This window comes from Lagenorhynchus albirostris, chromosome 15 (genome assembly GCF_949774975.1).
Source record: "Lagenorhynchus albirostris chromosome 15, mLagAlb1.1, whole genome shotgun sequence".
Lineage (NCBI taxonomy): Eukaryota > Metazoa > Chordata > Mammalia > Artiodactyla > Delphinidae > Lagenorhynchus > Lagenorhynchus albirostris.
The window spans coordinates 67,710,543-68,287,258 of NC_083109.1; the positions used below are offsets into that span (position 1 = coordinate 67,710,543).

At 44.6% G+C, this 576,716-nt stretch overlaps 3 protein-coding genes across 4 annotated transcripts; all 3 read left to right on the forward strand.

The window, feature by feature from the left end:
* Positions 1 to 12,812: 12,812 nt before the first annotated feature.
* On the forward strand, positions 12,813 to 16,288 carry CHP2 (calcineurin like EF-hand protein 2). The gene is made up of 7 exons (XM_060122946.1): positions 12,813 to 13,096; positions 13,494 to 13,566; positions 13,675 to 13,755; positions 13,882 to 14,012; positions 14,202 to 14,263; positions 15,045 to 15,167; positions 15,366 to 16,288. Exons 1-7 carry the CDS (start codon positions 13,030 to 13,032, stop codon positions 15,417 to 15,419), a joined length of 591 nt encoding a protein of 196 aa, XP_059978929.1. The 5' UTR covers positions 12,813 to 13,029; the 3' UTR covers positions 15,420 to 16,288.
* Positions 16,289 to 77,005: 60,717 nt separating this feature from the next.
* On the forward strand, positions 77,006 to 388,187 carry PRKCB (protein kinase C beta). 2 transcript variants are annotated; one of them, XM_060122196.1, is made up of 17 exons: positions 77,006 to 77,178; positions 78,224 to 78,255; positions 207,889 to 207,971; positions 242,060 to 242,171; positions 244,907 to 245,035; positions 292,255 to 292,411; positions 293,597 to 293,731; positions 299,708 to 299,804; positions 306,757 to 306,903; positions 331,399 to 331,572; positions 344,523 to 344,614; positions 346,358 to 346,420; positions 351,558 to 351,696; positions 355,765 to 355,845; positions 356,127 to 356,234; positions 361,421 to 361,561; positions 387,597 to 388,187. In XM_060122196.1, the coding sequence occupies exons 1-17, from the start codon at positions 77,006 to 77,008 to the stop codon at positions 387,747 to 387,749; spliced, it is 2,016 nt and encodes a 671-aa protein (XP_059978179.1). In that variant the 3' UTR covers positions 387,750 to 388,187. The 2 variants fall into 2 exon arrangements, with proteins under 2 accessions (XP_059978179.1, XP_059978178.1); XM_060122195.1 differs by lacking the exon at positions 387,597 to 388,187 and adding an exon at positions 381,524 to 381,683.
* Positions 388,188 to 420,284: 32,097 nt separating this feature from the next.
* Positions 420,285 to 502,750, forward strand: CACNG3 (calcium voltage-gated channel auxiliary subunit gamma 3). Its single transcript, XM_060123796.1, has 4 exons — positions 420,285 to 420,495; positions 491,761 to 491,844; positions 497,673 to 497,813; positions 502,239 to 502,750. Exons 1-4 carry the CDS (start codon positions 420,285 to 420,287, stop codon positions 502,748 to 502,750), a joined length of 948 nt encoding a protein of 315 aa, XP_059979779.1.
* The last annotated feature ends 73,966 nt before the right edge of the window (positions 502,751 to 576,716 follow it).

Consider the following 576,716-nt stretch of genomic DNA (forward strand, 5'->3'; position numbering starts at 1 on the left):
ACACACTGTTCTGCAGCTCGCTTTTTTAACTTGATCTATCTTGGCAATCTCTCTCTATCTGCTTGTTGGAAGTTGTTTTTTTTTTTTTTTTTCCACAGTTTCATTGTGTTTCATGGTTCTGTGATTTATTACCTGATGGATACTTGGGTGGTTTACAGGTTTGTTTGTTTGTTTGTTTTTGCTGGGAAAAACAATGCTACATCAAATAACCTTGTGTACACCCCATTTTACAAGTGTGCAAATGTATTTGTAGGGTGAATTTTTAGATGTTGGATTGCTGGGCCAGGAGCGTACAATTTATAACTTTGATAGATAGCGCCTGCATGACCTTCACAGAGGTTATGCCAATCAACACACCCACCTGCGGTGGAGGACTGTGCCTATTTCCCTATAGTTTCACCAACAGTGTTTATCCAACTTTTGGATTTTTTTCCAATCTCAAAAATGAAAAATGGTATCTCAGGTTAGTTTTAATTTGCATGTATCTTCATGAGACTCTAGTTGAATTGGATGCTTAGTTTTTAATTGTCTTGCTGATTGTGATGGTTTCATAACATTATTACCTAACATCGCAAGGCATGAGACATGCCAAGTGCCTAGATTTGTGGTTTTCCTGAGCTTTCCATGAGAATGGAGACGCTTGTAAGTGTTGAGATTCTGATTCACTGGAGTTGCATCAAATGTGTGTTTACTTAACTTATTTGAATCCAATTATATACCCAGAGAAGAGGGAAAAGAATAATTTAAGTGGTGTTGTCATGAGATGAGGAAGATTATCCGTCAGAGGGTATATAGCACTCTTTATTCCTTACCCCATCATACGACATATAGCATTCAACTAGTTGTATCATACAAGGTCATAGACAAAAAACCCATGTATACTAAGGTTCATGGTAATAGGTAATTTTGCCTGTTCTTGCTTTTTGAATTATGTGTTGACCTAGGAACTGAATTTGCTGCCTAAGCGTGGTCTATTGTCCTGGTTAAGAGAGTCTGTTTCCCTTAATTCTCAGCATGTAAATATTACATGGTCTGATGAGACAGTATGCTAAATTCTTTGTCTCATGGCTTCTGCTGCTGAGAGAGGAATTACTAGTGTATTTGTGTGAGACTAACTGGCAATGTGTATTTGGCGTCACACCTTGTGGTTCAGGGAGAGCAAAGGTAAATGTGGAAAATGCTTTTGGGGCACACGTCTCATGTGTCATTCTTTCCTTGGAATTGCCTCACAGTATGTGCAAAAGGAGTGGACCTAGAGAGTCATGTTTGCCTCGACGTGACCAAGACTCTTAGGCCACAGCTGAGTGGACCAGGTATGGATACCTGACCCCAGTTAAGGCTTAAAATCTGAATTAATGACGGGAATGTTTGGGAGCATTGGAACTGTGACCTACTGTAGGATTTGGGCCAGAGCTGATGCCATGGAACCCAAAGTCAAGGACAGGTCTAAATTATGAAGGAGACAGACACTAGGAGCCTTTCAGAGGATGCTGACCTGCAGAGGGAAGTGAGGATACACAGTAGGAGAAAAGCAGAGATGGGAGGTGATTTGCCCCAGAGAGAAAAAAAACAGGTTGTTGGGGAGCTGAACTTCCCACTCTAGGTTCCCATGAGATTCCTCGAATCCTGACACTAAAACTCCTTTTCTTTAAGCATTTAATTTCCTTTCAACAAGTCCTGAGCATTTGAATTATAAATGTCTAGGATGCTTAGACAATGCTGGCGGAAGTGTAAAATCGTATCCAACACTTTGGAAAAGAGTTTGATTTTATCTCCTCAAGTTGGATATTCACATATTCTGTGACCCAGCAATTTCACCAAGAAAAACTTCTTCACCAAGAAAAACTCCTGCATGTATAAACTGGAAACAGGTACAAGGATGTTTGCACCAGCATTGTTTATAAGAACTGAAATCTGGAGGCCCGTCAATGGGAGAGCGGATAGACAAACTTTGGCAAAGTCAGGCTATGAATGTTAGCAGTCAAAACAATAACTTACAGGGACTAAACAATGTGGCTGAACATAAGCCGTATAATATTAAGTGAAAAAAGCGCACGGCCGGGACTGTGTCTATTTTGTTCCCAGCTCTAACCCCCTCATCCAGCACACGCCTGCTCAGTAGATATTTCTCAAATGCATAAATTGGTGGAGCAGTTTCCTGGGGAGAACTGTCATTTAAGTCCACCAGACCATGGGGACACATTTACTGCTACTTCTCTCCCAGCCTCTCATTCCTCACTTTTCTCACCCATTTTGTCCCTTTCTTCTGCTCTGTCTCTTTCCCTCACCTTTTCTTCTTTTTGGGCAGGAGATGACCCAGTCCCAGTTTTTAGTTTTGTTGACATTTGTCACTGGCTGTGGGTCCTGTGACTCAGCTTCTGATTTAATGGCCTGAGGTTGGGTCCCCAGCATCTGGCATTTAAAAAAATACCACGTGGTTCTAATGTGCAGCCAGACTTGCCCATTTGCTTTGCTGGTGTTTTTATTTTTTGTTGTTGTTTTGTAGGCGCATGTGATGAAACCTTGGCCAATGAGATGTATGGTGAAGTCTGTTGAGGGAGGCTTCTGGAACAGAGCCCTTTCTGTTAGGAGGAACCCCTGTTTTCCATGCATCTTTCCCTGTGTGTGCATAAACATCTCAGGAAGAGTCACATGAAAGAGGGGCCACAGTAGTTACCTCTAGGGTTGAGGAATGGGAGATGGGAGCTTTCAGAAGAAGCCTCACTGTCATGCAGGAATACCAGCGACCAAGCCTTGGGCATTGTCCCAAGATACCTCCAGCTCTAGGGGTGCCCGAAGAGTGTGGGGTTCAGTGGAGAGATGGGGCGAATGGCCTCAGCCTGGACTCTGGGCCACACTTCACTGCTGGGCCTGAGCTCAGAGGTGCACAAAACTCCCCACTCACTGGGGACACTGCTTCCTGAGTCTGCCTACAACCACGGGATCCAGTGAGGACAAGACATCACCCACCCTCTCCTTCGTCTTCCATTCCCTCCTGGTCCCCCCTCCCTGCTCAATCTCACTTCTCTGTTCTGTAAGGCTCTGCGTTAGGCCAGGTTCCTAGAAGCAGAACAAGAGACGGGGACTCTTGTTCAACTGATTTATTGAGCGTGAGGGAAGTGGGGTAGGGCAGAGAATACACGTGGAGGCAAGAATGTGATCTCAGCTGAAGGCCAGCTTCTTTCTGATCCCACAGAGAAGCTCTGGAGCACAAATTCACCACAGAGCAAATCCCACCTGGGGGCAAAGGGGCTACTCTGTGTGCCACTGGCTGAGCTCGGTCCTGGAGTGTGTGTGTGTATGTGTGTGTAACCTCTCATCAAGGGCGGCTCATTTTTGACCGAGGGCAGTTTCCAGAAAGGGGGCGCTTCATGATGAGTTACCAGCCAATACTCCTGGCAGCTGGGGGTTGGGTACACTGGCAGGGGAAGGGGACCTGCACAGGGGACCCAGAGGAGACACTGTGGTTCTCCCTTCGTGGATACAGAAAGACAGACAGGAAGATAGGCGGTGTGTGTGTGAGAGAGGGAGACAGAGAGAGAGAGATACACTGTCACACGCTAGACAAAGATTCTTTTATATTATCACTTGCAAAGGACTTAGCCAGCCCCTTGAGTCCTTTCTCAGCCTAAGAGGCAGAGGGAAAGGACATTCTCATAAAAAGACAGCTTTGTTGAGGTGTAATTCACATATCGTTTAATTCATCCATGTGGAGCGTACCATTCAATGGTTTCTAGCGTATCCACAGAGTGGTGCAACCATCACCACAATCAGTTTTAGAACTTTTCGCCATCCCAACAAGAAGCCCTGTGCCCTTTATCAGTCACTCTCCACCTCCCCTGGACACCCACGCCCCATCCCCAGACCCCATCCCCAGACAGCAACAAATCTACTTCTGTCTCTATGGATTTGCCTGTTTTGAACATTTCATACAAATGGAATCATATAACACGTGGTCTTTTGTGTCTGGCGTCTTTCACTTAGCATAATGTTTGCAAGGTTCATCCGTGCTGTAGCATGTATTGGGTACTTCATTTCTTTTTATTGTTGAATAATACTCCATTGTGTGGATATACCATATTTTATTTATTCATCAGTTGTTTCCACCTTTAGGTGTGGGGTGAACATATATTTTCATTTCTCTTCTATGTACCTAGGAGAGGGATTCCTGGGTCAACCAGTCATTTTTGCACTGTTCTTGTGACGGTTCCTGCTGTTAAGTTCTGGACAGCTGTCCAGAACTGTCCTACTTCATGACTTTTTGCAAACCTGATTCCTTTTTTTTTTTTAATTTCATTAATTATTTTTGGCTGCGTTGGGTCTTTGTTGCTGCGTGCGGGCTTTCTCTACTTGTGGTGAGCAGGGGCTGCTATTTGTTGCAGTGCACATGCTTCTCATTGCCGTGGCTTCTCTTGTTGCGGAGCACGGGCTCTAGGCACGCAGGCTTCAGTAGCTGTGGCACGCAGGGTCAGTAGTTGTGGTGCATGGGCTTAGTTGCTCCGCAGCATGTGGGATCTTCCCGGACCAGGGCTCGAACCCATGTCCCCTGCATTGGCAGGTGGATTCTCAACCACTGCACCACCAGGGAAGTGTCCCAAACCTGATTCTTCAGTCTTCTTCCCCGCAAATGAGTTTGGCTTTCATTCTGAGAGTTCCTCCCCAAATGAACAAAATTGTCCTGAAGGTCTCTGAGAACAGTGGCTTGGTACTCTTGGGTTGAAGCCAATGTTTCCATTAGCATCCATTAGGTTTTGAGGCACTCCAGACAGTATGCCCCCACTCAGTTCTGGTTTGTTTCAGTCTTCATGCAAAATTCTAGTTTTCCTGGAGAACTCTGAAGAGAGAGCATATCAGTCTTTTACTGAGCACAGTCTGTAAAGAACGCAGAAGTTAAAATCTAGAGCAGATTAGCAAACAATGGCCTGTGGGCTAAACCCAGCCTGTTGCCTCTTTTGGTATGATCCACAGCTAAGAGTAGATTATACATTTTGAGATCATTGAAAAGAAAGGAATAATATTTTTTGATGCAAGGAAATGAAATGAATTTCAAATTTTAGTGTCCATAGGTAGTTTTATTGGAACACAAACATGTCCATTTGTTTAAGCATTGTCTACGGCTGCTTTTGCACTACACCAGCAGAATTGTGTAGTTGTGACAGAGACTGAAGGATACACAAAGCCTAAAATATTTACTATCAAGCCCTTTACAGAAGAAGTGTGCCAACCCTTGATGCAGCCAAGACCCTGCACTGCCCTGTAGCACCCAGCCTGGCATTAGTAAGCAAAAGGGGAGATGGGTGTTTTCAGTCCTCATTTTGAAAAGCACTCCATACACGCAATCCCCAAATTTACCTATGACTATCCACATTTGAACCAGGAACTCCAGTTTATGCATATTATACTGACCCTTATTACCAGACTCATGCTCTTCACTTAGCTGGAAAACCACACTCCTGATTTTCCTTCTACTTCACTCGCCACTCCTTCTCAATCTCCTTTACCAATTCTTTTTCTCTTCCCAAGTTCTAAATGTTGGAGGATCCCCAGTGATTAGCCCTCGGCCTTCTTCTCTCCTTCCTTCATTCACATCACAGATGATCTTATCCAGTTTCATAGTTTTAATACCATCTAGACACTGATAATTCCCACATGTATAGTCCTGTCAATTCCTCAAGGAAATATAAGAATGATAAATGCATATGCACCAAACAACAGAGTTCCCAAATATATGAAGCAAACGTTGACAGACTTGAAGGAAGAAATAGACAGTTCTATAATAATTTGAGACGTCAATATCTCACTTTCAATATTGGATAGAACATCTAGACAGAAGATGAATAAGGAAATAGACGACTTGAAAGACACTATAAACCAACTAGATCAAACAGGCACATATAGGATGCTCTACCCAACAACAGCAGAATACACCTTCTCAAATGCACATGGAACCTTAGTCCACAAAAGAAGTCTCAGTAAATTTAAAAATATTGAGGGCTTCCCTGGTGGCGCAGTGGTTGAGAGTCCGCCTGCTGATGCAGGGGACATGGGTTCGTGCCCCGGTCTGGGAAGATCCCACATGCCGTGGAGTGGCTGGGCCTGTGAGCCATGGCCGCTGAGCCTGCGCGTCCGGAGCCTGTGCTCCGCAATGTGAGAGGCCTGCGTACCGCAAAAAAAAAGAAAAAAAAATTGAAATTGTGCAAAGTATCCTTTCTGACTGCCATGGAATGAAACTAGAAATCAATAGGAGAAGAAAACCGGAAAATTAACAAATATGTGGAAGTTAAACAACACACTCAAAACAATCAATAGGTCAAATAAATCACAGAGGAAATTAGAAAATACTTTGAGATGAATGAAAATAAAAACACAGGATAGCAAGTATCTAACACTTGTCCCAACTTCTATTTTGAAATCCAAACTCCCATACCCAGTTAACTACTTAACATCTTTACTAGGATATATAACCAGCAGCTCAAGGACTTTAAAATTTTCTCCCATTGATCTGGACTCTTTTCCCTCCATTCACCATCTCGGCTAATGGTGGCCTCCAGTTGTTTACTACCAAATCCTTGGAATTATCCTTGACTCCTCTCTTTCTCTCACACTTTACATCCAATACATAAGCAAATATTGTGGACTCTTCTTTCGAAATAGGACCCACATTTGACCCCTTCTCACCACTTCCACCTGTGGCACACTGATTCACCATTGTCTTCTGCCTGAATTATTGCAGTAGTCTCCCAGCTTCCACTTTGCCCTAGTTAAGTCTACTCATAACAGCCAGAGTGATTCTCCATCTTTTTTTTTTTTTTTTGGAGTTGATTTCTTATTTATTTATTTATTTATTTTTGGCTGCATTGGATCTTTGTTGCTGTGAGCGGGCTTTCTCTAGTTGCCACGAGAGGGGGTTACTCTCTGTTGCGGTGCGCGGGCTTCTCATTGTGGTGGCTTCTCTTGTTGCAGAGCATGGGCTGTACGTGCCCAGGCTTCAGTCATTGTTGCATGTGGGCTCAGTAGTTGTGGCTTGCAGGTTCTAGAGTGCAGGCTCAGTAGTTGTGGCGCATGGGCTTAGTTGCCCTGCGGCATGTGGGATCTTCCCGGACCAGGGCTCAAACTCGTGTCCCCTGCATTGGTAGGCGGATTCTTAACCACTGCACCACCAGGGAAGCCCCCCTCATTCTCCATCTTAAACCCTACCATGATGTCCCCTCACACTTAAAATAAAACTTGTGACCTAAAAGACTCTGCAAGACCCTGTAAGACATGACTCTTGCCTACTTGAGGTTCCTGACCTGTATCCTTGCCATCTTGACCACATCAAAGGTACAAATAGTCTCTTGTTTTAATGCATACTCTTCTTTTTTTCTTTTTTTTTTTTCTAGAGACAATATGTACTTTTAAACTTTGTGAGGTTGGTCATCTTCTTATTTCACATCTTATCCCATTTTTTCTAATGAGAGGTGTGGGGATTTTTGGTTTGTCCTTTTTGTTGTCTTATCATTTTCCTTTTGATTTTTAAGATATCTTTGTATCCTAAGGAAATTATCTTTAGTCTTTTATATAGACTGAATATTTCCCCAGCTAGTCTTTTTTTTTTTTTTTTTTTTTTTTTTGCGGTACGCGGGCCTCTCACTGTTGTGGCCTCTCCCGCTGCGGAGCACAGGCTCCGGACGCGCAGGCTCAGCGGCCATGGCTCATGGGCCCAGCCGCTCCGCGGCATGTGTGATCTTCCCAGACCGGGGCACGAACCCGTGTCCCCTGCATAGGCAGGCGGACTCTCAACCACTGCGCCACCAGGGAAGCGCCCCCGCTAGTCTTTTTGACTTTGAGATCTCTATCTATGTATCGCCATACAGAGATTCTAATTTTCACATAGTCAAATTAGCCAATCTTTTCTCTATGCTTTCTGTGCTTTGTTTCATGTTTACAAAGGCCTTCAAGTTCAAGACTATAACAACATTTAAAATTTCTTCTAGTATTGTATAGTTTCACTTTGCATTTAAACCTTTAATCTATCTGGTATTAATTTTGGTATGTGAAGGTAGGGATACAGCTTTATTTTTTCCCCCAAAAGACAGATGTCCCTAATGACATTTACTGAGTAATTCACATTTCCCCCATTGATTTGAGATGTCACTTTTATCACATGTCAAATTCCCACATGTATTTGGGTCTGTTTCTGACTTTCTTGTCTGTTTCTTTTCTGTCTATTCCTGCCCTATTACGTCATAGCTCATTGTAACTTTATAATACATTTAAAAATCTGTTAGAATTAGTTTGCCCTCGTTACTTTTTACTTTCCAGAGTTTTTCAGGCTATTCTTGGCTTTTGTCTTTAAACAGCTTTACCGAGATATAATTCACATAGCATATAATTCACTGTTTAAAGTGTACAATTCAAGAGATAGATATATTCACATATATGTGTAACCATCACCACAATTTTAGAATGTTTTCATCACCTCAAAAATAAACTTTGTACCCTTTATCTACAACTCCCTGTCCCACTGGCTCCCCTAGTCTTAAGCAACCACTAATTTACTTTCTGTCTCTACAGATTTCCTATTCTTGACATTTCATGTTATAATGGAATAACATTCTATGTGGTCTTTTGTGGCTGGTTTATTTTACTTTACAGAGTTCATCCGTACTGTGGCATGTATTAGCACTTCATTCTTCCTTATGGCTGAATAGTATTCCATTGTAATGGATATATCACATTTTATTGACTCATTAATCAGTGGACATTTGGATTCTTTCCACATAGTAGCTATTGTGAATAATGCTGCTATCAACATTCATGCACAAGTTTTTGTTTTAACACCTGTCTTCAATTCTTTTGGGTATATACCTAGCAGTGGAATTGCTCATATGGTAATTCTGTTTAACGTGCTGAGAAATCTCCAAACTGTTTTCCATAGCATCTGCACCATTTTACATTTCTACTAGCAATGTATGAGGGTTCCAATTTCTCCACATCATGGCCAAAACTTGTTATTTTCCATTGTTTTGTTTTGTTTTAAATTCTAGCCAGTCTAGTGGGTGTGAAATGAAATCTCATTGTCGTTTTATTTGTATTTCCCTAATGACTAATGATATTGAGCATCTTTTTATGTGCTTCTTGGTCATTTGCATATCTTTGGAGAAATGTCAATGTAAGACTTTTTTGGCTCACTTAAAAATTGGGTTATTTGGAAACCCCAAATTTTAGCTGGGCACATGGCCACCCAGTACTACAGAAGTGCCCATCCTCCTCTGCAGCTAGGCTGGTTATGTGACTAAGCTCTCCCTCCAGAATGGAATGGGAAGCAATTTGCATGACTTCTAGGATACTTCCTAGGAGGGAGAGGCAGGCTCTTTTCTCTGCTTCTCCCTCTGTCCTGCTGGTGGGAACGTGAGCTCTGAGGCTGGAGGTCCATCCTGGCCTGCGTCCATCCTGGATGAGGGCAATGTCCCTGGGATGATAGAGCATCAAGGGAGAGGAGCTTCCTGGAGCAGCCCTGCCAGGCCAGCCCTGGACTGTCTGCCTCCAGACCCAAACATGAGAGAGATGCCAACTTCTACCTGCGACTCTTATGTGGAGGCTCTTTGTTACAACAGCTGAACATTATCCTAACCAGGACAGCTGTCTTGGAGGGGACTTTTCTGTGCGGTTCCTTTGGGTCGGGTTGCTCCAAGGACCACAGCTGTCTGAAATTCTCAGCTCCCTCTTGCACGTGAGCCAAGCTCAGCTCCAGCCCACTCTCCTTTCCAGGCGCATCTTTGGAAATCTAATGTGTGAAGATCATTGCTCCCAACTAAACAAGCCTGGAGCTAATATCTTCCAGGGGCATTGTCTTATTCTTTCCTCCCACACTTGTGCACCCACCCCCACTCTCTCCCAAAGAGGCAGCCTGTTTTGAAATATGCTTTCCCTGTGGATATCTGTAGATTCTAATTAAATAACTCAGGAAACAGGCCACCTTGTGTGTGGTGTAACTTGACTCTTGCTAGAAGGATGTTTGGAACGTGTAAGTTCCCTGTTAAGCTGACAAATTTAAAAGCTTAATTTGAAAAACTAACCAAATTCCCCTTGCAGTATGAGGGCAGAAAGGGGGGCTTGGTCAAGCCTTCTTGTCCTGAGCTCTCAGCATGAGGACACAGATATTTGGACTTCCCAGGTATCTGGCCTTGTTATATAATTTCTTATATGCCCTCCACTCTTATGGAACCTGCAATGTTATGGGGAAAAGGAGCTCTAACATATATTAAAATGTGAAACTCATTGAGAACATTGTAAAAACAACTGAGCTGTCTTTCTGTTGAGTTGTAAGTGTTCTATATTTTCCCAACTATTCTTGCATCTGCATTTTTCCAGTTGAACCTCAGTATTGCTTCATCAAGAATGGCTAGCAACTTTTATGCAGCTTAAAAGCAAATGACAAACGTTTAGCCTGAATCCTATTCAACAGATTCTTCAGATGAAATTCTCCCCAAAACATTTCCCCTTTAAATGCCCTGAAAAGATGTGGCCATGTAAATTGTGAAGTTGATTTAAACACTACTTGTGTGCATGAAGCAGGAATCAATGCTAGCACAGTGTTCTCCTGTAAGCTTGTGATGGCATGTGGATTGGGGTTGTAAATTGCTCTCTGGCCTGATTTACTTTAGTGCAGCACTGACTCAGAGATTAAGGCTGGAGGAGCTCTTTCCAAGATCAGCAGCCCAAGCTGGACTGAGATGATTATTGCAGCCTCCCAGGGGCTCTTACCCCCTCCTGGGTTCAGAACCTAACCCGTCCTACACTCCCAGGGTGGCGCCGGAGTGACTGCTTGGCTTCATTAGGGAGCAGTGTAGTTTCCCGCATGCTTTAGTCCTTGTGGGGCAACTGAAAGGGAATCAAGCATTCTTTATGACAGTTGCCTAACCCTTGGGGTACCTGAAAAGAGAAGCATGCACTTCTTAGATCAATATTTTCAAGGCTTATCCGATGTGAGACTCTGCCTGGGGCTAGAGGCTTGATTGTTTCTCCAGTTTCTCTCTCTCCAAGGCGGGTATGAACTTGAACCCTTGTAATGAACAGCTTGCCTTTTTTTCCCCTTGGGAAATTTGTGTATATATGTGATTATGATGGGGGAAGAGAGGGTAATTATACATGCAAAGCTGGACACCTGTGGTGCTTGTTCCTTTACAACTGAGTTTCTCAACTTTTAAAAAATTATCACCTCCCACTTAAGGAGCATTGTTAGACTTTTTTATTCCTTAACCACCCCTCTCCCATGAAATCTTTTTTTTTTTTTTTTTTTGGCTGCGTTGGGTCTTCGTTGCTGGGCGCGGGCTTTCTCTAGTTGCGGCGAGAGGGGGCTACTCTTTATGGCGGTGCGCGGGCTTCTCATTGCGGTGGCTGCTCTTGTTGGGGAGCAGGGGCTCTAGGCGCACGGGCTTCAGTAGTTGTGGCGCATGGGCTCAGTAGTTGTGGCTCGCGGGCTTTAGATCGCAGGCTCAGTAGTTGTGGCGCACGGGCTTAGTTGCTCCGTGGAATGTGAGATCTTCCCGGACCAGGGCTCGAACCTGTGTCCCCTGCATTGGCAGGCGTATTCTTAACCACTTAACCAGGGAAGTCCCTCCCATGAAATTTTAATACTACAGATATATATCTATTTATGTGTTATATGTGTGTCTGTGTTTCATACATAAAAAGAAGAGATTTTTGCCCCTTGGGGGTCATGTGGCCCCCATGGAGGATACATGCTTTATGACAGTTCACAGCTATTTCAAGCGATGGCAAGCCTCCACCACAGAAAAGTGGGAAGATGGCAGTGTAGCAAGCATGTGAGTTAATGCACTTAAAAGGCATAGCAAAGTGCAGGGCCCATGGTGAGTGCTCAGAAAAATGAGAGCCCTTGCTGTGGTTGTCATTATTATGTAGAGGTTGGTGACAGTGAGGTTTGTAACGCCCCCTCAGGCTGTATGTGGATTCCCCTGGTGCTTGAGGGCTGGTCGCAGGGCTGTAAGGTTGGCGACAGTGAGGTTTGTAACGCCCCCTCAGGCTGTATGTGGATTCCCCTGGTGCTTGAGGGCTGGTCGCAGGGCTGTCAGTCCCTTAGCTGGAGCTTCTACCAGAGCCCAATAGGGCTCATAAGGGAGCAGCCGGGCTGGCTGGGGACTATAGCAAGAGGACCCCTCAGGATGCCCCCTCTACACATGGCAGCTGTTCTCAGCTGCCCCCAAGCGGCGCCAGGCAGGACTGCGGGCCTAGTGGTGTCAGATCTGATTTTTCAGAAGCCAGGAATTTGGGATTTGGGGTTCAACATCCAGATTTTTAAGCACTGACTCAATTAAACAACAAGGCTGTGTGGACCAAACGAAAGAGATGAAACCAAGATACGCTGACTTGTCCAGAGAGAGAAGCATAGCTGGGATTCCAATCCAAGTCTTTCAAACCCGGCGCTCCTTCCACTTAAACCAGCCCTTGCTCTCTGCCTCCCAACCCTCCTCGCTTCAGCCCCGTTTGGGACGCTTTCAAAGCCTCTGCCTCCAGGCCCGAGGGGGCCCCAGGCTGGGGCCATCCCGGATTGGGACGAATGCGTCTAGCTCCCCTGCCCACCCGTCACCCACTTCCCAGAAGGGCTTGGATTCTGTCTCCAGATGAAGAAGGGCGGACCTCGCTCGAGCCTTGCTCGGCGGCACCCGGGAGGCCCAGGGCCGGGAGGGAGGGCTGGGCCGGGCGGGAGGAGGCGGGTCGGTGCCGGGGCGAGAGTGGGAACGGGGACTCGCGGCCGGCGGACCCGGCCCAGCCCAGCCCCTCCCCTCCCCTCCCCGCCCGACCTCAGAGTCTCGGGATGCAACTAAGCGTTCTTCGCTCCCGCCCCGCTGACCCCGCCACACTGGCACGGTTTTCTATTCGCCCGGGTCGCGGGTGGGAGGCGAGGAACGGCGGGGTTCAGGAGCCTGGCTTCCCGCCAGGGCTGTGGCCTTCGGCCCAGGGGCCACCAGGCGGCCGCGCCTGCGAGGCGGGAGGGGAGGACGCCGGCCCCGGCGCAGCTCGGCCATGGGCTCCCGCAGCTCCCGCGCCGCCAGGATCCCCGACGTGGACAGCATCCAGCGGGAGACCGGCTGTGAGTGCGGCGCATAGCGCCCGGGGACCCGGTAGGGTTCCGGGGGGCTCCGGGGGAGGGTCCCGGGGCCGGGCGAACCTAGAAGATCCTAGCGGCCGGGCTCGCGGGCGTGAGGCGCGTTCACTCAGGGGTCCCGGCTCCGGGCTTGCGGGCACCCAGGTAGCCTCCAGCCGGGGTCGAGGCAGACTGCAGGACCGGAGGCGGATGGAGGGGTGGCTTTGGTGTCTTTGGGTCTCCCGGATCTCCCGGGTCGCACCCCGCCCGCTCGGTCCCGGGGCCCAGGTGGAGCCTCCCTCCAGCCAGCCCCCCGCGGCCGCCTTGGGCATGGAGCGCGCCCCGGGGTTCGGCCGCGTCCCCAGAGTCCTCGGGGAGTCACCGTCCGCCTCCGCCCCCGCAGTCTCGCAGGCCAGTCTGCTCCGCCTCTACCACCGGTTCCGAGCGCTTGACAAGAATGAGAAGGGCTACCTCAGGTGAGCCGGAGCTGGCCTTCTGACCTCTCACCTCTGCCTCTCTGACCCCGTCCCCTCCTTGACCATGTTCCGTCTTTGCCCCACTCCCCTTAAACTTTGACTTTCCAGCCGCGTAGATCTGCAGGAGATCGGGGCGCTGGCCGTGAACCCTCTGGGAGACCGCATTATAGACAGCTTCTTCCCTGACGGGTGAGCCTCGCCGCGGGTGGGGAGGTGGGGGTGAGAGCTTGTCGGGGGAGGTTAGCGACTGAGGCAGAGGCAGGGCCACGGCGACCACCGCGCCTGCACCATTGCCTGCCTCCCCCCACCCCCCAGGAGTCTGCAACTGGACTTCCCAGGCTTTGTCAGAGTCCTGGCTCACTTTCGACCTGTGGATGTTGAGGACCTCAGAAACCGGGACCCCCAGGAACCCGAGCCCCTCAACAGCAGAATGAACAAACTTCGCTGTGAGTCTGTGCCCCCTACCCGAGTGAGACCCCAGATTGACCACACCCGTTGAGAGGGCCCAGGCACCTTCCACTCCCTGTGTGGGCCCATTGGTGCCCCCCGCACCTCCCACTCCTCCAAGGTGAACTTTGGAGGGAAGAGAAGCTGGGAAAACCCACCTTCCTTTTCCCCCTCCACTCTCTTCCCAGTTGCATTCCAGCTCTATGACCTGGATCGAGATGGAAAGATCTCCAGGCATGAGATGCTGCAGGTTGGAAGAACCCAAGGGAAGGGGGGTGTGGTAGAACGGAACGGCTGTGGGCGATGGAGGGATGATTGGTGGGTGGGAGATGCAGATGACTGGGGTGTTGGGCGGGGAATAGGAGTGGGTGGGGTTGGAGCGTGGGTTCGTTGGGAGATGGGATGGGGAACAATTGGGTATGAGGTTGGAAATAGATCAGTAACTCTCAACTGGGGGTGATTTTGCCCCCTGAATGACACTGGCAATATGTAGAGACCTTTTTGTTTGACGGGGTGGTGCTCCTGGGACCTAGTGGGTAGAGGTCAGGAACACTGCTAAACATTTTACAATACCCAGGGTGGTACCCTGGATACCAGGGATACAGTACCCCTCCCCCCCCCGAAAGGAGTTATCTGGCCTCAAATGTCAATAGTGCTGACACTGAGAAACTCTGGGATAGATGTGATGAGGTGGGGGATGGATTGGGGACTAGTTGGAGGATGTGATGGGGGATAGGGTGGAGGATAGGCAGAGATTGGGTTCTAAGGTTGGGCTTGAGTAATGAGCTTGGGCACATTACTGAGGTGAGAGTGGGATAGTGAATGACAGATGGGGGGTTGGATGGAGAAGCAATGGGGGAATTATTGGGGGCTGTGGTGGGAAGTGACTGGAATCGGGGGAAAATGAATGAGGGATGGATTACAAAATTGGCAGTAACATTTGGGGTGATGCGGACAAGGTTTGGGGGATGGTGTCATAGTCTCTGCGCCTCCTCCTTATGGCTGTCTCTGTCTCTTCCTCCACCACCCAGGTACTCCGGCTGATGGTTGGGGTACAGGTGACAGAAGAGCAGCTGGAGAGCATTGCCGACCGCACAGTGCAGGAAGCCGACGAAGATGGGGATGGCGCTGTGTCCTTCCTGGAGTTCGCCAAGGTCAGGATGCCCTCAGGCCTGGGAAGTTGAGACCAGGAGTCCCTAGGACAGGTGGACATGGGAAATGAAGTTGGAAGGAGGACGGCAGAAAGAGAGGGGGTCCCCCAGGGAATCATGGGGCCTGGGGGATGGGAGAGGAGGCTGGAAGCATAGAGGTTTGGAATTCAAGCCTCTTGACTACCACCCGTCTCCCCGCAGTCCTTAGAGAAGATGAACATCGAGCAGAAAATGAGCATCCGGATCCTGAAGTGACGCCCTTTGTGCCATGGGTAGCTTACATGGACCAGTTCTGCCTGCGACTCCTCCTCATGGAGGCCCAGCCCCAGTGAACTGTATTCTTACTTGTACACTGAGCTCTAACTAGGACCAAGGAGAAAAGCTTGGAGGGGTGTTTACCAACTCATTTGATCTCAGATCTGTGAATCAGCCAGAAAATTTTTGGTTGCAAGTGACTGAAAACCCAAATCAAAGGGATTTCAGTTAAAAAAGAATTTTATGGGCTCATGTATTGAAAAAGTGTGGAAGTATCCAGAAAACTGGGAAGGTCTGGAAGTGTCTCAGGCACAGCTGAATCCAAGGACCAAAATGATGCTATCAGGACTCAGTTATTCTCTGTCTCTCATCTCAGCTTTCTTTTGTGTTGTATCCGTTCTCAGGTGGGCTCTTTCCTCGTATTGGAGGATGGCCACCAGCAGTTCCAGGCTTCCATCCTACTAGCCTAGTAATGCAGAGGGAAGAGATTTTCTTGTTCAATAATTCCAAGCAAAGAGTCTCATTAGCCCCCCCGGAACCTTGTCCTTTCTCCAGGGGAATGGAACTTTCTGTTTGGCCAGGACTGTGTCATGTGCTAAATGCTAGAGCCAGGAAATAAGGCCTGAGGAGGACTCAAGATGGGGTAAGGGATGGTTGCTTAAAGGAAAATGCAGGGCTATTATCAGAAGGGGAAATGATGCTGGTCAGGCAAAACAAGATATCCATTAGTGTTAGGTTGACCAAATGGAGGGATCCTTGAAGTCTGGCTTCTTAAGTGGGTTTTCACTGATGAAGGTGGGTAGTGGGGGAAGAGGTGATGTAAAAATAATAAGACATACCTTCCTAGAGTATGAAATAATTAAAAGGTTTGGAGAGTACTTCCATTTTGTTTCACGGTAAGATGTTCAAGCATTGGCATATCACAGAAGAGAGTGTAAAAGTCACATAAAATCATGAGATTCTATGTTTGTAGCAAAGCACTCTGGCTATACGTAAAGGAGATGCTGTCGGTACCCTGCTCATATCCCTTCCGAGGCCTGTGCTGGAGTTGTCTTGTATCAACACATTGATACAAGACACATTGGGAGCCAATTGTGCTTCTATCTTCCTAAGTCTGCTTTCAGTGATGTCAGGCTTGGTAGCTTGAAATTGCTGCAGTGGGAATATTTACACCATAGACATTGGCAGGCAATAGTCCAGCACTTTTCTGCTTAGGAGAGCCTGTTTTTAAACATTTATCAGCACATCAGCTGCTCGGCATTCACCATTACTGTATATGTCAATGACTTTTCCCCCAGCTTTATTGAGATATAATTGGTATACAAAAAACTGCACATAATTAATGTATCCAATTTGGTGAGTTCGGACGTGTGTATACACTTGTATTACCATTACCATGATTAAGGTAATAAACATATTCATCATCTCCAAAAATTTCCTGTGTCCCTTTGTTTTCTAGGTTTATTTTAACATGTGTAGTAGGAACATGTAACATGAGACCTAACATGCTTAACGTATGTTTAAGTACACAGTATTACTGTTGACTAGGCACTCTGTCGTATGGCAGATCTCTGGAACTTACTCATCTTGTATAACTGTAACTTTTACCCATTGAACAACAGGTTCTCATATCCCCTTCCCCCATCCCCTGGGAATCACCATTCCATTGACTACTTCTGCACACTTGACTATTTTAGATGCCTCATAGAAGAGGAATCATGCAGCACTTGTCTTTCTGTGACTAATTTCATGCAGCATAATGTCTCCCAGGTCCATCCATGTTGTCACAAAGGGTAGGATTTCCTTCTTTTTAAAGACTGAATAATATTCCATTTATGCGTATACCACACTTTCTTTATCTACTCATCTGTTGATGGGCGTTTGGGTTGATTATTGTGAATAAGGCTGCAAAGAACATGGGAGCACAGATATCTCGTCAAGATAGTGATTTCATTTCCTTTGGACGTGCACCCAGAAGTGGGACTGCTGGATCATACGGTAGTTCTATTTTTAATTTTTTGAGCAACCTCGACGGCTTCTTCCTGCAAGCATGGGTGACACTGCCCAAGGGCTTTGCCTGCCGTAGGCATGTGCTCAGCCTTTGTGAGGGGCAGGTGGAAGTGCCAGGGAGTCAATGTCCGTGGAAGCAGCTCTCAGCCAATGACAGATGGAAACTGGAGGATAAATAGTCGCTTCCTCACCCCTCAGGTGGGACAACAGGGGCAAGTTCTCTTCATTCTCAGAAATCTCCAGCAGGTCTGAGCCCCAGCTGCCTACGGTTTTAACCTGCTTGGTATGGTACCCTGTTTGGCTCCTTCTATCCTGTCTCCCTTTTCCCCTGTCAGTGCTTCCTGCATCACCTCACATGTAAACAGCTAGCTGTCAAAGCGTTGTCTCAGGACACTCTGGAGAAACTCAACCTGAGACGTGCTAGACCTTCCAGAACACAAGCTCACAGTCCTCTGTGCTTGCAGGTCCTCAGTGGGACACTCAGAGGGAGCACCGTGTTAGGTGACTGTGCAGCTTGTGGTGTTTTCCAAGTCCAGGGAGTTTGAGGCCATGTAAAGACTGTGCACCTTTGGGGCTCTAGGAACATGAAATTGTCTGGGGTGGCACATTAGCCCCACTCCGACTTTTGCATTTTGATCATATGACTCTGACAGGTGAGGCTCGCAGTTGAGGGGAGGGGGCAAGGAGGATATTGGATTGCTTATGAAATTTTGAGTTTTTGTCAGGATTTTTACATGAGCAAAGACTTTTTGATTGAGAGATGTTTGTTTAGTTTTTGGCTCCAAGTAAAGGTGGGAGGAAGGTGTAAATCTCACTGAGTAACTATGTTTTCCAGGCACTGTGGAGGAAGATTTGTGTACAGAGAGAAATAGGGGAGAGGGAGAGGGAGAGAGGGAATGAATCTTTATCCGTGGTCTTTTCCCCATTACAGTGTTTCTCAAATTTTCCTGACAGTAAATATCATCTGATTAAAAAGTTCAGACGCTTTGGCCCCATTTGAGAGCTCCTGATTCTCCAGGGAAATCTATATTTTTAATATGTGATTCTGATGTTAGAGGTCCAAAGACTAAACTTTTAGAAACGCTGACCTAAAGCTTCTGGCCAGGACTTCCCTGTTGGCGCAGTGGATAAAACTCCGCGCTCCCATTGCAGGGGGCCTGGGTTCGAGCCCTGGTCAGGGAACTAGATCCCACATGCATGCCGCAACTAAGAGTTCACATGCCACAACTAAGGAGCTGGCGAGCCACAACTAAGACCAGGTGCAACTAACTAACTAAATAAATAAATATAAAAAAAAAAAAAAGCTTCCGGCCAGGCTCCCAGTGACAGCTACCAGTGAGATGTTCTCCCACAACCACAAGGCACCGGCATAACACTGGCCCATAGGCTCTGGGTCCACACCTGCTCTGTGCCAGTGAGTAGCGCTTCTGACCGAATAAGGGTCCCTGGAGGGCCTGGGGGATCCCCCAGCCTCTACTTGCTGTTCTGGTGGGTGAGGGAGCGCGCTGCCCCCACTTTTTCTCAGCATGAAATCCTCAGGATCCTACCGAGCTTAGGAGGTTGGAGACCTTTGTCAGGCAGGAGGGCGAGGCATCCGTCTGGCTGCTGTGGTATAAACTGTCTGAACCTCACCCTCTTGATATCGACCCCGACAGAGTTGCCTATGGATTTGTTCTGGGGGTGGGGGGCTCTGATGACACCGGTGGGGAGCCCTGTGCTGTCGTTAGCAGTTGCCAGATGCAGCGATTTGTCTACCGCCCTCGTCGTTGTTGCCGTACGGTCTCTACGAGCTGTGCCATTATTTACTTATTATTTGTCTGAATCGACTTGTTTAAAAATTTATGTATTTGAGCTCACAAAGGAACTGAATCTCACTCCTGTAAATTAGAAACTGCCGTAAACAAAATACATACAAAGAAACAAACAAACAAACAAATGTCAAGAAGAGAGATTAGCAAGTGTTGTCAAAGACAAACCTGCCTGAAACACAGCTCCTCTGTGGTGATCTGAAGGATAGAGAATCACCTTTTCGTTGTGTGATTTGGGGTTATTTAGAACTGTGGGGTTACCTCTGAAAATCATCTTGGGTACACGAGCGCTGTGTTTCCTACACTTTGGGATCCGCTGGCTGGGGGAACTGGAAGGCAGTAGTCCTGGATCCAGGGACCATCTTGGAGGCGGCCATCGGTGGGCTGGGCATCCCGCTTCTCGGGCCGGCTGCTGGTCGCCTTGGGCTTGGTAAAGGTTGGGCACTGAAATGGAGTCCACTCACCAGGGCAGGTCCAGGGACAAGCAGCAAGGCGTTACAACAGACGATTTATTACAGAGCTGGAAATGTTAAGAGCAACAGCCCTTTGCTGACATTTGTGTCCAGACCTGGTAAGACTGTGAGCTTGGAAACGGGGCCTGTGAACTTGCCTACCTGCTGGGCTCAGATGGCAAGAGTCGTCAAGGGAGGGGCTGAAGGCCTGGTGTTTGGGATCCTCACTTGAGAGGCGATTCCCAGAGAGGTGTGGGGCAGGCACTGGCACTGCCCCCACTTGTTCCACCAGGGCTGCTGCGAAGGTCTTTTGCTGACCTGGGGTTTTCTGGAAGAACCCATCTACATATCCTGAAAATAAGATGGGAATTCCAGAAGCCCCTTTCCTGGCCAAGGTGACTGAACCTGAGAGAGCGTGTGTAGGAGCCCTGGGGAGTAGCACTTAAGTAGTAATGTTGTATAAACGTAATTATGGCTAATCAGGAAAATAATGAAGAATGCTGAACTTGACTCTCAAATACAATAGAAGGAGACTATGAGTTGTCCTCTGCCCCGCCCAGCCAACACCAATAAAACTCTTCTTGATGTTTACGAGGCATTATATAGACTTGATTCTTGGTTATAGAGCTACCCTGAGAATCAGTGTGGTTCAATAAAATTAAGTTGAGTTTTGGAGTTCTATTAAGCCTGAGATTGAACCTGGACCCTTTTAATTACTCACTGAATGCCCTTGGGTAAGGAACTTTACCCTTCAATGCGTCAGCCTCCAACATCCATGAAAGAGACAGATAACAGCAGTACCTCGTAGAGTTATTATGTCTTGTCCTTCCCCTATGTCACCCTGCCCCCCAACCTGCTTTTCTTCAGCTGAGGCCCCTTGGCCCTACCTGTAAACCAGGACTCTGGTCTGTATCAGTCAGGAATCTTTCTGTTGTAACCAGCTTATGAAAGAATAAGAGTTTGTTGGTTCATATAACTGAACGGAAAGTCCAAAGGTAGACCTGGCAAAGGACAGTTCCAAAGGCTCATTGATGTCATCAGAAATCCGTCTTTTCACTCTGCACTCTGCTTTTCTCCATTCCCCAGCAGCAATCCCAATGAAAAGGGAGCCTCTCTTTCCCAATAGCTTTGCCAAAAGACACAGAAGTGAACCTCAGCTTAAAGAAGTAAACCTCGCTATAGCTGGGTGGATGTACCACTCTGATTGGCCAGACTGGTAACATGCTCACCCCAGGAGCTGGAGATTGCAATCTCACTTGTACCAAATGCTGCGTAAAATGTGTGTGTGTGTGTGTGTGTGTGTGTGTGTGTGGTATCGATTCCTTAAAAGAAAATCAGAATGCTGTTGCCAGAAGAAAAAGGCTGCATGCTGGTTCTGGGAAGGCAAAATCAACAGAGAACAGTACACTAGTTAAGTGTTTTGGTTTTGTTTTGGGCTACAAAAAACAGAATTACCAACTAACAGTGGCTTACACGATGGAGACAATTGTCTCACATTATAAGATGTTTACGGTCGTAGGCAGTCCTAGAGATGTTGAGTGGCTCAACAATTTTATTAAAGATCCAAGATCTTGTTAGCCCTCCATTCCTCAGCGTATTGGCTTTTAATTCTCAGGTTTGTTGACTCATGGTTACAAGATGGCTGCTGTGGCTCTAGCCAACACACCCTCACAGGAATAGTGTCTAGAACAGGTGGGTGGCCAGGGCAGCTAAAGATAATGCCTTTTGTGTCTGTCTATCTTGATTGCTGAGGAAAATATTTCCCAAAACTATATCCCACTCATAGATTGCCCTTTACTTGTCATTGGTCAGAACAAGAACACCTCTAGCTGTAAGGGAGGCTGGGAAAATGAATATCTGACATCTTCAGACTTCATCATGGGAAATGGTCTTTCCCAATAATGATGAAAGGGGAGAGAAATAACAGCTGTGTAGTATATTATTCTAAGTGTGACTGTGATAGTGGACAACACCTAAATCTTGATGACTTAAGACAGCAAGAGTTTATTCCTTCCTTACACTGTATGTTGTTAGCTGTGGGTCAGCTGTCCTCTGCTCCACATGCCTTCGTGCTGCAGGACCCAGGCTGAAGGAGCAGCCCCTGTCAGGGACATGCCACATGGCAGAGGGACAGCAAAAGAGCTGCAGGAAACGTGGCTACGTTTCTGTGCAGACCTGACATATGTCTTGTCTACTTGGATATCATTGGCCAAAGCAAGTCACAGTCTAAGTTGAAGTCAACAGAGCAGGAAAGTCTACTCCTCCCATAGGGAGTCATGATGTTCTATCATATGATGTTCTATTGCTGTGTAGCAAATCACCTGAAAACTTAGCTTAAAACAACCACCATTTTATTATACCTGATGATTTTGTGGTTCAGGGATTTAGGCAGGGCTCAGCTGGGCAACGCTTCTGCAGCACGTGGTGTTGACTGGATCCACTCTGGTATTCCTGGCACACGGGCTGGTCTGGAGGGTCCAACTGGCTTTACTCACAGGTGTGGCACCTTGGTAGGGATGCTTTGAAGTCTGGGCTCTCTGGCATGGCAATGTGAAGGTTGTGGACTTCCTCCATGGCAGCTCAGGGCTTGAGAGACCGTGTCCTAAGAGACAGGAAGTAGAAAAGCCCAGGCCGGGGAAACTGGCCCAACATCACTTCTGCCATAATGTGTCAGGACAAACCAGTCACAGAGCCCACAAGAGGAGGGGAGACAGATTCTCTCTCTGGAGGGGAGGAGTATTAAAGAATTTATGGCCGTCTTTTACTTGCCACACGTGGATATAGGAACAGATGCATAACCTTACAGGGAAGAGAAGTAGACATTTAAAAAAAAATAAAATTTAAGATGGGTCTTACCTTACCAGTTAGCATTTATCATGAAATAAAAATTATCAAAACATTGTTATGTTACATAGTTAATATTTATCATGAAACCGAAATAATTAAAACAAAGTTGTTAAATACTTCACACACGTGATGCTTAATATATTTGTGTATGCTTAACTATATGTTAGTTAATATTTATTATGAAACCAAAATAATTCAAACAGTTGGGCTATTGCTACAGAAAGATCAAGGTACAAAAAAAGAAAGGACAGCTATACGCCCACACACACACATACACACACACACACGTAGTTTATACAGTATGATAAAACATTATATATTAGACCCCCCCAAATCAGATCACAAAATAAAATATCATGGTCTAAAAAAGGATATAATTGAATATTAATGTAATCTTGAGTGGCCAAGGCTTTTCTAAGAATAATCACCAAGGAAACTATTAATAGTATTAAATATATAAAAAATTCTGTGTATCCAAAAAAACATGAAAAAAGTTAAAGACAAAGGACAAACAGAAGGATCATTTGCGTTATACATATCAGACAAGGGGTCCGAATCTTTTACATATAAATTGCTGTTTCAAATCCTTTAAAAAGGATGAATATCATATAGGCAAAGATATGAACAAGAAATTTTTTTAAAGAAATACAAATGTCCAGAGTCATATAAAAATGTTCAGCCTCAATGTTGATTAAATTCTAATTAAAACCCTGATTCTTCTGAAGATCACTCTGGTTTTATAAATCAAAAGCCTCAAAACTGGGCCTATGCTTTGCCCCAGAACTCTCATTCCTGGGAATTAATCTTAAGTAAATACGTATGGATGTGCAAAAAGATCGACCTGCTAGATTATTTACCTAAGTATTGTTTATAACAACGTGAAAAACCGGAGTCAATTAACTGTGTGATTGTGGGCGGGGCAGCCTCTGGGGTGTCCCTTCAAGAATGAACTTGTCCTTCCCTGCAAGGAGTGCTGGAGCTGGCAGATTCCACCTTTGACCTGCTCAGGATCCGCTGTACTCTCACGCAGAGGCCACGTTCTTCTGAGACAGCCCTGGCTGAGGACTGAGCAAGGTGCAAGAGCCCGGCGAGTTTTGCTCATCCACGGGACTCCTCTAGCAGGAAACTGTGCTCCAGAGCTCCCTGCTGACCTGGCTGAACCTGTGCCAAGTCTGCATTGCGATCTGAGGCTCTCTCTGGCCAATCCTGCTTCTTCATTGTTTTATCTTCCCAGGTGTTACTCCCAACTGCACTCCTAAGTCCGTATCAGTGTCTGCTTCCCAGAGAACCCGATGAACAGAGACAGGATTCATTTAGAGTTTGGTCAGAGAAGCAGAACCACAAAGGGTGAAAGGGACTAAGGAACTTAGTATAGAGATTAGACCCTGCACATCTGCGGGAACAGGTCATCAGTGGTCCAGTAGTCAGTATGTAAGGGGGTGGCTTTTCTGAATTCTGGTGTTGGGCCTGATGTCAACAGTTGGGAAGGAAAAATATACATGAAGTCGGCGAATGCAAAGATGAACAGGAGCCGGTGAGGACAGCGTGGAACCTGTTACCACCTGCAGCCTTGATGATGTGGGTAATGGGCAGGCACCCATCACATGCATCTCCCAGGATTTAGAGAAGCCAAAGGAGACCCAGAGTTGCTGGAGGAGCCGCAGGCCTGGCTGCTGCCCCACATGGACAAGGTGAAACAGCAGATCAGCCGCAACGTGTGTGAGGGGCAACAGTGCCGTACTCTGACCTTCAGAGCGTAAAGACATCTCCTTCACTTCTGCCCGCCCAGTCCTGCATACATTTTTCTCATGGCCAACTGTAACCCAGACCATAGGGAAGGCAACTCTTGGAAATGTAGTTCCAGCTTAGCTAAACTGAAGAAGAATGAAGCCACTATAATGGGACTGGTTAAAAATAATACATATTCATAAAATGAGGTGGTATTTATCTATTTAAAATGGTGCTATAGGGAATTCCCCGGGGGTCCAGTGGTTAGGACTCCACGCTTGCACTGCAGGGGGCACAGGTTCAATCCCTGGTCAGGGAACTAAGATCTTGCAAGCCGCACAGCACAGCCAATAAATAAATAAATAAATTTAAAAAATGATGCTATAGATGAATATTTACTGTCATTAAAAGACAACAATATATACATTATAACCCCATTTGTAAAAATGTGTATAAACATGTAAAGACAAGTGTTCAAAGGAATTGAATGGTGAGTTCACATATCCTATGGTCATAATATAGAGTTTACAGTTTCTTTTTCAGTGATTACCAAAGGTTTCTAATGGTTACATCACTCTAAACTATGCCATTTGAATTGTTATATTTTTACTAAATTGTAGCTATAAAGGCATAATTATAATAATGGCTACTTAATGAGCTAAACCTTTCACAAGCATTACCTCATTTATTATTTATTTATTTTGGGGGCTTTATTTATTTAGGCTGCGTTGGGTCTTCGTTGCTGCGCGTGGGCTTTCTCTAATTGCAGCGAGCGGGGGCTACTCTTCGTTGCGGTGTCCAGGCTTCTCACTGCAGTGGCTTCTCTTGTGGAGCACGGGCTCTAGGAACGCGGGCTTCAGTAGTTGTGGTACGCAGGCTCAGTAGTGGCTCATGGGCTCTAGAGCGCAGGCTCAGTAGTTGTGGCACTCGGGCTTAGTTGCTCCGTTGCACGTGGGATCTTCCCAGACCAGGGCTCGAACCCGTGTCCCCTCCATTGGCAGGTAGATTTCCAACCACTGCGCCACCAGGGAAGTCCCAAGCATTACCTCATTTAATTCTTCCAATAAACCTGGAGTTAGGTATTTTTTAATTAAGCCCACATTTAATTATGTATGAATGTGAAGTAATATTCTCAAGGTCATGGAGCTACTAAGTGGTGAAGTCCATGGTGCTTACTCTTAATTATTAAGCTATTCTGTCTGTTGGGAAATTGCTGGTTTCCAATCACATAAGTGTTTCTTTTAATTAAACACTCTTCCTGATTTTCCTTCAATTTTATATATGAATTCTCATAATTATACTTCAGTGAATACTAAGTTGATATTCAAGAGGTCTGCTTGTCGCTTCCCAGCACAACTGTAATTCACAAAATTATTTAATTTAATACTCGGATCATCCATTTCTCATTGAAACCCCTACCAATCTCTTTCCTAACTCCGAGCAAAATTTTCAGACTCAGTTTTGAGAGAATGATTCCTTAATTAATTACTAATATTCATTAACATTCTGGCTTGCCAGGCACTGAGCTAAAAGCAGGTGTTATAGGGATTAGCAAAACAAACAGTTCCACTGTCATGGAGCTCATATTCTAGAGAGGGAGGCAGACAATACAACCAAACATATATTAAAGAGTTAAGTTCAGATAGGGGTCAGTGCTGTAAAGAAAGTAAACCGGAGTGATTCTATAGGCAGCAATTGAGGGTGGGGTGCGGCTAGTTCAGATAAGGTGGTAAGTGAAGGCCTCTCTAAGGAGGTGATGCTCGAGGAGGGGCCTCAAGGCTGAGAGCAAGTTTCCCATGGAAAGATTAGGAGGAAGAGCACTCCAGCCAGAGGGTAAAGCAAGTGCAAAGGTCCTGAGGCAGGAACAGAAAGCGTTTAGAAGTGAAAACAGAGAGTTAAGAGATGCATTGGAAAGAGGGGCAGGGACCATAGTATATAGGTCAGTATAACGAGCTTGGATTTTATTCCAAGAGAAATGGGAAGCCATTTGGAGAGTTTTAAGTGGGATTGTAACATGATCTGTTTTAAATTTTAATGAAGTCACTTTGGGTGCTGTGTGGAAAATAAATAAGGGGGCAGAATGGAAGCAGGGTTTGGCAGTTCCTCCATGACTTGAACATGGAATTGCCATATGGCCCTGTAATTCCGCTTCTAGGTGTATACGCAAAAGAACTGAAAACATGTTCAAACAAAAACTTGTACTCAGGGACTTCCCTGGTGGCGCAGTGGTTAAGAATCTGCCTGCCAATGCAGGAGACACCAGTTCGATCCCTGGTCTGGGAAGATCCCACATGCCGCAGAGCACCTAAGCCCGTGTGCCACAACTACTGAGCCTGTGCTCTTGAGCCCATGAGTCACAACTACTGAGCCCGCATGCCACAACTACTGAAGCCCGTGCACCTAGAGCCCGTGCTCCGCAACAAAAGCCACTGCAGTGAGAAGCTCGTGCACTGCAACGAAGAGTAGCCCCCGCTCGTTGCAACTAGAGAAAGTCCGTGTGCATCAATGAAGACCCAATGCAGCCAAAAATAAATAAATTGATTAAAACAAAACAAAACAAAACAACAACTTGTACTCAAATGTTCCTAGCAGCATTATTCACAATAGCCAAAAAGTAGAAGCAACCCAAATGTCTACCAAAAGATGAATATACAACATGTGATATTTCCACATATCAGCCATAAAAGGAAGTGAAATACTGACACATGCTACCACGTGGATGAATCTTGACAACATTATGCTAAGTGAAAGAAGCCATACAGAAAAGGCCACATATTGTATAATTCCATTTGTGTGAAAAGTCCAGAGTAGCTAAATCCATAGAGACAGAAAGCAGATTTGTGTCTGGGGACAGGAAGAAAGGATTCTGACTGCGTGACGGGTATGAGGTTTCCACTGGGGTGATGAAAAAAGTGCTGAAAATAGATGGTGGTGAAGTTTGTACAACATTGTGAAAGCATCGAATGCCACTGAATTGCAAACCGTAAAATGGTACATTTTATGTTATTAGTATTTAATCATCATAATAAAAGAATTACCCAAGGATTTATTTAAAATGCAGCTTCTTGGGGGATTTTCTTTCTTTTTTTAAAAATTAACTTTTATTGGAGTAGACTTGCTGGGGGCTTTTCTTTAGAAATCATGATTCTGCAGGTCTGGGGAATCCTAGGGGCCTGCCACTGAAAAAAAAAAAAAAAAAAGTGGAAGCAGGAAGACCAGACAGGAAGAGGGGGACTTGGACTAGGATGGTGACAGTGGCAGTTAGATTTAGAAAGGTAGGGGACATATCCTGGAGGGGGTGTCCACAAAAAATGATCATGGCTGGAACGTAAGGTAAAAGAAGGATCAAAGATGGCTCGCAGGCTTTTGACGTGAGCATCTGGTTGGAGAATGGTGCCCTTTACGGAGCAGGGAGATTCTACAGGAGCAATACACTTGGGAAGATTAAGGGTTTTGTGCCTGCTTAAGCAAAGTTATACCTTTTCTTGAAGAAGGTGCCAATGCAGAGGTTGCTAGATGCCTATTATAGCCTGTCTATTCCCTCTTTCTTTTTTTTTTTTTTGCGGTACGCAGACCTCTCACTGGCATGTGGGATCCTCCCGGACCGGGGCACGAACCCGTATCCCCTGCCTCGGCAGGTAGACTTGCAACCACTGCGCCACCAGGGAAGCCCAGACTAAATTAACCTTCTGTTGTTACCTCCATCCCGCCTCTGTTCTCTGCTCTGGGTTCTTTCTTGGACGGGTTTGTCTTGCCTTGGGGGTGGGTGTGGGTGGGTGGAGAGCAGTTTCCTCCTCATTTCCAGTTGCCTCTGGGGGAAGGCTGCCCGCAAAGTGAGCTGCCATTAGACATACGTCCCGAGCCCCCAGGGACTAATGAGAACCCAAATATCATCACCCTCTTCCTTTGTCTTCATTTCCTGCCCATCTTTACAAGATCATTGATAGCTGGGGGAGCCTGCTAAGAACACCTAACCAGGAATTGCTCCTGCTGTTGTATTTCCAGCAGGGGGCAGAGCACACAACCTGTACAGTTCCTGGACCGGGTCACCTCACACCACGTGCTCTTTGGCCACCTCTCACCTCAGTCCTGACCTGTCGAATCCCCAATCTGCCATCAACAACCCCCAGTTGGTTTTCTTTCCTCTTCTGTTGCCAGGTGCTACCGGTCCCTTCTTCCAACATCATTAGGCTAGTATTAGTTAACGTGTAGCTATTTTCTTTTCTTCATTTAAAATTTCAAATGCATGAACACTCCTTGTAAAAATTAAAATAATTGAGAAGCATAGAAAGTAAAAAGGTGAGAGTCCTTCCCTCACTGGACTCATCCTGGTCCCCAAAGTTAACCACGGTGAGTAGTTTTGTGTTCCTCCTTCCAGAACTATTTTTCAGAATGTAATTTAGACTCATGGAGTTTTAGGACAGATGTGCACAATTTATAGAAAATAGTGGATGAGGGTGAGGCAGGAGGTAGATGGGCTCCAGGTTAGACATTTACAGGCAGCCTCCTGTTTACACTTCCAGACAGAAATAACAACAGGAAAAGGGTAAATAGCTGGACTTTGCCTCCAGTGGACACTTTAAGATAACAATAATGGCAGGGGCAGAGAGGAGCTGAGCCCTGCCCAGATAAGAGATAAAGAGACCACGTATCCCATTCTTGAGGTCAAGGAGACCTTCCCGACTACACATGCGCAGAAAGGCTCCTTGGGGATCAAAAAGGGAGGGGGTGTCACCCCATAGTAGGTGATGTCAACCTACCCATAGGCCTCTTCCCTAGAATCCATCTTGGCTAAGAGAGGCGAACACACATAGGGGAAGACCCTGAGTTAAACCAGACATGGACTCAGAGCCAGGCAAAGCAAGATGATTGGCCAGAGGAAACCCAGAAGAAATGCCCCATAAAAGTGATTCAAACTACCACGAGGGCACGACTCTCTCCTGAACCCGCCTGTGTGTGTCTATTCACACACATTCTTTTTCCTCAATAATAAATACTTTACTGGTTTCACTACTTTCCATCTCTTTGTGGAAATTCATTTCTACAAAGCCGATGGGGCCAGGGCCTTGTCACTGGCCACTGGCCCTCGTGGTCTAGTGGTTAGGATTCAGGGTTCTCACTGGCGTGGCCTGACTTCAATCTCTGGCCGGGAAACCAAAATCCAGCTTAAAGCCACCGCAGGCCAAGGCCACCGCAGATCAAAGGGAATCGCAGCCCTGGGGTCTGGGCTGACTCCACCTGTCTTCTAGGACTTGCAGCATTTGAACCTGACTCCACGTTTCAATACTTGTCTCCTCCTGGGCTTCCTGGCCACCACACCTTGGCTGTTCTCATTTCCTCTGGGGTCTTCTCTCCTCTGCCCTCCCCTAATGTCTGGCGTCCTTCTGGGCTCTGTTCTCCTCTCTTTAGGTCGATGGGGCACAGAACATATACTCTCTTCTTCAGACCTGCAAACACACACCCGCTGTTGAAGTATGTGCCGAGGGAAAGCTGAGTGGGGACCAACTGTGGCCGGCAGTCCAACTTAGGATGTACAAGCAAGTTCTAGCCTTGTTCCAAGTGGGGTCCATATCCTCACAGAAGATTGCTACTATTATTGCTACCACTGCTGTTACTGAACCAAACTTGGGTCAGCTCGCCCTTCGGCAATAAAGCCAATCTACTGACACCCCGTTGTGTGAAGGAAAATGCAGTGTTTATTGCAGGCTGCCACACAAGGAGTCTGAGACTGCCAGTGCCCAGAAAGCTCAAACTCCCTGATGGGTTTCAGCAAGGCCAGGTGAGGGAGGGGCATCTCAGGGTATGTAACCAGCTCATACACAATTCTCTGATTGGTTGATGGTGAGGGAACAGGGCAGTGTCACAGGGTTCACATTATCAATCCTTAGGAGCCAGTAGGTCTGGGAGCTAGGTGCACGTGGTCATCAAGTAGTTAATTTCTTCCATTTAGCGGGGGTTTTAGCATCTGTAAAACAGCTCAGGAAGTGCGCATCAGGTACTTTTATCTAGGTACTTCAGAGAGGAACTAAAGCAAAGGGTGTGGGGGAGGGGTCTGTCTCGGGAAGACCCTATAGGGTCCTGCTCGATTACCCTGCTGCAACTACTGCTGGCATTTTGGTTGGCTGAAGAGGAGCTCAGACCTTATGGTAGAAATAAACTCCTTCCACTCCCATCACCACCATGACCAATATCCCTTTGCATCCATTGATGGTCATGGGAGCTATTAGTGTATAACCTACTGTATAACTGGCTTAGGAAGGAGGTATTAGGATCCTGGATCTGAGCCCATGAGGCAAGGCAGGAACAGTGGGAGTGAGGAAAGGATGACATGGCATCTGTATCTGCTGGACTCCGTGGAATAAGTTTGAACCTCTGTCATTAGAATTGTAAAGAACGTGTGCTATAGAATTGTTTTTCAAAATCTTTTTTTAGGGGGTGGGTGGGGTATATAACACACATATAGAAAAATTCATAAAATGTAAGTGGACAGCATGAGGAATTGCTACATAACAGACACCCATATAAGTAACCACCACCCAGATCAACAGCTAGAACAACCAGCCCCCAAGAGCCTGCACATACTGCTTTACTTTTGAAACCTTTTCCTTCCCACCCCCAAAAGGAAACAATGCTCCTGGGTTTTTGGTAATCAGCCCCTTGTTTTTTTTTGTTTTTTTGTTTTTTTGTTTTTTTGCGGTATGCGGGCCTCTCACTGTTGTGGCCTCTCCCGTTGCGGAGCACAGGCTCCGGACGCACAGGCCCAGTGGCCATGGCTCACGGGCCCAGTGGCCATGGCTCACGGGCCCAGCTGCTCCTCGGCATGTGGGACCTTTCCGGACCGGGGCACGAACCCGTATCCCCTGCATCGGCAGGCGGACTCTCAACCACTGCGCCACCAGGGAAGCCCCACTTTTTTTTTTTTTTTTAAGCTCATTTTACTGTTGAGGGACAATCGGGTTGTTTCCAATGTTTGGCTTTTACAAAGATGCTGTCTGCAGAACTGTTTTTTCTGAGAGCCTTTGCTACTGTTGGGGAAACAAGCAGTTGCAATGATGCAGCGATGGGAAGGGGCCAGTTCTGTGCAGAATCTACCCTGTGTGGAGTTCCGAGGCCTCTTTGCTTTGTGAGCGTTGGGAGGTGGCACCTCAGTGCCGGCACAGACATTCTCACGAGGGACACTGTCAGCTAGTCGTTCCTTTATGTGGCTTCCTGCATCTCGGTCTGAAACAGAGAGAGGAAGAACTTGGCAACTTTTGTGTTTTCAGACGGGTGTGTGAGTGCAGGTGAGGTTGCTCCTTGGACACAGGAATGGGGTGCAGGCAGGAGGCTCAGAGGTACTGTAGTTTGGGTATAAGTGTAAATGTCCCATATGTGAATCCGCTGTAGCCAAGATTTTCCCCAGACCTGTTGACTAGTGGGGAAGCGGCTATGGTTGACCACCTGGGTGGGTGGGTGTGTTACTCATTGGGTCTGGGATAGGTGATGGCAGGATTTTGTGGGTGGCATTGGAGTAGAAGGGCCTGCCTCCTTCCCTCTGACTGACCCTGCAGCAGATGTAGCTCATCAAGATGGCACTGGAATGAAATACTCATATATGTGCAGATCAGCAATGACTGGTGGTGATCTTGCAGGGTCTAGAAGAGCCGCCCTGTGCCAGAGAACCAGGTCTGGTCCTGGTTCTGGTCCATTGGCTAAATAAAGCAGACTTTCTTTCCTTGCCCCCTCTGTTTCAGTGAAGATCACCTCCAAGAAGCTCTCAGTATCCTGGCTTCAGAGATGATGTGATGAATACTGATTGAATACTTATTATGTGTCAGGCACTGGTTGACACACTTTTTATGTATATGTATTCAAGGTTCAAACATCACTCTGGGTGAGAAAATGTGTATGTCAGCTTCTGCTGTGTAACAAAACTTCCCCAAAGGTAGTGTCTTAAAATAAGAAACACTTATTATTTCTCACAGTTCTACGGGTTTGCTGGGAGTTTATTTTGACTTGGGCTGGCTTGGCTGTAGCTGGATAGTCTAGGATGGCCTCACTCACATATCTGGCAGTTGGCCTGACATTAGCTGGGGTGACAGCCACATGCCTCTCATCAGCCAGCCCACGCTTGTTCACATGGTGGTGAAAATGTTCTCAACGGCAAGAGAGAGTAAGCCCTAGTATGCAAGCACAACTCCAGCTTCTTCTTGCATCACATTTGCTGGTGTCGCATTTGTCAAAGCAAGGCACACGGCTAAAATTAGATCATAGAAGTGACCTACTCAAGGTATGGTAAACAGTCCACTACAGACTCTTATTACCCCCATTTTACTGAGGAAGAAACTGATGCTCAGAGAAGTTAAGTAACTAGCTCCAGGTCACACAGCCGCTATTGGACAGAGCTCAGCCTCAAATCCAGGTCTATCTGGTGGCTAAGTCTGTGCCTTAAGCCCTATTTATATTGCCTCCTTCCTCAGACCTGAGCCCTTGTGTCCCAGTGCACCAGTTCTGGAGAGGAGAGATGAACTCACTTAACCAGCCTCCCCCAAGGGGCCACTCAATTGTAGAGCCTGGCAGTTGCCTATATCGCCAGCCAGGCTTAGCAGCCTCTGCAGCTCTGAAGAAAAAATATCCTCATGAATCTGACCAATAGTTCAGCTATTGCACTGGATTCTGTGCACTTGGATTAGTCTTGGGAGGTCACGTTCCGTAGAATGTAGGAAATGGATGGAAAGAATAAAAGATGGCAGCAGAAATGGGCCATTATGCTGCACATAAACGTATTAAATGCTCAATGGGCAACCATTAAACACCCACTGTGTCTGAGCTAGATCCTGATTGCTCAGGAGAAGTGCAGGCAGGGGAACATTTATTCTCTGAAGCATTGATTTCAATAATGTGTGTTAAGGTAAAGAGTCTCCAAATGAAGTCACTTATGCTAAGCCCCGTATCACCAAACCAAGACTTAATTACAGGTTCAGCTCTCCCAGAAATGGAATCTTAAACCAGTCAATCAGAAATTGCCTGGTCAGAATGTAAAATAGTTGGCTGGTGGGAAGCAGCAGCATGGCACAGGGAGATCAGCTTGGTGCTTTGCCAGGACTTAGAAGGGTGGGATAGGGAGGATGGGAGGGAGGCTCAAGAGGGAGGGGATATGGGGACATGTATATGCATATGACTGATTCGCTTTATTGTGCAACAGAAACTAACACAGTATTGTGAAGCAATTATACTCTGATAAAGATCTACTTAAAAAAAAAAAGAAATTGACTGGTCAGCGTTAGTTAAGTAACATGCCTGATAGATCCCTGCCCTCCCCTGTAAAGAAATGATCTTGCAATAACCAATCCACTTTTTGCCTAGTACAACTTCCTTGTTCCTGCTCCCTTCTGTTCACAAAATTTCATGCCTTGTATAGCTCTTCCGAGCTCCTCTCTGTCTGCTAGATTGGATACTGCTTGATTCATGATTTATTGGGTTGAATTTTGTTTTTTAACAATGGATATCAAGAGTAAGATAAAAGACTCTTAGACTTGGAAACTACAAGATAGTAAGACCTCGAGATTCAAGAGAGGTGGGAAAAGCAGGGCATCTTTTCATAATACTGCTAGTGCAGACAGCCTCTTATTAGGTTGTTAGAACCTGTACCAACTTCTAACGAGATCTGAGACCACCATCTCCTTTTAAATTTAAGGTCTACTCCAAAAAGACATTTTTTGATGACTCTGGGAAAATGGGGTGAGCATGCAAATTTGGGGTAAGGATTGAAGGAATAAAATCTCCAAACCCCAGTTTAGATTTGCAATCAAGCTGAAACTCTTCAGTCCCCCAGGGCTTACCTTTAAAAGAACAAAAAAGCTATTTGTAAGAAACAGCGATCTAGATTTGCATTTGAATGTGGTGCCGATCAATGCTTATTAGCAGGAATACAATGCACACCATTAGCAGGAAGGTAGCTTTGGCAACTGCTCGTTAGTTTCCTAGATTTAAATAAGTAACTAACAGGTGATCCGGATGCTCCCGTGTCTGATGAGATCCAATGGCATCTATGATTTCCCACTTTTCTCCCCAGGGCAAGGCAACGTTCTGCAGGAATAATTGTATTCTCCTTTCCCTCCATTCTCACTCACACATGCCTCCAGGCTCCTCTGTACTCCCAGGGTTATAGGATGTCAAAACTTGGAAGGACTGTAGGCATTTCTTGGTCAGGACATTACTTAGGAGGAAATTGTAGTCCCAAGAGGGTAGTAACAAACTGGTCATCTGAGAAGTCAGGAAAGAATCTGTTTATTACACACACTCCCTTTCTTCATTGAAAGGAAGGACACTCCATGGGTTGAAGGAAGAATGGAAACACACAATGGGGCGACCACTTTGTGGAAGATCCCTGGATGAGACTTGCAAAGGAGAGCAGAGCTCTCTGCCTGAAGGACTGGAGAACTGGGGCCAGGCACAACTTTTTTTTTTTTTTTTTTTTTGGTATGCGGGCCTCTCACTGTTGTGGCGTCTCCCGTTGCGGAGCACAGGCTCCGGACGCGCAGGCTCAGCGGCCATGGTTCACGGGCCCAGCTGCTCCGTGGCATGTGGGATCTTCCCGGACCGGGGCACGAACCCGTGTCCCCTGCATCGGCAGGCGGACTCTCAACCACTGCGCCACCAGGGAAGCCCCAGGCACAACTTTTTTGTTTGTTTGTTTGTTTCTGTGGTACGCGGGCCTCTCACTGTCGTGGCCTCTCCTGTTGCGGAGCACAGGATCCGGACGCTTAGGTTCAGCGGCCATGGCTCACGGGCCCAGCCGCTCCGCGGCATGTGGGATCTTCCCGGACCGGGGTACGAACCTGTGTCCCCTGCATCGGCAGGCGGACTCTCAACCACTGCGCCACCAGGGAAGCCCCAGGCACAACTTTCGGCTGGAAGAAATGTAAGCAGCTTTTGGCAGCAAAGAGTTCTCTGCAGGAGGCCCCCTTATCCTGTCACTAACCTGAAACCAGGCACCCCCATGCTCTACTCATCTCTGGCCCTAGCACACCTTTCACATCTTTTGACCACACACTACCTTGCCCAATCTGTTGGTTCTTTCCATATATTAAAGGAGTAGAAATGAAGAATAAGTAATTAAGTGATGACCAGGTCTCTTCCCTAGCTCCCCCTTCAGTAATCTTGGGAACAAACTGTGTGAACAAGATAGCATCTAAAAAAAAATTGTTGCAGGAAGGGGGACCCCTTCCAGGGCCCAAGAGTGGGCTCTTGTCTAACACTCGGTAATGAACTGTCCAAGGAGACACACTTGCTGAAAAAGCAAGAGACTTGATTGGGAAGGGGCGCCCGGGAGGAGAGCAGCAGGGTAAGGGAACCCAGGAGAACTGCTCTGCCACGTGACTTGCGGTCTCGGGTTTTATGGTGATGGGGTTAATTTCCGGGGTGGTCTCTGGCCAATCATTCTGACTCAGGGTCCTCCCTGGTGCCATGCGCATCGCTCAGCCAAGATGGATTCCAGGGAGAAGGATTCTGGGAGGTTGGCAGGACATAGACTGGCATCTCCTCTCTCCTTTTGACCTTTCCCAAATTCTTACATTTCTGGTAGCTTGTTAGTTCCGCGTTCCTTACCAGGACCTCCTGTTGTAAGGTAACTCATGCAAGTGGTTACTATGGGGCCTCGCCAAGGTAGGCAGTTTCAGTCAGTGGTTCCCCTAACAAAATCACCAGAAGCTGACAAGCCTGCACACAGTGGGGGATGGCGATGACTCTGACCCCCTATCTCCATGATTAACTGACATTACCTCCCTTTTTCCTTTTAAAAGCTTTGAAGGCTGAGCAGAATCCGTGGAGATGGTTTTTGGGGACGCTAAGTCCACCATCTCCCCAGACTACTGGCATTCTGATTAAAAGTAACTTTCCTTTCCACCAACTTTCCTCTCTGTCTCTGACTCTCTGGTTTTCGAGCCGTGAGCACCTGGACCTGATTGGGTAACAGAAACGTGCTGAGAGATTCACCAGGTCACAGGGGCTCACTGTAAAGGGAAACTTCTTAGGCCTAACTCTGCTGTGGGCGTTAAGGGAGCCCCTGGGACAACAGCTGGCCCATAGGAGCTAAACAGCACAGTGGTTGCAAGCCCAAGTGTTAGAATTACATGGACTTACGTTCAAGTTCCAGCCTTTCCACCAGTCTCCTGGGGTGATTCTTGGGCACGTTAATGTTTGAGAACTGCTGATCTGGCCTGTCCTGTTCTGATAATTTATGCTGGACCCTAGGAGATTGTATTTGAGGAGGGAGGAGGATGAATCCCAAGGTGAAGCCCACTCCTGTGAGCGGAGCATAATGAAAATTTAGTTTTTCCTAGAAAACAAGCGTTTCCTCTTCCTTTTTTGTAATAGAACTTCCTTTTTTCTGTTTTCTATTTTTCAGCTACCATCTGTCCTCCATGTGATCTTATTCTTCAGGGGAAGTGGTCTCTGCTCCCAGGAAGTGGCATAATTGGTCTAAACAAACCATATTTTCGTATCCCCTTTGTTTAATGATGGGCTTAGGCATGGGGACATGAGGTGATTCTGGCCAAGGAGACGCGAGTGGAGCCTGTGCTGGGGCTTCTGGCAGAGGTTTTCCTTGTTGATTGAGAGGACACAAAGAGGGAAGAAGCAGTCCCTCTACTGACTCTGGATACTGTTGTGAGAAAGTACCACCTGGAGCTTGGGCAGCCACCTTGTGGTCATGAGGAGGCTGCTAGGTCAAAGGCGGCAGAACAGAACAGCAGAAGGAAGCTGGGATTTACTGATATAACAGAGCTGCTGAATCAACCAACTCTGAAACCATCATTTTATTATGTGAGATAATATTTCCTCAAAGTCTAAAGACAGATGCATTGGTAGGTTCTGTTTCTTGCGGCTGAAAGTTTCTCTAAAAAGAGAGATGGAGATGTACACTCTGGAGCCCTGAGAAAGGAAACACTGATGAAGGGAAGAACCTGAGGCCGGAACAGCAAGTCTAGGAACTAGACTGTATCTCTAAGGAGAGTGGTGAGGAGTGGCCTGACCTTTACCACAGCCTAGTGGCTAAAATCGAGGACTCTGGAATGAGTGCCTGAGTTCAAAGTCCAAGTCCATCACTTAACTGACTATGTCACCTTGGGCAAGTTACTTAACCTCAGTTTTCTCATCTATAAAACAGGATCATAATAGTACTATATAATATGATTTGAGAAGGTTAAATTAGTAACCTGAAGTACCAGGCAGTACCTAGCCCATGGTGAGTACTACATAAATATTAACTATGAGGTGAGTAATATTTAGCAATCAGTTTTCCTTTACATGTTGTAATTCCCCTTTGTAAAAAAAAAATAAACTCTTTATTTTGAAATAATTATAGGTTTATATGCAGTTGTAAGTAAAAATACAGAGAGATCCCATGTACCACGTACCCTATTTCTCCCAATGGTAACATTTTGCAACACTCTTGTCCAAAATCAGAATCAGAATCTTGACATAACTACAGTGAGGATGCAGAATATTCCCATCACAGCAAGGGTTTCTCTTGTGCCATTTTATAGCCACACCCACCTTCTCCTACCTTCACCCCCTCCTTAATCCCTAGCAACCACGAATCTGTTCTCCATTTCTTTGATTTTGTCATTTTAAGAATGTTATATAAATGGAATCATATAGGATGTAGCCTTTGGGGTTTGGCTTTTTTTTGCACTCAGCCTAGTTCTCTGGAGATTTATACGGGTTGTTGTGTGTATCAATAGTTTGTTCCTTTTTAGTGCTGAATGGTATTCCATGGTGTGGATATTCCATGGTTTGTTTAGCCATTTATCCAGTGAAGGACATTTGGGTTGTTTCCAGTTTGCGGCTATCACGAATAAAGCTGCTGTAAACATTCATGGAGCGATGTTTATATGAACATAAATTTTTATTTCTCTGGGATGAATGCCCAAGACCACAATTGCTGGGGCCGTATAGCAGTTGCATTTTTAGTTTTTTAAAGAAACTGACAAATTGTTTTCCAGAATGGCTATAACATTTTACATTCTCACTAGTGACGTAGGTTTCTTTGCATCCTTGCCAACATTTGGTATTGTCATTATTTTTTATTTCCGTTATTTTGATAGGTGTGAGGTGATGTCTTACCATGGTTTTAGTTGGCATTTCTCTCTTTCCATGTGCTTGTTTGCCATCTGTATCTCCTCTTCAGTAAAATGTCTCTTCATATCTTTTGCCCATTTTCTAACTGGATTGTCTGTGGGTTTAGTTGTTGTTGAGTTTTGAGAGTTCTTTATGTATTTTAGATACTAATCTTTTGTTGGATGTGTGTTTGCAAATATTTTCTCTCAGTCTATAGTCTGTCTTTACCTCCTCTTGACAAGGTCTTGAGATCTTACTCAAATATTTCAGAGGAAGATGAGAAGACAGGAGGACGCTGGAGCTCAGGTGTTGGATAATATCATTTAATAAATGATATGTTTTTATAATAATGAATGTGAGCTAGGAATGCAGGGTGGAAAGGGAAAGTGGAGTGAAAGAAGGCATTTGAGTCTCCCCGCCCTAGCCCTCATGACCCAGAATTGGAAATTATCCCTAGTGAAAACTCCCATATGAGAGGGTTAAGGGAAACTACCCCTGGGAGAACCATCTCCTGGCAACAGCCAAGAAGATGGGAAAAGGTGGCAGGGGGCTGAGGCAGGACCTAAACTCTGCAGGATTGGGAAAACCCCCAAGAGAAAAAGAGCTGGCTGCTCCCCTCGCCACTCAACAATAAGGAGATTTACGATCTCAAATAAGAAGAATTATGGAAGTAGACAGCTCTGGGTCTGTTCAGAGAAGACAGACCATCGAGACTATCAAGGTTGCTTGGCCAGTTGCCGAGTGTTAAGGTGGAAGATTGAACATGGGAACATGGACTCTGTTTCTCATATTCGCTCAATACAGGCGTTCCCAGATCAAAGAAAGACAGGAGAGACTGGAACATTTGGAAAGGAAAACTTAAAAGTTTAAAAAGGGCTGGTGGAACTAGAGGGAAGAAGGAAATGTTAGGAAAGATATAGCAACTTGAAAGATCATCATTGCAAATTTGAAAATGTAGGTTTTTTTTTTTTTGCGGTACGCGGGCCTCTCACTGTTGTGGCCTCTCCCGCTGCGGAGCACAGGCTCCGGACGTGCAGGCTCAGTGGCCATGGCTCACAGGCGCAGCCGCTCCGCTGCATGTGGGATCTTCCCGGACAGGGGCACGAACCCGTGTCCCCTGCATCGGCCGGCAGACTCTCAACCACTGCGCCACCAGGGAAGCCCGAAAATGTAGCTTTGAAGCCAAATCCAGCCTCTGTACCCTGACACTGAATTAAATCTTGGAGACAGAGTTTTGGGTGAAGTAGAAAAGAATAGCTTTATTGCTTTGCCAGGTAAAGGGGGCCACAGCGGGCTAGTGCCCTCAAAACTCTGTGTCCTGACCTGGAGGGGTCAGTGAGGAGATTTACAGTAATGGTTCCAAGAGGGTGTGCAGCTTGTGGACGTTCTTCTGATTGGTTGGACAGTTAACTTCTCCCACCTGGTGGTGGTTTCGATGTCTGCAAAACAACTCAAGGATACTGTTGTGTGTATCCCTCCCCCTTTTCTCTTTTTAAAGCTGCACCATGAGCCATGTGGGATCTTAGTTTCCTGACCAGGGATCAGACTTGTGCCCCCTGCATTGGGAGCCCGGAGTCTTAACCACTGGACTGCCAGGGAAGTCCATGTGTATCCCTTGATGGGGAACCAGGACCTTGCCCCAAGGCTGCACTATTGTTTATTTTGACTGTTCCTACCTTGTCTTACATCCCCCCCCTTCCATAATTAACAACTGCTTGAACCTGCCTGCTGGAACTCAAGGAGGCTTGAATGAAGCCTATTTCCTGTAATCAAAGAAATGGGGGACACAGAAAGGCTTTTGTGCCCAGGAGTTCCACAGGGTCCTGCTCGGTATCAGCTTCTCAGTGATGATGTTGGAGCTGGTTCTCTCTCTCTGGAAAATGAGGATTTCTGTAAAGTGGGGAGGGTGATCATTTGCCTGGATATGAAATCCTTCTAAAGGGGAAATAAGATCACTTAAATGTCATTTGATCTCTCAGTCTCTTTTTACTTCCAATGATTTTATTCCTCTGTTGTAAAAATAGGGCATGTTCCTTAAAAAAAAAAAAAAAGGAAACTATTAACAAGATGACAAAAAAAAAAAGAAGGATTAAAAAAATACTCATAATCCTGCTACACTGGCAAAGCTACTCTTGTATATTGGTTACATGATTTTACATTATTTTGTTTAAATGCTACAAAGTTTGAAATTGGTATCCTGCTTTTAATTTTTCCCTTTCCATTATATTGTGAATAGTTTTCCTTGTTATTATGGACTTCTGGTCAATGTAATTTTTAATGCTGCTTAATAATAAATCAAGTAGCTGAACGGTAATTTCCTGAATAAATCTTTCCCATTAGTTGGACAATTTAGCTTGTTTCCAGTTTTTGTCTATTAAATGGATGCTTTGGTGAAAACTGCAGTGAGAATACCCATAGTCAGTCACCGTTCAGCGAGCACTTACCGGGCCAAATGGTTTACAATCCACATTTATTTGATCCTCACAACAACACAACTGGGCAGAAGCCACTGTGGTTTATTCCACTTTTTTATTATTAAATTATAAAAACAAAATAAAGCAAGTCAAGCAGAACTAAAGGGACCTAAATGGGAAGGTTCAACTCCTCCTCCCCTTGCCCTCCAAGCTCACCAATCCCCCTTCCCAGAAATAACACTGGTGTATTTCTTATGCATCCTTCCAGAAATTTTCTGTTCACCTCCAAACACAGAAATCATGGCATATATTTTACTCTGAAACTTCCTATTTGAGCAAACTATCTCAAACGTCTTTTTATGTTTAGATATATTGATCTATGAGACAGCCACAGTTATTTTTACTTTACACTTGGAGAAATTGAGGCCTAGGAGGTGAAGAAACATGTTTTTATGGGTTGAACTGTGTAATCCCTCCAAAAGATATGGTGAAGTCCTACCCCGGGACCTCAGAATGTGACCTCATTTGGAAGTAGGGTCATTGCTAATGTGATTAGTTAAGATGAGGCCATACAGAAGTAGGGAGAGCACTAATCCAACATGACTGGTATCCTTATAAAAAGGGGACATGTGGACACAGGCATTTGCAGAAGGAAAACTAAATGCAGAGACACAGGAAGGCCACCATGTGAAGATGGAGAATTGCGGTGATGCACCTACAAGCCGAGGAACACCGAAGCAACTGGAAAACCATCAGAAAGGAGGAAGAAGCCGGACTGCCCTAACGGTCCAGTGGTTAAGACTCCGCACTTCCACTGCAGGGTGCACAGGTTCAATATTTGGTCTGGGGAACTAAGATCCCACACGCTACGTGGCAAAAAAAAAAAAAAAAAAAAAAAATTAGGAAGAAGCAAATAAGGATTTCTACAGACTTCATGATTTCAAACTTCTAGCCTGGAGAACTGTGAGACAACACATTTATGTATGTACGTATTTTTATAAAGCTATCAGTTTGTTACAGCAGCCCTAGGAAACGAATACACAGCTCAAAGCTTCAAAACTAGCATGTGGCGGGGCTGGAATCTGAACTCAGGGAGGTGTGACCCCAAGGCTAACAGCATGTTTTGTTTTTTTGAGCACACACCTATATGGTACTTAGCCAGTGCCAGGCTCTGTTCTAAGCATTTCACATGGATTTCCCTGCAGTAGGCATCTTCCAACCCCAATGTGGTTCAGTCATTCCTTCCTTGAGGTTATCTGGCAGCTTCCGTCAGGGGACAGGCCAGCACCTTTGTGTTCAGAAAGGAAAAGAACACAGAAGTCAGGTCCCTCTGCCCAGATTGCTTATAAACTCAGTCCACCAAAGCAAGGTTCACATCCAAAGAAGGGGAGTGATTGGCCAAGAAGAGTGGGCACAAAAAAATTTGGGGATTCTCTCGGTGGGGAGAGAACAAGGCCCCTGTGGGCATGGGCAGTCTGGTCTCTAGGTTGTTCTGTCAAGGGATATAGGGGACATATTATCTATTTTTCCTCCAAAAAGATCCTGAGTCCATTCTCACTGAGCAACATTCTGATGCATAGACAGGTTAATGTTTGTGTGATAGGCGCCAGGTCTGGGGATTGTGGTGCAACAGGTCCCCTTTCTCTACAACTGTCTTGGCAGCCATGTCTATACCACACGACCCTAACACCCCTGGACCCATGTGGAGCTGGAGGAATTCGGCACATTCCTGCTGCTCCGGCTCAGAAGCTGTCCTGGCTGTTGACCCTGCTGAGCCCTGGTTGTTCAGCCCTTCCTTGGATTCTGTAGAGCACCCCGGAATCCAGCTAGCACCCTTTTCTTGTTGCAAGTCCCCACTCCTTTTAAAGCTCTAGTCAGAGCTAGTTTCTATATTTGCAAAAGCGCAAAAGCAAAAACCTGAATTCATGTGAATTAGGATGGCTTCTGTGGATCGGAAAAATAAAGGATTAAATGTATTACTTAAAATCATAAAGGCAAGAAAAAGATAAAAATAATAAAGTCACAAGAACAACTAAGCACCTAGAAAAGAACCTACTGTGTTTAGATTCTTAATACATATTTCTTGACTGACTGTAGGAATTCACTAAAAATACTATCATACAAAAACTGGGAAAGCAGGAAAGGAGAATGAAGCTGAGCTAAATTTCACTTCTTTCTTAGCAACGGAGATAGTGTAGCTTCCAGTTGGTAATTTAAGACATACAGGTATAATCATATTATTTAGAATTATAGCGTTAAAACAAGAAAATGTTATTTCAGGAGTGGGAGAGTGTTTGATTTTCAGCATCTTTCTAAACACTGTGTATTCTCAACCTTCTTTCTGTTTTGCTGAGGGATACAAGTCTGTTTGCAAAAGGTCCAGGCTGGGGGCAAGTGGCACTGAAATCCAGGACGCGCCCAGTCCCCCGTCACTAGAAGCATCTTCCCAGAAGGGGGCGCCATTTTCTAACTTGCGCAGAGGCACTTACCGGCTGGCGTCTACCTTGTGTTTGCCAGTTCGACAGAGGAAAATGGTATCTCATTATTGTTTTAATTTGCACTCCCTTAATTGTGTGTGAGATCGAATGTTTTCTCCTATGTTTATACGCCATTTGTATTTCCTTTTCTGTGAATTGCCTTTTCATGTCCTAAACCCTAATGGAAATTCTTTCTCCTCCGTGCAGTACTTTCTTTTTCTTATCTGATCACACTATTACTCAGCTGCTTCCTCTAGTTTATTTTTGGCACACTCGAGCTGCTCTAAGTTCTCCTTTCCTCTTCCTCATGCTCCCCTACTGCCCTCTTCCTCCTGTTTGAATGTGTAGATGCCTCCTAGCACTCATGCTTTGTTTTCTGCCCCTGAGAGGTGAATCAGACACAACTGTGATAGCAACGACCTTCTATCGATGTAAAACATAAAGTCACCATCTTTGTCTCCTCCAGTTCCTTTTATTCCTGAAAACTTTTCTCTCCCTTCTAGATCTTCTGCAAACCCTCTACACTCTCCTATGGGCTTGGATTTTTGGAGCAAAGCCAAGAAATCTTGGCGGTGTTCTGCTTTTTGGACCTGTCATGAACCTCCTCTGGGCCAAGGACTTTCAAAGCTGGCTTTCTGCCTGCTTGGGTGCAGGAAAGACAGTGGGGAGAGGGAAAGTGTAGAAAAATCTGTAAATGAAAGCAAAATATCATTCCACCATGTTTTTATAAACAGAAACAGTTATGCAAGAACCTGAACCCAATACTTGTTAGTGGTTAACTTAGGGGACGGGATCGTCTTTCTTTGTAGAAAAAAAATTTTTTTAACTAGGCTTATGGGAGTTTTTCCTTTTCCTCCTCTCCTGCATTTCCAACCTTAGTAGTTTTCATTGAAATATTTTATAGAAAAAAAATAATAAAATGGTAACATTCAAAGAGTAACAAAGTGTATATAATGAAAATGAAGTTTCTCTTTTATCTGAATCCCGGGGAGCAATTACTATTATCACTTTCTTATGTAAGTTTTCAGACTTGTTCTGTGTATAGTCGGTCTGTCTGTCTGTCTGTAACTCTCTGTCTCTGTCTCTGATCTCTTTCTTTCTCTCCTCATCCTTGACTCTTTTTCCACTAGTGGGTGTATCACATACAGACTTTCATGCCACCACCAGAATATCTTGGAAGTTGTTTAGTATCAGAGCCCATAAAAATCCACCTCATTAAAAAAATGGCTTTGTAGTATTCTTATATGGGAGTTCTGTAATATAACAAACTCTTTTCCCATTAATTGGGAAAGATTATTTCCCATTTTTTGCTACTACAAACAAGGACCGAAAAAATAACCTTGAGCAGACATCTTAGATTTGAGAGTATGTCTAGGATAAATTCCTCAAACTAGAGTTCCTGGGTCAAAGGTTTCCCCCACATTTAAAGTTTTTGATAGTTATCTAATAATTTCCTTTCAAAGAAGTTGTACCAACATGTGCTCACACCAACAATGTGTGAAAGTGTCTGTGTTTATACTTCCTTTTATTTTTTAAAAAATAATTAAATTTTGGCTGCGTTGGGTCTTCGTTGCTGCGCGGGCTTTCTCTAGTTGCAGCGAGCGGGGGCTACTCTTCGTTGCGGTGCGTGGACTTCTCATTGCAGTGGCTTCTCTTGTTGCAAAGCACAGCCTCTAGGCGCACGGGATTCAGTAGTTGTGGCTCGTGGGCTCTAGAGCGCATGCTCAGTAGTTGTGGTGCAGGGCTTAGTTGCTCCGCGGCACGTGGGATCTTCCCGGACCAGGGCTCAAACCCATGTCCCCTGCATTGGCAGGCAGAGTCTTAACCACTACGCCACCAGGGAAGCCCCTCATATTAATTTTTAAAAGATCTTTTTATAATAGAAAATTAGCCCACACTGTTCTATATGTTGTGAATATTTTTCCTAATTTGCAGTTTGTCTTTTGATTTTGTTTAGTATATGTATTTTTTTGCCCCATGGAAATGAAAATTTTTTACCTATTAAAATTCACCAGTCTTTTCTCTTATCACTTCTCAGGTTGTGTCTTTCTTAAAAAGGTCTTCCCTTGTCCAATTTTTAGAAAGGTATAACCATCCAAGACTGTACCAGGAAGAAATGGAAAATATGAACAGACCAATCACAAGTAATGAAATTGAAACTGTGATTAAAAATCTTCCAACAAACAAAAGTTCAGGACCAGATGGCTTCACACGTGAATTCTATCAAACATTTAAAGAAGAGCTAACACCCATCCTTCTCAAACTCTTCCAAAAAATTGCAGAGGAAGGAACACTCCCAAACTCATTCTATGAGGCCACCATCACCCTGATACCGAAACCAGACAAAGATACTACAAAAAAAGAAAATTACAGACCAATATCACTGAAGAATATAGATGCAAAAATCCTCAACAAAATACTAGCAAACAGAATCCAACAACACATTAAAAGAATCATACACCATGATCAAGAGGGATTTATCCCAGGGATGCAAGGATTCTTCAATATACGCAAATCAATCAATGTGCTACACCATATTAACAAATTGAAGAACAAAAACAATATGATCATCTCAATAGATGCAGAAAAAGCTTTTGACAAAATTCAACACCGATTTATGGTAAAAACTCTCCAGAAAGTGGGCATAGAGGGAACCTACCTCAACATAATAAAGGCCATATGTGACAAACCCACAGCAAACATCATTCTCAATGGTGAAAAACTGAAAGCATTTCCTCTAAGATCAGGAACAAGACAAGGATATCCACTCTCACCACTATTATTCAACATAGTTTTGGAAGTTTTATCCATGGCAATCAGAGAAGAAAAAGAAAAAAAGGAATACAAATTGGAAAAGAAGCAGTAAAACTGTCACTGTTCACAGATAACATGATACTATACATAGAGAATCCTAAAGATGCCACCAGAAAACTACTAGAGCTAATCAATGAATTTGGTAAAGTTGCAGGATACAAAATTAATGCACAGAAATCTCTTGCATTCCTATACACTAATGATGAAAAATCTGAAAGAGAAAGAGGCTTGGAGAGGAAGCTAGATCCAGAGAATTGGGAAATGCTCACAATAGTAGATTAGAATAAAGAGGAGGAGAGGGCACCCAGTGAAGGAGTGTGTCTACAAAAGGAGCCCTCCAGTGAGGATAGATTTTAGAGGGCGTGTCTGAAAGATGGAAAGAAGGACATGCTACCAACGATAGGGATGAGGCAGGGCGTGAATTGCTAACAGGAAATTCTAAAGCAGTCTCAGAGCTGAAGCTATGAACAGCCAAGGACCACGAGGAGAACTCCATGGTTATGTCACAGCATGAAGAATGACAAGGGAGGGGAAGGCCCCTGGTGCTGTTGTGCGGATGGAGGAAAGGGAAAGATCCACACTGCTCTGGAGCATCATGGAAGTCTAGCTGAAGATTCATGGTGTTAGGGAGTATTTGTTGAGCAAAGTCCCCCAGGAGCTGGGCATGGGTTCCAGAGCCTGGGGAGGAGCTGGCATGGAACAGAATGGACAGGGAGAGATGCTTCTTTGGAATCTTCTGTGTTGCTATCAGGACTGGATTGAGATATTTAGTCATAAGTCACTAACCCCATATATAATAAAACCCACAGCACTAAACCACAAAAATGCCTAGGACACATTTTTGCTCTCCCTCACATCCTCTTTTATTTATTTATTTATTTATTTATTTATTTTTGCAGTACGTGGGCCTCTCACTGTTCTGGCCTCTCCCGTTGCGGAGCACAGGCTCCGGACGTGCAGGCTCAGCGGCCATGGCTCACGGGCCCAGCCGCTCCGCGGCATGTGGGATCTTCCCGGACAGGGGCACGAACCCGTGTCCCCTGCATCGGCAGGCGGACTCTCAACCACTGCGCCACCAGGGAAGCCCCCCTCACATCCTCTTAGGTTCACTTTTTTACTACAGCCAGCACTGTGGCACCTAGCTGTGCCCAGTTGTAAACAGAGAGCATCTCACTTTAGTGATACTGTACGTGTCACTCTCTGTCCCAGGGCTTTTCTGCCACCTCCAGATGGTGCAAATGTAAGGACCTGCGCAACTATTCTGACTCAGTCACACACCTGGATGTGCCAGGGGCTGACCAGCCACAGAACAACCCTTGACAAACGAAGGATGGGAGCCACGGATGAATCACTCTCCTCTTGAGTCACATATTCTGAAGAGCATCCCCCATGGCTCCTGCAAGGGACCCCCGCAGGACTGAGCCCTAGCTGCCCATAGTGGTAACCAGCTGAATAGCTTATGCCTAGGTGGCTCTCCCTCCTCTGATTCACTTTTCTTCATCCTCCACCTCTTTGGAATCACTTTCCAAGTTAAACCCCTCTTTCAGGCTCTGCTCTTTTGAGGAACGGAGGCTGAAACAATAGTGTTGGAGAAGGTCATGGAGAGGACGCGAGTGGCGGTTGACCCGGGCAGCGGGAGACTCCTCACCCCCACCCCATCCTTGGAATGTGCACATTCGGCCCACTGTTCCCACAGTGAGAGCTGTTCAAAAGACGCAGCCTTGACAGAGCAGTGTGTTGTCAACACTGGGCTAGATATGTGACTGAACCCTGCTAAGGCCGCTACATAAACTTTTCAGATTCTAGCAGGCGGGTGCAGAGATCTACTCATCTTGCTACTGCCTAAGACAAGCCTCGTATGTAAGTTTGTTTGCTTATTACCCTGGCCACCTACCAATCTGGAGTGGCTGCCTCTTTCTTCCGGCTCTCCTTGCCCTCCGTATATGGGCATCAATTTACAAACCAATAAGTAGATGTAAGGAATTCCACCGAAGTTTTCGTTCTTCCATGACTATCTTCATGTCCCGGAGTCACTGATGCTGTTATTCACCAAGGTGCTTCAAGAAGACAGGAAGAAAGATAGGCCCAGGAACCATGATAAACAGGGCAGGGAGAAAGCAGAATGAGGTTGAGGCCTAGTAAGAAATACGCAGACAGGATGGAGGGAAATGAGCAGACAGGCCAACCGTGAGTGTGGCAGAGTTAGGACACGTTACGAGGAGAATAACATTAGAAATAAAGCAGGAAAAATTCCCCATCCTTCGTGGAACAGACCATGTTTGGAGCACTGTGTCTCACTTCCGGGCCCTCCACTTTGATAAAGGCAATGGAACTATGGCATGTTTAGACAAAAGGTCAACTAGATATTCAGGGACTTGTTACTATAATGCAGAAGGAGGTAGGAAGGTTTTACCTGTAGAACTGCTAGGAGAGAGGGGGGGGTATGAGAGCTGTTTTCCAATGTGTGAAGGGTTGTCATATGGCAGAGGCAGTAGATTTATTCTCGGAGTGAAGAATATTATTTGGAAGTTGGAGGGAGCCGGATTTAGCTCAACACAAGGAGAAACTCTTAAATCTGGAGCCTGCCTTCTGTCTTCCAGAGGATCTAGAGGCCTGGGGTTCCCATGCATGGCATGGTTTCCAAACTAAGAAGAAGCAAAGGCAATGACATCAAAAGATCTTAACTTGGACTTCCCTGGTGGTGCAGTGGTTAGGAGTCCGCCTGCTAATGCAGGGGACAGGTTCGATTCCTGGTCCAGGAAGATCCCACATGCCGCGAAGCAACAGAGCCCGTGCACCACGACTACTGAGCCTGCGCTCTAGAGCCCATGAAGCACAACTACTGAGCCCGTGTGCCACAGCTACTTAAGCCCGCATGCCTAGAGCCCGTGCTCCACAACAAGAGAAGCCACCACAATGAGAAGCCTGCACACCGCAACGAAGAGTAGTCCCCGCTCGCCGCAACTAGAGAAAGCCCGCGTGCAGCAACGAAGATCCAACACAGCCAAAAATAAATAAATTAAAAAAAAAATCTTAACTTATCTCATTCCCTCCTTCCTTCCATTCATTCCATCAAATTGCTGAGCACCTCTAATGTACAGGAAGGTCTTCCTTACAGAGAATTGAAAATCTCTTGGTAACTCACATCTTTTGTTCCTAGGCTCTTCTCATGGAAAGAAATAAAAGTCTCCAGTGTTGCTTTCTTCTGTCAGAGACCTTGAAGTGTGGCTCGTGAAACTGAGCATGCCTGTGATAACTATCTCCACATCATGGCAGCAAGAGTCAATTGCATTAGTACATCATTCAGGATACTTCCATTGTAAACAACGTAAACGGACTCTGGCTAACCTTAGAAAAAAATTATTAGATTTTTAAATAGCTGCAGGTAAAACTAAAGGTCAGTCTTTGAGGCCAGGAATCAGGGAGGTTCTAAGTATCTGGGTAGTCAGAAAACATGTACCTATATGTGTACTTATCTGTCTATCATACATCTAGCTATCTGTCTATCTATCTATCTATCTATCTATCTATCTATCTATCTATCTATCTATCTAACATCCATCTCTTGCACTCGTAACCAGCATGTTGTAGAATCTTCCCCACAAGAAGCCAGCTCTACACTTTGCCTTAATTGAAACCTGGCTCTCTAAGGAGGTAATTTCTTCTTCCCCTCTCCATTACCACTGTGAGCAATTTTAGTGTCCTTACAGATCACTTTCCCAACACTTTGGATGACTGTTCTGTGATCTTCTCAACCAACGATCTTCTCCTCTACTCTCTTGTGGCCACACCAGGACTTGGGCATCAGCCAGAACGGCTCTACTTGAAAAGTGTTAAAAGGGACGCTTCCACCTACTGATCACAACTTCCCATCTTCCCACCTCTTCCACACCTTCATTTCCACTTAACCTATTTTTCAATCTCATCAATGCCACTGGTCCCTCAACCTCTTCTGGCTTCACTTTTTTCCCCAGCTGCAAGACTGTGGTCAGTCCAATGAACACCTCTCAGGTCAATAATCCCAATTCTTCCACACCTCTGTCTTTCTGGCCATCCATTTTCTCAGTTCCTATTCTCAGGCTTTTCAGCATGACTGGAGAGGAATCATACTCTCTGGCTTCATGAAAAATTCTTAGTTTCCATCTGTTGTGGTTAATTTTATGTGCCCACTTGGCTGGGCTACAGAGTGCCCAGATATTTGGTCAAACATTATTATGGATGTGTCTGTGAAGATGTGTTTGGATGAGATTCACATTTGAATCAGTAGACTGAGTAAAGCAGATTGCCCTCCCCAATTGTGTGGGTCTTGTCTAATCAGTTGAAGGCCTGAATAGAGCAAAAAGCCTGATTCTCACCTGAGTAAGAGGGAACTCCTCCTGCCTGATGGACTTTGAGCTGGGACATTGGATTTTCCCCACCTTCAGACTTTAACTGAAACATTGGCTCTCTCTGAGTGTAGAGCCTGCCAGCCTTTGGACTGGAACTTACATCACCAGCTCTCCTGGTTCTCAGGCCTTCAGATTCAGAATGGGGCTACACCATCATCTCTACTGGGTGTCTAGCTTGCCTACTCAGCCTGCAAATTTTGGGACTTTCCAGCCTCCATAATCACATGAGCCAATTCCTTACAATAAATCTCTCTCTCTCTCTCTCTCTCTCTCTCTCTCTCTCTATATATATATATATACACACACACACAGACACACACACAGACACACACACACATATATATATATATATATATATATATATATATATATACATATACACCTTATTATTTCTGTTTCTCTAGAGAACCCTAACACACCATCCTTAGCTTGACTTTTATGCTGGTCAAAATCTTTTTATAAATCCTTAGTTGTTCTCTTTTCCACAACACAAGGCTTTACCACTTTCCTCAAGCCCCCACCTGATTGTGTCTCTTTATTCCCAAGTTTTGACTTTACTTCTAGAAAATATATAGGCCAACAAGCTAAAACAACCTCAACTTCTCCCTCCTCCCTTTTGAAACATCTATATTTTCCCAGTCCTTACCACTGTCACTGTGTTCCTCCAGGACAAGGATCCTCTCTAGTTTTCAAGGGTAAGTGTTTCATCTCTTCATCCATTGTATTTCCTCTCTTCTCCCCAGGAGCCTCGCTCCAGCAATTAATTCTCTGTCCTCTGAACTTTCATCCTTTCCCTGCCATTGCCTTCTTTCTCCCCATCTGACGTCTTTATCATCGAAAAATAAAACTCCTTTTCTTAGCACTACCTTTGCTGCAAATCATGATTGTATCACTCTCCATTCAAACGTCTAGAAAAGTACATATGGTATACATTTTAAAGATGTTTTTATTTTGAGGTAATTGTAAATGGACGTGCAGATGTAAGAAATAATACAGAGAGATCCCATATGCCTTTGCCCAGTTTCCTTCAGTGGAAACACCCTGTATAACTGTAGCACAATAGCACGTATAATCAACCGACCTATTCCGATTTCACCAATGTTACATGTACTCGCGTGTGTGTGTGTGTTTAGTGTCATGTGATATATCACATGTTTAGGTTTTGTGACCACCACCATAGTCAAGATAAAGGAGAATCTCATCACTACAAGGATCTCTCATGCTATCTTTTTATGGCCACACCACCTCCCTTCCTCCTTCTCCCTTCCTCTTGGAAACAACTAATATGTTTTCCATTTCTATAATTTTGTCATTTCAAGAATGTTGTATAAATGGGAACATACAGTATGTAATTTTGGGGATTGGATTTTTTTTTCCCTCAGAATAATTTTCTTGAGATCCATCCAAGTTGTGTATATCAATATTTCATTATTAAAATTTTTTTTAGTAGTATTCCTATTCCATATAGATGTACTGTAGTTTTTTTAACCATTTGCCCACATTTGATTGTCTCTATTTTGGGGCTATTATAAAGTTTCTATGAATATTTGTGTACAGGTTTTTGTGTGAACATGAGGTTTTATTTATCTAGGACAAATATCTAAGAGTGCAGTGCAGTTGCTAAGCCCATATGGCAAGCATTTATTTACTTTTATCTACCTATGTATCTATGTATCTATGTATCTATGTATCTATCTACCTATGTAATCTACCTACCTATCTATCTATCTATCTACCTATCTAATCTATCTACCTATCTATCTATCTATCTACCTACCTATCAATCATCTGTCTTATTGTGGTTAAAAAAAACCAGTACATAAAATTTATCATCTTAACTATTTTTACATGTGTAGTTCAGTAGTGCTAAGTATATTCACATTTGTTGTGCAGCATTTGTTCTCCAGAACTTTTTCATCTTGCAAATCTGAAACTATACCCCTTAAACAACAACTCCACTTTCTCCCTCCCTCCAGTTCCTGGTAACTACTATCTACTTTCTATTTCTATGAATTTGACTACTTCTGGGTACCTCATATAAGCGGAATCATACAGTACTTGTCTTTTCCTGACTGGCTCATTTCACTTAGCATAATGTCCTCAAGTTTCATCCTTTTTTGTAGCATGTGTCAGAATTTCCTTCCTTTTTAAGGCTGAATAATACTCCATTGTATGTATCTACCACATTTTATTTATCCACTCATCCACTGATGGACAGTTGTGTTGCTTCCACTTCCTGGCTCTTGTGAATACTGATGTTATTAATGTGAGTGTGCAAATATCTCTTTGAGACCCTGCTTTCACTTCTATTGGGTATATACTTAGAAGTGGGATTGCTGGATCATAAGGTAATTCTATTTTTAATTGTTTTGGGAAACTCCATGCTGTTTTCCACAGCAGCTGCACTATTTTACAATCCGAACAACAATGTACAAGGGTTCCAATTTCTTCACATCACCACCAACACTTGTTATTTTCTCTGTGTGTGTGTGTGTTTTAATAGCAGCCATCCTAATGGGTGTGAGGTAACAACTCATTGTGGTTTTGATTTGCATTTGTCTGTGATGTGAGCATTTTTTCATATGCCTACTGGACATTTGTATATCATCTTTGGAGAAATGTGTATTCAAGTCCTTTGCCCATTTTAAAATAGGGTTCTTTTATTATTTGTTGTAGAGTTGCAGTGTTTTTTTGTTTGTTTTGTTTTCTGTGGTAGAGTTGCAGTGTTTTTAAAAATATTTTCTGGATATTAATCCCTTGTCAAATATATGATTTGCAAATAACTTCTCTAACTCTGTACATTGCCTTTTTATTCTGTTGGTTGTGCCCTTTGATGCACAAAATTTTTCAAATATGATGTAGTCCCAAGCACATTTTGTTTCGTAGGAAACTACCATAGTCTTTTCCAGAGTGACTGCACCATTTTACATTCCCAGCAACAATGTATGAGTGATCTTGTTTCTCTGAATTCTTAACAGCATTTGGTAGTAGCACTATTTTTCAATTTTAGTCATTCTGATGAGTGTGTGGTAATATATTTTTGTGGTTTTAATTTGCATTTTCCTGATGGTTAATGATGTTGAACATATTTTCATGTGCTTATTTGTGATGTGAAATGGCTGTTCATGTCTTCTGCCCACTTTCTAATTTTTTTTTTATTGTTAAGTTTTCAGTTTTTAATATATTCTAGATACTCATCCTTTATGGGTTACAAATATTTTCTCCAGTCTGTAGCTTATCTTTTCCTCCTCTTAACAAGGTCTTTTACAGAGAAAACTTTTTTAATTTTCATGATTTAATCTCCGATTTATCAATTTTTCCTTGCTTTTGGTGTCATGTCTAAAAACTCCGTTATACACTCCCCCATTCTTTCTTCTTTTAGAGAATCATCACTCTCCTTATTCCATAAAAATGTTTAATCTGTGTGGTTTGGTGAAATGGAAGCTAACAAGTGTATGGCCAATGAGAACACTCCATCTCCTTGCCCAGAGATGGTCAGGTCTCTCAAGCTCGACCATTCAAAGTCTCTCTTGAGACTTTCACAAGAGCCATTGGGAAGGATGCCCTCTACTTCTCCAGGTGGAAAAAGATTTTTCTGAGAAGAAGACAAGCAGAACCAAGAAATGGAGAGAAAAGAAGACAGTGTTTCAGTTATGTAGTTTAAACCTCTGAACCCTGGTATGCCTGAAGCTAGCTACCTTTTGATGTTGCTATGATTGAAGAGCCACCAGATCAATTATAAGGGCCACCAAGTCTCCTCTCTCCCACCAAACTGGTTTAAATTGGGTTTATGTGGTACATAATCAAAAGAGTCCTAGGTAATATAGCATTCTATATTTATTATTCCTGTTTTCTCTTCTTTATTTTACACTTTAATTGATAGTCTGTTTTTCACCATATCATGCCCCTGAAACTGCTCTTGCTAAGGTGACCAGTGACAAAAATTTTACAGTCTCTGTTCTTAACCTCTTTGCCATATTTGACATTAAGTTAATGTCTAATTTACTTGCTTCCTAATATTCCTATAATGTCTTTCTCCTTTTTCTTTAGGTCCTACCCATCAGAGACCATGACAGACATCATCACACAAGTTATATCTTTACATGGAGCTTAAACCTCCCCACATCCTTTCACATCCTCTACATTTTTATTTTTTTATTTATTTTATTTTATTTTTTTTCCTCTCTACATTTTATAGCCTCTCCTTAACTAGTTACGTGTGTATTTGGATTTTTGGACCCCAGAACTGGACTTTGCATGTAATTTTCTGGATTCTACATAATATTAAGGATGCTAAGGTTTGATTTTTGGGTAACTACCCATCACAGTTGGCTCGTATTAGGCATGCAATCAGCCAGGATTTCTTCACAGAAATTTTTTTATTTCCAGCCAACCTGGGATGTCTGGCTGTGGGCAAACCATTTTTTGTTGTCTGGGAAATATCACCCCCAACACCTCAACTGATATGCAAAGATAATGTAATACCAACTCAACTATCTTAAACAGAAAGGAAAATTAATTATCTTACATCACCAGAACTTTCAAGGAAGCATCTCTGCAGGTTAACAAAGTCATTGGTTCAACATCGTCATTGAGAATCGTTTTCATCTTCTCATTTGCCATCCTCCGGCTGGTACCTCTCATGGTCCCAAGATGACTAGAGTTCTAGGCATCACTGTGATAGGTTGCAAAAATAGGTACACTATTTTGTAGCTACTCCCATCAAGAGATATAGTCTACTTCTCCATCTCATTAGGGCTTAGTCACGTGACTTGCTTTGGCCAATGGGACAATAGTAAGGAGACACATGAAGACACTTGAAAAGTGCTTTGCACATTGGAGTTGTTGTTTTCTCTTGCTGCACTTTGGAACCTGAGACACTATTTCGTGACCAGCTTGCTGATAGCATAGAAATGAGCCACTTCCCCCACCCCCCAGCTGACTCCCTCTAGACCAACCAGCTTGTCAATTGTCAGACATGTGAGTGAGGCTGTCCTGGACCATCCAGCCCCAGCTGAGGAAGCCCAGGCCACAAGAACCACCTGGCCAACCCACAGAATCATAAGAAATAATGAATGATTCTATATTAAGTCACTAGATTTGGGGGTGGTTTGTTACGTAGCACAAGCTAATCGATACAATCACATACAGACACAACAGCATACATTAACAGGAGAGTGCCCATCTTGACACTGTACCTGTTTTTAGTCAAGAATGTTTCCTTATGTATCATTGGCTAGAGTTGCATCCTTCTATTCCTAAAACCATCCCTTGCAAAGGGAATAGAATTACCATGATTGCCTTGGAAAAACACTGGAGTCATGCAGAGAGGAGTAGACTATCCTCCAAGTGGAGCTCTGCCAAAAAAAAAAAAAAAGCCTTCTGTCTTTTTGGCAGAATGCTCCACGGTGGATGGACAATTAGTGAAGGGGCAGTGGGTTTTCCGTAGGCATGCAATAGGCATCTACTATAGGTGGGCCCCGGAAATTGTGTTTCCTGATTCTCCTCATCATCCCCATCTCCAACTATGGCTCATTGGACTAGGGATGCACTGGGACAGAAACTGTGTATTTGGAATTTAGACTATGTGATAGTGCCTGTGGGGGATGGGAAATGTATCAGGTACTTTAGGGGGCTGTGAGGAGGTTTTATGCCATGAATGGAGAGAGAGAGACAGAGACAGGGAATCTAGTTAATGTTTTTCCATTTTCTAGATCCAGTCTCTCCTGGGGCTTGGCTAGCTTTCTGCTCTTGGCTTCGTGAAACACTTCTGTCATTCTTTAATACTAATTTCCCCTTCATTTGCTTGGGCTAGCCCTAATGAGCTTCTGTCGCTCACAATTAAAGTGTTTATTTTATTTTAATTTGGTTGCATTGGGTCTTTGTTGCTGCACGCAGGCTTTCTCTAGTTGCATGGAGTGGGGGCTACTCTTCATTGCGGTGTGCGGGCTTCTCATTGCAGTGGTGTCTCTTGTTGCAGAGCTCGGGTTTTAGGCGTGCGGGCTTCAGTAGTTGTGGCACGTGGGCTCCGTAGTTGTGACTTGCGGGCTCTAGAGTGCAGGCTCAGTAGTTGTGGCCACGCATGGGCTTAGTTGCTCCGTGGCATGTGGGATCTTCCTGGACCACGGATCGAACCCATGTCCCCTGCATTGGCAGGCGGATTCTTAACCACTGCGCCACCAGGGAAGTCCCCAATAAAAGTGTTTTTAACTCACTGTCCTTATGAAAAGATGCCAAACCTTACTCATGATAAGATAAATGGAAATTACACTCAGATACCATTTAACACTTATCAGATTGGCAAAAAGAGAATGGTCTAAATACTTTATTGGTAAGGATGTGGGGAAATAGGCACTGTTATCATGACCGGTGTGAGTGCAAAAGGTTGTAGCCCCCGTGGAGGGCAAGTTGGCGCCATCCATCAACCTTGAAAATGCTCTTACCCTTTGACCTAGCGATCCTAGCTCTGGGATTTATTCTACAGATGCACTGTGGTGGGGAGAACATGATGATTTGCAATAGTAAAAGTTTGGAAATACCAAAGTATTCACCCACTAGGGACTATTTAAACTATTCAGGTACATCCTTACATGGAATGCAATGCAGCTGTAAAAATTAATGAAATTCTCTATGCTCTAATATGGAAAGGTCTCCAGATAGATTGTTAAGTAAAACAAACAAACAAAGTGCACAATATTGTACATAATATTGATATCTTTTGTGTCAGAAAGAAGGGAAGGAAGAATATATAAGAAAATTTATTCTCATTTTTAAATATTTAGGTGGGTAAATTTGATAAAGAAAGTATGGAAAGATGAACAAGAAACTAAGAAATGAATAAACATGGTTATTTCTAGTGGGTGGAAAGAATGGCTGGGGTGGGAGTTCACTTCCCAATGACAATCATTTGATATCAGTCTGATTTTTGCAAATGGGAACACATTAACTGTTCTAAAACTGAGTATAAGTAAAAAGTCATTTTCCAATTCAAATATTCTATCATTCCATTCTATCCTGTTGTCTGAAGAATTCAGGGTGGTACAAAGAAAACATGCTAGGTTGATACCTTGCCACTTGTTTATAAAAACACCTAAACCTGGAATGTACTGACAAAAATCCAAAAACATACAAGGTGTGCAAGAAATATCCCTCTCACCAGATGGTTTCTCTGCTGCTTTCTACATTTGGCACTGTGACTGCTTGCTAAAGTCTCCCGTCTTCAGGCTGCACTGCATCTAGAAGTGCAGTTTTATGGATGGGTGTCCTTCTGGGCCAGCTGAAGATTAAGCTGACCAGCCAAGCGTATGAAAGAATTGCAGGACAAAGAGACATGTTATATTAAAGATTTCTTTTTAACATGCAGGGATCAGGTGGCCTCTTAGAGAAATGATAAAATCTATTTTCTTTTCCTCGTATGTCCTTGCTATTGAGCACTCTCTTGTTATAAGAGGGACTAAGTAAAGATTGCTTGGGGTGGCAGGTATTAAGCTGGCATCTTCTTACAAATGTGGGTGGCGGGTTCTGTGAACCTGGGGAGCCAGGTCTCATTTAGTGCCTGGTAGCACAGACTCTGGGGTCAGATTGAGGAGTTTGAGCACAGCTCTCCCACTTGGTGACTGAGTGATCCTGGACACACACTCGACTTCTCTGTGCCTGTTTCAGTTAAATGGGGAAAAAAAATTATCTATCTCTGTGATTATCATGAGGATTAAATGAGTTAATCCATGAAAAAAGTTTAGAACAATGCTTAGCACATATATGAAGTTCCCGATAAATGTTAACACTAAAAGAAACAATAGTGATAATTTTATTATTATATAATTTTATATAATATAATTTATAATTTAATAAATATAATTTTAATTATATTTTAAATTTAATTATATTTAAAATTAAATATATTTAAATTTAATTATATTTTAATTAATAAAATAAAATAAAATTTATAATATAATAAAATTATATTATATACTTTTATTATTCTTTGACTTCAGGCTAAACAGGAGAGTTGGCAGGTTCCCATTCCCCCACCCCAGACTCCCGACCAATCTGGTGCAATTTTATTGAAGAAGGATTGAGACGAGGTCTCTGGACACCAATTCTCAGTCATCTAAGACCATAACTATAGTTCCAAGGGCTATTATGTGGCAGGCACTGGGCTCTGCTCTGAGGAGGATAAATTGATAAACAAGATAGGGCTGCCTCTACCCTCCCAGAAGTCCTAGGCTGCCTGGGGAGATGGATGAATAAACAGACGACACAATGCAGGGTAAGTGCAAAGATCAGGTCAATTGAGGATGCCAGAGGGGCACAGGTGAGGGGCAACGAATTTAAATTCAAGGAATTAGGAAGGACTGCTTAGAGGCAGGGATGGGATCAGCCGCTCCCCACTATCCCAAGTGATGAAACAACCCTCTCTCTCCAAGTAATAATAGTGATAATAACTAAATAATAATATTTCTGATAATAGGAAATTATGATTAATATGAAATAATAATAATGATAATGATAATAATTAAAACATTTATAGCTTGTTCCAAGCGTTTTACAAGCTTTAGCTCATATAATCCTAACAATTTCTTTGTAGGTCTACTCTGAACCTACATGACTCAGCCTCACTTACCTCACCTTAATCCTGGCAATGAGATCCTACCTTGGTTTAAAAAGTTGTTGTTTCCTTCATCATGTTTTTTTTTTTTGCATTAGTTTTGCTTTTTAAATACATTACATTGAACTATTATTGATTTTTCTTACTGATTTCTTGGTGCCCCTTAAATTTGGGACTCAAGTCGAGTGCCTCACTCTCCTCACCCTAGTCCTGGCCCTGCAGAGAAATGCTGAGTAAGGAAGCCTTAGGGCAGAGCTATCTATTCCACCCAATTCAAGTTCTCTGTGCAGAAGGCACTCCCAGTTCCTTCTTTCCAGGAGGCAGCATGGGAGGAAAGAGAAAGAGAAAGTACTTCCTATTCAGACTTAAGTCATCCCTTTGCATCTTGATTCCAAATTGGGGACCCTGCCATGACCTTCCGTATTGCTTTCACATGGCACCGGATCTCAAAATGAGAGTCATTCCTGATTTAACTAGGTTTCAGTTGTTCTGGAAACATTGAGGAGAAAATCTCAGATTGGTGCTAGTGGGTTTTCGACACCTCTCCAACATTTGCTAACCCTCTTCTAACGAAGAATGAGCAGGCCTCTGGCTTTCTCCCTGCAGCCCTTGAATGAGGAGGGTAGCAGAGCTGGAACCCTCCAACAGCAAGTCTGCCCTGGGAGCTGAGTTACCATTACTGTGCTATTACTCCTGGGAGGACTGGAGGGCCGTAATGGGAACAATGTTCCAGTCTGGATCTTTGAACTCTTCGTTTGTGCCCTCATGGCTCCTTTTTTTCAGTTTCTTCTTCTAGAATTTAGTAAACCAAACAAGAACTCTCCCTGATCTAATATTGTGTTTAATTGTGCTGCATTCATTATTACTCAGTGTTTATCCACAATTACTTCCTGTTCAAGTTCTTGTTTGCTGCTGTGCTTGGAGAACCCACCTAGGCACTGGAGGCCCTGAAAGGAGTGAAGGGGAAACTGGAGACAGCCTCCTCCCAGGAGGAGTCCTCAGTGAAAGGAGTGGGGTACGTACAGGACCGTATGACATCATAGCTGCAACCAGCCCCAGCCGTTTGGAGTCAGGCCAAAGGATTTAGAATAGCTGGTTGTAGAAATTCCACTTCTGGTTATTTATCCAAGAGAAATGAATACATATTCATTCAAAAAGACACATACAAGAACGTTCTTAGTAGAGTTTTCCAAAGTAGTCCCCAGCTGGAAATAATCCAAATGGCCATTGACATTGACTAGATAAGCACATTGTCTGTATTCATGCAGAGCAAGAAAAAAAAGAAAAAAAAGAATGAAAACTGACATGCACCAAAAAATGGATGAATCTCACAGATATTATGTACAGTGAAAAAAATCCAGAAACAGTATGATTCCCATTTATATGAAATTCAAGAATAGAAAAGACTAATACATGCTACAGCATGGATGAAACTTGAGAACATTATGCTAAGTGAAATTAGCCAGTACAATGAACTGAACATTTGTGTCTCCCTTGTACTAAATTTATCTGTTGAAGCCGTAATTCCCAATGTGGTGGTAGGTGGAGATGAGGCCTTTGGGAGGTAATCGGGTTTAGGTGAGGTCATGAGGGTAGAGGCCCTATGATGAGACAAATGCCCTTATAAAAAGAAAAAGAGACATGAGACTTTCTCTTTTCTTCTTCTTCCCCTTCTCCTTCTTCTTCTTCTCCTCCTCCTCCTCCCCCTCCTCCCCCTCTTTCTTCTCCTCCTCCTCCTCCCCCTCCTCCCCCTCTTTCTTCTCCTCCTCCTCCTCCCCCTCCTTCCCCTCTTTCTTCTCCTTCCTCTTCCTCTTCTCCTCCTTCCTCTCCTTCTTCTCCTTCTTCTTCTTCTTCTTTCTTCTTTCTTCTTCTTCTTCTTCTTCTTCTCCTCCTCCTCCTCCTCCTCTCCCTCCCCCTCCTCCCCTCCCCCTCCCCCCTCCTCCCCCCCTCCCCTCCTCCCCCTCCTCCTCCTCCTCCTCCTCCTCCTTCTTCTTCCCCCCCTCCTTCTCCTTCCTTTTTTCTTCTTCTCTCTCTCTCTCTGTCTCCATGCATGCACCAAGGAAAGGGCACATGGGGACATAACCAAGAAGACAGCTCCCACAACAACCTGATCATGCTGGCATCCTAATCTTAAATTTCTAGCCTCCAGAATCATGAGAAATATATGTTTCTTTAAGCCACCCAGTCTAGGGTAACTTGTCATAGTATCTTGAACTAAGATCGCCAGTCATGAAAAGATAAACATATATGATTCAACTTACCTGAACTACCTTGAATAGTCAAATTCATAGGGACAGAAAGTAAGAAGGTGTTTGCCAGTGGCTGAGGGGAGGGGGATGGGGTGTGGTTTAATGGGAAGAGTTTCAGTTTTGCAAGATGAAAAGGGTTCTGGAGACAGGTTGCACAACAAAGTGAATGAACTTAACACTACTGAACTTTACACTTAGAAATGGTTTATTAAAACCACAATGAGATATCACCTCACACCTGCTAGAATGACTGTCATCAAAAAGACAAGAGATAGCAAGTATTGGTGAGGATGTGGAGAAAAGGGGACACTTGTGCACTGTTGGTGGGAATGTAAATTGGTGCAGCTACTATGGAAAATAGTATGGAGGTTCCTCAAAAAATTAAAAGTAGAACTACTGTATGATCCAACAATTCCACTACTGGGCATATATCTAAAGGAAAAGACATCACTATCTCAAAGAGATATCTGCACTCCCAAGTTCATTGAAGCATCATTTATGATAGACAAGACATGGAAACAACCTAAGTGTCCTTCAATGGATGAATGGGTAAAGAAAATGTGGTGTATATACAGTGGAATATTATTCAGCCACAAAGAGAAGGAAATCCTGCTGTTTGTGACAACATGGATGAATCTCAAAAGCATTAGGGTAAATGAAATGTCAGAGAGAGAAAAACAAATAGTGTATGATCTCACCTTTGTGTAGAATCTAAAAAGAACACAACTAAACTCATAGAAACAGAGAATGGATTGGTGGTTGCCAGAAGTAGGGATGAGGGTGGGCAAAACAGGTGAAGTTGTCAAAAGGCACAAAGTTTCAGTTAAAAGACAAATAAGTTCAGGGGATGTAATGTACACCAAGGTGACTGTAGTTAACAATACAGTACTGTATATTTGAAAGTTGCTAAGAGAGTAGATCTTAAAAGCTCTTATCACAAGGAAAAAAGTTGCAGCTATGTGAGGTGAATGATTTTAACTAAACTTATTGTGAAAATCATTTTATAATATATTTGTATATCAAATAATTATGTTGTACACCTTAAAATAATACAATTTTATGTCAATTGTATCTCAGTAAAACTGGGAAAAAAGAAATGGTTAAGATGGTAAATTTTATGTTACATACTATACCACAATTTTTAAAAATTCTTAAAAGTAAATAAACCTAATCTATGACAATAGAAGTCAGACAGTGGCTCTTTCTGGAGGGGATATTTCCTGGGAAAAGGTGCAGGAAAGTTTTCTGGGGAGCTGGAACTTTTCTGTATTTTGGTGGTGGATTTTACATAAGTGTCGAGGTATATAAAAACATATTCTGCTGTAGGCTTAAAATTAATGTACCTTGGGCTTCCCTGGTGGCACAGTTGTTGCGAGTCTGCCTGCCGATGCAGGGGACATGGGTTCGTGCCCCGGTCCAGGAAGATCCCACATGCCGCGGAGCGGCTGGGCCCATGAGCCATGGCCGCTGAGCCTGTGCATCCAGAGCCTGTGCTCCGCAATGGGAGAGGCCACAACAGTGAGAGACCCGCGTACCACAAAAAAAAAAAAAAAAAAAAGTAACCACAAATAAATAATGAAACAAATAGTTAATATTTAGAGGACCTAGCACACAATTTAGAAACGTTGCTTTAACAGCTTTATGACTTAATTTTCTCATCTGTACACATGTAGGAAGCATAGAGTGGAGACACCAATGCATGTAAAGCATTTAGCACAGGATCTGGTTCAATGTAAGTGTCTAATCAATATTAGGTTTTTTTTCCATTCACTTTTTTATTGTAGTAAAGAATACAAAAGATAAAATTTACAATATTAACCCCCGTTTGAGGTGTACAGTTTAGTGGCATTAAGTACATTCACATTGTTGTACAGCCATCGCCACCATCCAGCTCCAGAACTTTTTCATCTTTTCAAAATGAAATTCTGTATCCACTAATCTATTTACTTTTCTCCCCATTTTCTTTTCTTTTCTTTTCTTTTTATAAGTTTATTTTATTTTTTAAATTTAGTTTTGGCTGCGTTGGGTCTTTGCTGCTGCATGAGGGCTTTCTCTACTTGCGGCAAGTGGGGGCTACTCTTTGTTATAGTGCGAGCCTTCTTATTGCGGTGGCTTCTCTTGTTGCAGAGCACGGGTTCTAGGTGTGTGGGCTTCAGGAGTTGTGGTGCTTGGGCTCAGTAGTTGTGGCTCACGGGCTCTAGAGTGCAGGCTTAGTAGTTGCGGCGCACAGGCTTAGCTGCTCCGCAGCATGTGAGATCTTCCCGGACCAGGGCTTGAACCTGTGTCCCCTGCACTGGCAGGTGGATTCTTAACCACTGCACCACCAGGGAAGCCCTTCTCCCCATTTTCTTTATTGTGGTAAATAACATGTAACATGAATTTTAACATCTTAACCGTTTTAAGTGTATAGTTCAGCGATATAAAGTACATTCATATTATTGTGCAACTATCATCACCGTCCATCTCCAGAATTCTTTTCATCTTGCAAAACTGAAACTCAATATCCCATTAAACTGTAAATCCCCATTCTTCCCAACTTTACTGTTTTACTTGCTGTCTCTATGATTTTGACTGCTCTAGTTACCTCATTTGAATCATTCAGTTGTCTTTTTGTAACTGGCTTATTTCACTCAGCATAATGTTCTCAATGTTTATCCATGTTGTAGCGTATGTTAGAATTTCGTTTCTTTTTAAGGATGAATAATATTCCATTGTATGTATATACCACATTTTCTTAACCATTGATGGGCACTTGGGTTGCTTACACACTTTGGCTACTGTGAATAATGCTGCTATGATATCAGCGTACAAATATCTCTTCAAGATCCTGCTTTCACCATCTTTTCATTTTTAACCTATGTGTGTCTTTGGATCTAAATTGATTCTCTTGTAGACAGCATAGAGTTGGGTCATATAGTTTTTGATCCATTCTGCCAATATCTGACTTTTGATTGGGTATTCTCCAATTAAATTAGTTACTGATAAAGGGGGACTTACTTCTGTCATTTTGCTATTTTTTTCTATATGTCCTATAGTTTTTTTATTCCTCATTTCCTGTATTACTGTCTTTTTTGTGTTTAGCTAACTTTTTGTAGTGAATCATTTTAATTTTATTCTTATTTCCTTTTGTGTATATTCTATAACTATTTTCTTTGTGCTTACTATGGATATTACATTTAACATCCTAAAGTTAAAACACTCTAATTTTAATTTGTACTAGCTTAACTTCAACAATATACAAAACTCTGCTGTTATACATTTGTGGCCCCAGCTCTTTTAGTTGTGCCACAAAATGACATTTGTATACATTGTGTGTTCAAAAACATAAAATCATAAGGTTTTTTTAATGATGCATTAGTCTCTTAAATTATGTAGAAGATAAAATGTGGAGTTACAAACCACTGTTACAATAATACTAGCTTTAGGCTAATATTTTTTCTTTTGTAAAATAGTGTATTAGCCTCTTAAATTGTGTAGAAAACAAAAAGTGAAGTTACAAACCATTTCTACAATAACACTAGCTTTTATAATAGTCATTTATCTATCTTTACTGAGATCTTTATTTCTTCATATGGCTTTTAATTACTGTTTAGTGTCCTTTCATTCCAATCTGTATGACTCCTTTTAGTATTTCTTGCAGGGTACATCTAGTAAAAAAAAGTCCCTAAACTTTTGTTTGTCTAGGAATGTGTTAATTTTTCCCTCAAAATTGAAGGACAATTTTGCCAGTTAGGATTCTTGGTTGACAGTTATTTTTTTTTCCTATTAGCACTTTGAACATAGTCTACTCTCTTCTGGCTTCCAAAGTTTTCTGATGAGAAATCTGATCATAATCTTGTTGAGGATCTCGTGTATGTGATGAGTCGCTTCTCTTTCGCTGCTTTCAAGATTTTCTCTTTGTTTACTGACAATTTGATTATAACCTAAGTCAGTTTGAATCTCTTTGAGTTTATCCTACTTAGTGTTATTTGAACTGCTTGGATGTTTATATTCATGTCTTTCATCAAACTTGGGATGTTTTGTCCATTATTTCTTTAAATATTCTTTCTGCCCTTTCTGTCTCTATTCTCCTTCTGGGCTCCCACAATATATATTTTGATTTCTTGATGGTATCTTTTAGGCTCTGTTCACTTTTCTTTTATCTTTTTTCTTTCTGTTCTTCAATAATTTCTTTAAAAAAATTTTTTTAATTGAAGTATAGCTGATTTACAATGCTGTGTTAGTTTCAGGTGTACAGCAAAGTGAATCAGTTATACATATATATATCCACTCTTTTTAAGATTCTTTTCTCATATAGGCCATTACAGAGTATTGAGTTGAGTTCTCTGTGCTATACAGTAAATCCTTATTAGTTATCTATTTTATATATAGTAGTGTGTATATGTCAACCCCAATCTCCCAATTATCTCTCCTCCCCTTACCCTCTGGTAACCATATGGTGTTTTCTACATCTGTAACTCTATTTCTGTTTTGTAGGTAAGTTTACTTCTACCCTTTTTTTTTTGTATTCCACAAATAAGTGATATTGTATGATATTTGTCTTTCTCTGTCTAATTTATTTCACTCAGTATGACAATCTCTAGGTCCATCCATGTTGTTGTAAATGGTGTTATTTTGTTCTTTTTTATGGCTGACTAACATTCCATTGTATGGGCTTCCCTGATGGCGCAGTGGTTGAGAGTCTGCCTGCTGATGCAGGGGACACGGGTTTGTGCCCCGGTCTGGGAAGATCCCACATGCCGCGGAGGGGCTGGGCCCGTGAACCATGGCCGCTGAGCCTGCGCATCCGGAGCCTGTGTGCCACAACGGGAGAGGCCACAACAGTGAGAGGCCCGCGTACTGAAAAAAAAATTCCATTGTATATACATCCATGCCCTGGCTATTGTAAATAGTGCTGCAATGAACACTGTGGTACACGACTTGTTTTGAATTATGGTTTTTTCAAGGTATATGCCCAGTAGTGGGATTGCTGGGTCATATGGTAGTTCTATTTTTAGCTTTTTAAGGAAACTTACTGTTCTCCATAGTGGCTGTATCAATTTACATTCCCACCAACAGTGCAAGAGGGTTCCCTTTTCTCCACATCCTCTCCAGCATTTATTGTTTGTAGATTTTTTGATGATGGCCATTCTGATTGGTGTGAGGTGTTAACTCATTGTAGTTTTGATTTGCATTTCTCTAATGATTAGTGATGTTGAACATCTTTTCATGTGCCTCATGGTCATCTGTATGTCTTCTTTGGAGAAGTGTCTATTTAGGTCTTCTGCCCATTTTTTGATTGGATTATTATTTTTTAAAATATTGAGCTGCATGAGCTGTTTATATATTTTGGAGATTAATCCTCTGTCAGTTGCTTCGTTTGCAACTATTTTCTCCCATTCTGAGGGTTGTCTTTTCGTGTTGTTTGTAGTTTCCTATGCTTTGCAAAATCTTTTAAGTTTCATTAGATCCCATTTGTTTATTTTTGTTTTTATTTCCATTTCTCTAGGAGGTGGGTCATAAAGTATCTTGCTGTTATTTCTGTCATAGAGTGTTCTGCCTATGTTTTCCTCTAAGAGTTTTATAGTGTCTGGCTTTACATTTAGGTTTTTAATCCATTTGGAGTTTATTTTTGTGTATGGTGTTAGGGAGTGTTCTAATTTCATTCTTTTACATGTAGCTGTCCAGTTTTCCCAGCACCACTTGTTGAAAAGACTGTCTTTTCTCCATTGTATATCCTTGCCTCCTTTGTCATAGGTTAGTTGACCATAGGTGTGTGGGTTTATCTCTGGGCTTTCTATCCTGTTCCATTGATCTATATTTCTGTTTCTGTGCCAGTACCATATTGTCTTGATTACTGTAGCTTTGTAGTATAGTCTGAAGTCATGGAGTCTGATTCCTCCAGCTCCATTTTCTTCCCACAGCACTGCTTTGGCTATTTGGGGTCTTTTGTGTCTCCATACAAATTTTAAGATTTTTTGTTCTAGTTCCGTAAAAAATGCTATTGGTAGTTTGATAGGGATTGCACTAAATCTGTAGATTGCTTTGGGTAGTATAGTCATTTTCACAGTATTGATTCTTCCTATTCAAGAACATGGTATATGTCTCCATCTCTTTGTATCATCTTTAATTTCTTTCATCAGTGTCTTATAGTTTTCTGCATACAGGTCTTTTGTCTCCCTAGGTAGGTTTATTCCTCGGTATTTTATTCTTCTGGTTGCCATGGTAAATGGGAGTGTTTCCTTAATTTCTCTTTCAGATTTTTCACCATTAGTGTATAGAAATGCAAGAGATTTCTGTACATTAATTTTGTATCCTGCAACTTTACCAAATTCATTGATTAGCTCTAGTAGTTTTCTGGTGGCATCTTTAGGTTTCCCTATGTATAGTGTCATGTCATCTGCCAACAGTGACAGTTTTACTTCTTCTTTCCAGTTTGTATTCCTTTTATTGCTTTTTCTTCTCTGATTGCCATGGCTAGGACTTCCAAAACTTTGTTGAATAATAGTGGTGAGAGTGGGCATCCTTGTCTTGTTCCTGATCTTAGAGGAAATGCTTTCAGTTTTTCACCATTGAGAATGATGTTTGTTGTGGGTTTGTCACATATGGCTTTTATTATGTTGAGGTAGGTTCCCTCTATGCCCAATTTCTGGAGAGTTTTTATCATAAATGGGTGTTGAATTTGTCAGAAGCTTTTTCTGCATCTATTGAGATGATCATATGGTTTTTGTTCTTCAATTTGTTAATATGGTGTATCACATTGATTGATTTGCGTATATTGAAGAATCCTTGCATCTCTGGGATAAATCCCACTTGATCGTGGTGTATGATCCTTTTAATGTGTTGTTGGATTCTGTTTGCTAGTATTTTGTTGAGGATTTTTTCATCTATATTCATCAGTGATATTGGTCTGTAATTTTCTTTTTTTGTAGTATCTTTGTCTGGTTTCGGTATCAGGGTGATGGTGGCCTCATAGAATGAGTTTGGGAGTGTTCCTTCCTCTGCAATTTTTTGGAAGAGTTTGAGAAGGATGGGTGTTAGCTCTTCTTTAAATGTTTGATAGAATTCACCTGTGAAGTCATCTGGTCCTGGACTTTTGTTTGTTGGAAGATTTTTAATCACAGTTTCAGTTTCATTACCTGTAATTGGTCTGTTCATATTTTCTATTTCTTCCTGGTTCAGTCTTGGAAGGTTATACCTTTCTAAGAATTTGTCCATTTCTACCAGGTTGTCCATTTCATTGGCATAGAGTTGCTTGTAGTAGTCTGTTAGGATGCTTTGTATTTCTGTGGTGTCTGTTGTAACCTCTTTTTTATTTCTAATTTTATTGATTTGAATCCTCTCCCTCATTTTCTTTTTGAGTCTGGCTAATGGTTTATCAATTTTATTTATCTTCTCAAAGAACCAGCTTTTAGTTTTATTGATCTTTGCTATTGTTTTCTTTGTTTCTATTTCATTTATTTCTGATCTGATCTTTATGATTTCTTTCCTTCTGCTACTTTGGGTTTTGTTTGTTCTTCTTTCTCTAGTTCCTTTAGGTGTAAGGTTAGATTGTTTATTTCAGATTTTTCTTTTTTTTTTTTTAAAAATTTTAATTAATTAATTAATTTATTTTTGGCTGTGTTGGGTCTTCGTTTCTGTGCGAGGGCTTTCTCCAGTTGCAGCGAGTGGGGGCCACTCTTCATCGCGGTGCATGGGCCTCTCACTGTCGCGGCCTCTCCCGTTGCGGGCCACAGGCTCCAGACGCGCAAGCTCAGTAGTTGTGGCCCAAGGGCTTAGTTGCTCCACGGCATGTGGGATTTTCCCAGACCAGGGATGGAACCCTGTGTCCCCTGCATTGGCAGGCGGACTCCCAACCACTGCGCCACCAGGGAAGCCCTTTTCTTGTTTTCTGAGGTAGCCTTGTATTGCTATAAACTTCTCTCTTAGAACTGCTTTTGCTGCATCCCATAGGTTTTGGATCGTCGTGTTTTCTTTGTCATTTGTCTCTAGGTATTTTTTGATTTCCTCTTTGATTTCTTCAGTGGTTAGTTAGTAACATATTGTTTAACCTCCATGTGTTTGTGTTTTTTACATTTTTTTCCCTGTAATTGATTTCTAATCTCATAGTGTTGTGGTCAGAAAAGATGTTTGATATGATTTCAGTTTACTTAAATTTACTGAGGCTTGATTTGTGACCCAAGATGTGATCTATCCTGGAGAATGTTCCGTGCGCACTTGAGAAGAAAGTGTAATCTGCAGTTTTTGGATGGAATGTCCTATAAATATCAATTAAATCTATCTGGTCTATTGTGTCATTTAAAGCTTGTGTTTCCTTATTAATTTTCTGTCTGGATGATCTGTCCATTGGTTTAAGTGAGGGGTTAAAGTCCCCCACTATTATTGTGTTACTGTTGATTTCTTCTTTTATAGCTGTTAGCAGTTGCCTGATGTATTGAGGTGCTCCTATGTTGGGTGCATAAATATTTATAATTGTTATATTCTTCTTTGATTGATCCTTAAATCATTATGTAGGGTTCCTCCTTATCTCTTGTAACAGTCTTTATTTTAAAGTCTATTTTATCTGATATGAGTATTGCTATTCCAGCTTTCTTTTGATTTCCATTTGCATGGAATATCTTTTTCCATCCCCTCACTTTCAGTCTATGTGTGTCCCTAGGTCTGAAGTGGGTCTCTTGTAGCCAGCATATATATAGGTCTTGTTTTTGTATCCATTCAGCGAGCCTGTGTCTTTTGGTTGGAGCATTTAATCCATTCACATTTAAGGTAATTATCAATATGTATGTTCCTATTATCATTTTCTTAATTTTTTTTTTTTTTTGCTGTACACAGGGCTCTCGTTGCTGCGGCCTCTCCTGTTGCGGAGCACAGGCTCCAGACGCACAGGCCCAGAAGCCATGGCTCACGGGCCCAGCCGCACTGCGGCATGTGGGATCTTCCCAGACCGGGGCACGAACCCGTGTCCCCTGCATCAGCAGGCGGACTCTCAACAACTGCACCAGCAGGGAAGCCCTGGGTTTGTTTTTGTAGGTCCTTTTCTTCTCTTGTGTTTCCCACTTAGACAAGTTCCTTTAGCATTTGTTGTAGAGCTGGTTTGGTGGTGCTGAATTCTCTTAGCTTTTGCTTGTCTGTAAAGCTTTTGATTTCTCCGTCGAATCTGAATGAGATCCTTGTTGAGTAGGTTTTTACCTTTCATCACTTTAAATATGTGCTGCCACTCCCTTCTGGCTTGCAGAGCTTCTGCTGAAAGGTCAGCTGTTAACCTTATGGGGATTCCCTTGTATGTTATTTGTTGCTTTTCCTTTGATGCTTTTAATATTTTTTCTTTGTATTTAATTTTTGATAGTTTGATTAATATGTGTCTTGGTGTGTTTCTCCTTGGATTTATCCTGTATGGGACTCTGCACTTCCTGGACTTGATTGACTATTTCCTTTCCCATATTAGGGAAGTTTTCAACTATAATCTCTTGAAATATTTTCTCAGTCCCTTTCTTTTTCTCTTTTTCTTCTGGGACCCCTATAATTCGAATGTTGGTGCACTTAATGTTGTCTCAGAAGTCTCTGAGAGTGTCCTCAATTCTTTTCATTCTTTTTCCCTTATTCTGCTCTGTGGTAGTTATTTCCACTATTTTATCTTCCAGGTCCCTTATCCATTCTTCTGCCTCCGTTATTCTGCTATTGATTCCTTCTAGAGAATTTTTAATTTCATTTATTGTGTTCGTCACTGTTTGTTTGCTCTTTAGTTCTTCTAGGTCCTTGTTAAATGTTTCTTGTATTTTCTCCATTCTATTTCCAAGATTTTGGATCATCTTTACTATTATTCCTCTGAATTCTTTTTCAGGTAGACTGCCTCTTTCTTCTTCATTTGTTTGGTCTGGTGGGTTTTTACCTTGCTCCTTCATCTGCTGCATATTTCTCTGTATTCTCAATTTGCTTAACTTACTGTTTTTGGGGTCTCTTTTTCACAGGCTGCAAGTTCATAGTCCCCATTGTTTTTGGCGTCTGCCCCCAGTGGGTATGGTTGGTTCAGTGGCTTGTGTAGGCTTCCTGGTGGAGGTGACTAGTGCCTGTGTTCTGGTGGGCAGGACTGCGTCCTGTGGTGTGTTTTGGGGTGTCTCTGAACTTATTATGATTTTAGGCAACCTCTCTGATAATGGGGGTTGTGTTCCTGTCTTGCTAGTTGTTTTGCATGGGGTTTCCAGCACTGGAGCTTGCTGGTCACTGAGTGGAGCTGGGTTTAGCATTGAGATGGAGATCTCTTGGAGAGCTCTTGCCGATTGATATTACATTGGGCCAGGAAGTCTCTGGTGGTCCAATGTCCTGAGCTCAGCTTTCCTACCTCAGAGGCTCAGGCCTGACACCCAGCCGAAGCACCAAGACCCTGTCAGCCACATTGCCAGGTATGTGGGTAGTTTCTTACCTTTTGGGAAGTCTGAGGTCTTCTCTGTAGACTTTTTGATGATGGCTATTCTGACTGGTAGGAAGTGATACCTCATTGTAGTTTTGATCTGCATTTCTCTAATAATTAATGATGTTGAGCATTTCTTCATGTGCTTTTTAGCCATCTGTATGGCTTCTTTGGAGAAATGTTCTCCAATAGTTTCAATAGTCCTATCTTCAAGTTCACTGGTTCTTTTGTCTGTCTACTCAAATCTGCCTTTGAGTCCCTTTAGTGAATTTTTCATTTCAGTTTCTATACTTTTCAACTCTAGAATCTCTTTCTGGTTTCTTCTGAGGTTTTCTCTCTCTTTCTTGATATTTACATTTTGTTCATCCACCATTTTCTTGACTTTATGTCTTCCTTTAGTTCTTTGATTATGTTTAAGATGGTTGTTTTAAAGTGTTTGTCTAGTAGGTTCTCTGTGTTGTCTTTCCCTGGGACTGTTTCTGTTGGTTCATTTTTTTCTTTTGATTGGGCCACAGTTTCTTGTTTCTTAATGTTAGCTTTTAATTGTTAATAGTAGCAGTCCTAGAATGACTGTGACTTAATTTTTTCAAATTTCTGTTTCCTTGTATGTCAGATGGGAATTGTTACATTTTATTAATTTGAATAATTTTATTAATGCAATAAATATTTACTGAGCTCTTCCTCCTATTTACTGAGCTCTTCCTAGGAGACCCCCAATTTCTTTGTCAGTCTTTTCGTTGAGGCATGGAGTCTCCCCTTGAATATAGGCTCTGTGGCTATTTGACTAATAGCATATATCAGAAATGACACTGCGTCAGTTTTCAGATCAGGCTTTAAGGAACTATCATCTTCCACTTTCTATCTCTTGGGACACTCACTCTTGGAATTCAACCACCATGTTCTGAGGAAGCTCAAGGTGCCAGTGGAGAGGCTCACCTAAAGAGGAACCAAGGTCCCTGGCTCAAAGCCCTGGGTGAGCTCTCAACTAACAGCATCAACTTATCAGCCATGTGAGTGAGCATCTTGAAAGCAGATGCTTCAGCCTCTAGTCAAGGTACCACTACTGATTCTACATAGAATAGAGATGAATTTTTATTTATATTATCTACTTACAACTTTTAATTTATTTTTAAATCTACTCTTTAGAATAGAGCTGTCCAAAGAAATATAATGTAAGTCACATATGTCATTTTATGTTTTTTAGTAGCCACATTAAAAAAGTAAGAAGAAGCAGGTAAAATTAATTTTAGAGAGAAATTTTATTTAGCCCGATATATCCAAAATATATTTTCAACATGCACTGAAGATAAAAATTATTTATGAGATATTTTACATTCTGTTCACACTAAGTACTTGATGTTTTGGGATATATTTTACACTTACAGTCACATCTCAGTTGAGACTAGCTACATTCCAAATGCTCAGTGGCCACACGTGGCTAGTGACTACTGTATTGGTGAGAAGGTTGCCTTATAATGAAAGAGTTGGAAGGCAAACTACATCTCTGCCCCTATTTTACAATGGAGGAAAGTGAGACCCAGAGGGAAGAAGTGACTTGCCCAAGGTTATGCACTGTAGTGGATTGAATCGTAGCCCCTCCAAAAGACATGTCCATGTCTTAACTCCTGTGGTAAAAAGGTCTTTGCAAATGTAATTAAGTTAATGATCTTGAGATGAAGACATTATTACAGATTATCTGGGCACGGCCTAAATCTGATGATCAGTGTCCTTGTAAGAGATACACCGGGGAGATTAGACAGAAAAGGAGAAGACTGACACACAGAGAGAAGTTGATGTGAAGAGGAAGGCAGAGATGGGAGTGATGCGGCCACAAACCAAGGAAACCAAGGAAAGCTGACAGATGCCAGAACTTGGAAGAGTTAAGGAAGGATTCTTCTCTAAAGCCTCCAGAGGGAGTAGGGTCTGCAGACATCTTCATTTCAGCCTTCTGACTTTGGCATTGTGAGAGAATAAATTTCTGTTATTTTAGCCGTCCAGTTTTCCAATAATTTGTTATGGCAGCCACAGGAAACTAATATATACAGCAAGTTTGAAGCCTAAGCTTAAGAGCCCTTGGACTCCATTCCCAGCCAGAGCAACCTGCCTTCTCATTGCCTCTGAAATCTTTCAAGTGGCCAGCATTCATTCTTTTATAAGCAGAGTGGACCATGTGAGGGCTCTAACGACCTAGAGGGCCCATGCCCATTGTACAGAGAACCACTGCCCTTTCTCTCCAAGGGGCACTATGCCATTGTCATCATCTCTTGTCTCCTCTATTCAAATGACCTCAAATGCTCTCTCTGCTTCTACTCTTTCTATCTTCAGTCTATTTTATGCATAGTATCCAGGGTAATCTTAAAAAAAAAACAACCACAAATTATATCAGGCCACTTCTCTGCTCTCAATCCTCTGGTGGCTTCCCATTCTCTGGAGTGAAGTCCAAACTCCTTACCACATCTACAAGGCCCTGCTCTTTTATGGACCTTGTCTTGTACCTGTTCCCTCCACTCCAACCACAGAGACCTCCTTGCTGCTTCTGCAACACGCTAAGCACACTACTTCTCCAAGTCCTCTGCATTTGCTCCTTTCTCTTTCTGGAACTCTCTCTACCCTGATAGCCCAATGGCTCATCCTCTCACTTCATTCAGGTCTTTGCTTTTCATAAAGGATTTCCCTGGTGGCTGTCACTCTTCATTCCTTTACTATGTTTTGTGTTTCTTTACAGCATGAATCTCCATGCCACCTAGTATAGATTTGTTAGTTTATTAGGTTAGTGTCCATCTTCCCCATTAGTTCTATGAAGGCAGGGACTTTTGTCTATTTTATTTAACAGTGTGTGGAACAGCACGTAACAGGTGCTCAATAAATTCAATCCTGAATGAGTAAACAAATGAATGAGGAAGTAGAGGAATTCAGGCTCCATGTAATCATAACTTTTTTTTTCTAGAGAAGTCAGAATCTGGATATTTAGGTGAAATTCTACCAAGGTGAACCAAAAAATAAATGTTCACTGGGCTGGCTAAAAGAATGTGTCCAAGGGCCACAAGTTTGAGACCCCTGCCCTATAGAATCTGGGTCCAATGGGAACTGTGTTCCTCATATTCAGATGGTGCAGCCCCTCCAGGAATCGAGTGGTTCTTCAGGATCTACCAGCCCTTGCATCTTTAGGCCCAGGCCCCATGAGGTACTGTTTGTTGTTACAGACCAAAGTCATCCAGAGCTCTTGGTTCAAAAGGCAGGATGTGGGCTTCAAGCTTCCAGCTCATCAGTTCAAAGAAAATCTACTTCAGCAGCAATGTCTCCTGGGATGTTTTCACAAGCTTCCCTGGGAGATGATGGGGCCTCTTAAAGGACTAATAATAGACAGGCACGTCCAGTTTCCCAAACAAGTCAACCTTAAAAGTGAATGCTATTTTTTCCTTGTTTCCTTTGAGTTACTACGTAGGAAAAGGACATTCTATTATGACAGCCATTGCTCTCCACATGCCACTTAATAACAACTTAGACTCAGCAGCTTCCAGGTAAAATCATCCTAGTAGGACCTGAGCTTCATTAGGCAGAAGTTCAGTGTAGCTGGTTCAGTTCCATCCTGTCTTCCTTCACCCTTTTGTCACCAGTATGCTTTGTACTTAGGCAGGTTTAACCACCACTCAACAACAATGTGACTTCGGGGGTCTATCTTAAACACTCTGAGCTTCCTTGTCTTTATCCATCATGAGAGTTACTAGACCTACACAGGGTTGTTGGGAGGTCTAAATAAGACACTGCAAGTACCTGTGACACCCACCTAGCACCTGATGTTTATTATTATTGAACACCTACTGGACACGGGTTGGGGGTAGGGGGTAATGTCCTTTAAGTTTTCATTCACTCACTTGTTCACACAATTACTCACTTATTCAACCAATATTTATTGAGTTCTGAGAAGGTGTCAGGCACAGAGCTAGGCGCAAGGTGACACAATGGTGAGCAGAGCCTGCTCTCAGAGCCTAGGTCTAGGGCAGGAGTTCATAGTCTAATGCAGCAATGTGTTCCCAGAGTGTGGGGCATGGTGGGGGGATGTTTAGATGCAGTGTGTGGACGGGACACTAACTCACACAGCATTGTTTACGTAGACAATTATTACTCTTTTGGTTACCTTTCCATCCTTCAGATTCCATCCAGGAGAGAGTCCCAGTTGGATGTTAATGTCTTTAACATCTCTCTAAAATTTGTAAATCTCCCTTAACAAACAAAAGAAGGCCTCAGATGCTAGTGTTTTGGGCAAGTGGCAGCATCTGGAGAGATTTTCACAGTAAGGATACGTCTTGCTATTTGAACTCAGAAACTAGATAGAGATTTTTTTCTAGATGGTGCACAAATATTACCAGCATTTGTGAAGATGGGTCAAGAATGAATGAAAGTTGAGGAAATACTGGCCTCTTAAATTTCTCCCCATGCCCTTTAATGACCCCATATCACAGCTGAGGAAACTGAGTCTCTTTGTGGAGGGGATGGACAGAAGGTAGGGAGTTTTCTTCTAAATGGTCAGGCAAGCAAAGCCAAGAATTGTCTTTGTGGTGGAGTTAGATGTGTATATATAAAGTAAGGATTGCCCCTCCCCTCCCTCTGCAGTAGTGTGTGCGTATGTGTGTGTAAGTGTGTGGAGCCACAGGCCTTTCCGAATGAGTGACAGCGGTAGCCCATCCCTCCAGGAGACGCGTGCAGAATGACAAATGGCACGGATAGGGGGTGGATGGGTACCAGTCTCTGCAGAGGCCTGGGTGGAAACCGTCGCACCCACCCTTTCCACCCTCTACCCCCGCAGGCCTCAGCCCCCGTTATCGTTTCCCCCGGGGCGCACCCAAGGTGCTCATCGCCTTCATGCAACCCAGGCCGAGGACGAGGTAGCGGGCGAGGCTCAGGTCTGGCGGTCCCTGGCTGCGGTCCCCGCGTCGCAGCGCTGCGGCTGAGAACGCTTCTCTGGGAGGCCGGCAGCCTCGGGGTGCCAGTATGTAAAGCAGCTGGCGGCTCTGGGCGGAGCCTGGGGGCGATGCAAATGAGGGAGGCGGGGTCTGCCCGCGGCTCCGCCTCCCTCCCCCGCAGCTGGGGCCAGCGGTGCCAAGCGCAGCTGGTCGAGTGGTTGCAGCTGGGCGAGTGACAGCCCCAGCTCCGCGCGCCGCGGCCGCCAGAGCCGGCGCAGGGGAAGCGTCCGCGGCCCCGGGCGGCAGAGCGGCCGCCTTCTCCCGCGCCTCCCGGGCCCGCAGCCCGCGCTACCGCGGCCCCTGGCCGGCACCTCTCGGGCTCCCGCTACCCGCGCGCAAGATGGCTGACCCGGCTGCGGGGCCGCCGCCGAGCGAGGGCGAGGAGAGCACGGTGCGCTTCGCCCGCAAAGGCGCCCTCCGGCAGAAGAACGTGCACGAGGTGAAGAACCACAAATTCACAGCCCGCTTCTTCAAGCAGCCCACCTTCTGCAGCCACTGCACCGACTTCATCTGGTGAGAACGCGCCGGCTCAGGGCACCTTCCCAGGGCTCCGAGGGTAGCGCCGCGCGCGGGGACCCCCTCTTCGCGTCCTCCGCGCCCCCCGCGCCTCCGAGGGAGGTTAAGCCCCGCCGCGACCCCAGATCCCGGGCTCCCGCTCCGGACCCTTCTGTCCCGGACTCCCCCGTGGGCAGTCCTGCGGCTTCCCGCTCCCCGGGGTCCCAGACAGCCGATCGCGCGGTGCCTCGTGCCCTCTCTTCCTCCCAGCTGCCTCGGAGCGCCTAGGGGTCGCGCTCCGCTTCGGAAGCGGAGAAGGGGTCGCTTCTCCACAGGGCTCAGGGCTCCGCTGTCCCTCCGCGGGAGGGCAGCGCCTCGAGTGCCCTCTCGTGCGGGGTTCCCTATCTCTCTGTCTCCTTCCGGGCTCGAGGCATCCTCACCCCTTCCCTCCTTTCTGGGGGCAGCGCCCTGGGTGTCCTTTCTCTGTCTCCCTGCGGGCATGGGGCATTCTTTCCCTCAACTCAGTGTCTCCGGGGGCAGCGCCCCGTGTTATCTCTTGCTTCTCCCTAAGGGCCTGGGTTCCCCTTTCCACTCTTCAGTTTCCCCCCTTCACATCACTGCGGGGACTCTCCGCTCCCCGGTCCCTCTAGGCATGGGGAGTCCTCGCTCCCTTCCAGTCCCCCAGGGAATGCCATCGCCGCGGGGGCTCTCCCATCCTCCCACTCAATGCGTCTTTTTCTCTTTCCCCGAGGGCACTCGGGCATCTCTGTGGGCAGAACTCCCGTCTGTCCGCCACCTCCCACCAAGACGGAAACGCTCCCCCCACCCCGCCACCTGGTGGTCGCAGCCTCCTCTCTTCTGCCTTTTGAGGGGAGGTGGAGGTTACCGCTGAGCTCCCACCTACCCCCTCCCCCCCAGAGGCGGAAGACTCTTGGGCACCCGCCTGTGGCTGGGAGGTTGCACCTGGGCTAGGGGAGCAGGGGGAAGTGGGGTGATTCTGGGGGGAACTAACTGGTGGCTGGGCCCCTCGGGCTGCCTGACATGTCTCCTTCTGCTTTTGCAGGGGCTTCGGGAAGCAAGGATTCCAGTGCCAAGGTAGGCTGTGGGGTTCTAAGGATGCTGTTTGCCGGAGGAGAAGGTGAAAAAGACTTTCTGGAAGTGACTGAGATAGGCAGAGAGTGAAGGAATTACATTTGTCAGAGTGACCTCCCAAACTAGGAGTTCACCACAGAAAGGTCTTTAAAAGTCGTGTGTGTACATGGGGCAGAGATGCTCCATCCAGGAAGGACCAGTGGAGCTGGGAGGCTCAGCTGGCCAAGGAAGTACATCCATCCTTTCTCCCTAACCGGCACCAGAAGAGTCAAAATAGGTTCTCTTGAACCTATCCTGCCTGGCCACTTCTTCTTGAGATACCCCCCCCCCCAATTCCTGTTCATGTGTCCTTCCACTTCCCCTGCCTCATAGAGGTCTCTACAGGTGGCCCCTGCCTCTGCAGATGGTGTATCCCCTAGGAAGGCGACTGTGGTTGTCCCCTGGGCCTCCTGCCTCTCTGAAAGAAGTGGTTCCAGTTGGGGTGCTTCTCAGATCCTGATTTAAATTGCCCTTTCTTCTGGCTAGATACAGGAAGGACTCCAAGTGACTGGTTACCTGGGTCTTTGCATCGGGTTTGAGATCCTTGACCCTAGCCAGGGATGCCCAACCTAGTGGTGACTCGGCCGTCTCTGGTTGCAGATTTGCTCTCCAGATGCCAAATCATCTGTAGTTTTGTTTAGCCCTTAGGGTGTCAAACATGTTTTGAATTTGATGCCAACATTTTAGAACTGGGAGATTTCACGAAGTATCTGACTTTGCAGCTTCAAGTTTGCTGAGCATTGGTCCCACTTTCTTTTTAGAACCATCATTTGGAGCTGAGAGCAGCAGTTTTTGTGGGCAGGGTGCACATGCTGCACCATTTTGTCTCAGTCGATCCCAACCAGGCCTGCTTCACCCATTTTTGGCCCCTGTAAGGCATTTGAGTTTGCAACCTCTGGTCTGGAAGGTCCCCCCTTTCCCCCATTTTAGACCAGGTCCACGTGGTTGAGTTTGGTGAGAAATATCACATTTCTGGGGAGTGTCTTAGGGGCAAGTTGATTGCCCTGGCGATCTGGGTTTAGATCAGGGGAAGAAAACATTTGAATGTTAAAGAGTCTGAGATGTGACTTAGCACTGACTGACAGTTCTGTTGTAGCACCTCCACCCTCCAGAGAAAAGAAAAGTGATCCCTGATGAGAGTGAGTGGCATTGTCAGTTATGTAGAGTGCTGGCAGTGTGGCACTGTTTCTTCGGAGACTTATATGACCTCTCACCTGAGATCTGGGCAGAGCCCGCTCAGCCAGTGAGCCTCGTAGACCCCCAACCCCTGCCCTCTTTTACCAAGGTTTGGAGCCCCAATTTCACGCACTGCACCAGAGGACTTCCCACGTTCCTTTCAATGGCAATAATTTCAGCCTTGGTGCACATGGTTGGATTGTTTTCTAGAACTTTGACCCCTTAAGCAGAATGCCAGGGGTGCCTTAGTGTGGGGACACGTAGAAGATCTTTGAGGTTACCTCTCACTTCCATGAATCGGTTTCTGTCTTTGTCTCTTGCTGAGGTCAGGGGTGATTTTTGAACATTTTTATTGCTGTTTTCCTGTCCCACCTGCTCTGCAGTTATTAACGGTTGGGAAAGTTAACTTCTCGGTGTGCAGGTAATGACACATCTGAAACAGCAGATCTGTTTTTTCAAAGCCAGGAAAATGGTAGGCATTTTCTGGTGCAGTGAGTAAAGCAGACTTAAAGTTTCTAATGAAATATGGCAGCTTTAGAGGTAGGCATGTTTAAATTTTTTTTTTTTATTGCCTTTCTTTTTCTCCTCTTCCTGAGAGGCAGTGTAGGGTAGTGAACATGTGCACAGGCTATCAGGCTACCACTGTGAGTTTGAATCTTGGCTTGAGGCTTCCCAGCCATTTTACTTAGCCTCTCTGTACCTCAGGCTCCTTGTGTATAAAATGGGTCCATGTAACAATACCTACCTTAAAAAATTGCTGAGCGGCTCCAAGTATATAAGGTGCTTGCACAGAGTTCAGCACAGACTAAGCACTCAGAAAGTATCAGCTCCTATGATTGTCTCCAAAGTAACCCAGTGGTGGGGCAGCTGGTGTGAGAGGAGACTGGCTCTGCAGGGTTGCTTTGCTACGGAACTGGCTGCCAGGTGAGAGTCTAAATCCAGCTGTGAACGTCTGGTCGCCCTGTGTCACTGCTTTGGTAGTAAATTCCATTTGGGCTGGAGTGGGAAGGAGCAAGAGAGGGGAAGGGGCAAATTGACAGCCCTTGAAATTGAGATGCTTAGGATCTCATGCTTAGGGATATCCCGGAAGGTGACAGATTATCCTCAGATGTGCTCAGAGATACCTGGGACTAGTTTTGAAATCAGAGAGGAGTTCCTTATCTGAGCATTTTTGTACCACATTTTTCCTCTTAAAGTGAATCTAATTAAAATGGGATCAGTATGTTATAGAAAATACATACGGTTTTATTCTCTCACCAAAGTCAGAAGTTCAGAGCCCAAGGTGCTATGTTCCTTTCAGTTTTCTGCTCTACTATCCGAGGAGTGAAAATTATTTCAGAGTCCAAGAAGGATGCTGGACTCACCAGTCATCACAGCCTTATTTCAGCCAGCAGGAGGAGGAAAGGTACAGAAAGGTGAAGGACACACGCTCACTGTCCTGGAAGTTGCCTCTGATACTTCTGCCTATATGCTATTAGCTAGAACTTAATCACATACCCACACCTTGTTGCAAAGGAGTATGTGGGAAATGTAAGGTTAATTTCAGGTAGCCATGTTCCCAGATAAAAGCTATGGTGGGGGGTTTTCCATTTCAAAAGTAGAAGTGGAGGGCTTCCCTGGTGGTGCAGTGGTTGAGAGTCCGCTTGCTGACAAAAAAAAAAAAAAAAAAAAAAAGTAGAAGTGGAAAGAGGATCTAGTCCCTGCCTTTCTTGGGTAGGAGTTGTGTAGGATGATCATAAGGCAAAGAAACCACTGAGCCCCGCGCTCCATGGTGCTGCCATGGAAATTGGCGGTGCTGAGATGGCTTGAGAGAGGAAGGATGGGAAGTCCGTAAGCCATGGGAGATTGTGGATTTCTGTGTGCTCAGGGGAGTTTAAGAATAGACTTTCTTGCTTTTGTATAGAACTCTAGATTGACTGCTACATAATTTCTCCGTTTTTGTTTCCACTCTGTATTTTCTATAAAACCATTCTCTGTGAGGTAGTTTAAGAATGTCTCTGGTGACAGGGGACTGGAGCTGAGAATCTCTATTATGAAACCCCCTAAATTCTGGATTAGAAATAGGACTGCTCAGATAAGCAAGGCAGACTTCTCTCTGTGGTATTCTTTTTTTTTTTTTTTTTTTTTTTTTTTTTTTTGCGGTACGCGGGCCTCTCACTGCTGTGGCCTCTCCCGTTGTGGAGCACAGGCTCTGGACGCGCAGGCTCAGCGGCCACGGCTCACGGGCCCAGCCACTCCATGGCATGTGGGATCTTTCCCGGACCGGGGCACGAACCCGTGTCCCCTGCATCGGCAGGCGGACTCTCAAACACTGCGCCACCAGGGAAGCCCTGTGGCATTCTTTAGAGGAGCCACGGACCAACATTTGTGCTGTCATTGTAATTAAGACAAGGCTTTGGGTGGAATTAGGCTCTTGCCCAAAGAAACTTCTACAGTTGGGCAGAGAGAAAAAAAAATTTTTTAAGGAAGTCACTTAATTAAAAATAGGGAGGCAATAAAATATAGGGATTCAGAATTCCTAGCATGGGATTGGAGTCAGAACTGCGTTTGAATCTGTGCTCTGCCACCTACTTACTGTGTGAACTTGGGCAAGTCATCCATTTGTAGTGGCCTCGGTCTTCTCATCTGTGAAATGGGCTAATAGTACCTACCTCATAGGGTTGTGGTGAGGAGTAATGAGGTGGTACAAGAGAAATATCCACTATCGATAACTCTAAGTGAGATGATCATTATTACTTGATTAGCTGTAGGAAACTGTGTCAAAAGAGGAAGAGAGTTAATTTGGGAACTCATTAAATGACTATGTCTCTTTCGTGTATTTAGATGGGTTTCTTCTTTGGTATGTTTCTTCATAGACTTTAGGTGACACCAGTGAGTCTAGCCCCAGATAGCCAGCTTGTTTAGATTGTCTTTTTTCACCCTTCTTGTGAGAAAAATCTAAACTTGCCATGGACCCTCTAGAAGAACCACAGTGCACTAATTTTCTGACTATGTAGACCTAGCATTGATGACTATAATGAGTAAACCAGCTCTTTCCTTTCTTGTATAGATTAGAAAACAAGTTTTTAAGCCTTCTTTTTTTAAATTTTATTTTTTTAATTGAAGTAGAGTTGATTTACAATGCTGTGCCAATCTCTGCTATACAGCAAAGTGACTCAGTTACACACATAGAGACATTCTTGTTTTACACATTCTTTTCCATTATGGTTTATCCCAGGATATTGAATATAGTTCCCTGTGCTTTTTTAAGCCTTCTAATAGACATTATTCTTTTTTTTTTTTTGCGGTACACGGGCCTCTCGCTGTTGTGGCCTCTCCCGTTGCGGAGCACAGGCTCTGGACGCGCAGGCCCAGTGGCCATGGCTCACGGGCCTAGCCGCTCTGCGGCATGTGGGATCTTCCCGGACCGGGGCACGAACCCGTGTCTCCTGCATCGGCAGGCGGACTCTCAACCACTGCGCCACCAGGGAAGCCCAATAGACATTATTCTTAAAAATCCCCAAAGTATTGCATGAATACAACCATTGCTAGTTTCATCAACATGACTTTACAGGATACAAGTTTATTTTAGTCTTTAGTTAACACTTTGAGATTAGAATATGTACTTTTTAAAAACAGTAGTCAAAGATGAATCGAAGGTTCATTTTATTTTTGGCATATTTTTCCCTAGGAACTATGATATCCTGAATTTCAGGTTGAACTTTCTCAGTAGAATCATAAATAGGGCCTTTTTTGTGTGCAGTCAAGCCTCTATTATTCCACTTCCCTCCCTTCTCGGAAGCAGATCCCAGAGGCCTGTGAGTGAGGCTCCACTTATCTTTTGGCTCTTCTTAATGTGTCCTGGGGGTTCCATGTGGATAAAAGGCAGAAGCTTTTTGAATTTGTGTTTGTTGGTTTGACTTTTTAATTTTTTCCACCTGAAGTGGGATTTGGGGCTCAAAGTCCCAAATGAAATAAAAACTTTTAAGGATAGGTTAATGCTGGGTCTTAGCAAGAAGGAGGGTTGATTTGTTGAAGAGGCAGCAGCCAATTCCTTTTGAGCTGTAGAACACTCAGAGAAAGCTTGAAGCTTTGTCACTGGGCAACAGAATGCCTTTCCAAGTAAATATGGAAAATATGACCTTTGAAAATCTAGTTGATATGATATACCAGTTATTAGAAACTCATTAAAAAATATATTATTTCTGAGTACCAGTGATACTTCAGGTACTGCCCAGAACCAGATATAGCATGTTTATAGTGTATCTGGGTCAATAGAAAAAGATATAGAGAAGTTAACTGGTCAAAAGGTAAACCAAAGGTTTGAAAATAAATTGTACACGTTCTTGCTGTTGGGGTCCTCTTTCCTCTGTCTGTCTCTTTCTTTCTCCACACATGCACACACGTACACACACACGTGCACACACACGCAAATAGATCAGTACGTCACCATTTTGAGATTATGCATCTCCTTTTGATGCTTTTCAGCTACAGGTCGTTAAATTATTAAGTACAATTTTTAATCCTCTGGTCTTTTGTCTTTGCAGTCCAATTAATTCTTGGGTGGGGAGGGGGATCAGCTGAACAGTTCATCATCTCTGGCTGATGTGTTCAAAAGCTTGGTCCCTTATTCTTGGCATTTGATCTAATCTCAAGGATTCTTTGACTTCACTCATCCTATCTCTCCATTGAAATTGTGTGATAGCTTTTTTATAGAGTATATAAAAGTCACAATATTTACATATGGTATTTGGAGGTGTGATGGCTGCTTGACAATCTGGCAGGAAATTTGTATATTTACCACATACCTCCATTCGTCCATCCATCCATCCATCCTTCCAAAAAATATTCACTCATTAAGCTCTCTGTGTCAGGAGTGATGTTAGATGGCAGGAATACAAGGGTGAATGAGATTGAGAGGATCCTTATTGTCGCGGAGCTTACAGTGTAATGGGGGAGATGAGACAGTCTACAAAGCATTGCACCAATATTTAATTTCACTCTTGTTAAGTACTTAGAAGGAAATGTACAGGGTGCTATGGGAATGTGTAGGGGATGCTAACCTATGTAAGGGTTGGGGTGGAGTCAGGGAATTCTTTGGCCTGGGAATTAAAAACAAAAACCAGGGACTTCCCTGCCAGTCCAATGGTGAAGACTCTGCGCTTCCAATGCAGGGGGCTTGGGTTCGACCCCTGGTCAGGGAACTAAGATCCCACATGCCGCACAGAAACAAAAACAAAAAACAAAAAACAGACAACTTCTCATTCTTTGAGGTAATTGGAGAAAGTCTGAGTTGTCAAGGAGCCAGAGCTAAAAATCTGTATTGTGAAGCTGCTTATAACCTGGATAAAGATGCGCAGGAGGTCTTATCTCTGTGACATTCTGTGGAGAAGCCCTGAATCTTTATTTGTGCCATGGTTGCAAGTAAGATGAATATTTAGTAGAATTAGACAGTTACGTTAAGATGGCTTCTTTCTCAGTTTGACAGACAGAGAACGTCATCTCCTCTTAGCTAATAACTCATAATGAGCTGACTTCCTTTTTGTTCAGGGGTTGCAGTTCGAGGTGGCTGCTCTACAGGAGAAAAATCAGATCATTTCAGAGGTGGAGGGGCAAGCCTGAGGCAATAGATTGAGAATAAATAAAAAGAGAGAGCAGTTATATATGTGTATACACACACAGATTCTTTTCCATTATAGTTTATTACAAGATATTAAAGTGTATAACTGAGTCACTCTGCTGTACGCCAGAAACCAACACAACATTGTAAATCAACTCTACTTCAATTAAAAAAAAGAGAGAGAGCAAAATCTATCAGGGAAAGGCATTTGTGAGCTGAAAGCCAGTTTACAGGGGCACAGGATTACTTGCATTTTCTCCTGAATACCTTCCTCATCCTGGGTCCATGTCTGATTTTCTACAACCATTCATCCCATTGGTTTAGGCAGAGTGTCTTCTTTTATTTGGAAGATAATTTTTAAGTCGTTTCACAATAAGCAGCATTGACTCACACGTAGAAAAAGATCCTTTGTCAATTCTCTTTCCATTTTTCTGATTCCTTCAAGGAGAAAGTCTCAGTCTCTCTAATGCAAATCTGGGTACTTCGTAAATGTTCTTTATTGTTTTGATTATAAAGGGACTACAGGGAATTATGGGAACATAAAGATGTGTTCGTTTCTACCAGTAACTCACTTTTACCTAACATTGAACCTCATGCTCTTCTACCTCTGGGCCTGGTTTCTTACTGGCGTTTCCTCCTTGTGAGTAGGGAAGGGGAGTTCAGTGTCTTCCCTGGAAATGTTTGGTGTTGGAAGGAAGCTCTGTGTTGCAGAGGGTTGAAAAGCACAGCAACTGCAGGCTCTGGAAGAGACGGTAGCCTTTATTCACGAGTGTCAGTCTTTTAATATTACCGTTGTTATTGTTGCTGTTGTTGTTACCTTTTCATTGTCCTTGGCCTGCTTGTTTGTATCTCTTGGAGGTCTCTTTTTCCCTCAGCCCACATGCAGAAATTTGCCCTACCCAGTCAGAAGGGGAACTCAGACCCAGACTAGGAGGGTTCTGATCCCCCTTATTGAGTCTTGGCATTTGCTAAGTACATGGAAATTAACTTTGCTCAACAATAACCATGTTCCTGGGGTGAATTCTAGACTCTTCCTTTACCTTGCCACTGGCCAGTGACCAGACTTTGGGCTTCTAGATAGGCAGTAAAAATGGGGCTTGAGAATGAAGGTTCAAATATCAAACAGACCTGATGTCCTATCCTGGCTTTGTTTCTCCATGGCTTTGTGACCCTGGGCTGGTGAAACATGATTCTGCCTTTATCTACCCATCCATCTATATCCATCCATCTTCCCACTCACCCACCAATCCGTTCCTCTATCCACCCAGTTGTTTTTCCATCCATCATCCATCTATTCATCCATCCATTTCCACATTCATCTAGCCATCTGTCCATCTGTCCATTCATTCAGTAAATATTTATTGTGTGCCTACCACGTATCAGGTACTGTTCTAAGCACTGGAACTAGAGCGGTGAACAAGACAGAATTCCTGCCCTCAGAGACGTTTGGTAGAAGAATAGCAATTAATACATTTTAGTAGAAGAATAGCAATTAACAGGTAACTTAGAAGAAATATATTGTATAATGTCAGGTTCCAATATGGGCTTTGGAGAGGAATAAGACACCATGCTTGCCCTTGAAAAGCTCCCTCATCTTTTGAGGGGAGAACAGCACATGGCCAATTACTTCTGGTACATAAATGAGAAGTGTTACACCGAGGGTGTGAAAAAGCTTTGAATGACATCCTTACTCCTAGGAGGGGTGGAGAAGATTCCACACAGGAGCTGACATTTGGGAACAATCTTCCAGCAGGAGTAGGAGTTCCCAGATTGACATGGGGGCGGGGGCCGGGGGCCGGGGAGGGTGTTTCAGGCAGAGGACAGCACAAGTGGAGCCCGGGAGGAGAGAAAGGGGCTCATGCGGGGAACAGGAAGGAGGGTGTGTGAGGGATGAGCTGGTGGGAGGGGAACGTCCTGTCGGGGGTCTGGACCTCGTGAAGGCAGCGTAGTGACTAGGAAGTGGCTGTTGTCACTGCTGTCGCGCGGGATGTGTGTGGGTGAGTGAAATGGCCAAATGTTTGAAAAAGAGCATGAGATGCATTCTGAAGCCATAATTGCCGTGACTCAGATCCTGAAATTCCAGGCTGGTAGGGTTGGAAGTCAGGTAAGAGGACCGGAAATGACCACTTAGAAGCAGCGGGGGAGCGTTCCCAGAGCATCTAGGGGCTGCTGCCATTTTTCACATCCTAAAGAGACATTTGGACTTTCGTGTCAGTCATACTGTTGATTGTCCTATTTTGGGAGATGGTTACTGGGTTATTTTTATGGTTCTGACAATAGGGATATTGCTCTTCACTGCATCCTTCATCATAGAGGGCCACAGAAGCGATTTTTTTCTCTAGAAGGAATCCTCCCACTCCTTTTCTCCTTCTCTCCTGCTATCATGCACCCAGCTCGTGTTTATTGAGCACATGCTGTACCGGTGGTGAAGAATTTGTGCTTTGGAGACAGAAAGGCATGGGTATAAGTCTTGGCTTCTTGCTATGGGACCTTGAACATGTTACTTAAACTCTTTGAACTTGTGGTTCTTCCAGAGGAAAAAGGCAGTGACAGAACCTAGTTTACAGGGCACACGGCAGGTGCTTCCTGAGCACCTTGCCTGACATACAGTGAGTACTGGATAAACAGGGCCGTTTCCATGATTTCTAGGGCTGGGCACTGTCTTGTCCTTGCTGAGTTTATAGTCTTGGGAGGCAGGATGAATGCTCCCGAGTCAAGGACATGATGCAAGAATGAATGTGCTTACATGCCGTGGCCAAGAGCCCGCAGGGAAACTGACAATGGATCTGGGGGAGGAGGGCTCAGCTGCCGTCAGAGGTGTGATTTGAACATGGGTGAGCGCAGTGCTTTCTGTGCTTCAATTTCCTGGGTTTCGATGCTTTAATTTTGTGGGAAACCTCAGAAAGCTGAATTGAAATCTGTGATTGCCCCACCTGCTGCCTCATTTTGGAAACGTGTTGATGGCGTTTCAACTTCAAACAGATTTCTGACCAGCTCACCTTTAAAATTTGGGGGTCCCCTCAGCCTCTGTGTGGGATGCTCATGTGCTCTTTTGGGTTGAAGAAGCTAGCTAATAATGTGGGTGAAGGTAGAGGGTGAGCTCTGCAGGACTGTCTCTTGTCGTGATGGAGTTTTATGGAATAGCCCTATTTTGAAGACCTTCCCTCCCTAAAGGCGGGGGGGATCATTCTTTACAGTTTAGGCAAAGCAGCAACTGAGAATTTTGATAGTTATCTGGATTTTTTTGTGTGTGTGGCAAAATGTATGGTTGGGGGCATTAATAAGTCTATCTGGGGCACCAGTACACTTAGGGATGCAGGATTGGCATATAGGGTGGTGAGGGACCGTTTTCTATTTTGGTTAGAGGTCTATGTTTTGGTGGCTGGCTCTCTTTTTCCCAGGGTTAAGTCCAGAATCCTTAACACCAGTTACAAGGTTGCCTGATCTGGGCCCTCACAATCCTCCCCTTGTACCACGCTTCCACTTGCATTTCACTTTCTGGCTGAAGACCCAACTGGTGGTCTTTCTCAGTAGGACACAGCCCTGCCCAGCCTAGGGCTTTTGCACCTGCTCTGTCTTCAGCTTGAATCGCTCTTCCCTTTCCTCTGCCCCCACTCGCCTCCTACTTCTCCTTCAGAAGTTAGCTCAAATGTCACTTTTTCAGAGAAGCCTTCCCTGATCTTCCAAATCACGTTCCCCCTTGTAGTCTCATAACCCCTTGTCACTTTTACATTTCCTAATTGTATATTTATTTGAGTGTTTGGTGTTTGTCTTGCCCACAAGAATGTAAGTTTTGTGAGCGTAGGGACCACATCTGTCTCATTTCCTGTTGTTTCTGGAGTACCTGGCTCCCTACCTGGCACGTGGTATGTGCTCGTAGATACTTTTTAAATGAGTGAATGGTATGGGGGAGGATAACTCCATTGAGGGAGTCATTGGATTTGGCTTTTGGTGCTAGTTTTGGTTTGGCTTGATCTGTGATTTTTATAAAGAGTGTTATCACTTGCTAGTTTACAAGCTCTGGTCATTTTTGTTTGAACCAAAAAAAAAATTGCCCTCATTAAAGCCTGTTGAGAAGTGATTTTCAGAAGTACGCGAATGCTGCAGTCTTAACTTTGGGCACAGCCTCAGGCTTTGGCCATGTTTCACGGTGAAGATAAAGAGTTTCTCCACTGAAGTCCCTTCTTTGGGACCCTGGTGGACTGGAGTGAGGATTACCTTTGACGTAATATAAACTGGAGGCTACTGAAATGGACATCCGAGTAGAATAGTGGGTACATAATGGAATACTATACAGCAACGAAAATGGACAGACTCCAGCTATACACAGCATAGATGACTCTCACAACCTGTGAGCTAAATGCCAGTATGTTCTGTATGATTCCATGCGCTTGAAGTTCAGGGACAGGTGAAAGTAATCATAGGCGATAGCAGTTAGGACGGTGATTACCCACAGGGGGACTGGTGGGGACTGAGAGGGGCTCCTAGGGTGCTGGCGATGTTGTTTCCTGATCTGGGTGCTGGTTACATGGTGGATTCAGATTGTGACCATCCATTGAGCTCTAGACATGTACCCACTTTCTGTTAACGTATATTCCACTTTAACAGAAACAGCTAAAAAGCACAGAGTTTTGGGAATTCCTTAGCGGTCCAGCGGTTAGGACTCTGAGCTTTCACTGCCGAGGCCCCAGGTTCAAGCCACACTTAGTGCTCGCGGAACTAAGATCCCACAAGCCACACGGCGTGGCCGAAAAAAAATAAAAAAGTACATAGTTTTAAGTCACTGGGAATCTGAGAAATGTTAGTGGGGACTTTTTCAGTTTTGCACACAGAAGTGAAATCTGTACAGGAGACAAGCACCTTCTGCAGTCACCCATTGAGGGATGGTGCTGTTTGCCTTTTTGGGGGGACATCTGCTTCGCATTGCAATGTTGCCCGTCGGTTGCAAACTGTAGAACAAAGAAGCCAGGACATTCTGACAGTTTTCCCAGCCAGTAATGTAGCTCTGTTAATACCAGGAAAACTTGAGCTCGTAAACTGCTTTTAGGGCTTGCATTTAAAACATTCTCTATCTGCTAAGGTATTAGTCAGAATCTATGAAAGCTACTATAACAGATAAGCCTTGAAACCTCTGGCTTGAGAGGAAGGGATTTATTTCTCACTCACGGCACAGACCACTGCAGGCGATGCTGGTCAGGCAGCCTCCCGCCCAGTCATCCAGGGCTCCAGGTAACTCTCCACTGGGCAGGTGGGTGGGGAGAAGGAACACAAGAAAGCACATTCATTTCAGAGCCACTTCAGCCAGGAAGGGACACATAACACTTCTACTCACATTCTCGTGGCCGGAGCTTGGGCACAGGGCTGCGTCAACTGCGTGTTGACCAGCTCGGGAGCAAAAGAAAACAGGTAAGTGTTGAGAACAGCAAACCCTACTCTAGTCCGCAAAGCCATGGTTTCCTCTGACTTCCTTGGAGCTGGTGTATCCAATTTTACCTCTAGCTTGACTTCTTTAAACCTGAGAGGTGAAACTCTAGACCTCTTTATCTTATCAAACATAGGAGGGGATGTTAGGGGGAGAACACAGTCTGTTTGTGTTGCTTAGAGTGAAATAAAGAGATACTCTTCTTACTTTTAGCTGGTAGAACAATCTGGTTCTTGTCAGAATTTCCAGTTTTCCAGCCAGTCAGAATTCTTGCTGCTTCTAGTTGTCAGTGGACATCACAAACGCTTTGATTTGAGTCAGGAATAAGCTCACCCGGTTACTTCTTTTGGGAAAGTCTTTTGCTTATTTGTCATCTCTCCTACGGAAGAATCTTTCGGTAGTTCTACTTTTGGATGTTTGACTGAACACCTAATTTGACTGGACACAATTATCTGGTGTTTAACGAACCACCTCAAACCTTTAGTGGCTTCAAATCACCACCATTTTATTTTGCTCTTATTTCTGTGGGTCAGTCATTTGGGCTGGGCTCAGCTGCGTGGTCCTTCTGGTCTAGGCAAGGACTGGCTGTTCGTGGCTGGGCTCACCCGTGTCTGGGGCCTCAGCTAGGACACCTGGGCCACCTGGAGCCTTTCTCCAGGTGGTCTCTCATCTTCAGTGGGCTGGCCCAAGCTTGGTCACGTGGTGGTGGGTGCATTCCCAGTGCACAAGCAGGGGCCCAGCCTCTTGAACTCTAGGCCCAGAACTTGCACAGTGTCATTGCTCCCATATTCTATGAGTGAAAGGGAAACACAAGCCCATCCCAGAAATAAAGGAGGAAAGAGAGGGGGGAAGAGACTCTTCCTCTTGATGGGAGAAGCTGCATATACCATGTGGCACTTTGGGGGACCTAATAGACCAGTTTCAACATGGCCCTCATGACTGCTTAGTTCCAGTACAGTGTGCATCTGCTGGACTGACCTTGAATCTGCGGTAGGTCCCGAGTGAGCGCTCACCGCTTACACCTAATAACAGGACTCAAGTCATAGGGAAGTGAAAGGGCCAAATGCTTTACGTAAAGGGCACAGCCCAGGCTTAGTGCACATGAAACACTGACTACTACCGCCATCACTATCGAATACCACCACCATCACTACCGAATACACCACCATCACTACCGAATACACCACCATCACTACTGAATACACCACCAAGTATTGTCATTACTACCACCCGGGTCCTGCTGTGGACTTGGCACTACACTAAGTGCTTAAGATTCATAACATGAGGCCCCTGCCCTTGAGGAGGGAGAGAGCTGAGAAAGAAACAGATGTGAGTGAATCCGTGTCATCCAGTGTGGCACGTGTGATCACAGAGCTGCAGTGGAGTGGGATGAGGTCGAGGGCATGGGTTCAGACCTCAGCTCCATTGCTGCACATTCGAGGGCTTGGGTGCCTTTTTTAACCTCTTTAATCTCTGGTTTCCTCATCTGTGAAATGCAGGTAACAGCACAGAGCCCACCTCCTAGGATGCCGTGTGGATTGAATGAGACCTGGCATGCAAGGAACATAGGATTGCTTGTTAAATGTTAGTTCTGAAAAACAATTCTCAAAAATACCTTTGAGAAGTGTCCTAAAGGCACCATTTTTCCTTCAGTCTCCTCCTGTGACTCTGGCCAATGTCATTGCTGCTTTGTCTTCAAAGATGAAGCTTTACAAACAGGTGGCTTATGGGAGGAGGAGCTCTTGGGAACACCACCTGTAAGGGATGGAGGGAGGCAGGGAAGAGAGAAGTTAAAGTGCAGTGCAATAGTTGTAATAGAGGCCGAAGCCAATCCCATGGCTGGAGCTGGGATGGCCCTTCAGAACTGGAACAGTGGGGACCCACAGCAAGAGGGCACTGGCTGTGGGCTGCTCTGGGGAGCTGGCATTACCGTGGGCAAGGCAGCTTCTTTAAGGGAAGAGTCCCAGGGAGGATGCATCTGGGGATCATCGGCCTTCAGCACTCCCAGCAGGGGGTGTCCTGGTCCTACAGGTGTGAGTAGGGTCTAGGGGATGCTCTATGGGGTCCACAACATGCTTCCGGTTCTCTCTTAGAGGTTGAACATTCCAAACTGTGTCTTCTTGACTCTTAGTAACCCTGTGGGCCTGCATCCTTAGCCTCTTCCCAGAACTGATTTAGTTGCTATGTAGATTCATAGCCCGTATCTTCCGGCACTGAAATACCATTTACAGAGAGCCTTAATCCAAGTAGGACGCGGGAGTGGCTCGCCCAAGGTCATTTAGCTACCTGGGAGGAGACCTGGATTTACATGCCTCCCCTTACTTTCCCTCTACCATGCTCTCCTGAGTCACGGGAGATTCCCTCTTTATTCTAAGCCTGGACTCCGTGAGGTGCCTTGACCTTCACCTTTACACCTCCTTGGAGCTCCGCTCTGGAGAGGGTTTTCTTGAATTCCTTTAAATGTGTTTTTTAAACTGTGGATCATCGCTCATTTGAGGGTCATGAAATCAGTTTCGTAGGTCATGAACACCATGAAAAAATAAACTTGAAAATAGAATGCATGACACTCATAAGTATTGTTGCATAAAACTTCTATTTCATGTATACATATACAGGCATGTGTGAACTGGGTCAGATGTAAAATGTGTTTCTCACTGTGGGTGATGGTCAACACAGTTTGAAAGTCATTGTGAAAAGTATAGACAAGAGGTGCTGGAGGCTCATGAAGTTGACTTTTGAGGTCCATGGACTGTTGAGGCTTTATTTATTTTTAGAGATGATATAAATGCATTGTTTTGAATTCTTTATAATTAGGTGTTTTATTCTCACCCCATCACACTATCCCAAGATTATTTTGATGATCATCTTTGAGCCTTAAACATTATCACTGATAAGAGTTATTTTTCCAAATAGAATTCTAAGTGTGGGATAAGAGTTTTTTAAAATGGAATTATTGGTTCAAATGGAGCTGCCTGGCCTGGCCTGTCACTTGGGTGCAGTGTTCCAGCGCTGTGTCAAGTGCTGGCAGAGAGCTGTCCCTCTTGTGCAGACAAAGAACTGGTTTTCCTGGGGGATCATGTGGGTTGAGAAAGAAGCGTTTTACGAACAGAATCAGCACAGAGGGAGGGAGGAGGAGGTGTTCAGGTGCAGGCATGGAGGTGGGCCGTGTAGCCTGGGTGGCAGTCTGCTGAGGTCAGCTTCCAGCTGGGCCTTCCAAGGGCTGGGGTTCAGGATGTGTTTCTATTCTCCGGTGTCCTCGATAGGTGGGGGCTGAAATGACAGTTGGCCTCATTGTGTTTCCCTTTTGGCCTTCTCTGATTTGGGGTCTAAGGCCGGGGCACTCCAGATGGGACCAAAAAAAGTCAGGTTCAAGAGAAAAATGAAATCTGGGCTAGACCTGTTCCTGCTTGAGTGTATGTGTCCCCAGCACGGTCTCTTTTAGCTGGGGAGACAGGCCAGGGAAATTTCCATTTCGTGGACGTCTTCAAATAAGGCTTTCAAAGGCCGCTGACTCGAGCTGACGTTTATTTAGTACTTACTATGTGCCTGGCACTGTTCTAAATGTTTTACATGTATTAACTCTTTTAATCCTCGTGACAGCCCCATGAGGTTGCTACTGTTATTATTCCCATTTTATGCTGAGAAAACTGAGGCACAAAGAGTTAAGAAATTTTTCCAAAGTTACATAGAGTTAGGATTCAAACATAGATTTGAGTTTAGGATTGTGTAAAAGGAATGTTGAGATGGTGCTTGTGACAGTGATGACAGTGACAGCTAATATTTGAGGGCTTGCAATGAGCTGGGGATTTCACAAACTTCATCCCTTTGAATCTTCATCCTCCGCTAAGATTTGCTGTTATTATTATCCCCATTCACAGGTGAGGAAACAGGCTTAGTAAGGATAAAGAGTTTTCCTGAGAACTGCAGAGCCCAGATTGAATTCAGGACTGTCTGAGTCAGATTCTGAGTTCCCAGTCACTAAGGTGAAGTGCTCGGGGTGGGAGAGAGCATTGGTGCAGAGTGAGGGGGAACAGCGGTCAGGCAGGTTTGCGGTGCCTGATGGTGGTCTGGCTCATCCCTCAGAGCTGGGAAAGCGTGCTTGCTACAGCAGTGGGTGAAACTGGCAAGACTTGACAGGACGAGGAAATTCCCTAGTGGGAGAAAATATTTTCAATAAATTGTTTTTGTTCAGTGAGGGAGTTAGCACATCTGTAGATTTTTAGCTCTGGCCCTGAATAAGGAATTCAGAAAGTGGCTTCCGCTCTGAGGTCTTTTGGTAGTCATATGACTGCAGTCAGCTGATTTCTTGGTGCGCATGAGTTGCTGGGCTGGGAGGACTGGCTGAAAAGCATGAAGTCCTTGCATCATTTGGAAGGAAGGGTTCACATACAGCAGACATGCCCATGAAATGATAGAACTTCCCCGAAGAGCTGTTCTCATTTTTGAGGCACCGAGCTTAATGCTTCACACATGATCACATTTAAAGTCTGCAGCACCCTAGGAGATAAGTCTCATTCTCCCTCCATGAGGAAACGGAGGCTCAGCGATATTAAGTAACTTGACCCAGGACTTGACGCTAAGAAGTATTTGAAGAGGGCGACAAACCCAGTCCATCTGATTATGAAGCTTGTGGTTCAAGGATTCTGCCAGGACCCTTAATCAGCCTTTGGCCAGGGCATAGTGACATATCAAGGTGTGGTTTGTGTGAGTGAAAAATGTTGCCTGACTTTTCAGCAAACAAAGGATGCTGCAGCCATCCAGCCGTCAGCCACATAACTCAGGATGGAGGAGAATGGGCTGCCCGCTGCCAAGCCCTCAGCCACTGCAGCCGCCCCCAAAGGTGCACCCTGAGGGGACTTGGGATGGGAAAGCACAGGATGATGGCCCTAGACAGCTAAGGTGCATATCAAAGGAATGATTGCAGTGAGCCGAGACTCTTGCATCTTCCCATACATAGAAAAGCACTAAATTCATTAACTCGAGATATCTGGTTTTCTTTAATTAACAGTAATTTTTTTTTTTTTTGCTGTCGCGGGCCTCTCACTGTTGTGGCCTCTCCCGTTGCGGAGCACAGGCTCCAACAGTAATCTTTTGATGTTCCACTACCTGGTCTTTGTTGCAAAGACCCCTATATATCCTGGCTCCTCCCTGACCTCTTTTTTTTTTTTTTTTGCATTTATAAAGAAAAGGTTTTATTTTCATCACAAGAAGCACACAGACCATACACACCAACAGATGTAAAAAAAAAAAAGTGTATTATGCATCTTCTGCAAATTCACAGTTCAAAAGATACTGCCTTTTAAATATGTAATATAAAAAAACACAAGAAGAGGGCTTCCCTTGAGAGTCCGCCTGCCGATGCAGGGGACACGGGTTCGTGACCCGGTCCGGGAGGATCCCACATGCCGCGGAGCGGCTGGGCCTGTGAGCCATGGCCGCTGAGCCTGCGCGTCCGGAGCCTGTGCTCCGCAACGGGAGAGGCCACAACAGTGAGAGGCCCACGTACCGCAAAAAAAAAGACAGAAAAAACCAAGAAGAAAAACAATATAATAAAAAAAATCATTGATATCATAACACAACACACTGGAACCCACTGGCAGCTTCTGAAAACCAAAGGGCAGCCCATCCTGTGGAGCTCCTGATTGGGTGGAGGGCGGCAGTCTGTACCTGCATTTTGTTGCGAAGAGCTCAGGATCCCTTATCTCTTTGGCGCCTTCCCTCAGACCCATCTGAGAGGCTGTCTTCCGGGCTTAAGTACTCAGTTTTGTCTGCCAAATAAAACATAATTCTCAACTTTTAAGTTGTGCATTTTTTTCACTTGACATTTACATTCCTGTGTATTTTCCAAAATCCACATAGAGGAGAGTAATATAAAAGGAATAATAGCACAGTGTGGTCCAGCTGGCATATTCGGCCATCCCCTCATGTGCAGGGGGTAATACAGAGCAATAAGGCATGTCTCTCCCCTCCAGCAGCCCCCAGTCTCATAGGAAAGTCCATAAATCAAACATTTATAACACAGTGTGATATGCACTATAACGGTGATAGAGGCGGGGATTCTGGGATCAGCTCGAGTCCCAGAGTCCTGGGAGGCTGCACAGAGGAGCTCAAGTTCTAAGTTGAGTTTTGAGGCAGCGGAAGTGGTGAGAGAGTGAAGAAGAGTGTCAGCGAGGGTGGAGGAGAAGCGAGAGAAAGAAGGGACACTGGTTAAGAGGCAGTAGTTAAAGGACTCGGAATGTTAAGCTTGGAGAAGAGAAGATTTGGAGAGGCAGAGAGAAGGCAGGAGAACGTTGAAAGTAGAGAGAAAGCTCTCCAGGATTCCTCAGCCCGGTGAGGTTGAAAGCACTAAGTGCTGACGAGAGCGCAGTGAAGTAAGGTGTCTCCAAGGAAGATAGCTTCCCAGGAGATGAGAGCGGAGAGCACAGGTGGAAATGAGAAAAGAACGGAAAATGAGTGGGAAATAAAATAAGTTTAAGGCCAGTCGAGGAATTCTTGCTTGATGGTCTCTGTTTGCTTTGTGAAGTAGGAGAAAAGAGGATTAGATCTGGATTCAGATCCTGTGACCCCAGGCAGATTTCTTATCCTTAGCTTCCTAGTTTTTAAAAAGGGGTACATGATAGGGTAAGTGTACCTTCTACAAAGATTTCTGAGGATCAGATATAATGTCTGTGTGGGGCAGAGCCGCACTTTGCCTAGCACATCGAACAATAAAAGTGTATGGAAAATTGTCAGCTGTTAAGGGAGTTCTCATTTGGGTACTTGATGAATAGGGGTACCATAAAGAGCAGTAGAAAATTCAAGAAGAGGAGAAGGCTTGGGGGTGAAGATAGTGAATTCTGCGTTGGCTATGTTGAGTTTGTGATACCTGTGCTATATCCAGGTGTAGGTGTCCAAAAGGCAATTGGGAATAATGAGAAGTCAGGCATGGTGGTAAATATTTGGGAGTTATTAATACAGGGCTGTATTTTTCAAAATACCTAAATCATATGACTGGTGGTACTCAAAGATTTTAATTGTGTGTGACATTAAACATCATGGAAATATGTCTCTGTGTGTGTATGTATATATTTTTTTTACCTCTTCAATTATCTTTTAATTCTTCTGGTTGTTAAGGAGGATTTCTCAGTGTGGTGCTACCATGTCTCAGACATCTTTCGAATTCATGCTAATTTCTCTTTAAAAAAAAAAAAAAGAATGAGGCAACCTCAGGCTCAGAGCTATGTGGCTGCTGGGATTTAATAATTATAATTTTCGTTGTGTTTTTCATGCTTGTCTTCTATTTAGAGCAAATGTTACTGGCTTTCCAATTCTGGTGGTGGTTTTAGATAGGACACTTTGGTTGTTAATAGTAGAACACTTAAGCTGTCTGGAGGTAGGTGATTCAAGTGTTTGTTTAATCAGAAGCCTAACAGGGTCGTGAAAGACTGGGGATTCTCCCAGTTATTTGCTCTGCCATCCTCCAAGATCAGTATCTCCCCTCTTGGTCCCACGAAGACTGTGGTAAGTACCAAGAGTCATATTCTCACAGGACAGCATACAAATCAGGAAGGAAGGGGACCCAGGATAAAGGATTTTTCTTCAAGTATCTCATGTCATGGCCTGGAACTGTGGCAGCTGTCTTTTGACCATGAGGGACAGGGCTGACATGCTGTGAATGGTAGTGCGGAAAGATGGAGAGGAATGGTGTCCTTCATGATGTCGTTGAGCCACTGAATTAACTAACCTTGATGTAGCCCTATCTCTGGAAATTTGTTCTTGTTAGACAATAAATTCTCTTACTGCTTAAACCATTTCAGATGGGTTTTCTGTTACTTGCAGCTGAAGGCATTGTATCTCATACAATTTCAGATTATTGCCCTAACCTAGTAGGAATTGCTCCTCCCTGTTTTCCTTGGTTGGTTGTATTTTCTCTTGAGATTGGGTCATATTTTCCTGGTTTTTCATATGTCGAGTAATTTCAGATCGTATCCTGGACATTGTATTATGTTGTGGAGATTCTGGATTCAGTTGTATTTCTCTGAGGAATGTTGAAGTTTTCATCTTAGTAAGCTATTGACTTGGTTGGACAGTAAACTGTCTCTTGGACATTAGTTCAGATGTGAGTTCTGTTTTTTATTTTATCTTTGAGGCTGCCCCATGTGTGCATGGTTCAAGAGTCAGCCAGACACTTGGAACGAGTTTATACAGGCATACCTTCCTTTATTGTGCTTCTCAGATACTGTTTTTTCTTTTTCTTTTCTTTTGGCTGCACTGTGTGGCCTGTGGGATCTGAGTTCCCCAACCAGGGATTGAATCCGGGCCCTTGGCAGTGAGAGTGCAGAGTCCTAACCGCTGGAGCGCCAGGGAATTCCCACTGCGTTTTTTTACAAATTGAAGGTTTGCAGCAACCCTGCGCTGAGCAAGTCTGTTGGCACCATTTTTCCAAGAGCATTTGCTCACTTTGTGTCCCTGAGTTACGTTTTGGTAATTCTCATAATATTTCTAATGTTTTCATTTTCATTATATTTGTTATGGTGACCTGTGATCAGTAATCTTTGATGTTCCTACTGTGATTGTGTTGGTATTTTTCAGCAATAAAGTATTTTTCAATTGAGGTATGTCCATTGTTTTTATAGACATAGGGTTATCGCACACTTAATACACTACAGTATAGTGTAAACATAACTTTAATATGCACTGGGAAACCAAAACATTTGTGTGACTCACTTTATTGCATTGTTTACTTTAGTGCGGTGGTCTGGAACCAATCCCGCAGTATCTCCCAGGCTTGCCTGTACTCAGAAGCTGGGGCTCCTCTGTGGGCTCTCTCTATCCTTGGATTCGCTCCTCACTTTCCAGTAGCTGTGGTTGACCTGAAATTGGTCCTCTGGCTCTGCAAGCCAGGAAGACTTAAGGTTTTATATTGGAGTTTTAGCTGCCACTTGATGCAGCCTGTTCTCAGGGTAAAAGCTGCGAAATGGTATTCTCTTCTTTCAGATTTCAGCTCCCTTACTCCAGAATCTGCCTTCTTTTGTTCGCTCTCCAGTGCTTTCAGGTTAAACAGTTTTTTTAAATAAAAGAAAATTTTTTTGTTTTTTGGTCCAGAGTTAAACTTGTTGTCTGCAGGAAGCTTGGGTCCATTTGGAGTTTACTTGACCATATCAGAAACGGAAGCCTTTTTTCTTTCTAACATATGAGAAAACGGTTGCCCAGAGAGGTTAAGCCACTTCCCCAACATCACAGAGCTGGTAGTAAGTGGTAGAGCCAGGGCCCAGACTCAGGCTGCTGCGCCCTACGTCCAAGGCCCCTCCAGGGTATCTGGCTGTGGACGTGTGTCTCGGAGCAGTCTGCCAGTTTGGGCTCAGGTTCGTTCTGGCAGATGTCTGTCCTGTGAGTAGAGCTGCAGCAGCCACAGAGCTGAGCTCAGCAGTTTCTTGGCAGCCTTGGGACAGTTTTGTCCCCTTTCAGTCAGGATCCCTGGGTGGGCTCCTTGAAAAGGTTTGGAATCAGTAGGCCATGTTCCAGGCCGAGTTTCGGATAGAAACGTTGCAGCGCCAATAAGATACCTAATTATTATTTATTTGGCAATTATTTTACCAAAGTAAGCCAGTAGTAAGTTGGGGTGAGAGGAGAGGAAGTTCAGAGTTCAGTAAGTTTTTTTTTCCTCCTCTCTTTCTGTTTAAAACATAAAAGAGGAAGTGACTGCTCTTATTTTTCTACCAGCCTTGTCACTAATGGATATGGAATAAAATCTTAGCTAAGCTGAGGTCAAGCTTTGAAAGTTTGTCAGAAGGATCTCCTTTTCTCCTCCGTGGAACTGCTGGCATGGTGTTTCCAACTTTTAAACAACCTACAGAGTCACAGAGAAGAATCCTCATAAAATCTTGTGATTTTATGCCCTTTACTTTAGGAACAAAAAAGTCCCCTCCAAGGCTTCCCTGGTGGCGCTGTGGTTGAGAGTCCGCCTGCCGATGCAGGGGACACGGGTTCGTGTCCCGGTCCGGGAAGATCCCACATGCCGCGGAGCGGCTGGGCCCGTGAGCCATGGCCGCTGGGCCTGCGCGTCTGGAGCCTGTGCTCCGCAACGGGAGAGGCCACAGCAGTGAGAGGCCCGTGTACCGCAAAAAAAAAAAAAAAAAAAGTCCCCTCCAAAATGGTTATTTCCAGTGCTCTTAGCCATTCTTTCTGCTCAGCAATCTATGTCACCCTCAGGTACTATGTTTCAAGCCTCTTGCTGTATTTCTGGAAGTATCTCCACCTTCAAGATGAAAAGAAAACAAAAAACAACTCACCGAGCACCTACTGTATGCCAGATACTGGGGATACAGTGGTGAACAAGACAGAGAAAGTCCTTGCTGCTCATGTAACTTACATTTCCTTGTTTATAAACAAGTAAACAAGGAAAAAAGATCATTATAGATTGTAGTAAGTGCTGGGAAAGAGAAAAACTTAGAGACGTCTTAAAGCAGACACGTATTTTTGAGGGGTGCTGTGATCAAATGGGAAACATAAGGTAGTGCCTTTCTCTCCATTTGCCCACCCTTTAGTCCCTTTAGTGGAGATAGGATAGTTCTTATCCCATGAGGTCTCTTAATGCAAGGGACTGTGGATGAATGCGCTTTGTTTTTTTGGTTGCGCCATGCAGCATGTGGAATCTTAGTTCCCCCGACCAGGGATCTAACCCCATGGACCCTGCATTGGAAGCGTGGAGTCTTAACCACTGGACCACCAGGGAAGTCCCTGAATGCACTTCTTGGGCTGGTCCCTGTGTCTCAGCTGATGCCTCTGGGCGGGTCGGTTACCCCCTTCCATTGTCAGAGGTCTTACCCTTCACACTTGGCACCTCCTTGGGCTAGATGGAACTGAGTGAAGGTTCTGGAAAGGTAGACTTAAGCCCAGAATATGAAAGGCTGTGGATGTCATGCTAAAGAATCTGTTTTTTCAACTGGGTCTTCACTCTTCACCTACCTCTTCCAGGGTTCAGAACCTCTACCTCGCCAGATTGCCCCCAGGCTCTGTGAATTCCTCTTGAATTCTATCCTTTCTGCTTATCCTCCACCCTTAAAGCATCTCCTCTTCTTTTTCACACCTAAGTAGATAAGAGCAGCAGTTGTTAACTCTATTGATAGTAAAAGTGCCTGCATTAAAAATGTTAATTATCGCCCCTGGGAAGGGATTAAGCCTGTAGGTCTTTAGGCTATTGGAATAGCAAAAAGCTAGGTGTGCCTTTGCTTCCTGTTTCTCAGAGTAGAGAAAGCATCTGGGGAGACAGAAGCCTCAGTCATGTGGTACTAATTATGGCCACATTTATCCCCATAAGCATATCTCTTCTGTTGATTTTGGAGTCAACTAGACCTTGTGACCCACCATGGATGATGCAGTGAGATCCTCCTGCTGTGTTAAAGGAAAACATTAAATTCATAAGAAATGCATAAGTATAATCTCATTAAGATGAATTAAATATCATAGATAAGGTATTAAAGACCTTTTTGGCTTTTTTGACATTCCAATCCAGGTCCTCTCTCCCTTCCCCAGAGGTCACCATTGGTGTCTCTTTTTAGAACCTTTTCTTTGTTCATATTTGTATCCATACAGATTATGTGGTAGCGTTTATGTGTGTGCGTACACGTCTTGCTAAATGGTGTCATACGTCGCTCATCATCCTGCAACTCGATTTTTCACTTCACAGTGTTTTGAAGAGCAATCTCTGTTGTTATGCTTTTAACTACATACTCCCTAGTATTCCACAGTGTGACCTTTCTCCCATTTTTATGGCCACTCCCCGTTGAGGAACATTTAGATTCTATTTTTTTAGGGGTGGTGTCTATTACAAACAGTACTGCAATAAGCATCCTTGTACATGTCTCACACACATGCATGTGTTTCTCTAGTTACCGAGAAGTAGAATGGCATGGTAATGGGATACACGATTTGGATTTTAATAGATACTGCCAAATGTTCTCCAGAGTGACTGGTGTCATTCCCACCAGCAGTGTGTGTTTCTGTTTTACTACATCTTCCTTAAATTATGATATTGCCAAGCTTTAACACTTTTGCCAATCTGAGGGGAGAAAAATGACATTTCATTTTAATAGACATTTTCTTGATTACTAGTGAGGTTTCTTTTTACGTATTTCTTGGACAGTTGCATTTCGTCTTCTATAAATGCCCCCCCCTTTTACATTTTCTTGTTGATTTGTAGGAATTTTTACTTTAATCTACTAAACACCAGTCCTTCACTAGTGTTGATTGAAAGAAAATGCACAACTTAAGAGTTGTGAGTTTAAGTTTTATTCAGGGACCTTACTGGGGACTGCAGCCTGGAAGACAGCCTTTTGGCAGCTCTGAGGACCAGCTCTGCAGAGGTAGGGGGAGAAGCCAGTTGTATATATGATTTTTGGCTAGGGAGTAGTTGCTGTCAAGCACACATCTCAGTAAAAGATTACTGTAGTCACAAGGAACAGGTATCTCAAGTTAATGATTTTAGTGCTTTCCTATGTATGGGCAGATGCAAGATTCTGGGGTCATTAAAATTCTTCCTGAGGTGCACACCTGACTATCTAAGGGGCCGTTTTTTCAAGGCTGAGTGCCTCGTCCTGTCTCTCATCCTGAATTCCTCTCCGGGTGCACTGTTAGGCGACTGCAGTGGCTGATGGCTCCATATTTGTAGAACTGGTTGGTGAGCCACATTCTTTGTTTTACACTAGTTATTTGTGTTTGTGTTTGTTCAGGTCTATTTTCATCAAATCCTGACTCCTGTGTCACTCTAATGTCCAGGTGAGAGACTCCGTTATCTTGATTTGGCTCTAGAAGTCTAACAAAGTGTTTCCAAGCAGTCTATCATTCCCACTTTAAAGGTGAGAAAACTGAGGCTCAAAGAGCTTACGTGATTAACTCAGGGTCATAACTTGTGCAGACAAGGAAGGAAACTTTGAAAGCTTGAGCAAACTGGGAATTACCTGGTGGTCCAGTGGTTAGGACTCAGAGCTTTCACTGCCATGGCCTGGGCTCGATCCCTGGTTGGGGAGCTAAGATCCTGGAGGCCACGGGGTGTGGCCAAAATAAATTAAAAAAAAAAAAAAGAAATAGACCAAACTGCTGTGAGCCACAGGGAGATTATTATCTCTAACCTTTCACTATTACCCAGACACTTCCACTTAGTATCTTTTTTTTTTTTCGAAATTTTCTTTTTTTCTTCTTCTTCTTTTTTTGAAGATGTTAGGGGTAGGAGTTTATTATTAATTAATTAATTTATTTTTGCTGTGTTGGGTCTTCGTTTCTGTGCAAGGGCTTTCTCTAGTTGTGGCAAGCGGGGGCCACTCTTCATCGCGGTGCGCCGGCCTCTCACTATCGCGGCCTCTCTTGTTGCGGAGCACAGGCTCCAGACGCGCAGGCTCAGTAGTTGTGGCTCACAGGCTTAGTTGCTCTGTGGCATGTGGGATCCTCCCAGACCAGGGCTCGAACCCATGTCCCCTGCATTAGCAGGCAGATTCTCAACCACTGCGCCACCAGGGAAGCCCTCCACTTAGTATCTTGAGAGAAAAGTCTGTTTAATTATTCATCTCTTTTCCAAGTAATTAGTGACAAGTCCTCCAGCTGGGAGATGGAATAAGCTTCGTTGCTAAAAATGTCCACCACACATAAGACAGGGAATCCAGCTCCAAAAAAGAGTAAATGGAGATCCTGTCCTTGAGGGTCTTTTTTTTTTTTTTTTTGAGGGTCTTTTTTGTGAGGGTCTCCTTGTATACTGACAGCAGCCTTTTGCTGAAATGCCCTGTGAACAGAAGGCTGGGGAAACCGATGTTGCCATGGTCCACATCCATTTATCACTTTCAGAAATGACTTTTGTACCTTTTGTTTCTTCAGTTTCTTTAAAAAGAATTGAAAATCCTTTATAGATAGAGAGGCAAGGTCAGGGAATTTCTACAGGATTTCCAGGGAGCAGTGCGGTGTCCCATATCAAAGAATGGGAAACAAAAATTGAACTCAGACTTATACAACTGGTATCGGCAAGGGTACTGGATATACTGGATGCCAAACGTTGATTTGAAATGCTTGAATATCTGTACTTTGGGACACGTACCAGCGTTAATAAGGGTTTCTATTTATTGAGCATTTAGTTGGACCTGACACGGTAATGAGCCATACATATGAATTATCTCAATATAGTAATCTATGACTTAAATAGTTTATTGTCCCATTTTATGGAAAATCTGAGGCTCAGTTACTTAACTTTCTCAAGGTCACATACAAATGACAGAACCATGATTCCAATTCCAAAATGTATGCTTTTAATTACTGTACTAATATTATGATGTCAAGTAATATAACCATTTCCTCTCCATTTTCTCTTTAGTTCTGGAACTGGTGTTTTTCCAGTAAGATTTTCATAAGGTGGCGACATGAGTGGCATAGAGGGACAGTCCCCTAAGTCCTTGCTTAGGAGGGGAGTACATTCATCTCACATGAATAATCACTGGGTTTGTTTTTAGCTGTTTACAGGTCTTGGACTAAACATTTGAATACAGCTGGTCTACCAAGGTCTTTCTAAATTTGATTTGAGCTGCTCTGAATGAATCTCAGAAGATGGGAAAGGGGAAGGGAATTCATATTTATTGAGCTTCATTCTGAAGTAGGTATTCTCATTTCAAAAATGGAGAAGTGGGCTTCCCTGGTGGCACAGTGGTTAAGAGTCCGCCTGCTGATGCAGGGGACACGGGGTCGTGACCCGGTCCGGGAAGATCCCACATGCCGCGGAGCGGCTAGGCCTGTGAGCCATGGCCGCTGAGCCTGTGTGTCCGGAGCCTGTGCTCCGCAACAGGAGAGGCCCACGTACCGCAAAAAAAAAAAATTAAAAAAAATGGAGAAGTAAAAATGAGATGACTTGTGCAGGGTCATTATGGTGGATTATATTATTGAGTCAGTTATTTGCTTTCTCCACTTAAGAGGATTATACATCCCCATCCATTGCTATGTGAGGTATAGTATCTACTTACAGGAGGGATGAACTTTCCTGTTCCTGTTGATGTGGAGCTTGACCATGTGACACACATTGGCCAGTGGAATTGAGCAGACTTCACATACTGTACATCTAAGCAGAAGCTTTAAGAGCCATTGCATGGTTTGGCCATTGCTCTTTTCCCCTCTGCCCCAGGACCAAGCAAGGGCTGTTTCTTTGGCTTATATCCTGCCATATGAAAGACACATGGAGCAAAGCCACAGAGCCACAGACAAATGCAGTGACATGTAGCATGAGCAAGAACTAAACTTTGCATGTCGAAAGCCATGGAATTTTGGGGTTGCTTGTTATTGTAGCCTTACCTAGCCGAAGCTGACTAATACAGTTTTATAGCTACTAACTTGGGTAAGCTGGACTTTGAACCAGGTTGAATTCCATATTCTACCCATGTTCTTTTCCTTATTTCAGTCTTCCCTAATATTCTGCTCTTCATAATATTTGCTCTGTGTGCACTCTGTCTTTTAAAAAATATTTTTAATGGTCTGCTTTTTCATTTCAACACATTTATTTTAAAGGAAACTTTATATAAATGGAAAAACAATAACATCATAAAGAACTAGTAACTATAAAATGCATATAATTAAACAATATGAAATTCTAGCAAGGTACTATTGGCTGACAAGGATCTGAATTTGAAACACCCCCCCGCCCCCCGCTTTGTTCCGAAAGGGAATTTAGCAAATATAGAGTGGGGTTCAATACATATAAGCACCAAACTGAGACTTTCTCCTTTGATAGAATCACGAGGATTGAAAAAAAATTGAAAAGGGAACAACCACTACTTGTTATAGTTTGCCATGATTGAATGCCACGTCTGTATTCCACCTAAAATTCTTTCACATACCGCCAGTGAGTGATATGGGCCTCACATGGGGACTTTCCCTCCCTTTTGTTTATATGTGATAATTGTAAACTTACACAACACAAAAGTGCTAAGTCTATGTGACAGGTACTCTCTAATGTGCTTTATATATTTACTCCATTATCAAGTGAGGAAACAGAGGTGGGAGAGGTTAAGCTACTCATCCCAGCTGGGAAGAGGCAGGGTTGGGATTTAAAGCCAGGTGTGTCTGATTCTCACTGCAGAGTTTCAGCGAATGAAGCCACTGGGTGTTGCTGTTTCCTGGTGTCAAGCATCAGCCTGGGGCTGTGGCAGAGCCTCCCTGCAGCAGTGCTATTGTCAGGACCCTGGCAGGGCTGCCAAGCACAGCCACAGAGCAGCCTCTCGTGGGCAGTTTCTGACTGTCCCTACAGTGCTTCTCTCTGTCCGGGCATCACCCTGGGTGTATGAATTAGCTATTTCTTTATTACAGACTACCCCCAAACTGCACAAAAGTGGGCAGTTCTGCTGATGTTGGCTGGGCTTGCTCGTGTGTCTGCGGTCAGCTGGCAGGTTACCTGGGGCCTGGAAGGTCTAGGACGGCTTCACGCATGTGTCCAGCACTAGGATGTGTGTTTCTTGGAGCGGCAGAGAGAGAATGGATCCTGTGTGTCTCCCCATCCAGCGGGCTACTCGGGCTTGTTCCTGGGCAGTTGGGCAAGGTTCCACGGTTCTAAGGACGCAAGCATGCAAGGACTCTTGAGAAATGCTTCAGAGTTGGCACACCGTCACTTCTGCTGCTTCCACTGGCCCCAAACCAGTCACAGGCCATCCCAGATTCGAGAAGTGGGGAGTGGAGGAGAGGAGCTGCAAAGCCACGTTGCGAAGGGCATGGACACGGGCGGGGGGAATAAAGACCCGGCCATCCTGGCAGCCTACCGCACTCGCTCCTTCTCAGGGCTCTGGAGCAGGGTTGCCTCTCTCTCCATATGCCCGGCCCACTGAGGGGTGGAACGGACGTGTGCTCCAGCCACCGTGCCCACTGCTGTTCCTTGAGTTCGCACGCTTCTTCCCACCGCAGTGCCTCTCTGAATCTTCTGCTTCTCATCATCTCCATGTCAGCTCAGTCATTGCCTCTCTGAGAAGCCTTCTCCAACTACCCTACCTAAAAGTATCCCTTTCAATATTCTTATTACATCACCCTCCTATTTTCCTTTCATGGCATCTGTCACCATGTAGAATCATTCGTGTGTCTCCCTCTTCTAGAAGGTAAGCTTTGGGAAAACAGGGCCCTTGCCTGTCTTATTCTCTGCTAATGTTCTGGCTCCTAGAACAAAAGCTGTCACAGAGTGGGCACCCAACACAGATTGGTCCAAGGGATGCTATATCAGTGCCTGAGTGGCTTCCCCACGGCTCTGCTTGTGTCCGAAGGCCCTGGTCCAGCAACCACCTTGATGCAGGAAAGAGTCCTTTGCCGGCCAACTTAGCAAGAAGAACTGGCAGGGTTCCCGTGACAGTGCCTTCCAGGCGGCTGCTTTCCCCCAAGTCCATGTGGCTTCTCTGTGTCTCAGGCGGGGCTTTTTGGGTCACAAGTGATGGAAATTCACTCAAGCAAACTGAGGCCAAGAGGTAGAATAGTTAATGGTTAAATGCAAGGCCTCTGCGGCTGTACTGTTTGGATTCCGGTTCTGGTTCTGCCACTTCCTAGCTGGGTGCTCTTTGGGGAGTTACTTGAACTCTCTGCACCTCAGGTTCCTCACCTATAAAAAATGGGGGGGGGTTAAAAGGAAGGGTACTATTAGCTGTCTCATAGGGTTTTCAGGAAAATTAAATGAGTCCATATATGTAGAGCACTTACTGTTGAGCAGATGGTAAGCATCTTTGAACGTGGGCCGCTGCCTATGTTGTTACTATTAGTATTGGAGGTTCTCTTTTGTGATCGAAGGGCAGGAAGTTCAGCCTAGGCTTCATGAGTGACTGGATAGAAGAATTGGAAAACCAGCCATCAAGAGCATAGGCAGCTGTGCCCTTTCAGCCTCTCTTTGTCTCCGGGCCCTGGGTTCTTCCTACGCGTCTGCCTTGTTCTCCCTTCTCTGGCTTTCTTGGCTTATGTTTACGCTGGATCAACTGTGCTCTTTCTGGCCATATTCACAGTATTTCCCAACTGGGACAGGTAGCATCTCTTAGGTCTAATTCCAAGTTTCTTGGGATAATCTGATGGCCCCCGCTGGGTCGGTTGCCCACACTCAGGCCATTTAGCTGCGTGTGCGTGTGTGTGTGTGTGCGTGTAGGAGGGTTTGGATGTGGAAGACACTATAGCTGGGATCCCCCCTCTATAGGTTTTAGAGAAGTCAGGGATGGGAAGAAACCCAAAAGATGTCAGCTAGAGGCAGCTACCATCAGTACATCTTCTTCAAGGCTGCTTTTCTGCCTACTGTTGAGGCTCTCAAGCATGTATTCCCACTCAATCTCATAAAAATCATTATTTTTAAAGTATTCCCCAGCACTCTTAACCTCTAATTACACTAGACTCTTGCCTTCTGCCTCTGTAAATCACTTGCTCATTTCCTGATCTTATATTTGGCTGTCACGGATACGGAAATGTCACAGAATCTCTGAATTTCAAGGTTGGATGGGAAAACTGCTCTTCTATGCCTATAAGAAAGACATACCTACACCCACATATTCATATACTTAACTAAAATAGTATTAGGCTAAACATTCATTTCCACAAGTTTCTGATTTTACCAAAAATGTCAATCTTTCCATGTCAACATATAGGCATTAAAAGGAATGGGCAAAAAAAAAAAAAAAAAAGGAATGGGCAGCATATGTGTGAATTTCATTGTATGTGTGAGCTAAGAGTTCTTGAACCTGTCCTCAAATTTCCAGCTTGTCCATGTACTTTATCAATAATGGATTCTGAAATCCTGTGTAACACTTCAGCAAGAGTCTGCCTATCCCTGAATAGAGAGGAACCATGACATCTCATGTTCTAATTGGGGTTCACAAATTCAAATTCCTACAGGAGCACAGGCAGATAACTTAATCACATGAAACATCCTAGATTTAAGAAATACCTGTATATTAAACCATAAGAATTTTCTTCACTTCTACAAAGAAGTATGTAATTTTTGGAAACATACCCTTTTTTTTTTTTTTAAAATACAGCCTTTATTATGTGGGTACAGAAGAATATATATTTTTAATTGTACCATAGGGAAAATAACCATCCAAGTGTGATGAGACTTGGCGACTGGCAAGTCTTGGTAATGGGGAGACCACAGGGAGGGGTAGGGACAACGGCAAAATAAAGGGAGTGTGCCCCATCTCAGAGGAGTGGCCACTTAGCTCCAGCCAATTGTTGCCAGTATGGAAGCACAGGCCTAGCATTGCCAGATTCTTTTTTTTTTTTTTTCCGCAGAGACAGGAAATCAGAATATTTACGGAAAGACTTCTAATTTAGGAGTATTGGTAATTTATTTACTTTTTTAAAACTAGAAAACAATTTTTGTAGGCCAAACAATATATGGGCCACCGATTTGCAATCACTGATGTAGATAATATACTTCAATTTGTCTAAAATCGTTAACTGTTTTTTGGCAGCCCTCTCATACTGCTGACTCACTAGCTTTTTGTCTGATGAAATCCTTAAGTGATTCAAAAGTGCTTAATCTAAAACCCTCTTAATCCAACTTGCATTCCTGGACTCGGAAACTGGGTTTCTGGACCTTCTGATTGCTTGTACTAATTCCATTCTGTCACATGTGTTTAAGATGCTACTTCTGTCTTCCGACTCATTTGATCCTTTCTTCAAGTCGTATCACGAAAATAGTGCAAGAGACAGGACCGAGGCCCAGCAGCCGAGGTCCCCCTTTAGCAGAGCTCACCAGTGGCCCTGCATATGTTTTGCTTTGCTGGGGCCCAGGGCAGGCTGCCCTGAAATGTGCCTCAATGGTATACTGATTATTTTGAATTAAAGTTACTTAAGAAATGACCAACACAAGAAGGACACTCTGACCCTTCTCTCTGTCTCCCTGAAAGCAGGAAATAAATCTCTCCTGTGAAAGGTACCCTCCCTGCATCTGGAGGTAGAAGACACTCAGTTATATCACCAGAGATGGGGAATTAGGCTGAGAGCCTGTATAAACAAACCTATGACTTCTTTAATTTGCTGCCCCAAGCCCAAACTCTTCACTAATTTAGAGTCCAAAACCTAAGTTTCTTTGTCCTGTCAATTCCTTACAAATTTATTATTTCTTTGCCTAAAAAGTATAAAAGTTGCCTGCTTTGGCCACTTCTTAGGTCCCATTTCTTTCTTTCTTTCTTTTTTTTTTTTTTTTGCGGTACGCGGGCCTCTCACTGTTGTGGCCTCTCCCGTTGCGGAGCACAGGCTCCGGACGCGCCCGCTCAGCGGCCATGGCTCACGGGCTCAGCCGCTCCGCGGCATGTGGGATCTTCCCGGACCGGGTCACGAACCTGCGTCCCCTGCACCGGCAGGCGGACTCCCAACCACTGCGCCACCAGGGAAGCCCAGGTCCCATTTCTATGAGACCTCTGTGTGCATGAATAGCTGGAATTTCCTTTATTCTGAGGTGTAAGTCTAAGGGAAGGGGGGTGGAAAAAAGGCTATCCCTTGAAATTCCTGTCTTGGTTAGGATCCTTGGTTGTGAGTAACATAAACTGACTCTGATTAATTTAAGCAGAAATGAATTTATTAGCAGGACATGAGAGAAATCGGAGACGTGAAGGAAAAGATGAAGATGTAGGCTTTGGAAAGTCCTGGAACCAGAGAGGTTCTGGGGATCTAGAAAGCAGGACTTAATGGTTCATTCCTTCAAGACACCATAGGCAGGATGAATAACTTTGTTCTAGATGCAAAATCCAGGGAGTGAGCTTCTGATTGGCCTACCTGAAGTCACATGACCATCCCAGAATTGCTGACCCCCACCAAGACCCCAGGTAATACTCCTCAAGGGAAAACAAGGAGGAAAACCAAGGGGAGTGGATCTTAGGTGGGTGAACCCTGTGGATGCTCCCTGGAGTCTTCTTTCCTCAACGTAAAACCACTGTCAGCTCTGAGCTCATCACCAGTGGTGTGCCACATGGTCAAAGCTTCTTAATATTTGGCCCACTCATTCGTCCCATTCAACTCAAGTCAAGAACGCTTGTTCTGGGTGGGGCGCTAGTTCTCTTTTATTTCACCTCAGTCTTCAAGCTAAGAATGTGTATAAGTGATAAAGGAAGATGCCTACCTAGCCCATCGGATGGTCCGAGTGTTATTCTAAGTGCCTTAGTGATATCAGCTCATTTAAGACTGACAGTACTATGAGGTACAGTCAATTCTCGTTACTTGCGGTTGGTATGTCCTATAAAGTTTCAGCAAACGCCGAATTAGTGAATACTGAGCTATTGCTCCTAGGGGAAATATGGGGTCAGGTTCCTGTGAGCCTCTGGCCGTGACATTTTTGTCAACCGATCGATACGTAACATTGTTTTATGTGTGTTTCTGTTTAAAGTCACTTTATTGTTGACTTTTTAACATTGAACTTGTGGCCAACAGGACCACAACTGAATGAAACTTATCTAACACACGTATTTTCTTCGAAAGACACATAACAGCCTTCTTGCCCTTAGGAACACACCCTTTGGGCCATTTTTAACAGCTAAGTTTCCAACGAAAAGCATAAAAATGCGAAACACGCGGTACTGATTTCCCGCAAAAAGAATACTTGTTTATAACGTGAAAACTGAAACAAGGAGGCAGAGCATAGCCTTGTTCAACCTCAGCTGGGAATGTGTGCGTCGGGTGACTCAAATCTTTCATCACTCTGCATGTGTCTGAGAACGATCATGAAAATACTGTGAGTGTTGATTTTGGGGTTATAAATAAATTTTAGCAAGTAGGAAAATTTGCAAATATGGAATCTGTGAGTAATGAGTACAGACTTTAATACTGTTTTTCCTGTTCTAGGAATGGAATGGAGGTGGGGGAGCTAATTAATTAGCTCTCCTCAGGTAATGTAGCCGGGGAGTGTAGAGCAGGGTCTGACTTACTCTGTTTGCAGAGCATGTGTTAAGACAGTGGAGTGTAGTGGTGAGTGCAGCGTGGCCCCTGTGGAGAGCTGGTTTTCATGTTTTGTGGGCACCTAGGAAGCAGAGAATACTGAGGGCCATGGTCTGAAGAAGGAGGGGAGGTGGGAGTGGGAAAGTGGTTTCGTAGCGTAAGCTTGGGCTGTTTTCATAGCCTGTGATGAGGTGCAACGATACTCAACCCTGAGGTTTTCTGTGTAATTTCTCCTTGAGGTGAATTTCCTACGAACAGATGTCAGAGTAGTCTGCGAAAAGCACTTATTGGTGGTCTTTTGGATAGCTAAGAGAGAACAGCCTCTCGTTCACAGCATAGACCCTGGAGCCACAGCTTCCTGGGTTTGAACCCTGGCTCTGCCATTAATTAACTGTATGACCTTGGGCAAGTTACTTGACCTCTCTGTGCCTCAGTTTTCTCATCTGTAAAATGGGGATGAGAGTGATAACTCTCTCATAGAGCCGTTGAGAAGATGAAATGAGGGTACATGTATATATATAAAATTTAGAACAATGCTTGGCCCAGACCACACGCTGTGAAAGTGTTTACTACTATTTTTATTTGTCCCCAGCTCTGAGAGTCACACTATTAAACATTGTTGTGTGTACCCCCACCCAGTTCAGAAATCACCGTGGAAGCTAGGTCAGCTGGCAGGCGCCTGCGGCTCTTCCACTCTGCTAGAGGGGCTGCCTGACTCACCTCCTGTGCTCACGCAGATGACGGCTAAAGAGAAGGGCTCTTTCCTCTTAGCCTTAGCTTAACTATAGGGGCTCCCTGGCCCTGTAGTTGCTTCCCAACCCTCCCATCCCCCCGCAAGCCCCCACGGCCCCCGAAAGAAGCCTGAATGTTGTTTCCTGCCTCCTCTCTCTTACACTCACTTTTGTCCCTGTGATTCTGCGCACCTAATCTTTCATCTCTGGATGGGTCCTGTTACTTTTTTGTGTGTTTTCTCTGCCCTGGTTTGAGTTCCAAAAGGTCTGTTTGGGTCTCTGCGGGTGTCCGGGAGCTTCTGCGGGCCTTCCTGAATTACGTAACTGTAGTTTTGTGTTTTCTGTTCCTTGCTGGGCGTTCTTGCTGTGCTATAATTTGACTCTCAGGGTACTAGAATTTTCTTTGGGATCCGCAGTGTTTTCTTGTAAACATTTTTTTCTGCCGTGTTTTCTTCTTAAAGATAATGCCTTCTCACTGCCGAAGCAATATATCTTCGTTACGGAGCATTACAAAATACACAGAAAGCAAATTATCTCACCCTTCCCCCAAATGTCAATACCTAGGTATATATCCCTCTCTGTCTCTGTCTCTGTCTCTCTCACACAAACGGGGTCATGATGACACTCGAGACTGCTCGTTTGTCAAGTCAGATTTCATCATTGTTTTTTTCATGTGACTCCGTAGTCTCTATTGCATGGCTTGACCATACTTCATTTAAAAGGTGCCCCAAGATGGTCATGGAGGTGTTTCCATTTCTCACTATTATAAGCACATCCCGCGCCTGCATCCCTAATTAGATCCTCAGAGCAGATTTCTAGGAAGTCTTTAGTAGTGATGCCAGTAGGAGTGTTTGCCTCCTCTTGAATTCCCCTGATGCTCATGGGGGCCCAGATCCACGGGTCTCTGTGTCCATCTTCCAAAGGCGAATGTCAAAAAATGGACAGGACAGTTTTTGGGGCTCTGTGTTAACTTTTTTTCTTCTGGCTCTTTCCCCAATTTTTGTTCTTTTTTCCTCTCCTTTTAGCTGACTTAGGTATAGCTTTCTGTTTTGTTCCCTGAGATAGGTGGAAGTTTTATTGTTTTAAAAAAATTTAAACTCATGGTAAAAAACATAAAACTTACCATCTGAACCATGTTTAAATGTACAGTACACTTGTGTTAAGCATATTCATGTTACAGTGCAGCAGAGCTCCAGAGCTTTTTCATCTTGCAAATCTGAAACTCTGTCCCCGTTGTAAACAACTCCCCATGAACCCCTCCCGCCAGTCCCTGGAAACCACCATTCTACTTTCTGTTTCTATGATTTTGACTACGCTAGACGTGGCGTGTGATGGCATCATACGGTAGTTGTCTTTTTGTGGCTGGCTTATTTCACTTAGCATGATGTCCTCAAGGTTCATCCATGTTGTAGCAGGTGTCAATTTCCTTCCTTTTAAAGGCTAAATAATATTCCGTGTTACGTATACACTACATTTTGCTCATCCATTCATCTGTCGATGGACACTCGGGTTGCTTGCACCTTTTGGCTACTGTGAATTATGCTGCTGTGAACGTGGGTGTATGAATATCTCTTTGAGACCCTGCTTTCAGTTCTTTTGGATATTACACCCAGACGTGGCATGGCTGGAGTGGAAGCGTCTCTGGCAGACTGTCCTGGGGACCTGGCCTCTAATTCCTGCACAGCTCCAGCTGGCGCAGCCACTTGCTCACTTGGCATTTATTGGGCACCAGCCATGTTCTAGTCGCCAGTCTAGGCTGTGGAGCTAGAATAGCTAAGACAGGTCCCTGCCCTCACTGAGCTGATATTCCAGCAAGAAGACAGATGATATTCAAGTAAACGAATTGAAAACACAATGAGTTCAGTGTGTGGTGAATGTCATGAAGAGATTGAACCAGGAGAAGGCAACAGAGTGGTGTGGTGAGTGTCTTCTTTAGGTAGGGAAGACCATCCTGACCAAGTGACGTGTGACCTGAGACCCACAAGATAAGAAGGAGACAGCCATGCAGAATGGGGGAAAATATTGTTCTGGGCCCTTGGGATGAGCAGTGTCAAGGCCATGAGGAGGAAACCAGCTCAGCATGATCTTGTATCTGGGTTCTAGTGGGCGTGGATGGAGAAGCAGGTGGGGAGGTGGGCAGCGGCCATATCACATGGGGCTTCTTATGCTGGGATAAGCTTCTGTGCTGAGTGCAGTGGGAGGCCACTGGAGGGTATTACGTAGGGGATGGAAAGGACTGGATTTGTATTTAAAACATCTCCTATTGGCTGTTGAATGGAGAATAGATTCTTGGTGGCTGGGGTGGAAGTAGAAGATGAGTTAGGAGTCCACTGCAGATATCCAGGTGAGAGATGATGAGAGAGACATGATATGTTTGGAGAGACATTGGCAGACTGGGGAGTTGAAAGGACTTTCTGGATCAGATGTAGGTGGGGGAGGGAAATGAACACAATACTGGACGCCTAGAACTCTTAACATATGACATCTTCTTTGAACTTCATATCAACCTCCTAACATTTTGTAGATCACTGCTGTCCAATAGGAATATAACATGAGCCACACAATGTAATGTAAAATTTTCTAAGTAACCACATTAAAAAGAAACAAGTGAAGTTAATTTTGATTAATGTTTTCTTTAACTCATTATATCCCAAATATTCTCATATCAACACGTAATCAATATAAAATGATTAAAGGAATATTTAACTTTTTTTAAAGACTACGTCTTCAGATGGTGGTATGTATTTTACACTTACGCCTCAATTCAAACTAACCACGTTTCAGGTATTCACTAGCCACATGTTGCTCGTGGCTACTGTATTGGCAGCATTTGTACGTGAGGAAACAGAGGCTCAGAGAGTATAGGTTACTTACTCCAAGTTACAGAATTGGCATTTGGACCCTAACTTGACTCTCACACCCATACTGAGCTTGCGGCACCGTGTCCATCACCATTGGCTAAGCCCTTCTCGATGTAAGCAAACCTCATCAGAAGTTCCGTAGACTTCCGCCGTATAGTATACGTGTGGACCCAGGAACTTACCTTTGTCATATGTTTACATTTTCCTTTACAAAGGAGATCAACCCCAAGTTCCTTCCCTCGGCCCAAGCTCCTCTTTGCAAAGATTACCTCATTAGAAAAATGTGAACATTCTCTTTGCCTTTCTGTTGGAGCACTGCATCCTGAGGACCCCATCATTCAAGTACCCTTGAATGATGTTCCAGTTGGGGGTGCCGGCCCCTATGGCTAGCCGTCGTGTGGCTTTAGCTCTTTTCTCCCCAGCTGGGTTCCAGGCATCTTCCCAGGTCTGGTTTTTTCTTGGGCGCTCCTAGCTCCTGCAGCTAACTGCAAGAATCTGACATGCTTTACTCTGCTTTCCCCCTTTTCCTTTAGGGCATCAGGTCCCTGGCCCCCCCCCCCCCCCACTTTCCATTTTCCTAGCCTGGTTATAGCAGGGCCTGACTAGAGAACGTTAGGCAAGTCTCTTCTCCTTGATGGGCTGCCGCGACCTCAGCGGTACATTGATCCCCTGTCTTGACTCAGCTTGCCTGCTAGGGCAGATGCTGAACCTGGGTGGCTTTTGAAGTTGCGGAGCTGGTGAGACGCTTGGGCTGAGCGGTGGAAAGCACAGCTCGGCTCAGCTAGAGGAAGCTCCGTAAAAGCTGTTTGGGTGGGCCTGGTGGCTTCATGAGTTGGCAGGCAAGCCCTCCCCCCCTGGGAGATGATGGGCCCTCATGGGGCCCATGTTTTTGGGGTAGAACATTCAAAGCTATCTTCCCTGCTGCCTTTCTGTATTCTCTTTATCCAGGAAGCTGAATGTTGTTAGCAAGCAAAATGCTGCTCAGTAACTGTTTCCCATTTTAAGTGTGTGCTGGGGCCAGAGCAGGGGAAATCCTCAGAACCCACTGCTTTTGACTCAGGCAACACTGGTTTTGCCATAACGGCCAGTTTGTCCCCCCTCCCTCCACCGCCCTAGTCACGTCTGCTTGTTCTCAACCGCAGCCTGTTTGAGTCGTCCCCGTCTTTGTGAGGAGTTATTGCTTCCCACCTGCCAAGAAGAAGCTTCTGTGTGGGGACTGGGTACCAGGCTTGTGGTTCCAAGACGGCTGGAAGGGTTTCACTGGCAAGCATGCAGTATGTTTACATGGGCCTCTGGCCTTCTGCCTGGAAGACTATGACAGCTGTTTTTTTTTTTTTTTCTGTTGCAGCTGTTGAGAATGTAAGTGGTGACAGAGTTGGATGACCAAGACTGGTGAAATGAATGTGAGACCTGCAGGTGTATGAGTCCTTTTCTACTGGTGGCACGAGTCAAGCTCTTATATTTTCCTAGTTGACGTTGTTATTGCCAGTCAACATGAGTGGTCATCCATCCATCCACCTATCCATCCATCCATCTATCCACCCACCTATCCATCCATCCATCCAATCTCAAAAATGAGATGATGTTGAAAACAATAATAGAGCCTACCTCGTAGTATTGTTATGAGGGTTGTATAAGTCAGTATGTGTAAGGTGCTTTCCATAGTACCTGCCTCACAGCAGTGCTATGTGCTAACGATTACTATTATTACATCTATCCATCCATTTAACTATCATCTTTCATAAGCACTCATGCCCTTCACTAAGTATTTCTGGGTTTTGGCTTTACAGACCAATGGTAGGATTGCGCTTTCTGGCTCCCTTGTGGGTGAGTAGGGCCATATGAGTTGTTCTGGACAATGAGCTGTATTCCAAAGTGATTGTGTGTCACTTTATGCTGAAGCATTTCATTGCTGGTTCTAGACTGTCCAGAGCAATCTTTGATAGGCTTCTCTATCAACCTGATCCTGGAGACATAGAACATGTCCCTTCGCCGATCTAGCATGACCATGTAGTGTGAGAGGAAGAGAAACCTTTGCCTGTTTGGGGGTTGTTTACTACCACAATATAACCCAGCTCTCCTGACTGGCCCTCTCTCACCTCTCATCTGTCTGTGTACAATAACAGCACAGTCTTTTTACTTCCTTTCCCTTTACTTTATAGCACCTGTTACTAGCTGGCATTTTATTATATGTTTATTCATTTGTTGTTAACTATATACAATGTACTCTCGTCTGTTCACTTCTCTTGTTCTAGTATTTAGAATGGAGCTTTGCACATAGTAGATGCTCAATACATATGCTTTAAATAAGGCAATTAATGAATAGATCTGTTTAACTTTTAGGAAGTTCTGCTGAATCCTATATTCTACAGCTCCCTTGAAAATCCTTACTGAGGTAGCTAATATTTGAGAAGGAACACACTGACCTTTCATTCTCCACTTTTATTGCCTAAATTAAGAAAAAAATCCCCAAGATAGATCTCTTTGTCTCTCTGCAAGCCTCCTAATGTCCTTAGTCTATTGCAAGAAGCTACCCGGAACTCTATGAGACTGTCCTTGCCCACATCAAGGCTATGTTGTCTTCCTCTGAACCTTGTAGGGGGCTTTGTCCTCTCTGTGACAGCTGTCACCCAGAGCAGAATGTCTTTTAAGCCTAACATATCTTTGGCCACTTCTCTGAAACTAGGAGAAACACTACCCAGGACCCTTAGCTATTTCTAGAAGCAAAATGACCTGTGCCCCACTGAGGACTTAGGAGGCTGGTCACCTCCAACCATGCTTCCCATCTTTGTAATTCTCATTTATGGGCGGAGAGGCCAGCTCCAGTCCCCGTGTCATCACCTCATTCTTACCTGGTTCCTTGTTCTCTTGACCCCTTTGTTGACTCTTTCCACTTTGCCTTCTGGACTTGACTCTGAAGAATGCTTTCCCTTCCTCCTGCCTGGAGAGGATCCTGACTACCTCCTGGGGATGTCATTCCATTCAGGAACAGCAAGCTTTCTGGAGTCAGAAGTTTGCCTTCCTCTGGTTCTTTGTCGTTGCTTCCTGAAGATCCTACTCTCATTCAGGAGCTCACCTCTAAGCCTGATATTCAGTGACCATGCTACCCTCCTGCTTCTTCCCCGCTTTCATCTATAGACCGCCAGTCTCTCCTCGCATTTATTGAAGACACTGGGACCTGATCCATGATCTTTCTTCCCACAGCAATTCCTACCGTAATCTTAGGATATTTTAATATCCATGAAGGCATATCTAGCTTTATCGTTTTTGTACTTCCTTACTTAAATTATCTTCACTCCCTGAGCGCATTTAGGAAACAGAGATGTATAAAGATGTGTGCTGCTGTTTGTAGCAGAGAATAATTGTAAATATCGAAACTATCCAATAGGTAAATAAAGCTAAAGCCTATGGTAGATTATTAGACTGTTAGAAAAAATACTTGTTGCCTTCCTTGGAAAAATGGTCATGACACGTGGCTAGGTAGGAAAAAATCAGGTTATGAAATAGGATGTTTATTTTTATGTGTATGCTTAGGGAAAAAACAAAGGGTCATAAGATGTTCTTGTATGTTTGTTTGTTTTTTGCGGTACGTGGGCCTCTCCCTGCTGTGGCCTCTCCCGTTGCGGAGCACAGGCTCTGGAGGCGGCGCAGTCTCAGCGGCCATGGCTCACGGGCCCAGCCGCTCCGCGGCATGTGGGATCTTCCCGGACCGGGGCATGAACCCGTGTCCCCTGCATCGGCAGGCGGACTCTGAACCACTGCGCCACCAGGGAAGCCCTGTTCTTGTATGTTTTTATACGTGCTTATTGTTGAGTGGTAAGGTTGTGAGTCCTGTTGTTTGTGTATGTGTGTGTATGTGTATGTATGTGTATATGTGTATGTATGTGTGCATGTGTGTGTGTATATATATATATATGTTTTCAGGTGCATGCATCTATGTTCTCCATAGTTTTCCCTTTGAGCATGTGCTAATAAATATATATATTTTTAAATAATAAAAATCATAACTGAGGGACAGGGGGCTCTCTTGGGTATTTCCTAAGGTACATTGCTCAGTTTCCTGTATTGGGTATGTCTCCAGGAGTTTGTCAGGGTTTATTATTATTATTATTTCTAGAATCTCCAGTTCAACAAAAAAGCAGCATGAATTTTTAATTAGAAGATCTGGTCAGTTGTGGTGATTTTGGCTCTAGATCCAACGCCCGGTTGCAGGGGGCTGTGTAGATGACCTGGGGAGGCTGATGAGCGTCTAAGGGAAGCAATTTGTGAATGAGGATGCCACGTGTCTGCCCATCACATTGACCCAGGAAAGGCGCTTTCACCCAAGACAGCACAGAAATTTTGCAGGCTCTGACCAGAAGGGAATTTGTCAGTGTTTAGCTTGGCTGGCATCCCACAACCTACCTTCTTGTGCAGTTAGAATCCTTTCCAGTGTAATGTGTGAAAAACCATAGGCCCCCTGCCCACGCGCTCCAAGAGCTGTAACACCAACAGCTTTCAAGTGTGTGCAAATTGGGAGATGGCTGGATCCCACATCTCCTTGTGACATTTGCTGAAACAAATGCCTGTTAATAAGTGGCATGGCTCCCTTGGCCTCGATGATAAAGATGTACCTGTTACTGGGAGCCCTTGAGAGGAGGTCGTTGGTGAGGGCCTCAACATTCCACATTTTAATTGGTGGTAGACAGATGTGTTGGGAAAGCTTACTTTTCCCCGCAACTGTTTCAGTAAGAATGTTGTGAAATAGCACCCCCTTTGCCCTTCTGTGCTTTATGCCCTGGGCTTTAAAGGCTGACAACATGGTTGGTTAAAAAAAAAAAAAACCTCCGTTGCTTCAGGATGCAGTGTTGGCTGATTTGGTGGATTAAATCGTTTTAAGGTCATGAGCTCTAATTCTTACTTCAGTGATTCTCAAACCTTGTTTTGCAAAGCCCAAGAGCTTTTACCTCAAGGGATGAGCATGTTATTTCCAAGACAATGTTATTTCTATTTTATATTAGTAAAAAAATATTAAAACATACATTGTCTTTGTAATGTGATTTATACAGCCAAAGCACTCGCATTCCCATTTATCTGTTCTTCATATGAAGCCCTGTGTGAGTGAACAGATCGGTGTTTTATTTCTTTTGTTCAGCATATCTGTATTGAGTACCTGTTGGTATCTAGCACCGAACAAATGAGACAAACATCTGTTCTTATGGGAGCTTAACACAGTCTAAGGGGGTGTATTAGGCCCATTTTGCAGAGGAGGAAAAGATGGCCCAGAGAGGTGAAGTGGATTCTTAGGTTTGATATCAAGTTAGCATCAGAACTAGACTCTTATCCAAGTCTCCTGATCTCAGCCTATCATCTGACCCAGGTCCTATCTCCACAACAGCATGTGAATGGAACCAGTTTATTAGTATGGGGATAAATAAATCATCATCCTTTTAGCAGGATTGGAAATCTACCTCCCTTGGTCACTTAGTCAAGAATTCTAGAGAATTCTTGAATTCTAGGGATGATCTGATGGAGTGTAATGGAAGCCATGCTAAGACCCTGGATGTGCTTCATCTTTGGATACCTCTCCTCCAACCCCCTGCCTGAATCCTTTCTCTTTCTCCCAAAGGGACTCTGAGAAAATCCAAATGAAGAGTAAATAAAGGGAAAAGTAAGAAGGGAACATGACAGGGAGAAGCTGGAAGAGAGAATGAGACTTGAGTAGAAGGAAGAAGCCAGGTAACCTTGCTGGACTTGGACTCAGTAAATTGGCCATGGTGAAGGCCTTTGCCAGCAACATGGTGGCCTGTTCCAGCTCCTTTTCCTTTTGCTTTTCCCAGCTATGCTGACAAGCACCATGCTTAGGGTGCTTGAATAGAGATTATACTAGGAGGATTTTCTAACATCCATGCATGGATTACCCCTTATCTGATTTCTCAGCAGTGGCCTTCGGTGGGCTCAGAGTGTTCCAGGTTCAGCTCCCAGAGCAGCCCAGTGACTGTTTAAAAGCCCTGATTTATGAGCTTCCCTGGTGGCTCAGTGATTAAGAATCTGCCTGCCAGTGCAGGGGACATGGGTTTGAGCCCTGGTCCGGGAAGATCCCGTATGCTGCGGAGCAACTAAGCCTGTGTGCCACAACTACTGAGCCTGTGCTCTAGAGCCCGTGAGCCACAACTACTGAGCCCATGTGCCACAACTACTGAAGCCCACGCGCCTAGAGCGTGTGCTCCGCAACAAGAGAAGCCACCGCAATGAGAAGCCTGTGCACCACAATGAAGAGTAGCCCCCGCTCGCCTCAACTGGAGAAAGCCTGCATGTAGCTACGAAGACCCAATGCAGCCAGAAATAAATGAATAAATGAATTAAAAAAAAAAAAAGCCCTGACTTAGGATCAATGCAGAAAATATGAAGAGTGTAGGAAAAAAAACAAAGGAAAAAAGTCAACATGTTTGAAGACTGGTAGGTAACATTTTTGTCATTCCAGTATTTTTCCATGCATATAAAGACATATACTTATTTTCATTTTTTACAAGAATAGTCTCATACCATAATATTATTTTATAGATTTTATAACCTTCTTTTGCACTAAGAATATTTACTATCTTATAAATATTTTGCCACCTCAAATTTTGCTATAAAAGATTTTTAATAGCTGCACAGATTTTCATTGAATAAATATTCAATTACCTAAGCAGCCTCTATTATTTAACATTATTTAACCAGTTATAAATAACATCTTTGTATATTTATCTTTATGGATGGCTACTTCTGAATATTTCCAAAGGATAAGTTCATGTATTAGTTAGATTTTGCTGTGTAACAAATAATCCCACAATTTAGTGGTGTAAAACAACAACTATTTGTTTAGCTCTGCAGGTCTGCACTTTGGGCCAGGCAGTTCTTTTGGTCTGTGCTGGAATCAGTTAGGCTCGTGCGTGCATTTGTAATCAGCTGATGGATTGCTCTGTATGGTGAGGGTATCATCTTCCAACTGGCCAGCCTTGTTTACATAGCAGTCACAGAGCTGCAAGAGCAGCAGGCAGTCCCCAGTGCACAAACTATTTTCAAGTTTGTGCTTGTGACAAGTTTGCTTCTGTCCTATAGGCCAAAGCACGTGACATGGCCAAACTCAGAGCTAGTTTCAGAGGGCATTGCCAAAGGGCATGGCTACCATAGGCATAAAAAAATGGGACCTTTATTGCAGTCAGCCCATCACAGTTCCCAAAATTGGCATTTCTGAGTCAAAGGGTATGGCCATTTTAAAGGCTATTGTTGCCAGATTGCTCTCCAGAGAGGCTGCAAGTAATTTATACCCTCACCTAGAGTACATGCATTTCCAAATTTTCTTGATCACTGGATATAATCATTGCTTTAATTTTCTCACAGAAAAGCACATTGTTGCTTTTGAAAAGTACATGCTCATTGTAAAACACCAAAATAATGTATGACCTTTATTGTTACTGTCTCCCCAGTACTTGATTCATTCTGGTATTATTCTTCTACTATGGTATTGGGTTAAATTTACTTACATTATATATAGGATCTTTGAGCTTATATTCATCAGTGAAATTGGTCTGTAGTTTACTTTTTTTGGTTCGCTATTACGGTCTATCTTCTCTCTGTCTTTTCTTTCTTTCTACTTAGATAGAGTCTAAATTGCAAAGTGTTTATAATGTTCTTTAATTTTCTATAGTACCTCCAAATAAGACAACTTTTTGGGCCTAGTGCCCTTTCTTGGAATTACTTACTTGACAAATTTTATTCCATGATCATTGTTGATATGCTTTCAAATTTGTTGTGTTCTCCCAGGAATGATTATTTAATTGAAGTGTGGGACTGTATATGTTGTTCTGTAGTGATTTGAAAAATCTCCTTGCTACCTGCAGTTCTGTCTCTTTTCTCATTTTTACTGAGAAGTTCTTATTTTTGATTTTTGAAATTTTTCTTGATGAGCTTTGCCAGAATGTTAGTTTTATTTTCCCTTTCAAATAACCACCCTTTAAATTTATCTTCCAGTTGTTTCCTGATATTTTAATTCCTGTTTTCCTCCTCACTCTTTTCTCAGTTTTATGACTTTTTCCTAGTTTCTTGAGCTAAATGCCCTTATATAATTTTAATAATGTCTACTGATTTGTCAAAGAGTGGATAGTATGCTAGTCTCCCACTATGATAGTGATTTTTAAAAAATATTATTTAATTATTTATTTATGGCTGCGTTGGGTCTTTGCTGCTGTGCACCGGCGTTCTCTAGTTGCGGCGAGTGCGGGCTTCTCATTGCAGTGGCTTCTCTTGTTGCGGAGCACAGGCTTTAGGCGTGCAGGCTTCAGTAGTTGTGGCATGTGGGTTCAGTAGTTGTGGCTCGCGGGCTCCAGAGAGCAGGCTCAGTAGTTGTGGCACACGGGCTTAGTTGCTCCGCGGCATGTGGGATCTTCCTGGACCAGGGCTCAAAACCATGTCCCCTGCATTGGCAGGCAGATTCTTAACCACTGCACCACCAGGGAAGTCCCTGATAGTGATTTTTTAAAACAAATTTTGCTTTATGTATTTTGAATTTATTTCTATGTTGTAGGAGTCAGAGCTTCATGGTTCTCCAGTCTTCACTGTTAAATCCTTCTTGGCTGTTCTTAGCAAATGATGGGCCAGTTTTATATTCTCCTAAAAGCTTGCTGGTAATAATGATGCCAGTGTAACTTTTTTTTTTTGTATATTTAAATGATGTAGTCAATATAATGTGCTTAACATAATGCTGGGCACGTGGAATCCATATCACTATTGGTTTTGTTATTACTGATATACTTTTTATGAATACAAAACACCTAGCTTTGTCCTATGTAGTATTTTCATGCTTCAAATTTTCTTTGTCTGATATTAATATTTCTACTCATGGCAGCTTTCTCATTTTTTCATTTTCATTTTATATCATTTTATCTTCAGCAAGTCTCTCGTGAACCGTATATATTTGAATTTTGATTTTTTTCTCCAAATTATAAATCTTTGTCTTTAAGTGGGATAATTCAACCCATTCACATATTTGCAAGACAAGGGATTTTGCAAGTTTCTACTTCCCTCTCTCAATCTACTCTCCTGCCTTTGAAGATTTAACAGCCAGAATTTTATGAAAAAATTGGAATGTATTTGATTTCACATGAATTGTTATTGATATTTGCATTATTTCATATGATTCAAGAAGACTTTTTGAGATGTGACTCCTAAAATTTACTTGTTTTATTATTCACTCTTTATTTTGGGGGGATCCATTTCCCTCTTAATGAGTTAACTGATTGATTCATTAATGCAATCAACAGATATTGAACACATACTATATGCAGGCACTGTGCTGGGGAAAAAAGTGTGTCATATAGAGCTAGTCTGTGACTTCATCAGACCTCCTTAGAGGATGAGAGAGACAAAAAAGAGTAAACAGTAAACAAACAAACAGTAAACAAAACAACAAACAGTAAACAAACAGTAAACAAACAACAAACAGTAAACAAACAGTAAACAAACAACAAACAGTAAACAAAAAACAGTAAACAGTAAAAAAGAGTAAAAAAAGAGTAAACAGTAAAAAGCCACAACTACTGCTTCCCTGGTGGCGCAGTGGTTGAGAGTCCGCCTGCCGATGCAGGGGACACGGGTTCGTGCCCCGGTCCGGGAAGATCCCACATGCCGCGGAGCGGCTGGGCCCGTGAGCCATGGCCGCTGAGCCTGCGTGTCCGGAGCCTGTGCTCCGCAACGGGAGAGGCCACAACAGTGAGAGGCCTGCGTACCGCAAAAAAAAAAAAAAAAAAGAGTAAACAGAAAAACAGACTGAAAGTTAAAAACAATTATAAAGGAAACAGATAAGGGGCTTGAGGAGAGAATAGTGAGCATGTGTGCGGATACCTGTTTAGCAATGCTGGCACCTTAAGGAAGAGGTGGAATTAGCTGTGTGAATGAAGAGAGGAGGATGGGTGTTCCAGGCATAAGGACCAGCATGTGCAAAGGCCCCGAGAGATTAAATTCTTTTTTTTATATTCAACAATTAGCTTTTGAATTAAAGGAATACACAGAAGCACAGTTAATTTCTTGTAGGTTATCAAATGAAGAGTTGGAGAGGGCATCCGCAAGCCAGATGGAGTGTTCATCCATCCATCCATCCATCCATCCATCCATCCATCCATCCAATAACCATTTATTGAGTGTCTACTATGTGCCAGGCTCTGTGAGAGGTGTTGACCATATAAAATATGCACCCCTTAGAGTGTAGAACCTAGTTGTATAAACAGGCTGCAGGGCCCATGAGGATAAAGCTCGGTGCTTCTGTTGGAGTGGGATGGACCAGGGGGTGGGGAGGCATGTGCGAGCTCTGCAGAGCCCTGAGCAGGAGGGGGGTGGCGGGAAAGAGCTGAGAGCAACTCCTGCCAGATGGCTTCATTCTTCCCCCGAAGGAAGTGGGGACTTCGTGCTGTGATATGATACACAAGAACAGCGTTTCCTGTGGGTTTGCAAGGGCATTTTGAATCTAAAGACTACAGCTTGTTGATGTGTGAAAGAAATTTTTTTTTTCTTTTTTAGACTTTGTGAAGGGATAATCAGACTGATTTTATAAGCCTGGAAGAAGGTACTTGGGGTGAATTTAAATGCACCCATTGTATTGGGTGGAGCCCTAATCGAATGCAGATATTACCTGTTGAGGGTTCTCCTATGCACCTGCTGTTGGTGCATCCATCTGTCACCTGGAAGCTCTTGTTCCTGGAACCGACCAATTTTCCTGCAACTGACCAGATCCTAATACTGGATCCTGTCTGATTTGACCCTAACCTGCATGAACCTTACTGTCTTCACCTGTAAGATGAGGAGGGGATTGGATTACTTGATCTCTTAAGACCCTGCTGATCTTTATTTATTTATTTTTATTTTTATTCTTTTTTGGCCACTCTGCAGCTTATGGGATCTTAGTTCCCCAACCGGGGACCGAACCCAGGCCCTCAGCAGTGAAAGTGCAGAGTCGGCCAGGGAGTTCCCAACTGTGCTTATCTTTAAAGTTTAGTCATTTGTTTATTCACTTACCCTCCCTCCCTCCCTCCCTTCCTCCCTCCTTCCCTCCCTCCCTCCCTTCCTTCTTCTGTCCCTCCCTCTGTCCCTTCCTTCCTTCTATTTTTACGTCCATCCAGTATTTAATTGAGTGCCTGCTCTGTGCCAGGCACTGTGCTAGGTGCTAAGAAGAATAGAGTGGGTGGGAATGTGTCTCAAGGTGATCTGTCTTATTTTGGGGGTCAGAGAATCTTTCTTGACAAAGGGAAGTTTAAACAAAAACCAGATGAAGATTGGCAGAAAAGCATTCCAGGCAGAGGGCATAGCCTGTGCAAAGGCCCTGAGATAGGAAGGAGTGTGGCAACATTAACAAAATAACAATACAACTACTTTATGAGAACCTGCTGTCTGCCAGGCACTATGCAATCCTTAACTGTGTGATCTCGATCAAGCCATTTTACCTCCTTGTGTCTTAACTGTGTATCTGTAAAGTGGGGTGAGGATGATTGTACTTACTTCGTTGGGTTGTTTTGAGGATCCAATGAAGTAATGTCTGTGAAGTTCTCAGCACCACGCCTGGGCCATAGTAAGTGCCCCAAAGACAGTCGTTGTTACTATTATTTTATGGAGAGTGTTGGGTGAGAGGTAGTTCTCACTGGAGCTCAGGACTTGTCCTCTTGATGACCTCTTTGTTGGGGTCACTCTTGGAGTTTCTGCAGAAGAGGAAGTCCGCCACTCAGCGCAGCCAAGCATGTGAAACAACTGCTTCTCCATCTGCTCCCAAGGAAGGAGGGGGTGGAGGTGGTGGCCTTCAGGCACCAGGGACATCAGGGGTTGGCTGTTGGCATTTGTAACATTGGTCGGCATTGCAGAGGGCATGGAAGGTCAGGGATAGTAATTATCAAAGAACAGACAGCTTCGGGCAAACAGCACATTCCATTCCTTATCTGTTGGTGAGACCAATACATTCCCTGTTCTTTCACTGATGGGAAGACATTTCCCCTAAATCTCTCTGCTGAGAACCAGGGCCATTTCCCTGGTTACAAACATCAAATATCAACTTAGTGGTGTAAACAGAATGATGGATGTGCCCTTTTCAGCATTCAGACAGCCCCAGTGCCAAACTCTGTGTGTGTGTGTGTGTGTGCGCGCGTGTGCGCACATGTATGTGTAAGTAAAAATTTGCAAAAAGCCTCGTAAATTATTTTTGTTCATTTGTAATTATCTGTAAGAACTCTTGGTACATCATTAAGTGTGGAGAGAGAAGGAAATAAAGAAGACACAGTTATTGTTCCTTGGGAGCCCATCACCTAACTCAGGTGATTTGTCCCCAGGGGACAGTTGGTTGTGTCTGGTTTGTCACAGCTGGAGGGTTGCTGCTGGAATCTAGTAAGCAGAGGCCAGATTATACCGCTAAACGTGCTACAATGCACAGGACAGCTTCACAACAAAGAATTTAGAGTCCAAAATGTCCATGTGCCAGGGTTGAGAAACCCTGATCTCATCCTATGAAGTACCAATTTTGTAAAACCAACGGAGGGAGGCGGGTATCAATTATCACCGTTTCTAGGGAATCGTGTGTGTGTGTGTGTGTGTGTGTGTGTGTGTGTGTGTGTGTGTGTGTATGCATCTCTTGACCTTAATTATATAACTTCCTTTATCTTCTTTTCCTAGGTATTTTTACTTATCTACTGTCCATTAAAACAGTTTATTTTGAGTATATAATGCAAAGTTTGAAATCCTATAGGTACAACAAAGGTATACAGGAGCAAAAAATCTCCCCTCCACCCCTGTCCCCAAGCCCCCAATTCCTTTCTCTGGAAGGACAGCACTGTTGCTAGTTTTGCATGTATCAGTAAAGCGATATTACGCATATGAATTTTTTTATACCCTTAGCAGCGCCTTATGCACATTGTTTTTTGCTTGTTGCCTTTTTTTACTTGACAGTGTATCTTAGAGATCTCTGGGCACACACAGGGCTGCCTCATTCATTTTTTTTTTTTTTTTTTTTTGTGGTACGCAGGCCTCTCACTGTTGTGGCCTCTCCCTGTTGTGGCCTCTCCCGTTGCGGAGCACACGCTCTGGACGCGCAGGCTCAGCGGCCATGGCTCACGGGCCCAGCCGCTCCACGGCATGTGGGATCTTCCCGGACCGGGGCACGAACCCGTGTCCCCTGCATCGGCAGGCGGACTCTCAACCACTGCGCCACCAGGGAAGCCCCCGCCTCATTCATTTTAATAGCTGCACAGTGTTCCCTTCTACGGATGTTCCATGTCTCCTGGTCTCCTGGTGATGGGCATTGGGCTATTTCCAGTCTTTTGCCTTAACAAACAAGGCTGTAGTGCATATCCTGGTACCCAACTGTGGACACACATGTGTTAGTGCATCTCTAATCCAAAGTCTTGCAAATGGAATTGCTGGCCAAAAAGGCATGTGTGTTTTAAACTTGGCCAGAGAGTTCTGATAACAATGGGATCTGACTCTGTGTGTACTTCTTCATGGGCCCTATTTCTGGTCCTTGACTCTCCCCTTCTCCTGTGGGTTTCTGACATGAAAGTGGAACCTCTACCTCTCCCCGCTTTGGAACTGATTTCTCTAATCTGTAAGATGAACTTTTTTCCCTAATCAAAATGCAATGCCCAGGATGGTTTGGAAATATAAACTGTGTCTGTCATTCTGAGCTTTTGTGATGGTTTGGGATATAATTTTTTCAAATTGAGCACGGTTCATACAGCGCAGCAAGAGCCTCTCTCTGCAGCCAATCCATCCTGACCGATCGCACCCACCCCCTTCCCCAGTGGACTCTCTCCTAAGGGTAAGTAGAAGGCATGGGTTCTGTTGGTTAAAAAAAATATCGTTAACTCCACGGAGGTGCCTGCTGTTTGATTGGGAGCGTCGGCATTTAGAGCCTGCTGGCTGCAATTTCGCTATGCAGACTGGAAGTTGTGGGGCGTTTTTATCTGCAGGAAACAGCTAGCAGCGGAAGGGGAGAGAGAGAAGGATAGATGAGGGAATTAGAAGAGGAGGAAGCCGTGGGAGAAAAGTGTCTTCTTTTAAAGACATCTCTGCCCATCTCTTTGGAATGTGAATTAGGAGTGAAATGAGACGTTGTGTCGCTTCTGCCAGACCTGCCCAGGAGTCAGCCTGGTTGGATTCCCCAGGTTGCGTACTGTTGTCCGAGCTTGCAAGGGTCCCCCTCGACCCTGCCACCCCCGGAGTCTCTCTTGCAGGAATTGGCCGGTAGCAGCACCTGCTCTGAGGTCCCACAGGTTCAAGGGGCCAAAAAGAAACCCTGCAGTGACCGTTTCCCAGCATTGGAGGCCACAGGACGCTGGCCTGCAAATACATTCTCTAAGCCCCTGTCGCTGGTGCAGAAAGATACCTCGGTTGCGTGTATTGTATTTCCCAGCTCCTGGAGGGGTACCCGGTACACAGTAGGCGCTCAATAAATATTCATTGAAAAAGGAGAAAACCTGATGGCGAGTAGAGGTCTGAGCCTGTTGGGATTTTTACCCCTGCGGAGAGACCTGATTTTAACTCACAGCCAGTTGATAAATGGCTTTGCAGAGCAGAGGGCGGGCTGCTGTGGGGTGGGGGTGGGGCGGGGTGTGTGTATGTGTGTGTGTGTGTGTGTGTGTGTGTCTGTGTCTGTGTGTCTGTGTGTATCTGTGTGGATGACGTTCTGTCCTTTCTGAAACTTGGACTTCTCTGCTGATGAGGGAGAAGACCTGAGGAGGCAGTGAGAAAATGTTTGCCTCTGCCTTTTTTTAAAAAAAGAACCTTGTTATTTTGGAATACTTTTAGATTTCAGAAAAGTTGCCGAGTTAATACAGAAGAGTGCCTGTATACACCCCTCACGCAGTTTCCCCTGATGCTAATCTTGCATAACTATGGCATATTTGCCGCTGCTATTTTGTAGTTAATCAGAAATCCTTTGAGAATTCACCAGTGACTTCGATTTGGATTTTAATAATAAGAATGATGAAATGGTAATAATAGTAATGGCAGTAGTGGAAGTTAGCAATTAAGACAGTACTTTTCCAGTGCCAAACACTGCTCTAAGCCTTTTCCCCTGCAGTAACTCATTGTCCTGTGAGGTACAGGCACTACTATAAAGGTACCCATTTTACAGATGGGGAGGCTGAGGCAGAGCAGTTGGACAGACAGCTCACGCAGCTATCTTCTGGCTAGGACTAAAACTGAAGTTGTCTGGCTCTAGACTTCCACTCTCCACCATTATTTTCTCACAATAACAATAATAGCTGTCATCTTTTGATGTGTCTGTGCTCAGGAACTGGACTCGAAGTTTGACAGGTATTATTTCTAAACTCTTCCTCTCACTCAGAGGGCTGTGGTGAAGAGTGCTGATTTTGTTTTCCTGCTTAGGAGAAAGATACAGGGCCCCAAGATTTTGTGAGTAGGGGCAGGAAGAACACCTTAGCTGTGTGTGTGTGTGTGTGTGTGTGTGTGTGTGTGTGTGTGTGTGTGTCTGGGAGGGAGAGAGATCTGGTGGGGAGAGAGAGAGATTGTTGAGTGAGAGAGGTGGAGTGGGAGAGAGATGGAGATTCTGCTGCTTTCAGTCCTGGTTTTTTCCCTGTGTATTTGGACAGGTCTGCTCTGTACATCTGGCCACTGGTATTGCCACTTCCTTCCTCTCTCATCAGCGGCAAAGATTCTCAAAGCTTGGTCAGAACACGAACAGTCAGAGTGCCTTTATTTGGGGAGTTAAAAAACACAACACTTGAATTCATCAGCAAGCACATGCCTTGGGACTGTAAGCGGCTAAGTTGTTTCTGCCTTAGATCTTGCAGATAGCTGGCAGGGGAAATCAGTATGAAAGCAAAGTGCGGCCCATGGGTTTAGGCTTGGGAGGAGGAGAAGGCTGAGGGGCCAAGGAGGCAGTGGAAGCGTTCTTGAGGCTGGGGATGGAGATCAACCTGAACTCATTTTCCACCCAGGGTCTTTGTGGCATGCAGGTCCCTCTGCCTAGAATAGTTTTCAAATGCTGAGCCCTTGCTGTGCAGTCTTAGCTTTCACTGTCCCCCCAGCTCAAACGGCCCCTCCCCAGACAGGCCTTTGCGGACGTGGTGTCTACAATTCCTCCTGCACGTTCACTGAACCATAAGCTTCACGATGTCGAGGATCTGCTTGTCTTGTTTGAGGCTGCGTCTTCTAGTGCCTAGAGCAATGCTAGGTGCATATTAGGCCCTTGTTACATATTTGTTGACTAAATGAATGGTGGTATATTCCCAGTCCTATCTGTCCTAGAACTTGGCACTTCTGCCACTAGCTTGTCTGTTTCCTGTGGAGGATCAGATGCCCTCACAAACCGTAAGCCCCACGAGGGCAGGAGTGTGTCTATCTTGTTCACTACCCAGTGCCTACGACAGGCCTGGCCTGTGGTGAAGGGTGTGGGCTCTGGGGTCAGATTGTCTGGGTTCAAATCTTCTGCTTATCCACTGTGTGATCTTCATTAGTTACTGAGCCCCTCTTTGCCTCAATTTCCACATGTGTACAAAAGGGATAATAATAGCATCTGTCTCATGGGGTTGCTGAGATAATTAAATGAGTTAATATTGGTTAAAATACTTAGAAGAGTGCCTGGCATATAGTGAGTGTTTCATAAACATCAGTTATTGTTGTTAGTGCTCAAAATATGTTTGGGAGGTGAAGGTTGGGAGATCTTTACATAAAATGCACTTTCCCTCTTTGAGTGATAAAATCTGTCCTAAGAAAGAGGTAAGGACAGATGGAGACGATCTGAGAGGGCCAAAAGATCCTTAAAGCCAGGCTGTTTAAGAAAGGTGACATTTTATTTCTCTCTGTTCTCTTGGAAAAAGCTAGTTTCTGGCTTGCCTGGTGTTTCTTTCCCCCACTGTTTTCTACATTTGTTTCTTTGCATTGGGCTTTTTTTTTTTTTTTTTTTTAAATAGCGCAGCTCGGAATCCTGCTTGCTAACTTGCTGCCCGGGTGTGGGACAGAGCAGAGCGCTTCCATTTAGAGAAGCAGCTGGCCCTGGAATGCGGCTGTGGGGCAGCCAGACTGCTCCGAGGGCTGCCCAGGAATGCACTTTGCAACTTACGCAAAGTTGGGCCTCACATCCATGGAACTTCTCCTCTTTTCTTATTCAGTCATGTCAGGTTAAAATAAATAAATAAATAAAAGCAATACATACGCCTGATTACTATTCCAAACAGTGCAATACATTTCCACGTACAGGAGCATGAAGGCAATCTCCTTTCTATCCTGGATGCCTCATTCCCCCTCCCCGCACCTCCAAAGTAGGGTTGCCCAGTTAGCAGGATGCCCAGTGAAATCTAAAGTTTGGATAAACAAAGAATAACTTTGTATAAGTACGTCCCCAATATTGCATAGGACAAACTTTTGATTTGCCCAGTTTGACATCCCAGAGCCTCCCCTGTTATCAGTTTCCTGTGTTTCTTTTTAATAATTTTCCAACCTTGTGCAACCCACACAGACTTTGATGGACTCACTCCTGGGGGAATCCCCAGCATCCAGAACAGTACCTGGCATGTTGTAGGTGCTTAATAAATATTGGTTGAATGAATGACTGAATGCACTCACCCATTTTTCTTTACACAATTGAAAATATAACACCATTTCATATATTGCTTTTCCTCCTGGTATTGCAATCTCATGGGATTGATAGATAGAGCTGCCTCAGTTATTTCTAAGTGTTTCATAGTATTCTCTTTGATGAATACTATGGTCCCTTGACAATGGGCATTGGCATGGTTGACAGTCTACTGCTATTACAAACAATACGGTAACGAACATTCCTCTCTGTATTTACCTGTGTGTGTTGGATACTATGCAAGGATAGATATAGCATTGGGATCACTTGAGCAAAGGGTATGTACTTTATTTATTAATTTTTAAAAAAAAATTATTTATTTCTTTTTGGCTGCGTTGCGTCTCCGTTTCTGCGCACGGGCATTCTCCAGTTGCTGTGAGCGGGGGCAACTCTTCCTTGCTGTGCGTGGGCTTCTCATTGCGGTGGCTTCTCTTGGTGCGGAACACGGGCTCTAGGCACGTGGGCTTCAGTAGTTGTGGCACGTGGGCTCAGTAGTTGTGGCTCACGGGCTCTAGAGCACAGGCTCAGTAGTCGTGGCGCACAGGCTTAGTTGCTCCGCGGCATGTTGGATCTTCCCAGACCAGGGCTCGAACCCGTTTACCTTGCATTGGCAGGCAGATTCTTAACCATTGCGCCACCAGGGAAGCCCAGGGTATGTGCTTTAAAATGTGGATTGATGCTTCTGAATTTCTTTCCATAGCAGATCTGTTTGCACTTGCATCAGACAGCTTCTCCCTACCAGCACAAACTAGTATCAGATTTTTTCATTTTGCCAACCTGATCAATGGAAAATGGGTATCTCACTTTCTCCTTAATTTGCCTTTGTTTGCTTATGAGAACCTTTATATCTTTGAAAACTCTTCGTATTTCTCTTTCTGTGAACTAATTGCCTCTTGTGTTTTGCCTGTTTTTTTCCTACTTTCTTATTGATTTTTAAGAGGTTTTTATTTATGTTGGCTAACATGTTAGCCTTGACATATGTTTCATATATAATGTGATATAATACTATAGTATATAAAATTGTTCTTCTAACTTTGAAAAAATTGGTTTATAATGGAATTTTTTTTACTCTGTAGATATTTAAACATGCTTAATTAGTCAGATTTATGAATCTTTTCTTTCATGTATTCTACATTTTGTGTCTTGCTTACAAAGGCCTCCCCCTCAATGAGATTATGGAGCGGTTCTCCCACATTTTCTTTTACTACTTTAACTGTTTTTTTTTTTGCATTTAAATCTTTAATCCATCTGGCATTTATTTTGGTTTTAGGAGGGAGGTGAGGATCTAGCTTTATTTTCTACCAGATGGCCAGCCAGTTGTCCCAATACCATTTATTGAATAATCCATCGCTTCCCACAGAATTGAAATGCCGCCTTTATCATATATTAAATTAGGGAGGAGGGATTTTGTACTCATTTTCTGAGAGCCTCCGGAGTCAGCTAGACAGCAAGGATTTTAGACAGCAAAGACGTGGAACCAAGCCTCGCCTGTTTCAGGTTCAGCCAGAGATACCGAGAACAGCAGCAGTGGGTTGCCTGGGCCGTGGGAGGGGAAAGTGAGTTCCCAGTGGTAGGAGGGGTTTAGTTAGAGCAAGATTTCTCACTCTCCGCATTACCGACATTTTGGGCTGAATAAGTCTTTATTGGAGGCTGTCCTGTGTATTGTAGGATATTTAGCAGCGTCCTTGACCTCTACCCACTCGATGCCAGTATTAATAACCCTTTCCCTGAGTTATGACAATCGAAAACATCTCCAGGCATACCAAAATGTCTTCAGGGCCCTAGATTGTCTCCAGTTGAGAACCACTGCTTTATCAGACCTGGGTTGAGCAGACTCTTGATTAGATGTACGGCAAGCCCTTTCTTATTCTAAGATTCCGTCATCCACAATCTCAAGGGTGCCAGACATCTAGGAGCCAGGAAGGGAGATACCTTTCTATCTCACAGACCAGAGACCCCCAGTTCCCCCCAGGCCCTGCAGAGAATCTCCCAGAACTCCCTTGGGCCCGGCCTGAGCCTTTCCCCCTGCCAAGTGCACCGCCAAGCAAAGGGCCTCACCTGGCCATGCCTCCCGGAGCAGTGACTCTGAAACCTGAGGTGGCAGAAGTTTTGTGATTTGAGGGTGTGTCAGTTTACTGTTTTAGGAGTAAAAGGGTCATGTGTTTGGGAGATTGGGGGTGGCAGGTGGGGAGAGAAATTCCATATTGAATAGGCAGGTGTGGGAGTGAGAGGGAAGAGGAAAGAGAGGTGGGTGAAGTCCCTGGGGCCTGGGAGAAGGAAGAAACGCAGAGGGGAACAGTGGCTCTGAAGATTAGCCAGTTAGAGGTGGGGTCTGGATTACTGTGGACAACTGCAGAGGAGGGATGATCGTTATCGTGTGCGGTCGAGATGTAAGACTGACCTGAAGAAGGGGGTCCCATTGGAGTTTGATGGGCCAGGCAGTGTGGGGAGGGCAGCTCCGGCAGGTGAACAGCTTTTGCAGAGGCACCTGTGTGGGGCACGTTGAACCAACACACATCCTCCCCAGGTGTGGCTCCAACACGGGATGCAGCTTCTGATGGGAGACAGAGAGCCAGACTCAGGATGCCTTGCTGAGGGGTTTGGGTTTTCTTTTATTTCAAAGCACCCCTCATGTACTCAATATAGAGAAAACATAGGAGGAAGTTGTGTAACTAGAAGATGATGAAGAACAGCCCACTGTCACCCCCCTGCCCCGCCAGGGACCATCCGCATTCCTCCTGCATGTCATTAGGGTGCTGTCACCTCGCACCACTAGAATATATGTCCCCAGAGGACAGGAGTTTGTTTCGTTTTGTACACAGTACCTAGAACAGTGCCTGGCATAGAGCTGACTCTTAATACCTATTTGGGGGATGAACAAATCCAGACTGCAAACCTGATGTCACTTATCCTTTTTACTTCATGGTTCATGATCCACTTTCCGTGTCTGTAGATACCTTTCTGTGACACAAGTCTTTCATGGTGCAGACTCTTTTTTTTTAAAAAAAATTTATTTATTTATTTATGGCTGCATTGGGTCTTTGTTGCTGTGCACGGACTTTCTCTAGTTGTGGTGGGCAGGGGCTACTCTTCGTTGCAGTGTGTGGGCTTCTCATTGCGGTGGCTTCTCTTGTTGCGGATAACAGGCTCCAGACGCGCGGTCTTCAGTAGCTGTGGCACGCAGGCTCAGTAGTTGTGGCGCACGGGCTTAGTTGCTCCATGGCATGTGGGATCTTCCCGGACCAGGGCTCGAACCCGTGTCCCCTGCGTTGGCAGGTGGATTCCACTGTGCCACCAGGGAAGCCCCCATGGTGCAAGACTCTTGTGCTGTGCCGATGGCCCTATTTTGCTTGACCAAGTCCTCCTGCTCTTTGAGTTTTTTTCCACGTTTCTCTATCACAAATGCCTTAGTCCGTTCGGGCTTCTGTATCAGAATACCACAGACTGGGTGGTTAAACGACAACAGTTTGTTTCTCATAGTTCTGGAGGCTGGAAGTCTGATATCAGGGTGCCAGTGTGGTGAGGGCTCTCTTGCTGGGTTGCAGACAGCTGTCTTCCCATCATATTCTCACTTGATGAGAGCAGAGAGAGAGGAGGCAAACTCTCTGGGGTCTCTTCTTATAAGGGTACTAATCCCATTCATGGAATCATGTTAAGGCAGAATGAAACTAACATTGTTTTGTTTTCTTTGTGTTTATGTTTATGGTTGGCTTCTAGTTATGTTAAGAGATGCTGGTTTTTCATTCTGTTTCCTTTAAAAAATTTTTATTAAAATTATTAAATTTTATTAAAATTTATAAATATTCACATAACATAAAATTCCCCATTTTAACCATGTAAAATTCTGTTGTTTTTATATTTACAATGTTGTGCAGTCATCACCACTATCTAAATTCCAGAACATTTTCATCACCCCAGTAGGAAACCCAGACACATTAGCAGTCACTCCCCGTTTCTTCCTCCCTATTTCTCCCTCCCCCAGCTACTGGCAACCACTAATCTACTTTAGTCTCTAGATTTGTCTATTCTGACATTTCATATCAATGGAATCATGCAATATGCGGTCCTTTGTGACTGGTTTCTTTCACTTAGCTTAATGTTTTCAAGGTTCATCCATGCTATAGGTGTATCAGTATTCCTTTTTATGGCTGAAAAAATATTGCATCAGAATATATCACATCTTGTTTATGCCTTCATCAACTGATGACATTTGGGTTATTTCCACCTTTTGGCTATGATAACTGATGCTGCTATGAACATTCACATACAATTTTTGTGTGAACATGTTTTCAACTCTCTTGGGTATTTACCTAGGAGTGGAATTGCTGGGCCATATGAGTTATGTTCTATGTTTAACTTTTCCAGACAATTTCCATTTTAAAAATGCTTTAAAGAGTAAGTCAATTTAAAGAAAAATATGAATCGTATTGCAAACGGTTTGCGGATATGGCAGATATCAGGACAGTGGGGTATAGTGATGGGAGAGTAACCTGGACGTGACCCCCTCCTCACACTGTTTCCCACATGTCTCTCCAGCCTTATGTCCTTCCACTCCCTGGAGCCTCAGTGCTGCCAAAGTAGATTTCTCGTTGTCCCTAAGAAGCGCTCCTTCCTCAAAGATGCTGCCTTTTGCCCTGACCTGGGATGTGATCCATCCCTTTGCATCCTCCAGAGAACTAGACTTCTCAGAACTCACCTTTTGCTTAGAATCTACAGTTTAACCCTTAATTGCATGTTTCCTCTTATTTCTTACTAATGGCTTTGTTGGTGAACCTTTTCCCTCCACTATAAGCTCTTGACGACAGGGCTGTATTTGAGTGGTCCATTGTTCCCCTCACAGTGCAGCCTTACTTGATAGGTGCTTAATAGAGACTTGGTGAGTTGATCTTCCTCAGAGCCTCCCTTCAGGCTGGAACCAGCCCCAGGGTTGGCTTTCGCTCTGTTTGTGTTACTTTTAGCTTGCGGTTTTTCCTTCGGTTAATTTATTTCCAGCTGTTTGGGTGCATCGGCCAGAGGTCCCAGGAGAGAGAGAGGTGTGTGTGTTAACCTTTTTTGGTTGTAAGAAACAGAAACCAACTCGAGTCAGCTACCCCTAGAAGGGAAATCTAGCTTAAGAATGTAGGGACATTGCTTGGGTCCAAGAGAAAGGTCAGCTGGTTGAAGGGAGGGAACAGAATTGGGAACTGGAAGACTGTTGGGGCCTCCATCTCTCATCTCCACTTCTCCTTATCTGTTTTCACCATTCTCGCCTCCTTGCTTTCCTTGTCTTTTACTCTACGTGTTAGATGGAGGATGACGTCCCATAGCTGCCTGGTGTCCTTCCCCTTGAATCTCAGCCTCCATTCTAAAGTCTCCAAAAGAATCTGATTGTCCCAGCTTAGATCTGGTGGCTGGTGAACTGGGGTGACAGGCGGGGTCATATAACAGCAGTTCTGTGGGGCAGAGAGGCAGTCAAGGTGGGGTCCCTGGAGCTGAGCCCTCGGCGATGTTCATTATTGGGCAAGGAGCAGCTCTGGAGCTGTGAGCCTCAGCTTCTCCTTCCCAAGGCTTTAGGGGGAGTCATTTGGGAGTGTGGGAGAAGAGCGGGATGTGACAAAAACAGTTAATGTCAGACTTGCTAACCTCGAAAGCTCTAGATAGAGATGTCTTAGTGGAGGGAGAGGCAAGCATGAGCTGCTGGTTGGCTCCCACTTCTGGGGCACGAAGCTCTTCTCATTTTTCTGGCTCCGTGGGGGAAGGTTTGCAGCATCTCAGAATTCCCGCTCAGGTGATTTTTGGCTTTGTGTACCGGGAATGAGAGGGAATCTTTGTTCCCTGCATCTGGGGGCTACTGCCACTCTTCTGGGTTTCCTTAGCTTAAGTTGTGCCCCTGTTGTGCCACCCTCCTGGGCGCAGAGGTTGGCTCACTCTCCATTCCTGTTGAGGGGCTGAGAGTGCTCCCCAGCACCTGGAAATACACCCAAGCCTTTAAGCTTTAGTTACTTAATCTATACAATGGGGCAAATATAGCTCACCAGTCGCAGTTGTGGATTTGATAACTGTGGTTCCTACTCTCATTAGCTACTCAGAAGATCCTTGGCACAGGGTCGTGGCTCATCATTTTAAAGATTTGCTTTGAATTGGATGCTTGGCGAGATTTGGAAGTAGCAGAATGGTGTTGTGACTAAGGTTATGAGCTCGGGAGTGAGATATGCTTCCAAGTCCAGACACAGCCATGTAACTGGGTATCCTTGGGCAGATTATTTAACTTCTCTGTGCTTCGTTTTTTTAACCTATACATGGGGATGGTACTAGGACCCACCTCACAGAGTGGGCACTTTTGGAGAGGTTTAAATGAGTTAAGACATGTACAGACCTTTGAAGAGTAAGCCTCAACACATGTTGACCACGACTCTTCTGCCTGGCTGGTTTCACGCATTCAGGTGATGCCTGGCCTCTAGGGGAAGGGGAAGTAGCCTGCCTGTGATGCCGTCTTTGTGGTCCGGTCCAGCTGTGCAGTGGACCGTGCTAGGGATGCCCACCAGGCCTACATTTTCCTCAAGAACCATTTAACGGGAAAGGTTCGGGCCAGGCAAGCCAGATGTTTGGGGTCCCGGATGCTTCCTTTTCTCAATCTTTGTTTACCTTTAACAAAACTGAGGCGAGCCAGGAAGCCCCTCTGGGTGGCCCTGCCCTGGCTGTTTTCAGCTTGTTTGCATTGCCTTAGGAAACAGCAGGTGCACTTCGCAGCCTCTTTCGCCACCTCTGGCCTGTTAGCCCCGATCTCTGGGGACTCCTTAGACTAATGCAGTTTTAATGAATACACATTACTGTTTACATGGCTGAAACGAGAGCCTGGCTGCTTATTTGATGCTGAGGTTTATGGCTCTGCCTTGAAAACTCCTGCCTTCCTCCCTCGGCTTCTGGCCAAGGAGCTCTTTCCTGGCGGCCTTCTGTCACCCCTCCAAATAAGGTATTCCCTGCGAGGTCCTGTGGTGTAGGAACCCTTGCCTTGCCTAGGAAGGAGTGGCACGTGTGTGTAGGACAAAAGCTTAAAGGTGGATTCTTCATTTTAAAGAATTTAAAAATATTAAAAAAATTCTCAATTAGAAAATGAAGATGTACCAAGAGGAGAAAGTAAAAACCACCTGTAATTCCACTACTCAGGAAAAAACCGACTATTAACGTTTTGGTTTATATTTTTGCAGATCTTAATCAACATTTATATGCATTTTAAATTAAAGTTACAGGGCTTCCCTGGTGGCGTAGTGGTTGAGAGTCTGCCTGCCGATGCAGGGGACACGGGATCGTGCCCCGGTCCGGGAAGATCCCACATGCCGCGGAGCGGCTGGGCCCGTGAGCCATGGCCGCTGAGCCTGCGCGTCCAGAGCCTGTGCTCCGCAACGGGAGAGGCCACAGCAGTGAGAGGCCCGCGTACCACCAAAAAAAATAAAAATAAAAAAATAAATTAAAGTTAGAAACCAAAATTAAAACACATTATTCTGAAATCTGCTTTTCATCCCCTGCAATTAACGTAATATAACATCTTTCCAAGGCAAGAAATACAGATCAGTGGCATCTTTTATCAGGCATCACTGTCTCCTACTACATGGCTGATCACTTTTTGAGAAAGTTTAAATTAAATTAAATTTCAAATAGTTATATACACTCACAGGTTCAAAATTAAAAATGTGCAATAGGGTTTACCTTGAAAAGTCTCTCCTACACTTCGTCATTGGCCACTCAATTTATCTCCCTATAGCAACCAATATTACCAATCTCTTGTGTATACTTCTGGAAGTATCCCATAATATACATGCAAATCATATATATTTATTTTCTGTCCCCAAAACACACACATTCAAATGTTAGCTTACCTTGCTTTTTAAACTTTATATATCTTAGAGTTTGTTCCATATTGGTACATAAAGAATGTCCTTATTCTATTTTATGACTGCATCATGGTCTGTGGTACGGATATCCCTGGAGTGTTTTTAAAATTGGTGTGTATTGACTCAGAGAAACCTTTCCTGTGGTTTTGGCCAAGTTCATTGTCCATATGGCCTGGCCAGGGGCAGCTAAAGGAAGGATGCCCATTCAGAGATTAGGAGGGACTGCAGGTCCAGATTATGAATGGGATTGGCCTGGACAGATCTGAGTGACAAAGGCAAAGAACAGAGCTGGAGAGCCGCATGCCAGGTGGCGGCCACCGGCAAAAGGCCATTTGTGACCTATCTGCCATTCTCCAGATGGACCACACTTAAAACAGAGGCACTGACCTTCATTTATGCTTGGTTGAGAAAATGTTTCAGCAGAGGCCCAGCGAGAGGATCAGGTGTTTCTTACACTTTCTGGCAAGAGGTTGAGGAGTGTCAGAGGGTAAGTCATCTCATAAAGCTGATTCAAAATGAGAAAGAATTCTGTGTCTGCTTTAGAAACATCCACTTGCCTCCAAACTGAAGGCGTGTGATGGACTTATCAAAGCATTTCACATTTGACATCTTTGACTCTCCTCGTGGTCTTACATTGCTAGCCCAGAATGTTTTGAATAGATCGAGGAAGCACTTGAAGTTAGTATGATCAGAGGAAAATATGGGGGTCTTACTGAATGAGGTTTGTTAGCAAGGACAGTGAAAACCTCCTAGAGATGGTGGGGGCCATTTTGTATAAGTAAATGAACCTCATGACTCTCTAAACAGGAGGGGTGATTTGACTTGGGAATGGGGCATTTCCCACACTTGGAGGGATGGGAGGGAGCCCACAAGGATGTAAAGGAAACTGGGATGGTGGTGATGGAGAAGCTGAGAGGGTTTCTATGGGAAAACCCAGGGAGTAATGATCTGTCATTGATGAATTAAGCTAGGTCCACCAGGAGAGACTTGCTCTATTACTTTCCCCCTGAATTTCAGTCAATTCCACGTGACTAAGTTTTCATTATTGAGTGAAAAAGGAATCAAGTCGAGAATAAAGACTCATTCTTTATTATGGTACCTATTTTGTGAGGGATGGAGTGAAACAAATATCCAACCAAACTTAACCATCAAACAATTAAAATTTACATTCTTAAATAGCATAAATATTTAATATTTGGACTAAATAGGACTCAAAACTATAATTGCAAAGAGGCTATAAATGAAGAAAAATAGAGTGCTATATGAAAAAACTTAGGAGATTAACCAATACTGTGCTTAGGGAGAAGTTTATAGCCTTAACACTTTTATGATTAAAAATCTGCGTGATGCTGTGGTTTGAACATAATTTGGCTACTCACTTATTCTAATGCACCTGTCATGGCTTGAAAATGTTTCTGGTATACCTCTTTAGGAATTTCATGTAGACCCAGTTTTCTTTATTAAACCTTCTAAGGTGAATATTTTGAATGTGAAACATTCATTTTGTTGTTTACATTAACACGTGTTTAGAGAGTCATGTAACTCTATTATCCATCAAATATATTTCTAAGCCTCACTTAGTTTTTCTTATCACACGAAAGCAACATATCACCATTGCAGTAATAAGAATACAGGATTGGGCTTCCCTGGTGGCGCAGTGGTTAAGAATCTGCCTGCCAATGCAGGGGACACGGGTTTGAGCCCTGGGCCGGGAGGATCCCACATGCTGCGGAGCAACTAAGCCTGTGCGCCACAACTGCTGAGCCCGCGAGCCACAACTACTGAAGCCCGCGTGCCTAGAGCCCGTGCTCCATAACGAGAGAAGCCACCGCAATGAGAAGCACGCGCACCGCAACAAAGAGTAGCTCCTGCTCACCACAACTAGAGAAAGCCGGCACGTGGCAACGAAGACCCAATGCAGCCAAAAATAAATAAATAAAATTAAAAAAAAGATAGGATCAAGCAAAAAGAAAAAAAAGGCAGGTAAGAATGTAGATAACCAGAACTTGTGTAGCAGCTGGATGATGTCTTTAAGGACTCAGGTTTCTTTGTTCTTCCTGCTCCACCAGCCTTAGCAGGTAGTTTTCTTTCACATGGTCACAGAATGGCTGCAGAACCTCCCAGCATTCAGTCTACATTCTAGGCATGCAGAATATGGAACGGCCACAAGTCTTCTCCTTGCAAGGCTTTGTCTTTTTCACTTCAGAAGGGATAATGATACTCTTCCCAGGGAATCCATGTATATCTTTATTGGCCAAGACTGAAGGGAAAGCTGTTAAGTTAGAATATCTTTATTTGGGAAGATTGAGCAATACCAGGGTTCTGTTAGTGAGAGGGAAGGGGAGATGGACATGGGGTGTGCACCGAGCAGATCTGCCACAGGAGGAGTCTGCGCCAGCCTGGAGTCTTCGTTAATGTGACAAATTTGTTTCCTTCATAGCATTTTCTGTACATTGTGGTTTTATAATTATTCATTTTTACCAGAAAAAAATGACTGATTTTTGTCTGTTTTCTTCATTGGACCAAGATCATTTCTGATTTGTAATTGGAGATAATACTTTTGAGTGAATGAATGCAACAAGAGGCAAAGGGGCTTTCCTGTTTCCGGTTCTATGCAGAATTGGTCTACATTGGTCCAATATTGACCGTTGAGATGGGTTTTGCAAGAGTTTGGGCATTTCTCTTTTCACCACTTTCAGTCTCTGATTAAAGGAGAAGGGAAAGTTTAGATCTCTAGAAATCTCTTTGTCAGCTTAGATACCTGGAAGTGGCAGGGGATAGAGGGAGCAGAGATGGAGGGGTACAGACTTATCCTCGTGCTTTCCTTCATCAGTCTCCCTTAATCCATCCCTCCTTCTCTGCCTCTGCAGCTCAAAGCCGCTGGAGCATGCAGCCCCTCTCCTGCCGCCATGATGTTTCTTGGCTGTGCCTCTGTTCCACTCAGCATCTCTCCTCCACCACGTGTGCCGTGTGTGGGGAGCTGCAGGGACTCCCGCGAGATTTCTGAGCCTCATAGTCTTTGGGATTTGGGATGGAGGCTCATTGGGAACAGCAATTTGCTCCCAACAACTTGTCTCCAACCCCCCCACCCCCCCACAACATAAACCCAAACCCCTCTACTGCACAGAGCATCGATGCAGCACTCCTGAGGTCCTTTCTGGGCTGTACCATTTTATCATAAAGAGAGAATACTTACTGATTTCCATGATTTTTAAAACTTGTAGTAAAATACCCACAACATAAAATTGACCTTCTTACCCATTTCTAAGTGTAGAGGACTCTTTTCATCCTGCAAAACTGAAACTATATGCATTAAACAACTGTTTATTCCTCTCTCCTCCCAGCCCCTGGTAACCACTGGTCTACTTTCTGTCTCTATGATTTGATTACTCCAGGTTCCTTATTTGTATTCTGTGGCTGACTTATTTTATTTAGCACCATGTCTTCAAGGTTCATCCGTGTTCTTTCTATTGAATATGTATACCACGATTTGTTTAGCTATTCATTCATTGCTGGACACTTGGATTGCTTCTGAAACCTTTTGGCTATTGTGAATAATGTTGTTATGAACATGGATGGACAGATACCTCTTCAAGCTGTGCTTTTATTCTTTTGGCTATATACCCAGAGGTGGAATTGCTGTATCATATGGTAATTTTATTTTCAATTTTTTGAAGGAATCCCCATACGGTTTTCTATAGTGGCTGCACCGTTTTGCATTCCCATCAACAGTCCATAAGAGTTTCAATTTCTCCACATCCTCACCAACACTTGTTATTTTCTGTTTTTTTTCTTGTTTGTTTTTTTAAATAAATTTATTTATTTATGTATTTATTTTTGGCTGCGTTGGGTCTTCGTTGCTGCCCACGGGTTTTCTCTAGTTGCGGTGAGCGAGGGCTACTCTTCGTTGAGGTGCACGGGCTTCTCATTGCAGTGGCTTCTCTTGCTGTGGAGCACAGGCTCTAGGTGCGCAGGCTTCAGTAGTTGTGGCATGTGGGCTCAGTAGTTGTGGCTCGTGGGCTCTAGAGCACAGGCTCAGTCGTTGTGGCGCACGGGTTTAGTTGCTCTGCAGCATGTGGGATCTTCCCGGACCAGGGCTTGAACCCATGTCCCCTGCATTGGCAGGCGGATTCTTAACTACTGCACCACCAGGGAAGTCCCTGTTTGTGTTTTTGGCTGTGCCGTGTGGCATGCGGGACCTTAGTTCCCTGACCAGGGATCAAACCGATGCCCTCTGCAGAGTCTTAACCACTGGACCGCCAGGGAAGTCCCTTTTTTTTTTTTGATAGATTTTAATGGATGTGAGGTGGTATCTCATTGTGGTTTTGATTTGCATTTCCCTACTGATGAGTGATGTTGAACATCTTATCATCTTTGGAGAAATGTCTGTTCAAGTCGATTTCCATGACTTTGCATTATCACATCTGTATTGTTTCAGGCAAGCCAACTAGAGTAAACTCTGGCATTTAGACCGATTTTGTGGTTTTCGGCAAATAAATTCTACCCCCAAATAACCTCCAACTTTCTGGAAGCAGTCAGCACGAGCACAGTTCTGAAGATAACTTTTTTAGAAAAGGAAATTCATAAAAGTATCATGCATCTTCCTTTTTTGACACTAATGGAACAATTTAATATAATTTCAGAGGGAAGCAGAGCTGCTGGAAAGGCTTGTGTGATGAGGGAAGGTTACCCAGCTCCGCTGTCAGGTGACGTGTGGGAGCAGAGAGTAGTGTTCTCTGCAGTCTCTAAGGGAGAGGAGTGGGTGAGAGAGCCCATTGCAGGCCCGCCAGGGCTTGGAGCAGAGTCTGGGGAAGGGGGATGGAAGAGGGGAAAGGCAATCCTTCAAGAGTCCTGCAGAATTTGGTGGACATGTTGTTTCATCCTACAGATTCCACTTCCTTCTAAGCACAGGGTAATGGAAGCAGTGTGCCCTGGTGCTATGGTGGTTAAGAAAACTGCTCTTGGACATTGAGTCTTTCTAGGCCTCAGTTTCCTCATCTTTCAAATGGGGACATTAATACGACCCACCTCATAGGGGTTGTGATACGGTTTAAACAAGAAAAGGTGGGTAAAGTGCTGGCACCTAGTGAGTGATTAAGTAAGTTATTATGAAGGTGCTAGAGACTTAAATCTTTGCCCTTGGAAATCCGCTGGTCTCATGAAGAGACAGCCTCGTTCCTACAAAAGTGTAACGCAGAGTGGGAAGAAATAAGGGCTAAGACTTGATACGCTCTCAGGTTACAAGAATGCTGGGGAATGAACGTTTACTTCTGAATCATACTTCTTGGAGGGCAGTCATTAAGGTGGGCTTCACAAGAAGAAGGCATTTGAGTTGACTCTTGCAGGCTCAGTTGAGTTCTAATCCGCAAAGCTTAGGGAAAGGGCAGTGCAGGCAGGGCAAAGGTTGCGGCCATGATAGTTCATGGTTAATTACCAACTGAGATGTTTAGTGTTAGGGTACATGGAACACTAATGTAAGATCATGAAAACATTGAAATTCAACGTTCAAAAAAGATGTTGGCCGATTAAAATAACATGTTCATATTTACCTGTGGACACATATGTAAATGTAAAAGGATTGAAATCAAATCCTACAGGATCCAGGCCGGAAGCATAAATGAGTGAAGTGGGTTGGGTGTAAAACAATGATGGTGGTCGGGCTTGTGTTGAGCTGGAGAGTGGGCGCCTTATTAAAAGGGGTACCCGTTGCCTATCTTAATTCAGAAGGAAATTCGTTGCTTTATGTAACTGAAAAATCTAAAGGTATCTGCTCAGGTATAGTTTGATCCAGGGGCTTGTTATGTTACCGGGACATGGTTTCTCTCATTTCATCTCTACTTCTTCTTCATTGGCTCCACTCTCAAAGAGAAGAGCCTCCCCTCACTATCGCAGGATGGCAGTGGAAGCTCTCCTCACATTTCCTCTAGGGTCAAGTTCACGTGTGGAAGAGTAGCTTCATCTCTCTTGTATCTCACTGCTTCTGAATTGGCCACCAGGGCCAATGAGAAAGTAATGCTGTGATTGGCCAGGCTTGTGCACGCTTGGAATTCAGAGTAGAATTAACACTATTTGAATTATGTGGGCTTAGAGTGGGGAAGGGACAGTTCTTCAGAAGGATATGTGGTATTGTTTTTAAAAGAAGGTTAAGTAAGTACTCACTGTACCACCTAATGCTTCACAGCATACCGTGGTGACCATCCAGTCTTGAGTTACTAACATACTTCTCTCCAAGTGGTATGTTTGGACAGCTCTAGTCATCATAGAGTCTCTCCTAGTACTGAGCTGATGTTGGCATCACTCTAGTTCCTGGCATTCTTTCTAGTCCCAACCACGATCAACATGGTTTGGCTAGGGTGGGAGGGGAGAGGTTTCTTGTTGTGCTCACAAAAGGGACCTGGCCAACAGACACTCGAACTTGAAGTATGCTTCCATAATCACTGAGGAAGGAAAGGGGACCTTGGCGAGTCTTGTAGTTCTTGAAGCTCTCCCTGGCAGTACCCATCACTGCCAAACACATATCATTGACCAAAGTGAGTCACATGGCCATACCTAACCTCAAAGCAGGTGCGTGGGTTCCATACTGCTCTATGCTTGGAAGGAGGGAGAATCAGAATCTTTGACTTTGTGTCCACTCTCCAGCTGACCTTCTATATTTCTGTGCTCCTTCTGCTAATCCATTTCTGTTTCTTCTAGGGACATGTATAAATAATTTTTCAAGACCCAACACAAGACTCTAATAGTCACCTGTGTTTCATTACTTCCTAATAGACTGTGATATCTCTGGATCCTGATTTTAAAATTCAAAGCCTCCCTAGGCCCACCTAGTTGCACGTCATCTGCTCACTTAGAGAGTAGACCCCATGTAGCTTCATTCCGGATCTGGGTAAAACTATCAATATTTAACAGGCTATTGAGGTTGGCTATTTCCTTGGACCTTTTTGCAGTCTCTTAGACAAAGCCTTCTAGGTCAGCATCTGACTATGAGTATATTTTGGATACAGTTATTTAACCACTTTCTAATTTACCTCAAATCCTAAGCACTCAATGGAGGAAGAAGGGAACACAGCTTCTAGAAGGATGCTGAGAGGAGGGAAAGAGACAGAAAGTGCCCCAAGTAGGAAAACACTGACATTATCCCTTTGGGGGCTATTTCTCCTTATAACATCTCTGCCTGGGGTGCCTTCCATTGGGATCCCTGTCCTTTGCTCTGGGAATATCTCAGTGCATTACTACCCAGGAAGAGGCATCCCTTTCCCTTTTCATTCTGCAGGACATGCCTCTGGGGTACTCTCAGGCCTGGCTGGTCATTGGGTATCTGTGGCCACGGGTGCTCATTCCATCCTAGTCACTCCTTGACTCTCCCCCATTAACCATGACGCGTGTGTTCTTAAGGTTGGAAAGAGAGCTCGTATTCCCACAGTTTCTAGCAGAGTACCAGGGACTCTGTTCTCGACACTGTCCTGTCAGCTCTGCAATGCTGAACCCTAGTAACCCTGCCTGAGATGGTCCTGTCTTTTTCCAAACAAGAAGACATCTTAAAAACTTGAATAAAGCATCTCAGTCTGCCAGGCAGCTCCCAGGCTTCAAAATATTGCCTTGCAAGATTATTTTAGTCAAGAGTTTTCTCAAAAGCGTTGATGTGCACGCTACCTGATTGATTTATCCACTGAGGTATTAATTGAATACCTGCTGTGTCAGGTGGTGGTGGGGGGATGTCCAACAGTGAAACAGTGATCACAGTTGGCAAGTCCCTGCCATGACAGAAGCGTTGTCTAGTAGAGAATACAGACTCATAAACAGGCAGGCGCCCATACAGGGCCTCGGTGCTATGGTTGCTGTAAGTGTGGGATCCTGAGGCGTGCAGAGTTGGGGCACCTAACTGAAGACATCAGGGAGGCTTCCAGGGCCAAATGATCTCGGAGTCTAGCTTTCAGGATGATGGATTTAATCCAGTGATGGAGGGCGTGGAAAGAAGGAGAAGGGGGTTCTAGGCAGAGGGAATAGCGTATGCAAGGGCACAGGAGGATTCAGTTTGGTTTGGCCGGCACAGAGCATCTGTCCTTGTGTATTTATAAGGTGGGGATGTGGTTAGGGAAAAGGAAGGCAGGAGCCTGATTATAAGTGGCTCATATGTCCAACGGAAGAGTGTAGATTTTATTCTGAGGGTACAGATGTCTTTTTTTTTAAATAAAGTATTCCATGTTTAGATTTGCCTTTTAGATACCACTCTGGCTGCAGCTGAAAGGTGAGTTTCCAGGTGGCAAGGCTGGAGGAGGGGACTTGGTGGGAGGAGGCAGGTGCAGTGATCTAGGCCGTGCTTGAGGATACCTGGATTGCAGTGAGGAAGGAGAGCTGGATGGAGGCTTGGAGGGGTATTTAGGGAGTGCTGTTGAGAGACCTTGGTGATCGACTGGGAGTGAGAGGAGTCAGGGGCGGCTCCCAGGCTTCCGGCTTGGGTGCGGGGTGGGTTGGTGGTGCAGTTCACAGAGATGGGGACCACGGGAAGAGGGACATGTTTCGAAGGAGCTTGGAGTTTCCCTTGTAGATGCCTAGTTGGTGTCCAAGTGGCACAGATCAGTTGGCATGTGATCTTCAGACCTGGGGCTTTGGGCCTCGATCTGGGCTCGAGACATAGAGTTGGGACCCAGTTGCCTCCCAATGGTAATTGCAGTCACGGAGTGTGATGAGCTTTCCCCGAGAGCTCACGTCGACTCTGGTGAGAGGAGAAGCGGGCCCCAGGCGGGGTACACTGGCTTTGGAAATACCGTTGAAATGAAAGCACTTACAGAGTTATTTCAGCAGACATTTATTGAGCAAGAGCTTGTGCAAGGCACAGAGGCACGTATGTTTTAGGGGGGCCTCTAATGGATGGAGCTCGGCATCGTGAAAGGAAGTGATCGCTATTAGGGGCAGAGAGCTTTCTATAGATGACCATAGTGTGCAAGAGACGGTGATAAGGACTGGCAGCAAGGTAGAAGAAGAGGGCAGTGGGCAACATAGACTGGAAAACATACTTCTGTAGGGGGACTGGAGGGCTTCCTGGAGAAGGTGACTTTTTTTTTTTTTTTGCGGTACACGGGTCTCTCACTGTTGTGGCCTCCCCTGTTGCAGAGCACAGGCTCCGGATGCGCAGGCTCAGCGGCCATGGCTCACGGGCCCAGCCGCTCCGCAGCATGTGGGATCTTCCCGGACCAGGGCACGAACCCGTGTCTCCTGCATCGGCAGGCGGACTCTCAACCACTACGCCACCAGGGAAGCCTGGTGACTTTCTTTTTAACCTGGGAAAATAACCTCGATACATGATTTTAATTTTGTACTCTGGCCTGGCATTGGATATGAATAATAGAGTAGTTGCTCTTTTCTCATAAGCAAAAAGTAAGAAGTTGCCTTTTGTATTAAACTTTTGTTTAAGGAGATCTTTTGTCAGGTGGAGCTGGAGTTTCAGAATGGAGAACTGGGGAGGACAGGTGAGTGAGCGGGCGCTGCATGAGAGAGAGAAAGCGTGATGGATGTTTTCAGGATATGTGAGTCCCTCCTCATGGCAGGAATCCAAGTGGCTGAAAAGCATTTTGGGAAATCATAATAGAAAATCGTAGGAAGGTTTGCTGCAGAGTTTGGGGTCCATCATGGAGGCAGAGGGGAGCTATTGAGTAATTAGAAACTAGAGGCCGATGTGGCCTCCAGAACACCCTGGCTAAAAGTGTGAACTTTGAATCAGACAGAACTGGGGTTGCATTTAAACTCTTTTGCTTCCTAGCTGTGTGGTCTTGGGCAGTGTATTTACCTCTCTGAGCCTCGGTTTTCTCATCTGTCAAACAGGAATGAAATACCTCAGAGGAGGTTGTGGGGAATGAAGTAAACTAACGTATAGAAAGCAGTCGGCAGTGTCTGGGATACAGCAGTCCCTCAACACGTGTTACCGTAATAACACTTTATACATGATCATACCCACAAAAGCACGGAGGCTGTCCTCTTAACTTATATACTTTGGTAGCCTCAGGGCCTAGGATTGTGTCTGGCATATAATAGATGCTCAACAAATATTCCTTGGATAAAAGATCAATTACGCCAGTTTTGTTTTGGAAGGGATCTTATTTTATGTGGGAAAATACTTTGATAAAGCCTTCGGGAGAAGGTGAAATTCCCTTTCTTCTGGTGCCTGGGTTTCAGAGAGGAGAGGTTGACCTTTCTGCAGAATAGACGGGGAAGGTTTTGGGGGTTCCTGAGCCCATGGGGAGGGAGACAGTGAGCAGGGGGACTGGTGAGGGGGTAGGAGACAGTGTCTTGTGAAATGTGACTCCCCACATGCAACCCCCTAAAAACCTTCTGTAATGTTTTGCATCTGTAATGCTTCTATCTGCCATCTGCCGTGGTTGGTATGGGATTTGTAGAGATTCATGTGACTACCAGACCTCCTAGTAACTCTGCTTCCGTGGAAAGGCAGCTGTCTCCCTGCCAGCTGGTGTCTTCTGGATGTGGGAAGCTTGCATCTGGGGGAGGAGAACAGCTTGAGGAAAGATGGCAGGAAGCGTGTGGGGAGGGATAATGATGGGCCCGCGAGGCAGCCTCACTTGGTGTGGATGGGCAGGTGCTCGAGGTGGATGTTTTTTTTTCCACCTGAGTTTATGGAGTTGCTCTTTTGAAGAACATTTAAATGACTTGTCGGCAGATTCTAGGAAAGAAGTTAAATGTGGTTTTCAGTGTCTGTCTTTCTAGATTTCTTCCTTCTAACTCATAGTGGTTGTTATGTCTCCAGACAAAGAGCATTTGGTACTTATTATGGGCTTCATAGGGTTATGAATTAATACATACAAAGCTCTTAGTGCAGGACCCGAAACATAGATGGCATTTTATATTATTATTGTTATTAATGTTATTATTGTTATTAATTGCAAGCATTAAGCCCTGCGTCCACTTAATGCATGCAACAACATTGTGTGGTCAGTTCTATTACGGGGTCAATGTTAGAGACACACCTTGACAATATTGTGGTCGTACCTTGTGACTGAACAGATGCGTGGTCATGTTTGAAGGAATCTGAAGCTCCCGGAGGTGATGACTCGCTCAGGATCACTCACGAAGCAAGTGGCAGAGCTGATTGCCATGGTAACCATTTCCAAGCATCAGTGCGCCAGGATGGACCTGAGGATTCCCAGTCTGGCATTGGCTGGTCCCCCAGAACACTGGGAGTGTCTGGTCAGAGAAGTAAAGGAAGCCAGTAATCCCTGAACAGTGCCTGCCATGGCTGGGGGTCGGTGAAGACGCCCTCAAAGACCTTTCTGTCCACTCTCACCTCACTGTCCAAGCGTTTTATCTTTCATTCCTCTGATACTCCCCACAACCCCAGGAACTAACCAAGGGAGAGTTTTCTTTATCAGCTATGGGAAGGGGGCCATGATTGTCCCGAGGTCCTGGAGCTAATGGTGGGACCGGAACCAGACTTCAGTTTCCATGTTTCCAAATTCAGTTCTGTTCTTTCAGTAGACCACGAGGCCCCCAGACGAGACAGATGGCAGACAGCTATAGGAGTTTAAAATAGACCGAGCTCACTTCTGAGGTAGACATGTGCGTGGAGAGTGAGCTGGAAGACAGGGACCCCTGTGTGGGAAAGCATTTTGGCAGAAAGGGGCCCAGAGTGGAGCGTTGAACGTGAGGGTGAGTGTAGTTAGGTGGGTGTGAGAGTGTGAGAAGGGCCTTGGGCGGGAGCCAACGAGAGACAGAGCAGGGAGGAGGGAAGGCAGAGGGTGGCTGCCGGGCGAAGTGTGGTGAGCATTTGCATGGCTTCCTCCCTCCTCTCCAGCTGTGTCCACCAGCTGTGCTCCCGAGAGAGGGGAGGGTCAGGTGGTCGTACTGGGATGACTGCTGTTTTTTCCTTCCCATCCTTCTGGCCTGCTGGGTCTTAGAGGCTGATGTCCCAGGAGAAGGGTGAATTTCCTGCAAAGTGAGCTCGTACAGACCCCTTTAGGGTGCCTTTGAGGTCTGTGCATTCCCTACTTTTTGGCAAACAGGCCCCAAGGGGTGGCCCCTGGCATCTGCCTTTGAACCATGTCACTGGGATTCCTGCCCACTGCTGATGGACCAGGTATGGCTTCACCTGATTCTTTCTCTGGGACTTGGACTTTGCATTGAGAGACACCAGCTAGCCTCTGTCAACGCCAGACTGGAAGGCTGTGTGGTGTCAGGGACTGTGCGATGTGTACCGAAAAGCAAAGCCTCACTGCTTCTGGAGCAGGCTCAGAGGTTGTGTGGACAGAGAGGTGGACGTGGCTGCCTTGCTTCTTGACCATCCTGCACTGAAGCCAGACCACCGTCGCTGCCCCTGGTTTCTGTGAGTTACTTTGTCTCCTTACAACAAAACTTCTGTCTTTGCTTGAACTAGTTTTAGTGGGATTCTGACACTTGGAATCCTAAGTGCCCTGAGGAAGAGGCTGACAAGATGAAGGTGGAAAACTTGTCCATAAAGGGAATGGGGTTATTGGAATCTCTCCGGAGGGCACATTATGGGAATTATTAGAGTGCATTTCTGATTGGAGGGGGTCTTGTAGGTATCTGGGGATTGAAAAGTGGGAACAGATGCTATAGCAGATGATGTTGGTCCATTCAACAGCCATTCCCCAATCGTTCCTGGTGTTGTTTAGTGAAAATGTGCCCAAGGGACAAAGTATGAGTGATGCAAGATAGTTCTATTTCCGCTCTCAGTGATTGGTCTAGAGGTGGGCATGGGACCCAGTTCTGGCCAGTGTAAAAGAGAAAAGAACTCTTTTTTTTGTCTCAGCCCTTCTTCCTGCCTTGGAGGTTGTCAAATATGAAAACAATGGTTGGAGCCATGGCGACCACCTTGTGACTATAAATGGATCCCTAGAATTGCAGTGCTGAGAGCCTTGAGCCACTCATAGCCCCAGAAACCTCCTGCTTCAAGTGTTTTCTGTATGTGATATTTTTTTAAAAATTTTATTTATTTATTTATTTTTGGCTGTGTTGGGTCTTCGTTGCTGTGCGTGGGCTTTCTCTAGTTGCAGCGAGCAGGGGGCTACTCTTCATTGCTGCGCGTGGGTTTCTCATTGCAGTGGCTACTCCTGTTGCAGAGCATGGGTTCTAGGTGTGCGGGCTTCAGTATTTGTGGCATGTGGGCTCTGTAGTTGTGGCTCGCGGGCTCTAGAGCGCAGGCTCAGTAGTTGTGGCGCATGGGCTTAGTTGCTCCGCAGCATGTGGGATCTTCCCGGACCAGGGCTTGAACCCGTGTCCCCTGCACTGGCAGGCGGATTCTTAACCACTGTGCCACCAGGGAAGCCCTGTGTGTGATATTTTTTGATAAGCCCCTTTTGTTTAAGCAGCATTCACTTGGCTGTTATGTTAATTGAGGCCCAGAGCATCTTAATTGATACAGTTACACTTCATGATTTGGAGATCTGGGAGGAAAACAAGGTGAAAGAGCATGTACAATAATCTTTTTAAGCAGAAAATTAATGCTTTCACACATGAAGACCTTTAGGTCTGGTATTAAAGGCTGGTTTGTAAAGCCCTGACTTTGAGAGTTGTGTGAACTGATATCTGTCCATCAACCCATCCATACATCATGCATGCATGCACGCAGGCATCCAACATCTGTCCGTCCATTCATCTGTCCGCCTCTCTATCTGACTTTCTTTTTATGAAACTTGCCCTTTGAACAATGGAGGATTTCCTTCCTGACCTTGCTTGATTCTGTCTGTTGTCATTTTGGTATAAATGTTTTTCTTTCTCCAATTAAGTCACATTTAGAGAAATGAGCTTGGGTGGTCCTAGCAGGGTGTGAAGGAGATTCTGCTGCAGCCTCTCTAGGGACACCTTGTCTTGCAGGATGTCTGGAATTTTAAGAGAAATGTTGATTTTTAGATGTTGGGGAAAAAGTGTTTCTTCTGTTTTTAGGACGTTAAAAACTCCCACTTCCCCTTATTTCACTCCCTGTGGCTTCCTCAAAGACATTCAGGCACCGTCAGCTTTAGGTCTGGCTCTGTTGGCCGGAAAGCGCCAGGGTATGTCTGCAGAAAAATGGTGTGGGATTGCCTCAGGAGTGCTTGCTTCAGGGAGTAATTACTATTTTCATAGTAATTTTAAGGGGAAGATATTCTTTAATTTTTTTTTTTTTTTTTTTTTTTTGCGGTACACGGGCCTCTCACTGTTGTGGCCTCTCCCGTTGCGGAGCACAGGCTCCGGACGCACAGGCTCAGCAGCCATGGCTCACGGGCCCAGCCGCTCCGCGGCACGTGGGATCCTCCCGGACCGGGGCACGAACCCGCGCCCCCTGCATCGGCAGGCGGACTCTCAACCACTGCGCCACCAGGGAAGCCCTTAATTTTTGATTCTTAGGAATTGTGCTTGGTCAAGTAGGTGCACTGGCTTTTGTTACAAAAATCAATTCCATAAAATATTTTGTTTATAAAATTTTTACCCATCTTGGACTCTTGTCCACTTCAGGTTAGAATGGAACGTGTTTGTATGTGTGCCTACCCCCTCTCGGCCTGGCTGTTACTGGAGTGGGGGTGATGGGGGTCCTTGAGGCTGGGATGCCAGCACTGCTAGCATGTCCAGTGATTTCTGATTGAGGTCCTTGGGGTTGTAAGTCCTTCGGAAGGAAAGAGAAGGGGGAAGAAACCCAGGGTGATAGGAATGTGAACCACACACTCAGGAATAACTGAATGTGATTTCATTTAGAAAACAGAGTTCTTCTTGAGCAAAGTGGGCTTTTCTTTTCTGAACCTGGCCTTTGCTAATGCTTGAGTCCTGCGTGAGTGCAGTGATGGCTGGGTAAGAGGATGTTGTTTTGGGCAGCAGGAACATCTGGAACCGCTGGTCACAAACCTGACTGAACACCGGTCACCTGGAGGACGTGTTCGTACATACAGATTCGGAACCTCACCTCAGATCTGCCCAGTCAGGAGGCTGTCACTGTGGTTGTGTGTTAGGTTTACCTGGGGAGCTTTTAAAAGTCCCAGTGCCCTGGCCCTCCTCGAACCTATTAAGTCAGAATATCTGGGGGTGGGGTTGGAGCAGTAGCCTTTACTGAAGGTTCCCCAGGTGACTAAAAGGGGCAGCCAGGTTTGAGAGCCACTGGGCAAGATGATCTGTACTTTTTATAAAGCCTGATGCAGTCAATCTTTTAAGCATCACTGATTGGACCATAGCCACTTACCAGTATAGACAAGGCAGGCTCACCCCACCTTCACGACTGTAGCAAACTGCTTACTAATGGGCACAGTGGAGAAATAGCAAACCACAGGAACCCAAAAGGAATATAAAATGAAACTTATATCATATCAGCCTTGGGCACCCATATCCCCTTCTCCACATCAAAAATCTCTTAAGTTAAAAAATAGACTTTTTTAAAATGTAATTTTTGGATAATATATTTACATGGTTCAAAAAATACAAGAGAGTGTACAGTTTTAAAGTCTCTCATTCATGTCTGTCCTTCATCCACCTCCTGCCCACCCCTTCTTTGGGTATCCTTCCAGAAGTGTTTTCTTCTACTCCCTTGTTTTCACAGGAAAAGATGGCATACTACGACCTATATCCTCCACTTTGCTCTTTCTGCTAATATTTGGTTAGTATGCTCCAGTATGCTGGAATGGCTGGTCTTTGTTCTGATTGGTTGGGTATCCTCACTGATTGGCAGGGGCTCATGCCATGCCAGTCTTTACATATTTGAATTAGTCCCGCCTACCTCCCCAACCTTGCATCTTGGAGAACTTTCTATATCAGTACAAAGAGAGGTTCCTTAAACTTAAAAAAATTAGATACCAGGCTTTCCATTGTATGGATGATTCATAATTTATTTAACCAGCCCTGGGGTGGTAGACTTTAGGTTATTTCCAATTTGGGGCTATTACAAACGATGCCATTAAGAATAATGTGGTAAATGTACCATTTCCGATGTGTAGAAATTCATCAGTAGAATTCCTCTATGTATTGGTGAAAGGGCAGTTGCTGGGGTCGAACTAGCAATGAAGAATGTTGAGAAGGTACCACGTTATCCAGTGTTGCTGTGCCAGGCCGCTCTGCTTCAGAACTGTAGTAGGTGAAGAGGTATATTTGCTTCTTTCCATTGTCTCTGAAGAAATATCAGAAGGGGCAGGTGATGCATAGCACAGGGAGATCAGCTTGGTGCTTTGTGACCACCTAGAGGGGTTGGGTAGGGAGGATGAAGGGAGACGCAAGAGGGAGGAGATACGGGGATATATGTATATGTATAGCTGATTCACCTTATTTTAAAGCAGAAACTAACACACCACTGTAAAGCAATTATACTCCAATAAAGATGTTAAAAAAAAAAAGTCCAGCAAGGCAAAAAAACAAAACAAAACAAAACTTTGTTGCTAAAAATGCTAAAAAAAAAAAAAAAAAAAAAAAAAAAAAGAAGGGACAGCTGAAAATTTCCCATCTGGTGGTTTTAGAGGAGATGCTTCTGGTGCTTCAGTTCTCCAAGGCCTGTTCTTGGCCCGTCGGCAGCATCCCCTAGCATTTGTTAAGAATGCAGACCCAAGACTCCACTAGAACTTTTGGGTGGAGCCTGATCGAGTTTTAATAGGCTCCCCGGGTGATGCTTCTGTACACTAGACTTTGAGAACCACTGTTCTAGGGAATTTGTTGTGGAGCAATGCCCTGGGAGGAAACCCTCTCATGTGATTACACAGTCAGGCCACTCTTGTTCATCCTGGACAGGATCTGTAACTGCCATGAACATTGAAAGCTCTATAATTCCAAGTAAAGGCTTGGCCGTGGCATAGGCTGAAAGTAACATTTGACTATCAGTCCCTCTTTGCTCTTGCTTGACTAAGATAACATAGAATAGGGGAAACACTACTGACAGCTTAAAAATAAACAACAAGTTGTTGGAATCTCCGTGAAATCTCCATTAATGGTAAGACACATGGGGCTGAATTAGGTCCACTCATTCCAGGCATCACCTCCAGAAACTAAGACCAACGGGAAGCAGTAGAAAAACCCTTTGTCTCTCTTCCACTGTCCTATTCCTAGACTAAGAGACCCAAGTAAAAAGTCCCTCTTCTGCTCAAGAATCACTTGTTGAAATAACCAGAGGCTCCTTACAACCCCTAATCTTCCTACATTCATTCAGAGAAGTCAAGAAGGTGAAGGAGGCAGTTTACTTGTGCACTGGTGTGTGTAGGGAACTGTTGGTGGCACACTGAACCTTGAGTGGTGAGGCTTGCATTGGTTAAGGTACGTAAGAGAGACCAAAGGAACTATGGTGTGAGTGCATCCTGGGATCAGAGAACCAAGTAGCAGAGGAGGGAAAAGAGTCTGTTTCAGGACAACAGAGCTGCAGTGGATGAGTGCTTGCTAAAAACCTGGTGCTGTGTACATTAGCCCGCCCTCCAGTTTGGCTTGAGAAGGGGATTCAGCCATCACCAAAGTGGGCAGAGAGCAGGACCAAAGATAATCGACACAAACTATTTTTTGGCAAATACAGGGCCTGGATGTATATTTGCAATGAGAAGCACAGAATTTAAGACTATGCAGCTATGTCTACAGAATTTTGAGGGGGAATGTTATCATCTACATATTTGAATCTCAGTCAAGCTGTCATTAATGTGTGACTGCAAGGGAAAGCCAGTTTTCAGATATAAAAAGACTCTGGAGGGACTTCGCTGGTGGTGCAGTGGTTAAGAATCCGCCTGCCAGTGTAAGGTACACGGGTTCGATTCCTGGTGCAGGAAGATCCCATATGCCGTGGAGCAACCAAGCCCGTGAGCCAGAACTACTGAGCCTGTGCTCTAGAGCCCACGAGCCATAACTACTGAGCCCGCAAGCCACAACCACTGAAGCTCTCACTCCTAGAGCCCGTGCTCTGCAATAAGAGAAGCCACCGCAATGAGAAACCCATGCACGGCAACGAAGAGTAGCCCCGGCTCACCACAACTAGAGAAAGCTTGCATGTAGCAACAAGGACCCAAGGAGGGCAAAAATAAAAATAAATAAATAAAGTAATTAAAAAAAAAAAAAGACTGGAAATATACCACCAATGAAAGAGTTATTTGAAGGTGTCCTCTATCTGATTGACAGAAGGTCTAATGCTGAGAACTTAAGGATGGAGTTACAGTATAGAGGAACTGGGATGAATCCTTCAAGTAAGTAAACATAATATTGAGTCCAAATAATCACTTTAAGTCTCACATTAAAATAGATGGCAGAAGGTTTATCAGTTGTAACAAATGTACCACTCTGTTGGGGAGATGTTGATAATAAGAGAGGCCATGCATGTATGGGAGGATATGGGAAATCTCTGTACCATCCCCTCAATTTTGCTATGAACGTTAAACTGCTCTAAAAAGTAAAGTCTTAAAATAAAATAGATGTTAGATGTCAAAAATATTTGTGAATGAAAGGCAATATGATATAAAAATAACTTCATAATCTTTTATGAAGATTGAGTCTAAAATCCTAGTTTATGTTAATGAAGACTGCAAAGTAGACAGCAGGGGAGTGAGGATAAGGAAAATTTACTTAATTTACTGTCTTTTATATGGAAGACTTAATCAGAAAATATGCCGTCAACTTTCTCTGATCGAAATGAAGTAAAACTAGAAGTTAAGAAAAACAGTTATAAAACTCAAGGACTTAAAAAAAACCACTTTCCTTAATATCCCTGGGACATATGCAACATGGTGCTGGATGTTCTAGTCAGTTCTAAGCAGTGTAATAAGGCAAGAAAAGGCATACATATAAGAAAGGAAGAAATACAACAGTCCTTATTTGTAGATGACATGATTGTGCAGAAAATCCCAAGGAATCTATGAAACAGCAAGACCAAAAAACCCTACTACAACTAATAAATGAGTTTGGCAAGGTTGCAGGGTACAGGATAAACATACCAAAAAATCAATTGTATTTTTAGATAGTAGCAAAGAACATGAAAGACTCAAAACAATAAAAACATCAGTTCTCCCTAAATTTATATACAGATTTGATGCAATTCCTATCAAAATCCCAACAAAATTATTTTGTGGATATAAACAAGATTATTATAGAATTTATATGAAAAGGCAAAGGAGCTAGAATAGCTAAATCAGTTTTGAAAAAGAAGAATAAAATGGGAGGAATCAGTCTTATTATATAGCTACAGTAATCAAGACTTTGTGGTACTGGTGGAAGGATAGACACATAGATTGCTGGAACAGAATAGAGAACCCAGAAATAGACCCACACAAGTGCACACAATTGATTTTTGACAAAGGCACAAAAACAGTTCCGTGCAAGAAATAGATTTTCAATAAGTAGTGTTGGCGCAGCTGTACACCAATGGGCAAAGAAATGAACCTTTTGGCCTATACGTCTCACACCTCCTACACAAATTAGCTCCAAGTAAATCATGGACTTACGCATAAAACATAAAACTGTAAAACTTGTAGAAGAAAACATAGCAGAAAATCTTCGGAATCTGGGGCCAGGCAAAGAGTTCTTAGACTTGACACCAGAAGCGTGAACTATAAACAGAAAAATCGGTAAGTTGAACCTCATCGAAATTTAAAACCGTTGCTTTGTGAAAGATCCTGTTAAGAGGATGAAAAGACAAACTATAGACTGGGACCAAATATTTGCAAACCACTTATCTGCAAAGTACTATTATCTGGAATGTATAAAGAACCTTCCAAACTCAACTAAACAACCTAATTAGAAAATGGGCAAAAGATATAAACAGACATTTCACTGAATAGGAGATACAGATGGTAAATAAGCACATAAAAAGATATTCAGTCTCTCTCTCTCTCTCTCTCTCTCTCTCTCTCTCTCACACACACACACACACACACACACACACACCCCCCACAATGAGATACTACTGCACACTTATCAGAATGGCTAAAATAAAAAAATAATGACAACACCAAATGCTGGTGAGGATACGCAGCATCTACGTCACTCTTATATTTTTGGTGGGATGTAAAATGGGAGAGCCACTCTGGAGAATAGTTCGGCAGTTTCTTAAAAAGTGAAACACGCAACTGTGATATGACCCAGGAATTAAACTCTAATTTATTTATCCCCAAGAAGTGAAAATTTATGCTCACACAAAATCCTCCGTGCAAGTGTTTATAGCATCTTCGTTCATAATAGCCAAAAGCTGGAAACAAGCCAAGTGTCCTTCAATAAGTAAATGGCTAAACAAACTGTCGTATGTCCACACCATGTACTATTAGTCAGCAGTGTAAAGGAACAAACTGTTGATACACTCAACGACCTGATGAATCACCAGAGAATTATGCCAAGTTAAAAAAGCTCAATACTATACTGTATGCTTGCAATTATATAACATTCTTGAAATGTCAAAATTATAGAAATATAGAAATGGAAAACAGATTAGTGATTTCCAGGAGTGAGGAGAGGGTGGGAGCAGAGAGAGGTGGGTGTGACTATAAAAGGACAACATGAAGCATCCTTGTGAAGTGTTCTGTATCTTCACTATACGAATGTCAATATCCTGGTTGTGGTATAGTCATATTATAGTTTTGCAAGATGTTACCTTTGGGAGAAACTGTGTAAAGGTTGTATGGGATCTCTCTATTATTTTTTATAACTTCATGGAAACCTACAATTGTCTCAAAATAAAAAATTCAGTTAAAAATTTAGGCTATTTAGTATAGTTTATAAACTATAGATAGTGTAAAATCAATATCCCAAATTCATAGTCATAAATGCTTTTTAAAATATTAACAAACCATAAATTAAGCATTCCACTCAAGAGGTAAGGGAGAAAAACTCCACAAGAGAAACCTAAGGAAAGCGGGAGTAAGAATGCAGAATTAGACATAGCATTGGAATGTATAAAATTTTATATTCTGTTGAAATAGAGCATTAAAATGTATAAGAAGCATTGTGTTGATAACTCGAAGAATTAGCCCTGGAAAACAGGACAAAGCAAAACAAACAAAAGCCAATAAAATAGATCTACTTTTAACGAATCATATATATAAAATGAATATATACAATGAATATATAATACATATAATGAATATATATATATCCACAATATTGCAGATGGGAATGAAAAAGGACATGAATACAGGGATAGAAAAAATTATGACATAATACTATAATGGTGTCCAGCACAGGTATACATGGATTTATGTCATAGCTTTTCCACTACACCCTTCTGATCTTGGGCAAGCTATTTACTCTCCCTAAGATCAATCTCTTCCACTGTAAAATGGGGATAATAATGCAGTGTTTGTGTGGATTCAGTGAAATAGTACCGGGCTGGAAGTTCGTTCGGGTTTTCCGTAACAGCGTTCGGAAAACCCGAACGAACTTTTTGGCCAACCCAATACATGTAAATAGCTCAACCCATTGCTAGGCACTTTGTAGAATTCAGATGGTTAGCTGTTGTTAATTTTTGGTATTAAATTTGAAAATCTAAGAAAACAGAAATGTCCTAATTATCTACCATAAAAGACAGCCTGTCTAGACTAGGGGTTGGAAAAGTTTTTCTTAAAGGGACAGATAGTAAATATTTTAGGTTTGTGAGGCATTCTGTAGGAACAACTCAAATCTGCCATTGTAGCACGAAGGCAGCTGTAGACAATTTGTAAAAAAGTGGACATGACTGTATTCCAATAAAACTTTATTTATAAAAACACACGGCAGACCTGCAAGCTGAAGTTTACTGGCGCCTGGTCTAGACCAAGAGCAAGGAAGGAAATGATGAAAGTTTTCAAATCCATTAGCAAAACCTCCAGGACAAGTGATCCTTTTGGTTTTCAAAAAAATTTCTCTAAACCATAGAAAAACAGAAAACTATCTCGGTTCTTTCCTCTGACCTAGCATTATACAGACACAAAAACCTGATGAAGATAACACAAAAAATAAAGCATAGTATAATCTCACTTATAAACACAGGAAATCCTGAATTAAACCTGGACAAGTTGAATTTTTTGAATATTAAAAGATTATGATTAAGGAAGGTTCATTCTAGAAGTACATTCTAGAAGTACATTATGGTTTATTATTAGGAAGTCTATTAATAAATCCCATCAGTAACTCAGAGGAAAAAGTGTGATCATCTTTATAGATGCCAAAAAAGAATTTGTTAAAATTTCATTATTAATTTTGGGTAAAAACTCTTGGAGAAAGAACTAAGAATAAAAATGTACTTTCTCAGCATGATACAGACTGTCTATGGCCAACCAGTAGCCAAAAATGTGCCTGATTTTGTGATATTTGAGTCCCTCCCATTAAAGTCAAGAATAAATGAAGGATGGTTGAAGGATCATCTCTGTTATTTGTCATTTTGGATGTTCTAGTCAATGAAACAAGAAACAGATATAAGTAGTAATTATATACCGGAAAAAAGAATGCCAAATTAACATTTTTCACAGGTTACATTAGTATTTATTTTAGAAACTCTAAAGGAATCCCTTGAAAAACTATTAGTACTAATAAGAGAGTTACAGGTAAGGGGCTAGTTACAAAACATACCAACCAAAATCAATGACTTTCTAAGTCGTTGGATGCATGACATAATGGAAAAGTAATCCCTTCTGATCTCCAGTGCCACCACCCTGCCCACCAGCTCCTTTCCCACATCTGCACACTTGGCAGAAGGTCAGAGAAGAGTGCTGTAACCCTCTATAACAGAAGGACATGTGGGAAACTTGAATGTTAACCCATGGATTGGCAGAGCCACCTCTGCCTTGTGTCCACTGCATTGCCTGCGTATGAAGGTAATCAAACCTCTCTCCTAGGGTAGAGTAGCATTAACTATGATTTTTTTTTTTTTTTTTGGTAAGAGGTGGCACCTCAACAACTGCTCATTTAAAGTTAATTCCCTTTCTGCTGCCTTCCTTGGATTGGCTAATTCCCTTGGCCCTTTAAAAACACCAGGAAGCCTGGCCTTAAACTCCTTTTTGGAAACTAAGCATGGATTCGAGAGTTTGAGGCATCTTAACCTCTCCTTGTCTGGTGTAACTGCTTCCTGTTTCTGAACTTTGCTCTCATTTCAGGAAAGGAGAAAAAGAAATTATTCACAATTATCATTTCTGGGGGGCAGTGACTACCTCTTCCATCCTCTTGTTTCCCCTGGAGCACTCAGGGCAATTCTGAGGATAGGAATGTAGAGATAAAGTCAGGCAAATAGGAACAGCAGAAACTGGAGAGGTTATGATGATGGGGAAAGATCATGGACTCAGTTGTCTTGAGTGTTGGCCTTTCAAGTCCTTACTCTACAATCTGCCAGCTTTGTCGCTTGGGAAACTCCATTAAACCACTCTGAACCTTTAGAGTGTTCTGGATTGTAAAATGAGAAAATGGTATCATCTACTTTAGGACATTGCTGTAAAGGCTACACACGTGTGAATGTGTTTTATTTAACTGTGTTACATACACATAAATCCCGTAGATTAATAGCTCATGTAATATACACACTACGTGCCTTTAAAAATGTGAAGCTTTCTGAGCTGCCTAAGACATCTCAGAAACAGGGAATGTATTTTTATAGGAAAAGTTATTGAATGGAGTGATGTAAATTTTTTCCACCCTGCCACACAACGCTTGCATGAAATAGCAACGGGCATGAACCCCACAGGCAGCTAGGAGTGCGGTTCTTCCTCCCCCGCTTGGTTATATCATCTTTCGTGTCTTCATCCTCGTCATCAGTATCATCAAACCTAACATTTATTGTGGGTATCCTACATGTCAGGTGCTGTTCTGGGATCTTGTTAACGAATTAATTGTTTCCTTATAACATGGAGGGAAAGAGATGACAGGGGGACGGCGCTGGATCCCCAGATTTTGCCCCAGGTCATTGCTGGCACTATTTTCCAGAGAGGTAACAGCTTGGTTCCATACGGATCTATAAACTCATGATTGTTTTGGTCTGGTCTCAACTCTCATCTTCCTATATGCTCGTAGAAATAATCTTATCTTAAGAGAAAAATTTGGAGAAAACACTGAAAGTGGAGAGTCCCAGTCTTGCCTGTGGTCTCAGAAGGGTGCCATTACTTCCACTTTTCCAAATACCCTACAAGAGAGACTTCTGGTGTATCCAGAAGATGGGATACCAGCATAGTGTCGGCAAGTTGTGAAAAATTTCTAACTGTATCCGGAAAGGTTGCCTGACTCTATTGCCTCAGAGTCTGTATAATTAGAATTCCATGATGTCATCTCTGAGCTTTAATATAGCTTAAAATTATCCTTCTGTAGGTTGTGTTTCTTTCTGAAACATTTTAAATTTAGAAAATTAACTTGTTAAACTTTTTTTAAGTTAAATCTTTAGATTTTTTTATTCGCCCTGCTGTGGGCGAGTTGGAATGACACACGCTTGCTTGAGTCATCCAAGTCAAATGTTAGGGTATGCTGGTCGTCCTGGGAAAGCCAAGATCTCCATGGTCTCAGATGGTTCTGTTTGGCCAACATTTTTTATTGGCAGGGCTTAGGGGTGCAGGTGGACTCCAGTATGTATGCCTTACTCAAGCCAGGTCCCTTGCCTGCTGACAACTGTCCTTGGGTGGCTGGAGGGAGTGCTACAAAGGGTGACAGTGTTCAGGGGTCAGAGACAGTTCTTGATGGACTGGATTCTGAGAGTTGAGTAATTTTCCTCCATCACCTGTTCATAAACTCTCATGGGGTCTAGTTCATGGTGCAGCTGTAGGTCAACCTTCCAAAAACCAGTTTGCTGAAATTAATTCAAATTGACTAGCTTTTTTTTTTTTTTTTGACTCGCTTTATATCAGCATTTTAGGGAACGCCTGATTTGTCTCCATCCCTGTTCCCTGTTGTTGCAGGCTAAGAAGCAATGAGAGGGGATAATGAAGGACAGAGAGAGGAGGGGACTGAGGGTCAAGGAGGGGTGCTGATGAGCAAAAAGAGAAGGGGCTAGAGGGCAGAGAGGAGGCTATCGAGGGAGATGAGGGGCGGAGGGGACATGGCAGGATTGAGGGGCAGAGAGCAGGGTTCTGAGCGGTATGGGACAGCAGCTCCCTCATTTCAGTGACTAGAGATCCAAGTTTTTGGACTTCCCAGGCACTCCAGGGGCACCTTGGCGATTCTGGCAGTGGGAACATGAACGGCTAGGTCTTTCCTTATTTCACTCGATTCCTGCTGTGTGTGGTGAGTGTGGGTGAGTCTGGGGGAAGGTTATCCTGTTGTCAGGAGGTAATTTACCATTGATGGGGGATGATCCGGAAATGATGTGTGTGATCCTTCCCCTGCCACCTTTGGGACTTATTGTTAATTTCCTCCCCCCCACTTGTCACAGCTGTGAAAACCCATCTTCTGATTCGATGGATGACAGATGGCAGGGCACCAGCCAGCCCTCCTGGAGGGATGATAGGCTGTACCTGCACATAATATGTGTCCAATAAGTATCGGTTGAGTGAGTAAATGAGAAGTCTACTGAGGGACCTCTTGGCTTCCTGGAAGTCACAGACCGGGAGCCATAGAATCTTAGTGCTGGCAGTTCCTACTGATCTGGGGCTCAGGGAGGAATGGAGGAAGCAGTGGTGTGCTCATAAATGTTCAATAATTGGCTCTCTGGTTAAAAAACAAAAACACAACCCTGGTATGTAAGACTTGCTGATGGCCAATTCCCATGGTGTAAATACCCCATGTCGTTCTCATGTGACATGCCTGAAAACGGAGTTGAGAAGAGATGCATGAACTGGTTCTAGCGCACCCCCAGAGGAGGGAGTGTGAATGGGGCAACACGAACGGCAGTAAAAAGCTCACTCTGATCTCTCCCAGCACAGCTGTGGACTCTGGAACCTAGTATTTATCTCCCCCTCTTATAGATGGGGCAACTGAGGCTCAGAGGGGTTAGATAATGTATCTGTTATTGTAATCAGCAGCGGAGTGGATTCTAAGGGCTGTGTCCTCTCTCCTCACCTCACTGGCTGTCAAGGCTCAAGGTCAAGGTCAAGGAAAGCGTTTCATAAGGCACCTTTGAATACCAGAGACTAACAGGGCTGGCTAATTCTTCCAAGACAGTATTGGAGAGAGGCTCCATTCAGGCATGGCTTTGCTAAAGAGGTGACCTAAGAGGCCACCCAGAGACGGCGTAGAGGTGGGTGACCAGGTGGATATAGTGGTGAAGGGTGAGTTACATCTCCTGTCTAACCCTCAGTTTCCCCATATGTAAAATGGGACCCTGAAAGTCTACTTCAAAGGCTTGTTACGAGGATTAAATGCGATAAGTACATAGAGCACTTAGCATCATGCCTGCCACATGGTAGCTTCACAGAAATGCTGATTCTCAGCAGCCTGACCTTTTCTTCTTGAATTCCTCTTCAGCGTTTGCCAGACTTTAACATGCATGTGAATCACCTGGGGATCTAGTTAAGACGCAGATTCTGATTCAGCAGGTCTGGGGCGGGACCTGGGATTCGGCATTTCTGACGGGCTCCCCGATGATGCTGATGCTGTGGGTTCACAGATCACACTTTGCGTAGCCAGGGGCTAGGACACCCTGACAGAGCATTTTGGTGTCCTGCTGCTAAAACTCTCTCCTTTCTCTCCTCATGACATCCAAGATTGCTCTTCACAGGGCAGGATCCTTTTCATTCCGACTGGTTCCTTTGGAGCAGCCCTCTGCTCAGCCCTGCCACGCACATCTTCTGTGCTGTAGCGCCAGCTTGCTGTGGGGAATCTGGAAACTCGTTTCCCCTCTTCTTCATTTTCCTTGAGCTTAATTTTGTTCCTGCCAGGACTTTGCGGCGCAATCTTTGCCAAATCCCTTCTCTTCTTTAGGATTTAATTTCTAAATTTGCAAAATAAGACAGTAGTACAGAGTGACCTTCCAGTCGGGGCTTCTGAAATTCTGTGAATCTGTGATTCCAGCTGGTTGATGCCTTCTGCCTCTAGGTCATAGGAGAGCTTGACTCCATTTTGGGGCTCTAGGTTTCTGGTAGGATCTCCAAAGACATTTAGAGGAGTAGAGTTAGGACTTAGGAGGAGGAAGGGTAAGGATTTAATCCAGACCTTCTGGAAAGATAACACATGGGCCGAGAAGTGACAAGGAAAGGCTGGGGCACAGGAACCTCCTTGCTTTGGGGCATAAAACACATTTCCTCAAATACATTTCCAGGGGATGGCTACTAATTATTGAGCATGTATGTGCCAGGTGGTGTGCCAAGAACTAATAGGGGACATTTGTCATGCTTTCTGGCCTCTTAAACATCATTTTTTATGTTGGGAAATTCCTTACCTTAGAAACCTCTGCCCTCTTAATGTAGAATTCAGAAACTCACCTTCCCAGCCTCTCTTGCAGCTACTGCACGGACATGTGACCTGTGATCTGCCGATTGGTTGCATCCTGGCTGGGCTTTGAATTGGCTGCTAGTGATGAGAAAGAGCAGACACTGGGCAATCCATTCTGGAGAGAGAGTTGGTAGATGTATCCAGACTATGCAGGCAGCTGTGGAAAGGCTTCTAGCAGGATCCATCGCACGTGAATGTCGAATATTCCGTGGTGCAGACTCTAGGGTGGCGGCAGTGATTCCTCTACCGACGGGTTCTGTGCTGTGGTGTAGGTGTTCCTCCGGGCTGTGTGGCTTCCAGTCAGATTCTCTAGGCCTCCCAGAGATTAAATGCCTTTCCCGCCTAAACTGGTTATAGTGGCTTTCTGTTGTTTGTAAATAAGAATCTTGACTGTTGACAACACTTTAACGTGCATTATCTGATTGAAGTCTCATGGTAACCCAGTGATGTAGCATTATTACCCTCTTCTTACAACTGAAGAAACTGAGGCATGAAGAGGTGAACTAACTTGCCCAAGGTCACACAGCTGGTAAGTGGAGGAGCCAGGATTTGAGTCCAGGTCATCTGGTCCCAAAGTGCATATTTAATTTAATTTATTTATTATGATTTAAAAAATAAATTTGTTTATTTCATTTATTTATTATTTTTGGCTGCATTGGGTCTTCGTTGCTGCGCATGGGGGTCTCTAGTTGCAGCGAGTGGGGGCTACTCTTCGTTGTGGTGCACGGGCTTCTCATTGCGGTGGCTTCTCTTGTTGTGGAGCACGGGCTCTAGGCGTGTGGGTTCCAGTAGCTGTGGCACGTGGGCTCAGTAGTTGTGGCTCGCGGGCTCTAGGGCGCAGGCTCAGTAGTTGTGGTGCACGGGCTTAGTTGTTCCACGGCATGTGGGATCTTCCCGGACCAAGGCTCGAACCCGTGTCCCCTGCATTGGCAGGTGGATTCTTAACCACTGCGCCACCAGGGAAGCCCCAAAGCGCATATCTTAAATCAGGGGTTGCCAACCCCTGGTAGCGGTCTGCGGCCTGTTAGGAACCGGGCTACACAGCAGGGGGTGAGCAGTGGGCGAGCAAGCGAAGCTTCATCTGCCGCTCCCCATCGCTCACATTACCACCTGAACCATCGCTCACATTACCGCCTGAACCCCCCCCACCCCCGTCCGTGGAAAAATTGTCTTCTACGAAACTGGTCCCTTGTGCCAAAAAGGTTGGGGACCACTGTTTTAAACCACTACCCATCTTTTGTAAGAGATTCGTGGGTGTGGAAAGGCCTTTGTAGATCACCCGTCAGTGGTACAGCGTTCATCAGGTTGAGGCCGGGACTGGGCACACCTGTTGGGTTTTCACTGACAACGTGAGGAGTAGTAATAGAGGCAACCGTTCTGGTGACAGTGATTCAGGCATGAACACTTGACTTTGGCCTGGAGCTTGCACTATGTGAGACCACAGATGAACATTAGGATGTTTATACTCTTCCAGAGTCCACAGGTGGATGCTGGGGGCAAAGAAGGAGATCGAAGCTCAGAGGAGAAAGAAAGAACTGTCCTCTGGGGCTTTCTTAGAAAAGAAAGGGAAAGGAAGTCTTCGCTTAAGCCCAGAGACCGGTTAGAAAGTAAGCCTGGCTACTGCCTACTGATCAGCAGTACCGAGTCCTGTTTACTGTGACACAGCAGTTAATATTCTTGTGGGCAGTGCTCCAAAAGAGGCGGATTGGCTAACTGGTCGACCTCAGCTGCTTCTCATGGGCTGGGAACCTCCTGGGGGTTCAACTTCCTCCCTTCTTCTCTCTTTCTTTGCCTCCTTTTTAGCGCCTGGCATTTACTGATTCAGTCAATATTTATTGTGTGCATACTGTATGCCACACGTGGTTGTAGGTGTTGGAGATACAGCAGTGAAATAGGCAGACAGACTCTCATAGTTTCTAATTTAGCGGCAGAGGAGGTGGTTTGGTGGGCACAAAAGCCAGCAGGTACAAGCTGATGTAAGTGGTGGTATCTCCACTCCCAGTCTTAATCCTGCTCCCTAGGAATATACCATTCTCATCCTTATTTCACACATGAGGAAACTGAGGCTGGAGAGTTTGAGTCAACTGCTCAAGGTCTCACAGTTAGACCAGGTGAGATCTGTCAGAGCCACATGAGTCCAGATAAATCTGACTCCAGATGGCATCTCAGTCTGGGATGGGACTCAGACCCTCTTTATCCTTCTTCACTTGGGCCGAAGGACCAGCCTCCTTTACCCTCCCCGGTGCCACACCCATTATGTCCCAAGGAGCCTGGCTGTGGGGCGGATGTGGTCCCCCCAGTGGCCCACTTCCTTGCTGCCTCTGCCAACAGCAGCTTCAGCCCTTCTGATGTGAAATTTTTCTTTTTTTTTTTTCCTGTTGATCCCCCTAGGGGAAACAGATGTGGGTGGGGAGGACGGTGGGGCATACCCACACTCACCTAAGCCCGGAAGTAACCCAGGTTCCAGGCTTTCTGTGCCCCGAATGGTGACAGTGACTCCCTTCTGAGGTGCCTGGCTCACTGGATGTCCCAACCCTCCACCCCCCCGTTGTGCTCCTGCTTTTCCTGTGGTGGATAAACCTCCTTCCGGTCCCAACCCATTGTTGGGCAGGACTTCCTTCTTGAGACCTGACTTCCTAGTATTACACCAGCTAAAAGTCAAGCAGTGTGGTTAAGAGTAGTGGGTTCTGGGGTTGGACAGACCTAGGTTCAAATCCCAGTGCCGCCATTGACAAGCTGTGTAGCCTCAAACAAGTTGATTAACCTCTCTGAGTTCCTTTGTCACATAAGCATGAGAGTACCTACATCAGAGGGCTGTAGGGACCTTCAGGGATAAGGCACCTGAAGGTCTTAGCTCAGTGCCCCGCATGCAGTAAACGGTAAGTGTTGGCTATTTCCGTTACTGGGTGGAACAGAAGGGGTCTTCTGCTGTGGGCCCCTCAGGCCTGGTGCCCCCATTTCTAAGGCTCGGTGCTGCCTTGCAGGGCGGTGCCTCTCTGCAGTTTCACTTTAGCAAAGGCCTCTCCTTGCTCTCTACTTTGCCTTTTGCCTCTTGGTCTATTTCCTCTCCACGGTGAACAATCACATACAAACCCTTTTTTTCTGGTCCCTGTTTCTGTCTGTGAGCGAGAGGCACGCCGAGCACCCTGGGTCGCCTCTGGGGAGGACGGACGAGTGGCCATTGTCGAAGGAGCACTTCGGTCTCTGGGTAAAAAGCCCTGTTCTTCCTTGTCCCTCGCTCCTGCTCCCAGATCCGTGAGCCTCCTTGAATCAACCCCGATCCCAGAAGAGCCATGGGGAGGGGTGTTTGAATAATTAAAAGCCTCTGCAGCTCCGATAGGTAGCAATACCTTCCCTGTTTCACTGGATTCTGCAGAGGACTGCTGAATGTCTGTCATGTGCACAGCGCATGGGAGGAGGGAAGCAAGTAGCAAAACCAATGGAACGCCCATCCTCCACCTGTAGGGGCTTGACGATACTTTCACTCATCCATTCACCATTCATTCAACCCACATGGGTGTCAACACTGGGAATTATCGTTCTTTTCCATTTTTGCCAGTCTAATGGGTGAAAAAGTATCTTGGATTCATTTGCATTTCCCAGATATTCATGCAGTTGGGCCTATCTTCCTGTGCCTGTTGCCCATTTGTATTGCTTTCTCTGGGAATTCCCTCTTCATATTACTTTGTCCGTTTTCTAGTGGGCTTTTTCTTATTGATTGATACTGTCTTTATATATGGTGGAGACCTATCTCTTATCTGTGCTCTATGTTGGAAATAAATCCCCCTGCTCTGTCCTGTGTCTTTCCTTTTTGTTTACAAATTGTTTTGCCATGTGGACCTATCATACTTTTATGGTCAAATGTTTCAGTCTTCTGAATGGCTTCTGGGTTCATCTCCCCTCTGATAGTCCTTTGATTTGTGCTGACTTGTTTGTTTTCCATCTGTCGGACAGTGAGAAACTTGATGGCAGGGACTCCATTTTATTCATGTCTGTCTCTTCAGGGACTAGTGCAAGGCCGTGCACAGAGTTTTGTGCCTGAATGAGTTTGCTTTTTTTTTGCTGCAAACAGGTTTTAGGCCTGAATGAGGGAGTGAATGACGAAGCTGTGTGCTGCCCTCCCTTCCAGAGATGGGGTCTGCTGCAGGGAAGGGAGTGAGTCAGGGAGTGAATCACAACCTCTTTCCTGGCTCAGCTGACATTTCAAAAGCCCCGAGCAGAGAAGTGCTCCCCTCATTCCAGGAAGCCTTCCCCTTCCTGAGCAGGCACAGTGGGGTCCTGCTGGTTATCAGACTCGTGTGTGTGCGTGTGTGTGTGTGCGTGTGTGTGTGTTCATGTACGTGAACACGTTTGGGCGTTTATCATTTAAAACTCTGAGTAGGTATCGTGTTCCGTGTATGTGTGAACGAGGCTGAAAAATTCTCTGAGAGGACCTCTGCCTGTGTGTGGGTGTCGGAGGTCTGAGTAGAGAGGGAGAGAGAGGGCGGAGGGCATGTTAAGAATCTTTGCCACGCACCGCATTTGATGCTGGGAGGCTGGGGTGGCGGGAGGAGGTTAAGCGGTCTGGGAGGCATCCTTGAGCCGAGCTTCCTCAGGTCTCTGGATCTGCGGCTATGTGATGTTCTTCCTCATCCACGTGGCTGGCTGCTGTCCCTGATGCAGAAGGTGCTTCTGTTTAGCTCCCAGAGGCTTGGCTTCTCCATTGTCGTCTTCCGAAGCCGTGGAGCATGCCAGTTAGATTGTTAGACCCAAATAAACAGAAATGTGTGAAAAAATAGTAAATATTTACTGTACCTTTTGTGGAGCAGGTTATTGCCATGGAAATGCTCTGCACGCAGACCTGAGTGATGGAGGGAAGCTGGCTCAGGAGCTGTGGGAGCTTCTGGATGCGATGAGGCCGGAATTGGCAGATTCAGGAGTGAGCGCTGTGGGTGTGGAATCGCAGTGCGGTTGGGGGAGGCTGCAAACCTTGGTCTCAGGTGGTCTGTAGAGAGAGGGCATTTGTTTACTGCTTACCACGTGCAGGGTACTGCGGGTACTGTGCTGAGCCTTCTGTGTGCCTTATTGCATTTAATCTTCATGCCAGCCCTGTGAGATGGCATTATCCTCCTGGTTTCCTGGGGCACAGAGCTTGAAGAGCTTGCTGGAAGGGACTCAGTCAGTGAATGGCAGAGCCCCACGACTGTGGCTCTCCAGAGCCCGAGCCTTCACCACCTAGCTGTTCTTTTCTCCATGATTTACTCCAGAGAAAGCTAACTAGCCGTCCACGGGGGTTTTAGTTTTCAGCACTGGATTTGTTGCCAACATTCAGAACCCATAGACAATTTCCAGCTTCTCGTCAGTGTGGACGGCCTGGCTGCTGACAGGGGGCTGCTTCCCAGCCGGTTCAGCTGGGGCCTCCGCTCTCCAGCCGGCACTGGGCAACCCCCTGTTGCAGCTGGGAGAGAGCTCTGGGCATCACACTCAGGGGCTGTTGGAATTAATTGAGAATTTTCTGCTGAGAGCTTTCATCCTGTTAGAAATTACGTTTCCTTTTGGCTGTTGTTTTCATTTGCCAATCAGAGCTTTGGGGATTATTTGATTTTCTTCCTGTGGTCTCAGGAATGCGTGGGTGGTTGAGTGAAGCTCTTCATGGCAAGAAAGAAAGGGCTTCAGCTGGAGATGTGATGTGTTAGTGTATTCATTCACTCATTCGTATATTCATTCAACATGTTCATTGAGTGTTAGGTACTGCAGTTACAATAAATGATAGTCTTGCCTTCAAGGAGCTCACCATCTAACTGGGAGAGGTGTAAACTGGCATTACAAAACAATTCAGAGATGCCATGATTGGGGTGCACACGTGCAATTCTGACAGTGTACAAGAGGACATCTGTTCAGATCTTGGGGATAGGTCAGGGAGGCCTTCCAAGAAGAGGTGATGTCTGTTGATAATCAAATATGGGTGGATACAGTTAGCCAAGTAAAGAATAATTAGGGGAAGAACATTTCAGGCTGATGGAAAGGAGAGAGCATGACGCATGTGGAGAATGCCTGAGAGTTCAGTATGGCTGGAGCAGTGTGTGTGTGTGTGTGTGTGTGTGTGTGTGTGTGTGTGTGTGTGTGTTTGGGGGTACTCAATCTATGAGTAAAATCCCACAGTCACTCATATCTCCTGGTCCAAGTTCTGTTGGGCACAGGGCTGTCAGGTTGGTGGGGATACAGCACCCCAGGGTACAGTAGAACTAAATCTGGGAGCAGCATTAGGGGCTCTAGAGATCCTTTTACAGACAAGGCCAGCTTTATTAGGTTTGGCTTGGTAGGTCACATCTCTCCTTGTGTGATGTGAGGACTTTTAGAAAGGCTCCCCTACTTGGCTCCCCTTTGCTTGAAATTCTGCCCCTTGGAGTTATTCCATTGGCTTTAAGCTTGGTCTGAAGTTAGAACGCAGTGAAATATCCCGGAGTGCTAGGTGGATTCTTCAGGTTGCAAAGGAAAGGCTTGTCTAGAATACCTTAGGTAGAGTGAAGGTTAACTGCAGGTGTGTATGGGGAAATAGGATGGAGGGGGAAATGGTCTCATCAGCTGCATGATTATACCAAGACAGGATGCTTTATCACCTCTCTTAGAGAGCGGGGATTGTGGGCTTCTCTCCATGTGCGTTCTAGCTCACCAAAGCTATCTGCTGTGTTTCTTATCTCTCCACCCCAGAGAGACCCTGGTTGGTTTAAATTTGACACTGTCTGGTATGGAAAATTTATGCCAGGCCACATGATCCATTTATCCAACCACCCGTCCATCCGTCCATCCACCCATCCATCCATCCATCCATCCATCCATCCATCCATCTGATTCCATAACAGATGTTAATTTAGCACCTACTCAAGTGTCAAACACTATGCTGAATTCCAGGCTTACAGTAATGGATAAGACAGATACAGTCACTGTTCTCAAAGAGTATACAGTCAGAGGGCAGTCAGATATTAAATGTGATGAATGCTATAAAAGAACTAAGGAAATACATAAATCTAAGACTTATAAGAGGGATATAAGCGGGTGGACAGAAGGAGGTATTAGGGAAATCTTCCTAGGCTAAGTTTTGTGACCAGGGGAGCTCTGTTAGTTTCACATGGACAGGAGCCTCAGGGGCTCTTGCAGAAGACCCTTCCAGGGGGAAATTCCTCAGAAGCGGTGGTGGGCTCTGCAGGCTCTGTGCACTTCCTGGCCTGTTCAATACCTCTGGGAGGTGTCTTATATCAAGACCCGTGGCTAGACATTTTCTCCAGTGGGGGTAACTTTTACCCTTTGATGAGAGTCAGTGTAGACGATGGAGTAAAGAGTAATGAAAGCGTTTGGGAGTGGTCAGTGATGAGCACACGCATTCTGAACTGACAGTATAGCATGGGCACTACAGCCAGAACACCTGGTTCAACTCAGCTGCACTGCCTATCATTATGTGACATTGTGGTTTCCTGCCTCAGTTTCCTCATCTGTAAATTGTGAATAAAATACTCACGTCATAGGGTTATAGTGAAGATTCAATGAATTGATGTAAGGCACTTAGAACAATGCCAGGCACAGGATAAAAGTAGGCGCTTAAGAAATGCTAGTCATTAGTTTGAGTATCATGATTATTATATGGTGTCAGCCAGTCTTGCCTACTTTTGACAGCTCTTTGGTGGACTATACCTGTGTCCTTTTGTGCCACATTTATGATATATCCAGCCTTCCTATCTGCGTACTTCAGTTCATTCCTGTTCCCAGGCAGGTTCTTCACTGACTCTGAGGCCCTATTCTTGCCCCCTTCCCCCGCACAGAACAGTGTCTCAGCCTGGCCCAGTGTTCTGTATCTGGGGATATGTGTGCATTAGGGCAGGTGGAGGTGTCCTCTGGGGAGTAACAGCACTAATGCTTAAGATGGCCTAGAACATCACAAAAGCACATGGAGAGACAAGGTGCAGGCTCCTGGCTCTCCAGCGTTGGTTACCAAGAAGTATTGGACTCAGCCTGTCTACTTACTGCACTGGATGCCACTGATGACTCTTAGCAGGTGCCAATGAGGCATTTACTTCTCCCACCATGGGTAAGACCTTGGAAGTGTTGCCTCTGCCCTGAGCAAGTGGCCAGGGGGTTCTGATGGAGGGGAAGACGGTAGTTGTGGATGACCAAGGCCAAGCGGCTGGAGCCAGGCCAGAGAGAGGTTGACTCCTCCTGAGGGGATGGCATGCCATGGGTTGGGGTGGCACCACAGGGCTGAAAGGAACTTTCCTTTGAATTTGAGTTTTGTTCCTACACTGACTTCCGGTGCCATGGGGTCCTCATTCATCAAATGGGACTACTTCATACTCACTCATTCACAGGCTGTCTGCATTTCTATTTTTGTGTTTTTTAATTACCAAATATTTTTGTATTTTTGGTCACCAAAAAAAACACTTATTATAAAAGAATGTAACAATGTATAACTATGTAATCTAGATAGAAAGTTTCTATCTTATAGAGACTACAGACAACATTAACTGTATTATCCTTTGAAATTTTTTACTTGTAAATATAAACAGATATTACTAATTAACAAAAATGAAAGCATATCCTATATATTACAGCCTATGGTGTTTTGACTTGTTACCTCTTGGACTTTTTCCTATATCAATGCCTTAATTACATCTACCATATTTTTTTAAATGGCTACATTGTATTCCATAATATGGTGACCGCCATATTTATTTATATTATATTTATGTTTATTTGACCAATACCCTATTGATGGGCATTTGGATTGTTTCCAGTTTTTTCTCTTGTTGAGCAATGCATCTGTGCATATTCTTGGGCACTTCAGTAACTATTTCTGTAGAATATTCTTAGAAGGAGGGTTTTTAGGGCAAAAGAAGTGAAGGGAACATTTTCAGTTATAGTAGATATTGCTGAATTACTCTCCAAAAGGTTGTACCAATTTATGCACCCACCAGCAGCGCGTGAAAGTGCCTCTAAGAAATGTCTTTTAAAAGATAAAATACCTATTGTTAAGCCATGAAACACACTTCAAATGATTGCTGAAAATTCTTCCAGCTGTGGCATAAAAAGCTACAGTCCCAAAGAGGACTGAAGGGTCTTGGGAAACATGGGAACTTAATGTATTAAAAGGTGACATTTTGGATCAATGGGAAAAGAATGGTTTATTTAATAAATGGTACTGGCATAATTGGGTGGCCACATGGAAGGATGCGAAATTTGACTCCTAACTCACATATTATAAAAGAAGAAATTACGAATGGAGTAAATTTACAGACAGAGTAACGATTTTAAAGTAAAATAATCAAGAATATTAGAGGAAATTTTAGGAGCATATACCTGTAACTTTGAGTGAGGGAAACCCAGAAGCCATAAAGGAAAAGATTAGACATTTTTTGATTATGTAAAAATAATTCAACCTTTTAAAAGAAGAATGTATTCATGAATTGCCTATCAAATTAAGAAATACTACTAAAAATAGACCCAATAGATAATCTACAGTGGTGTCCAATATGAATAAAGTTGAAGTTAATAAAGAAAAAACTTTAGCCACTAATTGGAAAAGATACCTGCACCCCAATGTTCATAGCAGCATTATTTACAATTGCCAAGATATGGAAGCAACATAAGTGTCCATCAGCAGACGAATGGATAAAGAAGATGTGGTATACATACACAATGGAATACTACTCAGCCATAAAAAGAATGAAATTTTGCCATTTACAACAATGTGGGTGGATCTGGAGGATACTGTGCTTAGTGAAGTAAGTCAGACAGAGAAAGACAAATACTGGATGTTATCACTTATATGTGGAATCTAAAAAGTACAACAAACTAGTGAATATAGCAAAGAAGAAGCAGACTCACAGATATGGAGAACAAACTAGTGGTTACCAGTTGGGATAGGGAAAGGGGGAGCGGGAGGAGATTAAGAGGTACAAATTGCTATGTATGAAATCAATAAGCAGGGGAGATAGACAATATTTTATAATAACTTTAAATGGAGAATAATCTATAAAAATTTTGAATCACTATGTTGCACATCCAAAACTGCTATAATATTGTAAATCAACTATACCGCAAAAAAAAAAAAAAAGGTGCTATAAACATTTGCATATTTTTAAAAAAAGAAAAAAGTTTTAGGACATACATGTGTCCGAGAGATTATGGTCAGGGACTGGAATTCTATGACTTTTACTCTAAGTAGAGTTGAATGATGAACTAGTAATTGTATGGCCCCTGAACCTGGTAAACTCTGAAAGAGTAAAGAAAAGGGAAGGAAATGTTGTTTTCTGTTTCTTTTATTTTTTATTGTTTTGAAAAAGTTGAGTACCCACCCAAAGCCTCAGGTATCCTAGGAGAGAGGAGACAGAAACACTCCATCAAAACAAAGCTTCAGCCATATGTTTTAGTACTCAGCAGGGCACAGCGCTTGTTTCCTCTGTGTCTGGTCCTACATGAAGCCTACGCCCTCCTGGCCTTCTTGAAGTCTGGGTCTCTCAGGCTGTTGCTGGGCAGTTTTAGCGAAACCTCTTTCCCCACCCTTCACCTCAGTATTTGTACCACCCTCTGAATCAGCCCTGAAGGCACCTCCTTGTACTTTTCCCGTTGTCTGGCCATCACCAGGGAACTGTGGTCTGTGGAACTGAGCATGTGGTCCCAACTGTCCTTAAATTCAAAGCTCCATTATTCTCTACCTGCAGGGGTCACTGGTCTTAAAGTTAGCAGTACATTTAGTAGTAGGCAGGCAGACATGACTTCAATTACTAGCTCTCCCACTTTTGGGATGAGTGACCTTACACAAGATCTAAGTCTCAATTTTCTCATCTACAAAATGGGGATAAAATGGTCCTACCTCCTAGCATTGCTCTGAAGATTGTTGTTGTCATTATTATTGCTGAGCACAACACTTGGCATTTAGGAAATGCTCAGTGAATGTTAGCTATTGTTGGCAACTGTTATTTCTTCTCCTTCTCTTTCTTTGTTACTTTAAATGCCTCCTTACCAACGCCTGCAGAAATAGATTGATCTAGTGCCAGGGTTTAGGAAAGCTCAAGTTCACTCATTACCTTAGAGGTAGCAGTGTAGTTCAGAGCCAGGTACTAGACCCAGACTGCCTTCATTCAAATCCTGGTTTTGTCACCTATTACTGTGTGCACCTTGGGCAATTTACTTAACATCTCTGTGCCTTATTTTCTTGATTTGTAAAATGAGGGTAATAATGGAACATAGTTCTTACCAGGATTAAATGAATTAATATTTATAAAACAGAAAAAGAGTGTCCGGCTCATTGTAAGTGTTACGTAAATGCCAAAATAATTACAAAATAAACACTTAGATACATTACTTACCCCTGTGGATCATGTCAAGGATGAAGGAAACAGTGTGCCGAAAACCCTGGTGAGCTGTGTGCATGTGAGAGGTGTTATGGCGATTCATCATTGTGTGCCTGGCCACTTTCCATCTGTTTATTTTAGAATCAACCTTGGCCAAAAAAGGAGCCCTGACTGTTGAGAAGCTGACACCACGGGGGCAATTTCTGAGTCTCTTCGTCTCTCTATTTGATCTTCCTAAACCTTTCGCTAATGCAACTTTGGGATAGGACCAAAGAAAACTGAGTGAATGCACTGTTGCTGTTTTGCTTCCAGTAGTGGGAGTGACTGGTGGTTTACAAAGGGATGGGTGGAAAGGCAGTGCCTAGCAGGAAAGCCTTCTTGCTAAATAGAGGACTTTTGCACACAAATAGACACAAGCTTGCTTGCTGTTTAAATAGAATATTAGCGATTATTATTTATCCAGCCGGAGTCTCCTGGGTTTGCTGCTGCCTCAAATTAGCAGTCTGCATTCTCTGCTGCCACTTGTGGTCCCGCTTTCCATAACCCTGTATAGAAATCACTCCCCGAAAGGTCACCCAAAGTAAAAAATAATTAGCATGTGTTTATTAGCACCATCTCCCAGGCGCCGGGCTAAGTATGGATTTATCCTCATTTAATCTTCACAGCAGTTCTGGGTGATTTCCCCCATTTTACAGAGGAGGATTACTGAGGTGCAGAGAAACTGGCAACATGCTGTGCAGACACTGCTGGGGGTCCCCGCTCATGTCCCTTCTCCTTCTGGCCTGACTCTCACCGGCAGCACCTGCATGTGTTTGCCTGTGAGCTTGCTCTGGCCATTGGCTCATCCTGTCTACATGCATGTTAGACTGGGCATGCGAGGAGTGGGGCATTTGATGGCCCCTTTCCAGGAGCAGCCCCCAACCACTAACTGATGGGCGTTAGGGAGAAATACTTCTGAGGCGTGTGATTCCTGGAGCAGGACTTAGATCCAGTTGCCCAGAGTGGTAATGAGGTTGAAAACGCACCCTTTCTAGGCTGTCTTCGCTCCCCTGTCTCACTTCCCCATTCCTTACTGGTGCTCCCGGGAATCACCTCTCAGATGAACTGCTTGTACTTCAAGCAGCATCTTAGGATCTGCTTCTGAGGTGTCCCAAACAGTCGCCCAGGATCCTAACTTCAATAGCCTTTTATGTCTTCATCTTCCTTGTGGCATTTGACACAACGGATGGCCGTCCCTTCTTAAAACTCTTCCCCTTTTCGGTTTCTGTGACACCTGGTACAATTCTCTTTCTACTTCCGATGCCTCCTCTTCTTTCTTGTTCACTGGTTCTTCTTTCTTTGATTACCCAATTTTAGGCACCTCCAAGTGTCTCAGTATTTCAGTTGTAAATGACAGAAAAATCCAACTCAAACTGGTTTAAGTAAAAAAGTAAATTATTGGATCACATAATTGGGAATCTCGGGATACACTGGCTTCAGAGAAGGTGTGATCCAGGTGTTCAGATGATGATCGGCCATCTGACTGTCCACATCATTACTCTGCTTTCCTCTGCATTGCTTTATTCTCAGGTGTGTTCTTTGCTAATGAGTCAGTGGCAACTGGTAGGTCCAGATTTATCTCCATCAGCTTAGCTCCATCAGTGGAACAAAAGTGCCTCGGTCCTGAGAGTCCCTGCAGAAGTTTTCAGTGTCATTCTCATTGGCCTGTGTTGGATCATGTATACGTCCCCAAGCCGACTCCAGTGGCCAGGAGGATGCAGTATTCTCACTGGCCAGGCTGGGTCACATAATCACCCTTGGAGCCAAGGTTAGAGTTAGTTCCACCTGAACCACAAGGACTGAGAGTGAGGAGAGGTGGTTTCCCAAAGGCAGACCAAAGTGCTGTTACAGGATGGAATGGATTCTGGACAGCAAGAAACAACAGATGTCCATACACCCCGTCTCTGGGCTCAGTGCTCGGTTCTCCTCTGTCTCTGTGAATCCTCTCCTTATTTCTGCTCTTGCCTGCCTGGGCAGGATTCTGACCTCCTATCTCCAGTCTTGACTTCACTTCTGAGATGAGACCTCCATTTCCCCACCCTCTAGAGTTAGGGATTTCCATTTGGTTGTGCCACCTAGACGTGAAACTCAGCATGCCCCAGCCCTGGCCACCTCCCACTGGCTCCTATTCCTAACATCTCTATTTACCTCTGGGACCACTCAGGTTTCCGTCTCTCCCTCCTTCCTACCCCCACGTTGGGGTTTCCAGCCACGTTGTGTTTCTTTGGGTTCCTTGAATGTGCCACACACTCTCTGGACTTTGCACGTGATTTTCCTAATTATGGAGCCCACTTTGGCATACTCTTTGGTTGGTGAACCCCTACCCACCATTTGGACCTCAGTTCAGAAGTCACTCCTTGTGGGACCTCCACCCTGATCACCCTTTTCTGCCAAGTCTTGGTTAGATCCCTGGCACTCCACTGGGCTTTTTCCTCCTCCGCCACTGGGCTTCTGACTCAGCCTCTAGTGACCTGTGCCATCGTCTGTCTTCCCCGCCAGGGCAGGGCCACATCTATCTGGTTCATCATTCTATCTTCAGTGGTCCAGACTTAGGATTTCGAGTCTGGGCTAGTGTCTGATGAACCCGGGTTTGAATTCAGGTTGCACCCCTCGAACGTAGCCAAATTCCTTCACCTCTTCAAGCCTCAGTTTTCTCTTGTCTAAAATGGAGATAATGAGGAATTCCCTGGTGGTCCCGTGGTTAGGACTCCGAGCTTTCATTGCAGGGGGCACGGGTTTGATCCCTGGTCGGGGAACTAAGCCGTGCAGTGCGGCTAAAATAAATAAATAAATAAATAATAATAAAATAGTCCCTTCCTCACTGAGCCACTGTGTGGAGTGAGTGGTCATCGCACATAGGAAGTGCCCAGCATGGTGGCTGGCACGTGGTCAACGTGGAATCCCTGCAAACTGTGGTTATTTCTACTTACAAATTATTTTACTTTATCCAGTGTCCAGCACATCACACACTCTCAACAAATAATAGCTCTTTTTAGCCTGGAACAGAACCTGAAACATAGCAGGCTCACTGGACAGTTGAAACTTGCACTTTGAAAATTCGGGGAGCGGGGATAAAAGAGGCTGTGATGCCTCGTTTGCTGCACATCAGTTAGGAGTCGTGATCGATGAGGGAAGGGCAGTTTCAGTTGGGGGCTGGAGGCTATCCCCTTTCTGGTGGGAGGCCGTCTTCTCTGATGTCACTGGGCTGCCCAGTGGACTGTTGCCGGCACTTGTTGGCGGGTTTGATCTAAGCAGGTGGCCTTGCGCCTCCTGGGGAAGAGGCTCATTAAGGTTAGTGAGGGGTGTGTTTCCGAGGTCTTCCAAGGGCTGCCTGGGGCGCTGCGTGAGGCGGTCCTCTTTTCTCATTTTGTCTCAATTAGTTGTTGTTGATCTCTACACGATCTTCCTCCCTCTGGCTAGCCTTGGGAATGGGTAATCCTAGGGCGTGGCTCTTGGCTTGAGAACTGCTGGCATCACCACCATCATCACCATCACCACCGGCAACATCACAATAAACCCTCACTTGGGTTTTTTGAGGATCTGCTTGTGACAGTGTGCTAGCATTTTGTATACTTTAGGGCTGGGGGGATTAAACGTGTCAGAAGGCATCTCTCTCCTTCCTGTGAGATATGGTAGCCACAAGCCACATGTGGCTACTTAAATTTTTTTATTTGTGTGTGTGTGTGTGTGTGTGTGTGTGTGTGTAGAAATTTATTTATTTATTTTTGGCTGCTTTGGGTCTTTGTTGCTGTGCGCGGGCTTTCTCTAGTTGCGACGAGCAGGGCTACTCTTCGTTGCAGTGCGCGGGCTTCTCATTGCGGTGGCTTCTCTTTGTTGTGGAGCACGGGCTCTAGGCATGCGGGCTTCAGTAGTTGCGGCACACAGGCTCAGTAGTTATGGCTTGTGGGCTCTAGAGCGCAGCTCAGTAGTTGTGGCACGTGGACTTTGTTCCTCTGCGGCATGTGGGATATTCCCAGGCCAGGGCTCGAACCCGTGTCCCCCGCATTGGCAGGTGGATTCTTAACCACTGCGCCACCAAGGAAGCCCTTAAATTTAAATTAATGAAAGTTAAATGAAATGAAAGAAAAAATCCAGTTTCTCAGTCACAATATCCCCCTTCCAAGTGGACAGTGCAGATATAGAATGTTTCTGTCATCGCAGAAAGATCTCCAGGACAGGGCTGGTCTAGAACTGGAGTCAGTAAACTATGGTTCATGGATCCACTGGTTGAATTTGTAAGCAGAATTTTAGGGGAACACGGCTGTGTCTCCCTGTTTACATGTTGTCTGTGGCTGCTTTTGTGCTACAAGGAAGATTTGAGTAGTATCCACAGAGACTGGGCAGCCTGTGCAGCCTAAAATATTTACTCCTTTGGGGCTTCCCTGGTGGCGCAGTGGTTGAGAGTCCGCCTGCCGATGCAGGGGACACGGGTTTGTGCCCCAGCCTGGGAAGATCCCACATGCCGTGGAGCGGCTGGGCCCGTGAGCCACGGCCGCTGGATCTGCGCGTCCGGAGCCTGTGTTCCGCAATGGGAGAGGCCACAACAGTGAGAGGCCCACATACCGCAAAAAAAAAAAAAAAAAAATTTACTCCTTTAACCTTTTAGAAATTTTATTTATTTATTTATTTCGGCCATGCTGCGTGACATGTGAGATCTGACTTTCCCAGCCAGGGATTGAACCCATGTCCCCTGTATTGGAAGCATGGAGTCTTAACCACTGGATGGCGAGGGAAGTCCCTTTACTCCCTTAGCCTTGAAGAAAAGGTTTCCTGACCTCTGGCCTAGAACATTGCCTGGCGCTTGATAATTAAATGCTTGCTATTTTTTATTTATAAAAAAAATAACGTTAGTTCTCTAAATAACCTTTCAAAGTCAGTATTCTCTCCATCCCAGAGATGGGAAAACTTGGACTAGAGTTCTTTACAATAACTTCCAGGAGGGCAGACACCTCATCCATCTCATTTACTTTTTTTTTTTAAGATATATAAACTTTTAATGATGTATAACATATACATTTACTCTTATATTTGGGGCAGTGCCTGGCACACAATAGACATTCAGTACGTGTTTGGTGAACAACGAATGGATAAATAAATTGAATAAATGACTTTATGAACAAATATAAATATCTGATCAGCTCCATTGTACAGATGAGGAAACAGAGGCCCTTCAGAGGGGAGTTGCCTCATCAGCAGGCAACTGGACGCGTAGAGCTGGGATTTTAGCTGAAATAGTCTGTGTGTTTCCTAAACCTTCCACTCCACCTCTCCGCCCACTCCGGAAGCTGCCCAAATGCAGAGCGGGGCCTCCCCTACCCCTGCTGCAGACAGATGTTTGTCTTGCACTGTTTGTCCTCATCTCCAGCTGCCAGCTTTAGCTGCTCTGTGGCGCTCTTGGGCTGGAAGCTTCCTTTCTGCTGCTGAGGCACTTGGGTCCAAGTAGGTTGGCCAAGTTTGAATGATCTCTCTCTTGACCACTGCAACTCATGTGGTTTGAGGAAAGACCATCTGTGAGTTGACATTTTTGTTAGAGCAAAACTAAGAGGACCATCGGGGTATCTTTAGCTGAGAAGCTAGAGGCCGAGCGAAACTCCTTAAGCACTTTCTCAGATGGCTCCTCATGGAGCATCTGCTCACAGTGGCTTCCTGTTGAACTGAGTTGAAGATGCATTAAATGAATCCAGAGCATCACTGCTTCAAGCCATGGAGTCCCAGAATTCCGTCTCTGCTGAGGAGTAGCTGCATTAGGGCTCGGAGGACTAAAGCCAAGGGGTCTCTGTGGCCTGGCTCTTCCCTCTTTCATCATTATAGGGTTATTTTTCACGTGCTCTGGAGGTCGCCTACCTGGATATGAATCCTGCCTTCCCTACCTGCTGCTGTGTAATCTCCTTGGTCAAGTTACTTTCTCTCCCTGTGCTCACTCACCTTCCTTTTCTGCCTGGGAGGGATAATAACAGGACCTCCTACGTGGCTGTTGTGAGGATTAAAGGAGCCAGTATATGCTTGGCACGTAGTACCCGTTCTATAAGGGGTAATGGTGATTCTCTCCTCTCATCTTTCATTTCCGACGAGCAGGGACTGTGTCTTGCCTGCCTTTAAATTCCGCACTGTAAGTTGGGGGTCTCAAACTCAACTGTCTGCAGGGGCCTGGAAGAGAACTTAATTGGGTGAGTTGAGCCAAATGGGGACTGCTGTGAAGTGGAGAATACAAGGTGGTCTGGAGGGAGGAGCACTTATTCCTACAGTCAACACATGTTTATTGAGTATCTCCCATGTGCCAAGCATTGTTCTAGGCGTGGAGATAGAGCAGTGAAGGAACCGGACAAAACTCCCGGCCCTCTTGGAGTTTCCGTGTTAGAGGACTCGGGTTTAACTGCTTTGTCACCACGCAAGAATATGGGCCCATTGTTGCCATAACTTCGATTTTTGGAAAGAAAAGCCAGCAGCGGATTTTTAAAAACCATGAGAGAGTTTGAGATTAGCTGATGCAAACTAGTATATGTAGCATGTCCTACTGTATAGCACAAGGAACTATATTCAATATCCTGTGATAAACCATAATGGAAAAGAATATGAAAGAGAATATATATGTATAACTGAGTCACTTTGCTGTACAGAAGAAATTAACACACCATTGTTAATCAACTATACTTCAATAACATGAAAAAAAACCCATGAACTCTCCTATTTAAGTATTGGCAATGTTTTTCTTTTTAACATCTTTATTGGAGTATAATTGCTTTACAATGTTGTGTTAGTTTCTGCTGTACAACAAAGTGAATCAGCTATATGTATACATATATCCCCATATCCCCTCCCTCTTGAGCCTCCCTCCCACCCTCCCTATCCCACCCCTCTAGGTCATCACAAAGCACTGAGCTGATCTCCCTGTGCTATGCAGGTAGTGTATATATGTCCATGCCACTCTCTCACTTCGTCCCAGCTTCCCCTTCCCCCCGTGTCCTCAAGTCCATTCTCTACGTCTGCGTGTTTGTTCCTGCCCTGCCCCTAGGTTCATCAGTACCATTTTTTTAGATTCCACGTATATGCGTTAGCATATGGTATTTGTTTTTCTCTTTCTGGCTTACTTCACTCTGTATGACAGACTCTAGGTACATCCACCTCACTACAAATAGCTCAATTTTGTTCCTTTTTACGGCTAATATCCCATTGTATATACGTGTCACATCTTCTTTATCCATTCATCTGTTGATGGGTATTTAGGTTGCTTCCATGACCTGGCTATTGTAAATATTGTTGCAATGAACATTGTGGTACATGACTCTTTGAATTGTGGTTTTCTCCAGGTATATGCCCAGTAGTGGGATTGCTGGATTATATGGTAGTTCTATTTTTAGTTTCTTAAGGAACCTCCATGCTGTTCACCATAGTGGCTGTATCAATTTACATTCCCACCAACAGTACTGGAGGGTTCCCTTTTCTCCACACCTTCTCCAGCATTTATTGGCAATGGTTTTATATTGTTTTATGATAAAAAACAAGTGCGGGCCAAACCCAGGGAGCCCCGAGGCCGCCAGTTTGCAGCTCCCCACTGTGAGATGCTTTACCAATAGCTCTGTGAGGAGGGGAGTCTCTGCTCTGGATGCCAGCAGCTGGGCTGATGTCAAGGTTATCGGTGCAGAGGGCACCTCCTCTCTCTCCCCCGGGGAGGTTCCCGTGCCTTTTCTGCCCACAGTGCAGATGACAGTGCTACGTTGCAGACTGCAGGCAGCGAGATAGAATATTCCTTCTCTCATCCTTCCTTCGGACAGCAGCTGTGGCTGGGTTCCCAGGCCCCATACAGCATATATCAGAAGGACAGGACAGAAGCAGTGCACATAGTTACCCATGGGGGCAAGAGGCTGGTGGTGGTGGCAGTGGTGATGTTCAGAAAATGCAGTGGGTCCGGGAAGCAGCCTTTGAAGCCAAAGAATTAATTATCTTTGTTGACTGCATCTTTTAAAAGTAGAGAACTGATTTAAAAGCCTGTGTGGGGAGGATTGGGAATAGGTTTGAGGAGAAAAGAACTTTAGGATGCTATCAGGAGTAATTCTGACAGCAAGAGGTTTTTGGAGAGGGAGTAGTGAGATTCCGGGGAAAATGTGAGAAAAGGTCATGAGGTACTTTGTGTTCAGTGTGCACAGTGCTTCAGTGCTCACTTTTACATGTGGTTACCTGTAAATGGGGCATGTGCTCCCTGGTTTGCCTCAGTCTCCACCACCCCCTATTGTACTTCAGCCACTTGCTTAACTCATTTCTGCCACTAGCCTTACCTTCATAGGTCTTAGAGCTAGTGGCCTCTGCTCTGAGGAAGCCATATGGCAGAGTGCTTGAGATGGTGGACTCAAGGCTCAAAACCAGCCTCATCTGCCTCTTATTAGCCGTGTATCTCTGGACAAGTTTTTCTACCTTTGTGATTGTACCTGTCAGGATCCCAGCAGGAAACAGAAATCCCTCAGGCAGCTTCAATGAAGCAAGTTTAATGAAGGGATTATTTAACACCTCTAGGGAGGAAGAAGCAAGTGGAGGAAATAGCGTGGGGACTGTGGAGCTAAGGAAGAAAGGCTTGCCAGCATGAATGGTGGCCCTGGAGGGATGTAACTGCTTCCCGAATGGCAGCATCAAGGCAAGGAGGAAGGGGAGGAAGTACCCCAGCCTCTCTCCTCTCCAGTCACCTGTTTGTCCCACGCATTGGCTGAGCCCAGCTGGAAACCAGGAGGCAGGGGGACTAGGTGATTAATTCTGCAGGGGTTAGCCCTCCAGGGCTCAGATCATAGCAGAGTCCTGTGAAGAATGCATCTGGGCGGGGAGCAGGGAAAACGGGCACACTGATCCTTGGTTTCCTAATCTTGAAAGTGGAGGATAATATGGCAGCCTGCCCCAAAAGGTTCTTGAGGTGAAAGTCCTCACTCAGGGACGTGCCTGCCCAGTAAATGCTGAGACTCAGTGTGGGTCTCAAGGCATTCCTAGGGGCTGAGGGTCCAGAGAAAAGGGTTCTGTGAGCTGTCTCTCCATAAAATTTTCGGATGAAGGAACCTTCCTCTCCATCCCCTGTAATGGGGACCTGGGGTAATGGCTTCTTTTGGGGGGAGTACAGGTGGAGGGTAGCAGTTAAGCATTAAGACTCTGGAGCCAGATAATCTGGGTTCCAGCCTGGCTGTCAAGTTACTTAACTTCTCAAGCCTCATTTTTTTCACCTGTAAAATGGGGCTGTTAGTAATTCCTATCTCATTGGGTTATGAGGATTAAATGAGTTAATCTATGTAAAGAGCTTAGAACAGTGCCTGGCACATAGTAGACAATCAATAGATATTAACTACTGTTGCTGTTTCCATCTCCCCCTTCCTTCTCACCCCACCTTCTTCTTCTTCATCGTCGTCATTATCATCATCATCATCAGTATGGGTTAACGCCAAGCAAAAGTGACCTGTTGTCAATAGAGAATTTCCCACTGGATGGAGTCCATCCACCAGCCCTCTCGGGAGCTTCATTGATCATACCATTATGCTCTCATCCTCCCACAGATATGATATTTCAGGGAGTGATTGATGGGTGTGTGTGAGTGTACGTGGGGAGGGGTGGGCTTGTGCCTGACTCCGGGGACACAGTGCTTTGTTATGCAGAATAGCTTGCCTGTCATCCCACTACGAGCCCCTTCCTTGAAAAGTTCCGGGCTATTTTTGAAGCCCTCATGGCTCACATGTTCCTTTCTCCGTCATGTCAATGCCAGTACAGAAACATCAGAACCTTTTGGCAGAGTTTAAAGCAAAAGAGATTTCAAAGTGCATGGAGGATGAGTGTTGCTCAAATGACAGGGTATTAAGACGTGACAAGAATGCTGAGTTTCGAGACTGCAGCAGCTTGTGCGTTTGTATTTAGATCTTGTTGGATTTCTTGGGAAATCAGTGGAGGTGCCAAAGGCTAACGTCATCTCTAAGAAGGCACCAAAGGGTAGAAACACCCCGTGACCCTCCCCCGCGGTAAACACACTCCGGAAGATCAGTAAAGGATGCCTGAGTGAGTGGGTGGTTGCCCGGGCAACTCCTGGACTCTGGGCCACAGGGTTCTGCAGGTGAAATAGCTGGCGATGGAGGGAAGCACATCAGCGCTGGCTGCCCTGGAGCTTTGCTGCTGATGCAAAGCCCCACGCTGGAGTCTCACAGCGTGCGGGCCAGCATGTGGATCTGAGCATGAAGGCACCAAACCCTCACCGTTGGTACATTTTATTACAAACGTAATATTTTATTTACCCTTCCTGTTCTTCCCTGAAGGGCAGAGAATGACCTTGGGGACAGGTAGACCTGAGTCCCAGTCCCTCCTCTGCCTCTTGCTAGCTCTTTAATCTTGGGCAAGTAGCTTTAAGATTCTGGGAATCTTTCTGAACCACTGTTTCTTCATTTGAAAGGAATTGTTGCAGCCCTTATGGGATTAGAGATCATGGTGTCGCACGGTCCCTGGGACTCAAAAAATGTTTGTGGAACTGCCCTGTTGTATTAAACGCTCAAATAGTCCCAAAGGGAGGATAAGTAGACCTGCTTCCACAAATGGGGAGACTTAGGTGCAGAGTGACATGTGCACACTGCACAGGGTGAGCACTGGGGCCTGAGTCTCCAGGCCTTCCTCTGAGGGAGGCAGTATGGAGTAGTGGTTAGGGCTTACCCGCTCTCTGGAGTCCCTTGGCAGGTTTTCTAAACCTCCGTAAGTCTCACTTTTTCTCCCTGTGAAGTGGGGGATAGTCATAGACTTGCTTTCTATAGTTGTCGTGAGGGTTACACAAGATAACCTTACAAGCACTTAGCATGTGCTTGTGGGATAGTAAGCGCTCAATAAAGTTGCTGTTGTTATTGCTAGTAGTATTACTGGTGGTGCAGTAATAGTAGCAGTAGTAGTTGTTGCAGTCGTAGTAGTGGTAGCAATAGTGATAGTGCGGTTCCGCTGGTTTGTGAGTGTTGACCTCTGGCAGCATTGCAAATCTTGGCCCTTTTTCTCCCCTCCTCTGAGGACAGACAGTGTCTAGCTACTCTCCACGAGATCCTTTCTCTAGGGCCACCATTCTCCACCCTTCTCTGCCCTGCCCTGTGTCTGGGGAGGTAAACCCCAGTGGACTGCATCTCCTGGACTCCCCTGCTGATGGCTTTTGTCTTGAGTTGGGCCAATGGGAGGTGGCAGCCAGAGACTAGAGGGCAGGAGGAGAGAGAGTTTGGGGTTATTTCCACCCTCTGCTCCCTCCCTCCATCTCTGGCCTCCTTCTGCAGTGACAGCTCCTGGCCAGCGGTCCCTCTTCCTTGGTTTCACCTCTCACTAGGCTCTTGTTATTCTTTTTCATTAGATGATGCCTGTAGCCCTAGGTGTGGTAACAGTTTCCACAGTTGCTAGTGCTTTTTAATTGAACATCTAGAGTGAATCCCAGTTCTTGCTGAGACCCCAAGAGACCTACACACCTATTAAAAAATAATGGATTGGATTGTTTTCATTCTAAAAAATAAAGTGCTACAACCATTTTGGAAAAAAGTGGCCGTTTCTTACACAGTTAAACATAGAATTACTGTATACCATTATTGGGTATGTACAAAGATAAGTTAAATGATATGCCCACACAAAGACATAAATGAATATTGATAGCAGCTTTATTCATAATAGCCAAAAACTGGGGGAAAAAACCTCAAATATCAATCAACAGATGAATGTATAAACAAACCTGGGAATAACTATATGATGGAATACTACTCAGCAATGAAAATGAACTAACTACTGATGTTGACAACTGCATTATTAATCATTAATAATCAAAACATTATTCTGAGTGAAAGAAGGCAGACACAGAATAGTACATACTGTGTGGGTCCATTAATCTGTGCTAACAGAAAGCAGATCAATGGCTGCTGAAGGCTGGGGCTGAGGTGAGCGGATTTGACTGTAAAACGGTGCAAGGGAACTTTTGGGGTGATGCAAATGTGCTCTTGATTGTGGATGGTTACACGGGTGTAACGCATCTGCCAGAACACATCAAACTGTACATCTAGAACGATATATTTTATAGTATATATTTTTTCTCATAGACTTAAGATTTCTATGTAATGTTGAAAAACTGCACAAATTTGTATGGAATAAAGCCCAGAAAAATGAAAACTATAGATTGAATAGTAATCTAATTCATCCTAGTATGTATGACAAAGGAGGGGAAATTTGGGTACCATAATTTCTCTCTTCATGGTGTTGGACTTAAATCAGTTGAAATGTATTTCCATACTATAATTTAAGCTTCAGTGAAAGTTTGCTTAATTTTTTGTCTAGTGAGAAAAACCCCAACCTCATGAAGCTTATTAAATTCTACATTTGCTTTATTATTTTAAAATATTAGAGGAATAAAGAATTATAAAAAGAAGAACAAGACCCCAAAGTCCTTAAAACCAGACATCACTCCCCCCATCAACATTTCAGGTGTTATGTGTTTCCTTCCAGTTTTTTTTTTTTTCTTCTTCTTCTGTACTTAGGTTTTCTACCCTCAGCAGACTTACTCAAATAAAAAAGAAAGCAAGTGCAAAGTCTCCATTGTGAGGGCATTTTTGTTATGACTTTACTTGCCTCAGGGCACCTAGCATAATGGTGAGGAGGTTGTATCCTTCATCCCAAATATATTGGGAGGAAATGAAAATGTTTAGTCTGCAGAAGGGGAGATGGGTCGGGTTGGGGTGGGACACGGTCGTTGGCTTCAAATCTCTATCAGTCAGTCAGTCAATTAAATATTATTGAACTTCTTTCATGTGCCGGCACTAGTAGTACGGTAGTGAACACAGCATGTGGTTCTTCTGCTTGGAGTCAGTCTGGGAGGGAAGGGTATTATTCTTAATAGTGATAACAACAATGGCAATAGCAGTCACTAATATTTATGATGAACCTACTATGTGCCAGGTATTAAGGCTTGTTTTTTCTGTTCAAGTTTTTAATATGTCGTTCTGTTTAATCTCCCAGCACTCTATGAGTAAGTACTCTTTTTATCCCCATTATATGATTGGAAATAATAAAGTGGCTTAGAAAGTTTCAGGCCAGTGGGATTGCACGATAAGCAGGTTAAACCTAGGCTGGTGGGTCAGGAGAACTGGAGGAAATGGCATCTCATCTGAGATCTGAGGGATGACAGGCATTAGAGAAACAAGATGACAGCTTCGGAGAACACAGACAGGGGCTATTTTTGCACTGAGGGAAGTAGGCTGTTTTGAGTGATAATTTGGGGTCAGGTGTGACAGAATTGGTGACTGAAAGTGAGTAGTGAGGGAGAAGCCAAGGGTGGCTCCCAGGATGAGTAAGCGGAAACATCAGAAGTGAGGCAGAAGTTTAAACTCAGTAGCATTTAGATTCTCACCAGAGATCTTGATTATTTTCCCCCCTCTGTCAAAAATACAAATGCTGCATTCAGAGGGTTAATGTCAACATAATCCTTATTTTTTTCCTGTGAACACCGATGAACCTCTGAAAACCGGAAAAACCTTGACTCTATTACCTTTAGTTAATTCTTTAAGTTTGGATTCAGAGGTGAGGTGCTACAAACGTCTAATGTAAAGAACACAAGTGTGTCCCTGAAATAGAACAATAACAACTTTGTTTCCTCAACACACTCGTTTCCAGGGTTGAACTGAATATAAGGTGGATTCAAATGGAGACTAAATTAGTTGAAACACGAAGTATTTTCCTAAAATTCCCTTTTTACTTCCCTTTGATGATCTTTGATGATTTATGATGCTATTATTTGAATATTCAAATCCCTTTTTGTAGAGTCTGGGAAGCATAAATAAAAGTAGGGATGGAAACAAGGGACTTCATTTTTTGTGTATATATCTTCACTGTTACCTGTGCTAAGGTTGTGGTAAAGAAAAGTATATCAATATGCTTGGAAAATTTTCAGCTTTACAGATATCAGGTTACTTTATGTGAATTTAAACTTGTCTAACAACAGGGCGAAGGAGAAGGAATGTAAATGTTATTAATTTAAAAAATTGGATACTACATGATTTTTTCAAAGACCTTTTGAATGTAACCATCATTTCCTCTAAAGTATATATCTTATCATATTTAATAAATTGTTTTATAAAAGCAGCAACAACAGAAATGAGGCAGAAGAACAAGGACTTGGTTTGGGGCAACTTCAGTTTGAGATCCAAATCGTGGTGCTGAGCAAGTAGGGGAGAGCTCTTGGCCGAGAGGTGCAAATTTGGGAGTCACCAGCATGAACAGATTTTCAAGTCTGTAGATTGACAAGATGGCCTGGGGAGAGAGTGTCCACAGGGAAGAGACCAGCACCTGAGACAGACCTTTAAGGAATTCCAGTAGGTTAAGGGGTAGGGAGAACAGGAGGAGGAGCCAGGAAAAGGAGAAGGGGCCACGGAGGGCAGGGTCGGGAAGTTACAGGGAGGCTGAGTTCCGTGCAGTCTAAAGAACTTTCTAGTATTAGAGTTGTTCTTAGGAGGCGGAGCAATCCTTGTCCTGGAGGTGTGCAATGAGAAGCTTGGTGACCAGCCCTCAGGGATGTTGTAGAAGCGGGTGATATCAGATGTCTTTGAATTGGCCGGAGTTGTTCGGTTCTTTGTAAGCAATCAAAATTGACTGTAGGTGTCTCAAAAAGCAAGTGGAAAGGTGTGGGTTTCTACATTCACGCAGTGCCAGGCCTTAGAAAGAACAGGGTCCAGAAGAATGGACCCTGAACAGTGGACCCTGGAACAGGGTCCAGGACAGTGGCTCTTGGATCTAGGTGGCAGGAACTAATGGGCTACCTTCACGTGGCAACACTACTGATTCAAGAATCAAATTCAAGCAAGAGTTTGATTGGCTGATCTTGGGTCACATGCCCCCCCCACCCCCCACCCCCTTGGCCAGGGCAGAGCTGGGCACCTTGATTGACAGCACCACCAAGACTGCACATCATGGAGCAAGGCTGGTTTCCCAAAGGAAAATCAACATGCCACTTACCAGAATGGAGAATGCACGCTGTGCAGGCAAAACCAACAGATGCCCACTGTAATCTCCATGGCCCTGTCTTCGATTGGGTGATACTTGCAATGTTCACATAACAGCCCACCCCTCCTTGCGGAGCTGTTGCTAGTGTTTTGCCTGTTGGAGGATTAAGTTTCTCTGTTTGCTTTTTAGAGTGAGTTAGGGGACTGGGATTGACGTGAATTTGTCTCTGGGCTTCAAGCCACTAGCTCTGGAGGCACAATTTGGCAGATATGACTCGTTATTTCTTGACATGACAGTCAAGAAAAGACTTGGCCTTGTGGCTATGTGGCCCCTCCTTCATGAGCAAGGGTAGGAGCTGGTAGTAGACAGATGGTATAAATCTCTGTTGCATCAGCGAGGTGGGTGTGCCCATCCTACAAGCACTTACTGAAAAGAAGCCCAAGTGACAGGCGCCTGTGGGTAAAGGAGACCTGTCAAATCTTATACCTCCTGGTATTTTCTCTTACCTGAGCAAACTCCTAGGTGCAGCCATCCTCATAGGACTGCGATATTTACAGGAATAAGGGCAGGGTGAGACACTGTATCCCATCTTTCCTCAATCCACCAACACGGACTGATCGAATTGAATGTTCTTAATATCAAGCCCCTAAATAAAAAAGAAAAGAGGTCTATTTACAGGAACACATGAAACACAGGAGAAAAGAGGGGCCCTCCCTGCCCATCCTCTAACTTCTCACCTTTGCTTTATTAGTCATACGTTCTTTGGTCTCAGGAAACAAAAACCCAATTCAAGTTGCTTTAGACAAGGAGGGATTTGTTGACTTATACAGAAAAGTCAAGGGGTTCTCCCTTCAGGCTTGGTTGAATCCAGGTGCTCATATGTGGTTATCAGATACCTGTTGGCTCTGCTTTTCTCTTTGTTGGCTTCATTCTCAGGAAAGCTTTTCCTTAGTGGTAATAAAGATGGCAGATGCAGACTCATTCCCCACCAGCTTAGCAGTACTGCTGGAAAATAAATCTTCTTTCCTAATAAATTCCAGCAAGAGTCCTGAAGTTGATTCTCATTGGGCGCCTTGAGTCACATGCCCATCCCTGAATCCACACTGTGGCCTGGGTCCTATGTCCACCCTGGGAACTGGGCGTGAGGGCATCCTTAGCCAGCTCACAGGAACTGGGGATCAGATGCCCCAAATAGAAGCAGGGAGGATGGATGCTGGTTGGGCGTGTTCACCACACTTGGTTTCGGGACCAGCTCTTCTCCTGGCCTGAGAGCTCTAGGGTGGGATGTAGCTGGTGAATGAAGGGATATTGATGTTTCCCCTTAGGCCATGGCATTTTGTCTTACTGCCCCCGCCTTTGGGGCCTGATCAAAATGGGGAGGCCAAGGGGTCAAGAGCAGTCTCCATGTGTTATCCAGACAAGCAGGATATTCCCAGCAGCTGTCCTGCCCAGGCCCTTCTCCCCAGGGTTGGTATAGCAGAAGGTGGTGGTGTGGGGCAGCTGTCTTCTCATGGGTTTGTTTACTTCTGAGGCCTGTCCTTTACCTCTCGTTGGCTCCACTGCTTTATCTGGCTCAGTTAAATAAATTCGGTAACATTATAAATGAAAACACTCCCTTCCTGCATTTGCTGACCACTGCAAGGCTATTGCTTTTGCTTTTGAGTTCTCTCTGTAGCGCTGGGCTGTTGCTAAACAAATGAAGTTTGTTCCTGCTTCCTCCTCTTTTACAGGAGGCAATCATCATCATCATCACAATTTTGCAAATTCCCTTTAAGGCTGGGTAAATAAATGGTAGCCCCATATGATGGAATAAGATGCAGTTATGGAAACAGGATGAGGTCATTCTCTACATACTGAGATAGAATGGGCCTCCAGCTGTGCTAGTTGGGGAAAAAGCATGGGTAGAGTGTGCAGATCAGCAATGCTCTTCAACATTTGAGTCACCTGTTCCCAGCATCCCCCCAATAACTCAGAATCTCTTGAGGTGGGACTTGAGCCCTGATATGTTTTGAAAAGTCCAAATGACTCAGTGTGCAGCCAGGGCTGAGAACCAGGGGTATAGAATTGTATCATATGGTTGAAACAAAAGGAACATAGATAAAAAACAAGAAGGAGATAGAGAATTATACTACATATATAGGTAGAGACTCACATGTGCTGACACACGTGCAGAGAATATCTCTAGAAGGATAGACAAGAAATAGTTCCCTCCAATAATGGAGTAGAGCAGTGATTCTCAACCATATGCTCATCTGTAATGTTTGAATTTTAAGCCATAAGCATGGTATATAGTTTTAAAAAGAAATCCTCACTGCACACCCAAGGCCGGCCAGGCAGGGCTGTGAGATGATTCTGAGCTCACGCAGCTTGGCTGTGCTGGGGCCAGCCGCCCCACAGATGCACACGTACCACCCACCGCCCCGGCCACAGCTGCCTTCCTCTTGACTCAGCCGTGGTGGGTGATTTCTGAGTGAGGGGGTGACCAAAAAAGTCCAATCATTCATTTATTCATTCATTGTTAATGCACTCATTCATATTTTTATTAAGAATTAGATATGGGGCAGGTACCTGCCAAGCACGTGAATCTGGTCTCATCCTCACAACTACATGTGAAGTAGGTGATCTTATCCCCATTCTGTGGTTGGGGATATTTTAGCTCAGAGATAAGAAGTAATCAAGGTGAAAGTATTTGAGTCAGGGAGACCAGCTAAAACAGAGCTTGTAAACCGGTGGGACTCAGATGTTTTTGGATGTTCTGCACAGAGCTTAAAAAAATTCCCATCCGGCAACACCGGACTAGCGCTCACAGGGCCACTGTTGAATGGAATTGAGTATCCCAGGGATGGACGTGTGCTCTCTAGTTCATCCCATCCACCCATCCCTGCTGTATCACACCAGGCTGGCTTCACTTAGTCACAAGGCCTGGCCTTTGTAGGCATTTAAGTTTGTAACCCCTGCAATAAAGTAGGTAGGATGAGCCAACCATTATCTGTCCCATGGGGCTCCTGAGCTGAATTGTCCTGTGGAATGTGTCATTTCTACTCCAATCTGGCCTTCAGTCTGTTCGCTGGAGAACTGAGCTCTGTGCCTTGAATTTCCTTGTGGCCATCATGGGATGGGCTATTGGTAGTGATATATTTATGGTAGAAAGGGACAGTCATCCAGACTGGCAGGAGTGTGGGGTAATGGAGTGAGAGGAGATAAGAGTAAAGTGAGACGCTGGCTATATGTGGATGGATGGATGTCAGCCTGTGGTATTTGAACTTTATTCTTTAGGCCAGTGCTGTCCAATAATACTTTCTACGATGAGTGCCCAGTGTGGTAGCTTCTAGCCACATGTGACTATTAAGCACTTGAAATGTGGTTAGTGTGAACGAAGAACTGAATTTTAAATTTCATTTAATTAATTTAAATTGGCATAGCCCCATGTCACCTGTGGCTACCATATTGGACAGTGCAACTTTAGATGATAGGCAGCCAGTGAATGTGTTGGGGCAGGGAAATAATATCAAGCTGAGTTTTCACAGGATGAATTTTCCAGGAGTGTGTAGGCTGCAGGGGGTGGAGGGAAGTAGGTAGGAATAATATTGACAGTATTTACTATATGTTAGGCTCTTACTGTGTCCACACACTGTACTAAGATGACCTCAGTTAATCCTCACAACAACTCTATGAGAAAAGCACTGTTATTATTTCTATTTTATAGACTAGGAAACCAAGACACAGCAAGGTCAATGGACTTATTCAAGGTCACAGAGCTAACAAATAGTGGTGCCTGGTGTAGCGTCCGGGCAGCTTGGCTGCAGAACTTGGACTGTAAACCTCTAACCTGGAAGGAAGTAAATAAACCTTCATTGAGAGCTTACTTTGTGCCCTGATGCTGTGCATCTGTACACCACGTCTCATTTAGATATCATGGCAATCACATAACATTGGTGGTCTTATCTCCTCTGTGGTTATGGAAACTTTGGCTTATCAATTTCTGGGGAGACCAGTTAAGGTTTCATTGCAAAATTCCACATCTGAGTTACTGAGGGCGGTTAGGGTGGAATCAGTGGGGAGTATACAGGAAGATATGGTATGAAAGATGTTGCGAAGGAAGAATCAGTAGGATTTAGCAATTGATTGGATGGCTGGGGTGAGGAAAGCGGGGGAGGATTTCTTCTGGAACAGTGAGATGAATGACAAACACAAATGCAGCCACGCCATGTGAGTTGAGAGTGTGGGCTCAAGAGAAAGACAAACCTGGTTTCAAATACAAGCATTGCCACCGACTAGCTGGACACCCTTGGGCAAGTCATGTCTCTTTGAGTGTCAGCATCCCTGTCGTTATAACGTGGATCAAAACACCTTCCTCACAGGGCCGTGATGTGGCTCAGGTGAATGGATGTGAAAGCCCTTCCAGACTCAAGTCCACGGCCATGTGAGTCACTCTTCTGAATGTCAGTGAGGCAAGGTGTTAGGTGGAGATGGTTACCAGGCCTTTCTGCCTTTGATCATGGAGATGTTTCCAGAAAGCATGTGGGGGAGCCCCACCTCATCTTGGACGGTAGGCAGAATTTCGTGCCAGTGAGTCAGCTTTGACCTGGGAGGAAAGAGGGGTCCTCCCTGGCCATCGCAAAGCAAACTTGCCATGCTGGTGCCTCCAACTCAACTGCCTCTTTCCACCAAGCGCTTTGTGTGTGTTGTCTCATTTGAGCTTCACAACAGCCTTCTCAGAGTAGGTACTGCTATCATTCCCATTTTGGAGAAGGAGATGGAGGCTCAGAGAGGCATAGTAATAGTAATTGGGTTAGTATTGGCATAGTAATTGGGCTAATGTCCTTCAGTTTATGGCTCGTAAAATGAGGGTTCAAACTGAGGTCCATCTGATCCAGAGGCCTGGCCTGTAGCTCTTGCAGATTGTGGATTTCTCTCTCGAGAAACGGCTGTTTGGAGGCCTCCTGAGAGAGATGAGAGCTGAGGAGAGAGTTGAGGGTGCTTCTCTTTCTTCTCCCAACACAAACATCTGTAGCTAGTGCTGGGATATCTATCTCAGGTAATTATGGATTCGGGGACAAAGATTGCTTCCCAAAGATGTCAGTTTTCCATTTTAGACCCTGGTGAGAATAGGGTACAAGAGATGGATCCACTCCAAAGAGAGAAAATAAAAATTTAATAACTTTATCTAGTTCTCTTTGGATGCAACAAATAAATTATAATGGCTAGAGTTGAGCATTTGGGAGTGGGTGCAGTATGAGGTAGAGTTGGGGTCCCATTGCTTTCTGGGGCCAGATACTCCAGAGAGGTCTCCTGGGATCAATGAGCTGTTTCTGATCCTTGGCTGGTATATCAGTTTATTATTGCTGGTATAACAAATTACCATGAACTTAATGCCTTAAAATGACACAGATTTATTACCTTGTAGTTCTGGAGGTCAAAAGTCTGAAAATGGGTCTCATGAGGCTAAAATCAGGATGTCTGCAGGGCTTCATTCCTTCTGGAGGCTCTAGGGGACAATCTGTTCCTTGCCTTTTCTAGCTTCTAGAAGCCGTCCACATTCCTTGACTTGTGTTCCTTTCCAGCAATGACATCACTCCAGCCTCTGCTTTTATAGTCACACCTCCTTCTCTGACTCTTGAGTCTCCTGCCTCCCTCTAATAAGGACCCTTGTAATTACAATTAATTGGGCCCATCCGCATAATCCAGTATAATTCCCATTCTCAAGATCCTTAATGTAATCACATCTGCAGAGTCTATTGTGCCATGTAAAGTAACATAATCACAAATTCCAGGGATTAGGACGTGGACCTCTTTGGTGAGGTTGGGGAAAGATGTTATTCTACCTACAGGCCTGTGACCTTTGTGATTTTACATGTAATACAGGAGGAGTGGAGGACGATAGTACTTGGGACCTTAATTAATCTCATTCTCTGCTGGAGCCAAGTAGCAGTTTCCCCGTTTAAACAGGTCCTGCATGCATTCTCCCATCTGACCCTCAGCCATTTTCATTGCTTATCTGTCCCTTAGGCATTTGAGTTTGAGACCGCCTTGTGTAGTCCTAAGAAAGCATGGCTACGGGTTGGATTCAGAGGGCTGTAGGCTGCAGGCTTTTAACCTCTACAGAGCAAGGAGTTATTGAATAAACTGTGAAGCATCTAGGAATTCTTGGCTCTTACGAGGTACCTGTTTGAAAGTAGGACCTGGTACGTGTTTCAGCAGCTCATTGAATGTTGGCTCTTATTTAAGAAAAGCTAGTTTTATCCTGAATTTGCCAAACAGAAATGTGGGGGTGTTTGTTTGTATCACAAAAGGGTTTAGTTTGTTTCTTTAAATAGCCAGCCCTACTACTTTTCTGTGAAGTGTTTTAGTTAGTGGGAAATGTGATTTGCAGAACTTTTCAGAAGCACGTTGTATAAAGTAAGTACCTGCACTGGAAGGTCATCAACTTTCCAGTCTGTTCCCAGCTTCTCTGTAGAGTATGCTGGAGTATAGCCTAGTCCCTTGGCATATTGAGTCTACCTTGGTAGGGATGGATTGTTTATTGTGTGGCTAATTGGAAGGCTGCCTGAAGAGACCTAGTTGATGACTGGTGTCTTCCTACCCCTGTCTATGGTGGTAGAATGTGGAAAGCCAGCCAGGAGCTACAGCTACCGTAAAGTTGATTGGGCGTTCTTCTTTTTCTGTGGCTGATGATATTCATTCTTTTGTTCATTCATTCACCAAACATTTATTTACATATCAGTTATGTACCAGGAATTGTGGTAGACACTAGGAAACTAGAGGTGAGCCCCCCTCCTTCCGTCAAAGAGAGTATGGATGAATAAGATCATAACTGATATTTTGGATATTTTGAAGAAAGGTTCTAGACTAAAGTAGTTGCTTATAAATGGTGAATGGTGGGCGGGGGGAGGAGAACTTTCCTAGACATCTCTGGGCTAAGGAAGAAATGAAAACCACAGTAATAGGCCACTTAGAAACTTAAAACAGTGATGGCACTAAATATAAAACATAGGATGCAGCCAAAGCTGTGCTTGAAAGGAAAGTTTTTAGCTTTAAAATCTTAAAACTTTTAATGAAGAAGAATGGGAAGAAATTAACTGAACAGTCAATTCAAGAAGCTTTAAAAAGAATAATGAAAAAAAGCAGCAGACATTTGTTGAATACTCATGATACGCTAGGCACAGTTCTGAGCATGGACTAGCTTGTTTAATTCTGACAACACCACTGTAATATGGGTATTATTATTATCACCGTCATTTTTCAGAGAGAAAACTGAAACACAGGGAGCTAAGGTAATGTGCCCAAGTACTATAGTTTACAAATGATGAATGCATCCAAACCTGGCCATTTGACTCCAGATACTCCCCACTAATAAGGAATAAAAGTACAAATACAAATAAAAGAAGTAGGACAAGTGAGAGTAAAACTAACAATCAAGTAGGAAAAAAACAATAGAATTGAGAAATATGTCCATGATTTGCTTCTTTAAAATGAAAGAATAATAAAATAGACAACAAGGAAGATGAACCTCTGGAAAAAATAAAAAGAGAGATTCCCTAACAATACAATGTGAAGAAAGCATGAGAAAGGGCACAGCACCATCTCAGATAAGATCATGCAGTTGAAACACACTGAGCAGAACACTATGGATAATTCCAAAGGAAAATATAAACTCCAAAAGTTAGTTTGAGGAGACAGTGAGGGAGAGGTGAAGCTGGTAAAAGCTCCAAATGGGACAGGACTGTCTGCTGTCATCCCTTTTATTCCACATTGTTCTGGAAATTCTTGACATGGAAATATAAGGGGAAAAAAAAGAGGCATATCTATCAGGGAGGAGAAGAGAAAAATGTTATTATTGGGGATAATATCATTCTCTACATGGAAAACTCAATGGAAGCAACTGAAAACCCACAAAAACTATTACAGATTTAAAAAATACTTACAAAATAAATACACTGAAAGTTTATTTCTTTCCTATTTGTAAACGATAACCACTTGGAAAACAAAATGCGAAAAGATTTCAAAAATCATAATAGCGTAGAAAAAGGACCTCTCAGATAATACTAAGTGAGAAATTTGTAGAACTATAGAGAAAATTAAGACTTTATTGGGAGACATAAAATAAAATTTTAACAAAGGGACACCCTGTTCCTGCTAGAAAGACTCATTGTTATGAAAGTGTTAATTACCAAAGTCCCAATAAATTTTTTTTTCTGGGGGTGGGAAATTTACTAAATATAATTCCAATAAAAATTACATCGGTTTATTTATTTGTTTGTTTATTTATGGCTGTGTTGGGTCTTCGTTGCTGCGTGCAGGCTTTCTCTAGTTGCAGCGAGTGGGGGCTACTCTTCATTGTGGTGCAAGGGACTTCTCTTGGCGGTGGCTTCTCTTGTTGCGGAGCACGGGCTCTAGGTGCGTGGGCTTCAGTATTTGTGGCATGTGGGCTCTGTAGTTGTGGCTCGCGGGCTCTAGAGCACAGGCTCAGTAGTGGTGGCGCACGGGCTTAGTTGCTCCGTGGCCTATGGGATCTTCCCGGACCAGGGCTTGAACCTGTGTCTCCTGCATTGGCAGGTGGATTCTTAACCCCTGCACCAGCAGGGAAGTTCCTCCGTCGGTATTTTTAAAAGCTTGATGAACCGATTCTAAAGTTCACTTGGAACTCTCCGTGACTGCCAAGAAAATGTTGAAAATAAGGATAATGAGGGAGGACTTGCCCAACCAAGATATAACATGTTATAAAGGTACTATAATTAAATCCCATATTGCTTTATTATAAGACAGATCAGTGGAACAGAACACAAGGCCCAAAGACAGACCCCAGTGTATATAATTATTTAGCATATAATAAAGTTGGCATTTGAGATCAGTGGAGACGGGATGAATTATTCAGTAAAAGATGCTGGCACAATGGATTACCTATTTGGAAAAAACGGCAAATTAGATTCCCATGTCATTTCAGATAATCAAGAAATTACAGATGATAAAAGAGTTTAAAGTGCAAATGATGCCATATAAAAGTTAAAAAAAAGAATTGTATTTATAGGAATTTGGATCATATGGGAAGGCCTTTTGAAGTGTAGTTGGATTAAGTTTTCTTTGTCCATTTTTTTCTTTTAGTGGTCTGCAAGTTATATATAATACTTCTATCCTTATTTTTATTCCTAATTGTTAACACACATATTCAAACTTATAATGTCCTAAATGCGGTTTCTCAATACCTATAAACTCCTGAGGAATAAGACAAGACTCTTAGCATATTGCAATTTTATAGTCTTTTTCCCAACCCCATCTCTTATGACTTAAGTCTCTCTTCCCCTGCCCCGCTCTTCTTTTTGTTCTCTCTTTCACCACTGTTTGTTATGCCCCATTCATTCATTTTGTTGTTGTTTTGCGGAGTGTATATTCTCTATTACTTCTTTTGTGGGAAGTAAATTTTCCAAGTTCTTATATTCTGGAAATGTATTTATTTTGTACTTTCACTTGAATGCTAGGTTGGCTATGTATGGGGTTTTAGGTTCAAATGACTTTTTCTAAACCTTTGAAGACATTGCTCCATTGTATTCTAGAATTCAAAGTTGCAGACAAGAAATCTGGTGTTAAAATTATTTTTGTTCCTTTGTCAGTAATCTTTCTCCTCTTCTCCTCCTGCCACTGCTGGACACGTGCTCACAATGATCTCAGAGCCTTGAAAATCCTCACCATTAGTTGTTTTTTTCATTCACATCTATTGACACTGGATAGTTTCTTTCAATTTAATGACTCAAATTCTTCTTAATCTTTAGAGGACTTCCTTCTATTTTCTTTAATTACACATTCTTTACTGTTCTCTCTGTTCTTTCCTGAGTATCCTTCTATATGGTTGTTAGAATTTGGGGATCTATCCTACAGTTTTGTATCGTTTCTTTTATTTTTTCTTGCTTTTTTGCAGAATTCAGGGAAAATCACTCAATTTAGACTCCAGTTTGCTAAGTTCCTCTTTAGCTGTCTCCATTCTATATCAGCCCAACCACTGAGTTTCCAATTTGGGCAGTCATATTTTTCATTTCCTGACCTTTGTTTTTCTTTGACTCTTCGTTTTGTTTCAAAATGAAAGTGGGCTTATTTTCCCTGATTATATAATTAATACTCATTGTCAACATTTCAAACAATACAGATGTAAGATTGTAAGTAAAAATAATTTGTAGTCCTACTGCCCAGAGATAACCATCAGTGGCATTTTTTGGCCACTGCTCATGTATTTCTCTCAGCAGTCACAGATATACAGGCACAGAGAGGGACCACCCACCCCCCCGCCCACACACAGCACACACTGTTTGACACAAATGTCTTCCGACAAAGCATATATTATTTATAAAATACAGTAAATACTAAAACAGAAAGGGGAGAAAGCAAAGGAGAAAGCAATTGGCCCCTTTGGAACTCTTGTTTTAAACCATGAGTGTTTAAAATGTTTTTATTACAGAAAATATACATAAAAGTAGAGAGATTAGTATAACGAATCCTTCTGTGTCCATCAGCCAGGGTCAGTAATGACCAGTCGAGACTCATTTTTTTTTTCCCATCTATAACCCTCCCCTTTCTATCTCCTTTATGTCACACTGAATTATTTTGAATAGAATCATCTTATCCATAAAGATTATAGGATGTATTCTTAGAGGTAAGTATTCTTTAACAAAAATAATCATAATACCATTATTACATCAAAAATTATAATTCTCTAATATCAATAACAATGATTCTCCCATACCATCAAAAAGTGAATATATCCACTTTTCTGATTGTCTCATAATTTTAAAAAACTATTAGTTTGTTTAAATTAGGATCCAAACGAGGTCTACATATTACATTTAGTTGATATGTTTCTTAAATCTCTTTGAATGTATGTTTCTCCTCTGCCCTACTACTTTCCTCTTGCAGTTTTCCATTTTTGTTTGTTTGTTTGTTGTTGTTTTGAGCAGTTTTAGGCATTTAGAAAAACTGATAGGAAAATACAGAGTTTCCGTATACTCCCTCAACCCCATTTCCACCCTAGTTCCCCCTGTTATTAACATTTGCAAGTGAAATAAATCAAAAAGAGAAAGAGAAATACCATATGAACTCACTTATATCTGGAATCTAAAACAAAAACCAAACCAAACCAAAACTAAAAAGCAAACTTGTAGATACAGAGAACAGATTGGTGGTTGCCAGAGGTGGGGGTGGGGAGTGAGTGAAATGGGTGAAAGTGGTCAAAATAAAAAGTTCTGGGGATGTAATATATAGAGAGTTGATTATAGTTAATAGTACTGTAGTGTATATTTGAAAGTTGCTAAGAGAGTAGATAAAAGATCTTATTACAAGAAAAAAATTATAACTATTTTTGGTGATGGATGGATGTTGACTTACAGTGATGATCATTTTGCTATGGTCATATATATATATATATATGTGTGTGTGTATATATATATAGGATCATTATGTTGCACACCTGAAACTAATATAATGTTATATCAATTATATCTCAATTAAAAAAATGAAGACATCTATATTCAATATCCTATGGCAAACCATAATGGAAAAGAATATTAACAAAAAAGAATGTAAAAAAAAATGAAATGGCGTGCCTTAGAATCGTTAGGAGTATTAAATGAATTAATATATGTACAGTGCTTGTAAAGAATCTTGCATTAGTGTGGTACATTTGTTACAATTGATGAGCCAATAGTGATACATTGTTATTAATTAAAAGCCATTATTTATACTAGGGTTCACTTTTTGTTTTATATATTCTCTAAATGCAGCCGTCGCTACAGTATCGTCCAGAAGAGGACAGATGCTCTCCTCTCCTCTTCCAGTTTATTTGTTGAGAAAACATCTTGTAGCTTACCACATTCTTCTTATTAAAATTTTGTTTTTTCTCACTGTGGTGTCATTTAAAATGCGTCTGTCACTTGTAGTTGTGGTAAATTGGTAGTTGGATGAAGATTCTTGAACTGATTCAGGTGTGATTATTTTGGCAAGAATACTTCACAGGTGGTAGGATTCTTCATAGCACTTTCATCAGCAGGCAGGTAGTGTCTTTTTCTGATGTTGGCAGCATTGATGATTGTTGCCCAGGTCCATTATATCACTAGTGGTAACCTTGAGGTTTCCTGTCCTGTTTTCATTTACTGAGAATGTCCTTTAGAGAGATTCTGAGCATGGTGCCCATCCTCCAGGAGTCCACAGTCTAGAGTTTATAAAAATAGATTTGAACAACAACAAAAAATAGTTTTATTTTGTATGTATTCTCTAATTGTCCCTCCCCCTAAGTAATATAGTCCCCAAATAGTGGAGCGTTTAACGCATACAAATTCAAACATATGTATGTACACATATGGTTTCAAACTGCTAAAGTAACCATGTAAACATGTAGCCTGTTTCTTCCACTTAGTTGATGGTTGCTCCTGGGTGAGATGCAGGTGTGGGTCCGCCGTTCCTGCTCACTCTTTTTCTACATGCCCTTCACATTATGCATCTCTCTAAGTGTGATTCTAGTGATTAAATGTACATACTTCATAAGCGTTATGGACCTAAACACAAGCCAACAGCTAGCTTCCTGTGGTGCCCGATGTGAAAAACAACATTCTGTTCCAAAAGTAGTGGAAGATCATACAACTTAAGCGATCTTCACTAAAGTGTAATTTTGAGCATATGTGATCTTTTGAACCCTAGTTAACATTACAAGCGAAGTAATTTGCAAGTTGTAACATCCGTGTACCCAAGAATTTGACTTCAATAAAAGACAAGGTGCAGAAGCTGAAGGCATTGTTTATTTTGGTATAAAGCCTTTACTTGTCGGGAAGTCCAGGTTTAACGATTTCTTCCTCTCTTCCCCTCCTTCCCTACTCTCCACTTTCCTTTTCCCCCACTCCTACCCTTATTTTCTCTTTTGCAGTCTGCTGTTTTGTCGTGCACAAGCGGTGCCATGAGTTTGTCACTTTCTCCTGCCCAGGTGCTGACAAGGGTCCAGCCTCCGATGTAAGTAACGGGCCCCGGTCACCTCTCTCTGTCCACAGTCAATGCATCCTTTTGGGTATCTGTGAGTACACTGAGACAGAAAAGTCAGGATGTCATGGTCCTATAGCCTCTGAGACGATTTTCGTTTTAATGGGAAAGAACAAAACAACAAAACATTTTGAGAGGGGTGTGTGACTTCAAGAAACCAGCTAGTTTCCCTACTGTGATTCTGCAAAATGTCTTCATGTTTATGGCTGAGGCATGAGAGTGGTGGGCAGCGGCTAAATTTTTATGGCTACTATAAAAAGGTAGTTAGGATGGTACCTTACAGTGTACTTTTTAGCCCTTTGGTAGGGAATTTTTTGTACTAGGGCCCAAGAATTAGGAAGAAGTGAGCTTATCCTGCTACTGTGTACCCCAGAGTATGATTACTGCTGGTGGGACAAGGGATGCTTCTGGGTAAACCTGGCAATTTTTGTTTTGATCATTATGGATTTATTTTAATATGGATTGGAAAATGTGTCTGGTAATGGTTTTGCATTTATGGTGGGGATAGAAAATTTCCTATCTAGGGAAAGGTAGTTAGGTTAAATAAAAAATAAAGAGACTCAAGGAAAATATTAAGTGAATGGCAGCGTGAGTGCTCTAAGGATATGGCAAAGTCTTGGTGCAAGTTTACCAAAAGTTTGGGGTACCATGTGGATTGCCTACCCAACAGCCATTCCTAACCTCCACTCCTTTTCTGGCAGAGGCCACGTCTCATGCTAAAAGCTGAAGATGCCTGATACTTGTTTTCCCAGGCTCCCTTGCAGCTAGTGAGCGAGCACGTGACCCAATTCTGCTCAGTGGGAACTGCAGGGAAGTCTGGACAGGGCTTCTAGGAAGACTTTCCTTTCTGATAAAGGAAGACACTCCTTACTTTGTTCTGTTGGACATTTTTGTGGGAGGATATAATGCACAGAGTTGTGGCAACCGTTTGAGTCAATGAGGGAGACACGGCTGACATCCTGAGCATGGCAGGGTGGAAGAGTTGAAGGGATCTGGGTCATCGATGACATTGGTGAGCTGCTGAGCCAACGCTGAGTTCTCTTATGCCCAGACTCTGTATGTGAGATAAGAAGCACCTCTTATTGGTAAAGTTTCATTGTTTGCATTATTCCTTTCCATGGAGCTGAAACTGTCCTGCACCTTCCACCATGCACACTCTTCCACTGGCCCAGTCATGAACTGCGTTCAGCGTACCCTCTGTGCGGCTGTCACCCCTGGTTCTCTTATTTTGTTCCTGCTTTGGTTCACCTTCCTGGAATTTTCCCCATTGGCTTTGTCTCCCACTGGTCCTGTCCTGGTCCCTTAGACTTGACAGCTCACCTGAGGTTGCGTGAAGTGGGTGGTGACAACTACCTCTGTTATTGCATATGTTCTTGCTGGCCTTCTGTAAGTGGTCATCTGCCATTTGGCTGCAAATCACGGGCATACCACGCACACTCTAGAGCTAATACTGAAGTGGCTTTGCTTGGAGACTGTGGTACTTGGGTTTAAAAACTCCAGGCAACAGAGAACAACCAAAGCCTTCACAGGCTCGTTTGCAGAGACAAAGATGGGACCATTCTTCATGTTCTCTCAGATCACACTCCCTGACCCTTTTAGTGCAATTCCATCTCTTGTCCCCAGGAAAGCAGGCAGGGAAGATTGGGGGGACAGCATGGCTCCATTATGCAAGCTCTGAATGTTCATGCAGACCAAGGCTTGGTACTCAAAGAGCAGCCAAGAGGATGGTCTTTCCCATATCCTGTCTTTATTCATTGACGTTTTATGTTGCCTAAGATAGAAAGAGCTCAAACTGTTTTATGTGAAAAGGGAAATTTTGGTCCCTGAAACTGAAAAGCTCCAAGGGTAGACTGGCTTCAGACACAGTGAATCAAGGGGCCGAAATGAGGTCTTCAGGAATCTCTTTCTCCATGTCTTGGCCCAGGCTTCCTCTGTCCTGGTTTCTGTTTCAAGAAGATTTTTCTCCTAACGACAGCATGATGGCTGTGGTACCTTTAGTCATAATGTCTTATCAGTGCTGCAGTTCCAGTGACAAGAGCTAAAGTCTCATTGGACCCTGGGTCATATGTAACCAGAGGATGGTTATGCTGATTGGCAGGCCTGGTTATGTGCTTACTCCTGGCGAGGAGGGCCGGTGTGCCTACCCCATGATTTGAGAGTGGGGGAGAGGTGGTCCCTCAGAGGAGAACTAGAGAAGCAGTATTGTGTACTGGTTAAAATCGTAGGCTATGGATGGAGCCTAGACATGTGTAACCTTGGGCAGAGTACTTAACTCCCTTGTGCTTTATATTCCTCAGCTGAAAATGAATAAAACCCTACCATATAACTTTGCTACGAGTATCCAGTGTATACATATAAGACAGTGTCTGGTACGTATGTGAAGATGATAATGACAGTGCTAATGAATTACAGTGAATACATGCTGGGCAGACAGCAAGGACAGATGTCTACCAAATATGTCTGAAGAATGAATGGGTCCTCTGCCTGCCACCTGGCAGTTGTCCTTCCTAGGAGTGTGTAGGCGCCATAAGTTGTAGGAGACCCTGCTCTTTGTGAATGGAGCCATGCAGCCGTTCATTGCCTCGGGCATGGGGAGAGCAGGCAGTACTGCCTGCAGCCAGCATGCATAGGATTTGGCAGCCTACCTGAAATGATTCTATCTCTGGACACAGTTCCAAGAAGGCAGGTTGGCACTGAGGATGATGAATTGGTCCAGACTCCTGAACTGACTTGACTTGGTTCATTGACCTTTTTCTGTCCATGGGTGGAGACATGATTAGAGATCTGGCCACACCTACTTGCCAACCTGGCCAGGCTCTCTGAGGTATGGAGGAGTGCCTTCCTCCTTTGTGACCTTGGAGGGGCTGGCATGCAGCAGGCTCATGGAGTAGAAAAGCACAGTCTCCATCCGTGAACAAGGAATGTGCTAGGTTTTGTCCTCTACGTTCTGCTATTCCAAGTCCAGTCTGAGTCAGGGAATATTCTGGATATTAGTAGATCTTTGTGTGGCTGGCATCCTTCTAGGTCTCCATCATGTCATATTAGGCTACCTGAGGGAATTTTATGAATCAGACTTTGTCCCAGTGAACCCAGCTACTGACCCAACCATTCAGTGCCCATGGGAACAGGCAATACATATGGGCACCCACCACTGGGGGACCTCAAAACACAGCAGAGTTCCTGGATGGTACTTCTGGTCATCTGTAGGCATCTTCCTTGTTCTTGGTCTCATCTGCTTGGAAACGCTCAATCCTGCTGTCTCTTCGACCTCTCAGGGAGACCAAGTCTCTGGTATTGCCGTAAGCATTACATATGGACATTACAGTTACCCAGCACTTAGAATACTGACCACATACACAGTGTCCTGAGAGATCTTCTCAGAACAAGAAAGAGAGGACTTGTCTCTGAGGGCTGGGACTAGGATGAGTCAAGTGAGGTACTTGTCTTGGGCACAAAAATTAAGGGATTCTTGCTTGTGTCTGTGGATGTCTGGTGGCTGGTTGATCTAGGATGGCCCCATTCACATGACTGTCAGTGAGCCGGTTGGTGGCCTGGGTGCCTTGGCTGTCCTCCACATGGCCTCTCATCCTCCAGCTGGCCAGCTCTGCCTTGTTCACGTGAGGTTTCAGGGTTCCAAGAGTCCCAGTGCATCAGTGCTTTTTCAGCCTATGCACCATGTTTGATAATGTACCACTGGATCAAGTAGTCTCATGGTCAAGTCCAAATTCAAGTGGTAAAGAAATAGACTTCACTCTTCATTGAGGGGAAAGAATCTCTGGTCAAAATACTGAAGGTCCTATTGACCCAGGGGACCACTGTGGAACAGAATCCCTGGAGGCCATCACACTGGACTTCAGAAAAGACCTGTGGGTCTCACTGTATTTCAGAGTCACAGATGACCTCAGTAGGAGAACAGACCTCATTTATTGCCTGCCCCAGGTCCCTGGCTGACTTAGTGCCCTCCAGCTACAAATGGGACTTGGGCAATTTAAGGATCATGCCCAGAGACAATGGTGGTTAAGAGTGTGGATTCTGAAGTCAGTCATACCTGAGTTCAGGTCCTGACTCTGCCAGTTACTCATGAGGTGACCTTGGGTGTGTCATTTTCCTTCTCTGTGGCTCAGTTTCCTTATCCATAAACTGGGATATTAGTACCAACCACATAGATTTGTTGTAATAAGTTTTAAGAAATCCTTAAAATGAATAAGAGTTAACTACAACCACAACAAAAGGATTAACAGCAAATGGATTAAAGAGTCATTGCATGAAAGTGTTAAGCACAAGTGTCCTTGCAAGCCCCTGGTGCAGGTAGCTGAGGGCATTCCCATTGCCTCTACTTACCTCCTTAGTCAGGGATATACTGATAATTCTGTCCATGCCTCCACTCAGATCATTCCCTTAGGACGTAATGACTGTTTCCATTTCCATTACTTTACACAAAACCTCAAATTCTATCATGCAATGCTGAGAAAAGAACCTAGACTTTGGAGCCAGAAAAAACTCAGTGTCAAAATCCAGTGCTGACACTTACAGCTCCATTGATCTTGGTAAAATAATTTCAGTTCTGTGACCCTTAGTTTATATCTTTAAAATGGGGAAAGTAGTACGTATGCCATAGTTTTTTTTTTGGTGAGCATTCAATGAGAGTCTGCTTGAACCACGTCCAGAATAGTGTCTGGCACAAAGAAGGCACTCAGTAAATGGTTTCTAAATTATTATTAATCCTTGGAGGAGTCTCTCCTACTCAAGAAGGGGGATGCAGGACCTGCCAAGGAATAATAGGTAATAACAATAGCTGACTTTGCTGAGCAGAGGCTCTGTGCCAGGCAGTACAAAAGTACGAAAGGACTCTTGAGCTGGTTTGTCTGAAGATAATGTCTTCAACATTTTATGGTTTTAGAAATAATAATTTCTTATCATGCATATCAAGGTACTGAATAAAACTCACTGTTATGCCCTGTGCCCTCCTGATTCCATCACTAAATCAGTCAGTGAAAGACACGGGCAGTAATGTTGAGTGTATCCTTTTGTGTTTCTTAATCAAGTCTTATTTTATGAAGAAATATATTAAAAATGATAAATCATGTGTTAGATGTTGAAGATTTAATAAAAGGGAAATAAAAGAAAATTCTAAAAGAATGTTAGATTTATACATTAAAAAGAATATGCATATAAATGCTAATGGGCTTGAAAATCTGGTTGCAATGGATGATTTTCTAGGAAATTTTAAATTGGCAATTTTGTCTCAAGAAGAAATTGAAAACCATAACAGGAGAATAATCAAGAGAGAAATGAGAACATTGCCCAAGAAGCTTTTCTTCTCCCAGAGCTCCAGAATAATAGGCTTCATGGGTAAATTATTTTAAACTTTAGAAGAATATGAAGGATTTCTCTTCATTTTATTTTATTTTATTTTGATTTTCATAACAGTGAGCCTTAAAATATCTTTATGTTTCTTTATTTTTGACATGCTTTACTTTTTTAATTGAAGTATATTTTGATGTACAATATTATGTAAGTTACAGGTATATAATATAGTGATTCACAATTTTAAAGGTTATGCTCCATTTATAGTTATTATAAAATATTGACTATATTCCCCTTGTTGTACAATATATCCTTGTGGCTTATTTTATACCTAATCTGTTCATTTTAAATTGTATCAAATTACAGAGAAAAAGTAAACCTTCACAATTTTAAAAATTGAAAATGAGATAAATCCAACTCAAATCAGCACTAGGAAAAGAGATCAGCTCATGGGAAGGACATTGAGAAGGAGTAAGAGCTTCAGGGACAAGGGCCTCAGACACTGGAACTGAGGAGCCAATACTTGCAAGATGTTTTCTCATTATCAGCTGTATCAGTTAGCTTTGCTGTGTAACAGACCATTCCAAAGTTTAGTGGCTTCAAACAATAATCATTTATTATTTCTCATGATTCTGTGGGCTGCTTTGGCCATCCTTCTGATCTGGGTCTCTTCAGCTGATCACTGCTGAGCTCTCTCATGTGTTTGGTCAGCTAGTGACTTGGCTGGTGCAGGATCACCTCGGATAGCTTCAGGAGCACGACTGACACTTGGCAGCCTGTTGTCTGGTACTCTTCATTCCTCCTCCACGTGATCTCTTTTCCTCCCAGTAGGCAGGTTTAGGCTCTTTCACACACTGGTCTCAGGGTTCCAAGCACAGCAAGAGAGGGAAATCCCCAAAGCACAGGTGTTTTTCAAGCTTTTATTTGTGTCACAGTGGTTATGGCCAAGAACAGACTCAGAGGTGGAGAAACAGACTTCACCTCTGGATAGGAGGGCCTGTAGTCGCACTGCAGAGATGCGTGCAGGAGGGGGAGGTTTGTGGCCACTTTGTCGTCTACCACACTGGCCCTCGCCTGCTGTACCAGCTGTCTCATTTGTCCTTCCAGATCCTCTTTGCTTTCTCCCTGAGAGACTGACCTGTAAGGGCTGCATCCGTTGGGGTTCCCTTACCCTCTAGCTCAAGGGGAGCACTGATAGGAGATTGGAGGGTGAGCCCAGGGTAGTTATCATGAGGTCTTCTTCGCTTTACTCTTTGAAGGTCGCGGCTCCTCTAAAGGCAGCTATCTCTACACAATTCTCTCCTTTTGGGTTCCAGGAACTACTCTCTTCCCTTGTCCCTTTGCTCTTAATTGCCCCCAGTTACTACATTCTCCCTCATGGTTTCTCAACACCATGCCCACACCTTTCTAAATAGTCCTTTCAGGAAACCTGCCTTAAACTCTCTAATTTCAGTATGCCATTTGTTTCCTGCTGGGACCCTGACTGATTTGTCCTTGTCTCATTTGTGCCTACTGTAGACAGGACATGTCTGTAAGTATGTCTGTCAGCCTGGTTGTAGTTGACCCCAGGGAAAGATGGAAACCCTAGAGGAAGAAGTGGGCTTCTTTCTTCCTGCCTTCATAATCAGTCTCAGGAAAGGGTTCTGATTGGTTGGTCCTCAGTTGTTAAGGGAATGAACTCTTTACAGTTTATCAAGCCTGGATCACGTGGCATCCCTACGGCTCAGAGAGCAATGTATGTTATAAGAAGAGGGGATGGGAAACTTTGAGGAGCAGACAAAATCAGTAGCTATCACAGTTTATTATTATAAGCTACCTTCACCATGGTAACCAGCATAACCCAATAAAGTTGGCATAAAAAACTAAACTAGGGACTTCCCTGGTGGTCCAGTGGGTAAGCCTCTTTGCTCCCAATGCAGGGGGCCCAGGTTTGATCCCTGGTCGGGGAACTAGATCCCACATGCTGCCACTAAGAGTTCGCATGCTGCAACTAAACATGCCGCAACAAAGATCCTGCGTGCGGCCACTAAGACCCAGCACAGCCAAATTAATTAATTAAAACAAAACTAAACTATAGTAAACTTAGAGTCTAAATTTAAAGATCCTAAATAAAATATTTAATACTATTTAATTCTTGGCATAGACATATTGGTTCAAATAGACTTCTTTTAGTGTGAAAGAAGCAATCTAGAGATAAAAATAACAAAGAACATTTTGGTCAATATAACAAAATATAAAGACAAAGATAAAAATTAGCCAGCAAGGAACTGTGAAATCTAGAAAGTGTACATTTCAGTTTATTTCAGTTACCTAACCCAATGTAAATGGATTGAAATTCTCTACTAAAAGGAAAAGACTTATCAGACTGGATAAATGTATAATTCTAGGCATTGTACAAGAGAAACTTATTAGGTTAAAAATAAAAGAGGCAGGGCTTCCCTGGTGGCACAGTGGTTGAGAGTCCGCCTGCCGATGCAGGGGACACGGGTTCGTGCCCCGGTCCAGGAAGATCCCACATGCTGCGGAGTGGCTGGGCCTGTGAGCCATGCCCGCTGAGCCTGTGCGTCCGGAGCCTGTGCTCCGTAATGGGAGAGGCCACAACAGTGAGAGGCCCGCGTACTGCAAAAAAGAAAATAAATAGAAGAGGCAAAGATATACCCCCAAAACACACATGCATATAAAACAGGGCCTTAATAACAATGTCAAAAGAAATAAGACTCAAAGTAAAAAGCATAAACAGGAGGAAGAGGGGAAAAGATTAGACTAATTTACACACTCACCAGTGTGTGTAAATTAGTCTAATCTTTCTCCAGAGAATATTACCAATATGTACCAAAAGTGTTAGTGAACTTTTTGGCTTAAGAATTTCTACTAAGGAATTATTTAAGAATATGTGTATATATTTAGCTAAATTGATATTCATTGTCTCAGTATTTAATACTAATGAAAAATTGGAAACAACCTGAATGACTGCCAGTTAGAGTTTTTGTAAGTAAAACATATCCATGTGATGGGATGTTGTACAGTGATTAAAATGTCACAGTGTCTGGGGTAACGGAAATGTCCTATGTCTTGATTGGGATGGTGCCTAGCCAGGTGCACACATTTTTCAAAACTCATGAAACAGTCTGCTTAAAATCTGTACATTACTGTATGTCAATTATACTTCAGTAAAAGTCACAGTGATTCAAATGCTATTGGCATGGGACTATATAGTCATTATGAATGAAGAAAGCAGACAACAGAGGACATGTATGGTATGATATATCAAGAGATATACAAAAAACACACACATGTAGAAAAACACAAGACCACGTTTCCTAAACACATTTTGGTGGCCACTTGTCAGTTCTGCTCAATGTTTTATCCCAGATTGCTGCCTGCAGAACTCTGAAGGTCACTTTGGGGGCTTCTGTAACTGGTTTCTACAAGACAGTCTTGTTTTTCGTTCCACTTCACCTCCAGCATGGAGTCAGCCTTCCCGCTTAATTTGGTTAAAGTCAAACCTGAGCGAAGGCTTGGGTATAACTGTAAGCAATTATAGTTGCTTCTAGATGTGGTTAGTCTTTTTTTTTTTTGGCCACAAAGCATGCGGGATCTTAGTTCCCCAAGCAGAGATAGAACCCGCACCCCCTGCAGTGGAAGTGCAGAGTCTTAACCATTGGGCCGCCAGGGAAGTCCCTAGATGTGGTTACTCTTAATATATTCCATCAGCTGGGAACCAGCTTAGTCCTCCAAATGGGAATCTTCAGGTGTTCTTGGTAAGATTCTGGCCCCTGTTGGCCAGTTCACCTTTGGCCCCAGAGGAGGGAAGTCCTAGCTCTGCCAATCCAGGCCCCACCCATTTCCTGCCTGAGCACTAGTGGCAGTAGGACATCCCTATCATCAGAGAAAGGGCCCCCCTCCTCTTACATGGCATTGTCTGGTCTCCTTGGCTCAGAAAAAGCAACATAACAGTCAACTGCACTCTTCTCAAAGCCTGGGTTGTTTAGTCTTTCATAACCCCAAGCGGGGACACCCCACAGTTCAGTTCTGATGATGCTCTAAGACTGTCTGGCTCCTTCCAGGAGGTGAAGCAACAGTTAAGGTTGAATATCCCTCTTGGCATCATGGTAAGATCTCATCGTCACCGGAGGGCAAAACTCTCAAGGATAAATAATATTAGGGGCAAATCAGCCTAAACAGTACAGATACACACACACACGCACACACGCACACGCACGCACATGCACACACGCACACAGTCTCTCTCATTTATCTTTTACCTATCTAAATCTGGCAGTGCGCCAGGACTATTATTTACTACTAAACACTGCAGTCTATAACTTCTACATTCACAACAAAAGTGCTCAAGAACCAGGTGTATGTTCCAAAGGGCAAAAGGACACCTTACAAGGGAGCTGGATGCCCTCTGAGGGTTGGCCTGGATAGTTCAGAGGCTAGGCTGTCATTAAACATTTAAAGAGCTACTGTATAGATTTTTGGTAGCTTCAAAGGACAGCATCAGGACTGAGGACCATCTGTGCAGGCTAAGGAAGAACAGCCCAAACTGACCGCCTGGTTCCTGTATACGGATATTAGCTCCCCTCCCAGTAGAGCAAAGACCAGTTGTCACGGATGCTGTAGAGGTGATATCTGTGGTAGGTGTGGGTTTCCTCCCAAGTTGGTTATTCTTTTACTAATTAGTGTTGTTTGGTTGCATGCAACAGAAACCACCTTGAGTTAGTTAGCTTGTTATAAAGAAATTTATTGAAAAGGGTATAATGTACTTTAGAGAATTGGAAGAAACCTTCCCAAACAACCAGACCAGTTGTATTTGATTTTGGTTCTTGTGTTGTTTTGGCCCTAAATTCAAATTCTGGAAGGAGGGACACTATGTGGTGAAGCTTAAGTTACCTAACCAGCCCTTGGTTGGGACTTGAAAGTGTTCCCTCTTTAGGGAACTAAATACAGTGGGGGTGGGATGGCTTTTTGATGGAGAATTGAGGCTCTGCTAACCCCAAAAGGAGACAGAGATATTTGCAGATCAAAACAACACATGTCCACTACCATTTCTGAATGCTACTTTGCAGAGTACAGACAGGTTGAATGATTAAGGATTATTTTGATAGCCTGTTAAGAACAGACCTCACCTGAAGAGCTACAGACAAGGGTCTGGGGGTCTGTATTTTGAAGTCCTTTGGGTAATTCTGCAGGGGAGCCAAGTTTGGAAACCAGCAAAAGGTCCTATAGTAGGGTGGTTCTGAAACCAGAATGGTGGGGTTTGAATTCCAGGTTTGCCACTACCTAGCTGAATAATCTTGGGCGAGTTACCCAACCTCTCTGCCTCAGTTTCCTCTTCTGTAAGAAGAGGATAAAATAGCACCCTCCTAACAGGGTTCAGGTGAGGATTAAATGAGTTAATCCATGTTAAGGGCTTCTTCTTGTGCCTGGCACATAGTAAGTGCTAATTAATATTGTTACCACCAATGGTTCTTCCGAATCTTAGACGGTGAGTTTCAAAAGTCTAGCCTTATTTTTGGCATGCCATCTTGCTTGTCACAAAATGGAAATACAAAGGCACCTCCCATGGGCTGGTCGGGGCAAAAGTCTAATAAAAATGATGGTAATGTGGTAAAATGCAGTTCTTTGACTCTGAAATGAACTCCACTGGATTCTTCTGCCCCCATTTGCCATGTGCCACTGATGGCATCCACAGTGCAGAATGAACATGTAAAGGTCAGAATGAATTGCTTCTCAACGGCCCTCTGTCCCTCACTGTCACAAAGACACAGAGCTTCATGCTGTGGAGGAAGAAGCAAATCCACGGTGTGCAGCATCTGGGGAATGGAAACCAACTGTTTCTCCCGTGCACAAAGAGGACAGGTGGTGGGACTAAATGAGGTGGGGATGTCCTGTCTTATGAGTTATTTTGGCTTCTCCTGGTTGTGGGGTAGGACCAGCCTCAGAGCCTGATAAAGGGAATTTCCCAGAAGACCTCAGCCTGTGGAGGCTGCAGAATTGGGGGAAATAGAGAAATCAAAGGCAGATGACCCTGGAGAGAGGCAGCCTGGAGGGATGTGAAAGGAGCTGGTCCTGGAGTCAGAAGGCCCGTCACCCCCCAACTTCAGTGGTCTGGGATGCTAGGATGTCCAAGTATTTTACTTAAATAATAATATCTAAGAACCAGCATTCATAGATATGATTCTGTTTTAAGCACTTTACATGTAATAGCTCTTTATTCTTCATTACACTCTATGAGGTGATTACCGTTGTTATCAATCTCATTTTACAGGTAAGGAAACTGAGGCTCTCAGAGACTGAGGGACCTGCCCAGGGTTCCATGACCAGTGAGTGGTTGAGCCAGGATTCACACCCAGGCACTCTGGCCCGGGTCTGTGCGCTTATCCAGCACCCCAAACTGCTTTGTTACTTCAACCCTGTTCACCTGGAAAATCTAACTGAAGCAGACAACCCTTTTCTCTGAGAACTGCCTCCCCAGATCTGTGCTCCCAGAGGCTGTCTGAACCCATGGCCTCGGCTCCGCTGGGTCCAGATACATGTGGACATCTGCCCCAAACTGGACCAATCAGACTCCCTCTTCTAAGAATTTAGAATTTGGGTTCAAAGGTGCTGCCTTTAGTCTGGGCTGGTCATATAGTTTTTGAAAACCGTTTATTATACATGAAAAGTGTCCATCTTGATGAATTCTCACACAGCAAACATTTCTCTGTAACCAGAACCCCAGAAGCCCTTCTATACTCCCTTGTAATCCCTACACCTCCAAACCCTTTCATCAGGGTAACAAGTACCCAGGCCAACAGCCATTTGCTTGCTTTATTTTACTGAACTATTTTATTTTATTTTGGAAAGAACACTTAACATGAGATCTACCCTCTTAATACACTTTTAAGTGTATGATACAGTATTGTTGATTGTAGATGCAAAGTTGTACAGATCTCTAGAGCTCACTCATTTTTTTTTTTTTAATGTTTCTTTTGGCTGCACTGCATGGCATGTAGGATCTTAGTTCCCCACCAGGGATTGAACCTGCGCCCCCTGCAGTGGAAGTGCGGAGTCGCTGGACCACCAAGGAAGTCCCTAGAGCTTACTCATCTTGAAACTGAACTTTATGCCCATTGATTAGTAACTCCCCGTTCCCCTCCTCACCCCAGCTTTTAGCACTCATCATTCCACTCTTTGATTCTATGATATGACTATTTTAGATACCTCATATGATTGGAATTATGCAATATTTGTCTTTCTGTGTCTGGCTTATTTCATCCCATGTTGCAGAATTTCTTTCTTTATTAAGCCTGAATAATAGTCCATTGTATGTATATACCACGTTTTCTTTATCTATTCCTCTGCTGGTGGACATTGAGGTTGTTTCCTCACCATTGTGAATAATGCTGCAGTGAACATAGGAGTGCTAAAGTCTCTCAAAGATCCTAATTTCAATTATTTTGGATAAATACCCAGAAGCGGAATTGCTGGATCATATAGTAGTTCTATTTTTTACTTTTTGAGGAACCTCCAAATGATCTAAGGACTTGGGTAGACATTCATCCGAAGACATACAAGTGAGCAACATGTGTATGAAAAAATGCTCAGTAATCATCAGAAAATGCAAATCAAACCCACAGTGAGACCTCACACCTGGCAGGCTGGCTATTATCAAAACAAAGTCCAGTGACAACAAATGTTGGTGAGGATGTAGAGAAGCCCTTGCTCACCCTTGGTGGGAATGCAAAATAGTGCAGCCACTATAGAAAAGAGAGTGCCTGCTTTGGACGCTATGCAAATGGAATTGTACAGGAGACCCTCCCTAGTGTCTGGCTGCCTTCCTCAATGTTTTGTTTGTGGCCACCTGACTTTGAAAGGATGCATGGTATTCCATTTGTCAGGAGGTCTGACTTCAAAGCCAGCCAGGACCAGGCAGTAAATGAGTGCTAACAGGGAGTATCCATCTGGGGTGTGTGCACGCTGTCCGAAAGGGGCAGGCATTACTCAGCTTTCTATTTAAAAAAATCTCCTGTTCTTTAAAGGACCAAGATCCAGATTTTCCAATTTTTCAGGAGATGCCTGAATCCCCCAAATGTGGATGCTGACAAATAATTCGAGAATTACATGTGTGGTATATTTAAAAAATATTTTTGCGCTGGATTCATTCTGTGTACCACCAGTTTATAACCTCTGGTGGTACACAGTCAGTGGAAGGTCGTGTCTCCGCCCCGTGCTCTCTCACCCCCACTGCCGCCCCGGCCAATGAAGGGAGAGGGAAAATACAGATTTAGTCAAATCAGCCTTCTTTGGGGAATATGGAGGGTGCAACAGTCCAAGGCAGGGAGCTTCAAAAGTATGCAGAGGGCCCTTTTCTCTGGCCATGTGGTTGAGCTGTAAATTGACAGGGGCAGACCCCTGATTAGGAAGCAGCTGCTGCAGCGCCCCCTGCTGTCCTTGCACTCTGTGTCTAGTGGGAACTGCAGGGGGTCCGGTAGTCACTTGCTTCACCTGCAGTCTTCAATGGGGTCATTCATTATTCCACATGTTTTTCAAGTGCCTGCTGCTGCCAGGGACAGCAAGGTGAGGATTCAACTCGACTTTTCTATGTTTGCTCAGTTGCCCCCCACCCCCCATCAGACCTTGCATTCTTCATTCTTTTAAATAAGGAGAACCAGGCCAGGCTGCCCTTCTCTCAATTCAAGTCTCACCTTTGCTATATATTGAAAAACATTTCAAGAGGTTTTGTCACTTACTTGGCACCTTTCCCTGATTTCTGGGCTGAAATAGATTCTCCTATTTTTAAACAATTCCTTCTGGTACTTTCAGTGGTAGTTTGGAGGTGAGGGCAGAGTGAAATGTTCAGGCTCAGGTGCCTGGTCTTGCTTGTTGATTAAAAGTATGGACTCTGGAGCCGGCCTGCCTGGGTTCAAATCTTGGCTCTGCTACTTACTGGCTGCGCGACTTTGGATAAGTCAGTTAACCTCTTTGTGCCCCAGTTTCTTCATTTTCAAGATGAGGATGACACTCTATCTACTTTCTAGGGATGTTGTATGAAATAAGCTAGTTTATGCAAAGAGCTTAAAACAGTGTCTTGGGCTTCCCTGGTGGCGCAGTGGTTGAGAGTCCGCCTGCCGATGCAGGGGACACGGGTTCGTGCCCCGGTCCGGGAAGATCCCACATGCCGCGGAACGGCTGGGCCCGTGAGCCATGGCCGCTGAGCCTGCACGTCTGGAGCCTGTGCTCCGCGGTGGGAGAGGCTGCAACAGTGAGAGGCCCGCGTACCGCAAAACGAAAACAAAAACAAAAACAGTGTCTTGCGTGTTATGTGTTTGCGTGACTCAGAATCTTGGACGTGTTATTGCCTTCAAACTCAGCCTTTAGGTTCTGGCTCTGCTCCTTAATTCTGCATCTCAGCCCTTCCTCGAGCAACTGTCTGTCTTTGATCCTCTTTACCCCTTAACTGTGAATCTCCAAAATTCTACTGAGCACGGGTCAATTCTTGGGACCTCTCCTGTGTTCCCAGACTTTCCCCACCTTAATATTCTCTCCATTACCGACTCCTGTTGTACCTCCTGAATAATTATAGCTAACATTTACAGGTGTACCTTGGAGATATTGTAGGTTAGGTTCCAAACCACTGCAATAATGCGAATATCACACGGATTTTTTTTTAAAGGTTTATTTATTTATTTATTTATTTTCAGCTGTGTTGGGTCTTAGTTGTGGCACGCAGGATCTTCGTTGAGGCATGCAGGCTCTTTGTTGTGGCGCGCGGGCTTCTCTCTAGTTGTGGCATGCAGGTTTTCTCTTCTCTAGTTGTGGTGCACAGGCTCCAGGGTGCGTGGGCTCTGTAGTTTGCGGCACACGGCCTCTCTTGTTGAGGCGCGCAGGCTCAGTAGTTGTGGCGCACGGGCTTAGTTGCCTCGCGGCACGTGGGATCTTAGTTCCCTGACCAGGGATCGAACCTGCGTCCCCTGCACTGGAAGGCGGATTCTTTACCACTGGACCACCAGGGAAGTCCCCACATGGATTTTTTGATTTCCCACTGAATATAGAAACTATATTCACACTATACTGTATTCTATTAAGTATGCAGTAGCATTATGTCTAAACAACAATGTACATATCTTAATTTTAGAATATGTTATTGCTAAAAAACGCTAGCTATCATGTGAGCCTTCAGTGAGTCATAACCTTTTTGTTGGTGGAGGGTTTGAAATATCTCAAGAATTACCAAAATGTGACATAAAGACAGGAAGTGAGCAAATGCTGTTGGGAAAATGGCACGGATAGACTCGGTTGACACAGAGTTACCACAAACCTTCGATTTGTAAGAAACTCAATACTTTTTCGGTGTAATAAAGCGAAGCGCAAGTGTGTGCCTGCAGTAGCACCTGTCATATGTCAGGTTCTGTTCTAAGTGACTTACATACACTAACTCATTGAGTCCTCACCCCGTGAGAAAGGTGCTATTTGTATGCCCATTTTATAGAGGGCGAACCTGAGGCAGAGAAGTCTTCTGACTTGCCAGGTCACATGACGAATAAGCAGATCTGAACATGGATTTGAACTTGGTCTGGCTCTAGAGTCTGCTCTTCAAAATGATACGCGTGACCCAGTCCTCTCCATCCCCACAGCCAGGACCTTAGTCCAGGCTCCACCCACCCTCCCTGGACCAGTAAGTAGTATCTTGTCCTGATTCCCTGATTCCTCTCTGTCTCATCAGCCTGTCATTTCCGTATTGCTGTGGAGTCATTTTTCCAAAGACCAGATGTGATCTTGTCATCATCCTTGCTGAAAACGCGTCAGCGGCTTCCCATTGTTTTTGAGGCAAAGTTGATTCTCTGATGTGGCCTATTAACAGGGTCCTCATACATCTTCCTCTGTCAAGCTTACTCATAAACACACCTGCTTATTCTGTTGCATTGGAATCTCAAAGGATCTGTGGCCCCTGCCATTCCCGCCATTCTCACAAGAGTCCCCTTTGGAAGACATATGATATGGCCGCCCTACTCATAGGCCCTGCATATGCTGTGGCCCTGTCCGTCCCTCCAGCCTCTTCCTGACCCCTCACTCCTCACCCCTGAGCTTCCTTCCTTCAGTCTCTTGTCCTCCCTAACAGCTCTCCCACCACTAGGCATTTGCCTTGCTCTTACCTCTACCAGCTACTTCTTGTCTCTTCTTGCCCTTGCACTCAGTGAGTCTCAGGCCTGGTTGCATGTTTGAATCATCTGCAGAGCTTTATAACCGAATACTGGTGCCTGGGCCCACTGCAGACAAATGAAGTTAGAATCTCTGTTGATTCAAAGTCTCCCAGTTGATTTTAATGTGTGTTAAGGTTAAAAACCCTGGTTGACTTGTACTCATCCTCTAGGCCACAGCTCACCTCCTCAGGGAAGCCCTCCCTGACCTCCCTGACCAGGTCTCTTCCTCCTATTTTGCACTCTTATAGCCCCACATACCTCTCCTTGCTGTCACACATCATAGGGTCACTTAACATTTATTTATGGGACGACAGAGCCTAGAATCTGGGTCCAAGTCACCAGCTGTGTGACCTTGAACAAGTTACTTAACTTCTCTGTGCCTCAGTTTTCTCCCCTGTAAAATGAGGATAATAAACCTATTGTACAGGGTCAGTGAGGGTCAAATGAGTTAATTATATGTAAAGCTCTTAGAAGAGTGCCTGGCATATGTTAGCTGTTACAGTAAGTCCCCTACATATGAACCTTCAAGTTGTGAACTGTCAAAGATTCGAATGTGTGTTCGCATGTCCAATCATTAACTTAGTTCACGTGTCTGGCATACATTGTCACGTGCGTGCATCCTCTACAAGTGGTTGTGCTTTTGTGTACTTTACTTTACAGTACTGTATAGAGTACAGTAGTACAGTATCTTTATTTCAAGCCCAGGATGTCCGGAAGCAAGCGTAAAAGCAGCAGTGGTGTAGCTGGTACTGCTAAGAAGCGCCAAGCGCCAAGAAAGGACGGAAAGAGACACAAGAGGAAGAAGAAGTAACTGAAGAACGAAGAGATTCACGACGCAGGGAGTGGCAAGGGGGTTTTCTTTCTTTGAGGAGGCACTGTTAGTTTTTGAGGCACAGGACCCAGACGTAGAACGGTACACGAAGGTTGCAGCAGCCGTTCAGCATGCTGCTACTATGTCATCTATGATGAGAAAAAAGGAGCTGCTACCCAGACATCACTGGATTGTTTTTTCAAGAGGGTAGATAGAATTGAACCCAGCAAGGAACCAGAACCTGTACCATCAGCGTCAGGCGTGAGTGACATTGCAGCTCGCCCTCCGTCTCCTATTGCTGACGATCCTTCAGCGCTACCGTCTCCCACCTCCTCTCCCTCCTCCAGTCAGTAACTCTTCTTGCCTGTTCAGTCAGTCCCAGCGCCTGTATGCCAGCTGTTGTACTGTACTACTGTACTTTTCAAGGTACTGTGCTGTAAGATTTAAAACGTTTTCTTTATTTTTTGTTTGTTTTTTATGTATTATTTGTGTGACAGGTATTATAAACCTACTACAGTACAGTACTATACAGCCGATTGTGTTAGTTGGGTACCTAGGCTAACTTTGTTGGACATATGAACAAATTGCACTTAACGAACGCGCTCTCGGAATGGAACTCGTTCATATGTTGGGGACTTAACTGTACTGTAATAATAATAGTAATGATAGTAATAGTAATAGTAATAATTATCATCCCCCATTGGAATCTAGAAATCACTGAAGGTGGGGATAGGATCAGAACCTACGTGGGCTTGTGGTTTCCCAGGTGCCAATGGTGGCCTGACAGGCATTCGCTTCAGCAGTGTTCTGCGTGTCCTTCTACATAAGGGCTCTTTCTGCTCTTCTGAAATGCAGGCTTGGGAGTGCCGAGGGCTTCTGTGGCAGAGGGAGCAGTCAGGAAGCTGAGCACGGTGCTCTGAGCCCAGGAATCAAGCTGACAGCATCTTTGCGAGTTAAATAGCCCCGTGTCCTGGTCCTGCCTTTGGTCGACCTGCACTCACCGCGGGGAGGAGGTGCCCCTCCTTCTGTTGGCTGATGGCACTGTGGGGGGAGGAGGGGCAGTGAGAGGAGAGGATGGGTATGTGTGTTTTGTGGCTGATGGAGGGTTTATTTATAAAGCAACGGTGTGATCCGTGGCAGTGTGTCTGTTCCCTCAGAGGCTGCTCTACATTCTGAGCAGTGAATTCACAGGAAGAGGCGGGACAGAGCCGTGTGAACAGCCTGGATGGCAGAGGGTGTCAGAGCTTGAAAGGCCCCTGGGGAATACCCGGCTTAACCCCCTTATTTTCTGCAGGGGGAACTGAGACCAGAGCATGGAAATGACTTGGCCAAGATCATAGATGTAGTTTTTATTTTAAGCTAACATCGATCAAGTGCGTACTACCTGCCAGTCCCTGTGCTAAACACAATATAAAAATGATTTCATGAACCTTCACAAATCTAGAAAGCAGAAACATTTATTTATTTATTATTCCACACGCACAGTGTTTACTAAGTGCCAGGCATCGTGCTGAGCTCTTTACAAATATTAACTCATTAAAATCTCATCATCCTATGAGATTTTGTGTCAGGCAGCTGTTAAAGTTTTAAGTAATTCACTCCCCATGACGATCCCAGGAAATAACTATCATTATTGTCCCTGATTAACGGACGAGGAAACTGAAGTGTGTAAATGGTGGAGCTGGCTTTAATCCAGGCAACTGGACGTGGAGCCTCACCTCTTGTCTTACTTTATTGTTTTAGATTTTTGGCCGCGCCACACAGCGTGCAGGATCTCAGTTCTCCCTGACCAGGGATCGAACCCATGCTCCCTGCAGTAGAAGCGTGGAGTCTTAACCATTGGACCCCCAGGGACATCCCTGGAGCCTCACCTTTTAAATACCCCACTAAACCTCCTCTTCGCGGTGAACTGCACCCTATACCAGGCTGAGGGTCACCCAACCAGGTCTAGGCCTCATCTGCTGGAAGGGATGTGGCTTCTCATCCCCTGGTAACTCAGACACCAAACTGGAGCTGAACCTGCACGTCTAATGCCTGACGCCTTGAAGCCACTTAGAGTTGGGGCTAGCTTGTCCACACACACAGCCTTCCAGAAGAAGGAAGACAGCCCCTGTTTGCTGGGAGAATGAGGACTCCCACTTTTACCTGAGGCTGGGTCTGCGCTTCTCCCTGAGGCTCCATGAACGCACACAGTTGCTGTTTCCTATGGTCTCCCTCTGTTATACTAGTTGGTGGGTTATACTAGTTGGAGTGGGGATCTGGCAGGAGTTACGAACTCAGATGCCTGCAGGGACCCGCCAGTCGCAAGTGGGCTGGGTGGGGACCATTGTCCCCCACCCAAAGGGTGTGGCCAGGACTCGGCTCCAGCCCAGGGCTGCCCTCAGGAGAGCTGGCCCAGTGTTGCCAGCTCTGAGCTCTTTGCCAATGTTCTGTGTAAATCTGAGGGATACGATACCCCTGTAAAATTGTGGCTCCGTGGCTGTGAGTCCCACCCCGAGTCCTGGAAGTACCTCTCTGCAACAGATTTGCATGTATGCCCTGGAGGATGGCATAAGAACCAGGTTAAAAACCGCTGACTTAGCTAATGAATTGAAATCACTCGTCTAAACAACATATAAATCCTGGAAAGGAGAAGACCAGCTTAACATTAGTGACAACCAAGAAGAGTTTAGGGGGTAGAAAACACAACACTTTTCAGGAAGCACATAAAGGAAGGCTCAAATTACATGTGACTTCCTTCCCCCCTTTCTCTTTCTCTCTCCATCCCCCCACCCCACCCCTTTAACTGAGCTTCAGCTCCCAGCCACTGCACTGTTCCTTGTTCTAAATTCTGATTGGCCTAGTTCTTCCTTCATAAATTGCACGTCACTGACCAGACCTTGGTCCGTTCAGCACTGGCTGGAAGCATGAGGTCAGATGCTCTACTGCCCACTGAGCTGGTGCTGTAGGTGGGAATTTTTGTAGAAGGGGCAATAAGCAGGGTTGACAAAGATTGGCATTTCCAATACAATCTGGAAGAATATGTGGGTGGGAATAACCAAGAAAATTTTGAAAGTGGATGGTGATGCTGGGGTAGGGGTGGGTGGGTATACAATGGATGTTTTTAGGTACTAAGATATTATAAACCTATGGTATATTAAAATAGTATGGTACTGAGGCACATCTCTCAGTTAAGAGACAAATCAGTGGAGCATAAGAGGAAACTTTAAAATGAACAAAGGATATAAGAGAAATTAGTGTATGATAAAAGAGGCATTTTAAATCAGCACAAGAAGATGCATTCCATACATTTGTTGTTACAACTTGCTAAACAGTAAGAAAAAATAAAGGCCTTTCTTCAAGAAGCTCCTGCTAAAATGAATTCCAAGGGACATAATGATTTCAGTGTAGAAAGTGAAACTGTAAGAGAATGAAAATACTGGGAAGGACTTTCTAAATATGCTATATGCAGGGACAGAGACCATAAGGAAAAGGGAGAAATTGCACTTTATTTAAACACACACAAACAAATACACTTTCAGTGTTAGATGTTGAAAGAAAGAACATCAACAAAATTGAAAGGCAAATGAGGGCTTCCCTGGTGGCGCAGTGGTTGAGAGTCCGCCTGCCGATGCAGGGGACACGGGTTCGTGCCCCGGTCCGGGAGGATCCCACATGCCGCGGAGCGGCTGGGCCCGTGAGCCATGGCCGCTGAGCCTGCGCGTCCGGAGCCTGTGCTCCGCAGCGGGAGAGGCTGCAACATTGAGAGGCCCGCGTACCGCAAAAAAAAAAAAAAAAAAAAAAGGGCAAATGAAAAACTGGGAAAACATTTACTGTATAGATCATAGATAAGTGGTTAATATTCTTTTTAAAATTGTATAGGAAACGTGTTACAAATAATTTAGAAAGAAACCAACTTGAATTTAAACACGGACAAAGAATATGGACAGAAAATTAACAATAACAGTGAACATTTAAAAATATTTACTTCCACTAGTGACTATTAGGCAGTTTTCATGTAGTAGAGCATTGAACCCTCCCATCAAGTTAGGAATTAGATATGATTATTATCCCATTTTTAGATGAAGAAACTAAGACTTAAAAGGGTTAAGTAATTGGCCTCAGAGTCCAAAAGCTATTGTAATAACTGTGAGAGCTGGGCCTTAAGTTTGAACATGGCTATTAATGAACCCCTAATATGGACATTGACTCCAGTACAGATTGTAACCCAGGAAATCATATTTAAAATTTTACCAAAGTTGGGCTTCCCTGGTGGCGCAGTGGTTGAGAATCTGCCTGCCAATGCAGGGGACACGGGTTCGAGGCCTGGTCTGGGAAGATCCCACATGCCGCGGAGCAAGTAGGCCCGTGAGCCACAACTACTGAGCCTGCGCGTCTGGAGCCTGTGCTCCGCAACAAGAGAGGCTGCGATAGTGAGAGGCCCGCGCACCGCGATGAAGAGTGGCCCCCGCTTGCCGCAACTAGAGAAAGCCCTCGCACAGAAACGAAACCCAACACAGCCAAACATAAAAATAAATAAATTAATTAATTAAAAAAAAATTCTACCAAAGTTGACACAACAGAAGCTTGTCCTTAAATGGAACAATTACTTATTTGCCCAAGGGGCGGGGGTAGTAGCAGGCATGGTGTATCAAAAACATTCCTCAGGCACCCGAGCATCTGCACAGCGTTATCAGTGCTATTCACTCTCTTCTCCGGCAACATAATGAAAGATCTTCACCAAATTATAGTGTCCCCCTTTCAACTGTGTAATTACAGCTTCCAACATTCTACACATTTCGTGTTCACAGAATCTCAGTCCACATCATCCCGATTAAGGTTTCCTTGCGTCTTTGTCTCTCGGGAATTCTTGGCGTTCTGTTTGCAGTCTGGGGCATGGTGGTGCTGTCGGGTTACCCAGTGTGCTGGTACGTGCTGTGGGAGTTTCGTGATAAATACAAAAATATTCTACTTTCATCAAAACTTTACAGGGGTATATATGGAGAAGTCGTACTCCCTTGCACTTTGTTCCCTCCTGCCTTCCTAGAGAAACACTTACTACCTTCTCTTGCAGCCTCTCCTTCTAGAATTTGTTTATGCAGGTGTGAGTAATTTAGAGTATACTTCTTATCCCGCCTTAGTTTCTCACCCAAAAGGTAGTATGCGACACACACTCTTCTGCATCTTGGGTTTGGCTTTTTTCCTTTTTCGATTTCACTTAGAAATAAACCCTTAAGATTTTTCCATATTAGTGCAGAGAACCCTTCATTTTATACCTGAATAGTAGACCATTGTGTAACTGCACTATGATTTATTTAAGTACTTCCCTACCTATGACACTTGGCTCATTTAAAGTCTTTTGCTATTAGAAATGATGCTGCAGTGAACAACCGTCTACGTATATAATTTCCTATGTAGATAGATAGGATCAGTTCGCAGAAGTGGAACGACTGGGTCAGAAGGGGAGAAGCATTTGGAATTTTGATAGACGTGCCCAGTTGCCCCCAAGGGTAATACCCGTCGGCCGACCTACCAGGCATATGTGTATCTGTGTTCCCACAGCTTGTTAATGGAGACCGTTGGGATGAACATCTTAAAATTTTATTTTAAAAGTTGTCTATTTCATTTTTAAGGTGTATTAGAAAAAACATAATTTGCACATCAATCCCACAAGTTCACACTCTTAGAGAGTTTTATTTTAAAATAGGTTTAAGTAAAAGTGGCAAGCCGAGTTAAAGAAAAGCACCAAGTAATAAATAATATTATAGGTAGTATGTAGATGTGCAAAGATATGACAGCTCAAGACTGAAGTTTGGGAAGTGTTACCATGATTATATTTTCTCAAATCAGGAGCCTGTACTTCCTGTGTACAGGGCACTGTGCTGGGAGCTTTAACCATCACAACCGATCTATGAGGTGGGTACTGTTTTCATCTCCATTTTATGGACAAGGAACCAGAGACTCAGAGTGGTTAAGTCACTTGCCTGAGGCCACACAGTTAACTCCAGAGCCCGTGTTTGTAAACTTCCTCCTGTTCTGACAGTATTTTCAAACGAGATCTCCAGGTTCGCCTTGCTGTCGACCTTCCAGGAAGCATACCTTCCAGGCTTTTGTAGTCGGTAAAGGTCCAGGGATGACACAGTCTGAATTTACAGGTTGCTCTGACTTCCTCCTCTGACTGATGCTGTTGGTGTGGGCTTTCATGACCTTGGTGTTTCAACACAGCTTCTGTATTCCTGCAGCTTTGCCTCAGCTCAGCCGGATTTCAGCCCACCTGTGCACAAAGCCACACAGCCCATTCAGGTGGAGAAAGGCTATTTTAGGTTTTGATTTAGAGGTTTAAAGTTTTTTTTTTTTTTTTTTGGTTTCTCATCTCTGCTTCCCTCCTCCTTAGCTGCATGTACCTGGAGTCAGGTGATGAACTGAAGATGCTGAGCTGGGTTCGGCCTGTCCTTTGGTCCTGGGGAATATCTGTTCACAGTGAAGACTCTGGTTTGGGGGTGGGGGTGGGGAGCTCCGAGTGACCTGACTCTGGCTGGTGCTGCATTTGTGTGGGATGAAGGGTGTCATTATCTATAACCCCCTGTTGGGTGGGAGACCCTCTGGGAAGGCTGAGGAACAGGGAGGCAGCCAGATGACACTTGGGCGTCCCCACTCTGTTGCCTGCATCTTTGGAGCCTGACAAACTTGATTCCACCTCTTCTCTCCCACTTCCTTACTTTGTGACCTTGGACAAGTCATTTCTCTAAGCCTCAGTTTAGTCATCTGGAATACCGGGATAATAACTCCTCCCTCATTGGCCATTATGAAGCTTTAATGATGTTATATGGAACCCTTAGCACAGTGCTTCGCAGAGAGTCTGCTGAATTCATGGTGGCAGTAAGAGTCGCAGTAGTTGATTATCATTTTGTTGTTGTTATTTGGCAATCTCTTGGATCAAAATCAGAAGTGGAAGAAAACTTGGAATCCAAGTTTGCCTAGTACAAAGCATGATGGAGCTCAACCCCATGAAACAGTGGGTAGAAGAATCATGCCAGGACCCTGTGGGAACCTGGTTCCTAAGGGTGGGAGAGATGACCAGGGGCACTGGAAATCAAGTGGTGATGCTGGGGTAGGGATATGACAGTTTCTAACCCATTTCTTTTTTTTTAGTTTTTAATTTTTATTTATTTTTTTATACAGCAGGTTCTTATTAGTCATCAATTTTTTTTTTTTTTTTGTGGTATGCGGGCCTCTCACTGCTGTGGCCTCTGCCGTTGCGGAACACAGGCTCTGGACGTGCAGGCTCAGCGGCCGTGGCTCACGGGCCCAGCCGCTTCGCGGCATGTGGGATCCTCCCGGACCGGGGCACGAACCCATGTCCCCTGCATCGGCAGGCGGACTCTCAACCACTGCGCCACCAGGGAAGCCCAGTCATAAATTTTATACACATCAGTGTATACAGGTCAATCCCAATCGCCCAATTCATCACACCACCATCCCCAACCCCCCGCGGCTTTCCCACCTTGGTGTCCATATGTCTGTTCTCTACATCTGTGTCTCAACTTCTGCCCTGCAAACCGGTTCATCTGTACCATTTTTCTAGGTTCCACATACATGCGTTAATATATGTTATTTGTTTTTCTCTTTATGACTTGCTTCACTCTGTATGACAGTCTCTAGATCCAGCCACTTCTCAACAAATGACCCAATTTCGTTCCTTTTTATGGCTGAGTAATATTCTATCATATATATATACCACAACTTCTTTATCCATTCGTCTGTCGATGGGCATTTAGGTTGCTTCCATGACCTGGCTATTGTAAATAGTGCTGCACTGAACATTGGGGTGCACGTGTCTTTTTGAATTATGGTTTTCTCTGGGTATATAACCAGTAGTGGGATTGCTGGGTCACAGGGTAATTCTATTTTTGGCTTTTAAAGGAACCTCCATACTGTTCTCCATAGTGGCTGCATCAATTTACATTCCCACCAACAGTGCAAGAGGGTTCCCTTTTCTCCACACCCTCTCCAGCATTTGTTGTTTGTAGATTTTCTGATGATGCCCATTCTAACTGGTATGAGGTGATAACCTCATTGTAGTTTTGATTTGCATTTCTCTAATAATTAGTGATGTTGAGCAGCTTTTCATGTGCCTCTTGGCCATCTGTATGTCTTCTTTGGAGAAATGTCTATTTAGGTCTTCTCCCCATTTTTGGATTGGGTTGTTTGTTTCTTTAATATTGAGCTGCATGAGCTATTTATATACTTTGGAGGTTAATCCTTTGTCCGTTGATTCGTTTTCAAATATTTTCTCCCATTCTGAGAGTTGTCTTTTCGTCTTGTTTATGGTTTCCTTTGCTGTGCAAAAGCTTTGAAGTTTCATTAGGTCCCATTTGTTTATTTTTGTTTTTATTTCCATTACTCTAGGAGGTGGATGAAAAAAGATGTTGCTGTGATTTATGTCAAAGAGTGTTCTTCCTATGTTTTCCTCTAAGAGTTTTATACTGTCCGGTCTTACATTTAGGTCTCGAATCCATTTTGAGTTTATTTTTGTGTATGGTGCTAGGGAGTGTTCTAATTTCATTCTTTTAGATGTAGCTGTCCAGTTTTCCCAGCACCACTTATTGAAGAGACTGTCTTTTCTCCATTGTATATCCTTGCCTCCTTTGTCATAGATTAGTTGACCATAGGTGCGTGAGTTTATCTCTCGGCTTTTTATCTTGTTCCATTGATCTATGTTTCTGTTTTTGTGCCAGTACCATATTGTCTTGATTACTGTAGCTTTGTAGTATAGTCTGAAGTCATGGAGTCTGATTTCTCTTGCTCCATTTTTTTCCCTCAAGACTGCTTTGGCTATTCGGGGTCTTTTGTGTCTCCATACAAATTTTAAGATTTTTTGTTCTAGTTCCATAAAAAATGCCATTGGTAATTTGATAGGGATTGCATTGAATCTGTAGATTGCTTTGGGTAGTATAGTCATTTTCACAATATTGATTCTTCCAATCCAAGAACATGGTATATCTCTCCCTCTGTTGGTATCATCTTTAATTTTTTTCATCAGTGTCTTATAGTTTTCTGCATACAGGTCTTCTGTCTCCCTAGGTAGGTTTATTCCTAGGTATTTTATTCTTTTTGTTGCAATGGTAAATGGGAGTGTTTCCTTAATTTCTCTTTCAGATTTTTCATCATTAGTGTATAGGAATGAAAGAGATTTCTGTGCATTAATTTTGTATCTTGCAACTTTACCAAATTCATTGATTAGCTCTAGTAGTTTTCTGGTGGCATTTTTAGGATTCTTTATGTTTAGTATCATGTCATCTGCAAACAGTGACAGTTTTACTTCTTCTTTTCCAATTTGTATTCCTTTTATTTCTTTTTCTTCTCTGATTGCCGTGGCTAGGACTTCCAAAACTATGTTGAATACTAGAGGTGAGAGTGAACATCCTTGTCTTGTTCCTGATCTTAGAGGAAATGCTTTCAGTTTTTCACCATTGAGAATGATGTTTGCTGTGGGTTTGTCATAGATGGCCTTCATTATGTTGAGGTAGGTTCCCTCTATGCCCAATTTCTGGAGAGTATTTACCATAAATGGGTGTTGAATTTTGTCAGAAGCTTTTTCTGCATCTATTGAGATGATCATATGGTTTTTATTCTTCAATTTGTTATTATGGTGTGTCACATTGATTGCATATATTGAAGAATCCTTGCATCCCTGGGATGCACTTGATCATGGTGTATGATCCTTTTAATGTGCTGTTGGATTCTGTTTGCTAGTATTTTGTTGAGGATTTTTGCATCTATATTCATCAGTGATATTGGTCTGTAATTTTCTTTTTTTGTAGTATCTTTGTCTGGTTTTGATATCAGGGTAATGGTGGCCTCATAGAATGAGTTTGGGAGTGTTCCTTCCTCTGCAATGTTTTTGGAAGAGTTTGAGAAGGATGGGTGTTAGCTCTCCTCTAAATGTTTGATAGAATTCACCTGTGAGGCCATCTGGTCCTGGACTTTTGTTGGGAGATTTTTAATCACAGTTTCAATTTCATTACTTGTGATTGGTCTTGTCATATTTTCTATTTCTTCCTGGTTCAGTCTTTGAAGATTATACCTTTCTAAGAATTTGTTCATTTCTTCCAGGTTGTCCATTTTATTGGCATAGAGTTGCTTGTAGTCATCTCTTAGGATGCTTTGTATTTCTGTGGTGTCTTTTGTAACTTCTCCTTTTTAATTTCTAATTTTATTGATTTGAGTTCTCTCCCTCTTGATGAGTCTGGCTAATGGTTTATCAATTTTGTTTATCTTCTCAAAGAACCAGCTTTTAGTTTTATTGATCTTTACTATTGTTTTCTTTGTTTCTATTTCATTTATTTCTGATCTGATCTTTATGATTTCTTTCCTTCTGCTAACTTTGGGTTTTGTTTGTTCTTTTTTCTCTAGTTCCTTTAGGTGTAAGGTTAGATTATTTCAGATTTTTCTTGTTTCTTGAGGTAGGCTTGTATAGCTATAAACTTCCCTCTTAGAACTGCTTTTGCTGCATCCCATAGGTTTTGGATCATCGTGTTTTCGTTGTCATTTGTCTCTGGGTATTTTTTGATTTCCTCTTTGATTTCTTCAGTGATCTCTTGGTTATTTAATAATGCATTGTTTAGCCTCCATGTGTTTGTGTTTTTTACGTTTTTTTCCCTGTAATTGATTTCTAATCTCATAGTGTTGTGTTCAGAAAAGATGCTTGAAACGATTTCAATTTTCTTAAATTTACTGAGGCTTGATTTGTGACCCATTATGTGATCTATCCTGGAGACTGTTCAGTGTGCACTTGAGAAGAAAGTGTATTCTGCCACATTTGGGTGGAATGTTCTATAAATATGAATTAGATCTATCTGGTCCTTTGTGTCATTTAAAGGTTGTGTTTTGTTATTTATTTTGTTTGGAAGATCTGTCCATTGGTGTAAGTGGGGTGTTGAAGTCCCCTACTATTATTGTGTTACTATTGATTTCTCCTTTCATGGCAGTTATCATTTGCCTTATGTATTGAGGTGCTCCTATGTTGGGTGCATAAACATTTATAATTGTTATATTCTTCTTGGATTGATTCTTTGATCAATCAATCAGTGTAGTGTCCCTCCTTATCTCTTGTAACATTCTTTATTTTAAAGTCTATTTTATCTGATGTGAGTATTGCTACTTCAGCTTTCTTTTGATTTCCATTTGCATGGAATATCGTTTTCCATACCTTCAGTTTCAGTCTGTATGTGTCCCTAGGTCTTAAGTGGGTCTCTTGTAGACAGCATAAATATGGGTCTTGTTTTTGTATCCATTCAGCCAGTCTGTGTCTTTTGGTTGGGGCATTTAATCCATTTACATTCAAGGTTATTATCGATACGTATGTTCATATTACCATTTTCTTAATTGTTTTGAGTTTGTTTTTGTGGGTCTTTTTCTTCTACTGTGTTTCCTGCTTAGAGAAGTTTCTTTTGTATTTGTTGTAAAGCTGGTTTGGTGGTGCTGAATTCTCTTAGCTTTTGCTTGTCTGAAAAGCTTTTGACTTCTCCATCAAATCTGAATGAGATCCTTGCTGGGTAGAGTAATCTTGGCTGTAGGTTTTTCTCTTTCATGACATTAAGTATATCCTGCCACTCCCTTCTGGCCTGCAGAGTTTCTGCTGAAAAATCAGCTGATAACTTTATGGGGATTCCTTTGTATGTTATTTTTTGTTTTTCCCTTGCTGCTTTTAGTATTTTTTCTTTGAACTTAATTTTGGTTAGTTTAATATGTTTCTTGGTGTGTTTTTCCTAAGGTTTATCCTGTATGGGACTCTCTGTGCTTCCTGGACTTGGGTGACTATTTCCTTTTCCATGTTAGGGAAGTTTTCAACTATAATCTCTTGAAATATTTTCTCAGAACCTTTCTTTTTCTCTTCTTCTTCTGGGACCCTTATAATTTGAATGTTGCTGCATTTAGTGTTGTCCCAGAGGCCTCTGAGATTGTATTCAATTCTTTTCATTCTTTTTTCTTTATTTCTGTTCCTTGGCAGTTATTCCACCATTTTGTCTTCTAGCTCATTTATTCATTCTTCTGCCTCAGTTACTCTGTTATTGATTCCTTCTAGTGTATTTTTATTTTTCATTTCAGTTATTGTGTTTTTCATCTCTGTTTGTTCTTTAGTTCTTCTAGATCTTTGTTAAGGATTTCTTGTATTTTCTCAATCCATGCCTCCATTCTATTTCCAAGATTCTGGATCATCTTTACTATCATTACTCTGAATTCTTTTTCAGGTAGATTGCCTATTTCCTCCTCATTTATTTGGCTTTGTAGGTTTTTACCTTGCTCCTTCATCTGTGACATATTTTTTTGCTGTCTCTCTCTCTCTCTCTCTCTCTTTTTTTTTTAATGAATGGGATTGTGTTCCTGTCTTACTGGTTGTTTGGCCTGAGGCTTCCAACACTGGAGTTTGTAGGCTATTGGGTGGAGCTGGGTCTTGGTGCTGAGATGAGGAACTCTGTGATATCTCACTCTGATGAATATCCCCTGGGGTTTGAGGTTCTCTGTTAGTCCAGTGGTTCGGACTCGGAGCTCCCACCACGGGAGCTTCAGTCCGACCCCGGGCTCGTGAACCAAGACCCCACAAGCCACGTGGGGTGGCAAAAAAACAATACCAAAGTAAAAAAGTAAGATTAGACTAGGAAACTAACAGATATGTTAGAAAGAATAGAAAAATAAAAATATAGATGAATCAACAACTGAAAGGTATGTCAGTATCACAATAGTAAAAAAGAAGAGGAGGGAAAAGAAAAAAAAAACGGGGGGAAAGGCCTTGGATGTGGAGAGTGGGACCTAAGCAAGGGCGAGGTTTAGGCGGTGAGTGGGGCCTATGCTCAGGACCCACAGGGCTGGAAAAGGCCCTGGGGGCTGTGGGGGGTGGGGCTTAGGCTCAAGGAACAGAAGGGGCCCAGGCGTGCCCCCCACCCCTGGTCTCAGGGGGCGGGGGACCTCACCTGGGAGCCCAGCAGGCTTCCTGAGCTCTAGTGGGCGGGGCAAACGCCCTCCTGTCCTCTCCTGCTCCTCTGGTCTCGGAGGGCCCCTCCCGCCTGCCTCTCCTGATCTCCCCAGCCTCAGGGGCACCTATCTTCTCTGGCCTCCACTTCTCCTCCCCCCCTCAGTCCCCCTACATCCTACCGGTTCACTATGGGGTTCCTCCCATCTCCTTGGGTGTCAGAGTCCCCCACCAGCGGCCGGCAGGAACCCTAGTTGTGGGGAGAAGCCAACTCCTCGTCTTCCCACAATGCCATCTTGACTCTCCCTCCTGCACTATTGTTTCTGACTGCTCCTCCCTTGTCTCTGCATCCCCTCTCTACCCTGATTAGCAACCGTTTGAACCTACCCTTTGGAACTCAGGGAAGGTCATGGAGGCTGAACAGAACGGCTCCCGTGCCCAGGAGCCCCACAGGGTCCTGCTTGTTTCAATAGTATGTGGTCAGAAATGCTCGAATCCTTCTCTCTGAGATTCCTCACTAAGATTTATCCGTGGAGGAAAGTGCAAAGCCAGCAAAGAGCAACTTTATTGTTAGTTGGGGTTTCGCTTCAAATCTCGAAGTAGAGCTCATGAGGCCCTTGGGGACTCCTTTTTTCTATATTAGGTAGGCCTAAGGACATTTAAAACATACTCAAAACTAATTCTTGGCTCCTATAGGTTAACATATCAGGGAACCCAGAAGGAAATACAAAACCAAGAGGAGAGAGAGAACTTGTCCTAGGGCTTGGAGTGGAGCTGGTCCAGACCATTCATGCCCAACCTTCTTAGGGTGAGGCCACGGCCCCCCATCAGCCTCCTGGGAGAGGGAGAGAAAGAGAAAGATGGTGGTGCAGCTTTTAAAGGCTGTGAAGGCTCCACACACCAAGGCTAGGCCAATCAGTGTCTTGGACTCTGACCAACCAGATAGGTTCTCTGCCTTTGAGGCTGAGTAGGGGAGTGAGAGAAGCCTTGAGCTCCCCCTTCAGGCCAATACCAGTGGTGAACAGGTGTTTTTTAGGCAGATTTGAGACACTCATTTCTCGACTTTAAGGTGAATTCTCAAAGGCCAGGGAAGTGTTTTATGGCACAGAGCACTGGGACTATTTCCGGGAACCAGATGTATTTTCTGCATCTCATTGCCTAAGAAAGGAAACATGGCTGGTTAAGCCATCAACGGGGAGCCTTTAGTTTCCTTTTTTGATTTCCAAAAAATGGTTACTAGGGTAGCACTTCAGTCCTCGAGCGTGACAAGGGGGTCCTGGGGTCCTTCTGCATCCTGGGAGCCCTGCAGGGTCCCACAGCCAGAGCAGAGCTGACCCAGCCTCTAAAACTTGGCAGTTCAGAGCTGTGCAAGGGCCAACACTTCATCTGCCTGACCGCAGAGGCTTGGAATGTCATGAAAGAAACTTTGTAGCTCATTAAGAAGATGCAGGCCAGCAAAAGCCTTCAGGGATGGACAGGGTTTTAGGCAGAGGCTTACTGAGACAGAGTTTTCATGCAGCAAAATTCACTTTCTTTACATATAGTAAAATTCACTGCAGTTGATATATAGCACATTCCAGTCAGCCCGTAAAAGTTCCCACATGCTGTCCCTTTGTTGTCAATCCCCTTTCCACCCCCAGTCCTTCTTAACCACTGATCTGTTTTCTGTCCCCATAGTTTTGCCTTTTCTAGGATGTCATTTAAGTGGAATCATATAGCGTGTAGCCTTTGATTTAAACAGAATCCAACAGCATGTGTTTGACAGCTTTATCTTACCCAAATTCTTCTGAGATTCATGAATGTTCCTGTATTAGTAGTTCATTCCTTCTTACTGCTGAGAAGTATTCCATTGTGTGGAGGTACCACACTTTTTTTATCCGTTGTATGTTGAATACTTGATTGGTTCCAGACTTTGGCTATTGTAAGTAAAGTAGCTATAAACTTGCAGGTTTTTCTGTGGATAGATGTATTCCTTTCACACCTAGGAGTGGGACTACTGGGTCATATATTGTAAGGGTATGTTTATAAGAAAGTGCCACACAGTTTTCCAAAGAGATGCTACCACTTTGCATTCTCCCCAGCGTCGTAGGAGAGTTCCAATAGTGTTCTCTCCACATCAGCACTTGGTATCGTCAGTATCAATTTTCTAAAATTGTAGCCATTCTGGAAGATATAAGGATTATTTTTAAATTTTGTAAATAATAGTTTCCTAAGGAGAAATGCTCATCATTTTAATAGCACATAAAATAATTTCTACTTATTCTGTCCATTTATTTGCTCACTTGTTCATTTCCTGTCTCTATTAGAATATGTTTTTAAAAGGCACCTGCATCAATAAATAAATGTGAATGGATGAATGAATGAATGAGTGAATGAATTAGGAGATGGGTAGCATATAGCAAAGGCTAGAACATCAGATCAGCCCTGGGTTGGAACCTAGGGCCCATGATTTTAACTTTTCTCTTTCACAGAGAAGGCAGCTTTCAGGCTGGGATGGGAAAGAGAAGAAGGAACTTTTTGGTTAGAGTAGCTCTTGAAGGAGAAAGACATCATGCAGAGCCAGAGAGTCATGAAGGGCATGGCATATGTGGGAGTACGAGCAAGTCCTGTGTACTGAAAACACAGTGTGTGTTTGGGGGCATAGCTGGGATCACATGGGGGATCTAGTAATAATAATGCAAAAGCTTATACTCCTTACTGTGTGCCAGGCTGTTCTAAGATCTCTACATAGGTTAATTCATTTATTCTTCCCAGTGGTCATATAGCTTATATCATTCTCTCCATCATACGGACAAGGAAAATGAAGCACAAAGAAATTAAATAACTTGCCCCAAATTATGCATCAAAGAAGAGCCCAGGCAGTTTGGACCTTTAACTACTGCATTACATTGCCAGGTTAGGAAGGGCATGTTAGTTAGTTAAGGAATGGTGTAAGCTGCTGTAACAAATAGCCCCCCAATATAGTGACTTGAACAAGACAGAAGGTAGGTTTTCTCTCAGATGTCTGTCCAGAAGTACAAAGTCCAGGGCTGGTGGGTCCAAGTTTGGGTCCAAGGTGGTCACTTCCACTTCTCACCATCTTCCAGACAATGGGAAGGGAAAAAGGGGCCCTGGAGGCTGCACACCTTCCTTTTAAAGGAATGACTGAAACACGTACATCCCATTGGCCAGAACTCAATCACATGGACACACCAAGCTGCAAGGGATACTGGGAAATGTGGTCTATAGTTGGGCAGCCATGGTCTCTGCTAAGACTCAAGGGTTCTGTTATTGAAAGGAAGAATGGGTATTGGTGGAAAGCCAGTAGTCTCTGCCACAACCTGTAGACTATTCATTGGACTTTGAACTCTGTCCCGTAGATGATGAGGTCCTATTGGGGAGGTTTCATGCCCAGACTTGGGTTTTAGATCATCCAAAAGTTGCTTGGCTGATAAAGGAGAGAAACGTAGGAGCAAGGCGACCTGTTTACCTGATCTGTCTGGTGTTTTGTTTGCCATCTGTGGAGTCCTTGATGCAGATAAGAGTCAGTAGGTTGGGTTCCCAGATGGAGGACTTGCAGGCACAGTGAGTGTGCTGGGGCAGGATGGGAGCCATCAGCTGTCTTAGGCATTCATTCATTCAGTGGTTACTTATCAAGCACCATGTTTGGGCACAGAGCTCCAGTGATGGTCCCAACAAGTAGGATGAATGCTGGGGGCCAAGTTCAGTTCTCTAGGAGTTCTCCAGTGATGCACAGTGCAGTGGGAAACTGGGGCATGCCACACTGATGCCAACCTCTTTTGTTTGTTTCTTTTGACCTTAGGACCCCCGGAGCAAACACAAGTTCAAGATCCACACGTACTCCAGCCCCACGTTTTGTGACCACTGTGGGTCGCTGCTGTATGGACTCATCCACCAGGGGATGAAATGTGACAGTAAGTACGTTTGCTCTCTGGCAGCCTCTGCTGACTGGGCTGCTTCCTCATGGTCTACAAAACATTCTCCCAAGTCCTGGGTGGGCTGGGTACCACTTGTTTGTTGCTGAGTAACAATAACCATTTATAGAGCTCATGATTCTGCAAGGCTGTCCTTTAGGTCTGGGCTGGGCTTACTCATGCCTATGTGGTGGGTTAGCAGGTTGGTGAGGGGCTGTCTGGGCCTGGAGGGCCTCACCTACCTGTCCGCAAGGATGGCTGGCTGTCACCTGGGTGATGGGAATGACGGGGGCTGGGGGACCACATGTCTTCCGTCCTGAGCAGGCTAGCCTGGGCTTGCTCACACGGAGGTCCCAAGTGCTTTAAGAGGGCAAGTCCCACTGATCAAAGCAAGTCACATGGCAAGGTTCACAGTCTGTGTGGGAGGGGACAGTCCACAGGTGTGGACACAGGGAGGCGTGGTCAAATCGGGGCCATTCCTGCAGCCGCGCACACAGCTGTTGCCAGCACCAATATGCGGGGCTGATGCCTTTCTCTGCAGAGAGAAAATTTGCCTCCCTTTAGCACCTACAGTTTATGCTAGAAGGGGGGCGGGCATGTGATTCTCTGACCAGGCTGGGGTGGGAAGAGGCAGGATGGGGCAGGACTTCTCTTTATTAAGTGAAGGGCTGAATGGCCCGAGGGGTGGGGGAGCCAGCAGGCTTTGAGAGCTGCAGCTGCAAAGGGGACGGGGTGGAGATGGGGGGCTCAGTGCTGCTGGCTCCCAGAGGCCTGTTGACCCCCGCATGTTGAGCAGTCATGAGGCCGGACTGTCCCTGTCACAGGGGTCCTGAGGCCCAGAGGACAGAGAGAGAAACTCTCAGGGGCAGAGAGTGACAGAGAGGAGTATGGGTGTGGGTGGGGAGGAAGGGGGCAAGAGACAGAGAGAAACACACAATCACAGACAGGGACGGATTCAGGGGGCAAATGACACGTGCGCCCAGGTGTAGGGAGCGATGGGTGAGGCTACAGAGGGGCCCAGTTAGAGAGAGACTCAAGCAGGAGGGACAGACAGACGAACCAACAGACACAATGATTGGAAGTGACACAGAGAGAGATGCCCTCAGTCAGGCTCCTGCAGAGATACTGAGATGGAGAGAGAGCAGAGACAGGCAGAAACACACACATGGAGAGACACAGAAAGAGATGGAGACAAAGAGGTGTGACACAGGCCCAGAGCATGAAACAGACCTATTCACAGATGCAGCCGAGGCAGCGAGAGACACATGCTGAAGCAGAGGAGCAGAGACCAGGAAAGAGACGTACACCGATATGGGTACCGAGAGGCAGACAGAAACAAACAGGGCAAGAGCCACAGAGACACGCGTGGTGAATGGGGGCTCCCAGGCAGACACATAACAGAGGCGGGGAGAGAGCGGCGCAGCTGCCTTCTGCCTGTGGGACACTGATTCCTCTTAGCGCACGTGGGGCCCCAGGTGGGCCTCAAGGACAGAGAGGGGTGGGTGGGAGGCAGCTTGGGCTGACGCAGAGCCCTGAACGTGGGCACTCAGGTTCCAGGGGGCTCTCCCTTCCTCCCCACCATCCTTTTCTCCCCACGATTCATTTCCAGTTTTGGAATCTGCCTGCTGCCTCCTGGAGCTTGGGCGGGCTGAGAAGGGGGTGTCCTGAGCACCCCCTGCCCCTGGGGATGCCGTGCCCCCAGTTCCCCAGGGAATCTCCTGAAATGCAGGCCCCATGGGGTGATCTAGACTCTCCTCCTGGCTTCTCGAACTGGAACGAGGGTCCCCTAGAGAACACTGGACTCCAGGCACACCTCCCTGGAGCAGCCGTGGGACTTAGGGGAAACCAGCCACCCACTGAAGGAAGCACAGATGTACTGCAGGATTGTGGGAAGGGAGCCTGTATTTATCGTATCACGTAAGAGACATGAAGGTCCGATTCAGTTCGCAGACCTATTCCATTCGTCTTACCCTGCGTCTAATCCTTTTTCTTGCAGTTAGTTTCGGTGGATACTGTGCGGGCTTTGCTCAGGTCCCAAGATGATGCCCCTCCCAGGGGGTGGTTCCTGGCAGGTGCAAGGGTGCAGAGGCCTGGTCCTCTTGTATCCATTTGGGAAACTCTGAAGGGTCCCTGGAGGTCCAGAGCTCTCTTTACTGTCAGCCTCAGTGCATCCTCGTGGGCGAGCTCCTCCCTCCCAGGAGCCCTTGCGGTAAACCTGCTGGCTCACAGCTCCCATTCTCAGACTCTTTCCACGGAAACCAACCTATGGGCCGTCAATATTTAAAAATCGGGAGATGTCACATACAAGTCAGGATTCCTGCTTAATCTTGAAAAATGGGGCGATCTCAGCAATTTGGGGCATGCGCCCTGCATGGCTGCTCCCGAGTGGAGACACTGCGCTCCCTGGCCGGTCAGGTCCCGCCACACCCGCAGCTTCTCTCGCTGCGTTACCTGCTGCCCGTGCCACTGAGCTTGGTGCCTCTGGCTTCAGAGCCGTCGGGGGTGCGCGAGGTGCCTCAGCCTTTCGGGAGGACGGACATGTTCCTCCTCCTTTGTCCATCAGGGCCTGGGATGGGGGGCGGGGGCCGCGGGAGAGTTGGAGAAGCCCTTCTGATGAGACCCGGGCAGGGCGGGCACGGCTGGCTGGTCTCCGCCAGCTTCGGAGGGAAGGAGGGGAACAGGAGGGGTCCAGCCTGGACCAGCCTGAGCCGCGCACCCTCCCTCTGTCCCCGCAGCCTGCATGATGAACGTCCACAAGCGCTGCGTGATGAACGTCCCCAGCCTCTGCGGCACAGACCACACGGAGCGCCGTGGCCGCATCTACATCCAGGCCCACATCGAGAGGGAGGTCCTTATCGTTGTCGGTAGGTGGCGCTGGGCTCCCGCTCCGGTTCCGCTAGGTTCGGACCTGGCTGGACCGCTGAGTTAGGGGAGGGGAGGTTGGTGGAGGGATGGGCGGTGCAGGGGCGGGGCGAGAGGTGCGGTGACACACTGCCTTCCTCCCCTCTCCCCCCGCCGCCGGCCCCCATTACAGCCCATCCTCGCTGTAGGCATCCTTAGAGACTGCATCCCCGAAGGGTGAAGCTCTCAGCACCTCCGGTGCGCTGGAGCTTAGAGCTGGGACACCAGCAGTACATTACTTTTCTCGAAGACCTCAAAGGAGCCAGTAGAGCAGACAAAATGCTGAACACCTTAATTTTATGGCACTGTGCGTCCCTGGGGGCTTTCCAGGTATTTGAAGTATTTCTTTCTTAAACCTGACGGCGGCCTCACTGGTCCCTGTTCTGTTATTCTCCCTGTTTTTCTCACTTCTGAAATACTTGATAGTAATAAGAAAGAGGGATAATACAGCCTCTTATGAGAAGTGCAGCATGGTGTCTGTCCCTCCTAATGGAGCATTCACAACATGCTTGGCTCTGACATGGGCAGCTCAGACAAAATGGAAACCTGGCTGTGCTGGATGGGTAACTGCTCATAGCCATAAAGCTTAGCCATAAAGCTACGGTCAATGCGGCACTGAACTAGACCAGAATGGGACTAAAACTTTGTTTTTTTAAATTTATCTTATTTTATTATTATTTTATTTTTTATATATTTTTTGGCCACGCCGTGCGGCATGTGGGATCCTAGTTCCCTGACCAGGGACCAAACCCTCACCCCCTGCTGCACCCCCTGCATTGGAAGCACGGACTCTCAATCCCTGGACCGCCAGGGAAGTCCCCAGAATGGGACTAGAACTTTGAAGGAATTCTTCCCCAGAGGCTTGTGTCAAACTTCTTAGAATTTACAATTTGTTAATTTAAACAAGGTTTTTTGACTTGATATCTTAGGAAATTGATCATAGAAGGGATTGATTTTGCAAAAATTGGTCTGAGGCCCTGGAATGGTTCAGCAGCTCTGAAGCACTGAGCCTACACCACATAAAAGTTGAAAGATAGCCCTGTAAAATGTAATCCCCGTTTTAAACTGAGGTTCATGACACCCAGTGGGCTCTTATGGAACGTGTATTCCGTTGAATTGTTTTTTCCTCTGAAAGGAAGGCAATGGCTGACATGACTTCTTCCCAGTGAAATGCTTGAGGGTCCCCCAAGGAGGAAAAGCCTCACGAAAAGCTGGTTTCCCCACTGTCTAAGCTTCCTGGGCTGGAGGGGCAAAAATGAGACCCTGCTGCCCTCTACTGTTATTCTCTAGGAACTACACTGGCTCAGATGTTACTAGGGCCAGCCAACCTTCAATGCACAGCGCTCAAAACCAAACGACAGCATAATGCTCTCAAGGTCCATCCATTGTTCCCACCACAAAAAAGAAATAATTATTTGAGGTGATAGAGGTGTTAGCTAATGCCAGGGATGTAATCATATGGTAATATACAAATGTATCAAATCAACACATCCGTACACCTTAAACTTACACAGTGTTATATGTCAATGATATTTCAATTAAATAGAAAAGACTTACATGTTATCTCTTTCAGTGCTCAAAACAGCGTTGTGAAATATCTATTATACTTGTTTTATGAATGAAGATACTGAGGCTCAGAGAAGTTGTGCTTCTGAGAGCTCACACCATTTGTAGTCATCGTCATCCAGTCAGCTACGTCAAAAGTAGCTAACATTTGAGTTTTTAAGTGTGTTAATCACTCTGCAAAGCACTTATGGCAATATCTTGTTTAAAAATTTTCAGTATCTCTAATGAGCTAAGTAGTATTATCGTTCTATCAGAAAACAGGCTTAGAGAGTCACACACGGCATCACCTAGGTCTGTTCACTATCGTGATATACTAGGTTACTTTTTGGTTTAGTTCCCTGCACTAACTCTCCCCCCATACCTTATTTATTCCCTCTGTGGTTTAGCTGCATTACCTCTTATGTGTGTTTCCTGGGCACTTTGTTTCACGTGGTACAATACGTCTCTTCCAATTCGAGGTCAAAGTCTTCCCCCTCAATCACAGATACACTGTCTTATATCTTGATCACAAGCTGACGATTTTCAGGCAATCCCAATGAGGGTGTGGTATATTTGTTTCCTAGAGCTACTGTAACAAAGTACCACAAACTGGGTGGCTTCAAACAACAGATATTTATTCAGTCACAGTTCTGGAGGCTGGAGGCTAGAAGTCTGAAATCAAAGTGCCGGCAAGTTGGTTCCTTCAGGAGGGCTCTGAGGGAAAGTCAGTTCCATGCCTCTCTCTTAGTTTCTGGTAGTTGGGGCTCCTTGGCTTGTGGCTGCGTCCCTCCAATCTCTGCTTCCATCATCACATGGCGTTCTTCCCTGTGTGTCTCGGCATCCAAATTTCCTCTTCTTCTAAGGACTCCAGGCATTGGATCAGGGCCACCCTAATCTGGTATGACCTCATCTTGACTTGGTTACATCTGCAAAGACCTTATCTCCAAACAAGGTCCCATTCATATGTATTGGGATTAGGACTTGAACACCTCTTTTAGGGGATACAATTCAACCCATAGCAAGGAGAAGGAAGAAAAGTTAGGACTCCCTTAAAGTTAAGGACAGAATATCTGCATGTTCAGGGTTCTGCTAGCACTAACTGAATAGCTACCGATATACTAAGAGCACTTTGTGGTTTTCCAAGTGCTTTGGTACTGACTCATCCAACGGAGATAGTGGTGTTGCCAACATACAGAAGGGGAAACTAAGACTCGGTGAGGTTGGACAACTTGCCTGATGTCTCGTGCAGAGCAGGATGAGCCCCTGGGCCTCCTGTCTGCAGGTCACTGTGCCCTGCTATTGCCTCCTCACCGTTCCAGGCACGGTCAGTACCTGGTGTGGGATCGTTGATTGACTGATGATAGAAGAAGCTGATGCTTTGACTGCAGTCCTCTAAACACAGAGCTGAGATGGAGATTTTTGTTCAAGTGATTTACTGGGGCTGCTCATAAGATAAGGAGTGAGGATAGAGCAGGGAAAAGCTGAGTGAGAGTGTGGTCTCCATTGAAGACCAGCTATAGCTGGATCCCATGGAGTCCTGGACCACAGATTATAGCACAGGGTCAGTCCCTCCTCGAGGCAAGAGGGCTGTTCTGTTAGGGTCAGACACTGCTATGGGCTGAATTGTGTCCCCTTAAAATTCACATGTGGAAGCCCTAACCCAATGAAATGGTGTTTGGGGGTGGGGCCTTTGGGAGATAATTAGAGTTAGATGAAGGTGGGGTTCTTATGATGGGCTTGGTGGCTTTATGGCCGCATGAGGGCACAGCAAGAAGGTGGCCACCTGCAAGCCAGGAAGAGGGCTCTCACCAGGAACCAAATTGGCCTGCACCTTGATATTGGACTTCCTGCCTCCAGAGCTGTGAGAAATAAACATCTGTTGTTTAAGTAACCCAGTCTGAGGTATTTTATTTCCACAGCCTGGGCTGGCTAAGACGGTCAGTCTTTGCTCCAGGCTACTGGGATTGAAAGTGGGACGGTACCTCCCAGAATCCATGGCTTCTGTGAGACTGAGGGCAGCTATCTGGACATGGGGCAACTGTGAGCCATTAACAGCCAACACTCACGGTAGCCGGGAGCTGGGGGCCTTGGCCCGAGTGGAGGGGAGCTGGCAGGGTCTGGGTCTCCTGGGTATACTCTGATCTCCCAAGCATCCTTCTGGTTTCATTGTTGGGACTCCAGGCCCTCCTCCTTGATCTCAGCCAGACAGATCAGAGAGAAGAGAGCCCTTCCCAGCAGTGTGAGGCCAAACGTGACCTGTGGTGTTGAATTGCCCCACTTCATTCAGACCGTAGAGGCACGTCCATTGTTGGTACTTGCCACATGCTCTTTGAAATCCCACCATCTCCAGAGGCACCAGGCTACCGGTGCTTCTGAAAGATCTGAAGGTTTCCTCATCTCTGGCTCATGAAATCCTGGCTCTATATCTGCTGTCAGGAGTCTTGCAGGTTAAACTCAGAAGGGAAATCCAATCAGTTCTCTTTCTTTAAAAAGCTCATCACAGGTTTCTCATTGCCCTTAGGACAGACTAACTGTGACATGGTAATCTCATTATCTATTCTCTGTCTCCTTGCTTTTCTTTAATCCTTCATCCCCTCCAGGCTGCCACCCACCATAGGACATCTGCATACTCTCTTCCTTCCATCTGGAGTGTTTGCCCTTTTGTCTTCTTTCAGCAGTTTACTCTTCCTCTTCCTGTAGGTCTCAGCTCATTCTTGCAATCAAGGAAGCTTCCCTGGACCTCCCTTTGTTGTAGACATTCATGGTATCCTGAACTTGAACTTGTGTCAGCTGTGGTTTTATGTTGGGTTGATTAGTGTCTGCATCTCCCTCTGGGCTTTAAGCTCGGTGAGGGTAGGGCTGTGTCTGTCTTGACTCACCACTGTATCCCAGCACCTAGTGTGATGACATAACTAAATATTTGTGGAATCAGTGGATATATGTGTGAAGGAGATGCCACTAGAGGATCCTGATGGATACCAGAACTCACAGATGATCCCCAAATCAGTGCCTTCCACAGTGAGGAGCTAAAGTTCAGCAGATAATCCAATTCACACCATCATCCTTAAAGAAGGAGACCATGCAGAAAATTCCAAGGACCAGGTCCAAGGTCAACAGCAGGTATTACTGAGACTGGGACTCACCCTTTGGAGCCATAACTACCCTCATTCCCTGGATAATTTAGAAAAGACACAGAACAGTGGGACTTGTAGAATCACAGGAAATCATGTGGACATCATGATGCCCTGTGTTACCGTGGAGGGGAGGCAGTACAATCAGAAGCCCTGATCAAAGTTGTAAAATGCTCCTGGAGGTTATGAAGCCCATGTCCTTGTATATAAAATACCCCTTTTCAATTCAGTATCTCCCTATTAACATAGCAACTAATATCCCATTATTAACATTTCCATCTACATTGCAGCAGTCTGCAAATCCTTAACCATATCCATAGTTCTATCTCACAAAAACTGGGGCTGTTCTTAAAAATAGCAGAGGAGCAATGTTTTGAATGTTTCTCTTTGGGACACCCATTCGGTGTTCTTACAATGTATTATGTTGTACACAACCTCCTCAGACTGAAGCATCTCCCAGAAAGACTGAGGAACTCCCAATACTTTGTATTTAAATCCTTCCCAAGATCTGACATCCACACATCAAAAGAAGAGCACAAGAGGAACATAAATCCTTGACGGGCTATTGGGAAAGGCCGAGGATTGCATCCACCTGTACACTAGGTTCCAAAAGAAGTTTTAAAAGCATTCTTAGGAGAAAGGAAACTGATGTTGAAGGCTCAAAGAAGCCCCTCTTGTTATGTTTCAAGGTAGAAAAGGTTCTGCCCATCACGGAGACCCTAACAAGGGGGGAAGAGTTCAAGGAAACCAACGAGGGCCCTTCTACTTGGGTATCTTCCTTCCATGACCAATAGGGCAGGACAAGACCAGAAGAGCAGAGGGCAGGCCCAGGTATGGTGTACCTGAGGGGTGAGGTGGGAGGTGGGGGTAGTTTGGTGTTTAGGCGTTTACAGTGTGAGAAAGGTGGCACGTTATAGGTAGGAAGGTGAGATGGGCTCAGTAAGCACAGATGTTCATTCATTCATTCATTCATTCAGGAAGGGCCTGACTACCAGGTTGTATCCATTGACAAATGAGATCTCATCTTTGCCCTCGGGGAGCTCACAGCTTAGTGGGAGAGATAGACATAGATAATTATATTGCAATGTGGCAGATGGTGAGATGGTACCATGGGAACCCTCAGAGGGGCACCTGAAGCTTCCTGAAGGAAGCCATGGCAGAGTTGAGTCTGTAAGATGTATAGGAGTTATCTGGGTGGAGCGAGCTTTGTGTCAGGGTACATAAGAAAGCATCCGCTCTGTTTATTGAGTTCTTATTACACACCAGGAGCTTTACACAGATCAACTCAATCTTCAGAACAATCCCCTGTCGTAGGTATTATTATCATCCCCATTTTACCTGTGAGGAAACTGAAGCACAGAGTTGGTTAACTAACTTTCCCAGAATTGCACAGTAAGTGCTGAGTCTCGTATCTAAGTCCAGGCAGTTCAGCTCGATGGCCCTCAGTCTCACCATGATGCTGCATTCCAGGCAGAGGGAAAATGGTGCACAAAAGCCTGGAGGCTGGAAAAATGGCAGGGGTTGAGGGAGGCTGTTAGCTGTTGAGTGTGACTTCCCTTCCCTACGTTCTAGTTATAAGCTCCTGTAGAATCTATTCGCTCACTCTGCCAATCATTCACTTATTCATTCAACAACAGGTATTGAATTTCCATTGTTTGTCAGGCATGTTCTAGACCATTGGGATACAACAGGGGGCAAGACAAATCTCTTTTCCTGGACAAATATCACGACCTAGGGTCTTGGCAATTCCCTAGGACTCTTGGAATTTTTTCTCATCTTTCTTCCTTTTGTTTGCCATGGAGAATTTCCTTCTTGTCAGGTTACATTCACTGCCCTTCGAGTTTTTTTTCAGACACGCTCTGTCCATTTCCTCTTTAAAACCTCAGAGGTTTGGGAATTTGGGACGCAGAGCCAGAGTGACCTGAAGGCTATTTCTGCTTTTTGGCCTGTCACATCCTTCCCCGAGCTATAGCTCTCTGATTTTTTTTTTTTTTTTAACATCTTTACTGGGGTATAATTGCTTAGCTCTCTGATTTAAGGGGAAAGGGAAGGAGGGAAGAAAAAGGAAGTGTAATGAAGAAAAACCCAGACGGATTAATATCTCAAAATACTACCCAGCCATGCATCAGTTGCAGGGATATAAAATGACCACAAGCTATCCAGCAATACCACTCCTGGGTGTATATCAGGGCAAAACTATAATTCAAAAAGATAATCAACAATACTTCAATTTAAAAAAAAAAAGACAAGCTAGGCCACTAGTGTCCACTAGGGGGCAGGCGTTGCATTCAAAGCCATTCCTCCCCCCAAAATCTTTTGTTTTTTTAAATTTTTTTTTATTGGAGTATAGTCGATTTACAATGTTTTGTTAGTTTCTGCTGTACAGCATAGTGAATCAGTTATGCATATACATATATCTGCTTTTTAAGATTCTTTTCTCATGTAGGTCATTACGGAGTATTCTCTGTACTCTACTGTAGGTCCTTATTAGTTATCTATTTTATATATAAGAATCTCTTTCACGAGATGCCCAGATCTTGCAGAACAAAGTGAAACCACAACACCATCGCTGTCCGTAATGGAAGGTATCACAGCAACAGTTATCCCCTTCTCCCCCCGTTAAACAGGTGAGTCACAGGGGCTCAGAAAAAGGAATAACTTCTCAAGGCCACACATCCTGGAGTGGGAATAGGGCCCAGTTCTTGTGGATTTCCCACTCCTTTATTATACTACTGGTTAGTATTTTTCCCCCAACATTTTATTATGAAAAATGTCCAGCATACAGCAAAGTGGAAAGAATTTTACAGTGAACAATCGTTTATCTGCCACCTAGATCCTGCCATTAACATTTGCTTAATCACGTGTCCATCCATCTCACTCTCCATCCATCAGTTTGTCTTATTTTTGACATTTCAAAGTAGGTTGAAGACATCAATTCAGTTCCCCCGAAACACTTCAGCCTGCACATCATCAACAAGAATTCAAAACGTATTTACAATTTCTTTAAACTTGTGAGGTCGAATTTACATACCATGAAATGCACACATCTTCAGTGTACAATGGCTAAGTTTTGACAGGTGTATTACCCTATCTCCTATCACGTTAACCCTCTTTTTTTTTTTTTTTTTTTTTTTTCCGTACGTGGGCCTCTCACTGTTGTGGCCTCTCCCGTTGCGGAGCACAGGCTCCGAACGCACAGGCTCAGCGGCCATGGCTCACGGGCCCAGCCGCTCCGCGGCATGTGGGATCTTCCCGGACCGGGCCACGAACCCGTGTCCCCTGCATCGGCAGGTGGACTCTCAACCACTGCGCCACCAGGAGAGCCCCACCCTCTTTTTCTGATGTCACAGCTGCCGTTGAGGATCTGGTGAAAGCTGTGAACACCATTCTCAGAGCAATCCCCTTGTATGCCGACACGCATGCCCTGCACCTCCGCGGACTCTGGGAATTAGGGCGCCAGGGAACCTAAGATCTTTTAGATTATATTACACTTGATAGTTGTTAAATTTGGTGGGGGTAAATTGTAATGCAGTAAAATAGATTTGTTCAAACCACTTCATGTGTACTCACTGGAGAGCACATCCCCTTAAACTTAGCAAGGCACCCATGTTATTTTGCTTCTCTTTAGTGTTTTTGTAATAAAATTGAGTTAAATCCTATCTCTACCTATGGAACTCTAACCATCTTTCTCAATGCATTATAGATAGTTGTCTGCACACCGCTGAGGCCAGGGCAAGCATCCCCTGCCCACCCTTCACAGGAAGCCTTTTGACTTGGGAGGTGGTAGTTGGTGTGTGGACACTGAAGGAGGTGGAGTTGACTTGAGAAGATGGAGGGAGCTAAAGTCTTTCTACCCAGGTTTCCTTTTCTTGTTCCCTGAGTGTTTAAGTCTTGTGAGAACTGTCAAGCCCAGACCGCTATCTGAGGCACCCAAACCTCGAGATGTGCTGGGTACGCGGTCATTGTTCCTAAATGCCTGTTGAGTGGCACTGGTGGGGGCCCTGCCAGGACCTGCAGGGCTGTGACTTGTTACCGCCTTTGGGGGAAGTGGTCCGACAATATCTATTAAAAACTATATACATATACACACTTTGACTCTCAAATTTCCCTTTTGGGAATCTATCCTATTGAAATAAATCACTAGCATCAAAGGAAATAACATCCGGAATAAGCATGTTTATTGATGTTTTCTTTGCAGTGGCAAAGAATTGGAATCAGCCTAATTGGGCTAATATCCATTTATGAGGTATTATGCAGTTGTTGAAAACAGTGAATCAAATTGGGTGTGGGGGCTTCTGTGTACCCTACGCAGGTACGTGGGGAGTTCCTTGCCTTTTGGGAGGTCTGAGGTCTTCTGCCAGCGTTCAGTAGGTGTTCTGTAGGAGTTGTTCCACGTGTAGATGTATTTCTGATGTATTTGTGGGGAGGAAGGTGATCTCCACGTCTCACTCCTCTGCCGTCTTGAAGGTCTCTCTCTGTGTGCGCTTTAAAATCCCATACCCCTTGCTGGCGGACAATCTCAGTGAAACAGGATGCGCCTCGTCCACTAGATGGCAGGCTTTACCTGCTCTGCTTCTGCAGGGACGGCCACAGGTGGAGGCTGGGTGGTGTGTGCCTCCCAGCCCACCTTGGCCATGACATTTCGCCCATCGTGACGCTTTGGTGTTAGCATCTCAGGGGCCAGAATCCCCTTTTGTCGACCGCCTGAACCTCCCCACGTCCCCTGAAATAGTCCTCACGCAGCACGGAGCCCCTGGCTCGTGGAAAATGACCAGAGCCCTTCTCTGCTGTGCCTTTGTCTCCTGCCGCAGGGGGAGAAGGCACACCTTGCTTTTCAGTCACTAGCTCCACCTGCTTTTCTCACTGACTTGAGGCAAGTCTGTACAGTGTAGTCCAATATACAGGCCAATATAGTCTGAGATCCCAGAGCTTGTGCAAGGGCTTTGGGGTCAGGCCTGGGTTCGAATCCTGCTTCCTCTACTTCTTCAGCAAACACTCGTCAGGTGTGTCCTGTGTGCCGGGCACCTTACCATCATGAACAAGACCGCGCCTGCTCTTGTGTCCTGTGTTCTTTCTTTCTTTCTTTTTTTTTTTTTAACATCTTTATTGGAGTATAATTGCTTTACAATGGTGGGTTAGTTTCTGCTTTATAACAAAGTGAATCAGCTATACATATACATATATCATCAGCATATCTCCTCCCTCTTGCGTCTCCCTCCCTCCCTCCCTATCCCACCCCTCTGGGTGGTCACAAAGCACCGAGCTGATCTCCCTGTGCTATGCGGCTGCTTCCCACTAGCTATCTATTTTACGTTTGGTAGTGTATATATGTCCATGCCTCTCTCTCACTTCATCCCAGTTTACCCCTCCCCCTCCCCATGTTCTCAAGTCCATTCTCTAGTAGGTCTGTGTCTTTATTCTTGTCCTGCCCCTAGGTTCTTCATGACCTTTTTTTTTTTCTTAGATTACATGTATATGTGTTAGCATACGGTATTTGTTTTTCTCTTTCTGACTTACTTCACTCTGTATGACAGACTCTAGGTCCATCCACCTCACTACAAATAACTCACTTTCATTTCTTTTTATGGCTGAGTAATATTCCATTGTATATATGTGCCACATCTTCTTCATCCATTCATCTGTTGTTGGACACTTAGGTTGCTTCCATGTCCTGGCTATTGTAAATAGAGCTGCAATGAACATCTGTGTTCTTTCTGATGATGGGAGACGACCACTGAGCAAACAGAATCCTTTTTTATGTGATAAAGGTTATGAAGGAAATAAAATAAGGCCGAGGGCTAGCACTTTCCTAGTGTTCTCATGTAATCCTATCAATAGCCCTGTGGGAGAGTTACTAATATCACATCCATTTTACAGGTGACGACACTGAGGCACAGAGAGGGAGGTTTATGACTTTCTCCAGTGCCACAGCTCCGAAGGGGTGGAGCTGGGACGTGAACCCATGTCGGTCCCAGAGCACGAGGCTCTTGAACACCACCTCTGTCCTTCCTTGGGGGTGGGGGTAACACCAGCAGCAGCTCCCTTTTCTGAAACACTTCCTGTGTTCCGGCCGTGCCGCGGACGCACAAGCACCACTTCCGCTGTTAGAGTGATTCTCCCCAGGCCACCGAGGAGGAGGTGGGTACAGGGGCCGGCTGCCTTGCGCGGATGGAGACGTTGCTTCCCAGGGCTCCGTTTTCCCAGTGCCCCCCGCTCGCCCATTTTTCTCCTCCAGGAGCGTTCGAGCCAGTATTTGCTGGGCTGTGAGGTTGAGATGATGCCAGTCCTTCAGGTCAGCCTGCCTGTTTGCAGAAAGGCTGGCTTCGTTGGCCACGACCTGCGCAAGAGGCTGGCTGAGTTCCTAGGTTGTGAGAGGTGGACCAATGGGGAAAGCCTTCTCTTCAGACCTCACTGTGGTAGGGCCAGGGGCTCTCCCTTCCTGCTTGGAAGGTAAGGAATACCTGGATGGCTCAGGAGGACAAGGTGAAGGTGGTGGAAGTACCCACCTCAGGGTCATGTGGCTGTGGGAATCCCACAGGCTGTGCGTGCAAGCGTTTAGAACACCACCTGGGACAGGCTCGGGACGCCATACGTACTTGCCGCTAGTCTGGTCGGCGTGGTTTACCCAACCCTTTCCAAGTTCCCTGGCTGATTTTTGCTGGATTTGCCAAATTTGGAGTTTCCTGTTTAGTGAGCTTTTTATTTCCTCCCAAAGTGGCATGTTTTCAGGACATGGTTTCTTGGGTGAGAAGTCCAGCGTCTTGGAGACTGTAATGGGCAGGCAGAGAGAGGGGTCAGAGGTACCCCGGATAAATGTCAGCTGTTGTTTTCTGTCTTGTTACTGCCCTCCTGGGTACCATATGTCCTGGAAAACTTACAACACTTAAGCTGCCTCTTTGATGAGGAAGTGAGGCATTTGGCTCCCCTGAAACGGCCCGACAGTGGGTACCTGCCCAGCTGAGGAGTTCAGAGGACCTGGTTGCTAAGCCCGCCACTTTAAGACACTGTTCCGCTTATATATGCAGCCAACATGTACTAAGCACTTACTGTGTGCCAGGTGCTTTAAGGGAAGCATCGCATGTCGTGCTCACCTCCAGCCTTTGAGGTTTCACCCCCATTGTTCAGGTGAAGACGCTGCAGCTTGGAGAGGTTAAGTAATTCATTGAAAGTTGCACAGTCATGAAGTGGCAGATCTACGGTTCAAAGCCAGCTGATTCCAGAGCCTGTGTGCCTAACCTCTACCCCATCCTGTCTCCCTGGGTGCTCAAGTTGGTGGAACTGAGGGCATCCAGAAGGTGAGAGGGAGAGGGATAAAATAGAGTTCATAGCAGTATCTTGAGAAAGCGTTTTCACTTAAAAATAAAAAGGTGTTCAGGTTACACAGGGAAACATCAAGATACAAGGTGGTTTGAGCTTCTGGGAGGAGCAGGTCTTCATGGGAAAACCAGCTTCCCACCTGGATGGGTGCTGGGCCTTGCAAGCCTCCCGTATCATTCAGAGAATCAAAGTCACCACGCAGACAATGGAACAAGGGATTTACTGGAGGAATTTGACCTTACGCAGGCTTGGAGAAGCTGGGGATGGGAACGGTGTGCTGGGAGGTCAGAGGAAGAGCAGTGAGTGGTCCAGGCAGGCAGGGTGCAATTGGTTGGGAATCCAGTAAGCCAGACACGTCGGGCTACCAAAGGGTATATTAGTTAACCTCGTGAAGCTTCTGCTAGTGTCATCTCTTGGGTCACCCAGTACAGGTGTGCCGACAGCTTCTTACTCATTTGAAGCCCCAGAATCCTTCAGTTCCCAGGTGAAGCTGCCCCCACTCCTTCAGCCATTTGCTATCTAATCCCTAAGCCACAAACCACAATTTCAAACACCACATGACAGAGCTGTGTGTCCCCTCACGAACATCAGCGGGTTCTAGAGAGAAGGGACTGTCTCTGGGTGTCCAGCCCTGGTGTGATTAGTGCAGGGGAATAGTGGCCTGGAGTGCAAGAGCTCCATAAAGGAGATGGTTGGAGGCATGGGCTCTGGATTGGCTGCTTTGCTTCTGAAAGATACACTCGCAGCTGATTTTAGTATCTCTGTGAATTGGCCAGCCTTGGGAAGGGCGGGCTTTCTGGGGTCAGCAAGGTCCCGGATGTCAAAGCATCAGAAACACAGAAAGTAAAAAGCTGTGATTAATGCATTTAAAACTTTTTATTTAATGGTATTAGCAAACTCGTTTAGGTACAGAGTTTAAAAACCCCGTGTGCCTTGAAGAGCCTCTGATGGAAAGCAACGTCCCCTCTCCCACCCCCAGTTCCTCTCTTCAGAGTGGTGCTTCTAAGACCAGAATCACCCACAGAGTGTCCTACCCCAGGGATTCTGCTTCAGCAGATCTGGGGTACACCTGAGAATTTGAATTTCTAGCAAGTTCCCAGGAGATGCCGATGTATCATCCCTCCAGGGGACCATGCTCTGAGCACTACTGCCTTGGAGGACACCATTTGAAATTCTTCCTTCTTGTACTTGAGCTCTATGTTTTTGTTTTTTTGTTTTTGCGGTACGCGGGCCTCTCACTGCTGTGGCCTCTCCCGTTGCGGAGCACAGGCTCCGGATGCGCAGGCTCAGCGGCCATGGCTCACGGGCCCAGCCGCTCCGCGGCATGTGGGATGTTCCTGGACCGGGGCACGAACCCGTGTCCCCTGCATCAGCAGGCGGACTCTCAACCACTGCGCCCCCAGGGAAGCCTGAGCTCTGTGTTTTAATGACATACTCTGTCACTATTTCACTTCACTGCTTCATGGCTCCAACTTCCTGAGCCGGACTTAGCTCGCTGACACCGTCCCTCTGGTGCCCTCCTCCACATACCTGCAGCACAGGTGTACTGCCACTTCTGGTTCTCTCATTCAGCAAAAGGGTCATATTATTGAGCATCTTGTAGGTGTCAGGCACTGACTGCTCATTGAGATTTGCCTGAGAACAAGACAACCCAGCCCTCATGGAGCTTATATTCTAGTGCAAAGGCTCCACAGGCTTTCCCTGTTAAGGACCAGATAGACTTTGCAGCCATATGGTTGCTGTCACAGCTACTCAACATTGCCATTGCAGCATGAAAGTGACCACAGACCATATGTAAATGAATGGGCATGGCTGTGTTCTACTAAAACTTTCTTACAAAAACAGGTGATGGGTTGGATTTGGCCTGCAGGCTGCCGTTGGACCTCTGTTGTAGTGTGTGTGACAGACGATAAAGTAGGTAAAGAAGTAGAATATACAGTATGTCAGATGGTAAGTGTTAAGGAGAAATATAAAGCAGAAAAGGAGGATTGGGAGTATGGGCGAGGGGACAGGACTTGCAAATTTAGATAATGGTGGCAGGGAAAGTGTCACTGAGATGGGGACCTTTGAGTAAAGACTTTTGAAGATGAAGGAGGGAGTCATGCAGCTCCCTGGAGGAAGAGCATTCCAGGCAGAGGAACAGTCCGTGCAAAGGCCCTGTGGCATTAGCGTGCTCAACAAGGTTGAGGAAGCAGCAAGGAGGCTCCTGAGTCTGAGTGGAGTGAGCCAAGGTGGGGAGAGCAGGAGAGAAAGACAGAGGTAACGTGAAGGCAGCTGCTGAAGTCTTTGTAATCCCTTGTAAGGAATTTGAGCCACAGTAATGGATTCCAGGAGTGTATTGTGGCTCTAGTAGTTCTAATCGTTCTTTGGTATTTGTGGAGATTGGTTCCAGGACCCCTGGTGGATGCCAAAGTCCACCGATGCTCAAATCCCTTAGAGTCGGCTCCCCTCCCCCACCCCTGTGTCTGGAAATACAGACAGCCGATTGTGTATTTATAGCTCCATTTCTTGTTTCCTCAGTTATAAGTACCTCTTGACTTTCTGTTTTGTAAGAGGTACCAGGCATTGTACCAAGCACTTTTACATGCAATACATCATTTAATTCCTGTGAGACAGAGACTAATATTTTCTCCATTCTGTAGAGGAGGAAACTGAAGCTCAAGAAAGGTTAAGTGACTTGGCTAAGGCCACACAGCTAGTAAGTGCCAGAGCTTGGATTTGAACCCAGGTCTGCCTTTATTAGAGATGTTAGCGCCCACATTATCCTGAGAGGCAATGCTGTAATCCTTCAGAGGTACTGGGGGAAACTGTGGGTTTTGGACAATAAAATGGAAAACCTTTGCCAAGGAGGGATGTGTGTGCATCCGTCAAACAAAACAGGAACTATTCTGAGAGAGGGGAAATGTTCTTTTCTGTGGGAACTCTGACCAAATCTCTGACAGCTCATTTATGTGATGCTGGTGTAGTTTGACATTCATAGTACAAGACTTGCATGCAATTAGCCTGAATCGTTCTAACACAGTTTCTTGAAAACATTTGGAATTTTCCCTGTCTGGCCTTGTGCATGATGTAACCATGGCTTTATTTAGTGGGTCATCCGTCCCAGAATAGTGCCATCTACATCTGCCCGCATCACTGTGGTCCGATTGAGGTCTTGTTTTCCTGGAGGGCCGAGACCGTCGTGTGGGCTTGCTTTGTGGACCCCCCTGTTTGTTCATTTGCACAAACATGACGGCAGAGCCTCTTTTCAGCGTGCGACAGTGTAAGCTGGAGTCCTGTTAAGTATGCCATGCAAATGAGATGCAAATGAGGGGACCGCCTTGGCTGGGTGGGGATGTCAGAGCTCTGGGGACATCTGCCCGCCTCCTCGTCAGTAGGCTGATGAACTTGGCAGTTCCTTTAACAATCATCTTTTTGGCCCACCAAAGGGCTTTTAATGAGGGCAGAAGCTGACGACTCCTGCAACCCCTTCAGATACCTGGTGATTGGAAGCCGGAGAGACTGAGCGCTTTGCACAGGCTGTCAGACTCCGAGTTACCATCAGCTGCCTGCTGGGCTATGAGAAGGGCTGGGGCAGGAAAGGGAAATGGCGGTAACAGACTGCTGTTGTCTGTTCCTCCTCCCCCGTGGAGCTGCGTGACGCAGTCTTGGATGGCTGGATTTGGGCTCTCACGCCAGCTTCCGTGGTCCTCGCTGGGTGCCTGCCTCGGCTCAGAACATGGGCCTCCCCGGGGACTTGGAATAAGAGCCTGCCCCCCAAAGTTGAGGATCAATGACCCTTTGATTTTATTTCTTCTTCCGGTCTAACCCACTGTCTTCGCTTGTAGCTTAAGAAATCCCAATCCAAGCAGCCTTTTGAAGCAAGGAAAGAAAAGTGAACAAAACCGCAAGAAATTAGGAAACAGTGGAGAAAGACACATGGGTATATTCACAAAGAGCCAGTAGACCCAAAGGATGCTCCCTGGTATCTTTCTGCTTATTTCTCCTAGTTTTGCAGGGGCTTGTACAGTGCAGTTCCCTTGACAAAATCATTACCATCTCTCTAAATATAAAATGCACAAAGCAAGGACCTCCTAAGTGCCAGGCACAGTGCAGAGTTCTTTACCTGTATTAGTACACTTATTTAATCTCCGTTTATAGGTGGAGAAACTGAGACCCAGGGAGCTTAACTGACTTGCCCAAGGTCATTTGGCTAGGAGGTGGCAGAACTGATGTTGGATCCCTGAAGTCCTTAACCACTGTGACAAACTGAAGATTTAGGAATTGAAATGGTGACTTCAGCTGAGGGACGAGTGAGCTTTCATTATTTCCCCAGCCTTCCCATCCAGCCTTCCTGTCGTCAGACTGACCTGGGCTGATCACTGTCTGTGCTCATCATTAGCTCAAGAGGCAGCTCCTGGGGCTTGTGGGCTACAGGTTCCCCTAGATGGGGGTGATGGATGGGTAGGCAGATCCTGGGCTTGAAATGCCTTGTCTTCAGATCACTTTAGCAGGGATGCTGCCTGCCAGATCTCCAGGGAGTGGGGTTGTTCACTGAGGCTTGGGGTCTGAAAGTTAATGTGAAAGGCCTGTTTCCATGGCCTCGTTTCAGGAGTTTCTTGGGTCCATGGCACATTGGCAGGGGCCAGACTCAACCCTCATCCACGAGCACATGGGATGTGTCTTTCCCCAGCTGTTTATAGCAGATATAATGGGGGTGATGGTTGCATTGGTGTTCATGGTCAGCACTCAACAGACATTTGTTAAAAATGAAAATCTGAAGAAGACAGAACCTTGTCAACAGTGTCCTATAGCCATGGGGCCACATTTTGGATTGCTCTACCCCTGCCCGTCCCAAACAGGTATACTTTTGAGAAGGGGAGGGACATTGGTGTTCTTTGGTCCCATTAGATCCTCATCACAACCCTATGAGATAATACCTATCCCTTTCCTACTATGATTCTGATGTTACAGACGAGGAAAGTGCAGCTCAGAGAGGTGAATTTGCTTGCCCAAAGTCCCACAGCTAGTGAGCAGCGGGGCTTGAATTAAAATATAGATGTGACTGATTGTAAACCTAGGCTCTTAATGCGCAGCATTCCTGGGGAACACAAAGATATTTTCTTTGAGCCTCTCTCCCTCCCTCCCCCCACCCCACTTCCTTCCCTCCTTCCATTGTTCTTTGAGTCTCTCCGGTGTGGGAGGCCATTTGCCAGACACCGAGAGGGCTCTGGGAATGAGTATGACCCCTTCCGCACAGAGTATTTCACAACTTACTAAGAGAGCAAGGGAGAGAGAACCGACTCTATCAGGGGCCATGGGTGAAGTGATAACCCAGCTTGAAGACAAGTGCTGTGGGAGGTGACTGCTGAGCAGAGAAGTATTCCACCCAGTGGGGCTGGGAAAGGCTGCACAGAGGCAAAGGCAGTGGAGTTCGCTCTGGAGGGGAAGGACTAACCCCTGCTAGGACTCAGCTGGGAGCTTCATCTGTTTCATACATTGAAAGATGAATAGACACTTTCATGGGCTTTGGCCCTCTGAAATCTACTGTTCACACCCAGCCAGAGGGAGCGTTCTAAAATATAAATCAGACAGTGCCCTTCCCCTACTTAAACTGTTCTAAGGCTTCGCAGAGCTTTCCACTGAAATCCAGACCCCTGGCCCTGCTCCGAGAGCCTGCAGGGGCTGCTTCTCTCTCTGAGCCTCTCCCTCCAACCTCATCTTCTTCCTTTGTCCTCTTGCCGTGATAGCCTCCTTGCTGCTCCCCCAAGAGAGTGTCCTTCCTTCTCGCACCTGCTCTTCCCTCAGTTGGATTGTTCTTCCTTGAGCTCTACATGTGGTGGCCTCCGGTCACCCCTCAGTTGTCCACTCAAATGTTACCTTCTCAGAAAGGGCACCCCAGAGCCTTATCCAAAGAATGAATCCCCTCCCAGTCCCTGTACCCCGTTACCCTGTCTAACACTGTCTTGGTATTTGTCCCGTGTTGTTATTATGTTGTTTATTTGTTTCTTTGCTTCTTACCTGTTTCCCTCCACTGGATGCAGGGAAGAGCCAGTCTTATTTTTCATACCACTGTGTTCTAGCACCTCGTGTGCAACTGACATGTACAGACGCACAGTGGATGTTTACTGAACAAGTGATTAAACAGGTGGAAAAGTGGGTTAAATGGTGGGCTGTCAGGATGAAGTGACTGCATGCGTGAAGACCCTGGGCCTGAAGGGCCATTGGATTTCTGGGGTGTTGAGACTACAGAGTGTATCTGTGAAGACAGATCGATGCCATATCACAGAAGAATTGTTCACGCATCCTAGGGATTTTGGACGTTATTCGGTAGTTGATGAGCAATTTGGGGTGGTAATTACCTAATCTAGATACCACTGGTGGCAGTGAAAGAGAAGGATCTCAGGAGGATGGATGAGGAGATGCACACTTGAGTTAAGGAAGTGACAGCAGAAAGGGACAGATGAGAGTCAGGTGATGTGGAGAGTCAAGGAGAGGATGGAGGAATCAAGGATGAATTGAGATTTGTGGCTCGGGAAGGTGCGTGCATAGCGATAAGCAGTCAGGGTTAGAAGTCAAGGAAGCTCACTCGGAGGGAAAGGCGATGCTCTTGGGTTTGTGCAAGCTGGGTCTGCGACGTTTTGGGCTCACGTGGGTGACTACGTCCAGTAGGTGGATCTATATATCCAGACACCCAACTGAGGAATTAGAGCCGAGAGCAGAGGTTCAGGCATCAGTAGCCTAACAGTGGAGCCAGAGCTGTTGGGTGTGCCAGGTATTAGAAGGCGGGGAGTTGGAAGAACAGTGTGGGTGGGACCCTGGGAAATGGAGCCACTTCAAGGAACCAGTGAAGGAGAGAAAAAAATGGCGCTCAGAGAGAAGGAAGGGGAGCCAGGAGAGTGGAGGGTCCCGGGAACCAAAACAAGAGAGAGTTCAAGAAAGTGAAGCGGGGACTTCCCTGGAGGTCCATTGGTTAAGACTTTGCCTTCCAATTCAGGGAGTGCAGGTTCGATCCTTGGTCAGGGAGCTAAGATCCCACATGCCTTGTGTCCAAAAAAACCAAAAAACATAAAACAGAAGCAATAGTGTAACAAATTCAATAAAGACTTAAAAAAAACGGTGCACGTAAAAAAAAAAGAAAGAAAGTGAACGTGGCCAGCCTGTTAGGTGCTGCCAACGGGAAACGGTAGAACAGGCTGAGCGTGGAGACAGCCTCCCGATTTGGTCATTTAACTTAGGGATTCGGACAGTGCTTGTTCAGTGGCGTGGTGGGAGGAAAAGCCAGGATGCTGGGTGTTAGGAAGGGGAGGTGGGAAGAGAAGTGTAGACAGCTCTTAAGAGAATGTGGGTTGTAAAAGGAAGGGGTCAGGAGAGGAAGCTTGAGAGAAAGTCATTTATGAGAAAAACTCAGTCATTTCTATAGTGGGAATGGAAGAAAGTGTGAAGGAAGGGCTCAGGATGCTTGGGAAAGGGGGCAGGAAGTATGCAGAAGAGGTTCTAGGCCTTTGTCGTCGCATAGGTGTTCAAATCCCGGCTCTGCCAGCTGCCAGCTGTGGGACTCTGGGCAAGTGAGTCAGCCCCTCTTGGACTCTGCTTCCTCAACAGCGAGAGCACACACCTCACAGAGTCACGGCAGGGGTGCCGGGAGAGTGTGTATTGGGACCTTCACAGTGCCTAGTACCTGGAGAGTTTTGAGTTAGTGGACTCTTCTCAGGCTCCTTTATAGATGTCATTTAGAAAAGACCACAGTGACACCCGCTAACCCTCGGTCCACTTTAGGTGCCTCCTGCTCTAAAGTCGGAACTCACGACACACACCACACTTATAATGATTCTCTTGTAGTGGGCAGTGTGGGGCGCCACCCAGATCCCCCTTTCATAACTGAGGCACTTCTGCCCCAGGCATGGGGAGCGATGGCTGCTGACGACTCACAGCTTAGTCCTCCAGGAATTGCCCTGAAGAGACCTGCATTGTCCAGGCGCAGCCCACACCCAAGGACTGGTCTCTGGTTGGGGGGTGGGTACAGACGTGTCCACTGGGGACATGTCTGAAGGAACATCCCGACCTCAGAGCTCCCTAATAGATTGGGTGAGGTCTGTTACGACTGCATTGCCATTTCACTCCTCCCTCTGTTCTGTCTGTCCTGCTTCCCTCATTGCCTGCGGGGGTTATTCCCAAGGGTAAGACCCAGCAAGACCCCTACACACAAGTCTCCACATCAGTCTGTTTTCAGGGAACCTGACTTAAGACACTTTAATGTCTTTATCTTTCCCCTGAACTGTAAGCTTCTTGAAGGCGTTGACTGTGGTCTGTCTTGTTCATCGTATCACCAGGTCTAGGCACATAATAGATGCTCATTAATTATGTGTTGAATAAATGAATGAACTGATTTCCTAGACATACACACAGGAGTCCCCTGTTATATACAAATTTCTAGAATTGTGAATTACAGATCAAGTTCTCCACGAGTGCCTTTCTGTGGGCATGTGAGCCTGCCAGGGCCCACCCGGTATGAAGCCATCGCTCACAGTAGCTCTGTGTCTTCTGTGAGTGATTTCCAGGTTTCTGTCAGCAAACAGTGGTCACAATTTATAAAATGTTCACACAAGAATCTTAGGGCTGCATTCAACATCATTTTTGTACAGAGAGGTTGTTCCTTAGGGCCTTTAATTTTCGAGCTTTCATTATTGGGAGAGTAAAATGTATCACTTGCAAGCCAAAATTGATTTTTATTTCCCAAAAGAAGCCCATAAAAGTAAATAACTTCCTGGGAGGGAAGAAAGAAAAGAACTCTTTACGCTAGGCAATTTGTTAAAAAAGAGAAGAAAAGGAAGCCTGGAGGGACAAAGCAATCTAAAGATTTAGATTGTATCTCCCCGCAGCCCCCACTCCTCCTTTTTTTGTTGTTTTAATTTGAGGCTTACTGGACTTTGAAAACACTCATGCTATTGAGAAGGTTCACTATGGAAAGCTTCATGGGGCATTCTGGAGCATTGCCCCACCGTTTGTACCTCTGGTACTCCAACCTACTACTGGGTTGCTATTGGGGAGGAGATGTATTGCCAGTATCTCATTAGTAATTGTATCAGTAAGTTTTTGCTGTGTAACAAATCACTCCGAGTGTAGTGGGCTTAAAAGGACAAACATTCTTTCTCTCAATTTTGTGAGTCTGCTGGGAGGTTCTTCTGACCTGGGCTGGCTTGTCTGGGGCTGAAAGGTCTAGGATGGCCTCAGCCTCACACGTGGTGGTTTGCTCAGTGTCAGCTGGAGTGACAGGGCTGACCTAGCCTTGTGTTTCTCACCATTCTGCAGGCTGGCTCTAGCTTGTTCATGTGGTTTTAGTCATAGACGTCTCAAAAGCAGTAAGTGAGAGCATTTCAACTCAAGCCTCAATTCACAAGCACTTTTTTAGGACTCTGCTTATATCACACTGCCTAATGTCCCAGTGGCTAAAGCAATTCACATGACCAAGTCTACATTCAGAGAACGGAAAAACAGACTTTCATTCTTTCACTGGCATAAATAGGAGTATGTAGGCAGGGAAGATACCGAGTAGTCTCATTTTGTAGCTAATAAGCTGGGAATCAGAGAGGTTGAGCAACTGGCCTGAGGTCACACAGCAAGCCAAGAACCCGCCCTGTAACCAGCCCCCTGTGGGTGAACTCACCCTGTGCTGCCACATGCTGTCTCCCCTTCCTTCATTCCCTCCACCACCCTGATATCCAGGAGGGCAGCTCCCTGTGGCCTCTGTTAACTGGTTGGCCCCTCACTTAGCCTTGGAGTGATGCCCTCCTTTTACCAGTTAGTACTAACAATTGCCTGCTGTGCTGAGTACTTGCATTCCTCAGTCCCCATCCACTCTCTGCTCTTCCCTGAGTCTCAGGAGACTAACCCCTGCGGAGGGCCTCACCTGGGCCCTCTAGCTTCTGCTTGAGTGCATGCAGTAAGAAGCACTGGCCAGAGGACTGAAGGAGAGAGAAGGTGAGGTGTTCTTTCCCAATCCCCCTGCTCTGGGCCCCAGCTCCAGGGTGCACCGGGCTCTGGTAACATTGTTTCCTCCCTTTGCCTTTCAGCCTAAGAGTGGCCGTGACATTCACCATTGCTAGTCTCTGGGTGCCTCACCACCCATTCTTGATTCCTTTAACCCTGGCCTCACATTTCTGAGTAGTTCCTTCATTAAAGTCTCTTAAACCATCTGAATTGAATTCTGTTTCCTGCTCGAGCCTACTTGGATATACTTTCATTAGGTTGCATTTGCTTATAAGGGAAGAAGGAAATAGAGTTTGCAGCCTGTGATTTGGGGAACCGAGTTTCATGCTGGGCGTGCCCGTGAAAAGGAGCGTGTAGCCTCCAGAAATGCTCATGTGGCAGGAAGAATGTTTGAGAACTTCAGCGCCAGAGTGTGAGGGTTCCTATTGTCTAGGCTTTGTTCAGGGAATTCTGAGGACTCTGGGAAGGACGTCCAAGAGTATTTATGGCATCTGTGTGGTGGCAAAAAGCTAATAGCATCCTGAACACCTGTTGATGGAAGAATGAGTGGCTGAATAGTTTGTGGTCCGTGCATGCGGTGGTATAATAGGCAGTTTGAAAAGAATGAGTGAGTTCTCAATTGATTGACATGGAGAAATAGACAAGATGTACTGTGAGGTAGGAAAAGTACTTTGCTGGGTAACAGGTACAATGTGATTCCATTTTTGTAGAATAACTCTCCCGATCCCTTCCTTTCCAAGTGATTGTCACTGCAGGGGGAAAGGTGTGGAAGGGTAAACACCAGGTTGTCAGTCTGGGTTTGCTGGGGTGGGTGTTGGGTGTGGGGAGGAAGAGAAGGTAGGGCAGGAGATGATGGGGGAGGAGAACTTGAGGAAAAAACTAGCACAATGGGAAAGTGCACGGGTTTAATTTGCTCTTCTTTTTCTCACGTTTTGCGATACTTAGATCATGGATTTTCAGATGAACTTTTCCCTCTAAGCACAGCTGTAGCTGACTTTCACAAGGTTTGAAGCTTTTGAATTTCTATTATGATTTCTTCTTTCCTAGGGGCTATTTAAAAGTGTCTTTAATTTTCAAACATTTGTGGATATTCTTATGATCTTTTGTTATGGATTTTAAGTTTGGTTCCACTGTGGTCAGGGAACACACATCATTTCATCCTCTTGAAATTTTGGGAAATATTCTCTGTGCACTTGTCAAGAATATATATTCTGCAGTTGTTGTAGTATTCATGTGGGTAAATTAGGTTAAGGTTGTGTCATTGTGCTGTTCATGTCTTCGGTATCTTTGTTGATTTTTATCTTGCTTGCTCGTTCTGTTACTGAAGGAGTTATGTTCAAGCCTCCTATTACGACTGTGCATTTTCCTGTTTTATTTTTTTAAGATGATTTTATTTAATTTATTTATTTTTTATTTTTGGCTGCGTTGGGTGTTCGTTCTTGCACGTGGGCTTTCTCTAGTTGTGCTGAGCAGGGCCTACTCTTAGTTGTGGTGCGTGGGCTTCTCATTGCGCTGGCTTCTCTTGTTGCGGAGCACGGGCTCTAGGTGCGCGGGCTTCAGTAGTTGTGGCTTGCAGGCTCCAGAGCACAGGCTCAGTAGTTGCGGCGCACGGGCTTTGTTGCTCCGCGGCATGTGGGATTTTCCCAGACTGTCTCTCTCTCTCTCTCTCTCTCTCTCTGTCTCTCTGCCTCTCTGCCTCTCTCTCTCTCTCATGAAAGTGGTTGACAGTGAGTGACTGGAAGTGAAAAGGAAAAAAAACCTAAATATAAGGATATGGAAAGATCAAAAGACAAAAGAAAAAAATATGTAAAGTGAAAATGATTGAAAATGAAAGGAAGAAGAACATTTAAAAATGTATATTCTTTTCCCTTTGCTTTCAATCCTTATATTCAGGATGTGTCTCTTATAAGCATAATTTAAAAATCCAGTCTATTTGATTTTTAATTTGACCATTTAGACCATTTTCATTAACTGTAATTGCTGATATATTTGAGTTTATGTCTGTGATCTTCCTATTTATTTTTTATTTGTCCCATGTGTTTTATATTCCTTTTTCTCTTCGTTTTTGCCTCGTTTTGAATCACTTGAGTATATTTTATCATTTCACTTCCATTAACTTGTTAGCCATATATTGTTATTATTTTTATGTTGGCTCTGCAGATTTCAGCATACATCCTTGACTTTTTAGAGCCCATTATATTTCCAAATAACCCTAGGTCCTTAAACATTTGAGTTCCATTTACCCTGTCTCACCCTGTTTTAATTTTACATGTCATTTTAATTATACTTTATTATTATTGCTTTGTACAATCAGTATTAATTTAGAGTTACAAATATATCCTTTTTGTTTGTTTGTTTCTTCCTACATATTCACATTTCCATCTGGAATCATTATCTTTCTCTGTAAAGAACCCCTTTAAACGTTTACTTTAATTGGGGCCTGCTGGAAATAAATTTTAAAATACCTTTATTTCACATTCACTTTTGAAGAATGTTTTTGCTGCGTATAGAATTCAAAGTCGGGAGTTGTTTTCTGTCAGCACTTTAAAGATGTTACCCCATTGTTCTTATTCTTATTCATATTCTTATTTTCTTACTCCTTTGAAGGTAATGTGCCTTATTTTCATTTGGCTGCTTTTGATTTTCTCTTTATCTTTGATTTTTCAACAGTTTGATTATGATGTTCTTAGGAGTGTGTGTGTGTGTGTGTGTGTGTGTGTGTGTGTGTGTACATACATACGTATTTATTCTGTTCTTGAATTTTTTAGCTTGACATCTTTCATCAGTATTGGAAAATTCTTGGCCACTCTCTGCCCTATTCCTTCTCTTCTTTTCATCCTGGATTTCAATTACACATAGATTAGACCTTTCCACTGGTCTCTGACACTGTCTTCAAAACATTCCATCCTTTTTGCTCTCTGTGCTTTAGTCTGATGGTTCTATTTTGTTTTTTTTTTCCTTTTCTTTCTTTCTTTCTTTTTTTTCCTTTTTGGCCACTCCAGGCACAGCTTGTGGGATCTCAGTTCCCTGAGCAGGGATCGAACCCATGCCACCTGCAGTGGAAGCTCAGAGTCCTAACCACTGCCCCACAAGGGAATTCCCTAGTCTGATGGTTCTAAATGAGCTATTTTTCCAGTCACTAATATGCCTTCCAGTGGCTTCTAATCTGCTGCTAAACCCTTATATTGAGTTCTTAGTTTTAATTATTGTATTTTTAATTAAACCTTTTTATTTTAGAATACGTTTAGATATATGGAAAAGTTACATAGTACAGAGTTCCCATAAACCCTTCACTCAGTTTCCCCTGTTGTTAACATCTTACCTTATCATGGTGCATTTGTCAAAACTCAGAAATTAACATTAATCGGTACATTACTGTTAACAAAACTCCAGACTTTATTTGGGTGTTAACTAGATTTTTCATTAATATCCTTTATTTGTTTCAGGTTTCCATCCAAGATACCAAGTTTTATTTAGTTGTCATATCCTCTTAGGTTCCTCTGGTTCATGACAATTTCTCAGTCTTTCTTTGTTTTTCATGATCTTGACGGTTTTGAGGAGTCGTGGTCAGGTGTTTGTAGAGTTCCCCTCAGTTTGGGAATTATTGTATTTTAGATTCTAAATGTCACATTTTTTTTATAGGTTATAGCTCTCTAGGGAAGTTCTCCATATTGTCATCCTTTTTTTTTTTTTTTTTTTTTAAATCCTCTCAATCACAGTTATTTTAAAATCCAGTGTCTGGGTCACCTGTGGATCTGTCCTATTGGCTGTTTTTTCTTCTCGTCCTATTTCTTGGCATATTTGGAACTTTGGTTTGAGTTCCAGTCATTTCATGTGCCAAATCAAAGAGGTTTGGATGAAGTTATCTTCCTCCTCTGGTTCATTCCCAGTCCAATGATGGAGCCGCTAGAGGTTTCCAATTGTGAGGCTGAATACTTCCTAGGGCCCTCCTCCTTGCAAGGTCCTGCACTCCAGATTTTGCTTCTCCAGCACCACGAGACTGCCAGAAACCGTCAGCAGATTTCTGTTTTGTGTCTCAACCTCTGTATTTGAATTGGCAAAGCCCCAAGGGAGAACCGATGCTTAGGGTCGAGTTAGCTTCTTTGGTCTTCTCTTCTCGCTGGTATCTTGGTCTCCCAAGTCCTGCTTTCCCTGGCAGTTCTATTCCTGGCCCTGAGGCTTCTAACTGCTTCTTAGTAGCCGCCGCCTGCCTGGCTTCTCAGCCTCTTGCCCTGTGCTGAGAATGACTTCTGCCCCAAAGGAAAAAGTGGCACACAGAATAATGGGCTCATCTCAATTCCAATTCCTTTAACATCCCAGTTCCTTGAAAAAATATTTTGTTTGTTTATCTGTCTGGCCGGTATAGTTGTTCTCAGCTGGAGTGCTGAGCTTCTGTGAGCTACTCCATCATCGCCCCAAGTGGTATGATGTTAAGTGAAAATGCAAAGTATAAAATAGATGTATGGTTTTATAATTATGTAAAAATTGAATGTTAATGTGGGTAAAGACCAGAAGGTGAATGTACAAATTAAAGCATTATTGAATTTTAGGATAAAATCAAAGATAATATGTACTTTGGGTTCCATTACATCTGCAGTTAAGTTTAAAAAACTTTTTTAAAAAGAGGGGTTGGGGAGAGCATCAGTGACAGAGTGAAGAATGCCCATTTCTTCTAGGTCCTGGTAGGGGGACCCTAAGAACTCTGGGGAATGAAGACAGTGAAGTTAAAGTCAATAAGTATCTCATGGGAGTACTGATACAGAACAGTAGCCAATAATAATAGCCTAGCACATACGGGATGTTTACCATGAGCCAGACATTCCACGACTTCATTTAATTATTACAACATCCTTATGAGACTGTTGTTAGCCCCATATCTTAGACAAGGGGACTGAGTCACTGAGCAGTTCGGTGACATTTAGGGCGCATAGCACTGAGTGGCAGGGTTTATATTAAAACCCAGGATCTCTAGCTTTCTGACTGAGCTTCTCCAACTCTACTAATTTGGTAAGAACAGTGGCTTTAGATCAGATACAGGTCCTTGAAATGCAGGAGGCGCTGTGCTGGAGGAAGAGTTTAGTCCAGTCCCCACATCTTGGGGCAAATGAAGCGGAAGTTCCCGGAACAGTCTGTTCTTAAATCAGTCGAGACTTGCCTCTTCTGAACAGGTTGGATTCCTGCCTCCCAGAGAGAGGTGGCAAAGTGTGGAAGTGAAGAACTCAGGCTCTGGGGACGGGCAATACCGTGATGTGTGTAAAGTGCACATAACATGTGCTCAGTGAATGTTGTCAGCATCGGCAGCAGCTTCGGCCAGAACAACCCAGATCACAAAGCCTGTAAATTCTCTCTGGGCTCGAGACCTTGGGATCCTCCCAAGGTGATAAGATTCATGGTCATTCTCTCCTTCAGCGAGTGTCTCACACTGTGCTGGGCTCTGGAGTCACCACCATCAATAAGACAGGTACATGGATAATCACAGTAAAGGGTTACACGTCCTGCGCCAGACATCAGGACAAGGTGTTCTGAGGAACCACAGGAGGGGCACCGACCCATGCTGCCCTTGGAGCTCTACAGTGGTTTTAGGGCATGGAGAGAAGGGAACATCTCACTCATCCCTTATCAATTCATTCATTGATTCACCATCTGCTACATGTCAGATGCTGTGCTGGGGCTGGAAATACAAAAGTGACCACAATAGAAGCAGAAGCTTTTAACCTGGCAGGAAATCAGGGAATTATTCTGATTGAATCATCAGATACTGAGCACCTACAAAATACATGTCCCAGTTCTAGGCACTTAATGGGTTAGAGTAATAATAATGCCTAGGCTTTTGAGTATATAATAGGTTTGATCCCTTAGCATGCATTATAGCTCCTAAACCCTCCCAGGCTGGTGAGGTGGCATGGTGACTGTTCTCATATTACAGATGAGGAAACTGAGGCTCACAGAGGTTAAGTAACTTTCCAAGGTCACACAACTAGAAAATGGCATTACTTGGACTCAAATCCAGGTCTGCTCTTAGCCATGGTACTGTGCTCCTTCCAGAAATACTAGAAAGTCACAGTTCCTTCCCTTAAAGAGTTCTATTAAATACAACAGAACAAGTAAGGCAAGCAAACATATCCCTAAAATATATTGTGCTGCTGAACGTAAGAAAGCAATAATCCTGTTGGTAGGTCAGATGAAGTCAAGAAAGGCTTCTGGGAAGAGGCGGCATTAGAGATCTAACTGCCAGAATGAGCGAAGGGCCAACGGAGGGAACTCACTGGGTAGAGGGTAGTGCACACTCTGGCCTCCAGGGGGAGTTGGAAACTCCTGTCTATGCCGTGGCTGATGTGGGGATGTGGGTCAAGGCTAAGGACCTGGATGATGCTATTGGTTCATGAGCCTTGGCTAGAGGGCTGGTGGGGCTCAGAGAGATGAGGGGAAGCTTAACGACATCATCATCATGATACACCCATAATATTCTTTCTTGGGCTTCTATTTGAGGTTTACTCTGTCTTCAGATCTCTCAGAGCTCCAGATAGCTGGAGTGGAGAGGACTCTGGGCTTATCTCCTGCTTGGGACACTACTCTCTCTGAGTTACCAGGAAAACAAACAGTAGTAGGAGAAAGGAAGCAAAAAGAGCCCGTCCAATTTCCAGTGATTCTAATGTGTATCTAGAGTTAAGAACTGTTGGTCGGGCCCAACTCACCAGGGCTGTTGGTTGTACTTGGGATTTGGGGTGAGGGTCCTAGTGTAGTAGAGTGACTATCTGCCTGGCTCAGCCACTCTGCATGTATCCCTTGGGAAGTTGCTGTGGGACATGATTCTGGACGCTAGATCGTGTCCGTCTCCTCCTGCAGAGACGGGAACTTGCAGGGAGCAGCAAGCGGTCGAGTATGACTGGAGTTTGGGATACATGTGAGGAAGAAGTGGCAGGAAAGGCTGTAGAGTTATAGTGGGGAAAGGAGCCGGTGACCACAGTGGACGCATTCTGGAGGGATCGTAGGCGCCTTTGGGCCCTGCTCCAGGGTCTCGCCGGGGTGTTATCTTCACGAAGGTGCCCAGTTCAGCTTGCAGCTCTCTTCTGGGCTGTTGGTAGTTTGGCTCCAGGTTAACCCACTCTCTAGCTCTCTCTTTTGTTTTTTTTTAATTTATTGAGATGAAACGCACGTATAACTTGACCGTTTTAGAGTGCGCAACTCAGGGGCATTTCGTACATTCACAGTGTGTACAACCACCACCTCTATCTAGTTCCAAAACATTCCCATCGCTCCAAAATGAAACCGCATACCCATTAAGCAGTTATTCCCCATTCCCTTCTGCCCTCAGCCCCTGGCAACCATCGATCTGCTTTCTTGAACTCTCTCTTTTCAAGACTGTTTAAAAACTCAACTGTTTGGTACCTCAAGTATCTTTAACTCTAAAGAAGAGGATAATCATGTAATGCTCAGTCATCTAGATCAAGGCTGGTTGTCACAACATCTAAATCAGTTTGCAAATAATCAATAAGCTGAGTGCCCTCTGCCTCCTTGGCCTCCTTGGTCTCCTCTCCAGGACCCCTTGGACCTGATCCAGCAGTGAAAAGGCTAACGTCTGATCCGGCGGCCGGGGGAGAATTCAGATCCACTCCAGGGCTTTGGCTATGTCCGTTCTGCTGGGTAGCACTGCTTGCTCTGTATTTGCCTGTCAGCCCTGTGGTGGAGGGTAGGATTGGAATGCTTCCAGGTGCAAGAGCCTCTCCTAATCCAAAGACTGCTTTCCATTGCTCACCTTTTTGCATCCTACCTGCCTTCAACCGGTTTACCATTTTTTACCTGTCTTAGTCTGAAGTTCACTATTTTCCCCCTATCATTTTTAAACTACTTTTCTGAATGATGTGCTGTCTGCACCTAAAATGTGCCCAATACACCTTCTGAGGTGGTGGAAGGATGCTCTCTTGGGGAGAAATATGTTGATCTCCCCTTGAAGGAGCCCAAGACCCCTGAAGGTGGCTTTTGCTCGTTCATTGTAGAAGGGCAGGCGCTATGTTTAAGACAGACCTGGAAGCTGCTGCCACAGAACATATGAGCACAGTTGTGGATTCAAGAAGAGGCACACTCAGAGGGGAAAGGTCTGACCTGCCTCGTTTTCAGCAGCAGTGTGATGTCACAGTTAAGGGTGCAGTTTTTAGAGCCAGGCAGCCTGAGTTCAAATCCCACCTTTACTGTTAACCAGCTATGCGACCTTGGAAAAGACATTTAACCTCCTCAGCTCTCAGTTTCCACATCAGTAAAATGGGGAGAACAGTAATACACACGTCGTAAGATTTCCATGTGGGTTACATGAGATAGAACACGTACAGCACTTAGTGCTTGGCTCGTAGTAAGAGCTCGTTTGCCACTAGCTGTTAGGATTTAATCTTGATTTCTGTCATATTTTGGAATAAATCATTTTTGGCTTCCTAAAGAAGAAAAAAAAGAGCATGGACTTAAAATCAGTAGGCAATGGTGAGTCACTGAGGATTTTTTCTGAGTGGGAATGACACAATAAGATCTTTGCTTTAGGAAGATTAATTTGTCTGCAGCTCACAGGCTGACCTGGAAGGAAGAGAGGGTGAAGGGCGGCTGACGCAGCAGTCTGAGCTGTACTTACAGCATGGCAGCCACTAGTCACACGTGGCTACTTACATTTAAATTGATTAAAATTAAGTGAAATGTACTCAAAGGCCGCATGTGGCTAGTGGCTGCTATGTGCGACAGCAAACACTTCTGTCCTCCCAGGAATTTCTGTTGGATGGTGCTGGTCGAGAGCAGTGGTTCTCACACCTGAATGTGCAGCAGAATAACCTAGAGGGCGCATTAGAGTCCAGATTGCTGGGCTCCCCTCCCCTTCCCATCAGTTTCCGACTCAGGAGGTCGGGGGTGGTGGTGGGGGGGTGGGCCTGGGAATTTGCATTTGCATCAAGTCCCCAGGAGATGCTGATGCTTCTGGTCTGGGACACCCTCGCCTTCCCCCTTGGAGAACCCTCTCTCTGGAACACCGCTTTTCAGTTCCTGGTGTGAGGGAAGAAGGGGAGTTGTTTTGAGCTTGTTGGCAGTTGTGCGAGTCTTGTTTATATGTCCCAGCTAATCCTGTTTGGGATTTGGACTCTGTCTCTTCCCGAGACAGGAGACAGGCAGGCGGCGGTGCTCCTGGGGGTCTGTTTCGTGAAGGGAGGTGTATAGGAGCCTTGGCTGAAGGAGGAGAAAGTAGGGCTCACTGGGAGTCTGGAGAACAGAGAGACCGATCAAGTAGCGAAGAGTGATCTCTGCTGCCTCCTGTGCTCTGCCTGCCCTCCTGGAGCTCTACTTTTGACGTCTGATGGAGAGGACAGTAGAGACAGACGCTTTCACAACTGAACAGCCGAGAACGCGCTGCCTCTGTCCCTGGGTCCTACCCGACAACTTTCTCCCTGAGGCATGAATGACTCAGGTCTAGCTGCACGGTTGGGTTGGGTTGGGGCAAAGGGCCTTGGGATATAAATGACAGAATTCAATGAAGTGCAAAGTGGGAGAAGCTTAAAACCTCAACATATTACCCGCCACAAGTGTGCCTCAAACTTGTGGTTTGAGCTGCAGAAAGAAACATCGTAGAGCTTGTTCTCAGCCAGAGGACAGCACCTGCTGATGGGCAGAGTCCCCGAAATGTTCACCTGAGTCTGAGCTGAGCTTGGGGTATCAGGCAGAGACATGGGGTGGGGCTGTGATAGACCAGAAGCAAGAAAATTCTCCCCACGCCAGCTGTGTGCCCTTTTCTAGATGGTCATCGGATGTGCATGAATGAGTGTCTGAGGGCAACTAGGACATTCTTCCAGATTATGCTCCGTACCAGCTGACAAGTAGCTGTGACCCTCCTGAGGTGGCTCTCCCTGCTGTCCCAGCTGCTCTCCAGATCCTCCCTGGACCTTCCCCACAGCCCAGCAACTAAAGTTCACACCTGGGCATCTCGAGGAGCCTTCAAGACCCTGTTCTAATTCTGAGGATGGCATCAGTACTGTTTAGTTGGCACTTGGGTTATGGCATTTGGAAGTATTTTGAATATAATGTGTGTGTGTGTGTGTTTACATACAGTGGTGAAGAGTGGGGGAAGGTGGGGAGGATTTAGTAGGTGCTATAATGACCTTGAGATATGAATAGTTTGGTAAAATTAAAATAAAAAGAAAGTGGGAAGGATGCCTGTTTCCTACAGGCTGGTTAAGACCCATTGCTTTAATCATCCATCCATCCATTTAGGATAAATGGGTCCAGCAGGAAAATTCTCCCTCTTTTAGTGCTTCTGTGCCATTGAGGATGTTTGACAGTACATAAGGGGGAATATTCCTCTGTTGGGACTTCTCTGAACAGATGTTTTCTTCCCTCATCATCCCCAAATGACAGTAGAAGAAGCAGAAAACTTATCTTCAAATGACAGCCCTTTCCTCTGACTGCCTGGGGAACATGGCGTGAGAATGTGGCTGTCGGGTTTTAAAAAATCCGTTGGGTCCCATGATTCAGTGATGTGGTTAATGTAGATAGGACTCTTCTATCAAACCGGGGCGCCCATTGAAGAAATGAGAAAATATGCACCGGTTCTCTAGAGAAGGGAGGTTAAGCCTGCCTTCCTCAGAGCTGGAAGGCTTTTGTCCCGAGCCTCTGGAAATTAAACCCATCACTTAGAGAGCAGATTGTGGGGCTTCTGGCCATTGCTACTTGGGCTGCACAGAGCCGCCGACGGACAGTTTTGATTGAATGTCGAAATTAAGTTGCCAAGTAGTGACTCTGCAGCTCCAGGGACCCCATGTTAGTATTTATGTCACATCTTTAGAAATAATCACATTGTGAAGCAGCGCCCAAAGCCATGTCCTCAGCCGCTGCAGCTCAGGGTTTGGACGCCACCCTCCCGGTGCCTCTGCTGCATTTGCTCAGCACGGGTTGGTGGAGGGGTGGGGTGCTGGGCACAGGCACACCATCAGGGTTCCTGTCCTGAGGATGCAGGCAGAGAAGCCGAAAGCCTCGTCTGTGTGTTTTCTCTCAACTTGAGGCATGAGTTGGTCTCCAAGCAAGAAATAAAGCTAGCTTATTGGGTGCCTTACTCACAAACCGTCTGTCCTAGGCATAGGACAGACCCCCAGGGCCAGCCTGAGGGGAACAGGTGTTCATGGGGACAGGGTTTATTCTTGTTTTTCCAAGCTGGTCTGAAGAGCGCCTCCTCTATCTACATGAATCCCTGCACACTCTCCCTGCATCGCCAGGGGGGTCCGGTGACATCGCCCACACCACTGGGGAGTGCCAGGCACTAGGAGGCTGCGCTTGTGAGATCTCAAAGGGTGACTAACCCAGATCCTCTCTGGGGAGTGGAGTGGTCTCTGGACCTCTAGGGGTTGAGGCTGTATAGAGTCATAACAGGTGCAGAGCAGCCCTGGGAATTGCAAGACCCTGAATGACCAGGGTAACCTCTGTAGAAAATAGAAGACACTAAACTGGGTTCAGTGGATTATAGAATGCCCAGCTTTCCAAGTTTCTGGCTCTAAGAACAAACCAGTTACAGAGCATGAAAGTTGCATGGTTTTGGCAGTGATGGACAGACTCCGAGCTTGGGGGAATCAGCTGACTGGGTCTCGGGGCACCCAAGTTGTATCCAATTCAAGTTTGTTGAGCGTAATTGTGCACAAGACTGGCCTCCCATTAAGCAAAGAATTTTTTCTCCCAGATTTAGAGTAACTTTTTAATTTTTTTAAAATTATTTTTTAAAAATAAATTTATTTATTTTATTTTTATTTATTTTTGGCTGCGTTGGGTCTTCATTGCTACACGCGGGCTTTCTCTAGTTGCGGCGAGCGGGGGCTACTCTTCGTTGCGGTGCGCGGGCTTCTCATTGCGGTGGCTTCTCTTGTTTCAGAGCATGGGCTCTAGGCACGCGGGCTTCAGTGGTTGTGGTGTGTGGGCTTAGTTGCTCCGCGGCATGTGGGATCTTCCCAGACCAGGGCTTGAACCTGTGTCCCCTGAGTTGGCAGGCGGATTCTTAACCACTGTACCACCAGGGAAGCCCTAGAGTAACTTTTTAAAATTAAAAAAGTAATTCATGCTCAACTGAGACCATATATTTAACTTCTCCTTCTTCCAAATTCCCACTGAGTGACTAAGAGATTAAAAAAGGGAAAAATTTATCAGGGCTGCAAACCAGAGAGTGTCAATCGCTTGCCAGAACCACTGAAGAATTTCTCTAAGATACAGTTGAGACAATACAAGCTAATTTCGTCTTCTCTTTTCCAACATCTAAGCCTCTTAATATTTTTCTTTTATGTAATTGTATTGGTTGGTAGAATTTCTCTAAGAAATTCTGAAGAATCTCTCTAAGATACAGTTGAGAATTTCTGAAGAATTTCTCTAAGATACAGTTGAGACAATACAAGCTAATTTTGTCTTCTCTTTTCCAACATCTAAGCCTCTTAATATTTTTCTTTTATGTAATTGTATTGGTTGGTACTTCCAGAATAATGTTAAATTATAGTGGTGATGGTAGGCATTTTTAATTTGATTGTGGCCTTAAGGGAACTAGAAATGCCTCTAGAGTTTCACCAGTAAGCACGATGAAAGCCTTTGATACATTTATCACACCAAGAAAAACATGTATCTCTTCCTATTTTTCTAAGGGTTAAAAGAAAGAATGATTTATTAAATTTTGTCACTTGTCTTTTTTGTCATTTTTTGAGATAATTACATGTTTTTTCTCCTTTGACCTAGTTTTATAGTGAATAATGTTAATAGATTTTCTAAAACTATGAAGCGTTTTGTTTAGAGAGCTTGTAATCAGACTTGAGGTTTTGAAAGATCTCTTTGATGTAGGGGCGTGGAGGAAGCGCAGAAAGGAGCGAGACTGTAGGGGAGAAACCAGCTAGGAGAGAAAAAAGGAATTCGCAGACAACAACCATGTGCAATTGCTGTTTACCCATCACTCATTACCTGCCAAGGACAATACCAGGCACTTTACAGGCTTCAGATATAACTTAGTAATCACATAACCCTATGACACAATTATTATTGTTAAGGTGGTAACAGTGTGGATAGTAAGAAGGGCTCAGGTACATAAAATGATGAAGAGGCAGAATGAATAGTACACAGTCAAAGATTTTACCGAGGGGAGGCGACCAAGGTGATTTCCAGATTTCTCACCACAGTTGGTTGAATGGTTAAGCACTCATCAATGATGGCATTGAAAGAGGGGCAGCACGTATGCTCTGCTCTGTATGCTGGTAGGTGGGTGGGGGATGGGGGGATAATGACAGGGAGGAAGTTTTTTTTTTTTTTTTTAGAAAAGAATGTTTAAAAAACTTCATTTTCATTTCTTCCTTTTTAGTGGTTCACATGAAAGTTTTCTCTCTTTTTTAACATCTTTATTGGAGTATAATTGCTTTACAATGGGGTGTTAGTTTCTGCTTTATAACAAAGTAAATCAGCTATACATATACATATATCCCCATATCCCCTCCTTCTTGCATCTCCCTCCCACCCTCCCTGTCCCACCCCTCTAGGTGGACACAAAGCACCGAGCTGATCTCCCTGTGCTATGCGGCTGCTTCCCACAAGCTAGCTAGCTATTTTACATTTGGTAGTGTATATATGTCCATGCCACTCTCTCACTTCGTCCCAGCTTACCCTTCCCCCTCCCCATGTCCTCAAGTCCATTCTCGACGTCTGTGTCTTTATTCCTGTCCTGCCCCTAGGTTCTTCAGAACCTTTTTTTTTTTTTTTAGATTCCATATATGTGTGTTAGCATACGGTATTTATTTTTCTCTTTCTGACTTATTTCATGAGAGTGAGTATTCTTGGACATGCTTTGGGTTGATGTACTTATGGGGTATCCAGTACCAGATATATGGTAGACAGTTGTGTGTTCTGTTATAAAGCTCAGTAAAGAGCTTTTAGGTAGAAATTAAAATCATGGGAGTAGGGCCCCTGGAAAAATGTGGAAATTAAAAAGCAAACTTCTACTTACTCTGTGGTTCAAAGAGGAAATCTCAAGGAAAATTAGAAAATAATTTGAACCCATGAAAGAAAATGAAAATGCAACACATCAGAATTTGTGGAGTCCAGATAAAGAAGTGCTTGGAATGAGATTTATATTGTGGAATTCTACCAGACATTTAAAAAGGAAATGACACGGATTCTTTTAGAAAACAGAAGAGTAGGGAACACTTGCTAACTTATTTTATGAGGATAGCATTACCCCGATACCAAAGTCAGACAAAAACAGTACAAGAAAACTACAGTTATCCCTTATGACCATAAATACAAAAATCTTCAACAAAATATTAGGAAAGCAAACCCAGAAATATGTAAAAAGAATAATACACCCCAACCAAGTAAATTTTATCCTGGGAATGCAAGGCTGGTTCAATAATTAAAAAATCAATTAATGTATTCCACTATGTTCATAATCTAAAGAAAGAAGAAGCACTTGACAAGATTTAATATCCATTTATGATAAAAGTTCTCAGCAGAGTAGAAATGGAAGGAAGCTTTCTTGATGTTATAAAGGACATCTAGAGAAGAGTCTACAAGGTACTTAATAATGAAAGACAGCATGCTTTCCCCCTAAGCTATGAAACAAGACAAGGATGTCCACCCTCACCCACTCTATTCAGCATCATACTGGAAGATCTAGCTGGTGTAGTAAGAGAATAAAAATAAAAGATTGGAAAAACAGGTTGAAAAATACAGATTGGAGGGGAAAAAACAAAACTGTCTCTGTACATAGAAAATGATGGTCTATGTAGAAAATCCAAAAGAATCTCCCAAAAAACCTCCAAGAACTAATGAGTTAAATTGCAAGATATAAGGTGAACACATAAAAATCATTTGTATTTTTATATATCAACCGTTAACAATTAGAAACTCAAATTTTAAAAACACCATTTACAATAATTTCAAAACAAATGAAATATTTTGTTACAAATCTAACAAAACATGTCTAGGATCTGTATGCTGAAAATTATAAAACACTGCATGAAATCAAAGAATACCTAAATATATGAAAAGACATACCGTGTTTGAAGACTCAGCATACAGTAAAGTTGTCAGTTCTTCAGATTGATCCGTAGACTTAATGAATTTCCAATCAAAATCTCAGCAGGATTTTTTTTTTATTGATATGGACAAGGTGATTCTAAAATTTAATGGAAAGGTCAAAGAACTAGAAGGTCCAAAACAATTTTTAAGGTGAAGAATAGAGTTGGCAGAATCGTAGTACTCAATCTTAAGACTTAACTATGTAAAGCTTCAGTAATCAGGCAGTGTGATTTTGGTAAAGGGATAGATACATAAATGACTGGAACAGAATAGAGAGTCCAGATATATACCCACACAGATATGGCCCATTGATTTTTTTTTTTTAAGTATAAAAACAAAGAAATGGAAAGACTATCCAGTCTTTCAGCAAGTGATGTTGGAAAGATTGGGCATCCCTATGCAAACAAAATGAGCCTCACCTTCCACTTCATACCTTCTATAAGAATGAACTCAAAATGGATTATAGATCTGAATGTAAAATATAAAGGTAGAAACAGGAGAAAATTTTTATGACCTGGAGTTAAACAAAGAATTCTCAAACATGGCACTAAAAACATGACTGGTAAAAGAAAAAAATGATTATTTGGACCTTATTAAAATTTTTAAAAAAGTATGCTCTGCAAAAGACACTGTTATAGAATGAAAAGACAAGCTACAAACTGGAAGAAAATATTTGCAAATCACACATCTGACAAAGGACCTGAATCCAGAGTAAAGAACTCTCAGAGTCATAAGTATGAAAACAACCCCACGAAAAAGATGGTCCGAAGACTCAAACCAACACACCACCAAAGACGATATAAACATGGCAAATTCATTCGCAAGAAGATATTCAGTATCACTAGAAATTAGGGAAATACAAATTAAAGCCACAATGAAATACCACTGTACACGTATTAGAATGGCTAAAATGATAACGATAATAAATACTGTGAATACAGTGCGCTGGCAGGATGCAGGGTGAGAGGAACTTTCATTCATTGCTAGTGGGAATGCAGAATGGTACAGTCACTCTGGAAAACCTTTTGACATATACATATGTATGTATGTATGTATACATACATTTACCATATGACTTAATGATCTGACTCCTAGGAATTTACCCTAGAGAAATGAAACTTTTTGTTCATACGAAAACATGAATAGTTGCACAGCTCTATCATAATCAACAAAAACTAGAGACCACTCAAATGTCCTTGAACAGGTGAATGGATAAACTAACTGTGGTACATCCATACAGTGGAATATTCCTCATCAATAGAAGGGAATTAACTGTTCATACGTACAACTTGGCTCACTCTCAAAGGAATTTTGCTGAGTTAGAGAAGCCAATCTCAGAAGGTTTCATACTGTATGATTCCATGGATATACCATTCTTAAAAAGATAAAACTGTAGTAAATGAGAAATAGATCATCGATTGCTAGGGGCTGAGGGAGGGGGCAGTTTGTAGCTACGAAGCAGCAACACAAGGGGTTTTTTCTGGAATGATAGAATTGTTCTGTATCCTGGTAGTGTGGTGGTTACATGAATCTATACATGTGTCAAAATTCAGAAAACTATACACCAAAATAAAAAAGTCAGTATTACTGTATGCTGTATTTAATTAAAAAAATTAAATGCCTAGGCAGAAAATAAACAGATAAAAGATAAGGAGAGGAAAGGAGGGTGGGAGGGAGGGAGGAAGAGAGAGAGACACTGAGAGCAGGGGAGGACAGAAGGTAAGGCAATAGCCTGAAATGAAAGAGGAGCTGGCTCAGGGGAAGGTGTGAGCAAGAAGGAGCTGATGTTACGATAATAAAAAGTAATGTAAAAAATAAAGTAAATTAAAATGCGTAGAAACAGTAAATAGAGGAATGCTGACTGCAGAAAATATTATCAGTAATATGGAAACAAGCTTAAGGAGTACTTCCAGGTGGCAGGGAAAAGGGACAAAGAAATGACTACAATCATGAAAAAAAAAAAAAAAAGATGTAGAGGACAAACAGCATTGATCCACAGGTAAATGGAATCAGATGTTCCTGGAGAAAAGACCAGCTAAATGGAAAAACACCTATATTGAGAGTAGAGTTCCAGACAAACAAATAATAAACTGCATAAAAAGAATTTTTTAAGAATGAAACACAAAATCCAAGACCAAAAAATAGTCATGAGTCTCAAGTCACACAGGGTCAAAATACATGAAAGCAAAAACTGCTAGAAATGAAAGGAGAAATTTATAGAAATACCATCACAGGAGGGTTTTAAAACATACTTTGTCAGTCTTTGACAGATAAAAGATAAAAAAATATGGATATAGATAACTTAAATAATATAATTAAAGTGAGTGTCCAATACCTCTATCTTGAAGCCTGAACCCTTCCATAAGAGAAACACCTTTTTCCCTAGTATGCACAAAATTGGGGATATGTTAGCTTGCAGTGCAAACCTTACGAAATTCTTCACAAAATGCCCCAGAAATGGCTCAGCCCACATTTTCTGATGAAAACATAATAGAACTAGAAATTCATGACACAAACATAATGCAGAAGATCCTCAGATGAACAAGATGGAGCGGGAATCAGGTGGGAGCCTTAAAATGATGAGGTCTTGAAATTGCTTCTGTCGAGAATGAGAGGGGGGTTGACTGGGCACACCCAGTAGGGTTGACAGGTGCTGTGGAGGGCCAAGGTGTGGTTGGAGATCCTGAGTGGGTCATGCATCACGCCCCCACTTTCTCCAGGGGCACTCTCTAAGCCGTATATCACTGATGGTCTGAGGTATGCAGATAGGATGTTGTTGAAAAGACAAAATATTTAAGCCTGTGGCCAGAAGTGATTGGAGGGCTTTCCATATTGGTAGGGTTAGGAAAAAAGTAATAACTCAGGCGCACACTGATGGACCGGAGGAAAGGAAAGAGTTGAGGGATCTGAGAGTTTGATGAGGTTAAAAAAAAATTGGTGTAAAGGGAGCAGGGGATTAAAAGGATGAAAGGTTATTGGGGAGTTCAGAGGAAGAGCCATTCCAGGTGAGACTCCAGGTGGCTGGACTGGGATGGAGAGGAAGCCATAATATAAGAAGAAGGAAGGAATCTATCACATTTGGCTTCAGATCATCTATCATTCTCTGACTACCTCCTCTAGGTTCATTTATATGAAAATCACATTGGAGAGATGCTCTTTTAACCTTGAAATGGATCTTAATAGTTATATAATTTGATCTAAATTCTCTCAAAGGAGAAAGGAAATCAACGTTTGTTGAACCTCTGCCATGTGCTTTACACTATACTTCAACACCATTATCCTCTATAATTAGGGGAACCGTATAATTTATTGTCCAAACTGGACTCTCTTGAGAGTAAAAGGACAACAGATAGAGACTGAGGCTGCTCTGGGTAAACTGGCATGGATGGCCATCCTATAATTATCGCACATCCCTTTGAGTTGTATGTGACTTTATCAGCGTTTCGAAGACAGGGGAACTCAGGCTCAGAGAAGTCTTTTTACTTAAGGGCGTTAGTGAGAGTAAAGGCAGAGGCAGGATTCAGACCTGAAGGTGTGTGTGACTCCAGAGTCGAACTGTTGCTAACTTGGGTCCTGATTCACCGGCATTAGCTCCCCATCATCGTTTCACTTGCCTTGGCTTGACAGACTGTCTTCCAGACAGACACTGTGACGGTCCCAGCTGGAAGTCTGTCTCAACACAAATAAACGGATGTGTGATAACTGTACCATTGCCAGCAGTGACGGGAAGCCAGCTGTTCTAGGAGCCTTTGGCCACGATGTGCTTGGGATGCCTTAGATGCTGCATGTGGGCTGCCCAAAGACCCCAGGTTTGCTTACTTTGTAATCAGATTCCATCAGATGAGGCCAGGGATGGCCAGTTAAGATGACTGGAAGGGGATTCTGATGGATCCATGGCTCCCCAAAGCTGTAGCATCAGAGAACCCTGAGGTTAGAAGAAGTAATAAGTGAACAGGAATCAAAAGGATGCGGATCTAGGAGTCGAGGGCTGAAGAAGCTTGCAACTTAAGAAGGTGTAGCAGGGCAGTGTGGAGGGATTTCGGGTTGACCAAAGGTCCAGTGAACTGTCATCCATCTGGAGGTCACTGGAATGGAAGGAGGGGGATGCAGAGCAGGAGAGCTAGAATAGGTGGATGGTTCTGAAATTTTTCACCTGTTTAGCCTCTTTCCTCCAACCCTGCTTTGATTCTGGGATATGTGCTGGGGGCATCCAGCTGATCTGGGTCTGTGCATTGTTCACCAAGGGCTCAGGGATTCAAACCATGATCTTTGCAGACCTAGTTGCTCTAAAAAGTCTCTGGGGAACAGGGTGCGGGTCTCTGAAGGCCAGAACAATGGATTCTCGGAGGCTGTAGATGCACCACAACTGAATTGTTTTTTAAACTAAGTTTTAATAACACAGTTAATACAAGAATACATTCTCCTTGTAATAAATTCAGAATATGACAGTTAAGGCTGACGTCTCTTTTGCCCACAGCCCCCAAACCAGATTCCTTTACCTCTTCCACAGATGTAACCGTTAACTTCAAGCCAATTTTGGGTTTATCCTTCCAGACTCTTTTCTATATATTTACATTCATATATGACCTTGTAGAAAATTTATTTTATTATACTTGTCTCTTGAAGATTTGGAGGGCCTTGTTTTTTAAAACTTTTTATTTTGACATAATCTCAAAGTTACAGAAAAGTTGCAAGAACAGTGCAAGGAATATCTGTATGCTCTTTACCTGATTTGATTTACCACTTGTTCATATCTTGCTACATTTGGTTTATCATTCTCTCTGTTAAATATTTTTATATGTGTGTGTGTGTGTATATATATATATATATTTTTTTTTTTTTTTTTTTTTGCGCTACGCGGGCCTCTCACTGTTGTGGCCTCTCCCGTTGAGGAGCACAGGCTCTGGATGCGCAGGCTCAGCAGCCATGTCTCATGGACCCAGCTGCTCCGCGGCACGTGGGATCTTCCTGGACCGGGGCACGAACCCATGTCCCCTGCATCGGCAGGCAGACTCTCAACCACTGCGCCACCAGGGGAGCCCTGTGTTTGTATATTTTTTCCCAGCCATCTGAGAATAGGTTGGAGTCATGGTTCTCATTTGCCCCTAAATACTTCAGTGTGTATTTCCCAAGAACAAGGACATTGTCTTGCATACGTATAGTTATACAACTCAGGAAGTGTAACATTGACCCAATGCTATTATCTAATTCACAGTCCCGATCCAGAGTTCATCAATGGAACCACTGATGTCCTCAGACCTTTTTCTTAAATAAAGAAGCGTTATACTGTAATTGTCTATCTTCATCTTGCTGTTTTCTTCAACGTGTTAGTGCATGTAGATAGCCCGTGTTATTGACATGTACCTCGTATTTCACAGTGTGAATATGCGGTAGATTATTCACCCCTTCCCCTGTGGATGGGCACTCAGATTATTTCCTACTTTTTGTCATTGCCAACATCCTCAAACATAACTTAATGTTGGTGTGTGTTGCTTTGAATAACTGTTCTGAGGACATGTAGCGAGGACAAATGAGGACTCGTGATGTTGAAGAAAGGACCTTCAAAAGGAGTTAATAAAGAGAAGCTCCTGGTTCACACAGTGTAGGATAATGGCTGTAAAGCAACACAGTTATTCAGACTTTCCAATAGTTGGTTCAAAAAAAAAGACTAGGAAAGTTCTTGGTGAAGAACGATTCTTAGGAAAATAGTTAACAGTAGTGCTGTCTTTTATGGATTCAGCACCGTGTTAGGTAACTTGCACCAGGATGCAGAGGCCTCATTTGCTCTGAAGGCCCTTTGATGGAAACAGCCAGATCTTACCCCCCAGCCAGCTTCACTTCCAAGGCAAGCAATGTTCTCTTGATTGGGACACTTTTCTCCTGTGCACTTAGCAGACTTCCACCAGGGGGGAAGGTTGCTATTTCTGCTTTGTGTGAAGCATTTTGTACCATCTGGGCTGGCTGAATTTCAACAAAGATAGTAAAGAAACATTCATCAAGAAAAATCAAAGTCAGTCTCGCCAAGTGTGGTCTAGAGAGATTTGCTTTCTCGATACATATGCAGCTCTCTTGCTGCTGGGAAACATGACTGTACTTTGAAAAGCTTCAGGAGGGACAGGCGTTTGGATCTTAGCCTGCAGCTACTGTCAACTGCTCATGATACAGTGGCTCTAGGAGCCAGAGCTCTTGGAGATATGAACAGTCCCAGAATCAATTCTGTTCCGTACCTTTCCACAGAAATTTTTGGCCCCTTTGGTAGAGGAGAGACCCAAAAGGACAGAAGTAGAAGAAAGGGTTCTATAAGGGTTGGGGGAAAGATGGAGTCATGCCTCAGTTAGGAATGTTTGGTTCAGGGGAAGTAGATGCCCAGGGAGAGGTCATTCTTAAACCATTAGTTATGAGATTGGCTCAAGAATACAACATACACTTGTCCTGCAAAGAGCACTCTGAAAGAGCTGTGAGGTTGCAAACTTAAAGAGAGGAATGTCCTGGTGATTGTCCTGTGGTGTCAGTTCATAAGACAGGGGAGGGAGCGTGGTCTTTGAAGAAAGACGCTGTTTCCACTTGCATATGTGTTGCCAATCAACCAGACAGACAAGTTTCTTGCACTTCAGAGCATCTCAAACCATGTTTTTATGCAGCTCCCTGGAGTGATGGATGTGTCGTTCCAAGATCCCAGCCTAGAAACTGGCACGTGCTTCCTTGGAAGGCTCAAGAAATGAAAGTAACAGTTGGAGATTGTATTCCATGGGGGAAATGCATGGGGATATTAAGAAATTATATCCTCTGGGAAAGTTTTACCTAATGTGTGCTCTGTGGGCTAGCAGCATCAGCATCGCCTGGGAACTTGATAGGGAAACAAATGAGCAGGTGTCACTCCAGACTTACTGAATCAGAAGGTATCTGTGGGAATACGTGTCTTGCGAGTCCTCCAGGTGACCCTTATCCACGCTGACGGTTGAGGAGCATTCCTCTAGAAGGGTTCAAATGGAAAAGTCGGATGCATTATTCTCAAGGAGGAAAACCACAAGTGGTTCTGTTTAATATCAGTCTGTTTGGAAATGGTTAAGTCTTCATAATAAAAATAGACAAATGTGGCACAAGGGGCACTGCATATGAATTTTAAGAACAGTGAAATAGCAATAATATAGCTAGCATTTATTGACTATTCCCTAGGTGCCAGGTTCTGTGCTAAACATGTATATTCCTTGTCTGACTGTACTCTTATAATAACCCAATGAGGCATGTATTATCTCCATTTCACGGATCAAGAATTTGAGGTTTAAAAATGTGAAACACCTGCTAGGCAAGATGCAGACCCTGGCACCTTATAGCCCTGTATCCACTACACTATATGACCTGGCTACTGTCTCATTAGAAATCAACTATACTTTGAATAAATTTGGTTTCATATATCCCTTGGGGACAGGATCAACATCTTATGTTGGCCCCCCTGTCACCAGTACCTAGCAGAATGCCTAACACATTAGGGACCTGCTTATTTATTTATTTAAATAAGATGTTGGGGGTAGGAGTTTATTAATTAATTAATTAATTTTTGCCATGTTGCGTCTTCGATTCTGTGCGAGGGCTTTCTCTAGTTGTGGCAAGCGGGGGCCACTCTTCATTGCGGTGCGCGTGCCTCTCACTATCGCGGCCTCTCCTGTTGCGGAGCACAGGCTCCAGGCGCGCAGGCTCAGTAGTTATGGCTCACGGGCCCAGCCACTCTGTGGCATGTGGGATCCTCCCAGACCAGGGCTCGAACCTGTGTGCCCTGCATTAGCAGGCAGATTCTCAAGCACTGCGCCACCAGGGAAGCCCCGGGGACCTGCTTATTGAGCTTAACCAAATCAAAGAGGAAAAATTCTTGCTTTTGGTGCAAAAATGAGATACAACTTGCAAGCTGAGGTGGAACATGAATTCAACCCGTGGATAAATGGAAGAAAGGGCCATGTACTAGAGTGCAGAACAGTGTCAATGCAGAATAAGTTACAACTTGCGTCCCGGGGTCCCTTGTCACTCCTCAGACAGTCCACCCAGCCCTTTCCTCATTTCATTTATTCAGTCTCAACCCTTTACTAGCTATATGATCTTAGACAAGTGAGCCTCCCCTGACTCCCATCCCTAGCAGTGGTTAGCTGCTTGCATGTAGGAAAATAAAGGGAAAATATTTGAATTTAACTAAGGCTGTGTTTGTCAGATAAAATGGAAAGAAAGAGGAGTAAGGGAGTTGACAGTACTTTCAGGGAGTGATTATAATGCACCCAAAACTCTAAACTGGGGGTGAATGGAGTAAAGGCAAGAGGGAATGGGGAGAAAGAGAAAACATATTGTGCTCAGTAGACTGATTGGTGATGAAAGGCCTGTAGCAGTGGGGTACTAGAGTTAATGAGCTGGAAAATGGGAAGTGGCATAAGATCGTGGGGTACATGAAACTGAGTTTAAGAAAGTAGTGTAGGGCTTCCCTGGTGGCGCAGTGGTTGAGAGTCCGCCTGCCGATGCAGGGGACATGGGTTCGTGCCCTGGTCTGGGAGGATCCCACATGCCGCGGAGCGGCTGGGCCCGTGAGCCATGGCCGCTGAGCCTGCGCGTCCGGAGCCTGTGCTCCGCAACGGGAGAGGCCACAACAGTGAGAGGGCCGCGTACCACAAAAAAAAGAGAAAGTAGTGTAATTGCTGGATGATAAGCAGCAGGTAGGAGGTGATGGGGGTGGAAGCAAAGGTTGCAGGGAATGGGGGATGCTTTACCCCTACATTTCTGTTTCTGTTATCTTATTACACGTATGCAATACTTAGAAAAGATGTTGAATGATGGCTGTGGTAATGGGTATCTTTGTCTTATTCCTGACTTTAATGGGACTGCATTTATCATTAACTTTGGTGTCTATTATTTCAGATATCCTTTATCCTGTGAAGAAAATTTCCTGTTACTTCTAGCTAATTGCAGTGATCCTATGGTTTTCTCCTTTGACCTATAAACATGATGAATATCTTAATAATAGATTTCTAAGGTTGAACCGTCTTTGCATTCCTGGTAGGAGTCATTATCTACTAGCCTTCTCGCAGACAGTCTGATTAGCAGATTGAGTCTGCTAATACATTCCTTCCCTTGGCTGCCTGCATTACTGGTTTTGAACTGACTCCTAATTAACTTCTTCCCATTTCTCCAGGTTGATGTCTTATTCTGCCTTATCCTCCCTATTCCCAGTTGCATCTGCACTGCTGACCTCTGCTTCCTCTCCCCTCTCTAAGCCTCCTTTACCCGGGGTGTTGCTGGTTGAGGGTGGAGCCTAATGGTAATGCTGCTCTTTTTCTCTCTGTGGGCTGTCTGGGTACTGGTTATGGGTGCTACATGGAAAATAGTTGCACTTTGGTTCAGAGGGCAACTCTTTGCCTTTTAGCTTTTTCTTTTTGAATTCAGGTAAAATGCATATAACATAAAATTAACCATTTTAAAGTGTACAACTCAGTGGCATTTAGTACATGAACAGTGTTGTGCAACCATCATTTCTATCTAGTTCCGAGGAATTTTGTCACCTGTAAAGGAAACCCCATAACCATTAGGTAGTAACTCCCCATTCCACCTCCCACCAGCTCCTGGCAGCCACTAGTCTGCTGTCTCTTTGGATTTACCTGTTCTGGATGTTTTCTATAAATGGATTCATAGAATATGTGACCTTTTGTGTCAGAGTATACACATGTCCATAGCAGCACTATTCACAATAGCCAAAAGGTGGGAATGGCCCAAATATTGATCCACTGTTGAATGGATAAACAAAACTTGATATATCCATACAAGCGGGTATTATTCAGTCATAAATGAAGTACAATGTGTTTGAACCTTGAAAGCATTATGCTAGATGGAAGAAGCCAATCTTTCTTGTAGACTTTTTGAAAAATAAGATTAGAGAACTTATAGTTAATCTAGGGGGCAGAGTGGGGAGAGCAGTATGAAAGTCAGAAATCAATTTTAAACCAATATAGAGCAGAGTCTACATCTGTTCCGTTTATCTCACTTTGTACGCTTCTTAGCTGTTGATGTTAATAAATGAAAATTCCCGTTAAGTAAGTGTGATGCCAATGATCTTTTCACAGGTTCTACAACTATCAGTAGCTGGTGCTTAAATATTCTGGGGCTATTAATGCTAAAACTGCTTTTTCTGTTTTTAGTAAGAGATGCTAAAAACCTTGTACCTATGGACCCTAATGGCTTGTCAGATCCTTACGTGAAACTGAAACTGATTCCTGATCCCAAGAGTGAGAGCAAGCAGAAGACCAAAACCATCAAGTGCTCCCTCAACCCAGAGTGGAACGAGACATTTAGATTGTAAGTTAAAATCATTGCAGCCCAGCCTGGGTGGTGCAGGTTGGGTTGTGTGGGCCACCTGAGGTTGGGGAGGTCCTCTCCCAGCTTCTCTTTCCTTCGCTCCTTCCCTGCCTCCCTCCTTCCTTCCTTCCTTTCCTTCCTCCCTCCATCTGCATTTTTGCATTGCAAGCCAAGTAAAAATTGGAATTTTTTTTTGTACACTGCTGAGAATGTCTCTGGTGTGGGAGAGTGGGTGGGATGGAAAATAGTATGATGTGTTGCTAGGTGAAGGCAAATTGTGGGAGAAGCTCTGGGTCTTGGCAAACATGGGACATAACCCATAGGGTGTGGGGATGACCTCTCTAGGGCTGGGTGCGTGGATAATGCTGGGCCTGTAGCTTGCCGGGAGCTCTCTGCCAGCTGCCATGGAGGATTTTACGTGGCTAGTGCTCCAATAATGTGGGTTCACTTCTTGATGCATCTGGGCCAACAGATATGACATATATCAGCCGATATTTATTGAGCATGTACTATGTATAACGAGCACTGTATTAAGTGATCTAGCTTCATTGGTCATTTCATCCCCATTTTACCAACGGGGCTTAAAGCGATTAAAACACAGGCCAATGTCCCACAACAAATGGAGCAGGATTCAGCGACAGACAGTCTGACTTCAAGAGCCATGGGCCAAAAGCATGATTCCTTGTGATGCCTCGTTCCTTCTTTCCCCTCTCAGGGCAAAACTGGGGGCCTATCTCAGCCTCAGTCAAGGACATGCCCTAGAACAATTTCCCCTAGACTGACAGCATCAAGACTCTTTCCTTCATACATTTCCTCAGCCTCATCCTCAACCCGCATGTGTGCAAACACTCACACAATTATATGATTGACATCTATAGTTCTTACAGTGACTGTGTCAGTAGGATTTCCTGAACATCATGGATCCTATTAGGACATAAGGCAGCAGAAGTAGTTAGAACTGTCCCTGTCAGAGCCGGCCTTGGCCCTCCACCTGTTTAAACCGCTGTAAAACAGGAAAAGCTCTACCTCCCTGGGGAGCTTGCCTGGGATGGAAACTGAATATGTTTCTTACAACAGCTTGTAATCCTTAAAAATTCCTACCTTCAGGCTTTGTCCTCTTGTACATTTCATCCTCTTGAGAAATCACCATAACCTCCACTGACTTCTTTTTTTTTCTCCTTGCAGCCAGCTGAAAGAGTCGGACAAAGACAGAAGACTGTCTGTAGAGATTTGGGATTGGGACCTGACCAGCAGGAATGACTTCATGGGATCTTTGTCATTTGGGATTTCTGAGCTGCAGAAAGCTGGTGTTGACGGCTGGTAAGGGAAATTCCACTTTGAAAGCCACGGTACAGCTTGGTCCATCAAAATGTGGGAGCAAGTATGTTTCCCTTTTTCTCCTAAATGTGAAAGACTAAAGCAGAATCACAAAGGGAAAGCTGGTAGATTGGCTCTGCCTCATAGATAGTTTTATTTAGTCCTCATGCAAAAAAAAAAAAAAAGAAGAAAAGAAAAACAGAAAAAGAAAAGAACTAGTTGCCAATATTTTCAAAATCAGGACATTTCCTATAAAAATCTGGACCTAGAGGGCAAAAATGAGGACAGTTGAATAGTTAATACCCCCTTTAGACAGGATGTGGATTTTCTATTTGCCACAGTCCTCACCAGTCCCTGTTGTTTTACAGCTGCCCCACTTTACACAATTATATGGCTTGACAGGCCCCATGGGCACTAAAAGGGCTCTCATGCTTTACCCAGAAGATATGTGTCATCCACTGTCAGATTTTGACTCCTTAAGAAGATGCTTCTTCATTGGGACTGCTTACCAAGCCTGGTCACAAAAGTGCTGGAAGGTTGCTGTCATAGTCAGCTGCAAAATCTCCTTTGTTCTGACATTTTTGCTTTATTCCCTTCTAATGGCAAAAAATGCTTCCCCAGTGTTCCCATCAGAGAGGCTGGATAAGTCCTCTTTGGCAACTGTTTCCTTCTGAGTAAATCTGTCAGTTATTTACTGAGTAAAGGAGTTATCTGAGTAAAGGAGTTATCTGAGTAAAGGAGTTATCTGAGTAAAGGAGTTATCTGAGTAAAGGAGTCAGAAGAGATGGCCCACCTTGGCACTAGAACTTTGGGAGAAGTAGTAGTTAGGGGCGCTCCTATCTCTTTAAGAGAAATTGTCTCATTTCTGAATGGTCCCTGCTCAGGGCTTTTTCAGTTACAAGTGAAAGACAATCAAAATCAAACTGGTTTAGCAAGAAAGAGAATGGATCACTGGGCCCTCACATCCTTTCCCTCGTCCTCCTTACAACTTCCTTGTCTCTCCTCCACATTTATTGTAGGCTTTTATTCAAATATATATTGAGTATCCACTCCGTTCTAGTCACTAGAGATACAAAATAGTAGAAAATAGTGTTTGATGTTGATGAATGCTATAGAGAAAAGTAAGCAAGAAACGGGTAGGGACTGCCAGGGGACGGTGACATTCTGGTTTAATAGCATGCTCAGGAAGGGACTCTCTGAAGAGGTGACATACAGCCAAGACCTGATGGGGGTGAGGGAATGGACCATGTGAAGATATAGGGAGAAACTGTCCCACACAGAGAGAATTAACCTGTCCACTTTGGTTGCAGAATTGTAGGGACCTCTTGCCTAGTCGATCCTTTTCCAAGCTTCCATGTTCAGTCTTTCCAAGTCCTCTGGCTTTGTGTAAAAAGTGACAGGTTGTTGGATTTAAAAAAAAAAAAAAGAAAAAAGAAAACGTTATTCTGAAAGTGTTTTCCTCTTTTCCATACGGAAGTGTTTTAACACGTTTGGTCTTAATTTCTCCATTTTTGTCATGGTGTTTCTGTTTCTAAAGGTTTTATTTTTTTCCTTTGCTATTTATTCTTTTTTTTCTGCAGCTGAACAGATTATCCTAAATCATTGTACCTTAAAGTCATATTTCTTTAAGCTTTCTTTTGTTATTACTAATAGTCATGTTTTGGTCTTATCACACACAAAAAATAACTAAAGCTTTGGAATCAGACTTCGTGGGTTAGAATTTCTGTCCTACCACTTCCTAGCTGTGTACCCCTGGGCAAGTTACTTTGCCTTTCTGTGCCTTCTTTCCTCATTTGGAAATAATAGTGGTAATTAAGTCATAGGATTGTTGTGACATTAAATTAGTTAATAAGTGAAGTGCCCAGTGTCTGGTAAATAGTAAGCACTCAGTAAGTGTTAGTCATTATTATTAATTGAATAATTATTAGAAAAATATAAATAAGCAAACAAAATATTATCGGGATCCCATTGCCCAGAGATAATCACTATTGACCATTTTTAGAGTTTTTTTCTGTGGGTGTGTATGAAACAAAAATGAAAACTTACTGTCCACACTGTTTGGCAGTGTGCATTTTTCACCTAACAATACATTATGAACCCTTTTCCCTATCATTCAGTAATCTTAGGCAACATCATTTTTAGTAGCTTCATAGAGTCCATTCTTATAGATCAGCCTCAATTTACATAATCATATTCTTATTATAAGATATGCAATGCTTACCTATATAAATAATTCTACAGTAAACATACTTATAGTGAAACCTTTGGGCATGGCTTTAATTATTTCCTAATAAATTCGTAAGCCTGGAATCAATGGCTTTGAGACCATATGCATTATTCAAGTATTTGCCATAATGTTCTGTAATTTTTTTCAGTCAATTTACATCCTCACCAATGCTGTGTGAGACTTTTCATTTCACCCACACTTGTCAACATTTGGTATTATAAATTTCAAAGATGATGCAAAGGCCATACATATTTTGTTACTAATTATACATATTTACATAATATACATACATAATATGATACACGTTTTTATATATACTTTCATTTTATAATATAAATATTTATTATTATTATACATACATTTGTTACTAATTATGTTGAATATTTTCATTTGTATCTTGCCTTGTTTTTGTATTTATAAGTGACTATTTCCAGTGTTTTGCCTATCATTTTCTTATTAATTTAGAAGAACTTTTTTTTTTTTCGCGGTACGTGGGCCTCTCACTGCTGTGGCCTCTCCCATTGTGGAGCACAGGCTCCAGACGCGCAGGCTCAGCGGCCATGGCTCACGGGCCCAGCCGCTCCGCGGCATGTGGGATCTTCCCGGACCGGGGCACAAACCCGTGTCCCCTGCATCGGCAGGCGGACTCTCAACCACTGCGCCACCAGGGAAGCCCTAGAAGAACTTTTTATGTAAGAAGGATAATACTATATCTTTGCTGAAATATATGTTGCAATATTCCCCTCTTTGATGTGGTAGGTTAATTCTGGTAATATGCATTTTTTCTTAGTGGTGTATAAAGCATTCCATTCAACTCTAATTAATATAATAAATATCAAGCCAACTGCCAGAAAAAGTTCTCTAGTTTATCCACTGGTTCACTAGTTGTTTTCTGAGTCATCCATCCTAGTGTTTACTGTCTCCTATGGATTTTAAAATTCACTAATTATATTTTTCTTCTGAAAGTAGTCTTTCCTAAGCTCAGATTGTTGCCGCTTCATAGATGCATCAACCTCTTGGATCTCACTGAAAATATGAGTTAGATATTTTCTGGAATTTTCTCTTTTTTGGCACCAGTTCTATTTCATGGGAATCCGATTCCTCATCGTTTCTCTTTATTTTAATGAGTTTTCCACATGCCCTCCTTATAGAAGGGTGAACACAGAAATGTTGAGTGTCCCTGTTCTAATCTTTCACATCCAGATGAAGGGAGAAAGGAGCCTTTTGTATTTTTTGGAGCTCTTCTTTGTTGGATCGAGGGTGCTGGTCCTGTAGATATTTGGGAGAGGACTACGGCTGGAGTCAGCTGCACGGCAGGCAGCCCTACTGCCCCATGGAGGGGCATCTTCCCCCTGTTGGTTTTGTGCATCTCAAAGTCGGAAGGGGTTCCTGCTCTTCTTTTCTAATGGGCACAGTTGTCCGTATTTGGAGGCCATAGTGACAGCGTCCTGGCCACAGCAATCGTGAGGTGGTGGTGCCGTGCTCTAACCAATGCCCCAGGTGCTGACGTGTCCTGTACTTGCTGAATATGGATCGGAATTTTTGACCCTCGTCCAGTCCCTGCTGGTCTGTTCCAGGGTTGTTAGTGGGGTCCTGTTGAGGTTCCCACTGGCCGATCACAGCTGGTCAATCCTCTTTGATGTGTATTTTCCAAAGTATGGGGCCCCAAATGGCTTAGGTAGTACATGGTTGGGGCATCAGCCATATTGAATTGTATCCTGACAAAGCTATTCTTTTTTTTTTAATTTAGTTTACTTATTTATTTATTTATTTATTGGCCGCGCCATGCAGCATGCGGGATCTTAGTTCCCCGAGGGATCAAACCCGTGTCTCCTGCATTGGGAACGTGAAGTCCTAACCACCAGACCGCCAGGGAAGTCCCAAAACAATTCTTTTGTTGGTGTTGCTTCAGTTCTTGAGTTTACTGCAGAGAAAGTCTCAGAGGGCGCTGGTGTATCCTTAATACTCTTTAACCCTTGCTGCTTGCTGATCCCCCATTTTAATAAAAGGGGCAGGTATGAGTCTCAGAGCCTTTGGTAAGCAACACCATCTACTTGGCTTTGAGTAGCTTTGATTTGCGTATGCTTCATTTTTTACAGATACATACTTTCTGCTTGTAACAAGTGTTGTTGGCTTTCTTTACAAAGAAGAGATATAAAGTGTCTCTTTAAAGTGAAGTTATTATTTGAAGAGATGATTTAATGAAAAGCATTGTCAAAAATAACATCCAGATTTAGCAAAATCCACAAAGCTGGAGGAATTTTGCCAAACACTGCTCCGTGCTCTCTTACTAATACTTTAATTTGCAGAACTTCCTGGAAGTCCCTGCTGCGTGTATAACACCCTTCTTGATTCCCAGCAAAGATACAGATGTTCTCTTACTTTTGTATTTATTTTGGTAATTTCTTTGGCAGTTTGGAAGATGAGCACTGAATATTAAATGTGGAGGTGTCCAGGCTCAAATCGTCATCTCTGCTTTGAGTCACCTATCTCTCTATTTTTAGAAGCTGCCTAGGAAGATTTGTGAATGGAGAAAAAAATTGTGATGAAAATTGTAAATTCTGGTTAGAAAGTCTCTGGGGGTGAGGAGTTTTGGGTTCTTTTTCCCCCTGCTGACTCCAGTGCCTTGGGAGTGTCCCTTTTCCTTCCTCACACTCATCTCAGTCTGACTAGATGGAAACATCTTTCTGGTCTAGAAACAAACTGAAACCATCTTGTTTATTATAGTAATATTAATATCAGTAACAATGATGATGATACCTTTTATTGAACACTTGCTAAATGCCAGGCACCAGGCTTATCATTTTACATGCAACATCATGTCTCAGCTTCACAGTCACCCTATGAAAAAGACTTTTATTCCTATTTATTGATGAGAAAAATCGAGGCTCAGAGGGCCTACCTAGCTTCAGTTATCCAAAGAGGCAAGGGAAGAGGTGAGATTTGGACCCAGGCATAGTTTGACTCCAGGGCTTGTGTACTTTCTCAGGAGCTTGACTACCGAGCACTTTGGGAAGGTTTCTGCGTAGAAAAATGGCATCAGTGAGACAAGTCCAGAGTCATCCAAGTGCTGGGATGGCCGGGTGGCAGCATGTTACAGTGAAAGGGGATAGAAATGCTGGGACAGCATGATAGGAATACGTTGACAGTGGGAGATCCTCAACATTCTTTCAGAATCAGAAAGCACATAATGGACCAAAAAAGTAGGTAGAAACATTAATGATATAATCAAGGAAATTGTGTGTGTGTGTGTTTAGAGAGACAGAGAACCTTGCATCCTATAAACCCATTTTTTTCTGATGTGTTTCTGATGGTTATAAAAATATATAGTGTCCCTGGCTACACACACACACACACACACACACACACACACACCCCAAAACATAAAACCCTCAACACGTTTTTGTTTTTTTTTAACATCTTTATTGGAGTATAATTGCTTTACAATGGTGTGTTAGTTTCTGCTTTACAACAAAATGAATCAGTTATATATATACATATGTTCCCATATCTCTTCCCTCTTGCGTCTCCCTCCCTCCCACCCTCCCTATCCCACCCCTCCAGGCGGTCACAAAGCACCGAGCTGATCTCCCTGTGCTATGCAGCTGCTTCCCACTAGCTCTTTACCTTACGTTTGGTAGTCAACACATGTTTTTAAAGCAGAGCTTTCTATAGACTTCCCTCCCTTATCCTAATCAACAAAATGATATTAAGTAGAGTCATGGAATTTGTCTTTCCTTTGCTCCCTTTAGGTTTAAGTTACTGAGCCAGGAGGAAGGCGAGTACTTCAACGTACCTGTGCCACCGGAAGGCAGTGAGGGCAATGAGGAACTGCGGCAGAAATTTGAGGTGAGATGTCTTTCTTTCGGCATCAGTGGGAACCAGTTGAGCCTGCCTCTGTACTGTTTTTCTTGTTTATGGTGTGGTTTCTACCAAGGCCTTTCCTGACCCTGTGCCTTTGCGATGTGGTTCTGCTTTCTAGAAAACTCCTATTTATCCTTCAAGACCCCAGTTAAATGTCCCCTGCCTTGTAAAGTCATTCTGCCTGCCTGTCCTCATTCAGATTTAGACTTTTCCTTGAGAGTGTTCATTCACTACCCAGGTCATTTTGATGGTGGCTTGGACAGGGATGTTAGTAATGGTGAATGAAAGCAGTGGACAGGGTAGAGATATCTTGGAAGCTCAGACAAGTAGACTTGCTGAGGGATAGAATCTGGATTTGGATCTGTCGGCAGGATGGTGCTGTATTAACAAATGGAATTGATAGTGCTGGTGACTCCGTGAAATACCCATGGATGCATTTTTCGAAGATTAAGAGCCCTTGGCTCTGACCTTGGGCCATAGCGCTGGTCTGCTTCTACCCCAGATAAGCCCCTTCCCTTCTGTGGAGCCAAATAGACTCCATACATGAGACTAGCAGGTATGTAGGACATATCCCAGTTTTACAAAGAAAACGTTTTGGGGAAAATGGGTTTGAGTCCCTTCATTATATGTGTATTGAGTGATTTTAAAGTAGTTTCGTAAGGGAAAACACGTTATTTTGTTCACAGAAACTTACTATACTGAGTCTGATAGGAAATCATCAATTCTAGATAAGCAATGATGGCCTACTAACTCTGAAAAATGTATAAAATAGCTAAAATGAAGTAGGTTACTGTCATTGTTATTCATCAAGTAATCACACAAGCAAATAGAAGCAAAATATGACGAGGTGAGGTTCTGTGAAAGAGAGGCCCATGGTGCTTTGAGAAGATATAAGAGGGAAATGTAACCTTGTCTGAGAGGACAGGGAAGGAGTCATTGAGGAAACAATAGGGAAGTTAACCAAGTAGAGAGGGGAAAAGAGCATTCCATTCAGAAAGGCGAACAGGTGCAAAGGCCCTGTGGTGGGGAGTTATATAGCAACTCTGTGACACTGAAAGAAGGCCAGTGTGGGTAGAGAAGAGAGAGCAAAGGGTGCGTTCACGGTGTGGCTGGGAGGTGGGTGGGGTCAGAGTAGAAGGACTGCTGACTCTGGCAAGGGTTTTGGCATTTATTCCAAGAACCATCTTAGTGTCCCCTCAACGTGATAGGACTCATACTTGTGTACTGACCCTTGTCTTGAGCCTGTGCCCTCCGTAAAACCTGGTGACGGTTCTGACCCAGTGGGACTTCCCTTCATGGAAACAAGTGGAATAAACATGTTAGCCTTGGACTTAACAGTCATTCTCCAGTGTACTTGATCGCTGAGGTTCATCCTTATAGAGCAGCTCGCTCAAGCCCAAATGAATTGAAGAAAGGACTTTCCCTCCCAGGAGAGTCGAGACCTGGATAGTGATAACGTTTTAGGACAGGAGGGCAGGCCTTCCAGAGAACGCTTTTCTTCTCCTTCCCTCAACTTTCTGATGGAGTGGTGTCCGTTTGCTGCCGAGTTAAAAATGTCCTCTTGTGGGTGAAAAAAACGAGACCAGTGTTTTCTTGTATAAAATGAAGTCTCAGTTTTGCAAAATGATTTCTTCTGTCTTAGGGCAGCCAGGGTGACATTTCAGAACACCCAGGAAAACATTTCCTACATGAACAGAGCATTTGTCTGGGCCAGTTACTGGCTTGAAGGAAAGGACTGTTTTATCTGCGTGCAACAAAATGTGTCCTGTATTTCCCGCAAGAGCCTGCAAATGCTTGCTTATGCCTGAGTGGTAATTGCTCCACACCATAGTTTGTTGATTAAAAAAATGCTTCCAAGAGACCAAAAATTGTTCACAGACACATAGAGGAATTTCAGTTGACCTTGGACGTGAGAAATGTAATCCCTGTGCAATAACCAATTAGCCCCCAGAATGACTCAGAAATTACTTTGAAGCCTCTTATCTGGAGAAATTCTGAGTGACAGTAAAATCGAGCTGCAGAAATTGGGGTAATAGAATTTCACGGTAGGGTGAGCTTGGTGAAGTTACCACACATGGTATGCTTCAGAACATTGGAGGAGGCTCTGTTTGGGGACTTTTGTCTGGCTGTGGCCTTGCCGATGGGCCAGGGAAGGGAAGACTCCATTTTGCATGGTTCAGAATGGGTCTTCTGACAAGCTTAGAATTTTTTAATTTAATAAAGTGCTTACTGTGTGCCATTTATTGTTTTAAGTGCTTTAGAAATATTAAGTCATTTAATTCAGTCCTTAAAACCACCATGACTGGTCAGTACCTTTATCATCCCCCTTTATCTTTTACAGATGAGGAAACTGAGGCCCAGAGAGGTTAAGCAACTTTCTAATATCCCTCAGCTGGTCATTGTCTAACTTTGAGTTTCCCCAGAAACAGACCATAAGGATTCAAGTGCAGGTGGTTTCTTCGGGAGGCGAGCCCAGGAAGCATCGAGAGCAGTGGGAAAGTGAGGCAGGGAAAGGAAGGGAGCTGGAAAAGTATGTCTGATCAGCAAGTTACCACTGTGGGCAGCTGGGGTTTAATCCTGCCGGGGACTAACCGGGCCGCAGCGTTTGCAGTCAAGGGGCAGGCAGCTGAAGTATTATCCACGAGCTCCCCTCCCATCACTGGCTGAAGGCTGCTTCCAGGGGTATTAACCTGCCAGCACTTTCAACTTGGCCTGCTTGTGGGCTGTGCTTGCTCCTGCGACCAGGAAAGGAGCCTGCAGGCAGAGTCACGGGGGAAGCGGCAAGCAGCCCCAGGTATAGGGAGGAGAGGGCCCAGGGGTCTCGGCTGGAGACCTGGAGCCACATGCGTGCCGCGTAGCCTATTCTGTTCAGGTGGTTCGAGAGCCAGCCTGCCTGGATTGGAATCCCAGCTCTGTCCCTTCCTTGCTGGGTGCTGAAGGCAGGTGACTTTATTTCTCTGAGCTTTTGATTCCCCACCTGTATGTATCGTGGCACTTCTGGCCTCCCATGGTTATGTGAAGAGTGAGTGAGATGGCATTTAAACCAGTGTCCGGCATGTCATATCATTCAGATGTCAGATGGTTATTATCCTTAGCAGCCCTCTCCCTGCCTCACCGCCCCCCGGAATAAATAAAGCTCAGGACCTGCTCCTTCGGTCCTTGGAAGGGTTGCTTGGGGGTTGGGGAGCCTCTACGTGGACCGCTAGCCTACAGAGGTGTCTCCCGCCGCTGCTGGGTATGGGAGTGCCGTTGGAGCTCCTTGTAGGGGTGGAGGTTAGTTTAAGCCAAAAAAGGCATTCCTCATCTGAGATGGGGCCCTGGAGCCAGGCAGCCGGGATGCCTTCACTCTCCCGTAGCGCAGTCTGGGAACAGGCAGGGCTCTTTGCTCAGAAGCGTGTCTCTTTGCTTCATCTTTGAGCACCAAGTCCTAGGGCTCTAAATTACAGACATGAAAAGGTAGCCATTAGTGTATTCCTGTTTCTGAAGCCGTATCCAACGCAGCAAGATAGAGGATCATTTAAATTGGGGCCTCAATTTAAAAATGTTTGTTCTTTGATGGAGGACCTGCTAGGCACGAGGCCGCTGGGAGACATGGGACGTTCGGAGGAACACAGGACAGGGTTCTTGTCCCAAATGTTTTTAGAACTGAGAAGGTAACAAGAAGGGGGAAAAGCTTAGCGTGAGACAGCAGGGTGTGGTGGTGATGACGGTCAACTGGGGACCCCACGTCCCGTCGAAATGCCCCATCCTTATGGATGGGGCCCAGTTTTGCCAGATTTGCTTCTTTAGAAGAAGCCGGGATTTGGGTTTTTGTAGGACATCTCCTGATTTTTAACAGATCTCAACTAATTTAAATATTAGTGCAGACCAGACCGATAAGGCTATTAGACTTCTGATCCAGCATCTAGAGGCTGAGATAACATTCTGTCTTAGTTCAGACTCTTATAACAAAAATACCATAGACTGGGTGGCTTAAACAACATTTATTTCTCACAGTTCTGGAGGCTGGAAAGTCTAGGATCAAGGTGCCGGCAGAATCGTTGTCTGGTGAGGGGCTGCTTCCTGCTTCATGGCCCTCTTTTTTTTTTGTTTTGTTTTGGCCATGCCCAGAGCATGTGGGATCTTAGTTCCCTGACCAGGGATAGACGCCCCCTGCAGTGGAAGCTCGGAGTCCTAACCACTGGACCGCCAGGGAAGTCCCCATGGCCCTCTTCTTACTATGTCCTCACGTGGCAGAAGGGGCAAGGGGACTCTTCTGGGGCCTCTTCTATAAGGGCACTAATCCCACCCATGAGGACTCCACCCTCGTGATCTAATCTCTTCCACAGGCCCCACCTCCTAATACCATCACGTTTGAGGGTTAGGATGTCAACATATGAACTTTCAGGAGACACAAACATTCTCGGTCTATAGCATGTAATGGTGAGAAGAGTCAAACAAGCAAATTGAGATGGAGCGTGGAATTCAGAGGAGAGAAGGTTGCTTGAAGGACTGAGGAATCAAGCTGATGGACACTTGCTCCTCCTTGAAGAACTGGGAAAGATTTTCCTCTAAGCAGTCAGATGGAGAAATGGGGAAGTGTGTGCACCTCACCCATGGTCCACTGGCAGGGGGTGCTGGGACCTGCAGGTGGATGGAAGCAAACCTCAGGGCTGGAACGGAGCCTGGGGACCAGGGACAGTCAGGATGTGGATCTTCACAGGCTGGAGACTGGAGTGTGTGAAGTGGGTGGGTCCTGAGTTGGGACTCAGAGAAGATGGGAGACATCATAATAAAGCAGGGATGGTGGGAAGGAGGGAGGGATATGTTTGGATTGGGATAGCCTGGGAAAATCTCTGGGGGCTGGAGGGTGAGAATTTGGGATTATGGGAGGACATGGCCCTGAAAAAGCAATGCAACTTCTGTTTGAGGCTCTTTTCTTGTTTGCAGTTTCCCTAATGATCTGGTTTTAACTACCCCCTCTAGGCTTTAACCCCCAAATCTGTCTCCAGTTTTTGGTGGGTTTTTTTAATGATTTTTTGGGGGGCTGCGTCAGGTCTTTGTTGTTGCGTGCAGGCTTTCTCTAGTTACAGCGAGTGGGGGCTACTCTTTGTTGCGGTGTGCAGACTTCTCATTGTGGTTGCTTCTCTTCTTGCAGAGCATAGGCTCTAGGCCTGCAGGCTTCAGTAGTTGCAGCACGCGGGTTCAGTAGTTGCGGTGCACGGGCTCTAGGGTGTGCGGACTTCAGTAGTTTGGCTTGCAGGCTCTAGAGCGCAGGCTCAGTAGTTGTGGTGCACAGGCTTAGGTGCTCCACGGCATGTGGGATCTTCCCGGACCAGGGCTCAAACCCGTGTCTCCTGCATTGGCAGGCGGATTCTTAACCACTGCGCCACCAGGGAGGTCCCTGTCTCCAGTTCTTATGTCATTTCTTAACCCGAAAACCACATAATACAACTGTTTACTGGGTATTTATTTACACTTGATCGTCCCAGAGATGTTTAAATCTTAACATATCTTTACTACAAGATAACTGGACCAAGAATGCTCACAGCAGCCTTGTTAGCAGCCAAAAAGTGGAGACAACACAAATTCCCGTAACAGAAGAATGAATACATGTAAACAGTGAACGCTACTCAGCAGTACAAAGAACAGATTACTGATTCAAGCAACAGCATGAGTGAATTTCAAGGCCATTAGGATGAGTGAAAGAAGCTGGATGCTAAAAACTACATACCCTATAGAGGAAAACTTGACACTCTCACAATACTTCCGGTACCAAGTGCGTGGGTTTTCCACACCAAGAAGTTCTCCAGTTCTCTGTGGGCACCAACTAGGTGTTCTACAATTTAATTCAGTTTCGGCGCTAGTTACCTGGAGTTAGTGCAGACCCCATAGGTTAAGGGCTCAGTCCTACAAGACATCCCCCACTTTAGACTCCAATCGCAAATATTCTGGCCTCCTATTCTCCCCTGCCTTCACAGCGTTTGCTGCCATTCTGAGTCATCATTCTGCTGCTCACAGCAGCAAGCCCCTACCCCGTTGCACTGAGGACAAACATGGGCCTCATCCATCCATTTATCCAACAAAATATTTAACTAGAAAGTGTGCTAGTTGTCAGAGCAATTGCGGAGAATGAGACATATTCCCTGCCCTGGCAGGTTTCCAGTCTGTTGGGGAAAACAAGTGAACAGACAGTTATCATGCAGTGTAAATGGGAAGTGAGGTGGATGAAGGGAGCAGATAGGCACAGCCCATCCAGACAGAGAGAATCAAGGAAGCCTTCCCCGAGGAAGTGAAAACGTGGAGCGGGAGGTAACTAGGTTGGCGAAAGGGAGAGAAGAGTCATCCACACAGGAGCAACAGTGGGTGCAAAGGCCCTGAAGTGGGAGGGAACTGGGACTCAAAGATGTGAAAGGAGGATGAAGCTGTGTTTCAGGGAAGAAGGAGCCGAGAAAATGTTGAAGAGGTTGGAGAAGCAGGTAGAGCCTAATCGTACTGGGCCATCTGGGCTAGTGAAAGCACCGAAGTCTTTATCCTAAAAATCATGGGTCACTACCAAAGCATTTTAAGCAGGTGGTGACTTGGTTGAGTATGAAGAAGTGGAAGATCACTGTGACTACATGTAAAGCCCAGTGTGGAGGGAACCACGGTGGGTTGTCCAGGTGAGAGATGATGACAGGTGGTATTGGTGGAGATGGAAAGAAGGCATTCTAGAGACAGCTGGGAGGAAGCAGTGCCTGTTCCTGGTGGTGGATGAGACACGAGGGATGAAAGAGGAATGAGGTGCCAGGGCTGGCCTCCACGTTTTGGGTCTGCACTGTGGAAGCTGGGCCATGCTTTTCACCAAGCTGCAGGCATGAGCTGCAGGACCCATAGTTTGCGGCCTTTACGTGAGTTTGAGCACGTACAGGGGCATCCTCAAACTCTGATGATGTTTTCTGTGTGCTTCTCCCTCCAGAGGGCCAAGATCAATCAGGGGACCAAGGCTCCTGAAGAAAAGACGACTAACACCATATCCAAATTTGACAACAACGGGAACAGGGACCGGATGAAACTGACCGATTTTAACTTCCTGATGGTGCTTGGAAAAGGCAGCTTTGGCAAGGTACAGTATGGCTGGGTGGTAGCACCTGCTCCAGGAGGAACAGCTAGCAAGGCAGGCACATTTGCTGGTCATATGGGGCTTACATTCCAGTGAGTGAAAAGTAAATAGAGCTACACTACAGTTGGCAACGAATACTGTGAAGGAAATGAATGGAGTGCTGTGTCACAGACAGATCAAGAAGGGACCCACTCAGATTGAGGAAGTGACGTAGAAACTGAGACCTGAAGGATGAGAATGAACCAGCCATACATTCAAAGAGCTAGGAAGGAATGTTCACAGCGGCGAGAACGGCAAGTGCAAAGGCCCTGAGGTAGGCAAGGGCTGGGCACATTCTAGGCACCGTCAGAAGGTGCTGGGGCCAAAATGTCATCAGCAGGGGGAGGTTGCAGGATGTGAGGTTGCAGAGGTGGGAGGGGCCTGATCATGCCAAGCCTTAGAAGCTGTGATGAGAAGTTTGGATTTTATTCACAGCGCAGGGGGGAGCCACTGAAAGTCTTAAGCAGAGAAGTGACATGATCAGATTTGGTTTGGGAAAAGGTTACTCTTGCAGCTGAGAATGGAGACGGTTCTTTTCGAACAGCAGCACAGTTGAAGGATGACCTGGGACTCGTAGAGTGATTCTGGATGCTATTATAGCTACTAGGAGATGCAGTTTTACTGAAGTTGAGATTGTGTTATAAGTATCCCTGACTTGTTTAGTGTTGTGAGTCTTTTAATCCCTGTGTGTGCCACCAGTACGTCTCATATCAATCTCAGACCGTGAACTCAGGTGTGCAAAAATACCAAATTTCTTCCCCATCTCTGTAGCTTAAGTCAAAAACCTGGGAGTTATTCTTGCCTCCTCTTTGTCCTCCCCTTACCCCAGCCGTGCATAATCCATTCGTTAGTCTGGATAGGTCCTCCTCCAAAGCATATCATGAATTTACTGAGTTCTCTCCATCTTCACTGATGCAGCCCTAATCTATGCCATACAATACCGTCTGGACCACTGCAGACATTCCTAACTGGTTTCCCTGCTTCCACTCTTGTGACCTATAATTAATACACTTCTATGCAGCAGCCATAGTTATTTTTAAAAACTTACATTAGGTCAAATCACTCCCATGCTTAAAACCCTCCAATGACTTCACAAGGAGAATAAATTCTATACTGTGTCCTTGGCTTACATGACCCTTTAAATTCTGATCAGTTTAAATTGTTCTCTGTTTGATACCTTCTTTTCCTTTGCTTCTCCCCATCACCCATTGTGCTTGGGCCGCATGAGGTTCTTTGAGACATACAGAGCTCCCTCCTCTCTTCGAGCTTTTGTGATGCTGTTCGCTTTATTCTTTGCAGAGCTGGCTCTCTCTTGCAATTCCCATCTCTACTTAGATATCACCTCTTCTGAGAAGTCTTCCCTGACTACCACTGAAAGAGCCACTCATTCATTCTCCATTATATTGAACTCTCTCCTAGCACCCATCACCAGATGATACTTCTCTTGCTTGTTTGTTGGTTTGTCTCCTTGTTCTAAGATCTGAGCTCCACCGGAGCCAGGAGCTCTGTCATGTTCACCACTGTACTTCTAGTGCCTGTGGATTGAATTCATTCAGGGTCTAGACTGAATGCATGAATTTCCTCTATGGGCCACAAGGTCCATCCATCTGCTGTGATGGACTAAGGAATCTGAGGTGGTGGCGCAAAGTTTGAAGAGCCTTGGCAGGGAGTGAGAATAGAGAGTAGGAACACGGAATAAGATTACTGAGCAGCCTGGAGGTCCAAAAGGCTAGAGAACAAGCAGTAGTGATGGTGGAGGTCCATGCCGCTGTGTCCTTTTTGCCAGCAGCTCTGAGCAGCCTGGGGGTGGAGATGGAGAAGTAGATGGTGGATTTGAGCTAAGGATGGTGATCAGCAGGATCGGTGCCCTAGAAGATCCCAGCGATAAGGGAGTCAAGGCTTCTGGGAAGAGGGATGCCCACTGCAGATCCAACAGAGCCTGTCCTAGCAGGTACTCAGCAAAAGTGTCCTGAATAAATGAATAAAAAGGACATCCAGACTGGAAGGAAGTCCAAGCAGAAAGAGGGTTATAACCTTGGGGAGGAAGAAGGAGTCTAGAGGCCTAGGGATGAGAAACAAGTGGGTGAGGCCAAGAGATTTAAAATGCTAGGAAGACTAAAGGCATTTAGATTTCAAAGATGGGGGGGTTTCCCTGATGACAAGGAAGAATGAAGCCTAAATGAAGAGGAGGTTCTAATAAGCTGAGGCTGTCGGGGAGTCTTAAAAAATTAAATTATATTTTTAATAAGCAGTGTTTTCACGTGGTTCATAATTAACATTATATTAAAAGGATAAACACTGAGAAGTCTTTTGTTCCCACTCAGGTTCACATCCTTCTGTGCCCCCTCGCTGCTACTGCCCTCATATACAAGCTGTTTTGTTAATTTGCATCTTTCCAGTTTCTCTCTGCTAATTTAACGAACAGAAATATGCATATTTATTCTTGTCCTTGTTGCCTCAAAAGTTAGCAGACCACACACATATTTCTTCACCTTCTTGATCACTCAGCAGTACAGATTGGAGAGTTGTTGATTGAGGAATGGAAGTTCTGGAGGGTCTTACAGAAAGGATTGGGGTTGGGGGGTGGGTAGAGAAGTGGGAGAGTGGGTCTTGGGGAACAGCGAGGGAATGAGAGAGAATAGATCATATGTTTCCATGGAAACTGTTATACTAATTGAGAGTTCTGTTCCAGACTGGGGATGTGATATCAAATACATCACAGAGGAAGACAACAGTATGTCATGAAAGCAAGCTAGAATAGCGAAAACCTCTACCGTCCTTTAAAACATAGAGTAATCCTTTGCAACTCTTGTTTTGCCAGTCGCGGTTTTAAATTAATGTGGTTTTCTATTTGAATGCCTACTTTTACCATTTTTCAGTCTTGTGGGATATATACATCAACCCCCTTAAATGGAAGAACACAGCAGCAGTAACTGCTCCCCCGCCAAAGATGAAAGACAGGGACCGTTGGGTAATCTGTTCACACCTCCCCTCCCGCAGGCCCACTGTATCAGATCTGGCCCAGAAAAACATGCTCTTAGAGACAGTAATAATTTGTGGAGCGACTAGGGAGAGACACAAGCATTTTGCTAAGACCTGTGAAAATGAAACAAGGGGCAAAGCAAGTGTGAAGGCCATTGAGTTCCACACGAGTAAACCCTGTTTCAAAAACTTTAAAAAGAAGAAAAATTTGGAGAGTTTGCTTTCCTGACCACGTGAAAGTGTTTCCCTGGGAGCGTTACCGCACCAGGGCAGGGCCTCCTGGCATGTCCGGCTTACTCGGAGATAGACGCCCTCTAGAACTTTTGTTGCAGAGCGTTTGCGTGTATTATTCATTTGTTATTTAATGTTTATTTTTATAGCTTTATCCTCTCTATTTTTTTCTGATTTCTTGAACCTTTGACTTCTGCTTTGCCAACCTTTACACTTTTCAAGAATTTTACCTCTGTGGTTGTCGAGTGATTTCTGCAGTTAAAACTGTGCTCCGGATATATAAATTGGGCAGATGTGCCCTGTTCAGACTGATTATACAAGTGGGGCTTATAAAATAAACACAGCAAGTCTCTGATAAGGTGTATACACAGCACAAGTACAGCTCTGTACCTTACAGACTTGATTCCCCTAATTCTAAAGTACCATAATAAACATCCGTTGGATATTTAATTAATGCTAGTATCACTTGCTTTCTGACACTTCAGATGTGCTTGTGGTACTGATTTGTACGATCCAGATGTTTTTAGAAAATCATGCCGGGAAGTTTGAATGAGGGCTTTCTTATTATTTTCTTATACTCGTGGACTCCTGCCTGTGGAGGATACTGGCCTGCTGGGGGGGTTGGTGGTGTGGGGAGGGCAGGAACATGTGGTGGTGGACCTAGAGCTCACATAAAGAAGCTCAAATCCAGCAGCACAGAAGAGCTATCATAGGAAAAGATCAGTAATAGAAAAAAATGAAAATAGCCCAAATGTTTATCAGTAGTGTGAAAGTTAAACATATAATGGTGTCTCCATGATACCTTCAAAAGGATGAGGTCTTTGTGTCTCTCGTATCTCTGTCTGTCTATCTGTCATCATGGACAGATGTCCATGACACAGTATCAAGTAGAAATAGAAGCAAATCACAGAACATTATGATTGGTAATATAAAATACACTGTACACAGAATAATTCTATTTAAGGAACGTACTCATAGCTCCTACTCTCTTTGAACTTCCCCCCAACATTTTATTAGGAAAAACTTTAAAAATACAGAAAAGTTAAAAGAATTATACAATGAACACCCATAATACCCAATACCTAGGTTCTGCAGCCAGCATTTGACTGTATATGCGTGATCACATGTCTCTCCATCTCTTTGTCAACCCATTTTTTAATGCGTTTCAAACCAAGATGCAGATATCGGTACACTTCTCCCCGGAGCTCTTCAGCATGCATATCATTTAACGAGAATTCAATATTTGCTTTTGATCATTTTAAGGTAATAAAATTTACATACAACAAAATGCACAAGGAAGTGTATCATTCTATGCATTTTGAAAAATGCATACTTAAAAACCCAGTGGGAGTATAAACGTTAATCAAAAAAAAAATCACACTAACAGATATAAAGTACAGCCGTGATGTTTGCCGTGTGCTGGGAGAGCCTGCGGGAGTGGGATCGGCCCTGGCCAAAGTCAGGGAAGGCTTCTGGGAGGAAGAGGCTCTTGAGCTTTATCTAAAGGATGAGCTAAGTTAACTGTGCAAAGAGGGGAGGGAGTAAGTGGAAATCTCAGAATGTCTCCTCTGGGACTTCCCTGACGGTCCAGTGGTTAAGATTCTGTGCTAATGCAGGGGCCACGGTTTTGATGCCTGCTTGGGGAACTAAGATCCCACATGCAGCGTGGCAAAAAAAAGAATATCTCTTCTTCCAGACCCCACACACCTAACCTCCTTTGTTAGTTAGGGTGGATCCAACTGCCATAACAAAAAGACCCCTACATCTATACTGGCGCCGACGCAATAGAAGTTTAATGTTCATTCATGTAACAGTCCAAGATGGGTGTTCCTGGCCTCACCCACGCTCTCCATATGGTGATTAAGTGACCCAGGTTCCTTCCATCTTACACAGCCCCATCAATCCCTACAGCCTTGTTTTTGTCTATACTCAGAGTGCGGGGGCGGGGAAAGAGTACAGAGGAGGCACAAGCTGCTTCATAAAAGCCTTGGTTTGGAAGTGGCACCCATCACTTCTGCCTACACGCTATTACAGAGAATTTAGTCACATGACTCAGTGCAAGGGACGCTGGGAGAACAATTTTGATGGAAAGATAGTGGTCTCAGCCATACGCCCTACTTCTCAGCTCTGGTTGGAATTCTTGGTGACATGAAAGACCTTCTGACTTTAACCTTTAGAACTCCCCATTTTCATGCCCCACAAACAAAAAACTTTAAGCTTCTCTTCTCGATGACATTTCCTTGTGTTCAAATCATGGAACGTGCCAGGTGTTAGTGCTGCTTTTCCTGAAGCATAGCATAAGCCAGGAATAAATCAAGTAGGAAGAAGTCAGCAGCTTATAAAATTAAAAGGAAAAGTGGCAAGTCTTTAGAAACTGAGTGCCCTGGTATTACATTTATCTCTTCAAAAAGTCCCATGCAGGTCTGCTGCTCTGTGTGCATTGAAGATGATCAGAAATAAAAAGCTGAGAGGTGAGAGACAAGACCATTAAGCCTCCCTTCTGGTGTTTGACTTTCCTAGAATAATGCCCAAGAGGCTGATGATATTAAGTGCCCGAGTGTCACTAAGGAGGCCATTTAGTGTTAGCCAGTGGCCCCTTACCTATAGCACCCCAGAGACTCAGCATTTGTGTGCCACTCTCCAAGGTGCTGACACCAACTCCCTTGGCTCCAGATTCAGACCGTACAAAAGGGTCGAGTATAGCCTTGGCCAAGTTTCCCAACTATTACCTATTTATGCACTTGTTTTTATATTTTCTGTTTTTGTTTTTTAAGCACGTACATACCTCCTTTATACTATCTTAAATATTTTCTCTCTTTTTTTTTGGCCGCGTTGCGTGGCTTGTGGGATCTTAGTTCCCTGACCAGGGATTGAACCCCGGGCCCTCGGCAGTGAGAGCGCAGTCCTGAACTCTGGACTGCCAGGGAATTCCCCTTAAATATATATTTTAAATTGATTTAATTGACTGCCTTTTCTTCTTCTTAGCATTGCCCTAAGTGATAATGTATTCAAAATCACAGGCTTGATCTAGCAGTCATATATTTATTTTAATATATTCTTAGGAGAGTTTATTAAAAGGAAAATAATTTTGTCCTTGTATTGCCGATGGTAGAAGTACCACATTTTTTGAAAAACCGCGTTCAAGATCTTACACTCACATGACAATCTGGTGCTTCAATTACCACTGTATTCCTAGGAACATGAAGTCTTTTGCTACATTTTTTGTGTATATCTGGAAGCTACAGAACGTCTCTGATCTTCCCTCTCCCCTATATCCTTTCCTTTAGATGAGAAGCAAGCTCAGCATTTCCTGTCTCCCTAAAGATGTTTTCTGTGACCTTGACTCTCCCTTCGCTGTCCTGTACTCACTGACTATATCCAGAGAATCAAACTGCTCTTCTGAGATTTGCTGCCTACACTTCCTCCCCACTCACCTGTGCCTTATCCTTTTGCCTTGTGACTTCTACTCTCAGCTACTTCTGAATCGCCCGTCTCCCAGGTTATCAGTGATCTCGTAGCTCCTGACTCTCTAGATCTGAGCACAAGGCATGGTGGCTGCTTATGACAGCAGAGGGCAGACATGAGGGAGAGGAACTGAGACTAAGATTGGAACCCATACCGGGGAGGAGTATCACTTTTATAATAACTGCCCACTGACAGCACGATTAAGGATTTATTCATTCACCAAATATGTATTGAGCATTTAATATGTGCCAGGCACTGTTCTAGGTGCAGAGGAAATGGCTGTGAACAAAACAGACAAAAATACCTGCCCTCATGGAACATATATTCTTGTGGTGGCAGTAGTGATGAAGATGATGATGTCACCTAACATTTTGAGTCGTTACTATAGGCCAGGCTTTGTTGTAAGTGCTTTGTATGTTTCGGCTCATGTTTATGCTGTGATGTAGCTACTTATATCCCCATTTTACAGATGAGGAAAGGAGATGCGGGAAGTTGAAATAAGTTGGTAAAGTCACAGAGCTCGTCAGGGACATTTAACTGACCAGGTTTGGTTTAGATGCGTGTGATCTTAGGCTCTTGATTGCCTTGATACTAAAAACTTGCATTTCTAGTCTCAACAGGGGTCGCCTTGCCATGTCACAAACATATTCTAGAAGGTTAACCGTTTTCCCCTCTTATTTTCTCATTTCCCCCTCTCTGCTCTTTGCCTATAAGTGTAAGCAGAGTTTGCTGCCTTGTTTTCATCCTGAGCCTTTGCCATTAGACAAATGCCACGTGCATGGTGATGGGAGCCTCCAGATTTTCTGTTCTCCCTCCTCACTCTGTGTTTGTCAGTTACCTATGCATGTGCAAACACCCGTTGGCACTGTGAGCCATCAACAGGGATTCCTGGGAGGGCTCCTGAGAATGGGCTACTCTCTTCTAGAGCCTGCCCTTCTCACCTCCTCTACAGGCTTCAGCTCATGGGGTCCTCCAAGTCTTGGAGGCACCTGTAGTGCGTGTGGTTCCTCAGCTGGTTTCCTTTCCACCATCACCGTCCATTTCTTGTAACCCTCACCAGCTCTACCTCCCATCCCCACCCTCTACAATTCCACTTGCCCATCTCCATTGCCTCCAACTTTTGAGCTCCTACTAAATGCCAGGGATCATGCTATGGCTTTATATGCATCACACATCCTATTATTTCTCACCGCAGTCATGCAAGGTAGTTACTGATGTTAACCCTATTACACCTATTTGGAAATTGGAAGTCAGAGAGATTGAGTGACCTCCCCGAGACTACACAGCTGGGAATAGGCAGGACCAGGACTTGAAATCAGGTGTTGTGATTCCAGTTGCCTCTTTCCATCCCTAACAGCACTCTTCTCTACTTTTGGGTCCACTCATCTCCACCAAGCTGCTAGTCTTTTCGTTTTTGAAACAGTTTCAAAACCGCTATAGAGACTTTTGCGGGTTCTTCCTTACACCATGAAAAAACGTTAAAACCTGTATCTTACGACTGCTTTGGCATCAGGACAAATGTATTAATATTGCATGTTAAAGCAGTTTCTTCAGCCCAAAAGTTCATTTTTTTTTCTTGTGATTCTAAAAGAAAGTAAAACACTTTCATGAGCCCCTACAGAGATCGTGGTCCCCGGTGTGCTTGAAGTTGGCCCTGGTGGCTAACACTAGCTCCCCAACAGCACACAACCTCCAAGCTGTCTCCCCAAAAGCCACTGGGGTCCTTAATTAGTGTGTGCTTTGAGTTTGGGCACAAGAGGACAACCCAGACAGAGCTCCAAGCCCCGGACTCCAGTGTCTTCTGCTGCATCCAAGTGCAGCACTGAATTAACCGCAGGAAGAAAGTGCCTGAGGAGATGAAAAGGCAGTTTCGTTTCTACCGGTAACAAAGGCCTTTTCTGAAGTCCCAGCGCTCCCGTTGTGGGAGTCTATTCCTAATTTTAATCTCATTAGTAGTGTGGCTTCACTTGCGCACATATACGTCCATACATTAGAGGTGGTTATATAATCCTACAGACAAAAGCTCTTCCCTTTACTTCAACCTGCTTTGCTATCTTCCTGCACCATATGGTGAGTCCTGTATCATGTGGTTCACAGAGAGCTCAAAGGCTTCGCTACCTGTTCCCTTAATCCTCTTCCAGAGAACCTGTTGACACTTGCTGTCTGATCTTGGACTCCTGCCTTCTCTTTGGTTCTGTCCCAATTACGGCACCTTCGTCCCGGCCCCTAGTCTTTCGTATGCAATTCTGACTGCTGTGGGGTTTTTTTGCCAACTCATTTCCCCCAGTCACGGTGAGGCCCTTCCACTCTCTGAATTCATCCAGGTCTCTCATCAATGAAGTGACTTACTGCTTCTCTGTAGCCCCTACATTCACCCCTCAGAGGATAGTAAATTACAGAACAAAAAAGCGTAAGGGTCTGTTTTCCCAATAAAATGAATTATATCAAGGAAAGGGAAACATCTGGAATTCAGGTTTCCTTGTCAAGCCACAGGGAGTAAAGGGGGATTTATTGGACAGACATGGCATGTTCCTGTGTGTCTTCCAACATCCAAAGGCAGGAAGTGCAGCTGGGACCAGAAAGTTCCAGGAACCCAGCATTCATTGTCTCCATCCTGGGGACCCCGATCTGTCACCTTGGCTTCTTGCTGACGTCTCTCACTGTGGATGTACATCCGTGTTACCTCCTTCAGCCTTATGTCACTTCTCAATTCTCAATGTCTAATTCCCAAATCTAGAGTAGTCTAGAATTTAAAACCCCAGGAAAGAGACTGATGGACCAGTATGGCTCAGTGATCATGTGATCCAGTTAGCTGTGGCCAAAGGGACAGGTCACTTTTCCAGCCATCTGTCAGGAAGGACAACAGGAACAGACTCTCTGAAAAGCAAATGTGATGTGGGCAGTTCCTCGAAGAGAAGGAAGAAAATATTGTCCGTCTGGCACACAGGCCAGTGTTTCCTTTAAGTCTGTATATTCTTCGAAACGTTGTCTGGCTCTTTGGGAAAAATAATACAAAGTTAAATCTAGTCCTCTTACTGAAGGGCCAGATAGAGCCTATTAACAGGGAAGCTCTGTCTCGGGCAATAATTCACAGCCTCCGGTCCAATTATTGTGCTGTCATAGTTCACCCTCCACACATCCATCTCAACTGCATCTTTATGTGCTATTTCAGAAATTCTAGACCTGTTAAGATATTGAATCCCTGTTTACTAACAACATTACCCATAATCTTTTCTACAAAAAACGTGATAGCAGAGACCTATAGATTTTAATCATCCAACACCCATGGTAAATATTTTGAATGTACACCTACAGATGGTTAATATAATTAAACATGCCATAGTTTGTTTCAATCCTTCCCCGCCCCTCAACTCTGTTTGTTATTATGTATTGACCTCATTGAAAATCACTGCAGAGATTGTATTTTGAGTGCTGAGAACCCGTCTAAGTGTTTTATATGCATTGCTTGTTTCATCTTCACAACGATCTTATGGGGCGGGTGCTGTCATTATCCCCATTTTACATGAGGGAATGGAGGCTCAGAGGGTTGAGAGACTTCCAGATTCATGCAGTGGTGGATGCAGGTCCAAACCCAGAGAGTCTGGCTCCCGAACACATGACCACTGTGCCACCCAGCCTCAACATGCTCCACTCCTGCCTTGGAGAAAACCCATTCTCCATTAGTCTGTGACACCAATCATAAAGGGAGGCTTGTGTGCACAGAGCAGATCAGATTATAGGGAAACAGGCTTCCTTTGTGCGCCTAATAGTTGAAATGAATGACAGACCCTTAAGGGTTTCATTGCGTTTTCTTTTGGTAAAAGGCATCAGTTATTGGTTTGTTTTCCCAGGAACTGTTTAAAAAAGAGTCAAATTAAATCTGCTTTTATTTTAACCATCTAGTTCTGTCAGATATAACATGTGATTCAAAGAAAATTGACTAAGCAAACCTACAGGACACCAGCATTGATGTGAGCTCAAGAGAACACTTCAATAACTCGAATGGATACCTACCGATTCCACCATATCAATTCTATGATATCAATAATTAGAGGTGATACAACCCAGAGTTTTGAAATAATAGTTCTTTTGCATTTCTTATTACAACCCAATCAAACACTTCTTATTAAATCCAACTAAGCCTCTTCATTTAAAACTCAGGACTCGGCGTTTCAAGTTTAAACCTTCTTATTCCCTCTCCTCCCTCTTTCCAGCAGTGACTATGAGTCATTCCTTCCATGGGTGTAGTGACATTTGCTTAACAATAGCAAGTCCACAGGAGCCAGAGATGACTCGGCCGGAAAGTACCTCCATTCTAAACTCCGTTTCACACTTCCACTGGCTTTCTCTGCTAGTGGGCAAAAATTCAACTTGATTAAATCTAATGTGTGACATGGCATCCCTTTAAGAGGCTTAAATCTTAATGACACGTGTCACCCTGACCTCTGATCTGAAAACTTAGTTTATCTACCACCCAGTTCCATGCCTCCCCCATTATCAACATCCCCACTAGAGTGGTACATTCATTACAATCAATAAGCCTACACCGACACATCATGATCACCCAAAGTCTGCAATTCACATTAGGGTTCATTCTTGGTGGTGTACGTTCTGCGGGTTTGGACAGATGTATAATGACATGCATCAACCATTATAGTATCATACAGAGTAGTTTCACTGCCCTAAAAATCCTCTGCACTCTGCCTATTCATCCCTCCCACCCCCTACCCCCTAGCAACCACTGATCTTTTTACTGTCTCCATGGTTTTGCCTTTTCCAGAATGTCATATAGTTGGAATCATACAGTACGTAACCATATAAAGAGATTTTATTTTAAATATGGAAAACCTTACATAATAAATCATGAAATAACCCAGTTGATCTGCACACTATCACTGCTCTTATTTTTGTCTTACCAACTTGAAGATTGTATCCAAAAAGTGCTTCAGTCCTACCCAGATCCACACTATTAACTCCCAATTAGCACCTTTTCCCCACTGTACCACTTTTCAATTTTTCCTGAAGTACTTCCTCAATTTGCAAGTCCACCCAGTTGCTCCCCCAGAGCAAGCTATTAGAAGCCAGGAACCGTTTCTAGACTGCTAACTTCCAGTTTGCTGCTAGAGGCGAATGCATTTGATTCCCCCTAACCACATGATTTCATATTCGATTAGTGTGTCCACCATCAAATATAAAATTTAAACACACATATGTGTGGATACATACGCTTAGAAAATCGGACCCAAAGTTTGAACAGTAACAATACACTTTGGGGGATTAAAATTAGGGCCTTAAGATAACCTAGAACATGTTAGGACATCTTCATGTCTGGTGAAAGTTGAAAGTTAGGAGAACCTCAAAAGGTAAAGAATTCATCAACTCTGATGAACGTAGTGTATTGAGTTCTGTCTATATGTTAAGCTCTTACGACACGTTTCATTGAAGCATCATCATGGCCCTGTGAATCGGTGGACTCTTGTCTAGATTTATCCCCACATCTACTTACAAGGTCTCCTGGTAGGAATGGCTCTGCCCCTCATTCCAGGCCTCTGGTTATCAGGGCTTGGGTGGCTTAAGCCGTCTCTTCAGCCCCGGCTCAGTCTGAAGGAGGGCTCTGCTGGAGAAGATGAGTCTGTGACGGCCTGGAATCCAGGGTATATCGTCGCTTCCCCATTCAGAATTTCAGAAGATGACAGATGGTCTGCTGATTCCTCAGGGAAGTCCCGTCTGGACTGAGCATGTACCTCCCTGCAGGAGAGTCCCCTTAGCCTCTCCCGGAGGGCTGGTGCCAGCCCCACCTCTAAACACAGACAGTAAGACCTTGCCCTTCATTCTGGGCTTCGCATAAGGATCTCCTGGGAAATAGGTTTTGCAGAAATTTTGGTCTATTGCTCTAATTCACTTTCTGCCACCTGGAGACTGTGGGAAAGAGCCACTGTACCCACCATTCCTCTTACTCTCTGTATTTATTCTTTCACTTTAACCATATGGCTTTCTGTGTGCAGGCTCTGCGTTTTACCTGCGTTATGTCACTCTGACAACAGCCTGCTGAGGGAGGAACTATCATTATGCCCCTTTTACATATGAGGGAACCGAGACTCAGAGAGGCTGAGTAACTTGCCCAAGATCACACAGCAAGCACATGATAGAGTTAAACTTTGAACTCGTGATTCCAGAGATGAACTTGTACCTACTGTGATTTTACAGTTCTAATTAGATATGAACTTCCAGCTTATCAGATTCTGTCAAGGTCAAAATCACATTCTTATGTTAAACAGCTTGTCAGGATACCTGCCATGCTGTAAAGAGATGAGGATGTGTGGACGCTCACCTTCATTTAGTAACCTGGCCGCACCCAAGTCTCTCTCAAAATCCCACTCCCGAGTGAGCAGACGCCCTTGGAAGAACAGTGGCCAGTGTCTGCCCAGCGCTCCAGCCCCTGATTACAATACCATCCTGATGGCCTCTGGCCAGCTCGTCACCTCGTCCTCTCCCAGGGCAGGCCACACAGGAAGGTCCCAGATATTTAGAAGGTTCCGATTTAATTGGTCTGGCGTGGGGCCCAAGCATCAGCCGGTAAAGGCTCCTCAGGGAATTCTCATGTGCAGCCCGGAGAAAGAGGAGCTCAGTACGAGCAGGCGAGGCAAACCCAAGGAAAGGGTGGGGTAGGGGAGGAGACCGGCTTTGCCTTAAGACTTAGAACTGAGCTGATCTAAAGTACTCTCTGCTCTGCAGGTCTTCGGAGGGACTGGGTGGAGCCCAAGCAGGAGACAGTCCCAGAGGGTGGGGGACCAGAGGGCGGGGGACCCTCAAAGAGACAGAACCCTAAAATAGAGGAGGGTACACACCTTGCACCAGATCAGACCTGCACCCCACCTTGTCCACAAGCCAGTGTGGCGGGTGTGGGAGAGGCCGGGAGAGGGGCTCGTGGTCCCCCTGGAGGCCTGCACTGTACACACCCGGCTTAACTTGCTTCTCCATCCCTCTCCCATGCACCCTCAGCTCCCTGCGCCTTACCGATCCTCTCCTCTCAAATTAGTGTTCGGGGACACTGTGAGCCCCAAATGTGTCTCTCTCTGTCTCTATTTTAGATGCACCATCTGAGTTCATCAAGTTAGCATCTTTTCCAGACACCCGTGTGTTAGTCAAGCTTGCAGGCTCCGACAGTGCTAGATGGTATGGTCTCTCCTCTTCTGACCCTGTCATAGGGATGTTATTAAGCACATTGTCCACGGCGGCAACGCATGTTCAGGATCCATGTGAGACATTACCTTTAGGCCTAAGTTCTAGGGAAAGCTTATTTTTCTCCTCAAAAAATGATTTTCCCTGTAGAAAATAGGAACTTCTGTTATCATTTCATGTACCTCTGGTTGCTTTGGCCTCTAGGAAGCTGATAGTACAACACACACAAACACACACACTATATTTATAATATAGGCACACACATACACGCTATGTGCTATATACTCATTTTTAACCAGATTTATCAAGGTATAATTTACATATCATAAAATCTACTTGTTTAATATTATATAATGTTGAATGCTACCTGAAATTCATTGTGAATTATAGGTTGGATGTAGCCATAGATAAATTAAACAATGCTGAGAACCAAGTAACGAAAGATCTTTAGTGACCTAGATCTAGGGATTTTGTTTTTAAACTACTTCACCCTCACTCAGATATTTTCATTCATTTATTCAAGAAATATTTATTGAGTGTCTAGATGTTGGAGATGTGACAGCAAACCAGTCAAACAAAACAGCTGTTCTCCTGTACTAGGGAGGGAGGAAAAGAAACAAATGGCGATTAATAGAATGCCAGGTGTGGGAAGAAAGACAAAGTAGTGGAAGGGGATGGGGAGTGACAAAGGGGCTGCAACTTTAGAGAATGTGGTCAGGGAGGATCTCTGCAAGGAAGTCGCACTGAACGAGGTGAGGGAGCAAACTCTTGGGTGTATCTGGGGGAAGAATCCTGCGGACAGGACAGAGTGTACGTGGAGGTTGGGAGCAGGTAGAGTGGAAACAATTATCTAGGAGGCAATTGCAGGAAACCAGGGTGGGGATCGTGGTGGCTTAGATCAGGAAGGAGGTTGGGTATGGCATGTACTTTGAATGCAGAGCTAACAAAACTTGTTGATGCCCTGGATGAGAGATGAAAGAGAGACGAATTAAGGGAGGCTCAGTTTGGCTTTGGACTTGCGGCAGGTGTCTGTTGAAGTTGGAGGAGTGGGGAGCGGGGCCTTGGTCCCTAACTATCTCTGCCCTCTCCCCTTAGTAAGCACATGGACACACGAGTGCCTCGGGGCAAATCTCCTTAGCCAGTTGAGAGCTGGAAATTGATGCTGTGTACAGGGATCACAAGTGGTCCCCTTGGTCCTTCTCTGAAAAGATGAAGCTGATGATAACCACTGTAGTGGATAGAATTGTCTCCCCTCAATATATATTTTCAAGTTCTGACTTACTGATACTGTGAATTTGACCGTATTTGGGGATAGGGTCTTTGCAGATGTCATCAAGTTCAGAGTTCAGACGGGATTAGCGTGGGCCCCGATCCAATGACTGGTCTCCTTATAAGAAGAGGAAATTGGGGCAGAGACACAGGGAGGAGCGCCGTGTGAAGACAGAGGCAGAGATTGGAATGATGTGTCCATAAACCAACGATTGCTGGCAACCACATAAGCTGGGAGAGAGGCATGGAATAGATTCTTTCTCAGAGCCTCTAGAAGGAACCAACCCCGCCAACACCTTGATTTCAGACTTCTGGTCTCCTTAACCGTGAAAGAATAGATTTCTGTTGTTTTACGCCACACAGTTTCTGGTTCTTTGTTATTGTAACTAGTACAAGTCCCTAAGTACTCATCATTTGCCCAGCACGGAGCTGAATTAAGGTGTACAGTTTGCATACTTTATCCCCCAAAGTTCCCTTAGCACCACCCAAAGCTGAGCATTGCTAGTGTATCTTTTATAGACGAGGAAATTAAGGTTCAGAAAAGTTAAGTGACTTTCCCAAGGTCACGCAGCTAGTATGTGGGTGGAACTTGGATATTTACCAGGTCTCCTAATTCTAAAGTCCCTGCCCTAACCATGATGCCATCTTGCCCCATGGTCAAGGACCAAGGTTCCAGGCACATTTGGCCGTTTGGATTTGCCAGTTAAGTTCATCTCCATCAACTTTCTGGCTAGGAGTCCCTGGGCTACTTTGCATTTTATCTGCTGTCACCAGAGCTGCTGCTGCTGATCACATCTCTCCCAGAAGATCTTGGGGAGCAGATGTGGCTTGGAATTTGATAAGAACGTCACTTCAAGACAGCCTTTCAATCTGTTTGGAATCCTCACCCTAGAGATGGAGGGACAGCTGAACAAACAGCCCATGCCCTCGATGTTGGTATTAACTGAAGTGGAAGCTCCAGAAACTGCGAGAGACAATAAAAAATCATGTCTACGTAAAGGAGCATTTTAGATCATGGCCATCGCCATTGCTGGTGCTGTGGCTGCTTTTCTGTCATTTTTCTCTCTCGTACCAACACTTCAGGGCACAGAGGGAGGGAGTAAGGTCTTCTCAAGCCACTTACTGCTTGGAAGCAGGGCCACGTCTGTCCTGTTCGTGGACGCATCACCAGTGCCTAGCATCATGCCTGGCACACGATTCCCAATAGAGCTCTTGGACTAGATGGATGAACTGACTCAGACCAAGCTCATCTTGACAAGTAGATGAGTGGTTTGTTAGTGGTTGTATAAGAAATGGAGAAAGGACATAAGTGTTCTGTTCTTGACCATGAATTAGGCCACAAGGGCTGAAGTCTCAACAGGTAGGATGGGTCGGAAAAGGAGAACCGGGCCAGGATCTGGAGTCGAATTTGAAACACTTCAGCAATAATTTGCAGACAGTACAGCCTCATGACCCAACACTTGGTGCTCAGGGCTCAGAGAATCAGATGGTTAAGAGCATGGACTTTGGAGGTAGGTGACCTAGAAGGGTCACTTCCTAGTAAGGGTGACTTTGGACCACTCACCTAACTTCTCTAAGCCCTGGCTTCCTCTCCTGTGAAATGGGGATGGTAGCAGTACCTATACTACCCATCTGTGTGGAATTAAATGAAATAATGCACAGAGTAGGTAAGAAATGGGGGTGGTTATCATATCAGCCCCAAGCTGGCCACCTTCTCTCACATGCTGGTCGTCCCAGCATTGTCTTTCTCCCTGGCACACACATTGGCCCATTCCCTTTGAATGTCACCCGTTCTTTGTCCAGCCACCCGACTTGGTGCTACCGCTGCTCTCTCTGCTGGAGACATCTCAGAGGGCTGGGAGTTGGCATCTGGACTTTGAGTTCTAGAGCTTAAGAGCTCACTTCCTACAGTAATTCTAGACCAAGATTTGTGGATCCAGGTAGTTTAATCCTAAGGGAACACGATTGGCTTCCCTTTGGCTGGAATATGCCTCCCCCATGTCCACTGTGCTAGTCCTGGTCATCCTTCAGGTCTCAGCTTAACCATCACTTCCCCAGGGCATCTTTTGCCGGCCCACCAAACCAGGTTAAGTCCTCCATGTGAACACTCTCAGGGCACCATGAACTTCTCTTTCAGGAGTTTAATCATAATTGAATTGGACTCATTTGCGCCGGTGTGTAAGCCTCCTGAAGGGATTGTCATTCTGCATCGCCAGTGCCTGGTGCATCCCAGACACTTAATTCATGTTTACTGAACGAATAAATGAATTGGCCAGCCTCCCAAGTCCTGGGTGAGACTAGGAAAGGTGATACATTTGGAAGGCAGACTGAATTCCATCTCTGTTGCCCATCTCAATTGAAGCCTTAAAAGTTTTTCGATTAAAAAGAGCGTTCATAACCAAACACAAGAAATAAATAAAGCAAGGTAACAGGGGCCACACCTGACAAGGCTGGGTTGCATTAGGGCACATATGAACTCAGATGAATCTGTTCTAGTTGCCTGTTGCTGCATCACAAATCATCCTCAAACTCAGAGGTTTAAAAACGACAACACTTGTATATTATTATCTCTCATGGTGTATGTGGGTCAGGAGATTGGGAAGTCTCACGGGTTGCTTGTGGCTTGGGCTCTGTCCTGCAGTGGCTGGAGCTGGAACAGCTGAGGCTGGAGCACCCAGTGCTGTCTAGGCAGCAAGCTCTTTGTGTGGTCTCCAGGCCTCTCCACGTGGTCTCATGCTGTGGCCTCACTAGCACGGTGGCCTAGGGCTCCAAAGGCAGGTGTCCCAAGAGAAACTGAGAGAAGCTGCTATCTCCCAAGTCACACAGGATCCCTTCCACTGTATTCCATTCATTGAAGCAGTCGCATAGGCTGCCCAGGTTCCAGAACAGAGGGCACAGACTCTGCCCCTTGACTGAGGACTGCCAAATATTTACAGACATGTTTTGAAACCACCACAGAATATCACTTCTTTCATGATACCGGGAAAGCTCTAGGAAGCTCTCGAAAAGCTCTCCAAGGGCAGAGAGATTCCTATGGAAAGGAAAGCTTGATTCGAATATTAAGGAGCAAAGTTCCCTTTTCACCCCTGGTAACGACTGCGGAGAGAGCGTTGGGACACTCAAAAGGATTCTATCTGTTTTACTTCCAGACACCTCCTATCCCTCATATTAAATGAATCAATTCTGATATTACCTCAGAGTTCCTCAGAGCAACAAATTTAGTGATTAGAATCAAGGGGAAGGGAGGCGCTTGTTAAAATGCGTCCTCCCAGGCCACAGTCAGAGCTTCTGGATGAGAGGTGGCGCTTGCAATCTCCTTGTAAACAAGTACCCCACGTGGTTCTGATATAGGCAAGAGGCACCTGAAGAATGGAATTTATAAATAATGGAATTTGTCTTGTTTTAGGTCATGTACTAACCTGATGCTATTTGACTTACTGAAATTTTTATTTTCATTAAGAATTTGTACTCCTCAAGCTATAATTTTGTCTTATAGATCTTTAAAAGGTAGACATCCACTCAAGCTAGTATAAATAAAATAATAACTTTATTGGGGAGATATGGAGGTTTCTATGGAAACAGCCAAGCCTCCTGAGAGACTGGAACCAAGAGCTGGAAAGCAAGGCCTTTGCTCATTCCCTGACCTTCATTTTTTTTTTTTTTTTTTTTTGCGGTACGCGGGCCTCTCACCGCCGCGGCCTCTCCCGCCGCGGAGCTGAGGCTCTGGAGGCGCAGGCTCAGCAGCCATGGCTCACGGGCCCAGCTGCTCCACAGCATGTGGGATCCCCCCGGACTGGGGCATGAACCCGTGTCCCCTGCATCGGCAGGTGGACTCCCAACCACTGCACCACCAGGGAAGCCCTCCCTGACCTCCTTGTTTCCCCCACACATCCGGGTCACTTTTCTTTGCCTGCATGTGGTAGGAAAGGACCACTCTAGGCAGATCTGTGTGTTTTTCTTTTCAGGATCCTAGACTGCCTACATGGAGCATCCTAATTCCACATCTTTCAATGAGAGAATCTGATTGGTTCAACGTAGATCAGTTCTCCACCTCTAATCCAATCAGCTGTGGCCAGATAAGTCCCCTGCCCAATCAGAAGGCTCTAAGAAGGAGTTGGAAGAAATGAAAAGCATGCTAGGGTCCATATCCAAGTTAAACTGTGACCACTTTTTTTTTATTTTTAACATCTTTATTGGAGTATAATTGCTTTACATTGTTGTGTTAGTTGCTGCTGTATAACAAAGTGAATCAGCTATACGTATACATATATCATATCCCCTCCCTCTTGCGTCTCTCTCCCTCCCTCCCTCCCTATCCCACCCCTCTAGGTGGTCACAAAGCACCGAGCTGGTCTCCCTGTGCTATGCGGCTGCTTCCCACTAGCTATCTATTTTACTATTTTACTATCTCACTTCGTCCCAGCTTACCCTTCCCCCAACCCGTGTCCTCAAGCCCATTCTCTACGTCTCTGTCTTTATTCCTGTCCTGCCCCTAGGTCCTTCAGACCTTTTTTTTTAGATTCCATATATATGCGTTAGGATACGGTATTTGTTTTTCCCTTTCTGACTTACTTCACTCTGTATGACAGTCTCTAGGTCCATCCACCTCACTACAAATAACTCAATTTCGTTTCTTTTTATGGCTGAGTAATATTCCATTGTATATATGTGCCACATCTTCTTTATCCATTCATCTGTCCATGGACATTTAGGTTGCTTCCATGTCCTGGTTACTGTAAATAGAGCTGCAGTGCACATTGTGGTACATGACTCTTTTTGAATTATGGTTTTCTCAGGGTATATGCCCAGTAGAGGGATTGCTGGGTCTTCTGGTAGTTCTATTTTTTTTAACTGTGGCCACTTTTGATAATGTAGTCACTCTTATTTTTTCCCAATCTTTTTTGAAATACATGTTCTAGAACAAGGGTCAGCAAACTACTGGTGCTGGGCCCACCAGCTATTTTTATAAATAAAGTTTTATTGGGACACAGTCACACCCATTCACTTGTGTGTGGTCTACGGCTGCTTTCCCACTACAGTGCAAGTTGAGTAGTGGATACAGAGACTGTCCCCTGAAGCCTATGATATTTACTCTTTGTCCTTTTACAGAAAAAGTTTGCTGGCCCCTGCTCTAGAACTTGATTCAGTTCTATCTCTAAATTGTTATTAATGCTTCGTGTGTGTCAGCTCTGTTTTCCTCCAGATGCTATAGGAGAATTTTCCAGAGTTTGCCCCTTTGTGTAGCACTTGCAGGATGTCGGGGGTGGGGGGGGTGGGGGGGGCGGTCCTCTGGTACTGGCTATTCTCCCCTCTACCCCTGTGGCTTAGGGCAGGGCGAGGCACTGAGAATCTTCACACATCCCTGTTGATTGACTGAAAGATAAATATCTCTACAAATGCAACAGTATTTTCTAAGGTGTGAAGCACGTAGTATTGATGATTTGCAAGATGATTTTAGTTGAGTAGTTGAGTTTTTTTAAGGTGGTACATAGGTGCCCTATGAATGATAAGGTTTTTTTCTTTTTACGTTTTCTCTTAGTCTTTCTAATTACTTGAATCAGAAAGTCTCATTTGATGACAACGTGCCATTAATAGCTAACATTTGCTAATATCACTTTTTTCCTTAAACAAGAGGAAAACACAGGCCTGGCTTGGAACCTTCAGCAGCCAGCAGTATCCAGCTAGAATTTCCTAGCACTGCTTTGCTTTTATTTACTTTTTTTAAAAAATAAATTTATTTATTTTTTGGCTGTGTTGGGTCTTTGTTGCTGCGCGCGGGCTTTTCTCTAGTTGCGGCGAGTGGGGGCTACTCTTCGTTGCAGTGCACGGGCCTCTCTTTGCAGTGGCTTCTCTTGTTGCGGAGCACGGGCTCTAGGCGTGTGGGCCTCAGTAGTTGTGACGTACGGGCTTAGTTGCTTTGTGGCATGTGGGATCTTCCGGGACCAGGGCTCGAACCCGTGTCCGCTGCATTGGCAGGCGGATTCTTAACCATTGCGCCACCAGGGAAGCCCCCACTTTTATTTACTTTTATGCTCATCTTCCACTTATGGCTGGTGATACTGGCTTGCCATTAATGGTGGTGATATAAAATTTCCTTTTCAGATAAATGTAGTTAAGTAAAGATGTGACCAGATTTAAAAAATACTGAGTAAATACCAGTTTAGGTGGTAGGGGAAAAATGTGAAAAAGGCACGTGAATGATTGATTGAAGTTTGGAAACACTTGCCCTAAAGTACCTGCCATAGATACAAAGCAGTCCCAGTGTCCAGAGGAGGGAGTGACCTGTTTGGTCTACGTGGATCATTGAGGGATAGAGAGGAAGGGAACATCTGAGCTGAATCTCAGATTTTCTGAGCAGTGAAAGCGTGTGGAAGGACACTATAGGCACTGGCAATAGAAGAGCCAGAGGAGAAGAAAGAACAGGATATGGTCAAGAAATTGTTTGACTTGCGGGAGTCACTGAGGGACTTGAAACATTTGAGTAGCCTCGTCAGATCTGCACTTTTAGAACAATCATCAGCTCCAGCAGGTTAATCTCTCTGAGCCTCAGTTTGTTCATCTGTAGAAGGGGAGTAATTGAAACAGACGTAGGGGGTTCACCCCTGCCTCTGGTGCCTGGGGCAATTCCCAGCCATCTGTCCTGCTACTCCTCCAGACAGGGGACTGCATTGACATTCAAGGTGTCCAGGGCCCCTCCCCTGTGCTCCTGGGTGGTGGTGGGGTGGGGTGCGTTGTCTACGAGTACTCTGGGTTGTTAGATGGTACGTTGACCAGTGGTGACGGGGCAGTGGGGTTGCCACACTCACAGCCAGCTCAGCGCTGAGCCCCTCCTGTGTACTTGGGGGTCCTCTCAGCTGATGACTCTGCTTCCATCCTCCTTCAGTCTCTCTACCCTTTCGCCTCTGGCTAAGTCACCTCTCCGCCCTTGCCCCAGCCCTGCCTTCTCGGGAATCTGGGAGCAGAAAACCCCTATCTCCAGCCTACTCTTAACATCTTAGTGGAGTAATTGGTTCTGCCTTGGTTGAGGACTAGGGAAGGAAAAACGGCTCTGGGTACCCGTGAGGGAGCAGAGGGAGATGGGAAATGAGCTAAAGACACGCACTCCAGCACTTTGAGCCCTCCTCTGCCATGGGGGCGAGTGGGTCTGCTGTGAGGGCTGAGTAGATGCCCGGCAGGGAGGACCTGCCCAGCTGGCAGCTCGTATTTCTATGGTGAGGCTGGGGGAGAAAGCAGTCGGAAAAGTCCTCTTGATGCGGAGGTGTGCGTCAGGGACTTTCTCCCGAAGTGCTCTAAATTCCTAGGCCTGAATCGCCCATGGCCACCCCTGGCTGTGATGAGAGAGAAGGTGGTGCGGGCAGGAGACGGGCCTCTGTGAGGGGCGGCGAGCGCAGCCCAGAGCTGCCGTGCAGGGGTCCAGTCAGACCTCTTACCATCAGGGCAGGAGCTGAGCGGACTGTGCAAGCTGCCCTCCTGCCTCGGGGCTCCCTCTGTGCGTCACTCCCTCCGGTCCCAGGCCTCTGTTGCTCTCTCTGATCCTCCAGCTGAGTCAGGGACGAGCATTTCATTTCCTCAGCCACCTAAACTCCTTGAGGATTCTTCTGGAACTCTCACAAGTGGAGTGTATAAAGGCAGAGACCTTGGGATCAGGTAAACCGGAGTTCAAATCCTGGCTCTGTCCCTAACTGAATTTGTGGTGTGACAGGTCACTTAGCTTCCCTGAGCCCCGGGCTCCTATGAAATAGGGCTCTTTTCTTTTTAATTAATTAATTAATTAATTTTTAAACTTATTTATTTATTTCTTATTGAAGTGTAGTTGATGTACAATATTATATGTTACCAGTGTACAGTATAGTGATTCACAATTTTTAAAGGTTCTACTCCATTTACAGTTATTATAAAATATTGGCCATATCCCCTGTGTTGTACAATATGCCCTTGGAGCTTATTTTATACCTAATAGTTTGTACCTCTTAACCCCCCACCCTGCTGCTCCTCCCCCCTTGAAATAGGGTTCTTAATGGTCCCGACTTCCTAGGGTCTTAGGCAAAGCGAATGAGACATAATAAATGAAAACCATTGTCTGGCACCCTGGTAAGCACTCAGAATATTGTGGTGATTGGTATTATTGCCTGCGAAATGTCTGACACCGTACACACAGTGTATAGTTACTTCAGTCCGATTGCTTCTTCCTCCAGGAAGCCATCTCAGAAGCCCCCAGACCAGGTTAGGTCTTGTACAGTGTGGTCCCGCCCCACGCTCCCTAAGAGGCTTCTTGAGAATGGTACCTGCTGGTCACTGTTCTCTCTGGCATAGTCACAGCCAGTGCAAATAATGATGTGTCACAAGCCACACTGATTAACATGCTCGGATTGTGACCACAGCTGTATGAAAGGAAGCCCCAGGACAACAGGAGAGGATGTTAAAATATTACATTAATCATCCCTGTAATTAATGTCCAAAGTCTTCCTTCCTCCCTAGAATGCAGGGTCAGAGAACGTACCTGCTCATCTAATGCTGCTTCCCCGGTGCTTAAAAGGCTCTTAATGAATATTAAACAACTGAAAGAATACGGAAACAGTTGCCCCAAATTCAGTTCTTTCAGGAATTCACTCATTCCCTCCTTCAACAAATACTTCTTGAACACCTACTGTGTGCCAGGCACGGTTCCAGACTCTTGGGTTACACCAATGAACAAAACAGGCAAAGATACTTGCCCTCATGGGGTTTGTATTCTAGTCATGTTTGGCTGGCATTGATACGTATCCCAAAGGGATATCCGAATACTTGCTCATCACTCTTGGCACCATCCTCTATTTTTAAAAAATTTAAAAAAAAATTTTTAGTGATACGCTTTTTAAAAATTTGAAGTATAATTGATGTACAATGTTGTGTTAGTTTCAGGTGTACAGCAAAGTGATTCAGTTTATATAGCTTTATTCTTTTTCAGATTCTTTTCCATTATATGTTATTACAAGATACTGAATTCCCTGTGCTACACAGCAGGTCCTTGTTGATCTATTTTATTTATAGTAGCGTGTATCTGTTAACCCCAAACTCCTAATTTATCCCTCCTTGCCCCCACCACTTTTCCCTTTAGTCACCATCAGTGTGTTTTCTACGTCTGTGAGTCTGTCTCTGTTTCGGAACCATCCTCTGTTGATTGGGTTCAGCCATTCAAGGTGCGAGGTCTGTGGGAAACTTCACGTGTCGTACCAGCATCCACCGAGGGCACGTGGACGAAGCTTGGAGCAGATCTGAGTGACCGTCAGCCGCCTGTGGCTTCCCCGGGGCCCCTTCCGCTACTACACTGACGTGCCCGCTCTCTCGCAGGTCATGCTCTCAGAGCGGAAGGGCACAGATGAGCTGTACGCCGTGAAGATCCTGAAGAAGGACGTGGTGATTCAAGACGATGACGTGGAATGCACGATGGTAGAGAAGCGGGTGCTGGCCCTGCCCGGGAAGCCGCCCTTCCTGACCCAGCTGCATTCCTGCTTCCAGACCATGGTAACCGCCTGGGGGCCTGGGCCACTCCCTCTCCAGCCTTTAGGCTTTGGCCAGAGCTGTCCCGGCAGCGGCCACCCCAAACAGACACCCGGACCCTTCCCCTCCTAGAGACAGGAAGCTGTCAGGGCCCAGGGACAGCCGGCCGCGGAGAATTTTCTGAGGTTGCGGCTGAGAAGCACTCTCCCCTGAGGCAGATGCTGTTTCAACAAAGATAAAGAACTCAGGCAATTGGTTTTATAACCAAGGGAGCAAGGCCTTCCTCTGGCAGCAAGAGGTGACTTGCGGACAGGAACTCAGGACTCACAATCTGAGATGTACTAGCAGAACTTACAGATGGGGATGAGGGATAAGGTCCTCCTATGTGCCCCTAGAGGGTCACAGTCGGCCCTTTGGACTCTTCAGATAAATGCACGAGTTCACGTTGCAGGTTGCATGGACCTTCTTGGAGGAGGGGTTGCCTGAGAACACAGCCCTCAGAGGACTCCCGGGGCAGGGGACACAGCCTGGGCAGGGACTAGTGAGGTCAGAACCAGGCTACTAAGAAGAAGGGGGCATCTGTGCACTGTCTGCTATTGACTGTGGTTCTACCTCTATCTGTGAGAGTAAGAGATGTCCCTTCAAGCAACTCCTTACCTTTCCCCTGTTCAGACTAAACCTTGGTCTCCATACCTAGGGGGGTACTTGTGGCGATCAGGCAACAATTTGGGGACCCATTCACCTCTCCAGGTTCTGCTGTGACAGACCCCATTGCCTTGTATCCACATGTCTGTCTCCTGTGCTTTAAGAGTATGACCTTCTCAGAAACGGGACCCAGCTTACTCAGCTCTATACCTCATCTGTGAGCCTTTCCCAGGTACCAGGCACTGTGGCGGGGCGGGGCAGGGGGCAGGGGAGAGATGAGGCAGAGCGTAAATGCAAAGAGATAAAGTTAATTCTTGCTTTGGGAGCTTCTAAGGGCCAAAGGCCCAGTGTCTTGAAGATGCTTTAAGGGAGTTTTCAAGATTATTTTGACTCTCTCCAGTTCTCACCCTACATCCTGATTGTAGAGCCCAACCCCTGTGCGAGATGGGACACTATTGCAAGTTGCGTGTACCTTAAAGCTTGGGGCTTGCTCTCTTCTCCAACATCACCAAGTCCTGTGCTCTGCTAAGTTAGACTGAGTCCCTCCAGCCTAGGAAGACGCAGAACTGGGTTTGGGGTGGGTTTTCTCAGTGCAGACCATACACCAGGCATAGAACTACCTGTTGTGAAAGGGGTAGAGCCAGAGCCCAGCCCCGTCCCTGTTCTAAGTAGTCTCTTGACACATTTGGGGTCAAGATCCCAGCTTTGTCACTTTCTGGCCGAGTGGCCTTGGGAAAATTAGAAAACCTCTTGGTATCAGTCTCCTCATTTGTGAATGAGCTACGTCCAAGGTTGCTATGAGGAGGAAATGAGATTATACATGAGAAACACTTAACACAGTGCTTGGTACCTGGTACACGCTCATAGATGCTGGTTATTCACTTCACAAGCATTTAGCATGGGCCTTGGCCTGGACCAAGTACTGAGGTATAGTGCTGGGTAAGCTGGGTCCTGTTTCTGAGAAGGTCATGCTCTTAAAGCAAAGTAAACAGACATGGGGATAGTTACAAAACAATGCAGTGGGGGGCTGTGATAGCAGAAGTTGGAGAGGTTGTTGCCTCATCGCCACAGGGGCATCTATGTTTTGGGTGCAGGGATGATTTTCTGCTGGGGCCCGTTCCCTGAATCCCAGACAATCTCCCTACCACAGGTCATCAAGGGAAGGAACATTCTAGGCAAATGTGTACAGTATTCCCCTGTGTGGCTTTGGCCCACCAGCCTCTTGTTGGGGTCTGCTGGTGACGAGGGGCTACAAGAACATTGTTCACTCCACTGCAGGCAGGACTAAGCGCTGAAATCGTGTTTGCGAAAGTATAGAGCGGGCACCGCCATGCAGAATGGTCCTGGGTAGCTCAAAGGGGGATTTTGGGTGGTGCACGGATTTTAAATTACATTCTTTTCAGTTCACTTTATGTTCTTCTGAGTACCTCAAAGAGAATGTTTCTGTTTGGTGCTAGCATGGCCATTAACATCTTTTTAACACTTGACCTTTTTTTTTTTTTTTTGCGGTACGCGGGCCTCTCACTGTTGTGGCCTCTCCCGTTGCAGAGCACAGGCTCCGGACGCACAGGCTCAGCGGCCATGGCTCACGGGCCCAGCCGCTCCGCGGCATGTGGGATCTTCCCAGACCGGGGCGCGAACCCACGTCCCCTGCATCGGCAGGCGGACTCTCAACCACTGCGCCACCAGGGAAGCCCAAACACTTGACTTTTTAACGAAGAGAGAGGACCAAGCTTCAGGTTCTGAGCTTTGGCAAAGAGCAGTTTCTAAGTCGCTGTTTTGCTTTTATTTTCTATATATTTTTACAGATTTCTTTCATTTATGACAATATAAAGTTTTCATTTTTAAATTTTGAGATATTATAAGACAAATATAGAGAAACCACACACAACTGATGCTTTAATAATGAGTTGTTACAAGGTTACGTTCCTCCTACCACCATCCAGGTTGAGAAAGAACTTAGCAGCCACTCTAGAAGCCTCTCTACGTCCCAATCTCAATCTCCCCGCAAACGGTAGCTTGACTTCCTTGCCTGTCTCTATAGTTTTATCACTTAAGTTTTAGCATCCCTTGATAAGACAGTTTACTCTTTCCCATGTGTAGAAATTTGATTTGTCTTTTAATAGGGTGATTTCCCTCTCCATTCCTTCCATCCCTTTCTTTTATCTGCTAAAGATCCTGGGCTGTTTGAGCCACAGCGTTTTCACAGTCTGGATTTTGCTGAGTGCATAATCATGGGGCCCTTCCACATGTTTCACCTGTCCTCTGTGTTTTCTGCAAATTGGTAGCTGGACCTAGAGGTTCGGTCAGACCCGGGTTTGACCCCTTTGGCAAGACCATAGATAGCTGTGTGTTTTTTCATCCAAAGTCACATAACGTCCGGTTGTCTCTGTTTTTGTAAAGTGTTGGCAACCAATGATGCTCTGTGCCTAGGTCCATGAATTCATTAAGGATTGTGAGATGGTGATATCCTAATTCTGTCATTCCTTTTTCTTTATTAGTTGGAATTCTTTTATAAAGAGAGACTTCCCTCATCTGTTGCTTGGTCCCCTGGTGATACAGTTCATATAGGAAAGGCAGGATAGATGCGTGACACTTTTTTTTGTTATTTGACAGTTTTCATGAACTGGCTCACTGTTACGCCCCAAAGGTGACAAAAGTTTGCCTTTAAAATAAAATTTTTGAGTAAAAGAATAGAGTCCTTGGGCTTCCCTGGTGGCTCAGTGGTTGAGAGTCCGCCTGCCGATGCAGGGGACGCGAGTTCGTGCCCCGGTCCAGGAAGATCCCACGTGCCACGGAGCGGCTGGGCCCGTGAGCCATGGCCGCTGAGCCTGCGCGTCCAGAGCCTGTGCTCTGCAACGGGAGAGGCCAGAACAGCGAGAGGCCTGTGTACTGCAAAAAAAGAAAAGAGAGAGAATAGAGTCCTTGTAAAGAAAAATATTCAGTGAGCAATAATTCACATTACATGGGACTTGGCAAAGATCAAGAAGGGCATACATCTTACAAGTCCAAATCCCTGGTGTTACCTTGGGGAGTTAAGACCTAAAGGTATTCAAGTAGTGACAGAAATGGGATTAGACTAGATTCTTAGACCTCTAGACTCTCTCATTCTCACATCTTTTCTTTTTTTTCATTGGTGGTTCCCAAACTGACTCGTGGACATCACCACATAAAGGACAGTCTCAGTGGTAAACAGACTGAGTGGTAAACAAGGAGATCTTGTTCTCGAGGCTGGGCTAACTTGGAGCAGCAGTTTTCAATTTTAGTTGGATGTGTTGAGATTGGGGGAACTTGGTCATTTGTGACTAATATTCATTAAGTACAGTATCTTAATTTGTAATTTACTGTTTTAAACACGACAGAGTAGAGTGGATTTGAGGCTCTTCTTTTAACATTGAGGCTTGGATTTCATTATGCTTTCTGGAATTGGAGAGTAGGGTCTGGGTGTGCATGGAAATTGTGCAGCACCCTGGGTCCCCTCCAGGAGTTGTCACCTGCCAGGAAATAGAGATTAAGAACCGAGAGAACGTAAAACACGAGAATTGAGTGGATTCGAGTCTTGTATGGGGATGGAGGCCTCCTGCTGAAGACCGACCCACGGTCTCGCACTCCAGCAAGGCCAGGGATGGAACAGGTTGCTTTCTTGTTGGTGACGATCAGATGAAATCGTTAACTCATGTTGAGGGGCTGTATTGTTTGTGGGGGGAAATGTAACTTTAAATAGCAGAGTTACGCTTGGCTTGGGGAGATACACTCCCTGCCAGCCGAACTCGAGGCCCTTGGGGGGCTGAGCGGGGTTGGCTGAGGGGAGAGCAGAGACCCTCCCATCTCACGTCCACTCAGCAGCAGAAGCTCATTGAGTAAAAGGCCCCCACTGAAAATGTTTTTCATTTACTTTTTCTTTTGGCTAAGCACATATATTTTAATTTTACATAAATTTATTTCAAAGACCTAATAATGCCTACTATACGTGAGGCACAGGACCAACCATCATACACCACATCCGTGGCAGCCCTTGCATGGGTCCCGACATCGTCCCAATGTCACAGACGGGCACTGAGGCCATACAGCTAGTACGTTTCAGGGCCAGGACTTGAACCCAGGCAACCTGGCTCCGAGGGCCTTTACACTTAATCACTGCACTATGAGGTCTTTTGCGTGTACATTACCCGATTTCCACTGTACCTGACACGCGTGGGGGCAGAACCACCAGCAGCCAACCTGTCTCCAGGCTCCAGCAGGGGCCCGGCCACATCCTTCACCTGGTGCTTCCTCCTTCAGCTTTCCCATCCCTGGAGTGGATTTGACTTTCTGTCTGTGCATCTGCCATCCTGTGGGCCTTTGAAAACTCTGTTTCGTTCCACCCTCACAAAACATCTTGGGTGGAAGGGATTATCTGACACCTGACTTGGCAGGTGAATGGATTGAGGAACTGGGATGTAGGGTAGTTTTCCCTGGACACAGCACAGGGTCACAGGCCCACTGAACCCAGAGCCCAAGCTTTTGCTAGCAAATTATGTTGAGTGGCTACCAAAGTGGCCTCAACAGGGATGATCAAAACCACAAAAAGCAGCAGCCTTAGTGTGTCAGCCTGTGTCAGGCACTGTGCTCAGGGCTCTACAGGTAACCTCTCATTTTATCCTGCTGACACTTCGACTGGGTGGGCCCTGTGACTACCCCCAGTGTATAGATAAGGGCGCTGATATTCAGAGAAGTTCGGTAACTTGAGCAATGCCACACACAGTGAGGGGGGTGGCACTGGCATTTGTTCTGTAAGACTCTAGAACCCCAAACCCCGAAGCCTTGCTATCCTGCCTCTGCCTTACTTCCAGATTCCTTTTTCTAGTTTAGAAATTATCTTCATTGTCATGATCACATTTAATTTTAACAAGAACCACAAGCACGTATTACTGTCCCCACTTCTGCAAAGGAAACCAACCCTCAGAAATTTGAAATGCCTCAGGTTACACTGTCGGTAAGTGGCAGGTGTCCTCATGCCCCTTCAGGTGTTCTTTTCACTATGAAAGAGTCACCTACTTACCCCACAAGGATGTTGCGATGATTGGAAAGATTTCGTGGTGGGAGTGATTTTCAAATTTAGGGAGCCCTGCCTATAGGTGAAACAAACCATTGTTAACCTGGCTCAGGTGAGCAGGAAGGCCCATGAAGGTGGTCATCGTCTCACGCTCACCTTCTGGAGTTGCATATCCTCTGACCCCCAGACTGGTGCTCCAGAGGTGGAGGCGTCCTGGCTGGAATAGGCAGTATCCCTAAAGCCAGCATCCCTGAAAGTCAGATCATTACTGCCAGTCTACAGGGGGTACTAAGGCTTATTGATTCTGTCAACAAATATTTATTTGTTGACATAAATATGTCAGGACCCAGCTGCATCCCTGTGAGGGTATATCAGTGAACAAAAGAGATAAAGTCCCCTGTTCCTTTGGAATTTACATTCGAATGGAGGAGACAGATAATAAACAATAATAACAAAAAATAAAGGGGGGAGAGATGGATGGATGAAGACAGAGATGCTATTTTTGATTGGATGATCAAGGAAGGTCTTTCTGATAAGGATGACATTTGAGCAGAGACCAGAGCAAATGAGGGAGCGAGGCACGTGGATGTCTAGGGGCAAAGTGTTCTAGACAGCAGGGAGAGTGAGTGTAAACGCCTTAGGCAGTGACATGCTCGGCATATATGAGGAGCAGCAAGGAGGCCAGTGTAGCCTGAGTGGAGCGTCATTTTGTATTTTGTGACCCAGAATTCTTTTATGAATCATCTACCTTTAAAAAATGACAAATTTATTATAACATGCTGCAAATTTGATATGTTTTTTTTGCTAGAGACTTAGAATTTGGAAGATAAAAGATCCTTGATAAAACAGAAAAATCTTGAAGGTGGTCAGAATAGATAAAAAGGAAAAAGACACCCTACCAATATACAAAACAATTTTTGTCATTCTTAAAACGATACACATTTAATTTCTAAAAACTTGTTTAGAAAAGCAAAGTTACATCAGAAGTATTCTTAGACAACTGGATTTTAAAGACCCTTGAAAAGCATGCATGGCACAATGTTAACAGAAAATGTAAGATATTACATTCTATTTAAGAGATTATTCTAAATGTTTTAAAATTGAATCTGCACACGGAAAAGAATCAGAGACACAGATAAGATAAATCGAAACTTTGATTGGATTTAGGGAGGGGCCAGTGGATAATTGTCTTCATTTTGAACTTATATTATTTCAGGAGAGTCGATAATAAAACAAGTTAAAAGTGTTGAATGTGCCACAAGATGGCAAAAGTTAATACTCAAATACACAGATACAAAAGCCATCAGAAGGGGGTTGAATTTTTAGAGAATTGCTCATTAGAGGAACTGATCTTCGGAGAATGGGGTTTAGGCCAATTGTTCTAGAAGCACAAAGTGATAAGCACGAGCTTCTCAGTCAGATGAATCTGGGTCTATGATTACTGGCCGTGTGACCTCCAGGAAGTCACTTAACAGATCTGCATATTCGTTTCATCATCTTTAAAGTGACATAAAAAGTGAGGATTAAAAGAGGTGGTGTGGGCTTCCCTGGTGGCGCAGTGGTTGAGAGTCCGCCTGCCGATGCAGGGGACACGGGTTCATGCCCCTGTCCGGGAAGATCCCACATGCCGTGGAGCGGTTGGGCCCGTGAGCCATGGCTGCTGAGCCTGCGCGTCCGGAGCCTGTGCTCTGCAACGGGAGAGGCTGCAACAGTGAGAGGCCCGCGTACCGCAAAATAATAATAATAATAATAATAAATAAAAGAGGTGGTGTACAAAGTGCAGAACAAACAAAAAGGGAGGCTTTATTTGAGCTGGGCTGGAGGGGCACCTGGCTGGAGGGGCACAAAAGGATTATGTTTCCTCCAGCCCTTTTGCAGTTTTTCCCGGGTACAATTGTCAGCCCAGCACATTCATGCAGTTTCCCAACCGCCAGTGGGCACAGGCAGTTAAGTCTCCTAAGCAAAACATCTATTTTAAATGTTTTCTTTTCAATTGAACATATGCACTTCTTTTTTCTTTTTTTTAAAAATAGAATTAGATTTTATGAGTCATTGAAGGACAGGAATTACTTCCTCCCCAAATTTGCTGTTGTAGCCCAGCAAGAACTCAGTTGCAAGGCATGCCGGGAGGGGCGTCAACCCAGAATGCAAAAAGGGACAGGGAGGGGGATGAGGATGATTCCACTTGTAGAGTTGGCCCCTGACGACATGTCCATTGAGCACCGAGTGTCCAAGTGGTCCTGGTAACTCGGGGTCAACTCTGGGTTGGCAGCAGTATCCAAGGATATAGTTTAATGTAAGGGCATTGCTGTAGGAAACTCTTGGCCGTAGTCTCAGTTGGCCATGGTTGAGTTGCAGGAAACAGAATACCTCTTCCAAACTAGCTGATGTTAAAAAAAAAAAAAAAAGAATTATTGGAAGAAAAACAACCCAAAGGCAAAGATGTACCTGAGCGTCATGAAGATCTAGAAACTGTAACTTCAAAGCTTTCTAGACTGGATCTCTGTTTCTTTTTCCTTGCTTTCTTTGTTTTCCCCCACACACACACACCCCCACCCCCGCTCATGGTAACATGGCTTCCCTAGTCCCTCACAGTTTGCCTATCCACCAAATTCCCCGAATTCCAATTCATACACGGGAAGGAGAATCTGATTGATTCAGCATAGGTCAGTTGTTTTATTCCTAGCCCAATCATCTAGTCATTGGCTACTAATTCAGCGGGAACCTTTAAGAAGGGGGTGTATCTACAGGGAAGGAATAATTGGCGCTCTTGTCAGGTGGGAGACGCCACCTTGAATCCAAGGAGACCAACTGGGTTGGAGCAGGACATAGCCTGCTGCTAGCAATGCAAACATGGTATTCAATGCATCCAAGGAGAGGAAGCTGGAGAGAGCTTGATAGTGTCTGGGCCTCAGGCAACTAAAGCCATCCAAGAATCTTGAGTGCAGGAAAGGACCCAGGAATGCAACCCAGGCATATAGAGCCGGGGTGGGGAGGAATAGACACAGCCTGGTTCTCTCTGCCCTCTGATGGTGGCTTTTGCATATTCATTCAATAATCAGAGGTCCATAGAATTCCAAGGAAGAAGAGAGATGGCCCTAGCCCTTGAGAACTTTGCTCTCTATGTGGAAGGGCAAAGCTTAGAAACCAGAAAATACAGTTAGAGGAGCATCAAGTTGCTTGATTCTGATAGAGATTCTTAGGCTATAGAATACAGAGGAAAGAAGGTGTCCACACACTCACTTGAGTGAGCCTCTGTGAGTTTGCATGGACCCCATGCATTATCTGTTACATCTTTGCAAACCCATATGGAAGAGAAGCTATTCCTGCCCCTTTAGGAAGGCAGGGGAAGTTTAAGTAACTGATGCAAGGTCTCAGAGTAAGTAAGCGGGATAACCGGCACTTGAACCCAGTACTAGCTCGTGCCACAGCTAAGGCTCTTAACTGCACAGCTTCTTGATAGAAACAGATGGATCTTTGCAGTAAGAGGAACAGTTTACAGACAGGATTGATTCACTGACCAGCTTGGAAAATCACTAAAGATCATTAAATAGATTAACGCTTATGCAACTCACCTTAGAGCAGGGTACGCGCTTAGAGTTGCCCACATTGTTGATTTTCTCTGTCCATGGTAACTTATTAAAAGTGGCAAGTGTCCTCCTGACAGTCACATGGGCATTGTGTCACATCCCACTTTCAGCTGTCTTGGAGGAACAGTGATTATCTCTTTAAATGCCCTGCCTTATCCAAGGCCTCCCCTGGTGAATTCTGCACATGCAATCCAGCCATCGTTTTAAATCAGACTACCCTCATATTCACACTCCAAATTTGAAAAATTCTATCCCACCATTTTGCACGCTACAGTGACAGACAGATATTTAATTTTATTTATTTACTGATTGAATATGAGCGGTCACGGAGAAAGGAAATTTAAAATTAACTGAAGTCGTTTCACGCTTCGGAGACAAGGGCAAGTGTGTAAATGAAAAGTAACCGCAATAACGATGATAATTTGGAAGAAACACTTTGAAAGTTGAGCAGACTGGCTAGTTTGAAGAGAAAGATGGTGAGCTCGCCTTTCGGAGCTTTTAATTGGAGTTGACAGTGGAACACCCACGTAGAAACGTCCTGTAGCCAGCTGGAGCTGACTGGAGCTCAGGAGAAAGGGAGAGGATAGAAATTGAAGTTGAGATTCATCAGCCTAGAGCGATGAGAGTTGATGTTTTGAGCTGTGACACGTCCTCTTTGGAAAACAGAGCAAGTAGCAGGAACCAAGCTGGACTTGGAGTCCATATTCAATACATACTTTCCGATGTCCATGTAGGAGAGGCCAGCAAGTAGGTCCTGATCCAAACCCACTGCACGTGACTATGAGAAAGATCTGTGAAGCCTTGGAATAATTTTATAGGAAGCGTGGGGAACAAAGTCGGATTTCACGGCACTATGGGGGGAATAATTCTGTCAGAATTGGAGGTAGTGGGTGAGCTGAAGTCCCTCTCATGAAATTTCTCTGAACACATCCTACTTTAGATGATGGCTTTAGTTAGTTGTATATTAACCATGATTCTGAATTCTTATGGAATTAACCAAGATTCTGAATTTTCTGACGGCAAGACCTGTACCTTATCATTTTTGCCCTTTTAACACCTAATACCATGAATTGCAAACATCAGTGCTCAATAAAAGTTCTAAAATTCACTTCTCTGCTCACGATGGGCTCTAGGTTGCCATTGGCAGTGTTTTCCAAATTTTGATGTTCCTTGCGTTGGAGTGGGAGATGAAGTACATGGGCAAATTACATTTATTTTAAAAATAAGTCATTTAAGGGATTGATGTACCAAAGCCAGACTGGTGATAGCATGGAGTCAATAGACTCCAGAGAGGCATTTATTTTTTTACAGAGACAATGAATCTCCATTTATGACTTTGGTATGAAGTTTTAAAATTTTTAAATAACTGTGTTTAAGTAAAAAAAAAAATAAGGTAAGTTAATAAAAAACATTATAAAATAAGTAAATTTTAGCAGATGATTTAGAACAACGTGGTCTTAACGTAAGTGAGATGACTGACGTTTGGGTGGATGGCCTTATGCAGTTCATCATAATCTGATCCCATGTCTTGATCACATCTCCTGTTTTGTAACTCCAGGCATTCTACTCTCCCTCTACAGAAATAATAGCCGTCAAAGCAGGGGCTTCGGTGCTAGTTATATTTTTAATAATATGCATTAAGATAAACACAAAACTCTAAAGGTGAAAACATAGCCCACCTAAAATGATCTCCCACCCCATTTTGGGAAACGTTGCCATTTGGAAGTTTATCTGGTCTCCCCACTTGCCCGGGGGAATCCTTAACATCGGGCACCACGGATCGTTCACAGTAGCATCTCTGGCAGTAGGAGAGCCTGGCGAAGAGTGGGCATCATTAAGTGTTTGCTCGGAAAATGAAAGGACAGCAAGATGCCAACCATAATGTTTAATAGCTGAAGAACTGGTGTGCCAACGCCACACTCAGTACAGTTCGAAGATGACAGATGTCAGGGTTGCCCCGAATACAGTGAGTGGTAGAAACAGACCGCAGAACGTGGCATTACCCACCGTGGAGCTCTCTCCCTGATGTGGGGCTTCTGACTAATGAGTCTGGGGGGGCAAGTTGAGTTCTTCCAAGCAGAAAGCAAGCAACTGAAATCTCTCCCTTACTTTCTTCTCTCTCTGTGGCCGATGCCATCTGCTAGTTTTAAAAATAATTTTTAAAAGCAAGTGTTTTGGTTCTCTTCAATGTGCAGCAAAGACAGATGCTATTTTTAGGCTTGTTTTCTATCAGAAAACCCCCAAAGAACCAGGGGCAGGGTGTGGGCAGTTCTGGCTGACTGTCTCCACTCTGCCACTAACTTGTAAGTGACCTTTTTTGCAAACCTCTTATGCCTTGGAGTGGAGGGTTCTGCCTCTCATTAGAGATGTTGAGAGGGTGAAGTAGAGTCGGGCTGAGAAAGTCCTTCGACATTTCAAAAATAATTGATTAACCTGTACCCGTCCCTTGTGGTCTGCCAGCTTTTTTTGACGTCCCTTCTCTTCTCCCCTGGCCTGGAAGCTCCCAGAAGGGAGGACACACCCACACATCCATACAATGTCTGGGTCAGAACCTTACACGGGAAGCTGCATAATACGAGGTTACAAGTGTAGACTCTGAAACCAACCTGCCCGGGGTTCAAATCCTGCCATGGGGAAAAGGTAATGTTTGTCATGTTGGGTTGTTCAGAGATAAATGAGACAAAATGTGTAAAGGGCTCAGCTTAGTCACATCGTGCTTGCAAGGTGGTAGCTTCGTTTCGTTGTTTTTATTCTAATTATTATACACTCAATACACATTTGATAAATGCACACATGACTGTTATATGTAAGATAAAGTTCTGTGCACTGTAAGGAACACTTTTTTTAGTGATGGATTAAACCTTTGTTGTATGGCCGCCATCATTGTTAGAACACTTTACATACGTCATCTTGGTACTTACTCTATGGGCAGGTGGGTCGTGTCCACTTTACAGGTGGAGAGAAAGCTGGAGATTTGAGAGGTTAAGTAACAGCTGTTGCACAGCTAGTAAGTAGTGGAAAGAGACTTCAAATCCTATATTGATTTCATAGGGACCCTTTGCCCTACACATCACTTCTCTGCTACTCTCCTCCTGGTCTTACAGCCCCGTACGATAGCTTGCTGACTTTTGACAGCAAACCCCCTTTTACACAGTGACCCAGCCACCTTAATATATAAGTAAAACAGAAACACATATTTCACAATGCGACCAGTCCCGGAAGCCACACACTGTCATTTTTACAATATCCTATTGGTTACACAAGTCAGTCCAATTCTCAGAGGGAAGGGACTACACCAGGATGTGAACACCGGGCAGTGGAAGTCACAGGGGACATGGTGGAGGCTGGCTCCCACAGCTTACCTATTACCTGTATGTGATTCACTTAATAGTCTCCACTGTTTATTAAAATAAGATTTACTAAACAATGATAGCCACTAAGTCACAAGATTAATGTGCTAATTATATCTTCCAGTACTGACAAGTATAAAGTTAGCATTATTAATTTAAAAAAACAATTCACATACTGCCTGTGGTCACTTGCATACTTCCAGTGGCACAAATACTCCGCTTGGGGAAACAGTGCACCCAACCTGTCATAGAGTCCTGGTGGTTTTGATCATAAATCCCAGCTATTACCTGCTCTCCATTTGGACCCCAAGAAACTGTAAGAGGCTGACTTTGCTCTTTGCTGTCTTCTCCCAGGACCGCCTGTACTTTGTGATGGAGTATGTGAATGGTGGCGACCTCATGTACCACATCCAACAAGTGGGCCGGTTCAAGGAACCTCACGCTGTGTAAGTGAGAACTGGTGCTGTGCTTTTCCCTTGGGATAAATGGGTGGGTTGTTAGTTCTTTTGGGTTCTTAGTCGAATAGGGATTTTAAACATCTTGAGCTTTTTCTTTAAACATCTTGGGCTTCTGAGAAATACATGGCCGGGGCAAAGGGTGTTCTGCTGAGATGGGATACTTCTTTCTTTCGTGACACCAGCTAAGAACATGAAGCTTGAAAGCCACAGCTATTTCTTTATCTCTAAGTTTCTTGGGGCCGCGCTGCGTGGCATGTGGGATCTTAGTTCCCTGACGAGGGATCGAACCCACACCCCTTGAATTGGAAGCGCGGCGTCTTAACCACTGGACTTCCAGGGAAGTCCCTATCTCTACGTTTTGCCCCTGGCTCATGAAGAAAGCCCTATAGTTTCCTTGGGGAATGTCCTTGTAGGTTTTGTGTATTCCTTTGCGGATGTTTATTGAGAGCTTACTATGTGCCAGGCCCAGAGAGTTTTTAGAGACTTGATCAAGGTCACAGAGCTAGTGTGAGGCAGATCCAGAATTCTGACCCAGATCTTCTTTGCTCACGTTCTCTGTCCGACACCACTCTCCCTCTGAGATGCCCTCGTTCCGGGGAGATGAAGGCGCAAGCTGCGTAGAGACTACGCTCTGTGGCTCTTGGGGTGGAGAGACTGACTCTGCGTCTTTGGAAATCTGTTTCCCCTGCTGAGCTCATGCTGTCCCCTTCAGTCCACAAGGCAGCTGGTCTCTTCTCTTTAGAACACAAATGTCATCCTGTTTCTCCCGGCTGTTGGAGAACAGGAGCACGGCAAGTCATAGGATCAGCAGAGCTAACCTCTCCTAGGGAGTTTGCCGGGCTCTTATCGTCCCGCTAGAAAGCTCTGGAGGCTCATCTAGGGCGCCATCCCATCATCGCAGAGGCCTGCTGACTCCTGTTCAGCTCAGCCTTGCCCCCCTCCTCCCACCTGCCCAGGTCATGAGCACTAATTCTGATAGGGTTTGCATTCTCATGCTTCCAGGTCGTGCCATTTGCGTGTCTTGGCACAGTCCTAATGGGTTGGCTCTTCTTGTAGTTCTGACATCTAATTGACCACTGACCTTCGCTCCATTATCACACAAGATGCATTGTCAGGACATTTTACAGAGCTCGCCAAAGGCCTGCCTAACCTTTGTAACGGGGCTTTCTGGTTCTCTCAAAAATCTGTTTCCTTCCGGGCCTTCACGAAGAGCTTACGCTCTAGCCAGGTGCTGTTTCCAATACTGACTGAGCCATTCATTAGCTGTATAACCTGGTCAAGTTATTTCATGTCACTAAGCCTCAGTTTCCTCATTTGAGGAACAGGGAAGTAGCAGTATCACCTACCTTATAGGATTGTTATTTAGATTTAATCAGATGATAAGCTGAAATGATGCAAGGTTGATGGTACGCCTTCAGCAGATGTTAGCCGTTATCATGCTGGAGTCTGAAATGATCATTCTCCAGCCAGGTCATCGCATCCCGTGGCCTCCTCCCCACCAAGCAGGTGCTGAACCTCTGCCCACTGCATTTTGTCCTTAGCCTCATAGCTCTGTAAACCCTGTTGATCCGTCCAAACTCCCGTACTTCGTTTTATGAGATGTATGTTTGACCATCCATGGTGGAACATTAATGCCCTATGCCCAGTTCAATATTGTATTGAGTTCTGAGAGTTGCCAAGCCTATGGTGTCCTTGAATTTCTCCATTGCTTTTTTTTTTTTTTAATTTCAGATTTTATGCTGCGGAAATTGCCATTGGTCTGTTCTTCTTACAGAGCAAGGGCATCATTTACCGGTAAGTGAACCCTGCTGTACTTCCCGTCTCCTTGGTTCCTAAGCTCCTCCCTTCCCTGCCTCTTTCTTCAACTGCTTTTAAAATTAGAATCCACGGTGGGGGAGGGATCCTCCAGTGCTAACTTGGGCATGTGCTCTGCCAGGCAGCATTGCCCACTGCCCTGGCAAAGTTCGGGCAGCTCTATACGATGACAGATCTTCCTCCAGTGATGGTTCAGAGCCTCGAATGTGAGACCATTTGCTCAGAGGAGGGGGCTCACCCCTGGGGACCCAGCCCTTCTTTCTCTCACCCATGAATCCCACATTTGGGGAGCAAGCAAAGAATCGTGGCTGGCAGAATGTGCTGGATCGTATTATTAGGAAACAAATTTCTTTCTTTCTTTCTTTCCTTTTTTCTTCTTTTTTTTTTTTGCTATGTAACTATAATTTGGAAATGGATCTCTGAGTAGCTTGCCCTGAAAGACAGGATTAAGCTCAGGACTTGGCATTTGCCCGTTTTTGCAGGAGCAAGTGTATGATCATAGCCGGATGAGTCAGCCCATTTTATATCTCATGCAAGGAGCCTGGGGCTGCTGTTTGTCAGTGAGTCCAGGGTGTACAGTTCTCCTTACACTACACGGATGCAAATGGCATTACAGTGCAGGCTTGCGTTGGTTTGTCATGCAAGGGAGGCTGACGCGTGGCACGGGGCTTCCAAAGAGCACTTGGCATGGACGAGGGTCTATTTAAAAGATCCTGAAGAGTCATCAGAGTCCGTTTCATTCATTCATTCATTCGACAAACATTTATTGAAAGCCTACCATGTGCTGGCCTCTAGTCTAGATGGTGGGGATACAGCCTGAAGAAAACAGACAAAGCCCCACCTTTGTAGAACTCATATTCCAGTGGTGCAAGACAGATACGTAAATCATACAAATACAGTCTGTCGAGTAGTGAGAAGTACTATGGAGGAAAGTCAAGCAGGGGAGGGGTCTGGTGTGGGCTGGGTGGTGGTGGGTTGCCTGTCATTCTGTACAGAGCATGAGATTAGGGTCTGAAGAGTTAGGGAAGACCCTCGGAGGCCTGGTCTTACTAAAGCAATTGAAAGATATGGGACTAAAAGGCATAAAGAGATCAGCCTTGGTGATCTCAAGACAGAAACTGGAAGTGAGGCTATGGGCCCTGGTGGGATGGAGGGATGGAAGGCGAGGGCCTTGCCAGAAGCCTGCAGAGTCCTGGGGCTTTTTTTCACTCCATGAAGTAGCACATCCGGAACGCATAGAGTCCCCCCTCTGCCTGTGTGCTCCTGAATGGAGGAATGAAGGTCAGGAAGCCAAGTGGCTTTGCGTGGCACAACGTGATCTCAGTGAAGAAATAGAAACAGAGAGAGTAACCATAATAATTTAAACTGTAAATTGTGTGGTCGTTCAGCCCACGCTTGTCCTCAATGAATATGTGTCACCACGTATGCATGAGACGGGACCTTGAAGCCTCTAATTCCCCGTTTCTCCTTTGACTGTCATGGTGGGAGCATCTTGTGCTGAATGTAATTCTGGTGTTGAAAGGTACACATTATCTTCCATACGACATGACCCCTAAATTCAAGCCCGTGACTTCCGCTGGTGCCTACCCAAAAAACCGGGGATCATGGGTAATTGTTCACTCTACATGGTTTTCACCTTATGTGCTGACGTTTGAACCTAACTCCTATACGAGATGGACCTCCACCAGAATAGAATCAAGGCACTCAAGCGTTGCTGAGAAGATTAAACAGAGGACTGTAAGTTTATTGGAAGAAAATCCGGTCCCAGTGGAGGAAACAGGAGATGAAATGATTAGAGTCCTTGCCAACAGGGTTGGGATTGAAGGCAAGGTTTCCAGTCTAGCAGGGAACTGGATTGGGAGCTGGGGTCCATTTGATCCAAGTCATAAAATGCAAAGATTAGCATTCTAGGTGCTAGACCTGCCTAAATGCAAAGCTTTTTCTGCTAACGACACATTCTCTCTTTCTTCCTCCATTATTTATACATTTAGGGCATATTTATCACTTTTTTAAGCCACTCAACATCTGAACCCCTTTCATTTGTGAGTAGGAATGGAGTCCATATCCTCCTCTAAAGATTTAACGTGCCAGATACTTTCACAGCCTCCCTGTAGGAAGAGCAGACACACAACTCAGGCTCTGATGCCCATCACACTCACTGAAGACCTTGAATCAGAAGTTAGTGACCAAGAAAACAGAGGCTTTAGAATCGAGAGGGGCCATAGTCCATCAGCTACGTCTGGTTTCCAGAGGCACGAGGGGAAGCGGTTCTTAGCAGCAGCATCCAGAGCCCAGTGCTAGGGCTTCATGGAACAAGGGATGAAGTCTGTGCCCAGTGGTGACATCAGTGGCATCTTCGCTGGGGCATCTCTGTGCTGCAATTAGGCATTGTTCCTGGCTGTGTAGCCTCCAAATCGGATTCTTCCGCCTTTTTGGAGATTCTCTGAGCTCTCCAATTTCCTTTTAAAAAATTCCTTTTTTGACTGAAATAGTCAGAGTTGGTTTTTGTTGCTCACAATCAGAAACTTCAGTGGAGACAGTATTTGCAATTGATAATCAAGTGAAAACTGTAAAAAAAATTTACATGACAGAAGATGTATGGTCTTCTAACTTCATAGAGATTGGTTTCATGTTGGTAAAGTCTTTAAATGTTATGAATGCCCCTCTTCTTCGTTTGGATCTCTAGCTATTTGAACAGTTCTTAAGTAAAGAGGATGAGGAATCATGCTAGACTTGCACTCTCTGAGGACCATGGCTGGAGATGTTGGTTGCGGGGAGGACAAACGACCCTTCCAAACTTAGTGTCTGATTTGTAGATTACCGTCTCTGGAATGTGTGTTGATTTTGCCCTTGATGGATTTGTGAACATGAAACATCTGACCAGCCCTTTAGAAAGCAGGAATGAGGATTTATTACATTAAACAAAAGAATGGAGTGGGTATCAAAACACTATTATGTGACAGTGAATATGACCAGGGCGTGCGCCAGCCCCATGACCTGCTGGCTCTTAGCACCTCAAGCTCCTTTTCTGTAATAGATGAAGATGTCCTCACTTCCAGAGTTGCCCCAGCTGCCTCTTTGGGGGCATGTGGTCAAGCTGAGGGGAATGTCGTGGATCTCCGTCAATCAAATCACATGCAGACCTGGTATGTTTAGGTGAAACAAATGTCTGCAAAGTCAGCTTTTCTAAGTTCCAAGCTGGCCTTCAGAGACCTCTGTGGCTTGTAGAGAAACATGAAGGCTGGATATGGGTAGCACCATGGACAGCACCAGAGATCGTGGAATGTTGCTGTTGGTAAACACTGGGGTGCAAGTAAGCTTCCCCTTGGATGAAGAGACCTCACAGACATAGATAGTAGATGCCAGGATATATTTTCAGGTTGTATTTGTTTAGTTGAAGATGATGACAGCAACTACATTCAAACTAACTTACATTAAAGGAGGCATTTTCTGGCTGACACAACTGAAAAGTCCAGGAGGCAGATCTCACTTCAGGCCTGGATGGATCCAGTGGCTCAAATGACGTTATGAGCATTTATTCCCTTTCTCTAGGTTCTGCGTTATCTATACTAGCCTTTCTTCTCTCCATCTGTGACCCCTGGCACTTCTAGACTTACTTTCTACCACCTGAGCCATCCCAATGTAAAAAGAGCTCATCTCTTTCCTGATGGTATCCGCGAAAATGCCAGGGCTGATGTTGATGTTCAGAGGCTTTGAGTAGCTCATAGTGGGTCACATGGCCATTCCTGAACCAGTCACTGTGACCAGCAGGATTTCCACTGGCCAGGACAGGACCACATGACCACTCCCGGAACCAGAAGTTAAGAGCCGCATCACCAACCATGAGAATCAGGGAAGGTGGTTCTTGAGAATCAGGCAAGATGGTTCTTCAGAGGAATATTAGGATGCTTGAGAATGGCTTGAGAATCATGGAAGGTGGTTCTTCAAAGGAATAATAGGTTGCTCTCACCCCAGGATGCTAGAATAGGCAGAAGCCACAGATGTCCACCACCCAGTGAAGATGATTTAAAGGAGAGATCTGAACTGAACAGTAGATCCCTTTACCTCTGAGGAAGTTGGATTTCTAATGGGATTGAGGAAGTCTGGCCCATAGATCGTCCCTACTCACTGATGCTGAAACACCAAGTGATGACATTGGAGTCAGTGTTTAGGGAGGAGGAAAGTGTGATGATATTGGAGTCTTCAGATACACTGGGAGTGTGCAAGGGTCCCCAAACATCAAACTCTCCTCATCAACATGGATGAAATAAAAGAATGGGAGTGTAGCCCGTGTCATTTAGGACATCGCTCCATGGAGGTGACACCTTCCTGACACTCTGTTACAGTAACCTCCTTCAGTTCCTGTCCATCTCATCATTCTTTTTATTTCCTTCGTACCATCCATCAGAAGCTATAATAAGCATGCTTATAGATTTGAATACTTGGTGATTGTCTTTTCCCCTCTACTAGAATTTAATCCTAACAAGAGCAGGATGCTTGTTTATCTTGTTCATAGTATATACCTCACTCAAAGCATAGTGCCTGTCACATAGTAGGTGTGCAACACATATTTTTTGGTTGAAAGAATCAGTAGAAACTCCTGAGTTCATGGCCGAGGAACTGGCTTAGGAGACCTTGGGGCACGTGGTGTTAAATAAGATGCTCTCAATCCATTTTTTTCCCCATGATTTTCAGAGATTTTTTAAAAATAAAAATGTGTGTAAAACATACCTTCCTACGAAATGTAAGCGGTCCTGAAGTTGCAGAGGTCAACTCTGGAGATGCTCCTGGATACAGGAAGCTTCTGTGGAAGCTTCTGTGGATGCTCTGTCCTTTATACAGCTGTCTGTGGATCACTCTTCTCAGAGCTGCTGTCTCACTGTGTCCTTCTGAGACGCTTGGCACAGTTGGCTCTGTAGGAAAAGCAAAGCACAGGGGTTTGTGCACCCTTGTATCTCCCTGCCAGATTATAAGCTGTTGGAGGGCAAGGGCTGCGTTGTACCCATGGCTGTGCCCCCAACACCCCTGCTGTAGTGTCTGGCGCATAATGAGTGGCTGTTGGTTGACTTGAAATAAATAGCATTTAATTAAATCTCTAAATCTTCTGTCTGCATAGAGACCTGAAACTTGACAATGTGATGCTGGATTCCGAGGGTCACATCAAGATCGCTGATTTCGGCATGTGTAAGGAAAACATCTGGGACGGAGTGACAACCAAGACCTTCTGTGGCACTCCAGACTACATCGCCCCTGAGGTGAGCTGATGCCAACCCCTAAGGCGTGTCTGTGTTGTGTTGATGTACTGATGTCTCCCCGGGGCCCTAGGTGGCCACATAGGAGCTGGGAAAGGTTCAGGGGGTACCTGACAAGCAAACCTCAGGCTGATCCTTCTCCTGTCCTCTAAATTATTCCTTTGCGATCACACATGAAAATTAGCTTAGCACACATCCAGAAGCTCAGGCCCAAAATACATCAAGGTTTGGGAGAAAATTTAAATAAAACTCAAAAGAACCATCCACCACACATCAGTAAAATTCTTCCTCAAGCTGCTATGGCTCATGGCCGTAGGATACCTCCTAATTTTGACACTGAAATATTTGTTCAGGGGAGGGAGGGAGGGAGGGGGAGGGGAAAGGGATAGATCGATTCTCTGGACTGACTTATGACACAGGGTCTGTGTACTAATAGGTATGCAGTAGTTGTGCTAAATCCTAAAAGCCTCAGAATTTTTCTTCCTATGATTAAGATATAAATGAAAGTGTGAAGATTTATTTTCGTGCCTCCCCGTTCCTTCCCAAAGGAAGCGGTCAGTTGCAGAATGGATTTCCCCAACATGTCATGGTACACAACTTTGTGCCAGATGATAGCCTTCCTTCTTCTCTGAATTGGTGCTCAGGAAGGTGGCGTTCTGCAATCTGTCACTGGATTTCTATGGAAAGGAACTGAGAGCTTGGCAGAGAGTCTGGGAAATGGACATTCTAGAATTCCTCTTTTCCTGACTGTTAAGGCTTCCTATGTAACAATGGTGACGGGAGGCCCCATGTCACTAAGTAGCTCGGCACTAAATTTAAAACCTGCATACTCTGTCACCAAAGCTGTTCCTCTTCTAGGAATCTAGTTTGCAAAACACACACACACACACACACACACACACACACTCACACACACACACACCCTCACACACACACACTCCATACGTGGAAGGATATGTGTTCGAAGTCCTTTCTTCCTTGCAGCACTATTTTTAATAATGAAAAATAGGGACTTCCTTGGCGGTCCAGTGGTTAAGACTTTGTCTTCCAACGCAGGGGGTGCAGTGATCGATCCCTGGTCGGGGAGCTAAGATCCCACACACCTGGCTGCCAAAAAAAAAAAAAAAAAAAACTGAAACATCAAACAGAAGCAATATTGTAACAAATTCAGTAAAGACTTTAAAAGTGGTCCACATCAAAAAAAATCTTAACAAAGAAATAATGAAAAACGGAAGGCAACCTCAAAGACGATCAATAAAGGAACAGTGCTACATTGCATATTAAGAAATATTGTTCAGCCCTTACAAAGATCAGAGCGCACCTGTCTGCACTACCTTGAACAATGTTTGTTGATTAAGGGATGGGCCATAGACTGAATGATTCATAGTATGGAATACTATTAGGCATCTGTATATGCAGATGTGGAAATACCATTGAGAGAAAAAAAGCAAGTTACAGAATGATAAATACAACATGATACCATTTCTGGAAAATAACACTAATACACAGAACACTGCTATATGTTTCTTATGAGTATGTAGATATGCATGCAAAAGTATAGAAAATCTGGAAGATTACAGACTGATTTTACAACATTGGTTACCTCTGAGGATAAGGCCGTGGTAAAGGGGAATTTAGCTTAATCTGTGTACTGTTTAAATTTTTCACAAGGTAAATGTATTTGTGTATTACTTGAGGAATTGGAAAGTAATCCTTTAAGCACTTAATCCTTTATTAGGACCCAATGGAGTTATCCCCACGTGACATACATTGCTTTATTATCATTTTGCTGATTAGGACATCAGACACAATTCCTTGATCTGCCATGAGTTCAGTGATCTCTGGTTCACAAGTCCTGCTGCCCTTAACAGTCACCTGGGGAGCTTTTAAAATGGGGATGTCCAGGCATCACCCTAGGTGCATGGAATCAGAATCCCTGCAGGGTGGGCCTCCACATCTGTGGTTTTCAAAAGTTCCTGGGTGCTCGTGATGCCGGCAAGCAGGAGCCCCGACTTGTGTTACTGGGGAAGCTGCATCCTCCTCCAGCTCACAGCCCACAGCCCGCTGGGGAGGGGAATAAACTCAGGTCAGGTGTCCCCCTGCTTTGCCATTAAATAACCCCATCGCCTCCGGCAACTTCTTTCATCTCGCGCAGGCTCTATTTCCCTTTGTAAAAGGATTAACTTGTTAGGTTGTCATGAGGATCGAAGGAGACATGAAGTACTTTAAAAGTGGTGAGGGTGTGTGGGGGGAAACAGATCCTCTAACACACAAGCGCTGAGAGTATAAATTAGCACAGCCACTTGGGAGTTTAATTTGACAATTCTTCTTAAATTTAAGATTCGTATTTTTAACGCCCTGATCACCTCTCTATTCAATTTGTATTTAATCAGATAGTGCCTGCGTGTAGTAAAAGACATACAAGAGTATGTATTGCATTATTCCTAATAATGGAGAAAATAGGATGCCTAACAGTTAAATGTGTGCTGCATATACTTATGAAATTGATTTATTAAATTGATTTTATAAAAAAAAAAAAGTGTGAAAACACTTGCGATATGTGTTCTCCCAGAAAGCTTTCTCTTCATCCCTTGAGGTCAGTTCTCCTCAGAGGACACTTCTGATTTCAGGGCAGAAGCCGAGGTGGGAGATGGAATTGGATAAACGGACAGTTACTTTATAGCCAAGGTTGCTCAGACACACGTGTTGAGTAAAACAAACCATGACCGAATTAGAGAACTTTTGAGTCATAGCTGACATTTCGAGGGCATAATAAGTGAGAGGCACATATTTCTCTTTGATCCTCAGAAAACCCTATGACAGAGATATTATTATAAACTTCATTTTGTAGATGAGGAAACTGAGACTTAGAGAAGTTAAGTAACTTCCCCCAGGGTCACACGCTGGGAAACGGCAGTCAGGATTCCAAGTCTGGACTGTCTGGCCCTCAATCCTCAGCCCTTAACCTTTGCTGTATCACCTTCTAATCCCTCTGATAGAGTGAGTTTTACACCCCTACATCCTGATGGATGGTCACACAGCTGTTCGAGACTTTGCCATGCTCTGGGAATTTGGTAACAAATAAGTAAACCTTGAAAACTATGTGTACCATTTGATCCACCCATTCTACTCCTAGGAATTTATCTTAAGGAAAAACAAATTGAACAAATGTCCAGATATCTAATTACGTGGAAGGAACCCAGTCAGTTGGGTATTGATGAAATAGATTTTGATATATCCATCCAATGGAACATTGTGCAGAGGTAAAAGCTGGTTATGTTGATGTACAGATATTAGCATGGAAATTCTAAATGAATAAAATCCTTTACTAAAATTCCACGTTAAAGTATTCATGCAAAGCACATACCTACACGCGGAGCTTAATATATATTAATAGAAAAAAACCTAGAAGGAAATAGACCAAATGTTAATCTTGATTTCTCTCTTGATAGAGGATTATGGGTGATTTCAATTGCATTCTCTTAGCTTATCTATATCTTTAAATAAATAGTAAAATAGGAATAAATGCTATTACATTTTTTAACTTAAAAGTCTTTTTAATTTTGGCAAAAAAGCACATTACCATCTTAACCAGTTCTAAGCATACAGTTCAGTAGCCTTAAATATATTCACATTGTTGTGTAAATGTTATTACTTTAGGAATGAGAAACGAAGATGGGTTTTCTTCTTTAAAATGCCACGCTCACTATATTAAAATCGAAAATAACACAACCATACTAGGTGCTTTAAAAAGGCAATGTGACATCCACAGATGTTTTCCCCGCCTGCGGGTATCTCTGCAAAAGGATGTCCATCTTCCTAAGGTAAAGAAATAGGTTGGGTGGACACTGGGCTCCCTGTTGACTCTTTTAGACAGAGACCCACATCTGGGACTGTGTCAGCCAATTTAATCTTTCACAATAGGCAGGTGACAGGCAAAGGAAGAACTCTCCCCCCACCACCCTGCCCCCAGGGATGCTCCAGTCTTATTGTAAAAGAACTGCCTATTCAGTCAGTCTCAGCGGCTGCAAGAACCTGCCATCTCCCTGACAGATGCCTTCTGTTTTCCAGATAATTGCTTATCAGCCCTATGGGAAGTCCGTGGATTGGTGGGCATTCGGAGTCCTGCTGTATGAGATGTTGGCTGGGCAGGTAATTGAATTTTAAGTGATTTGTAAGGAAAGTCCTCCCCCATCTCCATCCTCATGGTTTCTTTAGGAGAAAGTGTCAGCTTGATACCAGCTCACAGATCTGAACCTCTATGACTTCCATGACCTTGGGGTTATTACCCTAGTCTGTTCACCAGTTTTCCTTATCTTCTCCCTGGAAGTGTGGCCTCGCTGTGGACCCCAGGGAGCAGCGCTTGTTGTTTTGGGGCAGTTGGGGGAGGTTCAGGCAGGACTCCTTCTCCCACCCTATCCTCTGTCCCACAGGCACCCTTTGAAGGGGAGGATGAAGATGAACTCTTCCAGTCTATCATGGAACACAACGTGGCTTATCCAAAGTCCATGTCCAAGGAAGCTGTGGCCATCTGCAAAGGGGTGAGTGAGCCCCTTAGAGCTTGCGGCCGGGACCACCACCTACAGGGGTGCTGGTTGTGCCCTGCACAAGGATGCTTTGCCCAGGGTGGGGGAGGGGCAGTGGAGGCTGAACTCCACCCCTCACCCACTTGCCAGCCTGTGAGCCTGGCACAGAGCTGCTACCGCCCAGAGGAAAGGGAGCTTTTTTCTGATTTGCACAGAAGCACCGTGGAGGACTGCCTGCAATAGCATCTTGCTGCTGGCTGGGCTCCAGGCTCTAAGCCAGCACAGGGGAATGCTAATGGAGTGAATGAGGTAGGAAGCACAGAGACTTTGCCAAAGAGCTAGAACCCAGGGGAAGGTACACAAGAGCTCTGTGGCACGAATCCGTCAGCTTCACTCTGCGCTGGGGCCTACGTGGTTAGTTAATACTAGGAGCGTGTGACTTTTGTCCTAAGAAGATATCAGGCAGTATTGAGTTTAAGGAATTCTCTAGATAAGTTGACCCAAACTGAGTGTCCCCAAACCCGTACTCCCTCGCCAACCCACAGATGGCTGAAAAATTCGCACATTTATACATTGTGATGTATGCAGATTGCACCTGTGAACAAAGCAGGACACATGTTTTGGGGTAAGGATTGCTTGTTATGCATCTTGCGTGCGGCCAGGATGTGCTCACAGTGACCTGGGTGAGTCCCTGGAGACCAGTGGTCCTCCCCGTTGGTACCATCAGGATGATCTGAAGTGCTTTTTCAGAAAGCGCAGACCTCAGCCTCACCCCAGAGAGTATGTCTGGGCATCTGTGTTGTAAAAAAAAGGTCGCTTGAAAACCACTGCCTTTAAGTATCTTAACCAAATGTGGTAACTTTTCAACTGATGAAAGTACGAAAGCAACACTGAGAGACCCCCAGAGAACAGGGCCCAGGGATGCTGCCTTTATAAAGTTTTCCCTCCCACCAGTCAGCAGTACCGGGGCATTCTCAGCATTAGAGCATGCCCACCTGTGTGTCTGGATAAACCAGGGCCGCCAGTCCTAGATTCTTGGAGTGTTTGCAGATTTCCCATTGCCCAACCCAGCCCTGCCCTTCCTCACCCATCAGACACCATGTGAGCTGGCTTGGGTGAAGGAAAGCTGAAGACTCAGGTGGTTTATAACAGCTGGGCCAGCCCCTCCATGTAGAAGCACCTTGCCATGCTGCCTAAATTCCCACTCTCAGTGAGTCACCTAAGATTTGTGTGTCATCTGCATAGGTTAGGATGCAAATATCCCTGGGGAAAACATATGTGAATTCGTCTCAGTCCCTAACATCTTAAAATTTATAGGTTGGGGCTTCCCTGGTGGCACAGTGGTTGAGAATCTGCCTGCCAATGCAGGGGACATGGGTTCGAGCCCTGGTCTGGGAAGATCCCACATGCCGCGGAGCAAGCAGGCCCGTGAGCCACAACTACTGAGCCTGCGCGTCTGGAGCCTGGGCTCCGCAACAAGAGAGGCCGCGATAGTGAGAGGCCCCGCGCACCGTGATGAAGAGTGGCCCCCGCTCGCCGCAACTAGAGAAAGCCCGCACACAGAAACGAAGACCCAGCACAGCAAAAGTTAATTAATTAATTAATAAACTCCTACCCCCAACATCTTCTTTAAAAAAAAAATTTATAGGTTGAAAATAGTTTTTGAGGCTATGAGGCGGGGAGAGGGAAGACGAGGAACAGAGCATGGAGAGGTTCATTAGGAGCTTAAGCGAGGCCCCTTGGCACCAAGAGAGAGCATGGAACAAGGCCAGGGCAAACCCCTGTAGACATTATATGGGGTTGGGGAGAGGGAGGAGGTCATACCTGAGCTCTCAGTTTGTTTAATAATTGCCAACGTTTGGGCTAACCTGGTGGCGCAGTGGTTAAGAGTCCGCCTGCCAATGCAGGGGACACGGGTTCGTGCCCCGGTCCGGGAAGATCCCACGTGCCGCGGAGCGGCTGGGCCCGTGAGCCATGGCCGCTGAGCCTGTGCATCCGGAGCCTGTGCTCCGCGACGGGAGAGGCCACGACAGTGAGAGGCCCGCGTACCGCAAAAATTGCCAACATTTAAAGATCAGGGGATTTCCCATAAACATTCAGCTGTCCAGTTTCTCTTGAAACATCTGATCTGTCCATGCTGGTCCGTCATTCCTGTAAGGCATCAGTCAGCTGAATTGGAAGCCACTGTCTCTTTAGGTAGAATGTGCCCTCTCCTATCCTGATTTTTCTGGGCAAAAAATCCCCATGTGAGCACAAATCCCAGCATTATTAGCCCTGTGACAACCGGGAAGTTGTTCAACTCCATCTGCAGATTGAGGACACACCTATGGGACTGCACATAGGGTTCTCTGATGACTGGATGGGTTAATACGAGGGAATCACGTAGAAGAGAGTCTGGCACTCTGCTCTGAAACCCTTGGGTTATGACTCCACTCTTACTAATGCTGGCACTGCTATGTTACATGCTAGCCTCCTCTTGTGTTTTGAGCTTGCATCTCCCGAGACGGGGATTTTTTAAGTGGCAGATTTTGGAGCTCAAGACCATTTGCAAATTTCAACCCTTTCACTTCCTAGGTGCGTGGCCTTGAGCACGTTACTTTGCATCTGTGGGCTTCTGTCTATCTCCAAAAATGGAATATTAATCCTTAATTAAACAGAGTTTGGGAGAGTGTTAAATGAGGTAACAGAAGAGCTAAGCGTTTTGCATGGTGTTGGCACAGTAGTAGGTGCTCGATACATGTTCAAGACCTTCCCCTTCACAGCTCTGCCTGCTTAGACAGCTGGGGTTCTAAGTGGGTCATGGAGGAGAGGGTTTTCCAGGTCAGCTGCATTCAGCTTCAGCTCCAATTAGCAGTTTCCCTGGTAGAGCAGATTTCTATTAATTTCAGACCCATAACCTTCAGGATTAACGAGGGTGACTTTCTTGCTATTGTGTTTGGGGACCTTTCTGAGTTGTGTCGGCTGAGGCCTGTGTAGGCTTTTTCTTCAAGGTTGATGCTCCAGAGAAGGGGTGATGCTCAAGTGAACAGCCAAATGCTTCCTCCTGAACCGCGGGCCCCAGGGGGTCTGTCTGGGAGGTGATCAGAGATCGGAAGAGTGATTAAGTCCAGCCGTCTGCGTGGCTGGCTTTGGGCACAGGAGTTCAGCGTGCAGGAGCTGAGCAGAGCTGGGCATTAGTGCGGGGTGTTTTCTGCAGTGGTTTTGCTCCGCCTGGCATTCTCCTGCCTACATGGAAAGTGAGCTAGGTTTTTGAAAACAGTGCCATTCCAATTGAAAATGTCCTATTTTCCATCCCATTAAAGACCCTATTTTCCACCGTAAAAAAAAAATTAGCATACGTTTGCTCAGATCACCATTCCCACTTTGTACAAACTTAAAGCAGACAGATGCCCCAACTGGCCACACGTTAGGGTGAAAACAAGAAGAAACTGTAAGATGGAGCTTCAAGACTCTGGGTCAGGCTGATCTGTTCAAAGCATAGTTCTGCTCATTAGCTGTGTAATCTTGAGTAGGTGACTACTTTTCAGGACCTGGTTTTTTTATGTGGAAAATGAGGATAATAGTTTCTGAGGCCTGAAAATGTTGTTGTGGAGATGAAAGAGTGATATGTTACAGCTGAGAAGCCTTTGGCACAGAGCCTGGGCACACAGGGAGTGCTCAGGACACGGAAGCCGTTATCGATAGGGTTACTGGCTGTGCTAACCAAGACCTCGTAACCCTTTCTTTCCTGCCATCCTAATCCTATACAAAGGTCAAGGCTTGGCCCAATTTCCTTGCCCTACATAAACTTTTCCTGACCAAGCCAGGCCACAGATATCCCTGGGGAACCACATGTAATCTATTTCTCTAAAAACTCAAGGTTTAGAGGTCAGCAGAGGTGAGATCCAGTCCCAGCTCTGCCATCTACTATCTCTGTGTCAGTTGCCTTGTCACTCAAATGGTAAAAAGTAATACACCCAACTCATTGGGTTATTGTGAGAATCAGGTAAGACCAGGCATATAATATATAAATAAAGAAGTAGCTTAGAACATAAGTGCCCAGTTATTTTTCCCCTGGAAGGTAAAGCATATGGGGAAAGTATGTGCTTGTGTGTGTGTGTGTGTGTGTGTGTGTGTGTGTGTGTGTGTGTGTGTGTGTGTGTGTAGGAGGGTAGCTTCTGATGACAAATTATCTGTAGCAAGAATCAGGCTGAGCTAAATGTCCCACAGAGTAGGTGTGAATTGCTGGATTCATCCCTTCCCCCATAATCCTGAAGCCCTGGGCAAAAATCTAAGGAATCTACCGCCTTGGGCTACTTGGAGTCAGGTCAGCTCCTGGAAGCTTCTTGGTCTTGTATGTTCCAATTGTTTTGTTTCTTCTTTTGATGGCCTCTTGCCGATCTTTTTTTTTTTTTTTAATTAATCATCAACTCCTCCGTCTTTACTCTCTGTGCATTTGCTGAAGACTTGAGATCAGAGAGATTTTCATGCTGCTTTGGGTTCATTTACAAGAGGAAGCCTGTCTGGTTTCATCTTGGAGCAGCTATTCATCTTGTTATTTAGCACTGGCTCAGAGACCCAAAGATGGAGGGTTTTGATAATTAAGTAATTTAAATGGGACACCAAAGAAACCTCAGCGGAGTTTACTGTAATGTGTGATACAAGAGAAATGAGCTGGGCTAGGTTTTGACTATTTAATGAGCTTTTGGAAAGTAATTACTTGAAACTTGGGTCCATTTGACTAATATTTTTTCTTCTGACTTGTCATTTTCACAAGTGCTTTACTGAGAAATGCAAATATTATCTGAATGAACGTGCCCTTTGCTTTGGTCAAACTCCAGTTTCCTAGTGGTGGCAGGAGGGGAATTTGAAGATATTGAAACTGTTCTCATTAAATGCATCAGTAACTGCGTAAACCTCATTCATAAATCAAAATGAATCGTGACATTTCTAACTTGAAGTTCAGGCACATTCAGGCTGAGGTTTGATTAACCATAAGGGATCTTGTTCTGGGACGGGGGGGCAGCAGGCACTACTGTCGGGTCCTCCTATTAGAAAGACCTGGCTAGGAAATTACTGCTGGGATGAAAAGCAAAAAATAAAGATTAGTTGGGACTCTTCCTCAAGCTGTCTTCCCTAATTCATAGGAGTGATCATTTCTGAGAGTCCCACGTTTCCTGTCCTGAAATTCATTAAATTCCACGTTTCTCTTTCTCTTGAAGCTGATGACCAAACACCCGGGCAAACGCCTGGGTTGTGGACCTGAAGGTGAACGTGACATTAAAGAGCATGCATTTTTCCGGTATATTGACTGGGAGAAACTTGAACGCAAAGAGATTCAACCCCCGTATAAGCCGAAAGCCGTAAGTAAACCGTTCTCTCTGGTTGTTGGGTCCACATCATAACACTCTCTTTCTCTCTCCAATGCGTGTGCCCTTGGTGTCCTCCGAGGGGTGGACCTCGATCTAGGAGCGCTCACATTTATACTCAAAGGCAGTGGGTACAAAAATGGAGTTTTCCATCCACACGGCCTCTATGAATGTGGGAAAGACCATGGACATCGAGTTTTTGTTTTATCGATTCAATTATTGTAACCGTCTGAGCTGGGGAATGGTTCTTGGGTGAGCAGAGTTCAGATCCATTCTTGGACAGTGATAAAGAATCTAATTTTGCCCTCGTTCTTTCCTTGGTTCGACTGTGTCATTTTCTCTTCATACTGACGTTGAAAAGGTCATGCTGTTTATCTCAACAGTATTTAAGTTTAATTCTGAAATATACACTCCATCTGAGTCAGTAAAGAAGACAGAACCACCAGCCAGCTCCCACCCAAGGCGAACCAGAATGAGTGACGTGCTGGTAGCCCTCCTGGAGGCTCTGGGCGTAGATATAGCTCTCAGAGAACCGTTACTAAAATAGTAAAGGTCTCACATTTCCTGCAGTTGTGTGCACACGGTAGTGCTTCTATCCCCAAAGACTCAGCAGGGGGGAGGAGTTTGCCCCTGAATTAATCGGAACCGTGGTTCTACTGGGAGGATATTTGTTCGTTAGATTAAGTACAGCGGAGACCTGGTGACTTTATTATGAGTTGTAAAACTACCGACTGAGGCTGAAAAGGGAGCACAAACATTGTCACCGAAACCTGAAATTGTGAGGGTCTCAGATGTTAAGATGAAGAAAATGACAGTGATAACGGTGCTTGTTTTGATATCATTATTATGAATTTCTTGGCCACTTATCTGGCCATATTAAACACTTCACACATAGCATCTGATTAAATCCTCACAACAACCTATTAAGCAAGTGCTTCCATGTAATGGAAGAGGAAATGGAAGCACAGAGGGGTTAAGCGCTCTGTCCAAGGTCACTCAGCCAGCGTGTGAGGAAGCGAGGATTCAGAGTCTGACTCCGTTAGAGGTGTACCAGGATGCCCGGGGCAAAGGACATGTAGTTCTGCTTCTGTCATCTCGCCAGTCCTGCACATCCCAAATGCTTAGGATCACAGCATCCCTGATGAATTCTGTTTCTCTCTGGACACTTCCTGGTGTGCAGATACAGGGTCCTTCTAGAGGCAGCCAGTTCCACACTGTGGTCCTTCTAATTGTTGCCAACATGTATACTGATATCAAATCAGCCTCCCCAGAATTGCCATCACTGGGTCCTGTTCTATCAACCAGAGCCTCTTTCTCTGTAGCACATCCTTATACTCCTGAATCCTGCGATTTTCAGGCTAAACACGCCCCTCCTCCACTTGCAAGCATGTCCCGTGTGACATCACCTCTGGGTGCCTGATGTCCTCCAGGTAATCAACATCCATCTTAAAATACAGACACAGGATTGAGCACAATATTCCTAATAGTGTCTGACCCTCGGTGAATGCAGTGGGTCCAACGAACCATCTCTTGATTATTCTGCATCTGGACAACTTGGACGAGTCGTTTCCCCTCTCTGCTCTTCTGCTGCATCGTCTGCAGTACAGCGATGATAACAGTTGCTCCATCAGAGGCTCATAATGCATAGAGCACTCAGCACGTGCCCGGGACGCAGGAGGCCCTCTGGGATAGTTGATGATTTTTGTTAGCGGCGTGTCACACGTTGGTCGTTGTGTTGGGTGCAGAGTCTTTGAGGGGCAGAACAGTGTTAAGTCCTGCTGCTGCTAGTCCCTAAGATAATGTCCATGTGTACACTTGGGGTTCATGTGTACACCTGCATGTCATAGGCAGTATCATCACTTTTGTTATATAAAAAACAATCAAAAAGCAATCTGGGGGCTTCCCTGGTGGCGCAGTGGTTGAGAGTCCGCCTGCCGATGCAGGGGACACGGGTTCGTGCCCCGGTCCGGGAAGATCCCACATGCGGCTGGGCCCGTGAGCCATGGCCGCTGAGCCTGTGCGTCCGGAGCCTGTGCTCCGCAACGGGAGAGGCCACAACAGTGAGAGGCCCACGTACTGCAAAAAAAAAAAAAAAAAGCAATCTGGAAGAGAAGAGTGGATTCTCCATTCAGGAAACTGGGAACCTGAAGGTGGCACACACAAACCACTTGGGTTTTGTGGGGCTCTTCATGAGGTCTCAAAATGTGGACCAATCTCTCTTCACTTGGCCGGAGGAAAGATGCAAATGCCCCCATCCCCACCGGCATTGAGCCACTGACATTGAGGTTCATTCTTTACGTGTAGAGCAGTGGTTTTTCAAAGTGTGGTCCCCAGACCAGCAGTATCACCTAGGAACTTTAGGAGTGAAATTCTCAGGCCCTGCCCCAGACCTCCTGAATCAGAAACCCTGGGGGGGTGGGGCCCTCTAGGCGAATCTGATAAACACTCCAGGCTGGGAATCACTGCTGTGGAGTTTATGGTCAAAAGCTCAGGCAGGGAAGCTAGACAGAGGCCAAAGGAATGTGGCAAGGAGAGAAGTCTCTTTAAGAGGAAGACACTGGTTCTCACACAGTCTGAGTGAGGGGTGGTACCTTCCAGGAACAGGTAGCTACAGAGGCCAGGCAGGTAATGTCAGTGAGGGAGGTGGGAGTAGTGGGGGAAGGGGCAGACAGGGGAGCTGGTGGCTCTCAAGGGCTCGGTGGGTGTTCATCTCCAGCGGACCAGTTGGAGGATCCTGTGACTCATGACTAATTATTGTATTCTTTTTATATTATCCATGATAATAACAGCTACCTTCTCCTGAGAACCTTCTACGAGCTGGGCACCGGGCTAGCCAGATTGGTCCTGTGGGCATGCAGGCTCTGCATTGCTCCATCCTCATTGGGATTTTCATATGAAATCTCACTATTTTTATAACTATGTCAGCAACAAGTTTTAAAAATTAAACACAAATCAGGTCAAATAAAACACACCCATGAACCGTATGTGGCTGTCAGTTTATAACCTCTAGAATAGTGATCACTCAAAATCAGGTTGAAGTTTAGCCAGTTAGTACTGGTTACTGACAACCAGAGCCCATTTTGACTGGTTAAATACTTAGAAATAGTTAACCTGGCTCAAAGGAGGTGCTCAGGAAAAATTAGCTGTTCTTATCATTGATAATACAAAAAGATTACAATAGTTAGTGATGATCTACAGAATCCTTCAACTGTTCTATATTGGATATGGTTTCCAGCCAGCCAGTGTCTTGAAATGCCTCATGTGGGTTTAACAATGACTTTCAAAGTACAGTGACTGGACTGGGCTATAGACTTCAAGATGTTCTACAACCAGCTCTAAGGGGAAGAGGCACTGCCCTTGATTTTCTTAGGGTGAATTAGAAATAAACATAATAATGAATACACCACCCACTCATCTGATTCAATCTGGGCACATGCCTTTCACACAGCAGGTGCCAGCCTTAGAGCCCCTCCCCCCGCCCCCCCCCCCAGGGATTTCACATTTCCCCTTCCCCACACCTTCTGAAAGGCCCGCGGTGAGTGTGTGCAGAGTTCCATATGCCTCGTGGGATATTAAAAGGCATGCATGTATCTGTCAGTGTTCCTGATTCATGCATGCTATTAGAGTGCAGCAAGAGAAAGAAAAAACATGGGGCAAAAACAGAGGATTATATTCAAACATCAGTGAAGGGTGCTATTATTGGAGGTTCATTAAAATAATTTTAAATGGATTTTTAAAGTCGTTCTCTTTTATTGTGGCAAGAGCTCTTCGCAGAGTAGCATTGGAAACTACTGAAACACATTAGCCTCATGTATTGTTTCGGGTACAAGAGTAATTTTTTTAACGTGCATCTGATCGTGTCACTCTCTTGCTTAAAGACCCCCGATGGCTCTCTGCCAGCCCCGGGATAATGTCTATTGTTCCGTAGCATATATGGCTTTATAGTCTCCCCAGGTCCAGTCTCTGCTGCCTCCCCAGACTCCTTACTTCAAGAACTGGCATTTCTGAGTGTCGTTCAGTTCCTCAAACATGCAGTGCCTTCCCTTCCCTTCCTGGCTTTCCCCACGTGGAGCCAGCTACCTGGAAACCCCAAAGCCTTCCCGTGCTCCCTGCACCCCCCATCCTCCTGGTGCCTCCCTCCTTCCTCCTCATCAGATCGGTAGACCATCACCCACGCAGGGAGGCTCTTGTCGATTCCTGAGTAGGGATCACCTGCTAGTGTCCCATCAACAAACTCATCACACTTTGTCGTAATTACTTGTTCAGTGTAAGGTCTGTCTTTTTGGTGAGACTAAAAGATCGCGACTGTCTTTTTCAGGGTTGGATCCCAGTGCTTAGCATAAGGTTGAGCACACGACATGTGCTTAATCATTTTTACTGAATAAATGAGTGATTAAATGAAAGGCTGTCAAATAGGATGCTGCAATGCACTGTGCTGAGGAACATACTGGATTCTTTAGGGATATATAGTAGAGTACAGGGTGTTTTTCTTATGTACAGCAGTGTGTCTCAAATAAATTGGTTGTTGTGTAAGCTACCCTATTTAAAAAGGGCTATAATTTGGGTGCTGAGTTGTATCTGTCATGGCATCGTTTGGTTGTGTGATGAAGGATCTGATGATGCAATGCATGAATGTTGGACTTTGGACGGAGGGGGCTGTGACTTCCACAGTCTGTCGTTGCCCAGCCAATGCTACAGGTGCCGTGATGCAGCCTAGCGGAGCTTCTTAAACTTTAATGTGCATACGGAGTCTCTTGGGCATCTGATTAAACTGCGGATTCTGATTCAGCCAGTCTGGGGTAGGGCCTGAGATGCTGCATTTCTAACATGATCCCAGGTGAGAGGATGCTGCTGGACCACGGTGTAGCAGGGGCTACATCATGGTTCTGTGGGGTCCCACCAGCCAGTGAGTTGACTGGTGGATCCTGTTGTAGTCAGTGTGCAGTGTGGCATGGTGAGGGCTATGCTGAAGGGGTGTATATGTTTTAGTACAGAATGTGCTTGGAATGTGGTTTGGGACGCGTGGCAGGGTGCTATAGGTCAGTGTGCGGTGGATGGGAGGTGCTGGTTTGTGGCTGAAGGGCGGAGTATGTGGCTGGACATGTGGTGGAGTGGTGGGTTGAGAAGCAGCGCGTTCTGGTTCCGTCCTCTAGTGGGGACGTTATGGGTCATCCATTCAGCAGGTGTTTATTGATGTTAGGTGCTGTTCTAGGCCCTGGAGACACGGCAATAAAAATAAAAATCTCTGTATATTCTAGAGGGAGTGGGCAAATAATGAACATAGAAATCCGTGACTATGTCAGAAGTTGATAAGCATTATGGAAGGTTGGGGATTGGGAGAGCAGGGTCACAGAGACGTCAGTTTTAAATAGGGTCGTTGGAAAGCCTCACGGAGAAAGTGACATTTCAGCAAAGATGGGAAGAAGGTGAGGGAAGGAGGGAGCCATGTGTATATCTGGGGGAGAGAGTGCTTTGGGTGGTAGTAATAGGTGCAAAGGCCCTGGGGCAGGAGCTGGCCTGGCACGTTCAGGGAAGAGCAGAGAGTCCAGGTGGCTGAGCTGAGCCGGCAGGGGAGAGAGTGAAAGGAGATGAGATCAGAGAGGCCACGGGAGGGGCAGATGGTACAGGCCACTGAGGATCTGCGGCTTTCACTCCAGCTAAGGTGGGCAGAGAAGTATCTTGATCTGACTGTTGTGGGGGGAGGGGTGAAATCAGGAGATAGGTTATGAGACTCTTGCGCTAATCCAGGTGGGAGGTGCTGTCTGGTGATCAGCTTGGAATGTGGCTGTGCTGTCGTGGAGGGTGTGTTGAGGCCACACCGTGGTTGAGCATGTCTTACAGGAGAATTTGTGGTATGTGGTGCTATAATGTCGCAGTGCACGGTAGGCTAGCATAAGGTGTTTAAATCAAAACGCCTGATTGAGATTTCAGTGGCGTTCGTATATCATTATGAACTGCCTCGGTGAAGTCCAGTGGTGTCCATGACACCTGACGCAGGGCTCGCCCTGAAAATGAGGTAGGGACACAGACCCTGGGCTCAAGGCTCCAGTTGCCCCATGGAGGCAGCCCTTGGATCAACTCACCCAACGGGCAGCATAGATGCAGCAAATTGAAGAGTGAGAGAAAAGTAACAAGGCGACAGGGATGCCCTGTTTCATTACAGTCTACGGAGCCTGCAGTACTAGGGTGTGTGTACAGAGACCTGCCCGCTAGTAAGCGTGGCTCTATTCTTGTCCTAAGACATGATCATCTGACTGTCATTTCACTCTGGGCAGGGGGTGAGTGCAGTTGGACGGGACATAGTCATTAAGAAACATCTCTTTCCCTACATCCTTTCATCGAGGGCGGCCATCTGACACTGTCTAGACATGATCAGCGTGCTCACCCCTCCTTCCCTCCCTTCCAGCCTTGGTGTCAGGCTCACAGACTCCAGCCCCACCCTATGATAGGCTGATGCCAGTCATTTCTGCTCTGGTTACCTATTCTCTGTTCTCATCACTTTACATAAAGTCCCGTAGAATTTTGAGGCATCTGCACGTCTGGAAAGTCTTGGAATCTTGCAAACTAAAACAACGGAGCCCCTTCTCCCCATTCTACTTCATTCAGCCTCTCATTGAATATCCTTTCCAAAATACTGCATAGGGTACTGATCACATACCATTACTCGCATCCTCTGGGAGTCTAAATGCCGAACTGCTCACAGGACTTGGTTTCTTGGTAATTCTGTCATCTGAAAACATTGTTTATGTAGCTGAGGTCAAAAGCTTCAAGTACTGCTTTAATGAGCTGCAATTCTGTTCATGTGACGTTCTCCTCCAAACCCAATTGCCCTTTACACTGTATGAGGAAGTGTCTCTGTGTGTGTGTCTGAACGTGTGTTTGATGTGCTGACATTTCTGAATTGAAGCCACAAAGCATAACCTTTGTATGTTTGCTATTAAAACTCAAAATTCAAGGCTTAAGAAAGGGAGCTAACTTTTACTTAATATGATTTATTTAAGAATAGAATCTAGGTCCTCCAAAGTACCAAATGCTCAAGAGGATAATATTTTTTTGAATACTGGGATTTAAAATAATTCTCATAAAACCTGTACTGTTCAAATACATTGGAAAAAATATTGAGCTCTTGTCTGTGCCAGGCACTGTTTTAAGTGCCTTCCAGGCATTACCTCATTTAATTCTCACAACCCTATGAGGTAAGCGCCGTTGTCACTGTGTTGCAGATGAGGGCATGAAACTTGGAAAGGTTAGGACATTTGCTCAAGGTCCAGCAGCTTGGAGGTGGCCAAGCCAGGACTTGAACCATGGATTTTATCTGCTCAGTATCTTGGAAAGATGTTTAGAAGCACCTGGAGCCCCTTTTAATAAGGTCTGTGATAGCACTGATGGGAGCGGACCGTGATAACACCATCTAATGGTGTCTGTTACATAATAGAAAAAGACTAAGTATTCTCACAGTTCAAATGAATTAAAATTTATTTTAAAATATTGCAGCAAACGTAGCGTATTCACACCTTTTACAATTCACTGGCAGGATTTTTAAAAGATGCAAATCTCACTTGTTCCTTAAGGCTTTGATTTCGAGGCTGGCAAAGACAGCAGACACTGAATAACCCCTGGAAGCAGGGCATGGGCAGCATCCGAAATGAGGCACTCAAGGCAGGCTCGTCAAGAGGTAGACGTTTTCCCACCCGGTTCTGTTTGTTCTCGTGGTTATCCAGAGAGTGTGGAGTTTGCAGAGATCATAATCAAAATATTGGGCTACATGCATACACTGACTAACACATAGCCAGGGGTGGTTTAGGACATGGAACCTGGAGTCTGTGTGTCTGTTTATCTCCCTTTCCATCCATCCATGGAGAGCCTACTGAAACTGTGGATTCAGCCAGGCTCCCTTTGAAAGATGGTTCAAATTGACAGGTTCCTGGGCCAAGTGAGTTTCCTAAATCTTTTTCCAGGTGCGTGACTTTGAGCTGTCCCTTGGCAGAGGGGCCAATGGTTTGATTGAAATGGTAGGCAGGAAGGTCACATGCTGAGAGAGAGCATGAATCTGTTAGGATATGTCTGGCCATAACCACTGAAATGTGACAGAGGTCAAGCATTGAAAGATACCTTAGAAGTGGAATTCAACCCCTCCATTCTATAGATGAGGAAACAGAGGCCCAGAGATTTCCCCAAGTGACTTACACAGGGAATATGACAGAACCAGGACAAGAAAACTCGCCCTCCATTTAATGCATGAAGGACTTTATTAATAACACTATTTACAACAGTAACAATAAAATGGACCGGCATGTTCTATGAAATTATTCAATTTTACTAGAAAGCAGAGCACTCTGTCTAATTTATTGATCTCATGTCATCTGCACAACAACCCCAGGAAATAGATGGTATTATTACCTCCCCCGTACAGGTGAGGAAACAGGCTCAGAGAGGTTAAGTAACTTGCCCGTGGTCACACAGCCAATTTAATCTGAAGTCCTATTTCTTTACCTCCGAAGCCCATACTCTTGCCTCCATGATGTTTCTTCTCTCATCTCCCAAACTCAGCTGCACAGATGTGGGATTTGAACTGCTCTTGGTCCAGTCCCGCGTTTAAATACTTTCCTGGGGGATGGGCTCCGCTGAATGAATGTCCATGAAGTTTAGTTCCTTAGATTCTGCCGTCCACCCTGCCCAGGTTGTAATTCTTATCACAGTGCCCCAGAAAGCTGTTGACCAAAGGTTGGGAGAACTTCAGGAGATGAACACATGGATCCAGGGAGACTCAAGCAGAAGGAATGTGGACAGAGAGTCAACAGAGCCAGGATTCAAACACCAGCCTGGGACTTCCCTGGCGGTCCAGTGGTTAGGACTCGGCGCTTTCACTGCTGTGGCTCGAGTTTAATCCCTGGTCAGGGAACTAAGATCCCGCAAACCATGTGGCACGGCCAAAACACAAAACAAAACAGAAAACCTCCAAAAACCACCAGACTTGCTCTTCAGCAGCTGAGGAAAGACAAGCCTCCACGATCGCAGGCTCTCCAATCTCAGTCGGGCTCTTAAGCCTACCCGGGCAAGTCCCCAAACCTTCTGTTTTCTGAAGGTCCCCCTACTAAAGTTCCAGTCCCCTTGGTCTCAACTGATAGCCCCATCTCCTAAGTCGGGGGGAAATTGAGGCCCATGGGTACCCGTGGGTGGGTAGCTTTCCTGCTCCTGTATAGTCATCTTGACCTCTTTCCCTCTGTGTGTCAGCAAACAGGTGCCTCCCCCCGCCCCCCGTGAAGACTTTCCCCTTCTGCTCTGAACCCCTGTTCTCCCATGTCCTTTGCGCATCTGCTCTGGCCAGTCTGTGCCTACAGCTTCTCTATATATTAATCAAAGCTCCTGTGGTTACAAATAGGAACCCAATTCAAACTGACGTAATGACTAGATTTTTTTCAAGTATTTAGCTGTGGCTGGATCCAGGGTCTCAACAGTATCAAAAGCCATCCACTTCTCTGTCTCCCTGGGATGGCTTTCCTGCCTGTTGATTTCATTCTTCATTCCCTGAAGGCTTTCGTGGGCACATAGCTACTCCAGACTTACTACGTCCCATTATTTTCGCAATTTCTGCCGAAAAAAAGAGCTTCCTTTTCCTAAACTTCCCAGCAGCCTGGAACTCAATCTTGTCGGAAGGTATTGGGTCATATGGTCATCTCTAAAGCAATCACAGGGCCTGGGGGTTGGAGGGATGGAATGTTCTGATCGGCCAGGCCTGGGTCACCTGCCAAGTGACTGGGTCTGCCCCTATCTAAAGTGGACATCTTGCAGAGGGGAAGGAGTGGGTCCTCCAAGAAAAATAAAGCCACTGTGCCTGCAAGCCCAGCAGATATCCACTCTGACTCCATTCTGATTCATTCTCCTCACACAGAAACATGCTAAGTCTCTCATCTTAAAAATCCCTTGCCTCAAACCTGGATCCCTCCATCCTACCGCTAGGGCTCCTGCCCTATCTTCTCATACAAACAAACTTTGGAAGGAGTTCTTGCTGTCTCCACTTCATTACCTTCCATTCTTTCTACAGTTCAGTGCAATCTGGCTTCTGCCGCCACCATTCTATTGAAATTTCTCTCCTTGAGTCCGCAATGACCCCAGATTGTCTCCTCTCGTGGACTTATGTTTCTTGACCTCATCAAATTGGGCACTTTGATCTTCCTTCCTTAAGAAAAAATCTGAAAAAGTAAAAACTTCCAGCAGCATCAAAAGCTATGCAGTGAAATTAAGTACCTCCCCAGAGACCCCTAACTAGGCTCCGTGGCTCTCCTTCCCAGAGCCACTCACTGCGACCGGCTTCCTTGGGTGCCCTTCTGGAGACGCTGTGTGCAGCACAGAAGCCCTCCACGTCACACACAGGGATGTTAGTGCTCGTGTTCAATTCCCATGCCTGGCTCTACTCCTGCCTTCCATCTTGGAGATTGTTTTTTTATTTTTTTTTTAACTTTTAGATTGGAGCATAGTTGATTAACAATGCTGTGTTAGTTTCAGGTGTACAGCAAAGTGATTCATTTATACATATACACGTATCTATTCTTTTTCAAATTCTTCTCCCACTTAGGTTGTTACATAACATTGAGCAGAGTTCCCTGTGCTCTACAGTAGGTCCTCATTGGTTATCCATTTTAAATATAGCAGTGTGTACATGTCTATCCCAAACTCCCTGACTATCCCTCCCTGCGCCCCGCTGGTAACCATAAGTTCCTTCTCTAAGTCTGTGAGTCTGTTTCTGTTTTGTAAATAAGCTCATTTGTATCATTGTTTTTAGATTCCGTGTAAGTGATATCATTGGGGTTTTTTTTAACATCTTTATTGGAGTATAATTGCTTTACAATGGTGTGTTGGTTTCTGCTTTATAACAAAGTGAATCAGCTATTCGTATACATATGTTCCCATATCTCTTCCCTCTTGCGTCTCCCTCCCTCCCACCCTCCCTATCCTACCCCTCTAGGTGGTCACAAAGCACCGAGCTGATCTCCCTGTGCTATGAGGCTGCTTCCCACTAGTTATCTATTTCATGTTTGGTAGTGTATATATGTCCATGCCACTCTCTCACTTTGTCACAGCTTACCCTTCCCCCTCCCCATATCCTCAAGTCCATTCTCCAGTAGGTCTGTGTCTTTATTCCCGTCTTACCCCTAGGTTCTTCATGACCTTTTTTTTTTTTTCTTAGATTCCATATATATGTGTTAGCATACGGTATTTGTTTTTCTCTTTCTGACTTACTTCACTCTGTATGGCAGACTCTAGTTCCATCCACCTCATTACAAATATCTCAATTTCATTTCTTTTTATGGCTGAGTAATATTCCATCGTATATATGTGCCACATCTTCTTTATCCATTCATCCGATGATGGACGCTTAGGTTGCTTCCATGTCCTGGCTCTTGTACATAGAGCTGCAATGAACAGTTAGGTACATGACTCTTCTTGAATTATGGTTTTCTCAGGGTTTTATCAGCACGTCTAAATCTACTTCATTCTTTCAGTAGCTTCCTAGTTTCCTATATGTGCGAGTTTATCTGTAGGATAAGCTCAGAGTCTCTCCCTCCTTTTCAGGCCCCTCTTCTCCCTTGTTCTTACGGCACTGAGCTGACTGATTTTCCTCCTGTCTCCATAACCACTCCCGGCAGAGATACTGCATGAAGACTTCTGATGACAGTTGAACTTGGAGGATCAAGACATGCCCATGACCCAGAGAGGGAAAGAACAAAAGTGTATTTTTTGTTTATTTACAAGTGCAGTTCTTAAAAGCAATCACAAAGTGCCCTCCAATTAGGGTATGAAAAACAGCAGCTCAGAAGTGGTGTGTGAAACTGCTCGAAATGTCTTTCCGAGGAAGTGAGGCTTGGACGGGAGAGGGGAGGTGTCCCTTTTGTGCCTGGGCCCACGTTTTCCTCACTTTCTCTAACCAGGAGCCCCAGGGCCTGCCTTCACCTTGTGGCTTCCCACATATCTTGCCAGCCTTGGTGGGAAAGATTTCGTGTTTTAAGTGTCTGTAACTTGTTAATGATAATATCCTCGTGATCTCAGAGAGACAGCAGTGAGCGGTCCTGAAGAGAAATCTTAGCTCCCTGCCCAGGAATCAGACCTGGGTGGCGTGGATGAAAACCGGGAATCCTAGCTGCTGGTCCTCCAGGGGCTAGAGGCTAGAAGCAAAGTTGCCCTGGCTCTTGCCCTGTTTGGAAAATGAATTTCTCAAAGAGGCAAACACTGTAAGAACAGGTACAAAGTTTATTAGCAGAGACACAGCATAACATGTGGGAGAGCACACAAAAAATAGCTTGTTTATTTAAGACAGAAGCAAGGCAGCGATACACACCCTGAGAGAAAGGGCGTGGGCGTCCTCCCTAATGAGGAGAAGTGCAGTGAAGAGGTGTTAAATCATTTACATAGGGCAGTTCTTCCGGGTCTTTGCTTACCTTTGGCCAGTTATCTCGCTTGTTTTCCACACCTGACCTGTCCTAGGGCCCTCCCCAATACGTGTGCGCATGTTTTTTGCCAAGATGGATTCCAGCGCAGAGGCCTGTGGGAGGTTTGACAGCACCTATTACGGGGTGGCGTCCTCTCCTTCTTTGACCCCCGAGAAGCCTTCCTGTGTATGTGCCGTTGGGCAGCTGGGGAGGTGATAGATGTGGTTGTCTTATCTCCTTACGCTGGCAGAGCTCAGCCCCTGCCACCAGCTTTGTCCTTGGAATGTCATGGGAAAACAAAGCTCCGGTTTACTCTGCTGGACAAACTCCAGCTCTCCAGCCCAGGGGCCCATCTACCTTCTACCTCGCTAGGATAGGTTGGGGTGTGGCAGGGCCTGTAGGATCCCTCGGTTGCCAGGGTACAGCCACGCCCATCAGATTAGCTCATTGGACAGGACTGGGTAAGTCAGCACTCAACAGCGGCTACAGCTACCGTGTCAGAGATTTTATGTGCATTTTGTCAAATCAACCTCACCGCATCCTGCGAGACAGATCCGTTTGACATAACAGGAAACCTGGCTTAGGGAATTTAGCTAACCTGCTTACCATTTATCTGGCTGGGGATGGGTGGTGCTGAGATTGGTACCAGGTCAGCTTTTTTTTTTTTTTTTTTTTTGTGGTACGCGGGCCTCTCACTGTTGTGGCCTCTCCTGTCGCGGAGCACAGGCTCCGGACGCGCAGGCTCAGCGCCACGGCTCACGGGCCCAGCCGCTTCGCAGCACGTGGGATCCTCCCGGACCGGGGCACGAACCCTCGTCCCCTGCATCAGCAGGCGGACTCTCAACCACTGCGCCACCAGGGAAGCCGCCCAAGTCAGCTTTCAAGTCCATACCACATGATCGGATACAGTCTGTAAGGCAGTGAGATGTCGCTGTTGCCCCGTGGCCTTTGGAATCAAGCAAAGCGGGCTCTGAGTCGTGGTTCTCCTCCTTTACCTTGTATGACCCTGACCAAATTGTTAACTTTTCACATTTTCTGCTAAGTGGAGATAATCCTTTTCCTGCCTATCTTACCAACTTGTGAGAATCAAAGCTATAAAAACACAAGCAAGTAAAAGAGTTCCTTACTATTTGAGGGCAGCTTATTCGAAGCCAGCAACATGGTTTAGGATGAAGGTGAAGAACAGATACGAACAATATGATACTTTGTTGACATGGGGAAAAGTTTAGAGTATATTTCATGTGGTTTTTTAAAAAGCAGGCTAAAGAATAAAGTGATGAGTCTACAGGTTTTAGAGTAAAAAGCATCCCTCCGTCAATCCTTCCAGCCATCCAGGACACAGACCAAAATGTTAACGTAATAAAGGTACTGGGGTGGGGGAATTACAAAGGGTTTTGTTGTTTCTTTTTCTTGGTGCTTGTGAACAAGTTATTTGTTTCTGCATAAACGGATCAGTTGTCAAATCTTGGATCAAATCCTAGTCAGTTACTTAAGCTCTAAATCTATTCCTCATTGTAGAGCAGACTTCATAGAACTGTTGGATTAAATGAGATCATGCTTGTAAAGCACTTATACAGTATTTGGCTAATAATAAGCACTTAATATATGCTACTATTCATCCCTTTGACAACACTGAGTGCCTACTCTGTACTGGGACCTGGAAATTCAGGGGTGGGCAAATCCGATGTGGCTTCAGCTCTCATAGAGCTTACAGTCTAGATGGGAATATAGACAATACAGACACGCAAAGAAATAAACATGTAATTGTAGATTGGGATATTCACGTAGTTTATTTCCTGTGGAAGAAATGAACAGATTGCTCTGAGAGAGTAACAGGAGGAGAAAGGGTGAATCTGCTTTACTTGGAGGTGATCCAGAGGGTCACCTCACCTTCTCTGAGGAGGTAGCATTTAACCTGAGATCTGGAAGGAAAGAAAACATTGCGTGTTGTTTTTAAATGAAGATCTTTTTAAAAATGAAACTTGCTATCAAGCGCAAAAGACCCCCTCTCTTGCCAGCTTCCTCCTTAATAGACACAGAGATCAAATATTCCTGATTGTAAGGGACCTTCATTATTAGGAAAGGAGGCTTTAATCTTTCCTGCTTTGCCAAAGCCCAGACCATGCAGAATATTGTCTGACTCTGCTCCAGAAAAACACCTTGGTCCACAGACAACTTTTAAAAATGATCAAATGCGTGTGCCTGACATGGCTGGCTGCTTCTGCCTGGGTGGGTCCCTCCTGCGTTCTCCTGCTGCATAGAACCATAGGCATAAAAAGGATCCCGAATTTCACTGAATTTGCACATTAAAAACAGAGAGAGAGAGAGAGAGAGACTCCCTTGTGTTTTAGTCAGACCATATCGCTTGGGTATCTTTTCATTGTGACCTAGTCTCGGTTCGTTGTGACCTAGTCTCTGGTGTCTTGATGGAGGCTGGGCAGGAATCTCCCCTGTGCCATTGGCCTCATGTTATCAAACTTGATTAAGCAGTGAGAAGTATGGGGTGGACCTTTACCTCTTCTCCAGCATCTTGCTCTGTCCCTGACCTCTTTTCACCTCCATTTCTTCCCTGGGCTCTTCCTTTCCCTCCTCCAAAGAAGCAGTGTCTTTCTTTCTGGTCCCACTCAACTTAGATGTCATCTCCTCGGAAAGTCTCCCTGGCCCTTCTCGCGTTCCTCACCTCTGTACTCAATGGCAGCACTTGTCACGTGGCACCATGCCATGGCCTGTGTGTGCACCTGTCTCCTCTGCTAGACTATAAGCTCAATGATGGCAAGGACAGGGTCTGTCTTATGTGTCATCATATTTTTGGTGCCCAGCACACCGATGGACAGAAGATGCCCATTTAGATAACCTAAATATTAGCCTTTGTCATCATCCCCAAATCCACACTAGGGCAGCCATTTGGGAGATCTTAGAGTTTTTAACTAAGATGAAGTAAATTAAACAGCGCCAGGCAGATTTCGGCAATTTGGCTAAATCTTCCCATTCCCTTTATTTCTATTTTCCCCCTTTCCTCCACTGTAATAGCTCCCTCATTTAAAATAGCTTTTGTAGTTTTTGTCCTTATTATACACAAAAATAATACTACTTGACTATTATTTAAATTTTCAAAAACACAATAAGCATAAAAGATAGAAAAATCAAACAATCTGTAACTCTCCCAATCTGTAGAAGCACGTGTATAATATGCCTGCAGGTAGTACGTACACATTATGTCTGTAATTTATAGAATGGGAACATATCGTACACACTGTCATTAATTATATATAACTGTTATTTAATATTCTTCTACATCTTATTTTAATTTTTAAAAGCATTTTGCTGGCAATACATAAAATAGATGGATCATTATTTATTTAACTCTTTTCCCTGTTGGCCGAGAGTTGATTTAAAAATTTTTTTTTCCCTCTAACAATTCTTTGATGAACATCCTATATCTTGATGGGATAAACCCAGGGGTATAGATAGAGCAGGAGTCCAGGAAAAGCTCCTGGAGGAAGTGTCTGGAGACAGAGAAGGACGCATAGACAATGATGGGGAACAGGGTGGGAGGCAAGTGTTCCCAGCAGAAGAGACAGCCTGTGCTAAGGCTCGGAGGTGAGAGTGCATGGGGGTTCTAGGAGCTGGGAGGATGTCAGGACAGCTGGTGGGTGTGTTGTGGTGGGAGGAGCTGGGCTGCGGGACCGTGGGCAGCGAAGAGGCTGTTGACCAGGTGACCAGGGCCGAGTCCTAAACAGCCTGTAAGCCATGCTGAGGAGTGTGGCTTCGGGCAGTGGGACGCCATTGCAGACTAGAGCAGGGAAGTGACATATCCAGGTTGGCGTCTCTGAAAGCTCCCTGTGGTTGCTGTGACCGAGCCAACTCCACATTAGACAGCTAGACTTGGAGGTGTTATTAGCACAATGAAACAGAAATTAGAAAGAAGAGAAGAAAAAGAAAAGAAGAGCTCACATGTAACGGCTCACAGATAAGCTTTTCAAACGGTCTTGTCTCTTAAATTCGGGGGCACAAGGAAACAAGTCACAATCCTCACTCCCCTCTCCAACCCGGGAAGAGGTTCCCTGTGATTTTAAATAACCTAGTTGGCTTTGGTCCCCATTCCTGTTCCAGGAGCCCCAGTGATGACAAGGGGGTTGGATTTTCTTCTCGCCACTGAGTGAGGGTGAAGCATCCACCCAAGACAGCCAGAGAAGCAGGTGTGGTCCACGTTGCGTTTGCAATTAGATCCCAGCCGCTGAGCTGCCCGTTCTCCAAGGACACAGCGGGCGCAGAGCTGATCAGGGCCGTGCCTCCCAAGGGCTGACGTCTCCATTTAGGGAGCGCTCCTGAAGCTAATGGGCAGTGACAGCTCCATTTGAAAAACACGGAAACACTTAGGGAGGCTGTGATCTGCCAGCCTCGTAAGCTGCTTATTAGCAAGGAAATCACGCTTCCGCTGTATTGTGCCCCCTTGGTTAACCCCTGTTCCTGCATCTCCTCTCTGCTATCTCACTTAAAGATTTCATTGTTCTCCAGGCAGTGGGGGGAGTGATGGGAGAGGAGGCTGCGGAGCTTCCAGAAGCTGTTTCTCTGTCTCCCATCACAGCCTCTGGGGAGGCCCCGGCAGAGCAACAGCCTTCTGTTGTGGATAGGAAATGGATGGTTTTTAAAGAAAAATGGCCCCTGAAGACTCTCTGTGTCTCAGCTAACAGGCTTCCTGCACTGGCTGGCTGAGGGCCCAACACCCAGAAACACCCGCCGGGCTGCCTCGTAACACGCCTTCCCACTCCTCCATCCCTGCCACAAATACCTCTTTGTTTTTTCCAGCTCCATCCCTTCTGCTCCACCCTCTTTTCCACAGCCCCATCCACCATCTCTCTCCTCTGGATGATCGCAACCATCTTCTACCCTCCCCGCCGCCTCTGCCATCAGTCTAGCGCTGCTTCCTTTTCAGTCCCCACACCGCAGCAAGGGGACTCCCTCCTTGACCCTTGACTACTCCACTGGACTCTGCAATTTATCATGAATGAAACCAAGTGCTCCATGTCTTCCAACAAACATGCTTTACCCCTTGTGTCCCCCACTCACCAAGTAACTCAGACCACAAGTCCTCTCATACCCCATGTCCGATCCATCAGCAAATCATGTCAACTCTAAATTCAAAGTAGACCCCCCACAAACAAATGCATCTTCCCATCTCCCCCACTGTCATCTCCCTCCAGGCCACCATCATCTCTTGCCTGGATTATGCGACAGCCTCCTGACTGGTCTCACTTTTTCCACCTTTTCCCCTTGTCCACCCATCGGTCTATTTTGGACACAGCTCCAATGATGCTGCTTAAATATAAGTCAGAATTGTCCCCAGGGCACAAAAGAGGAAACTGAGACTTGAAGGGACTTGGCCGGAGTTGCACAACTAGCGGTCAGTGATGGCAGGATCCGAACCCATGTCTGCAGGTGCGTGGGCTTCCTTCTCTCCCAATATGAAGGGGGCAGGAGCTGAGGCTCTCTGAGAGCCTCATATCCAATACCTCTGCTTCCCTTGATCGTAAGCTTGAAAGAGGCGCTTGTACTGCTTGGCTTTTCAGCTTATCTTTCCTCTTCCAAGGACTGAAGTTCGGCGGCAGCCCTGCATTTTCTCATCAGTCTCCTCCCAATTACCAAATGCCATGGCCCATTTTCAGTAACTTTCCTGCTTGACCTCTTGGAGATATTTCAGCTGTAACAGTGCCCTCTCCTTTCATTCCTCTCCATCCTCAGCTTGTCTGCTGCAGCTCTCTCCTGATTCTCTTCTTACCGCTTTAAGTGTTAGGGGCAATATTCCCTTTGGCAAATGACAATCAGATACCTACTTCACAGGGTGGTTATGTGAATTAAAAAGCTAATGTATGCCACACACTTAGCAAATGTCAGTTGTCTAGAAAGTGCTCAGTGGTTTTAATTACTATTGTTATTATCTTTTTTTCTACCCTCCATAGTCTGTCCTTTAAAAAAACTTTTTCAAGCCCTCTCTCCTGAGCTCTAGAACCCATACTTCTGACTCCCCCAGATCATCTCCGAGAATCTCAGTGGCCCCTCAAAGTCATCATGTCCAAAACGGAAATAGTCATCTTTCTGAATTCTCCCGCATTCTTTGTCTTGGTGATTGATATAAGCATATCCTCTGTCATTCAAACCAGAGACCTCATGATCCCCATCCTTGGTTTCTCCCCCCTGCCCCCCACCCCTACCCCACTCCATGCGGTCAGTCACCAGCTAACGACCATTCTTGCAACATGGCGCCGGGAGATTGGCTCTGACATCAGACAGAAGTGGCTCACGTGGCAGCTCTCCTGTTCATTAGCAGCGGGACCCTGAACAAATTATATCACCTCCTTGGCCTCAGTCTCCTTATCTGTACAATAGGGATGACAGTAATACCCACTTCATAGGATCATTGGGAGGATGAAATAAGATACTACAAGGAGAGAGCATTCCAGGGTGCCCGGAACATAGCAAATGCATAATAAATATTAACTGTCATAATTATTATTATTACTACTGCTGCTACTATGCTATTAGGCTGTGGTTGCCTCCTGTGGTTGCCAAAACACTTAGAGATTTCCTGTAAACGGGTTTGCTGGTGAAGAACAAAGAAGGCCAGATGTACTGACTCATCGCTTCTCGTTAGATGAGAACTGGCGTGTGCACGTGTGTGCACTCACGCATGAGTGTACGCATGTACATACACACACATATGTTATCACTCTGCCTCAGACCAGGACCTTTCATAGAGAAGGACAGCAGGATGAGTGAGAAATGACGATGGTTTTCCCTCTAGAGCCGGATTGCCTCACCAAAGCACTGGGTTGGGTTTCATCCCACACCCTTTGTTCCCACCTGGAGGGAGAATGGCTGAGTTTACCTCCTGGCACCTTGTAATTAAGGGTCGGTGACATCACGCCTGGTGGTTGCCCAGCCATTGCAGGCACCAAATCCAGGTCTTGATCTCTTTCTCCATTGACTGGAGTTTGTAACAAACTCCTGTATCTGTGGAGCTAGAAAACATCTCCAGAGATGACTGAGAGCCAGAGGACAGTGCTTTGAGGGACCTGCTGCTTAGTATTGGGATCTCCAAGGTGATGTATAAATGTGTCATTACTTTGCATCTTGTGCCCAAGAAATATCTCAGTCACCTTAATCACATCTCCTTCAAAATGAGCTTGGCTGACTCCTTGGGGTGGGGTTGGGAGAACATGCCATATGCCACCAGCCCCACCATCCCATGCCTTTGCCATCCAGCTCCTGACTGCCCAGAAGGATACCAGAGGCAGCTCACGAGCTACAGGAACTGAAGGTTGGGAGCCCAGCGTCATGTGCCAATCAACGGTCGTGAAAATTTTGCATTTTATGTTGCTCTCATTTCTGATCATCAAAACCACCTCTCTGAGGTAGTGAAAGGGAAGGGTTTGGAGAAAACCTCACCCAGTTTTATTTCGTTCTGTTTTGTTTTGGTTGTTTTTTTTTTTTTCCACCCACCACAAATTCTTCTCTTCCCCTCTCATAGTGTGGGCGAAATGCTGAAAACTTCGACCGATTTTTCACCCGCCATCCACCAGTCCTAACACCTCCTGACCAGGAAGTCATCAGGAATATTGACCAATCAGAATTCGAAGGATTTTCCTTTGTTAACTCTGAATTTTTAAAACCTGAAGTCAAGAGCTAAGTAGATGTGTAGATTTCCGTCCTTCATTTCATTCAAGCTCAACGGCTATTGTGGTGACATTTTTTTTTTTTAATTGCAAAGTTGCATCCATGTTTTATTTGCTGATGAAACTAGAGTGACCATGTTTCAGGACCCAAATGTCCTCAGGTAGTTTGGAGCATCTCTGTGAGATGGGATTATGCAGATGGCATGTTGAAAATGTGGCTGCATAATTAGCACATTATCAAAGTTCTTTTAGCACTTATTTTCCCCAGCACGTCAGCGAAGTAGATCCAGTGGGGACAGAACATGCCTGCCTGCTTTCTTTCCTTTTTTCCTGCGCTGCCATTTTCACACATTTTCCAATCCCAACCATCCAATCTAGATTTTTCCTGCCAAACGAGTGGATAATCGGATGCTAGCAGTATTCTTCCACTTCTGGACTCGGAGCTTGGCTTGTATCCATGTAGGTGGTTGCTTTGACTTAGAGGGAGTTTCCTCCATTCTGCCTGGTTTGGAGGCACTGGGAGCTTTGAAAAGAACATGCTAAAAATAAAATTTTATTTGTTATTTTTTAAAACGCAAAGTTCAGAAGATTATCTAAGCCCTTTTAAAATTCTAAGAGTGTGCCTTGAAACAGTTTCAATCTAAGGGCACCTCAAGGAGTCATAAGGCAACCAACTTGGGTGCTGCCTCAACGCTGTAAGCTCTGATTCCCTGTGTCCCCAATCACCTTCCTCCCCAAACTACTTGAAAAGGACATTTGGACCCACTCCCTGAAAAGACATGGTCACTTTAGCAAGGTCCTGAAGGGCCATGGTTTTACATTACATTTCAAAGTTTATTTGCTTTGGGGTTTTATTTCCGTTGTTGTCCAAATGCAAAAAAAAAAAAAAAAATTACTCTTGTTACACATGCTTTGAAATACGTGTCCAAATGTTATTAACCACAATGACCTGCTTTGATTTACCAAGAAGACGGCTCTGGAGCCTGGCAGACCCGTGCCTGCGTGGATGGGGTTTGTCTAGGTTTGTTGCTGGCTTCGGAAAGCTAATTAAGTGCTCTGAGAAAGACCATTTCGTGAAAGCATAGACAGTTGTATTCCTCACTTTGATGTTGTTTTGCAAGATGTTTGTGGAAATGTTCGTACCTGGATGTCTGTTATGTGCCATTTTTCTTCTAGCATCGAGATACAATAAAAAAAAAAAAAGCAAGAAAGAAGAAATACTATTTCAAGGAAAATGGCTCTCTTTGAAAACCGTGGACCCAAACTACAAAATGGGGCCTCCTGAGGCTTCACGACAGAAAAAAAACTAAACCCAGAACTTAACCTTGGCCCCAGTGTTTAGCCGGTCAGAGAGGCTGGGACTGTGGACCATTCAGGGACTCCTGGGGGCCTGTGATGGGGTGAGGTGAGCTGGCGAGGGGGGCCTCCAGCAATATCGGAGCTCAAGGCCCACATTCCCACCAGAGGCAAGTTTAGGGTCCAGCTAGGAGCCGGGCTGGGGCTCTTGATTTTCTTTTCAAAATTGCTACTCCTCCCAGCTCACACTCAACCTTTCTAGCAAGTAGGTTTATGAGCCCCCAGAAGCCCAAGGAAACCCCTTGGGTGGAAGAAATCCCATTTCCATCTGAGCAGACGAGGACAGCAGGTGGTCCCCCATCCCTGCCTCCTGTCCCCTGCTATCCTCAGGCAGCCCCAAAGACAACTCTTGTCACAAGTCCAGTGATTTCTGGAAGTGCCAGGGCTTCTAAGAGACCATCAAGGGAACTTGAAAAACTTGACAAATGTCCTTGAAGTGAGACTTCTCATCTTTAAAAAAACCATGATTTGATCTCCACTTCAGCAAAGCCCCCTGCGGTTCACTGCTTTCTGCCCGCTCTCATCTCCCTGCTGTGGGCTTTGGGACCAGCCCTGCTGCCGCCGTGGTGGTAGCAATCTGGACGTCAGGGGAAGCATACGTGAAGTCCTGGCTGACAAGCTCAGGTGGCCAGAGAAGGAGGGAAATCGGGGCACAACCTCATTTTATTGTTGGGAAACCAGCATCTGGAGGGAGGAAGTGACTTGCCCAATGTCAGCCAGCTGGGATGCAAACCCAGTTTCCTGATTCTCAGTGCGGGCCTCTTTCTGCTCTGTGACTACCACCTCTGAGCTGTGCCCACCAACAGACAAGTTATTTGAGGTCCTTCACCTGGCTGTTGGGTCACCAGTCCTCTCCTTGGATATACTCTCAGGAAGATTAAAAATGATGGAGAAACATTGGCCCATCAATAAAAGACTACAGACAACTTTAGAGAACAATGTAGGATGGATGAATGGATCGATAGAACTAGATAGATAGATAGAGATAAATAGAATATACTCTGTGTGTGTGTGTATGTATATATACACACACACACACACACACACACACACACACACACACACACTGCACTCTACATTTTCCAAATTGCTGCCATTATTTTACAAAAGTTTAATAGTTTGCAGAAATAGGTACTCGAGCCAAAGTCTCTGTTCCCCTAACACACCGAGCTGAGGGTTGGTCAGGGAAGCCTTCTGTGAAAGAGAGGGATCATTAGTCAGAATTCCTGCAGTTGCCTTGTCTGTCAACATTTCAATTGCAGAGGAGACTGAGAAACAGAGCTTTCGACATGTGTAATCCCAAGGGAATACTTTGCAAAGGTATCCAAGAAGGAAGATTTTGAATTTATTTTTGCGACCATCCATGTATTCCACCCTCCATTCATTCACCCAACCAGCATTTATTGAGCACCGGCTCTGTGCCAGGCTCTATTGTGGGTGCCAGGAGCGTGGTGGGGAACCATGAAGATGCAGTCCAAGAAGGCAGTCATTAAACAAGTAATTAAAAGCATGATGTAATCTAGAGATAACTAGTCTCCGGGTTGATCAGGGAAGGCTTCTTTTAAGAAAGAAGAAGTCATCAAAAGTCTATGGGGCTCTGCTTTCTCTCTGGGGATCACATTTGAGGCTACAGGAGGAGATGCAGCAGTGCTCTCTTGACCCAGATTTGTGGGACAATCATATAGTGCAATGGTGGGGAAAGAGAGGCAGGAGGGTAACTGGGGTGAGTTTCCCTCCAGAAGACCAAAGGCACAGTCTCCATACTTGAACAGCTCACAGAATCACCAAGATTGGAGCAGAGACGCCTGTATGGAGAGAGGGAACTGGTTTCAGAGCTCGGTTCCGAGTCCTGAATCTCACCTTTGGGGTTCATCACTCAGATTCCTGCAGGCATTACCTTTTCTGGCCCTCAGGGAGACACCGCCCCTGGCTTAACACCACCTGGTTCTTCTAGATGAGACAGGCTGATATTTTCCAAAAGAACTTAAATCAGAGGAGAAGTTTTTAAAAAGAGACTAAAAAGATAATCCAAAGGAACCAGAACACAGTCCAGGTCAGCCATGGCTAGTTGTCTACCAGGATCTTAGAATCCCTCTTTTCATTTCTTGGACTTCTCACTAACCTGCTTCTCTTCTAAGAAAGCACAGGGCCATGGTCACAGTGACCTTCTTGGGGAATTAATAGGAAGCCAGTGGAATCAGTAACCCTCCTTGAAGGAGTGAAACTATTCTCATGTGGCTTCAGATACTATCAACCCAGAAAGGAATTGTCCCAACAGAGAGGCCCATTCTTTCCCAATTGCTAGGGTAGAATTCAGGGCTATTTTCTATGAGGATCTGCCCATAATGGCCAGTCCTGTTTACACCCTGTGAACGATGGAAGCATGAGTCATCACCAGAACAACACATGGGGAAGGACCTTTAATATTGGGGCTGGTGGGAAGGGAACCTCTTCTGGATGCCCACAGGCAGGGAAGCCCACGGCGGGGGGACCTGAAAGGAGACAGCTGCCTGCTTCTAGCCCCAGATATACCCAGGGCCCACACCCAGCCCTGGAGCTCTCAGATCTCGAAGGAACTTAACACAGTTCTGTCCATATTGGGGCTCACAATGAACAGGGGCCCATGTGAGAGACCCGTAGGATCAATGGGAACAAATTCCATTGTTTTGCGATAGAGTATGATCTCTAGCCCCGGGGGCAACTGTAAGTTGGAGAAAGCAAAGAGGCTCATCTTTCATAAGGTCTTCATTCATTGACTCATTCATTCAACAAATAATTGTGGAAGGCCTGCCATGTGCCAAGTCTTGGCACTGGAAATATACAGACAAGGACCTTGCCCTCCTGGAAAGAGGCAATAAATAATAACGACAGTTCCTGACAGCAGCAAGTGCAATGAAGACAATTAAAAAGATGCTAAAGTATGACTTGGGGGGTCCAGAGAGGGATGCACAGGCAATATTAAAGGAAAAGATGGCGTGGAATTCAAGCTTTTCTCTGAACACAGCAAATAACACATTCAGTGCCTGGGACAACACAAGACAGGCTGACAGCAGGCAGGACCAGACAAAGCAGAATAGGTGGGGCATGGTAAGAGACGGTCCACTGTCCAGCAAACAGCTCCAGCGGCATCTTCAGCCCACTCCCCTCTGGCCACACTTACTGAAGTGCATTCTTCATGTCCCCCTCACCCCTATACCCCTACATATACACCAGAAGAGTAATTGGAGCACTTCTTAGGGACATTTTACCTGTCTCGGGGAGCAACCAAAAAGAAGGCATTCTTGCGAGAAGTATTTTGCAAAGGGAAATGAATCCAGTAATGAGAAATCCTTGTCAGTCAGTACCCTTTAGGGGTTAAACCTAAAGCATGGATGGCCATTGACCAAATTCTAGCAAATCAGTCAGTCCTCACCGACCCTTCCCTCTTTACAATCTGACACCACTCTGGCTTCAGACAGGTAACCTGCCCGGTACCTGTGAAACCCATACGTTATCCTTGGTTGTCCTGCAATAAACCAGCCATCAAGCTTTCCCCCCAGTCAGAGAGGCTGAGATGAAGCAGAATTAGGTGCAATGTGGTTGGGTAAAAATCACTACCCCACTGTGCAATCTTGAGCAAGTCACTTTACTTTCCTGTGCCTCAGTTTTCTCATATGTCAAAGCACCAGGGGCGAGGACCTCTACCTGCCCCTAGATGGGTGGTAAGGATGGGAAGATCATAGGCTGATAGGGACCCTGAAGAGGTGAGAGCATCACCCAGATGTGAGATCTTGTTATGAACCCACGCTCTGACATTCCCTGGTGAAACTTGCCCCAAACTGCAGTTAGTAAACTGGGATTGATGCCCACCCCCCACAAAAAAAAGAAAATGCCAGACTAACTAGGAGAATAGAATGTTTTAAAGCTGCCCTTCCAGACTAGGAGTTTGTTGACTAGACACATTGCTGTAAACATCCTTGGAAGAAACTCTGGCTGTTGAAGACCCAAATTCTAGTCTGTGGGCGGATTTCAGAGCATCCCTTCAAAGCCTAGATCGCACCAGGGAATGTGGGGTGGATAGTGATCTGTTCCTTTCATTGAGCAGTGATCTGATGTCCCCATTTTGCCACTCTGCCTTCTGGGGAGCTGAGTGGTCATGTGGCTCTGCTCCTCTTTAAAGAGAGAAGCCTCCTAGCCACAGGGGGCGCTCTTGGATCATGTCCTCCTGGACTCTCTACTGCATGACTAATTCTGTGACATCATACCTGGTCAGAGGAAGTTTCCAACTCAATTCATCTCAAAGCCAAGGAAAACAACACACACACACACACCCCTCACTTTCTGGCAATCCTTAAAGAAAGTCAAGATCTCATTTCCTTTCTTAGAAAATTTCCACCAAGTTTTCTCTCCTGAAGCCAACATACAATGTGAAAGCTAGGGGATAGTATTGCAATGCTGCTGCTAAACCCTGTCAGCACAGGGCTCCTCCTGACTCTGCCCATGAGACGTCATCAGCTTCCCAATAACTGGCACGTCTTGGTCACGTTTCCTTCTTCTTATGCTGTGTTAATGTGTTTGCTTTCCATTTGGCAGAGAGACAAGCGAGACGCCTCCAATTTCGACAAAGAGTTCACCAGACAGCCTGTGGAACTCACGCCTACTGATAAACTCTTCATCATGAACTTGGACCAAAATGAATTTGCTGGCTTCTCCTATACTAACCCAGAGTTTGTCATTAATGTGTAGGTGAATGCAAACTCCATTGTAAGCCTGGAGTATAAGACTTCAGGGCAAGTGTATGTATCTATTCTAGTCTTCCAGGATTCATGGTGCATATGCTGGCATTCCACACGTGGAGAGCTTGTCCTAGAGGGCTTTTCTTTGTATGTGTAGCTTGCTAGTTTGTTTTCTACATCTGAAAATGTTTAGTTTAGAGTAAGCGCTTTATCCAGTTGTAGAGGTACAATTTTCCAAACTGCCAGAAACTCATCAAATGAACAGACGATATCAGAACTACTGTGTCTGATACCAAAATGCTTCAGCATTTGTAATTTTTAAAGTCAGAAGCTAATGTTCATGGTAAAAGTTTTTACAGTTATTCTATGATATCCCCCTTGAATGCTAAGCATGACTGGTATTTTTAAATTGTGAGTAAGCTTTGCAGTTACTGTGAACTATTGTCTCTTGGAGGAAATTTTTTGTTTAAGAATTGATATGATTAAACTGAGTTAATATATGCAAACTCTTGCTTACATGTCTGCTTTTTTTTTTTTTTTTTGCGGTACGCGGGCCTCTCACTGTTGTGGCCTCTCCCGTTGCAGAGCACAGGCTCCGGACGCGCAGGCTCAGCGGCCATGGCTCACGGGCCCAGCCACTCCGCGGCATGTGGGATCTTCCCGGACCGGGGCACGAACCCGTGTCCCCTGCATCGGCAGGCGGACTCCCAACCACTGCGCCACCAGGGAAGCCCTACATGTCTGCTTTTAAATAGAGTCTGGCGCAGAGGTTACAAACTGGAGAACCATAGGCTGATGCGTAGATGAATTTCGTTTCACTTGCACAGAATTTCATTTAATTGAAATCATTGTCAACATTAAAAAATGGAAGTTTTATGTAAATTTCTAGACTTTCAGATTCACTTTTAAAAAAATCAGAAGACTGGTAGCATTGGGCCTACATTTCCATGTGGAAATAATTCAACAGAACTGAAAAGTGGCTATCTCCTTTAAAAGCAGTGCATCCTCCTATTATACCACAGTCTCCACCACCCCCTATTGTACTATGCTCTCATCCACTTCTCTGGATTCTCTAGCCATTTGAGATTGAGACCTCTGCCATTTGCAAGTCACAGGCTTAATGACCTTCATATTTTCCTGTGCCCGTAATCAGGGTATGTGCTCAGTCATCCATTTGAGTGGTTTGTGTGTATTAAATCTTCAAGCACAAAGTACAGGACATAATTTCATTGCTGCCATGGCAAAAGTCAGCAAGGAGACTGGAGTCAGGACAGAAAGAACCCTTCCGTGAGGATATCACTCATATTTGTAAAACTACTTACCTTTTACTATTTTCTCCTAACTTAGTATCTGCAACAGACAAAACAAAACAAACAGGGGTTTGCCCTTTCCTCAACAGCCATGCTTGTCCAAGGAGGTCAGAAGAGGAAGGGAAAATAAGGGAGATCACTGCTAAAAGCTGTTGGCATGATAAGGAGCCCCATTCTCTCTGAGATCAGAGTGTCACGTTACTGAATCACTGGGTGTGAGCCTGACACCTTCTCTGAATGAAATTATGCTTCTCTTTTCTTTTTGAAAGATGTAGTAGTCCAATCGGTAACACACGGCTTTGTAGCTGCTAATGCCATAGGGTAGCAGAAAAGAGCAATTCTGTCACACCAAGTACATCATGACTCCACAGAATTTATTCATCTCCTCCCTCCTTGGAAGACCCCCAGGAAATGGGCATTGGGCAGATACAGTGAAGTCACTGGTCTTAGTGTACTCTGCAGAATTTTAGAAACTCTGCCAGTTAAAATTGGGTAAAGCCAACTTAAAAGAAGACTGTGTATTCAATGCATCACATTTAGAAAACAAAAATATGTGGATTTCTTTAGATGTGTGATGGCATGTTCCATCTAAGATGATATTAGAAAAGAGGTTGCTATTGTTACTTCTGATTCCTCCCTTTTTCATGCCAACTCCACATATTTTCTCCCTCTGCTGGATATAAACCAGTTTCTGAGCCAGGCATAGTTATGAGTGCTGGGCATATAGAGACCAACAAGGCAATCCAGGACTTTCTACTCATAGGCACAAGAAGACTGCAGAAGTCCCAGCCACTTATCTTCCTGGGATCATGTCCAGTGAGACAGAGTGGGAGCTCCTGTAAGAGCCCTGTAGTTTCCTCTGACTGGTTCAGCCTGGTCCCATGTACATCCCTGAACCAAGCACTGTATCTGGGGTGGAGAGGAATGGTGGGTGAGGCACTTTGATTGGCCAGACCTAAGTTGTATTAGTTATCTACTGCTGTGTAACAAATTATTCTAAAACTTTGAAACAGCAAATATTTATTACCTCTCAGTGTCTGTGGGCAGGAATCTGGGTGGTGTGGCTTCATTGGTTTAATGCCTCTCATAAGGCTGTAATCAGGCTGTTGGCCAGGGTTGCGGTCTCACATGAAGGCTCGACTGGGGGAGATGGGATTCACTTCAAGTTTAATCACATGGTGTTGGCAGCCTCAGTTCCTGGCAAGATAGGTATCTCCATAGAACTGTCTTTGGACACGGCTTCCCTGGGGGAAAATGAATCAAGTGAGAGTGTCTAATCTGGAAGCCATATAATCTCAGTAGTAACCCAGTCTCAGAAGTGACATCCCATCATATTACTGTTTTCTGTTCTTTAGAAGCAAGTCAGTAAATCCAGCCCATACTCAAAGGGAGGGAATTATACAAGGTGAGAGTTCCAGGAAGTGGGGGCCTCTAGGTGTCATCTTGGAGACTGCTTACTACACACATCAGGAGCTGCACCTCTGGAGCTAGGGGTAGAGTGCCACCCAAACTACATTAACTGAGACTGGGTGAGGGACCACGCTCTGAATAAAAATCGGAAGCTGTTCTCAGAACAAGGGGAACGTATGTTGAGGAAGCAAACCACAATGGTGGGTTCTCTGAAGATGGGAATTTGGGGTTACCCCAAAGATTCCTTAAGGCTGAGAGACAGGTCAATACTGAGAAGCAATTAAAGGAATGACTCACTTGTCATTGTATTTGATCCACAGAGTCCCCATTGTTTCATTGCCAAGTTCACCACCAAAGGCAAGAGCCTGAATTTGTCGTTCAGAGGAATTATAGTCCTTTGCTTTCAGGGACGCAAAATCCACCAAGGAGATGTGTTGGTAGAAACATACGCATAAGTCTACATCAATTATTTAATACTGAGTAACAAGACACTTCAAAACTTAGCGTCTTTTAAAAACATTTATTTAACTCACAATGGTTTTTCTGCTTTGGCCATGCCAGCTTCTCTGATGGACTTGCCTGTGTACTTTCCGTCACCTGGAAGGGCAGCTGGTGACTGGATGGTCTAGGGTGGCCTCATTCCATGTACAGAGTTTGCAAGACTGACTGGTCTAGGGAAGGCTCAGCTGGGATGGTGTGGCTTTACTCCATGTGCTCTATTGCATTCCAGCAGGCTAGAACGTAGGCTTCCTCGTGTGGTGGTTTTGAGGACTACAAAAAGCAGCAATGGGAAGCAAACCCCAGCGCACGAGCGCTTTTCAGACCTCAGCTTATGTCATGGTTGCTGCATTCCCATAAGAGAAATTCAAGGGGTGGAGAAATGGACTCTACTTTTGGATGGGAGGCACTGTAAAAACACATTGCAAAGGCAAATGGACAGAGGGACGGAAAAATGTGTGACCAACTTTATATCTACCATGGAGTCCAACAAGGGCACCATTCGTGAACTTAGGGGACATCAAAGAAATAAGACAGACGGGAAAGAAACTTCCAGGAACATCCTGGGCTGCCCCGTGGTCAGGCCTCATAGATCACAAGTCAGTCACCCTACTTGTCTCTTCAATCTCAACATACAAAGATACGGTGCTAAAGTTCAGGCTTGCCAGTGGGATAACAAGAGTCAGCTTGAGAGCTGGTGCTATAGGTTCTTCAAACCAATGAAGACAAAGTTCTGAAATCCTCACCTGCTACTCCTGCCATGGTTCTTTTTCTCACCGCACATACAAGCTGAGATGCCAGGGAGGAATGAAAAGCAAGATAAATAATAACCAAATCTGGGACACCCAATCCAGTACCACCTATCAATATCTGGTTCTAAAAGCCCGAAAGCCAAATAGCTGAGCTCCTATATCTTTCCTGATTTTGATGTGGAGCTGCTTTGACCTACATGGAATTCTGCTGCTCATCACTTCCTAGACAAGCAATGGTGGCTTCAAAAGTGAATCCTGATTTCCCAAAACAATAAAGATTTGCACTTTAGACTTCTTGCCCAAACGACTGAACCACACTCCCTCCACTACGGATTTTGTCCCATAGAATGCTAGTTTCCCTGGCATATGGACTGCTGATATCAGGCCAGATGTCAGGGTTGAGATTACAGTGGTGTTTAAACAAAAGATGCAAGGACATTCAGTTCTGTTTTCAACCAGTCACTCTTCCTCACAAGGTGCAAGAAGGAAAGAAATGCATAGAGGACAGTGCCTAGTAAATGAAAAGCTGATCAGTATTTGAAGATTCGACTTTATATCCCAGTATGGGATCCTAACCCCAAGGTGGGTTAGACTGCATGGAGAATTCCTAGATATCGTGTGAGTTATATTACTTATCTATCGCTGTTAACAAGTTACCCCAAAATTTAGCAGCTTAAGACAAGACATATTAGCTCACAATCTCTGTGGGTTGGGAGTCCAGGTACAGTTTAGCTGGGTCTTCCGCTTCACAGTGCCTTATAAGCTTCAATCGAGGTATTGACAGGGGCCGTGGTCTTATCTGAAGGTTCAACTAGGGAAGCATCCGCTTCTAAGCTTGCCTACATTGGGTTTGGCAGGATTCAGTTCCTTGTGAGTTATTGGACTGAGAACCTCGGTTCCTCGCTCTCTCTCGGCTGGAGGCTGCCCTCCGTTGCTTGCCATTTGGGTCTTTCCAAAATCGGCTTGCTTCATCAAAGTGTACAAGCTAAGAAGGCAATATAGTGAGAATACCAGTAAGCGGGCAGTGCCGTTCTTTTGTAAATGAATCGTCACTAGGTCCAGCCCACACTTAAGGAGAAGGGATTATACAAGGGCATAAATAAGTGAGGCAGAGACCACGGGGAGTCATATCAGAAGCTGCCTGCCACATAGGTGTAAAGGGATGGGAGATATATCTGGGAGATTATATGAGATGGGAGATTATATATATATATAAAATCTGGGATATATATATATAATATATATATATATTATATCTGGGATATATATATATTGGGATATATATATATATCTCTGGGATATATATATAAAATATATATATATATATATATCTGGGAGATTATATGAGATGGGAGATTATATCTCTAAGAGATATAATATGGGATGGGGTATGGGAGACCGAGGGGGGTCTCAACACTGTGTTCAATGAATGTGCTCAATCTTGATCAACCAGAACAACCCCTTCCTCGGAGGCGAAGTGAAGGTGCGGAGGAGGCACTGTGATCATCCCTTTTCTGACTGGGAGTTTCCGAGCTGGTGTGGGTGGCCAGACTGACACCATTTATCTGAATGGAAATTACTTTTTTCTTGCATCAAAAGATTTGAGCCTCTCCTATATAGAACATTAATCAGCATTTATTTAATCCCACAAGATTGAAGGGCCCTTGGTCTCAAAACAGAGGAGTTTCCTGGAACCGCCCCCCTAAACACAAGCAGCATTAGATTCATATCTCTGCCCTAGTTAAGGAACAGAAAGCTGAAAGGAACCATGGAACTTTAGTTGAGGAGCCCCCAAGGCGGGGGCTCCAATGACCCCAAGATCATTGTCAGGAAATTCTACTAGTTGTAAGTGAACAGAGCCCAGGGGCGGACTTACAGGGAAAGAAGGTGAAAATATTTTAAAATGATGTAAAGGGGGAGGAAACTCTGATTGAAGAGAGGAGCAAGCAGAAAAAGCCTCCAGATCCCATCTTCCTCATTATTATGCTACAGAGACTGAAACTGTGTCAGGCAGCCCATGACTGCACTGCAAAGAGAAATCATTAGACCTGAACATGATTGAATATATTTCATTCATTCATTCATTAAATCTCTCTTTAGGACTAATGTCTATTCCAGATGGGGAACAAAACATGGGTCCTCTTCTCATGCAGCTGATGTGCTGAGAGGGGTACATATGAAATACAGTGAATAACATTACAGATAGCAATACCTGCTAAGAAGAAAACAAAACAGAGTGGTGGGTAGATACTGGCAGGGATGGGGATGACTGGGTCATCAGCCACTTAACCCAAACGCTCAAGGAAGACCTCCTTGAGAAGGTGATAGTTCGAGGTCAGTGATAAGGAGCCAGAGCAAAGCATTTCAGACAGAAGGGACAGCAAGTTCCAGAGCGTGAGACCTGGCCTCCCAGAGACCAGAAAGGAGCCCATGTCACTGGAGAAAGGCAAGACTCGGCAACGTGGGGGAGGTGAAGCCAGAGAGCAAAGCAGGGGCCAGATCTTGTAAGCATTCGCAGACCTTGATGGGAAGTTTGACTTTATTCTAAGTTCAGGGAGAATCCCCTGGACACTGTATTACTTTCCTGTTGCTGCTGTAACTAATTGTCACAAGCCGTGTGGCTTAAAACAACGCAGATGTATTCTCTTGTCGTTCTGGATGTCAGAAGTCAAAAATCAGTGTCCCTGGTCTAAAGCCAAGTTGTCCACAGAGCTGGTTCTTCCCGGAGGCTCTAGGGGAGAATCGATTTCCTTGTCTTTTCCACCTTCTGGAGTCCTCCTGGGTTCCTTGGCTCGTGGATCTCTGTCATCTTCAAAGCACATCACTACATCCTCTGCTTCTGTCGTCATATCTTTTTTACCTGTGACTCTCCTGCCTTCCTTGTGATTACATGGGGCCCATCCAGATAATTCAGGATAATCTCCCCATCTCATGATCTTTAACACATTTGCAAATCTCTTTTGCCACGTCAGGTAATATATTTATACGTTTCAGGGTTTAGGAGGGGACACCTTTAGAGGGCCTTTATTCCGTCTTCCGCAGAGACATGAAGCAACGGGCTGACATGATCTGATTTACCTTAGAGAACATGGTTTTGTAAGGGTGAGAAGGAGAAAGGAAGCTCAACGGAGACAATTGCGGTAGTGCAGGGGGAAGCAGAGGTGCCGGACTGCTGTGGTCCTCATAGAGATGAAAAACACAGAGAAGGACTATCTAGCCAAACAGGTGTGCTGACTCCCAGCCGAATAAGCTCAACTAGTCCAGCATCAGTCTCTTTAGAGAACTCTTGGGTCTGTGTGGCTTTTCGGAAGGGAAGAGGCCTGGACTGGAAAGGAGTGAAACATCCCTTCCAGTGACATAAGCAGGGTGGGGCTAGTCCCCAGTCTGGGGTGGGAGAGTGATGCTTGGGCTAAAGGGCTAGGAGGGAATAAAGAACCAGACTGGGGATGAGTGGGGGAAGGGCTTCAGCAGTGGTGGGGAAAACCTGGGGTAGTAAGTTGAGGACTGCCCCCCCACACACACACACCAAGTATTGAGTCTTAACCCTAGAATTTGTAAAATTCACCTTCTTTGGGAAAAGAGTCTTTGCATATGTAATTACAGTGAGGATCCTGAGATGAAGAGATTACCCTGCATTACCAGGGTGGGCCCTAAATGCCATCACAAGTATCTTTACAAAAGAGACACAAAGGGCAGTAACACATACACACAGAGAAGGCGGCATGAAGAAGGAACAGAGAAGGATGTGACCACAAGCCAAGGAATGTCGACAGATGCTGGAAGCTGGAAGAGATGAGGAATGGGTTCTCCCCCGGAGCCTCCAAAGAGAGTGAGACCATGCCAGCACCTTGATTTTGGCCTCCAGAACCATGAAAGTATCAATTTCTATTGTTTTAACCCATCCAGTTTTGGTCATTTGTTACAGCATCTCTAAGAAGCTAATACACCTGGTGTGGACAAGATCATAGTGTAGAGTTTGACTCAACTACTGATAAATGGGCCAAACTGGAATTCTGAAACAAACCCTTCCAATGTGGGCGTGCCACCAGGCAAGTGAAGTTGGAGATGGAATCTCAGTCCCAATCATCCCAGGAAACAAGATGAGAAGAAACTAATGTCACTCTGACAGCCAGGGGACCCTGATGACTTTAATCCCCTTCCCCATTGGTGCTGCCCTCACCAACTGAAACTGGGAGCAAGAACCCCACCTGTGGTGCAGCCCTTCTGCGGGACCCCTGAAGACAGCCAGCCATTGCTTTGTATGGTTCAGGTCTGTGGACAACTTGCCTCCCCCTCACAATACACCCACTTGGGGTTGGCTCAAATGCCTCTATGTCTGACGCTGCAGAGAGTGGTGGAAAGCTACAGAGAATGGACAAAACTCACCATCTGTTCATCTTCTGTGTTTTGCGAATTTATTTTCAAAGTTAAGCATTTGATAGCAGTTGTCAGGCATTATCTTAAAAGATACCACTTGGGTAAAGACATTGTTTTAAAAATCCAGGAGAATCACTCATAGATCAGGGTTTGGAATAAGGGATGAGTTGTATTTTGAAACAACTTCAAATATTATCATATAACTTTATTACCGGAAAAGGGGAAAATGTCTTGTTTCTATAATACAGACTTCAGGAAAGAAAGCTTGACCAAATTTTGCTAGAAAAGCTGTGTAGAAAATGGAGGAATTTCTCAATCAAGAATCACAGGCTCTGGGATGAGGTTTATTGGAATTTCCTGGCCATGGTGAGATTTTTATGTTTATCAAAAAGGGACACATTTGTTGTTGTTGTTGTTGTTTTTCTTTAGCGGTACGCGGGCCTCTCACTGTTGTAGCCTCTCCCGTTGCAGAGCACAGGCTCCGGACGCGCAGGCTCAGCGGCCATGGCTCACGGGCCCAGCCGCTCCGCGGCATGTGGGATCTTCCCGGACCAGGGCACGAACCCGCGTCCCCTGCATCGGCAGGCGGACTCCCAACCACTGAGTCGCCAGGGAAGCCCCAGGGACACATTTTTTAAAAAATGCTATGTAGCCCCTTCAGTAGAAGGATATGTCACCTTGACTTGATTCTCAGAATGTTTGGAAAGTGAGTACAGCCATCTAGGAAGGGGTGCATCAGCGGTTGTGAAGGATAAGCAGAATGTACCAACTTCTGGGCATGAGTTTTGTCCTCCATGCCCTACAGTTCCGGGGCTGAGTTGGGAGATACTCAGGTTGGAAGAGACTCTCCCTCCAACTTCAATACCTTCCAGCAGGAGCTTCTCAGTAGAAGCTTGAGTATCAAGGACTTAGAATAAGTCCTTGAGTATCATGGAAATTAGGCAGCTAATTCCCAAATCATGACCCTAGGCACCATAACTAAGCCCTCTTGGCCAACATGACCATGAGAACTGAATATCGACCCCCTGGAACACGTTCCCATTTCATTGATACAACTGCAGAAAACTTTGCCTAGGTTAGAATAAAGGGGTTACTCTAGAGTATAGTGGGGTGGCGAAAACCCAGACTCTGCATTCAGAGCATTCAACTCCCAGCTCTGCTACGTACCAGCTGCATAACCTTGGCAAGTTACTTAGCCACGTCTTCCCATCCTTAAGATGGGAGGGGACAATAATACTCTTCCTTAGAATTGTTGTGGAGATTGAATGAGACAGTGCCTGGAATATAGTTTGTTTCGTTTATGTGTCAGCTATTATTTTCTTTATTACAGGAGCTGGGCAGGTAAGGCAAATGCATGAAGCATTCTAAGAGTAGAAAAATAAGAAGGTTGTGAGCTAAGAGTTTTTGACCTGGAGAGTGCCTCCTCCTGTCTGACGTCAGCAGCCACTGTGGCATCCTCTCCCAGAGACAACCTGCAAGGATGCAGCCCAACAATGCTGTATTTTCCATTCCTCAAAAGAAGCTAGAAATCTAGATTTTTATATAAAATATCTTGATTTTAAAATATGGACCACTAATTCTAATCTTTTGAAACTCTGGGCTGTGCAAATAAAATATGTCCATTTAGTACATTTGTCAGCCAGGCTTCAAGATAAGCGGGTACACATTTTCAGCTCTTTTAAGAGTCTTCTAAGGATATCTGGGGGAGAAAGCATTTCATCTGCAGAACTTATTAACTGGACATTATTATTTATAATAATTTAGCACTTATAATGTGCCAAGCCCTATCCTAGGGCTTTATAATAATAATTCCATCCTCACAACAGCCCTATAAGGTAGGTACTATTACTTTTGTCATTTTACAGTGGAAGGGACTGAAGCTCAGTGGGTAAGTAATTTGCTCAAGACAAAAGAGCAGGTGGTAGAGCTAGATTTTAATGCAAGCTGACTTTTAAAAATTTGTTATGGGGGCTTCCCTGGTGGCGCAGTGGTTGAGAGTTCGCCTGCTGACACAGGGGACACGGGTTCGTGCCCTGGTCCGGGAAGATCCCACATGCCGCGGAGCGGCTGGGCCCGCGAGCCATGGCCGCTGAGCCTGCGCGTCCGGAGCCTGTGCTCCGCAACGGGAGGGGCCACAACAGTGAGAGGCCCGCGTCCCGAAAAAAAAAAAAACGTTATGGATCACATAAAAAATTTTAAAACCCACACAGAATGTTGGCACGGCCAGAGCTGTCACCAAAGTGTGTATTTATAAAGGTGTGTATCACTGAGTGATGTTGGGATTAGCAGGACCACGAGAGAACCCAAGCAAACAGAGCTCAGCAGAGCCGTGCCACGTACGCAGAGTTGCTTGTGCCCACCGCAAGTCAGTACGTGACCACTGAACCATATTTGTAGTTGACGTGGCACTAAATTAATCATATAGATGATGGCAAACCTTTATAGAGCACTTACCATGTGCTAGTCCCTATTCTAAACACCCTACAAATATTAATTTACCTAATCTCATTGAGACAGATACTATTCCTATCATCCCCATTTTATGGGGAAGCTGAGTCACAGAGAGATGGAGTCATTTGTCCAAGTCCACACAGCCACGAACTGGGGTAGAGTTTGAATCCAGGAAGTTCAGTTCCCGAGTCTATGCTCTTGGCTACTACATTTTGTTCATAAATCAATTGACAATGTCAATTACCTGTGGTGAGTTCCACTGCAGAAATGCCCACGAGCAAGAAAGAACATGGCAAAGAGAGAGATTTCAAATGAAGTTGCAGACAAAACTGAACATTGATGGGGGTTTGGGGGGATATAGTTTGCTTTATAATGATGACAATAGCTAGCTCTGGGAGGGAATTATTCCTAGGTTCCACCGGTGTTAAGTTCACGTTACCCTCATAGAAGCTGTAGGAGCTGGATGTTATTATTCTACCCATTTTACAGATGAGAAAGCTGAGACTCAGAGATGGTTTGAATAAGGTCACATAGCTGCTAAGTGGTCAAATGAAGGCATGAACACAGGTCTGTCAGACCCTACAGCCTGTGTGTTTAAGCCTCACATTAAAATGTTCAGACACTTGTTTCTCCCAGAATGGCTTCTGCTAAGGGAGGTGGAAAAAACTAGGATAAAGACTAATTGCTAATCAGCCAGGGAGTAACTTCCAGGGATTTTCCAAAGAAAAAGTCCACATGACCGGGCGGTGCCTGAGGGGGCAAGGTTTGGGATAGAGCCTCACTAGGAGTGTCTCTGACACCCCACAGGCCCCAGCCCACAGACACCCTGCTCCCTGAAACCAGAGGACCACAGACCCTTCCCTTCCCTCTGGCTAAATGTGAAGAGCATCCTTCTGCCTCGTTACCTCTTGGAACCCAAAACCTGGCTGCGCATTGAACTTGCATGTTGGACCCTCTTAGGTTTACATGGGGCAAAACACCTCAAACTGGAGTAATTAAAAGAATAAGAATCATATTTTTGTTTAGATAATTAAAAGAGACTTGGGAGCTTCCCTGGTGGCGCAGTGGTTGAGAGTCCGCCTGCTGTTGCAGGGGACGCGGATTCGCGCCCCGGTCCGGGAAGATCCCACATGCCGCGGAGCGGCTGGGCCCGTGAGCCATGGCCGCTGAGCCTGCGCGTCCGAAGCCTGTGCTCCGCAACGGGAGAGGCCACAAGTGTGAGAGGCCCGCGTACCGCAAAAAAAAAAAAAAAAAAAAAAAAAAAAAAAAATTTAAAAGAGCCTTGGGCTGTCTGGCTTCAGGTACAGATGTGTCCAGGGACTCATACAATATCGAAAGCTGTCTTACTCTGACTTCATCTAATGTTCTCCATGGCTTCATTTTCTTGGTGGCCCACAGAAGCTCCAGTCACTAGCCCCAGAGCTTAGCAATACTAGTGGGAGGAGAATTTAATTTTTCTAATAGTCCCAATAAAAATGAGACTGAGTTCTACTGGCTTGGCTTGAATATCCATCTATAACTTAATTATCTTAGCTAGAGGGATAGATTTGCCAAGGCTGGGTCACATGCTCGCCCCTGGAGTAGGGTGGAGGTAAGAGAGTCCTCTTGAATCACATGGGGATGGATGGTTTCCCAAAAGAAAATGGTAATATAATTTTAAAAAGAAAGGGGAATGGGAGTCTGGGAGATCATAACAGGTGTCTCCTAAAAGCTCAGACTATAGGGTCACCTACTTTCGGATGCTAAGATTATAGGCATAGATCCATCTAGTCCCTAGATGTGTGTTACCTATCACTCTTAATGGGAGGTTCGCAGTGTCTCTGAAGCCTGTAAGAAAGGCAATAAACTTCTTTGCTAGCATATGTAGTGGACATTTCCCCTTCTGGAAAGAGCATGCCAATATTCCTTGTGGTTCTATCCATCCCTCATTCTCAGTCACTATGGTTCAGAATGGGGCTCACCCACCCAAGTCTTCAAGCATAAAGCTGTAACCTAAACCCATCGTATACCTTTGGCCATATGACTGGTTCTGAGATGACTGTGTGATTTGATTCTTACCAGAGTCATCATATCCTGGGCGTTAAAAAAAAAAAAAAAAAGGGACTACTGGGGAAGAAAAGCTCTTTCTTTTCGACTGGGGTTGGTGAGAGGGTAGGTTGTTGGCTGGGCGAAGCTAGAAGCCATCTTGCCACTGCAAGGATATTGCTGGCCCAAAAATGATAGAAGAAACCAGAGCTGAGAGATGGAATTTGAGCCCCAGGACCCAGACATACTCTATTTGAGTCAATCGATCACCATCATTTTTTTTCTTGAATTAAACCAATTTGAAGTGGATTTTCTGTCACTGGCAACTAAAAAGTGCCTAACTAATTGCTACTACCTGGCTTCAAATACCAGCCCTGCCATTTTTACAAACCATGTCACTTTGGGTAAATCGCTTAACCCCTCTGATCCTTAGTTGCCCCTTTCTATGGAGGGCAAATGTCTTTCTTGCAGGGTTTCCAGGATAGTAATTGAGGTTATAACTGATTAATACTGAGCACAGTTCTGGGGAAACCATGTGTGCATCACACATGTAAGTTTTATTGTTGTTGGGAGAGCAGGAAAAGCCAAAATGAGTGGGATGCAAACTAAAATTGAGTGTCTGTCAGAGCCAGGGAAGTATTTGATGTAGCTGAGCTTGCTGGACAGATAACAGGGAGTGCTGGGGGACACCGGGAGGGCGAAAGCCTGATTCCAACACATTCAAACTTCAAATTTTAAAATCTCTGTAAGGGACAAGCAAAATAAGGACAAGTGCTACTATTTCCCCAGGCCCCGGAAAACAGTTGAAACATGAATGTTCCAGACAAGACCGTGGCTGCGAGCCAGGAGGGGTGGTTGACCGATTCTAAGGTGTTCCTATGAATTCGGGGTCTAAGCACCATGACGCCCCCCACCTCAACGCTCTGCCTCTCCCTAAGCAAGAGAGTCGAAGGGCTCTTTGAGTCCAGGCTCTCCTTAATTTCAAAACCGAACATGACCACTCTTTATTTTTAACCTTCCCTTCCCCTCGTCTATGCCTTCAAGCAGCTTTTCTGGGGAGGGAGTGTTTGCGCCCACACTGGCAGATCTGAGTCCCTGGCCACGCGCCGGCTGCGATGGGGCTGTTGCCAGGCCCACCCACCCTAGCAGCCGGGAAGCCAGCCTTTAGGGGGGCTCACTTGAGAGCTGCATGAACTGTGAGGAGAGCGTAACTCAAGTGCCAGAAGTGACCCGGGTGTGGGCAAGGTGCCCTCCACTGGCTCACTCTTTTGAAAGGCGCATGCCTCGCGTCTGGTTGGAACGTCTGTAACAGTAAAGGACTTGGAGGAGGAGGTGGGGCGTAGAGTCGTCATCGCCATACAGTGAATGCTCCCCATGAACCAGCATTTGTCGTATGTTATACTTTTATCACATTTGCTTTACAGAGAAGGAAGCCCAGAGAGGTTAACAAACTTGCCCAGAGTCACAAGGCTAATAGGCGACAGAGCCAGAATTTGAACTTCAGTGGCTATAAATCTAGCACTTTAACTTAATCACCATACTGAAATGCCAACCAGGAGATAAAATGCATTGATGAGCTGACATGAATGTTCTGAGCCCTTTGACAACTGCATTTATTTTTGCTAATTATTAAAGACTCATCTGATCCATACATCAATTTCCTCTCAATATGACTAGTTTGATGGTCTTAAACATGTCCACAGATTCTTTGACATCCCTCCCATCAAGAGATGGAACTAATTCCCTTCCTCTTGAATCTGGGCTGGCTCCTAACGAATGTAATGTGATGGAATTAATGCCTTGTGGTTTCCAAGGCTTCCTTAGAAAGAGCTATAGAGCTTCTGCCGGGCTCCGTGTCCAGAGATGCTCACTCTTGGGACCCAGCTGCCATGCTGTGTGGAAGCCTAGGCCACTCAGAGGCCACATGGAGGTGCTCCCTGTGAAAGTTCCTTCTGAGGTCCAAGGCCACAGCCAGCATCAACTACCAGATGTGCAGGTGGGGAAGACTTTGAGATGATTCCAACTCCAGCCACCATCTAACTGCAACCAGAGAAGAACCCTGAACAAGAACCACATAGCTGATTCAGTCAATTCCCAGAACAGTGAGAGATAATAATAAATGATTGTCATTAGGTACAGTTAGTGTGAATTAGTTCCTGTAAAAAAAATGATCAATTCTTGGACTTTGGCAAAAAAATAAAATAAAATAAAATAAAATAAAATAAAAAATGAGCTTCTTGACTTGTATGATTTGATTCCAAACTGAATAGACTCCAATCCCACAAAATCATGTCTGGGCAACTCTCCACCGACCTTTCTGACAGTGCTCTTAAATTTAAACAATCGGGACGATGATGGTGATGACAGTGATGATGATTTGTGCTACTCCTTGAGAGCTTTGTATGTGCCACACAGAGAGCAAAGGGCTTTACCTACATGATTCCATTTTTTTTGCTCAAAACACCCCCATGGTATTGCCTTTTCTTTCAGGTTTGGAACTGAGCTCAAGGAGTGGAATTGTACAAAGTCGCCCAGCTAGGATGCAGCAAGGCTGGGTTTTCGTTGATTCACTGAGTTGACTTGTACCGTATTGATTGAGCTCCCACTATGTACCACACACTGTGCCGGGCCCCGGAGACGTCGCAAGAAGACAGATATGGTTCTTGTCCCCAGACTCCAATGTGGCAGACAGGTGATAAGAAAACAGACAAGCAAGGAAGGAAATAAATAACAGCATTGCTGATGGTGATCAACACTGTAAGGAAAATGGTGATGAGACTGGTAGTAGTTAAGGCACTGCCCTCAGTCCCCTCTGAGGAAGTGGCCTTTGAGGGTCAAGACGTGAGATCTATGTCATGTGATTCTGGAGGAGGTGCAACCTGGGTGGCAGAAACACTGAGAGGAAAGCCAGGGTTAGGGGAAGGGTTTGGCACAGTCAAGAAACAAACACAAAAAAGGGCCAGCATTGAAGTCAATGAGAAAAAATAAGAGATGAGGGCAAAGACGGAAGGAGGCCAGACCACACATGGCCTTGTTGGCCAAGGTAAAGAATGTGGGTCTATTCTAAGAAAAATGAGAAATTTGGAAGTTTAAAAAAAACAGTATAGTGACATGATCTGGTTAACGTTTTAAAAGTGTCATTTCTGGGGGCTTCCCTGGTGGCGCTGTGGCTGAGGGTCCGCCTGCCGATGCAGGGGACACGGGTTCGAGCCCCAGTCCGGGAGGATCCCACATGCCGCGGGGCGGCTGGACCCGTGAGCCATGGCCGCTGAGCCTGCGCGTCCGGAGCCTGTGCTCTGCAACGGGTGGGGCCGCAACAGTGAGAGGCCCGCGTACGGCACACACACACAAAAAGTATCATTTCTGCTCCATGGGCTAAGCCAAGGAGGAGCTGGGTGGACTGGAAGAGTCTACTCAGTCAGAGCTGAGCCATATGACCCGGAACTAAACTGAACACCCAACCCCTGGGATCAAAGATTTGACCTGCTTGGCCTGACCAGAGCATTATCCATCCAGAGTGGCCATCTCTCCACTCCAGCAACTGGAGGATACGACAGTAGGCAGAGGAACCCAAAGAACGAAGTTCTGAATTCAGGAAGAGAGAGTGGGGAGGGGGCGTGGAAAGGAGAGGGGCGCCATAATGATTTCTAGTCACTAAAAAAAAAGAAAAGGGAAATTAAATGAAGTAAGCATCCAACTCAAGAAATTAGAAAAAAAAGCGAAAGTACAATGTCCAATTCTTTGTTAGCAAACTGGAAAATCTTGATGAAGATGATGCTTTTCTGGAAAATAATTACTAAAACTCTTTATTTAACAGAATATTATAATATATTTTAAGTATAATATAATCTTTATAATATACTTAAAATCTTATCATCTTAAATAAAGTAGCACAGTGATTTAGGGTGGAGGCTCTGCTTTCAGACTGGTCTGGATTCAAATCCAGTCTCCACCATTTACTAGCTGTGTGACCTTAGGCAACACTCAGTTTCTTCACTTGTTATTTTCCCCTCTTTTTTTTTTACTTCTTTAATTTTCTTAATTGAACTATAGTTGATTTACAGTGTTTCAGGTGTACAGCAGGTATATATCAGTTAGACATCTATCTATCTATCATCTATCTATGTATCTATATATGTATCTATCATCTATCATCTATCTATTCTTTTTCAGATTCTTTTCCATTATAGGTTATTACAAGATATTGCATATAGTTCCCTATGCTATACAGTAGGTCCTTGTTGTTTATCTGTTTTATATATAGTAGTGTGTATCTGTTAATCTTAAATTCCCAATTTTTCCCTCCCTTCCATTCCCCCTTAGTAACCGTAAGTTTGTTTTCTATGTCTGTGAATCTATTTCAATTTTGTAAATAAGTTCATTTGTATCATGTTTTTTAGATTTCATATATAAGTGATATCATATGATATTTGTCTCTTTCTGACTTACTTCACTTAGTATGATAATCTCTAGGTCCATCCATGTTGCTGCAAATGGCATTATTTCATTCTTTTTATGGCTGAGTTCTTCACTTCTAAAATGGGGATAAAAACAGTCCCTGCCTAGAAATAAATATAACTAGGGGTGTGCAGAATGTATGTGAAGAAATAATAAAAGTTCATCAAGGGAATTTAAAACAAGATCAGATGAATGGAATCAAAGTGTTGTTACTTAATAATGTCAGTTCTTCTTAAATAAACATATGGTTTGATATAATTCTAATAAACATCCCCAATCAATTACTTTTATATTTGTTATATTTGTGTTCCTTTGATGGGAAGGGGGAGAATTTTATGAAGTGACTCTAAAATTCAACCTGAAGAATGCATGGACAAAATAGCCCAGAACAACCTGAAAGTGAAGAATAATTAGGGAACGTGCTGACTACAGATATTAAAATGGACGAGAAATTTTCAAAGATTAAAATAGCATAGTACATAAATATTGAAACATAGATCAATGGAATAGCGCAGATAGCTCTGAGGCAATCTTTCATGTACCTGACTTTATTAGATAATAAAAGTGGCCATCCAAGATTATGGAGAAAGAAGAAATATTCAATAGTGACACTGGGACAATTGATTAATATTGGGAGGTAAACAAAGGAAAACTAAATCTTCATCTCACTATACATCAATGTAAATTCCAGATTGATTAAAGAGTATAACGTAATTTAAAAGTTAATTAAAACTAATAAAAAATCTAGACAAAGTTCTGATTAAGAAGGCAACTTGGTCACTTGGTCACAGGCATCTAATGTTTATCTGCTCCTCCTTTCTCCTATATGTATATTTAAATATATATATATTTAAACATATATATGTATATACATACATATGCTATATATATTTATGTATTTAAAAAATTTATTTTATTGAAGTATAGTTGATTTATAAAGTTGTGTTAATTTCTGCTGTACAGCAAAGTGATTCAGTTATATATATACATTCTTTTTCATATTCTTTTCCATTATGGTTTATCACAGGATATTGAACATAGTTTCCTGTGCTATACAGTAGGGCCTTGTTGTTTATCTATTCTATATATAATAGTTTTCATCTGCTAGTCCTAAACTCCCAATCCATCTGTCCCCCAACCCCCTGCCCCAAGTCTTGACAGCCCCAAGTCTGTTCTCTATGTCTATGAGTCTGTTCTCTATGTCTATGAGTCTGTTTCTGTTTCGTAGATAAATTCATTTGTGTCGTATTTTTTAGTTTTTGAAGATGAGGGGTAAAGCCTTATCTGTGCTGACAGTTATGGAGGGCTGCCATCCATATATTTGAAACTTTAAAATATTTATACTCAATATGATATGGATGAGACAAAATTTAAAAGTGGCTCTTTGGTGATGTTGGGAATCAATAAAAAAGAAATACTTTTTTAGTTAATCTAATCAAGGAGAGGAAGAAAGACAGGTGTCATTAGGAGTAAGAGAAATCAGAATTACAGTTAAGGAAAATAAATTTAAAATGCAGAAGATATTATGCATAACCTCATACTGATAAATTAGAAATTTTGGATGAAATAGATTATATTATAGAAAAACATATATGGCCAAAAAATTGATTTGGAAAGGAGAATTAAAAGATCTGAGTAAGATACAAAACCATGGGAAAAATTGAAAATTTAGTCAAAGAATGACAGTGGGCCCAGCTGGTTTCATGGATGAGATCATACGTTTAAAAAAACTGAAGGGAGTTGGCAGAATCTATACTTCCATGTCTCTGTTTTGTTTTAAACCAGAGGTCCGACTGGAGCCAGGCAGGTGACTTAGGAGTGACGCAGGTGGAGGATCATAGGGAGGACTGGAGACTGCGGTAAAATGAAGCAGGCTCGCCTCATTGAAGGGGCAGATGCTACTCTCCTCCAACCAATGGCTGGCTGAAATGTGGGCCCACAATTTAATTCAGTGCAATGCAAATTGTAAAATCAGGTGGTGAGGCATACCAGTTTGCAAATTTCTCCTGGAAATGTACAAATACATAGGATTTAGGAAGAGATGACCTCTATACCATTGTCTGGAATCATTCTGAAAACTCTTTTTCAGGGGGCTTCCCTGGTGGTGCAGTGGTTGAGAGTCCGCCTGCCGATGCAGGGGACACGGGTTCGTGCCCTGGTCCGGGAAGATCCCGCATGCCGCGGAGCGGCTGGGCCCGTGAGCCATGGCCACTGAGGCTGCGCGTCCGGAGCCTGTGCCCCACAACGAGAGAGGCCACAACAGTGAGAGGCCCGCGTACCGCAAAAAAAAAAAAAAACACCTGTTTTTCAGAAGAGGTGATTACCCCAGTCAGTCCTTCAAGGTGGGACATTTCACTGAATAACTTTGGGTCACCACGAGGCAAGCCAATTGAATAAAATAGAATAAAAATTTCATCTTTTGCCTCAGTCTGAGCACCTCTCAGGCCATAATAAATGAAGACTGGACGATTCTGAAAAAATAATTTATTCATTCATTTAATCAACAAATACGTATTATGCACTTACTGTGTGTCATGTGCTATTACAAGTATGGGGGTAGAGCAGTGAATAAATAGAAAAGTTCTCTGCCCTCAGTGAACTTTATGTTCTAGAGATTGTACAAAATAAACAGTGGGCAGAACTCAGGGTCTTCTGGTCGATTTCAATGTTAAGAACTTTAGTTTTGTAATGAGGACTCACAGGCATTCAAAAGCCCAAACTAGGGCTTCCCTGGTGGCGCAGTGGTTGAGAGTCCGCCTGCCGATGCAGGGGACATGGGTTCGTGCCCTGGTCTGGGAGGATCCCACATGCCGCGGAGCGGCTGGGCCCGTGAGCCATGGCCGCTGAGCCTGCGTGTCCGGAGCCTATGCTCCGCAACAGGAGAGGCCACAACAGTGAGAGGCCCGCGTAACGCAAAAAAAAAAAAAAAAAAAAAAAAAAAAAGCCCAATCTAGGAATAATATCAGATCTGGGACTTGCTTCAAAATAAATCAGTGGGGAGGGGCAGTTAATAGGACATAGAGATAAAACAGGATTGGCCATGGGTCAATGACTCTTGCAGTTGGTGATGGGTACAAGGGCATTCATTCTTTCATTACACTTTCCTCCCCACTTTTATACATGTTTGAAAATTTTTCATAATGAAAAGGTTTTTAAAGTCCAATTCAGTTGAAATCAAAATATGAACCTTGCATTCAAAGTCTTTCCTTCTCTCCAGCCCTGGCCTAATCATGAGTGGAGGGGCTCCGTGTAGGAGGGGGAGGTGACTGGGATGTCCTTCTCTGCTTCCCCTCCTCTCCTGTTGCTGGCTCCTCTGGGGTTGAGGAGGGGGAAGTGGGGTGGATAGAGGGGTAAGAGGTCAAACTTCTCTTAGATGATGCCATCAGTGGTTCTCTTTCGGCTGCCGATGCCCTCTGCATTGCTGGCATTCAAATGTTGTTCTCTTGTGAGTGTGGTCCCATGGAGAGAGTTTGAGCTAATTTCCTCCGTATCCACATGGATACTGTGCGTGTGCATCTTTGCAACACCAAACACTGGCAGTCGAGGCTGCCTTCCTGGTGCCCCCTCTCCTCACCCTATAATCGAGGGCTGCTCTAGCCAGCCTCTTGCCTTCAAGATTCTCCAGGCAGGAACCAGACACAGCCTCTATGTTCATGGGTTCATGCATGCTCCAAACACCTGGTGACACTTAGTTTCTCTCAAGCGCTCCTCTCGGTGCTTGGGTCCCACCCACCATTTTGTTCCAGGTGCCAGCCTAGAGCGGCCACTTCAGCAAGCACCAGCCAGGGAGTGAGGTGTCAGTCTCCCTTCTTGTAGGTCCCTCATCCCACCAATGAGTGAATTGGACCTCTTCTCACTTGACGTGATGGGGAGGAGCCACCCAGAGCCAAAGCCCCTCCCTCCCCCAGGCTCATGGCTCGTTGTTTCCCCACCTCATTGAACTCCAATCCTCAGTCCATATAATCTGGACAGAAGTTATCCAAGGGAGGACTGCAGGAGCCCTGGGGAGCCCTGGGGACTCATCTGGCAGTTCTTTGGCTCTGCATGTGGGAATATTTCATGTTTATTGTTTTCAGCTTTGGGGTTTTGGCCAACATTCCAAGCCAACAGGTAAAGCCCTAAACCACATCCTGTTCTACTGAATTTAGGAAGGTTTCCAAAGTGGTTTTAAGCCTCTTAGTTGACTCTTGAGGTGTTTCTCTCATCTCTCAATAAAGACACCTTTTGAATCTCTAACTGCCTCTTGGGTCATTTTGATTTCCTGGTGCACAAGTCCTACGGAAAGTGATGGACCACGTAATCGTCAGCTGTTTGTTATTCTGAAGGTGGCAGATTAAAACAAATCTCATTAAGAGAGCTGGCTGCTTTGGCATCATTTTATTTATAGCTGCAGCTGACACTTATGGAGGACTTCATATGTGTCAGGCACTACGTAAAGCACTTGTGTGAATTATCATATGTAATCCTCATTATACCATAAGGAGGTCCTATCGACCTTAGAAATAGGTCCTATTATTTTGTTTATGAAGAAAGAGAGGCGAAGAAGGATTAGGTCATTTTCTCAAGGTCACACAGCAAGTGGTGCAATTAGGACTTGAATCCAGGTTTCACTGACTCCAAACCCCACACTTTTGGCCACGCCCCAAGTACAGTTTTTGGTGTTTCCGTAGATTTAAGCTTCTGTCCCACAAATCTGTTCAGAATTAGAGGAGCAGAACCAAGGCTCTGATGTACCACTAAAAAAATACAATTCTGATCACTTCACTTCCTGCTAAAACCTCTCACTCTTCCCCACCACCCTCAGGAAAAAAGTCATATTTCCTAACAACCCTAGTCTAGGACGTCCATATCTCTAGCCCAAGCAAATGCAATAGCCTCCTGATTCATCTCCTGGTTTTTCGCTCTTGTCCTGGTGGAGTCTATTTCTAGAGTGAAATTTCCAAAGTATAGGTCAGATCATGTTACTCTGCTGCTTAACTTGTGCAATGGCTTTACGTTGTTAAAGAATACCCGAACTGTTTACCCGGGCACACTTGCTCTATGTAATCTAGCCCCAGCCTGCCGCCCTGACCTCCTTGGCTGTCATTTTTCCTCTTGTTCACGAGACTCCTGCCACAGTATCCATTCCGTCCTTCAACAAGGACACATTCATTCTCATTTCAGGGCTTCTGCACTTGATGATCCTTCCACTGGGAATACTTTCCCTAGATCTTCTTCGGGCTAACTCCTCCTCCACCTTTGACTTTTTTCAGCTCAGAATCACCTCCTCAGAATGCCCTCTTGACTGTGCTCCCTAAAGCAGTCCTTCTTCCATTGCCAACACTGCTCTTATCCTATCGAATTACTTGATTTCATTTTCTTTTCTTCACAGCATTCAACATTACTTGCATTTTTTTGTTGTTTGGTAACTCCCTCACCAAGTTCCTTAGGTGCAGGGAATCTGTGTTGCTCACTACTGCATCCTCAGTGCCTACAGCAGGGCCTGGTAAACAAGTGGGTCTTGATAGATATTTGTTGAATGATCTAGCATGGCGAAAAGGCCCTGCGGCATATGGCATTGACCTATCTGCAGTGCACAGTGAACATCTCATTTTCTTTTTCCTTCCTCTGGTAACATCACCCTCAAATTCCTCAGAGAATCAGCCCTTTACCCACTCTCAGTTCACACGGATTAAGGTAAGGCTGATCTTCCTCCCTCTGTGTCTGGAGACAGAATGATAGCACAGACCTGAAAGTCAGTGAATCCCATTTCCTGGCCACCACGATTGACTCAGGTAGGTCTGAACCAAATGGGTCAATGAGAAACCATCCCCAAGACATTTGTCGTAACTCTTGATGGAGACGTATCCTCTTTCTTCTAAGGTGGCTCAGCTGGTAGAATGCAGAACAGGAGTTCTTGGTACTTGAGAAGAGAGCCAGGCTGAAGATGGAGCTGGTGGAGACGGAGTCAGGGCTGAGATGGAGAGGCAGATCCTGGATGCCATTGTCAGAAGCCCTGGATCCAGTTGCTCATGAGCTTGTCTACTTTTGTACTTTTAAATCACAGGCACTGATTGATTGCTTTTGCTTGTTGTATACCCTTTGAGTTGGGTTTCTGTCAGCTCTGACTAGAAGCTTCATGGCCGGGGGGTGGGAGAGGGAAGGACTGGGAGTTTGGGATTAGCAGATGCAAACTATTATATACAGGATGGATAAACAACAAGGTCCTGCTGTATAGCACAGGGACCTATATTCAATATCCTGTGATAAACCATAATGGAAAAGAATATGAAAAAGAATATATACATATATATATATATATATAACTGCATCACTTTGCTATACAGCAGAAATTAACATAACATTGTAAATCAACTATACTTCAATAAAATATCTTTTAAAAAGAAGCTTCATGACCAATAGACTACCTAATTCCACTTCTCTTCATCTGTACAAATTAGGAACTACCATTGATTCTTCTTGAGCAACAGGGTTTGAACTGCACTGTTCCACTTATGTGGGGATGTTTTTCAATAGTAAAGGCTACAGTACTATACGACCTGCAGTTGGTGGAATCTGCGGATGCAGAACCAGAACGCCGGATACAGAGGAACTGCATCTACGTGTAGGAGGGCAGACTATAAGTTAATCGTGGATTTTTGACTGAGCGGAGTGGTGGCGCCCCTAGCCCCTCCATTGGCCGAGAGTCAAGTGCGCTTTCATCTGCTAAAATTGAAAAGGGGTGAACTAAATTAAGGAGTCTATTTTTGTCATGTAATAATGATTTTGGAGATAATCAATCCTGGCCTTGGTTGGGGGTTCCATAATGCTAGTAGGGGCCCAGGCTTCTCCAATTTTATTTTATTTTCAGCTGTCTTAAAAATGTGCTTGTCACGTTACGGTAACAAGTCAGCCGGCTGACCTCTGGCGCAGAGTTCCAGTTCCTAGCAGGAAGAAAGAGAAGGTAAGGGCAACACACTGTGGGTTGTCAAAGTCTGACCACCAGCCCCGTCGAAGGAGATTTTACACGCCACAGACAACTCTTTTTTTCCCCACTTTAAAACCTGTGGTAAAATTTATGTAACATAAAATTTGCCATTTTCAGGGTACAATTTAATTTCATCCACAGTGTTAGGTAACCATCACCACTCTCTATTTCTAAAACTTCTCATCACACAAAACAGTTCCTTAACCATTAAGCAGTAACTCTCCATCCCCCTCTCCTCTCGGCCCCTGACAACCTCTAATCTACTTTCTGTCTCTATGAATCTGCCTATTCTAGAGCCTTCTTATAAGTGGAATGATATGATATTTGTCCTTTTGTGTCTGGCTGATTTCGCTAAGCAAAATATCTTCAAGGTTCAATCATGTTGTCGCATGTATCCAAACCTCATTTCTTTTTCTGACGGAAAAATATTCCATTGTATGTATAGAACACATCAGTTTATCCGTTCATTGGTTGACAGACACTTGGGTTGTTTGCACCTTCTGGCTATTGTCCACAAAACAACTTTTAATTACATTTTATTGGTCAGAATTTTGTGACAGGGCCACCATTCTCTTCACGGAAAACTGAAAGATGTAATTTTCTTTCAAGTAGACAAAGAGCATCCCCAACTACAACTGGAGTTTTATTAGTTAAAAAGAAATGAAGAAAGGTCATTAGGGAAGCAACTAGCAGCCTCTGCAACAGTCCACCCCTTTGCCAGCAAAAGTCTTTCCATATGTAGAACACACTCACCTTTTCCCAAAGGAAACAATCCCAAGGCATCCCCTGAGAGGGTAAGCTTTCTGAACAATGTGTAGTCCTCTTCATCAGGTCTGGGTGTGTCTTCTTTTGGTCTAAACTAGAAGATAACATACTTGCTACCAGCACACCCATTATTCAACTGGGCAGATGGAACCAGATAACCATTAAGAGCTTCTTTTGAATGCAGAGACTGGGCTACACAGAGCACCCACAGGTTCATAGAAATTATCCAACCCAACTGAGCAGGAATAACAAAATTTCTCTTTCCTGGGAATGGAAGACGTTTCCTGGCTAGCAAGGAGGAACTCCCTTATCTATTATTTTCCATCATCTTCTCTCTGCCTTCTGGAAGATTCTTCTTTGCCCATCTCTCTCCCTGGATCCATCTGAGGTGGCACTGGGGGAGAACAGCCTTCCTCTTGGGCTCAAGAACCTTTCAGGGGTTTACCTGTTTAGAGGTGTCATAGTCACAGGTTGCTACCCAAGTTTGGGTCATATTTGGCAAAATAGTTCCTCCAAAATCTAATAAGCTTCGAATATTTTCTGGAAGAGTATTCGTGGACAAGCATCTCATCTATACATAATATGCAAGCATGAAAATCTGCGACACTAACCCCACATCACACTCCAGCCATACTAAGCTACCGTCATTCCCTCAAGCTCATCACGTACCAGGGCTTCGCATGTACTGGTCCAACCGCCTGCAACACAGTTTTCCCTCATCCTTACTTGGCTACTCATCCTTAAGGGTTCAGTTAAAATGGAACTTCCTCTGTGAAGCCTTTCTTGATGACCCCCACTGATGTGAATTTCCCTCACTTGCACCTCCCTAGCAGAGTACTTACCAGACCTCCATGATATTTTAGGTAGCGTTCCCTAGAAGCAGAGCCTGAGGCAGGGAGTCAGGTACATGTAACTTTTAGAAGGAGTGATCTTTAGGAAAAACCTGTAAGGGAGTATGGGAACAAGCATAACGAAGGGCAGTGCGTCTCCACCTGTGACCTCCCAGAGGAGCAAGCAGCATTAGCTTTGCCAGGGACCTTGCTAGAAGTGAGAAACTCCCAGAACCAGCCTAGAAACTCTGGGAATGGAACCAGTAAGCTGTTGTTTAACCAGTCCTTTAAGTGATGGTGCTGCACACTTAAGTTTGAGAACCACAGGGGAAGGGGCCAAAGTCAAATAAGGATGTGATCCCAGGTAAAATCTAGCCTGGGCCTGATCCATGGAGGACTCTGGAGCACAAATTGCACCACAGAATTGTCCCTGCCTCTGGCAAGAAGGAAGATTTTGCATCTCTGTATCAGCACTCATTGACGGTAGCTGTCCCTTGGGGGAGGGATCCCTTGGGTGAGGCAGCTCCTATCAGCTGAGAGCAATTCTCCCAAGAAGGGGCAACCAAGGGCTGGCAGAGGGGGTGGGAAGGTTGGTGCTGCAAATACACCAACCTAGCAAAGGGGATCCAGGCGTCTATGGGATACTAGCAGCATCTACTGCAGTTTTTCTTATTTGTTCAATTATCTCTGTTCTCTCCATCAGACTGAGAGTTCCTAGTGATCAAGAACAATGTCTTGGGCTTCCCTGGTGGCGCAGTGGTTGAGAGTCCACCTGCCGATGCAGGGGACACGGGTTCGTGCCCTGGTCCGGGAAGATCCCACATGCCGCGGAGCGGCTGGGCCTGTGAGCCATGGCCGCTGAGCCTGCGCGTCCGGAGCCTGTGCTCCGCAACGGGAGAGGCCACAACAGTGAGAGGCCCGCGTACCACAAAAAAAAAAAAAAAAAAAAAAAAAAACACAAAAAAACAAAAAAAGAACAATGTCTTGTAATTTAGATGTGAATTCTCTTGCTCTAGTTGGGGAGGTGGCAATAAACACACAGGCACATATACATACATATGTACATATGTATATATGTACATAGGATGATGTCAGATATTGATAAATGCTATGGAGAAAAGCAAAGAAGAGGGAGAGGACAGAGGGAAGTACGAGGTGTTATTTTAGAGCAGTTAAAGAAGGATTCTCTGAGAAGGCGACATTTGAGCCGAGATATGAATGAAGCGAGGGATTGAATCATGAGAAAGAACATCTGGGTAAATTCAAAATTATTTCAAAATAAATGTTTTCTTATGAGAAGGATATCTCAGGGGAGAGCATTCCAGGCACAGGGAATGGATGGATGAATCACAGGAAACACCTGGCATTTCTATACTGATAAGGCGGGAGGTGGCTGGAAAGATGGACAGGTGGCATGTTGCTTACTGTTTTCATTTATTTTTTAATTGACTTTAAACATTTATCAAAATATATATGCACAAGATTTTTAAAAAATCAAATAGGATCAAAGGGGCTGTCATGAAAAGCAGTTCCTCGTCCCACTCCAGCTCCTCTCCCCAAAAGTTACCACAGTTAGCCATTTCTGTCTTAGTTTAACTTATTTCACTCCAAATACAGTTGTTGAATATTTATGGTTCCTCTACTGGTTATCTTTGTAACTTTCAATAACAAGCCTCTAGTGCTTCCATCAACTATAGACAGTATCTCTTGGCTGTTGTCTTTGTAATATTGGGATGTTGCATTCCTACCATTCCTCCCCTCCTTCAACCATCCAACTCCTATCACTGTTGTAGACAGTAGGGACCTAACTTTCAAGTATTTGGGTGTGACAGGGAGAATAGGGGATTTCGGTTACTGAAAGAAATTCAGTAAGGCTAAATTTTAAGTAATAAAATGAGGATATGTTTTATAACCATATTTCATTTTCAATGCTTTTTCTATAGGTTGAGTCTAAAAGTAGAAAACTAATAACTAGACTGTGTGAGAACACAGTCAAGGGGGACTTACGGGATGGCAAACAGTACACCCTCGGTCTGTGTCTGCTTGGTCTTCACCATCTCCTTAACTTACACTCATGTGGGTGACTTTACAGCAGAAGAGTTTTTCTGTTTCAACTTATGTTCCTTGGAAGAAGAGCATAGACAAAGGTGAAGCTGGTTCCCAGCCCAGTTCTACCTCTAGCAGAGACTCCAGTATCTTCAGAGCCCTCCCATGTGGTCTCTCATTCATGATCATGTTTTACTGCTGAGTCCCTGGGCATCATCAAAGTGGCTCCAAAAGTGAATCACATGGACTTTTCATAGCAGTCTTCTGAGATGTGTCGAAAATTCCTCCTACTTTGAGAACTGTTCTCCCTCCCTCAACTCACAGAGGCTGGTCCCAATAGCCATGTCTATACTACACGACCCTATCTCTATGACCACAGCAGTATGGGCCAGGAAGTGGCACATGACACAATCAGTTTGTCTCCCCTGGAAATTTTAAATTGAGGCTAAAACTGCCCAGTTGAGTCTGGGTGGGTCTCTTGGATAGAGGAGACATAAAACCTCAAAATCTAGCTTCCATCTTGAAGATCAACGAGTAGAGAAGGCAAAACAATCTTTTTCAACTAAAAATACGGGAAAAGGTAGAGATGAAAAATAGAGTGACTGTCAAGACTCCTGATGGCTTTTTTCCCCTTGTTTCAGCTCCTTGCTGAGGACTTCGCTTGAATGTTTCTTGAAACAGCACCACATCCTTATACCAAACCCCCAATTTCTTAAACTAGCTCCAGTGAGTTTCCACTATTTACAGCCAAAATGTACTAACAAAATAACCCCTACTATGTAATGGGCTCCTTGGGGGGTAGGAACTATATCTGTGTATTCTCCAAACTGCTAAGCAGAATGCTTTGTACATAGTAGGCACTCACACAGAGCATTTATTGAATTGAATCAGCTGCCGGTACTCCTTCCTAAATGACACAGCCACTTTCGGGGGCACTGACTCCTTCTGACATGAGGGTAGTTCCGACCTATGAGAGGATGAACAGAAAAAAGCACAAATCCACCTTGCCAGCTACTCTACTACCTAAGAATCCAATGGAGGAGGGGTGGAAAGTTGCCTTAATAAGAGAATCAAACATCAGTTTCAAACTGCTTAAGTGCCTCCCAGTCTCCTGCCACATTAGTAGGATCAAAGAAGGTCATCTGCAAACACAGAGAAAGAGCCTGGCTCCATCATTATAAGGAAAGATGTGCTTTCAATCTCTTGGGTCCCTTATGGAGCTGGTGAAAGAGCCCTCTAGTGGTGAAAATGAGCAATTACATCTAGGCTTAGCCGCCTATTCTACGCACACATGTACACACACCCACACATTCAATTGAATGAAAGGATGAGGTCACCCCCTAGTAAGTGGGGAGGCATCATCAGGAACTAACTGACGGCTTCCCTGTCTCTGCATTCCCACTCCAGTCAGGTGTTCTGCCTCTCTCCAGATGCAGGTTCAGGTCTTCTCATTCTCTGTGATCAGCTTTGGCCCTGGGCAGGAGTTGTAAAGGATATTCCTGTCAAACCAAACCAGAGGCTCAGTATAAAGTTTCATTCTTGTTATGTTGATCCCTTTCTCTCCTTCAGAAAAATTGTCCACATCCTGACCCATGATTGTCCCCTTCATCTGCCTGAGTTCCTGACCCTTCTCCCCAACCCCACACTGTCCACCTGGATGCCTGATTCCTTTCTTCTGGACCTTCTGGGAACCATACCTCGTCTACCTGGGCTTATATTACAGACCAAGGAGATAGAGCGGGGGCTGCTTTTGTTTTACTGTGCGTCTGGTGAATGGAGTGATTGGAGCACACTCTTCCAAAGCCCAAAGCCCATTGACTTTCCAATCACATGATCCTGTTTTGGGAAAAGACCTTTCTCACTCTTATCAGAAGAAGAGAAGAAACAAACAGATCCTGGAACAGCTGCTTTGGTCATTATTAATTGCTTCATATTATTTAAGTTTCAGAGATGGGGAAAGAAAATTTCACTAATTTAGTAACCCTTCTCAGGAAAGACCAACTTCACCTCCATGTTACATATGGCTTTTTCCTTTAAAAAAAAAGGACATTTACTGAGAAGCAATTTTTCTTTTCAGGAAAGAAAAAACAATAAGTAACTTATAGAAGGCCTTGTACATCTTCCCCCATTACCGCCTATCATTCTTCTGGGATATGACTAGCTGTGGTCTTGGCCCCAAGTTTATCTGTTCTATTTTGGTTATGTGGCAAAATTTCAGTATTTCTATTTCCTGCCCACAAATCAGTGTTTGTGATCCACGACACATGCATATGCAATTAAGTGCATGTAGGTGCATAAACCTACACTATACCTATACTTAAGCGTGTACACCCACAAATGCACACAGCTATGCATTTGCAGCAAACAGGCTTACTGCAGTTTGCTTGCAGCAAACTGCAAGCAGGTACAGACATATCTTTACATACCTGCTTTACTTCTACAACAAATTCCCAGTCATTCAGAACTCATAACTAAATTGAACATGGCACAGGTAAACATTCAAACACAGTCACATGATGACTATATATTCAAACATACACATGCCTGCGCAGGTATATCTAACACCAAGAACCAAGCCTTTAAGTGAACTTGAGACCAAAAACAAACCAAAAAAAAAAAAAGAGTAAAAAGTAGCAGAGTCACCAAGCAGTTGTGAGCTGCATTTGAGAACTCTTCCATGCATTGCTGCTAACTCATTCACCCAGATAGAAGCTCTCAGATGGAGAGCCAGAGATGGCACCATTATCTTTTTTGTCCAGTTAAATAACATTCAAATATGACAGTTGGTTATGAACACATCTCGGGGACGGCAGAAACAACCCAAGCAGCCTCAATTCCAAACACCTGACCTCTGGGTATCTGTACCATCATGCCAAAGGAAAGAAAATAATGAGGGCATTCTGTGGACTGTCCTTAGTGTATTCGGTGTGCTCAGAATACATAGTAACAAAAAGCTAGTTAAATTAAATGCTGATCCTTTGCAACATTGCAACATTGGCTATTTCTAAGGAAGCATCTCACTAGCTTTCAGGTATGAACTGACATTTGCACTTTGGACTAACAAGGAAAGCAAACCCAACTTCACCTGCCTCCTGGTCTAACTTAGACAAGGATGTTAACAAATGAACATCCCAGGGACCTTTGAAGAGAATCTGACATTTTCAGCGACTCTCCCTCCTTGAATCCATCACCACTGCCACCCCCAAAATGTAGGGTTGTTAAAATATATGTGTTTTCAGAGACCACACTCTCACACCCCCTCGGCCCAAATCCCTAATATGTATATAAGAGAGTCTACATACTTCTAGCTCCTTCTCTCTTTTAGTAATACATGATCATAGGTATATGAACAGTTCCGGGTCTGGTCTGAGCACGTTGTCTCCAGTGTAAACCAGAGCTCCAGAGAAAGGAGGGTAGACATATTGGTTTGTTTTCTGGGGAACCAAATTGAGACAGACTATCCACAGATGTGCCTATGACAACACTCTTTGCCCGCCCAAGTGAGCCATAGAACCGTCGCCCGGAATCGCCGGCCCCTTTAAGAAGACTCGGTCTTCCCCGATGGGCTCCAGCGGCGCCCGCAGCAAAAGGCAAACTTGCCTGGCTCCTTGGGGGTGGGGGGGGGGTGGGGAATGCCGCGTCGGGTGGGAGCGGCGAGAGCGCCAGAGTGCGCTGCGGGCTCCTTTCCCTTTCCCCTTTCCTTAACCCTTCCGGGAGCGGGAGAGGAGGATCAGGGTCGTGCTGCAGCGCTACGGAGCCGGGGCGCTGACTGCCCTGGTCTCCCGAAACTTTGCGCGGAGCGTGGGTTGACTAGGCAGAGCCGAGCAGGCTGGCTGGCCTGGGAAGGGAGGGGAGAAGACAGACCCTTCAGTACCCCAGGTCTCTAGCCCGGGCGCTGGAAAGGCGGAGGGTGCAGCCGCAGCGGAGGAGCTGTCCCTTCAGCACCACGGGCTTAAAACTGGGCGTTAAGAAGGCGGAGGCGGGGCAACAGGCGGGGAGCTGTCCCTTCAGCACCGCAGACCTTTGCCCTCCAATGCAACCTCTCGGCCCCCGCCCAGGGACTGTCTTTTCTCCAGTTTGAGCGGGGGTGTCGGGAGCTGGCGGAGAGCTTTCCTGGGAGGCTGGGGAAGCAATGAACACTCTTCTCAGAGACTCGCCTCCCAGCAGCGCTATTTTTTGCCATCCGCCCTCACCCCCAGCACACGCGCTCGCACACACACGCACGCACGCACACACACACACACACACAGACCTCTCTGGATTTCTTTGCCTTGAGTCTCCCGGGGCTGTGAGGAACCAGGCGCATCTCAAACCGAGCTGGCAGCTCCAGGCTCCAGAGCCATGCCCTGCACGGACCCTCATGCTCACCAAGCTCCTGAGGAATGAAAGGAACCCAGGGACCCTCAGAAGGCAGCAGTGATGTGGACCAACCTCCTGGAGCCTGCACCCTTCCGAGGGCCATAGGCGACCCAGGGAACTGGAGAGAGCTCCAGACAGGAAATCCCAGCTTTCCCAAAGTCCCTGTGGATGCTGACACAAGGAGACCTGAATTTTTGGAAGGGCCTGTCCTAGGTTACCCAGCTGCAGAGTGATTTTCCCCTCTGGCATTGAACCTCCCTCTCCAACCCCCAGCCATCTAGAGTACCATGAAGAAGTATGAGGATGTGTGACAGAGGAATCCAGATGTTGATCACTACTGTGGGAGCCTTCGCAGCTTTTAGTTTAATGACCATTGCAGTGGGCACGGACTACTGGTTATATTCCAGAGGTGTGTGCAGGACTAAATCTACAAGTGATAATGAAACCAGCAGGAAGAATGAAGAAGTAATGACCCATTCAGGGCTGTGGAGGACCTGCTGCCTAGAAGGTATTTACAAATTCCTCTCAATGGCCCTAAATAATCCAGTTTCTGATATTCTGCTATTCCAATGTGTCGTTGGGGAGATGGAGGCAGTGATGGGGAAAGAGAGATAGTTCAAATTATTGCCGAGAATGTGCAGACGTCCAGATTGTTCCAAGCAAGACTAATCCTGTGTGGGATAAAATGGTTGGGTCCTGTTGATTGTTTTTGGTATAAGCTTCATGAGATGAGATTTTGTGGCACTCTAGGCAGCTTCTGCAGTTGAGAAAATGTCTTCAAATCTAAAATCTCTAGGTGTATTGTGAACTGCTTTGCTTTGATCTCTGGCTTGAGATGGGGTCTTTGGCTCTGCTTAAGTTGCATTTCAGTGAGGAAGAGGTGAAGGAAGAGAAAAGGAGGGAAGGGGGAAGGGGGAGAGAGAGAGAGAGAGAGAGAGAGAGAGAGAGAGAGAGAGAGAGAGATTCTGACCTAGCCTGGCACACTCTGCGCTATTTCCTTATTTCTCAACATAGTCTTATCAGTTTCTTCTGAGTTTGGTCTAACTAGATATTTTCATGAACTTCCATTGCCAACAAGTTCCAGACTAACATATATGAACCTCTAAACACACACACACACACACACACACACACACACACTTATTAATACTTCTCCATTTGGGATCAAAAAACAAAACTGAAGTCTTGGTATTTGGTGTCCACCTGTCTTCTTTCCTAAAGCATCTGCAAACCCAACAAATATATTTCTATGACATTTGCATAAGATTGATTCTCTGAGAATCACAGCATACCACTTCTAATTCAAAAAATTGAGGATTCATTCTAAATTATAATGAAGAGGACAGACCAATTTTAGAATGTCAAGCTCTTAGGTAGCCTGTCTCACTACTAAACTTGCTTTCAGTACACCAGGAGTCACTCTCAGCATCATTGGGCAATGCCTGCATGTCAGTAGGAGTAAACAGAAAAATAGAGAAGGAAACCAAATCTCTTTAGAGCCTATGTGCCTGAGGGAAGGCACTGGATTAGAGGGGCAGAAGGGAGTTTTCTCAGGCTTCTGAGGAATCTGTGAATCTTGTCATAGTGATGAGCAAGGAAATCTGTGTTTCCTATGTGCTCTCCTCCCCTGCCTGCCATTGGTTCTCCATGCCTGCATTCCTACTGGCTGGCATTCGTCAGGGCTTCTTGAGAAGTTGCATTTATGTAAATTGCTTAGGAAATCATGCTATTACATCACTTGCTAGTGTAATGTTGCATCATTGCCTGGCCTTCCTCCCATGTTCTGACACTCTGAAAAACTGCTCTCCTGACTGTAGCACTACTAGAGTTGATTCTCTTTCCATTGCAAATTTGCAACTGGTGGGAAGCCCAGGTAGGAAAGGACTACTTTAAATGCAACAAGGATTACTGTATTTGATGTCTGAAGACGTGGGTAATGCTGCAAACTATCTGTGTGACCTTGGCTAAGACATTTACCCATCCAACCCTCAGTATATTAGTCTGGTAAATAATTAATTTGGAATAGGTGGTCATGAATTAGCACTAAGCAAAGCTCTTATTGTATCCAAGGTACTGATGGAAATTCTTTCCTAAACATTGACAAAAATCTAATATCTGTGATTATTTGTGCTCAGATATGGTGAAGTCATTTACCTTAAGGAAATATCATAATTCCCTTTCCTATGTTAACAATAAAGAATTGAGTCATCTTTTATAAAGTTGAGATTTGGTGGATGTTTTGATGCTTACATGGTTCCAGGGTTGGCATAAAAAATCTGAGGTGCCTCCCAATCCAGAAATGGCACATACGTAGACCAAGTGTCAGTTATTCCCAATTCTTCTGCCCCCTTGACCTAAACCTGGGAATTCAAAACTAATCACCAATTTTGACCTCCCCTCTTAGGGCCTGAAATTCCTGAATCCTTGCTCAGAATTTCTCAACTGATGGTTTCTCTTTTCTCCAACATCATCTCCTACACCCACAGTTTGTACAAGGAATTGGAACCCCACCCAGGTATTCTGTGGGCTTAGTGGGAGAAGTGAGAATTTGAATCAAGAAGAAATTAGATTAATCTAAGATATGTTCTTGGTCAGGTGAATTCTTCTGAGAAAATTTCCTGCAGTCTCCATGCAATTTGGCCCAGCTATTTTTTTTTTTTTTACATTTGAAGTATTAATACAGTAAGATGCATAAACTTTAATGAATCACAATAAAATTTTAGCTATGTGTACACCCATAAACTCAACACCTAGATAGGCCTGGCTGAAATCTGAAGCCAAGATCTTCCTTCATGTAATGAACATATCAAGTGTTCAAGGAATTTGCAGGGACCTCTGCTTTCTGCATGGGAAGACACATGCAGTCAGCAGCACCCATCCTCTGCTGGAATGAAGGTGTACAGCCATCTCCTGCTCAGTATGTCCTGTCTCCCAAAGCCTCAGCATCCTCATTCTTCTGGTCCTTTAAGTGTTAAAGGATAACTGGGGCGGTGGGGGCGGGCAACCGTACTTTTTTAAGAGTCATGAGAAAATGTGGCTATTTCATACAAAAGAATAGAATGCCCCAAAGGGACATGACAGCTGTCTGCAAATATCTGAAGGGCTGTCATACGGAAAAAAGATTCAAAATGTTCTATGTGGCCTCAAGGGGTTAGAAGTAGGAGCCAGAAGAAAACAGTGTTTACCTCAATATAAGTAACTATCTATTATGGCACGGGGAGCTTTCAGAAGTTATGAGTGGTCTACCACCAAAGATATTCAAGTGTAAGAAAACTACATCAGTTGTTTCCAGTCTTAACTAGTCAACAGAATCATATGGGGAGATTTAAAAAACAGATTATCAGGCCCCCACAGCTAGGTTCTTTGCCTCCATGGGTCTGTGGTGGATCACTTGGAATCTTAATTTTCTAAAATTCCTCCAAGCAATTACCATATTAAAGCCAACACATGCTGAGCATTTACAATGGGTCTGGGAATGACCCTGTGTGTTAGGAAGGATCACGTCTCTCAAGTGAGAGAAGAGATATTTCCAGTTTTCATTTCTATAACTCACCAGAAAGTCATTTATATTTAGCACTTATTATGTGCTAGGATTGTGCTAAGAATTTTGAAAAAATGACTTTCATCTTCAAAGGCGTTCCATGATGCAGGTAAAAGTATTAGCCTCATTTTACAGATGAGAAAACTGAGGCCAGGAGAAGTTATATAACTTGCCCAAGGTCACATACCTAAACTCAGCAGACACTACTTCACCTAAGCCATGTTGCTTCACTGAACACTTGCTAGGGAGCATTAATTCATGCACTAGTGGATAGGTTGCTACTGGTACAAATATTAGCTTGTGAGAATGCCCTGACACATGGGTTTTTCCATTCAGAAGCCCCAGATCCCAGAACACTCAGCATGCCTGTGCGGCCTCTGCAGGGGGGCAGGAGCCACCAGACAGGCAAAAACTCAGAGGCAGCAAAGGACACTCTTTGAATGAAAAAACAATCGACCTATGTAGAGACACCCACAATTGGAAGCCAGAATGAATGCCTGACTCGTTAGCTGGAAAGCACGCAAGGCATTCACAAAGCAGTGCCCCTACCTGCTGCGTGCTTTCAATGGTGGTGTGTGAATTTGAATGAGAACGTGTTCAATATGTGATTCTCTCATTAAGAAACCTCTTGAAGTCCTAGTTATAATCAAAGTGATGTGTTTAGATCACGGAAAGACCACTGGCCTAGTAGCAAGGAGCCCTGGGTGCTAATCACATTTCTGTCACTGATAGCTATGTGAACTGTGTACGTTATTTCCTCCTTTGGACCTCAGTTTACCCAGTTCTAAAATGAGAGCTTCAGATAAGATTAGGAAGTAACAAATCCAAAGGTCCCTGTGGACTTGGCAGGTAATGTAAAGTGTGAAACAAACATTTCACAGTCCTCTTACCTCAGTTATATTGGGGTGGGGGAAGGAGTAAGAGTGTGTTTGAGAAGATATAAGGTAACTGAAACTTGGTCTCAGTGTGTGGGCAACAGAGAGTGGTGCAGACTGTGGCACATTGGAAACAATTACTGTGTGGCTTGAGTCGATCTTTACTCTGGGGAAATGTATACCAAACTTGGCCCAATATTCCAAATTTTAAAAAGCTACATGTTAAATCTCCTGATTTTTAAAATGTGGGCAACTAGTTTAACTGTTTAAACATGCAGTGCCAGCCAAGCCATACTCACTTTACGGCTGAATTTGACCCATGGGCCGCCTTTTGAGCCCTGAAAATTATCTCAAAGCCCCCTTAAATCCAAATTTCTGACATTTTCATTTTTGATTCCTGAATTGCTCTTTATTAGTCAATAATCACTTATTCAATTCATTTAAAAATTGCCTACTAAGAAAAGAAAGCCCACTTAGGATTTTAGGACAGGGAACTTAAAATGATGAAAAAGAGGTTCAATAAACTGCTATTTCTGCTACAGATGGGCCTGGATGACATCAAACATCTGGCTGAAAAACTGAAAAATAAATTAGCCAGTCATTAGAAATTCCCCCATATTTCCAAATCTCCAGATGGTTGACTTTTTCAGCCAGATGGGGTTCCAGCTTTATTTATGTGTTCAGAAGCCTTCAGGGAAGCTTCAGAGGCACAGTTGAGGACAAGGCTGGGAGAAGGACATAAGTATTTTCTATGTGCCAAGCCCATGCTAGGTGCTTTCACATATATTAACTCATAATTTTCACATCTCCTATCTGCCCCCAGCAGAATATAAACTCCATAAGTACAGGGATCCTTGTCTGTGTGGGGCACTACTATATCCCTAGAGCTTAGAAACAGTACCAAGTAGTCACTTCTGCTCCCCCTGTCCTAGATTTAATGCTGCACCTTCCCTTGGACGTGGGTGCAGTATGCATTAGAACACTCTTACTCTCTTCCCTACTCCTGACCTTCTCCTTATTCCTTTCTCTCCACTCTTCTACATTGACCCTAAAGCCCATGAGGCAGATAGAAGAGAGAAATGGGCTGAAGTCTTAAGACAGGATGGGGGAGACTGACCATGACTGTGTTTGGGGGCAAGTCAGGATGGGGAAGGTGGCAGAGGTTGAGGTGTGAGCATGACTAATATTCAGCCAGAACATGTTTGTATAGCCATACAGTTTGTTAAAATGTTGAAATACTTCCCTCCCTGTTGATAAACAACAACTGGTCCAAGTCCCTCACCAAACCCCCACCAGTAGCCCTAAGCCCTTCATGGAACCTCTCAAACATCCACTAGACCCACCAAGTAAGAGGTTAAAACCTGGCCCAGCAGGGCCATCACGATCAAGTTCCAGCCCTATGGAAGCACCCATTCTAATTGGCTCGTCTGTGTCCTACTTGTGGTTAAATAGTTTTGAATCTTACTCTTACTTGCGTCATCCTTGATGGAAAGCACTCCTCTTTTTTCTACCTCAAACCCAGCCTTCTGACCCTAGGATTCTACCCATCCTAGAAAGTAGATAGCTTGGAAATACTTTTTTTTTTTTTTGCTTAATTATTTGAGATGTTATTTCTGGATTGGAATAAAGGCAAATGACGGGCAATTCAAGGTTGGGTGACTAATGTAAGCTATTAGCATGGATGATTGGTGTGGGTAACCAGCACACATCAAGAAAAAAATAAAACAAGAATCAGGCAAAAAGATGAGTGTGTCCTTTTAATGTTTAATGTCATAGAGCAGTATCTAACAAGCTTACTTAAGTGGTCATCTAATTCTCCGGGCGAATGTACCTTTGTTTGACTTAGCTTTTATTATAGATTCAGGCCCAGTTGTATAGTTAGATGTTTACTTGTCGAAAACTTGGGAAGATGCACATATATTTTTTAGTTCAGTAGAGGTACAAATGATTTCTGTTCATTAGAGGAGATAACCTCAAATGTTGTGGACTATTGCTCACCCTCCAGTACATTAATCAGTTTTATATATAACGTAACGATATTATTTCAGTTTTTTTTTTAAGATTTAATTTTATTTATCTTTGGCTACGTTAGGCCTTTGTTGCGTGGGCTTTCTCTAGCTGTGGCGAGTGGGGGCTACTCTTCGTTGCAGTGCGCAGGTTTCTCAGGCTTCTCTTGTTGCGGAGCACGGGCTCTAGGAGCACGGGCTTCAGTAGTTGTGGCACGTGGGCTCAGCAGTTGTGGCTTGCAGGCTCTAGAGTGCAGGCTCAGTAGTTGTGGTGCATGGGCTTAGTTGCTCCGCGGCATGTAGGATCTTTCCGGACCAGGGCTCGAACCCATGTCCCCTGCATTGGCAGATGGATTCTTAACCACTGACTCACCAGGGAAGACCCTCAGATTTTTTTCTTTGAAAAAAAAGTACATAACATCTTCCTTTGAGCCAGCTTTGTCATTCTGCTGGTTCCCTCACTGATGAATAAAACTTGACATAAGCTCACTGTGTATTTTATGAGAATTATGTTTTTAACGATTTGATTATACTCCGACGTGGAAGTATCTGCAATGAAAACCAATGTTTCTAAGGTTAAAAAAAGCCTACAAAACTCCAAGGTTGTTTTCCTTTTCCTTCATCCCATGACCCTGCCAGAGTCTACTTTTTCAGCGTAGGAGCAAATGGGCCTTTAACAATTTATGTGTGGCCACAAAGAATATCAGATAGTAGGACGGGCTTTGAGGTCAGGTGGAACTGGGTTCTTACCTGAATCTGCCATTTACCGTCTACAAGACTTTGGAAATTGCTAAACCTCTGAGCATGAGTTTCCTTACCTATACAACGAGGAAGCAAAATTAGCAAGCACTTTTCATCTGTTTCTGCCTTCGTTCTTAGTTGTGTCTTGTGGTTCCTTCATTCCTTCATACCTCTAAATAATACGTTGACCAGTAGTCCTTGATTCATGCATTTTAGACAAGATTCATTAGCTAAGACAAATGATAAGTCCACTTTCTTATACCACTACCCTTTCTTCCACTACTTTTAGTTCCTCAGTGAGTTTACCTGTGGCTCCAAGAAGAATCATTCATAAAGATTGAGGGTGGCTGGAAAAAAGAGAGACTGGCATCTCATTCCTGGATTGGATATTAGCTTAGGCAGCACAACTGCTCATCTGCTCATGCGCATATTTTAGCAAGGAAGCTGGGAGGCAAGACCAGGGCTGAGAGAGGGAACGGCAGCAGGTCCGCCTGTTTAGAATGGAGAGATCTCTGAGTTGAGTGGATCTATGGTGGATACTTGAGAGCTTGAGCCATTTTGTCAGTATCCCACCCAAGAGAGCAGCCTGTTAGGCAAGAAGACCCTAGACAGGGCTACGTGATGTTCATGAAGGTGTTGTCTTTTTTTTTTTTTTTTTTTTTTGCGGTACGCGGGCCTCTCACTGTTCTGGCCTCTCCCGCCGCGGAGCACAGGCTCCGGACGCGCAGGCTCAGCGGCCATGGCTCACGGGCCCAGCCGCTCCGCGGCATAGTGGGATCTTCCCGGACCGGGGCACGAACCCATGTCCCCTGCATCGGCAGGCGGACTCCCAAGCACTGCGCCACCAGGGAAGCCCATGAAGGTGTTGTCTTGCACAGAGCTACCTGGCCTAGGGGTCAAGCAGGGGCTGAGAATCAGCTCATGCTCTGCTTCCCAAACCATGCATGTTGGTCCAGAACTGAGTCCACCCAAAGGGAGGAGAGCCTGTAAAAATGTTCACAGGGTACTGTATGGGCCAACTGCAGACCCAGCAGCATGGGGCTGTGGGTTGCCAGTGATGGGAGCCAAGGTGGGATGGAAAAGACTGACCAGACTCAGGCACCTCACATCAGGAAGGAAGTTGCAGTGGGAAGACCCCACAGGGCCCTCCAATAACAAATGCATGTGCCTCTGGCGGAAAGTCAACATATAGACTCCTGTGTGCAGAGAACCTGACCATTAGTGTCAGCTGGGGGAACAGTAGCAATGAACAGTAATGGTTTGCAACCTCACGCAGCTAAGTGAAGTGGCACTTTTGGCCTTTTTTTTCCTTCTTGTTCTCTGCCACAACATATTAAAGGTATTCCCATCTAAAAGAGGGAGGAGTAATAAATAAATAAATACAGTGAGAAAAATAAAATAAAAGAGGGAGGAGTAGGGATACAGCTTTGCAATCAGATATGCAATTGGAAGTTTTAACAACCAAAAGTGACTGTAAAGTTATGAAATCGGCCCAAAATATCATTAAGAAAATGAGGGATTGGACATAACACAGTTGAAAGCCAAAATAAAACAAGTGCCTGTTTATCTACCACTTAGTTGAGACTTACCAATAAACGGATATATGTCATCATGCTTTGTCTCTAAAATTCGAAAAGTTGAAAATTTAATGATGTATGTGCACTGTGATATGTAATTACCTCTCAGGGGTTGGCAAACTACAGTCCATTGGCCAGATTTGGCCCATTGCCTGTTTTTGTGCAACCCACAAGCTGAGAATATATTGTACGTTTTCAAATGGTAGGAAAAAATTAAATAACATCTCAAAATATTTCATGACACATAAAAATGATAAGAAATTCAAATTTCAGCATCTATAATTCTGAACGTTGTCAATTTAAAAATTATGGAAATTTGTTTTCTCTACTGTTGTATTAATATCTACATAGCATCCTTGATTTTACTACTTGATTTGCAAAGCCTAAAATATTTACTGTCTGGCCTTTTACAGAAAAAGTAAAGTTAGCCAATCCCTGCTATATCTCATAGCAGGAATCGATAATAACATTTTATTTCTAGAAGTACCCTCTGTTTTCCCAAGAATGTTGAATTGCTTTCTTTTTTTCTTATACCTTTTGCCTTTATCATAGACTCTTCAGATCAGGTATTCTGTTGGGTTCTCTTTTCTTTCCCGAAGAACTCTCACTTAGTTCTTTGCCCAGACAGTCCTTGTCCTCTTTCTGAGCCATGGAGAGGTTGAAAGAAAGTCAATGAGATCTTCCCCTCTGATGGTCTCTAGGGAAGGAAGCCCCTGGCCAGGTACACAGGGAGCAATATCTGCTGGGGTAGGCAAAAGAAGAAAGCTTTGGTAACCTGTGTTCTGATGACAATGAAAAAAAAAGACGCTAGAGACAGATTGAAGGTAAACTCTATCAGACATGGTTACGGGGTGGGTGAGGGTGAAGAAATTGAGGTCCACAACAGGCGGCAGGTATTGGGAGTCTACTCAGAGGTATTCATCCATATAGTTCCACAGATGAGGTTCATATGATTATGAAACTTCATGAAAAATATGATGTGAATGGGCACTTTTATAGAAAGAGTCTCATCCTCCGTAAGTGTTAAGAATCACTAATACAGAGTTTAGGACAGAGATGAAACCTGGCTTGACACTTAGGATGATCCAAGCATAGATGGTAATTGAAGACGTGGAAGTACACAAGAAGTGCCACAGAAACCCCAATGACCACAAAGAGGGAAACTGACAGAACCCTAAGTAACATTAACATTATGGGGCAAGGAACAGAGGAACCTGTGGAAACTGAAAAGAAAAAAAAAAAGAAAACTAGAAACAAAAACAGAGATGAAGGAGGAGAAAGAATCCAGGATTTAAATACCATTTTGATGGTCTACTGAGGCTTGCTCTAAAATAATGCAGATGAACAGAAATGTCTGGCACTAGAAGCTCTCTGGCTTAAGACAGTTCCTTACAAGTAAGTTCCTTACATCATCTGTGGGCTACTTCCTGGGTTTGCACAAGAGGGCCTGCTTCCTCTTGGGTAGATCTGCCCCTCCTCCTGGGATCGGTAAGCAGGTGAGATGATAATATGGATCCTGGGGGTTGCATCTAAGGAAGCTGCAGAAAGAGAGAATGGGTCATGAGAACCCTAGGAAGAGGTGCCGAGGAAATAGTAAAATAATAACTAGCTGACACTTAGCGAACACCTTCTGTGTGCCATGCTACAATTACTGGGGCAGATTGCACGTTCATTTCTGGGCTAACTCCTGAGCATTTATTTATTTATTTAACAGACACATACTCTATGCCAAGCACTGTTCTATGTGAGCACTTGACAAACGTCATTTAATCCTTGTGCCTTATTCATAAGGTAGACATTATTATTATCCCCATTTTACAGATGAAGGAATGGGGACCCAGAGGGCATGTGGTTAGTAAGAGGCAGAGCTGGGTTTCCAACCCTACCCTATGCCGCCTTTCATTACTGTACTCTACTTGCTTGGATAAACACTAGTATAAAGAGATGCAACTGATTCTCATAATAGCCCAGTGTACAACTAGCAGGGCTCTTCCACCAATAAGGAGACTGAGGCTTAGAGAATTAAAGATCACCTGCTAGGTGGTGGCAGGGCTGGACTTGAACCAGAAGCTTCACCTTAATCACCACACACTGCACTGCCCAGGGCTGGTGGGCTGGGTTTTTCCAACCTGCCCACTCCTATATCCAGGAGAGTTTGATGTCAGTCACTGGCTCTGAACCATCCAACGACTGGAACTATTGTGAAAAATAATGAACCCAGCCTTTGTCAATTTTTATTCCACATCCAGAAAGCAAGATCAAGGAAAAGATATGGTAAAGCTAGCAAGATTTAGACGTTATAGCAGTAGGTTGTGAAGAAACACCACCTCCGGATCAAATGTAAATAAAAAATAAAAGGCAACACCAATCATTTGGAAGAACAGTGTTTCTTTTCCAGAGTCTAACTAGACGCAGGTGAGCAGACTATTGGAGATTCTTGCATCTTCTACATTGGACTTGGGGTGTTTGCAAACTTGAGGGTGCCATTATGTTTGTGGCTGTCCCACTTCCTGAGGACTAGACTTGGGCACATCCTTCATTTGACTTCTTTGAGCTTTATACTCTGTGTCAGGCAGGAGTCAAGTTTTCTGGGTTGGATAATTCTCATACTTAGGGTTCTGCAGCCTGATTTTCATGCAGCAGCCAAGGCCATAAACATCTTGGAAGAGCCCCCAACCCACACGAGACATGGACTAGACGAGTGTACCACCACGTCTGGTTCTTAGTGACCTTGGGCCTGAGTAGGCTAGAAATGGGCAGCTGAGATGAGCTTGGGGCAGCATGACTTAACACCATCTATCCACATTTTAACCTGCGTGTTGTAAGAACTATTATCACATATGTTTTGCCATCCAAATACTCTTTATCCACCACATTTCCCTGAACCACTAATCTAGAACAAGAGCCTGGCACATAGTCGATTCTTAATAAATATACGTTGAATTTATTGCTTGTGAGTAGGTAATTTAATTACCTTGAGTTTCTCTTAGTGAATCCATGCTAATCCCTAACCATCATTGTTCTGTCATTATGTGCTTACAAACTACTTTTAAAATAATTTATCCTATAATCCCTGCCACAGTGGACGGTAATTCAGCAGCCTGTATTTTGAGCAAGTATGACTTGAAGATCTCAACATTGTTTGTCCATCACTTTTTTTCCATTTTTTTCCCCCTCAGAAATGATCCAGAGTAGTTTAACAGTCTCAGTTAAAAATTCCCTCAATACCCTGGGTGCAAACTTGGGGAAGGAAAAAAGAAAATACATGTTGTGTGGGATATATTGTGCACAGATCTGGCAGGCACTGTTTCTATTCTTTGTGCTTCGGATTCTGTGTATATTTGGATACCTGCATGTTTAGGAAATGGAATTTCCACCACTCTGTATTCCACAGCATATGGTATTCAACATCAGGCATAGCTGCCTTGGAATACAATAACACCTACCTGCTAAATTAAAGTGATTCAGAAGCTCACAGGTAACTGTTGAGGTGACTTCCATCACCTCATCTATTACAAGATTCTACCGTCACCTGTGGAAATTGATTTTGGCATTGAGCAGTTAATACAGATGCATATTTACAACAAATCATTTTGACCCTTTGCAAATCACAGGACAGCAGAACCAATGAGCTGTTCATCAGCTTAAAATGTCTTAAAACATGTACTATCAAGTAAGTCCTGGTTTTTCAAAATATTACTTTTCACCAAAGATGAATCTGGCTTGCAATCAAAATGCCCTAAGTGTTTAGAGAAAAATAAAAAGATCAAATCAAGAGGCAATGATGTTAATCTGAGTCAAAGGTCTGCTGCACAGCATAATAATTGCTCTTTTCTGCTGTTTTACTCTGTGGTGAGTGATGGCTTAGCTCTGAGCAGTGGGAAAATGGCAGGGGTTGGATTCTAAGAGATAATAAGGTCTGAACCAAGGAAAATTCAATCTGGGCCACCCCCAGCGATGATTTTCCAGTTGGAGTCCCTGGGGCTGAGCATAGGAAATGGAGAGTCCTAGCCCAAAACCATGGACTTTCTCCAAACTCTCTTAAAGTAGGCAGAAGTACTGGGGAGGGGAAGGAGGATGAAATTTTAAACAGTGTGGTCAAGTTTGGCTTCCCTGAGAAGATGACATTTAACCCCAAATCTGAAAGAGGTAAAGAACCAAGCCAGGTGGGAAGAGCATTCCTTCCAGGCAGAAGGAACAGCAAGTACAAAGGCCCTGAGGTGGGGAGGTGCCTGGGGTGTTTAAGGAGCAAGGAAGCCAGTGAGGTTGAACAGGATGAGTGAGGAGGAAAAGAGAATAGGTGAGGGTGTTGAGGCCAAAAGGAAGCTGTAAGAACTTGGACTTAGAGTGAACTGGAAGCCTTTGGAAGAGTTGAATCCCAGGAATGACGTGTTCTTGAATTTGCCATGTCTGAGTCTTCTCCTCACCTGCATTATTTGCTGCTTGATAGAAAGAGCAGTTTGTCCTGTGACCTTCCTTGCTTCCCCCGGGCAAGAACTTCAGCCCTAATGGATAAAGATTTTGCCTCACCTCGCCCTCATGCTTCTCTAAGACTGGGCACAGTAGAATAGCATCTCTTCAGCATTGCCTTCCTTATTCCCCTGAAAACAAGCCGTGGTCCCTTACTGTCTTCAGTATTGTATTTCTCATTATGGGGAAATGGGGTTTAAACGAAAGGACAATGACGTGGAAGTTTCTAATGCTTACCAGATCTTACAAAGCTCTTGGAGTCATCATTCCTGTAGGGCAACCTCTTCCTGACTCACAGATTCACGCCCTTCTCCCTCTCAAGCTGGCATCTTCTCCCATGCTGGTCCCTCTTCTCAGTCTGGAGAGGCAGTAGGAGCTGTGAAGTAAGTGGTTTGCACTTGAGGGGTGCTCCAACCTGGTCCTCCTGCTCTATGAGGGCTTATTTCGCACCTACTGTGTGCCAGACACTGTGCTAGGTGCCAAGGATTCAGCAGAGAATAAAGTAGACACGGTCCCATCTTTGGTAAGTTCACAGTTATGTAGGGAAGAAGCTGAGTGCACCCAGGTGAATGCTCCTGGTGCATAAGGCAGGGGGTCCTGGATTAGTCAGGGGGACTCATCATCACAGAAATGTTCTCTTAGGGCTTGTGTGTCCCCAAGGTGCCTGGCCTACAATAGGTGCTCAGAACACATTTGCCGAATGCACGAGGAGGGCTTGTGTAGGGCACACAGAGAAGAACTGACCTCTCCCATGTGTTGGGGGCTGGAGTGGACATGAATTCAGAGCCCCTGGCTTCTCATCCTTAAGCAGAAGGGAAAGAGAACAGGAAAACAGCCTACCTCTAGAGATCCATGGAGACAAACTGAGTGATGACACATTTCTCTCTCTTTTTTAAGTTTTTGAACTGTATTTTTGTTTTGTTTTACAGACAATCCTGGATATTTGATTTTTGTCATGTTTTTGAGTGGCATGTTTTTCCTACTGTATTTTCATAATTAAAACACTTTTAACATAAAAGTAATACAAAAACATATTCTTAATACCAACTTTTAAAGTAAAATAGACAAGGCAAGGTTTCATCCCCTAACCCCCAGAACCACTGCTACTCCCAGTTTGGTGAATCTCTAATATATATCATTTCCCTGTTTTTCTGCTCTACTCTGTCAAGGAGATTAGGAAGGGTATGTTTTTCTCTTCCAGGTCAAATTACTCATAATTTACTCAAAAGCTTTAAAAAAGTATCTTACAATTTATTAAGACATTTAATCATGCACACTATTTTTAAAAACCAAATCATATGGAAGGGCTTTTAATGACAAGCATCTACCTCAAGGGGGTTCACCCTTCCCTGCTCCAAATCCTACTCCTCAGAGCAAGCTTTTTTTTTTTTTAGAACCATTTCTGATTCATTTCCTCTGGTGGTTACATCCACATCTCTAAATAATATGTTTATCTTCTATTTCTTGATTTATAATCTATTGACTTCCTGCCATAATAGGTGAGGATTTAGCTAACTCACTCCACCCTCTGTATTGATTACCTTTCCAATTTCTAAAAATAACATTAATCTTCATTTCTTTTTCGAACCACCTTGGGTAGAATGTCTTAGCTTCCCACTTTGTAGAATGAGGACGTCCACATACCTTCCCCCACCACACACACCTACCCATGTCTATTGGTTATATTTTTACTTCTTCATGGTCAAGATTCACTCCTTTTGCATTCTATTCTATAAATATGCTAATGTCTTCCATGCTGGAGCTATAGATTGATTCTGGAGTTTGAAAACCACTGTACATTATTATGATTATGTAGACGATGTGTGATGCAAAGCCAAGTTGTTTTCTAGGATTACATGTTTTCCTTTCTGGTTTCAATGTCATTGAAATCTCTGAGTCATTCAAAGATGGAGTCTCCTTTCTAACACTTAACTAGTTGTTCAAAATCATGCCATGTATTTGCTTTGTACAGTTTTCATTTTTCCTCGTGTTTCTGATTGATTCAAAGGGTTTTTTAACAGGTCATTTAGAGCAAAATTAGGCTTTTTAAACATAAACCCTGTGGTGGGGAAAGGAACCTTGGAAAAATCACTCCTCCCTCCCTTTTTGTCCTGCTTCCTCAGTGCAGTGTAGTAGTTAAGAACTCAGCCTATACAGTCAGATTGCTTGGCCTCAAATCCTAGGTCAACCACATACAGTTGTGTGATTTTGGATGCATTACCTAATCTCTCTGTGTCTCAATTTCCTCATCTATAAAAAGGGGATTATTACTCATAAGGTTGTTATAGGGATTTAATGAGTTATTCTTTGCACAGCACTTAGAGCAGTGCCTGGCACACGTAAGTACTAATTTGGTGTTGGTTTTTACCATCTTCCTGTGATAAACAGATCAGACGGAATCTGCCAACAGCAGGGATTCATCCCGGCCATGGATACCACTGTTCTGTGAGTCCCCGAGAAGCTTCACAAGTCTTTGCTTCCCTGAGGCAAAGCCAGTGACATAGCTGATAGAGACCTTACCGGGAAACAAGATTCACGATCTTTGGTGATACATCTTCGGCCCGATTCCTTTCATACTCGTTGATGAAGGTGCTCAAAACCTTAGGGAATATGTGTTCTAGAATATCCCCCAGCTGAGCCACACTGGGGAACGATTAGCACCCAGTAAATAACTGTAGCAAGAGCGTACTGAGGGCTTGTATGCATTATCTCACTTGGTCCTCTCAAGAGCCCTGTGGGGTATTATACCCATTTTACCGATGAGCAAATGGAACTCAGAGAAGTAACTGTCCAAATTCTCATAACTAGTGAGTGGTGGTAGAGGGAAGATTCAACCCCAGGTCTTTTAAATCTGAAAACTGATGTCCTTAATGCTGATGTCATAGCCCAGTGTTCTCAAAATGTGTTCTGTTAAGCCCAGGAGTAAGGGAAGCCTCCCAACACCATTTCATGGGGGTCTGCAAAGTCAAAACTATTGCATAGTGTTAATAAGATGTGATTTGCCTTTTTCACTATGTTGACACTTGCACAGATGATGCAAAAACAATGGTGGGTCACACTCCTGGAGCCTGAGCACAAATAACAGCAATGGAACCAAATGGTTCCAGCTCTCGTCGTATGCATCACCACCACCACTCACTCACAGTGAAAGAAAGCGCTAGTTTCACTTTGAAACATCCCTGGTGAAGCAGCAAAAAGGTATTAATTTTATGAAATCCTGAACCTTGTATGTAACAAGATGGGAAAGACACGTAAAGCACTTCCGTCGTAAACCAAAGGCCACCGTGGGTCTCCAGCAAAGGCACTCGTGCAACCGAGTTGCGAGCTGAACTAGCTGCTTTTTCCCCATGAAACACCATATTTACTTGAAAGGACAACTGACAGGCAAATTATGGTTATTCAGGCTTGGGTATTTGGCAGACACTTTCTCGAAAATGAGCTAAGCGAGCCTGTCATTTCAATGGAACAACTGACAGTATTTATTGCCAAGGGGAAAATTCAAGGTTTCAAGTAAAAATTACAATTTGGCTCCTATCTGCCCCCATGAGTGAATGTAATTTTTTTTTCTACTGTGTAATGTGCCAGGTTTGGAAGATCTGTATGACTCAGTTGATATTTTCCAAATGACCGATGCATGACGTTAAAAATAATCCCTGGGTAAAAGATTCATTCAAGATGCAGAATTAGAAAGAGCAAGGGATTTTAATGTACTAGAGCATAAAAAGTTAATGAATATGGTTTCAAACTCCACATTGCAACTGGCTGTTAAGAAACTACCGCTTGTCGAGTTTTGGTGTAATATCAAAGGAGACTATCCACAATTATCTTCAAAGGCTATTCAGATTCATCTATCTTTGTCAACCACATATTTGTATGAGGCTAGGTTTTCTTCACATACCTCAACAAAACATGTGGCAGCAGGTCAAATGCAGAAGCACATATGAGAATTTATCTGCCTTCTTATTAAGCCAGACGCTAAAGAGATTTGCAAAAATGTAAAGCCAAATGCCACTCTTCTCGCTTTTTTTTTTTAGAGAATATAGCTATTTTTCGCATAAATATGTTACATATGTTAACATGCTATCGGGTCTATCATTATTTTCAAATGATTTAAAAATAAATATTTTTAATTTTTTTGAGTTTTGTTTTCCAACACAGTAAGTATTGTTAGATTTAACCCATAGAAACATCTCAATAATTTGCACAAGTGTAAAGGAGTCCTGAGACCCCAAAACTGGAGAATCTCTCTACAGCTGAATTTTCACTCTGTTGACAAACTTCAAGAGGTTGAGGAGAGAAACTAAAGAAGCCATTTTCATACTTCTATCAGAAGATTTCCTTCTAGTTCTGTCTTTTCTTCTCCACTGGGAGCTGAAACACAGTCCCTTGGTGGGTTCCCATCTCTCTGTTTTTGAGCTTTCTTTAGTTGCAGCTAAGCTCAGCCATTGTTCCCCCATCACTGGAATGTAAGAGGCAATGTGAGATTTCCGCAGGTGCTGAAAGAGGTGTCTTGGATTAAAATGCAGCCCTGTTGGTATCAAGTTTGACAGGGCCTGAAGGATTCACCGTGTCCTGTGTCTTTGTTCACAAACACCGACAAAGCTTAGCTATGTCCCTACAAAGAGGTCAAAGCTCTGGATTTGTGGTGAGATTCCTTACATGTGAGACAAAGCAGAGGGTAGGGAAACTGAGCTGTGAGTCCTCAAGTTTTTGGTGGATAGGGGTTTAAATTTACAAATTGTCTACCTTCTACCTCAAATGATCAGTTAGAGAGACTGAGTGTGAAGATGAAAAGTTTAGGGAATGGAAGGGACTATTGGGGCAGCCACTGAACAAACATTTCTCATGCCCAGTCCCACTGCTAGGCACTGGGAAACAGAGAGAAATGGGAAATAGAAGGGAGGCTTGGGGATGCTGCCAGGAATGTCTGCTCCTGTTTGTGTGTTGTTGTGTCAGCCCCACATCTATCCCCCTTCTTCTGGTAACAGCACTCTGATTTTCTTTTTGGGTTACTATGTCACCCTATCACTCGATCCTCTGTCCATGTGGTTTGAGTGGAACTGACTCCAGTCTGGTCCTCAGGATGAGCAGGAATGACCTGGACAATTATCATAAGATATCAAGAATTTAGGCTAAACGGTGGTTCTCAGTATGGGATAATTTTGCCCCCCATGGGACATTTGGCAACGTCTGGCAACATTTTTGGTGGTCACAACTTGGTAGGGGCATTGGGGAGTACTCCTGGCATCTAGGGGCATCAGGGAGGTTGCTAAACATTCTGCAATGCACAGGAAAGCCACCGCAATGGAATTTTCTAGTCCCACATGTCAACAGAGCCAGGGTTGATAGCCCTGGTCGAAAGATAATGGGAAGCCATTGAAGGGTTTTAAGCAGAGGAGTGATGTGATCTGAACTGACGTTTTTAAAATTATAGTCAGGTGCCATGTGGAAACAGATTTGAGAGATGTAAGAGTGGAACAGGGAGATAAGCCGCAAGAGGAGGGTGGTGAGTGCTACCGCAATGATCTCAGTGAGAGACTCTAGAAGTTTGGAAAGAAGTTTGATTTGGAAATACACATTTGCAAATCATCAGTGGCAAAGGGTAGAGGATAAGAGAATGAGAATAAGAGCCTCCAATAAGGCTGTGAAAAAGAAGAGAATGGAACCAAAGACAGAGCCTTTGGAAGCATCCTTGTATGGCATGTAAAATAATGAAAATACCTAACATTGTCTGACAGTTTATGTACCAGCCACTATGCTAAGTCATTTACATGATCACATTTAACCCATTTAACAATGCTTATCTTCACCGTTTTACAGATAAGAAAACTTAGGCACAGAGAGGTTAAGTAACTGGCCCAAAGTCACACAGCTAGCTAATGTGCAGAGACAGAATTTGAACTCAAATGATATGACTACATAGCCTTTCCCCTTAACCACCATGCTGCATCCCTGGACTAAGAATTTTCCAAAATAAATACTACAACTCTCACAAGAACTGAAGGATGAATGTGAGTTAGAGAAATGAAGGGATGAGGGAGTGTTCCAGGAAGAGAGAACAGCACATATGGATGTCTGGAGGCTGAAGTGAGCATGGCGTAATAGGGGAACTAAAACACTCAGTAATGGCTGTAGAAAAGTATACATTCATAGGTGGGGTGAGTTCAGAGAATGGCAGGGGCCAAGACATGCAGATCCGTGGAAAGTGTGTTAGGTCAGACTTTATCCTGGGGGGCAACAGGAATCCTTTAGAAAGTTTAAAATGGTAGTTAAAACATCTGACATGATAAAGTTTTCATTTTTGAGGCTCATTGCAGATGGAGTGTGGACTGTGGATGGGGGAAGAGAAGAGGAATATTTGAAGACCAGTTGAGAGGCTTTAATGCAATAATCCAGGAGCAATGATGGATTCCCTTGTTAGGGAGATGGCCGTGCTGACGGAGACATTGGCCATCACTTTGGGAGGTGTGTAAAAGCTGGAATCCAGAGAAGTTCCTGTTTGTTGTTTGTCAAGGGTCAAGAAAAATAAAGTCAGGGGACTCTTGTGTTCCTGGCTTCACCTTTGGATGGGCAGCGATGCCTCTTACTGATGGAAAGTTTGTAGGGGGAGTTGGGGAGTTTGGTTTTGAACATGTTGAATTTCTAGCTTCTCATCTAATATTCAAGTGCAGGTGTTAAGAGGGCCATTGGATACACTGATCCAGAACTCGTAAGAGATGTCTTGTCTAATTGCTTCCCCATATATGTAGCTATGCTTTTTGATCAGAAAACAAACATGTACATTCCAAACTCGGTTAATTCTAATAGGGACACCTAGTGACAGGTCATTAGATGAGGTTTGGTGTGACAGATTAACTGATGTTAAAAGTCTGAACGCAACTTCAGGAGGTCAGTGCCAGTCTAATTGGGCACAAAGAGTTTACTGGGTCGTGGAAAGCAAGTTGTGCGTAACCATTGTTTCAGCTCCCCTCCTTCCATTTCTGACTTATCATCTGGTTTGGGGTGAACATTAAAGAATATTTTCATAAATGGTGACCTTTTGAAATTTGAAATGCTGGTTTCTGGTTAATTTCCATTCCAGCCCTGGGGCTGCTGCTTGAAGGTCATGAGCTTGAAGCTCTTGACTTGTCTCTAGCACTGTGCTCTCAACCAGAATTGGAAAAAGGCAGTGTGGTTTTTATCTTTTAAAGGCCCATCATTTGGATAAAGGATTGTCATTCATCATTGTGTGACCACACACTGAGGATGAAAAATGTATGAAGTGCAGAGTTTATGTTAACAAGACCCAATCTGTTCTGTTCTGGAGAATTGGGGAACATTTTGTTTGATGTCATAATAGTACAATAATACTGTTGTATCACCTAAAATTCATTCAACTGCAAGTGACAGAAAACCCAATTCTAACTGACTTAAAGAATAAGAGAGAAAAAGAGATAGAGAGATAGAGATAGACGAGCGAGAGAGAGAGAGACTGAGTCTATTGGCTCACAAACCTGGACAGTAAAGGTATGACTTGATGTATCGAATTCACAAATACACTATTTCTCTCACCATTCTTTCCCCTGCTTCCTCTCTTGTTGACTCCATTTCAGAGTAATGGATGAGAGACTCGGAGATACAGATACATAACAGCAGCTCTCAGGGCTATATGCTTCTCTGCTTGAATTCAACAGAAGCATATAAGTTTCTTTCCCAGCAAGTATAAGTCTCATAGTATTTCACTGGCTCTGATTAGGTCTATGTCTATTACCGAACCAATCACTGTAGATGAGGGGTCCCAAAGGGCAGACTGGCCTATGTGCTCCAACCTTGGAGTAGGAGAGGCATAGATCCCCAGAGATAATTATGATGATAAACAAGCATCAGTTACTACATGTCAGGCACTGGTCTAAGCAGTATGCATGCTTTTTCATTTGCTACCTGGAACAAACTTTGGGGTAGGTACTATTGTTATTACCCTTTTAATGATGAGGAAAGCCAAAATACAGTGAGGTTAAGTAAATTGCCCAAGGATCCACAGCTGGTAAATGACAAAACCAAGGTACAGAAAGGTGAAGGAACCTTCTCCAAATCCCACCGATGGGAGATGACGAAGCCACAATGCAGCAAACCCAGGCAGCTTCTCACCACAGCCTGGGCTCCTAACCCCTGTGCTGTGACACCAGCCTAAATTAGAATAGGGTTACCAGATGTCCACTGTTGCTCAACATTTCACAGTTACAGAGGGCTTTCGTATATGATTTCATTTTCCCTCACAGCTTTACGAATGAGTCAGGACCTGTGCGCATTAGCCCCATTTTCTGATGAGAAAATTGAGGGTCAGGTTAATTGAGTGATTTGCTGTAGGTCAAACATCAAGTAAATAATGGAATGGGGACTAAAATCCTACATCCATCCTTTCTGACCCTGTAATAATGTAGCCTATGAGGTTATTAAATGTTTAAGAAGCCACATGGGCCTGGAGACTCGTATGGAGCCCAATGCGGGCTAGTCCCGTGCACTTTACCCCTCAGCTACCACCATGTTAATTTCCTTCTGTCTTTCATTGTTGGCAGATATGAGAATCTCAAGAACTTGGACACAAAGTTGCCTTCAATATTTAAACCACAAATTAAGCTATTTATGAAATAGTTCATCCACATTGGATTGAATTATGACCTTTTTCTTTGATTAAATTCACACACACACATAATAGATCTGTATCTGACTTTCTATTCTTTAATCTATACTTCTACTTCTGAGGTTCTGTCATACTTGTTTGAATTAATACCATAGGTTTTAAGATTCTTAATACCGGAAGTGCTTCCTTACTATGTGTTTCCTTAATATGCTTCTTGACCAACATGTTCTTAGTTCTTTTGATTTTCCTAGTGAATTTTCGACCATTCTGGCAACTTGCCAGAGAAACGGAATATTAAAAAAAGTTTAATTAATAGAGTTATTTGGGCACAATAGACATCTTCAGAATATTGAATCTTCCTCATTTAAAAACATAATAAATCTCCCGTGTATTAATGTTTCCTTTTATGTCTTTTGGAAAAGTTGTGCCATTTTCCTCATTCAAGCCTGTGCATTGATTTGGTGTATTATTTTTAGGTAGCTGTTATATTCCTGGTTGCTAATGTGAATGGGTATGTTTTCCAGGATATTTTCTATATATTTCGTATTACTGGTATGTGAGGAAGCTATCGATCTGTAATTATCTATTTATAAGCTGCTTGAACTTTCTTATTGGTGCCAGTTGCGTGGTAATTAATTTCATTTGGTTTTCCAGGTAAACAATCATATCACCTGCAAATAATAGATAGAACTTATTTTCTTCCTACTCTCTTTTCTTTGACTGAGCCTTAGAGAATGGTGGTCAACAGTGGTGGTGCTTAAAGACCACCTTTGCCTTGTTCCTCACTATAACTGTGATGCCTATGGACAGTGTTTCTCAAAGTGTGGTTACAGACCTAGGTATAAATCCCAGAACTTATGCGAACCCAGTAATCTGCATTTAAGAAAATATATTTATTTATTTGGCTGCGCCGGGTCTTAGTTGTGGCACGTGGGATCTTCGTTGTGGCATGTGGGATCTTCGTTGCGGCATGCGGGATCTAGTTCCCTGACCAGGGATCAAACCCAGACCCCCTGCATTGAAAGTCTTAGCCACTGGACCACCAGGGAAGTCCCAGTAATGTGCATTTTAGCAAACTCCTAGAGTGATTCCTGCTCCCCTAATCCTCCTCTTCAGGATTTCACCAAGAAGCATGGTGTTTGCTATTGGTTTAGAAAGGTTTTCTTTATCATGCTAGGAAGGTTTCTATCAATGTCTAGCTAACTAAGAATCTTAAGTGGGTATGGAGGTTTACATTTTTGGATATTTACCGAGATTTCACGCTTTTTCTTCTTTGGTTTGTTAATAGGATAAGATGTGTTAATACCTTTCATAGTACAAAGTATCTTTCATTTTTGTAAAAAATCCTTTTGGGCTATATTTTATTTTTGATAATATAATGCTGATATAGGTCTGCTACTATGTAATTTAGGACTTTTCTCTATATTTTGTCAATAAAATTTATCTGTAGTCTGCCTTTGATATGCTATTTGTGTTGTTTTGATACCAGAGCCGGAGTAGCTTGAAAAAATGATTTTCTCTGCTCTGAAATAGATTCAACAACATGGAAATTTTCATGTAAAACCCTCTGGGCCTGGGGCCTTTTGAAAATAGTTATTTGACAACTTCTTTCATGTATGATTTGTCTATCACAGGCCTTTTTCTGGAGTCATTTTTGTTTCCTCGAAAATCATTCACTGCATAGGAACGTATAAATGTTTTGGTATAGAGTTGAACGGTGTGATTGCTTAAAGATTATGTTCTTCCAAGTCTATCTTTTTTCTTCTCTATTTTATCATTTTGTCTCCAACTGCATTTATAGGTGGTGTTGTTTCTTCCAAGACTGTGCCATTGAGTTGTCTTTCTGTCTTTAATTTTTAAGCTTTGATTTTCAACTCTTTCTGGTTTTTTATGTATTTTTTAAGAAGCTGGGAAAAGCTATTTGAAGGCAGCTAGCCAAATGCATTTCAAGCAACATGTTTTTGCTCTTGGGACTTTTTAACCCAGATTTAAAGTTTCCTCTTGTTCAGGTTGGCAGGTTTTAATGCGAAGAAGTCCTTTTGGGGAACCCAATGCTCATCCAGCAAAGGCACTAGAGTTCCCAGCTAAGTTCCTGCCCATGTGATTGACTAGCTTGCCACTGCAATTCTCACAGAGTCACGGATAAAACCTTCGAAAAGGAAAAGTTCAAGAACATAGCTCTGTGGTAAAGAATAGCTAAGCAAAGTCATCATCAGAAGATTCATCTGAGTATAAACTCACTTCAAGTTCAGTGAGCTCACTGAAAAGCTAGAGCCCCTAATGCTGGCTGAGTAAATGTTATTCATTCATATATTTCACACTCACTCAGTATTTTCTCTGGGTAAGGAAGGCACCTTGCTGGTCTTAGACGTACAAAGCTGAAAAGATGTGGCCCCTTTCCTCAGGCACTTAGGCTGTGAAGAAAATACTTTCTTAGTTATGTGATCTCACAGGGTTACCTCACACCATTATTTTTTTTCTTACATCTGCAAACACAAAGTTCCCTCTTCAAAAATTACAGGAGTAACGTGTTTACTGTAACCAGTGAAACTATCCAAAAACAGAAAAAGAAGTAATATACCCTGCTCAGTTCCCACCCTGTCCCCACGCCGCCCCACTCCAAAGTAGCCAATGTTAACAGCTAGCTGTGTTTTCTCCACATCTTCCTCACCCTCAAAACACACACATGCACAAGGGAGGGGACATTGTTTGATTTTAAAAACTGAATCACGCTGGAGATATTAGCTGTCACTTGCTTTTCTCCCTCAATATATTATGGATATCATTCCAGGTCGATAGACACGGATCTAACCCAATCTTTTCAATAGCTAAACAATATTCCACAGAAAGGAGTCACTTCAGTGTATTCAACCAGTTCCCCATTGATGGGCATTCACCTTGTTTCCAGTTTTGTTTGGTTTTGGTTTTGGTCATTCTTATGCATATGTCCTTATGTACTGGTGTTTTTATTTCTACTTTAGATTACCCAAAAGTGAGATTGCTGGGATCAATAGAGATAGGGCTTTATAATCTTAATAGATATTGACAGATTATTATCTTGATAGATTTTAGCAAGGGGGGATTGGTTATCAGGTAATTATTAAAAATAAAAGACCGCCCACCCACACACACAAATTCAAAGACTTTTGCTTTGAAAGGAGACTCTCTAGATTGGGTTGGATACACAAATAGCCCTGAGTTGTCTGTAGCACTGGCTGTTGCCATCTCCATGCCGGCCTTCAGGGGGCACTGCTCTGAGACCAGTCAAAACAACAACAATGCCGTTTACTGAGCATTTTCCATGTAATCAGCCAGTGCCTTAAGTGGACATCTTTCATTTCACTCTCGCTGCCATGGAAGAGAGAGATACTGTTCATTACCATCCTCAATTTCCAGAAATGGAATCTGAGGCCTAGAAAGTTGAAGTCACTGACTCAAGGTCACACATCTAGTAGGTGGTGTAGCTGGGATCTGACTCTAGTTCTGCATGGCTCCAAGATCTGTGCTCTCAACCATGTGGGATTTCTTTCAAGCCATTGCTGAGACTGTTTCATCAGAGCCCCAAAATGACGTTTGTGAGCAAACGTTAAACAAAGTAAGCTTTGACGTTCACCTTGAACAGGCCAAGCCCTGCCTCCTGATGGGGATGAGGTACACAGCAGTGAGCCCGACATCCAGGTAGGGCTTCCTATTCAGCAGTGAGCTGAGTGAGCAAGTGGGCTCCCAGAATACTAGGTGGACTCGTTTGTTTGCCCTGCACACAACTCCAAAGCCAGCTTTCTGTTCCTCCTCTCTCTCTTCTCTCTTCTACCCTCCCATCCCCACTCTCTTTCTTTTTCTTTCTCAAAACAGAAAACTGAAGCAACTAAGAGAAACTGGGAAACTTTGACCTCTCTCCATTCTCTCACAATAGCCAACAGATAGTCATGGTTAAAAGTATAGCCTCTGGAGTCAGAATGACCTGGTTTGGAAACCAACCTGCTATCTACCCTTGAGCAAATTTTATGAGACTCTCGAAGTCTCCTGGTCTCCTGGGCAGCAGAACCATCCCACTCAGCACTATTTTTATATATATAAATTTATTTATTTATTTTTGCTGCGTTGGGTCTGCGTTGCTGCGTGCAGCTTTCTCTAGTTGCGGCGAGCAGGGGCCACTCTTCATTGTGGTGCGTGGACTTCTCATTGCAATGGCTTCTCTTGTTGAGGAGCTCAGGCTCTGGGCACGTGGGCTTTGGTAGTTGTGGCACGCGGACTCAGTAGTTGTGGCACGCGGGCTCTCGAGCACAGGCTCAGTAGTTGTGGCGCACGGGCTTAGTTGCTCCGCGGCATGTGGGATCTTCCCGGATCAGGGCTTTAACCCGTGTCCCCTGCATTGGCAGGTGGAATCTTAACCACTGCGTCACCAGGGAAGCCCCCACTCAGCATCTTGTCTTACCTGTTAGAGCATCATCTCATTGGGGACCGGTCAATGCCCATGCCTCTTGGTTTACAGGTCCTGAGGGAACCTGCATTATGCTGGGCAGATATTGATTCTCGATAATTAAATACAATGATGTTTTATAGTAAGGCTGAAGGCTAATAAGGGGAGAAGGAAAATGAATCCAACTTTGAGGACCTGTGTGTTGAGCACTGTCTTGGAACTTGATAAACACTAACTCAACTCTGTGAAATAGGCATCATTATTTCCATTGTATAAAGGAGAAAAATGAAACTTGGCAGAGTCAGGATCATCTTGCTAGGATTGCAGAGCTAGAAATGGTGGTGGCGGTGGTGGTGATGGTGATGACAGCTACTGTTTGTTGAACATCGGCTATGAGTAGGTCCTATGTCAAGCGCTTGGTTTGTACTCTCATTTCATCCTAACAACAACCCAGCAGGTAGATCCTTTGATTATCCCCTTCTACAGATGAGAAAACTGAGGCCCCAAAAGGTTAAGTGACTTTTAAAGGGTGCCCAACTAGTAAGTGTGGGTGCTGGGATTTGAACCCAGGTCTTTCAGATTCCTTAGAAGCCCTTCCTTTGGTCGTGAAGTTATTCAGATTGAAACATTCAGCTTCTTGGACCATTTCCAAATGTAGTGTCATGCTGCTGTACGGAAGGCCAGGCCTTTGGAAGAAGGAACCAGATTCCATCCCACCCGTCTTCATCCCTTCATCTTCTGGGTTGTGTGGGCATCACTTTCATCACAAGATTCTGCATCCTGTCTCATGGCCACACGTACCATCTGTGCTTGGCTCGGCCTGCTGCCTCCCTGGAACATCTGTGGCTCCCTACTACTGTGAGTGATTCTATTTTCCACACATCTCCAGCTCGTTAGACAGCAAGGCTCCTACTTGTTGTTGGATGTTTGCAATCTGAAGCTGAAACACTGCAAAACGATGATTGAGCTGATTCACACCAGGGAAGAGTCTGTGACACACAAACACACACACACATACACACACAGGCATGAGACACTTAATTAGTGGGGATTGAGCTGATGGTACCTGGTGCAGTAACTTTGTCCACTGAGGGCCATCTGGCTCCTGGTGACAGTTGCTGAGCTGGAAGATTTTCATGCAGCAATGGTGGTCTTCCCTGGCCAGGGCTGCAGTCCAAATGTCCTCTGGGCCACCCGACTAGCTGAAGTGTCAGTGTCCTGGGGAAACACTCTGTCACCAAAGGGAGTGAGAAAGCTGAAACCAACAGCATCCACCCCAGCAGAACCGGGGCTCTGCAGAGAGGAAAGAGCCTCCCCTCTGAACGCATCTCAGAACTTCCTCAACATTCCTCCCAGAGTCTCCACTTCTGGTCACTGGCCAAATGCAATCTTTAAAAATACACATTTGGCAAGAATCTGAAAAAAATCCCTTCAGATTGTTATGTGATGGTGGGGAAAAGACACATTTTTTTTTAAACTCTAAAAAAAGCGCCTTAGCATTTGTAGGCTTTTATAATTCTGAAACAGCTGAAATGCTAAAACTTTCAAGTTGGCAGGATTGAAACTGAAATCTGCAAAGCCCGTTCAATTTGACAAGAGTGGGAGCCTTGCATTTCAGAGGAATTTGATGAAGCCTGTGGGCCTGAGCCATCAACACAATGGGTGGCCACCCACTCGCAGGGAGCCCTTTGTGCCTGGGTCCTTGCCTCCCTTCCAGCTTCCTGCAGAACTCATTCTCAGGGGCTCTCTTGGCTCAGTCCACCAAGGCTGCCCCGCTGCCCTTGGAGCAACTGGGAGCACAACCTAGTGGTTAAGGATTCAGGCTGTGAAGCCAGACCACCTGGGTTTGCAGTACTGATCCCATGACCTATAAACTGTGGGACCTTATTCAAGTTACTTGATTCCTCTGTCCCTCAGCTTCCTCATCTGTAAAATGGGGACAATATCTATCGCATGGGATTGCTGTGGGGGCTGAAGTATGTCTTGAAAATGCCTTAGAACAGTACCAAGTACGTGGGAAACATTAAATCATCCTGGCTATTATGTAGCAGAGAAAACTCAACCACAAAGAAAAATCTGGGATCGGGGCAAGAACAGTGGGAAGCCTGATGCTGGGGGATTAGAGAAGTTTAGAATCTAGACAGTCAGGAGTGAGATTATGACAAACATCATCATAGATATAATCGAGACCTACTGTGTGTCAGACGCTCTATGGGGATTCAAAATTAATGTTCAACATATTTGTCGATTTATACTCATCGTCTTCCAGAAAGAATTTAAGGCCGTTTCTAGGTACACAAAATAAGAAAAGATAGGTCCAATTTTTTAACTGGACTAAGAAAGAAAACATGGGGACAGGACCGAGCCAAGAATGAGAGTAAAATGCATCTCATAACGAAATACGTTCTTGCCAAGGAGGTTCATAGGCTGCCTGTAAAGCAGGCTTCCTTGAAGCCCCCGGACTAGGGGAAGCTTGGTCAAGTGCGCGGCTGCAGCACTCAGGATGCAGGCAAACCCTAGGCAGACCTCTGGTCAGGTCTCCCTGGGCTCCGGGACAGGCTCCAAGGCTTGTCTCTGAGCAAATTATTTAACCTCTCTGAGCTGGAGCTCCTTCACCTGTCATGGGATACTAATTGTAGTCATGGGGTTATTTTGAGGGTAAAATGAAATACTAGACATAAAGCGTTTATCACAGTGCCAGCCACTTAGTAACTCTTCAAAATAAATAAATTTCAGAATATATAGATACATACCACTCTCTTTGGTACCAAGATCAGAAAGGACTATCTCCCTTCCTAACATGGTATCTTCAACGTGGGCAGATGGCAAAGTCCCCAAAGCCACAGTGCACGGCACTGAGGAACACGACGGAAGGACAAATTCAAGTCCTAGCTCTGCCACTATTGGTGGTGGGACCTTGGGCCCATCACTTCACTTTCCTGGGAGTTGAGTTTTACGTCTGTAAACGGGCAGAACGCTAGTACCTCCCTTATATAGGGTTGTTATGGAAATTAAATGAGATGATAATTGATAAGGTATCTGGAATAGTTTGGGCATGTAGGTAGCATTCTGTGGCCGTGTTGTTTGTTGCTGATGTTGACAGCATTGTGATTCATCTCTGCTGGTCTGGCTTCATCCAGATGGACACTCGGAATACCCGGGAGGTGGGTGGTGGTCTGCACACCCTGCTGCCCTTGCTGGGTAGTCTCCTCTGTGTGATGACGCACTTAAAGACTGCATTTTTCAGGCAAACGTTCAGCTCTTTTATCTTGTCAACTGAGGACAAACCACACAGGCCTAAATAATCAAGTGAGGGGTAGAAGGATCCTTTAGGAGAAGACAAGGTGCCCTCTAAGGTCCTGGGCCTGGATAAGAGGCCATTTCAGTATCCTCCCTAGACCAGTCGTGTTGGTGAAAGCCGGCTGCGCAGGGTTGAGTTATTATGGCTTCATGGTTAGGAGCATGGCTTTGGGGGTCAGACTGTTCTGGGTTCAAGATCTGCTTCTATCACTTACTGGCTGTGTGACCTGGGACAAGTTACTTAACCCCTCTGTGCCTCGGTTTCCTCATCTGTTAAACAAAAGGGGAGAGACAATAAGAGCACCAGCCCCACATGATTGTGATAGGATTAAGCGAATTGGTACCCAGAAGATGTGTTGAACAGGGGCACGCAGTAAAACCAGCCTAAGTGTTTGCTGTTCTTCTCACGGAGTGAGCAGAAGGTGAGAACTTGAAGACGGTATGGGAGTGGAGGAAAGGGTTAAGGAGGTTGTATTTCCGAAGAGAGGCAGAGTGGACTTTCAGGGTGAGCTGACAGCCAGAGAGACTCGGGTAAACGAGGGTTGGCTATTGATGAGGTAAGGACATGGGGGCGACAGACCAGACGGGGCTCCTGGGCACAGGTGGAGCGGATAATCGGGTGCGCGGAGGTGGAAGGCATTCAGAATGAGCAAGGTGGTTGCTAAGTTTAGCGCTGGAAGGGAGGGATTTGAATATGCATGAACTGTCCTCCCGCGGTGCCCTTCGGCTGGGTTTTTCAATCAGCCTTCTTGCGGAGTCATGAATGGGGAAACAGAGTCAGCAGGAACCTCCGTGTGGAGGGCTTTCAGTGCCGGTTTCTCCTGGGTTCAGGCCACTGGCTTCCCGCCCCCTTTAGGAGACCAGAGAGGGACGTTCTTTACCCTTGTCCAAGGAAACGAGGCGTTTAGGGACAGTGGATCAGCAGGGAGCTGGGCATGGATTCCTTTTTGACATAGACGAGGCCTGGTCTTGGGTCGAAGCTTGTACACAACCAGAAATGGGGAAGGGTCCTGGCTCACTTCCTGGCATCATCCCTGGAGCTCACCCCCCAGTCCTTCCCGCCCCTCCTCCATCCCATCCCCTCCCCCGCCGCTCTCCTCTCCCCTTCTTCCTTTCTACCCCTCTTCTCCAGTTCCCTCTTTATCTCTCTCCCACAAATCTATATTCAGTTTCTGTCTTCCAAAAAGAAAAAGTGAGTAGGAGGACAAATTGTTTAAAAGCAACGCATCTATTTTAACAAAATGGTTTTTCCTTTGAGTCAGTCCTAAGAAATTTGGGTACAAGCTAAGCCAGGATGAACCAAACAATAATCCTGAAAAATGAAATGGATTAGGGAAAAGAGCCTAAACTCCCCAGACAGGATGGGGAACGGGGAAGGGCAGAGAGGATGGCACCCTGGTGTGCTGGAGACAACCAAACCAAGGTGCTTGACCAGAAGACCTGAAAGTCAGCAGGGAGAGAGTAAAACATCTATTCAGTCATTTGGATGTCAAGTCCATCCTGTGTCAAACGTCCGGCTCTTGGAAACGTTTGGATGATTGCTTGTGTAGACCTGACTTTTAGATCTTGGCCGCTCTGGATGTGGGACCCCATCCATGTCCAGAAGTCCCTGTCCACTGGATTTAAAGATTCTGGAGCTGTCAAGAAATATTGAAGTCTTCTCTGTTGGAAAAGTCAGAATCTTAGCTCTAGTCTCAGCTCTGTCCCCCAGCTCTGTGCTATGGAATAAACCATGCCCTTTGGGGGCCTATTTCCTTCTTTACAAGATAGGATTAGACTAGATGACCTCAAGGGTACTCCAACTGCGACCTTCAGTCTTTGGTCCTCTTTGACCTTGTCACTCCACTTGACAGCCAGTGAAGAGTGTGGTCTTTGGAACCACATTGCCATCATTTGAATCTTGCCTTTATCCCTAGCAGCTGTGAATCTGTACAAGTTACTTTGAACTCTGAGTCCTCAGTTTCCTCATCTGTAAAATGGATAACAATAGGGTTGTTCACTCCACTTTTTTTCCCGACTCCACTCAACAGAGCATATCAGAAAGCAACTGAGTGAGAACAGAACCTGCTCTGATTTATAAAAGTAAAAAGTACATCACTTGCACATTTCAGAACTTACACTGTTATTGGTAATAAAATTCTTGTGATACCCTCTACAGTTGACAGGGAAATATTCTGCCGCCGAGATCTGGTGGATTCTCTGATCCGGTTCCATTTCAGTTTCTGCTTGAGAAAGCTGAGGACCAGAGAGGCACAGCTATCTGCCCAGCGTCAGCCAACAGATGTTTTTTTGTGCCTGCTCAAAGTGCCAAGGGAGGTCTAGAAAGGGGAAGTCCTCTCTCACTCCTAAACCCTGCATCTGGTTCTGGGGTGTGTACTGGAAATATTATGGGTGGGGGGCAAAAAAACAAAACAAAACCCCTTGAATCAAGAGCTTTCCAATCCTCCTGCTTCTTATTCCCATCCGTCTGATCTACAGCCTCGTCTTCCGCTGCAGGAATGTGTTCTCATAGAAAACTACGCTTGCCTTATCTCTCTTCCGAGAAAATTTGCTGCCTCTGAAAAGATGTATTCTTCCCACAAGCTTAGTGTTGTGCACCTGATCGTAGATGCGGGAGCAAGAAGGCGAATCTAGTAGTAAAATTGCTTCCTTCGGCTTACCTGTAAACTCTTAACAGAGAGGAAGGACATCGGAGGAAGACACCAGAACATCTCCCCTCCAAGCAGCTGGGTCAGCATCCACTTGGCTTGGGAGCGAGCAATCCCCTGAATTAGTCAGTGTGAAGGGACGTAACACCATCCCTGCTGGCAGCAGAGCCACCTGTGCCAAAGCGGTTCCCAGCCGCTGTTCATTAATGCTGCCCACAGGCTGCAGGACAAGTCCGTCTGCCCTGACGGGCAGGAGGTCCAGGTTCCAGGGCACTGGAGGAGATAATTGTCTTTATAGCCAGGGGATGCTTGGCAAGGAGGTCAAGTGACTTTATACACTCCCCCAAAGTCTAGGTGGATGATGGTGATGAAACCATATTGTCCTTAACTCCTGGCAAAACAAACAAGTGAAAGATATTTCAGAAGCAGCATGCTCTAGTAGAGAGAACAATGCGGGGTCTGAGACCTGGGATCTTGCCAGTTATGAGTCCTATGCAGGTTTATCTGGCAAAATTAAATAAATGATTCTTGCCTTGCATATTTCCTAGGGCTGTTATGAGAATTAAATGAGATAGTAAGTATTAAAGGACTTGGGGAAATATATTGCACTTCTTCATTCATTCAAATGATGGATGCTGAATGTTCACTAGACGTCAGGAGCTGGGGATAGGGCGGCACTAGGTGATACCTGCTCTCACATGCAGGTGGAGGAAGGCGGTGTGCCACACTGCAGCCTGAGCTGAGGAATGGGTTCTCCGGAACGCCCTCCAGAGGCCCAATCCTAGCCTTCCACCTACCAGGTTAGCTGAAGTCCAGTTTCTTTCCTTGGGTCTCTTCCTAAGTCTCCAGGCTGCTTCCTGGGCTCCAAATGTTCACTCAGCTTTCTCCAGACTTGCAGCCTGAACTGGAGCCCAGATATGCTCCCTGGAGGCTACGGTGTTTCACAGCTGCCACCCAAGACGCCAGCTTCAAAGGGGACCTCCTCGCCGCCAAGCCACCCAGCCTGCTGCTGGGAGGGGGAAATCCCCTATAGAGTCTCAACTTGCTACTCCTGGCACTGACAGCAGCTAGATCAGAGTCTCCAGAGATGGTGCAATTTCTACCCAGGCTGCTGTGATCCTTTAAGGTGTGAATAATAAAAAAAACTGACTTTTATTGAGTGATTTAGCAGTTTTGAACTAGGTATTATTCTGAGCATATTTCATACAATAACACTTTGAATCCTTAAAACAACTCTAAGAGAGAAATAAGGATTACCCCATTTTACAGGGGAGGAAATTGAGGCTTGGAGTGGCTAAGTAACCCTCCTAGGCCACAGCTCTAAGTGACAGAGCCAGGATTTGAACCAGAGCCATCACCTCTAACTACCAAGCTCTACTGGAGGAGCTAAGGAGGAGAATTTTGCATCACACCAAAATAAAACATACAGATCTTAGTTTCAAGTTCAAGTCTGCCCTCAGGATGGCAAGGTCAGGAGTGCTCCCCATGTCCACCAATTCCTGACTCCTTCCCGCTTGATGACCTCAGTCCTGGTCCTGTCTCCTCCCCACCACCCCTGCCCTGCCCCCACCCTGCTCTGGGGTCACTTCCATCTAGGGGTCCTCTTGCCCTCCTGCACCATCAGCTGGGCCAGTTTGCACTGAACAGGGTTCCACAACTTCACGTCTTGGTCTCCTTCTGTGAATTTGTCCTCTGAACGTGCAGCTCTTCCAGAACTACAGATCAACTGTTTCTCTTGCAGAAAACAAAATTAAACCTCTTCCTCACCAGACACCCAGCTGTGCACAAAATATTAATCAATTACTTTTGAGATAAGAGCTGCAAAGGAGAAGCTCAGGGGACTGTGGTGATACTGCTGTTATCTCTGAAGACACTCCTCGCCGATTCTCTGGAAATGGAGGCTGGGTTTGCTGGGGATGTGTGCTCATTCTGGTGAATGTTTCGAGATCTACAGTTTCCCCCGTAACGTCTCTCTCTCTCTCTCTCTCTCCCCCCACCCCAACCCGCTTAAGTGAAGGTATTAAAGCATTAACCCTCCTCATTCCTTGATGTATATGACAACTACCACTGTGCTATAAAACCAGAATTCTGTGAATACCATTAGGGGAGGAGAGAGAGGCTGCTTTGTGCCTATGTGAGTCACAAAAGTCCCGAGGAGGTGATGCCTGGGCTAAAAAGGGCTTCGTGTCCTTCATCCAGAGGCTGCCCGTCGTTTGGGGTCTGCAAATGGGCTTTGGACTTCAGACAGGGACAGGAGCTGAGAGCACAGCCAGCAGTGGCATCCTCAGTCCTGGATGCATGGGCAGTTACCTGGGAAGTGCTTGAGAGTACTGACGCCTGCCTGCTCCTCCAGACCTGATTAAGCCAGAATCCTAAGCACCTGCTTGTTTGGAAGCTGCTCTGGGGATGGAAGTGGGCAGCTGGGATGAGGACTGCTGTGCTAGGGGAGTTAAGTCCTCCAAAAGCCAAAGGGACAATCCTCTCAATTCGAGCCGTAATCGAGGGAGGAGGCACACGTCTTCCGTTCACTCAACAAGCGTATATTGAGAACCCACTATGCACGGGGCAGGTTGCTGAGTCCCCTGCACTCGGCTGCCTGAGCAGACCTCTCTGAGGCTAAGGGCTCTTGAGAGTCGTCCAAGAAAGGAGCCCAGAGTGATGGACAGGGAGTGACTGTTGGAAGGTCTTTGGAAGGTTCTAGAGCCTCTCCACCCTGCCTGGGCCATTTTGCCCTGTTTCCCAGACATATTCAACCACAAAACTCTTGCACTGAAAAGATCTTGTGTTTTTCTAGTGGCGTTGAGAAAGCAAAAGACTGGATCTGACCCCATAGCCGCCTGACACTGTGGGCTGAATGGGAGTCCACGGTCTGGGCCTGGAAGCCTGTAGTTTTTTACATATATAATTATACATATTTTATATATATATATACACACATATATATAATTGTATTATATATATAATGGCTTTTCTTTTTTACTACAGAAAACTTAGAAAATAAAATTTAGTTTGAAAGTCACAATAATTATCCCCATATTCTCATACCAGATATAACCCCCATTGAATATATATTTACATTTTCTACTCTATGTAGTTATCCCTTTTTTTTAACCCAAATGGGATTATACTGTACATTTTTTGTAATGTACTATTCATTCATTAAAACATCATGATCACCTTTTCTATATCAACAAATGTTTTCCTGTATCATCTAATGACTGGATAGCATTTCACTGTATGATGTACCATAACTTATTTAGTTAATCTCCTATTATTGGGTATTTAGTTTCCTTCCAATTAAAAGCAATAGACACACACACACATTGTTATGAATAAATTCTTGCACACATTCATCATAATTTCCTTATGATAGAGTTTCTAAAACGGAAATTACTGGGTCAAGAGACGAGCATATTTTTAAATACACTTTTTACTTAGAATTGTTTTAGATTTAGAGAAAAGCTGCAAAGACAGGACCGAGATTTCCTGTATACCCCACATTCAGTTTCCCCTGTGGTTAAGATCTCACATTACTATATTTGTTCCAACTAATGAACCAATATTGATACATTATTTACTAAATCCCATACTTTATTCTGATTTCCTTAGTTTTTACCTAGTGTCCCTTTTCTGTTCCTGGATCCCATCCAGGATGTCATATTATGTTTAGTCATCACATCTCTTTAGGCTCCTCTAGGCTGTGACAGTTTTTCCTTGTTTTCGATATCTTGATAGTTTTGTGACGCACTAATTCTGTAGCATGTCCCTCAATTTGGCTTTGTCTGATGTTTTTCTCATGATCACATCAGGGATTACAGAGTTTTGAGAGGAAAACCACAAAAAGTGCCATTCTCGTCACATCACATCAAGGGTACATGTTGTCCACATGACATCATTGGATGTTGACCTTGATCACCAGGCTGAGGTTGTGTTTATCAGGTTCCTCCACTGTAGAGTTGTTCCCCCACCTTCCGTACTGTGCTATTTCGAAGGAAGTTACTCTGCACACCCCATACTTAATGAGTGAGGAGTTATGCTGCCCTTCCTTGAGGGGACAGTATCTACATAATTTATTTGGACTTCTTCTGTATAAGAGAACTGTCCATTCTCCCCCATTCATTCATTCATTTATTCATTTATATCCATATGGACTCACAGACATTTTATACTTTGGATTATAATCCATTATGCCATTATTTATTTTGTTCCTCCAATTGTCCCAGCTTTGGCCATTGGGAGCTCTTTCACTTGGCTCCTGTGTCCTTTTGACGTTCCCCCATCGTTTGTATCTGAGAACTTCCTCATTTTCTGGCATACAGGATCCTCCGGGCTCATCTTGTATATTCCCTGACCTAGAAGCAGTCATTTTTCCAAGGATTGCTGATTCCTTTGACCGGAGAATGGGATTAGAAACCAAGACTGGGTGTTGGTTACGCTCATTGCCGTTTATTCTAGGCCCTCTTGGCAGACAGAGCTTAGAAATGTATGTGTACATATTAAGCCATGTGTATGGACATATCTGTAATTATTTCTGTATTTATCTATCTGTATCTATATTAAGCTAAACATGAGTTCATAATCATGTCTCCGATTCTAATCCAGTATGACATGGTTTGCTCTAGCCTTCTGCCTTTTTGAAATTAGCTATGTATATTTTTTAATTGAAATATAGTTGACATACAATATTATGTTGATTTCAGGTGTACTACATAGTGATTTGACATTTGCATACATTGTGAAATAATCACAGTCTAGTACATCTGTCCCCATACAAAGTTAGTACAATATTATTCATCATACCCTTTATGCTGTATATTACATCCCTGTGGCTTATTTTATAACTGGAGGTTTGTATCCCCTTCACCTATTTTGCCCACACCCACACCCCCTCTCCTCTGGAAAATACCCATTTGTCATCTGTATCTATGAGTCTGTTTCTTGTTTTTTTTTAATTTCATTTGTAATGTTTCTTGTTTTGTTCTATTTATTTGTTTGTTTGTTTGTTTTTAAGATGCCACATATAAGTGAGATCATATAGTATTTCTTTCTCTATCTGACCCATTTCACTTAGCATAATACCCTCTAGATCCACCCATTCCACCCATGTTGTACAAATAGCAAGATTTCATTTTTTTGTCTGAGTAGTACCACATCTTTTTTAAAATTTATTTTATTATTATTATTTTTAACATCTTTATTGGAGTATAATTGCTTTACAATGGTGTGTTAGTTTCTGCTTTATAACAAAGTGAATCAGTTATACATATACATATGTTCCCATATCTCCTCCCTCTTGTGTCTCCCTCCCTCCCACCCTCCCTATCCCACCCCTCTAGGTGGTCACAAAGCACCGAGCTGATCTCCCTGTGCTATGCGGCTGCTTCCCACCAGCTATCTGTTTTACATTTGGTAGTGTATATATGTCCATGCCACTCTCTCACTTTGTCCCAGCTTACCTCTCCCCCTCCCCATATCGTCAAGTCCATTCTCTAGTAGGTCTGCGTCTTTATTCCCGTCTTGCGCCTAGGTTCTTCATGACCATATTTTTTTTTTTTAGATTCCATATATATGTGTTAGCATACAGTATTTGTTTTTCTCTTTCTGACTTAATTCACTCTGTATGACAGACTCTAGGTCCATCCACCTCACTACAGATAACTCAATTTCATTTCTTTTTATGCCTGAGTAATATTCCATTGTATATATGTACCACATCTTCTTTATCCATTCATCTGTAGATGCACAGTTAGGTGGCTTCCATATCTGGGCTAGTTTAAAAAATGTTGCAATGAACATTGGTCTGCATGTATCCTTTGGAATTAGTGTTTTTCCTTTGAAGATAGCTACATTTTAAGGGCTTTTGATATATATTGCCATACTGCCTTCCATGAACTTCTTTTTCAAGGGCTGGGGGAGAGGACAGGAGTTAGAGAAGTATGCCCTGAACCTCTTTGCTGCCAATCAGGTTTTAATAAAGTTGATTGCACACACACACAGTATAGAATGACGCATGCTAAGATGACATTTCTTGTGCTATGTGAAGGACTGGCAGTCCTTTTTGCTTGAAGAGATCAAAATCTGAAAGTACTTGTGTGCACAACTCACCCACTTTGAGAACCAGTGATCACTAACATCAGAGAAGCACTCCAGGTGGAAAGCTGTGGTTATTTCTACGCTTATTTCTCGCTTTGTAGAGTGCCTTTTTTGAGCCATGACCAAGATCTTTTGATCTGAGTGGCTTCCAAACTGCTTTTAAGTCCAGATAAAGAGTTAGTCTTTTATTCCTAACTTGTGGACCTGAGACCTCATGGGGCAAACAATGGACTATGGAATCTGCATAAAGGGTCACGATAACTCAGGTGCCTACAGAGCCAGGTGGGTTACACATGAGGGAAGGGGCACTGGCAAACTGGAAAACTCATGGCCTGTTGCAGAAATGTGGGCCCCTGGTTGTCAGGTCCTCTGATTTTTCTGAAGAAGCCATAAATCTAGATTTTTGTGCGAACCCCTGCAGTTTTAAAATATTGGCTATGATTGGCGATCTTTCCAAAACGCTGTCAGAGCCAACCAAAATATGTCCTCTGGCATAACATGACCTTCAGGATCATGTTTGGGACTTTGGTATTGGACTCTCCTGTTCATAGGAAAACCATAACAACTCAATTATATGGGAATCCACGACCCTCTTTTCATATTATAAAGGGGTCCCGCATACTACAAAGTTTGAATTACGCTGGGTTACTGTGTCTTGAAAAAACGTTCACTTTTCTTTCTTTCCTGGGTCAATGAGTTTCCAGACAAGTTAGAATCCAGATTCTCTGGAGGATGAGGGATTAAGACTGGAAGGTAGCAAACCATCAGCGGTAGGACAAGCCAAGTCAACTTCTCCGTGCAGTGTTGCAGGAAGTGTGGCACCCCACTGCCCACCACGGTCACAACAAGTGTGTGGGCTGGGAGGGACATCTGCCCGCCCTGCAAAGGTATATGCCCTGTCCCCTGGGGTCTTCATTGCTTCTTTTGCTTTTCTGACTGATGACTCTTTCAGGGCTATGGGGATTGGTTTGAAAGCATCCCGCACGGCAGGGAATGGGGCTGGGGGAATTATTACCTATCCAGCAAGATTAAGCCTCCAAATGAAAACTGTACATCTTTTGTTCATCTTGGCAGGCAGACTATGTTCTTTCACCCAAGAGGACCCGTTTAGTTAGCAACAAAAGAGTGAAGATGCTCATGATCATTTTCTTAAATTTTCAAACAACTGCATGTTCTTCTGGTCCTCTGTACTTCCCTAAATCTGCACCTCCTTTCTATTCTCCGAGATCCCTGTGTTTGGGACATAGATCTGAAAGTCATTACTTGGGCGAGTTATTCCTCATGGAATAGTTCTGAGTGTTTAGCGAGATGACATAGAGAGCGATTCTAGATTAAAGCATGGGACACTGTAAATTTTGAATCTCTTTCCTGCTCTCCTCATGCCCAGAATCCCTAGGGCTTCAAGCAACACGGAAAGCAAGAGAAGGCACCCAGCTTTCCCCGTTTTTCCCTCATCTCTTATCTTCCGGCTTCCACTCTTTTCTCCCTGCAATCTATTTTCTTCATTGTCACCTGAGTAATCTTTTGAAAACACCCATAAGGTCGAGCTCTCCTTCTGCTTAATATTCATCACTAACTTCTATGATTCTTTAAAAGGAAGCCTCCTAATCACAGCCCCAAACCTTGCCACTCAAAGTGTGGTCCTTGGACCAAGAGCATCAGCGTCATCCAGGAATTTGTGAGAAATGCAGGTGCTGAACCCAATCTACTGAACCAGAGTCTGCATTTTCACAAGATCCTCTGATGATTGGGCTGCACATCAAAGCTGAAGAGGCTCTGGGCTTCCAGGTGCCACACTAGTGGTTCTCAACCCTGGCTGCATATTGAGTCACCTGGGGAGCTTTTAAACACACCCCTGCCTGGGTCCTACCTCAGTGTGGTGGGTTCCAGGCTCTGGTATTTTTAAAAAGCTCCCCAGGTGGTTAGAAGGTACAACTGGAGGTAAAAAAAAACTGCTTTGCCTCTTCCGACCCTTCCTTGCCTCTCCAGCTTCATCCCTGCAACACCCCCCAGCCACATCCACCTTTTTTTTTTTCATTCTCTAACAAATGCCCCAGTCCCTAGCCCTCATGTTTCTGCTGCCTAGAAAGCTCTTCTCGTGGTCATCTTCTTCTTACCGTTTAAGCCTCTACTTAAACATCAACGTCTCAGGTCCCCTTCCCTGGCTAGTCCCACCACCCACCGGATCCGTACCCCACTGTCCTGTTCGATTGCCTTCATAGCATTTATCGCCATCTGCAGTTACTGTGCTTCTATATTTATTTGCCTGTGAAATGGCTGCTTTTGTTCATTAGAATTTCAGTTTCAGGAAGACCGAGACCTTGCAGGTTTTATTTACCATCAGGGCTGGATTCATGGTAAACTAAGCATGTGCTTTGGGTAAGAACATGTTGGATGGGGGGATGTGAGAGAGAGAAAAGCTTTTTTTTTTTTTTTGCGGTACGCGGGCCTCTCACTGCTGTGGCCTCTCCCGTTGCGGAGCACAGGCTCCAGACGCGCAGGCTCAGCGGCCATGGCTCACGGGCCCACCCCGCTCCGCGGCATGTGGGATCTTCCCAGACCGGGGCACGAGCCCGTGTCCCCTGCATCGGCAGGCGGACTCTCAACCACTGTGCCACCAGGGAAGCCCAGAAAAGCTTTTTTTAAATGAGATTTGATATTTCAAAAACTGACCAAAGTTAGTCATCATGGAAATAAAATTAGAATCTGCTATACTTCCTTATGCATATTTTAAGGTAGTTTAAAAAAAATTGCATGTGGGAAAAGGTACCAATCATCCTTTTAGTACTTAGAGCTTTTAAATTTTTAAACTTAGAAAAATTAAAGTGTAACATGCACACAGAGAAATGCATCCTAAACTCAATGAAATCTCTTAAACTGAACACTCCTGTGTAACCATCACCTGATCTGCTTCTGGAAGCTTCTCTCATACTCCTTCTGGTCACGGCCAGCCCTGACTCCTAACAGCATAGACTGCGTTTTTGGAAAGTTGTAATCCAACATCGTCCTCTCTGTGGCCCCACGACTAGAGCAGTGCCTGGCAAACATACTGGGCGATCAATCAGTGTTCGCTGAATAAACGAATCGGTTCATTGATTAATTACTTCCTCCTATCATCTCCATGCACACCCTTGCTGGGGAAGCCAGAGAGGGTGGCTCTCAGAGGGTGAACCGTCTAATCTGAACAACGAAAAAAAATGCGATAGGCTCAGCTCTGACCTCAGTCACCTTTTGGACACCAGGCAATCGATGGCACGTTTCCCAGGTCCGGTTGGTGTGAGTCTTTTGATGGAATCAGCGAGGCGGGTTTGCTCTGCTACCTCCCTCCCGGTGGTGCCTGCACCACTTCCCCTCAGCAGGAGTGGGAATTATCACACCGGCGGGCTTTTCTTGGAGTCACTGTGGTCACTGCCCTTTGGGTTTCTTTGCGTTTGACTAGGGCTTATATTTCGCCCCATGGAAGCTCGGGGCTCCTCTTCTTGCTTGTGGGCTTTTTGTTTTTTCCCTCTGGCTGGTGAAGCAGCCATGCTGAGCAAGGTAAAAAGGTTGAATGGCCGTTTCAGAAGCAGAGACGTACTAAGCCACGGTCTCCTGGGCAGCAGGCATGTGGGACAAAGAGAGGAGGGCGCTGGCACTGACCCCAGAAGACGGGAACCACCGGCAGTCCGTGGCCTCTTTCTCACCACTGCGCCCAGTAACTATTCCTTCTAGCCATTTGCTGCCCCCCTCCTCCACGCCACACCTTTGCCTATATGGCCAGGTACCACAGCGCCTTCAAAATTCAATCGTCCCTGGGCTTCCCTGGTGGCGCAGTGGTTGAGAGTCCGCCTGCCGATGCAGGGGACACGGGTTCGTGCCCCGGTCCGGGAAGATCCCACATGCCGCGGAGCGGCTGGGCCCGTGAGCCATGGCCGCTGAGCCTGCGCGTCCGGAGCCTGTGCTCCGCAATGGGAGAGGCCACAACAGTGAGAGGCCGGCGTACCGCAAAAAAAAAAAAAAAATTCAATTGTCCCCAACTGTGAGAGGCTTTCCTGGACACAGTCCTCCCCACTCCCAACTCCTGCCCCTCCCCCCCAAAAAAAACCACACACACAAATTCCACAATTTGCATTAGATGTGATATCCTGCACTATCTCAGGCATAACAACACCTCTCATAACACTGCCAAGTCCCGCGCTAGAACTTCCCCCTCACCCCAGCTCTGTGAAGCCCCTCCTGGCCTCATCCCCATTTTACAAATGGGAAAAATGAGGCTCCTGGAGGTTGACTTACCCAAGGTGTCTCAGCTAGCAAGTGGCAAAGCCAAGACTGTCACCTCAGTCTGTTTGACCTGACTGACAGATGCTGGGGTCCCCTCATCTCCCAGCTGCTGGATTACACCTTCTGCCACAGCCGGTTCAGAGCTGAGCCCCGCCTGGAAATTCCCCTCAGCATAAGGAGCTGCCTCAGCCGCGCTCACCTCCTTCCCAAGGGGCATCCCACATCCACCGGCTGCTCAAGGTAGAGGTACATAGGCCCCACCCCCTTGCTGTCATTCAGGGCATCTCTAAATGCCGTCTCAGCTCCAGAGTCCCCACGAGCTGAGGCCACATAACAACCGCGTCAGAGTTCCATTCGCCCTCTGGCCGGTCCTGCTTCCCTCATTCCCCTACCACGCGGGGAATTGTTCCCAAGAGCCCATCTCAATAAACCTCTGGCGTGCAAACCTCTAGGATCTGTGTCCTAGGAATACAAGCTAAGACAACTTCAGGTCACACACTAAACTCCAAACTCTTCTGTAAACTGTACCCTCGGTCTCCCCAGCCCGGTACCCAGCAGACAGAGACAGGAAGACCACCCAAGCCTGCCTCTTCTCCATGCACCTCTTAGAAGAACTGGAGGTCCCCCCATTCAACAAAATGGTTGTAGGGAACCGTGTGAGCAGGGAAGAAATCCTGTCTGGTGTGTGATGGGAAGGGACTCTCAACCCCTGAGGACTCACTGCACTGTTTGCCTTTCTGACTCATGGCTCTGCTTCTGGCAGTTGGTGGCATCTCCCTAAATAGGGGGTTGGGTGGAGAGGTCATGATCCGTCCAGCAGCCCCGGGCCTGCAATAGAAGGATCTCCTTTTGTTGGTCCAGGGGTGTGAGACCTGTCTTCTCTGACCTGCATCTTGCTGCTGCATCTGCCTCCCCCGCTGCATGCTGAACTCTCCAGTTGGCCTTATTTGCATCTGAAACTCCTGGGTATCGGACAGGGCCTTTGACTTTGTGGACACTCAGAAAACTTTGCCTGAATGAACAGATGAGCCAGGGACCCAGGAGGAAGGTCGATAAAGGTGGAATGACCTCACTGGGGGGTAGATGGTGGATCGCCCCAATGCAGTCCTCGTACCATCGGTTATCACAGTCCCCGCCCCTCGGGAGCAGGCGCAGATCCTCGCCTCATTGCTTCGTGCCTGGGTGTGGCTGTTCCTGAAGCCATCTGCTCTGCCAGTGTCTGCAGCGGCCAGGGCAGAGGCGGTACGCCCACTTCCTTCCTTTGCACTTGAGAATCTGCACGGTCTGTACGACTTCGCTGGCTGGGCCCTTGTATCTTCCACTCCATCCATCATCTCTACCAGCTGTCCTTGCAGCTGGCCTGTGTTTTACCTCCGTCTAGATTCCCGCATCTTCTTGTCCAGGCCTGAACTCATTGTAAGCACTTAATCGATTAATATTATCTGTAGTAAAAAGCCAACAGTTTTGAAGCATTTACTAGGTGCCACTGGCCTAACTACCTTTCCTGATTGAGCCCGTTTAACCTTCACAACAGCTCTATGAGTTGTTCTCATGTTGCAGATGCAGAAGCTAAGGCACAGAGATGTCAAGCAACCTGCCTGAGGCCACACAGCTAATCAAGCAGTGGAGTCAGGCTCTGAGTGCAAGCACTTAAGTACCACTTTATATCTCTCCAATGCGTACAAAGTTAGGGCATTTGGACAAAGAAAAAAGGACTAATGATAGGTAGGGTAAAAAAAAAAAAAGTCAGCAAACAAATGCTATTTAGTGCTAGGTACTTTCTCATACTTTGTCTTTTTCTCCAAACCGCAGCACAGTGAGCTAGGAGAGGCTCAGAAAGTTTAAGTAACTTGCCCAAGGTCATCCCAGCAAGCGTCAGTCTGCGTTCAAACCCAGGCCTCCTGACACCTGTTAGAGCAACTTCACTCTGTAGAAACGAAATGTTTTCAGCACGCAAAACCCAGCAGATGAGCTTCTAGCTCGGGCTGTGACCTCCTGGTGGGCACGAATATTACTCATTTGTCTTGGTTTTGTACACACTTCCTAGCAAAATGCCTGTTGAATGAGCAGATGAATTACAGTTCACGTACTTTCATACAGGGGTGCCTGGTGCCTGATAGGGCTTGGTAGAAACAGTGGAAGGACATGCTGTATAAGTAATGATTTCTCCACAAAGCAGCGAGAATGATCTTCTTAAAGAGTAAATCGGATCATTCCCACCACAGGATGGCAGAGAGAGCCTCTCTGAGGAGGTGACATTTGAGTTGAGACCTCAATCTCAGCTGAAGAGGAAGCCAGCCATGTAAGAATACAGGGGAGGGCTTCCCTGGTGGCGCAGTGGTTAAGAATCCACCTGCCAATACTAGGGGACATGGGTTCGAACCCTGGTCCAGGAAGATCCCACATGCCGCAGAGCAACGAAGCCCGTGCGTCACAGCTACTGAGCCTGTGCTCTAGAGCCCGCGAGCCACAACTACTGAAGCCCGCGTACCTAGAGCCCGTGCTCCGCAACAATGAGAAGCCCACACACCGCAACAAAGAGTAGCCCCCGCTCGCCACAACTAGAGAAAGCCCGCGTGCAGCAATGAAGACCCAATGCAGCCAAAAATAAACTTAAAAAAAGAAAAAAAAGAAATATTAAAAAGTAAAATACAGGGGAGATGTATTCCAGGCAAAGGGAATGGCATGCTAATGGTGTGTTAAGGCCCTGGGGCAGCAAAGAGCTCAGTGTGTTTGTAGCTGGTGTGACCGGAGCACAGTGACCAGTGGAGTAGCATGGTAGGAGATGAGGGCTGGGAGGTAGACAGAGACAAGATCACGGAGGGCATAAGTGGTGGGGACTTCAGATGTAGTTCTAAATGTGGTGTGAAACTACTGGAGGGCTTTAAAGCAGAGGGGTCACGTGAAGTGGTTTTCTTTGTCAAATATCACTGTGGGAAAGAAATAAATGAGACTGGAAGCAGGGAGACCATTAGGAGGAGACATCCAGGTGAGAGCAGATGGTGGCTTGGACCAGTGTGAGGAAGAAGCGCTCCGAACAGTAACATGCTTTGGACATTGAGTTGACAGACGTTAACAAATTGGACATTTGAGAGTGAGGGCAAGATACCGAGAAGTTGACTATTCTGAGATAGGGAAGACCCAACAATGAAAATAGCTATCACTTAGACAGTGTCTACTATGTGCTGTTCTAATCTCTTACCATATAGTAATACCTCATTTCAGCTTCACAACAACCCTAGGAGGTAGGTAATGTTATCCCCATTTACAGATGGGGAAAACTGAGGTACAGAGAGTCTAAGCGATTTGCTAAGGTCACACAGCTAGTAGATGGGAGTGCTGGGATTTGAACCTGGGCTGTCTGGCCCCAGAATCCATGCACTGACATCTCACCATGTATTCTTCTCCTCAAAGAAGAATGTTCACAAAGCAGGGGACTTTATGAACTCCCTACGTCCTGCTGTGAGCTGTCAGTACGTACAGATGAATAGCTATTCTTCTAGGGCTGTTAGAGTTCAAATGGAAGCAGACACTCCTCCCAGATATACTCCAGGTGATGTCCTGGCAAGGCACAAAACCAGAGACTCCACAGGTTCTGCTTCCCGGCCAGCTCTCCAGCATAAACACAAAGGACCCAGTCCTTAGGGCATTTTCAGGCTGTTTCCCTTTTCTATGCTAGGAAGCAGGAAGCCAGCCACAGGACACTTGGGTTGTCTCCTTTAGCCACAATATGGGGCAAAAGTTAAGAGCAAAAACTACACAGAGACTCAAGGCACATTAGTTGACTTCTCTGTGTCTCAATTTTCCCATCTGTAAAATGGGGACAACGTTAGTATCCCATGAAGTTATAATGAGTTAATATATATAAATTTCTATTAAAAAGTGCTTGGCACATTTTAAGAGCTTTTTAAGTGTGTGCTAAAGAAGTAAAATGGTAGTGGGCGAGGGCACACTGGGGAGAAGTGATGTTTCTCTAAGCCAAGACCATCGTCCACAGACCTAGACGATCACTCATCATGTCTGTCCCTGGACTGACATATTTGGGGGTTGATTTGGAAAAATGTTAAAGTCAGCCTTCAACTAATCTGCTCTAAATATGAAATCAAAGTCAACAAGAAGGAATAGGGAGCTAAACATTGATGGCTGGGCTGGACTGTATTAGGCAGTAGGAAAATATGGTTTACACGATGAAACACAACCCCCTGGCCGGGAGGCTGCAAGTCTAAAACGGATCAGAGTGTGAACCCAGCTCAGTGTCTCTTCCCTCCCATCAAAACAACCTATGTCCCGCCCCAGCTTAGGTGAGTTGTGTAACGAAGAGGAGTACAGTGTCCAAGTCCAGAGCTAGACTGGTTCAAAGCCCAGCCCTGCCACTTGTTAGCAATGTTTCCTTGCACAATCCACTTACCTTCTCTGTGCCTCAGTTTTCTCATCTGTAAAAACTTGGGTGATAATAATAATATGTATCTTACAGTGTTGTAGTGAGGATTGAATGAAAGTATGCTTCTAGCACCCAGTAAGCCCTGAATAAATAGCAATCACAGCGTGCATAACGTTTTGTCTTTTTAAAAATAATAGTAGCTAGAACATTCGCTATTCTAAGAACTTTATATGAACTCATTTCTCATCATAACACTCTGAGATAAATCCTATTTTTTTAATTGAAATATAGTTGATTTACAGTGTTGTGTTAATTTCTGATGTACAGCAAAGTGATTCAGTTATACATATTCATCCATTCTTTTTTAATATTCTTTTCTGTTATGGTTTATCATTGGATTTTTAAAATAATATTTATTTATTTATTTGGCTGCATCGGGTCTTAATTGCGGCATAAGGGATCTTTCATTGCGGTGCATGGGCTCTTCGTTGTGGCACACGGGCTTCTCTCTAGTTGTGGCATGCAGGCTCCAGAGCGTGCGGGCTCAGTAGTTGCAGCGTGCGGGCTTAGTTGTACTGCAGCATGTGGGATCTTAGTTCCCCAACCAGGGATCGAACCTGTGTCCCTTGCATTGGAAGGCAGATTCTTAACCACTGGACCACCAGGGAAGTCCCTATCATTGGATATTGAATATAGTTATCTGTGATATACAGTAGGACCTTGTTGTTTATCCATTCTGTATATAATAGCTTACATCTGCAAATCCCAACCTCCCACTCCATCCCTCCCCCACACCCCCTCCCCCTTGGCAACCACAAGTCTGTTCTCTATGTCTATGACTCTGTCTCTGTTTTGTAGATAAGTTAAGTTGTGTCATATTTTAGATTCCACATATAAGTGATATCATATGGTATTTGTCTTTCTCTTTCTGACTTACTTCACTTAGTATGATAATCTCTGGTTGCATCCATGTTGCTGCAAATGGCATTATTTCATTCTTCTTATGGCTGAGTGGTATTCCATTGTATATCCGCATCTTCTTTATCCATTCATCTGTTGATGGACATTTAGGTTGCTTCCATGTCTTGGCTATTGTGAATAGTGCTGCTATGGACATAGGGGTACATGTATCTTTTTGAATTTGACTTTTGTCTGGATAGATGCCCAGTAGTGGGATTGCTGGATCATATGGTAATTCTATTTTTAGTTTTCTGAGGAACCTCCATACTGTTTTCCATAGTGGCTGTACCAACTTACATTCCCACCAACAATGTAGGAGGGTTCCCTTTTGAGATAAATCCTGTTATTATCTCTGATTTACAGATGAGAAAAATGAGACTCAGAGAAGTTAAGCAACTTTGCCCAAGGTTACACAGCTTGAAATGTCAGGATCAGGATTTGAACCCAGGCACTCTGGCTCCAGAGTCAAAGCTCAGAACACCACACTAAGAGGGTTTTTTGTTTCCTTTTGTTCTCTAGCACATCTATTTTTTTAAAACTTTCATTTTTCTACACCTTTCAGGATTAGTTAAAAAAAGATGAAACTGGCCAAAAAGGTATATCTAGCATGTCTCAATGCCCTAAAACAGAGCTCCTCTCCAGATGTGCCTTGGGTTACCGGTGTGTAGAACAGGAGTAGATCCTTAATTTAACAGAACCAGTGCAAAATGAAAAATTTTTTCATTTTTCCAAAAATGTTAAGAATTTCAAGACAGTAAGAGCAGAGCATTCAACCAAGCGTAGGACTCTTCTGAGCATGGGACACTGTGAGACCGTTCCATTCCTCCACTCCTGAAGCTGGCCCTGGCCTGGATCCCCTCGGCCCTCAGGGCAGCCCAGTGGCCCTGGCTGAAACTTGATGCCTCAGGTCTGTGAGTGGCCTTGACCTTTTGCCCCAGGGCACCATGATGTGGAAAAGGTAGGAAGCCCTGCCCTCATGGATGAATCTAGAGAACAGACTCTTCCTTGGTGTTAGCCAAAGCCCAGTTCTTTTCTGAGGATTTATTAGCCATCAAAATGTTCTGCCTGGGGCTTCCCTGGTGGCGCAGTGGTTGAGAGTCCGCCTGCCGATGCAGGGGACGCGGGTTCGTGCCCCGGTCCGGGAAGATCCCACATGCCGCGGGGCGGCTGGGCCCGTGAGCCGTGGCCGCTGAGCCTGTGCGTCCGGAGCCTGTGCTCCGCAACGGGAGAGGCCACAACAGTGAGAGGCCCGCGTACCGCAAAAAACAAAAAACAAAAAACAAAAAAACAATCAGTGCCATCCAACCCAGATGGAAGGGGGGTTACCTAGCCCCTTCCTTCTACCTGGAGGCTACATTACAGCACACCAGCAGAGGCTCCCACGCCCCCATGCCTCAGGGGGCACCTACCATGGCTAATGCCTGGAATCCCGACATGGTATTAAATAACATCTCACCACATGCGGAGAAAGCTATTTACTTTTCAATTCACAGTGTCTAGCTGGAATTTAATAACATCACTTTGTTTTTATTGTGTTTATTTTCTAAGTGGCCTATTTATGGCCAGTGATACTAGCTTTCCGTTTACAGTCAAGTTATAAAGTCTCCTTTTAAATAAATTTGGGTTTTTAAAAAGCGAGTTGATTTAAAGAGACCTATCAGACAAATTCTAAAAGCTGGTATAAATATACAGAGAAAGGCACGAAGGCTGGGGAACACGTGTTTTGCAGTAGCTGTACCCACAGACCTGTACTCAGATGCATTTTAAGAATCAGAATGTTTAGGATTTTAGAAAGGGACTAGGGTACATTTACCGTAGATGGCTTAACGCCTCTGGGCAGCACCCTGCTATCAGATGCATTAATCACTCTGCAGCAAAACTTCAAAATAGTTCCAACAGGCGAGATCCATAAAGACCACGGATACTTTCTCAAGTCAGCTCAGGTCAGGTTTTGCCATCAGCTGAGTCCATGTCATGACCTCACAGCTCCTCAAGGAACTTTTCTTTTTTTTTTTTTTTGGATTTCAGAATTTTGGAAAATGGATTGCAAACCTTGGAAATAATACTCATGCGAATTCTAGCTGGGGGTTCATGAGTATTTCACCATGTGACATACGTGCCCCTATGTGATCTCATTTAATCCTCATGACAACCCTCAGAGTTAAGGACTGATTATATCCATTTTCCAGATGAGGAAACTGAGGCCTCGAGTGGTTAATTCACTTGCCAAAGTTACACAGCTAGTGTGATGGTGGGACCTGAACTGGAAGCCAGACTGGTTGGAGGAGGAGGGCAGAATGGCCTGGAACTCAGATGTATCCACCCCCACGGTCACCCCATGCCCTGCTGATGGCTCCCATTCTCCTACTAGGACTGAAGCTCTCACATCAGCATCACTCCTTAGCTCAGTGAGAAAAAGGAGCCACTGTCTCCAAATCCCCGGAGAAACAAGCCCAGCCAGCTCCTGAGAACAGCTCTATGACCTCATTAGCACCTCGAAGGAACCCTGGTCACTCTTGGGTACCTGCCACCAAGACAAGCTGTGAGCTTCATGACCACAGTTCCTTTTAGCCTTCAGACCTGCCTCTCCTCATCAAACACACTCTCGATTGCCTCTTTTCCCCCTTTGGTTGCCATTCTTATTGAACACACAAGCCCCGGACAATGATCAGCTAAACATTTTCTTACATACTACCTCTGTTTTTCGGAGCATTTTTAGTCTGAAAAATATAGGGAAATGGAACCAAAAATGTAAAACTCATTCATAATCCACTTTAAGAAATAGAGTAAGAGGCAGAAGTTGTCCCCCCATTCTGCCACACAAATTCTGTCCCTCCCTACCCCACAGACGTAACTGCTGTTGAAAGTAACCATCTCAATCTTTTTTTTTTTCCCATCTCAATCTTTTACTATCCTTATTGAGACATATCTATGTCCCGATCTATATCCATGACTATTCTATGTCTAAATCAGTAGGTACATAGTTAGCTATCAATCCACAAAATAACCTATATACAGTTGCTCAGGTGGTGCACTGCTCAACTCCTAGAGCCACTATTCAGATAAACTGCCTTATAATCCACTTACACTTATTTTTTGCCTTACAAAAATGAGATGACACCTTCCATATTAAACTGCTACTTTAAAAAAATGCATCCGTTATGGACATCTTTCCTGATCAACCCATATAGTCATAAAGTAAAGGCTGCCTGGTAGTCCATAGTATGGTTACACCTCAATGAATCCAACCCTTCCCATCTTGAGAGTCATCTAAGATATTTCCAAACGTTTTGGCTCTTACATAGTCCCTTTAATATTCGTAGCAGCCCTCTGAGGAGGGCATCATTATACCCATTTTAAACTATGGAAACTAAAGCTCAGAGAGGTGGGATAACTTGTCCAAGGATGAACAGCTAGTAAGTGGCAGAGTCAGGATGCCATCCCAGGTCACTCTGACTCCATGTTTATGTAGAGCAGTTGATACTGAGCATGGGTCAAGGTCATCACCTCCACAAGGTTGTTATTGATAAAGATCAATCCACAAACGGAGACCTGACCTCTACCTAGAAAGGCAAAGGGAAGAAAGCTAAAACTAACTTTTATTTAGCACCCAGGGTGTGTCCGGCACCTTGCTGGATGCTTTATATACATGATTTTATTGAATTCCCCCAAAGACAAACAGCAAAGCCTTTTAGAAACACACTGGTGTCCTCACTTATAGAAAAATGAAGTTCAGGCCCAAGGTCACACAGGAAGTGGGGGAGCTCGATTCCAACGCAACTTCTTCCAACTTCTCTGCTTGTATTTCTAATGAGTACAGATCTCAGCCCACAAACCCAAGTCTGCATGAATACAGCTGTGTTTTTCTGAGAGTGAACTTAGTTTCTTAACTTCCTTCTGAAACCTGCTTCTTGTCCAGTTTTCCCATCTCGTTTCCTGATACCACTACTTACCCTGTCCGGACAGGCCCAAAACTTAGACAACCTTCATGCCTCTTTTCTCCCCCGACATCCAACATCCAAAGCTTGTCAGCTCTGCCTGCAAAATACAGAGTCAACCAGAAGCTTCTCCCACTTCCCGACCTGCCTGCTTCACTAAAGCCCCCATCATCCATCGCTCTCATCCCAGGACCGCAGGGTCCCAGCTTTCGAGCTTCTCCCTGTCAAGACCATTCTCCACTCAGCAGCCTGAGGGGTCATTTTTTAAATGTCCATTGGGTCATATCACTCTCCCGCTTGCCCTCCATCCCCAAGGCCCCACCATACTTGCAAGAAGGCCCCAGTGCTGTTCTGTGGCCCACAGCTCCCGCCGGCCCCGTGGCCGCAGCCTCCATCTCCTTCTCCCTCCACACTCTCTTGTTCCCTACGGGGTCCTCCTCGTCCCTCGACAGCCCAGCTCACTCCCACCTCAGTGCTTCCTCTTCCCGCTGACTAAGGTGGGCCTGGTTCCTCCCGCATTCAGTCCTCAGGCCACACATGCCCCTCAGAGACACCCTTGATTGATCGTCACCCTCGGTGACTCCCGAGCCCCTCATCCTGCTTGAAATTCTTCAGAGCTCTGATCACTGTCTGAAATCAACTGTTCAGTTGTCCTCCTTTCCCCCCAGAAGGGTCCCAGGGTGTTTGCTATGTCATGGAACAGTAGTCCCAGTGCCTAGGCTGGTGCCTGGAACCTAGCAGGTGGCTAATTGCTATTTCTTGAGTAACATGAATGAATTTTTGTTATGAGCCCTGCTCCATTGGGGGAGGAGTTCAATCTCAGCCAATCCCTTTCCTTGAAGGGCATCTAAGCTCAGAGGGGCAGAAGGAGTGGGGACGTCTGGTCTGGGTCATCTTACGTGCATACTGGCGTCTGCTGAGGTTTTCTCATTCCCTGGGGCAGAAGAAAGTATGATGGGGAGAAGGGATGGCGGCGGGTCGGAGGGGGGAGATCAGTTAACATACCAGAAGAGTCGGCGACCACACAGCTTTGTCCCACTTCACTCCTTCACACACTGGAGATCCAGCACACTCAGCAGTCCGGGCTCTCCCTGTCCTGAGTCCCAGCTGCCGGACCCCAGAGACACACAAGCCTCGTCCACGCCAGTGAGCTCTGCTCTTGGGGAATGATGCTCAGTACTCTTCCTGTGCCCGTGACCTCACTGATTCTCACAGCAAGCCTGAGAAGCAAGAAAGGTAGGGCTGGTGATCCTCATTTCACAAACGTGGATACCGAGACCGGAAATGGTTACGTGAGTTGCCCAGGTCTGCAACGCGGGCTTGGGGCAAACCTGAAGCTGGGAGACAGATGTGTTTTGCTCTGGGGTCACCCACTCTCTTCAATGGGTAGCTTTTTAGACAGTTGCTGGAAGTTGAAACCACAGAGGGGTGATGAGTGTTCAAATCCTGATGACCTCATCTGAGACCCTGGATTCCGCCATGCCTGAATCAGCTTTACCTCCTGGATGTATCAGGAACCGTTGAAATTCAGTCACTGCTGATTGTCAATCCAGTCCTCTCAGCAGGAGGCTCATTCATTTATGCAAGAAATATTTACTGAGTGAAAGAAACAGAATCTGGATTCCTAAGGGTGAGACTCATACTTGATGAAAGAAAAGGGTCCAAATGGGGCACAGGCTGAGGCTGTGAAATGACTGAGAACTCTCACACCCAGAGGAAGCTCTGTGGAGGAATTAGGGTCTGTGAGAGCCTAGAAAAAGGCTGGTTACTGAATTCTTTTCTGGTTAGTCATGAGGGAGCACACTGAGATTTTTGGAGTCAGAAGAACCTGAATTTAAGTTCTGAATCTGCCCCTCATGGCCTGTGTTAATTGGGTAAGATACTTACCCTCTCTGAGCTTCAATTTACACATTGTAATAGGGTGATAACAAGAGTGCTGTGGTGTGAGGGTGAAATTATGTGTGGCGAACACTGAGTACAGTCAGTTTTGGAAAGAGAGGCAGGGCAGGAGAGGGGTACATGCATGGACTCTGGAACCGGACTCTGGGTTTGAATCCTGAGTCTGCCACAGATTGGATGCGTCATCTTGGGCAAGTTACATATTTCTCTATGACTCAGTTTCCTCATCAATAAGATGAGTACCAGGCTTCCCTGGTGGCACAGTGGTTGAGAGTCTGCCTGCTGCTGCAGGGGACATGGATTCGTGCCCCGGTGTGTGAAGATCCCACATGCCGTGGAGCGGCTGGGCCCGTGAGCCATGGCCGCCGAGCCTGCGCGTCCGGAGCCTGTGCTCCGCAACGGGAGAGACCACAGCAGTGAGAGGCCCGCGTACCGCAAAAAAATAAAATAAAATAAAAAAACAAGATGAGTACCTATCACATAGGGTTAGATCAAAAGTGCTTAGAACTGGGATTGACAAATAACAGGATTTTTAATATATTAATGTATAGTAGAGACTACTCTTCCAAGAAGGTGATCTTATATTTGTGAACACTTTTGATTGCAAATGACAGAAACCCATCTCCAATAATCATGAGCAGCCTGAGGAGCTACTGGCTTCTGTAACTGAAACACCCAAGGGTTTACCTAATTCAGGCATGGCTGCATCTAGGAGTTCAAATGATGTCATCAAGATTCAGACCTTCAACCCCTGTCAGCAATACGTCTTCATCTCAGTTTCACCCTCAGGCTTGCCCTCTCCAAGAGGGGTCCTTGCCAAGCTCCAGTTCCAGCTTACTACCTTAGCAACACAGTGAGAAAGAACATTTTCCTTCCCTAACAGTTTTAGCCAAGGTTCCAGGACTATCCTCAATAGACCAGTGTGGTCACCTGCCCTTCCCTGAGCCAGTCCCTCTGATCAGGGAGGTGGAATGTGTTGACTGGTCACATCTAGGTCATGGGCTCCCCCTTTAGCCAACCACAACAGCCAGGCCAATTTAGAATTCTGATTGGTCATCACACGTCCGCCTCTAAGCTAATAACGGCGTCACCCTTCTCCCCCCGCAACCCCGATACATGGACTGAAGTGAGGGAGAAATGATCTCCTACAACGGAATCAGGATGCTGATACCAGAAGACAGGAAAATGGACAATCCTCAGAGAGGTAGGACAGATGTCCCCTCCAGAGTCCTGGTACAGATCAGTGACCTCAGCCTCCCTGATCACCAGAGAGACACACCAGGATCCCTCCCCCGCTGCCACTGGATCCTGAACCAGCCTAGCTAGTGACAACTGACTGTAGGCTGCAGGCCTGAGGCTGGCTGGCCACAACCAGGGGACAGCACTGCCAGCTGAAGGGGGCACAGTGAATGTGCTGTGAGCTTCAGCATCCCCCTTGGAGAGAGACGGATGTATTTACGGAGTGGGCTTGGCTTGAGGACCCAAAGAGAAAACGCCACAGACTTAGGAAGAGGGAAAAGGAAAGTGGGCAATTCAAAGGCTCAGGTTTCGAAAGGCTCTGGGATAAGAGGGTCTCAGGCAGTGAAGAGATGCTGACACAAGAAGCTTAGAGAAGACTTCAGACTTGGAGGAGATACTTCATACTCATCCCTTCATTTACTTATTTGTTTATTTAATGACCTACTGTGTGCCAGGCACTGGGAAGACAGCAGTAAACAAGGAGATGGATGGCGTTTCCCCGGTTGCGCAGTGATTAAGAATCTGCCTGCCAATGCAGGGGACACGGGTTCAAACCCTGGTTTGGGAAGATCCCACATGCCGCGGAGCAGCTAAGCCCATGCGCCACAACTACTAAGCTTGCGCTCTAGAGCCCGTGAGCCACAACTACTGAGCCCGTGCACCACAACTACTTAAGCCCGTGCGCCTAGAGCCCATATTCCACAACAAGAGAAGCCACTGAAATGAGAAGCTCACACACCACAATGAAGAGCAGTCCTGGCTCGCCGCAGCTAGAGAAAGCCCATGTGCAGCAACGAAGACCCAACGTAGCCAAAAGTAATAAACAAACAAACAAACAAACAAATAAATAAATAAAAAGAAGGAGATGCATTCTTGGAATTTATAGTAGCATAGAATAAACAGACATATAATTAAACCCATAATTAATTATTTATAATATGTCCCCCAAAAGAAAAGCATGGGGTGCTGTGAGAGCAAATAATTAGATGGCATCAGGCTGAGGATGCGTGGATGGTAAGATCTTAAGGAAAAGTAGGAATTAATCAAATGGGGAATGGATAGAGAAGCATGTATGAGGCAGAGAGAGTATAGATTCAAAAGTCCTGAGGCAGGTGAGAAAAGCAAAGCCAGTGCAAGAGGAGTGTGGGGAGAAGAATCTGGAGATGGGCAAGGTCCAGATCACAGAGGAGTGCATAGCACTTTTGTCCTTATCCAACAGAAAGCCACCTTGTCTAAAATTCCCTCAGATACAACACACAACAAACAGACATTCGATAAATACTTATGAATAACCTACTATGTAGCAGGCCTTGTAGAAGATGTTTGAGACACAGTGGTGCTTATATTCTAGTGAAGAAGTCAGAAATTAAACAAGGCAATAAATATAAAGAAGATAATAAGCACACTCTCATATGATCATAAGCTTTGTGAAGGAAGTGACTGAAAGTGTTCGAGGCAGTGGAGATCTAAACGCTAAGAACAAGACAGCTCCGTGAAGGGCTGGGAGAGAGTGGTCCAGGCAAAAAGCTGTGTTCCTCAATCTCCTGCACAGTAGAATCACCTGGGGGAGCTAAAAAGACTGAGCCTCACATCCAGAAATTCTGATTCCGCTGGTCTGCATTGGGGTCTAGGCACCAGTACTATTTTTTTTTTAATATCTTTATTGGAGTATAATTGCTTTACAATGTTATGTTAGTTTCTGCTATATAACAAAGTGAATCAGCTATAAGTATACATATATCCCCATATCCCCTCCCTCTTGCATTTCTCTCCCACCCTCCCTATCCCACACCTCTAGGTGGTCACAAAGCACCGAGGTGATCTCCCTGTGCTATGCGGCTGCTTCCCACTAGCTATCTATTTTACATTTGGTAGTGTATATATGTCGATGTTACTCTCTCACTTCATCCCAGCTTCCCCTTCCCCCCGTCCGCCCCCACCGTGTCCTCAAGTCCGTTCTCTACATCTGAGTCTTTATTCCTGCCCTGCCACTAGGTTCATCAGTACCGTTTTTTCAGATTCCATATATGTGCGTTAGCATACAGTATTTGGTTTTCTCTTTCTGACTTACTTCACTCTGTATGACAGACTCTAGGTTCATTCACCTCACTGCAAATAACTCAATTTCGTTTCTTTTTATGGCTGAGTAATATTCCATTGTATATATGTGCCTCATCTTCTGTATCCGTTCGTCTGTCGACGCAGGCACCAGTACTATTTAAGAGCTTCTGGGTGATCTGGGGTCAGCCAGGAATGAGAGCCCCTGGGCCAGACCTGGCTACTCAAAGTGTGGTCCACAGACCAGCAGTATCCGCACCACCTAGGAGCTGGCTGGAAATCCCAGAAGAGGCAGAATCTCAGCCCCTTTCCCAGACCTGCGGGTTTCAAATCTGCATTTTTACAAGGTGCCCATATTAAAGTTTGAGAATAGCCGATCCAGAGTATAGTGAGAGGGAGGGGTGTGAGTACGACAAGGTGGGATGGGAGAGATGAGAGGAGGTCAGATGGGTTTTACTCTAAGGGCCTGGTCTTATTCCAAGTACGGCACAGGTACACATATACCACACCCCAAAACATACACACAGGCAAACAGACATATCCACACTGGGCACCAGGCCCGTTTACCTTCTCTGCTTTTCTAAAATATATTTGTATCCACCTCTGATAACTCCAGATGCTCCCCTGGGGGTAGGTGGGGGCATTCCTACCCCATCTCTCTCTCTCTCTCTCTCTCTCACACACACACACCTGCCCTTAGACTCATCCCACCTAGAGATACCCCTTGCCTCACCCCCATCATACTGCACTCAGAAGGACTCTGGTGGGTGAGTGGGCAGTGAGAATGGGGGATTTGGAGGAAGAGGCCCCACATTCTTTCTCCTGCCCAGACAGGCAAGAGGCCTGGAGGGCACCTCAGATTCAGGGGAGAAATGATGACGTCCGCACAGGTTACAGGGAGGCAGCCAGGCTCTGTATCTTGCAGAACTAAATCCCAGGATGGTGTTTGCTCGAAACGCCAGAACTATTCCTGGATGTCAGGTGCAGTTAATGGTTGCCATGGCCACCACCCATGCTTAATGAATAGAAAAGAGTTAAAGATGCTGGATAAATGTCAGGGCCCAGGATGGATTTGCTTGGGAGCAAATCTGTTTGTGTGGGCAGAGCTGCCCAGTGAAGGTTGAAATGAGCAGTCCAAGGTAGCTGGAAACAGATACAGGAGAATCTCTCTCCCCCTTATCAGGTTAGTGGAGTCAGAATGGCACAAAATTTCGAAAGTGTGGCTTTCTATATGGACAGTTTCAACATAGACTCCAGGTTTGTGGGTTTGATCCTGCAACATGTTCACAGAGATTGCAGTGGGGCAGAAACTGGCCCAGGTCCCTCACGATTTAAAAGATGTCACTTTACAAAAAACAAAACTTTCCTGGATTATTTTTTTAATGAAGAAAGTGCCAAATTAGGGTTGAAAAAACAACCTTTTGTAAAGACGATGTCAAGAAAATGAGAAGATAAGCCACAGGCTGGGAGAAAATATCTGCCAAAGATACATGTGATAAAGGGCTGTTACCCAAAATATATAAAGAACTCTTAAAAACCAACAATAAGAAAACAAAGAACCTGGTTTTAAAATGGGCCAAAGACCAAAACAGACATGTCATCAAAGAAGATATACGGATGGCAAATAAGCATATGAAAATATGCTCCACATCACGTGTCTTCAGGCAAATTCAAATTAAAACAATGAGATACTACAAGTACCTATTAGAACGGCCAAAATCCAGAACGCTGACAACACCAAATGCTGGCGAGGATGTGAAGCAGCAGGAACTCTCATGCATTTCTGGTGGGAATGCAAAATGGAACAGCCACTTTGGAGGATGCTTTGGTATATGTGTACCTGTGCTGCACTTGGAGTAAAACCAGGCCCTCAGAGTAAAGCCCATCTGACCTCCTCTCATCTCTCCCGTCCCACCTTGTCCTACTCACACCCCTCCCTCTCACCGTACTCTGGATCACACACCTTGGTATTTACCCAAATACTCCTTGGTATTTATATCTACACAACAGCCTACACATGGATATTTATAGCAACTATATTCACAATTGCCAAGATCTGGAAGCAGCCAAGATGTCCTTCAGTAGGTGAGTGGATAAATAAACTGTAGCAAATCCAATGGAATATTATTCAGTGCTAAAAACAATGAGCTATGAAGCCATGAAAAGACACGGAGGACTCTTAAATGCGTTTTACTAAGTGAAAGAAGCTAATCTCAAAAGGCCACATACTGTGTGGTTCCAACTATATGACATTCTGGGAAAGGCAAAACTACGGAGACAGTAAAAGGAACAGTGATTGCCAGGGGTTCCGTGGAGGGATGGATGAATAGGTGAAGCACAGAGGATATTTTTAAGGCAGTGAAACTACTCTGTGTGATACTATCATGATGGATACATATTGTTACATGTTTGTCCAAACCCATGGAATATACAACACCAAGAATGAACCATAATGTAAACTATGGATTTGAGTGATAACCGTGTATCAATGTAAGTTCATCAGTTATAACAAAGGTACCACTCTTGTGGGGAGGCAGATAACGGGGACGCTACGCATGTGTCGGGGGAGGAGGATATGGGAAATCTCTGGACCATCCCTTCAATTTTGCTGTGAACCTAAAACTGCTCTTAAAAGTAAAGTCTATTAAAAAATAACAATAACCTTTTGAACCCCATACCTCCACCTGTTATAGTGTAAGTGTGCCATTTACACGGTGCTTACAGCAGTTAAAGAACAAATGAAGGGGTCCAGTAACAAGGAGTAGATTCCAAGTCACACAATGAATGTCCCTCAGGTCTGTCAGTGTGTCTCTGTGACCATGTGTGGCGCTGCCTTTGGGAACTGCTAGCGCCTGGGAATGTGAAGGCCAAGTCCAAAGAATGGGCTGCTCTGAGCTCACAGCCGGGGGCAGGGACTCAGGACTGTGTGATGCTCACTAGTTGAGGAAAAGTCTTGTATGGCCTCAACCTCAATCTTCTAAGAGGGAATCGCTCTCCACAAACCCTCCAAAACCCTGTCTGGACCTGTTCCCCAGCCAGAGTCTCACATACCCACAGAGGCCGAGTCGTCTGTGTGTGTGACAGTGACCACGCGTCCATCTGGCTGCAGAATGTGGCTCTCAGACTCCGGTGCTCATCAGAATCCTGGAGGAGCTTGCTAAAAAGAAGTTTCTCAGACTCTCCCTAAATCACTAAGTCGTGTGGGGGGCCGATAAATGTGCTTTTTTTCCTAAGAGCCCAGGTGATTCTTATGCAGGTGGGTCCAACGTTTCCACGCACCTCTGGAGGAAAAATGTCACCACTTACAAGCAGCAGAGATGAGGGGGCCGCAGCCTTCTCCCCAGAGCCCCTGCCATGGCCACGGCTACCTGTGTGGTCTGGAAGTGGATGGGCTCTCGATTCCTGCCAATGCTTGCCAAGGCAGGATTAAGATGATTTTTAGAAGCACTAAAATGATTATGGTGGCCACCCCACCCTCACAGATAATCCAATACTAAAATAATAATACTAAGCTATTACATAAGAAAGATCAACGCACTTCTGGAGTTTTTTCTGTGCTATTTTAATGATCTTTTGTAAAAGTCAAATATCAATTAATTTCCAATTCTCATTTTTTTTCTCTCTCTCTGTACCCCTGCTTTCCTGGTACCCCAAACACATGGCTTATTCTGCATAGTTGGTTAATCCTACACCAGCGCCTGTGAAGTTCCAGGTGCCAGGCTGGGTGCCAGGCTGCAAAGGGGATCTAGAACACAGAACTGGATAGAACTGCCGTCTTGGCTAGGATGGCTCTCGGCTCTGTGATCCAGGACCGGCTAGGACCTGGGATTTGGGCTAGGCTGGTGTTCCAGTTGGGCCTGCAATCAACCAAATAATTAAGGACCAGGGAAAGATTTTACCCCAAACCGAGCAGAGGGGCTGATGAAGCAAAATGCCCAACACCAGGCTCTTCAAAATAAATCAGGCCTAGAACTGGGTGTAGAGGACAGGTAGCACCCACAGTGCCCTGCTCTGAGCTCCACTTCCTGCACTTGGTTCTAAGGCAGGACACTCTCGCGATGGAGCATCTCTCTCTGGGTGGATGTGGCTGGACTCTGGCTGGACCGCCGTTCCTCCGCCATCGGCAGTTACTTCTTCAGAAGGTTCAGGATGGCTTTCAGTGATTCCTCTGAAGATGCTCTTCCCTTCCTGCTCCTCTGCAAGCCCCTGCCATCTTCGAAGAGCTCTTCTAAAACTATAAATCAGATTGTGTTTCTCACATGTGTAAAGCCCTCCAAAAGCATGGACCACACGCCTTTCCAGCTTCCAGCCCTGGCCTGGAAGGGGCTCCATCGTCTGGCTCCTTCGTGGAACTGGTCTTATCCTGCCTCCCCCTCACTCACTCTGCTCCCTGCACTCCCCTTGGTTCCAGAAACACACTAAGTATTATCTTTCCCTGGGGCCTTTGCACTTGTGGTGCCCTCTTCCTAGAAAGTTCTTCCCTCAAATCTTCCCTTGAGTGGCTTCATCTTGTCACTCGGGTCACCTTCTCAGAGAGGCCTTCCCTGTCCACCCAATCGCACAATTTCCCCCCACTGCCCCCAGGTCACTCTCTCTCTCTGGGGTTTATTATTTTCATGGCATTTATCACTATTTGAAATTACCTCTTCCTTTTTTACAGAAACCTTTGTTTTGTTCATTTATTTGTTCACTCTCGGTCTCTCCCCCGCTACCATGTAACAGCCTTGAGATCCGGAACCTACACTGTTTCATTCACTGATGAATCCGACGTGCCCAGGACACTGCTTAATGCAAAGCAGGCACCCCAGTAGACATCTGTTGAACAAGACTGAATTCAGGATGTGCACTGACAGCAGTTCAGGAACCTCAGAAGAGGATGTTTATTTCTCCTTACCTCACTCACTCCAATGGTGCTCTTATTAGGAGCCGTGGGCCCTAATTGCTGAAACCCCAAGTGCTTCGTCTTGCTCAGAGAGACCAAGTTTAGTTCAGGGTCCTCATTATCCGTGAATTCATTATCCAAATCCCTGCACACGTGCGGTTGCCCAGACAAGCCAGCAAACTCCATCTTAATGTGAATATGTGATTCATCACCTGACCATTTATAAAGCCAGTCTCTACTCAAACACACCTCCAACCCCACCCCACTCCCGTTTAATACCCTACAATTCACGGTCTTTGCCAGGCAGCCTCTCTCTGATTGCCAGCTCTTGTCAGCATGTGACCATACAATGCAAATAGGAGGCAGAAATGATTGCAAAGTGAGATTGCGTATCTCGCAAAATGCACAGGACTTCATGAGATGGATGTGAGGGGCGCTGAAGATCTGCTGGCGTGGTGTGACATGCCAGCCATGGGCGGCCGAGAGCTTGGCAGAGGGACACTGGTTAACAATGCGAGAAGAGCAAACCGACAAGAGTGATGATGTGATAGGCGCATCCGGTGATTTGAATGTTAAAGGATTAAGAGAAGCCCTTGAGAAAATGATGACATGCTCAAATATTTTTTGCAGAAATGACCCACTTTATGATCCTGCTCTGAAAGTCAGACTTTATAATCCAGCTGGGAAAGTGAAAGATTTCATATTGGACCATCATGTGATTTTATCAGACAAAGGATGCCCCCTCCCACCAAAAATCCACATAACTTACTTTTTGGTTCACCCTAGTGCATAGTAAGAAAAGATAAGACAAAATAAACATATTCTCATAAATGATCTTTTCATTTTCAAGATAAAGCTGGAAGTACATCTTTGAACTTTATTATTTGCTATGAAATAATGGTCCCTATTTTTGAGGGAACTCCCCTAAAGGCTGTGGGTCTCAACCTTAGCTGAACAGTTAGACTCATCTGGGGAGCTCTGCAAACTCCAGATGCCCTGACTAATTAGTAAGAATCTCCAGGGATAGAACAGAGCATCGGTATTTTCCTACTGTGTCCCCAGCCCCCGTAATTCCCATTTGCAGCCTATGTTGAGAACCACCGTTTTAAGGTAACTTATGCTCTGTAATAAACAGGATATTTAACACCAGGAAACCAAACATTCTTACAATCAGGTGGTGACTTTTGCTTTCTTAACACAAGTACGTCCGGGGCACAAACAAACTTGATGTTTGTTCTTCTTTCCTGATTCCTCAAGGCGGATTCACCACAATGGGGACTTAAAAGACCTGTATCGCTGGACCCAGAGCCCTGGTCTCCAGTGAGCCTTGGTTTTGATTCTGAGCTGGATTTCAGGGGCCTGGCATTTCAGCTGGACTCGTGGCTGAGATGAGGCCAAGCTCTGGGCACTGGTTTGGCTGTGTTTCTGGGCTGGACCAGGTTCTGGGCACTGATGCTGGGCTCGGTGGGCTGGTTAGGAGGATCCACCCTCACTCTGAGCACATGGTAACGGTCCAGAACTGCTCAGAAGTAATCCTTTGTCAGGTTGGGTGGTGCCACAGCCACCCAGTTGTGCCCAGGACGGTCAATGTGGGCTACTCACCGCCCATGGGAGGTGGGTGGGGCTCCGCCTGAAGACCACTGAGAGGCTCTGCCAATGGGATCTCCTCCCATCAGAGGAGGGACATCCTGGGGACAGCTGCTCCCCATTCAGGGTCTCCCTTCAGGACCGCAAACTTGAAAAGGTTGGGCCTTTTCAAGGATGGCTCTCTCATTTCCCCAGGTCTTTCTGCTCTGGGTCTAGTATTTCCTGACTTGAGGCCCAAACCCGTAAAGGCAGAGCTGTCTTTAGCTGACCCAGAAAAGCTCTGTCTGGCCCTCGCCCAAACTTGGTACAGCAGGTGGTCTAGGCCTGTTCCTGCTGGGGTGCGCCAGCTCCTCGGGCTGCCTGCCTGGCCCAGCCCTGTATGGGTGCACACGCACATGCACACACACACACACGCGTGCGTGCACACGCACATGCACACACACACACACGCGTGCGTGCACACGCGCATGCACGCACACGCACATGCACACACACACACGTCTACCCATGTGTAGATATGTCCATGTGAGGGTGGCAGGGAGGAGACACGATCTCCAGCTTCCCCCGGGCTTCCTCTCCCCCTACGCCCGGAACAGAGTTCGCAAATAACATTAAGAGCTGTCCCTGTTAACCCTCTTCTTGGTGCCCAGCGCTGTGTTAGTACCACTTAGGGGATTTTGCTAAGATCTCAGGCTCTGAGGTTAGTTAGACAGACCTTAGTTTTAGGCCTCAGTTTCCCCATCTAGAAATGGATTGACTGAATTAACACACACACACAATACTTACCATCGCTCTAAAGCACTTGACAAATATTAACTCTTCTAATCCTCATTAAACCCCACAGGGTTTCCCAGGTGGCGCAGTGGTTGAGAGTCCGCCTGCCGATGCAGGGGACGCGGGTTCGTGCCCTGATCCGGGAAGATCCCACATGCCGCGGAGCGGCTGGGCCCGTGAGCCATGGCCGCTGAGCCTGCGCGTCCGGAGCCTGTGCTCCGCAACGGGAGAGGCCACAGCAGTGAGAGGCCCGCGTACCGCCAAAAAAAAAAAAAAAAAATCCACGAGCTACATACCGTTAGTATTCTCCGTTTACAGATGAGGAAACTGAGACACACATAAGTTAAGTAACTTGTACTAATATGTGGCACAGCTGGTACTCACATGCAGGCAGTCTGGCTCCAGAATCCTTACTCCTCACCCCAGCCTACGACCAGTAGGAGTGCCTGCTCCACGGGGTGGCAAGCAGTACCCAGAGATCCCTTAACCCAGTGCCTGGCCCAGAGTACATCTAAACAAACAGCAGATAATGTACCTACTTCTTGGAGAAATCCTAACATCTGCAGATTACTGATATTTTAACAGATGAGGAGACAAAGGCTCAAGCGAATGAATAACTCGCCCAAGGTCGCCCAACTAGTGAGTTAGTAAGTGGTGGAATAGAGATTCGAACTCAGGCCTGAGGGCTCCAAGCTTTGCTCCTACCACTGCACCACACGACCTCTCTCCAGGTCAAATAGGTACATGCTGAAGAGGGGGCAGGCTCTGTTTTTCCAGATTGCAAGAATCTGACTTGTTTGTAAAAATTCACAGCAAAACAGCCTAATCCCCACTTCGTGACTGTTGATGGCCATTTCCCAGGATCAGGCTGGGTGCCCGCAGTACTCGGATCTGAAAGGAAATACTCAGGATGGAGACTGAGCCACGGAACGTGGAAGCACCACCTTCCCTGGAGATACGGAACAAGGGCTTTAACAGTTAGAAACAAAAATGTCCTATTTTAGGGGCTCCCTCCCCACCCTGGCTTCCTCCCTTGCATGTCTGGAAGCCACTCAGGACCACGTAGGTCCTTTAGGTTACCCTGATCCTAAGGAAGAGATGGAGTTGACTTTGGTCCTTGTGCAACCCAACCTCCTAGACATTCCAGAGACCTCAGTGCTGAAGGAACAGCTAGAAGGGCAGCTGAGGGACCCGGTAACGCCACCACAATAGGCCCTCTTCCACCCACTGGCCTCCCTTCTGTCCCCCAAACTAACCAAGCTCATTCCCAACTCCAGAGCCTCTGTGCTTGCAGTGCCCTTGGCCTAGAAAGCTCTTTCCCTGGCTCTTCACACAACTGACTGTTTCTTTTTATCATGTCTGAGCTCACCTGTCCCCCTGAACCACCTTGCCCCAAATTGCCCACCATCTCCCCCACCCAATGCACAGTCACCATCACATCATCTTGTGGGCTTCCTTCAGAGCACAGTTATCTTGTTCTTTTATTGACTATATAGACTCTCTTTTCCAGTGAGAATGTAAATTCTGAGGACCAGAATCTTCTCTGTCTTGGCCACTAGTCAATTCCTGGGACTTAAAACAACTCTGGTACACTGTGGGTGTCTGATAAATTTGGGAGAAGGGTGGAAGGAAGGAAGGAAGGAGGAGAAAAAGTTTGAATCAATCAATCTTCACAGCCCAGTTCTCATATCTGCCCTACCCCAGGTACCCATCACCTGTCACCAGTGACCACTGGATCTGTCCCCCAGACCAACCACCACTGATTCTCTGAAAGCCCCGAACTACTACCCCCCCCTCCAGATGGGGACTCACTCACTCCCATCACCTCACTCACTCCCTCTCATCACCTCACACACTATTCCACTCTGCCTGAAGGCACACACCTCCTTTACTCTGATTAACTTTTAATTAACCTTCAGATCTCAGCTTAGACATGATTTTATTCAACATTCAGTTAACAAAAATCACTCTACGAAGTTATCAAGCGAGAGAATTTTTGGTGATGAGGGAAGTGCTTTTACTTTAATCTTATGCCATTCTGTATATACTGTTTGAATTTTCTAACTACATACATATATTCTTTTAATTTAACAGGGATTATCTGAATACGGGATAATGGACTGTTTCTTATTTTCCTTGTAATATTTCTCTTCTTTGAAAAAATATCCTAATAAATGTTCCCTTTAAATGTCAGTGCCACAATGACTTAATTATTACAGCTTTATTGTATGGTTTAATGTCTTAGAAGAAGCCAACTTCTTGAGTTCTTTCATTCATTCTACTATTTTTTCCCTAGCAAATTGCCTCCAGCTTCCCAAATAGACTATTCTATCACCTGGAAAAATGATAATTTTACCGTATTTTTTTTCTATTGCATATAACTCTTAATTCTGTTTTATTTCTTCTTGCACTGGAGCTTGTAGAATCATGGTACATCATAGAGGCAATAGTGGGTATTCATATCTCATTCTTGATTGTAATGGGACTATTTCTAGGGTTTGACCTTTGAGAAGGATTGTTGGTTTAAAGGAGGTGCCTTCCTCCTAGGAAGGAAGTATCCTTCCATTGTCTGAGCCAGAGAAGAACCGTCAGCACAATCTTCTCTGCCCAGGATGAAGTTTGTTGTCACCCCATAGCCAGTCTCTGTAATTACACCTCAACACTTTGGGAAATCTCTCCCGGCTCTACCTGCCATTCCAAACCTCTTCCTGGGGTCCTGGAGTCTGTGGATTCTCACAGCCTAGCTCTTCTATGTGCTCTACTGTGGGTTCCCATCACCTCTCACCAGTCACCACTGGATCTGTCCCCCAGACCAACCTCCACTGATCCTTCTCCTGGTTTACCACGTTCCTGGTTTCTGCTCCTCTCTGCCCCAGTGCCTTAGCCTCAACTCTGCTAGGATGGTGCTTATCTCTGTATCCTAACTTCATCCTTGCAGGGTACCTGTTTTCAGCATCTCTTTTGGCTCCAGCCTCTGCAGTTCATGGGCAAGTCCAAGCCCATCCTTTTTTTCTTAGATTTACTGATGTGGGGAAGTACTGATGAGAAAATGTAAGTGAAAAGAAGACCAGCAAGATCCTGATTTTATAAAACAATGTGTGTGTGGAAGCCTGGGGGTAGGGGGAGCAGTGGGGGATGTGAGGGGAGCCTGGAAGGAAACATACAGAAATGCTAAATAGTGGTTATTTCTGGGAGCTGGCAATATGCTACTTCAATGAATGGCCAAGTTCACTTTTTGATGAGTGTATGACTTGTACCAGCAGCTTCATTTTCAGTGTGGAGTCTTCCTCAGGGAAAGTCTTGATTCCCTTTCCTTTTTTTTTTTTTTCCGGTACGCGGGCCTCTCACTCTTGTGGCCTCTCCCGTTGCGGAGCGCAGGCTCCGGACGCGCAGGCTCAGCGGCCATGGCTCCCGGGCCCAGCCGCTCCGCGGCATGTGGGATCTTCCCGGACCGGGGCACGAACCCGCGTCCCCTGCATCGGCAGGCGGACTCTCAACCGCTGCGCCACCAGCGAAGCCCTCCCTTTCCTTTATATTGCTTTTTAAAATCTCACCATGGCACCAATGTGTCTCTTCTGGTCCTAAAATACCTACCAACACCCATGGTAGGAATAGCTATAATTTATTGAGTTCTTACCACATGCCAGGAACTGTACTAAGTGCCTTACGTCATTACCTGATTTTAACAGAGTTCTGTGGAAACTGCTGAGTACAGCACCAGGTGCTGTAACTACTATTACAGCTTCAATTAATTCTCATGACAACCGCATGAAGTTATTATTGTTATTATCTTTATCCTGGAGAAGAAGAAGAAACTGAGGTTTGGAGAGGTCATTTTCCATAGGTTCCTCAAGTGACATAGGGCCTGGGGAGGTGGGGGCAACTTTGGCCAACCAGAGAGCTGGCACCCAGTCCAAAGAGGGGGGTTGCTGAGGCCCGGCTGCTAGGGACTGTTTTCCCATGGAAATGTGGGACAGAGAGCCCCATTTTTCAAGAGAAGCTGCAAGTCAGCATTCATGTGACCTACCCTGAATTTTAAATTGCGGCAGCATATTTAATTTTTAAAAAATACAATAAAATACTACAAGTAAAAAACAGAACAAAACAGATACACTAAACAAACCATTCTGCAACCCAGATTCGCCATAGATGAGTATTATCTGCTTTAGAATCACCAGCTTGGAGTACGTCCTCCAGTCCCAAGAAGGCCCAAGTTCCCGTTTGCTTTCCGCTTTTGCCCTCCCAGAGTTTGTGCTACCTCCCAGGACTGAAATCTCCAGGACCGTGATCAGCAAAATTTTCCTTAGCCAGAGGGTCAACGTTTTTGGCTTTGCCGTCTCTGCCACAACTACTCAGCTCTGCCATTTGGCACGAAAACCATAAACAAATGGGCATGGTTGTGTTTCAATACAACTTTATTTATAGACACTGAAAGTTGAATTTCATGTATTTTTTTACTTGTCATGAAACAGTATTCTTCTTCTGATTTTTTTCTAATCATCTACATAGGCAAAAACCAGCCTTAGCTTGTGGGCTATATAAAACAGGTGGTGGGACACTTTAGACCATTTAAAATTCGTGACTGTTTCTCCAGGAGCTACTGGTGTTTGCTGGCTCCACATCCTAGTTTCAGGCTGCCTTAAGCCACCTTAGGTAAGGCCCATTTCACAAGCAGATGTGAGCACGTGTGTAGTTCCTTATCCCCACGTGGTTCTGACTGGTCTGTTTCAGTAGCTTTCACATTTAATCTTCAGCTGAACATTTCCTTCCTACGAAATCTTTCGTGGAGAATGTAAAACAGCTAATGATAGGTGGTCCCACAACCACCATCCTTGTCCTGCTCTGTGGCCCCTGATGCACATCATGGAAAAAGCACGGTGGATGGAAAAACCAACTGGTCCCGTTCATAGCAGTGGATGGACCGTGAAATTATCATAAAGCCATCTGGCAAAGGATTTTGCTTACAACTCTAAAATGTGTTGAAGAGAGTGCAATTCACAGTAGTGGCTATGAACTTGGCTTTGGAGTCTGGAAGACTTACCCTTGAGTGTGCCACTTATAGCTGTGTCCTTGCAGAAATCAGTTACTTCAGATTTCCTCATCTGTAAAATAGGGCTCATCATACCAGGTACCTCCCCATGCTGTCTTGAGAGCTAGAGAGGATAAAACATGTAAAGTGTTTAGAATGGCACGTGGTAGATGGTAAGTGCTTCATGTATGTGACTTATTCTGATTTGTTACCCAGCCAGCTGGAAGGCGATGGGGCTTAAAAGCAAACAGGAATCTGTGAATGAAACTCTAAAATCCAAACAAGAAAAATGAAGGTCTTCTTTCAATATTAGGGAAGGAGTTCTGAGTTTGTTTTTCTTCCAAGAATTTCCTTGAGTCTTCAAGCCTTCTCTCCAAGACCCCGCCCTCTTGGTTCTGAGTCCATTCTTTGCCTGGTAAGCAGAGAATCAGAACCAAGAGGATGGGCTCATATCATATCATTTATTGTGAAATGCCTCTGGTTTGGAGCCTGTTTATAGGATGTGTTAAATACATGGCACTCTTTAAGACATGGAAGCAACCTAAATGTCCACTGACAGATGAATGGCTGAAGAGGATGCGAGATACACACACACACACACACACACACACACACACACTTACACACACAATGGAATATTACTCAGCCATAAAAAAGAATGAAATAATGCCATTTGCAGCAACATGGATGAACCTAGAGATTATCATACTAAGTGAAGTAAGTCAGAAAGAGAAAGACAAATACCATATAATATCACTTATATGTGGAATCTAAGATATGACATAAGTGAACTTCCACAAAACAGAAACAGACTCACAGAACAGACTTGTGGTTGCCAGGGGTGGTGGGGGGGGCAGTATGGGAGAGATGGAGTGGGAGTTTGGGATTAGCAGATGCAAACTATTATATACAGAATGAATAAACAACAAGGTCCTAGTGTATAGCACAGGGAACTATATTCAATATCCTGTAATAAACCATAATAGAAAAGAATATGAAAAATTATGTATATATATGTATAACTGAATCATGTTGCTGTACAGCAGAAACTAACACAACATTGTAAATCAACTATGCTTCAATAAAATAAATTTTAAAAACTACATGGCACTCATTATTATGAGTTAATAATAGGCATAATAATAACGGCTACCTTCATATTGTAATGGTAAAGCCCATTCAAATATTGATTCTTCCCTTCACCAGCTGTGACAACTCTCTTTCCTCTGTGATCCTGCGTTGTCTTATCATCAAATATCAGTGTGAATAGTCCCTATCTCCTAAGGCAGTGGATGAGAGTAAATGAGAGAAGAATGTAGGTTTCAGCTCTGTGCCTAGCCCGCTAGAAGCACTTAAAAAGTGCTGGCCATTATCATGAAGTCCCTAGAGCTTTGCGAAAATTATCTCATCTTCATATATGGCCTTATTTAATTCTTATAGTAACTGCTCTAAAATATAAGCCCAGCTACGTGTGAACATAAACCTTGTCCACTGTCCATGACACCACCTTGCCCCTCACCTCCAGGCCGTCTCTGCCGGCAGCGACAAGAACAATAAGGCATAATTTCATGCTGTGTTGTGGTGAGAGGTTCTGAAGTTGTTTGTCATTTATGAGAACTGGCAGAGCCATTAGCTGCCCCAGAGATTGGTTAATTGGCTAGTTAACAAACACCCACAACAAGTTAAGTCAGGCTGATGTCAAAGAAAGAAAAGGAAAGAAAATGCTGACAGTTTCCCCAGGGTGCACCTGCGCAATTCTGTGCCCCCTGAAGGAGTGAGCCACACCGCAGAGCACAGCAAGCTGTGGTCCTGGGCGAGGGGAGCGGGGAAGGGGGCGGTCCTGTGTCAGATATGAGCATTATCCAATCAGGGAGAGTGGGTTACTCCAGAATCCATGCCTGGAATCCACACCAAGGAGTCAGCAGACCTTGATTGGAATTTTGGCTCTACTAGTTACCCGTATGACTTCAAGCAAAATTCTTATGGCCAGCTGCCTCAAGCTGCCTCATCTGTAAAATGGGAAGATAAATTTATATATATATATATATATATATAAAATATATATATATATTATATATATATTATATACATAAGTATATATGAATATATGTGTGTATATATATATTCCGCTTCCTTTTCCCCTTTCCCCTCACTAATTGGGAAAAAAAGAAAACGATAAGACAAGACAGTTCTCATGATGAATCCTTATGCTTCATAGCTCTTTGCCCTTCTAAATAGATCCCAACATCTATGCAAAATCTAGGAAGCAGAAAGTTTCCATCTTCGGCTTTATTTTTATTATTTTCCTCTACCCATCTCCTTTTTGTGCCCTAAGAAAGATGCTGATGGGCCAACCGAGGCAGAGCCTGCAACACCCATCAGGCATCTTCACTGTGGGGGTGAGGATGCAGGCTGGGCCCCAGGGGCTCTTTCCACCCCTCCCCCGCCAGCTCAGGGCCACGTTTGTTTCCACAGGGGCTTTCCGAGGCGTGTGCAAGAAAATTGATCACTTCCCCGAAGATGCTGACTACGAACAGGACACGGCTGAGTATCTCCTGCGTAAGTTCCCCCTTCGCGGGTCCTCCCGGGGAGGGGTGGGCGAGGAGGGCTGCCCTGAGGTTGTCCAGCTGCCTCTGAGTTTGAGGCTCCCCAGCACCCAGCCCCAGAAATGGATACGTGCAAAGAAGCTTCAGGAAAATCTTTGCTACTAGACAGAGACATTCAGGTGGTTCTGACATCTGAATCTCTTTCATTTCAATGAAATAGAAATAGGAAAAAAAAAAAAAAGGGAGCTGTGTCAAAACTGAAAAGTTCTTTTTAGTCTGCTTAGGAGGAAATCTAAGGATTTTCTTCAACCTGAATACAAGTTTTCACCTTCCCCAGAGGGCTGATTTGAGGTGCTAATGGGCTAAGTGCTAATGGGTGAGGTGCTAATGGGCGAGGTCCTAAGAGGCAAGGCCTGGGAGAATAAAAGCAAACCAAGGTTCACCCGTCTTCAGTTTCAATCTCATTGGGGCAGGACCAGTGTCTCCCCCTAGATTGTCCCAAGGTCAGTAACCCGGATATGACTGGAACTGTCACAAACGCAGCACGTAGGAGGCAACAGTGTGCTGGCTTAGAGCAAGGGCTCTGGATCCTGGGTGACTCGGCCTTTTACTCCGGTGACGCCCTACTAGCTGGGCTGGACCTGGGCCAGGCTGCTTTACCTCTCATCTCTCACCTTTCTTCATAGTCAGCAATAAAGACGATAATGTCATCCATCTGACAGGTCATGAAAATTAAATAAGCTGGTGCACACTGCACTCCGCCCGGGGCCAACATGTACTCACAAAGCCATACGTGTTGGCTCTCTTCTGGGGCATGGGATGAGCAATGGTCAAGGCCCAGTGGCAGCCACAGGCCTGACATTAATCCAGGCACAGAGAATTGGGGATTTAATGTAATTTAGATAGAATTTCTTCAACAGGGAGGTGTGTCAAGTTCACTCAAAAGAAAAGTTCTAAGGCATTGGCTAATTTACTATTAGAGAGTGTTAAATGTAACATTTTTTTAAACTGCTGTTATACATAAAAACTTCAAGAAATTGTGCTATTCGGGTTATGCTCGTAACTCGTAGCTCAAGAAGAGTGCTGTTACAATTAAAATCATTGTTAGCTCTACTCATGCTTGCTAGTCTACAGGTGGGCAGTGGGTCTAAACACGAGCCTTTAATCGCATAACAATGTAAGTGGTGCGAGGGGTCAATATGAAAGAAAGTCATTTCTAAGCTAATTTTTTTTTTTTTTTTTTTTTGCGGTACACGGGCCTCTCACTGTTGTGGCCTCTCCCGCTGCGGAGCACAGGCTCCGGACGCACAGGCCCAGCGGCCATGGCTCACAGGCCCAGCCGCTCCACGGCATGTGGGATCTTCCCAGACCGGGGCACGAACCCGTGTCCCCTGCAGCGGCAGGCGGACTCCCAACCACTGCGCCACCAGGGAAGCCCTAAGCTAATTTTTAAAACATATTATTTCTCTTTTTTCAGTCCTTATCCATCTACTAGGATTTACCCAAATGCCAACTAGAACTTACATGAGCAGCTTAAAAGGATCTGATGTGGGAATAGAGGCCACGTTTAGAGAGGTAGCTTGACCAAAGTTTGGGGTAGATTACTCGAACCTCCTTTTGAGGATGATTTTAAAGTCATCTCCAGTGGGGTTTTACCAGAGTGACTGTAGTTTTTGTTTTTCTTTCCTATTTTGATGTTTGCCCTGTTGGGGACTAAACAGAACTGTGACCTCTATTTCACAACTTGCAAAACTGATTTTAATTTCTTCCAAGAGATCCATCGCTTTTCCGACAAAATATATTTCTCCCCTCTGGGAAGGTGGAGGTCCTCACCATCAGCCACTGAACCAAGTGAAGGAGGGACCTTCCTGAGCACACGAATTTCCTGCAGGGAACTTTGGAATCCCCGAGCCAGTCACGTGGCGCCAGGGTCACGTTCCTGCAGGGGTCTCCGGGCCCATCCAGCACACGTGCTGCCAGTTCCTGTTGCGACCACACCCTGGTCGGGTGGGGTTCTGCACATTGATTATTCTGCTATTTCCTCTTTCTCATGTGTGGTTAGGGAGGCTGAAGCTTAAACCTATAGCAGAAGATTTAATCAGGGACTTCCCTGGTTGTCCCACTGCAGGGGGCCCGGGTTCGATCCCTGGTCGGGGAACTAAGATCCCACAAACCCCGTGGCACAGCCGGAAAAAAAAAAAAAACAAACAATCCAGGGTAAACTGAGTTAGGAGAAAACGGCAGCAGAGCATGTCCTGTGTGAGACCAACACCCGTAGCCTCAGTTTATAGAACCTGCTCTTATCTCACTTGTGGGGTAGAGGTGGGATCTGGCCACCAATTGGTTGCCAAGTGGTTCCTCCACCACATGGGAAACAATCACATTCCCATATCTCATAGCCACACATTTCAAATATACACAGCCAACACAATTCAGTAGCTTCCAATGTTCAGATCATCTCCTTCGGGCATAATCATAATTTAATCATACTTTGAAACTAAAAAAAATTTTTTAAAGGTGAAAAAATTAATCAATTTAACTCATCACATTGAATATTTGAGCAATTCCCACCAAGTACACAATGCAAATGATCGCTTTAAAGATTTGTGCATGCTTGAAATCACTGGGGACAGACCCACCCCTAATATTTGTGGGTCCTAGGGCCAAGGTTCACATGGAAACCTGTAGGTCATGTGTGTAAATATTTAGAAGTTATAAATAAGCTATGGCCACCCAAGATCCCAGCGCCTACTTCCCAGGGATCACCCCCTTGACCTGGGAGCTAAATGAACCAGGGGGCCAGCCCTCCCTCCTGCAAGCCTGTGTGGGAGCAGGGAAGCACAGAGCAAGCCGGGCCTGGGCCAGGACTGTGACTGACTGGCCTGAAGCTAGGATGGGGACTGATTTGATCACGCTCCCAGGGGTCAGGGCAGCCAGGATCCCTCCCCCTACACCTCACTTCTCCCATCAAGGTTTCTAGGCAGTTTGAAGCCCCTTCCCAAACTTCCCCATTGCAGCAGGGACAGTTACTGGGACCCTGGTCTGCCCAGCCCCAATGGTGGGGGACTTGGGGTGGCCATCCTTAAGCAAAAGCTAGAACTCTTTCATTTTCTTCTCCTCATGAAGAGAACCTCACCCCTGTCTGCTTTCGTCGACCCCTCACCCCCCGTTCTCCATCGGCCCTCCCAGGCAATCCCAGTAGGCTAAGTCAGCTACCAAAATTGCAGAAAACTTTTCCCATAAAAACAAACAAACAGGACTTCCCTGGTGGCGCAGTGGTTAAGAATCCACCTGCCAATGCAGAGGACACGGGTTTGAGCCCTGGTCTGGGAAGATCCCACATGCCTCGGAGCAACTAAGCCCGTGCGTCACAACTACTGAGCCCACGTGCCACAACTACAGGGCCCGCGTGCCTAGAGCCTGTGCTCCACAACAAGAGAAGCCACTGCAATAAGAAGCCCACGCACCGCGAGGAAGAGTAGCCCCCACTCACCACAACCAGAGAAAGCCCACGCACAGCAACGAAGACCCAACGCAGCCAAATATATATATATAAATAAATAAGTAAAAATGAAAAACAAACAAACAGACAAAAACAGTCCTGGTGTTGTGGAAACCAGTCCTCTGCATTCAGAGCGTGAGCACCGCCACACAGTAGCAATAGGAAGGGCTGCAGCTGAACCCACAGGAAAACACACACTAAATGCAGGGACATAAAGCTCTGAACACTGAGCTTTGAACTTCCACACCAAAGATGAACCAACCACCTTCCTGCTGCCCCACTGCTCACCCTGCAGGCGTGCCGGGATTATAAAGACGCCACTGCCGGCTCACTGGCTATGCACCAGGCATGGTGCTCAACAACGCTTCCTCTCACATCCCACCCCCAATTCTGTTGGCTTTACCTTCAGGATCTATCCTGAGTCCGACACCTCTCCCCACCTGTCTGCCACCCCAGTCCAAGGCACAGTCAGCTCAGGCCTGGGTTCTTACCATCCTTCAAGAGCCCCACACCTGGCTCCATGCTCTGCTCTCACTAGCTTAAAATTCTTCTTTTTTTAATTTGCTTTTGACGGTCACCCTTTATTTTATGTTTTCTTCCAGTTTTATTGATATATAAGTGACATACAGCACTGTATAAGTTTAAGGTGTACAGCATAATGGTTTGACGTCCATACATCATGAAACGATTACCACAGTAAGTTTAGTGAACATCCATCACCTCGTACAGATACAACATTAAAGATATAGAAAAAAGTGTTTTTTCCTTGTGATGAGGACCCAGGATTTACTCTCTTAATTTTCATATATAACATCCAGCTGTGTTAATTATATTTATCATGTTGTACATTATATCCCTAGTACTTATTCATCTTATAACTGGAAGTTTGTGCCTTTTGACCACCTTCCTCTAATTCCCCCTCCCCACAGCCCCACCTCTGGTAACCACAAATCTGATCTCTGTTTCTATGAGTCTGTTTGTTTGTTTTTGATGTATATCTGATGTACAACACTGCTACGTTGGTTTCCATTACACAACATAGTGATTTGGTACCTCTCTACATTTCAAAATGATCACCAGGATAAGTCTAGTTACCATGCCATCTTGAAATTCTTAATACTTTTGGAACAAGGGGCCTTGCATTTTCATTCTGCACAGGGCCCTGCAAATTAGGTAGTGGGTCCTGCCCGTCATCTCTATTAGAATGTAAGCTCCATAAGGGCAGGACTTTAGCTCTTTGGTACCTCAATGGACGCAGAATTTATCCAACTGATATTCCGGCCCAGGTGTTCCAGGAAATACTCATGCTGGCTGGGTAAATACTGGGATCCCCACCTGAAGGTCCCTCTGCGCCAGAACCTTAGGGCCTCTCTGTGATCCAGCAGCTGAAGAGTTAACACATGGGTCTCTAGGACACTGCTGCTCCAGCCCTCAGCCAGCGTCCCCTTCCTCCCCTTAGAAGGGCAGCCTCTGCACCCTTGGGGTGGTTAAACATTTCCACCAGTACCCCAGGACACAGCACAGCACCTGGCATTTGGTAGGTGCCCAAAAATATTGTTGGATGAATAACTAAATTCATTTGTTTATTCAGTGACTAAATGGGTATCAAATGGGCATTGCCAGACTCAGTACCATGCAAATGTAGGCGTGTGCTGGGACAGACTCTGCGTTTCGGTGAACAGTTTGTGATCTAATGGGAGTCCCAGGATGCCCTGTCGGCTATATGATTTGCAGGGGCCAGTGCAAAATGAAAATCCCGGGCTCCTGGTTCAAAACGCAGGCAAAAAAAGCTATCTCCTTTCTTCTGCCATCTCTCTCTCCATCTGTCATGGTGTCTTTTATTTGCTATGAAATGTCACACTCCCTCCGGCACGGGAACACTCAAGGGGTGAGTGCATACCCTCGCAGGTGCCTAGGGCTTTCAGCCAACACTGGTTCTCCCAGCGTCCATGCCCAGCAGTGGTCTCTGGCTGGGGTGGGGGAGTGAGCAGCTGAGGACCCATCCCAAGGAGAACGGGAGGTGGGGAGGTGATGGGGGGTGGGATGCCACGTGAGTAGAGACTCCAAGCCCAGGGCACATGCTCCATCGACCCATCAGAGTTACTTATAAAACACACATTCAAGGTAAAGCTATTAAGAATTTCAGGATGGTGACTAAAGAGCATTAACCTCAAGCACAGGGCCCTGAGCGACCGAACTGGTCTCGCACCCACGTTAGATGCAGGCTCTGTCCTTCTGCTCACGGGCTGTCCTCCAACCAGGCACCCCCATGCCCGTGAAGGGGGGGGATCCCGGGGCTGACCGGGTGCAGGGGGAACCCTCTCTCTTTCTCTCCGCAGGGGCTGTGAGGGCCTCCAGCGTCTTCCCCATCCTCAGTGTCACGCTGCTGTTCTTTGGCGGGCTCTGTGTGGCAGCCAGCGAGTTCCACCGCAGCAGACACAATGTCATCCTCAGTGCGGGCATCTTTTTTGTCTCTGCAGGTGAGCATCTGGTCTCAGCCCTGAGGGCATCACAGACACCAGACCCAAGGCAGGGCCACCAGGACAAAGCAATGCTATTCAGGGTTCCCTCCAGGGAAGGAACAAGAAAACGTTCAACTTGTGTGTTAAGAATGAGAACCAAAGACTTTAATTAGAACCAAAGATGCTGACATTCTAGCTGAGAATGCACGGAGGGGAGATGAGGAGAAGGTCAGCTTGGAGAGGCGGAGAATGACTAATGAGAGTGTGCATGTATATGTCTGCACATAGTGGGCAGGGGGCAGTATGGTGTGTGTAATGTGTGACCTGAGAGATGGCTTCAGTGTGTTTTAAAGGGGTCCATCTTTCTGTTCGCTTGGACATCGTCATACACTATCCCTGGCCCTTTGAGACCTGTGTTTGCTGGTTTAAATGCTGTTCACAGCTCTTCAAGCGCACAAATCCTCAGACTGCTCAAAGCATCTCTGGGAACAAGGTAAAAGTCAGCAGCCCCAGATGCTCTCGGGGAAGACCTTATCATCAATAGTAGCCTTGACCGGAAGGTGGCACAGGGTGGCAAGGAGGACGAGGCAGTCCCCAGGAAGAGGTCCTATTTCTGCACCCTCTCTCCTCCCTTCATCTCCATCCCTCCTCCACCCTCCTCATCGTCCTCTCTTCCCTCTGGGTTTCCACTCCACCATCGCTTTACAATCTCTTCCCACCCCAACCCCCAATCAATGCCATCTGGATGAAGTGCTTTAGAGACGCAAAGAACAAGGTGGGGGTGGGAGGGAGGGGAGCTTGACTCTTTGGTGATGACCTCCAAACTTTGACCCATAACGGCAGAATATTTACTGGGGTAGAAACAGTGGGGAAGAGTATAAAATGGTGGGTGAGAGGGGCTTATCCTCCTGGATTTGAATTCTGGCTCTACCTGTGGAGCCTTGGGAATGTTACCAAATCCCTATAACTTGGTTTCCTTGACTGTAAAATGGGAAATAATAATAGTACCTATTTTATAGGGTTGTTGGAAGGAGGTTGAACATAAAAATCACAATATTATTTTCTAGCATTGGAAAAGCAACACAATATAGTTCCAAAGTTGGAAGCCCAGCATCCCGGCCTCCTCCAAGATATTGCTCAAGTTTCTTCCCTACTGTTTTGCCTTCTTTGGAAGGGGAAAAGTGGATGGCATCCAGCTCTGAGTCTCTGGGAACCAACTCAAGCAACAGACCAGGGGAAAGCCGCCATCTTGTCAGGAGAATAAGATTAGCCCAAAGGTGATGCTCTGTGTGGACAGATGGTAACAGCTGGTAAACCCAGGGACCTGTGTTGCTTTGAGGCACGTTCTAGTTGCTGGTGGCCCCCTCCAGACCTCCAGCTTTGACTGACCCAGAGGATGAGGGTTTCCTAAACAGGAGAAGATCATTATTTTGTCCCTCAAGGGGATTGTTGAGGGAGAGTGTGTCACCAGCAACCTTCTTCTCACAAGGGGTGTTGTGAGAGATGGCAGGTAGATTAGACACATGGGAACCGGGGAACATGAGGGGCGGCAGCAAAGCCCTGAGGGGAAGCCAGAAGCTGGGGGTCTCATCCTAGCTATCCCCCCACCACTGGTCTTCCTGAGGACCCTGAAGAGCCTCAGTTTCTCCACGTACAAAGTGAAAATTTGGGAGGATTCAGCACTCCCTAAGGCTCTTTTATGCTCAGTTATGCTAAGGTTCTGTGGTTTCAGGCAAGCAGCCAACAACCCTTTATTGAGTACCTATTATGTGCCAGGCACTAGGCATTATGCTCAAGACCATGGGCTCTGAAGCCAGGCTGCCTGGTGCAAATCATGGCTCTACCACTTCCCAGCTGGGTAACCTCGGGCAAGTCTCTTAACCACTCTGTGCCCCAGTTTCCTCATCTGAAAAATGGGGATAATAATGGCTCTACCATTTAAGGCTGTTCAGAGAATTAAATAGTTGGTATATGGAAAGAGCCTAGAACTGCATCTAGCCCGCAGTAACTGCTGGATGCATAATAACTGCTACTATATACATTGTACAATTTAATTCTCATGCTGATGCAATTCAACAAGTATGCACAGTGCTCTTGTTTGGGTCAGGCTCTGGGCAAGGAGAGGAGGCCATAGTAGTGAACAAACCTAGCCTAGGTCTGCCCTTAGGGAGCTTACGGTCTAATGGTTGGGAGAAAGTGATTACCCACTTAACATCTAGTTCTTCCTAAGCTTTTTTACTGAAATCTAAATCCACCCATGGCCAAGAGACAGTCCTGGGTTCAAATCCCACCTCTGCCATCTCCCAGCTGTGTTGACTTGGAAAGTTATTTATCTTCTCTGTGTCCCAGTTCCCTCATCTGTAAAAGAGGGGTGTTTTTTTTTTAAGCAGGCCTGTTGCAATGATTAATTGAGATCATGCACATAGAGACTTTGCACAGTGCCTGGCACATCATCAGTGCCTAGAAATAAGTGGCAACTCACCTGGCTTGGCCGCTTGCTTTAACCTGGGCTGACATCCGAGCCTCTCCTTGAGCTTCTTTTGTTTTTTTCCCAGCAAGACTTCCTTTCAGGGCTTCCCAAACTCTGCCACCAAAATTTACCTGTGGGCAGAGGAGAGTGAAAACGGGGCCCTGGGAAGTCAGGGGGCATCACCAGAAGCCACCTTCCGTGAGCTGAAATGTCTCTGAAGACTGTCTCCCATTTATACTTAAAAACTCATGTGAATTCTGCTCTCTCCTCATTATATTCATGTTCATTTTAATCTAAAAGAATGTGTCTTCCCTACTCATCTTCAAGCCAAATTGACACTCCAGAAAGAGGAGCCGTTTTTCAATCTGTGGCTTCCTGCAGCCTGACACAGGGCTGGCTGCATCAACCCCCATATTAAGAAATAGCTCAGTGATTAGAACTCGCTGCCTACCTGCTGAGGGCCTGCGCTGGGGAAGGCCAAGAGGAGACAGGGAAGAAGCAGACCTTGGCCCTGCCCTCTAAGGGGTAAGTCCTAGATGGAATATGGCCAGAGATTGTATTCAAAATATGAATTCCCCTTAAGGCATGAGCACCAGCCAATCAGAACGGTAGCACTGGAGCAGAGTGGGGGTGGCCCTTGCTATGCCAAGCTTTAACCCTTTGGTTGCTGGACTCCAGGGAGATCTTGGGGACCCCCAGAAAGAGTATGGGGTCTTCAAGGAATGGAGAGGATACTCAAGAGGCCATTGGAAATGGTTATTTACCAACTGGTACTGGGAACTGTAATGAGGAACAGCTTCCATTTAGAACCACCCTACAGGTGGCCCGGATTTGGAGGCAAGGAGACACCAGGTGATGTACCAACCTCCCTGAGTCATTATTGGTATCAAGTCCCGGATGAGACCCTTAAAGCAAAGGACACAAAGAGACATTCTACCTTTGGAGCAATAATGTGAGAGAAGTAGTCACAGATGAGGGCAACCCCCAGGCCCTCAGTTTCTACTGTTTCTTCTTACTACTCCCTAGAGAATCAATTTCTCTCCAAGCGACTAGGCAGCTCTTTCCAGGGCTATTCTGTTGGCACAAGGGGACTCTAAGTCGGCAGACCTTGTCTACTGGGGACGACAGCTTCATGTTCCCCAATTCTTGATGCTCGAACAACAGATAACCTAAAGCATTATCGTATCCCGTGCAGATAAAAAGACTTAGCTACTGCACCTTCCCCATTCGTTCCCCAAACTGCAGCTCCAGACCCATGTATGTCCACTCAGCAACCACATTCCGACTCCCAATAAGCACTTCCAGCCCACCTCCTCTTCTCTAAGCCTATTCTCTCTGCTGCCTCTTATTTTAGCTCAAGATACCATCAACCTCGCCTTCATCCAAGCTAGAACCCTACCCAACTCCGCTGTCAATCACCTTTCATCTCCTGTTGTTCAGGACCCAGCTTAAATGTCACCTTGTCTTCAGAACAAGGAGGTTTAATCATTCTCTCTTTCTCTCTTTGCTCCTGAACCATTTCATATGTGTCTCTGGAAGAACCCTTACTATATTTTGCTATAATTGCATCTACATGTCAGTTTCTTCTGCTAATGGTGAGGAACTCAAGGGCAGGGATCTGCATCTCGTGCATTTTACCATCATCATGACTTATTGCTGAAGATTAAGCTTTGAGGGAATGAATTGCTTCTAAGGGAAAGTACATACATTCTGAATTCTACTGCACTTGCTGAAAGAGTAAGGTGAATTCTTTAGCTGAACGCTTCCCATCCAGAATGGAGCGGCAGAATTCTTCATTTCCCGAGAGACAGACCCTGCAAGAAGAGCTCAGCAGCTGGATTTCCTGGCCATAAATCCATTCTCCTCTCTCCCTGTTGACTCCACATTTTTTTAAAAATAGGTATTTCCAGCCTAAAAGTGACAGTTACCTCTGAGGTTTATAAAGGATGTATTTTTCTTTCCCCTTCTCTTAGGGTTAAGCAACATCATCGGCATCATAGTTTATATATCAGCCAATGCTGGAGACCCCGGGCAGCGTGACTCCAAAAAGAGCTACTCCTATGGCTGGTCCTTTTATTTCGGAGCCTTCTCTTTCATCATCGCGGAAATTGTAGGAGTCGTCGCTGTGCACATCTATATAGAAAAACATCAGCAGTTACGTGCCAAATCCCACTCGGAGCTCCTGAAGAAATCTACCTTTGCTCGCCTTCCACCCTACAGGTATAGATTCCGGAGGCGGTCAAGTTCCCGTTCCACAGAGCCCAGATCCCGAGACCTGTCCCCCATCAGCAAAGGCTTCCACACCATCCCCTCCACTGACATCTCAATGTTCACCCTTTCCCGGGACCCCTCAAAGATCACCATGGGGACCCTCCTCAACTCCGACCGGGACCATGCTTTTCTACAGTTCCACAATTCCACGCCCAAAGAGTTCAAAGAGTCGTTGCATAATAATCCGGCCAACAGGCGCACCACGCCCGTCTGAACTGACTTCTGCCCTCTGCCCTCCACCCCAGCACAGCCCGGTGGGAAGTGGACAGAGGTGTCTCTGAGGTTGCATGGCATGGTCCTCGTGATGGTATTACTTTTTACAAAGACTGAAACCAAATGGACTCAGCCCTCTCCCACAGTTTGCCCCTCTCCCTCCAGGTCCTAACCCCTCTGTCCCTCCCCGACTTTTCAAGCCAATCCCATGACGTCTCTCTCTGTGTATCTGTGCCAGATGTTTTCCTTTCTTCCTTCTTTACTGGAAGGACCTCCACATTCTTCCCTCCTTGGAAGAGGACTTTACTCAAAGTCACGGGTGGTGGCTGGTGGGGGGGGGGCGGGGGGGATCTCCGAATCCCCAGACTTGTGCATAGTTGTCCCCATTGTCCACTCCAAATCCTCAGGACACCAACGGCCCAGGTGGCCCTGAGGGAGGCATTCACCTTTCTGTGTTAGAAAAACATGCCCAGAAATCAAAGATGTCAGAGCCCTGAAGCAGCTACTGTAATAAGCACTCACGTATTAAAGGTTTTGCCTTGTCGTAACCCACAGAGCTGGGGTGCTTTGTTTCTTCTGGGTAATTCCTGCACAAATTTACAAATTCATTTGCCCTGCCCTCAAACTGCCTCATGTATGTGTTGGAAGCTGAGCTTTGCTCTTCCACATTCTAGCCACTAGGAAGGATCCTCCTTTACCTCTGGAGGCCAGCAGGGTGCTCCTACCAATGTCAGAGTCTGTGTGTCTCTCACCTAAATCCCGGGAAGCTACTGGGGGCAAGCATGTGTTCAAAAATCTGGCTCTGGCACCCAGTAGCTCTAGGACCTTGGGAAAACCCACCCGACCTTCAAACCTCAGTCTCCTCGTCTGTAAAATGGAGCATGGTACAGTATTCTCCTCCACAGAGTTGTGAGACTTAAATAAAACTTCATGTGTAAAATGACTAGCACACTGCAAATAATCAATATGTATATTTTTAAATTTTTGGATGAATTCTGGGTAGAGTGAGCATTATCTGAGTTTGGGCTGCCATAACAAATACTATAGATCAGGGTGGCTTAAACAATAGATATTTATTTCTCACATTTCTGGAGGCTGGGAAGTTTAAGATCAGGGTGCCAGCAGATTTGGCTCTTGGTGAGGGCTCTCTTCCTGGCTTGCAGACAGCTGCCTTCTCACTGTGTCCTCACTTGGTAGAGCCACTAACTCCATCACAAGGGCCCCACCCTCATGACCTCATCTAACCTAATTACCTTCCAAAGGCCCCATCTCCAAATATCACCACATCAAGGGTTAGGGCTTCGATAAGTGAATTTGGATGGTGGGGAGGGACCCCATTCAGTCCACAGCAAGCATGATGGCAGGAAGATAGAAGCCAAATGGGAGCTATTCTTTTTTGGGGGGAAGGGTGTACTTTGCACAGGCTCTGAGAGGCACAGGGGCAGGGGGGTAGAAAGTGGAAGGACATTTGAATAGTTTGAAAAATTGATATCAGAAAGCATGAGAAGGGCTTCCCTGGTGGCACAGTGGTTAAGAATCTGCCTGCCAATGCAAGGGACACGGGTTCGTGCCCTGGCCTGGGAAGATCCCACATTCTGCAGAGCAACTAAGCCCATGTACCACAACTACTGAGCCTGAGCTCTAGAGCCCACAAGCCACAACTACTGAGCCCACGTGTCACAACTACTGAAGCCCGCGTGCCTAGAGCCCGTGCTCTGCAACAAGAGAAGCCATGACAATGAGAAGCCCGCGCACCGCAACAAAGAGTAGCCCCTGCTCGTTGCAACTAGAGAAAGCCCGCGCAGAGCAACGAAGACCCAACACAGCCAAAAATGAATGAATGAATAAATAAATAAAAGCATGAGAAATGGATGTCACCTCTGCCCACAGTGACTCCTGGGGTGCTTGTGGTGCACGCCAGCTCGTCACACCTCCAAGGAGCTTCCCACTTCTGAGGTTCAGTCACTCAAGGGGGCAGAGTTATGGTCATAGGAGCTCATGCTTACCTGACACTGTTGGTACCTGGTTGTGTTCTACAACCTTACACATATTGTACCATTTAATCCTCTAGAAATATCCCCATTTTACCAAGGAGGAAACTGAGGCCAGAGAGGGTATGTGATTGCCCACACTTCATCCCTGCTACAACCTTGAAGTCCTGGGAAGCCAGTCAGATGCCTGCACTCACATCCTCAGTGAATTTTATTGTAAAGCGCAGACTAGTAACAATTTGTTTTGTTTGACACTTGAGAGTCATTGTATGCAAATTACACCCATACATCAAATTACCTCATTGAATCCTTAAGACAACCCCACATGTAGTAGAAATTATTATCCGTATTTTGGCAGGTGAGGAAATAGAGGCTCAAGAAGAGTATCTTAGGAGCTGGTGAACAGAGCCAGCGTTTAGAGGCAAGCCTCTGCTTCCTAATTTGACTGATTTCCTCCCTCTGCCAGCATTTCCCAAATCTCAGTCATCTGAGTTCAACCATTGCGAAGTGTTTCACATCCACATACCACATTAACCATTATTTATTTGATGTTTCTCTTTAAATTGACTCATTTTTTACTTCAATAAATACATCTCGAAAGTGAACTTTATATCGCTACTGTAAAAAAGAAAACTGGAATTGCTTGCCGTAAGCAAATGGTAACTGGGAAAATAAATACAGTAAAAACAACACAAGCACACCATACTCTAGCTGCTGCCTGTTCTGAGCCGAAGGCCAGCTGCCTGCTCTTTGTAAAAAGGATATAACCAAAACGTTAGAAAGATTAGTTAAGATATGCTGGCACCAAAGATGCTTGCTTTGGCTTAATCAGGAGAACCAGAGAGGGGAAAACCTTCTCACTAATACTTCTCTCGAATATTGCATCTGTGTGTCACATCAAGTTATCTCACCCCACACTTTGGGAAAAGTGGCTCCAGGCACCCTTGGAGAGGGAAGGATCTGGGAGATGGAGTAAATAGGTGATGAATACTCTGAAGGGGAAGAAGGAGCAACCTGCAGCCCTGGGAACTACGAGTTTGTCAAAAACAAGGCATCTGGGGAGTTGATCGGGGATGGGGAGAAAGGTCCCAGGGGCTTAACTAGCTGGGTGTCTGCTCTGGAGACCTAGTACAGAGCCTTCTGCAAAGGCCAGAGAGCAGGAGGAGGAAAGCAGGCACCTGACGCCTGGAAGGACCCCCGCACCTCTAGGTCTGCTCCCTGCAAGGTTTTGGTGCATGGGCCGTCAGAGTGCCTTTGCTTGAAGACTGATCAGCTGGACCCAGCTAGCTGACATCAAATAAATATTCATATCAACACTCCTGGTTCACAGCCAGGACCCTGGGCAACCCTGGTCATCCAAACCCCTGTGAAGAGTATTCACATGCACTAGGCTCCCACTGTGTGTGCCAAGCAATGTGCCAGGAACTTCTCTTATTTTGTCTCATTAATCCTAAAATTCGAGGTAGGTACTATTGTTAACCCATTGGATAGATGTTGAAACTTGCAAAGAGAAAGCAAAGCAGGTCCTCCAACCTAATTCCAAAGCCTACGCAATAGCCACTCACTAATCATCTCTGGTCACACTTCTCAAATCTCTTGCTCCCTCGCTGAGTTTCCAACCTTCTTCTCCCCACAATGCAGCTCCCTTTCCCAGCCCACTCGTTTCTGGACCAGCAGCGTCCTACGGCCAATCTCAAGACCAGAACCTTGGGGTTTCTCTTTTATACTTCTCTATTCTGCGGCCCCGAGAGCTGATCTTTAGCCAGGTTCTTCTCTACCTTTCGAGAGGGCATAACATTCAAGCAGGCAAACTCTGCAGCTGCACTGCCCAGATTTGAATCCCAACTTTGCATTTATCAGCCATGAGAACTTTCACAAGATAATCTCCCTGTGCCTCAACTTCCCCAGCTGTAAAATGGACACAAAAATAGTCCTCACTCCATAGGTTGGTGGTGAGGATTCAATGAGCTTATTTTCATAAAGCATTTGGAACTGTACTTGAAACACTATAATCACCATATAAATGTTAGCTATTATTATTTAATACTGTTCACAGATTTATGTTTTTCCTCCTGGGCCCTTTCCCCCTTGTTTTCCAGGTTGTGTTGACACTCTTCTGCTCTAATCAAGCCAGTGTCCACATACTTATTCCCAATTCTCTAACTTTGTCAATGAGTATTATCCCTGCCTGCAATGTTTTCCCTTGTCCTCTCCAAATTCTTGTCCATTCTTCAAGGCCAAGATTAAGCCTCATCCCTTCCACGAAGTCTGTAGTGATTTCTCGGGCCACACAATCTCTCACTTCGTGGCATTCATTCATTCACTCACTCACTCATTCATTCATTCATTCATCTAGCACTTATTACTGAGTACCTACTATGTGTCAGAAACAACCATAATCCCCACAGATATGACCACTGCCCTCATGGAACTCCCAGTCCAGTACTAAACAAGTACTAAAGTCCTAAACAAGTAAACACACACATCAACATCATTTACAACTGCGATCTGTGTCATAAAGGGAAGGTAGAGAGTAAAAAGTACACAGGCATGTAAACAGAGGGCTCTAATTTTGATGGAGAGTCAAGGAACAGGAGTTGGCATTTACAATTATACCTAAAGGTAGAGCTAACATTATCCAAATAAAAGAGGGACACATGGAGGGAGAAAAAACCCAAGCGTGTGCAAAGGCCCTGAGACTGGAAAGACCCCTCCTCCAAAAAAGTCAGTAAAGCTGGAGCACATACAGGAAGAGTAGCATCAGATGAGACTAAAAGAAAAGCTGGATCCAGAGGATGTCAAATTACAGGCATGTTAAAGCTCTTGAATTTTGATCCTAAGTACATTCAGAAGCCATTTAAGAGTTTTAATGAGGGATACAGAAATTTTATATGATAGGTACCCAGTGAAATACTAGTTTCATAAATATTATCTTTAGAAGTACTTCTTTAAGAGCTTGTACACTGCCTGCTTTATCCACAGTCTCTGGTAGGTGGACATGATCATGAATTGGACATGACCTTGCCCCCAGGCACAGCTGATTAGATCATAGATTGCACCTCATCTAAGGCTAGCCAACCCATTCATAGCGTGGCCAGTGGCCTGGGACTTGCGACTTGACTTAAAGGGGTAAACTGAGAAAAGAAAAAGGTAAACTGAGACAATCAGATGATCTCTGCTGGGAACTTTAACTAAGAGACACAGAAATCGGTTGCTAGTTGGCTAGCGGGAGCAAAACAGAAAAGATATAAGGAAGCCTTGGGACTAGGGCAGCAACAATAGGCCAAATGCAAGTTGAAGTTATTAAAAAAAAAAAACTGTTTGGTCATGAGAAGACAACCCTGCAAAGCCCTCCCATTATACTTAAATAAAATCCAAATTTTTGCCCTGGTCTCCAAGGTCTTGCATTATAAAGATTATACTAACGGGAATTCCCTGGCAGTCCGGTGGTTAGGACTCTGCGCTTTCACTGCCGAGGGCATGGGTTCAATCCCTGATCAGGGAACTGAGATCCCGTATGCCATGTGGCTAGGCCAAAAAATTAAATTAAAAATAAAAATCATACTAACCTATCCATCTTTATTCCATGCCAGCTTTTATCTCGTGGCCTACACTTCAGTTGCATGTCCTCCCTTTTCAGTTCCTTGATCCAGCCAAACATATTTCTGCCTCAGGGCCTTTACACCTGCTGTTCCCACTGCCTGAATTCTCTTCTCTTTATGTGGCTGTCCCCTTCTCATTCTTCAGGTCTGAGCTGACAAGTCACCTCTTCATTTACCAACTCTCAAAAGCAAATCCCCTGTTATTCTTTAGTATAGTCCATACTTATTCTCTTGATAGCTTGGAAGGGTGTAATATTTTATCTTTTGCTTGTTTACTTACTAGGAGATAAGTTCTGTGAGAGCGGTGTACTTGACTGTCTCGTTCTAGCTACTTATCTGGTAAGTGCTCAGCTATCCAAAGGAAGGAAAGAGAGAAGGAGAATGCATTAAGTACTATTTAGGGGAAAACAAATATCACAAAGAGAGGAAGAGAGTGGCTTCCTTGGGTTCTAATAGCTTCCCTATCCCATTTCCTCCAGGCCCAGCTGTACTGCAGGTGCAGTCCTCAGATCTCTGGGAGACTTTTTCCGAATTCCTTCAACAATCTCCCCTTGCCTTGAGCAAGCCTGAGTGAGTCTCTGTTCCTAGTTACCAAATGAACATTGACTAGAACCTCTGAAGCTTCCAGAACTGGGGAACACCCAGCCATATGGGAGCAGCTGAGAGTCCCTCTTAGGGACAGCAGGACAGCTGGACCAGAATGGTATTTAGTCAGGATGTTTATAGAAGGGAGATCAGAACCTCAAAGCCAGTTCAGTTCAGAAAGAATCAAGACTGAGAAAGAACCAGGGACCAGAAACCAGGTGGCAGTGCCTGAGGGCTAGTGAATCATCAGCCTAAAATGAAAGCTACCATAAAGGCGATGGCAAGGCCAAGTCACTAGGCTGAAAGCAAGCAACTCCTGGAGGTTAGATTACATTTGTGGAACGCTGATTCCCTCTTTGTAAATATAAAAAAAACCCAAAGAAACAAAAAACAGTTTTAAGATGGTGGTCTGGACTTCACGGGCCCTTCTTTCCCGCTTTAAGTAAGAACCTTTTGTCTGAAAGTAACACCCAATTCTAACTTAACTAGATTGTATTTATCAGGTAAATTAAGCTATCATAACAAACCCCCAAATTTCTGGGGCTTAACCGAATAAACCTTTATTTCTTGCTCACACAGAGTCCAGTGTAGGTGTTTCTGGCTGAGTAACACTCCTGGATGGCTCTGCTCCAAGCTGTAACTCAGGGAACCAAGCTGCTTCTATCTTGTAGTTCTGCCATCTTGTGGCTTCAGGGCGGTCCTGATATCACCCACCTTGGTAGATGGGGGGAGGAGGACAGGTGAGGGGTGGTGATGAGGAAGTGAAGGACCATGCACCTAAACTTAATTACCTTGACCCAGAAGTAACCCATTCATTCCATTAGTCAGAGCAGTCACGTGGTTCCATCTAGATTCCAGGGGAGGTGACGCTGAAAACATCGTCCATGGCTGAAGAGTTGTTTCCTAGTAATATCTCTACATAATATAAGATAGTCATTGATTTGGCAAGTGACGAGTCATCTCTGCCATTCAATTTAAGCATGAAAAAATGTTTCCTCTGTAAAAAGAAATCTCAAGATAAAGGGGCTCACAGGTTAGTTAATTCAGCAGCTCAAAGATAAATCCAAGGACCCAAAGCCTTTCCATCCTTCCACGCTTCCATCCTCGGGCCAGTATCCATCATACCAAGATAAAATATCCCATCATGTCCAATGCAACATCCAGCACAAAAGCTGCCTCTTTCCTGTGTGTCTTTTTTTTTTTTAATTTATTTTCTTGCCTGCGTTGGGTCTTAGTTGCGGCACGCAGGATCTTCGTTGAGGCGTGCAGGATCTTTTTTGTTGTGGTGTGGGGGCTCTTCATTGTGGTGCTCAGGCTTCTCTCTAGTTGTGGCGTGTGGATTTTCTCTCTCTAGTTGTGGCACCCGGCTCCAGGGCACATGGGCTCTGTAGTTGTGGTTCGCAGGCTCCAGGGCATGTGGGCTCTGTACTTTGCAGCACACGGGCTCTCTCATTGAGCCACGCAAGCTCAGTAGTTGTGGCGCACGCGGGCTTAGTTGCCCCGTGGCACGTGGGATCTTAGTTCCCCGACCAGGGATCAAACCCGCATCCCCTGCATTGGAAGGCAGATTCTTTACCACTGGACCACCGAGGAAGTCCCTCTTGCGTGTATTTAAGAGGGAAGAAACCTTTCTTAGAAGTTACTCCATTCGATTTTTCCCCTTATTCTCTTCAGCCAGAATTAGGCTCCATGTCTACCACTAAGCCAGTCACCAATAAGAGGAATAAAATTACCATGAGGGACCCAGACCAGTGGTTCTCAGCCCTGGATGCACATTGGCACCATCTGGAGGAGGTGTTTTTACATATCAATGTCCAGGTGCCCCAGCAGAGATTCTTACTTAATTCGTCAGAAGGGAGGCTGAGCTTCACAAGTCACCAACGACAGTTTAAGGAACAAAGTCCATTCACAGTATTGTTTAGCTCGATCCATAGGTTGCTGATAAAAATTGGGAACTTCGAGTGATAAAGCAAATGGGACGAAGAGATAGCAACTGGGGAATCTGGATAAAGGGTATGGGAAGGAGCTCTTTCTTCATTCTTGACATTTTTTCTATAGGCTGGACGTTATATCCAAAAAGTTACCAGAAAGGGGGGACGGGATGGGAACTTACATATAAAAGCCAGGATTTGGGGCTTCTCTTGAAAATCAGAAAATCTGGGGAAACAGGGTCTATGTTCCCGCAGAAGATAAAAAGTTGATCCGATAGTAGTGCCCAGACCTCTCAACAAGTACATCCAGGGCAAGGGCCTCGGCACCAGTGTCGTTAGCTGGAGCTCAGGTGAGTCTTAAAATCAGGCTTGGGAATCGCTCTCTGGAATTCTTTCCATTTCTATTCATCTTCTTCTATCCTGTTCCATCTTCTTCCAACCTCTAAGTATAGCCTGGATTATTTTTTGCCAAACACAGCACCTTGCAGTTGCCCACACTGAAGTTTGTCCTTGGCAACTGCGCTGCCCACTCACGCAGCCTGGTGAGCTCTTCCTGCGATGTATCGCCAGCGGCTTGGCATTTCACTCCCTGGCATAGCTAAGTGTCATGGGCACATGCAGCGCTCTCACCAGTTACTCCTCCAGATCAGTCAGGCAAATGTCAACGAAGACCAGGCCCGGCACTGACACCCTGCTGTTTTCAATTAATTAATTAACTAACTCATAACAACCCAACCAAGTCTCCAGTGGCAAGCAAAAGAAGCTAACTTTGGTTACCAGAGGAATTTCGTGTAAGTCAGAGCTTCTCAACAGCGGTGCGATTGACATTGGGGGTTGGATAACTCTTTGCTGTGGAGCTGTCCTGTGCGTGGTAGGATGTTTAGCAGCAGCCCTGGCTTCTACCCACCAGATGCCAGTAGCACAACTGCCCTGCCCCCCCAAGTTGTGACAACCAAAAATGTCTCCAGACATTGCCAGCGGTTTGGGGTGGGGGAAGGAGGGATTAAAAGCCACTCTCAATGGAAAGCTGAAGAACTAAGCCTTAGAAAAGATGGCAATCTTGAAACCTAGCATGACCAAGCCTTTCTGTGTCCCCTGTTCCTTGTTTGCAGGGAACAGACTCCAGTCTCCAAGACCTTCACTCAGTTCCGAAGGGCAGATTCGAATCGCTGCTAATCAGGGAAGGGAGGGGGTGCGGAGACAAGGGAGGAACAGTCAAGAAACAATAGTGCAGCCTTGGGGCAGGGTCCTGGTTCCACCTCAAGGGATACACATAACAATATCTTTGAGGTCTTTACAGAACTAAAGCCCCCAACAAATGGAAGATGTTAGCATTCTTCATTCCAGACAAGACCACCTGAGGCCAGATTAAAGGAGTGCAGGCCCCCCCACACCCTAATCCTTATCAGCAACCCCACCCTTGAACCATTGCTGTAAAACTCCTCACCAGATCCTCCCGGGTTGGGACACACAGTTTTTCAGGGCACAAGCCTGGTGTGTCCCCCTTTGCCTGGCAAAGAAATAAAGCTATTCTTTTCTACTTCACCCAAAACTCTGTCTCTAAGATTCGATTCAGCACCAGTGTACAGAGGCTGAGTTTTTGGCATCAGTCTGAGACGTTGTAAGGTTCTAGAATGCAAGGACTAATAGATGGTTGAGTTTGAATCCTGGCTCCACCACTTTTATTTGTGTGACTTTGGACAAGTTACTTAATCTCTCCATGCCTCAGTTTCCTCATCTGTAAAGGGAGATAATCAGGATAAATTGGGTTATAAGGTGGAAACAAATAACTCCCAAATATCAGTGGCTTAAAATACACGCTCTGTGTCCAATGTGGTCAGCTAGGATTTCACTCATGTTGCCCACTTTGGGGGACCCAAGCTGGTAGAGGGCCCCCCATCTGGACATTGCTGGTCAACATGACAAGGGGAAAAGAAAGAGGCAATAAACTGGCTCGAAAACATTTCTACCTGGAAATGATAGAAATCATTCCTGCTCATAATTCATTGATCAAAACAAGTCACGTGGCTATACTGAATTTAAAGGGGATGGCAAAGTGAAAACCTGTCACGTGCCCAGAGAAAGGAGAAGAGGAAATATTGATTGATAAACAGCACTAATGCTGGACACTGACCTTGTAAATTTATTGGGAAGAGTAAACAAATTAATACATACAAAGTTCTCAGAACAGTGTCTGGCATCTATTAACTACTCAATAAATATTGGCTTATTATTACTGATTAATTCAGCCAGTGTTTATTGAGCACGGTGATGGTCAGTTTTATGTGAATATTGAAACCGAGCCCCTGTAGGGCTCCCGGGCATAGAAGGCCTTTTTTGTCTTCCCTTTCTTGTAGGCAAGACTCCAGCCTCCGTGACCTTCCCTGAGTTCCAAAGGGCGATTCCAACAGTTGCTAATCAAGGCAGAAGCGGCCAAGAAACCACCTGAGGCAAGATTAAAGGGACCAGAGAAGCCCACCATAATTAGGAGACAACCACCTGAGACCCTGCACACACTCTAATCTTGTCAGCAACCCCACCCTTGAACCACTGTCATAAAACCCTTCATCAAAGCCTCTGGGGTTGGGACACACAGTTTTTCAAGGCAGGAGGCTGCTGTGGTCCCCTTTGCCTGGCAACGTAATAAAACTATCCTTTTCTACTTCACCCAAAACTCTGTCTCCGAGATTCGATTCAGCACTGTTGCACAGAGATCTGAGTTTCAGTAACAATATCCTAGTAGTCCCATCAAACACTCATCTAGGTATTGCTGTGAAGGAATTTTGCAGATGTGATTAACATCTACGGTAGACGTTAAATAAAAGGAATTGTTCTCAACAATCTGGGTGACCTGATGCAATCAGTTGAAGGGCCTTAAGAGTAGAAGAGTTCTGCTTCCCTAAAGAAGAAGAAATTCTGGGGAATTCCCTGGCGGTCCAGTGGTTAGGACTCAGCGCTTTCACTGCCGGGGCCCAGGTTCACGGGGTTCAGTCCCTGATTGGGGAACTAAGATCCCACAAGCCACATGGCGTGGCCAAAAAAAAAAAAAAGAAGAAGAAATTCTGCCTGTGGGCAGTAGCACCACTTCCTGCCCAAGAGCTTCCAAGCTGCCCTTCCTAACAGCGTGTGCTACAGAGCTTAGATTTGCCCAGCCTGCCCCACAATCACATAAACCAATTCCTTGCCATCTCTTTACAGCCTTCCCCTCAATATCTTCCCACTCCTGCCTCCCCTCCTCTTCTACCACCTTGTTAAAAGACATTAGTGTTAGGTTTTATTCCCCACTTCTGTGATGACTCATTTCTGGTCTCTGACCCCTTTGTCCTGACTCCCCAGCCTCCCTGGTGGAAGTTTCCGGGTTTGTCCTCATCGCCCTGGTTCTTTCTGTCTCCTGCTACCACTTAACCTCCTTAGAGGTCTAGCAGTTTCTTCCCCTGTGTTGGGTGTCTTGAAGGCTAAAGAGCACAAATTTTGAACCACATGATGTTGGGGCCCAGGGCAGGCTGTCCCCGCAAAGAGGCCTCAGTCGTATATTGATTATTTTTGAATTAAAGTTAAGAAACAGCTGATGTAAGAAGGACAGTTTGACCCTCCTCTGTGTCTCTCTGGAAGCAGAAAATAAATTTCCCATGTGATACACACTACTATATATAAAACAGATAACCAACAAGGACCTACTGTATAGCTCAGGGAACTATACTCAATATTTTGTAATAACCTAAAAGGGAAAAGAATCTGAAAAAAAAAATAGATATATACGTATGTATAGCTGAATCACTTTGCTGTACATCTGAAACTAACACAACATTGTAAATCAACTATACTTCAATAAAAATAAAGAAAGAAAAGCTTTTTTAAAAAAAGAAAGAAGAGAGCAGAGAATCCCCAAGTCAAAGCAAAGCAATCAATCATTAAATTTCCCACGTGAAAATTCACTCCCTGCATCTGGAGATAAAAGGACACCCTTATCGTCAGAGAAAGGGAATTGGGGCGAGAAAACTGTCTAAACAAACATTGTTACCTCTTTAATTTGCTACCCCAAGCTCAAACTCTGTTTTGACTCTTCACTAATTAAGAACCCAAAGCCTAATTTTCTTTGTCCTGTCAATTCCTCATACATTTATCATTTCTTTGTCTACAAAGTATAAAAGCTACTTGCTTTGGCCACTTCTTAGGTCCCATTTCTACCAGGTCTCTTTAATTTGTGCACATAAATTAAAACTTGTTTCTTTTTCTCCTGTTCATCTTTGTGTCCATTTTATTAGTCCAGCCACAAGAACCCAAGAAGGGGAGAGGGATAAATTTCCCCCTCCCTGACAATGACCATGACCGCCTTGCCAGGTGGAGTTCTGTCTGCTGCCCTGGCCCCGCCTTCCCTATCTTTAAAGCAGACCCAGTTCAAGTTCAGGCTCTGTGACTTTAGGCAAGTTGCTTTCTATGCTTCAGTTTACTCAGCTGCTGAAGGGGATCAGGATATACCATCTCAAAATATGCCACTTTGGCATAAGGATTATTTTGAGCTGAAGGCAATCAAGAAACCGCAGATGCAGGGAAAGCTCTTTATCCTCCCCCTTCCTGCCTAAAGGCAAGGCATAAATTTCCCTTTGAAGGTAAGGGGGAGGAAAGGGAAATTCCCTTCCCCCTCCTCCATCCTGTACCAGGAAGAGGAACCAACTCTTGTCACTGGTGATGGCACCAACTTGAATTTGCATAAAGAAACTGAACTGAAATAACCCTTATCTTTCATTGTTCCCCCCCCACACATTTACCTTCCCACGATCTACTGCCCCTAGAAGCCCAAACCTTTTTCCTTTGTCTTGTCGCCTCTCTACAAATGTATTGCACTTTGTTAAAATGGTATATAAGACCGACCCACCTCTTTGAGTTTTTACTTCCTTTCTGCGAGATTCCCTTGTACACGTAAAAAAAATAAAATATTAACATCAGATAAAATTTGTATGTCTTGTAGGGGAGCAAAATTTGCCACCCCAAAATGTGTCTCTTCAGCATGAGGATTAATGATTGATTGTTAGTTTTTTGGGTTTTTTGCTGCACCACGCGACTTGTGGGATCTTAGTTCCCCAACCAGGGATTGAGCTAAGGCCCTCAACAGTGAAAGCTTGGAGTCCTAACCACTGGATTGCAGGGGAATTCCCTAGGTTGATTATTTGTAAGAAACAGAAGACTCAGGAAGAAACTTTGACCTCCCCCTTAGCTGCCTAAAGAATGTAGATAGAGGACCTGTTCTAGGAAGGGAGCTATCACCATAGATAAGTATAGTAAGACCTTAGGTGTGTAGACAGGGAGGAACATAACAGCATCTGATAAAATTCATCTGTGTCCCACTGCCTCTGCCTGGACCAGCAAACATTTATTTACCAAACATTTGCTTCTTCATCTCCATGTGAATTGCCTTCCTTACCTTTGAAGGCCCAGATCCCTACCCCTAACATCCTCTTCTGTCTTAAACTGAAGATTGTATTTAAGGTGAGGGTTTCAGTCATTTTAGTAAATTATTCAGTTTTCCTGGGTCTCTCCCTTTGTTTGGTTTTCTCCTATTAATCTGTCTCATGTCAGTTTAATTCTTAGACCAGCCAGAAGAACCTAGAAGGGAAGAGAAAAATGTATTCCTCCTTGACAGCCTCTTCTTCTGTTACCTGTATTTTGTTGGTTTAATTTGCATAGCCCCATCCACTCAATCGAATAGGGTAGAGGAAAAGTTTTTTCCTCCCCTATACTGCAAAATGCAAATCACAATAGAATCCACCTTACTGGGTACAGTAAGGACTAAACGAGGCAAATGCTTGTGTAGCACTTAACACATGACCAGCTAATAGTCAGTGCTTAATAAGTGAGAACTTGTTAGATAATTACCAATACTACTGTTGATGAAAAATCAATCAATCTAGAAAGAAACAGAACATTGTATTCCAGCCAAACTGAGGATCCAAGCTCAGTCATGTAACTTTTTGAGACAAAGGGATCGCTGTACATTAAATGATGTATTATTGACGGTTTACGCAATCTAGATCTACACGTATAATACAAAGCAAGTAGTGGGTCTTGGGTCATCGTGGCCCCTTACAAGGTCAAGAAAGGTTATCTCCTAAGGAGTTGTGACCCTTGATGAAATTAAGAAGGAATGTGATCTCCTTAGGAGTCTGGTTAATGCAGATGCACAATACACACCAAACAGAAGGGAGGAAGCCCAAATGGGCAAAGAAACATTTCATGTTTAAATTTTTCTCACCTTGCCATAAAACATGAATTTTATTTCATCATCAGCCCTCCGCACCTCCATCCCCAGCCCTGGTATCTTTGCCTCTTAAGGTCCCAGGACAATTTTGAGAAGGGAAAACAGCCGAGTCACAGAAACTTAACCAATTTTATTAACCACGAGGAAGCTGGTATCGACAAAAGATTAATCAGTGGATCTAAGAAAGAAATGGAAAATTTTATTCACGCCAAATTGAGGATTATAACCTGGGAAGAGCATCTTAGAAATCTCCAAGAACTGTTCTGCCCATTGAAAGTCAAGGCACAGTTATGTAAGTTTTTTGAGACAAAATGCTGTACATATTACAGCATTGACATATTATTGACAGTTTACACAATCCAGATGTAAGCATCATTACGGCTCCTTATAAAATCCACAAGGACTGTTATCTTTTAAGGACTTGTCTTGTTGGTGCTATGAGAATGTGGCTCCTTAGGGTTGAGCAGGTGTTTCTGCCGATGGGGGAGGTTTGCTCAGTGCATAATGTAGGTACACAACACACAGTAGGGGGAGAGAGGAGGCCAAAGGGCAGAGAACACTTCTCATGTTTAAATTTTTCTTGTCTTGCCATAAAATATGAATTTTATTTCACACTGGCAATCTCCACTCCAAATACCTCTCAAGAAGGGGAACTTCTACAACCTAAATCTGATTATCTTTTCTTCAAACCTACCCTCTCCCATCACGTAACGAGACACTTCCTTTTATTTTTTTTTTATTTTTAATTTTTTTTATTTTTCGGCCACACCGCGCGGCTTGTGGGATCTTGTTGCGCAACCAGGGAGTGAACTCCGGTCTACGGCAGTGAATGCCTGAGTCTTAACCGCTGGACCACCAGGGAATTCCCAAGACACTTCCTTTTAGCAGGGAGCCCCAGGGAGCTGGCTTCTATTTCCCAAGCCTGAGCCACCCTCGGGCACCCCGTGGTCAATGTGTCCATATTGCCATCCCAGCTGTAGGAGATTCACAAGAAGTCTTGTGCTTTGAAGTGTCCCAGCTTACCTACATTTTACATATCAAGAGGGAAGAGGAGGGCTTCCCTGGTGGCGCAGTGGCTGAGAGTCCGCCTGCTGATGCAGGGGACACGGGTTCGTGCCCCGGTCCGGGAAGATCCCACATGCCGCGGAGCGGCTGGGCCCGTGAGCCATGGCCGCTGAGCCTGTGCGTCCAGAGCCTGTGCTCCGCAACGGGAGAGGCCACAACAGGGAGAGGCCCGCGTACCGCAAAAAAAAAAAAAAAAAAAAAAAAAGAAGAGGAAATCATTATTGGTAAGAAAGATAGGGGAAATAGCAGAGGGGGGATATTCTAAAGCAATTAGTTGGGACAACAGAAGGAACAAAAGGAAAGACATTATGCAAATGGAGGCCATTCTATCCCTCAGAAGATAATGTCCCCTTTGAACACAAAGGAAGGCTTTTAAAGCAGCCCAGTTCATTCCAATTCTGTTCAAATATTAAGCTTCCTCATGATTAATATTAGGCCTGTGTAGCGTCAGGGCTCCGATACTTTAACACTTTCATATTCCCCAGTAATGATGTTAGTATTCACTCTATTAGATTTTAAATATTTCACAAAATTGGGCAGGAGTCAGTACAGTCATCAATCTTATATTTCTACAAAATAACTCAAAACTGGCATGAGCCCATACCTCTCTTCTTTTTTTGTAGGTTTCCCCTATACAGTCTTTTGAGGGCTACTAAATGGGGGGGAGGGGATCTTCGATAGGAATCCATTCTCTGATTTCAGTTACTTTAGGAGGAGAAAGCAAGGTGTTACTGAACTCAGGGCACCATTCAAAAGCCAATACTTGAGTATTGAGTGTTGGCTGGAAAGGAAAGTTGCTTTTTTCAGGAGGCTGGCAACCTAGGGAGAAGGTAGACTTGTGTCCAAAAACCATCTCCAAAAATTCTGCTCAACCATGAAAGATTTTTTTTTTTTTTTTTTCGGTACGCGGGCCTCTCACTGTTGTGGCCTCTCCCGTTGCCGAGCACAGGCTCCGGACGCGCAGGCCCAGCGGCCACGGCTCACGGGCCCAGCCGCTCCGCGGCATGCGGGATCCTCCCGGACCGGGGCACGAACCCGCGTCCCATGCATCGGCAGGCGGACTCCAACCACTGCGCCACTAGGGAAGCCCCAACCATGAAAGCTTTTAAAAGGAGAATCATTTGGGGAGTGGGACAGAGTCTTCGACATCCTTCACTGTGTACAGACTTTCTTCTGACTGGTTGGTGACGAGGTAACAGGGTGGTGTTCCAGGAATCTTGCGCTCAGCCTGAAGTCACCATCCTCCACCTAGGTGGGGGCTTAGTTCCTGCAGAACTTAAAGGTATTTTGTTATGTATATTCCTTGAGGAGGAACCAGGACCCTGCTTTTTTTTTTTTTAATTTTATTTTTGGCCTTGCCATGCAGGATGCAGGAATCTTAGTTCTCTGACCAGGGATCGAACCCATATACCCTGCAGTGGAAGCACAGAGTCTTAACCACTGGACCACCAGGGAAGGCCCTGCACTACTGTTCTTGACTTCTCCTCCTTAGTTTCTGCATTCCCTCCCTTCCCTGATAAGCAACTGTTTGAATCTGCCCTTTTGGAACTCAGGGAAGGTCAAGGAGGCTGACCTACAAACAAGAAATGGGGGAACACTGAAAGGATATATACCCAGGAGGGCACCACAGGGTCCTGCTCCGTTTCAAAGGCACAGTGGAATTGGAAAATATCCCCTCTACCCTTGCATCCTTCCTCCATGGGACGAGCACTCTTCTTTCTCTCCATGTGGAGAAACCAGGAGAAATGGAGATCAGAGCTCATCCCTCCCATCAGCGGAAGAGAGCAGAGGACAGTAGAGGTGTTACCAGAAGGGGGACCCCTTCCAGGGCCTGAGAGTGGGCTCTTGTCTAACACTTGGAAAGGAATTGTCAGAGGAAACATATGTACTGACAAAGCAAAAGACTTTATGAGGATGGGGCGCCCGGGCAGAGAGCAGTAGGATACAGGAACCCAGGAGACCCTCTCTGCCATGCGGCTTGTAGTCTCAGGGTTTACGGTGGTGGGGCTAGCTTTCTAGGTTGTCTCTGGACAATCATCTTGCCTGTGAAACTGAGCAGGACCCTGTGGGGCTCCTGGGCATGGAAGTCTTTCTGGGTCCCCCATTTCTTGTTTGTAGGAAATAGGCTTCAGCCTCCATGACCTTCCCTGAGTTCCAAAGGGCAATTTCAAACAGTTGCTAATCAGGGAAGGGAGGGGATGTAGAGACAAGGGAGGAGCAGCCTAGAAACAATAGTGCAGCCTTGGGGCAGCGTCCTGGTTCACCTCAAGGAACATACATAACAGTATCTTTGAGCGCTTCTGCAGAATTAAAATCCTCAACAGGGATTTCTCAGGCAGTCCAGTGCTTAGGACTCTGTAGTTCCAATGCAGGGGGCATGGGTTCAATCCCTGGTCTGGGAACTAAGATCCCACATGTTGTGCAGTACAGCCAATAACTAGTAAATAAATAAATAAATCCCCCAACAAATGGAAGATGTTAACTACCTAATGAAGCATTCTTCATCCCAGAGACAAGGTCACAGTTTGATAACCTTGAGAACCACAGAAGCTCATCAGGAGACCACCTGAGGCCGGATTAAAGGATTGTAGGCCCTGCACACACCCAGATCCTTATCAGCAACCCCGCCCTTGAACCACTGCTATAAAACTCCTCACCAAATCCCCCTGGTTTGGGACACACAGTTTTGAGGGTATTAGCTGTGTCCCCCTTTGCCTGACAAAGCAATAAAGCTATTGTTTTCTACTTGACCCAAAACCCTGTCTCTGAGATTTGATTCAACACTGGTGCACAGAGGCCAAGTTTCAGCATCACCCACACCTGTATTTGGTCCCATTTAAGGCCTTTCCTGATGGCGCGTGGCTCTCTCGGTCAGTCAAGTTTCCAGTGCAAGGGTTTCTGGGAGGTGGGCAGGATATATTATGGCCTGGCATCTCCCTCCCTCCTTTTGGCCCCTCCCACATTCTTTTGGCTGACAGTAGCTTGTCAGTTCCATGTTCCTTATTGGGACCTCCTGTTGTGAGATGACTCCTGCAAGTGGTTATTATGCTGCCTGGCCAGGGCCAGGCAGTTTCAGTCAATGAATGGTTCCCTAATAGAGGGATAGCAAATTTTAAGGAAAGGACATTTGGTGACATTAGCAGGCTTCAGAGTGGGGAGGAAAATAGGAGAAGATTAGGGGACAGACAATGTCCATGTCCTGGTGTACCACCCACCTATTGTTGACACCCTTCCTTGACAGCCCACATTGCTGTCCATTACCGACCTCAGCTGTCACAATTGAAAGTCAAGGCAGCCCTTCCAGCACTGACAGTTCCAAGGGAGATCTTCCACTTAGAGTCCCCTCAATCCATCCCCCAAGTTACCAGGCACCCAGGAAGTTCTGTGTTTTTATCCATCCCAGGGATTTACCCAAGAGTTGTTTACCTCCTTTGAGCCCTTAAGAGCTCTTCTTTCACTCTTCCAGGAAGATGGGGTGATTCACCCTTTAAAGGTACCTGGATTATTCCTAGAAGGTCCCACAGTCACCTGGAAGCTTCTCCTTAAACACTGTGATTACTTCCACTTCCCAGAGAATAGAGCTTGATTTCCTCCAGAGGGGCCCAGAGCATCACAATACAGAGGCCCAAGAGTGATAGCATGACCTTCTCTTACCTCTCCCACTAGGGCAGAGAAAATGACCCTCATTTCTGGCATGGCATCTGCCACATACACCAAAGCTGAGTTCTCTTCAGACAGCCTTGGGTGTGTTAGGATTTCCGTTGCCTGGCAGGGAATTTACCCCATAGGTTTCACCCTCTCTGTGCCCTTCCAACAGGATAGAAACCAAGTCTTTCACTTGCCAGTGGGAGATAACAACTAATGTGGAAACCAGACTGGGAGGGGAGAACAGATATATGCTTTCTCAGGCCAAGCACAAATGCTTAAGTCTCAAGAAAGCATTCCTCTCCTTTGTCCACTAATACTCCCTTTATTTTATTTTTTATTTTTCTTTTTTGTGGTACGCGGGCCTCTCACTGTTGTGGCCTCTCCCGTTGCGGAGCACAGGCTCCGGACACGCAGGCTCAACGGCCATGGCTCACGGGCCCGGCCGCTCCGCGGCATGTGGGATCTTCCCGGACCGGGGCACGAACCCATGTGCCCTACATCGGCAGGCGGACTCTCAACCACTGAGCCACTAGGGAAGCCCCTCCCTTTATTTTATTATTATATTATGTATTATTATATACTAATTATATTTATATTAATTGTAATTATATTAGTTATTAGCTATAATACTATATAGTATTATTTTCCTTCTCTTCCTGGAGCCTGTCCAATATACCACATGCCCCTTCCTCAAGCACAGCTTACCCCCACCCCGTATAATAAAGCCCCACGAGACCCAGGCTGGTCTCATGTGCTACAAAATGTGCCGTCTCAAGTGCCTCCTGAATATGAAGATTTCTCCCCGGCTCTGTATGCTGGTGGAAAGGCTGAGCTTTGATACTTTCTTCTAGTTTTTTCAGGTGGTAAGAAGGAAGAGTCCTGGTCCCATGGATGAGGGGTGCAGGGAAAGATGGGGGCAGTGGGTATTTCCACCCTAGGCAATGGCTTGTTATCTCCTAAGGTAATTGAAATCAGATGTGAGGTTAATTTCCCTTTTGTAAACCACTCCCATTTAGGCTACCTGAAAAATGTGTTTGTCTCTTAAGAATTGACCTTGGACTTCCCTAGTGGGACAATGGTTAAGAATCCACCTGCCAATGCAGGGGACAAGGGTTCGAGCCCTGGTCCAGGAAGATCCCACATGCTGCGGAGCAGCTAAGCCCGTGTGCCACAACTACTGACCCTGCGCTCTAGAGCTCACGAGCCACAACTAATGAGCCCATGTGCCACAACTACTGGAGCCTGCGTGTCTAGAGCCTGTGCTCCGCAACAAGAGAAGCCACCGCCATGAGAAGCCCGCACACCGCAATTAAGAGTAGCTCCCACTGGCCGTGATTAAAGAAAGCCCACGCACAGCAACGAAGACCCAAGGCCGCCAAAAATTAATTAATTAATTAATTTTTAAAAAAGAATTGACCTTGACCTTATCCCTTGAGAAATAACAAATCAGGCCTTATTATGTTAAAGGCACAGCAAGCCCTCTTTTGACTTGGGTTTTATTACAGTGAAGCCACACGTTTATGGAAAGTGTCTCTACTTGTGCCTCTACTTACCCTCCAGATCGGTTATTCTCAATGCTGGCTAAACATTAAAACTACCTTAGGAGCTTAAAAAAAAAAAAGCAAAAAACCTATTCCCTATATAGAAACTCTAAACATACATTTGCCCTATATCCCAACAATTCCACTTCTAATTATATGCCTAAGAAAGATGAGTGCACTGACAAGTGTGTGTACACCAAAAGACACATAAAAAAGGTTTATAGGAGGTTTGTTATGATAGCCAAAAACTGAAAACAACCACATTTCTATCAGAAATAGAATGGATGCATACATTGTGGCACATTCATCTGATGGAATGAATAACTGCTGACTCCCACAACGTGGATGAATCTCACGGACACTGTGTTTAGGGAAAGAAGCAAAGATCCAAAAGACCACGTGCTGCCTGGCCCCATTTCTATCTGTGAAGTTCAAGAACAGTCAAAATGAATCTCAGGTGATAGAAGTACCCTATCATGGAGAGGTGGGAGGAGTTACTGCCTCGGAGAGGCACGAAGGAGTTTTCTGGAGGGGCTGGAAAGTTCTATAGCTTCATCAGGATGTTGGTACATGGGTATAGATTTATGTAAAATTTCATTCTCCTGAAATCTTAAGATATGTGTAATCTCCTGTAATATACTATAGCTCACTACAAATTTTTATAAAATAAGCAAAACTTTATAAAATACAAAATACCTAAGCCAGGACCCTCCTTCCCTGAGAGTCTGATTCAATTGGCTTTGAAGGGGACTCAGACAAGGGGGTGTTTTAAGAGTCTCATGGGGATCATTTTCCCAGCTTTATTGGGATATAATTGACATATATATTGTATAAGTTTAAAGCTTACAACGTAATGATTTGATATACGTATATGTTGCAAAATGATTACCACAATAAGGTTAATTAACACATCCATCAACTTGTGAAATAAAATTCATATTTTACGGCAAGACAAAAAAATTTAAACATAAAAAATGTTCTCTGCCCTTTGGCCTCCTCTCTCCCCCTTACTAAGCATTGTGTATCTGCATCATGCATTAATCAGACCTTCCCACCAGCAGAAATACCTGCTCAACAATAAAGACCAGCATTCTCCTAGCACCAACAAGATAACTCCTTAAAAGATAACGTTCCTTCTCGATCTTGTAAGGGGTCACATGACACTCAGATCTGGATTGTGTAAATTGTCAATAATACGTCATTTAATGTACAGCCCTCTGTCTCAAAAGACTTATATAACCATGCTTTGACCTCTAACAGGCAGAAAAGAGCTTTCTGCGACGCTCTTCCCAGGTTATAATCCTCAATTTGGCTTGAATAAAATTTTCCATTTCTTTCTTAGATTGACAGATTAATTTTTCACCAACACCTCATACAGTTACAATTGTGTAATAGGGAATAACCTTTGTATACTATTACAAGTTAATCACTAACTTGCTGCCCATAAGCTATGGGCAATTTACATAATGGCCCATCTCTGGGAACCCTGCATCCCAGGTAATGAGCATTATGCTAAAATACCTTTGTTTACCTCACAGGAAACATCTTGACCAGGCCCACCTGTGAACAACTACCAGAAGGAAGAAATTAGCACATCCCATCTGGAAGTTGACTGGAACCAGGAAAAGTTTGACTTTACTCCCTCTCCTTTTAGTATAAAAGAAGCCTGAATTCTAACTCAGCCAAATGGTTCTTTGGGACACTAGTCCACCATCTTCTCAGTCTGCTGGCTTTCTGAATAAAGTTGCTATTCCTTGTCCCAACAACTCATCTCTCGATTTATTGGCCTGTCACGCAGCGAGCAGTACGTACTTGGACTCGGTAACATGTGTGTATGTGTTTAAGAACTTTTAAGATCTCTTCTCTTAGCAACTTTCAAATAGACAATACAGTGTTGTTAACCATAGTGACATACTGTACATTACACCAGAGGATTTTATACACAGCCTGCTTTGAGAATTCTGACCCATATAAGTGGGCCTATGCTCAGATAGATTTTCTCTGACCCTGTGGAGAACCCTTACAATCATGGGGAGAAGCGGGGGAGCATTTTGGCCCATGCAGGAATCTGGTCTACTGGACTGAAGCCGGCGACTTGGCCTTAATGCCTAAGGAGAGTGTCTCACTCCTCTGTGTTTCAAATCTAATCATTTAGGCAAAGCAATGAAGGCAGATGAGACCTACCCCCAGGAAGCCAGCCTCAGAGGCATTTAACCTTTCTGTTGCATGGGAAAGAAGAAAGGCACTGAAAAGAGAAAAACCAGCCTACCAAGCTGCAGGTCTTGCCTCTCCAGTGATTCCCAACCTTGGCTGCCCAGTGGAATCATCTGGGGAGCTTTGAAAAATCCCAGTGCTCAGGCTGCACTCGAGACTCTCTGGGGGTGGCCCATGCATGAGCATTTTGTAAAGCTCCCCAGATGATTCCACTGGGCAGCCAAGGTTGAGAACCACTATTCTTAGCCCTACAGCCATAGGCCACAGCCACACATTAAAGCACAGTGACCTTGGCCACTGTCCAAGAATCTGACCCCACTCCATCAGCATTGCCTTCTCTTGGAGAGGGATGGGGACAGGAAGGAAGAGGGCCAGAGGCCTCCTCCTCTCACCAGCTCTGGGGAAGGTACTGTTCGAGGTGTCGTGCAGCTGGAACATACAGGCTCCTCCTCAAAAGCCCTGCAACCTCGCAGCTGGAGGACACAACCTCACCAGCCACTTAACGGACGTGAACATTTTCCCATTGTGCCAGATTGTTCTATGAGCCTGACTGTACAGGGGCCCATGCTCCCCAGAATCACCTTCCCTCAGTGGTTCCAGGTTAGAGCTGACCAGAGTGAAACAGCCCCCTTGAATGTTCGTGGCGGTGAGACACAGATGCTACCAGGTTCCAGTGTGCCCTGGCTCTGCTCTCTGCACGCCGCCTTCAGCCCTCCTCCTGAGTGCTGGCTCTGCTGACCCACAGTGACACAATCACCGCGGGATGCTTCACTGCAAATGCACAGAGGCAGCAGCTAAAGAACCAACAGCTTCCCATGGGTTTCTACGCCAGCTCCTCTGTGGTCTCACTCCTACAGCTGGACGCGGCCAGCTGCCGGGCTTCCTGACACTCTCTGACTCATTCAGCTGTGTCCTTGCTTCAAGTGAGCACCTTTTCTGATCCCTCTATGCCCTTTTTTTGAACTTTTAATTTCCCAGTTCCTCTCACAGTTGGGTATGGTCAAATTCTTTTAATCCCTCATAACCTAACATTCATCATGGTTCTGCTTTTCTGATTCTACCCTGATGGACACACCACAGAAGGGCAGGAGGGAGCCTTCCAGCATGTTGGAAATGTTCTATATCTTGATCTGGGCCGTGATTACACAGGGACTATATGTATATATTTTTTTAATTAATCAAACCTTATTCTTTTCCTTTTTTTTTTTAATTGGAGTATAGTTAAACCTTATTCTTTTTAAAGATTTTTTGGATGTGGACCGTTTTCAAGTCTTTATTGAATTTGTTACAATATCGCTTCCGTTTTACGTTTTGGTAGTTTGGCCGCGAGGCATGTGGCATCTTAGCTCCCCTGATCAGGGATCGAACCTGCACCCCCTGCATTGGAAGGCGAAGTCCTAACCACTGGACCACCAGGGAAGTCCCTCAAACCTTATTCTTAAGGTTCAGTGAAAGCACAGCAATAGACTGAGTGCCAACCCATTCAGGCCTGGACCACAGACCCCCAGCCCCACGCCTGCCTGCTCACCTCCTCCCAGGCCCCAGCACATCTCTCTCTACTGCTGCGGCGGCTGCAGCCACTGCTGAATATGCAACAGTCCTTCTAAGGACTCCTCTGCCTGCTGGCTCTGACAATAACAGACCATGATTACAAATGGCTTTAGACTGAAGAAAGATCTTTGGTCTTCATTAAGGTTTATTTGTGACTGTTCCAATGGTGGTTTCTGAGGGAAGAGAAAGAATGCCGATGGTAATTAGGTCCTCCTAATTGCAGTAGTTGCTGATTGCCTGTATTAAAAACATTTGAGGAAGTGTAGCAATTAGAGCTTCGGGAAATATTTTAAAACAAAGTGAAAAGAGGCCTCAACGTGCAAGGACACAGAGAGGCAGCCAGGAGCCCCTGCCCGGCTGGAGTAGACCCCGAGTAACCCTACATGGCTGAGCCCCTCACCCCCGCACGATGGTTGTGACGGTCTCAGGAAAAAGAGACATGTTTCCTCCAGTCACCCTCCAGACGTGGCTATGAATCAGCTCGTGGAGACACAACTTTACAAACAGGATAATAATGCCAGGCACATATTAATATACATATATACGCATTAGCCTGCTAAATCCACACAACAAGCTACAGCATTGTTCCCATTAAAGATGAAGAAACTAAGGTCTTCACTGAAGGAGAAAGTAGAAAACTTTCCAAGGTCATGTACACAGCAGGTGGCAGACCCTGACTCAAGGCACATGCCCATAACCAATACATTATTCCATGTCTTTCTCATTCCCAAAGCCCTGGATTCCTCTCACCATCAGCACCCAGCAAGGCAAGCTTGCTTGTGAGTTCACACCACCCCCTCCCACCAACACTTTATCGTGTCTCCTTCCAGAACTATTTCCAAACACCAAACCAGCTAACAAGTCCTCTTGCTGTCTCTCAGCCCTCCACAGACCTGTCCAGGCCCCTCCCCACATGTTCCCTGAAAATGAGCTCTCGGAATTTCTGAACTCCCCTTCCCAGGAAGATCAGAGGTCCAAGGTCTTTCATCTGTCCCTGCATTTCTACCTCAAAGAATTCTAATCATGCTCATCAATCATCTCGAAAAGTCTCCAATCTGCCAACCAAACTCCTTTTCCTCTGGCCTCGTGGTCCCCCGTTACGCTCAAACAGGAATGTAAGTAACATGAGGGAAGAGTTTTGGGTCTGTTTTCTTTCCTGTTGTAACCCTGGCATTTAGAAGAGTGACTGGCACGTAGTAGGTGCTCAATAAACTGTCACCAAATGAATGAGCGCTTTTTTTTATCCAACCAGAAATACATCCTCTACATTTCTAAGCATCTCTTGGTATGTGGTGCCGTCTTAATTGTCAGAGATGCATCCCCTGTGTTCCTTTTTATCCAACACTTTCTCTAGAATCATACCTTCATGCCTTTCAACCTAGCCCAGATGGATCCATATGGCCACTCTTTGAGCCCAGGAAGCATTTGTATTTCTAAAGTCTGACTTTTAAGATGATTACCTCTATGTCACTGCTCCGATGACACCCCAGACAACGGTGTTCTCAAACTCACCTGTGTGGTGCCTTGAAGAGAAGGTGTTTTACCACACATTGTACTATGTCCATCAGGAAACAAGATTAAAATTTTATTTCCATCTCTTAATTGGTACTGGCACCCCCAAAAGAAATACTGGTCCATTAAGTAAGGAAGGCTAATGGTTTACTCACCTCCTACTGACAGTGATGACAGGCTTTGTTAAGGGTTTTTACTAAGGGCCATTAAAGGGAAGACTGTGTGACAAGCTTCTGGGTTGCTTGGAAAGGAGAGACTGCACATAGATGCTGGGCGGGGTGGGATGGGTGTAAAGCAGAGGAAGGTGAAGGTGAATGAGGACACAGATTCGGGGAAGGGAGGCTGCTGGTAAAAGTACAAGTAACATAGACCACGTAACTCAGAAATGTTTTCAGACCTGAAATGTTTCATTGTTAATTTAAAAGAAACTCAATCCTTATTGATTAATATGCACCAGATGCCATTCTAAGCACTTTATGTGCATTGCTGCATTAATCCTCATGGCAATCCCACAGGGTAGGAATTATTATCATCCCCATTTTATGAATGAGGAATGAGAGGCCTCGAGAGGCAAAATAACTTGCTCAGAGTCCCCAAACTAGTCCATCTATTTCTACAGTACATATTCCTGAACACTATATATGGAGGTCAGGAGTGGGAGGCTAGTGGGCTTACAGTGTCTGGAAGATTCTCTCCCACACACCTGTCCCTTGATTCATTCTGCAAATAACTTGCTGACTGCCTACAATAAACCAATACCATGCTCCGTACTCAATATATAAGTAGCATGTTAGAAAGTTCCTTTGGAGATTGGCTATTATGACAAACTGAATATGAGCACCTATATCTCTGTTACCCCCAAACCCATGAAACAAACTCACAAAGGCATGGGAAAGCAAGAAAGTGTCATCAGATGATCAGAAATTTTAAGTCAAAGCTGAAGCTGGGAAGCAGACAACATACACACTACAGATAAACAAAACTAGAAGGAACCATCACCCCAAAATTTGCAGGAGAATCTCCAGAGAAGGTAGGAATGTATGGAGAGGGACTCCAAGCTCAGAGTCAAGGGATACAGGAAGGAAGGGCAGGCCCAGGAGTACTTGTCAAGGTGATTAACTGGGGAGATAGAACAACTACGCCAGGTCTGTGAGAAGCTAACCAGGTAAGAACGCTGAGAAGTAAGATGAATTCTGAAAGTCTCATACGTGGATGCAAAACATCAAGAATAAAGAGAAAATCCTAAAAATTTCCAGAAAGAAGAAAAAGGTCACGTTAGATCATTGTTCCTTATCTTCCTCCCACCTGTTTTTATTTTTAAAGGAAGAAACTTTAGATTTTGAATATGTATGAGTACAGGATAAAGATGTAAAAGTTATAGGAGGGCATAATTCATATAGCAAGATCTCTGCTGAGGTGGATTAGGTTGAGAAATTCTTCTCTTCCACTAAAACAAGGGAGAAAACGCTAAGGATGGGTAGAGATGCAGCTGAGTTTCAGGGTAGATGGTCAGAAAATTGAGGGAGATCATGCCCTGGTAGCCTCTGTTCTTTCTATTTTGAATAATTACTATGTGCCAATCACTGTCCTTAACATATCATTCCTCATTTGAATCTCAAAACGAACCTACAGGGCTTCCCTGGTGGCGCAGCGGTTGAGAGACCGCCTGCCAATGCAGGGGACGTGGGTTCGTGCCCCGGTCCGGGGGGATCCCACGTGCCGTGGAGCGGCTGGGCCCGTAAGCCATGGCCGCTGAGCCTGCACATCCGGAGCCTGTGCTCCGCAACGGGAGAGACCACAACAGTGAGAGGCCCGCGTACCACAAGAAACAAAAACAAAAACAAAAAAACAAACAAAAAAAAACGAATCTACATACACAGACTGGGGAAAACCATAGTGCGTATATCAAAGGAAGAGTATCCAAAATATATTTTAAACACCTATGAATTAACAATAAAAATCAAACAACTCAATTCTTTTTTAAGTCAGCAAAAGTCATGAACAAAATTCACAAAAGGAAACATACATTAACCAACAAGCACGTGAAACGGTGCTCAGCATCTTTAGCCATCAGGGCAATGCCAATGAAAACCACAGCAAGAAACCACTTCAAACCTATCAGAGTGGTTAAAATCAGAGGTCAACCAGAATATGGAGCAACTGGAATTCTCGTACATTGCTGTGAGAATGCAGAGTGGTACAACCATTTTGAATTATTTGGAAGTTTCTTATAAAGTTAAAGATACATCTACTGTATGACCTAGCAATTCCGTGCCTAGGTATTTACCCAAGACAAATGAAAACATATATCTATTAAAAGGCATGCACACAATTGTTCATAGCAACCTGATTCATAATAGTGTCCCAAACTGGGAACAATTCAAAATGTCCATCAAGTGGACGATGCATTACAAATTGTAGTATGTCTACATGATGGAATATTACTCAACAATATAAAGAAATAAACCATTGATACCCATAACAGCATGGATGAATCTCAAAAACATTATGCTGAGTAAAAGAAGGTAGTCACAAAAGAGAACATACTATATGGTTGTACTTACATGAAACAGGCTAAATGAATCTATGATGATGGAAGAAATAGATGGACTAGAAGGGGGTACAAGTGAACTTTCTGGGGTGATGGAAATGCTTCATTTCTTATTTTCAGATGGTTGTTACACAAATGTATACAATAGTCAAAATTCATCAAACTGAACAGTTAAGACCTGTACATTATATATACACATATATATATATATATAATGTTTTAATTAAAAAATATATTTTTAGGAACTTCCCGGGTGGTCCAGTAGTTAAGAATCCGCCTTCCAATGCAGGGGACGCAGGTTCGATCCCTGGTCGGGGAGCTAAGATCCCACATGCTGCCAGGCAACTAACCTGCGCACCACAGCTACTGAGCCCGCGCACTCTAGAGCATGCACGCCACAACTAGAGAGCCCGTGAGCCAAAACGAAGATCTCACATGCTGCAACTAAGACTTGACACAGACAAATAAATAACTTTTTTTTTTTAAAAAAATACATTTTTAGGGGCTTCCCTGGTGGCGCAGTGGTGGAGAGTCCACCTGCTGATGCAGGGGACACGGGTTCGTGCCCCGGTCCGGGAGGATCCCACATGCCGAGGAGCGGCTGGGCCTGTGGGCCATGGCCGCTAAGCCTGCGCGTGCGGAGCCTGTGCTCTGCAACAGGAGAGGCCACAACAGTGAGAGGCACGCATACCGCAAAAAAAAAAAAAAATTTAAAAAACCCTGCAAGTTGGGTTTACAGGTAAAATATCAAGGCTCTTTACTTAGCCATAAAAAAGAACAAAATAATGTCATTTTCAGCAACATGGATGGACATAGAGATTGTTATACTGAGTGAAGTAAGTCAGACAAAGACAAATATCATATGATATCACTCATATGTGGAATCTAGAAAAGGGTACAACAAACTTACCTACAAAACAGAAACAGAGTTACAGATGTAGAAAACAAACTTATGGCTACCAGGGATGAGGGGAGGTGGGGGAGGGATAAATTAGGAGATTGGGATTAACATATACACTCTGCTATATATAAAATAGATAACTAATAAGGACCTACTGTATAGCACAGGGAACTCTACTCAATACTCTGTAATGGACTATATGGGAAAAGAATCTAAAAAAGAGTGGATATATGATATATGTATAACTGATCCACTTTGCTGTACACCTGAAACTAACACAACATTGTAAACCAACTATGCTCTAATAAAAATTTTAAAAAATATATCAAGGTTCAAAGAAGTCAAGATACCAGCCTACAATCACACAGAAGGTGAGTGGAGTGGTGGAGTTAGAATTCATAACCATATCTGACTGATTTCAAAGTCCATGAACCACACTAGAACTACTATATTCAACCATTCCAAAACTCTTCTGCTAAGGCAATTAGACAAGAGAAAAATAAAAGGAACCCAGACTGGAAAGGAAGTGCAACTATTTTTATTTGCAGAAAACATAGAAAATTCTTAGGAATACACACACACACACACACACACACACACACACACACACAAACAAAAACTATTAGAACTAACAAACAGATACATCAACATTGTACAATGTAAGAGTAATATACAAAAATTAATTGTATTTCTATACAGTAGTAATGAACAATACAAAAATGAAATTAAGAAGTCATTCCCCTTATAATAGCCTCAACAAGAATAAAGTACTTAGAAATAAATTCAACAAAAGAAGTACAAGACTTGTACATTGCAGAACGTTGTTGGAAGAATTAAAGAAGACCTAAAGAAAAGGAAAGACATCCTACATTCATGGATCAGAAGACTTAATATTGTTAAGATGGCAAGAGTCCCCAAACTGATCTACAGATTCAGCACAATCCCTATAAAATCTCAGCAATCTTTTTGCAGAAATTGACAGGCTGACCTTAAAAATTCATATAGAAATTCAAGGAACTCAGAATAGCCAAAACAATCTTGAAAGAGAAGAACAAAGTTGGAAGACTCGTACCTCCTGATTTCGAACCTACTACAGTTACACTATGAAGACAGTGTGGTACTGTCAAGAGGGTGAACAGATGAATGCAATAGAATTGAGAGACTATAGAGATAAACGCTTACATTTGTAGTCAACTGATTTTCAACAAGGTTACCAAGACAATTCAATGAGGAAAGAATAGTTTTTCAACAAATGATACTGGGACAACTGGATTTCCACATGCAAAAGAACAAAGTTGGACCCTACCTCACACCACATACAAAAATAAACTCAAGATGAATCATACCTAAATGTAAGAGATAAAACTATAAAACCTCCAAAAGAAAACACTGGAGTAAATCTTCAAGACCTTGGATTAGGCAGTGGTTTCTTAGATATATGACACTAAAAGCAAAAGTGATAAGAAAAAAATAAATAAATTGGACATCATCAAAATTTAAAATTTTGTGCTTCAAAGGACAAAAAGCAAAAAGACAACCCTCAGACTGGGAGAAAATATTTGGAAATCATATATATAATAAGGGACTTGTATCCAGATTATATAAAGAATCATTACAATTTAATAGTAATAAAAAATAACCTAATTTTACAATGGACAAAGTGTGTAAGTTTGATAGGAAAAGATTAATCATTAGGTTTTGCAAACCAAAACCACAGTGAGATACCACTTCACACCTGCTAGGATGACTAAAATATAAAAGGCAGACAATCACAAATGTTAGCAACAATGTGGAGAAACTGGAACCCTTATACATTGCTGATAGGATTGTAAAACAGTGCAGCCACTTTGGAAAACAGTCTGGTAGTTTCTCAAAAGTTACCATATGACCTAGCAAAGTTACCACTTTGAGTTACCATACGACTTAGCAAGGGTACTCTTAGAAATACACCCAAAAGAGTTGGAAGTATGTCCACACAAAAACCTGTGCACAAATGTGCATAGCAGCATTATTCATAATAGCCCCAAATTGGAAACAACCCAAATGTCCATCAACTGATGAATGGAAAAGCCAAATATGTATTCATACAAAGGAATATTATTCACTCATGAGAAGGAATGAAGTACTGATACAAGCTACAGCACGAATGAACCTTGAAAACATCAGGCTAGTGAAAGAAGCTACACACAAAGACCACATATTATATGATTCCATTTACATGAAATGTCCAGTTTAGGCAATCCTACCGCGACAGTAGATACAGAAAGTAGATTAGTGGTTGCCAGGGGTTGTGGGGAGGAGGGCAATGGGGATTAATTGCTAAAGGGTATGGGGCTTCTTTTGGGAGTTATAAAAATATTCTAAAATTAGATAGTGGTGATGGTTGTACAACTTTGTGAATATACTAAAAATCATTGAATTGTATACTCTAAAGGGGTGAATTTTAAGGCATATGAATTAAATCTCAATAAAACTGTTACTTTAAAAATTCATCTTCTGGAGAGGAGGGGAGAGTGGGCGTGGAATAGAGAGTATTGAGGGCTCCAAGTGAGTAATGAGGTTTGAAATCGACGGCAGTAGGTATGTAATAGGATTGCTGAGCAGTGATGAGGCTGTGTCTTAGATGAAATACCACAGAACTGTAATGGCACCCATGTACATGGCTGGGAGAATTTCACACCTGTACCATCTAGTTTATAAGCCACAAGCTCAGAGGCCCCAGGCATTGGAGTGGGACCCCCAGAGTGGGTACCACGCCAGGCAGCATTCAGTAGGAAGAGCTACAAGATACCTGCAGCTCCTTCCTGCCCACATCCAAACACCCCGGCTTTCACACACAAGAAGAAGAAAGCTGAGGACTTGGCTCACTAGTTCTCAAGGAGAATTTCTGGAACAAAAATATCTCCTAAACCTGCTGCCTAAGCATCAGACAGGAGAAAGGATTAAAAAAAAAAAAAAAAAAAAAAAAAAGGAAGGCATTTTCCTAGTAATTAAATCTGAATTATTCACAACCTGTTAGACACTTTTTTCCCTCTGATATAGAAGAATACATTTTCATTTCTCCCCCAAGTCCTAAATGCCTTTGCAATCCAGTTGAGGTTTTGACTGAGGGCTTTCATTTTAGATGGGGGCCCAAGGCTACACCCTCACCTGTGTCATCAACAGATCCTCCCCCAACTCCACCCCTGAGGTCAAAGGGGTTGGTTTTACCTAATGCCTTAATCCTTCTCGATTAATTCCTCCAAGGCTTGTGTGTTGTGAGGGTTCTTTAAATTGTTTCATGTGATCTAGTTTCAACTAACTGAGGCGAAGTGGGAAATTTATTGACCAAGGTAACTAAATCTTGGGAAGATGAGGAAGCAACTGCCTTCATTGACAGTAAAACTGGGAACTCAGGTACTCCCTGCTCCTGTGTAGCACGCGATCTGCCCACCGACCCTCACATCCCCGCCACACACACACAACTCCCTTTTGGGTGCGTGGTACTTTCTCTTTTTCAGACCTGTTTTCTCCATGAAGCTGAAAGCGTGGCAATCGGTGGTTGCCAAGCTCATATCTCCTCAGCTCCACCCCACTTCCCATAGTTTTAATTCAGAAAACTGCAAGGAGGGTTCTGATTTTCCTGGCTCAGCTCTGTAGCGAAAGGAACAGGGCAGGTCACGGTTGGCAATGCCCATTAAAAACCATATTGTTGGAATGGATGTAGAAGGAGTTCCCCTAAAGAAGGAAGGTGATGTTGCCAGTGAGAAAGGAGTCCAGGGCAAGCAAAGCTACAGATGGTCATGTCCATGGCAGCCAGATTCCCCAGCATGGTGGTAAGAACTTAGGATCTAGAGCCAGAACTCCTGGGTTTGAACACAGCTATATTATTTACAAACTATGTGATCTTGGGTTCAGTTTCCTTATAAAACGGGCATAGTATACTTACCTTATATGTAAGTATTCAAGGGATCTGAGAGAAACTCCATCCCTTGATGGGAAGAGCTGCAAAGTATGGTGGCTGATTTTGAAATCTACCACAGTTGGAAACAGCTAGAATGGGGTGCGTCAGGTTGCAGGTGGTGAAATGTGGTAGGAGGGGGAAATGAAGTTGAGACTGAGACTAGGAGTGGAGAGAACTGGTCGGTGACATCTGGAGTAACTGACCTCTAAGTTAAAGATAGGAGAGTAAGTAGAAATTGACCACATAAAAGAAGAGGGGGGGAATGTTCTAGGAAGAGATGATTGCATACAGGGAGATGCAAAAGCGAGGAGCATCGAGGTTATGAAAAATAGTGCAACGTGGCTAGAGCATGAAATGCAAAGAGGGCAACAGGATGGCAACAGCTGGGCTCAGAAGTTAGCAGGGACCCTGCAACTGGCTCTTCCAAGTCATGCTAACAAATTAGGGCTTCATCCAAAAGCAATGGGGGGTTGAAGACAGTTTTAAGCAGGGGAGGAACATGATCAAATATATGATTTATGCAAATGAGATACTACTGAGATACACCTATTGGACCACCTGAAATTAAAACTACAGACAATAGTGAGTATTGGCAAGGATGTGGAGCAACTGGAATCGTCATACATTGAAATGCAAAATGATGGAGCCACTTTGGAAAACAGTACGGCAGTTCTTATAAAGTTAAACATATACTTACCATAGGACCCAGAAATCCCACTCCTATATATTTACCCAAGAGAAATGAAATCTTATATTCACACAAAAACCTGTATACAAATGTTTATAGCAGATCTGTTCATAATAACCAAAATTGAAAACAACCCAATGTCCTTCAGCTGTTGAATGGCTAAATAAACTGTGGTACATCCATACCATGGAATATACAATAAAATGTAATGAACTACTGATACACACAACAATTTGAATGAATGTCAAATGCAATAGGCCAAGTGCAGGAAGCCAGACTCAATAGGATGTGGTGAATTACAGTGACAGAAAGCCAAGGAGACAAAAGACTTGAGGACTGGTGAGAGTGTCATTAAGTGACTGATTGTGGGATCCAGGTAGGAAGCGAAGTTGTTTGGGAAAGACTGAAGGATGGAAAGGTCAAATAGGTCAAACAGCATGTATACTGGGATTGATTGGGTAGAATGGGTGGCAGGACAGAGGATGTCATCAAAATAGACTATTGGAGTTTGAACTTTCAGAGCTAGAACAAGGTGCATAGAAAAAGGGTGATGGGAGTTTTCCAAGTACCATGGTTAACTTTTGGTTTAAGGTGCCTTCTATGACAGAGTGAGATTCTTGAGGATTGGAAAGATTTCTGGTTCACCTTTGTAATCCTCTCATCCCAGGTGTCCATCACCTAGCTCAGTGGATGGAGGAAGAGAGTATCCAAGGTTTATCTCAACCTGGACTTCATTACCGGGGGAGCTTTTTAAACTCCCCAAGCCCAGCTGCACCCAGACCACTTAACACAGCAGTACCTCTGTGGATGGGACCAAGGCAGCAATACTTTTTAAAGCTCCCTGGTTTATTCCAACGCATAGCCAAGGTTAAGAATCACTGATCCCGCTGGTTCTCAACTCTGCTTGCATGTTAGAATCACCTGGAACACTTCTACAACGTACAGATGCCTGGGCCCCACCCCCAGAGATTTGGTGTTCATTGGTCTGCAGTAGGACCCTTTTATCTATATATTTTTAAAGCTCTCCAGACACTTTGAATGTACAGTCAGGGTTGAGAACCACCAGCTTAGCACATGGAAAGCAGTTCAACAAATGATTATGGTGGCTTCAATCACTACTTCCATCCTTGCCCTCTCTTCTGAGCCATACAGCTACCAACCCAATGACCTGCTGTGCATGGCCTCCTACGTGCATCCCAGGTGCCCCAAGCTCAATGTCCAACACTAAACTCCATCTCCTGACGCCCCTTGCAGGCCAATGAAGGATGTGAACCTTTTGCTGGGACAGGGAGGTTCTGGGAACTGGACCCAGGTTTGGGGAACTAAGGTTATCCTGTGGCCACAAGCAGAGAATAAAGGGTAACTGCAGACAGTTTGGGGGATGGCAGTAGCTCGTAACTTAAGGTTCAAGAAACTGAAGAATGAAATCCAGCTGGGATCAGAGGGTGTTGGATTGACAGGCAAAGATGCCAGAAAATGTTTACAAGTGAAGGACTTTCAGCCTCATAATATAGGCACTTTGTAAGTGCTCAATAAATGTTTGGTGAAAGAAACAAATGAACTGGAGGAACAGTCTGGAAACACAAGTGTGCAGAGGATGACAGACTTTACGTGAAAAAGTTAGTGGCGTTTGCTCTGCTAGGAGTTCTCCATTTCTGTGTGCAGAAGAATCTCTGGGAATTCTTCAACCATACTGGTCTCCTCCTTTTCCTTGATCACTCCAAGTGTTACTGAGTCCAAGCTCACTCTGCTCGCTGAATGACAGGCCAATAAATCAGGAAGATGAGGTGTTGAGGCAAGGAATAATGACTTTATTCAGAAAGCCGGGTGTCCGAGAAGACAACAGACTAATGTCCTAGAGTACCATCTTATGGGGTCTGGATGCTAGTTTCTTTTATAGAACAGAGAGGGGGAGGAGGTGAGGAAGTAAAGTAATAAGACCATAAGTCTTGCAAAACATCTGGTTTGGCCAGCCTCGGGGAGGGGATGTGTTAATTTCTTCTTTCTTGCAGCCATTCACAGGTGAACAGGGTCAGGATGCTTCCCTGTGAGCTGAACAAAGGCACTTTAACATTTACACAGAGGGGCAGGGTTCCCAGAGGGAGGCCATTATGTATGCCAATACCTATGGCATCTTTTTAGTGATTATAGTAATAAAAAGCAATGGAGAGCAAAGGTTAAAAATAAAAGAAACGATTCAACATGGAGTCAGATTTTGTTCTTCCCTGTTACACAAGCAAAGTCCTTCCTTGGGGCTGTTGTATTTGCTGTTCCCTCTGCCTGGAGCACTGTTCCTCCCAGATAGCCACATGTCTCACTATCTTCTTTCAGATCTTTACTCAAATTTCCCCTTCATACTTCCTACCCCCTATCCTGGCTTTATTCTTCTCCCTAGCACTTATTACTAACTAATATACTATATATTTTCCATACATGTCTTGTCTATTTGGTGTTTCTTCATTAGTATAACCTCCATGCAAACAGGGGTTTTGTCTGTTTTGTTCCCTGGTATATCCAGAGCCTAGAACAGTGCCTGGCAGACAGCAGGCCCTCAATAGATGAATGAATGAGTAGAGCAGTTCAAAGTTCAGGCTCTACCCTAGAGATGATAACTCAGAAGGCCTGGATAGGGTCCAGGAAAGTACACGTGTACCGGGCGGTTCTAAAGGAGATAGTTGTAGGCCACATGTGAAGAAACATTTCTTAGAGAAAGAAAACCTTGGTTTTTGTCTGTATACAAGTCCCTTGACATCTGGGTAGAGAGCAGGAGGCTGAGGACTGAGGGGCTCAGGATCCCCGCCATCTTTCCTGTTTCTTTCCTGTGCTGAGACACGTCTCACATCTGGTGATTTGGCAGAGTGAAGCGAGTGTGTGCAGAAGGCAGAGATGTGGGTGGCCAGCTCCTTGGAGGACGCCTTACTGTCAGAGCCAAACTGCACTTCTGGGCAAAGTCCCAGGTGGAGGAAGCATGGTTCCTGCCATGGGACAGAGCCGTCAGGAAGCGGGAGTCTGAACTTGGCAGCGACTGAGCTGGCACTGCACAGCAGCACTCCTTTTCCCAAAGTCCTGAGTGGACAGCCAGGTTCAGCAGTGCTGGTAAATGTTTAACAACAAGCTCTGAGGGGGGAAAAATGCATGCGTGTCTATACAAACATAAGTTTATTATACATTTTGCAGATATAAAGAAGGGGCATCCCACAATTTGCAAATAATAATGAAATATAAAATACTCTGCTATAAATTACACATGGCTGATTAATTCTTTCTCAAAATTTTATTGCAGTTAAAAACACGTAACATGAGGGCTTCCCTGGTGGCACAGTGGTTGAGAGTCCACCTGCCAATGCAGAGGACACGGGTTCGTGCCCCGGTCCGGGAAGATCCCACATGCCGTGGAGCAGCTAGGCCCGTGAGCCATGGCCGCTGAGCCTGCGCATCCGGAGCCTGTCCTCCTCAACGGGAGAGGCCACAACAGTGAGAGGCCCGCGTACCGCAAAAAAAAAAAAAAAAAAAACACGTAACATGAGATGTATTCTCTTAAATTTTTCAGTGTACAACACAGCATTGTTATTTCTGGGCACAACTGTTGTACAGCTGATCTCTAGAACTTACTCCTCTTGCAAAACTGAAATTTTATAGTTGTTGATTAAAAACTCTCCATCTAAAAGAAAAAAACAGTTCTATTCTTTGGTTGCATGACTTTAACTATTTTAGGTGCCTCATATAAGTGAGATCATGCAGTATTTGTTCTTCTGTGACTTGTTTATTTCACTTAGCATAATGTCCTCCAGGTTTATCCACGTTACTGCATATGGTAGGATTTGCTTCCTTTTGAAGGCTGAATAATATTCCATTATATATACAGACCACATTCTCTTTATCCATTTGTCCATTGATGCACATTTAGGTTGTTTCCACATCTTGGCTATTGTGACTAATACTGCAGTGAACATGGGTATCATCCCTTTGAGATCCTGATTTCAGTTCTTTGGGATAAATACTAGAAATGGGATTGCTGGATCATATGGTAGTTCTATTTTTAATTTTTTGTGGTATTTTCATGCTGTTTTCCACAGCAGCTGAACCATTTATATTCCCACCAACAGTGTATGAGGGTTGCAATTTCTCCTCATCCTCACAAACACTTAACTGTCTTTTGATTTTTTGATAATAACCACCCTAACAAGAGTGAGGTAATATCTTTTTGTGGTTGTGATTTGCATTTAGGGAGATGATTATTGACATTGAGCATCTTTTCATATACCTATTGGCCATCTGTATGCCTTCTTTGGAAAAAAATGTATATTCAAATTCTTAACCCATTTTTTAATTGGGTTATTAGTTATTTTCTATTGGGTTGTAAGAGTTCCTTATATATTTTGGATATTAACCCCTTAAAAGATATATGGCTTGCAAATATTTTCTCCCATTCCATAGGTTACCTTTTCACTCTATTGATTGATTCCTTTACTGTGCAATTAGTTCTTATGGAATGCTTTTGTTGAATTTTGCTGAAATCTTGTTATCTATAGTCAACTTACGGCTACAGTTCAATCACGATTTCACAATATTTTGTAGTATTCACAACGTAACCACTGTAGATGTGACACACTTTTATGTTTAATCTGCATTATTAAAATTTTTATCACTTTCTAAAGTATGGACATCTAATCAACAAAACAAATCAATACTTGATTTGAAGCCCTGGATGATTTCCGTGGTACAAATACTCAACTGCAGCTGATTTCAAGCTATCAGTATGATGGCACTGAACAGAGTTGGGAGTTGGAAAGAGATGCCTGTTATGTAGTATTTTCACAGTATTTCTGTGATCGTATGCCAAGTACTGTATAGCATATATCTTATAGATAGATATACATATACGTATGTACGCATTTATATACTTCAAGAGTATAGAAAATAGTAAAATGTAAAATTATCTGGAAGCAATGAGTTTTGAATACTTATTACCTTTTAAGATGTAATTTAGGGCTTCCCTGGTGGCGCAGTGGTTGAGAGTCCGCCTGCTGATGCAGGGGACACGGGTTCGTGCCCCGGTCCAGGAGGATCCCACATGCCGCGGAGCGGCTGGGCCCGTGGGCCACGGTCGCTGAGCCTGTGCGTCTGGAGCCTGTGCTCCGCGAGGGGAGAAGGCACAACAGTGAGGGGCCCGCGTACCGCTAAAAAAAAAAAAATATGTAATTTAGTTACTCATAAGTTTATGTGACTGAATTTTTTAGATTTTTATCGAGGTAATGTTTGTTTATAACATTATGTAAGTTTCATGTGTACAACATGATATTTCTACTTCTGTATGACGTATCATGTGTTCATCAAAATAAAAGTTTAGTTTCCATCTGTCACCATACAGTTGATCCCCTTTATCCATTTTGCCCTCCTTCTTCCCTGCCCCCTGCCCTTTCTCCTCTGGTAACCACTGCTTTGTATAACTTCATTTTTAATAAAGGCTGTACTTAACAGTCAGCTTGCAAAAATCCTGAACATTTAACCATCATCTCTTCTGAGCTCCAGTGCACACCAGACAGATTCAACGCTGGGATGGAAACCCCAGTCACACAGTGAGAGGCTCCAGACCTTATGCACTTATAGGACCAGTGCAGGCTCACCTCAAAGCAGGCTAAGAGCCACAGTGCAGATTTGGAGGTCTGTAAATTGTATGGTCTGCAATATCCATATTCTTTCCATTCTATTTCTCACCCAGAGCTGGCCGTTCCTAAGCCTAGATAATGGGCATGGGGTTAGGGGCCCTCGGACTGGGTTCAAACATCAATGACAGATAAGGAAGCAGAGAGATCTTACTCTACAAGAGATGTGCTATTTCCTTCAGGTGAAGTGAAAGGAAAACTCAATAAGATTGTTGCACACCCACGAGTTTCTTTTAGGGATTTAAAAGACCATTTTGTTCTAAAATTCAGGTTTTTCTCAGGATCATCTATCAAGAGGCAAGATGGCTCCAGACTTTGGTATCTGGAGAACAAATGATTGCTTGGGATTTGAAAGGAGAACATCAGAAATTCAAGGATGAATGGAATTAGCTTGACAAACGGGTTTGAATCTCGCAGTCAGGACAGGAATCCTGGGCTTGGTAGAGGAAGTGGGAAAGAAGACGGCACCTGGATCTGCAGAGTATCAGCCCTACTCTGGTAAAAGAGAAAGGAACAAATGCACCTCACCAATCCACTTGAAAAAGCATAGGGAAGCACCCGAGGGGAAGGGGGCTAGAAATCCAGAGGAAGTAGCATTTAGTTCTGCTGCAGGAATAATGGTGGGTAAAAGAAAATACTTTTAGTACTTTCAGAATAGATAAAGTTTACTGAAGAGTTAAAAGTTGAAGGACACTCAAGCAGCCCTAGGTAGAGGTCCATGTGGCAAGGAATCGAGGCCTCTTGCAAACAGCCAGTGCCAACTTGCTGGCCATGTGAATGAGGTGACCCATCTTGGAAGTGGACCCTCCAGCCCCATCGAACCTTCAGATGACAACACCTCCGGCTGACATCTCAACTGCAACCTCACGAGAGACCGCACACCAGAACCTCACAGCTAATCTGATCTCGAACTCTTGACTCACGGACACTTTTGAGATACAAATGTTTACTGTTAATTTTTTTAAAAGCTACGGAAAAGTACGGTTGGAAGATATACTGTTCTTCCTGGGCTCCTGAGAGCACAGCAGATTTAGGCTGGAGAATCGGCGAGGGGTGTCTCCAGTTTGGACAACTATGGGAACAGGAGGCACCTTTGGAGCAGAATGCGTGGGCCCAGGGAGTTCTAGAATAAGAAACAGATGCATCAGGCATACTGGGGATCCTGGTGATAATGGACAAGTAAAGGGACACAAGTTTAAGACTGGGACTTTGGGGAGGGACAAAGCCAGGACATTTTATGGAAAAATTACCTTTTACAAATGCAAAGCGTGGGAATCCCCTGGCGGTCCAGTGGTTAGGACTTGGTGCTTTTTCACTGCCGTGGGCCCGGGTTTGATACCTGGTTGGGCAACTAAAATCCCACAAGCCGCAAAGCACAGCCAAAAAAAACCCCAAAAGTATAAACGCAAGGTGTTCTGGTTGTAAGAGAGGGTGAGGGGTATGTTTCAAGCACCGCTCAATGAGGTCGGTCATGTGGCTTGGAGATCATTTCCTCCCAAACACTGCCCCCATTATCCTCTTATAGTGCATTTATCCCTGTTGAGTTTGAGCTTTCTTTTTCCTCTGCTCTGCTTCTTGTCTGCCCCTCCCTGGTGCATGGCTGGTAATATGTGTTGGGTTCTGAGATACTATGTGAGTGAGTGGATCAGTGCTTATATTGTGAACTGCCAGGGAGATCCTGTCTGCTTCCAGGATGTTTGTGCTTTGGACCAGAACAGGGATTGTAACAGTCTTATTCGTCTTGTCCATTCTCTCAATCTGAGCTGTGTAGCACAGTAATCAGCAACCATAGGTAGGTATTTAAATTGAAATGAATTAAAATTAAATGTAATTTAAAATTCAGTTTCTCAGTCTCACTAGCTCCATTTCAAGCACTTAACAGCATTATGCTCAATGTTCTATATCAGTGTTTCCCCACCTTTTATTCACTATTGCTTCCTCTAAAAGCCTTTTTAGACTTTTTTTGCCTAGTTGCCACTCCCATGAAATTTTAATAACACAGATGTATTATATGTATTTATAATACATATATGTATATATGTGTTTCATATATAAAATCAGCAAGATTTTTTTGCCCCCCCCAAACCAGGAACCAATTTTTGTCCCCTTGGAGGCAGTAACACCCTCATCAAGAATGCACATGCTACATGAAAAGCTGCTCAACATCACTAATCATTAGAGAAATGCAAATCAAAACTACAATGAGGTATCACCTCACACCAGTTAGAATCGGCATCATCAGAAAATCTACCAACAACAAATGCTGGAGAGGGTGTGGAGAAAAGGGAACCCTACTGCACTGTTGGTGGGAATGTAAATTGATACAGCCACTATGGAGAACAGTATGGAGGTTCCTTAAAAAACTAGAAATAGAATTACCATATGATCCAGCAATCCCACTACTGGGCATATACCCTGAGAAAACGACAATTCCAAAAGATACATGCACCCCAAAGTTCACTGCAGCACTATTTCCAATAGCCAGGTCATGGAAGCAACCTAAATGCCCATCGACAGACGAATGGATAAAGAAGATGTGGTAATATATACAATGGAATATTACTCAGCCATAAAAAGGAATGAAATTGGGTCATTTGTTGAGACGTGGATGGATCTAGAGACTGCCATACAGAGTGAAGTAAGTCAGAAAGAGAAAAACAAATATCGCATATTAACGCATATATGTGGAACCTAGAAAAATGGTACAGATGAACTGGTTTGCAGGGCAGAAATTGACACACAGATGTGGAGAACAAACGTATGGACACCAAGGGGGGAAAGCAGCAGGGGAGTGGGGGTGGGGGGGTGATGAATTGGGCGATTGGGATTGACATGTATACACTGATGTGTATTAAATTGATGACTAATAACAACCTGTTGTATAAAAAAAAATGTGATCAAAAAAAAAAGAATGCACGTGCTATATGAAGCAGGGCCAAGATTAGGGTGAGGCACCTTATGTTGAAAATTTAAGGAAGCACTCACTCCTAGGATTGTGCAAGTGAAGGGTCAGCATCTGAAAGTAAGAGCTTCCTTAAAGCATGCACCCTACATGCCTCACTTGTCTCATTCTAGTTCCAGTCCTGATATGAGCATTTCCCTTGTGAAAATTAATAAAGAGAAACCTCAGCTACTATGGAGAACAGTATGAATGTTCCTTAAAAAACTAAAAATAGAGCTACCATATGATCCAGCAATCCCACTCCTGGGAATATATCCAGAGAAAACTGTAATTCAAAAAGATACATGCACCCCAATGTTCACTGCAGCACTGTTTACAATAGCCCGGACATGGAAGCAACCTAAATGTCCATTGATGGATGAATGGATAAAGATGTGATACATATATACAATGGAATATTACTCGGCCATAAAAAAGAATGAAATAATGTCTTTTGCAGTGACATGGATGGACCTAGAGATTGTCATACTGAGTGAAGTAAGTCTGACAGAGAAAGACAAATATCATATGATACCACTTACATGTGGAATCTAAAAATAAAATGGAACAAATGAACTTATTACAAAATGAAAATAGTCACAGATGTAGAGAACAAACTTATGGTTACCAAAGGGAAAAGAGGGGGAGGGATAAATTGGGAGATTGGGATTGACATATACACACAACTATATGTAAAACAGATAACTAATAATAACCTACTGTATAGCACAGGGAACTCTATTCAATACTCTGTAATGACCTGTATGAGGAAAGAATCTAAAAAAGAGTGGATATATGTAAACGTATAACTGATTCACTTTGCTGTACAGCAGAAACTAACACAACATTGTATACTCCAATAAAAATAAATAAATAATAGAAACCTATTACAATGGAGTCAGGAGACCAAAGGGGGAGCTCTGACGCATGTACCATTCCACATCAATACAGATCCCAACAGGAAGACACTTACCTTGCATCCCCTGCAGGAAGTGACACAACTTTACTACCACCAGCAGGAGGAAGAAAGATCTCCTTGCCTGGCAACAGGTCAGCCAATGAGAGACTGTCACAACTCAGCCAATGGAAAACCACTATACTTCAAGCCCCCAGCTTCCTCCAGTGGACATAACAGCCCCTCCCAACTTCCCCTTCTTCTATAAAAGAGTTTCCCGTCCTTTGCTTTACTAGACTTGCATGTGGTTCACCATATTTGCATGTCCCAAATTTCATTTCTTTGCTGTTCCCAAATAAACTTGTTTTGCTGGTAAAATAAGTGGCTATTTTCTTGTTTTAGGTTAACACCAGCACCACAGAATGTTCTATCAATCAGATTAGAATTTTAGAAAAGTGGAACCAAGAGAGATTTGGAATTAGAGAAAATCCACTTGGAAGAGCTGTAGCTTGCTTAGTCCATGAGCAGCATGTCCGGGCTGGAGGTGAGTCATTCTCAACCCTGACTGCCCATTAGAATCACCTGATAAGTTTTCAAAATCCTGGTGCCTGGGCCCTAACTGAAGCAATTAGGTCTAAGTCTCTAGGAATGGGGCTTCTTAAGCTCCCAGGTGATTCCAGTGTGTGGCCTGGACTGAAAGTCCCTGCTGTGACTGCAGAAGAATCCAAGTTCCAGCCAGTGAACCTGGGGGAGGGGGAGGGGGGATTCCCTGCTGGCTTTTTTAAGTGGAAAAAGTGGAAAAGGAGCTTTAATTACTCTGTGGAAACAAGGGATTAAGTTGATAAAGAAAGATTTGGAGTGTGAAAAATGTGAAGTAGTGGCATGTCTAAGGATTTTACATCACAAGTGGTGCATGGTTTGGACTTTTGTTTAGTATGTTAAACACTTGGGGGCCTGACTGGCCGCTATAACCGAACACCACTGAGATGATGATTAACCCAGAGAGGCTCCTAGGTCCAGTGGAGCATGGCCTTGAGGTTAATTTATTAACTTCCTTTCTGACATTTTTCAGCAGCTTCTGGGGCCAATGCCAAAGAGACATTTGGAAAGGGCTCTTGTTAAATCCACTGGTCATTTTCCATTGGTTCCAGATGAATAGCTGGGAGAAATTTTCATGACTGAAGTCATGAGCATTATCTCCTCTGATAAGTGATCAAAACAACAGCACTCTTTGTTGTCCACAGTCTGGTTGGCAAACTAACTCCAGCTAAAGGAGAACAAACTATGGAAGGGATATTTGAATTCTAAGTACCACCAACCATCACTCTCATCCCAGGCCAGCTCCAACACACAGATACACACACACACACACACACACACACACACACACACATCTAAAGAGCATTAGTTTTATGCAGTAAGACCTGGGTAGTGCAAGCCGCAGGGTGTTGGAGATGGGGTGTGTGTGTGTGTGTGTGTGTGTGTGTGTGTGTGTGTGTGTGTGTGTGTGTGTGTGTGTGTGTGTGTGTGTGTGTATTTTAGCGTGAAGCTGAGAGAGGCGAGAAGCTCTAGCATTCTCATGGTGCTTGTCTGTTTGGATTCTTATTTATGGGTTCCAATCTTGGTTCATTTCTCTTTGATCCCAAGTCACTGTGGGGTAGGAAAGGGTCCAAGCCTTCTTCTAGGTAAAGAACCAAGGGGGTTTCAGAGTGGGATGGGGGAAAAGGAAGATTGAAGTTGTTTATTTAGGCTTTACCACTCAAGGCAAGTCATGCGTTCTAGGCTCATGTGCCCACCAGCCTAACTCGTCAAGGGGATGACATTGGAGTCTTTGGCCAGAGCTGTCATTGTAATAATAACTGATTGCCCTGGCATTTTCCTCTAGGGAGTGGCAAGGTTAATCTAGCACTGTAGGCAAGAATTTAGGTGAAGGTTTATTTCTCAGCTTTCTCTTAATCATCTCCCCAGATACAGAACCAACAGGTATCCGTGGCCTTATATGCCTTAAGCTTGGAAGGGATTGTTAAGGAAATTAAGAGTTTGGACATTTACCCCGACGCCAGCTCCCCCAAAATCTCATTCGCCCCATCACCTAAGCTCAAAACCTTAAGTCATCCTAGATGCCTCCCTTTCCATCAGATGCTGTGTTTTGTTTTTTGTTTGTTTGTTTTGGGGTTTTTTGGCCACGCTGTGCAGCTTGCATGATCTTAGTTCCCTGACCAGGGATCAAACCCACGCCCTCGGCAGTGAGAGCGTGGAGTCCTAACCACTGGACCGCCAGGGAATTCCCTCTATCAGAGGCTTTAAAATATTTTGGTTATTGCTTCCTAAATACCTCTCCCTTCTCCATTTTTCTGCATCTCCCTTAATGCCATATTACTTCCGGCTTCATATTACTTCATTTCTCTTCTGCACTCACAATAGTCTGTTTTATTTATTCTTTGAAACATTTTTAATTGCACACAACATGAATATATTATCATTTTTTAAAAATGTGAACAATACAGATAATCAAAACTTCAAAATTTAACCATGGTAATCAGCTGGGAGTGTTCTGTATATTTTCTATGCATATCTACCCAGAAAAATTTTTTTTTTACTATTTTTTGTATGTTTTTTTAAAAAGCATTAAGGGTGCCATAAATGGTTTTGCTATTTCCTTCTTCCACTTAATATGTCTTGGAGATTTGCCAGGTCAGTATATTCAGAACCACCTTATTGGGACTGCTACATAGTGTTCCATGGTGTGACAGGCTCCCTCTAAGATGACCTGTTTCCTTGTATTCACAGCCTGGTATAATCTCCTCTGTGGATATACCATATTTTATGTAACAGTTCCCCTTGTCATATTTTTTTTAAAACTGGGATCCTGTTCAAAGCAATCACTTAAGCTTCTTCCAGAAATACTTTTTAAAACAGAAATCTAATCATGTTACTCTGCTTCAAAACTTCAGTGTGACGTAATTATGGAGATTCTAGGAAGATGACAAACTGGGTGAACATCCCCAGTCCCTCCCCTTTGCGATCTGTTTTTGCAGCAGCATAAATACCAAAATAAGAGTTCTGATGGAAACTGGACAGTGTGTGAGGCCAGGAGTTGTTCTGAGAGTTCTCCTTCCTGGGCTGAGGGAAAGATTTTATGGCTCCCTGAGAAGAGATGTATGATAGACTCTGGGGTGCCCTGGGAGGTCCTTAGTGGGATTGCCCCATCTTGCTGATCCCAGTAGACTGAAATGAAAATATCTAGTTGTTCTGATTTTATCTCAGTTTGAGTGATTAAAAAAAAACAAAAACATTTGGACCCAGAGGTTTGAGAGTCTAGCCACCACCTCCTGAACCCCCTATGGAGGAAAGAGCATTTATGAGCTCATTTCCCACCAACACACAAAAAGGAAAGCTATTTTAAAATGATAAAAATTATTTACCCAAAACTAGTAGCAACTATAATATAAAGCTGAAGTCATTTCTGTCAGAATCATCATTCTTGGCATTACTTTGGTGACCTTAACTAATGTGATACACCAATTATTAATTCTTAAATAAATAAATATTGAAAAAAGAGACAAAAATTACATTATTTTCATGTGATATAATTGTATATTTAGGAAATCTAAAGGATTCTACCAAAACTATTTGAAGTAATTAAACTTTGGTAAGGTGAATGATAGTAGTTAAAAATACAAAAATAAATAAAATTTTCTTCATGCCAGCAATAAACAGTAAGACATGAAACATAACCTCAATTGTGGTGAATAGAATAACATCCTCCCCCAAAGATGTCCACATGCTAATCTTCAAAACGTGTGAATATGTTGCATTAAATGACAGAAGGAACATTGCAGATGTGATTAAGTTAAGGACCTGGAAATGAAGTGATTATTCAATTATCCAGGTGAGCCCAATGTAATCATGGCCCCTTATAAGAGGCAAGAAGAGTTAGGGAAGAGTAGGCGATCTGAAGATGAAAGCAGACATAGGAATGACTCAAGAGAGGGGCCATGAGCCAAGGAATGCAGGTGGCCTCTGACAGCAGGTAAAGGGAAGGAAATGGACCCCCTCCTAGAGCTTCCAGAAGGAACACAGCTCTGCTGACAGCAGATTCTATGACTTCTGACCTCCAGAACTGTAAGATAATACATTTGTGTTGTTTTAAGCCACTAAATTTGTAGTAATTTGTTACAGCAGCAATAGAAAACTAATACATCATTTATACCAGTGACAAGAATTGTAAAATGCCTATGAACAAATTATCCATAGAAAGTACATGATCTAGGGCGTCCCTGGTGGCACAGTGGTTAAGAATATGCCTGCCAATGCAGGGGACACGGGTTCGAGCCCTGGTCTGGGAAGATCCCACATGCCACGGAGCAACTAAGCCCGTGCGCCACAACTACTGAGCCTGTGCTCTAGAGCCCGCGAACCACAACTACTGAGCCCGCATGCTGCAACTAATGAAGCCCACGCGTCTAGAGCCCGTGCTCCACAACAAGAGAAGCCACCACAATAAGAAGCCTGAGCACCGTAAAAAAGAGTAGCCCCTGCTTGCTGCAACTAGAGAAAGCCCGCGTGCAGCAACGAAGACCCACCGCAGCCAAATAAATAAATAAATAAAAAAGAAAGTACATGATCTACATGAAGAGAACTAAATTCTTATTGAAGGGAATAGACCTGAATAGCTGGAGAGAAATATTACATTCCTGGGTAGGAAAACTTGGTATTGATATCTTAAAATGTCCATCCTTCACAAACTAATATATAACTTTAAGGGAGTTGCAATCAGGATTGTCAATCTTTCACCAACTAATATATAATTTTGAGTTGTAATCAGAATTTTAGGTGGAAGACAAGGGGAGTAAGTAGCTAAAATTATTTTAAATTTTGAATGGAAAAAATAAGAATCTGAGAATAGCCAAGAAAATAAAGAAAAAGCATGAAGTGGTGGGAATTACCTTAACAGATACTAAAATTTATAAGAAAATTATTGAATGCAAAATAGCACCATACACTACATCAAAAGACAAATGGAGTTTTGATAGTGTACTATAGTTACATAAGATGCTACCCTTGGCAGAAGTGGGGTGAAGGGTACATAGGACTCTGTACCCTTTCACAACTTCATGTTAGTCTCTAAATATTTCCAAATAAAATGTTTTTTTTAAAAAAATACAAATGATAATCTGGGATAAAAGGGAACCTTTGTAAAACGTACAGATAAAGATTAACAATTACTAATATTTAAAGAGCTTTTACCAAATGATTTAAAAAAAGACAACTGAATAGAAAAATAAGCAGGCAATTCACATATGGGAATGTACAAATTGTTGACAAACATAAGATGTTCAACGTCTGTAGAAGTCCAGGAAATGCAAATTAAACCAATGCAGCCTTTTTTTCACTCATTATATTTACCAAAATTTACAAGTGGAAGAGTGATAATGTCCAGTTCCGGCTGACAGCATTGAGGAAGAGGAATTTCTACAACCTATTAGAAAAGTAATCTGGACACATCCATTATAAGTAAAAATGCAAACATCCATTGACCCAGATATCCTGCCTTTGAGAATCTGTTTTACTGAAATGAAAGCCCCAGTATACCCAGACTCATCTTGAGGAGGCATACTGCAATATTTTTGTAATTGCTGAAAACGGAAAACAACGTGTCCACCAGTAACAGAATGGTTGAATAAATAACTGAGTTAAATCTAACTCATCTGGAGGGATGTCCATATATTGTTAAGGGAAAAAAGCAAGTTGCAGGATAAGTTGCACCTGGCCTTCTGCAGCCTTGCGCTCTGCATTGGCAGATTCAACCAACCCTGAACTGAAGATATTTGGGGGAAAAAAATTTCAGAAAGTTCCAAAAAGCAAAACTTGAATTTGCCTCGCACAAGCAACTATTTACATAGCATTTACATTGTTTTAGGTATTATAAGTAATCTAGAGATGATTTAAAGTATATGGGAGAATATGCATAGGTTATATGCAAATACTACACTATTTTACATAAGGAACTTGAACACCCTTGGATTTTGCTATCCACAGGAGCCCTAGAACAAATTCCCCCATACTAAGGGATGACTGTATATCTTTTTTGCAATCCAGGTGAGCTCAAATAAGCAAACCAACCAACCCTCAAATACAGAAAGGTATGTCAGGATACCCTCCTGATTACTAGCCCTGGCTACCTCCCATATAGGAGAGAACCAAAATCGTGACCTTTTTTTTCTTTTACATCATTAACTCTTTAAAATAAGCATGTATCATTTGAATTCTTAAAAATCTAATAAAATTTAAAATGTCTCCCAATTACCCTGAAAGGGCAAACTCTTCAACTTGACGTATAAGGCCTCCATGGTCTAACCCCTGCCACTTCTTTGGCGTCATCTCCCTCCATATCCCTTCCACAGTCAATGTTTCAGCCACACCAAACTACAATACACTAACTACTTAGAGTTTCTTAAATATGACATCTGTGTCTTATCTCTGAACCTCTGCACACTCCTCCTGAAAAACTATTCTTTATCTTTTCCACCTGGTGAACTCTTACTCATTCTTCAAGACCCAGCTTAAATGACCCCACCCGACTCTGTTTGTACCTCAGTGACAACATTTGTAATTTATTGCAATTGTCTGTGTCTATATGTGTGTGCATATATGTTGTGTCATCCTTCACTGTGCTTGATTGGCATACAAAAAGTTTTTAATGCTTGTTGAATGAATTTAAATTAATCAAATTAGTGTTTTATAACGTCTGTGTTTTTTGACCTAACAAAAGCATCGTTCAGGCTATGTTTTAATGATGTGTTTTTGATGGGCCAATGTGGGTACAACATTTTATAAATAAGCGAATACAGTTTGATGGAATATTTTGTCAAAAGTTGAGACACTTGGGCTTCCCTGGTGGCGCAGTGGTTGAGAGTCCGCCTGCCGATGCAGGGGACACAGGTTCGTGCCCCGGTCCAGGAGGATTCCACATGCCGCGGGGCGGCTGGGCCCGTGAGCCATGGCCGCTGGGCCTGTGCGTCCAGAGCCTGTGCTCTGCAACGGGAGAGGCAACAACAGTGAGAGGCCCGCGTACCCCAAAAAAAAAAAAAAAAAAAAGTTGAGACACTTGCAATGACAATTTTCCAACAGCTGGAATTCATTCTTAATTTGGGATAAATTCCTGAATAGGGAATAAAATAAAAAATAAGTAATCCCACTTCTTTTTCTTTCTCCCAAAGGATGTGTAAGATCAGTTTTGGGACTATTTGCACTTGGATCCATTCCCAGCCCTTCCCTTCCTCTCCTCTGCGCTGCAGAAGGGCTGACCCCTGAAGCCTGCATCTCCAGGCTCTTGTTCCTCCTGGCTGCCAGCTGAGCTCAGCTGATGTCCAGCCCTGGTGGGAGACTGGAGGGCAGAGAGAAGAGAGAAGCCAGGGTATTTCCCCCCCTCTCTGCCTCAATCAACTCCAGCTGCTCTGTGCCTCTAAGCCTCCATGGGACACTGCTGCCCTTATTCCTCTTCCATTGGGTGATCTGGTTACCCTGGGCCCCATTTATACGGCCTCCTCCCTTTGTCTCTACAGCCTCTGATAGTAGTGACTCCCTGCTGTTGCTAACCTCTGGATTACTCCATGTACCAGTTTGCTTTTGTTCTGAAACAAACTGCTTCAAAACTTAATGGCTGGACTTCCCTGGTGGTACAGTGGTTAAGAATCCACCCGCCAACGCAGGGGACACGGGTTTGATCCCTGGTCCTGGGAGATCCCACAGCCGCGGAGCAACTAAGCCCGGGCGCCACAGCTACTGAAGCCCGCGTGCCTAGAACCTGTGCTCTGCAGCAAGAGAAGCCACCGCAATGAGAAGCCCATGCACCGCAATGAAGAGTAGTTCCCGCTCGCCGCAACTAAAAAAGAAAGCCCGCGCGCAGCAACGAAGACCCAACGCAGCCAAAAAATTTTTTAAAAAGTAATGGCTAAAACAACAACCATTATTTGTAGCTCACAAAGCATGAGGTAGCAATTTAGACTGGGATCAGCTGGGCAATTCCTCCGCCGGTCTTGGCTGGGCACACTCACACGGCCCAAATCAACAGCGGGCTCCACTTTGGGAGCTGGCTGGCTGTCATCTGGGGCAATGGTGGGTCCATGAGCCTCTCATCATCCAACAGCCTAGCCCAGATATATTCAGTTGGCAGCTGGTTCCAAGAAAGAGAAGGGAAAGGGGAAAGACCTCTTGAGGCCCAAGCTTGGAACTTACACAACGTTGCTTTTTCCCAAAGCAAGTCGCAAGACCTGCCTCAATTCAATACGTAAAGAAATAGACTCCGTTTCTAAATGGGAGAGAAAAAACCATTTTTGAAATCAACCACGCCTTACCGTTACCTTCTCCATCACCTGTATAACCAAGCCCCTGCATGAATTTCCTCTGTGATAAGTACTGGAAGTCATTATAGTTTCCCTAGTTAGACTTGGTGTGTATGTTTGAATGTGCTTGAAAGATAAGGGTTAAGGAAAACAGGAAACATCTGTTCCTAATGGGCTCCCCTTGGATTTGAAGGTTTCTGTTATAAACGTCAGCTGCCCAGGCTTCTTTATAATTAGTCAACATGACAATATAGATGAATCACAAATTCAACAGAGATGAACTGAGTGTCTACCATGTGGCAGGCATGATGCTGGGCATGATGGGCCATGGCAGGAGTGCGGGACAGCACACAGAGTGAGTAAGGCGTGGTGCCTGCCTTACGGGAGCTAATATGTGGTGTCTGAAGAGCCAGGCACACAGCAAGTGGTATACAGGGTTTGGTAAGATGATGAGGATGCCCACTACCATGGTGATGCAGTTCATAATCTAGTGAGGGAGATAAATATTTAATGAGAGTTTTTTGGTCTGTCTCTACAACCTAGAAAGTAAGCTCCATGAAGGCTAAACTCTCATATATTGTCACACACCACTATATCTCCATTGCCTAACAAAAGACCAGCACCCAATAACTGGTGAAGAAATATGTATCAAGTGTAGGAGTGTGGGCTTCCCTGGTGGCGCAGTGGTTGAGAGTCCGCCTGCCTTTGCAGGGGACGCGGGTTCGTGCCCCGGTCCGGGAAGATCCCACATGCCACGGAGCGGCTGGGCCCGTAAGCCATGGCCGCTGAGCCTGCGCATCCGGAGCCTGTGCTCTGCAACGGGAGAGGCCAGAACAGTGAGAGCCCCGCGTACCGCAAAAAAAAAAAAAAAGTGTAGGAGTGAAAGGTGTATACACAATGCTAACAGAGCATAGACGAGAAAGAGGTTAATTCTGAGAACAGGGCAAACAATGCCAATGACAGGGGAAAGCTTCATAAAAACAGATGATTTCTAAAATTTATAACTGAGATAGAGTACGCAAAATTTGGCAGCAGAGAAGGGGACTGAAAGGAAAAGCAAAGGACCAGCATGAAGAATATCAAGGAGAATTGGAGGGTGGGCTACCTCCCCTTCGGGTGACGGAGGCGCCCCCTCCTAGTCATCCCGGTGTAATTATCAGCCACGTGCACACCGTTGGATGGAGGTCGTTGCCATTGTTTCTCTGAACCCATCTCATGAGTATTCAGAAAGTGATCTGAGGCCTGAAATGCTCAGATTTGGCAAAGGATGACTCTACTGTCCTCCAGGCTGTTGTGAAGAGTCCCCGTCCACCCACCCCGGTATAGCTGGGGGCAGCTCTGCGTGGATGGTTATAATGTGAATTTGGGCAAATTTCTCCTCCTGGTTTGGGTGTTTTTGAACATATGCCCAGAGGCTGCTGCAATAAATCCCTTTTTAGAATCTAAACAAACACACAGGGAATGGGGGGAAAAGCCAGAGGCAATGGAAATGCCTCCCGGGGGAGCTTGGTTGACAGGGAAGACATCTGGACCAGAGGAGGAAAGGGATCCTGGCAAGGGTCAGAGCGCTCAGTTCAAAGACCTTCACCTGAGCTTCCCTGGTGGCGCAGGGGTTGACAGCCCGCCCGCCAATGCAGGAGACACGGGTTCGTGCCCTGGTCCGGGAAGATCCCACATGCCGCGGAGCGACTGGGCCCGTGAGCCATGGCCGCTGAGCCTGCGCGTCCGGAGCCTGTGCCCCGCAACGGGAGAGGCCACAACAGTGAGAGGCCCGTGTAACGCAAAAAAAAAAAAAAAAAAAAAACCTTCACCAAGCCACCCTTTGCTTCTCCAGCAGGGAAATAAGCCAAACCACTCTTTTCTTTTTTTTTTTCTCTGTCTGGGACTCCAGAGAAGGCCAAATACAGCTCCATACAGGACAGCTCTCTTTACCCAGGAGGAGAGCCTGCAACCCCTCCTCTGTAGTAAATCAGACAGGACGTGAGATCATTTAGAGGAAGGGAAAATTTAGTGGTCCTTGCTGTTGTACTGGTGCTTCAAGTTCAAGGTAACTCAGAGCTTTAAGTTCTCAACCTTGGGGCTTAAACCTTACAGTGATGCTCAACTTCTCTTCCACCTCCATGCTGCCAAACCCTACAGTGTTCCTAACCCACCGCCCTTCGGTTTTCCTGTAGGTTAGAGGAGGTTTCTGGTCTCGTATCAGGAGATTGAAAATCAGAGACGGATAAAAGTGAGAGAGCTCGTGAACAGTACAGAGAACGCAGTGAAGCAAGGATGGCCTCATTGGCCAACATTGCCCTGCCCGGAATATTGGGTAAGTTTTCTGTGGGCGGGCAGGCAGCTTCCCCAGGCAGCTCCTGGTTTATTTGTGTGTTTATTTACATGAGATGATTTCTAAAGCAGATGGCTTTCCTTTCCTCTCAGAAGAGATGGCTGCAAGACTGTTATGTCTATTTCATATATAGTGCCCAGCTGATACTCACTTCCTTAGTGTTCTTGCAAAAGCAAGAAGAGGCAACCATGGCAAAGGGATACCTTGAATAGGAAATGACCTGGAAGCGAGAAAACCTCATTTGTGGATTTTTTTATGCAAGAAAATCTCCTAGGAGCTTTTTTTTTTAGAATAAAGAGATAAAAACTATTCAAGGACAGATTAAGAGATATGAAAGCTAGATATTTGATATTCACAAAATGTATGTAATAGCTATTTCAGATGGAGAGAACAGAAAAACCAGAATTGCAGCATTCAGCAATTTAGCACAGATTTTATGAGAACAGACTTCAAAATCAGAGATACCCAGGCTTGAATCTGAGCTCTGGTATTTTTAACTGTGTAAACTTGGACAATTTTCCACTTCCTCCAGGGGATCCTCCCTGTCTCCTGTCTCCCTCTCTTCACCAGCCTGATGGGGCCATGGTAGGCCTATTATCCCAGGATCCCCAAAGACCTTGTAGGTTATGTTAAGGCATTCACTCTTCTATCTAGAAGAGAATAGGGAGCCACCAAAGTGTTGCCAGCCAGGAAAGATGAGATCAAATATGCTGGTAGGTCTGGGGCTCAGAGAATTATGAACAGTAGCAGGCAGCTTACTTGGGACACAGATGACCTTTGCTCAACAAACAGTGGCCTCATCCTACCTCCCCAGGGTACCTCCAGTAATTCCCTATGGTAGTTTTTTCCAGAATGGGGCATGACTATCACTAGGGGCGCTAAGGATAATTTTAGTGGCATATAACCACATATTTTTCAAAGATGAACATATTTATTTCAATGGGGATTCAAAAATAAAACTTGCATTCCAACCACCCCCCTTAAAAAAAAAAACTTGGACAATTTTCTTAAACTCCCTATTTCAGTTTTTTTCTCCTTTTTTAAATAAATTGAGTTATAATAGTATGGACTTTTAGGGTTGGTAGGAAAATTATGTGAGGTGATTGATGTTTGCAAAATAATTAGCATGAAGTTAACATGCAATAAACAGTCAATAAATGTCACCCACTATGGGCTGAATTATGTCCCCCCCCCAAACCCATGTGTTGAAGCTCTAAACCAGTCCCTCAGAATGACTATATTTGGGCCTTTGATGAAGTAATTAGGCTAACATGAGACCATTAGGTTGGCCCTAATCCAATCTTACTAGTGTCCTTATAAGAAGAGGAAATTTGGATACAGAGACACCAGAACTGTCTGTGCACAGAGGAAAGGCCACGTGAAGACACAGCAAGTAGGCATCCGTCTACAAGTCAAGGAGAGAGGCCTCAGGAGAAACCAAACCTGCTGACACCTTGATCTTGGACCACTCACCTCCAGAACTGTGAGAAATAAAATTTCTATTGTTTAAACCACCCAGCCAGTGGTATGTTGTTATGGCAGCCTGAGCAGACTAATACATCCCCTATTGTTATTATTTTAAAATCCAGATGCTGAGAAGCAAGGTGCCCTTGGTTTTCCATACTGATAAAGGCTCCCAGGCCAATTGTGCTGAGGAAGCCAAAATCCACACTCCTTCCAGCCCTGTCACGTGGACTGACCAGCTGCAGAGACCACCACGGTATGACTCAGGCCTTCTCTGGTTTCTGTGCAGGGTGCAGATCTCTATAGACCAGCTAATGATTGCTATGAGTCAACGGCAGGGAAATCCCTGAGATTTGGAGACCTGCTCCACTCCCCAGCCCCCAGCTCTTTTGCGGCTGCTGAGAGCATGTCACTCCCAAATAATGAGGTTCTCCCTCGGTTTCCAAGTCATTGTGATTGCCCTCCCATCACCCTCTAGAAGGTCAGAAAGTCAGATTCCACCAAAGGCTGCCACAGATGTGGTTTTAATATAGTCCCTTCAGAAGCCCACAATTAAAACCTAATTATATATCTTTGCCAATGAGTGAAGGAGGCGCCATTTCCAGTGATGGCAGAGTCCCCCCAAATCCATAATCCCTCTCCCCTGCTTCCCCAACGCACTTTCCTTCAGTGGCATTATGCCATGATTTGTAATTTTGGAAAAGTTACCAAACCTCTGATCCTGATGAATTATCTATCGATACAAGATGGTGTTAACAACACCTGTTGTTAGAAGGATTCTAAGAGGTCATTAATTCAGCCGATATTTATTGAGTGACCTACTGTACATTCATTCTTTCATTTAGCAAATATTTACTGAACGCCTGCTACATATCAACTGAATAATACCTAGAAGGCTGCAGTTTACCTTCTCAGAGAGAGATCAAGAACAAGTAGGCAGGGACTTCCCTGGTGCTGCAGTGGTTAAGACTGCACGCTCCCGATGCTGGGGGCCCGAGTTCAATCCCTGGTCAGGGAACTAGATCCCCCATGTTGCAACTAAGAGTTTGCATGCCGCAACTAAGACCCAGCATAACCAAATAAATAAATAAATAAATAAAAGAACAAGTAGACAGACAAGATGACTTCAGACGATGATGTGCTACACAGGAAACAAATGCAGTAACGAGATGGAAACTAAACAAGAGGTGGGTTAGAGGTGTGATGTCATAGAAGGCTTGCAAAGGGAACTGCAGGTGCAGGGGTTCTGGAAAGAGACATGCATTTAATGAACAGAAAAGAACAGAAGGAAGGGCAGTAGGAGGAATGAGAGGAGGTCCAGGAGAGCCTGGAGAGGTGGCCAGAGGCCAGATCACACAGGGTTATCCAGGACATAGAAAGTATGATCTTTCCATGATGAAAAGTACAGAAAATTCTTTGATCCACACAGACCAAAGAACTAAAAGACCAGTAACTTAAGCTGAGTTAAAGACAGCAGGGACCAGATCAGTCAGGGCCTCCCTGGTTATGGTCAGATATTTGGATTTATTCAGAATCGAATGCAGTGGTTCTTAACATTGACTATACATTGGAACCACCGAGGAAACTTAACTAATGCTGATGTCTGAGCCCCACCCCACTAATTCTGATATAATCTGTCTGGGGTGCAGCCTGGGCAGTTGGGTTTTTTTTTAAAGCTCTCCAGTGATTCTAATGGGCAGCCAAGGTGGAGCCTGCTGGATGAAGAAGCCACTGGCGGAAAGTTTCAAGTAAGAGAGTAACATGGTCTGAATTCTCTTTAAGAGAGATCACGCTGGCTGCCTTATGAATATATAACGCTCCCATGACAGTGCTCTGATGTTTTCTTCCCTCCCTCTCATATCCTTTCTATCTTTTAGAAACTTGGAATTGCTGAACTCTGCAGAGAGAAAGCCCAACCAGATACTGAGAGAGAAGACTCTCACTGGCTCATCCTCCAGCTAGAGAATATTTCCTTTCTCTGCTTCTGGAATTGTCCATCCATCTCCCACGCCCCCCACCTCCCAGCCTGCAGCCTCATCTCCTGTGTTTTTCAGATCAAAACTATGTACCATCTTTGACAGCCCTGAGGACCCCCAGCCCCCAGCAGAGCAGCTCCAAGGAAGAGTCAGAAGCAACTTAGTGAGTTTATTTTGATGAAATACAATAATTATCATGCTTAGCAGCTGTTGCTATTTAAAATAAGAAAAACCTGGGCTTGAATTTAAACTGTTTGGTAAAGCATGTGCCCCACCAATCTGGTCCAACGAAATCAGACATTATGAAATCCACAGAAGAACTGGAGCTTGTTACAGGAAGTTAAGATGCAAATCATATTTTGTTTCAAATGAGCCCGATGAATGCATAATTTTCCACAAAGAAATACTTTTGTGTCAGGATCCTTTTGCCAAGAACCGAAGTTCTTGGGCTGCAGCTGTTAGCAGTGTCTGATTGTCCATTTCAAACCTCAGGCAGTTCTGCTTTTCTAAGGAGGATTTGGAGCAAAAACAGGAAGAGGGCAGAGCTGCTCTTGTCAATTGTCTTCCAGAATATTCTCTATGAGATCTGCTTGTGCTTCCCAGACAACCAGACTTGTCCTCAGAATTTCCAGAGACTAGACACCAAGGTGAATCAATAGCTACTCCCAACATAATATCCATTCAGAAGGGGTTTTTTTTCCCCCTCCCTTTCCCCCAGCACCTTCTCTGAGATCAGGGTCATTAATTCTATTTGTAAGGAGTCTTTTTTTTTTTTTTTTTTTTGCGGTACGCAGGCCTCTCACTGTTGTGGCCTCTCCCGTTGCAGAGCACAGGCTCTGGACGCGCAGGCTCAGCGGCTATGGCTCACGGGCCCAGCCGCTCCGCGGCATGTGGGATCTTCCCGGACCGGGGCACGAACCCGTGTGCCCTGCATCGGCAGGCAGACTCTCAACCACTGTGCCACCAGGGAAGCCCTGTAAGGAGTCTTTTGATTTCAAGTGGCAGAAACCGAGTTCAGATTCAATAAACACTCAAATTAGGCAGGAGAGGAATTATTTGTTTTTGTAACCACAAAATCCAAACATGACTTTGCTTCAGGCCCACTGGATGCAGGTTGAGGGGAACCAGAGAAGAAACTGGTTGCAGACAAGTGAGAGGACTTATGAGCGGCTCTGGGGGCCCAGCATCTGTTGCCATGGATTTGCAAGGCATCAGCGTTCAAGTTGTGTGATTTTCTCCAGAGGAGATGCAGAAATGCCTCACTGAGGGATTTGAATTGAGTTTGGCTTGACAGGTATGATAAAAAGATAAGACATGGATAAGTACAAGGGAAATAATCATTCAGATGACCACCCCCGAGATGGGTCAGAGCTGAGAAGGGATGAAGAGACATCAGACAGGGGCCGGTGGACTGGAGAGAATGAGGCCCCAGAGGTCACTCCAAGGTGACCAATAGCTGTTGTGGGAGGGATGGGAACAAAAGCCCCGGGAGGATAGAAAGATGATGGAGACCAAGAGGTGTGATGAGGACAAATCATGTCATGAATGTTTACAATCTCCCACCAACACCCACCCCCATTTTCCAAGGAGGGGAGGATTCTTTGATTGTTTGATCTGCTGATGGGGCAATGGATGAAGACGCAGAATGCATTAAGAATCTTACACAAGGGCATTTTAAAAAGACGTAGGCGGCTTCCCTGGTGGCGCAGTGGTTGAGAGTCCGCCTGCCACTGCAGGGGACGCGGGTTCGTGCCCCGGTCCGGGAAGATCCCACGTGCCGCGGAGCAGCTGGGCCCGTGAGTCATGGCCGCTGAGCCTGCGCGTCCCGAGCCTGTGCTCCGCAGCGGGAGAGGCCACAACAGTGAGAGGCCCGCAAAAAAAAAAAAAAAAAAGGAATGTTATCTCCTAAGGAGGTCTGGTTAATACAGACATACACTAAAGGGGAGACAGGAGGCCCAAAAGGGCAAAGAAACATTTTATGTTTAAATTTTTCATCTAGCCATAAAATATGAATTTTGTTTCATCACAGGGTTAAACTACTTCATTGTTTGTTACCTATTTATGTGCACACCACGAAATCTATGTCCTTGCCTGATTTTTCATATTTGGATATAACTGAGATTGTCTTTGAATTGGAAGACTACTTTTGATATTAAAGTGTTTTTCCTACAGTGCCTTTTGCCTTTTCATTTTGTTTAACACATATTTGATTCACAGATACTTGAAGAATAATGTAATGAAATCAACCATTTCCTTCCCAATTTCTTCCATTATTTTTATGTTTATCAAGGTTATCCTTGTTTCCTTGTAATTTTTCTAAACTCTGTTTTGAATTTTTATGTAGTAAAACCCAAGGGCATTCTCCTTTATGGGTTTTCTTCTTGCTGTTATGCTCAGAAAAGCCTTTCCTCCTCCCTAGGATCTGATAAAATAATCACACACATTTTCTCATAGTTCTTTTGTGATTTCATTTTATGATTAATTTTTCTTGACTAAATTAAGGTGAATAACATTTTATTATAAAAATAATATCTGTGACATAATATATATCTATTATATGATATTTAGGAAAGATATAAATGGCATATGACCCCAATCATGAGGTTATTCAAACACTCCTTTAGCATTTTCTATTAAAGTGCATATATTAACTTTTAAAATAATCCATTTGGGGCTTCTTAATGCCCCATGTTAATGTTCAATATTCTTTTTTTTTAATTAATTAATTTTTGGGGCTATGCCCCGTGACTTGCAGGAACTTAGTTCCCCAACCAGGGATTGAACACCAGCCCCCTGCAGTAGAAGCTAGGAGTCCTAACCACTGAACCTCCAGGGAAATCCCAATGTTCAACATTTTTATTTTGATAGACAAAGCCCTTCTTCAATTTGGTCCTGTGTAAGAAATATATTTGGACTTCCCTGGCGGTCCATTGATTAAGACTCTGCACTTCCACTGCAGGGGGCATGGATTTGATCCCTGGTCAGGGTAAGATCCTGCATGCTGGGCAGCACACAGCGCAGTCAAAAAAAAGAAATATAAATATAGCTGGTCTTGGTCCCCAGTCCTAGCACAAAGCTCCTAAAACTTTTGGAACTTCCTGAGTGATAGGAATGGCTTTTGTCATTCATAAGGAGCCTGTTTAAGCACACCTTGGTTTATACTAACAAGGTGATTTAGGGTGTGGCCCCTAGATAGCCTCAGGGTGGGGTTGGTTATCTGAAAGACCAAGTGATTAGATGGCTGGGACTTTCAGCCCCACCCACTGACCTCTGGGAAGGGAGCCGGAGGGGGGCTGCAAATTAAACACTATAAAAACTCTTGGACAATGAGATTTGAAGAGCTTCCTGGTTGGCAAATGCATCCACATTTGGCTGTTGGAAGATCAGGACTCTTCCAGACCTTGCTCTGTGTACTTCTTCACCTGGCTGTTCATCTGTATTATTTACAATATCCTTTATAATAAACTGGTAAACAATAAAATAAGCTACAAGGATATATTGTCAGCACAGGGAATACAGCCAATATTTTATGATAACTGTAAATGGAGTACAAACTTTAAAAATTGTGAGTCATTATGTTGTACACCTGAAACTTAAATAACATAATAAATCAACTACACCTCAATAAAAAATAAATAAGTATACTGGTAAACCACAGTAAATGTCTCCTGAGTCCTGTGGGCCACTCTAGCAAATAATCAAACCTGAGGAAGGGGTCTGGGAACCTCCAATTTATAACCAATCAGAAGCACAAGTGACAACCTGGACTTGTGACAGATGTGTGAAGTGGGGGCAATCTTATGGGAATAAGCTCTTAACTTGTGGGATTTGATGCTATCTCCAGGAAGACAGTGTAAGAATTTAATCAAATTTGTAGGAAACCCAGTCAATGTCCGCTGAGGATTGAAGAACTGCTTGGTGGTGTTGGGAAAAACACACATCAGAAGTCCCTCCTTACTTCTCTCACATCTAGATACGTCTGCATCCATTTTCTGACCTACTTATGCTCCCTGACACTTCAAGTCCTTTAAAGATGCTTTTCCTTCCCCCTAGCGCAGGGTTTCTCAGCCTTGGCACAACTGACATTTGGGCCTAGACAGGTGTAGGGGCTGTCCAGAGCACTGCAGGATGTTAGCAGCATCCCTGGCCTCTACTTACTAGATGCCCGTAGTAGCACCCACTCCCCTGGCAAGTTGCAACAACCAAAAATGTCTCTAGACATTGCCTAATGTCTGGGGGGCTTGGAGGGGGGGGATGGAGGAGTTAGTCCCCTGATGAGAACCACTATCCTACAGTGACTTTCCCCCTACGGATGTCACCTGCCTATTTCATGCTTACTTATCTTCTGAGATTGGGGTCAAGCCTTACCTCTGCCTAAACTTGTTCTTTGACCTTCCCAGGTAAGCAAGGTATATCACATCCCCACAAACAGGGTGCAGTCTCTTTCTTTCTCTCATTAAACTGTCTTGTGATCTTGGAGACTGTCTCCCCCACTGGACTGTGAACTCCCCAAGTGTCTACATCCTCCAAGCATGGTGCATAAAGAGTGTTTGTAGAGTGTATGCGAAAGTTCTAGCCTATGTACAGCCCCTATGAAATGTCATCAGTCTGCACATGAGAAGTGGGATACAGGGAGTGAAACACTGGAAGCTTCTGGGCCCCACAGGATGGGTACATTGGCCAGACTCAGCATCCCCAAATTAAAACTTCACATCTCTGCGTATTATCCTCTTGAGAATGTCATGCTGTGGGGATCATACATTGTGTTCAGCTACCACCAATAGCCATGCGCACCAAGCTCCCGCAACAGAGCGGGGGGTAATAGGTTTTCCCTCCACTGTTGGGTGACCATAAAGCGATTGCCTGCCAATCAACCAGGGGAAAAACACCCAGGGAACAAGTCCCTATGGAAGTCACTTGTAAGGCACATCCTTTTTTAAAAAAAATTTTATTTTTAATTGAAGTATAGCTGATTTACAATGTTGTGTAAGTTTCAGGTGTACAGCAAAGGGAATCAGTTTCATATATTTTTTTTTCAGATTCTTTTCCATTATAGGTTATTATAAGATATTGAATATAGTTCCCTGTGCTATACAGTAGGTCTTTGTTGTTTATTTTATACACAGTCGTGTGCATCTGTTAATCCTAAACTCCTAACTTATCCCTCCTCCCCCACTTCCCCTTTGGTAACCATAAGTGTGTTTTCTATGTCTGGAGCACATCCTTTTTAAATAGGGCAATGAAACCTTATTGCTACAAGCTTGGTGCAGTGGCACTCCATGAAGTCACATGTTATCAAGGATCCACGGACATTCTTTTCCGTGTCCGGTGCCAGCAATCACCCTGGACCTCACACCAGATCTGGGCCTCCAGGAAGTTGACACTGGTGTTTTGTGGGAGGCAAGTGAGGCCTACAGGCTTACCACTGGAAGATTACAACCTCCTGCCACCTGTGCTGAATGAGTAACTGTCTATGTTCATGTGGGCTGCTATAACAAAATGCCATGGACTGGGTGGCTTACAAATAACTAAAGTTTATTTCTCACAGTTCGGGAGGTTGGGGAGTCCAATATCAAGGAACCTGCACCTTCCGTGTCTGGCGAAGACTCCCTTCCTGGTTCATAGACAGCTGCTGTCTTCTCCCTGTGTCCTCACATGGCAGAAGGGGCAAGGGAGCTCTCTGGGGTTTCTTTTAAAGAGCTCTAATCCCTTTCATGAAGGTTCCACCTCCATGACCTAATCATCTCCCAAAGGCCTCACTTCCTACCATCACGTTGGGGGTTAGACTTTCAACACATCAATCTGGGGGTGGGGGGGACACACAACTATTCTGTCTATAACAGTAATTATCATGCCCCAAACACCCAGAGAGCAAGCTGCATGTGCTCCTTAAGTTCCAGTATAAAAAGAAACATTTCCAGGACTTCCCTGGTGGTGCAGTGGTTAAGAATCCACCTGCCAATGCAGGGGACATGGGTTCGAGCCCTGGTCTGGGAAGATCCCACATGCCACGGAGCAACTAAGCCCGTGAGCCACAACTACTGAGCCTGTGAGTCACAACTACTGAGCCCGCGTGCCACAACTACTGAAGCCCGCACACCTGGAGCCCGTGCTCTGCAACAAGAGAAGCCACCACAATGAGAAGCCCGCACACTGCAATGAAGAGTGCCACTCGCCCCAACTAGAGAAAGCCTGAATACAGCAACGAAGACCCAAAGCAGCCAAAACTAAATTAAAAAAAAAAAAATTAAAAAAAAAATTTCTTCCTCAAGTTAATAAAAATATGTTTTCCTTTTTTGCTGTTATTGGAAACCTGAATATCATACTTTCTTTGAGTGGTTAAAAGTGATCCTAAGTGTATGATTAAGAATGGAGGGCTTCCCTGGTGGCACAGTGGTTGAGAGTCCGCCTGCCGATACAGGGGACACGGGTTCGTGCCCCGGTCTGGGAAGATCCCACATGCCGCAGAGCAGCTGGGCCCGTGAGCCATGGCCGCTGAGCCTGTGCGTCCGGTGCCTGTGCTCCGCAACGGGAGAGGCCACAACAGTTAGAGGCCTGCGTACAGCAAAAAAGAAAAAAAAAAAGAATGGAAAAATAGGAGACAAAAATAGGTATTGACAAGTATTTTTTTGTTGTTTCTATTTTCATTTGTGTAAGAATTTTTAATGCAAAACAGGGAAATAAAACATTCATGCAAGTCAAAATATTTGGTGAACAAGTCTATAGTAATCATAAATAAACCAGTTAAGTGACTTCCCTGGTGGTCCAGTGGTTAAGACTCTGTGCTCCCAATGCAGGGGGCCCGGGTTTGATCCCTGGTCGGGGAACTAGGTCCCGCATGCCACAACTAAAGATCCTGCACGCTGCAATGAAGACCTGGTGCAGCCAAATAAATTTTTTTTAATGTTTATTATAAATAAATAAATAAGTAAACAAACAAACCAGTTAAGTATTTTCTAGACCATGCCAGCATTTGGATTTTTAAGACTGGTACCTTCCTTCCTTCCTCCTTTCCTTCCTTCCTTCCTTCCTTCCTTCCTCCCTCCCTCCCTCCCTCCCTTCCTTCCTTTCTTTCTCTTTCTCTCTCTTTCACTCTTTCTATTCCTTTCTTTCTTCTTTCTTTCTTTCACTTTTTAGTAGTAGATGACATTTATTTTAATTTTAGAGATATAACACGTAAGTTCAAGGAAATGCCAGACTTTTAGAGAGCAGTTTGGCTGCTTCACAGTATCCATTCCCACTCTTATGACATTAGAGATACATCCATGAAAATGTCTGAAAAGCATTCATACAGAATTTTTAACATTACCATTATCAAAAATTAATTAGTAAATACTTCTAATACTAGAGAGACCAGAGAAGAATGCGTCAAATTTAGTAAAATATGCATGTGATGCCGTTGGTGCCCTACCCAGACAGTATCTACCTGAACAGTGAACATCACGCCCAGCTCCTATGAGTATTAGCTGCCCAGTCTGCCCCGTTATGTAGATTACTCTCCTCCAATGAGAGTCACCTTAACCAGGTACAGTTCTTATCGATGACAACTAAATGATGCTTGTAGCACTTTAATTTGATACTAGAGTCCATTCATTCACTTTTTTTTTAAAAAAGCAAGTCATCCAGCATGTAAGTACCTGTTTTTAATGTACTTCTCTGTTGTTCCTGTGGGTTTGTTATTAAAATGCAATGAGTTGAATGCATTGATATAATTTTTAACTCTGTGCAGAGGCTGTGCAGAGGCCTGGTGAGGTTTAGGACAGTGCTTCAAAAGCTGTAATGTGCGTCCAAATCACCTGGGAGTGTTATTCACATGCAAATGCTGGTTCCGTAGGTCTGGGCTGGGGCCTGAAATTCTGCATTTCTCACAAGCTCCCAGGTGATGCTGATGTTGCTGGTCTGGGGACCGCACTTTGAGAGTGAGGGTTTATAATGATCAAAGCCACACAGCTAGTTTGTGCCTCTTGGGGTAAGGATCCAGTTCTCCTGACTCTTCCTCTAGTTATCTTTCAAGTATACTGCATGGACTTTAATAAAGTAATCATAAAATGCATCAAACAGACTGTTATTTTTTTTAAAGTAAAAGGGGGCACCATTAACAATTACCAGGCATAAGGCAGAACTGTCCAAGGCAAATAGGGACTCATGGTTACCCTGGCTTTAACAGAAGTGGAGATTACCTTCCAATGAACAAATGATCAAACATTTATTTTAAATCTACAGGGAAGAAGTGCAGTGCTTTCTCCAAGAGGAAGTCAATCTGGAATATTTTGCAATTGCTAGAGATGTTTGGAAGGGTAAATAAAAAGGGAGGATAAGAGGGATAAATTTAATTTATGTAGTTGTTCAAAAGGCTATTGATAAGGTTCTCCAGTAAATGCTGATAAAGATGAGTCAGCAGAGGATGGAAGGAATGTTTCCTCTTGATAGGAAACTGACTTAGAGCCCAGAAACAAAGGCGAGGGATAAACAGGCACTTATCTACGCTGGGGTGGGTGGCAAACCCACTGCAGCACTGGGGAGAAAGGAGGAGTGGTGGGACTGGCTGTAAGGAGCCAAGAATGTGCCCTTGGCTTAAAATAAGGAAATGAATGTATCAAAAAGGCTGTTTCAAGGTGTTGGAGTTTAGGAAGGGGTGAATGGGAAGCTAGAATAAATGCCAGATGAGATAACACCTTACATAGGACCAGTCTTTTTTACTCAAAGGCAAACTAACTTCAAGGCAAATGCAATTAAAAATAAAATGCTCAGCTTGTCAGCTTGGATGAATATTGGGGGTGAAGTGTGTGACTAAGGGGAATACTATGCAGAACTTGCAATGAGGTAGCAGAGTTTAAAGCAGAGGCTCTCCACCCCAGCTGCCTATCATTGTCGCTTGGGGAGTGTCTGCAAACTACCAAGGCCTAAGTCCCGCTTGGATCTGCTGAATCAAAAATCTTAAGAGCATGGGCTCCAGGCAGCTGTGTTTGGGAGGAAGAAACCCTCCCCTGGAGATTCTGATGCACAGCTAGGGCTGAATACCAATGAGCTGACCAATAAAAATGATGTAGAAACAAAGGTTAATATTTGTTAACCAAAGAAAAGGGATTTCAGTTCGTTTATGGAGAATAACAGCATGGTGCATGATTCTTTTTTTCTTTAATTATAATTTATTTAGTTTATTTTTGGCTGCGTTGGGTCTTCATTGCTGCATGTGGGCTTTCTCTAGATGCAGCGAGCAGGGGCTACTCTTCAATGCGGTGCATGGGCTTCTCATTGCAGTGGCTTCTCTTTGTTTCGGAGCACAGGCTCTAGGCACGCAGGCTTCAGTAGTTGCGGCTCGCAGGCTCCAGAACGCAGGCTCAGTAGTTGTGGCTCCCGGGCTTAGTTGCTCTGCAGCATGTGGGATCTTCCTGGACCAGGGCTCGAACCCGTGTCCCCGGCATTGGCTGGTAGATTTTTAACCACCAGGGAAGCCCTGGTACATGATTCTTAATCTTCATTTTTCTTCAACACGTATCAAGAAATAGAATGCACACTTTGTACATATAACACAAATATACAACTTAACGAATTGGATAAAGTGAACAGCTATGTCAGGAAATGTGATTATCATGTCAGGAAATGTGATTATTGCCAGCACTCCCAGAAATCCTTCCTATGCCCCTCCTGATGATTCCAACCCCTCCCTACTCTCCAGAGGTAACAACCATCCTGGCTTTTTAAATAATAAATTCCTCATTTTGCTTTATAGTTTCACCACCTCAGTATGTACCCTTAAACAATATAGTTTCATTTTTACTGCTTTTGAACTGTATACAAATGGAAGATTCCTTTGTGTCTGTCTTTTTTTTTTTTTTTTTTTTGTATTTTGGCTACGCGGCATGCAGGCTGGTTCCCCAATCAGGGATCTAACCCAGTCCTCTGCAGTGAAAGCGCTGTATCCTAACCACTAGGCCACCAGGGAACTCCTGTTTGTCTGTCTTCTTTCATTCAATACTTTTTAAAGATTCATCCATGATGTTGCTTGTGGTCATGCCCTTTCTCAATGCTGTAGAGCAAGGTTCAGAAGACTAGGACCCCTGGGCCAAATCTGGGCCACCACCTGTTTTGTAAATAAAGTTTTACTGGAATTGTCCTTGGCTGCTCACACACTACAATGGCAGAGTTGAGTAGTTGCAACAATGCCCCTATGGCCCACAAAGCCTTAAGTATTTGCTATCTCTATTTGATCGGCTGAAATGGGGACAGTAATATCCATCTCCAGAGGAAGATCTGTACCTCAATAGGATAGCCAGTCCAACTTACTAACTCAGAAATATCATTACAATCCCTACCATTTGTACTATTTTGTACATCCATTGTACATCCATTACCTTAACTCATCCATTCAAACAATAAACATTTATTTTACCCACATACATGCCAGGTTTTGGGTAGGCACTAGATTGTCAGAAGAACTCTATATAATGATTAGCATTCATTGAGCATTTGCTCTATGCCATTATGTTAAGCATTCTGCCTATATTTTCTTCTTACCCTTCCTATGGCAGAGACCATTATATCTCCACCAAATGTTCATGCTCTCCATTCCACAGTTAAAGGTTGTTGCTGTTCCCAACAAAGTAGGGCATCTCCCAGTCACCGTTATAGTTAGAGGCACCAAATAATCAAGTTCTAGCCATGGAGTGTGAGTGGAAGCCATGTGCACCTTTTCTTTTCCTGGTCCATAAAAGCTTCCCACTTTTGGGAGGGGCTCGTTTGTTCTCTTTCTTCTTCCTCTTCCTTGAAGCAAAAAGTGCTAAAACCCAAGGGGATGGTAGCCACAAGAGAGAAGGATCTTAGTGTGGTAGCCAACCTCCAATATGGTTCCCAGTGATCCTCACCTCCAGGTATTCGTACCCATATATTCACCTCTTCAATTGAATAGGACTGAGTTATGTAATCCATAGGATTTAATGGAAATGATGACTTCTGAGATTAAATCATAAAAGACATTGTAGTTTCTGTCTTGCTTTATCTTGGATCACTCCTCTGGGGTAAGCCAATGCCATGCTGTAAGGACACTCAAGCAGCCCTGTGGAGAGGTCCATGTGATAAGGAGCTAAGGCTTCTTACCAACAACCAGCATCAACTTGACAGTCACGTGAGTGCACCGTCTTGGAAGCAGATCCTATAGCCCCAGTCAAGGTTTCAGATGACTGCAACCCTGGCCAGTATCTTGAATACAAGATACAGTATTCATGAGAGACTCTATCTGTAACCATTCATCTAAGGCAGTTTCAAATTCCTGACCCTGTGAAACTATGTGACATAACAAATGTTTTCATTGGGTAATTTGTTACACAGCAATAGATAACTAATACAACTGGGTCCCTGAATGGTTACAAGAACTACCACTGACTAGGAATGCAGGAATTGAATCAGTGATACATAATGTCTAGAGCATTAAGCCACTAAATATTTGGGGTTTATGCTACACTGAATAACAACTATTACAATATTATTAATTTAAATTTGATTCTTATCTACTACTTTGTATGAGAGACCCACATGATAATAAAGGTCAGGACATAATAATATTTGAATTGTATGCATTTGTTTGTACTTATATAACACTGTTGTTTTTAAAATTTGTTTTGTAATGGGAATGTTTTTTCCAATAAGCCCTTTTCAAAGCCCCCAGTATAAATCAAATAATATCTGAGCTTGTTCAAATTGAAACAGTGTTGAACTAGTGACAATTTTACATCTTCTGTCTATCCCAGCCGTCAACTCACTTCTTGAAATTACTTTAAACATAACAGCATTTCCAAAAAGGAAGACATGGCTTGAGGATTGCAGGTCCATTGAATATGAAATTAGGGACATTTTGTAATGGAAACAGTCCTTGAAAGGATTAGTTCCCCCCCTCTTTCTCTCTCCCTCCAGTCCTCTATCTTTCCTTCCATCCTTCCTGCCCACCCTCTTTCTCCCCAGCTAGTAAATTATTCTGAAATAATTTGCACAAAGTAAGTAGGCATGTGTGATGATGAATTCCAAGAAATGTCATTTGATTGGGGAAAAAACAAGCTCAACCAAAGTAGATAAAATTTTGGAGAGTCAGAGAGAACTCTGAATGTTAGAAACAGAGCCAAATTATACAGCTCCCATCAGTGTGAGCCTTCTGTCTCTGGTCAGCTCAGCAGTTAAAATCCAGTTCTTCCTGAAATACTTTGATGTTCTAAGACTTTCTTTCTTCCATAGGAAAAGGCAAAGGTGATTCCAGTTAAAGCTGAAAATTGGCAATGAGCTTGATGTTTAACTGCTCCCAGTTCACTTTCCAGACAACTCTAGAAGAACATATTTTTTTTTAATTTTAATAATACATTTTAAAAGGGCAAAAAGGATCCATTTTTTTATGTTCAAGAAGAATTAACAAGTATGGCTTCATCTCTTCCCTTAGGAAAGTTTTTGAAGGCAAGTAAGAGTAGGTGTTACCATGTGAAGTAGATCCTGCTGTCAAACCCAGAGGGTTCAACAGTCTGGGAATAAAGCTTGCCTGAAGGAAGTAATCCAGGCAGTTTTCAATGGTAATGACTTAACACCATTTTCCTTTTTATTTACAATCACATGGATACATTTAAGAAGCAGGAGTTGCAAGGTCGAAAATTTATCCACATTCTGCCTCATTTAGGATGCTTTTGGCAGTAAGTGATAGATATTCATCTCGAATGGCTTTTTTTTTTTTTTTTTTTTTTGGTTGCATTGGGTCTTCATTGCTGCATGCAGACTTTCTCTAGTTGACACAAGCGAGGCTACTCTTTGTTGCAGTGTGCGGGCTTCTCATTGCAGTGGCTTCTCTTGTTGCACAGCACAGGTATAGTCGTGTGGGTTTCAGTAGTTGTGGTGCACGGGCTTAGTTGTTCTGTGGCATGTGGGATCTTCGCAGACCAGGGCTCGAACTTGTGTTCCCTGCATTGGCAGGCAGATTCTTAACCACTGCACCACCAGGGAAGCCCTCAAATAGCTTTAACTTAGGGAATTCCTCTCACATACCAAGAAATGTGGAGGTAGGGTGGTCATTTCAGGAGTCCAACAGCATCATCAAGAACCCAGTTTCCAGGACTTCCCTGGCTGTCCAGTGGTTAAGACTCTGTGCTTCCACTGCAGGGGGCATGGGTTCAATCCATGCCCATGTGGCATGACCAAAAAAAAAATAAGAACCCAGTTTCCTTCTAGCTTCCTACCCTACCATCACAGTGTGTCTGTTAGTCCTCCGTTAGCCACCTCTCCAGGTCCCAAGTTGCCTGCCACAGTTCCAATTATTACCTACATTAGAACAGAGACTTTCTCCCCTGTGTGTCTCTCCTTTTCAATGAGGAAAATCTTCCCAGATGCCCCCCAAGAGATGTCCCAACATATCATGGACAGAGGTGTTGCACAAGCCCATGCTGAAACAAATCACTGACAAGGGAATGGGGCACAGTGACCAGTTTGGACTAATCGGTACTTGCTTCTGAGTTGTGGGGGAGAGAACTACTTTCCTGGAACAAATGACTGTCCAGAAAGAAGGACACCTAAACTCAGGGCAACCAGCAGTGTGTGCTGTATGCTACAACCTGGTGTCCAAAACATAAGCTTTCTCATTTGTCTATAAATATCTTGCTCTTGAGATACGGCAGAAGTGGAAAAATCTTAACTTCCAGTTAAGGTAACTTGATCACTTCTAGTTCAGAACAGGCTCTCTCAAGTTGGCTCAATTTCTTTTGGATAAATCGTTAATCCAATTTAAGGTTCAAATTCACTACCAGAAAAAAAAGTGGCGGGGGGACTCCCCTGGCGGTCCAGTGGTTAAGACTCCGTGCTTCCACTGCAGGGGGCGTGGGTTCGATCCCAGGTCAGGGAACTAAGATCCCGCATGATCTGCGGCATGGCCAAAGGGAAAAAAAAAATTCACTTGCTTTCTTTGTCCTTATTGGTGATGGTGGAAGGGATGGCTGGGTATTCCCAAGCGCCAGGGAATTGACTAAAGTCTCAAGACACCAGCACAGGCCCTCATGGCATAGGTACACCAAACCCCCAACGGTATAAATACAGCCTCCCCACTGTGGTGCAGGGCTCCCTATGACTTTTCACCCCCGAGTGCCAAGTGGGGATTGTGGCCCAACCACCACGGCTCTAGTATTTCCTCCAAGTGCCTTCTAGCTGTTTCTAATCCACATCCCGCACACTGGAGTCTTGATCCAGAGGGAGGGAGATGGAACACACTTATCTAACCCCATGTCCTTTCTCTTTTCCGCTACTTTTAGGTCCACCCCTCCAGACTGGAAAGAAGGCATTTGCTCCGCCTCTCCCTACCTGTTCAGAACTCCTCATGCATCACATCCTCCTTCTCCCCTATCCTATGACTTCCCTTGTGCCAGCAGGGGTTTTCATCCCTCCTCTTTCCTGGGAACATGAATCTCATGAATGAACCTTAATAGCGAAAACTGTTCCCCTTAAGAGGAAAAATGACTCAGATCACTGAAAGAGGAAAAACACTTCTGCTTACAAAACAGCATTTGTTGCTATGTGTATTTTTAAAACATTATCCCTGCTCCATCACTTACCAATTGTTTATGTCAAATGCATGTGTTTCAGTTTGAAACAGGCAAAGTTTTGTTAAAGACAATCACTTTCACAAACGTACTTATTTATGATGAGCATTTAGAGCAGTGACTCAGGAGCCAGGGACTCATTCACATAGTTCTTGTCTGCCTGGTAGCAATGTATTCTCTTAATTAGCTTAGTTTAGTGGGATATTATGATAGATGTTCCTTATTGAGCACCTACTATGCACCCAATATTTTACATCTATTAATTCAACACTCTTAATTCTAACCCCTTACCCATAAGGTAGTAATTATCATTTCCATCTTACATCTTACTAAAGCTCAGAGAGGTTAAGTAACTTTCCCAAAGTCACACAGTGCTGAATTCAGAATTTAAGTCCAAGTCTTCTGACTCCCAAATCTGAGTCCTTTCCTCCCCAGTGGAAGCTGCGGTGTCAGTATAGCAGGGTTAAGAGTTGGCATCTGACCAACCTGGATTCCAGTTCCAAGTGGACCATTATTGTGTGCCCTTGAACAAGTCATGTAACCACCTTAATCCCCAATTTTCTCATCTCTAAAAGGTTCCTACCTCGTATGGATGTTGTAAAGATCGGATGAGATAAAATACCATATACATTAGAGTTTAGGGCAGCATGCAGGGAGTACTCCATAGTTAATTTTGGCTATTATTCTTCTTGTTATATTATAGTACTGCATCTCCCAAGGGCCCTCATACTAAAAAGAACTTAGAGAGAACCTGTTTCTATTGCAAAAAATTTTGCAAATGAGAAACTGAGACCTTAAAATTTACTTATCCATATTAACATATATATGTGTATATATACATATATATAATTATATATATATGTAAAATCTTTGTCTCCAAAAACCTATGATACATATGTATATCACAGCTTTTGGAGACAAAAAGTTCATTGTTCCTTCAAAGACAAGTTCAAAAATATATGGATTCTGGGCTTCCCTGGCGGCGCAGTGGTTAAGAATCTGCCTGCCGGGCTTCCCTGGTGGTGCAGTGGTTAGGAATCTGCCTGCCAATGCAGGGGTCACGGGTTCGAGCCCTGGTCCGGGAAGATCCCACATGCCGTGGAGCAATTCAGCCCATGCGCCACAACTACTGAGCCTGCGCTCTAGAGCCCGAGAGCCACAACTATGAAGCCCGCGTGACACAACTACTGAAGCCCGTGTGCCTAGAGCCCGTGCTCTGCAACAAGAGAAGCCACCGCAATGAGAAGCCCGCGCACCTCAATGAAGAGCAGCCCCCGCTCGCCGCAACTAGAGAAAGCCCGTGCACAGCAACAAAGACCCAATGCAGCCAAAAATAAATAAATGAAATAAATAAATTTATATAAAAATTAAAAAAAAAAAAAGAATCTGCCTGCCAGTGCAGGGGACACGGGTTTGATCCCTGGTCCAGAAAGATCCCACATGCCGCAGAGCAACTAAGCCCATGCGCCACAACTACTGAGCCTGTGCTCTAGAGCCTGTGTGCCACAACTACTGAGCCCATGTGCCACAAATACTGAAGCCCACGTGCCTAGAGCCCATGCTCCACAAGAGAAGCCACCGCAATGAGAAGCCCGTGCACCGCAACGAAGAGTAGCCCCGCTCGCTCCAACTAGAGAGAGCCTGCGCGCAGCAACAAAGACCCAATGCAGCCAAAAATAAATAAACTAATTAAAAAATATATATATATAAATATATATATATATGGATTCCGACTGGGTTCCTCTTCAATCCATTGGTTTGGGGGTGTCTGATGAAACTGTGGGGTCAGAAAGAAGTTGAAGATGCCA

What these genes read in the sequence shown, in the direction of transcription:
- CHP2 (XM_060122946.1), top strand. Translation starts at nt 13,030, where the DNA reads ATGGGCTCCCGCAGCTCCCGCGCCGCCAGGATCCCCGACGTGGACAGC. An exon ending in CAGAATGAACAAACTTCGCT is followed by an intron (nt 14,013 to 14,201) that starts GTGAGTCTGTGC and finishes CTCTCTTCCCAG; the next exon opens with TTGCATTCCAGCTCTATGAC. An exon ending in CCTTCCTGGAGTTCGCCAAG is followed by an intron (nt 15,168 to 15,365) that starts GTCAGGATGCCC and finishes GTCTCCCCGCAG; the next exon opens with TCCTTAGAGAAGATGAACAT.
- PRKCB (XM_060122195.1), top strand. Translation starts at nt 77,006, where the DNA reads ATGGCTGACCCGGCTGCGGGGCCGCCGCCGAGCGAGGGCGAGGAGAGC. An exon ending in ACAAGGGTCCAGCCTCCGAT is followed by an intron (nt 207,972 to 242,059) that starts GTAAGTAACGGG and finishes TTTTGACCTTAG; the next exon opens with GACCCCCGGAGCAAACACAA. An exon ending in TTCAAGGAACCTCACGCTGT is followed by an intron (nt 344,615 to 346,357) that starts GTAAGTGAGAAC and finishes TTTTAATTTCAG; the next exon opens with ATTTTATGCTGCGGAAATTG.
- CACNG3 (XM_060123796.1), top strand. Translation starts at nt 420,285, where the DNA reads ATGAGGATGTGTGACAGAGGAATCCAGATGTTGATCACTACTGTGGGA. An exon ending in CACGGCTGAGTATCTCCTGC is followed by an intron (nt 491,845 to 497,672) that starts GTAAGTTCCCCC and finishes TTCTCTCCGCAG; the next exon opens with GGGCTGTGAGGGCCTCCAGC. An exon ending in CATCTTTTTTGTCTCTGCAG is followed by an intron (nt 497,814 to 502,238) that starts GTGAGCATCTGG and finishes CCCTTCTCTTAG; the next exon opens with GGTTAAGCAACATCATCGGC.